This window comes from Trematomus bernacchii, unplaced genomic scaffold, assembly GCF_902827165.1.
Source record: "Trematomus bernacchii unplaced genomic scaffold, fTreBer1.1, whole genome shotgun sequence".
Lineage (NCBI taxonomy): Eukaryota > Metazoa > Chordata > Actinopteri > Perciformes > Nototheniidae > Trematomus > Trematomus bernacchii.
The window spans coordinates 1608191-2086918 of NW_022987683.1; the positions used below are offsets into that span (position 1 = coordinate 1608191).

Below are 478728 nucleotides of genomic sequence, written 5' to 3' on the forward strand. Positions count from 1 at the left end.
AGCATCTGAAGTGTACTTTTTGTGTACTTTCGGGTGAATAATGTGGCCTTTTTGGCAGATTAACTAAAGGTGGGGAAAGGTGAGGCTGAACTTACAATGGGTTTTAATGGAGACATGTTGAAAGTTTGTGTCACTTCATGCCCTCAAGAGGCATTTTGTTTAAAGGAGACCTATCATGCAAAATGCACTTTTGTACGTCTTTTATACATGAATATGTGTCCCCGGTGTTCCAGGGAGCTCACCAAGTGTCAGAAAACACAACCCTCTCTATTTTCCTCCATACCCAAATCTCTAAAAAAGGGGCTGCAACGGATCTGATAAAAACTGATCCAGATTTGAACACTGTCCTGACGTCAGGACGGTGGCGCTACGGCTATTGGGCCAACTCCACCAATCAGGAGGAGACAGCCACGGCCATTGCCGTTCGAAAGCGCTGGAGACGCTGTAGTACATATGCCAGGCCTGTAAGTGGCGCTGTAGTCTGCCACAAAAGCAGTGAAGAAGACTTGGTTACCATGGTTACCCTTCTGTTTATTCTCCGCTGTGGCTTTCTTTCTCCCTCCCCGTCGAGGCAAGCACTGTAATTCTCTCCGGTTAGTCCACCAGCAGATGACAAACACCCACCTCTCCGCCTCTTCCAAGGAACGAGGGGACTGTGCGGCAGAGTTTCAGTTTCAGTTACTTTCACCGGTCAAGATGTCCGTTAAAGTTTAAATCTTCCGGACAAAATTAGAAAAGTGCCGGTCAAAGGTCTTCTTTGTCATTTATTGAGCTTTAAAACAAATGAATAACGACTCTATATAATAAAACACGGAGGACGGAGATCTCTTTTTCTCCCCCTCTTCTGACAGCCTAGCAGCTGATCAGAGCACGGCTCCCCTCTCCTGCAGGGGGGCGTGGTCAGCAGAATCAGACCCGTAGACAGCAAACAGCACATAGAGCGAAATGAGGCATGGCTAAAATGCATGATCTGTTTGGTATTTTGAAAACAGAAACGTATAAATATACCTTATATAGGTATGGCCCTACAATATATCATTTAAATATAGCATGATAGGTTTCCTTTCATTATTTTGCTTATTTTTTTTTTTATCTTTCAAGCTACTACGTTTTCCTACGTTTGTCATGAAAGATTATGTCTCAGGAATGTAGGGTTTGGGAATTATGGCAGGTTTAAAAGAAAATATGAAGGCAAAATTAAATCTGTCCTCCACTCTAGCCGTGACATCAGGCCAAGACCAAGGTCTGAACAATGTTTAATATTAAAAGTATGAATCAGATTTAAAAGTTGTGTTACACGAAGATGTGTAACATTTTAAAGTTGGAATGAGGTTTCTGAATGAAAGTATGAAGGAGCAGTTAGCAGTTGAAGAAGGAGCAGTTAGCAGTTGAAGTTGCATGAAGATTGTTGAAGTCTGAAGAGTTTCTCCATTGACTTCCATGTTAAAAATGTGATGAATTATGGGATGTATCTCTGGAATTATGAAAGTTATGAATGATAAAAGTAATAGCCATCGATTCCCGACCGAGCTGAACGTTTTGATGTTTGAACGGAGTTTCTGCGATGTTCAATCTGGGAGAAAAAGAGGCGCAAAATAACCCGGCGGAATAATAAAGAATTTTGTGCGTAGCATAACAGATAGTGGGAATGCTGTGTCAGCATTCCAACTAAAATAGTGCAGTGGAAACACATTATAAATGGCATTTAAAAACAGTCATTAAAAAGCAAAGAGATTAAAATAAACATAAAACAAGCTAATATAGAATAAGGTATGAAATACATGCATACAAGTTACAGTGCAGTGTAAGATATGAATAGTTCATTTAAAAGCAGCAGCAAAATGAAAGTATTTTATCCTGGATTCAAATAGTAAGAGTTGCAGGGGACCTTCAATTTGGTCTTCATTCAGTAACAACATTACATTATCATGAAATCTCTTTTTCTGATGTTTTGTGAAAAGTGATTGAGTTTCAAATAAATACCCAATTGCTGAACTATGTTTTCGAGTCTTATGAATTGACATTGACAATGGCATATTATGACTATATGACTCAACACACATGACTTCAAATCAATGCAAACTTTATTTCCACATCTCAAAACATCTGCAGTTTGACCAAAACAGGCACTATATTGATTCTGACTTTTCTACATCCAACTCACAGGTTTATCATTACTTTGAGAAAAAAGATTATTAATTTAACCCTTTTAGAAGGGTCATGGTCATTTGTTCTGGGAATGTCATTTTCGAGCCTGAGACCTGAAAAACATGCTCAGAGCTTAACAGGTTCAGACCCCCGACGCCAAGATCAAAATCTATATTATAGCAACCGGTCTATGTAGGCCAGGGGTGCTCAATACGTCGATCGCGACGTGGGTAGATCGCATGGTATTTAAACAATTTTTTTTAAAAGATTTCTTTTTTTTCTTTTTTTTTTAAGTTAGCCTATCATCCATCCTTACTATGGCATTTGCCACTTGATTGTCGTACAGGTAAGCCAGTCTGAGATCTCATTTTTTCTAACACGCAGTTCACCACGCATGGGTTGCAAATCACCGACGAGCTGATTACCTAGTTAGCCTTCCAATTTATACAATTCTACTAAAGAAAGGGTATAACAATTACCAAACATGTACTGAGTTGTATTGTGCCATACGGGTTCATGCAGTTGTGAGGGGGCCTCACCTCCTCATCTGAAGCTATTATGCGCTAATGCGGTGCAATTAGTGTAAGCGCGCCACAGTTTATCCTTCCGGCGCTCGTAGTCCACTAGCACCCTCCACCCCCCACCCACCCCCCACCCACCCCGCTCGTGACACAGATTGGGCAGGGGCGGCCCTGTAGGTAGCTCATGTGGACTTGGTCATATTAAAAGTAGCTCCCAAGCTGAAAAGGTGTGGGCACCCCTGATGTAGGCCTACCGGCCCATTCCCCAGAGACAAACATCAAGGAAACAGGTTTAATCCTCTTCTTAGTTCGCTGTGCTGTTGTCAGGCTGTGGTGGTCTGAGGCCAGGGCAGGCTGTTGTTGATAGCCTATACATGTGGCGCTTCTGAGTGGTTGTGTATGTCCGTGTGTGTGTGAGCGCATCAGCGTGCACTTATGTTTGGGGCGATGGGGGGGGCCCAAAACAATATTTGCACCGGGGCCAATCACAACCTTGTTACGCCACTGACCCTACCCCTACACACTCCCCCTCCGTGACGGAGTGAACTCCGTGGGGTGACACATGAGGCTCCCTCCTGTCAGATGGAGGGAGTAACTACAGCGGCAAGCTTTGGGACAAACTCCCCTCTCTCCGGCAGAAACAGGAAATGCCGTAACTGTATGTAACAACGGTTTCAAATCAGCTCCTCTTTGACAAAAAATGTAAATTAATAACTCAAAAAAAACTCAAAACATCTTTAATTGTGTTACTTTTTTGTAAAGCTCTTTTAGTTTTAAACCTGATGTTTATAAGCTTCTTAGTTTTTGCAACAGTCTGTAAATATACACAACTTTATAATAAAATGCACACATTTGCCTTTTTCTAGACTAAACACAGGTATGATCCTAAGTTAAAAACATATGAGGTTATCATGAGGTTGTTAACATCGCAGTTTATCAGTGGATGTTTGCTGGAACTACTTGTAAACAGCGTGTTTCCTGACGGACACACACAGCGTTGAGACCGGTCTCCAGTCAGCACCGCTGCAGACTCGGGTTGCATTCGAATAGTCCATTTAGCTTAGGAACCTTCCTAACGGAGTGAAATGACCCGGAAGTCCCTCAGTGGCAGCCATGATAAGTGCCGTTCGAATTCTCTAAATTAAAAGGAAAGGAGGTTTCAAACTTCCTTTATAACCTCCTTTAGCTTAGGAACCACTGGACCTCCCTAACCGAAAGGAGAGGAGAAAATGCTGCCCCACAATGCCTTGCGGCCGCAGCATTTGCTGTCACACAACAGTCGGCCGTTCACGGAAACAACCGATTATGAACGAGAAATGATATCATGAAAGTTACGGTGCTTATTAAGCATTTTAAAACGTATGTGGTAAGTTGCCAAAGTGCTTTGTTTTGAACGTTCATCAGTATTATAATCAAAAAGAGAAATATGAACGTTAGTTTTTACTGAAATGATCAAATAAAGTCAACATTTCACAGTCTTTACTGAGCTGTGTGGGGTTTGTTCAACTTTTAAAAGATGTTTGAATGGTGATATACACAGTGATAGATGTTAAGGACTAACCGTTATAATAAATACATTTGTATTGATTTTAAGATCTTTTCATACAATCATACGTATTGGGATCATTTGTATTAATGTGGACCGGAGGGAGAGGGTGACGAGCATAAGTTTCACTTTCCTTTTTTATTTCAATTCCAACTTTGGTCATGAAGAATATGTTTCTCTGTTGTCCCCGTTCATAAAGCATAAAACAACAGCATCAGAGCACGGTGCAGAGTCTCTAGATGAGTTTACAGTAGTCCCTCGTTCTTATTAAACATCCATGTTGTAGTCCGCTGTATAGAAAACTGTAGTTTCCATAGTTTCCCCACAGCAGCAGGCGCACATTTATGACCTCTGCTGGCGCATCATAAACACGTCGGATAGTGAAAGTGCAGTCGGATTCTCTAAAGTGCCGCAGTCTCTTCTCCTAAATCCTTTTGAATTCTCCTATCCACTATCCCTTAACCCCATGACGTTTCACTCCGAGGTCAAGGAATAGACGATAGGGTTAGAACTTAGGAGCTGTTTTTTTGGAGTATTCGAACGCAACCTCGCTGTTTGAGGGCTTGATAGCCCACTCCCCCTCCACACCGCTCCACACTCGTTGGTTTGGAACAGCATTTAATGTGGCGGACCCTCCGCGCGAACGCGCAAACGGAGGGGTAGTGTGTAGGGGGCGGTTTGGGATTGGGCCTTAGTCATCGAGTGGCGCCGAAGGACTGTTTAAAATGCAAGCCCCCAGGAAGTGTGCCAGACTCTGAGGAAAATATTCGTTGTGGCCAAACGGCGGTACTACACTTCCGTTAGGTTGCTGGGCCCGGAAACACTTTTTCCCATTGACTTACATTGGGAAAGAGTGGTCTGTAAATCGTTGGATAATTTTTTTTAAACTAAATAAACTACCCAGTATGAACGTTTGTATAGCCCTTATTAAAAACATTCGGTCCTCAAGTTGTAAAATGTGCTAATAACGTTATTCTGAGAGTTATTTTCCTCTGCATTATGAACGCGCATCTAACCCACGGGACCGCGCCGCCCGGCACGTTCATGTTACGTGTTCAGTACTACATGAGTTTTACCTTTACCCATGGATGCACAATAAGAACGGACCATATCGCCTTACTGCCAGCCCACGGAGCTGTAATAATGGATATATTGCACATGTTTGCTGTAATTCATCATTTGTAAAATATTATACTACATGGGCTGTATGATGTAAATCTTGTACCGTAAATGTTGTATTAAACAAAGACTTAGTTAATATTACCGACGTAGATGAACGTCCCTGTAGCTTCTTATTGCACTTGCAATATAGCCTACCATTAAAGGAGTTGAACGTAGCTGTTTGCTATTACTATATAATACCACGCAGGGATAAGCCAGAGCGTACAACCTTTGCATGTGGGCACAACACGTTTTGACCATAGACTGTAGGGTTTTGACCTTTATATATACAGTCTATGGTTTTGACCCAGTTTGATTCATTCGCTATACCATAAGATATCGCCCGGGGAAGTCGTCATACTTATACATATATCAATAAAGATATATGTGTCAAAGCTCTAATCAAATTAACAGTTGTATTCATTGTATTAATTATAATTGTATAAGTATACATATATATATATATATATATATATATATATATATATATATATATATATATATGTATATGTGTGTTGTATATTTATACACACAAATGAACAACCTTTGTTAAATAACAAGTTGTGTTGTAGTGTTTATTTTAGTGTTGTTTTATGCTTATCCACATTTTGATTTCAGAGCACAGGACAGGAGAATGTTGGGCACAACATAAAGTTCAACAGTGAAGCTGGCAATGCTGAACAAAACCATCTAGTTATAATATTTATTCAGCTGAAAAAGTCAAAGCTCTACGAAAATGTAATTAAAAATATATTATATTACGAATTACTATGGGGGAAAATATAATTTCTGTAGTCATTCTTCTATCATTATTGTCTGCCTGGAAGTATAAACTAAAGCAAAAATGTAATCAAACTGTCTTTCTGTCTGTCTTTCTGTGACACAGGGAGTGGACTCCCTGGTGTTGGAAAGTGTGATGTTCGCCATCCTGGCAGAACGAACTTTAGGACCAAAACTGTACGGCATCTTTCCCCAGGGACGCTTAGAACAGTACTTTCAGGTATAATACATGCACACACACATACACCGTACACACATTCATACATAAAAAAAGTATTGAACATTCAGGGTTAAAATCTCATCTGAATTTCTATTGAACACATTCCTTCTACTTTGTAAGTAGTATGTAAATCCATAAAATACTTGAGCTAGGTCCTTAGGTGGAGGAAGCATTGGTATCATCTTTATTTTATCTGTTTTTCCAGAATACCCGCATGCGCACAGATCAACTTCCCGATCCTGCCATATCGGCTGAGATTGCAGCCGATATGGCAGGTTTCCATGAAATGATCATGCCCTTTAACAAAGAGCCCAGTTGGCTATTTGGGACCATTGACAAGTAGGACATCTTGGTATCTCCTTCTTTGACTAGAACTATCTGCTTTGGATGTAATGTCTTCTTTTTCCTTTAGATACATGGATCAAGTGATGAAGCTTAATTTTGTACGTGAAGCACATGAAATTAGACCTGCCTGCTGAGCTGGAGAATCTACCGTGAGTTGGGGCACAGGAATCAAATATACATAAATATAAAAACAATATTGTGATGCATTAAGTGACTATCATAAAGTATAAATAAAGCCTCAAAGTTAGGGTAAGTAGAGATGAGGAAAAACAGTGTCAGTGAGGGAGCAGAATCTTTTTCAAAATGTTAGAAAAATAATCACAATTAAAATAAAATACAATATACACACAAAAAACAACTATTGGCAATTATAACTCTTGCAGATACCCATGTACGAGGACAAAAACGTCAATACAATAAATATCATATTTTTCTCTTTTTTTAAATCACAACTTAGCAGGAGGGTCATTGAACATGCAAACCCTCGTGATTCAGAGTTTTACAGTCAGTGTCAAACACTGATTTTGAGGGGAAGTAGAAACACGATGATGCAATCTCTATTGCTTAAGCCAAGTGTCAACAAGATGTTGTTTGGTCAGAGCCATCGCATATCATTTGCTGTAATTTACCCACTGTAAATACTGTTCAACTGCTCACACTGTATCTAGCACATGCATACCCTTATTCCATTGTCTTCACTCAATATTCTGTGCAATGACAATAATGTTGAACCTAATCTGATGTCATGTAGATTTTAGGAAGTTGGTCAGGTTAGCTTGTTACTACTGACGTTTAAGGACCAGCACCAAAAACCTAAAGACGTGTGTGTGTGTGTGTGTGTGTGTGTGTGTGTGTGTGTGTGTGTGTGTGTGTGTGTGTGTGTGTGTGTGTGTGTGTGTGTGTGTGTGTGTGTGTGTGTGTGTGTGTGTGTGTGTGTGTGTGTGTGTGTGTGTGTGTGTGTGTGTGTGTATATATATATATATATATATATATATATATATATATATAAACTAAATGATTATATGTTACATAAATAAAACTATACAGTTATTGTTTTATATTTCTTGCTAACAAGAATGTAATCATTGGGACAGGACACTCTCTATTTTCCTTTTTAGTCTAATAACTGACCTTTGTCCCAGTCCCTCCACAACTTCACAGCTGAGTCTTCCAGGTGGGCTGACCTCGGCAGCCAATAGATAATCAGCACAGTGTTTATTGTCACTGTTTGTCTATGAGCACAAGTTTTATCTTTTAGATATGTAGCAGTCTCCCACTGACGTCTGACACAGTTATGAGACTTCAAGTCGCCATCTTCTTGGCTTGATGTAAACAATTAAATTAATCAGGAAAAACGCACCACTCCACCCCCCTCAGTATATTTCATATTGTAGTTACATCATCCTAAGCTTCTGGAGAATTGAATAACACTTTTGCCACTTATTAAGAAGTAGCTTTCTCAAAAATACACATAATGATCATATTGGGTGATCTTATGGGTTACATACATAGATGCTTTGAATTAATCAGTATATTTTTGCCTAGTATGCCTCTTAACAGTACAATTTGAATGAATAATTATTAAAAATAAAATACCGTCATTGCTGCAGTGCAGTAACTGTAGTCTCTAGGACATCATGTTTTATACTCGCCTCATTTCTTTAAAATTGGTATTAATGATTAGCAAGTAACACCGCCTGCAAATGCATCACTGACAAGCTCCTTCTTTCCTCTCCCTTTCTCTGTCATCATCTACTCTGTTCATCTGACTCTTTCCTCCACCACAGTGCGCTGCTGGCCGAGACTAAATCACTGGTGGTATTCTGCCACAATGACGTCACGGAAGGTAAACTTTAATCCTCAAACTTCTAACTTTGGCTAATGGATCAACCCTTAGCAGTTATAACCATAAGTCAAAGAAAGGCTTGGCTGTAGTTATTAATAGGAACTGCTCAAATTCATATGCATCTTCCTGTATTTGAAGATGAAGAATACAAGGTGGCGGTCGGGGAATAGCTTTTTAATAAATGGGAATTACTCTTAGAATAACTACTTAATCTGAACTGACATATTAAATATATGTGGAAAACTGCTAAATATACACATAGCTGATTGTGATATATGTGATTATGCCAATATATCTACTGTGACAGTTTTTGCAGTTTTTGCACTTTGCAGCTCTTCCTCCTTACAGGCAAGTCAAGTTTGTCCACACTTATCTAGGAAAACAATTGTGTCACAGAGCTGGCTTTGTACATTGGGACATTGTCATGGTGAATGAGATAAGGTCTCTCTTCATACTGCCACAAGTTTTAGGATTTACCACTATTGAGGGCACCCACGTGGCTCTCTTGTCCCCTCTCTCCTACTTTCCTGTCTATTAGTTTTGTTATCTAATAAAGCCAACATTGTCACTCAAATTGGAATTAAGTGTCCAACCCAGACCAAAAGTACATTTGAGCATGTCCACATTCAAAACCTCTCAATCGCCAACATATATACGTTCTACAAAAAGCACTTCTTTGTGCAAAACAATGTGACTCTTGAAGTTCAGTTATTGCCGAAGAAGTCGATGTGTCTTAACCCCACAGAGGCTGAAATTATTATTATTATTATTATTATTATTAAGAGAAAATCTTGTTTTGCTGCTGCAGGTGCCATTCTGATACTGGAAGACAAGGACCCCAACACCACTGACAGACTCATGCTGATTGACTTTGAGTACAGCAGTTACAATTACAGGTAAAGTTGTTGATCAACAGTAATGATTCATTCTGATAAGAAATATGTTGCCTGGACTACACTTAGATGCATACACAAAGATTGTGCTCTTTTGTTTTTAAATGACTAATGTATTACTCTTTCATGTAGGGGGTTTGACTTTGGGAACCATTTCTGTGAGCAATGTATGTATGACTACACCTATAACCAGTGGCCCTTCTACAAAGCCACACAGGAGAACTATCCCACCAGAGAGCAGCAGGTCAGTTTAAACCAGGGCTGAATAAAAGTAGACTAACCTATTAAAGGTCCCCTATTATACTGTTTTTCATCAATATATAATAGGTCTCAGATATATACAAAACATGTCTCTGAAGTGTTTGGCTCCAAATACCAAGTAGATCATGCATTGTAGCATCCCATAATCCCCTCTGTTTCAGCCCTGTTTCAAAAGTGCTGATTCGCTGTCTGTTACTTTAGATGAAAATAAGGAGCCACTCCCCACGCCCCTACCGAGATATTTGGTTAAAAAGAGTCGGGGGGGGGGGTTACCTTGGTTAGTGATTGGCTAATGGTTACTCAAGCCAAAAAATCGTTATGACATCATAAAGTGGCCAACATCTGATCAGCTCATTTTCAGACAGGTTTTTATATAAATGGATCAGGACAAAAAGTGAGCGAATCTTTTTTCCTGAAACTTTCAGAATCTCTTTACACACAGGGGACACATGTTTATGTATAAAAGACATGAACAAGTGGATTTTGCATAATAGGTGACCTTTAAGTTCAATCCTTCAGAGTCCCACAAAAGAGACTCACAGTGTTGATGTTTAAACCAAAAATATAAGGCCATCTCTTTTGGGAAATGGATACGCTCTGATCATACAGTGCCATCTAGTGGTTAGAATTGCTAATGCAAATGTTGTATTCAGATGGCAATCATTGATTTAAAAATCAGGCTAGATGAATAACCAGGCTACAGTGTTGTATCGGTACAGCATAGGAGCTCAGTTTCAGTGCAGTTAAATAAATGAACAGAAACGATAACCATCAAAACAATGCACACAAAAAGGAAACATACATTTGAAAGACAGTGAAATTATAGGAAACCTCAAGCTCATTGAGGCAAGGCAAGTTTATTTATATAGCACCTTTCAACACAAGACAATTCAAAGTTATTAAGACATATTGCAGCAGTAACATATTTTAAAATGGCATTTTAACTAATTTCAAAGCAAAGATAATAAAACATGAATAACACAGGCACATGAATAAAAGTTACAGTGCAGTGTGAGATATGAATATATCAAGTAAAAGCAGCAGCAAAAATAATATTGAGATCTTCCCAGTGCCTGCAGAACAATATGGGTCAGTAAAAAGGACCTTGTGGTAAGGTGGAGTAGTGAGGGGAGTTAAGTGTCATAGAAGTCTCGATCACAGGAAGACAGCTGCAGGCTTTTCTTTGTATCACAGACATAGGCCTCCCACATGTATCACATATTTATATATGTGTATATCTGTATTATAAGTAAGGTTTGAAGCTCACTTCATCAGAACCAAAAACACAAAACCTCAAGGACTTATCAGAGTCTAAAGCGATCGGTGGTATTTACTAGACTTCCTGTTTCCTCTAAGTCTATCTCTTCCGAATGTGTGAGAAGATGAAGTCTGACAAGCACACAGCCACATATGAAATCATTCATAAGTCTGAACATGTTTAAATAACACAAAGTACATAACCACAGACATTGTAAGTACCAACGTTTTAAGTTTTAAACCAACGTGCAATATGTCTAATCTTTGCAAGCAATTGCATGAATGTGCCACACTTTTATTAATCAAACTTTTACATTTGTGTTTGTTTTTTTGCAGTTAATATATTTAAGCTGTTTAGAAGGGGAGAAAATCCCTCAAATTGTCGATATGCAAAAATAATCATGACCTTTTGCCCTTTTGTCTAGGGTTTGTGAATCTATTTATTTATTTTTTGTGACCAACTTTTTTTTTTGCCCTCACAGAGGGAGTTATATACACAGATACAAATTATATAGACAATATTACAAAAAGACAAAGAAAAAATATAGGGAGTCCCTTTCCCATGCCACCCCGTCCACATGCCTTCTCTTGGTTACAGAGAAGGCATATGGGGCTTGGAATCATCCTTAATTGACAGCATTTTCTGGTTGACAGGTAATATCTGTGTATCATTTTATACCGTATCAATTGGTGATTGTGGTTACGTGATGTTAAGGAGATATCTTTCCATATTCTCTTCTAATCGATAGTCTGCGTGTAGTTTTTTAGATCTGCGTTCCATACTGCAGAGATGCCAATATATCCAGTTAGTTTATCTTACAGCTTTTTATATATATATGAAGTAATGCCGCTCACCCTGTTTGAACTTAATATGACCTTAACTAATTGATGTGTTGGCAGAGGTTGATTCCAAGGAACTCCATATGTGCGCATGGCAGTACGTAGTTGCAAATAGAAAAAGAAAGAAGAGCCAGGCACATTATACGTGTCTTTCAATTCTTGGAAGGACATCAAGCCGTTGTCGTTGGTTATGTCAGAAAGATAATGTAAGGGTTTGCCATTGTGGGAATTTAATTGCTTTTGTTCCAATACGTAGCAGCAGGTTATGAAAAATTGGTGTGTTACTATGCCAATCTACAGACCAATTGCACAATTTCTCCACATGTTTCCACACTTTCACAGCTTGGCCAATAATTGGTCCAAATGTATGCATACAGTCATATGGCGACATGGCAGAAAATAAGACATCACCAAGTTTAAGGGGATAGACTATACTTCTTTCAATTTTAATCCAAGGTACATTAGTGCTTTCATCAATCCAGTTTTTCAAGGCTCGAAGCGTAAAGGAATAATAATAAAGCTCGAGATTGGGAACATTAAGGCCTCCACTGTTTTTGTCATATTGTAGAACTTTGTATCTGATTCTTGGGTATTGGTTTTTCCAAATGTATTTTGAAATCCTATTCTGAAGTTTGTCCCAAAAACCGTCTGGTGGAGATAAAGGTAACATACTAGCTAAGAAATTGACTCTTGGTAGAATATTAAACTTTATGATTGAAATTCGTCCTGCTAAAGAAATTGTTATATTAATCCACATTTTTAGGTCATCTTTAATTGTTGTATACATTATTTTGTAGTTCTTTGCTACTATTGTGTCTAATGAGGCATATATATCGATTCCCAAATATTTAAAGAGTTGGACGATCTGCAATTCTGTATTTAGGTTTAGTTCAACCATGGCACTATTGAGGGGTAAAATACATGATGTATTCAAATGTATCTTGTAACCAGATATTGAACTAAATTGGGTAAAGATATTTAACAGATTAGGAAGCGTAGTTGGTACCTCGCGGCTCAAAGTGTAATTATGCTGTGTCATGTTAAGCTGCTGTAGTGCTCTGTGTGGGTGAATGGGAGGAGTAACAACACTCCATTAAGCTGCTTCAGCGCTAGGGTATCATAGCTTACTGAGACACTTAAAACAAATATTGTAATGTTAAAAGTCCTCTGAGCTGTTAGATCAGGGGTGTCCAAAATACGGCCGGCCCGCGGACCATTTTGAATCGGCCCTCACTCAGCAAATTAAAAAAGTATAATGACTTAAGTATAATAAACTTCTGCTTGTCTTATATTGTACATTATAATTATATAATGTTCAAATATATTACACAGTACTCATGTGTTAATAGGCCCAATTTTCTAAAAAAAATCAGTCAATTAAAGTGGAAAACATGTTCTAACAAATCTAAGTTGATAAGAAAAAAGCCCAATATACATTTACATGACAACCTTGAAATATACCCTTCATATTTCCTCTCATAAGCAATCTGAAGCTTCTGTTTTAAGGAATGAGCTACCAACACAATAAAGTAAACCCTCTGGAAAGCTGAGCTGTTTATTTTTTAAAGCATTTTCAAGTATCAAGAATAATGTACCTACATTGTATTGACTTTTACAACTTAAAACAAAACTTATGAGGCAAAATACCTCTAGTGAGCGGCCCTGCCCTTCTTATATTTTGTGGCCCTCGGTGAACAAAGTTTGGACACCCCTGTGTTAGATAGAAGATATTTTAGGGACAGTGTTTGAAAAAGGTTTACAAAAAGCTTCTTGGTTGGATGAGAAGAAGGGTGACCTTTTATATACCTGTCATCTTGTTTTGTAAATTCAGTAAATCGCTCTTTTAATGCTCTGATTCTGGACTTCATCATTCATTTTTTTGGTTTAACTTATACTTTCTGGTCCAGACAAGTACGCAGAACCAGGATCAGCTGTATTTCTGCAACATATGGCTGTAACAGCGCTCATTTTCAATTATCAGAAACACACAGGTGTTAGTCATGACACCAACGATGGCTCTACTCAGGTATATCTAAATGGAATTCTGCCATCATTAAATCAATTTTTTACACCTGGGAATGAAAAACTTAAACTCCAACATATCCATTGTGTTTCTCAAAATTGAACAAGGAAATGTTATCAAAAAAGACACACAATAAATAACATTCATTAACATTGACTCCATGTTATTGTTTTAAGTATTTTATTCATGCAGTTCAGTTTCCAAAACAGCAATACAATGCAAATAACTTATCAAAATGGTGTAAAATCAGCTACTGTTGCAAATCCATTGTATTGTTAATCGACTTCATGCTTTCTGGGGATGTAAAAATGTAAAACCTCTGTGTTTCAAGTCCTTTATGTCAAATTAAACTATTTTCTAGCTCAAGAAAAACAAGCTGACTGCTCCTCTTATTTTAACCCTTGCTGGACTTGAAAACACTGCCACTGCCTAAAAAAGGACTGTCAAATATATAGGTAGCTTTTTCCCCCCAGCAAACACTGGTGATATAGAGCAGATTTACAGCTGTTAATAACCAAACTAACACGAGTCGATTGTCTAGATTTTCCACTAGTACAAACCTCTGTAGTAAATAGGCCTAAACTAGAAATATAGAGTTGAATGTGAGCATGTGCTGTCAGTATTTTATACTTCTGTTGTCCTTAAAGCCCTGGACTTACCTGTTGCCTCTGCAGGTCTCCAGATGCTACTCCAAGTGAACACGTTTCAGTTTGGGCACTGAAGGGGACAGGTTAGGTCATGAATGATAAAAGCTTCAGCATTTTAGACAGGTGGAGAGATGTTTCTTTAATCAGCGTGACGATTTTAACAAGTTTGTTTTATGTGACATCGTTAATAAATTGATTATGATTTAGAGCTGATTATTTTTTTCGAAAGATCTTAGGAGTTGGCGAATAATTTGAAGCGGTTACAGTGATGGTTTAGCGCTGGGCATGATTTTGGGCACATCTGTGGACAACATTACTGCACAAATCCGTTTATTAAAAACAAGTTCGACAATGGACAGGTTTATGTGAACGCTTTGCGAAAAATTTCCTATTAACATACTTTTTTTACATTTGTCTGAGCAGTTAAAAAGTGTTCAGCAACGCCATATGGAGCTTTGTTTTTTTTGCGATGGGAAAGCGTAACACAATGGAACCAACGTGCAGATTAGATTTAATACCAAACATGATACAGTTCAGTTTAATCTACAGATGTACACAAGTATCGCCTATACTGCTGCTGAAATTATTCAGCTCTCTAAGGTCACACACAACATCAGAATACTAATCTTTTTTTTACGTTAAAGTACAAATAAAAAAACTCCGCCTCGACTGAAAACTGGCGCCTTGACGCCATCGTCAAGCACTTTTATAAAAAAAATGCTACAGCACAGTAAGAAACTTAAACAATCAGGGAGGAGAAAAACGAGTAAAAACTGTCCCAAAATAATAAAAACAGACGTGGACGTCGGCAATTCATTTCCTCCTGTGAGCATCGCAGTAGAACGCAACGCGCTCAGCCACAGACGGGAAGAGGATAGTGTCACGAGCATCAGGAGGCGGCGAGCGGCGACGCAGTCGGACGACGATCCTGAAAAAAGAGCAGATGACACAAATGAAGCGTCTGCAAGTGGTGTCTCAAAGCACGTCGTTCCTTCTGAGATATCTACGTGGAGTTCTGCTTCTCGAGTCATTCTCAGACTGAGACCTCTGTCTTTGTCGGATTATGGTACACATTTAAACTGATATTAGCTGATAAGCAAGTTATGCATTACCAACGAAACTTGGTGAATGTCACCTTGTACGCATGCTTTTTCAAACCTTGTTTTCCCAACAAGATCTGGAGGACAGCCTCTGCCTGTTCAGGGACCAAATGTATGACAAAAACCAGTCTACCTCAGGCCTATTCTCACCTTAACATGCCAGGGCTTAATAAGCGTAGCGTGCAGGTGGTGGTGGGGGCAGCCGTTCTGCGTAGGGGTCCCTGGCGCGTGGAATTCCGTATGCTGGAACACGGGAAACGGGAGAGAGTCGGGAGCGCTCGTAGGAGTAGCCATTACTGGAAGGGGGCATTGGTGCGCTAGGCGCTCTCCTTAGGGGACTGCGATCTCGGGCGTAGTACGAGGAAGGGGGAGGTGGGAGGGGGCGACGGTCATACGGGTCGTGCGACGAGGTCATAAGGCGGTCTCGGACGACGGATGGAGGGGGAGGGGGAGGAGGGGCACCGCCACGTTGGTCCTCGTATGAGGGGATGCCATACGGACGGGCTCTGTACTTCTCGTAGTAATCTACCACACCATATCTGTCCCTCTCACCCTCATAGGGGCGCTCGGGATAAACGGCTCGTCTAGGGGGAGGGGGTGGCAGAGGAGGGGCAGGGTAACCTGGGGGAATGTGGCTGAGGCGCCCTCTCATGTAGCTGGGCGGAGGGGGAGGCTCATGCCTCTCTCCTGGATAACGAGGAGGCCAATAGCCTCCCCTGTCTGGGGGAGGAGGAGGGTAGTCGTCCCGTTCGTCATGTCTGGGGCGACTCTTGGAAATCTGGACATGGATGCGTTTGCCTAAATAGGAAGAAAAAACACAGATAAAGAAAAAAAGTTTAAATACCCAGATTTAAAATGAGACAACTACAACAATACTATTTAACAAATTGTGCTTTACCTTGAAATTCTGAATTATCCAGTCCCTTGATGGCATCCATGGCCTCATCAGAGTTGGCCATGTGTACAAAAGCAAAATTCTTGACAACAGCACACTCTGAGACTGTGCCATACTCTTCAAAGAGAGCGCGGAGCTCGTCATCAGCTCCCTTCTCTACATTGGCTACATGCAGTTTGATAGATCCCTGGTTCTTCCCGTGGCTGGCCTCCACGTTGATCGGTGTGCCGTGAAGCTTGTACAGGTGCAGATTCTTAATGGCTTTAGTGGCAGCCTTGCGGTCATCCATGTGGATGAAGGCGTAGTTCTTGATGATCGCACATTCTGTGACCGTGCCGTACTCGGTGAAGAGAGCCTTGATTTCCTCCTGGTCTGCCTCTCGGGGAAGGTTCCCCACAAAAATCTTCACCATTGTTAAAGATCTGTCTCAGAACAATAATAAAATAAAAAACCATTATACAAAATGTATTCAGTGTTAAAAGTATGCCTTACTCCTTTTCTCTGAAACTCAAGTAAGTCCCAGAGGTAAATTAGGTAGGCCCTTTCATTGCACAGTTCTACATGCACTGGTTATTTTACAAGCGTTGTCGAACTTAATTTAACATTAAACGTTTCTTTGAGCTGTATTGCTATAAAGTAGAGCATGGTTTAAGTCTAAACACAACTACTGGTCTTGCTTTAGCAAATGTGCTAGTGCTAGCAGTTAGCTTTGGTTAGCTTTCTAGTCTAGACACGCCATTACACAAAGCATCGCTCACATTTACACAAAAAGTAAATGCGGACGAGTAAATAATAATATACATTTATATTGCTGTTAATATCGAGCCACTTTTTATATGCTTTTTTGTTACCTTTTATACCGGGCGGCCTCGACAAAGACTTCTAACCCGTTTCAGGATCTTTCCTTCGACGCAGACTGCTGCCGTTTGATACTGATTACGGCTCTGGGTTTTCTATTTCTCGTTCTTTCTTCTTTGTGTGTCGCCATTACTGCCGAACGACAACCACAGCGCCCCCAGTGTCCCGGGGGAAGACAATGTGGTTTTATGGATTGTGTTTACAAATCATCACAATTCGTGTATGGAAAATACAATTAAAATATTTTCTAACTCGTAATTAAATCTATAATAACTGTGCAACATATACCTTTACTTTGACTATCGGGCTGCTATCCCACTATATTCTAAATGCGACACTGAACAAACTGAAACGTCGACTCTAATTCAATGTATTATGTCAACTAATTTCACATAACTGAAAGCAATAATATTAAGTTGAACCTAATATGTTTTGATTCAATGTAATTGTATTGCTTTCAACTAACCTAATACAGTTATGTGAAATCTGACATAATACATTTAGCTAAAGTCAACGGTTCAGTTTTTTCAGAGTACACTTTAAAAAAATGTTTTTAAAACATTGCTATTATTGTTGTCAACATGGGTGGGTACTTTTGTAAATTGTAATTTGTGTAATATCTATCTCTAATATTTTATGCATGCCTGTTATTTGATATTGTGCTGTTTTGCCTCTTTACTTTTACTGTAACAATGTACACTTCTACTCTGTGGAACTAATAAAGGTTTTCCGATTGTGATTAACTTGGTTAAAAAGTTATACTTTATGTATCAGGTGATACAATAAATACATCCTGCTGTTTGAAGAAGTAGACATATTTTGATTTGTTTTGTGTTTTTATGTAATTAGGCTGTGATTGCCTTATATTCCTTTTTTATTATGTACATGTAATATTGTTTAAATGTATTTTGTACTTTGTATCTATGTATTATCAATATTGCCTTGGTTTTTATTTAGTTTATTTTAATAATAAGGAAATGAATAGTTCTACAGTAAGCATTTCTACACAATTGGTTTAAGTGCCCTTCCAGTAGCCTAACCCACATCCCTGTCCAAGTTTGGTAATAACCATAACGCACAGTGCCTTATTTAATGACCATTATCGTCATTTTTTACTGCTTATGTGTAGTAAAATGGTGCTTAGGAATGCAACTAACTACTTCTCGTATTGTGTTGATGTGTAAAGCAGGGTGTAGTTTCCCGCTGGTTGGCAGTGTCAGTGCCAGGCTGAAGCACACTGCTAAGACCATAGAATAGATTGTATTTACTTTCTTTTACAGGTTTCAAAATAGGGAAATTCCGATGCTAAAATGCTACGTTCAAGGACTCATCTATGGATGGTAAATTAGAGAACAGCATTCCAAAACTAAAACAAAGAGAAGAAACATTGTTAGAAAGTTAGCAGGGGGTAAAATGAAGATTGTTGGCTGACGGGACATTCAGCACAATCATTTAAAATACCCATGCAATAATTTATTTTATTACAAAATGCTGTCCTCCTAGTATTTTTCAATTGAACAGTCGTCATAGAATGCCAAAAACATTTCCCACAACAGAAGATGACCCGGAAGGTTGCATAATCCATATTATTCTTATTATTTGATACTATTATTACTGAGTAACAGTCTAAAAACAACATTTTAGACAACTCAAATGTTAATAAATGTTCTGTTAATCACCTAACGAACCGATTAATTTTAACACTTGAGGTAATGACTCCGTAGGAATTGTGTGTGTGAGTGGAAATACGTTGTGTTAGGCTGAAAAGTTGGCTAAAATGTTTATCTATACCCCAGTGAAAAGTTTAAACGTACGCTAACCGAACGAAACTGAAATATAAATGCTTTTCCTCTTCATTGCTTTCTAACAATGAGTTTTACGGACTTGTACATGAACGCATCAATACTCTGTGAGAATGACGAAACTCAGGTCAGAGAAGAACAGCATGCAGAGAGTGGACGTCGTCTCCCTGTTTTCTCTCAGCACCAGCACCGTTATCCTCCGAGTACCTTTAACTACATTCGATTAGCATTTTTCAGTTTCTTCCAAATAAAAACTTCGACATTCAGGTAAGGCACAGACCTATAATAGTTATTGTAAATGCACACTCAACATTTGTAGGGAGTAGGGATGCAACTAACGCTATTTCCGTTATCTTTGATTGTTTTTAGAATGTGATTGTTGATTGTTATCGCTTATTGTTTTCTATAAAGTGTATAAAATCTCAGAAACAAGTGATAAAATGTCCACCCAAGTTTCTCAAAGTCTAATTCTATGTCTTTATATTAGTGTTTGATTGTTTGAGTTATCAAGTACACCTCCATATTTAGATAGATACGTTATTGATCCCAATTTGGGAAATTATTTTGTTACAGAAGAAGAATCAGTGTGTTCAGACATTAAAAATACAAATACTTAACAAGTGGAATAGAGAATTAAACAACAGAAATTCTAAGTAAAAATAAAATGAAAAATATTATATCAAATATAGTTTGCAAAACTATTTCGATCAACAACAAAAAACGTAATCGATACAAAGAAAAGTAGGTGATTATTTTCTCTGTCATTAACTAAAAGTTGCCTATGTTTTGTAAACCACCTCGTCTCACTGAACTCCTAATATTTTTGATTTCTGCCCCACAATTTTATCACTAAAGGTTAACAGGCCAATCCACCTTCTCCTGGTCTCCTCATTATCCACGATGAATGTGTCCCAGACGATAGAGACGGAGGAGGATCTCCTCCCTTGTCTCCATGTCAAACTCTACCACCCTCAGCAGAGCTCCAATAGTCTTTACGGGCTCATCCCTCTGGGGAAAAGAAGCAAACACCCAGCGGAGGACCCTCTCAGGCTGGGGCGCGATGGCCAGGCCTGCACTGTCGCCCTGCTCGACACCCGGGTGTCCCGCAAACAGCTGGCCATCCAAGCCTACTACACCCCCAGAAGCCGGGACATGCTGTTCAGGATCCAGAACCTGAGCCAGAGGGCCCAGCTGTCTGTGAACAGCTCAGCGTTGGACTACCTAGAAGTAGTGGATCTCCCGGACAAAGCCCTGATCCGGTTCGGACAGTACGAGATGCTGATCATCCGAGAGTCCGGCGAGGCCAAGGCCAGCTTCGAGGTGGAGTTTGAAGTCCTGACAGTGCCTCCGTCCAGAGAGACTTGCACCTGTGAGCCTAGCGTGACCCCTGTCTCGGACACAGAGTCATTAATGGTGAACAGTTTGCTAGGAGAACTCAGAATAATTGGCCCCAGTGAAACGGATGAGACTGCAATATGTTATTCATGATGTAGAGACTCTTTACTTTCTAACTTAAACTGCTGTGTCATTGTCACCTCTTTGTAATGTGAAACTATAGTATTATTCTGCTCCCTAAAGCTGTGATCTTAATATAACTACTTTTAAAATGCCTTCTTCATGCTTTTTTAAAATTAAAGTCTGTTTTTGTTAAATGGTGTTGTGAATGCTGTGGCCAAAGATCCGACTACCCTCATACACCACTATTGCTGGAACACAAAGCGGGGTTAACCTACAACAGATTACAAACAGGTTTGTCCAGTTTTGCATTTGATAAAGTCGGTTTCACATATCCGTTAGAAGTTCTCGGAACATTTAGAATTTCCACTTCACTTTGTTCCAGTAGATGTTTAAGGATGTATAATGTAGTTTTCTTGACTTACAGCAAGTCAAACTATACAATTCTATCAAATTATGAGCAAAACATCTACATTTCACTTACTTCACTACTTTTTATGCATTTTCACATTTTTATATAATGTAGGATTTTTATTCATGAAACATTAAAGTAAAAGCATTAGTTACATTTTATATTATGCTGTATGTTGCTATAGCTTTCAAATAAATATAGTGAATACAAATGTACACTATTTCCATGTCACATTAAGGTATTTTGACATGTACAGCACTTGAGTAAATGTACAGATGTATTGGTGAGAGTAGATTATTCTAAAACTGCATCATCAGGGTATATGCAGGAATCCTGAAGTCAAATGTAATACCTTTTAAGACCTTTTATAAGACCCTTTCCATACATTTTAAGACCTCATCACCACTTCAAGTTTTAACCGGTTACATTGGCGACACACTTTACTATATACAGTATTGATTGTCCTTCCTCCTTATCTTCCAACCATTTGGACGCAAACTTGCATTTCCTCATAACGATGTTGTTTAACAACCGGCGTAAACGGACCTTCGCGCGCTATCAAGCAGTGAGCGTGCGATGTCCTGTTCAGATGACGTCAAACCCAACGGGATGCCATAAATAAACTACACAGAATCACACTACACACCTACGCAATGATTACATTCAGGCACACTTTAGAATACAACCTCTTTGGACAATTTATATACTTATTGAAAACAAGCTACAAAATGTAATACCTTGGAAAATGCCGTTTAGTACTTTTTAATAGCCTTCATTTTCGCTAAATTGATTTATCAACTTTTAATACTTGTTAAGACCCCGCGGACACCCTGATTATGGTATTCAGATATTGAATTGCTTTAGCTGGCTAACACCTGCTTGAGTCATCGATCCTCTTAGGGTGGGGTCCGGAGACTTTTTAAAAGTCTTAGAACACATTCAATTCTGATTGGAGATCCTCATCCTATTTTATTGCATTTACAAGCAATGTGAGATCTTTATCTACTCATGGAAGCAGAAGAGCAGTGTTTCTCAGGAATGACAGGTACGCAAAGGCGATATCTGTCATACAGGCAGCATTGGCACTATAAAAAAAAGAAATCCGGTTATCGTAGTAATGCCACTGTAAACACCACCCTTGGTTTCTGGAAACTGGAATAAAACAAAGAAGGGAGTGTGCAGAACGGAAGCCTCAATCGACCTCAGCAGGAAACGAAAAGGAGAATAGAAAAAAAGATACTTCTCATTGTTCAGATGAGAGGATTCACAGATTTTTACTCTCGATGGCATACCACTTGATCAGGATGTACTCTGCCTTTGACACAGTGTCAGTATTTTGTTTTGTATGTTAGTCATTTTTCTCGCTTATGAAGAAACACAGTATTAACCATTGCTGAATGAGCACATCTGATGATTTGATCAGCAAACGGGACATTTTCAAATCTTATGGTCAAGTGTGATACAAAACTAAACCCATTTTCACCACTGTATTCAAATTGAGATTTCTTTTTTGTAGGGTATGACATCACGGTTCAATTGAGGAAAATCTGTGAATTATCTCATCTGTTCATATATCCCACTTGAGGGGAAAATGTAACTGTCAATCTACATTGTTTTAAAAAGGCAAGGCAAGGGTTGATAAAATAAGACTACAATTTTCCGATTTGGGAGAAAAGTGTTTATTTACACACCTAATCTTCTCATACTGGAAAAAACAATGTTAATAAATAATCAGAAAATAAAGTTCTACATGAATATAGAGAATAGAGTAATACAAACATTGTGTTTAAGGCCATGCGATGGTTTAAAAGTAAACATTTCAGAGCATTTGGACAGTCACAATTTAAAACCTAATTTCATCAGGTAGGTAAAAATGGTTGCTTAGAGTAGCACTGCTTTGAACAGATTAGCTCTTCGTCAACTTTGAGAGATCTTGCCTTAATAAAAAGAAGGATTCATTTCCTTCCATCCAACTTGTGTTTTGGTGTCATCAACAATGCAGGTTTTCCCAAGGACTGGAAATCCCCCTCCAGCTCACCAACATATGGACCAAACTTTCCCTGGAGTTTTACAATCTCCTTCCTGGAAAAAACAGACACTTCACTCAAGATCTCAAAATGCACACGTCGTTTTTAAATTCATCATCCACTCTTACTGCTTCACCTTTGCCTTCAGGGCTTTCTGATCTCATCCTTTCCCAGCTGCTGTGGATTCACTGAGGCACAGAGCAGGAACCTGCAGACAGAGACAGGGGCCGTTTCTCAATGTCGAGTAGAGCTGCTGCAGAGCCACTATTTCAAGTATACTACGTCATCGAGTGGCGCCGAATGCTGGGCATTTAAACAGTCCTTCGGCGCCACTCGATGACGTAGTATACTTGAAATAGTGGCTCTGCAGCAGCTCTACTCGACATTGAGAAACGGCCATGGTCATTGATCCCACTCTTCACTGATCAGACCTCGCATTACCTCATGCCTAGGGTGATGTAATAACAATGTAAAAGAAATAAGAAATGTGTTTTTGTATACGCTTAAAGACTTTGGCAAGATGCAAAACTAGTTTTTTTACAATAAAATGTTTTCCAGATTTGAACAAAATATTTTAAAGACTGACCTAGAGTTGATCTACCCTCTCTGAAGTCATTTTTCAGCCAATTAAGTCAAGTGAAAAACATTTTGATGTCGGTTTAAAGCAATTGCATTTAAAAAAGTGAATATATAAATGAAAGGCGTTTATTTACATTTGTTTTAACTTAAATTATCATTAGCAAATTATTATAATCACATTTATTATATTATTAATTGTGCAATATATATATATATTTTATATTAATTAAACAAATTCAAATTAATATTTAAAAAAAAATCTTGCATACACCCATTTGAGAAGCTGTGTCCTAGAGCAGGAAAATATTGCAGTATAAATGCAAAACCACATTTATTGCATTAGTGGTGTTTTGAAATAGATCTGAAACACTACCTACCTCTTGCAGTGGCTGCTGCTCATCTTCAGAGGACGACTTACCCTGAGCTGGCGTCTCCTGATAGTCTAACAACCTACAAAGAGCAAAGATACTAAGAAGACCAAGACTGCATGCAAATTGTGGCACATACACATACAAGGTTATTCATGTTGAGTAGTATGTAGTGTGAACTAAATGAAAATGAAGAATGAGTAATTGCCGCAAGACGACATGTGCCATCGCAAAGCTAATTATTGATCTATTTCTAGGATTACCACCAATTAGCTTAGCTCATGGTAGGCAATGGAAATTGTGATGATGGAGCTCCCTCTACCACGGAAAACGTGTAAAATCAGGAAGACGTAGCATGAAAACATTGGGTGTCACCACCTTTTAATCACTCCGGGGTTTGTGGAGCCAGATTTCATCAACTGTAATACATTAAAGGGTTGAAAGGAATCGATATCACATCATTTAACAGTTTTAAATGTCAGTGAATTGCTGCACAAAGATATCTCACTTTGTATCACATTTTTAGATGATCAAGTGGACATTAACCTACACAAGATTTCAATTGAAAGCAGATTGAGTGCTTCAATAACAAAGACTGACAGGTTTTCACCATTTATGATGGGATTGAACAGGGCTGAGCCAACACTAACTACCATGTGTTAAGCTCCCAACTCAAGGGTGTGAAGCTGAAGCGTGTTAGGAGTTAAACGCCTGGGTATTACTTCGAATTCCTGCCGAGCCATTAAACTAGAAAGCCTACCGCACAAGGAAAAATTTGACAGTTAGAACGTAGTTTTTGGTTTCATTTGTTTATTAAAAAGCGATCAAATAAAAAGCAACTTGTAAAGTAAATCAAATCATACATAATGGGTGTCTAGAATCTATTTTCGCAAGAAAAGATAACACAAAAAATAAAAAAAACCACCCTTTAACTTTTGATTCGTCATGCTAACATTTGTCGCAAATCTTAAAAGATTACGTACAACCTGCCACACCATGTAAAATGATTATAAAAACAACTACACTGAACTTTTATTCTTATTTTGATGAATATTTTGTAAATAACCAACAACCTTAGTCTGAGTGCAATGATTTTGATCTCAGACTATGTATTTTTATTTATTTAAACGTCTTCCCTCGTTATGAAAAAGAGCATATCCATTTAGAAAAATTGAAGAGCAGAGGGCTTTTGGCATTAACAGTACTCCGTCACACTGAAATAGACTAGGCATCTAGGCCAGCATCCTATTCTTTAAAACATTTGAGGGATCTAAACAGTAAAACAAGCAGAGGAACAGAAAAGGCATCAACAGCTCAGAAGATTACGTGAACCGTAGACATGGAATCATATGATTTTAAAGTACGGGGCGGTCTGCAAAACAGTATCTTCCAGTAAGTCTCAGGCAAACGCAACGCAATCCGCCAAAGACGAGGGGGATGTTTAGCGCCACGTGCATCAGCAGACGACGACGACGATCTTGCAATATTCTAAACCTGGGAAGAGAGCACACCACACATGTCAAGGAGCGGGTTTTAATCGCGCAAGACTGATCTTTGATGTTAGAGCAGCAGTATTTTTAGGATTCTAAAAATGTTAAGGGTTTAGTTTCTGTATATTGGTCTGGACTAAATCAGCAGGAATTAAGAGCTCTGGCTGATGGGGGGTGGTTTAAAGCGTGATTCTACCTCAACGGATTCAGCTCTCAAATTCATTTTCGGTACACATTTATTTAACATTTTCTCAATCATGCTTACTTTCTTTTAAACGATATTTACCATCCACTCTGTTCTCACCTTGAATGACCCTCCGGATGCCTAGTAGCCCGCATATCGGGGGGGTGGTGGTGGAGGCGGGGGCCCTCTCTCTGCGTAGGGGTCCCTGGGGCGGTGGGCTGCGTACATCTGAGGCGCGTACATGGGAGCCCTGGACAGCGGGGAGAGCCTGGAGCGCTCGTATGAGTACCCATTACCGGCTGATGGAGGAGGCGGAGGGGGGGCACGTCTGATGGGGCTTCGATCTCTAGACATGTAGGATGGAGGGGGGAGGGGGCGGCGCTCGTACGGGTCAGGGGCCCCCATAGAGAGACGTTCCCTTACCAGTGCCGAGGGGGGTGGCGGAGGAGGAGGGGCGTTGGAACGCCTGTCATCGTATCCGCCCATGCTGTAGGGGCGGGCTCTGTATTTCTCGTAGTAATCCACCATGGCGTAGTCTTCTCGCTCGCCGTAGCCACGGTCGTGGTAAGATGCTCGTCTTGGGGGAGGGGGTGGCGGGGGCAGGGGTGGAGGGGCGTATGCAGACATGCGATCGCGGGGATCGCGGAGATCTCTGTGATCTCTGTGATCCCTGGGATCTCTGTACGGAGGCTCGGGCCTCTCCCCCGGGTAGCGGGGAGGGGGATAATAGCCTCCTCTGCTCGGTGGAGGCGGATAGTCGTCCTCCTCCTCGGGTCCACCTTTGGGTCTGCTTTTTGATATCTGAACGTGTATGCGCTTTCCTGAGAGAGAGAAAATCAGTGTCCCTCAAATCTAAAATACAACAGTATGGACTGGGGATGTCACGAGCTACCGATACATAACAAAGTCATGGCCTACATTTTGTAAAACGTATGATATTTATTTTTTACAGCATCGTAATTCCCTGTACGGCCAGCATTCGAGACTAATGGCATCCGATGTACAAACCGTCAATGCTTTCAAGAATATTTTTATCCTGATTATGTTAAATTGTGAACAACGTTTTGATGGCACAAGAGAGCTAGTTAATGTTAGGTGTTGGCAGAAGGTGGAACAAGGTTCTACAGAGTCTATGGTGCGTTCAGGCTCTTTTTAGCAATAAATAATATTGGTCAAAGGCAACTGCAGGTTTGTAAACATTTTTAGTTTTTAACCCAAAAATACAGTTTTCACAATCTAAAAAGATATTTGAGGATGAATTATAACCCGTTTAAAGGTTAAAAAAAAAATCTTAACTGTGGCATCAAAAATAAATTACGGTTTCACTGGTATTGGTACATACGGTATGGTATCGTGACATCCCTAGTTAGGACATCTACAAAACTTGAATTGAATATTGATTGACTTACCTTGAAACTCTGTGTTATCCAGGCCCTTTATGGCATCCATGGCCTCATCAGAGTTATCCATGTGAACAAAGGCAAAGTTCTTGACAATGGCACACTCTTTCACTGTGCCATACTCTTCAAACATGGCTCGCAGCTCATCGTCAAAGCCCTTTTCTACATTGGCTATGTGGAGCTTCACAGGGCCCTGGTTCTTCCCTCTGCTGGGCTCCACGTTGATGGGCCTGCCATCCAGCTTATGGAGATGGAGCTCACGGATGGCTTTGGTGGCTGACTTGCGGTCATCCATGTGGACAAAGGCATAATTTTTGTACTTTGCACATTCTGTCACTGTGCCATATTTGGTAAAGAGAGCTTCCACGTCCTCCTTCTCAGTGTGCTGAGACAGGTTCCCAATGAAGATCTTCACCATGGTTGCTCAAGTGTGATCCTCTAAAAGGGGATAAAGAGAAGATGAGAAACCACAGGCCAGCATGTAATAACAGTCAGACAGTAACCAGTGTGAGGGCGAGTGGTGAACCCATCACGTCATCATTAGGATATAGACGGCTTGTAATCGAGCCGCATGTCGGGTAAGGACAACCAGAGCAAAAACAATGGCCACATATGTCCACAAGTGACCTGTTTAGCTTCGTTTTTATTCACGTATAACTTTTGTAATATAATAATAAACTGTACGACTTTAATTGCAGCTAGCTCAAATTAAAAATATTTAGTCGAGGAAGTTTCCGTGTTTGCACTTCCTGCTCAGAGCAGTTAGGCCCGGCTCGCTTTATTTGAATGGTTTCTAGCGAGCTAGCATTAGCTTCCAATCCATTTGTCTCGTGTAACGGAAGTAAATACAATTACATTCAACCATTACCAAATATATTAAGTTACGTTGAAGACGTGTACAAATGCAGGCATTATAAAAGCAGAAACGAGTATATTTGAAGAAGGAGAAACTACTCACAGCTCGTGATCGGTGCCTCAACGAAGTCGACTCGAAACTCCCTGATAAGATCCACCGGATATGGTGTGGCTATAAGCGCCCAAGCAATAATGTGATTGGTGGATAGACGCGTCCATTTCAAAGTACGGACTGTGATTGGCTAAAAGGATGAAGACAGGTTTTATGCGGAAAAGCCTTTCTATTTGTTATGGCGTGGTTCGTTGGTAAGACTAGTTTTGTAGAAAGTGTATCTTAGTCAAACATCTACATGTAGCTACACAGTGTATAGGTTATTTCCTCTCTTTATTGTATTGAGTATGTTTGTTTCTGATCTAAAATCCCATGTGAATTTCATTTGATTATAGCATGTTTGACCTTTCTTATACCCAGATACTGCAAAAGATGTAGGAAGACATGTTTGAAGGACACAGATAATTCAAATGAAAGTGTTCAATCATGTCTGAGTGAATTAAAAATCCCTAAGTAAGAATAGAAACCCAAACCTAGATATAGGTTTTAAAGGGAGACTCGTCACTCTTTTATCTTAAATCGCAACATGTGGTATTACTTTACATATCTTTTGAATGATACCTCATTCAAATTTAAAGCTGACTTTTTGATCTCTTTGTTGTTTTGTTTGGACACTCAGGGGCAGAACTCCGCTGCAATCAGAATTCCCCTCCTCTGTTTCTTTAAAAAAGAAGGGTACATGCAGCTTTAAATATGATAGGATATATAATCTGGTAATAAAGAACAATTATCTTACTTCAGAACAATATAGGGACCAAGACTAGGAGTACCTCATTGGGAAAACTGAAATAACAGTCACAATGCAAGCTGTACTAAAACGTCATCATTGTTGTGTAAGGACCTATTTATGAACTTTCATCAATGCCCTCCTTTAACAAATATGGTATAGCTACAGTATAATTATGCTCTACTCAAGTCTAATAGTAGCCTATGCTATTATCTTAAAAATAATATATAAATGGTTAAAAATTGCCACAGAGGATGGAAGAGTAGTATAACACGCCCACCGAAACCAACAATAGTGCATGGGCACATTAAAAAGACACTTTACTGTAAAGTAATGTACTATTTGTATTATGTTCTCCATCAAATACCTTGCTTATTCACTCTGAAATGTGTGCTGGACTTCCCTCATGCTTCTATAAACTCGAAATTAGGATTCTTTAAAAAAGACAAATAGAGGCATGTATTTGTTTTTTGTTTCCAGGTTATTTTTGAATTGCTTTAACTGTACTAGCGAGTGTTAAATTATAGTTATTTTGCAAAAACCCTTCAACTAACTTTTGATCTGGCTGCTGTGTCATGACTTAAAGGTCACCTATTGTGCAAAATCCACTTGTTCATGTCTTTTCTACATCAACATGTGTCCCCTCTGTGTAAAGAGATTCTGAAAGTTTCAGGAAAAAAGATTTGTTCACTTTTTGTCCTGATCCATTTATGTAAAAACCTGTCTGAAAATGAGCCGATCAGATTTTGGCCACTTTATGTCATAATCACCTGAATCTCCTCCTAGAGCACCATTGTTTTTCTTAACCAAATATCTCTCAGAGGGGCGTGGGGAGTGGATCCTTATTTTCATCTAAAGTAAACGACACAATCAGCACTTTTGAAACAGGGCTGAAACAGAGGGGTTGAGGGGTTTATGGGATATATATATAGATATATAGATATATAGATAGATATATATATATAGATAGATATATAGATATAGATATAGATATATATTTATTTTGATGAAAAACAGTATAATAGGGGACCTTTAAGGCCTATATTAAAAAGAACAAACTGTTCAGAAGAGATGTATACCAAACAATGAAAAGTCCTTTATTGCCATCAGAACATGAGTGAGAAAACCAGAGACAAAATCGGAGAGAGTAAGGAGTCAACTGTACAACCAGCATCCACACAGGCACACACACACAGGCACACACACACATAGAGAGCAGCCAGCAGCCTTTCAACAGGACGCGAGGGGTACAGATACATGAGGATATACAGTACTCACACAATGAGGTATAAAGGTAAACACAAACATACCGGTTAGGGCTTCCTCCACTCACACGCATGCAACTGAACCAAGGTACAAATACTCAAGTGCTCGTTCATTCTTTAAAAACACAACATACAGGTGAGCAGAAATGTATGACAGCAGCATCTGGGTCAACTCAACCAAACTCCCATTCATCTGTCTCTCAAAACCTTTGGTCATGTGGACGCTTGCTTGTCATGCACAATATTGCCCTTGTAATGTAATACTTTGTAAGCGAAGAAATGGGTCCTTTTCTGACTCCACCGATAGAAACTTGGGCTTTCTTGTGGGGGCGGGGGATGTTTTTGAAGTCACAAATAGTTTCTTTTTCAAGACGTTAGTTGGACATTCAATGTGTACATTAGCAGCAATTCTAGTGAATGAAACAATGGCTTTGTAAGTCAGATTAATAAACACCCTTTTCCTCATGCACAGGACAGGCACCACCTACTACTAAATGCCATGCAAGTTAGAAAAATAGACTGCAAACTCACAAGACAGAGAAATCAAAGTTCGTTCTCCAGAGAAGAGGTTGATTTCACTTCAATTTTTTATTTCATATTTTCTAAAGATGTGGAAATAGCAACAAAAAAAACTTGAGAGCGGTAACCAAGACAACAGTAACAACATGAGTAGAGAGCCACCGAGGTTTTTCGAGTCCCTCTCTTACGCCATTTTGCCAACCCAAACTTCCAGGTACAAGACGGGACACCTCGCTTGTTTTTGTTGTTGTTTGCGCTCCTCTACTCCTGCGACCTACGCGCACCTGGTGTGTGTGTGTATCCTGTAAGTGTGGGCCTGTGTGTCATGTGGCTCTCGTGTCATTTGAAGCTGTCCCACAGTCCGCGGGTTTCCAGGCTCCCTCTCCCCCACCCCACTAGCAGCACCTGTCCCAGAAAAAGGTGGTCGCCCCTAGTGTGCATCCGGAGCTGTGCGCTGCAGTGGTTTTGACAAGACACAAGTGTGGCTGGAAGCTAGCACTGCCGCCCCCCTCCGACACAGAGAAAGAGGCACGGTATAGTTCTCTTTAAGTCTAAATCTATAGTTTCAAGTCTGCCGTCGGTCTGGTCTCAGCCTGTCCTGTTTACAAGGCTATATGGGAGCCACCATGGACCCTCAATAAGAGCTAAATCAGGAAAGAGGAGGAAGACACCCCCTCAGGCCCGTTGCTATCAGAGATGCCTCACTGTGCGACCCGCCCAGGGCTACGTTTTGTTACCTCTTCCTTCCCAGTTTTGTTTTGTGGTTGCCAAAGATCTCACACAAACACACACATACGCGGGCACGTATGCACCCCTACGCCGTCCATTCTACTCGGAATGAGAACAAGCGCCTTGAATTTTGTGTTTGGCACCAGACTTTCTTCCTCACGTTGGCCAGCCACTCTTCCTTTTCTGTATCCTTTTTTCACTCGTCACTCCCTCACAGGTCTGTCTTTTTTATAACCAAAAAAAAAAAACTGGAAGAACACCTCTCCCTCGTTTTCTTCCTCTTAGGAAACAAAAGCAAACTTAATGGAAAAACTCAAGTTTTTTTTTTATTATTTTTTTTTTTCAAATTCAAGGCACAATGTCTATCAATATTCCAATCTGTCTGTCTGTCTGTCTCCACTCCCAGGTTCAGTGTGTGAACGTCGCGTCACATAAGCTATTGGACTATCTGCTTGTACGCCGCTCCCTACAGCTTACATCTCTCTCGTCTGTACTTTAACACTGTGAAGAGACGCGTCTGTTTTGGTTGAGAGAGCGACCGCCGAGTCCGAACCAGTGATAAACAATGAACAAAATAAACATAACGAAAAGACACAAATAAAGACAACCGTTTGAAAAACAACAAAAAAAAGTCTCGTCCTGTTTCTTGTATTTCAGTATTTTTAAAAATCAAGTCATATCCACCAGCTCTTTTTTGGCAAGCTAGTTTTTTTTTTTTTTTTTTTAAATAAGCACTAAGTACTGATAGATAGGATAGCATACACCGTTAACGTGTGTTTTTAAGTAGATGCGTTTGTCGTTTTTTTGTACTTTTATACTCTCATAGTAGGAATTCAGGTATTTTGTCAGGTACTTTTCACTCATCAGTTTAAGGTTTAAGTTAATGCAAGCAGGGACAGAGTTTGCCATGGAGTCTTGCTCTAGACTTGGGTTCGCGAGGGGCAGGGCCGTCTCTTTACGAGACCCCGTTGACCAAGGTCAGGGTCTCGCTGGCCGAGCTCATGCCTTTGGGGGAACCCATGGAGGGCGTTCGCTCATCCTTTGTGTCGCTGGTCCCGTTCTCCTGTGGGGAACAAAAAGTGACAAAGGTGAGAATGGACCAACAATGTAATTTACGTCAATGTAATAGTTCTTGTTTTCGTGCCAAACTGTTGTACAGATGTAGCACTTCATTTCAGACGCCTACCCGTGCGGGTCCGTGATCTGCACGCATTGTAACAACAATAACATTATAAATAGTAACATAGCTGAACATGGTATTGCACATTTAGCTTTGAGTGTTACTGACCTGAGATGTTTTTATTACATGAATTAAGGTGACTGAGGCTTTTTAACATAGACTTTTCAGTGTCCCACATTTTGCACAGAACTGTCCTACATTAGGAAATGCAGATTGTCTTTGACAACTTGGCACTAAGAGTACTGATATGTCTACCATTTCTTTTATGAGTGTAATATCTGCATTTTCTCTTTTGGTTTGATTAGGACACATCCTGGGGATTGTGTTTACAAACATTGACCATACCATTCACCAGCCCCCAGCCCCCTATGTTGCCTATACTGTATGTTGCGAACTCTTTGTTTAAAACTAATCGGCTATCGGAATGTGTGGAGGAAGTCTCCCAAGGGGGATGGTCACATTCCACAGCTCTCCCCCCACCTCCTGTGATCTCCCAACCCACAGTCTGTAGGTTTGTGTTCGCATATTTAAGCTGTCGCACTTCCTGTTGTTTCTATCGCGCATTGCCGGTATGAAAGGGTCTGTGCCGGAAATATCAAACATTTAATAAAAGTGAAAAACAATGAACAAGACGTACGTATTAATAATAATTAATTATATTTATTCCGTTTGTATGTACGATTTTTGACTTTGTTTAGAGCGGTGATCTTCTCTTCTTCTCTGCAGCAGAGAGCTAAGCGCTGTCAGACCGGACCTAACCCTAACCCTGAAAAGTATTATCATCTGAAATTAATCATTATGTTATTAGTATTAAATACATATAAGTATTTTTACAACTTGTATTTAGAAATACTCTGTTGTAATTATTGATGCATAAATGTGTTCATCCATTCAATGTGGCATCTGCTATAATGGGGTTAATGTATGATATTACTTAATAATACAATACATTATAATATATGATAATTACATTTTAATTGTATTCATTTCTTATTTCATAGTTTCTCATTATTATTATTTTTATCGCTGATCTTATTTTTGATTTTATTAATCTGTGTGAATCTGTGCTGTCCTGTTTTTCACTCTCACCCTGTTGCTGTTTGAACTACTGAATTTCCCCACGGGGTCCATCTTATCTTATCTTAATGTATAAGTTGATTTACTTCGATCTACTGTACTGTGTAAAAACACCACAACAATATTACAAAAAATATACTGCATAAAGCAAACTATTGTAAAGGTAAAAGTATGAGCATAAAAAATAAAGAAATGTAAACATTTACATTATTATTTAATATATAAAGACTATATATTATTGAATTACAATTAAGATAAGATTAGATGTACTTTATTTGATCTAAAATAGATGTTTTTTCGTTATAGCAGCCTGTGAAAACCATAACAAATAAGTGATTAAATGCTACAGTATTCAGCAAACACAACTGCAGAGCTGCAACATTGCAAACAGACTAAGATCTACAACACCAAGTTGTCTGTGTGTATTTGTGAATGAAGCGCCGTCTCATGGTTAAATCCTGTAATTGAACAAATGGGGAAATTTGGCAATGCCCTCTTAGCAATTTGGCAACGCCCCCAGCCACTGGGATCCGCTGGGTTTTTGGTTGGGACACACCCATTGGAGTCCTATCTGGAGTGCTACATCTGTAGTACAGGTGACACAGTTTAGTCCACAGATACATAGATGTGCAAATCAACAGGTCAATAATATATATATATATGTGTTTAAATACAGCAAACTTATTAAAACCCTTTTTCTAATGCACACGTTTTATTATCGTATTCATTTTTATTTCCAATTTCATAGCATAATAGATGCTTTTCAGTTTATGTTCTATAGTTTTTTGGGAAAGTGCTTGTTCAGTGTTCGTACAGTGAAATTCCTTTCTTTTAATAACCCAAAATGGTTAAAATGTTACATCAGTACCCAGCAAAAGAAAATGTATCTGTCCCTGATAGTCGCAGTGTGTGTTTGTGCCTTTACCTTGGGCTCGGAGCCAGCGTGGTTTTCCTTCTGGGGCAGGTTCTGTCTGCTCTGGGACTCAGCACGGGATATGTAGTCAGCAACAGTCACTGGAAACATCAAAATATGTTAGCCAGAGCAACACATTATACATTCACATGTTTTCAAATGTTCTGATATTTCTTTGATAGGCTATCAGCACCACAGTAGTAATAAAAACAACTTGTATATATCCAAATACAGATTCTAACAGATTTAAAAGCAAGTGATCCATGATGATTGTATTGAAAAATAATATTTGTTCAGAAAAGGTAGATGAAATAAAAATTAAAATGATGACTCACCACCTTCAGCTGTCTGTCTGTCACGGCTGGCTGAACCTCCCTCTGGGCGGTTGCCACGGTTGCGACGGCGCCGGCTTCGGTTGCGGCGCTGAGGTCGGGCTTCATCATCTGTCAAATGAGAAAAATAAAGATGACCATCTCTCATAATTTCTGATTCAATTGACAAATACTTTGGTTTTGATTGCAGAAATGAGATGACAACATTAAGTGCTCACCCAGCCCGTTCTCACTGGGGGCGGCCTGGCCGTCTGACTCTGCGGCAGCATCCATCACGCTGGGCTCCTGGTCGTTACGGCGACGTCTGGAGCGTCTGCGGCGGTCTGCCACACCGTCAACAATGTCAGATTCGGCCTGCTCTCCCTCGCCTTCCAGCAGGGAGTACGGGTTACTGTCCGGGTCCCTCAGCACTGCGTATGCCACAGAAAATATAATGAGTGATACAGCTACAATTGCCAATGCTTCACTCCTCTTTTATTACATTTATTTGCTTTAGTTTAAACAAAAAGAATGCTTTAACAAAAAGAGTGAAAACTGTGAATATCCTTCTATAGCTGGTATTATACCAGCGTTTCTCAAAGTGTGGGGCACGCCCCACTGGTGGGGCACAGAGATGTGATAGGTAGGTCGCGAATAGACGCGATGAACGGGAGATTATTATTATTATTATTTTTTTAAATACATTTTTTGGACCTCAGGCCGGAATCGAACCTGGGTCCTCGCGGGCGGTAGTGGACTGTTACAGCCGGAGACTCGCAAGTTCGCAACGGAGGTGGACTTTCACAGCGCCGGACCCGCTGGAGCCTCGCAACGGCGGGTGTTTGCGGCGGCGGATGCGGTACCGGCGCTGTGAAAGTCCCTGTGAAAGAGCCTGCACACACACACACACCTGAAACCAAAATCATTTACAGACATAGGTCCTATGTAAAAATCTCTCATACACACATGTGACACACACACACAACAGCGTTGCAGTCGGGAAGAAAAGCAATGTGGAGCGGCACCTCACCACTTCATAAGGAGTTTAACCGTGACACTTTTCGAAATCCCGTTTGTGTCCCCCCACTTTACAAATAGGCCTATGTTTATTATTATTTTTTAACGCAAGCCGTCATCGCCAAGGAGGAGCACACAGCCTCTGTGAGCGAGCGAGACAGAGAGAGAGCACACTTTTATCTATTAAAAAAAAAACTGTTTAAAAGGGGAGTGATTAGTAAAATATGCATAAATAAAAAGAAAGAATGCCATAGGTAACATAAGATAAGAATAAACAAGTTTAAATGATTTGTTATTGGTTGTGATCATATTCTAAAGATGTTTGGATTCAAAGTGCACCAGATTGATGCATTTAACTTCAATATTTAAAAAAAATCTTCCCGGAAGTGCATGCCCCCGGGACCCCCCATAGAGGAGGTGAGGTCCACCCCCAAAATAATTAAATTGCATAAATGTTCTTTTAGTAAACACTGAAAACAGGTCCCACAGACCCAAACAGCACACAAAGGTTAAAGGTCAGCATATAATAATGTTAAAATGTGCTGAATATATACACTGCAAAAAACAAAAAAAAGAGGAGTAAAAGTAGCTCACGACTTGTTTTATTTTTTTTTAAAGTAGCTCTCATCCTAAAAAAGGTTGGAGACCCCTGGGATAGAACGATACATTTGACAATTTTAAGCTTGGCCTACCATTTTATTGGAGCGATTAGGAACAGGTGGGGCTTGAAAAGGCCCACCTGTTCAAAGTGGGGAATGACAGAAAAAGTTTGAGAACCACTGGATTATACCAACATGTTTTTCAGTACATTTTTATATTATAACAACAAAAATCCCCCTGACTATAAGGTTCTTACTTCATCCTGTAAAAGGCACATGCCTCATTTATTTAAAAAAAGGCCCCTGCCCGCAGCTTCTAAGGCTTCTAAGCAGCACCATACTCTAGGTTTTGTTTCTCATCTTATTATTGTAATATTAAAATGTTCAACCTCTTAGGACCAAGGGATGAAATGTTTAGCCCTAAACTTTGGCCATAACTACCTGAGCTGATGGAGTTGGAAGGCTTGGCCCCTGGCCCCCCACGGCCTCGTCCTGTGTTTGTGCCTCGGCCCCTGCCGCCCCGTCGGGATCCTCGCTCATCGGCCCCTAAGCCACGGGGCCGCTGTTCGCGATCGCCCAATTCCTCTGTCTCAGAAGTATTGGACAGCTCAGAGTTTGTGCCTGGATCAAGCATAGATACGTTTAAAAAAAACATTAGCATAGGAAATAACAGAAATATATCTTATTATCTACTTTCAAATATGTCCAGATTCTTCTTACCATATCCAGAGTACTGGCTGTTTGAGGTCCTACGCCCTCTGCCGCGGCCTCCGTAGGTGCGAGAGGTGTGGAGTGAGTTGCTGCTATCATCTGTTAAGTAACCTTTCTCCCGTTCAACACCGGGGCCCCCAGTTCGGCTAGCAGGAGCGCGGTAACCAACCCCGATCTGACGGAGCTGCTCGTCAATCTGGAGACGCTCCAGGCGCAGCTGCTCCACCTCCTGCAGGGGGGGGACGAGGAGACAGTGGTGGTTAGTGTGCACTTCAATGTATATGATTAAGAACAATGCATGGAAAATTAAAAAGCAGAGTGAAAAAGTAGTTATCAAATTGAGTCATAAAGACATTCATAGACACTTTGTGTTTACTACAAATAACCACACACATCTGTAGCGCTGGGACCAAGCCATTCTTAGAAAACATCTGCAGTGAGCGGGTGTTGTGCTTGTTATTAGGTTTAACACTCTGCCACTAGGGGGCAGTAATGCGTTGCGTTCAGTGTGATAACCAGAAATGACTGTGGGCAAATGGAACTCTCTTTAGGAGTCATTCTTAAAGAAAAACCACTGCTGATTCTTTTTTGTCAAAACAGCTGATATTTTCTGGATGTGCCTGGAATGAAAAATATGCATGTGGACACTGTAGAATGGAAATTGTCCCAATGTCTTTTTATCTTTAGACAGACATAAGTCAATTCAAAGTTTACAGAGTGTTTAAATGTAAAAGTGAACTTAATTTGAAAGAGCTTTACAATATTGCCCATGTGACAAGCAACGCTCTCAATCACAGCACTCTAACAAACATAAAGTTACAGCCAAATCTCATTTTAGAGTTAAATACATTTACTTCATTCATTTAGTCATATTATCCTCAATACTGATTACTAGCATAAATAATATCATGTTAATGTTTTCAGAAAGCACAAAAAGTCTGCCCTAGAATCTTGTCGCAATATCTATAGCGGTATAAGGTAAAACATTTTTTGATGAGTTAAAAAGGGATCCGTGTATCATTCAAACCATTTTTTCCTAAAAACAACTATTATCTTTGCCAATCACAATTACATTTTTGTTTTCAGAAAAGCCTAATAGTTTGAGGGGGTGGGCATTTGCATCTAATGGCAGCTGTGCACTGACAGCAGTTTCTGTGGAGTTTAAGTAGAGGGTGACTTGGAGGAGAGGGGGTCTCAGTTCATGGCGTGACAGCTGCCTCCACCAACAACAGCTGAACCTGCAGGGGGGCGTGGAGGAAGTGAGGCAGGACGGGGGTCTGGCATTATTTTTGGACGCTGAGGGTCCAGATAGCTGGTAATCTAAACTCCTGCGTACCCTTCACCCCATCCCACAGAGAGGGGCTATTAATAAAAGCACATGAGGTAAGGGCAAAAGGAGGCGCTCTCAGCAGCTTTCTACATGTGGGACTGCAAACAGGTGACCGGTATGAACTGAGCCCGCAGATACACCCACATTTCCCAGCAGCACCCTGTCCTTACTCCACGTGTCACATAAAAAATGTGCTTCTTGAAACACGTTTGCTTGTGCCGAGATATTTTAAGCAGAAATATATTTATGAGATAAGTCAAAGAACAAATGTCTGCAATGTACAAGTTTTAGTTTTTTGAGTGACACGAACAGAGAAGAGGGTACTGCTGCCACCTTTTGGTAAACATGGAGAATGGACTAACCTGGAGATAGGACACATGGTACTCCAACAGAGCCTGAGCATTGCTGATGTTCTCTTTAGTTCCCACAAAGACGAAGGGAACCATGCCCTGATGAAACACACAGAGGGGGAGATGAAGAGTTATTTAATGTAAAAAGATCATCCTTGAGTTTCAGTAACAGGGACATTTCACTGACAAGGTAACAGTTCAGAAAAATTATAAGTAAGGCAACTATTTCTGTAATGATTAGTATTGAAAGTCACATGAACACTCAACAGAAACATATCAACCCATCAGAGACAAAAGACAGCTAAGTGCCCACACACAGCCAACATAACTGACAAATTATGTGCACAGGGCTGTGTGTATTGAAAGCGATGAAAACTTAAGTGCTGGTGACAAAACAAGAGAGACAAAGCAGCAGAATGGAACAGTTTCAAAGCAGACGGCACATTGGACTTCAACACTCTGCTGTGGTTGATAAGCTTCGCCTAATACAGAGCAAAGAGTGTTTTGTTTTTTCAGGACTGTGAGGCCAGCCGTTCGGTCCATTCACCTCTTTAACGGGGGCAGTGTCGTCCCTGCCTGCCCCCTGCCTGCCTCCCTCCTCTCGGGGCTTTTTGTCGTTGTCTCCCTCGATCCTGACGCGGACCACGCCTGACTTGTCAACAATCTCCTGAATGACTTTGCCGTTCTTGCCGATGACTTTGCCTGAGGGAGAAAAACAAAAAATAAGAGGGTTAAAAGAACGTCATGATAATACAGATATGCAAGGATAAGTAGTATATGAACAGGAATGTGGTTTACTCACCTACGAGGTCCCTCGGTACGTGAAAGTAGTCTTCTTTGAACTCGAGAAACTCTCTAGCCTGCCTTACTGCCTCTGGGGACTGTAACAAACATATGACCAAATTCAATTCAACACAACAATTGATATATTTGGACAAGAATTGACAAGCTCTTTAAAACAAAAGCATACCTCTCCGTAGATCCTGAACGTGCAGCTCTCCTCCTCTAACTCAATGGCTGTGACTCCAGCCACCTTCCTGGCCTGCTGGATGTTGGCGCCGTGGGAACCGATGGCAAGTCCCATCAGGTCCTCCCTGACCTTCACCTCCTCCTGGTACGCTGATGCTAACTGCTTACTTGTCTGGCAGGGGAAATCAAAAACACAAATGTGAAAAGCTAAAATGGCTCGGGCCTCTAATTGAGTAGTACGGGCACTGTTACATGCATTTGAGAGGATGTGTGAGAGTGTAGGTTTACCTCAAGATGTTTGGTGGCTTCCTCGTTGCGGGACATTAGCATGAGTTTGGTACGGATGCTACGGAAATGCATGTCGCTCAGGAGTGTTGCACGCTTTACTGTGGTTTCGTTTGTAGACTGGAAGACAACAAAAAAGGGAATAAGTTACAATTGATCAACAACTGGTTAGTTAGTGTTTGTGAATATGAGGCTATTGGAGAAAGTGGTGAAAAATTCAGAATTGTGTTGATGGGTGTTTTGTAGAAAAAAATAACATAGCAAGACAGGAAGAGGAGGCTATGTACCATGGAGCTAAATACAATTTACACATGTAATAAAAAATACATCACTTTTATGTAAATGACTGCAGCTCCTTTTAATTGTGCCGCATATTTGGATTTGGAACAAGGCCATTTACTCGTTCCTGAGGTGAGATGTGTATTCCAAGTACTTACCAGCACGATGAGTTCGTGTGATTCGGTACTGTAGAAGATGCAGTTAGCTCCGATAGCTTTCCTGAAGTCTTTGTGAATGTTCTCGCTCTCACAGCTGTCCATAAGAAAACAATCCACAGGGGAGTCAGCTTTGTTATTCATTAGGCAGCAGAGGGTCAACATAACTGAGAAAACTACTGATGCAAGAAATTAACTTGTAAGGAAAGGTGTTACAACATATAATATCATCCATTCATAAAGAAAATACGACAATATGGTGCAATGCTGATATTACCTTATATACATCAAACTTAAAGGTTGTTAATTTGACAATGCTATGACACTTACATGTCCCTCAGGTCTTCTGGGACAGGGATGGGGACCTTGTGGAAGGAGCTTCGAGAGGATGGGCTGTTGGGGTTGAGGGGCCTGATGCGCTCTGCTGTGACAATCTCGTTGTATGTAGCGTCGCATGCCGCGTATTCGATCACGTAGAACTAAAAAACAGCACATTAGAGATTGATTGTAAAAAACGTAGCCCGAAATGTCACAAATAATAAAGCTCGAAAGGCACAGAAAACCAAAGTAATAAAAGAAATGTGAAAAGATGAGCAGAAATTGTATTTTCTTTTTTATGTATTGGATTTGAAATATGAAAATGACAAACAAGCGCAAAGTATTCTTTATTGTGCAGTTAAACACTGTAAATGCTCAAAATACATTTTGTTTTCAGTCAATATAAAAACAGCTGAATTAGCTGTCAAATTAGAAATTAATTCAGGTCTACTCTCAAATTAAGAATATATTGAGGTCTGCTTTCAATAAGAAATGAATAGGTGTTCTGTCAAATTGGGAAATTAAACGTCACATCAAAAATGCATTCATTCTATAGCTTGTGTGTGAGGCGGTGAGATGAACATTGCACACACCAAGCTCAAAGGACAGAATTAAAGCCATCAGTCAGCGCTAGACATTCCTGCAGGCTCTTATCAGACTGCTCCAAATAACAGCACGACACCAGCAGCAGCCCCCCCCCCCCCCCGCTCAGTGGCACTACGACACAGTCCTCTACATATCCCACTGACCCACCATTCAACCTGCAGCTGACTAACAGCCAGTTCCGGTGCTTGGTTATTAGGAAAAAACAATGAAATCCACGCAACATTAAGTCAGTGTGGAGAAAAGGCACAGGATGTATGAGGAATATCATTTGAAGGTACTTTGTCAGACCACATCAGGACAAACTGGATCGTCTGGCTGACTACCCAGCAGTTATTATCTTACTACAGGCCTGTATTCACTCAACACACAGCACAAGCTTCACAAACAGCTACTGGCATGACAACAAAACACTGAAGGCAAAGGGAAATAGAATTGCTCCATTACGGCTTGATAAATGAGAAGACACAGGGCAGCATTTTATAAATATTAAGTCCTTTTCCACCCTGTAGTTCCATGATTTATTTTTAGGCCAAGGAACTAACAACACCTTGAGCCCATAAATGTTTCAACGACATTAGAAAAAAGGCACATTAAAGGTTAGGCAAGCTAGACCGGCTTAAAAAACAACAACTACTTTGCTGTAGATTCATTCGAAGAAAACACGAAAGCCTCATGTTGTTAATATGTCATAATATTGTAAGAATGTTTTTTTTTGTATTATGATAGACTAAAAGCACCATAAAGACAAAACACATGTCTCCCAAGTACAGAGCATATGCTCTTTATAAAAGTATGTATGAGGGATGAAACTATTTTTAAATGGTTAAAAAAAATTCCATCTCTTACTCCCATTTTATTTTGCAAAAGAGAATGTTCTTGGAACTCACCTCTCCCTTCATCATTCTGACCCGGGCCAGCCACCAGCCACATGGCTCCTGTTCGTTGGCCCTCGAGTAAACCTGTGAGGAGAAACACAATGAATGAAAGCCAAGCAGGGGCCAAAAAAAGACGCATATTTCACAACGAGCTAGTGTCATATGGACAGATTGTATGAGATGTTAAGGACACATTTTATAGTAACAATTTATGACCGATAACTTCTACATGTTCATATACAAATTATATGATTTATTATTTTCTAATTGCCTGCTCAAAAACACAAAAACTAAGTCACAAATCCTGACAAATGTATTTAGTATTTTCTTTATATTGTGTATTATTTATAATTCAAGTGATTTATGTATTTTCTAATGTGAATAAGTATATATTTAGCTGTTAATGTAAATTAAAAATGTTATTTTATTGTATCCTATTCTATCTTTTAAATACGTTTAACTCTTTTGTAGTGCTTGACAACACTCCTGCTGCAACAAAATCATTTCCTAATTTGGGATGAATAAAGTATCTACCTATCTATCTTAAAAACAGCTTTTAGGCAGTCACATGCCAGAAGCCAGTAAACTTAAAAGGGCATAACAGAAGATTATTTAATTTTCTTCATTTAAAGTGTATATGGATGTACTGGAAACATCAATTAACACGAGCTAATAATGAGCATTATGGGCTTTGAGACATAACGCCCACTCAGGTGGATGAGCTGAAGGAGGTGCAAAGCAGCCGGCCTTACCTCCACTTCTTCCCCTTCACCGATTTCCTTGAGGTATTCGGCTGGAGGAGGCAACCGTACGTCGCTGAAGGGCAACTGTCTTTCTGGCTGCCAGCTATGGTGAGACGACACAGAGATGAAACACAAACCGGAAAATAAATACATTCAAATTAAACATTGTAGTTGAATCCCTTTTTGCCCTGATGTCATATTGGGAATGTAAAGACAAGGCTGTGCGGCACAATAACAGACTTTAGGGAACTAATTTTTTTTTTTTTTTAAATGGGTCATCAAGTTTAATGAGCAGGTTTGAGGAACTGCGCCTGGCAAGTGAGTGACTGTTCATTGTATGATGTCCTTTTTCATCAAACAAGAATAAATAAAGACTTCCATAAAGTTCAGTTAATAACTGGCTCATTTAGATATTAATTGCTATCATGTAAGACCCCAAAAGATGTCATATTCAATCACTGTGTTTTACAACCCTCTACTCGGCCCATGTGCTCAGAGAAAGTAAGAGTAGGGAGGGGGTCGTCTAAAAAAAAATGACACAGGCCCGATACTGCCACCCCCTCCCACCCTGCATACCTCGGGTCACTATTTTTAGGGTCACCCTGCTCTACACTCAGAGCCAAGTAGATAAAGAGGGACCAGGGGGATGGGTGGTTAGTGGAAAAGGGACAGTAGGTGGGGCTAGGAGTATAGGAAAGCATGCTATCAGAGGGGATCAGAGCAGGAGGCAAAAAAACTGTTAGAGACGTGTATGGACAGCTGCATGCCAGACTAAGGGGCTGAAGGGGACAATTTTGAACTGGGTAAAGCACCGGCTCGGAGCAGACGTCAAAACTTTAAATCACAACAGTTTCAGCTTCATTTCCCGAACATTTATCCATAAAGATAGATGGATAAACAGGACACTTACTTGTTTTCAAAAACAATTGTGAGTGAGTCTTCGTGGACATCTTTGATGAAGCCCTAAAAGAAAAAACAGAGAGACAGGATTTTAATTGCATGAATGAGCAAGAGACAGTGAGGAGGGGTGGGGCTGTGAGCATTTCATTCTCATGTAAACAACATTAGCCATGCTAACCAACAACACTGAGACCATTGCTGAAAAAGAGCATCACGGGCTTTTTTGGGAAGCCAATACATAACTGACACAATTTCTCTGGCTGTGAGTTCTGTGCTGGATAAAGTGACGATGAACACTGACTCCTCCTGACAGCCCGAAAATATCTCTCACATACACACACAATTAAAATGCAAGGGCTTTCTCGTTGTGTGTAAGTTTGAATACTGCAGTTTTACAAGAGGCAGTTTTATGAGGGGACATGTATGAGGAAGGCTCAAACAGCCGAGCCTATATGGACATATTATCTGATAGACAACTACTACGAGAGAGAGATCCCTTAAATGTGTTACTTGAGTCACAAATCTGTCTCGGGATGCCATAAAGTTTGACCAAAAAAACCACACCAGCAAGCAAGGATCAGACAGGGGAAAGTGGTGGGTGTGGCGTGTCCCTTGGTGTGACACTACCGTATATGGGACAGAGAGGTCAGGCAGTATTTTGCAAGCATTTGTGGGTTTGGGGAGGGGGGAGGGTCGATTCACCTGCTAGAAAGAAGCTGCTTATGTACTGCAAGAGCTGGCTAGGGTTTCAGGGTGCAATGTGTGTTGACATGTTAGGATTTTTACACCCTTTTACATCACTTAAACAGTCCAATCGGAATACAACTCAGATCATCAAACACCTCCTTTTTGTGTTATGAGATGGTCCAAGTTAATGGTCAAAGTATGCCTCGCATGAATGATTAGCATCCGTCTCTCATTGTAGGGATCCCAGTGGCATTAGGATGCTATCATCTGGAGAAAAAGCCAGCAGTGACAACAGGTCTGACTGAAAAAGTGCGCATCCTCCATTTTCCAGAGGGCACATTAGGAGACCGCTGCATGTGCATGTTATGTCAGGTGGAGTATTGCTTCCATCAAGTAGTACCAGGTCAAAGGGCAGGCAAGCCCTGTTTCTAACGTGACATGACTGGGGGGGGGGGGGTCACTGGCTGTTCCACAGTGACGTCCACTCATCCTCAGGCCAACAGCCACATGCAGGTCAATGTGGTGAGGAAGATCTTTCAGACCACAGGGGGCTGGTTTGCCAACTTCCTCTCAAAAAAAAGACGTGAGGCATATTTTCCACAAAAAAAGGCAGGTACGCATTTGGCTTAATGGGAACAAATATTAATAAATGTGCAAAGTTCCTTATTAAAGCCAAATATCCAGTCAAAATATAAGAAATTAATGTGGAAAATCACTCACAATTAACATTAATAAAACTGTTTAGATCCTTGTTTAGGCATTTTATCAATTGGGATGGTATGGGCCTGCTGTTACAAAGATGCAGACTGTACACAGGAGAAATTGCCATTACTTGACAGGTGCTGTTTGTCCCCAACAGGTTGTGATTCTGAATCATAAACTAACTGACTCACACCGACAGCAAAGTGAAGGAAGTGCATTGAAAAAGCACAATCAATTTATACCCTGTGTGAATCAAAACAAAAAACAAAGCAATACAAGGCTTTTGTCCCGTCTCTCCTAACCAGGAAAACACATCAACTGGAGTATGACATTTAGAATGTCACTACAGGTAAGTGTCCATGTCACCCACTAAATCAGAGCTGTGAGATAATGGATGTAATGGAGGAGTGGAAATGTTCATTTATGCCCTAGCCAAACTGTCACCCTGTAAAACAGAACGACAGGTGAAGCCACACCATGAGAGTAAATATAGGCTCATCCCTAAAGCACCATGTGGTCACTTGACAATCTGAACAACTGGAGGAGAAGAGCACATGGAGAAATAAACGTGTTTCAAATTAAAAATAGGAATGTCACAAAATATTAAGACAAGAAAACAGGTTGTTGATAAGGATGATCTTAAACTTCATCAGGTTTTTAACAAAAAAGCCCAAGTTACTCTATATGATAACTGCTCACCAAGATCCAAATGCATAGGACTCATACACACATTGATATTGCAGCTGTCTTTTTATAAACAATAATGTAAAATTCAATTGGAAGCCACTTAATTGACATCTTATTTTGATGTCTGAAAGCCTGTGTCTAAATATGAAACTACACTTGCCTTCTTCTTTTGAAAAAGAGGCATAATTGAAACAGAAACTCAGACTCTAGTTCTTCCCTGTCAGGGCAATACACACACGACCTAAGGTACAGTTGTGCAGCTGGAGGTGGGTAAAGGTACAAAACAAATATAAAGTATTAATGTAGTACTCATCATACTGAATCAGAGCAGGAACTGAACAACAGCTGTGTGATCAGCAGCTCGCTTCGGTTTTAAATGACTGCATCCAACATTGGAAGACAAAGCAAAATGCTATGAGAAATGGGTTATGCCATTTTAAAACTATGAGAATGTGGTTCCAATGACATGCTCTGTATTCATATTGACATTTTTTTTAAAGGGACCAAATATAGGCCGTACATGGTGATGACAAGTGTGCCTAGCTTATGAGCTAGCTGGAGCTAGCTACCCACCCCACAATGGCCAACCCTAATGGAAGGGAAAAACCATCCCGGTTTGTCAGAACTGGTCCAAAGCTACAATTTGTCAAATAGTCCATGTCTATCTAGGGCGGGACGTAGAAAGAAGGAAGCTGAACAGTTCTTCCTGAAACTAAACTTTTATCTGGGACAACTGGAAACTACGACTTTAACCAGGTTACCTTGTAGAAGGCCCCATTCGAGCCGCGAACTTCCACGGCCAGCCCGTCCATACTCGTCGGTACGTCTCCACAGTTGAGCTTTTCTGTTGGCGCTACGACTCCCGGCGAGTCGGGTATCGTAAGGACCCCCAGCTTCGCCGGCCCGTCGGCGCTCTCCGGCCGCTTGTGGATTTCCAGTGTTTCGGGTGGCAGGAGAGGGGCAGAGGTGAAGGGGTTGGGAGATGGGTGTGATGGTGGCAACTATTGCAACGCAGACGCTGTCTCCAGCACCAGCAGCTCGTGAAGAAGCTCCGTTGTCTATTTCCGTCTGAACGTGGGATTTGGTGCTCGCGAGCTGAAAGGCACCGCCACGAGCAATGGTGAAGTCTCGACGTGCGCGAAGAACAGAAGAAAGCTAATGATGCTACGGCAGGAGGATGCTAGCTGATGGATAATTAGCTGGGAGGCTAGCTATCAACACCTTGATCCCGTCAGTTTTCAGGGATGCTAGCTGCCTAGCATGTGATAGCCTGTCTGCGTTTGTTCGTTGTGCGTGTGGCGCAGTTCTTGCGTTGAATAATTTCGTCACCGGGGGTCGTTTCCTCAGTCTGTGGTGCAATTTCAGCGGCGTTTCTCTCCAAAAAGCGTTTGAGCTGCACTGCCGCCCGGCGACTCCTTACTCCAACTACCCGTCCCCACAAATACACGCCGATAGAGGGAATCAGAGTGGGACTGAATGACCTCGAACACCCCACCCCTCCATGACAAAAACCCGCCCATTGGGAAACCCAGGATTATGATTGGTCAATGACCTAGGCAATCAACACCAGCTGTCACTTATTGGTTTAGCAAATAAGGGTTGGTCCATAAATTTGACCAATACAACCTAGGGAGTTTTATCCTCACACAATCCATTGGTTTTTCTATGTGTCAATTACAAATGTATTCAAATGGACTGGCTCCATAGCTAATTTTGCCCACTCATTGATGAGTAAGGAAGGACCACCAGCCCCTGTGTAAACAGCAATACAGTACTATACATATAATGTATCACGCAAAAGTTCCAGTACATGCTCAAAACACCAAGATTTACACTGGAAGAGGGGAAAACTGAATAATTAAACCACAAAAGCCACAACAATGTTATTTGTCACAACATATTGCAAAATAATAATGAAGAAAGAATTTCAAAACTGTCTACGAAAAGTTAGGTTATAGAATGGTTGCAAAACACCGGGTGTGAAGCCCAAAGAAGACCAGACATGCAGGGACAGTTGGGAAGAAACAGCTGTGAGAAGCACACATGAGAGGCCAGAGGTCACAGGGAAAGCCCCACAGGAATAATCACAGTTGTTGAAAACCAAGATTCAATATGGATAGGACAGATTGTGCCGGCTTCCTTAATATTCTATCCATCACAGAGAGTCCTTGCACAGCTGTTAAAATGGTGCATAACAAATAATTCTGAATAAAAAGGCTCAGAATACATTATTTGGATAAAGCAGCCAGGGACCCAACAAATAAAAGTATCATGTAATCCCCTCTAATCAGCTTTCAATTACTGACTGACAATAGTCATAATAATAGCCTAATTACTTAATTAAGTAAGTAAGAGACATCCCCCCAACTCACTATAACCCCCTGTTAGTCAAGCTCTTATCATGATTTGCCATTTGACTTTGAATTTATTTTTTCCCCACTGAAACAAGTACAGAAAAAGCTAACAACCACTACAGGACTGAAGGGTGGGATTAGGGAGCATATTTCCTAGTAGGGCTCCTTTATCACAAAGTCCAGCCTGGTTATTGATGTTCCTAATTTATCATAGCTTTTATCTATACCCTCCTAGTGAACTGCTGTGAAAGGTATTATGTTGTGATCTTTATATAAACAGTCTATGGTTGTGATCCTTTACACATCACTACTTATAAGAGACCTAACACATAATGACATGGAATTATAGTCTGAAGATGCAATCTGATGATGATGAACTTTTAATTTTGTACCATGTTATGCCCTTTTTTGGTAAATGTATTCACTATGATTTTCTTTTCTGTTAGAAAACATTGAAATAACATGTTCCCTTTCGCAGTGCACGCTCCCGCGAGTGGCAAGCACGTTCTCGCTCTGATTGACCACATGGCTCACATGTTAGCCAATAGGAACGCTTCCTTCGTGCGCGCGGAACTTGATTCAGGAAGTACGCATTTCATTTTCTTGTTCCTCACAAATGAGCGAAAACAAGTCTTTAGAACCCTAAAACCTGATAAATTACTTGTTTAAAAAGGAAAATAATTCGGCCGAAAATGTCGGCTGCTGAGTCTACATATGTATCAACGCTTGGAAAAGGCGACAGTCTGCACCAACAGGGTAAGAAAACATGTCTAAGTTACTTACTTGCGTTGAGGTTAGCTGCTGTTTAACTTACTCTGACAAATCAATGCTTAAAAGCTCATTTAAAATTGAAGAGGAGTTAAAGTAAAACGTTAAGATGTCTTAATCGTATCCTAAAACCAGTGTAATAAAATGTGTATTAGTTAAATGGAGAGGTCGAAGAAGCAAGAATACAGTGAGGGTAACAATGCTCAGTTACAAGTAAAGTTGTGCATTTCAAATTCTACTTAAGTAATAGTACAAAAGTATAAGAATCAAAATATACTTAAAGTAATCATTATGCAGAATGGCCCATTTAAGCACCATATATTTGATATTATTGTAATATAATTATGAATGTGTTAATCACTTCAATGTTGCAGTTGGTACAAGTTGGGTTTGTTTGAGTTAGTTACTACCGGGCAGATTCATTTATTATAATATATCATAATGTATGAGTTGATTTACATTTTGTATTGATAATCTGAAATCTGAAAAGAAACTAAAAGTATAAAGTGGCATTATGTGCAAACACTCAAGTAAAGTACAAGTATGTACATTTTTCACTCAAGAAAATGTACTTTGTTACTTTCTACTACTGGTTAAATGTGAGAGTAGTAGCATAGGCTGAATTTGACTGTGCTATTGAGAATCTCCTGTGATTTTGTCCGGCCATTGATACTAAGGTTACTGTATTTACTGTTCTCCCATCCAGTTCTCGCCTCCTTCCCTCTGTGTGACATAACAGAAGAAGATCTGACCCAGAACCCTCAGTTCTGTAAACTCCTGGCCACCGTGGCACAGCATGTGGACCAAAGTGGACTCACTGTCCCACTGAAGACAGAGCTGGAGAAGGTATCAGCAAGCTTGGACTACATCTTACAATGTTTCTTACCACATTTGCTGACATACATCTCATTATTGCAATCAGCATCATAATTCCTTTATTAGTCCCGCAGTGGGGAAATGGACACTAACTTATTAAATATAGAGAATAAGCACACATTAGGAAAATAATAAAAGTAAAGAGAAATAAGTACACACACAACCATGGCTAAATCATGGCTAAAAATGGGTGACATAAGTAACATATTAAGGTGTTGAGACATTATAAACATTTTGGGACATTAATTAAAATGTATGTTTTACATAAAAGTGATTTTTGAATGGTACAATTGCAAAAAAGTGTAGTGCACATTGCAGGTTTATTGCACAAGATTGCATCAAACTGTATTGTTATATGATGCTACTCAATCTACTACTAAAATAGCTACATCTATCCTGGAATTGCCACTTTACAGATAAGTTATTCACATTTTATTACAAAGTAAGAAATCTACGTCTTACTGACATCTACTGGTAACTGTAAAGAATAGCAATCACAGAACCCGTAGCCCTGCACATGTGTGTGTATTGATGTGCGCTCACACATGCTTTATTCCAGGCTGAGCAGAAGCTGCAGAGCCAGAGGCGTTACTGGCTGCGCTCCGAGGGGATCCACAAAGCGCTGCAAGAGCTGACCCAGGACCACTGTATCAGGAAGCACCACGCCACTGTACCACCTGACCAGAACATGGTACCTTTCACACACTTCAACAAACACAACAAATGCACATGAACAGCTGTCAATGAATCATGAATGAACTCACTTTGCACATGGCATCTTAGTTTTTTAGTTAAAGGTTTAACATTTGAACTTCAGTGTCAGGATATCTACCATGTCTGTTTGTTTCTGTTATGGGTGTGTTTGTGTTTGTGTGCGTGTAGTTCTATGAGACGATGGAGAAGTGTCTGCTGGTGGCTCAGTGTATCAGACAGCTGGATCCCAGTAGCACTACCAACCGGGACCAGCCCTCTGTTCTGGGTCTGACCCCCCAACAGATGATGGAGCTCATGCCATCGGAGATGGTAAGTCATAAAATACACATAATTCACATACATACATACTTAAAGAAGAATGAATAACTTGGGTTAGCATTCACACTGTACATTTTATATTTATATGTAATTGAATATTCCCTTCCTTGCACACTTGATGTTAATAATATCCTGCTTATATTGTGTATATTGTGTTAACAGAAAATTGGCCTGTCGATAGTGTTTTTATTTGTCATAATTTTTATAATTTTTTTATCTTCACAGTCATCTATATCTTTTTCTTACTGCTGGTTTATTTTCTATTTCTATTTTGAGATGTTTCTATTTTAGAATTGTTTATTTCTCCTCTTTTAATTTGTTATTATGTGCAATGCCTTGTTTTGTTTTATGCTGCTGCAACAAAAAGATTCCCAAATTGGGATTAATAAAGTACATTTTATCTTTGTATGTGTTTTGTGTTTGAAATAATGGATGACACAGTGGTATTAAAGAAGACTTTATTTCAGAAAAGCAACAAAGAGACTTACTTCAGTTAAGAGTTTAGCTTATTCTCAAACTATTATGTTTTTATCTTTACTAGAATGTTCAAAGAATGAAACAGAGTCTACCCAGAGAGCTGGAGAAACATCTGAAGACAAAGTGTTTGAGCCTCCTCTCTTACTATCAACCTGAATGGGGTACAGTATTACCGATTCATCTGTTCCCACCAGTAAAAATCCTCACTAAATGTCACCGTCTCTGTTTCACTGCATTGACCTGACCCGGGTGTTGTTTTGTGATCTCTTCTAGAGAACGAGAGTGAGAGTGAGGGTCTGAAGAACAGCAAGTTGTCTCATCTATCAGCCCAGATAGACAATGAGAAGAAAAGAGCAGAGAGTCTGAAGGAGAGCAGCCGGGAAAACAGTGTCCTCCTGCAGAGACTGACCCAGCTCTACCTCTCTGTAAGTGCTCTTTCAACTGCATATAGAAAAGCCATTATATTTCCTGTATTTATGGCACATTATAGGCCCAATTCCAAACTGCCCCCTATCTACTCCTACTCCGTCTGTAGTCACACTCACAGCTAAACAAGGTTCCGCTTATTTCGGGTGGAGGGTGTAAATACAGTGGCTTTATAACAAACTCCCCTCTCTCCGACAGAAACAGGAAATTCCATAACTGTTAATAACAACGGTTTCAAATCAGCGTCTCTTGGACACAAAATAATACAAATAAAACTCCAAAAATCTTTAATGGCTTTTCCTTTTTGTAAACCTCTTTTTGTTTGGAAATCTGATGTTTATAAGCTGCTTGTTTTTGCAACAGTCCCTGTAAATATACAAAACTTTACAATCAAATGCAGACGTTTACTTAACACGGGTATATGATCCTAAGTAAAAAAGTAAAAATACGGTTTGGTATTGGGCCATACTGTTACATTTGATTTATTTAGTTTCATTGTTTTTTTCTTCTTGTGTCCAGGAACAGATCAAGTGTATTCAGCTTCTCCAGTCCCTCATCTTGGACCACAGGCTGAGGATCCAGACAGATCTGGATCGGAAGAAGTTAGACTACTTTGAAGGAAAATGTGAATTAGTCTTGCAGAAGATCAAGTAAGCATTCTTATATACATTTTAATACAAAATATTCACTGGTGCTCTTATCTAGAAAGACTTACTATAAAAATAAACTCCAATTGTATTACTTGCATTTCATTTTTGACACATGTATTTCTCTTTTTTCTTCAAAGGACTGAGATGGTGGAGATTCAGCTGGACACGTACAAAGTGGACACAATATCTGCTCATACAAAAATGAGGCAAGATGCTTTATCATCTATCGCTGACTAATGTCCTATGTTTTGATCAACTTGCACCTTCTGTTTGGCACTACATGTTAATGAATGTAATGCATACTCTTTCTTACGAGCGTTTGTCATTGAAATGTCTTTAAATGTATCGTAGCTTCCTGATATCAACCCTGTATAACATTTTTACAGTAACTCCACTCGATCTCGCTTGTATTTCTCTAACAAAATGTTGTTGTTGCGTCTAAATTTCAGAGAGAAGCTGTCGTCTGATCTGAAGGCCAGTCAGGTGGAGAAGCACTCCGTTGAGTTGAAACTGGCCTCCTTTAAGATGTTGGGGAAAGACTTTGAGGCCTTGGCCGAGGAGTACTGCAGACTACGGCAGGAGATAGAAATTAATACCTGGGCTCTGAAGGAGTTCACCGAGTGCAAGGACAAGTGAAGGTCATATCTGACAATGGGACAACAGCCAGCCATCCCCTGCTCATAGTGTGTCAGTGCTCACAACGGCATGCTGGCTTTTGGATGCTTGTCACAGACAGTGTGTGGATATTTGGCTCCCATATTACTTCTAACTAAGAATTCTGTTTAATAACTGCCATAAACTCTTAAAATAGTCAACCACATTCAGTACACCACCATGATAATCAACATTTATATGTTTTATGTTTCTACCTGAACCCATTTTTAGTTCACGTTTGCATTTCTCTTTGTAATTAAATGCAGTGTTACACTTAGCTTTACTTTCCGTCTCTGAATGATAACTTTCTTATTTACATATACATACATATATGAGGTTAAGAAAGTGAGAGTTAGTAGTATATTAATATTTACAATGCAAAAATCATTTGTCTTCCTACTAGGCATAGACAGTGGTCTTGGTGGCCTGATCTTACTTCACCTAAAATACAAATGATGAGGTAGAATTTTCTTGTAACACTTTATCTCAAGCATCAACACAGTAAAATGTGGGGATATGGGCAAGAATTGTTGTGTATATTTAAGCAATAGCTCACGACAGGCCGTGGTATACGCTCAGTATATCACGGCTAAGAACCAATCAGATTGCTTGATGTTACTTGTCCGTTTTATAATGTAATATAAACCTCTAAGAAAATTAACTAGATTGAGTAAGTGTGAACATGCCGTTAATATTTGTTTCCTCTGAAAAAAATAGATGACTGCCAGACAAATAATCCTTATAAAAGATCAACTATCAGTTGTAGCTCCTAATTTTCTGTCTTCTCCTGTGGGAGTATTGATTTTTTCATCAAAAACACTTGTGAAGAATTGAGGAAATAATTTGTTGGTAAACACTTGCATGACAATTTATGATGATCAGATTAATGACATTTTGCTGCCGTTTGCAGGTGTATCCACAAGATGGCAGTATACTTTCAATTTTCAACAGATGTCATGTCATATTTTCTACCAGACAGTTATATTTTTGCAGACATGCTTGTTTTGTTTCTTTATTATCCTACTATATGCAATCATTTCACAAAAAGCTTTTTCTTTTCAACTTGTCACCCCTCTGTATAATATCACAAAAAGTAATGTTGTTGTTCAAAGCGCAAAACAACCCATATGATTTAATGTGATTAATGTAATAATCAGTCTATTTTATATACTGTATGCATTTTATATGTGTATACATAATTTTCCACGTCTCTAAGATGCTGGGAAATGTTTAGGAACCTTTATATACACATTATATGGTAGGAACCAGTTAAGAAGTGCCTCTAATTACTTATTTATTTAAGTATTTTTGTCATAGTCATTTATTTAACTTTATCAGAGCAAGTAGCAATCCCTTTTAAACATGTCTTATTAATGCAGCATTTAGGGAATTGTGTTTATTGTTTTGATGTTGATAAAGACTGTATTTGTTATTTGACGCTGGCTGGTTGTCTTCTTATCATTGACGATCTTTGGCTATGTTTGCTTTCCACTGAGGAGAAACGGAAGTAGGTAATGGTGAAGCATCTCGCCTCGTTAAACCTCATATCTCTGCTCTCTCATCAGCAGCAGCAGCCCCGCCTCGCGACGCCAACCGCTGGCTGGTTCGCCTCCAACTCAACCTCCCACATCTGGCTGTCACAACGTGCCGCTCCTCCGGTACCGCGGCATGCTCACATACACAGCGAGTGGAATTTAACAAGAGGGGCACAATGTCTGAGGTGCGAAAATTCACAAAGAGGTTAAGCAAACCCGGGACGGCTGCGGAAGTCCGACAGAGCGTGTCGGAGGCTGTGAAGAGCTCCGTGGACCTGGTGGTGAGTTAATGCTGTGTGTGGAGCGGCGGCGGTCATTTTAAGCTAATAGGGATAGTAACTGGTTAGCTCTCTTACCCCCCCCCCTCCCTCGGTTTCCTTGGTGAATAACGGGTCAGCTTTTCCCTAGTTCTTTACATTCCTTCTGTACATTTTCCACATCTTTTTCAGTCTCTTTTATTTGTGTATTTCCAGTTTCATTCAGTGCGCGTGCCCCACCAGTCTTTACGTTAAACCTAAAGCTAATGTAAGCCCCGTGTCAGAATGCACTGGAACAATTTCCCTCGCATTCTGTGTAAAAGACAGGAGCTATTGTATTCCGCGAATACAACTCATATATGTTGGCTTGGTTTTTCTAAATTGCCGGCATTACAAAATAGTCTGACATTGTCCACATGGTTTTTCAGTCATGTTCTGCTCCTTTTGTGTGCTGGCGGCTGAGGAGCAGTGCCAGTTGGACAGCTGCAGCATGGCTTCCCTGTCCTTGACTTGGAGTGTGTGAGCCTCTTTATTTCGGCAGGAACTGGCCACATTGAGTCAAAGAAAGCAGTCCATGCATTCCTTCAGGGTTGATGTAAATTGCTAATGACGTGTGTGCAAACGCATAGGGTTTTTATTTTCTTCTCCTTTGGAATCAATAGCAGTGCTGGTGGCTGATATTGGCCTTGAACAGACTGAATGATGAGGGATTATAGGCGCAGTGGTTTGAGTTGAATAGCATTGAGGATCCTGCTTATGCAGCATTTTTATGTTTGAATGGGCTCCCATGTGGGTTGACTTCTTTTCATATAAGCATGTCTAAGGCGTTACATTGATTTGTCTTGAAACTTCCAGTGATGTCAATGCAGATTAAGCCTGTTGATAACTTTTCTATTTGTTATAGCCAAATATCTGGCAAACTGATATGAAAAACTTCCATTTTAAACACAAAACTCTTAAATATGTGGCTGTTTTAGAAAGTTGAGTAGCTTACACTTGTGTAAATAAACTCTTGTTCCCTTGGGATAAAGTCTTATGATGGTCATCTAGGAGTGTGACGCACAAGTGTAATAACCTTGTGATAAGGTTTTGATTTCCGGAACAGAGGTGGGAGTGTGTGCATGTCTGTGTGTGAGTTTGTGGCCACGTGTGATGTGTCTTCTGATAAGTTTTTCCTGTTGAAGAGTATCTGCTCATTTTGTGGAATAAATGGTTGGCTTGGTAACTTGAGAACAAGCGTAGTTTTGTGGAGGGAGATTCCCTCAGGCCAGCTGTGACCGTGCTTCCTGTGTGACTGTTCATTATGAACATCTCTATAAAGTCTGTCCTGTTTTCCAAGTCATTCCTTACATGCCTGTATTCTTGGATTTTCTAGTGAAGAAATACAACTTCATTAAAGGAAATAGGAAAGTGCTGAATACAACAACAACCCTTGGGCCAATCGGCATTACGTTGCTACATCATGTAATTGCTTCTTCGTTAGTGGTCCACAGAAAGTCATGTTGACATGTTTTTATCAATTCTAGGTCTTTGTTTAGTTGTTTTTCACACAAAACTGTTTGGGAAGCAGTGGACAGTATTGTTGTTAATTGGAATTTGGTAGTAACCAGTCCTTAATGGATTACTACATTCTGAAAGGTTTAACCGCTTATGTTTAGATTATAATAAATACGTTATTTGTACAGTAGTTCCCAATCTTGGAGGGCAAGCACCTATAACAGGGCGGAAACCCATTGCATATGACTAAAAGTAAGAATTCGTTGTGATCATTTTCACGCAGGTGTAACTAATAGAAGTCTTAATTGCTACATTTCATGTCAGTGATAAATAGTCATCTTTAAGGTAATTGATTTCACATGTGTAATTCTTCCTCCCTGACAAGTGAACATATTTGTAATCCTTCAAATTCCAATGGGAAAGTTATTTAAAAATGTTTGGGAACAATTCTTGAGGAATGCACTGTTGCCATCTTGGTTAATATGACACAAAAACGTAATAGTCACTATAATCCTTATTCATCCTTACTCTGCTATGCAAGCCTAAGTACCAGTCATTTTGCAGCGAAACATGTCTATATTAGGTAAATCACATTAGTTTTTAGATTAAATGAATGATAACATGAAACAAGGCTCCTTTAGGCTGAACAATCCAATATATCTTATTGAAACAAAACTCATACAAATATCAATATCTTTTGGAATCAACGTGTAAGTATAGACAAGTAAAATAAGGCAAGCTATCCATTTTCTTCCCCTCCATGAGCCGCTGTGTGTCATATACACACAGGTTGGAGCACCAAGTGGGGTCAGCTGTGGGACAAGGGAGCTTGATTCAGTGTGTGACTCCCATGAGAGTGTGTAATCTATTGTTTTTAAGTGTAAGCTTCTTTAGCCAGCCTGATTAAATCCACCTGGTCATGTTGGAGTTGGGATCGTGTAATGGGACACAGACATCTGGAAATGCACCCTTTGCTAACATCATCATCACAGTCCCCTGGAGAACACTTGGAGTCAAGCTGTTGGTGTTTGAGAGAAGAGGAGAAAGTGTTTTGCATCATACAGTTACGCCACGTCTTTTAGCATCTCCCTGTGTGTCTCAATCGATGAATGTGGCTTCACAGCTGCCGGCTTCTGAGGCTTGTGATTCTTCAACTTCTATGAACTCTCTCTCAGCCCTTCCTTCTCTCTTTCTTGCTTCCTCCCCTCCCTCTCTTTCTCTTTCTTTCTCTGTAACATGATCAGCGTTGCAGTGGAGCCGCTGTGCGCTGGCGATTTCCCTGTGACTTACACAGCGCTGCGGTTTAGCTTGTTGCACATGACAGGAAGCAGGGCTGCTGCATCGGGTGCAGGGCCGGCACAGTCGCGTGTAATGCTTTCAACAGACGTGTAGTTTGGTGTTTTACTGCTGCTCAGGTGGCTGTTTGTCCCCTGAAGAGCCAGACTTCATGTACAAACATACTCTGAGATATCTGCAATCACTACGTTTCACACTTCATTTCAAGTATCTTTGTGAAGTTCTTCTTAAGATGAGTGGCTCAAAATGCTAAATGCTGGTTTCATGTGGACAACCGAGAAAGTCGGGGGTCTGGTGGAAAAATGTGTACATATCACGTACTTGAAACCATCAGAGGCCAAATTATTGGTTAGAGAACACTTAAAAGCGAGCACTTTCTTTCCTTCATTGGCTTGTGCACAGATACCAGCATATTCAAGGCATTTCAAACTCTTTAACCCTCACTAAACTCATACTGTATAGCCAAACAGTGTTCAAAACCACAGAAATGTATTTTCAAATTCTAGTGGAGATCCAACAATTCAAAAAGATCCCAAACAAGTGAGCGTTTATTCTCAGGAAATGCAGGCTGGAATATTTACTCAGTGTAAACATCATATAGCTACTGTATATTGAGGAGCTGTTACACAATACTGTCGATGCAAGTTATACTTTGAGGACGTGTGGAAGTAATTTGATTCCCATTTTCTTAGCTGCTTAAACCTCAAAAACCAGACAAACTCAGAAAAAAAGTTGTGTTAATATACGTCCATGTAGCCTATAGTGAGAGGGTGATTAAGATAGAATATGTTGTCAGAGATAACATGGATTACAACATGGTTCACTTGGCACATAAAGCTGCATATTGGAAAAGGATGTAAGAGCTTGATATCTGCACATACAAAGTGCAACAGTGGTAGTGTTAGAGGAATAGCAGTAGAACAAGGAGAAGGAGGGAAGAACAGCAAGCAGAGGGGAAAAAAGCAGCAGCCAAGCTAACTTAATTTGGGCTTTTTTTACTCTGCCCGCCTCAGCAGTGGTGCAGTAGGAAAACACAGCTCTGCATCTCAGCTGCACGACTCTTAAATGGAAATATGACAAGGTGGAAAATGACTCAATCACGCTCCCCCAGCTGTAGCGCATTGTCACAGTTCTTCTCTCCACTTTGGCTCAGCAATACGGCGCAGAAGACGCTGATCAAACCCATACAGTCTGACCATTTCCTCTGCAGAGTCCAACGCTCAGCCAGGGCTTATTGGCTAAACTATTCATCACCATTTTCATTGCTTAGCTTGAGCTTAAAGTTGCACTTTCTTGGGAATTAATTCTGAATCTTACCAAGTGGTTTTAGGTTTATACTTGTGATCACATCTTGACCTAGTTGTGCACGGCTAGGTTTTAGCCTGTATGCCACTTGAAGACATTCATGCATTTCATATCTTTCACTTCTCTATGAAACTCAAAACAGGAAGTTATGATGTTCAGCTAGATCATCCATATGGCATGTGATTTATTTCTTGTTTTTTGTTTTATTATTATGCTTCTGTCAAGAACACGCGCTTTATTTGACATCACATAACTGTCAAGTCAGATGGATTCCATTCCTATTTTGTCTTACCTTGAATGCCCCTTTTGTCAGTTGCTTCGCTTTCGTCATTTTCACCTTTTTTGTTGTCCACCCACAGCTGTCTGAGCCACTGTTTCCCTGCACTGTGAACCTCTGAACTCTGTGGTTGTTTCTCTGATCTCTTGTTGCTCTGCTTTTGTACGGGTTGTTAAGAGCTTCTGGGGTTGAGCCCTTGTTAACTGCATTCAAATAAGCAAGGCCATGTGGAGCTTACCAGAGCCACAGTACACACAGAACCATCACAACATCAAATCAAAAAGAAATTGTTCATTTAAAGTGACATTTATTCGTCTTCCTCCGTCTTTTAGGAGCAGCCAAAGATTATCGAACCGCTGGACTATGAAGCTGTGGTGTTCCAGAGGAAGGCCCAGATCCACAGCGACCCCCACAGAGACCTGCTGCTGTGCCCTGTGGACGATGTCTCGGTGAGTCCCCTCATGCTTTGTCTCCTACTGCCTCTCGTCTTCCTCCCCCACTGAAAACAGCCAAATCAGCATTTCTTTCTTGTTAAACTGCCGGAGTCAAACGGGGAACAAAGAGCTGTAAAATATCCCCGTTCAAAGAAAGATGTCCCATCATTAATCACTTTTCCACTAACACACCAGGCTTGATTATTTACACTTCAGTCAAACACAACCCAGCCAGTTAAACATGTGGTTTTGTTTAGAGCCACGTCTTGCTCTTTTTCAATCTGTTTCCTTGCATCTGTGTCTTCTTTTTTCTTTCATTCACTTTCTCTCTACCAGTCGTTGTTGAGGGCTTCCTGCTGTGTTACTATTCGATGGGAAGATAAAGGACTGTCATTATAACATTGTTGTGTTGTGTTTCGTAGGAGTCCCAGATCTCACGGCAGAGGAGGACCGTCGTTCCCTCTGTGCCTCAGAATGCAGAGCGAGAGGCCAGGAGTCTGTTTGCCAAAGAGGTATAATCCATCTGGCCCATGTGTAGGACTTGACACTTACTAGTCTCAAACTGCACATATGTTGCAGTGACTCCTTTCTAAAAACTAAAGGGGACGTTTGGAGTACAACATTGAAGCTACGGCATTTATTCTTGACGTTACAAAAATGTCTTGATGACTTCACACAAGACTTTCTGCATTAAGTGGTCGCTTAAAGCTCCTAAAGGAACACATAATGCACAGGCCAGTACTTAACACATGCTCTACTGAAGATATATTGTGTAAGAAATGAAAAACAGACTCTTCTGGCATGATGTGGATCTAAGCCGCTTTTCTGCCAGGCTTTAAATCCTCCGCCAGCTCCCGTGACTGTGATATTGCATGGAAACAACTGTCATAGGGATCGTTAAAACAGATCCAGGCTTACTCAGCATCTATTGGACAAAGATCCTTTCAGTTGACTTAATTGAGAAGTTCTGCTTGCAGTTCACATTGAATTAAAAGTGATATGCACAGTGAAAACCATCTTGAGTAATGCCAAGTAGAACTCACGGCAGGGCTAAAGAGTTCTTCTGCGACTTATTTTGAGTTCATAAATAACACAGTGCTGGAGGATCTGTCTGGAAAGAACTGTGTGCTCTGTTAGGTCACGTTGCTGCTATGGGATGCTTGTTGTATTTCTGCCGCCCCTAATCTAGTTCTCTGTTTGGCAGTGCATCAAGATGTACAACACCGACTGGCATGTAATCAACTACAAGTACGAGGCTTACTCTGGTGACTTTCGCATGTTGCCAAGGTAAGGAAAACATATTTGTCTACTGCTAGTGCAAAACAAGTTCTATACTGCCAAACATGCAACATGTGAAAGAGATTTACTCTGCTCAGGTGGGTCTGCTGGATGACAACATGCAACAAATCTCTGTCGCTGTATATACATGTAACATGACGCCTCAGCAGTGAAGAGGACATACTGTAAATCAGATTCTCCTTTACAACACAGGTGCAGCACAGATGTTGTAAGTTAATCAAATGGTGATAAAGCTTCCTAAAGGAAATATTTGTTAACCCCACAACATGCACTCAAACCTTAAATTGGAATGAAGGAGACATGCGTAACAACATTTTACATATGCCCTCGAAATTCCAGAAAAAAACCCAAATACAAATAAAATAACCAATTGCAATTATTTCGGACTGGACTATGATGAATACATGGAGTGGTTGGTCATTTTGCATCATTATTCTCATTATTATAAAAAAAGAAATGGTGGAGGATCTGTAACAAACAGAAGTTTAAAATATGATTTGTGGCCCGGAATATCTCTGCTGCTCAGCAATACTTTATTCAACATTTTATTTTACCACATATTTAGCTACGGAGCCCCTAAAGGGACATGGAAAAAAAAAAGAAAAGAGAGAGAGAAAAAAAAAAGAAGTCGGGATAACGGTTTAAGAGACATAAAAAAAAAATATGAGAATAAAAAAAAAGTCAGGAAAACGGGTTCGTTTCTCGTGCGCACGAGAAACGAACCCGTTTTCCTGACTTTTTTTTTTTTTTTTGAGAAAGCGCCAAGGAGGAAGTGGAGCACACAGGAGACAACCATTTCATTGCAAACCATTTCATTGCAGACTGTTATGTTTACGTGGGAAAATGACAGTGCATACATTATTTGAGATATATTTCGAACTCAGACTTAATTTTATGGACATTTCGGCCAGGGGTGTAGAGCTATTTGTTTAAGCACCGGATTGGCAAAACAGGAGAGTCTGTAAACCAGTCTGCTTTGATCTATGAATTAATGTCCATGACTCTCAGAGTACCCCTGCTGAAAAAACCAGCTTAGACCAACTTAGCTGGTCAACCAGCCTGACCAGCTAAGTTGACCAGCCTGGCTGGTTTAGAGGGGTTTTGGACACTTTAGCTGGCCAGGATAGCTGGTTTAGCTGGTGGCTAGTTTAGCTGGTTTAGCTGGTGCACCAGCTAAACCAGCTAAACTAGCCACCAGCTAAACCAGCCATCCTGGCCAGCTAAAAAAAACAGCATAGACCAGCATAGTATGCTGGTATGCTGGGCTGGTCACCAGCATCCATCTATCACCAGTGTATGTTTAATAATAGTATTAAATATACCATGCTGGAAGCTTGCCAGGATTCCAGGTGACCAGCATACAGAGTTTAAATACTGGTATGATTATTTAAACTAGAGAACATAAATATATTACAAAGATTCATTGTGTCATGTATTCTGGTATCTACCAAAATAAAGACATTGTATAGTGACCACACACCCCTGGCCGAAATGTCCTTAAAGTGAAGTCTGACTACGAAATATATCTCAAATAATGTATGCACTGTCATTTCCCCACGTAAACATAACAGTCTGCAATGAAATGGTTGTCTCCTGTGCGCTCCACTTCCTCCTTGGCGCACCGGTAACTTTCTCAAAAAAAAAAAAAAAGTTAGGATAACGGGTTAGTATCTCGTGCGCACAAGAAAGTTTCTCGTGCTCACGAGAAAGTATCTTGTGCGCACGAGTTAGTATCTCGTGTGCACGAGAAAGTTTCTCGTTTTTTCATGTCCCTTTAGGGGCTTCGTATAAAACATATATATACTTCCTACAATTAAAATATTGTACTAAATACACTGTCAGATACGGTGGTGCTAAACTTACTGACCAACACGTACAGTAAAAAGCAACGGCAACAGTTCAAGCAGCGATTTGTTGCATGTTTTACGAAGAGTCAAGACGTAGACAGATCTCACCACAGGGGGAGTACAGTGGGGAAGGGGCTGATTTATTGAAGACTGCTGACACTCACTCGCTGTCTTTTCAAAGCAAAGGCCTGAAGACAGACAAGCTGCCAGCTCATGTGTTCGAGATCGATGAAGACGCCAAAGACGAGGTGAGTAGGGGGGCCCGTTAGATCACAGTCATTGATCAGTGCAGCGAGGATGAGTGGTCTGCTATTGACTCACCGGACCCTTTATGGACAGATTGCGCCACACGTATATAGGCACAGCTTTTAGTGATGTGCTATAAACCCTGCCCGGAAATTCAAAAGATACCTTTTAATCTTTTGAATTATAGAGATAAGACACATTTGGCTCCTTTCATATGCCTCCATATCCTGGAAATATGAGCAAATGTAGACATGCATTTAGCTGGTTATTCTGCTGGATGATTTTCTGTGACTTATGGTCTGTCGGTCCTTCAGTCCAGCCAGCAGTGAGACCCCTCAGAGACTGAACGTGAGGAGGGGAAATCAGTAGCTTTATACGTCCTATAAATAGCCTGCATCGATCCTCCTCCCTCTAACCGGATGCGGATAAACTCAGACAGAGAACAAGTTTAATTGAAAGGAAAAAAAAGGCTGCTTGAATGGGGATGGCAGGGAGAGGGTGGCTCTGTTCCTTCTCAAAATGGGAAGTGCTACTGCTAAAAGCTGGGGGCATGTAGAAACAACATTTAGGGAAATAGAGAAAACACATACAGGTGATAAAGCAAACAATCATTATATATTTATTAGCTTCTGAAAAGCTTTACTATGTCTTTTTATAGCCATCCACAGACCGTAACATTAAATCATAATCAATACAAATTCAGTCTGGGACATGATGCAAGGTTTGGTGTGTCTGAGGGAAGCATAGACTTCTACAGAAGGAGAGCAGCCAGCCAATTAGATTACAGGACAGCTGGAAGGAGGGGTGGTGTGTGACGCTTGGAGGACAGAATGCCACTTCAATGTGATTAGTCTGGTCTCAATTGTGCACACACATAAACACACATACACACCTCGACCCCTTTCAATCAATGTCATAATATGTGTGTCACGTTCCCGGTTTACATTAAGTTAATTAGCGCTCCTTTTACTGGGCATTCCTCCAAGTGGCGTTACTCCTGAAAATGTGTATATCAGAGAGACCATTCCCTTGTGCTCAATGTTATTGGATATTGTGATGCTTAATAAGTAAGAACAATTAACCTGAGATAATCTGCATCATTTATTCTGTCTTGATTGATTTTCAATATGTGTCTGTGCCTGTCAGGACTCAGCCTCGCTGTGCTCCCAGAGGGGAGGCATCATGAAGCAGGGCTGGCTGCAGAAAGCCAACATCAACAGCAGCCTGTCTGTCACCATGAGGGTGAGTCACCACCAGACGCCCTGTCTGCTATTCATACAACATAACAGCAACAAATAACACAACAACAACAACAACAGAGCAGTAGGGTTCACCACAGAACTAGAGAAGCAATATTATGTTTATTTATTTTAATACAGACAATCAATGAAACAGACAATCAAAAACAAAATGAGTAGAAGCGTGAGGGCAGAAAGCTTAGCTCATAAAGAATATAGCCCTCCTGCTAGTCATCCAGTTTCAACGTTTTTGATCAGAGACCCAAATATTAAAGCATTTTAACTGCAAAGTCAGGAGGTGGGTTTCCATGTGAGTATGCTTATAAAGACACACATAAGTAAACAGCATTCTATATATACATACACCAATACTTTAGGTTTCAAGGTAGGATTTAACAAGTCATTTATGGGGCTGAAAGACAAATACAATACCTTATCAATGAAAAGCTATATTAAAAAGAAAAAGGGTACAAATGTCGGTGTACAGATAGCAATACAGTTTGATTTTTGATCTTATTTTTAAATCAATGTTTGTTTTTTTGGTAAACAAAAACACAAAGTTACACCTTTAGTCCTTTGTTGCTATTGAATGTACAGCATTCTCTATCATCTTCTGCATTAAACCAACCCCATCATACATCATCATACCGCATTTTAAAATCAATTTAGGCCAAAAACAGCATAAGCAATCCTCAATCTGTTCGATATTCCTCTGACTTGATCTCTACTGTCGCTAATTGCAGGTGTTCAAGAGGAGGTACTTCTACTTGTCTCAGCTCCCCGACGGCTCCTACATCCTCAACTCCTACAAGGACGAGAAGAACTGCAAGGACACAAAAGGATCCATCTACCTGGACTCCTGCATAGACGTTGTTCAGGTAGAAAAGGCTTAAGATTTTTGGGAATACTGCATAACATATTTTTTCTCCTGTTTTACAACTCTTAAGCTCTAAATAAACCTTGCTGCTTACTTAATCAAACTCTTTTGACCCTCTGTGCTCACTGTTAGTTTTCAGTTTTTTGGCACAAGCTCCCATCCTCGTGAACATCAGTGTGTTTCCTCGTCTCGCCACGCTCCAAGGGGTTTTAGTCTCTTTGATTGAACAGATTTGTTGCATTCCGAGGACTCGGCAGAAAAGTCTCGTTCTGTGGGATTATGGGGGGCTGCTGCGGTTGGCTCACGGCGCAGGCTGGTACCTCATTCAGGTCAGCGCTCACAGCAGAGGCTGCCAGGAAGCTTTCAGTTTGATGAACACATTCAGAAGATGAATGGGAAGAGTGAGGAGACTCATTCTGGCTGCTGGCATACAGTGGAAGCACCCATAAGACCGCAGCGTTTACCTTACTTAACCTGGAAATGACCCAGTATTATGACAACCTATCTTTAGTGAGGACCTCAATCTGAAGCACTGCAAAACCTTTATTGTAGAGGAATGTTTTCTTTTTAAATGTATAGATTATATTTGTGTTTTTCAATATCTTTTGAGCCACGGTACATTTTTGACGTAAAAAAATTCTGCGGCACACAAACAACCAAAAAAGTGACTAAATTAAACATTGTAGCCTACATTTACTGTAGGGAGCATACAAGGCATCCCCCCTCCCCCACATCGGCCTCTCTGACCAGCTCACTGTTCTGCTGAAACCGGCCTACAGACCCAGGGTAAAAGCGACCAAACCGATTTCAAAACGGGTACGGGTGTGGTCAGAGGAGAGTACTGCTTCACTTCAAGACTGCTTTGACACTACAGACTGGGACATGTTTAAGCAGGCAGCCACATACAACCATCACACCAACATACAAGAATACACAGAGACAGTCATTCCTGTGCCAAAGAAGTCATCTCCATCCTGCTTCAACGACTACCGCCCCGTCACACTGACTTCTACCATCATGAAGTGCTTTGAAAGGCTGGTCATGAAGCAGATCAAATCCACCCTCCCCCCATCGCTGGACCAGTTTCAGTTTGCCTACCGAGCTAAACGGTCCACAGAGGATGCAATCTCCTCCGCTCTCCACCCAGCCCTCACACACCTGGACACTAAGGACTCGTATGTCAGAATGCTATTCATAGACTTCAGCTCAGCATTCAACACCATCATCCCCCAGCAGCTTGTGCAAAAACGTACAGACCTGGGCCTCAGCCCCTCTCTCTGCAACTGGTTGCTGGACTTCCTCACAGAGAGACCACAAGCTGTACGGGTCAACAACAACACCTCAAACACCCTCATACTGAGTACGGGGGCCCCCCAAGGATGTGTGCTCAGCCCCCTTCTCTTCACCCTGCTGACCCACGACTGCAAACCCAACTTCAGCTCCAACCACATCGTGAAGTTTGCTGACGACACTACTGTGGTGGGTCTCATCAGCAACAACGATGAGACTAACTACAGGAAGGTGAACCAGCTGGCCCTGTGGTGCCAAAATAACAATCTCTTCCTCAACATGGAGAAAACAAAGGAGATTGTTGTTGACTTCAGGAGAACACACTACCAACCCCCCCTCCCCCTGACCATCAACGGCGCTGCTGTGGAGCAGATGAGCAGCACCAAATTCCTGGGTGTGACCATCTCAGATGACCTCACCTGGAAAAACAACACCACCCGCACTAGCGAAGAAGGCCCAGCAGCGCCTGTACTTCATCCGGAAGCTCAAGCGAGCCGGAGCACCACCCCCCATCATGCTGTCCTTCTACCGAGGCTCCACTGAGAGCATCCTCAGCAGCTGCATCACGCTGTGGTTTGGAAGCTGCACCGCCTCCAACCGCAAGAGCCTGCGGCGCATTGTGAACTCTGCCCAGAGGATCATCGGTGCCTCACTCCCCTCACTACAGGACATATACAACACCCGCCTCACCCGCAAAGCACTCAGAATTGTGGGTGACTCCACCCACCCCTCCAACAGCCTCTTCAGCCTCCTGCCTTCAGGGAGAAGGTTCCGCAGCCTCCGCTCGAGCTCCACCAGGCTGAGGAACAGCTTCTTCCACCAGGCGGTCAGGATTCTGAACTCTCTCCCCTCCCTCCCTCCCTCCTCTCCCTCTCTCTCCTCTCTCCCTCCCTCCCCCCTCTGACATCTCTCCCCTGACCTCTCCACCCTGCCTCCCACCTTTCCCCCCTGCCCCAAATGGACCTCGACTTTACCCCCCCCCCCCACACACACACACACACAACCTTCCCTGATCCAGCACCAGTCACTTTTCTACCCATCTCCGCTGCTACTGCACTGAAACTGTACTTTGCACATCATTTTCTCATTTGCACTAAAGAATACTTGCATTAATGTAAATTCATGTTCTGTGGATTGTGTTTTTTAAATATATTATTAACTAGTACTTATTACTACTATTACTTAGTTTTATACCCTGTTTATCTAGGCCCTTTTTGTATCTGTTTTATGTATATATGTCACACTGTGGGACTGCGAGAAACAGTATTTCAAATTTCTGTATGTATAACACTGTATAACACATGTAGAAATGACAGGATAAGTAGCTAGTTTTGAGAGCTTTCTCTTTGTGTTTTTTTTCATAAAAGTTACCTGTTTCTCAGTTTGTTTACGCAGACGAACAAAATAGTCTCTATTCTTGTTTTAAGGTGACAGTGTTTCTTTTAGAGATGTCGTTTAAGCTTGCTTGTAACCATGGCACTGTTGGATTTCCTTTTCAGCAAATGAGTACAAAAAAACCAATTCAGTTAAATTGGACAGTCTCCCCCTGGATGTAATTACTTGATTACATGATATTAACCTCCAGGGGATATTCCATATTCCAAACCATACCTATCTTCTTATTAGGACAATATAGTATGATCTTTTATCTATTGTGAGTGTGTTTTTGTTGTGGAACTTAAAATGTAAAGCATATCAAATCCAGTCATTCTTCCCCCCTCAGAGCCCTAAGATGCGCCGCAATGGCTTCGAACTGAAGATGCAAGACCGCTACAGCCACTTCCTGGCGGCGGACAGCGAAGCAGAGATGGAGGACTGGGTGATCACGCTGAAACAGGCTCTGCAGAACGCCACGGATCCCAGCCAGGACAGGAGGAACGGGGCAGAGACACTGGACTGTGCCCTGGGTGAGTAATACTCTACCTACCAAGAAACTTTGGATAAACACATGTCTAGATCTACTTCTGTCAACCTATTATTTACAGCATCATTTAAATGTTGCTGTAAAGTAATGGTCCATTTAGCCATGATGACAATAATAACATGTTGGGCCATAACCTGAGCCTGTTTGAGGGTTTGAAGTTATGTGGAAGAATGCCAACAGTCTAATGCAGTTTGACTTTGTGTGCAAGCATCTATTGGCCCGTCTTCTTTAATAGCATACTCTCTGCAGAATGTTCTAAGGAAACCAAATAGCTTGGTCAGAGCTGCTGATGAGGGACTGGAGAGGCACTTAGGGTTCACTCAGTTCATCACCCGTCACCTGGGAGTCAGCAGAATAGTGAAGAGCCTCTTTCTCATTTGCCCAGTAGACTGTAAGGTTTTATTTGGTCTAGATTTGAAACTTGCACACAGCCCAGAGGAAGCCATAAGAGAAACATTGAGCAACAGAGCTTTACTGGACCTGATTTGCATCAGTGATTTGTTATCAGACTGTGACTGTGTGATTCATGTGTGATCATTGTCCCGTTCAATCAGATGACGACACTACCAGCCAAGGTAAAGGGGAGAGCCTGCTGGAGAGCCTGGGGAGGGGCTTACATCCTGAACTAATTAAGGTACGAAGGATGAATGGATGGATGGTTAAATAATTAATTTAGACAAGAGGAGATACTGACCTATATCTGACCACAGCAAGAATACATCATAGCGATTTGACCTCGCAAAGTCAAGTGGTTCCTTGATAAAAAAAAAAGCACTATTTTTTCTACTTGTGAATCTGTGACTTTATTCTCCCTGAATGTTTAAGATTCTTAAGAGGAAGAGTATGTTCTTGTATATTCACCACAATAATCTTTTATTTTGGGTTTTCTCCAAAAATGTACCCCTCTCCCCGTTTCTTTATTTTTTAATAAAAATGTTTTACCTGTAATGGATCTAAAATGCTATAATTGATATATAGATATTCAGAAACATTTTACATTTGTATGGAAATTCTATACTTTTTTGTATTTCACATGGTAGTTTTTTATATCCTAAGTGTGCAGCTTTATTTAGCTAATTATTATTTATTTGTAGTATTTCTTTAGTTTGGTTGCTGTTCTTGTTAGGCCTACAGTTATTGCTGATGATAGTAGTAAAAAGAAAGAAGAACAAATACTGCGAGAAGCCATATGTTATCTCGAAAGAGTCTGAGGTTTTGTACCATGCCACATTTTTTATCTCTTGTTTATAAATCTTTACACAATGATAGAGCCACAGAAGAGCAGCTCTCTTGTTGGCCTCTCTGTGTTTGAGTCTGTTTCCTACGCCAGTGTGTATTCTACAGAGACTCTCCTCCTTTAACATATCTATAAACCCAGAGCTGCACACAGACAACAAAGCCCTCTGTGCTCTGTGCTGCTGTTTCACCGCTGTTTGCTCTGGGCCACTCCAGCACAGCTTTTCCCAAGATCACCTGTCTGCAGGCTGGTCACAGAGAGAGCAGGAGAGAGAGGGAGGAGGAGGAGGAGGAGGAGGAGGAGGAGGAGAGATGGATTAGTGCTTTTACCGTGACCTGAGGCTTTGATATGTTTGTCTCCATTAGATTCTTATCCTTTTTGTCTGTTGACCGTCTTCTTCTTTGTCTTACTGTGTCTGGATGTGTGTTGGTTTACTATGAGAAACGACATGTCCCTTTAGTACACAATATAGCAATATATACAACTCATAAAACATTTTGAAAAGGCTTTGGAATTCATAAAGTTAAAGAAAATACTGAAGATACTAAAACATTTGAATACCCTATTTGCTTGGAATGAATACGCCTGAAAGCCCAGGACACATACATATATCATTTAAGGTTATTTCAGACAAGGACTTATGTTTGCAATACTATGTATTTTTTATAGAAATGTATTATTACTTCTTGAAGAATTGTGTGATTGTATTATGTTTGTTTTGTTTGGGTTAATGATGAAAGGTTGATAATGTTGTCTCACTTCATAATGGGGATCCTTATAAAAACATCTGAACAACAAGATATTTAAATTCCAAATAAAATAATGTATTTAACTGTCATTACATTTGCACATATTGTACCTGATGTTCTTCCACTCTGTGTGTCTGCAGTATGCCAGGGAGACAGACCAGCTGAATAAGATCAACAGGAACGAAGGCAGACAAAAGCTTTTCTCCCTGGATCCAGAGACACAGGTACACAACATGCTTCATTTGACACCTTTATGTTTTATTTATTTCACTATTGATTCAGACTATTTGATCTCTCCTCGCACCGTTTCCTTCTCCTTTGTCCTCTTCCTTCTTTCACTGCTTATCCCCTCTCATATCCCCTGGATCAATCGTTCTCTTCTTGTTGTTTTATCTCCTCCCTTCTTTCCCCCTCTCCTCCCTCCTGTGTGATATCCAGAGGCTGGACTTCTCAGGGATCGAGCCAGATGTGAAGCCGTTCGAGGAGCGTTTCGGCCGTCGTATCGTGGTCAGCTGCCACGACCTGACCTTCAGTCTGCAGGGCTGCGTCAGTGAGAAGGGGGACGGCGTCCTCACCAATGTAGGTCACCACCTTACCTCCACAGGAAAGACTCCATTAATATCCTGCTTAAGTTACTCTTATACTATCTCTACTGCTTCCTATTTTTCCTTAATTACTACTAATGAGAAACTAAAGCTTTTTAAAGTCAAATAGATGACCATAAGACCTTATATACATAGACAAAATTACACAAAAAGATTACAAAATAAAAAGAATATATACATACAAATATATTTTTAAAGGCATATTGCATCCAGACCTAAAAAAACAAACTTACGGTAAAGAATGATCACAAAAATAAATAAAAAATATAAAAATCAATTGTGATAGTACATCCGTAGTAATTGTTTTTTCTAATTGCACTTAAGCCTATCTACTCTCAATACACAGTCGTCCTTTTAACCTCACACATCCCCAACCTTCCTCACCCTCTGCAGGGCTGCCCCAGATAATACACTTTCATAATTCATGCTGCTCTGTCTGAAAGCCATGGAAGTAACCAGGCCAACGGAAAACACAACTACATATCGTTGTCATATTTTCTAAAAAGATCAAAACACTGATGTTGCTAGCTGGTCTTAATGTAAGCGCTTATTTTAATTTCTTTAGGCGTTAAACTTTGTTCCTCCAGATAACTTATGCAAGAACTCCGTCTGATGAATGGTGGAGATTTCTTCATTGTGTTTAATGTGCGGATCATGAGACAGCACTTCAGAGTCTCCGCCTTTGTCAGAGTGGATTACTGTAGTCATAAAACATTGAGTTGCCTGCTTGTGCATTAGAGGGGCTAGAGAATTGAAGTGACGCATATTTGTGGTTTGGATACAGCACGCTCTCTCAATCCCTCCCCCTCTTCCTCCCTCCTCTCCTTCCACAGTCTCTGATAGGTCTAATGATTATTGGATGGTTCTATTCTGGCATAAGTGCATAGTCATTCAGAAATGTGCTACTGTAGAGCCAACATCTGCTTCTAAACAAGGGATAAGATAATACTAATTGTTGGTGTCTGATATACGTGAAGGCAATCTTTTTTACAATGTTTATATAATATTTATCTGTAAATATTTTGTCTCGAACAATTGTAGATGTTTCTTAAAATGGAAACATCTACAATTGTTATTGTTGCATATTTGATAGTATGGCAGATCACATTTAAAGTTAACATTATTCTCAATATCCCAACCAATAGCTTGGGGGTCCTCCACAGCAGTGGTTCTCAAACTTTTTTCCATCATGTACCCCCTTTGAAAAAAAGATTCAGCCAAGTACCCCCTGATCAGCGCAAAAACAATTTGTTAGGGAAAAAATGCCTAAAGAGGTACAGTACAGCCTTGTACCATCAGTGTCTGATTTATTAAAACAACAACATTGTAACTGAGAAACACTTAAATGCTACATTTCAAATGTTACAATCCATCACTAAATTCATGGCAAACCAATTTTAACATCATGCAATAACACTAAGACGACATTAGTTGCATTGAACTGATCTTTTTAATAAGTTGTACTTACAATGTAGTGAGAAACATGGGCTTGTGCTTCCCTGAGGATCTTTGTCATTCTGACAGGGAGGCAAACTGCAGTTATTACACTTCGCGTTTTGAAATATGTGTAACTCTGTTCATATAAAACCCACACTGCTCAAACTTCGTTACTTTTCCTAAAATTGGTATATTTGTATATTTATTTATTTAGGGGCGTGGGGAATGAAGAGAAAAAAATATATGAGCATTTTATGAGCATGGGATTTTGACCCCTCATATAAACATATGCATAATGCTGCGCGATACTTTGCGGCCACACGCCGTTGTCAAGCAACGCTTATTGTTTAGGTCCTTTGAAAAGCAGGCAGTCATATAATTAACTAGAACTAGCTAGATCTGATAGATTTGGACATAAACGCGAGTGAAGTATAACCGGATGCGAGAGAGAGATCAGAGATCAGATCAGCTGCTGCTGACGGAGAACACGCAGCTCTGCATGGTCACAGCTCCGCCGCTGTGACGGACCGTTGAGCCGAGCAAAATACACTAAGAGTTAGACCTAACACACTTAGCTAGTTTATCTACTCTGGAACTAGCTAAACTAGTTATAAATATATTTATTATTTACTGTCGGGTCACTTATTACAGGTTCAGTGAGCTGCACGAGACTGACGGGCTGTCAGGAGAGAGGAAAAGAGAGCACCCCGTTTACTTTTCCCATTTTATTATCCAGAATTACTGTAAACTTTTGAATAAAGTAGTTAATCTACTATTAGTAGTTTGTTTAAATGCATTAATTATGTTTGTTTTTTTCATTAACATAAAATAAATCTCACGTACCCCCTGCAGTACTCCAACGTACCCCTAGGGGTCCGTGTACCCCCATTTGAGAACCACTGCTCCACAGTATAGACCTAAAATTGGTGGAAAAATGAAAAGTTGGGGGGAATTCTTAATTGAGGCATTGCTCTGAATAAAGCTGTGATGGATAGTAACTATATCCAGGGGTATTGTAATCCTGCCTGATGTATTGAAGTGTGAAAGCCTCTCTCTGCTGCTGGACCCCAGGTGGAGCCGTTCTTCATCAGCCTCGCCCTCTTCGACGTCTCCAAGAGCTGTAAGATCTCGGCCGACTTCCACGTGGACCTGAACCCGCCGTGCGTCAAGGAGATGCTGACCGACGTCTCGGGGCAGCTCTCTCCTTCATCAGACTCAGAGGGGGGAGGAGGAGGAGGAGGAGGAGGAGGAGTCAGGGAGGGAGGAGGCATGGTGAACGGAGACTCTGCCAAAGGGAACGGCCTGCCGCTTCTTCAGAGGGTGTCCGAGGCTCTGCTGCGCTTCCCTACACAGGTAGAGACTTGGCTGTGGTTATACATCTGTTTGATTCAGGAAATGACTCACGGCCAATCAGAAGGGGCAAGGAACCTGAATCATTGTTGTATCATTCACACAGATGTGAGGTGTGTTCGGAACAATGCTTCATCCTGTCTGGGAAACATATTTTGACATCAGTGTCTTCTGAACAAAACTAAAGAACACAATTTAATTAACTTTAATTCATCATTCATATTTTGTTTACTAATTATAAATATATAGATTTTTTTTATGACATTTAGACTAATTTAACAAAAGTACAATTGGTTTCAAATGTAATGAGTTAAGTATTAAAAGTAAAACTATTATGAACTTTTAAGGCAAGTGATTTTAACATCTTTAGTGTAGTCTATCTCCAGTCTAAATAAAACCAGAGATCTGGGAAGTCTATGCTCTTCGATTACAAAGTCACATGGGCTCTGCTTACATAGCCTGCCTTTTAGACAGAAGAAGATAGAATATTTGACAGCTCTGGTATCAGATTAGAGTTTTAACCACATGAAGAACTGAAAAAGTGTTTTAGTTCATAACGAGTTTTGCTCTTCCTCTGTTTTGAGAAAGAATAGCTACTAGTGAAGATATACAAAAATACTAATCTAAAGCAAACAGTGTGAACACATATCCATTTGTATTCCTCTTTGCCCATGGGGAGAAATGTATACATAGACTACTTGAAACACCCGAAATAACCTCTATGTACTGTAGTTCAGAGGGTTATATTTGTGTGTTGTATCCTCAGATGCCCTTTCAGCACCGAAGTCTTCTGAAACAGAAACACAGTGTTGCTCATTTAGATGGCATTTCAGAATCCCTTTTCAGTGTTATATCAACGCAGTGCCCGAGATGTAAGCTTGATGTCACTTCTTACCTAGAAACAGCAGAACAAGTATCTCTAATAAAGAATGCAGCAACCAGTAGCAGGCCATACACAGTTTAAAAGCTGCAGACATTAAATAATAGAACTGTTCCAAGTCTTATTTCTGCCCTTGATATTACATTCTGCCAACAGACATCTGTGAAAGTCCTACCCCAGCAGAACACACACATACAAACACACACACACTAACGGAGCCGTCTCTACCTCTGTGATTAGTGTGTTATTATAGCTCAGCTGACCACGGTTTAATTTAGGTGCGTTGGGTGTGGTCCAAGGACTGAGCCTCCACTCTCCACTGCATCAGCAGCTCTGAGGAGGCCACAGCTTCTATTCCAGTTCATTACATCATTCACAGATCTATTACATTTATCACAGTGAATATGTGAATGAGTTCCTCAAGCCAGCAACAAGTAGTATTTGTTTGCAAAAAAGCTGTAACACTTTCTGCGAGCCATTCTAGGCAGTATGACAATTAGATGTATGTGGTTGTTTGAAATCATGCAGATAAATGAATGAGGGCGGATGGGAGTGGTTGCACAGGGTGAAGGCCTGTAACTGTCTGTATACTCTCTTCTATATTATTACTGTTTGTGACGTCTGCGTGAATTTCAATTTGAAGCTAAATTAGCCACTTAGAAGGTGCTCCCTCGGTAGTGTCAATTCTTATGCTGCCTGAAAATGTAATGAATTCCAAAATGACTTCCTGCTACTTCTGTCTAGATTTTGTTTCCATTCTAGGAAAACCCAAGAGGAGGTTAAATATACATTTCAAACTAATATGAGCTCATAACTTAATAGGAGCAGCGTGTTTTGTCCGAAAGTAAATTCTGTCCCCTGGAGATTGTTTATGTGAGCTGACACTGACGAGCTATAAGTCAGCCCCCTCGCACCAGAGCAAAAATAGAAGTGAGCTCCATGTGGTTTTCCTGTATGAGCTCGGCTGACAGCAGCCACTTCCCCCTGCACTTGCCTTGTAGAGAAGCAGCGGAAACATTTAAGAACGAAAAGACATTTGAATTACTGATGAATGCTTATTTATTAAAGAACCCAGCAGTTTGGATGAAGTGCTTTCTAGTCTTAGGAAAAAGATATCACAGTCTGCTAATGCACAAACAACCACATATCCATATTATCAAGTCCCTACTCTAATTATTCATGTACCCCTCTCTCCTTTAGGGTATCTTTTCAGTGACCAACCCTCATGCAGATATCTTCCTGGTGGCCCGTGTGGAGAAGGTGCTGCAGAACGGCATCACACACTGCGCCGAGCCGTACATCAAGACCTCTGACATCAGCAAGGTCCACAGTCTTCCCTTATCACAATTCAAAGACAAACAAACGGCAGTGAGCTTACGAGTTTAGCATTCTGTCTTCTGTTTTTGAATGATTCCTTTCTGTTTGTCTCTGCAGACTGCTCAGAAGGTGCTCAAAGCTGCCAAGCAGACATGCCAACGCCTGGGACAGTACAGGATGCCTTTCGCCTGGGCTGCCAAGTAAGACAGGAAGAATACACAAGTCAAAAATATGACCCAGAAATGAATCTGTTTGGATCCTTTTTTAGAACGACCCAATTCAAATGCATAACATCTGTCATTATAATAAGTAAACATGGGTTTTTAAAAGCCAAAAATCAACTTTTTTATTCTGCTTATGTCACACCTCCTCTAATGTGTTTTCAGGCAGGTGTTTAAAGACGCCCAGGGCAGCTTGGACATGGACGGGAAGTTTTCTCCTCTCTACCGCCAGGACAGCAGCAAAGTCTCCAATGATGACATCATCAAGCTGCTGGCTGACATCAGGAAGTGAGTCATCACATCTTCTGCTATTTTAGACAGTGCTTAGAGAAACTAGAGCACAAAAACACCCATGCCCTTGCACATACATTTTTAAAAAGGCATTGCATAAAAGCCAGTTTACAAAAGCCTACATTCAAATTTAGAAACATTGTTTTATTTAATCTTGTTCTTATTTTAAATCTTTATTTTCCTCAACAGACCTGAGAAGAGCAAGCTTCAGACCATCCCTGGACAGATGAATGTCACCATCGAGTGTGTCCCACCTGACTTCTCAAGTATATTGTCGTTCCTAAACACTCCCCATATCCTAATATTTGTTTATCTGTTACAGTGAAGCAGAGTGCCGTACTATTACAACTGGCAATAAGCAGCTTTGAAGCCTCCTGTAGTTAGCTGCCCACTATCTCTGAGGAATGTCATAAAGAAAAGTCAAATAAGCTTCAAATTCTTGATCACAAGGATAGTTATCAAACAATATGAACTGTATTCCTGTTCCTAAAGTGCAAATAAGACAATAGAGTAACAGAATGAAAAAATACATGAGCAGGTTGAGGTGAAAATAAAATAAACAATTAAGTTATGGATTTAAGAAATAAGCTCATGGTGAAAATTCTAGTGAAATAAATAACCAAATATATAAATACATTAGATACAAATAAAGGAGGTGATCTTGTATAAAAGGCAACAAAATGCTAGAAGAAGGAAGTATAATAAAACTAAAATGGTGATACTAAAACAAGCACAGTTTAGATATGATATGACAGTAAAGGGAGATAGCCCACCATACATTTGAATAATGAGAGGAAACATGCAATAGATCATCAGGCCATCTTGTAAAAGTGAGTTTTAAACGGCTGCAGATGGAGAAAAGGCTGTTCCAAAGCCAGGAGGAGTTCTTAGCTTAGAAGTATCCAGAATAATCTTAAATTAACTCTTGGGATGGCACAAAAAACAGGAACACAGCGGCGACGGTTTTTCCCTTACTCGTGCACTCTGTCCTTGCAGATACGGTGACTTCCTCTTATGTTCCCGTCAAGCCCTTCGAGGACAGCTGTGAGCGGGTTTCAGTGGAGGTGGAGGAGTTTCTGCCCGCAGAGGCCAAGTACAACTACCCCTACACATCCTACAAGAACCAGCTGTACGTCTGCCCCCTGCAGCTCAAATACGACAACCAGAAGTCCTTCACCAAGGTGTGACACTCAGAATTGATCTGATTTCTGTGTGGTTGCCTGCTACACAAAATGAAGCATATATCTCCAAATTGATACGGTGTGTTGACAATGATTCGCTCTACTTTGTGCATTACCTGACTGATGTCATGTTTCCTCCACACCAGGCTAGAAACATTGCAGTCTGCATCCAGTTCAGAGATTCAGATGAAGAAGGGGCAACCTCTTTAAAGGTGGGTTTAATGAACTGCATATTATATTGTCATATGTTCTGCCTATGTAAGTAATACACACATTAACGTTGTGATGTAGGAGTGTATTCACAGGCCATTTTGATCTGAAATGTTGCGATTACAGTTTAAATATTTCGATACGAACGTTCTAATATGAACCTACTATCAAACATTTGTAAATGTAACTGTTCACATGATGTTTAGGTCAATTACTACACAGGATTTGAAGCAGTGTTTTCAAATGATTACATTACTCCCAAAATGTAGAACTTTTTCATGTAGATTAAAATGTATTTAGGACATTTTACAGCATTTTTTATGTAGAGAAATTGAGAGCTTTTATAACTTCACACACTTAAATCAACTGGATTACACAATGTATGTAATTCATGCAGCTCAAGTTCTCCTTATCTTAAATTGTGAATTATGGACAAGAAGTCGAAAAACTGACATGAACAGGGTCATCCAGAGAGAGGAGTGTGGTCATATTTTGATCTGTTATTCAAACAGCATGCTTAGGACCGTACAGGAAAATAGCAGAAGATAGAATAAAAAGATAAACAAGCACAACCTTTATTTTCAGCAGACTAGCAGGAGTCTGTTGCAAAGGTCTCCAAACAATGACTGTCATATCAATGTTGGGAATGTCCTTTGAGAGATTTGATCGATAGCAGAGGCCTCAGACTCAAACTCTTCTTTTTATTGCTTTCACAAAGTGGGTCTCAGAGAGCAGCAGAGGGGCCAGAGGAGGAGAAAGGGAAACGCTCACAGAAGCCGCTTATTATAGCTGGCAGGAGAAGATAATGAATGGTCACTCTTTTTTTCTCTCTCTCTCCTCATCCTCGCTGCTCCTCTCCGGCCACACATGTCAAATATCTGCGGCTGGAAAGAGTCTTCAAAGCACTGTGGATTGTTTTTCTTTTCACTTTTCCGGAGAGAGGGAGGAAAACAGGGTTTCTTTGAATTCAACCAACAAAACATTTGCCCTTGATGCAATTGATAGAGTCTCAGCCTCCAGTATACTACATCAGATAAAGAGAGTCTGATCTCAAACAATGCTGGAAGTACATGGAGGAAGAGCTTTTGTTTTACAGACAAAGAGCAGGAGCAAGCAGCGGAAGCTAGGGGAAGCTCTGGGTTTTGCACAAGACACAAATATGTATTTTTCAGAGTAAAATTCTACAATCATGATCTCAGGTTTAATTTATTTGTTGGTTTACCTGAGATTTTACTTAAAATCCCTGAAAAGAATGACGAGCTCTACCAGTGCAGCCAGTGCAAACATGTTTGTTTTTAAGGCATGTCTGGTTCAGTATGAGCATGACTGGGACATCAGATAAGAGCCTGGTTAATCAGAATTCCCATCAGCCCCCTTGCTGCGTCTGTAAGGGCCCTGGATGTGTTGCTTCACAAACCACTGCACAGCGCCTGCAGTCCTACCGTACCCTGTGACTGCAACAACAGATCTTTCTGAAATCTGTGTAATCCCCCCTCCTTCCCTCCTTCCTCCTCACACTCCAGCTTCTTCCCCAACTGAGCATTTCAATGCTGTCCCCCCTCTTTGAGCCTCTCCCCTCCTCCAGCAGAGGCTCCATTTTTCTGATCCAATCAGTCTCAATTTGCATCCAGAAATGTCCTTCCTCTTGGCAGCTCTGCTCATTGTTCTTCATTACAGATGACTGCATCTGTTAGCCTCCTCATTACAGTATCAAACCAGCCATCAGGACGGCTCTGAAGATTTGTATCCCTTTTTCTTGCCCCTGATTGGAAATATTCTCACCTGGTCAAGCATGACTTTCCTCCACAGATATACACAGTCCTGATTGAGGGTGCATTAATGGCTCTAGTTGCCATTTGGAAAGAAACAGGAACACTTTTGTCACCCCACGTAGAGTCAAGGAGCCGTACTGTGTTTGTTGCTTTTCTGTCATTATTATTATTCAGCAAAGGATGGAAGCCTCTGTTTAAAAATGTAAGGCACAAAACGGCATGACGTTCTTCTTGATGAGGCCGAGGTTGAGTAATCTTGCTTTCTTTGTTTAATCTGTCGGAGCTTCAAAGCCACATACAATGAGGGGCTTGCACCCTCACCTCCAAATATTGTCAGTAATTACAGATTTCTGAGCACTTACTCACCGCCGTGGCCCCCAACATCAAAGGGCCAGAGTTGATGACTGACTCTTGATGCTTGCTTGCCTTTCAGTGCATCTACGGCAAGCCGGGAGAGTCACTTTTCACCAGCAGCACCTACGCAGCCGTCCTGCACCACAATCAGAGCCCGGAGTTCTACGACGAGGTGAGAAGGTTACATCATTATCCTCGCACTTTTTCCCCCAGGCATTAGTCTGATTCAGTCTGTTCAGTAAATATTTTATCGTGAAATGAAACAACCTGAAGAAACACTCATTCATCAGGTTATTGACATTGGATTAGATATAAAGAGGAAGTGCAACAATGAAGCAACTCTGATTGTTATTCCCAAAACTTCCTACAGCAAGAGGCAGTCACTGTGGTCAAATTCCTCAACCAGAGATAATCCCATAAATCAGTCATACACACACACACACACACGAAGCTGGGCTCAGTGAAAGAGGTTCGGTCAGGTTACTGTTAGAGAGGTGGTGGAGCAGAGGGGGGGGGGGGGGGGGGCATATGCTCCTCATATCAAACGGATTAGGATTTTAAGAGTGCCCACAAAACACCCGCATGCACCCTCTCTGGGATTTACCTCAGCTTCAGCTTCAGTCACATCATAGAGAATTTCTGCTCCAAAAACAATGATCTTTATCTTTTTACATATTTTGCCTTGATCTTTTTATCCTCAAAAGCTTATTTTCACACACGTTAAGATCTTAGTGAGGGCATAGAGAGCCTTAAAGGACGTCACAATCTTATGTTTGAATTTCCCAAGATTAATAATTAAACACACTAACTGAAAGATTCATACACCTGTCGTCAAAAGTAATTACTCATGACATTCTTAAGCAGTTTGTTGGTCACTCGATCTGTTTATGTGGAAATTCAGTTTAGTGTTTCTATATGTGTCACTTCCTGTGAGAAAATCAGCACGTGTACAGGGTTAAAACATGTATTTGATGTTGCTGCCCCCTGGTGGGTAAGATGATATTTCTTATTTATAGATTTGTTTTACTTTGACTTTAGCATGCTTTTCAGGGAGACACAAATACTGTATCACAAGTGAAATGTGGGTCCAAGTGCTGAATACCACTAGAGTTGAACATGAACATTTTGGGTAGTCAATATGAATTAATGTCAAAAGTAGTCGTTATATCTATGCACTTTGGACAATTGAGAAAATAGGATGCCCGAATTTAAATGAAATATATGCCACTATTTCTGTAAGAGTGTAGAATATTTACTTCTTTAAAAATCAATGAAACATAACTGAAATTACTTTAATAGTTGTATTCCAATATATAGTGACATTAGACTTGTGGTGTGGTCACAATAGATGCAAAGGGGTTTGGTAAATATGCCTTGTTGATGAGATAAAATCCAGTTCCGTGTAAAAACATTTTAAATATAACTGCAAAAGACTGATCTAGCATAGCATTAACAACTTTTTATATTGCTGTTATATATTAAGTCTATTGTTGGTACCAGTAATGTCTATGCTGAGATGATGTTGCTACATAAAGCTAATACAGTGACCTGTTCCCATGTGTAGGTGAAGATCGAGCTGCCTGTCCACGTTCATGAGAAACACCACATCCTCTTCACCTTCTACCACGTCAGCTGTGAGTCCAGCAGCAAGGCCAGCAGCAAGAAGAGAGAGGGGGTAGAGTGTCTGGGTGAGTGTCTGTCTGTAACTGATTTAATATGTGCCCTATTACTGCCTATAACTATTAAAGAAAAGGAAATAAACAAATTGCTGGCTTCACATTTCATGCCCATATAAGGACAGTAAGGCCAACTCTGCTATTTGTATGTGTTCCAGTGGGTTACTCCTGGATGCCTTTGCTGAAAGAAGGGAGGATGCAGTCAGTGGAGCTGCAGCTGCCTGTAGCATCCACCTTGCCTCCTGGATACCTCTGTCAGGACACCAAGAAGGTACAGTCCTATTCCCTTTACCAAAGACTCACTGACCCCAATAGAGGTCAGGCATAATGGTACAACTAAAAACTAAAGCTATCATATACGCAGAGGGTTCTTCATTAGTAAAATAATACTGATATTTGATTTGTACGGTATGTTTTTTAAGTGCTAATTAAGCTAAATGTCCACAAATTAAAATGTCACTTTTCTAAGAGCTGACAATGTTTGTACATATGTAATGTATTCATCAAGCTACTTGACCCTAAACATTTTATATTTGTGTGCACTTCAACAGTCCCAACCAGACATCAAATGGGTGGAAAATACCAAGACGCTGTTCAAAGTGAAGACCCACGTGGCATCTACAATATATGCTCAGGTACATCACTTTGCTCTTCAGTCATTCTGGTAGCTGGTGTAAAGAGAGTGTGTTTACATGATGGTTCTATTGTCCGGCTTCCTCTGCAGGACCTGCATCTTCACAAGTTCTTCCAGCACTGTCAGCTGATGAGGACGACATCAGACGGCAACACAGCAGAACTGATCAAATACCTGAAGGTGAGATACTGTCAGGCTGTGCACAGTCTCATTTCTCCTCAGGGACAAATAAAGGTCTTCAACTTGTCAGTCAGCAGGGGAGGGGAGGGGGGAGGTGGGGTACAGTTCCCTAAAATGCAGCTCCAGACTTGTTGCATGGCACTATCTGACAACTGAGGAAGCACTGATAGGCAGGAGAGATAAAAGTATTCTGGTAACCCACTTTCTCATCACATGGTTCTCTCTCGAATTCATGACAAAATAACAGTCACCAAGTTACTCACTTTTCGTAGGAAGGTAGGAGTAGTACGTGTATTTTCTTGTACCTGTTATTATGCTTATCTTGATACAAGCATAACTTGATACTGTAACACACAAAACAATCCTGTGGCCAGATAAAGTATTACAACAACAATAGCAATGTCTTAGATGGGGGGAAAAAAAGGAACAAAAAATGATCCTGGCAAAAAAGATTCCCACAAGTTCTTAAGTCAAAACAAGTTATTTGTGTTTCTATGTTAAGTGTATTTATTTTTAAGTCAAGTCCCTTACATATATAGTCAAGGTTATACAAGATTTCTGACCCCAATTACCAGATTTAGTATCTTCTATAAAGGTTTTGACGTAGTTGCTCTTTAAAAATCACGTTGTAACTTACCTAACATGATTTTTCTTTACTTCCATCTATATCTCCCTCTCTTATAGTGCCTGCATGCCATGGAGACTCATGTCATCATCAACTTCCTTCCAACGGTGCTGATGCAGCTGTTTGGAGTGCTCACAGCAGCGACCAAAGAAACGCATGAGATCGCTGTCAACTCTCTGCGGTGAGTAGATCTTTTGTGTAACATCTCTTTTAAACGATTTAATACTGATGCAAAAGCTCACACTATAACATCGCCCTGCTTTTGTGCTTCCAGTGTCATCATACACATCGTCTCCAGATGTCACGAGGAGGGCCTGGAACACTACCTGCGCTCTTTTGTTAAGGTAACATACTAACTGCTACCCGGTTGAACAAAATCAAAGAATCCTAAAGTTGATTTGTGTTTATTTTCTCTTCTCAGTATGTGTTTGTGACCAACACCCCTGCCTCAGGGAACTCAGTAACCACACATGAGGTTTTAGCCACCGCCGTCACAGCAACCCTCAAACAGACAGCTGATTTCAACACCAGCAACAAACTGCTCAAGGTGTGTTTTTTTCTATTTACACACTTCCTGCCTCAGTCCAGTTGTAGTACCATTAATAAACAGCAGGGGGCACACCTGCTTATAAGATGGCACTTGTATTTCAAACAGAAATGTTGAGGTATTTCTTGTATTTGAACCATTCAAGCATTCATTTTCTCTTACTATAACGTGACATGTTTTTCTGTCATCACAACTTTCTCTCCTGGTAAGCTTATAAGCACATCAGGAAATACCCATTGTAGTCTAACTGCAGTTCTCTTTTCCATTTTTCTGTAGTATTCTTGGTTCTTCTTTGAAACAATGGCCAAATCCATGGCCCAGTATCTACAGGAGGGCAGCCGCATAAAGGTTGGTATTTTGTGACTTCTTTTGAGTCATTAAGATCATGGTGTTTTACACATCACTGTTTAACAATACCAGTCTTTGCTTGTGACACTACCCAGTGTTCAAATGTCTACATCTGGCGTGTAACCCACAATCACGTGATGTTACGAAACATGTCAACACATTTAAACAAACCTCACAAACGCTCAAAGATATAACAGGAGACTCATAATGAATCACTGAGCTGTGTGTTTATTCCATCTTTTGATGCCTGGCTCTGCATTTCATCTGGGTTGTAAGCAACAGTAAACAAGGTGATGGCTGTTGCTCTTTCGAAAACATGATAAAATGGAATCTGTTTAAAGGAACTGTACACTAGGGGCTATCTGTATACATTACGCTTCATTACGTATTCATCCCGATCATTAGATGCCGCGGCCCCAGCGTTTCCCGGACAGTTTCCACCAGGCGCTGCAGTCGCTGGTGTTGTCCATCATGCCGCACATCACCATCCGCCACATGGAAATCCTGGAGGAAGCTCGCTGCATCAACCTGAGCCTGGCCAATTTCATCAAGGTCTGGAACGCCACATGCAAAAACATTAAATACACATAATTTTACTTCTGCAGGCTGGTGCATAGAAACTGACTTTCAACTATACCATCTGATCTGTGAACAAAAAGTCAGTCATGATAATAAAATAGTTTGATAGATAGATATATATATATACTTTATTTATCCCGAATTCGGAAATAGTTTTGTCACAGCAGCATTTTGACAGTCAATGAACAAGAATTACAACATTTATTAAAAATAGAATAAAATACAAATAAACATTAAATATAAAACAAAATACATTACATATTCTAAGTAGAAAAGACATATATTCAGAAGAGTATCTACACACTGTAAAATATACAGAATACATTTCAATACTCTCTAATATACCGATCTACTAAAGAAACATATAAACATAGTATATACATTAAAAATGGTGCATAGTAGCTTTTCATTCAAAGTAAAATATATCCTGTGAGTTCGTGTAAGCAGGCTACAAGGTGTAAGTACAGTAGGTGCAAATTGTTTGGTAGTTTTATCAAACTACCAAACATATATTTTCTCCAGTAAGTCCTATCTGAGATGATGTGAACCTCAAGTTGTACATATCATATTGCTTCTCTCTTGTTGTCATTTTTAACATAACTCCAGAACACAACAAAATCATCTCAGCCTCATAAAGGTGTTTGTTTATTCTGGGATCACACCTTTATTTACCTCAGCAGTATACGTGCTAACCATGCTCTCTCTCCTCAGAGGTGCCTGGTCGTCATGAACAGGGGCTTTGCTTTCGGCCTGATCAACCACTACATGTGTCACTTCGGTCTCAAGGATCCTAAGGTACATCCTTTAAGTCAGCCAACACACAACTGCACACTTTAAGGCTATTGAAAAGAGGATTATAGAAGAGATGTTTTTGCTGATCAGAATAGAATTTGGTTTATTGCCAAGTAGGTTTTCGCATTCAAGGAATTTGCTTTGGTGTAAAAAAGTGCATATATAAACTAGTGGTGGAAAAGTACTCAGATTTTATACTTAAGTAAAAGTAGCAGTACATAATTGTACAAATTCTGTACAAGTGCTGCATTTAAAATCTTATTTAAGTAAAAGTACAGTGTTATTGGCATCAAAATATACTTAAGTACCAAAAGCAGTACTTTTAAAGCATTAAGGACAATTTCATTTCATCCATTTTATATTAAATAACTGGAAAATAATTAATGAATGTATTCATCAAAGCTTGTAAAGGAGAACATTTAGAAATGTTTTTTTCATCAATTATAACATAAAAAAATGTGTTTAAGAAATGTAAATAGACAAAAAAAGGAAATTAAATGCATTTATGACTAGTCACTGTGAAAAAATATGTAAAGTATAATGGAAATGAACTGAATTGTAGAACTTGTTTACATGACAGAAAAACATGTTTTGTATCTCCTGCCGTACCGTGACTATCGGCAGACATTTGAATAACAAATTAAACACAGAAACCCGAGAAGCACTATCAGCGGCATCAAGGATTAAGTTCAAACACTGCAGAGAATTCTATGTATGCACTGCAGCGGTTGATATAGATTTGCTTATGAACTTGCATGTCCCAAACTCACGTATGTCTGTTTTTTGGCACAGGTGCTGACGGAAATGAAATTTGATTTCCTGATGTCAATGTGCAACCACGAACACTTCATCCCTCTTAACTTGCCCATGGCGTTTGGGCGCACCAAGATGCAGAGGGTACAAGGTGAGCGTCAGATAGAATACCTCCCTTTGAATGCATTTTGCTCCACATGTACCAACTAAGTAGCTATCACATGACCCATCACCCACCTGACCTGCATCCACCACACTGAACCCCTCTATTAACCTGCCTGATTGTTTGGCCCATGCATACACAGGTCTATAAATGAGCAGGTGGCAAGTTACACCTGCATTCCCTACTAATTATCATACTACGGTATATCTGCTAAACAAGTTTAGCTAACACTTGTTGACACATGTTTTACCTAACAACAAGTGAAAAAAAAGTGCTGTGGAAATGCTGCATGGATTTCACCCCCAATATCTTTATTTCCCCCCCCCCCCCCCTCTCTGTTTTTTTTGCTCGTGGTCAGATTTTATTCCGTATGCGACGGAGCTTTTTGGCCCTGTAGGTAGGTGATGCTCACCGCGCCTTACTGTACATAAACGCCACCGTGTTTGCTGCCGTAAGCAAACCACCTGCACCTCCTCGCTCTGACCTGCACTAACCATCCTGTCAGCACTCATAGGACCCCCATTCACTCCAACTCACTATGCTAATGCTAGGCTAACCCTTCACTTGCCTGAGCCTGGGTGTAGTCGAGGGGGAGGATCTTGGCTATTGTGGAAAATCAAGCCTTCTCTCCGCAGTGACTTGAAACACTAGAACGCAACGTCTTTCACAAAGCTGCGGTTCTCTCTCTTCGCTGTCTGTGTCTGTTCTCTCTCTCTGCCTGTCTGTTTCTGTCAATCAGAAGATAAATGCAGATGTGGGCTCAGTTCCCAGCCTGCATTGCCTGACATTATCACAGCATTATTGTGAAAATCATCGTTCGTGTTGAAACAGACAACTTCTCATTTCTAGTGGCACGTCTCTGATTCTTGTGATGTATATCTCTTCTCTGAATATACTGTACAGAATGAATATTTATAACATTATTCATCACCTAATGTGGGCATTGGTAAAGAATGATCTTGATTTCTACCTTTCTGGCGTGGTGTGTAAACGTGGTTGCTCATTGGTTTGGGACGTTGCACTTTGAATGACTGAATGTTTTTCACACTTTGCCTCTATTATATTTCTACTCACTGAGCAATGCTGATTATATTGCATGCACAAAGTAATTTATAGAAATATATACTAATACTAAGTACAATAAGCTAATATTATTCACTGAACAACTGTAATACCACTTCTTTATGAGACATTCTAACACAAACACATTCCACAAGACTGCTTATCAGATTTTAGTATAAGAAAATTCCCCTTAGTAGGTAGTACCGCAATCAAAAAGACACATAGTTATCAGCATCACTTTAGCCCATACTTTGTATACTGACACTTCCTGTTTGACCTAACACAGAGCAGAGTTTGGAGTTCAGCCTGACGGAGGATTACTGCCGTAACCACTTCCTGGTGGGCCTGCTGCTGAGGGAACTGGCGGAGGCCGTGCAGCAGGGGCCCGAGGTCCGGCAGCTGGCCGTGAGCGTCCTAAAGAACCTTCTTATTAAACACGCCATGGACGACCGCTACACAGTATATAAGGTGAGGGAGCGATGAAGGAACAAGGAAAGAAGTACAAATAATGTTCGGAATAACTCTGTTTGGATAGTGACTAAAAGCACAAGCAATTTATTAATACCTTCAGTTGTCAAAACACTCGTCTAGCTACCCATACAAAAAGGCTTTCTCTCTATTATTACACCTCCCTTTTCTTTTGTTCACGTTCAATTTCTTTATGACAAAGCATCGTGACAAGCACATTGTCCCCCTATTTCCACTGTGGCACCTATTTGCATCAGAACCTCGTTGTCTGGTACTAAAAGTTAATATTTGATATGACACAGGTTAAACACAGCTCCACTATGAACATACAATGAACTGCGGTTTAACGTACCTCCAACAAGATACCAGTGTCTGTCTGTTATGCAAACGAGACCGTTTGCAGGAACATGTGATAGCAGCTTGGAGCAGTTGGCTCATGATCCAACAATAATATTATCTTAAAACTTTTGTTTGCCTTTGTGACCTTACAGTACGTGATGACACAATTCATGATTCATCAGTGCATTTGTTTTTTTAAAAGCTTATTGTGTCATATTTATTGTTTCAGAACCAGCAGGCCCGGATCTGTTTGCTGTACCTGCCACTTTTTGAGCTGCTCTACCAGAATCTGAAGCAGCTGTCTGCCCAGCCGTACACCTCCAGCCCCGGGCATGGCCTCAATGTGAGTCCCCTCAAACCCTGGATTGGGGGGGGGTGGGATTTTAGCCTTTGGAGACCATTTACATGCACAACAACCTATAGAACACACTACAGGAAAGGGGAGACCCCCAAAAATCACAATAGGGCCCCTTTAAGTTCACGAAGAAGACATTTTAACAGGAGCTTTTGAAAGTGTTTGGGAGCATTCACACAAACAGTTTCGTGCAAAATAGGCTTTCGTCTATTTTAATCATTAAATCTGCGAAATCCCGCAATGTAATTCCAGCAATATTGTTTATATAACTGTTGACCTCCTAACAGTAACCCAGATGTCACTTCTTCCATCTTGTGGTTGTGCAGGGCTCCAGAGATGACCTGATATCCAGCGGATACACAGACAGCAGGAGGATCAGCACTGCAATGGACAGAGAACATGGTGAGTTTGGAACCTCAGAAAAGAACCAGCGCACCTGGGATCTGGCCTCTTCCTGTTTACAGATCATTAGCATCACCGCAGAGGCAGTATTTATGTTACATTAGCAGCACTCTCTCTGAAAGCAGCAGATATGTGCCACTCAGATTGTGCTGTACTTTGTTGTTTTGTTTCTTGGAAATGGACACAACAAGCCTCATAGCACTTACCCTAAGGCTGTTTTTAAATGAGCATACCATTTACTAGTGACCTGATTAGATTTCAAGATGAAGGTAGCAATGAGTCACAGCAACAACAAAGATTCGGTGCAACAGACAACATTTTAAATCTTTGAAAAATGGCGTCTTCTTTTCATAGATTTGATTCAAATTCAACTGTGAACTGAGGTAGGGATTGTAAGGCTAACAATTCACATAGAAACGTTTTTTTTCTACAGATTTATTGTGAAATGTTTATAAGAGTTCTCCACTACTGCCTTCCCATAAAGTCACACGACACGGATTAAAGTAAAAAAAACACATTCTGACCTTTATGATTTAGTCTATCAAAAGCATATTTTCCCTGGTGACAGAACTAGGGTTAGGTTCTCAGACTTCACAGTACCTCTCCTGAGCCACAGAACGGCTTTTATCAAGACTCGTTTTAATTGCCAAATATCCTGTTATTCACAGAATGCCAGTAATACTTAACTTAGGGGCGTGTCAATATCTTTTACTGCATCAAATATTAGCTTAAGTAAATCTGGGCTTGAGAAAGAATCAATACAAATATAATTGACAGAAAAATAAATGGGCGAGGCATACTACACAAAACAGTTGTTGACAATAATATAAGAATAAAATATGTATTTGTTATCTGTCAACTATCTTCTATTTATTGTTTTGTCTTTGTCTCCTTTCTTCTGATTTATCAATTTGTATTTTATGTTATAGTTTTAATGTATTTCTTTTTGTTGTGTATGCCCTTTAAAAAACATATTTTCTTAAATACAAATAATAATAATAATTCAAAAGAAATCCTGCTATCGGTTGTCATTTAACAATACTTGACTGTTTTGGCTTTAGGTCTGCCCGCTCAAAATGGCCATGTTGTGAGGAGAGAGGACTCCAGATGCTCTCTGTTTCTGGACTCAGGGACATCAGACAGCATGGAGGTAAACAGACTGTATTAAAGAGTTGGCTCTGATTGCTTTTAAGTAGGGTTGTATAAGGTACTTATCCATAGTCAGTTTATTTCATACTTATGACTGTGGTAGGAACCCTTCCAGTCGGAGAAACAGACAGAAATGACCCAATGCGCTGGTCTGGATTGTGGCAGAAGCTAAATATACTTAGCCAGCCAAAATAATCTTAAGTGTAAGCAACATTTTACATATTTTCCCCATTTAACCTGGCAGTTTTTGGGCTTTCGCTCCCTCAATTTGTTAGTTTAGAATCTCTTAAGTCACATTCAGTTCCCCTTTGCAAAGGATTGACTATTTAAGAAAAATCTGATTGGTTATCTTAATCATTTTGTTAGAGATACAATTACTTAAATAACCAGGGGCTAAAGCTCATGCCACGTAGACACGCGGTTCTGTATCCAAATCTGAAGACTGCACAGTACATTCAACAAACCGTGGTGAGAATAATGTTAAAAAAAACATGTCTGTATTGCTATTGAAAAGTGTACCATCGACCTCTCAGTGTGGAGTATCACTCTCTCTGAACACTGACCCAACATAACAAGCCCTAAACAGTTCCTTCTGTGTAACCGCGGCACAATAAATTAGATGAATCCTTATTTATCTCACGACAAAGACTACCATTGTGTTAATGTCAATAGTATTTTGATCCAGATATGCTGAAGTAGACATGTTAATAGGTTTCATCTGGAAAACACACAGGCTTATTCATGTTCCCTGGTCTGATGTGTGTATCCGCTCTCTTTTAAGGCAGCCAGATGTTGAATAAAGACGCACTGAACTAGATGTTTTAGGATCTACATACTTTTAGTTCATTGCAGCACATAAAAACTGGTTTATTCTGTGTCCATTTTTGGCCACAGCTTGGTTCACTAAACATTACCTATGAGGTAAACTACTCACTTCAAGATGTAAACAGTCAAACACAACAACAACAAAATGTATATTTGCTTCATCTAAAAAAATGTCAGTACAGCAAGAATTTGACCACGTGGGGAGACAATGATCTAAATAAATATTAACATGAACTTTTAATTGTACTTGAATAGTTTAACCTATACAAGGGTAAGTTACACACCCAACCCAACAAACCCACTACAAAATGTTGTATGTAAATATTAGTTTATCCCAGATAAATCTTGTGACATCACTTCTTCTTCTTGACCGAAAAGTGCACCACAAATACTCTATTACTCTGTTATGTGACTTGATTCTAAAGACTTTTTCAAGGGAAATGTGTGGCTGTAAGTCACACACAGGACAGGGAAGACTGACTATGGAGAGACAAAATGGCTAGTTGTCTAATCATAACCCCAAACAAAGTGTAAACAGACTTTTCCACCTCATGGATTTGAATATCTCACTGTGTGTGTGTGTGTGTGTGTGTGTGTGTGTGTGTGTGTGTGTGTGTGTGTGTGTGTGTGTGTGTGTGTGTGTGTGTGTGTGTGTGTGTGTGTGTGTGTGTGTGTGTGTGTGTGTGTGTGTGTGTGTGTGTGTGTGTGTGTGTGTGTGTGTGTGTGTGTGTGTGTGTGTGTGTGTGTGTGTGTGTGTGTGTGTGTGTGTGTGTGTGTGTGTGTGTGTGTGTGTGTGTGTGTGTGTGTGGTGTGTGTGTGTGTGTGTGTGTGTGTGTGTGTGTGTGTGTGTGTGTGTGTGTGTGTGTGTGTGTGTGTGTGTGTGTGTGTGTGTGTGTGTGTGTGTGTGTGTGTGTGTGTGTGTGTGTTGCAGCTGCAGAGACGGTGCTCCACCATGAGCAGCAGCCCCGCGCCTCCCATCGGCAGACTGGGACCGTACGAGATTAAAGGCCTCCTGCTCTCCTTCCTGCACATCGTCAAGACTTTGTCAGAGGGTCAGTGAATATCTATGTTCCTTCACCACACACGGGTCCCTTCTGCTATTTTGGGATAGCCTCTACGCAGAAACTTGGCACAACAATACATAAACAAAGACTTTTACGACTGATTTACGTCAGCCTTCTCCCCATCATTCTTCATGAGGCCTCTTAAATCAACATGAACTATTTCTTTAGATTTGATTGATGATGGTTAAAGGTTGTTTTTTGTTATGCATTAAAGACTTTCTTTTTGTCCACAGACACTCTCATGGCCTACTGGAACAAAGTCAGCCCTCAAGACATCATGAACTTCCTCAGTTTGCTGGAGTGAGTAGTGAATACAAAGAAAACGTTACCACATAATGGCCCGTTGTCATTCAGTAAAATGACGTGGTCGGCTAGTGTAAACAGGCTTGTTGAGTAAAGGATTACATTTAACAGGATTACGTAATCAGGATACATTACAACAAGGTCACTTTATTCCCTTAAATTATATAAAAGGATCCGATTTGATTTCTTCTCTGTAAGCTGTACTGTCCTGTAGGCTAATACTTTAAGTGTGAATCCATACATTTACTGCCTGAATTTACTGTATGGTTTTCACTTTCTTTGGTTCATTTGTTCTTTTTCTAATTCAGTAGGTGAACCTATATGTTCATAAAATAGTGTGTGTGAGCTTAACTGTGTGAGTTCAACTAAAACGGAGCATTTTCTGTCAGCTCAGATTTGATTTATTCTTATTTAAACTGTAGTTTGTGCTCATGTGTTTCATTGTAGGTGTATAGGTTACTGCCTGAATATGCTTAATGAATGACAGGCACTAAATATCTTGGTTACTGGTTTCTAGTAACTGTAACGGAATGCATTTTTAAAGTAACCCTCCCAACCCTGTATGTAATCTAAAGTCACGGACGTCTTACAGTACATTGGATGTAACAATGTTTCCTTGCCTAACAGTATTTCATCAGCAGTTGATTGACAAGTGTTGCCAAAGTTGGGTTGTACAAACAACAATTACAAAAAATTGCAACCGAACACAGTAGTCCTGGTATTTATACAGACCACCAGATAGAATTTCTCATTGCTTAAAACTAAAACTAAAAGGTGAAAAAATACCATGAACATTTCCCCTTCTCCTGCTAATATGTTGTATTATTTCTCTCTGCAGGACCTGTCTGGTTCAGCTCCGTTACATTGGAAAAAGGAACATTGGCCGGTAATGCTGGGAAAATTCTTAACTTGTTTCTCAATAGCCGCAGGGTGTCTGTCTGTGTCTTTCTATAAAATAAACAATGTCTCTCACTCTGGATCTATTATTCATACAGGAGTCAGGAGATTTGCCCGTCAAAGCTTTTCTCGTCAGACAGGAAGTCTCAGACGATGCCAGCTATGCGCTGCAACCGAACCAGCCTCATGCAGACAAAGTTAAACCAGTTCAGCACCATGGAAGCCTCCCTCACCCTCAATATAGGTAACCACACACTTATGCAAACTTTAGGTCACAATTTATCTAACGCTTTTTTTTCTTTCCCTACCTATAATTTCCTAATGGTTTTCACTTGACAGTTGGATTTGGGGAACCTAAGTGATTAGAAAGCCACACAGGTTTTTAATGCAAAGTTAATCTCACTTAGCCATACCTGTACTTAACAGAGGTCTGCAGAAGATCCAGCACAAACAAACCACACTGTAAGCTGTTGTTATCCCAAGATTAAACAAAGCTTTACCAATACACTTGTAACTGATTGGAAACCAGCCAATATGCAGCTCTTGTAAGACTCAACAGTTAAGCTTTTCCTAGATTTATGCTAAACACACACAATATCACTGATCACACTGTGTAAAGCTGAAAGGAAAGATTAATACATGAATACATGTGTTAAATCCATACTGAAACTTTTTGAGAAATATGTGGTCTATTTGAGAGAAAGACTGACAGGATAAACTGCACATAAAAACATGAATGTGTCATAATTACATCTTTTGTTTTCAAACCTGAAAACAAGTTAAAATGTTACTTGGTAACGTTTTGTCCCCTTTAACTGTATATAAAACCAGTTTTTGTATTGTTATCCATGAAATTGTATCCAAAAAAACATTGGTAATTTACCTTGTGAACTAAATAAAAAATTGATAATTTAACAGTCCAGAATCAGAAAAGGCAGTGCTAAAACAAAACAAGAGAAACATCCCTAAAGTGAGAAATGTATGTTTTTTTAATATATAATTTGTTCTGTGTGAGCCTTTATCATGCAGCTATTCAATAGACTTTTTTCACGTGTGTTCTAGGGACGGGGCCATCCGAAGCAGAGATCCACCATCAGGCTGTGCTGGAGGGAAACATCTCCACGGAGGTCTCCCTTAGCGTCCTGGATGTCCTTGCTTTTTTCACTCAGTGCTTCAAGGTCAGTACACGCACACGCACACGCACACACACACACACACACACACACACACACACACACACACACACACACACACACACACACACACACACACACACACACACACACACACACACACACACACACACACACACACACACACACACACACACACACACACACACACACACACACACACACACACACACACACACACACACACACACACACACACACACACACACACACACACACACACACACACACACAGGATGGGGATTGTGTATCTCTATAGGGAAAAATGGAACCCAGTGTCTCTGTGTGTGTCAGACCCAGCTGCTGGACAGCGACGGTCACAACCCCCTGATGAAGAAAGTGTTTGACGTTTACCTGACCTTCCTGAAAGTCGGCCAATCGGAAGCGGCCCTCAGGCACGTGTTCGCCGCGCTCAGGGCTTTCATAAACAAGGTATGTTAACAAACTCTACCCCAGTCCTTCTACGTATTTGTACTGTTTATAAAATCAAAAAAAGAGGGGCGTATTGTGCGGTTGAAATTGTATTTGTCATAGACAAAGAGACCGGATGTGCAGCATAAATATCTCTTGTACTTTGGTTTGTTTGTGTTACTGCTGCCATGTTCCCACATTAAATAATCTTAATCATTTGTATTTTTAGATTTGTTATTACAAGTCTCTGATCGTGAGGGAACATGTCACGGATTCCCAAAAGTGGAGCAAGGGGCACGCACTTATTTAGTGGAATTGCCCTCTAGTATCTGCAATATAACTGTTGGCTGTGTGGTGAATCATAGTAAAGCACCAGGGGAGACTTGTTCTGGCATGTTTTTTTCTTCTTTTCTGCTATAGTTTTGGTGGGAGCCACTAGTTTCTGAGTCACCTACTGTCAAAACAAGAATTGTATGGATATCTCTAAAACACAGCTTAAGCCACAGTGTTGCCCTGGGTAACATGTTATTTGTATCACCACACACACTGTAGTTTATCGTAACTCAATTTCACATACAGTACACCACAGTGAGAATAGGGCCAAACCAATGTGTTGTAATTTGTTTAAGCCATATTTACACAGGGTGGTGTAATGGGAGCAGGTCACGCTCTGTTTTGCATGCATGGTCTCTCACAATAAAATATCAAACATTTCATCTCTAAACATTAGAACTCAAAATACCCCAAAATGTTGGTGTTATTTATTAAATGTGCATGTTTGTATACTTGTCAAACATACTAAGCAGGAAGTTATTAAACAGAAGTCAAACGACAACAAATAAAAGATAAAAACTCCTGCATTACTTGCACAATGGTCCCTTTCAACATTCTCTTGCACTATTTTAGTTTAGTTTTTGCACTATTTTCATTTTTTTATTGTTTTAAGTCGTATATATATATATTTATGTTGCATTGTTCAAGGAGCCTAGGACTTAAGATGTTCATTGCCATAGCAACACAGTAGCTACTGCGCATATAAGATAAAGATAAGATATACTTTATTGATCCCAATGTGGGATTTTCTTTGTCACAGCATGTAGATCAGACTTAGAAGTCAATTACATCAAATATATAATCAAATAAAAAACAATTAAGATACACATATCAGCAGAAGAAGATGAACAAAATACGCCAACAGTGAATATATACATATCAATAATGAAGGTTATATATATCTATACAGTATAAATATTGAATACACAATACATATACATGATATATATGGATATGTCAATAAACCTTTGTATTATCTGACTCACAGCTCCTGTCCCTTCCTAATGTCTCACTGCCACTAACTTGCTGTCCCCCCTACATACTAACAGTGTTTTCCCTAACCCCTGCCCTCTAAAACCCTAACATGTTGTCCCCTCAGTTCCCGTCGGTGCTGTTTAAGGGCCGCGTGACGCTGTGTGAAGCTCTGTGCACCGAGGTCCTCAAGTGCTGCGTCTCCAGGATGGGGTCTCTAAGGGCGGAGGCGTCCGCCCTGCTCTACCTGCTGATGAGAAACAACTACGAGTACACCAAGAGGAAGACCTTCCTACGCACGCACCTGCAGGTAGAGGGGGAGGGTTTGTTCTGAAGTAGAGGAAAAGGAAGTCACGCCTCTAAAGATCTGTCGTGAGAACAATCTCTCAACATCCCATAGCCTTGGTGGTCTGTAACAATGTCTTTCCTGATCTCAACACTCATTAACACTTGACCTTTAGCCTTTTATTCCACATACACTCCTCATGGGAACTTCAGATGCTTTCATAATGCAGGTGCAGAATGTTAGGAGGTTGTTTAAACAGTTTAAACACACACTGCCTTGCCGAGTTTCCGGCCTCTCAGCTAGCGCCGTAGCAGAACGCCGTCCAGCTTTCCATTAGATCTCACTGGACTCAAAACATATACACTTAGAGTATTTGGTGTAGAACTGTGTTTACCCTACTTTTTTTTCTTTTTCTTCTCCTTAGCCAGCCCATTTCTCCCTTCAGTCCTCGTTCTTCTGCACTATCCCCTCACTGTGCTCCTTTGTTTTCTGTCCAGATCATCATCGCTGTGAGTCAGCTGATCTCCGACGTGGCGCTGACCGGCAGCTCTCGCTTCCAGGAGTCTCTCTCCATCATCAACAACTTTGCAAACAGTGACAAACTCATGAAGGTAAAGTAGTAACAGAAAGTCAGACCAATCACAACTCTGAATGCAATAGGATTTAAATAAGAAACCATATATAGAAACAAATAAAGAAAGAAGGTTATTCATCTGTGGGTGTTTGCACCTACTATATCTGACTACTGTATACGGATTTCAATGACTACTTTTTACGATGTTGTATTTTAGTGTTGCCTCTGTGTTCCAGAGTGTCCTGTCTGTCTGTAACTTTGTTTGTCTGTTACCACTGAACAGGTCTCTCTTGAAAATGAGACCTTGTGTCTCAATTAAATGTTACACCTGTATACATAAAGGCTAAATAAATAAAATTCCAAATTAAGTAAATGTTTGGGACATTAGATCTTCCATATAAGCCTGTGCTGCGCTGCCAAAGCCAAGAGAGGATTCAACCCAAAAACTACAGAGAGCCCATCTGTGATCCATCTCTCTCTGTCTGTGTTTACGCTCCTGTTAGAGCAGCCACTGGACCCCTTTTTAAAACACTCATTTCCATTGTGAGATTAAATATGTGGCGTGGCGATACGACTGATGTGTTTAGACTGTAAAATGTACCGTACGAGGTGACGATGATCGATAACAGATTCTCTTACAAGGAGGCCTTGTAGAGGTACTGATTTTGTGTCTTGAACATGTTCATGCATACAGTACAGCTTCAGAATAAAGTGCAACAAATGTAGAAACAAAGTGGATCGCAATGCAAACCACAATAACACCACTTAGAATGCATTAACTAAGACATGTGTGCATATGAGACTGTTGCCCCTGTGCATGCTGGGAGGCTTTCCTACACAATCACTTGATCAGCACTGTAACGTGAGTGCTGCTGATTATGGTTTCGATCCTCTCTTCATGCTGTCTTTATTTCAAAATAAGAGCGCACTATTATTGAAGTTAACGTCCCCTAAGACTAACAAATCAATACTTAAACTGCACTTTAAGAATTTCCAATTAGTGAGAATGTATAGGATGATTTTAATCTATCTAGCCTGGATATTGAAAGGACATTTATCTCATAAAATCATGTATTCAAACGTTTATTCCTCTCTGCATAAAACAGTCCACGGCGTTCCCCTCTGAAGTAAAGGGTCTGACCAAGCGGATCCGCACGGTGCTGATGGCCACGGCCCAGATGAGGGAGCATGAGAAAGACCCGGAGATGCTGCTGGACCTCCAGTACAGCCTGGCCCGGTCCTACGCCAGCACCCCCGAGTTGAGACGCACCTGGCTGGACAGCATGGCCCGAGCACACCTGAAGAACGGAGATCTCTCAGAGGTAACAACGGAATGCTTCACCTGGTGTCATATTTACAACCACCTGTGTCCACAGAAGTACTGCTATGCTCCTGGTTCATCTATTTTATTTATTTATTTATCAGAGACGGTGTACATAAAAAAAAAAACTTCTGTAAATGCGTCAGTCAGCCAATAGTCACCCTAAAAGTAAATACAATCAGTAACACACGCTGATCACTTTCTTTGCATGCAATGAAATCCACTTTCTCAATCACTTACAACTATAAGCTGTCAGGACACTTAAAAAAAAAAGTGTTTAAAACATGTTTCCTTTGCTATGGGCACAGTGGCAACACCAAAGCAAACAGCATACCGAGTCTCTGCCCTTGTGTACACTCTGATGTACACAGTGTGTCAGTCCTTCAGTCTCAGGTTTCCAAGCCCACAAGGTTTCACGGAAGCATTACTCCCTGAATCACTTCTGCTTCTATAATGCAGCACATTTAAATGCATAAATAAAATATATACCTACATAGTGTACATACTTACTACTACTACTGCAAAAGGACACAGGCTGAATAAAGCACCCAATTGTTTACAATGTTTTTACGATCTCCAACATGAATCGGAGAGCTCAAGTCGAGGTCATTTTTATTTGGTTAAGCTACAATAAAACGTTTATTTATGGTTATCAAGAAAATAAAACATCGGCTGGTACATCCTATTTTGGTGTAAACAAGAGAGACAGTGGCTGAAGCTGAAGTCTTTATACTTATACTATGAATACTTTGTACAGTCACAATGATACAGTACTACTGTTCAGATAAGAGAAGGGGAACTTGATTTGAACTTGAAGAACTTCACTTGAATGAACTTAAATAAGGACTGATGTACTTTACACCTGGCTGCTTTCTGGCTTTTGTACATGCTGTTCTGTATTCAGCTGCCAGTTTAAATGATAGGTGTGGCTGCTAGATATGAGTCACAAACTGTCGACGTGACATGCGCTTGAAATAAATCTTGTGCATATCAGTCCCAGTAAATCAGTCACTGTCAATGAAACATTTACATGTAATAATAATTGATTAATTGTATATAGCGCCTTTCAAGAGACCCAAGGCCGCTTTACACGGTGAACAAACAAAAGGGGCAAAATAATAAAGGTAGAAATGTAAACCGCAATTTCACCTTTGCTGTCCGTTTTATAAAATGTATGCTTCCAATCTTGTGTTGACTAAATCCTATTGGGGTTGTTTTTGTTCTTCACAGGCAGCCATGTGTTACGTTCATGTGGCTGCGCTGGTTGCAGAATACCTGTACAGGAAAAGTAAGTCTGTCTGCACACCTGTCTGCACACCTGTACACACACACCTGTACACACACCTGTACACACACACACACACACACACACACACACACACACACACACACACACACACACACACACACACACACACACACACACACACACACACACAGCTACATTTTTGGCTCACACATATACTGTAATCAAACACCGAGCAGAAGACCTGTTGACTGATGTAAGAGCTAAGAAAATAAGAAAGGTATTTGCCAGTATCAAATTGCCACCTCAAAAAAGGAATTCAGTTACATTGCTATGACGACGTGACCTTTAACAGCACACAGTTCTCTTTATTGAGCATTGTGGTCCAGGAACAGTTGTTAATAAAAAGACAAGCCAGTTTGTCCACTGACTGTTGTTGGAGGCGGATACTATTACACCAGCACAGTGACATTTAGCAAATGTACCAAAACCTGCTGTCAAATACTCATCATAACAAACGGGTACCTTTGATGCATGTCAACGGAAAAAGATAATTATGGGGTTCAACAAATGGTTGATTGAGATCCAACAATAATATCATAAAAGCCTGTTACAATAACAGCTCACAGCATGCAAACAAAGTCTCAGGTTATTATATTCTATATCAGGATCCAACCTAAACCATGAATGACAGTATTTGATAGAAAATATTCCTTTTTTGACATGTATTTAAAAGCATTTTATTTGACCTCCTTGCTTTGTATTGTAAAGAGTTGTTCCCGAGCGGCCTGGCAGCTTTTAAGAAGATAACCTTAAACATCGAAGAGGAAGCTGCCATGAGGGAAGACACCGGAATGCAAGACGTCTATTACACCGAGGTCTGGCTGCTGCATTTTCATTTGGTTTCTTGCATATGACATTGTGAAATGACTTAGATGAGATGTACTTTCATTGTTTCCCAAATTGGCAGTTGTTTTGGTTACAGCAGCATGGGATCAAGGCATTGCACATGAGTACAAAATAAAACTAATACATGAATAAAAAATAAAGATATGTATCATAAGAGTATCTATAGAATAAACAATCTAAAAAATACAAAACAAGTCAGAATTCACTATAATAGACCAACCTACTACCAAAGATATATTCAAACATTGGTTACCATATACAGTATAAAAGTGCAAAGATAGATTTTATTTTGAGTGTGAAGGCAATATTTATTCAATCCAGATACCCTTATTCTACTTCAAAGGATGTACTTGTGTTTGGACAATATTTAACATAAAAAAACACATTTCAAATGTAGTAATAGCAAAAAATGCTGTAATTTTGGCATTTAACTCGGGTTTTGGTTTAAATCCTAATGTAGAATCCAAATTGTTAGTCTTATTATGTTAATATGGCTCAAATGCATTCTCTATCCCTTTTTAGGAGGTCTTGGTGGAACACTTGGAGGTCTGTGTGGAGGCGCTGTGGAAAGCCGAACGCTATGAGCTCATCACGCACATTGCCAAGCTCATAATCCCCATCTATGAGAAGCGCCACGAGTATGAGGTACGGCTCTCAAACAGATATCATGATATCATAAACATGCAGCCACTGTTTCTTGCCTCTCTTTGCAAAGCGATTCATCCATGTCCCCGTGCTTATGAAGGTCAAGTAATCACACCTATGTAAGGACTAGGCTTTGTAAAAACATTATCCTGATATAAATACTTGTGTGTGAAGTTTACTCATATTCATTTTCCACTCATCATTTGACTCTTTGGCTTCATGTGGGTTGTTCGCATCTCGTTTTATTTAGTTTGCCTTTACTTACACAACAAGATACCTGGTCAAACATTATTGAACTGCTCTCTGATTATTAAACCTGTTCTTATCAGGTGCTTAATATAGCACTTACTTGTTGCTCTTGAACAACATCAGGGTGGGGTGTGAGACTCTCAGAGGCTTTATAGAAAACATTTATATCATGTCTTAAAATCATTTTTTAAAACACAAACTTCTCTGTGTGACCCTCAAGCCGTGAACTTTCTTTTTTTTTTTTACCACATGTTCATGCTCAGGCAGACATTTCTCAATATTGAAATAATGTGATTCAAAAACAGCTTTAGTTCAAATGTTAGTCTGGATTTTACACAACTGAAATGCCTGTTCTTGCTCCTGCACGCACTGCTCAGTCACTCCACATAAAACAGGAAATAGACCATGCCATCTCTCTTCTCTTTTTTTTGCAGAAGCTAAGCCGACTGTACGACACCCTGCACCGAGCGTACAACAAAATAATGGAGGTGATTCATTCGGGCCGCAGGCTGCTGGGTACATACTTCCGCGTGGCTTTTTACGGACAGGTGAGATCCGACAACAAGCCAGTTTCAATGAGGACTTTATTTGAATAAGATTGAAATGACAAACAAACACAGGTAAATAGGAATGTTATGTAGCAAATAGGTGTGGTAATGCATAAATGTCCTCACAAGCGGTCACGTTCAGGATTGCATTCACTTGTATTTTCATATAATTCCACTTTATACTTTCCTCCACCTGCAGATTTAGGTTATTAATAACAAATATAAATCAACACACATTATGATATATTATGATAGGTCAATCTACCCAGAAGTGTATAAAGTAATTCAAATAAACTCCCCGTTCACCAAGCGCAGACTGAAGTAATGAACACATTTTAAAATAATTGTAATAAAATAATAAAAAAAGATCTTGTGCTTAAAATTGCCATGTTGCACAACGAGTACTTTTACTTTTGGTACTGGTAATGCTAATACTTTTTTAATTGTATTTAAGTACAATTATGAATGCAGGACTTTTACTCGTAACTGAGTATTTTTTCCCTGTAGTATTGCTACTTTTACTTAAGTAAATGAAAGTAAATAATTCTTCTTCCTCCTCTGACTTGTAACAACCTAAAAAGCAAAAAGAACTCCACCCTTTACCACAAGCTTTGAAAAAAATGATGTGGAAAAATGCATATTAAGTATCAGTAGAAGATAGGGACAATTTGCAAAAAAAACAAATGTATTATTACTGTTTAAAATGTCTAAAATTAGAACAACAGTGGAAAATGCTGTGGATTTGCATTGTATAAGAACTCGCAGCAAGGCTGCTGCAACTATGCAAACACAAAGCAGGATGTTCAGCAGGAATGGAATGAAGAAACACAATAGTTGTTATTGGATGCTATCTGCTCAGGCGTGTGCCATGCCCATCCATCATAACACAGAATAACTACTCTCTTATCAAATCGTTCACATTTTGACCTGTAAATATGCTATCAGCGTAACTATAGTGTTAAGGTTACAGTACAGCCTTGTTGATAGATAAGCAACATGCAGGTTCAGGAGAGGCACGCAATAAATGAAAGCAAATAACTGCAGTGACGTTACATGTAATCATCCTTTACAGAAATGCTGAGTCATGCAGAATAAAAATGTGTTGCATCTTGCATTTTGCCTTTTTTTTAAGCCTGTGAAACACATTTTTTAATGCATGTGTCTTCAAGCACATTTCCAATGGACTGTCTCTTTATGTTTATGTAATTATCGCAGGGTTTCTTTGAGGAAGAGGACGGGAAGGAGTACATCTACAAAGAGCCCAAACTCACTGGCCTGTCTGAAATCTCTCAGCGGCTGATGTCACTGTACGGGGAAAAGTTTGGGCCGGAAAACGTCAAGATAATCCAGGACTCAAACAAGGTGCAGTAGATAATGGAGGACGGATAAAGTGGGAATCGTTTGCATTGATGTGATTGATGGGTTGAAATTCTGATTACTTAAATTGACATAAAGTGGAAACTCCCTCTGGAGGGAACTTTGGGATTTCAGCCTTTGCAGACCATTTACATGCACACAAACCTATATAACACACGACAGGACAAGCAGTCAAGAGCTGTGGTGATGTTAGAAAGTTTAGTTTTGCTTTAGGATGACAGCAACATGTTTCTTTTGAAATGTCAAAAACTCAGTTATCTTACTTGAGGTGTTTGCTCTCCCACAGGTGAACCCCAAAGACCTGGACCCCAAGTTCGCCTACGTCCAGGTGACATTCGTCAAGGCGTACTTTGAGGAGAAGGAGGCCCCAGAGAAGAAGACTGACTTTGAGAAGTGCCACAACATCAACCGCTTCGTGTTTGAGGCCCCTTACACGCTGTCGGGCAAAAAGCACGGCGGGGTGGAGGAGCAGTGCAAGAGGAGGAGCGTGCTCACAAGTACATAAAACATCATCTCATATCAGAAACTGCAACACAGTGATAATAAATGTATTTTGATCTCTTTATGAGGTTGTTAATCTCTCCCAAGATCATGTATTGCACAATCTTTTCTAATGACAAATGTGCGTTATATAATTCTTCTTATTACTTTGGACTGGCCACCCATTGTTCTGAGTACTGTTAGCTCCTAAATGGCCTTAAACATTAAACAGCTGGTTACCGTAGCAAGGAGCAGCTGTATATTTGCATTCCTCCAGCAACACCCTATTCAAGTATCCTTGGCTTATCTGACATTATAAATAATCCCCCCAAAGCCATGTTATTATTTAAATGTAGTTTTCATGGTGAACCTACAGTCACTAAGGGAGACAATACTTTGACTAAACCCTAAATAGCAACAGATGAATCGGCTCATTCTGTTCCTTATTTTTAGTGTCATAAAAAATTACATTGTTGCCCAAACTTTCCATCAGATATGATTGCGTGCAAATTAGTGATCACCTCAAGTTGACCCTTCGAGAAGCATATCGTCACTTTTTGTTGTTTTTTCTCAGTGTTTTTAAATTGAACGCATGATTCGACCCCTATATGTTTTATCTCAAGCTGCCAACACATTCCCCTACGTGAAGAAGCGCGTGGAGGTGGTCGGGGAGAAGCAGGTGGAGCTGAAGCCGGTGGAAGTGGCCATAGATGAGATGAAGGCTCGAACGGCCGAGCTGACCAAACTGTGCTCCAGCCAGGAAGTGGACATGATCCAACTGCAACTTAAACTGCAGGGCTGCGTCTCGGTGCAGGTAAAGGCCTCAATCAGAGACTCAGCTCAGTAAAAAAACCAATATATTAATAACTAATAATGAATGCCCAGAGATTGCAAAAAGCTGGGCTGGTGTCAGTATCCGAGTGCCGTGAGAAAGCATGAATGGAACGTGCCAATTGTTAGTTTGTTCGTGCGCTGATCCGAACAGGAATGCCTAACACTCTCAGACATGTTTTCCTGCAGGTGAATGCAGGTCCCATGGCCTATGCTAGGGCGTTCTTGGATGACAGTAAATCCAACCAGTGTGGCAACAAGAAAGTTAAAGATCTCAAGGACATTTTCAGGTACCCATTGGTTTTTTTCGTGGCCTAATCACTAAACTGCTTCTCTGTTGGATTTCCTTGTTGTCCTTACTTCCTCATTCCTGGTTAACAGTCACTTGTTTGTTGTAAAACTGTTTCTAAGCAGTCAATTGAGTTTGTAATTAATATTTTTGGTAATTGCAGGCAATTTCTCCAGGCTTGCAGTATGGCTCTAGACATAAATGAGCGGATTATCAAAGAGGACCAGTTTGAGTACCATGAGGGCCTGAAGTCCAACTTTAAAGAAATGGTAAAGGAGCTCTCTGACATCATCCACGAGCAGGTAATTGTTTTTCTTTTCTGGTCGTATCAAAACATTGTCTCTAAACAGAATATGTTATTTTTACAAGGAGCACACTCTTGGCTTATTACATATTTTCCCTTGAGTACTCACAGGTTTAGTTACACTGTGATGTGTTGTTGAACAAAAGGTTTGCCTGTTGCAGGTTATCAGATAGAACTGATTCTGGAAAGAGATGTCGCTCTGAAATTAAATAATCTTTTTTACAATAAACAAAACACAAACCCTCACATAAAAGACGTAAAACACAGAAAACCATCATGGTCAACAGCAAAATTGGCAAAACAAGCCTGCCGTAGCAAGGCACACAATAACAATATCCAAAAAACAACAGAGCTCATGAGTAACACAGTTAGTTATCACCAAGCAATGACAAACATGGCTTCACACCTTCAAGAAATAGCATTGAAACACAAACTGTATTTGATTGAGTCCTTTGGGACAATTCCCAGTTTAGTAATGGTACAGCTGCAAGCATGCCTACCTTGAAGGCCTGGTTATGATAGGATGGAAGAGTCCATATCCTTTCAGAACAAATGACAGTCTGGCTCTGTTTATTATAATGGTCGGTGTCAAAAGTGTAATAGTGATCCAGTACCAACTTAGAAACTCATAGGAGAAATTAAAGTTTCTCAGTAATGCAGTCTAAGACAAATGTATCTATTTCTGTAAATTCACTTTTGGAAGTCTTGGTCTCAGGCTTCTTTGAGATGAGCATTTACTGGAATCGTAAAAGCTGTGACGAGATCAATTGTTTACGGTTTGGCTGTAAAAGAGAAGAACATCATTAAAATGTGTCTCTTTGGTTGAGAATTCTGGGAAATACTCTCACACCTACTTAAGGGACACAATGGAAATGTGATTACGGATTTACAGCAGAATTAGTATCTATGGATGAACAGATGTCCAATACAGCAGAGTGTCCCTCCCCATTAATGCTGGTGCGGTGCTATATGCTATAGGGGGGTTCACTGAGACAATTCATCTTGATTCAAATTCTACAGGGAGTTTCTGAGAAGGAAGTTATGATGACCAAGAGAGAAAAAACCATTACCATCAAGTGAGAACCATCGCATTTGCAGCCCCATTATAATGGCTATATACAGGAACTGTTTACATTCTGTAAGTGGGCTTTAGGGATAGAGCAGGTTTGTTAGCCCGGAACAAGCAGATGATTACTAAATCCAGGGGTTTAAAGACAGACAATGGCAAAAAGTTGAAAGGGTTTTTGAGAAGGGATAGTACAGGAACCTATGAAGTGCAAACCCGCCTCCATTGCACTCCTTTGTTTGACATAACGACATCCCTATGTAACACTAGCGCTAACACATTGTACGTGATAGGCTAAGGGGAGGGACATCTCTAAGAGGTTGACCAATCACAACAGAGCCGGCCAGCTAACCAATCAGAGCAGACTGGGCTCTGGTTTCAGACAGAGGGTGAAAAGAGGTGCTGCAGCACAGGCAGTATGATAAAAATAAAGTCCTTTTTGAACATTAAAGCATGGAGACATGTCCCAGTAGAGACACTACATACTAATATCTACTTGAAATGAGCATCGGTCCAATGTAGGTCAAATAGGTAGCTAATTTTACAAAAACAATCAATTAATCATCAGCATACATTCACAAGGCTTTCAACATTAACAAATGATATACCATGGATACCTGAGGGACTCGTGATTGTTATTGCACTAACTTATAAATCAATATCATAATAGAGGGGATGCAAAGTTGCAGATTCAAAAGTTGGGATGTGTCTGTGTAAGTGAAGATGTCTCATAAACTGAATATATTGTATTTGAAAGCAACCATGTACTGTACTAAGCACGGGATAAGTCTGCTCTGATTTTGATTTGCAATGGTTGAGATATGATCACGTTATTTTGTGGCCAGGACTTTAGTTATTACCTTCTCAGCATCATTTAAGATCCTTAACTGGCAGGGTCGGTTTCTTCTTTTTCCTTTTTTAGAAGCAAGCAGATATCTGCTACGTAGAGTACGCTGGGGAGCCTCTTATTTTAGCGACTATCTTTCCTTGAAACAACTTCTATAATTAAAAAACATCTGGGCTTTACAATGCTGTTGCCATCACAAACACAAAAATATCAACCTCTCTAGAGCTGGGGTCGAAGGCAGTTGTGAGAAAGGATAGCTCACAATCTGAGCACATAAAGGTTTGGTCGATAAAACTAGCGGTGGTTGAATAATTAATTTCGTTTTTGGTAATTTGCGTTGAGCAACTCTATAAGTTGTATTGTTACTATAGTCACAATCACAGCAGAAACCCATTATTGTTGCATCACAGCCGTCCATGCTCCATGTACGGCTGTGTGTATCACTGAGTCATTTGAAAACAATGGAAACTCAGACAGATCAAATTACACATATGTACAACTCATTGCTAAAATGGAGAATTCTGCTGGCCGTTGCCTTGTTATCTCTATCCAAAAGTCCATAGTGGCTCAGTCAGTAGGGGCTTGGACTGGGAGCCGTAGGGTCGCCGGTTCAAGTCCCCGAACAGACCTAAATATGGAGTGTGGACTGCTACTTGGAGAGGTCCCAGTTCACCTCCTGGGCCCTGCCGTGGTGCCCTTGAGCAAGGCACCGGACACCCCCCTTCTCCCCCCCACTCCCATTGCTCCCCGGGCGCTGTACAATAGCTGCCCACTGCTCCTAGAACTAGACTCCTGGTACTAGGATGGGTTAAATGCAGAGGCCAGATTTCACTGTGTGTGCTGTGTGCTCTGCATGTGTGACCATTAAAGAGGGGTTTCATCCCTCCGATTCTATTCTATACGTTAAGTTAATCATTTTTAAGTTTGATGGTTCCCACACGCGTACCTTTTGCAGCATCAAATTCATTGCTCTGTGGGTGGTAAGGCTACAAAAAGTTTTCTGCTTTCTTAGGGTTGAACATTACTGGCAATTCACTTTGGCAACATTTTAATAGCATTTAGCAGCCACTTCAATTTATTCTGGTTTGTCAAAAATACGAAAACTCAATAATAATCCTTCATTTTTAATGTTTCACACTGGTCATTAGACTTTGAGTAAGTCACAATGAGTTGTGACTCACTCAAAGTCTAATGACCTAATTTCCTGTGGAACATTTCCTGGACAAATGATGCCCAATGTCTCCCACTCATCTGTCCCTGTCACCCAATGCGGCAAAGAGTTGAGTGTAAAAATGCACTGGTTTAATTCGCTGCAGAAAGGTTTCAACGTGTCTGTATGTGCTGTAATATGTTGCAATCTACAAAGAGGAAATACCCATCATCGCTTACCAACATATGACATTACTTAAGCTGCTCTGAACTCACTTAACTAACTGGTCTGCCTTTTTCTCTCCAATACGCTGGCCTTTAGCTTTAAGGAAAACAGGTAATGTGTTCATGAAGTGTGTCAATGCTCCATTTTTCTTTTCTTTTTAACTCATTCATTCTTAGTCAATTCCCTCCAGACATTTTTTCGATAATGCCAAGGTAATCTAAGAATATACACATGCCAAAAAAAAAGAAAGATAGTGGTTTCGGCTGATGTGGCAGACATTTGGCAGTCCTTGAATCCTTCTTTGAATAACATGTCGGCTGCCGGGTGAGTCATGAAAATATATTTACATAGTACATTTTTAAGAACACTATCATCACAGAGGATATTGAAAAACCACTCATCAAACGTGTAGTGTCTTGTGTAAGGGTGGAACTATTGCATCAACACATGCAAACAAAAGACATGCTGCCAGTTCAAAAACGAAGAGATGGTTAAAACACTCTCAGGTGTTAGTCACCTCTTTGTCAAAAAAAACATTTTTGACTGTTGGTGCTCATCCTAATTTTCGGCCTTGATGTAACAGCATTCATAATTAAGTAAAGGTAACACCCTTTTCACCCCGGTTACACTTTTCATTTGCGCTGTTGTTATTAGCATCTGGTGCTAGCTGCGCTAACGGATATAAGAAGAAGATGTTTCTACAATAATGTGGAGGGAGAGTCCTCTCCAGTCAGACTGAGAGGCTGATAACTACAGCTCAGTGAGGTAAAGGACTCTCAGTGTTTAGATAGTTAACTTTAGTCTAAGTTATCTCAGTGGGTCTCAAACATTTTGATCACAATTTATGTAAACCAGGGGTGTCAAACTCAATTTAATCGCAGGCCACATCAGCATTAGGGCTGCACTCAAAGGGCCGGTTGTAACTTTAAGACTATATAAAAATTAATATATAAATATATATATAAAATAATGTATTATATTACATTATTGCCTCTGCATTGGATTATTATCAGATAGGGTAATAACTTCATAATTAACTACGTCTGAAAGCAGAAGTCCGGGGCAAATAATTGCAAGTCTCTTCAGTGAGAATGTCACAAAATGATTTAAAAAGAAAAGCCAAATTCTGGAAAAAAAAGTCGAAATAAAAAAAAAGTGACATTTAAAAAAAAATAGTCAAATTCTGAGAAAAGGGCACATTCTAAGAAAAAAGGCATATTTAGAAGAAAAAAAGTCAAATTATGAGAAAAAAGTCTAATTTGAGATGCATTGTGGAACATGTAGTTTATGGGCAACGTGCTTCTGTAAATCATCATGTAACCGTATAATAAACATATAATATTCTTTGCAAGCTCTTGTGGAGCCACAGAAAATGAAGTCACGGGCCGGATTTGGCCCCCGGGTCTTGAGTTTGACACCCCTGATGTAAACACATATTTCCAAGGCACTCCTTTATAATTATTGGGATAAACAGGTTTAAAATCATTTCAATGTATAGTATACTATAGGACAGTAAACCAAAAATATCGTTTAAAACTGGAGAGATAAAAAAAAATGCATTACTAAATAAATGTTGACTAGGTAAAATAAGATATGAATGAACAACAAAAATAAAATACGCTACATTTATTTGTTATTGGCTATGGTAGGTTATTGGTTATGTTCACATACTTATTTGATTATTAAAATGTAAACCGATCTTTTTCATATGGGTGTTTAGAGTTGTACCCCCTAGATCTCTAGTAATTGTGTGCTCAAAGTGCACCAGATAGAAGCATTTTACTTTCAAATGTTCAAACATTTCATCTAACTAACCCCCGGACCCCCCTAGAAGAGGTGATGTTCAACCGCCAATTCAAACATGTTCATACAATACTGAATACATTTGAAGCCTTTTTGATACCTATGTCAATAAGTTTCAGTTTTTGTAGTGTATTTGTCTTTTGTAGAGATTTTTCATTTATTCTTTATATATTCTATTGTGTATTCCTTGGATACGCTATTGATCTTTACCTTTTCTACTGTACGATTCTCTGGCTGGGGGGGGGGAGGCGCCAGCTAAAATCTAGGGCATCAAATTGGCTAGAAACGGCCCTGCTTTCATGTCATGTGATACCTTGCGACGAGCGAACCGTTTAATCAACCTAAACTGTACTGTAGCTGGCAGCAGCAAGTTCGGCAGCATTATAAAAAATGTAATAGCTTGCATTTATAATGTACAGCAAACCAAAGCACAAGAGCGGCGCTCAAAAGAGAAAGGACAAGAGAGTGGGGGGGCGTGGCTGTTCTTATGTTCTCTGAGGGGAGGCTCACCTTCCCACACTTTGAAAACCCCTGGAGACAGTAGTGGATGATTGACATGAATGTGGGCTGTCACCTTTGAATGACTTCCTTGCACAGCCTGTCTAATGTGTTATTCAGGTGATTCAGCATGAAAGCAATGAGTCACGCGATCATGTTCCACATTGTTGAGGGTTGGTACCAGCCAGTTAACACTCCAAATGTATGAAGTCTTTAGTTGTCAGGGAAGTTTAGTGGATTGTTTACATGTCACTGTTAATTATTGAGACACTCCCAAAGAGACTAAATGTCCTGTGCCACAACAGATGTGCATATCAACTGTGCAGCAAGAGTAGGCGGAGCATTATCTTTTCAAGATCAATGTTGTAAGAATTGTCTAATACACTGGACAAAACTTCAGATGGACAATAGTGTTCATCCGCTACAGAAACAGTTATTTTGTTTGAATACAAATAATCATTTAGCAACTTGCAACATTGTAAGCCTGGGGACAGACCTCTGAATTCAACATGTACTCAGCCATTCAAACAGAAGGATAATTCAAATGAGACATCAGAGAAATACCAAAGAGTTTTGAAAACAAAACGTATTTTTCATCGACGAAAATTACTTCAGCAACGGGAAATGCGGTGTGGCCCCTTTCTTGTTTATCATTGTTTTTTGCCATGTCATTATTATTTTTTAATTATTGTTTGACTTTTTTTCGTTTAAATATTCACTTTTCAATAACATCACAGCATAAAAAAACACTGAAACATGTATGCAAAAAATGAAAGACAAAAAATATCCATAAACACCATTTCTTTATATTCTGTACTTCTAGTTAACTACTGTTGCAGGGATATGTTCCATAAATGTCGTAGCTTTAATAGCTTTATATACCTTCATAGTACAAACAACACATTTTCCACCTCTCATTTAGCCTCAGTGTTTGTTGAACCAAAGTGTGTCACATCCTATCTGCCAATGCAATCCAATGTGTGTGGGCACGTGTTCTGACCTCCTCTATGTGTGAACTGTGTGTGTTTTGCAGATCTTCCAGGAGGATATGATGCGCTCGCTCTTACAAAACTCCCTCCATGTGTTCCGTGCCATCAGCGGGATGACCCCCAACCTGGGCTGACCTTCCTCGGCTGCAGCAGTTGGATGTCCTAATCAAACTACAGGAGCAGTATTTCAGAGAATGTATCACTGCAACACCTGGTTTAGGTGTTAAGCAGAGTCAAGCTAGGTTGCACTTTTTTCTGCATTTGCAAAAATACTGCAGGATTAAACTGTTATTTTTTGTACTAAAGCAAAGCAATTTTTCCAGTCCTCTCTTTGCTAAGATGCCTTTCCGGTCTATGCAGGACAAGCTTCTTCCAGAATTCATTTTCACCACTTGAGTCAACTTTAAGAAGACAAAAGCATATTTATATTGTACCACAAGGAACTCTGTGAACTCAACCGGTTCTGCATTCAAAAAAAAAGTATTTGAGATACTCAGTCAAGCCAAGAGTTTATTGACTGCGCATTCCAGCCAGGTTACAAGATTGTGAAACAGATAAATGACAGATCTTATTGTGAGCGCCAGGTTTGTTTTAAAGACAAATGCCTTCTCGATGTGTTCAGAAGCTAAAGAAAGAGAGACAGACCTCAGGGTTATAAAGCTGCTCTTCAGAAGGGTTTGCATAGTGTAGAGGATTACATTGTAAAGGTCAAGAAATACGTATAAGAGGTGATGAATAAGAATAGATTATAATTGCAAATCAGAGCTTCAGAACAATCACTAAAACACGTCTTCTTTATGGGCTAAAAAAGGACACACCGGGATGGAATAATATTAACTTCAGAAAATAAGTGAATCCTCTCATCTGGGTTAAAATCCAGTGCCTTTGCCATCTGAAAAAAAAGGAAGAAGACCTTCATCATATGCTGGTTATAAACAGTATTTCACAAGTGCTACACTGTAATTAGCAGAGAGATGAATCATATTTAAGGAATTGTACATAGCCATGCTGTAAAATGAATTCTGTATCTTTGTTTGTTTGTATGTATTTATATTTGTAATATTTTGGACTCAGTCCAAACCTGTCCTAGCAATGAGATTTTTTCATTTGAATTGCATTGTACAGTATACTAAAGTGCAGCTGCTTGTTAAACTTTCTTTGTAAAGCCATTTTCCAATAAAACCCGGAGAAACGATCAAGAATGACGGTTCATTTTCAACAGAAGAACAACAGTATTGTTTCTGATCTTCTGCAGGTGTTGCCAGGTTGTCATGGACCTCAGTCTCAGGTGTTTGCTATGAGGTCTGGACAGCTCCATCTCAAGAAAATTGTGGGATATTGAATCCGAAACAAACAACATGAGTCATACAATAACACAAACTGATAGAGGCAGCAGAAGACAAGCAACTCTGGGTTCTTCAAGATAAAAATACAGTTTTTTTCAATGTAGTCTGGTGTCTTTGGGAGGAGCATGGATACCTGCTTCTGTAACTGCTGTTTGCTTATTTAAACTACCTATGTTTATGCACCTCATACCAGAGATGGAGTACTCGAGTCCTGGATTCGGACTCGAGTCGGACTCGAGTGCCGATTTTCGGGACTCGTGACTCGACTCGGACTCGCGCATTGATTGACGCGACTTGGACTTGGACTCGTCAATTCTCGCGCACGATGACTTGGACTTGGACTCGGACTCGTGAATTCTCGCTTACAATGACTTGGACTCGGACTCGTGAATGTTCCCCCCCACGATGACTCGGACTCGGACTCGTACATTGATGCTCCGACTTGGACTCGGACTCGAGCAAGTTTTCTCTGGAGTCTGATGTCCTCTATCCCTGCGTGTGCACCTGTGAGGCGAGTTCACGTACTGGGCCCCGCTATTCCAGTCTAAAGATGTCTAGAGACACACCCCGCATCGTGCTGTATGCTTTCACACATTCTGCTTCCACATTGGAAAAGAGCAGCGCAAAATGCTCATTATGTGGAAAAAATATTGAAGAGAAGAGAAGGCTCCGTAACACATTACTCTAAACATCGAGTTCAGACATATAGGCTGATAGAACACCATCATCAGAGTAACGTGATCTAATCAATAAATAAAGATTCAGCCGATAACACGAAAGCACATGGCTACTTAACATGCAGAATGACATCATTTTGCATGCTAAGTAGCCATGTGCTTTCTGGGGCTCAATCTTTATCGGTAAACCGATTTAACCGGTAAAAGTTCCTTCAAAATAAGAGTCCCGATCTTATTACTATCAAAATAAAAGTGCAAAACGAAAACGTTACCATAGGAAAATATTGGATTACAAATATAATCACTTCTCTAAAAGGTAACTCATTTTAAATATAGTTAGACATATTATGGGTCATTTACAATAATAATAATAATATTAATATTAGTAATAAGCTTTATATTTGTATAGCACCTATTACAAGAATTGTAGCCAAACTGGCTTCACAGCAGTTCAATAGACAGAGTAGTATAACATGACAGGATAAAAGCAATGTAGAGGAGCAGCTGCATTACAACACATATATTAATACATGAAGACTTGTGACTCGGACTTGACTTGGACTCTTCTTAGGTGACTCGGACTTGGACTCGGACTCGAACACAGGTAATGATGACTCGGACTCGGACTCGACTCGGACACTCCTTGGGTGACTCGGACTTGGACTCGGACTCGAACACAGGTAATGATGACTCGGACTCGACTCGGACACTCCTTGGGTGACTCGGACTTGGACTCGGACTCGAACACAGGTAATGATGACTCGGACTCGACTCGGACACTCCTTGGGTGACTCGGACTTGGACTCGGACTCGACTACGACTCTCCCTTGGTGACTCGGACTTGGACTCGGACTCGAAGAGTGGTGACTCGAGAGTGACTTGGACTCGTGAATTGGTGACTTGACTACAACACTGCCTCATACAACCCCACTTCTAAACATCCTAACTATTACTTTAACCTGCTTTAACAGCCTCTACTCGTTCTAGTTTCAGGCTTGCCACAATGTGTTGTAACTTGGATGCATGGATTTGCTTCTATTGCGCAACCAGAAGTCAGGCAGGTAGGAGGCTCAAAAACACTGAGATGCATTATGGGAAGTGTAGGATCCAGCGTTTGAGAAGCTTATACTATAATAATGGACTAAAAGCAGGGATATGTTGTACTCTGATGCTTTGATTTTGACCATTCTTTCTTTAATATCTCCCTTAGGAGTCCTTTAACATTGAAATAATGTATTTTAAGGGGCTTACTCAAACCCAGTGGTGGAAAGTATCCAAGTACATTTACTCAAGTTGTGTAGGTATGAAGTAGGTATTTCATGTTAAACTGTACTTTATACTTCTACTCCACTACGTTTTGGAAGCACATTTTTCCCCCACTCGATTCAATTTACAGATGTATTTACTAGTTACTTTATCAACTCGTATTTTGACACACAATACGTAGGAAAACTTTTAAAATACGATTATTTGACATAGATTAAACCAGTCAACATTACATGTAAGCAACTAGAATCATGAGTGGGTTAAGAGAAAATGAATGGGCAGCAATTTTGCTAAAATAGTTTTTTGTTTAAAAATATTTTACAGCTCCAGCTTCTTAAAGTGAAGATTTGCTTCACATTTTTTTTTAATTGTTTTTGTTTTTTCTGCAATGAGTAGCTACTTATACGCCTAACCCATTAAAAACATTTGCTCATCATACTTAAATACTTTTACTTAAAGCTCCCATGTCATGCTTTTCCGGTTATTACCCGTCCCCTTGTGTGTTATGAAGGTTTTTATGCATGTAAACGGTGTGCAGAGTCAAAACCCTCAAAGTACACCCTGTAGCGAGTAAAACTCTAACACAGAAAATACCTCCCCAAAACGCCTCGTTGGAGATACGTCACTGCCCATTTGATTCTTCCGGTACCGCCTGATGTCATGCGGTACCCGGAACGAAATGGACCAATCCCGAAGAGCTATGGCCACACCAGCAGCGGCGTGTTCCTCCTCCAGAGGTTCGAAGAACCGGCATTTCACAGACGAAAGCTTCCAAAACATTGCCCAGTTTGAGGCCGGATATGCACAGCTTGTTTGGAGCAGGGGGAAGATCTGGGTATACAACCTGTAAGTTTGCATTGTTATTTGTGTATTTATCAAACAAGACTGTTTAAATGTGTAAACTGTGTTGGACTGCTAAGCCATTGACACAGTGCTAACTGTGCTAACTAAGTTGCTAGAGTTTCCATATATCAACTCTAATATCAGCAGATGGCCTTGCATACATGTATCTCATAGCAGGAGAATGTCTGCATTCACACACACGGAATACTCATACAGTATACTGTACTGTGATTTACCGTACATTGTGACCGTACATATACTGCATGTAGCTAACGAGGCTAGCTGTATGCTAGCGCAAAACAATGTATTCATGCAAGTTACATTGTATGGTAGCAGAATACCCGTATACGATTGCAATTATAAACACGTTATTGCTAGCCTAATATGAACCACTAGCTTTTGTTCATAGTAGTTTTATTACACTGCATTATAGTTGCCTTTCCTCCAAGCTAACGTTCATATCGTGTTAGCTACCAAGGTAAACAAAGCTAGGTTAGCATATTAGCAGGCAAGCTGTTCATTACACAACTACTACTAACGAATCTAAAACAACTAAGTTTCTCTAATATTTTGTGATTTGCATTTGATTTCGTCCAGCCAGATCCTGGCGGACAATCCATGACGTGCTAAAAGGCACTTCTACTACTACTGAGGCGTCGTGCTAAAAGGCCCCGCACCGACTGTGCGCAGGCAAGATGCGAGGAGGAGGAATGGATGATATACCGTGTATATATGTATATTTATGTTCATTTTGTACATTTCTAAAAATAAAGTTTAATGGAAATACTTAGTAGGCCTATCCTTTCTTCCCTGAATTCATATATAGCAAACCATGATTTGATTTCTCATCAAACAGTAGTAGTTTATAACGGGTAAAAATAACTTACTCTTTGTTATGAGCGGCTCGTAGGCCACAAAGACAAGGAGACATACACGAGTTTACAAAACCACGGCACATTTATTGTGGTAAATGCAGAGATAGGTGGTTGAGAGGATCGCAGAGTTAGTCTTCCTGCAGCCGCTTTGGAGAGACTGGGGCCGTAGTGTCCGGAGGTGTCCGTGATCGTGCTGATTAGCCTCTTCAGCTCCACCCCATCGTAAGACAAAGGCCCTGGGGCCGTCACACTCTTCTATAACAACAGTTAAAAATATATATGTATATAAAATATACGGCTGTGCCGACGCCATGATAAGACTGATGTTACGCTGAGAGCAGCCGGGAAAAGCACTGTTAGACATGGGCGCAGCCTCTCTGGTGGTTGACTAATCAGAACGAGTGGCCGAGCTGACCAATCGGAGCACACTAGGCTCACAGGGAGGGGGGGGCAAGAGCTCCAACGAGTCGTTTAGTGGAGAAAGTGAATACTGCTGAATACACATGCTTGACAGAGATGCTGTATGCGAAACCAATGTGAGTTTGGAAAATTTCACAGTATAAATCTATTTTAGTATACCTCAACAATGTAATTATGATCAGTGGAAATGGCCATGACATGGGCCCTTTAAGTACCATTTTTTCGATGCAGTTTGTTTTATTTGAAATTGAGTATTTTTACAGTGTGGTATTAGTACTTTCACTCAAGTAAAGAATCGGAATACTTTTTCCACCACTGCTCAAACCATAAAAACACATTCGATTCCTTCTTTTCAGAGGTGTTGGTGAAAACTTGTTTTTACAGAGGATAATTTCTCTCAGCCAAAAACAGGATTACAAAACAATCCAGTGAGATCAAATGTACTGCTGCTTGTTGCTGCCTAAAGCCATTACCCTACAGTTAATCCTGTAATTGATTCACAGACTCATTTAGAGGCTGACGACTTCCTGAAGGAATGGATGAACACATGTGGTTTGGGATATAGCACTTACCGTAAAGACCAGACGCATGCGTGATCTTTGAACTGTCAGTTTCTTGAGTCACTTGCGTCGGCCAGAGGTCTAAACATTCCCTCTGCTGGGTCACTGTCATTTCCGTGCTGTCATCGCAGCTTGCGTCTCCGCCCCCCCCCTGTTCCCGGTAGACCGCACACCCCTGACCGACACCATCACGGTGTGCCTCTGTCAACTTCCCATTTCATTTTTCCTACTTTCTCTCAACCGTATAGACGTGATCTCACCTGGATTTGCCTTTTTTACTACGTTACATTATTCTAAGAGTTTGTTTGAATGTACTTTTGCCCATAAGAGGATCCAGGGAGTTGACTTTCTTCCAGAGGGAATAGACGCTCAGACGCGCGAGGACAACATGACTTCTACACGGGAGCTCTACGCCTTTTTAACATTCACCGCCATGATGATGGTATACCACTGTAAAGCAGGTAAACTCACCTATTACCTGCCATTCTCTAGAATCATTTTGTTTAGCTTTTATAAAGGTTTAATCAACACTGCTGGTATGTATACGTCTATCAAGTATGCTCTAACGACGCAAATGTAACCCTTTTGACATCACAGTAAATAAATTATGGATTTAGCCTATTGTCCATTTCAGACAAGAAATGAAAAAACAACTGTCTGATTTATGATCAGCATTAAAGACAGATTAACCCTGTAATTTCTCCCTCCCATTTGTACTATTTAGCCAACTGTAGCTACTTGGCTTTTGTTATATCATTTATTAATTCAACATTTTCATTTTAGGGGTTTCTTTGGAGAAATTACCCCATTATTCATTGTGTTATTGTACAAAAGAGGTTGTTTAATTGAATGGGAGACAAGTAGGTTTTGTTAACCTGAGACCACAAACAATATTTAAAAGACACAATCAAGCATTTTTTTGTTGAGTTTGGATAAAATATATAAATCTGGATGTATCACTTGTTGCGTCAGTTCTTGTTTAGATGTGGTTGCGCCTCATTTTGCAATTACGGGTTCCCAACTGGAGGCTACTGCGGGGACAAACCAAGCGGATGCAGGCCATTACAAACGTGTAATGGAATATTTAATATAAAAAATACAATGGTTTCTACAATAGTTTTGCACTACCATTTTAAATAAATCTTTAGAAAATTATAGTGCCTGTCATTTCAATCAGCATTGGGAATGTTATGACATTAAATCTCAGCTAATCTTCAGGTTTGCTAAAAAGATCTCAAGCATAATTTTAGAAGGATACATTCCTACTCTGTCTCTATATCCATAAAACGTATTCAGGCCTACTGTAATTTGAAGTAAACTGGAGGTCCAATATGAGGTACAATTGGTGTCAAAGGTCATTGAGTTACCAGGGGATTTTATTTCCCAAAATGTGCTATAATCAGAGTTTTTAATTGGTCAAAGCAAATTGCAATCTTCCAGGAATAACCTAAGGATCTTTGGGATTCAGAGAAAAACGATTAAGGAAGTGTTTCTGTGAAAACTAGAGTGACATCAAAACAATCAACGTGATTGTTGAATACACGCGCAACTGAAATGTATGCATCAGGGTAATGGCTAATGAGAGCCTGGTGTGATTATTCTACATAAGTGTAATTGATTAACCATTTTTCAAGCCTTATTCCGCTTTAATTTTTTTGTTCTGGCCCTACAGATTTCCCTCCTCCACCAACAGGGCTGACTTTTAAATGGCTGGACCCGCTTGCTGTCAACGTGTCCTGGCAGAATCCCAGCGGCCTGCAGGACGGCGCCGTCATATACAAAATCCAACTGAAAGGGTTTGAACAAGTAAGTATTGGATTGTATCTTGGGTTTGTGTGGGGTGCAGGTGTAGCAGTATCACTGACAGGAGCAAAACCTCCATAACACTGAAGGATTTAGCTACAGTGGGAAAAGTACTCAGATCTTGTAGAAGTACCAGGATGTAGGAATACTCTGTTACAAGTAAAAAGTCCTGCAATTACTCAAGTAAAAGTAGAAAAGTACCAAAAGTAAAAGTAGTCATTGTGCAGATTGGTCCATTTCAGAATAATATGATATGTTTTATAATTATTGATCATTAGTGTTATCAAAGCTGGTAAAGGTGCAGCTAGTTTTAATGACTTTGTATACTGCAGGGTAGCTTGTGAATTTACTCAAAATATCTCAATGAATGACTGCTGCCTGAAGGAATATAAAACACAGATCATATATAAACCAAAACAAAATGGCTTTGAGTATTAGTTCTAACATGGAAGAAGCACTCTTGTAATAGTACATCACAGTGAATTAGTTAATTTGATTTGTATCATCCTGCAAAGGTAACAAGTAACACATGTTTTCAAATGAATGTAGTGGAGTTAAAAGTACAATATTTTAGGAGTAGATTAAAGTAGAAGTATCAAGTACAGTAGCATACAATTGAAAGGGTAAAGTACAAGTACCTCAACAATACTTGAGTAAAGTTACTGCTCACACTGAACACAGCCCCACTTTACACAGAATTTTAAAAACAATACAGTAACTGAAAACCCATGTAAAGACAAATATGTAGAGATAAAAAGCAATATCTCAATCTACATTGTTTATTCAAGTGTGTTTCAATATGTGTTAGCATCATCGTCATCAAAGCCTCTTGTTTTTTCTCCAGACTGTTAAGTGCCTATCCAAGAAATATTTAATAAACAGCTCTCTTATTGGTTCTGATCATTGGACGTACCAAGTGTGGACAGTTGTTGGCAACTGTTTGAGTACAAATGAGAGCAAAAAAGTGGACATTACCATTAATTCCCCAAAGACCCAAGGTAAGAAGCAGAGATCTATAATTACAGAAATACATAAAATGGTCCTCTACATTATAATGCTTAAATCTCATATTTGATTGCATGTATTTGACACCTTTTTTTTCCTTCAAATGCTCAGTTAAATTAAAGGACACAAAATGCATCATCTACACAGAGGGAATGAACTGTTCCTGGAAATCAACAAATAAGCCTTTTAACCTCTCCTATAGGTAAATACTCCAAATATGTGCAGTAAATATTTAGTGAAGGTTGTTAACATTTTGGAGGGACAGAGATTAGGTGGATGTGAAAACCAGGTGTAAAAGTCTGAGGGCCTCTAGTGGACAGGTAGAGAACGGTAATGACAGAAAACAAACATTATGTATGCCATGTTGGTTAGCATCTTAACTAAAGTCAATTGTGCAGAAACACTGTGTATCCCCTCATATATTTGTTTAAAGAGGACATATTACTCTCATTTTAAGTTCACACTTGTATTTGGTGATTCTTATAGAAAATCTTCACATGCGTTTATGTCCAAAAAACGATTTATTTATCTCAACCTGTCTGTCTGAATATAACCGTATTCAACCTTTGTTTGAAACGCTCTGTTTTAGCGCCTGTCCCTTTAAGATCCGCAGTGTGCATTTCTCTGTCGATTTTTGATAACTTACAGTAACAGTATTTTCAAAGCTCCTAGATTTGCTTTATATATTTTCTTAAATACGAAAAAACTCTGAAATCTTGCTTTTTACCAAAGAGGTCCCATATTGTAAAGCAATAAGCTATTCAGCCTCCAAGAAAACACACAGAAAGTCAGTAAAAAACTAAGATTTAGAGCCAGGACATCTGCCGCATGAGTTCAAGAGGAAAGCTACGTGTGGCAATGATTTTCATTCCTCATTCAGGATGTTATTATTAGTTTATTTATATTCAGCAAGCCATTCTCATGTTACGTAATGAACCGCAGTTCATTAGTGAGCTTTATGAGCCCCTAGTGGCGACTGAAGGTATTGCAGGAACATCAGCTCTAGCCTTCCCTTCTCCCTATTTCTCTCACCACCTGCCCATTCTGTTTTTACAGGACTTGTGAACATTTAAAACCTTTAAGAGTGTGTGATCGGCCTTACAGCAGTGCCGAAAGGAGTGGGTGTTATCTGAAAGACAATGACGTATGCATTCTCGTGGAAACTGAAGCTGGATGGAGCACCTTTAAACCTCGTTTTGGTTTGTGTTACCTTCATTTTGTCGTTCAAATACTTATTTAACACAATGATTGAATCTTGTTTGTTGCCAAGTGAAGGTGAAAATGATACATATTTTTGTCCTCAGTGATACATCCACCTAAACTGATCATCAAAGAAGAAAACGATTATCTAACATTAAAGTGGAAACATCAATCGATCGGAAAGTGTAAATGGAATTTCAGAGTCTGCTACACCCGATGCAATAAGTCTGAAGTAAAAAGTCTTGATTATCTTAACATTTTTAAGTCATATAAGTTTTCTATACAATAAAGTTCACCACTGTTTTTTGTGCTTACTTTTTTAAGATATGCATTCAGAGTGAAGGACCCTCGAAAATTCCCTACGATAAAGACTGCCTTTACGAGTTCCGATCTAGAACTGAAACTAAATCATATTGCTCTAATGTAACCAGCGATTTTAGCGATGTTGTAAAATATGGTAAGTGTCATCACAATTAGAAAAAAAGAATCTACTAAAATATTATACTCCAGTAAATACTAACATGGTTGTCATTGGATCCCTTCATTTGCAACATTTTATGCCCTAAAGTTTATACTTAAAAAGGCACATTAGTAATTATTCAGAAAAACATTTAATTTGTCCATGATGACATTTATGATTGCTGGCTAATGTGTGTGTATATCAAAATAAGCAGTTTATACTCATCAGTTGTTCCCTATCATGTCTGACAGAACTTTAATACTATGTTTTTGTTAGACACATGCTCTGTCTGCTTTTAATATTTAATTAGACCTCAAATGTGTTGAAAGTTGAAGAAAATGTGTCTCTTCTTCATCACAGGTTCTAACAAGCCTCCTGACCAGACACTGATGGTGGTCGCCATCGTCGTCCCCATCATTCTGTCCGTCTGCATCATTCTGTCCTGCTACTGCTTCAGGAAGTATGTTTTAGTTACAGAGAAGTGATTCTGGGTAGCTCGAACTGCTTTGTGGCTCCTTCCAGAATTGGAGGACATTTAGACGTCAAAACTTGAAAAAAATGAATCAGATGTTTTATTTTTTGTTTTTCAACAGTGCTCAATGGTGGGTTAGAATCGAATATAAATCACAATTTTAAATGTCTATTAACCTCTTGATCTAACTATAATTTAAATACAGTTATGGTCCTTTTGAGTCTAGACTGAAAACATAAGAAAATAGGAAAAATAAAAGAGAGGACATCAACAAAATGATAAGCAAATAAAGTAAATTAAAATGTCTGTTTCAAATGTTATATTTGAAGTTGGCCACCAAGGAGGGACCAGAGAAAAATGCCATTTTAGGGGGGCTCGAGAGCTTTTTGATATTTTAAATAATATTTTGAAACCACTTTTCCTACAACTTTATTCACATTTTGTCTAAGGACAAGTATGTTTAACACAACAAGTGCATGTTTTGGGCAGGGACTATTTGAAATTTCGTGGCTGGGACAGAAAATGTCAACCAATTTTGGAATGAACCGTATACTGAATTTATCAATCGATTTCAAAAGCAGTTGTAAGCATACAGCTGTTCAGTTTTTGAGATCTGCAACGATGAGATCATGCCACTGACATTTTGCCACACCTCGTATAAAGGCTGATTTGGTGCATTTGATCAGCAGACAAGAAGCAGAGGTAATAAGGCCTTGCCACAGCAGCGCTTCAATCAGTGAGAGTGTGTGTGGGTGGAAAATAGATGATTAACCCGCCTCACCCTGAGGCACAGATAGTATAGGAGCTACAATGAAAACAAATCATAGGAAAGGAATGCTTATTGTGCCCCAAGTCAGTGAGGGTTTGTAGCTTTAAGAGAAGATAAACTCTATAATCCAGAATGCATTTCCTCCTACCTGTAGTGCTTTGTTTCACCATTATACAAACATGATCATACATTTGTCTACTATTTGGAATCAGTACACAGTCCATGCAAATAAAGAAAACATGACAGAAAAGAAGAATACAAATGGAGATAAATAAATGTGAGAATTAAAAAATATGTATAAAAAAAGGGTTGCAAAGTTAGGACAGTAGAAATGAAATCAATTAAAATAGTTTGAGTTTTTGGTAATATAGATGTCTGCCTTCTTTCCATAATATAACTAGATGACTTGCGGTGCTCAAAGCCCCAAAAAAATAGTTCTCGAGAAACTCAACAGCAATGTCTTTCTCCAGAAATCACGCCCTTCACACTTCGGATAATCCACCGCAAGCAGTTTCAGTGCCCATGAAACTGCAACAAGTAACCTATAACCGGTTGATCATTTCTGGAAAGCAACATTGAAGTGGAGTTTTCAAATGTATATTTGGGGTGAACTGTTCCTTTAAAAATCCCCTGCAGACATGTTTACCAAATATCTTAATACCTTTGTATAATATCCTGCGTGTGATGCATTTTTTCCACCAATAAGAACAATATGTGTTTGAATATTCTAATAAATAATGTTATGTTTGCCTGTTAAATAGGAAACTTTGGTGGTGAAAACATTGTATGCTGGCTGTTAATCTGTGTCATTGTGTGTGTTTGTAGGCACAGCTCTATTTTGTGCCCCATCATACCAGACCCTTCAGCAATATTCAAGGAAATTATGATAAACGGGAACAAAGATCATAAGGTATTTTTTAGAGAAAACAAATGTGTGTATGGTGTGCTCCCAAAAATATGAATTTAACACTGTTCTGTTTTTTTACAGACGACAGGGAATTTGTACACGCCGGTACCAGAACCTATTGAATCCTGTAAAGTTACCGCGGTAGCTCAAAACAGTGACCTCGAGCAAATCTCCTGACGTGAACACGCACAGTAGAATGCCCGCAGTGAAGCTGGACTTCCACTCAGGGCCAACTCATCAGGAACATTGACTGAGTAGCTCAAAAACAGGCTGAAACGCTGTAATCCACTGACCTCTAGTGGTGTAAAGTTTCAAGTCAAGCTGTTTTTGCATCTTTACTGTACAGAACTGTCTGACTGCAGCTCAGGGAAGAACTTCACCTTTCAAGAAGTCGTGGAAAAACAAGATTTTCAGCTGCTATTACGTAAAGGTAGTGTTGATGTACACTGCTGAGTCCTCCCCTTTACAGGACAAGGAAATGCACTGGCTCTTAAAATGAAAAAGCCACCAGGCTGAGGATCCTCACTGTGGAGGAAGACGAGAGTAGTACGAGAAGCTGGTGGCCCTATGGATTTCTACTGTACTAACGAAAAAGATCGCAAGAAAATGTCTTGGCACAGGATGCCAGTATGACAGCAAGACAATGGGAAAGGAAGCAATAACTTAAATTAAAAGCACATACTTCTACTGATCCCTAATTGTTTTTACGACAATCGCTTGGAATTCCAACCTGTGGGGTTAAGCGTATAATCACAGCTTTAAACTATTTCTGGAAAGAGGACAATACCAGAGAACTGTGAAGGCATGAGGGCAAAAAACTGACAACTTGGCTTTCAGTCAGTCTGTTGATTCTGTGTTTTCTATCTGCTTGCTTACAGAATCACCCAAATCCAAATGCCACATCACCATTAGTCACACTCCCTTCCTTCCTTAAAAAGCAGAAATGTGTTCTTTCTTTGTTCTCTTGTCGCTTTGGTACGCGAACACAATCTGTTGAGTGATTGCTTATTTTCACAGCTTAGAGATAATAAAGAAAGAAAAATTGAAAGTATAATGTGTTGCTCGGCCGTGATTGCGTGCTGTCTTAGCATTCTTTAGAAGCAAGTATTTGACTTGTCACAACTTGCACACATTTCCATTGGATCTGTTAGTCAGTGGGCAAGTCCCAGTTTCTATAGGTTATATTGAACACTCGCTATATCAAGGATGATACTTGATGGATTACAAAACTATGAATAATAATAACAGCTTCTGTGTTGCATCCAGTCATTTCATATCGTCCCACTCGTGGTTTTATTGACTTAAATATAATGTTGGATGTTTTAATATATACCAAATACTAATTTTAAAAGTTTTCTCCAAGTATTGTGTATACAAATCTGAATTTATAAAGAAACGTGTGAATACATCTTTAAAACAAATGTATTGAGCCGAGGTGGGAAGTAACTATTTACTCAAGTACTGTACTTAAGTATAATTTGGAGATACTTGTACTTTACTTGAGTATTTCCTTTTAATGCTACTTTGTACTTTCACTCCACTACATTCATTTTGTACCTGGACTAATGATGTGAAATATATTCAACTCTTAAACAGACCTGGAGTAAATTCACAACCCTGCAGTATACAAAGTCATTCAAACTAGCTGCACCTTTACCAGCTTTGATAACTCTTTAATGATCAATATAAAACACATCATATTATTCTGAAAAGGACCAAAGCAAAATGACTACTTTTACTTTTGATAATTTAAGTATATTTGTATGCTACTACTTTTTGTACTTTTACTTGAGTAACCTTTTGAATGCAGGACTTTTACTTGTAACAGAGTATTTCTACACTGTGGTACTTCTACTTTTAGTTAAGTACAATAACTGAGTACTTCTCCCACCTCTGGTAGTGAGTAAAACGTACAACATTTGCTTCCAAAATGTAGTGGAGTAAAGTAGTAAAAAATGAAAATATTAAGGTAAAGTACAAATACCTCAAATGTGTGGGTTAGGATCAATATAACTAGTTATTTTCCACCACAAACGTATATTCAAAGTAGGCTATTATTATAATGCAAAACACTGGCAGATCGTCCCTCTCCAGAAAAGGGAAGCTCTAGTCTACGCCCATTTCCCGCCTCCACCAGGTCTCATATATTTCAGAACAAACTGGAAGGTTGGATTAAAACCTTTATATATACAGTCTATGATTAAAACACGTACATTTACTGTCTTTTTACAAACCGTGACAGCAGGACTGACACGTCGTCGTTAGAAACGAGAATAATTTACCAATAATTTTGTTTACTATCGAAACTAAACCGAAACTCAGACAGGACAACCGGGATGTGTCAAAGTCGGGACTTCTTCGTTTTAAACTGCCTCTTTTTAACGGTCCTGTCTCAAGACGGTAAGAAATATTTACTACAAAACTTGCTGTGGTACTTTCCCCAACGTTTGTGTTCTCAATCTGCTCCCTTGATGGAATTTTCCCAGCGGTGTTTTCCCAGTACCGACGTCACTACAGAGCAGGAAAACAAGCATCCTGAGACAAGAATACAGTTAGTTAGATTGCCTAATAATGTATTGCGCACCTTGGAGGTGCAGTGCAGGCATATTAAAGCCAGACAGTCTGTCTAACAATAATGTTCTGTAAATAAACAGCGGTGGAAAGTACTTCTACTCAAGTAGCCTATACTGTACTTTAACTTAAGTACACATTTGAAGTACTTTATCCAATTATTTTCATCGTATACTGCTTTATACTTCTACTCTACTACATTTTAGAAGCAAAGGTTGTACTTTTTACATTTATTGTCCAGATTTATTTACTTTTACTTACTAAATTCAGATTTTGACACACAACACTTAGAATATAATATGATTATTTGGTATAGATTAAACCCTCCAACATTATATTTAAGCAGCAATTTTGCTAAGAAGTTTTTTGTTAAAATATAGGCTATAGTACCATCTTGATGCAATACTTGAAATGGAGTATTTGTACAGTTTGGTATTATTACTTTTTCTCAAGTAAAGAATCTGAATACTTTGTTCACCTCTGTAAATAAATGATATCTGCATCAAAGTGTCACTTTAACAAAAATTACAAATTCAAATAAATAAATGAATGACTGACTACATACTGGCTCAAATATAAGTATTTTACTGTGTCAAAAATAATTGTCTCACAGTTGTTCCAGGGAATAAGAGTTATTTCTAAGAACTAGTAGTCGGTAATGATTCACGGGTCACATTCCATGGAATATACAGTATAAAGGAAAACTCCCATTATTTCCTACATAAATGATAATAATAACATATGCAAGTTACCGTGCAGGCAATGTGTCTTTGTAAATAGTACTTATTTGATTATCTCTTAAGTGATATAAAAATGTAAATGTTTACCGTTTCACTTTCTTCTAATGAAGAAAGCTATGAACTGTGGGAAATGTGGTCATTGGCTTCACTACATGACCCAATTAAGATGAAGTAGCTTTTATCTCCGGATAAGTTCATATGTTTTTTATGTCTGTATCAAGGAATGATGTGTTATCAAATGTCTGTATTTTCTCTTTCTTTACCTAAGGATTACCACAAAATGTGTCCCTACAATGGATTAATGATTTCGAGCAGAAGGTGACCTGGGAACCACCACAGCACCCGGTGACAAACTGCAGCTATGTACTGACTGCAGTATCAACATACGAACCTGAAATAGAGACACATGTGAGTATGCATGTATTTCGCTTTTTGGTTTGAATGTAATTGTATTTAATAGTTTTTCAGTGTATACAACACCTATTTTAGTTCAACCATTTCCTAGATAACAATAACCTCGATTTACTAATGTTTTTTATATCATTGTTAGAAATCTTTAAAAAATGCATAGACTCTCTTATTATTATTATATCTATAATAATATATTGTTTTGTTATATTATGTTTACATACATTATTACATTATTTTTGTGTAGGGACATTTCTACATATTTTTAGGAAGTTGCTTGTTAGAAGAAGTATTCAGTGCGTTGTTTAAAGATAAAGATGTTGAAATACTATGATGTAAAATATATTGCATTACATGTTATAATCCGAGAAGTATAATTGAAAAACTCTAAAGTAGCAAAGATAAAACTCAGAATGTCCCCTTTCAGGCTGTGGTATTATAATCTATATTGAAATATAGCTTTTTTAATTATTATTATCTAAAATAAATGTATAAGCAGCATTTAAATGTCTCAGGATGGAGCAATTTCCAGCTGCTTTACACCCAGTTTGGTAGTTCAATGTGTTAGCACGTGAATAACATGTTATCATTCCTGGACAGTACTGATGTTTGTTCCTCATTGTTTTTGTTTTGTTCCGCTTTCCTATTCTTGGTGGATTTAGTTACCAGCCACGTCCCCCTTGAGCCTGAAGATGGTGATGCACGGGGGGTTTCTGAATGTGTCTGTAAAGAGTAGTTGTACAAGATACGAGCCAGTGCCGAGTAGCAGCGTCACTTACCCAGGTAGCTGAATGCTTCTGCTGCAGTTGAATCATACATGGATTGCATTACCGTGTGTTTGTGTATAACGCTGTGTGTGTGTGTGTGTGTGTGTGTGTGTGTGTGTGTGTGTGTGTGTGTGTGTGTGTGTGTGTGTGTGTGTGTGTGTGTGTGTGTGTGTGTGTGTGTGTGTGTGTGTGTGTGTGTGTGTGTGTGTGTGTGTGTGTGTGTGTGTGTGTGTGTGTGTGTGTGTGTGTGTGTGTGTGTGTGTGTGTGTGTGGTGTGTGTGTGTGTGTGTGTGTGTGTGTGTGTGTGTGTGTGTGTGTGTGTGTGTGTGTGTGTGTGTGTGTGTGTGTGTGTGTGTGTGTGTGTGTGTGTGTGTGTGTGTGTGTGTGTGTGTGTGTGTGTCATATCCTGCCAGATCTGGTGAAGGACTTGCAGTGCTTCATTACTACCCCTACGGAAGCTCACTGCATCTGGAAGAAGACCGCTCACACTCCCTTGAATCTGGGGTTTTTCTATCAGTGAGTTTATTTTTTGCTAAACACAGACACATGTTGACAAAGTGCAGACGTGGCCTTAGAGACAAGCAGATATAAGAAAACATGGCTGCCAAAAGAGGAGCCATTATACCAACAGCGTGGAGGAACTGCTGTGGGAACAACGCAGCACTTCCTCATACAATGCCCACAATTCAAACCTCATCCTCAATTATTTGAAAAAGAAAACTAAAAATCTTACTAGACTCACATCTTAGGTCTTTTTATTTTCTATTATTATTTTCTTATTAATGTATTAATTATCGGCATTATACTGCAAAATAGTCAATAACTCACCTTAACTTTTTCTATCTGTGTTTTAAATAAATAAATAATTCATGTTCATATACTATATTGTTTTCCTTGTAAAGAAAACATGTTGTTATTGCTTTTCGCTCAAAATGCTTATGAACATAACTATAATAGTATATAATAATGAAGTGTTTTGAGCACCATATAAATAACATGTATTATTATTATTATTATTATTATAACCGCCCAAATGTATATTTATACTGTATATAGATGTCGCAATTGTACAAAGCTTTGGCCATACTGTAGGTCATTATGGTCATGCCAATTACCCTATTTGAATTGAATTGAATGGAAAAACACAACAGTGCTGTTGTGTCACAGTAAACGGGACCGACACTAGCTGTTACCCAATGTAAATGAGTAAGCTGTATTGCAAAATCTCCTGATACACACAGTTTCATCACATAAGATTCAGCAGAACCCGAGTGGCAGTAAAGACTTTCTGTTTAACTGAGGCTAAAGTTGACCTCGCTTCTTATCGGGTGTCAGTTTATGTTTAGGAGACTTTTTGTTGACTCTTGGAATGTTTATTCATCGAGTGTCTTGTCAATTTAAGTTGGAGGACTTATTATTTTATTTTTAAACTGTAGGAAAGAATGTTAAGCAACACACTCTTTAAAGGATAAGATAGATGTATTCTTAATTTTGTTATATTGTCTGAAAATGTATTATTGCCAATGTTACACAAATGTAAATCATATTGTAGAATTGTACACTTTGTCGAAATCCAGCCTTACAATCTACTCTTGTACCGATAATCTGCCCAACAACTGGTTTACATTTATTAAATCAAGACTATTTAAAGGTGTCTTATCATGCAAAATGCACTTTTTGATGTCTATTATACATAAATATATGTCCCCGGTGTGTCAGGGAACTCACAAAGTGTCAGAAAATAAAACCCTCTCTCATTTCCTCCGTACCCACTTCTCTAAAAACGGGGGTACAATGGAGCTGATCCAGATTTGCGTCTGATATGACGTAATATCGGAGGCGGCTCTTTTCCCCGAAAACCGGTTCTTACCAAATTTGGAAAAAAAATCGGTCTAGAAGCAAGAACCGCATACGTCACTCTTACGTCGGAGGGGGGCGAGATTAACCTGAGCTAACAGTTTATGGCGAGTACGGCAAATAAAAGTTGTAACAAGCAGTAGCGCTGAGCAAAGTGACTAGAACGCAACCACACACTTGTAAAAGTCAGGCAACACTAACCAGGCTTCGTATGATTCTGTTTATTTGTACCTTACTTTGACCATCCGTTCGCTGTTATTGATCATTGTGGAGAGCAGCTATCGGATGGAATCAATACATGGGCTGCACAGGTTGTCGTGTCCGACTATCACAAGTAGAATCATAATGAAAAATACGCCGGTAAAATGTGCCTGTAGAAAACGGTTTATGCCACAATAGGATAGCAACAAGTAGTCAAGATAGTCAGTTTAGCTTTGGTTGCTATGCTAACATCACCCATTTTATACCAGAGAAACTTTAATAACAGCGTTGTGATGCCAAACAGCGTCAATTCAGACTGACACACATTCACTTTGTGAATTGGGGATATGTATCAGCTGCTTGTGTGACAGTCAGACAGTGAATACTTTACAGCGGCCGCTGCCTTGTGAGTTAACGGGAGAATAAACTCCGGTGGAAGAGCAGCACTGCAGCGGTCGGTAAATGCCGCTGAAACACATTAATAAACAATGAACCACGGCACTCTGGAGAAAAGTATAAGGTTGGAGAATTTGTTATTTAATGTAATCTGGCTTCGTATGATTAAAAGCAACACGATCATCGACCCAACGCAGTTCCCCATTGTTGTTGTTGTGAGCGCCGTTGGGGAGAAAATCAGTGACGTAAACGGTGACGTCATGACGCAGCAGCGGCAGCACCAGTCGGGCTCTGGGCGGTGTGAACAAAACGGGGGCTGAAAAGAAAAACCGGTTCCGAACCAGAAGAGAGCAAGCACGGAGCTAGAACGGGAGCTGCGTTGGTGTGAAAGGGGCAAGACAGGGCTGAAATAGAGGGATATGAGGGATGTCTAAAATGCATGATCTGTTTGGTATTTTGAGCAAAACACATCATAGACGTGTTTTTTATATATTTGTATATATCTGAGACCCATAACATATGCCTAAAAATAGCATGATAGGAGACCTTTAAGGAATTTAGGCAAACAAGTGTTGAAACATGTGAAAAGGTACTCTTTACCTTTTTTACCTCGAGAATAGGTATCAGGTTTCAAAATTTGATTTCCTGATTCAGCAAACTAATAAATCAATCAACGCAAAAAGCCAGCTCCAGACTTCTGGAAAGTTCGAAAAGTCTGAAGATTAAAGAAAAAGTAGATTTTTACGTCAGTATTTTTTATGAATTTAAAAATAAATAGGGTGTCGCGTGTTAATTAAATTGCATTAGAAATGCTATAAAGCTAAATGTTATTACTCTACAGAGAGTTAGGCTAGCTGTTTACCCTTGTTTTCAATCTACATGCTAAGCTATGCTAACCGTCTTATTTATCTTCATATTTAGGAGTATTAATACTTCCAGAAAATGTCAAACTCTTCTTTAAATTGTATTGAACCCAGTGGTGTCCTCTAGGCCAGGTGTGAGTTGTATATATTTTTATTTAGATGTTTGTGAAATGGTTCAGCTCAGTTTTTCAATTGTTGACTTCTCTGAGGTGTTTTATTGGCCTAACTTCACTGCGTTTTCTCTGTCTTTCCCAGCTTAAACAACAATGTCATTAAAGAGTGCCCATCGTACGTTTCCCGCGACAGGGTCAGGACCGGCTGTGATCTGGAGGCAAACGCCAAAGATTCCATCATCCTTTCATTTAACGGAACGCTGAACAAGCAGACTGTGAGGAACACCTTCAAGAAGGCGCTAATAAAGAATGGTACGCCAGTATCAATAGTACTAGAGGGTTCATTCCTAGCATTCCGTGCCATTCCAGCGATGTTCATTTAAAAAAAATCTTAATTTTCCATGATTTGTTGTTATTTCATCTGAATGACGGCTTGTTAAAAGTGTCCACCATGTTACAGGCATTCTTGAGTCTATTGACAAGTGTTTTGAATGCACAATTATTATAATATTTTCATCATCTAACAGCTGAAATGTTCCTTGCTTACCCTCACAAATATATTTTTACAAAGCATTCCAAAAAACTAATTTTGAGGCACAATGTCATTTTAACCCATTGATTCTCTTTAGGGGCATGGCAGTTTGGCCTACTAAAATTATTATAACTAGAGCTATAATTTATAATTTATAATTATGAATATCCTGGGTATATAACGTTGTTTCTTGTGGGTAGAGGGGGATTAAACATGTACAACCAAGCTTTTACAAATAAGCATTAGCCCTTTTAAAGGCTAAATATATCCTATAATGTATTGGGGACCTCCATGGCACTGAATGCTAGGAATGACCCATAGAGGTGTGTTGAAACACTTTTGCGTTCAGTCTTAGAGTCTCTTTCCTTCCTTGTTAGTAGTTGTTTCTGTGGAGATATGTGTAAGTGCGCAGTGTGTTCAAGTGTAATCCTAAACTAACACCATTGGATCACACAAAGCAGAATGTCTGAGAGGGACTTTCCCACAGGCCACAGTTGCTTTTCATTATCTTATCATTGTGTATGGCTGTATCCTAGTTACTTTATGTCTGTTTCCATACAGTGAGACCTCCTGCCCTGCAGTGGAATGTCACCAAAAGTGGGGGTCAATTCAAAATCCACTGGACTCCGCCCAGCATCAAAATCACTTGGAAGTATTTCATTACATACAAAGAATGCAATGAAAAAAAGGTAAGAAACACAAGAGAACAATATTGGGATGTTTGTTTTTTAATCCGTCCATCTTATCAATCTTAGTAGCACCTCAATATCTGATTCTCACATTGACATATTTTACTTCCAAGCCATATAGATGAATAGATGTGGTTTGAATTCTACAAGGTTATTTAAGGGTGACTTTGTGAAGTGGGAACAAGCTAAAGTGATCGTCCCAGGCAGTTCTTCTTATCATGTCATTTGTGTAACCCTCAAGTCATGTCCTTCCTCCTAATTACATTTGCGTAGACCTTTCAAAAAGAGAAAGACATTTTTTGGCACATTTTGTTCCTTGTATGTTATTTAAATTATTGCGTTGATGCACAATACAAACATAATGGGACCTAATGTAGAAAACAGCTTTTTTTGCTACTAGTGGTGTCTTCAGAGCAATTTAATTTGAAAATAAAACTATATTTAAGTTGTGAAAAGTATAAATTGTTAATTCTACAACACAATATACTTTTGGTTCAGAATCAACAGTAGTTCTGAACCTTATCACCTGTATCTCCTCCTAGAGCACCATTGTGGTTTTTTAACCGAATCATTTCAGAGAGGGGTGTGGCCAGCGGCAGCTCATTAGCATTTAAAGCCACAGACACAGAATCAGCACTTTTGGAACAGATCTGAAACAGAGGGGTTTATGGGATGCTACAATGATCAGTTTGGTATTTCAGCCAAACACTTCAGAGACATGTTTTGTATATATCTGTGACCTGTAATATATTGTTGAAAAAGAGTATAATAGGGGACCTTTAAATTCCACATCATTTGTGTGCCTTCACTTTCTCACAGACTTTAGGTGTTGTAGACGGGGTAACAACTGAGTTCACGTTTGTCCCTAAGTGTTCATACCGAATAACTATTCAAGCCCATGGAAGACTTGACGCAAAGACACTATTGAGTGACGAGAAGTATTTTGGTATGGTCGTCGTCTCTTTGTCTATTTTCTTATCTTATTGAAATGATTATATCTATTATATTTAATTAGTTTGAGGTATATATACTTTACGTGAGTATTTCCTATTCTTGACACTTATAATTGTAGTCCATTATGTTCAGAGGGGTTTATTTTACTTTGAAATGCCTTGCAGTTATTTGATCAATTGTTTAACTACTTGTTTCTTTACACATTCAAATTCTTTGAAAATATGATGCATTTCAAAATATGAAACTATCCAACATAAAATCTAAGGTTAAGAAAATAGTCGAAATTCGTCCTTTTCAATTATCTGTATATTTACTTGTTTTAAAAAGTGCTGGAGATGTACTCAGATCTTTTACTTAAGTAAAAGTAGAAATACCAGAGTGTATAAATACTCTAGTACAAATAAAACCCCTGTATTCAAAATGTTACTTTAGTAAAAGTACAAAAGTATTAGCATCATAAATACTTTAAGTGTTAAAACTAAAAGTATTCATCATGCACATTGAACATTTTCAAAATAATCTAAATTATATTGATCATAATTGGTTATCATTGATGTTTAATTTTGCAGCTGGTAGGGGGGGGGGGGCTACATTTAATGGTAAAATGTATTTGAGGAAAAATTACAATAGTTGCCTCCAAAATGATGTGGAGAAGAAGTTTATAGTAGTAGGAAATAGGAAGAAGGAATAGGAAATACTTAAGTAAAGTACAAGTACCTCAAAATGTGTAATTACAGTACTTAAGTAAATTCACCACTGGTTGTAATGGTGTAGCTTGAACACACTGCGGCTGTATAAGTCACTCATGATGTCTGTGATGTTTTTGCATGCAGCTGCAGAGTCAGATCTCAATGCGTGGGTGTATGTGGCCATCATCCTGCCGCTGATGGTTGCTGTCCTGGCCGTCCTGACCATCGTGTATTGCAGGAAGTACGTTGAGTCTTCACCTCCACCTTTTAGCTCGGCTTGAATGAAGTAGTGTGCTTGCCTCTGGTCTTAAACTCTCGTTCTCTCTACAGGAATAAGGAGATCCTCTTCCCCAAAGTTCCACAACCTCGGGACCTCATCAGCGACATTTCTGACAACAACAACACGGTCTGTGTTTTTTTAAAATACAAGGCCCGGGACCCCCATTGACACTCGTAGACACTATGCATTAAATCAATTCACACTATGCCATCAATATCTTGTTCCTTTTAATACTGTCGGATCTGCGCACATTTGTACACAAAGCTTTTCACTTTTCATACCAATACTCTCCATATTTTTGTCTTATCATGCTTTACACAGTTTTTTGGTATATCTAATGTATATTTCATGTAAATATTTCTCTAAATTTGAATGCTATAATAGTTGTTTTTGTCCTTTTCTTAAAATTGAATTGATCTTCCTTAACTGACGTTTTTTGTCATAAGCACAGCTACAGTGTAGTTATGGCAATGCAAATCTTAAGTCCCAGGATCCTCCAACAATGCAACATAAATATATATAAGACATAAAACTGTAAAACAAATCAATAAAACAAACAATAAAAGTAGTGGTCAAGAAGAAACAGAGTAGAAACAAAAAATGACCACCAAGGCAAATTCCTTGTATGTGTAAACCTACTTGGCAATAAACCTGATTCTGATCAAGTCACAATGAAATTAAGACCAAGAAATAATATATTTTTTCTTATCTAAATTGCAAAAAGCGTGTAATCATCAAATGTATGTATGATTATTTTAATATTAATTAAAAAAAATATATAGGCATTGAGAGAAACAATGAGCTGTGCGAAAAAAGCTACCATTTCCAACAATTACCATTTCCTTCCTCTTTTCCTTAGAGCATGGGCGGCAAGCTGTACATCCCCGCAGAGAAGGAAGACAACTTTAACATCACCCTGGTGACAGACCCCCAAATCTGCAAACTGGTCATCAGACACGACTCAGCCTAAATCTGCACCATTTTTCTGTCTCAACAAGACCATATAAAGACTGTTACACTAATGAATCCAGGAGATTCATTATCCAAGCGCATCAAGGGAGCTATCAAGTCAAACTTCCATTGAACCATCAAACTGTGGCAGCTACTGCATTCCTGTGCATTGTTCTCTTCAGCAAAGCGGAATGTGTTACACTGAAGGACTTCAAAAAATATCAATATTCTAGATCTACAGTTGTTTTTTAACGCACAACAGCAGTGTGATTTTGTCTGATTTGTTGGGGAGTGTGTTTGTCTGTCTCTTAGCAGGAATACCGAAAAATGACTGTTACCGATTCCCGTGAAAGCGAAGCACGGACCAAGGATTAACCTCTTCAGTTTCAGAACCCAATCACAGGTTGGATACACGCATTATTTTTCACTCAAACAAACAGTCCACCAGTACATTCCTATTTAATGAATGTAAGTCTTTTGTTGCACTAAATGATTTCCTGCACTACTTTGGTGGAATCAATACATTAATGTGTCCCTATTTGAAGCAATACATATGAAAATAATCCCATTTGTACAAAATGTTAACAACAATTTTGATAGTGATGAATAGTTTTAGCACTTTCCAGGCATTACATCTGAAGTGTTGGTCCCAGATTGTATGAGGATGTGAGGAGTTTCTGCTTTTCTCTGTTTTATATACATATCTTTGAGTTGAATGGTTTTGTTTCATAGATACAGTTATATCAAATGTTTATGGATATGTGTGAGGAAGTCGAGGGATGATGAAAACTATCACTGTGGGTACCACTTTACAATAAGACTACCCTTATAAAGGGTTTACGAATAGTTTGTAATTCATTTATTAATTAGGTTGTGAACACTTTATAAATCATTAATAAGCTTTGATACGACATGAGATAAACAGGGCAACTGTGACCGGTTGCTTGCCAAATAGTGAGCCCACATTTATCTGTACTGCTAAATCTTATATTGGCTACCTAGCTTACTTCGTCTTCTTCATCAGCCAGCATCCTTGCTATCTGTTGTTCACTGAGTTGATTCTCGCTAAGTAGCCAATATAAGGCTTAGTCATCTTGCCAAATAGTGAGCCTGTAGCATATGCTTGTCTCAAAGATTAAGCCATGCAAGTCTGGTTTATAAATGGTTCTTAATGATTAATAAAGTGTTTACAACCTAATTCATAATATGAATCCTTTATAAGGGTAGTCTTATTGTAAAGTGGTACCTCACTGTGGTATAAATGAAGCACTCAGTGAAAATACTGAAAATAAAGACCAAAACAGGAAGGCTGAATGTGTTGATGAAGTGCATGGGTTTCACATTGTATGCTAAATTCTTTGTTTGATTTTTAATAAATGTTTAAAGTTTCTGCACATAAAGAAAATGTTTCACTTTTTACAATAATATAATCTAGGAATGATAGCGGTATAGTAAGAGTTTACAGGCTTTTGCAGATACAATATTATCGGAGCCTACAGTTAGACTGTGATAAGAATTTCACAATATCCAACCTTTAGCAGAAAGTGAAGTTTCACAACATCCCTTTTTGTAAATCATAGTAAACACTAACTGTGTGTCGTCTCTGTTGTGGCTACATTTAGGAAAGTGATCTGCAGAATCGAAAATCAACTTCTAAGAAAATAATAAATGATGATAATGCATTATTTACACTGAGAAGTTTCAGTTACAGAACTACTTGTTTTCAACGAGAACTGAAACGTCGCAAGACGTGAAAGCTTTGAAATTGCATCATAACAGCTTCACACTCTTCCTCAAAAGAATGGGAACTATTGCATTTCTAAAAATGACTGAGATGCTATCAAATACTTTCTGTATTGCACTCACATACAGTCACATTATATTCAAGCCTAAATGGTCACATTCAAAGCTTACTGTGTATTTCTATTTATTGTCCAAACACACTGGGGAAAAATGTGCATGAACCTTTATGGTGAATTTTGACTGGGTCTATGTTTTACCACAGAAGGTGTCCTTGACATAAACAGTGTAGATGGCAAGAAACATAGCCGTGGGAACATGTTTCAAATGGGGGGTGCTGTGGGGATGACACCAGGGCTGTAAACCTGAATATATACACTATATTTAAAGTAATTCAGCCACTTCAGGGGACCATGGGACTCACATCAGTTAGCATCAGAAGTAAAAAGGCAAAAGCATTTAAAACTACCATTTATCAAAGTATTTTACTTAGAAAAGCTGCAGTGTGACCCACATTTAAGAGTCTTGTTTACAGAGTCAATGTTACCCAACACAAGATCAAAGATTCCTGTTGAGCTACACCTCCCTTTTTGGTCCCATCTGCCAAATATTGAAAAATAACCCAATAACCTACATAGATTTATTGTTTTATTCCGGGTTGGTGAAACTTTAGAAGATCCAATACTGGACGAATACGTAGATTATATTTCCCACTCATGGATTTAGGCAAGAAATGAATCATGGTGGCACATTGTGGAGGGGGGTGGGGGGCATTATAGGTATCTGATGCAATCCTGGTGTAACAATAGACTGTGTAGCCTACTGTTTCTATACAGTGAGAGTGATGCACTATTTCAAAATAAGACACTGAGTAGGGCCTATACATGTGTGCTGAAAAACGATGATTTAATAAACCATTAAAATGACCCAAATACCAATTATAGTAATTAAACACGACATATTTCCTTGAGCTATTTTTAATTTTAACACTATCCTCTCGTTTTTCTGATTGCATTTGTTAAACATGGTTGTAGCACCGGCTTTCTTTAAACTGGCCGATGTTCGATTTGTTGTCTTAAAGATCCGTCATATCGCCGACATATTGCAAATATTTTTTACATTTCAATTTGATTTGTACACGGAGAAACAGAAGCTCCGACTGGCACCATTTTGGCTCTTTGGTGGAAATTAAAATAGTTTTATTTAAAGAAGATTCCGGGTTGCGAAGTTTCAAAATAAAAGCCTCGATTACGAAGATATACTAATACGCCATTAAACTGTGGCGGCGACTTTTATTTTTTAAACGGGACCTCTAGACTTCCGGTTGTACGCCAGCTAACTTGACTCATCTATGAGGGACTCACACCCCAGGGTGTAGCAACAGCGCTCTCTGGTGGTCGTACTCGGAACTACCAAAATGTCGGCTCAGAGTGGTCCTGATGCTGCGGGATGCAGAGAGTAGCGATATGAGAGGCTATATGTATGAAAACGGTGCCATGCACGGGATATCCTGGCGCAGTCTCTGTGGCGCAATGGAATAGCGCGCTGGACTTCTAATCCAGAGGCTCCGGGTTCGAGTCCCGGCAGAGATGAGTCACTCTGTGTGCCACACGGCAGACCTGCGGTCACTTTTATCAGATGTAAGGGATGAGGGTGATGTTTTGGTAGCAGATGCTGTAAATGATCATAACTATGTGTGCAATATTGAGAGCTGTAGTGTGTCAAGTGAAACACTCCCCATCCCATTCCTTCTATGCTGTACTCTATTCTGTTACATTTTTATAGCAAATACAATTCTGAGTTTGTATTCCAAACCTGATTTCATTAGGTTTACTTATGTACGCCTCCTTATTACATGATAACCTACAATTCCTCTCTCTCTCTATAAAATTCTTACTATACATTATTTTCTCATGTTGATTCTCCTTCTAGAGCTAGCTCTCCGAACAATTTGATTTGACATTTTAACAGGAGTAAATTAAAATGAAACTATTATTCTATGGATACTAATTTTCTCAAACAAACCACGTTATTAATTTACAATGTTTAAATGTGATATTACTTGTATTTATTAACAGCCTTCCTGCAGACTATTATGAAGCTTTAACGGTGTAAACAAACCAATTATGTTTTTTTTTAAAACGAGTGCACCTATTTAAGGTTAGAATCCTTTACAGCATGTTGGGAACATCAGATATTGTGGGATTATCGCCCCAGTCCCTCTTGGTGCTCATTCAGTGTCATTCTAGGTTCAGGACACCAGGGGGCGCTCCAGCCTCAGTGTCAGTCGCTTTCCCCGGTGGAGGACCGGCTCTCTGCAGACCCACCGAGCTGTGACAGGGAACCATCCCCAAAAATATGTAGCCTACATTATGTGACAGGAATCAGGTCTGTCTATTCATCATGTGCTCGGGCTATTTCTTTCATCATAGTGACATCACTACTACCTTACCCCACTAAATTGTGAATATCATTTTAAGAAGTAATAATATCTATGAGTATTTATTTGGTATTTTTTACTCCTACATCTCACTACCCTACTTAGGAATCTCCTGCAATACATTGTCCCTATATTGAGCTTTCTAACATGTGACAATGACAATATGGTTAATTAAATTGAGTGACCACTGAGCATGCTGTCTTCTATTTAACATATTAAGTGTGACATCACGATCATTCACATATCAGGCCTGAATTATAGAAATAGGAGGATTCTGTTATTGTAGAGGTGAGTTAGGGTATCTAGAATGACTTCATGTCCTAATGTCACATTGTGAAAAACAAGAAACAAAGCAGTACCGACCACAGCAAATGTGTCAAAAATGATTATGCCTCTCTAAGCTTGTTTATTCTTTTAATTTTTTACTTCATAATGTGTTTTTTTGCCGGTGTGCAAGATCCAGGGGGAAAGGGAAAAGGGGGACAGTGCTGTGGTGCTGCTGACGTGAGAGAGAGAGAGGGGGAGAGAGAGAGGAATGCCCCGTTAATGAGAATATGACGTCAAGCCAGAGAGATTACAGCGAAGACAACACCGGAAGTAGAGCTTGGTTGCACGGGTTGCATTGTTTGAACTTGTATTCTGATTTATTTGTCAGGTAGCTAACGAATCTCTGGTTTACAGTACAACATCAACATGTGTCATCCTTATAAGTGGTTTATTTCAGGACTGTAAGCTTTTATTTTGATTAAAATTGTCTTTATTTTCTAAGAATATTAGTTAATTATTATTTTCTATATGGAGGTGGCTCTCACAAGGGCAGGACAGGACTATACAGTATATTTAAGCTATCAAATATAATATCTAATTGTACGAATACAGCATTTATTGATAATATATCGTCAATTATTATTAACTGATGTTCATTCCTCAACATCTGTTTCAAATGTATCATCTTGTGTGCGTTTTATTTTTAAGGGGACGACCGGATGTTTCCGGTGTTACTCCTGCTAGCTTGCTGCCCCAGTGAAGAGTAGAAAACGGACTGTCGCTGGAGAGCAAAGAAGAAGAGAGGGGTGAAAAAAGCAGTGAAATGGTATAAAAGCTGAGCAAGTCCACGCCGAGACCGGGGACAAACGAGGAGGGACGACGCAGGAGGATTATTGTTCTTTATCTAATTATTACCAAAGTCAGCAAACTCCCGCTTTTTGATGCTGTCCTCACGGAGGTTTGAGCCAATAACGGACTTATTGGTCGGCTGAACCATGCAGAGGCTGCTGCTCCTGAGTTTGGTGTTGAGTTTTCAAACTGGTAAGTCTGCATTAGCTTTTTTTCTGCATTACACACGGTGAATAATCTTTAATAGTGTCAATATTATGCGAGGTTTTAACACAGTTGTATTTCTCATAAAGTGTGTGTGCCGAAAAAAGCATAAAACATGATTTCACAGTATTCCCGCAGCAATGGATCACCTTAGGCGGCGTGTGTGCGCGCGTGCATGTAAGTATGAGGGCGCGTGTGACTGCGTGTCCGCACCGCAGCAATGGATCATCACACTTTTTTTTTGGTGCGAATTATCATTGTCGCGCGCCTCTGTCCGCGTGCGAAAACGTGCGTGCGTCCAACTTGAGTATTACTGCTGCATGCGCGTGCCCACCAGTCTTAATGACCTTTTGCATATGACAAGCCCTCGCGGTGCCGCTTTTCAGACAGGCCGTGGTGAGGCGCTGAGGACGTGACGGGAATGACAGTGATTGACCAGCGCTGCTCTACATGCCAGCAGCACTTCCACACTGCTATAGCATCTGAATGGCTTGTCAGTCAATGACACCACTGCCACCAGCCCCTGTAGGGGTCCTGTATCCCCCTCCCACCTAACCCTTCCACTGTCACTACCTGTGACACAAAGCCCATCTCCACCCTCTCGATTGCCTGTGTATTTCAGCAGCACAATGAGGTGTGTGCAGCAGCAGCAACAGCAGCCCATGCATCTGCCCCCCCCCCCCCCTCCATACCTGTGGGGTGCCAGGTAGGCTTATGATAATCACAGCGAGTTGCTGGATGAGGATGAGGAGGATGAGGATGGTTTGTAATTTCTATAAGCGACCTGTTTGATCGAGGCATGTTTGGCGTCGTGGCCACGCAGCCGCAGCAAACCTCCCTTTTTTTCCTCCTATTGTCTACCTTGGGTGACCGAGAAGCGTGCACGACTGGCCGGCCAGTAGACCACTTCATCATAGGTAGGGGGCGTGTTCGGAGAAGGTATGGAAAAGGATGATGTCACCCTGTCTGCCAGGCTTTGTATCGCTCCTCCAGGCTTGTCATGCTCAGCATCCACCCATAGTGCATTGTTGAATGTTCCTGGAAGCCCACCACAATCTATACAGGTGCAGGATCCTTTTCTACGACAAATACAGCGCTCCTAGAATCCACAAAATGACACAATCCGGCATTGTCGCAACACACAAACACACAGAACCCCCTGCTCCCGCCACCGAGACCCCTACTGTCACATGCTGTTGCCCTGTTTGTCCACTCATAAAGCGTTCATTCCACATGACTAGCTCCGCAACACTTTGCAGATGTGAATAAACACACTGACAGACACAGCCCATTTACATGTGTGAAGCCATGTGTCCCATTGTCTGTTGTTGCCTTGTTACAACTGTGTAATCCATCATTACTCCATGTTGGGATCTCAAGCACAAAGACATTTGCTCTCAAAGGCTTTCCCGGAGACGAGATTAGGAGGCTGCAAATGGGGCTTTGTTTCTTTCAGTAAGATTGTAAATGGTGTAATAAATGTAACGTCTCAATTGTTGCACTGTGGTCATTTGGCTTTGAAAACATTAGAGGAGTAAACTGAAATGAATAGAACCCTCGAAAGAGATAATACCAAGGTTTGGGAGCAGACTTTATCTCTTCATTAGACAAGTAAAACAGTATTCCATGGCCTGCAATTTGCACACATGTAATTGCCTAGCAGTGCTAATGATTGGATGGTTATTAGTCGAGCAGCTAATTAAAGCGGTGAATGTTTTCCAGTTCTTTACCAGCAACACCATTGGAGTGATTGATTCGGTATCCCAGCCTGGTATCTACAAACCAACCTGGTAATAAGTCGCAAGCAAGCGGCACCGTTAATGCAGCTGTTAAATGTTACTGCATAATCAATCATTGCAAACACACGCCTTTAACTTCCTAATGAGGCGGTTGGACTTGCAGCACTGCACCTACAGCCCATAGGCTCGAATGCTGACTCGGACAAAGGCTCCGGTGCAGGTGTGCCATTTGTCAGCCTCCGTCCCTTTTGTGAAGACGGAGGCCACGAGCTGCTGCTGCTGCTGCCCAACTGCACGCTCCGACCCTGAATCACGCAGCCGAGCGGTGAATCACAGACCTCAGACAGATTCCTGTGTTGGGCTCACAAAGAAAATATCCAGATATTTGAAGAGTCAGCTATTAAGAGGGGCTTTTACAGCCCCAGAAAAGAAAGGGTGCTCAAGAGTTGATCTGCAAAGTTGTGGCTCTATTATTACTATACTGTCTGTGCAATGTTTATGACTCTGTAAAAGTGAACAATGAAGAATTAGAAAAGCCTCATAAAGAGTCCAGTGGGATACTAGAAGTGCTGATTTCCATTATTTGATGCATCTGGCCAGTTTCTTTCTGACATTTGTATCTAAATAAATTCTGTTATATCTGAAGTGACTGTTCGGCAAACAAACCTTGTTTTTGTCTTTTTACAAATAAAAAAAAAAGCTGATTAGTTTGTTAGCTAATCTCACAAAGCCAGTCCTCCGCTTCATTAAGCTCATGCAGATGCACTAATGTTGGTTAGAAAGGGATGGGAACATTGTGGGCAGTAATAACCACTAAAAGTGCACTTGGGAGAAGTAGTTTCTGCTCAGATAATGGCTACGAGGGATTTAAACATGAGCAGTACTATCTACTGTGGCTAATGAAGAAAAAAGTGCTACCCTACAGAAACTCAAACCCTTCAAGAAACTTCAATGAGGATCTTGTGGATTATACATTTATAGAATTATTTATAGCGCCACGGACCTTTCTGCCATGGTTTCAAGGCTAACGAACCATTCTGTGGTGCTATACTGAACGCTTTCCGGCTCGCAGTGTAGATTTGGAGTGACACATGTAGCGAGGCAGAAGCCTGTTTTTAATTTTCTGATCCCGGCGAGCGAGATATGGCTCTGGTGCATCCTACCGTTTAAACACGAATTGAGGTCATGATTTTTACGGGATCTGAATGATGCATTTTACCGAAAAAAACCCATCTCTAATTGACATCAGCCACTGAAAGCAATCACTGAACCAGCTGTAAAGCTCAATCTGGGAATGGAGCCCGTGATGTTATAATGTACATCCACGCCTGTTGTTCCCCATTGGGTTCCATTCAATCAACAAATTCTTAGGATTTCCATCCCAGCGTGTGTTTGTCAATGTGTGACACGCTGATTGCTTTTCTCTTCATATGTTTGTTTAAGGGCATTCCTTTGGACACGAGTGTCATGTCATGCTTTTTGAAGTGGCGTTTGTGGAAAGAACTGCCGCTAGCACGCCTCCTTTGAAATGTTCGAGTGAAAACCTGATAGGGTACAGAAGAATTAAGTCATTATCAAACTTGTGGTCGCCGATAAATTCAACAAAAAGTGTACACACATTTCCTTTGAGCAACCCTTACCAGCTACGTGTTTATCAAGTGAAGCCCCAGGATTGAAAGTCCCCGTATGCAGTTTGTGTTTGACAGGCCGGGGGGCATCTGAGTTACAAAGAGACGACGGAGAAAAAACCCACATCCCCTTAAAAATGTTTCTTTATGCAGAGCCCCCCGAGCAAGAAGGGAACACTTCATCACATCTGACTGAATCTATTGGCGTTGTTTTCGGCCACATTCTGCAGCGAGGACCAATTTGGGGTGAGGTAGAGGGGGGTGGGGCCAGAAAAAAAGTTGTTTTGGGGAGAAGTGGAGGGAGACAAAGAGGGCTAGTCTTGCGGGCAGGTGGGTGAAACCTGATGGAGAGTGATTAGAGTTTTTTTTGTTTGTTTTAAAGGTGGTGAGGTGGAGGGGGGAGCAGCATTGTAGTGTGGGTAGAGAGAGTGTGCTGGAAGAAAAGGAGTGAGGGGACTAGGACGAAGGAGGAGGAGGGGGGTGGGGGGGGGGGAGTGGTCAGGAGGCCAGCGGCGGAGAGAAAAGGACTATTACTCAGGCCTGACTGCTCCCTCAGTAGTGACAGTGGAGCTGCTCATTCAGACAGAATATGGTCGTGGCCGGTTCAAAGACTACATTTGCACCAGAATCTGTAGCGATTGCCCCCCCCCATCTGAGGTGCCAGCCGAGCTGCCCCGTGCCCACCGAGGTTAATTGGCACTAATCGGTGTTGCTGTTAACTTTTATTCTTAGCCTCCCAACATGAGCCTTTTTATGCTTACCAAAGTTCATTCTTTCTGTCCCCTCCTGGACTTTCTTTTTTCTCCCAATCTGACTCTTTTTTCCTCTCCTCCCCGACACCCCCCCCCCCCCCATTACTTCTTTCCATCTACCCCTTTCTCTCCCTTGCTCTCTAATAAGTTCCAGATGTGGTTCCTGCATTCCTCTGGTCGGTGGAGAGAGAAAGAGAAGCGGGGAAGGGGGGGGGGGGTGGTATGAGTGGAGGGAGAGGGGGGGGTGCGGTGGGGGAGGGGACAGGAGTAGAAGCACATGAATTAAAACAGGGAGCGCATGATGAGGAAGAGGAGGCCGTGTACTGTAACACACACACGGATAACATGCAAGCAGAGGTTGGGAGATTGGATGTGTGTGTGTGTGTGTGTGTGTGTGTGTGTGTGTGTGTGTGTGTGTGTGTGTGTGTGTGTGTGTGTGTGTGTGTGTGTGTGTGTGTGTGTGTGTGTGTGTGTGTGTGTGTGTGTGTGTGTGTGTGTGTGTGTGTGGTGTGTGTGTGTGTGTGTGTGTGTGTGTGTGTGTGTGTGTGTGTGTGTGTGTGTGTGTGTGTGTGTGTGTGTGTGTGTGTGTGTGTGTGTGTGAGCGAGCGAGCGAGCGTGTGTTTAAAGGGATGGGGGAGGGGGGGATGTTGGTCCTGTAACCTCAAAAGTTTTGGGACATTCTCCTCCTCCTCCTCCTCTTCCTCCGTATTTCTTCCCCCCTCCTCCTCGCCCCCTCCCTCCGCAGGAATGTGGCCGACGCTGATGATGTCACTTCATTTCTCCGCTCTCCCAGTTTCTGCTCCTCAACAGGGACAGAGCAGAGGGAGAGATGAGGGGGGGGCTCAACTTACTCCATCCATCTTCCCTTTACGATAACATTAGGGTCAGCCGTCCAACTACATCGGTTACCACAGCAAGGCAACGCTCGCCGTCCCCTTGCCATGTAATGCAACAGCCTGCAGGCTACTTTGTAGCCAACTACATATAATGAGTGAGCCATCTCTTAGTATTAATAATCATCAATGGCCTTGAAATCCAGTCATTAAAACCATTATGTTCAGATGCAGTATTTTGTCGAAGACGGCCACTGTCAACCTAATACCATACCCTTGAGGCTTACCTTGACCCCATGGTTTTATGTCCAGATAGTTTACATCTTGTGTAGTAGATGAAAGATGGCTAGGGGTATAAATATTCCGCTGTAAAAGGCCCCACTCTTATGGTTTCATGATTTCCACAAGATCCTGGCTGCAGGGATTCTTGCATTTAGCCTCAAAAGCATTAGTGAGGTCCAACAGTGATATTGGGGAATAAGAGCTGGCTCACAGTTAGCGTTCCAGGCTATCTCATAGCTGTATGATAGGGTGTGGGCCAGGCAAGTTCTTCCACACCAATTAGGAAAAACATTTTTGAATTGACCTGGTTTTATTTGCACAGGAATCATTGTTTTGCTAAAAAGCTTTTGTTTTACATTTGTCTAATGAGTGGACATTGGAATAGCCGTTTTTTTCTGAAGCCTTCCAAATGCTTTCAAATGTAAAAGTCCACACTAGTCAACCCAGATTTATTATCCCCCCGCTCTCTTTGCTTTTCTCGTCACTAAGTGTGTTTGCCATAAACAAAGAAGCCTCCTCTTCAAAGCGACAGTATGCACTTGTGGCGATATTGGCGAGGGGGCTCTGCATTAATATTACTTCACTAGAAGAGGTCAAGGCCCCGGGCTTTTATTGGACGGTTTGTGACAGATGACATTGCAAGAAGCTATAGTACATACCAATACAATTAAATTACACTGGATTGAATTAAAGCAGACCTTGGAGGAGGTGATTTATCGGTGGCACGCTGCTTGTAAAATTGTCCTGCTGGATTCCATTAGTGTGCTTTACTGTAACGTGAGGTGGACCATCTGAAAGCTGTCACAGTTGACGGTGGGTGTGTTTACTTGCTGGATCACGTGGCATTTGGAGTGGCTTTAGGAATGGGTCGCTGCCCAAAATCAATTGGGAACCACTGCCTTGAATTATCGATTCATTATGATATCGATCGTGCCAGTTGAATTATTTGGCGACCCCTGTGCTACAAGCTACACAGCACTCTGATACTGCAGAATAGCAGCTTGATATGTATCCCCTTGTTCAAGCTTATCCAGAGGACAGCTATTGTTAGTTATGGTCACCCTTGGTTACAGCGGAGTATTCTTTGTCAGCCGCGCAGCATGTTGGCCGCACAAAGGCTCGTGGATTACCAGCGTCGGGGCGGCTTTCCATCGCTTGAGCATATTCATGTGCCCGTAATGTGTCAGATGCCTCGTCCATGAATTATCATATTACCCACCACTGATCCTGAGGTTGCCATGGCCACTGTGTCTGTCATTGTGTCAGTGGTCCTCACTGGCTGTAGCTATGGTAACAATGTCTGTTACAGAGGTTTGGTACAAATAAAGCTCTTCAGATGTGAAATGTATGATAGGAGCCTCAGAGGATATGAGGGTGGCACAAACACACTCACAAATGAGCGTGCACACCTTGACAGGAGCATATGCGCACATGGTAGTATCAAAATGGACAGACAAAGCACTGGAATAATTTTCCTTCCGCCATTTCCAAATAAACCTGTATCCACAGCAACCATTTTGATAGAAATGGAAAGAGGGAATGAGATGGAGGAGGAGTGATGGAGGGAAAGAGGGGCAGACATTGAAGGTGGAAAGGTGGAAGGGAATAAGGTTGTTCGTGGAGGGAGGAGTGATCATTTCTAAGTAGATGCCTGCAAGACAAAAGGAAGTGAATGGGGAATGAGAAGGGGGCAAGGCCACAATGGAGATGAAGAAAGAGAGAGGTCGCTGACTGCTAGTAAGGGGGAGGATGGCAAGGTAAGGCGACAGAGGAAGGGAGCGAGCAGGCACACAATGCGGCAAACAAAGGAAGGAGTCTGTGTCTTTCTTTCTGGATCTTTCTGCCCCTGATCTTCCCTCCGCTCCGTGCCCACCTCCAGGAGTCACCTTTGTGTTTGAGTGACACGGTGTCAGCAGGCTCTGTGGGTCGCCTCCTTTCACTCGCTACACATCTATGTCCCTCGCTCCTTCATATAGCGCCGTCACCATGGTTACAGGTATTATGGCCGTCCTTTCCAGGCAGCCATGTTGTTGAGAGAAGGCAAGCACAGGTGGTCAAGTTCCCTCATAAATAGAAGGAGAGACTGAATACATTCAAGTGCTACATGTATATAGGTTTGAGCAGGACATCAGTGGTTGGTTAATTGATTAGTTGGCTAACATTATTCACAACAATTTGAAAAATGTGAAGTTATTTGACAAAAAAAGCGTCGGTCAGACAAAACAAGATATTTGAAGATGTCACCATGGCCTCAAGAAAATTACGATTATAGGATCATAATTATTGCGTGTCTATAAATTGTTTACACCATGCGTATACGTTCATAAAAATGTAAGTAGTAGGGCTGTCACAATAACAGATCTCCACCACAGGATTACCTTGGCCAAAATAAATCACTATAATTATTATTTTTTATTATATTATCAAGATCGCTCAAAAACAAATTCTATCAGTAACATACATTTCTACCATTGTTCATTGGAACTGTGATATAGTTGGATTATTTACACAATATTATTATAGATATTTATTTATTTCCCCACCATTTGGATCAATAAAGTATACATCCATCTATCTATCTATCTATCTATCTATCTATCTATCTATCTATCTATCTATCTATCTATCTATCTATCTATCTATCTATCTATCTATCTATCTATCTATCTATCTATCTATCTATCTATCTATCTATCTATCTATCTATCCATTTAAATAACATATCTAAATTAACATCAATATCGGTATATCACGAAACCCCGAATTTGAAGGCTACATACATAAAAGTGCATGTATGTATTTAATCGCGATTAATCGCATGATTGTCCATAGTTAATCGCGATTAATCGCAAATTAATCGCACATTTTTTATCTGTTCTAAATGTACCTTAGAGGGATATCTTTCAAGTTTTTAATACTCTTATCAACATATGAGTGGACAAATATGCTTTATATGTTTGTTATTATCATTTGAACAATGACAAATATTCTCATGAATATTAAACACAACAACCTGAACATTACAAATATTCGCCTCAATTCAACCTGGAACCTCTCATACAATAGTACTGTGTGTGTGTGTGTGTGTGTGTGTGTGTGTGTGGTGTGTGTGTGTGTGTGGTGTGTGTGTGTGGTGTGTGTGTGTGTGTGTGTGTGTGTGTGTGTGTGTGTGTGTGTGTGTGTGTGTGTGTGTGTGTGTGTGTGTGTGTGTGTGTGTGTGTGTGTGTGTGTGTGTGTGTGTGTGTGTGTGTGTGTGTGTGTGTGTGTGTGTGTGTGTGTGTGTGTGTGTAGACACTGTGATGGATCGTTGAGCTATGTGCAGCTCAAGGCATATATGCTCGAATGGGAGCTGCCTGGACGCTGCAATAATGTTGCGCGTACTATCCGTGCTGAGTGTGCTGACTTTTCGTACAATGTCCCACTGTCTGGCTACCTGCATAAAGTCAAGTGCTCGGCGCAGTTGTCGGCGAAATGTCATTGAAACAGCTCCTTATATCCGTTAGCGCAGCTAGCTAGCACCAGATGCTAACAACAACAACACGTAAGGTGTGCCTCGCTCGCGCGAGTCGCGCCACACATACACACTCCCTCCCGGTCCTCCCGATGGCCAGTCCGGGCCTGCCAGTGAACGTGGAAGTGTGGTCTGCCACAAGCGGGCCGCAGGAGCGGGGCTGTCAGCATCAGCTTGTCGATGGTATTTTACACTCGATGCGCTCTGAAACTACGGCGGCCGAGGACAAAAAATACACATGCGTTAATCGCGTTAAAATAATTAGTGGCGTTAATTTTTTTTTGCGTTAACGCGTTATTAACGCGTTAACTTGACAGCCCTAATACAATCACATTACATTACATGTCATTTGTTAGGCGCTTTTATCCAAAGCGACTTACATACATACAGTACTGTGGACAATACCCACAGGAGCAATTTGGGGTGAAGTGTCTTGCCCAGGGACACAACGACATGCTGACTGCAGTGGGACTCGAACTTGGTATCCCCTGATTCAAAGTCCAGCACACTATCCACTGAGCACACTACCCACTGAGCCACAGCCTCCCTATTAAAGTGCCTTTTGCTGTCTTGCTTTAAATCCTTGAATCTCTCTCACAGCTTTTTAGGAGCCTAAACAAACATTTGTGATTTAAAGTTTTCTGAATTAAAAAGGAACCTAGAAGATAAGTCCAGGAGTAAATCCAAAGGCTCTCATGCGCCCTGAGAGATGCACAGATCGGACTGACTGATGGCCTGACACAAAGATGTATTATGTACAGTCATGTACAGAAAAAAGTGGGCCAAAGTCCGTACCGCATGGCTCCTAAGGGTGCAACTTTGTCCTGAAACAATGATGTCATCCTCCTCCATATTGCACTTCACAGCTCTGTGTCTGTGGTCCTCGCCGTCTCTTTGTTCCCCTATTCCTGCATCTAATTTTCAGGCTGAGCCCCTCCATCACACCAACACATCGGCCACATGCGGCGCAGATATGGAATTAGACAGATAACAGAATCAATTTGAAGCGGATTGCCTAACAGTGAAGAGATTGTGAAGGGGGGGATGTGAAGGAGAGAAATAATGAGAGATCAGTGCGGCCGCCTGACTATTAATTGAATAGGTGGAGGGAGGATGAGGTCATTGAAAAATGTTTTTTCAGGAAAATGGGTGTACCGAGCGCTGGGGAGGATTTCATCAGACACACAGATGCACATACGCGTGTACGCTCGCAGACACGCTCTTACAGACAGAAAACTTTTTTTGGGCAGTTACTTTACACGTCAGCTGTTGCTATGGTGACGCAAGTCTGTGATCCAGCCGAAGCACGGGATTGGCTAGAGAGGAGCAAGGGAGAGGAAGGCAGGGGGACTTTGTTGGTGGGGTACAGAGGGGTACGGGGAGGGGGCCAGACACAAAGATAATTACATCGATGCATAACAATCCATACAAATGCCATTTTATGATGCCATCAGTGGACCTTTCCCAGAAGCCTCTACTGCATGGCATCACTTCCAACCCCGTCTCCTGTCCCGTAGAGAGAGGCGAGGTAAGCCTGTATTTAAATGCTGTAAAGTCAGCTTTGACATTCACCACCTAACAGCAGGGTGTGTGGCAAATTATGAGCAGCGCACTTACTAAAAATAGCTCCAAACATCTTTGCATGCATATACCCTTTCAGTCATTTCCAGCAACATATTGACGGTTCATTACCTTGCTATTAAAACACCATCGCATAGTGCGAGAGGTGCTCTGAGGCTAAATTGCTGCCGTGGTTCACACTATGGCGGCGTGTGGCCATGCATTTGGTGACTCACCCGGCCAAGCTGTGCGTGCTCGCCTTTGGCTTTGTTTCTGCTTTGACAAGCCGAGGCTGGTGTCACAGTGTCTGCAGGGGCTGTTGTCCTAGGCCCCAGTTTAATCCTAATCCCTTTCCAAACTTTGACTAGGCCATGCTTAATCCTAGACTAAACTGAGACTCACTCCCAAAGGAGATGGAGATGCTCCACTAGCTTGACGGTTTAGCCAGAGCCGTGGTGTAATCCATGTTCAGGAAACCGCCTCTACGTGTCGATTATATGTTTGGGGTTGTGGTTGTGTTTGTGTGTGTGTGTTGACAGGACATGGTTAGCCCATGTGGTGAAGGTTAGGGCATCTGTGCCGCCTTTTTTTGTTTGTGTGTGTGTCCATGTGGTCATGGTCACAGCTTTTTGTGACCGTGGTCTCGCGTGGACAGGGTATTCGGAGTCTCCCGTGGTATCTTGGGGATCAGTGACTCAAAGAAATCAGGACACACTCTAAATTTGTCACTGCAGCATAACCCACATAATGAAAGAATACAAGCTCCCTAGCATACACTCTCCTGTCTTGCCTTTGCTCTGACTGCACTCTGCACGTACATTTCCTTCTTTAAACACACACACACAAGCACATACACTCATGTTGACAAGTGTTAACTGGATAATATGGAAATCAGAAGGCGATGAGCACATGTTTAAATGAGTCAGTGTTTTCAGTCATCAGCCTTTGCATGGGTGTTTTCTCTGCAGATTGTGTAGCCTCCGCTCAGGAGTATTCAGTTTGGATTATGTTTGTGGTTTACTGAGGCAGATGAGGGAATACCTCCAGCTACCATATCTGAGTTGGTGGAGAAAAGGATTTGCTTGCCCTCAGGCTACTGTCAGGGTTGCAGGGTAGTTTAAACCCAGCTAAACTAGCTTAACACCCATATATGTCTGAGAAAAAGCTCTTTATGTTTTATAAGATTGGTGTAAATGAGTTTCATCAAATTAGGGCGCATACAGGAAATGTAAGCATAAATCTAATCTGTCTGCGATTACCTTTGTTTCTATTGACAGTTTCTCAAAATATCTTGCTGATTATAATTTGGATTCTCCACCTTAATTGCACTACATTATTGCCACGTGCTATTGCTACAATGGGCTCAGAACATATCTGACTTCACCAGATTTCCTAGAAAATCTTAAAACAATCCTATGACATCATAGATTCCAGCATCGCTTATGATGCATCTTGAGAAAATAGAGCAATATTTTGTTAGGTTTTTTTCCAAGCCAGTCCTTGCCAATTAATATATTTGCGTTTGGGAGTGTTGGTTGTCGCCTTGGGTTCCGAGAACTCTTTTTGTCTCATTGATTTTGGTTGTTAAAATTTGGGCCAACTGAAAAGCAGCAACTACAGTAATAGTTGAGCTCTAAAAGAATTCCAACACGGCCCTCTTGATAGCTTCTTAAAACTTGTTTTGAAATCTGAAGTGTTTCTCTATAACCTTAAATATTTATGACTAAGTGAGCAACAATTTCAACTACCATTTATTAAGAATACAACCTTTATCTTCAGTTAATCTGCTCATTAGATGACTCGTCCTTACAAACATTTCCAAAGTTCTATCTTTGGCAGAAAAGTATATTTTTATGTTCGACCCCATCAGCCTCAGTAAGAGGTTGAAAGAGGAAATATTTATTTTGCCTTTTTAAGGTGTTATGTCCTCATCATTTACTAATCACCTCCATGAAACATATGAGATAACACCATTTGAAAAGTGGAACAAACTAACCAGGTTCTAACTTCTCTTGGAGAAGTTACCCTGATACATTCTTATTTCTCTGCAAACCAAAATATAGTGTCCATTTGAAAAGTGGGGGAAAAAAATATGATTTCAGTGTCTTCAGGGACTTACATTTTACTAATAAAGACTTTGTTACTTATTTGACTTGGTTTTTACTTCCAACCCTTTCAACGCCCAATGTTGTTGTTGCCATGTTGTTTCCTTTGTTTATCCTTATTCATTAATCCAGTTTATTTGGGTGTTCCTCAGGGATCAAATTAAGGGCCGCTATTATTATTATTTTTGGTTCAGCGCTAAATTATTCTAGGTATGCATGCTGCAAAGCTCCCATCTGCATCTGATTCCCTTTTCACTGAGCTTGCTCGCACATCTCCTTTATGTTCAGCATATTAATGCGCTGCACTGTCAGAAGCCATTGTTTTGATTGGTAAGGAAATCTTGTTGCATGACTGGGTTCCATTGTATTATCAGGCATATTGTACCTCTGCAAATCACACCGAATCTGACATGATAAGGGGAAAGTGCATGTCCGTGTTTATGAAAGAGAGGGGAAACATGAGAGATGGGGACCGAGGGTCATGATGCGGAGGCGGGAGGTGGGGTGAGGAGGCATATGGCAGTTGTTAGGAAATAGTGAGTGAGATGGGATTGGGAACCTTCAGAAAAGTGCTGGAGGGCTCAGAGGTAAAAGTGTGAGGGAACGAGAGAGGGAGTGTACGGGAAAAAGGGGGGGAGTGATAAAAATGTGGAGAGGACAAGTGAGAAGGAGAGATGTAAATGGTAGGAGGTGAGGAAAAGGGAGTGAGGGAAAAAGTGAGAGACGGGGAACGGGAGAGAGAAAATGCTGGAGGGCTGGTATTTAATGTGATAAATGAGTTGTGACAGTCCGCCTCTAACCCCCTTCCAACCAGCGAGGAGGAGGAACACAGAAATAGAAAGCATTATGGGTAAAAGGACATATACAGCATTATATATGTATATAGAAAGAAGGAGGTGCGTGCATACTGTAAGAGGAGGCAAGGTAGAGAAGAATCTGTGCAGGCTAAAGGACATTCATAGACAGCATTATAGATGTACAAAGTGAAGGAGGCGAGTGGGGATGCATACATATGGAGGGAAAAGCAGAGAGTGAAGCAAAGCAATTTGGGTAAAGGACATACAACATTATAGAGAGGGAATAAAGGAGAGAGGTAATGGCAGAAGAAGGAGGGGGTGTGCTTTGCAGTATTGGGTTAATGATCCACTGTACGAGAGTCTTTGAAATAACAAGTGGGAGAAAATGAACGCAAGAGGCAGGATGGAAAAAATTTAAATGTTTTTGCCTCTCATCTATTGTAAGGGTGACATGTCTTCAAGGGACAGCTAATTACAACTTGTCATCATACAGCGTGGGACAATAGCTGAAGCTTTTTAACTCATACTGTAGTACTCGGTCAGTCTGTAGGCCAACTGTAGTGGACTTCTAGAGGGAGAGAGTCTCGTAGACAATGACAACCACTGTAGTTTTGGTTGTGGATTGGAAGCCTGTGTGATGACTCATAGGGAGGAATGAAGAAGGGAGAAACAGAGAGAGGGAGGGAGAGTTTTGAAGAACTAAAAGTCAAGAGCTGGAAGAAAAGCAGTGTGAGAAACCCTATGGCTGAAGTTTCCTGTTTGATCTCCCAGCTCCTGAGTCAGCGTTAACCACGTCCTTCTTCTTTCTTTCTTCTTCTCCAACTCTGTTCTGACTCTCTCTTCTCTGACACCTCCGCCTTGCCATGCCGCTCTTCACTCGGCGGCAGCAGTTAATGGCCGCGAGCCAACGTGTGATCAAAGATGGCATTTCATTTCTGCTGGGGGAATGCAGTTTTCGAACAATTAACCATGAAACCGCAGTTACAATAGTACGCTATTCAGTTATATGTGGTTGTGGTAATTTCAGAGTTGTTTTCCTGCAATGTACACACAGTGAACATGAGAAATTCCCAAACTTATCCTATTCTTCTTTCCCAATTCCTCTTCTCTGCAGTGTGGACGGCGAGGTTCTCTCAGGAGCCGGCAGACCAGTCGGTGGTGCGGGGCCAGAGGGTGATCCTGTCCTGTGTTGTCTTCAACTACTCAGGCATTGTTCAGTGGACCAAAGATGGCTTGGCTCTGGGTATCGGAGAAAACCTCCAGGGTGAGACATCATGCAGCCCCTTCAGGCATCCTTCACTCCGTTCTGCATGTGACTAAGATGGCGTTCTCGAAGCTGATGCTGATACTTTCAGATTGGCGCTGCTGATAGGCACATTTTAAAGCTGCATGTTTAAAGCTGTAGAAATGTTGGGAATGTTTTTAATGTAACTTTTCAGAGGGTGCAGAGGGAGACTGTTATGTTTGTATTGGCATGTGCAGCAACAGTTGCAATGCAGAAGGTCAGAGCTCTCTGCTGGAACTGTTACATTTAGAAAGTTACATTTAGAAGTTTGCATAACATTTGGTATTTAAATGTTTTGGCGGGACAACCCAGGGATTTCAAACCGCTTGGCACTTGCAAAGTGGTCTTGAAAGTCTTACATTTGATTGCCAAATTGAAAGTTGGGCGTAAAAAGGTCTAAAACAGTCTTTATTACAATTTCGTAGGTCTAAAAATGAACACTCTACTGGTGTGTAAGTGCAAAATTATTTTTAGGTTAGGATTTTGAATGATGCTTCCAGTTTCTGTTTCTTTTTTTTCTTTTTTATAAATGATGCTTTTAGATTGCTGCTAGAGCCCTGTTAATACAGATACATAGAAATACCGGGTTTGACCACAGAATAACTTGAAGCGGATTGTAACAGCCCTGCTAACTGCTGTTTCATGTGTTACAGATGTGGAATGTGATTTTCTCAAATACTAAACCCTCTCACAGCATTTTGAAAATCCACGCTCGCCCAGTGTGACATCGCGTGTATGTAGCTGTGACGGCTAATGTACGCTGACAAAGTGTTTTTGTAGCGAGATTGAGACAGCAGGGCAGTTTCTGGCCAAGAGATGTAAGAGTTGCTACTGTTAAATAGCAGCCCCCCCCCCCCCTTCCAGTCACACCATGTTGTGACAAACTGTGCACTTATTTAGGTTGATGTGAACTTTAGCCACCTTCTACACATATCATACAATATTTGATGGGAAAGCACTCTGATCTCCCTCGGGACGAGTGACACCCTTCGACTTGGTGAAGGGGCATCACATCTGTCATATAGGCAGAGGGTGACACTGACCGGATAATATCTACTATATACAATTTATTTGTATCGATCCATCAGCTAGCTCACATTCCTTTACGCTGCTGCCCTAAATGTTCCCTCCAGTTTGTCTTTGCATTTCTTCCCCACAGAGGAAATGTCCTGTTTGATTTATGAAGCCCCCCCGCTTGTCTGTCTGTCAACAACAATTTGAGGAACTGCTTGTCTGACTTTGATAAAACTTGGGGGAATGGTGGGTCTCATCGCTGTGATGCAGCATTTTCCGAATTGCGCTGATTAGCCCAAAGGGGGCTGTGCAATTACTGGTCAAAACAAGTAGGCATATTTTCAACTGATTGGTCCAGAGGGAGACTGCACAATTGGTGACATGCTGAGGCCTTGTTTTTTGTTGATGCTGCAGTTGTTTACCCCACATGGTGTAAATATTCAGTTTTTTTTATTATTTTGTCTTGCTTATTACAACATTTCCTTTCTTTTCCTCTATTCTCCCATCCTAACTACTGTATGATTTTGCATCAGTTCTTTTGTTTCTTTTTCTAATCATCACCCTCTCCTCCACTGTCTGTCATGCTATTCCTCTGCGACCTCCTCATCTTAGCTCCCTTGTTCCGTCCTCTTCCTCTTGTTCTCCTTCTTTAAGCTGCCTCTGTTGCACTGAGCCCTCTCTCCTATTCTTCATTTAACTTCTCTACCTTGTCTCTCTCTTTACCCTCATCCTGCCTGACACACTCTCAGTTCATGCTCTCCTCTTCCTGACAACCTTTCTCTCCTCCTCTCTGTCCTTGTCTGTCCCTTCTCCATTCTTCCTGTCTCTCCCTCCCTTTTTCTTACTCCTTTCTCTGAATCATATTGTTACTGTAATGGTCCGGTGCTTCAAGCCAAAGCTTTTAAATAGAAACGTGAATGAACACTGGCCGCTTCATGCTCACATACACATACACACGGGTGTGTGTGTGTGTTTGTGTATGAGCCTCTCTGTCCCTCTCCCCCCCGGTTCTCTGAGCTTTTCATACGCTTTCTCGCTCTCAACATTAGAAATGCAAATGCACGTATATACAAGGCACACATGCACACATGCATGCAGAAACAAGGACACCCAAGGTTAGGCGAGCAGCAGAGTTTGCACATTGACACGGCACACAGAATTTCACATGCCATCTACGTCTGGGCAGCAAACATGAATTCTGCACCATAGACTGGAGTGGATTTGAGTCCTCTAAAACGTTGCTGTCATAATGCATTCATCTTTTCCCCCCGCCGGTGAGGGAGAGCATGGATGCCACCTAATGGTGAGAATGTACAGCAGTGACACAGCTGTGTGGCGGGTGGGGGAAGGGAAGGGAGTACTGAAGAGCAGGGTGTGAGAGTGTGTGTGCATCGTGGAATTGTGTGAATGTGTAGGTTTGGTCATACATTTGTTGTTGTGCACGTCATCATATCATGTGGTTGTGCATCTCCCTGGTGACATTTAGCCTAATGACGAAAAAGTCATGTTTTTGCTTCATTTGTGACTCAGACCTGATGTTTTCTTACCAGCAGGAACAACCACATGCTGCGTGGTGTCGCATTTTTTAAAATTCTGATACAGACCCCAAGGGGATGTTGGGATCCTGTGACGAATTAACAATTTTTGTGTTAAGAGTTCAAATAGGATAGTACCTTCAGCCAGAGAACAACAAGCATAATAGGAATGTAGAATGAGTTTATAAGAAGTGATAAATGTAATCAAGACAGTAAGAAAACCTATTTCCTCAAAGTTATTAAGATGATCTAAATCTTAATGTATTTCGTGTGTATGTGTGTTCCAGCTTGGCCCAGGTACCGCGTGCTGCGAGTGCAGGAGCTGGGCCAGTACAACCTGGAGATCCTGTCAGCTGACCTGTCCGATGACTCGCTGTACGAGTGCCAGGCCCCTGATGCTGCCCTGAGGTCCAGGAGGGCCAAACTCACCGTCCTCAGTACGTTTGTGCGCATCTATGTCAGTGCACGTGTCTATATGTGAGAGTGCTTTTAACACTCCTCTCCTCTCTTGCTCCAGTCCCCCCAGATAACCCGGTGATCGATGGGGGTCCAGAGGTGTTGCTGAATGCGGGGGAGTCCTACAACCTGAGCTGTGTGTCTCGAGGGGCCAAACCGCCTTCTATGATCGAGTGGCTTAAAGATGGGCTGCCTGTAGAGGGGGCTGCCAGCACCACTGTAAGTCTCAAATAGAGACCAGAACCAAGTGTTTCTACAGTACCTGATATGTATTTAAAATGCTTCATCCATGTCTCCACCCCGTCATCAGGAGGTGCTTCCAGACAGGAAGAGGGTGACCACACGCAGCTACCTGCCCATCCAGCCTGTGGACACCGACACTGGGAGGAACTACAGCTGCGTGGCCACCAACCTGGCTGTTCCCACGGGCAAAATCACAACCGTGTCCCTCAACGTACACCGTAAGCTGTTAAATGATATACAGGCAGAAGATGACTTTTACAGAAGAGTATTTGGCCCAGGATTAAAGTAAAAATAGACAAGGAATATTATTTTATTTTGAATTCCAATTCTTCACGATATATTATTACAACAACCTGCTAGTTACTTCACACGGTATCTTTCGACATTTCCAACTAATCAAAAGCAACAAGGCGTCAATTTTGAAAAATAAAACATCTGCGAGCTGCTGAATCTTTCATAGCTTTAACTAAGTAATGCATGGCAGCCATTTTGAATGATCCTCCTCCTTCTCCAGATTGCAGCATATATTAGCTGTAATAAGGCTGTTGTAATGTGAGTCTCTCTCTCTCTCTCTTCCAGATCCACCGTCAGTGACCTTGTCCATCGAGCCTCGCTCTGTCCTGGAGGGGGACAGAGTCACCTTCACCTGCCAGGCCCATGCCAACCCTCCTATTATGGGCTACAGGTCTGCATTCACCTTCAAACACAACCATTTTCATTGGGCCCTGTAGAGTTGGAAAAAGTACTCAGATCTTGCCCTTAACCCTTTGGAGTCCTGGGCTAATTTGGCCGTTTTCGCATACTTTTGATTTGTCTTACTACCATTAAGAAATGTTTGGCATGTCAATGTTTGGTATCTTTTTTTTAAGGACAACCTCACCTATATAACCTGATAGTTATTTTTCTCAGTTTTAGATACTATATGAACATTTTGGACCCAAAATCACAAAAGAATTTAAAAACGGATTTTGAAAATGATATTATTTTTTATATAGGTAACACAAACATGCACAACGAAACAATTTGAAAGCTGTAAATATATACATGGGATGTCACTATGATAATGTGAAAGTTTGATTGAGGTAGCATGAACCTATATACACATTTTATGAACAAATAACAGGTGTATCCATAGGCGTTTTTTCCTCATTTCTCAGTTCTGTCAACAGTGACACAGTAGGCACAACAAAACATTTAAAAGCTTAAATAATGTACATTGGATTTCATTCTGATAAGGCAAAAGTGTTATTATAAATATAATACAAATATATATACACATTATGTACAAAAATCAGTTTTTTTTGTCTTTATCTGTGCCACGCTTCAAAGCAGTTTCTGTCAACAGAGGGCAACATCACAGGCTCCTCCTCCTCCTCCATGTCAAAAAACAAGCTTATAGCTTGACTCACGTTCAGAGTTCTCTTCATCATAGTTGAATCTTCAAAACTCTAAATCTATCTAACTATATCTAAATTCTCAATGTTTGTCTGTCACTTTACTTCAATCGCCGTCTCCCGCCGTCTCTCTTCGTCTCCCGCCGTCTCTCTTCGTCTCCCGCCGTCTCACTTCGTCTCCCACCGCCCGCCGCCTGTCTTCGTATATCTTCGTCTCTCTCCATTTCCTGCCGTCTCTCTTCGGTTCCCGCCGTCCCACTTCGTCTCTTTTCGTCTCGTTACGTATCACTCCGTTTACCTGATTACCTCACCCCCTCCCTGGTAAATACATCCTGTTGAGCAGGATCTACAGTTTCCAGTATTTTCCATTTCGTAAAATGATAAAATACGGCGAAGATATTAAAATATGTGCTTCCATTTTTCATACTTTTGAAATATATTTGTATTAAATTTATATCATCGTATCTCCGTGTTTACTGGGTCTGTTTGCATGAAACAAAGACTGGCATATAGTTTCAAGCCAGTACTTTCGACAGAAACACACGGCAATGTTGTCCGGACTGTTGTTTTTATGCGGCACCGGCTTGAACAGGTCATGTGATCTGATCACGCCGGCGTGACGGTCGACTCCAAAGGGTTAAAGATTCCCTATTATGCTGTTTTTCATCAATATATTATAGGTCTCAGATATATAAAAAACATGTCTCTGAAGTGTTTGGCTCCAAATACCAAACAGATCATTGCAGCATCCCATAATCCCTCTGTTTCAGCCCTGTTTCAAAATGGCTGATTCTCTGTCTGTTACTTTAGATGAAAATAAGGAGCCCCTCTGAGAGAGATTTGGTTAAAAAGAACCCAATGGTGCTCTAGGAGGAGATTCAGGTGATACGGTGGGGGGGGTGATAAGGTGGGGGGGTGTTATCTTGGTTGGTGATTGGCTAATGGTTACACAAGCCAAATAATCGTTATGACATCATAAAGTGGCCAAAATCTGATCAGCTCATTTTCAGACAGGTTTTTATATAAATGGATCAGGACAAAAAGAGAGAGAATCTTTTTTCCTGAAACTTTCAGAATCTCTTTACACAGAGGGGTGTATACATGTACACATGTTGATGTATAAAAGACATGAAAAAGTGGATTTTGCACAATAGGTGACCTTTAAGTAAAAGTAGAAGTAGTAATGTAGTAACGTAGTAGTGTAGGAATACTCTGTTACAAGTAAAAGTCCTTCAATCAAATTGTTACTCAAGTAAAAGTAGTGGCATCAAAATATACCAAAAGAAAAATTATGAATTATTCAGATTGGCCCATTTCCGAATAATTTATATCATATGTTTTGATTATGAATCTTAAGGCATTGTAGCTTGTGAATTGACTCCGGATGTAACTCAAGTCTTATTTAAGTGTTGATTCGCATCATTAATCCAAATCTGCAAAGTAACTAAATGTAGAAGTACATGATTACCTGTGAATTGTAGTGAACCAGAAGTACCTCAACATTTAAGTTAAAGGTCACCTATTATGCAAAATCCACTTTTTCATGTCTTTTCTACATCAACATGTGTCCCCTCTGTGTAAAGAGACTCTGAAAGTTTCAGGAAAAAAGATTCTCTCTCTTTTTGTCCTGATATATTTATATAAAAACCTGTCTGAAAATGAGCTGATCAGATTTTGGCCACTTTATGATGTCATAACGATTTGTTGGCTTGTGTAACGATTAGCCAATCACCAACCAAGGTAACACCCCCCCACCTTATCACCTGAATCTCCTCCTAGAGCACCATTGTGTTCTTTTTAACCAAATATCTCTCAGAGGGGCGTGGGGAGTGGCTCCTTATTTTCATCTAAAGCAGGGGTCTCCAACCTTTTATAATTTTCGAATCATAAATCTAATCGATAGATTTATGATCGATAGATTTATGATTCGAAAATGATAAAAGATGGGTAGACATGTGGAGATTATCCGACTAAACAAAACGTGATCTGTCTCTTAAATGTGTGTCAACCACAGACCTTATTTCAAGCTATTTTCCAAAATCCTATGGACAAATTGCATTGCATTTTTGTCGAAGGAACCGGAAGAAGTTTACTTCCGGGTTTTAGGACGCGTCACTGCGGTTCTCTATGGAGGACTTACGAGCTACCGGTAGCTCGCGATCAACGTTTTGGAGACCCCTGATGTAAAGTAACAGACAGAGAATCAGGACTTTTGAAACAGGGCTGAAATAGAGGGGTTTATGGGATGCTACAATGATCTGTTTGGTATTTGGAGCCAAACACTTCAGAGACATATTTTGTATATATCTGAGACCTATAATAAAGTAATGAAAAACAGTATAATAGTGGACCTTTAAGTACAGTACTTGAGTAAATCTACTTAGTTACTTGACACCACCACTTGTACGGTATTTTTTGAATAACCTGCGTTTTTTCCCTCCAGTTGGGCTAAGGGGGGCGTGTTGCTGCAGGGTGCCAGGGAGAGTGTGTTGACCACCAAGGCGGACCACTCCTTCTTCACAGAGCCCGTCTCCTGTCTGGTCTTCAATGCTGTGGGGAAGACCAACGTCAGCATCCTGGTGGACGTTCACTGTGAGTCACGCCGCACTCATCTGGCCCTGTTCACTTGTTTCTGGCCCACTTCACTCACTTCAGAGTCAGAAGGATAAAGCACACGGCTGTTTGTGTTTCTTTATCCTCTGAGCATGTTCTCCCCTTTAGTCCCCTAGTGCATTATTACTCGAGCACAACAAAGAACATCTCTCCGTCTCTGTTTCTGTGTCTCCAGTCGGTCCAATTCTGCTGGTGGAGCCGCAGCCAAAAACAGTGGATGTTGACTCTGATGTCTCCCTCAACTGCAAATGGGCTGGAAACCCTCCGCTCACACTCACCTGGTTCAAAAAGGGATCAAACATGGTAAGAAGCGAAGAGCCCACGCTTTCCTCTCCTCTTGTGGTCACACTAGTTTTGCAGTTCACACTTTCTTCTCCAGTGTTGACAAAAGCTGCCTTTCATTCAGGGCCAATATTTTGTTTGTACACATCAGAGTTTCCGTTAGCCGGTAATTACCGGACTTTGACCGGTAAAATATGCTGAAGACCGGCAAATCTAAATCCTTCCGGTTAAAATGTCCGGTCAAAATAATTTCCCCTTAGCACAATACCGCATCAGTTGCGCCACTTATGTCATAGACAATAATAGTATGTGACACGCAGCTCTGCATGATCACCTGCAGCGGTGAGTGGAGCAAAACACACTTCAGGTTAGAAAATCACACTTAGCTATTTTAATTACCTCTCAAACTACCTAAACTAGTTATAGATATGTTTATCTTATCACTCATTACTGGATCCGCGAGCTGCACGATACTGACGGGCTGTCAGGAGAGGGAGAAAGCGCTCCGTTTATTATTCCCGTGTTATTATAAGTTACTGTACACTTTTTAATAATGTAGTTAATCTACTATAATTAGTTTGTTTAATATCGAATCATATCAATTTGTTTTAAAGCTCAATAAATAACAAAGAAAGCCTTTGACCGGCACTTTTCTCATTTTGTCCGGAAGATTTAAACTTTAACGGACATGTTGACCGGCAAAAGGAAATTCTAACGGAAACTCTGGTACACATAGAAATCTTTCTTTGCTGCTTCCCTGTCATGACCTATTTCTCAATGTCCCTTTTGTCTTTTAAGCTTCGGTCAAAAACGATAAATGAACTCTCATATATTCAAATGACTCAAACAGCTGACCAGTATCTTTGAAATTCACTAATTAGCATGTTTTTTTTTTAATGTTGAATCAAACAAGAGTGTTTTTTTCTTGATGATGTTGTGGTTTTACTTGGCCTTTGCTGATTGTGTATTTTGTTATTATTAGACAGAGCTAGGCAAGCGTTTCTGTTGTTGCCAAGCTAATTGTCTGCTTGCTCTGGTTTCAAAATGTACGGTACTGACATTAGAGTGGTGTCACTCTTAACCATAATAATCGTATTCCCCAAAATGTTGAACTTTTTCTTTAGCCACAGCCACCAGGACACTAAGGCTGCATTTTTTTTAACTATCAATTAGTCCGCTTATTTTTTCTAGATTCATAAGTGAATAGTCTAGTCTTTACAATGTCAGAAAATTACAATCCCAAGTTAAATGTTGTTTTGTTGGTCCAAACCCTAAAAGAATATCCAGTTTTAAACAGATATTGAACAGAGAAAAGCAGTACATTTCAATTTTTATAAGTACAAACTGTATTTATTGCATTATTTGAATAATCAAAAAGAAAGTTATTATTTCTCTGACTTGATGTTTGGTTTATTAATTGCTGAATCTCTAAAGGACAACCTATTCAAATGTTAGTTCATTTGAATTTTGTCAAATAATTTAATTTCACTAGTTAACCATCACCGTTTTTAGACTGCAATACATGGCTTATAGTTGTATGTGAACATAAATATTGTTCAATATATATATTCTATTTTAGCATTGGCTATCTCTTTTTAAACTGCAGTTAAGATCAGGACTAAAGACAAGACAGCACAGTGAAATAAATCTTCCTCATCATAAGCCTGCCTTAGCAAACTGCACCAGCTTACACCTACATCTGTGTAATTAGTGCAGGTATTTCTCTCTCTAGGTAGTTACATATTTAGCCATAATTTCCCCTCTGCTAATTTTCCGATGGATGTGGTTGCTAGGCAACTACAAAACCTTTGTGATAGGTTAAAAGCGGATGTGCCGTTTGCATTGTTAGAGTCACAGTTGTAGAACACATAAGGCCAGACATGCAAATATGTTGAACTTCTCCACTCGTGAACAGCTTTTATTTTGTTAATCCCTTCACAGTTTTTAAGCAGATTCCTCTTGTTTCTATTTGTTTATACTTTCTCCACTCCCCCACAGGTTCTGAGTAACAGCAACCAGCTGTTTCTGAAGTCTGTGAGCCAAGCGGATGCCGGCCAGTACGTATGTAAGGCCATCGTCCCACGGATTGGAGTAGGAGAGACTGAGGTCACGCTCACTGTCAACGGTCAGAAAACATCCACACAAGTTAACATATCACTGCTGCTAGAGGAAAAGCATGTCGTTTCTTAAAGGTCAGCTTGTCAGTAATTGAAAAAAATAAAAGTCTAAAGTGGTTGCCGGTTATTTTTTAAAATAATACTCTTGAAAAAAAGCTTGGTAAGGTCAATGCCTTAAGAAAAAGCAGCTTGTTTTATTGAAGTCTTTGTATCCATCTTTCACATACACTCACTTATCCTGTTATGTTTCCAATGCAGGCCCCCCCATCATCTCCAGTGAGTCAGTCCAGTATGCAGTGAAAGGGGAGAGAGGAGAGGTGAAATGCTACATAGCCAGTACACCTCCGCCAGATAAGATTGTAAGTGGGAACATGAAAATGTGAAAGCATGACGCACTGTTAAAATCTCCAAATATTGGACCAGAATGAATTATTAAGGCAAAAAGGAAAATCACAAAAAGCATACGGATGTACCTTTTAACCAGATTTGTGTTTCACTGTTACTGTACCTTCCTGTTCCTAAATGGCTCCGCAGCAAATGCTTTTAGGCCCTGTCCCTCTTTTCGCTTTTTGAGTGGTGACTCACCCTTAAACTCTCACAGAATTTCCCTCCGTCCCATCATATAAACAAACTAACACTAAGCCGGGCCGCTTTTAGCTCCTGCGTCAGAAGTCATCCGTGATGCTTTCTCCACTCAGCTGGATGGAACAGATGCAGTCGTAGTAGTCCCTGTGTGACTGATCCATCCTGACTCTCAGCGCGAGCTCCTAATGCGAGCGGCGGAGGGTTTGGACAGAAAAAGATTTATAAAATATAAAGGAGTGAAGAGGAACAGTTGTCCCGGTAAATGCCACAGCCAGGAGATTATCCTTCTTTAGAATAAGTGGGCAGATTATGGGAACATGTGGGCTTATGCATAATTAACTGGCCTTACAGTGTTCCAATGCTGAATAATACAGCTGCTTTTAGTTAAGGTTGGACAATGTGCAAGATTCCCCCCCCCCCCCACACTTCAGTCTGCGCAAACAGACAGACTGTTGCTTCTCTGAGAGAGTCACGCAAAATGTGTTTACATGTGTGAAATATACGTTATCAAATTGTTTGTTTTTTTATCCTTCATTTTCAATTTTTTAAGAGAAAGTAAAATCACTCTCCTTTGAAAATATTAATATTAGTTGTTTCAGAGTCCCTACAACAGAAAACAGAAACATAAATACGGATTAATTCATGAATAAACCAAATAACAAACACACATTTACTGTATAATTGTACAGCAGTTGGGTTATTATTTGTAATAATTTAAAAAATCATTACCTCTGAACGGAACATTGAGGGAAGATAATTACTAGCAGATATTCAGCAAAAAATGTACAAATTAGTTGTCATCCTACATTAAAAGCTTTACAAATATATATGTTCTGAATTTGACGATAGGAGTTTCACATTCTTAAAGCCAATAATTATTTTGAATCAGCCAAAAACTAAAATAACCAGCAGGGTGTTTGGCATAATTCCATGTTAATCACGGAATGCACCATTCTCTTTTTTTAGACAATTCTGGCTGCCTTTATTCTTTGACTTTTGTTGCTTGTCTTGGTGGCTAAGATAAGCATACTTAACTCCGTGTTTGGAGTACATATGCATAATATTCTTCGCACACTGCCTGGAGTTTTAATAAACAATTTTATTGGACAATTTACCCAGGAAGGTGTAATCCCTCCCACACGGTGATTAACTAATTGTGATATAACCTCCTATGGTCTCCTGTGTGTGTGCAGGTGTGGGCGTGGAAGGAGAACGTGTGGGAGAAGGAGAAGGGGACGTTGCTGGAGAGGTACACGGTGGAGCAGAGCAAGTCCTCAGCCGAGCGGGGGGGCGTCCTCTCCACCCTCACCATCAACAACGTGATGGAGTCCGACTTCCTGTCCACCTACAACTGCACCGCCTGGAACTCCTTCGGCCCCGGCACCATGATCATCTCACTGGAGGAGACCGGTGTGTTTCATGCATTTATCATTTAAAGGTCACCTATTATGCAAAATCCAGTTTTTCATGTCTTGTATACATAAACATGCGTCCCCTCTGTGTAAAGAGACTCTGAAAGTTTCAGGAAAAAAGATTCGCTCACTTTTTGAGCCCCCCCCTTATCACCTTAATCTCCTCCTAGAGCACCATTGTGTTCTTTTTAACCAAATATCTCTCAGAGGGGCGTGGGGAGTGGCTCCTTATTTTCATCTAAAGTAACAGACAGAGAATCAGCACTTTTGAAACAGGGCTGAAACAGAGGGGATTATGGGATGCTGCAATGATCTGTTTGGTGTTTCAGCCAAACACTTCAGAGACATGTTTTGTATATATCTGAGACCTATAATATATTGATGAAAAACAGTATAATAGGGGACCTTCAGGAGATAGGGACAACAAACAACAGAAATGTCTGACAAAGTTGGTTGTCGCACCATTACTTATTAATATATAAAACTCTCTTTTTCTCCCTTTCTCCCTCATTTCAGAGGAAGTCCCAGTGGGGATAATAGCCGGTGGGACGGTGGGCTCCACCATCCTCCTCTTCATCTTTCTGCTGGTCCTCGTTCTGATCTTCTACCGGCAACGCAAAGGCAGTGAGTCATTCTCTCCATGTGTCCAACACATACAGTACATTCATGTTTCTGCTGATTCTGATACCATTACAGTACCATCCCCTTCCCTCGCTTGAACTGCTAAGCTGTTAATAATTCATTTGTATGTGTGTGCTTCGCTTAACTAAGCCATCTGAAAATAACATCAGGCTCTTTGAAGCAAATGTAACTCAGTTCCGCCATACTGCCTGCTGCTGTTTTTAACTTCCAGAACATTAAGCAGCAGTTTTGATGGGTCAGAACCAGACGTTGCATTATAAAATCTAAAAATAATTGGTATTTTCTAATTAGGAAAAATAATGAACAGATGCCTCTTGCATTATTGTCATCTGGATAGTACTATAAAAAACTAACGTAGGCAAATTAATCACATCAGATTATACTTATTCTTATTTTTTTCAATAACTAATCTAGTGTTTTTAGCTGATTTTGGTTTTGTTACATTTCTCCATCAATCAAGCTTTTCCTCTCTACAGGGCTTGTCTTCTTTTCTTCTTTTTTTTACTTTATTACCATTTCTCACAGTGCATACAAAACCTATTTACAGAACAAAAATGTAAAGTATTTTCTAACAACTTATTAAATTATAATAATATTAATAATGATAATAAAGAAAAAAGATATAAATAATAAAAAGAGAGAGAAAAAAAAGAGAAAGATATCAAGACAACAAGGAGAAAAAGGAAAGGAAAACAGACAGCTGATTGTGGTTTAAATGCTCACAACTAGACCAAATACAAGCTAAATCAAACACCCCCAGCTTCCTCTCCACCATATGGATGTCGGTGCCCTCTGAACTCGCTCCTCCAGCTCGTGAAAACAAACCAGCGGAGGTGCGTGTGTCCAGCTGTATTCAACCTCGCCCGTGTTTTGCTTCCAGGTCGCCGCGGGGTCACGCTGGGTAAGCCCGACATCAAGGTGGAGACGATCAACAAGGAGACCCACAGCCTGGAGGAGGACTCCGGCAGCGTGTCCACGGCTTCGCGCATGGTCAAGGCCATGTACTCGGTGAGCAGCAGCGGGATATGTTTACACAGCCTGTAGTCGTAGAAAAAGAAAAACTCACATTAACTCAGTAACCTCTCCCTACACCACACTGTACATTTTGTAAAAACTCAAATCTTGTGTTTTCCCTCTCCTTTTAACACTGTTAATCCCATTTTCTCTTTTCTTGTCATACTCTGTTCCCTCTTCTGTTTCGTTACGGCACCTTCTCTCTTCCTTTTTCTTTTTTGTTTTGTTTTGTTGTTTGACGGTTTAGTTTCTCCCCTCTGTGTCCTTCTCTCCTTCCAATCAGCCCTTTAAAGATGACATAGAGCTCAAGTCTGACCTCCGCAGCGACACCCTGGAAACCCGCCAGGAATATGACCTTAAGGTGAGCTCATTAAACACTCGTTTATATCAAATCAGCAAGCGGATTGACTGCACAATCCAAACAAACTGTATATTTCTACTAAAACACTCCAAATACAGAGACGAGTTACGCCACAAGTGAAGAAAGAAAGTAGAAAAACACAGATGTGTTCAATATTTAGTTAAAATCAACAACTTATTCTGAATAAAACAACGTCAAAGTCAAATGAGGTTATGCAGAGTTCATTCTGGTGCAATGTTTCATTCTAATGATACCTTAATGGGCTGTAAATATCCCTATCATTACTGACATGGTGACTTTATCTAATGAAGTACACTGTTTATTTTTCCGTGCAGTTGAACTAATAAAGTTTGCAATGTTCTAAAAGTTGAAAATCCGTTAAATATAATGATTTTTAAATATCATGTTTATCCTCTAGAGGGTGCAAATGGGCATCTTAAGTAGCCAGAAGCAGACAAAGAAAGGGATTTAAAAACTCAAAGTCAAAACTCTTTAATGCAGGATCAGATGAGGATCCATTTATCTTAACTGGATAACAAACTGGTACTAGTAACTCATTTTGTAACCATTACATACTTTCACATTTGAGATACAGTATATCCAGTAGAAAGTTCTCTTCATACAGGTTTTTATTTATTCATCAATAGAAACTGTCATTAGCATTACATGATTTCACTAACTGTTCCCCCTTCATTTAACTGTCATGGAGTAACTACTACCCTCTATCCATCCTCTATATATGGATAAAAGCATAACAAAGTGGCCGCCTTTTATCTAACGGTTGGTGGCCAGCAAATAACAATGTATTACATAGAACTAAAAAAACAAGACTACAGTCCAGTTAAAACAATTTCAACATCAGTACAAAATCCCCTCAGCTGACCTTTAAACTAAGTGTTAGTATTGCACTCAATATCTGTGGGAATATTAGAGTAGGATATTTCAAACTAAAACTGCCGGCGCTCCTTAAGCGCTCCCTCTCTCTGTCCAGCTGTGATGCAACTAGCTTCACTGATTTCTGAGAAACGTAAGATATTTGATGAAAAACAATCCGCCCGTGTACCGTGCATCAATCATTTATACTTTTTGAGGCTGGTCTAGGTGACTAATGTATTTTCACGTTTACCGCTGCCAAAATGTTCTGCTGAAACCCACCCCCCCCCCCTCCCCATGAATATTTTGTGAGGGCAGACACACCACCCCTCTAGCTGGAGCGCTGCCTGGGATCATCACTCTGAAGAAACACAGACATGAATCCACCCCGGGAGATGGTTAGATCACCTCGACAACAGCCTCAGCAGCCAGACTGTTTTTTTACTCTCCCCCCCCCCCCCCCCCCGCCCCAAGCACCAGAGCAGTGAAAAAAAGTCAGGGGGAGGAGCTGGCGCATGACAGACAATGAGATGGCAGAATTATGTCAGAACTAATAGTGGAGAAACATGAAGTGGGTGTAGAGAGCAGGGAGAGCATCCTTCAGACAGGCTAGGATTAACGTCCATGTTAACAGAGAATACCTTCTTCTAAAAGTTAGATAGATCTACTCTAAAGTTGAAATCATTTTAGAGACATCTGCTAGTTTTTGTGGATTATTCCTGTTTGCTGAGGAATTTAATGTCAGTAGAATGTTGGAGGACTCCAGACTGTATCTTGATTTGCATTCATTTTTAAAAAAGAGTCACAAAAAGACAGCTATGACCTCCAAGATAATTTCTCCATGGGGATCTGGAGGAACAGACCCTAACAATCTGTACACTGGCGTATAGAATAATTATGTAAGGGATAATGTGCAGCAAGCATGTTATTTTTATAAAATGAACCCCTTTAATGTACATAATCCCACTTATAACACAGCTAAATTTACTAATACAGTTGACATTTCACAGGTAATGATTTCAAATAGATTTTAATGCTACTGCTCAAGAATTAAGTCGATAACAAGCATGAATGTTGTTATTGACCAATCAAAATCAAGCAACAACAAAGTTGTGTAATATATAAATGTTTATAATTTTAGTTTGTAGGTTTTTATAATAATAATGATTTTTCCGCTCATTATATATTTTCTAATGCTAATTCTGTCTCCTATTTGTTTTTGCTTCAGGACCCCACCAATGGCTACTACAACGTGCGGGCCTCCACCCACGATGAAGGCCGCCCTGCCTCACGCTCCACCCTGCACTATTCTGACTACCGCTCCCCCACAGGGACCCCAGGGGGTGCCGCCTCCATCAGCAGCAGTGCAGGAGGCTCAGGAGCCACGGCCAGCGGAGGGGGCCCCGGTCCCCCCGGCCCCCTCACCTCCCCTGGCCGCCCACAGGCTTGCTATGACCCCAGACCCCCCTCTAGACTCTCACACATCAGCTACGCCCAGTTCAACACCTTCACCCGCGCGGGCCAGAATCAGCAGCCCCAGCCGAACCCCCCACCCATGGCCAGCGACTTCCCGGGAGAATGCAGCCTCCTGGACTCCACCTCCCAGCTGGCCTACGACAACTACGGATACCCATCGCATTACCAGACCTACCGCATGGGTTTCGCCCCGTCCAGCCTGGCCCCTCTGGAAGCCTGCCCCTCCTACGAGATGTACGGGGTGGGGGCCGGGGTGGGACCTGGGGTGGGACCTGGGGTGGGACCTGGGGTTGGACCTGGGGTGGGACCTGGTGTGGGACCTGGGGTGGGATCCGGGGTTGGCAGCCCTGTTGTGGGCGTGGGTCCCCCGGGCCCCGCCCCCTCGGGATCAGAGCCTGGACTCGGAAAGTACGGCAGCTCCACTCGCTTCTCCTACACCTCCCAACAATCTGACTACTCCCACAGCCGGCACACACAGAGGATGCAGACTCACGTGTGAGACAGAGAACACCCTCACCGTCTGAGCAGAGCATGAGGACGCATCTTATAAATAGTGTCACATCTAAAGAAACACGACACACAATCATAGATTTACACACACACATTTTCACACAGAAACTGAAAAACATCACACACACCCACATGCACAGTCAGGAGACTGTGCCCATGAGACAGGGAGAGACGGGGAGAAAAAAAGACGAGTGGAAAAGTAGTTTAGTGAGACAGGGAAGGGAAATTCCACACAATTTTGAATTCCCTCACTCCCAATGTGTTTGTATATCTGAGCTCTGAAAGAGCGGACGGCGCAAGTCACAATCAAGACTGAGAAAGAGAGCAAGAACCAGAGAGAGGACGAGAGATCACAGATCTACGGAGCCCTATAGCTTTTGCTCTGAACTGACTTTGTAAATGATGAGAGAGAACGTCTTTAGGCTAAACGGACTGACTGTCAAATATGGAACACGCTGATTGGGTAAAACCTCAACCAGTGGAAGTTATTTCTGGCCTCCATTTTTTTATTTTGTTTTGCTGGTTGTCTTATTCAGTGATCATAGAGCACATACAGTATAAATATAGTATCCCAGAATGCCCTTTTGTACAGTGGTACATGCCATTATGCCCGTTAGGCGGCATGTGTTGGGGCTGGGGGGGGGGGTTGGGAGGGTTGTCATCATTTTGCACTGCATCTACAGTATTCATGCTTAGACGTCCCTTATCTATATCTGTGTAATGTCTTCTTTTTATTTGCACACCAGACTAGAGCTTTGTATTCTATTTTTTAACATTACAGAATTATTTTTGTCAATGTAAAACATGTATTGTGTATGTATGGACCAAAAGTTTTGAGCGTGAGCCCACTTAAAGAAAACGGGCCGGGTGATTCCACTGAGACAGGAAGAGGAGTTGTGTCAACAGCGGAGCCTGAATTCAGGACGTGTTTCACATCAGAAGGGTGTATCAGTGTATAAAGGAAACCCTAGTGCCAAGTGTTCATGTTGTTATTCACCTTAAACCATGTATATGCAGTAGAAGCTCCTTCTATTGGTGACTGTTGCTTTATAAACCAGGCTCGGGGCCTTGAGTCATTCTCAGACATTTTCGTAGGCTGGAGCCTTTTTCCTCTGAGCTCCTCACTACAAGCTCGGTGCAGACGGAGAGAAACACAGATGTTGGGTTTAGAACTGAGTGGCCTTATAGGGGAACATGTCGTACATTTCCATTTTCAATCATTCCTCATCGTCTGTCTGCCAAAAAAACGGCCGGAGGAGAATGTGTAAGGAGAGGTTCAATGAAGGCTTGTCCACAATATTGACATGTAGTAGAGTATGACTGTGAGTGTGTGTGGGTGTGTGGGTGTGTGAGTGTGAGAGAGAGATCAAGAGGGAGTGTTTGGGCACTGGCACGCACATCAATTTGTACAGTGTGTTTGTATAGATGTGTGAATGACGGCGTGTGTATGGGAAGCATACTGTAAACACGCAGCACACGACTCCAGTGCGCGCGACTATTGTATGCATGTCCATGTGTATACAGTATGTGTGTGTGCATGTCGGTGTCAAAGTGTGCGTGTGTGTGTGTGTGTGTGTGTGTGTGTGTGTGTGTGTGTGTGTGTGTGTGTGCTTCAGTATATGTCCATATCATTTCTCTCACAATCCTGTCACAGTACTTTTATACCTCTGGTAGGACTGTATCCTGTATTATTGTGTCTTTGAATTTAGAAAATCCAATGTTTATCTTATTGTACTGTTCTTCGTAGCAGAGACAACTGTTCAAAAGATGTACAACGAACGTTATCAAACTCTCATTTTTTAATTTCATTATCTTCAATATTTTTTAAAAATGGTATGTAATTATTTTTCCACAGTATTACATAAATAAAAGCACTGTTTTTTATAATAAAGCTGAGTTTTTTCATTTTTGGTCATTGGCTTTAAATGTACAGCTTTTTGTGTAATAAACATAAAAGCTCAAATATTTTAGGGGGAGTGGAGAACACAAATCTGTGGTGTGTGCTTAGAAGCAGCAGTACAGACTTTATTTAAAGAATAGTAAAGTTTAAAAAAGTTCCTTTAAGTATCTTACATTCTGCCTACCCTTTTCTTTATGACACATTTGTGGTATGGGCTACGAATAGTGATAAATAAAACGGGTGTCAGGAGGTCGGGGTCTTATAATAGTTGGGATTTGTTCTTTAATAAAGACAATTATATTGTGCGATAGATTTTACAAAGTAAACTGGAAACATGAATACGCTTCTCTTTCTTGAGTTGCTCTTAATGTTGATACACACAAATAGAAATACAGCTGTAAGGACAATAAAGCTGAACAGAGCTAAAGATAAAGACTGCTATACATATATGAAAAGATAGATAGACATTGAGACAATTGATAGATTGTTAGATAGATACTTTATGTATCCCTAGTTGGGAAATTGTTTTGTCACAGCAGCAGTGTGCAAGAAGAATAACATTTCTTAAAAATATAATTAAAAAAATAAACATTCTTTGCATTATATACATATTCACAGTAGAAAATATATATATTCAGAAGAATATTTAAGAATACAAACTATAAAATAAACAGGATAAATTAGAATACTCTCTTATATACCAATCTACTAAAGCAGGGTTGTCAAACTCAAGGCCCAGGGGCCAAATCTGGCCCGTGACTTCATTTTATGTGGCCCGCAAGAGCTTGCAAAGAATATAATACATTTATTATACGGTTACATGCTACTTTACAGTATATCTATATATGTTCATTTTAATTAATTTCTTATTTTATAGTTATTTCTTTTTTTTTGTAATCTTTGATTTATCGTTCATTTTATTAATCTGTGTGAATCTGTGCTGTTTTTCAATCTTACCCTGTTGCTGTTAAACTACTGAATTTCCCCACGGGGATTCATAAAGGTCCATCTTATCCTTTATATATACAGTCTATGATCTTATCTTATCTTATATTACAGAAGCATGTTGCCCATAAACTATATGTCCCACAATGCATCTCATTTTGTGACATGCACACTGAAGAGACTTGCAATTATTTGCCCTAGACTTCTGCTTTCAGACGTAGTTAATTATGAAGTTATTACCCTATCCGATAATAATCCAATTCAGAGGCAATAATATAATATAATACATTATTTCATATATATTATGTATTTATATATGTATATTTATATAGTTACAACCGGCCCTTTGAGTGCAACCATAATGCTAATGTGGCCCACGATGAAATTGAGTTTGACACCCCTGTACTAAAGGGACAGAAACATACAGTATAAATACAATAAAATGAAAACGTTGATAAAGCAGTTCGTCAGGCAGCAGTTTGTGCTATAAACCGATAGGTGGCAGACACACGTTTTTAACTGAATGCGCCTTCTTAACTACAAAAGAAGAAACTCCTCTCTACGTCATTGGCCAGTGTAGCACTAACAGCCAAAATGGCGGGCACGATGTTGAGGTCGCTTACTAAACTAGGACGTCCTTCAACAAAATTGATATTAAATAATAATTTGCTGAGCCCTGCCTGTACTGTCGTGCAGAACAGGTAAGATAACAATAATACGAAACGTGACGTTTTGTGTGGACAATGTGTGGGTGGCCGTTTTAGCTTGAGCGTTAGATAAATATGCATACTGACACACAGGCTAATGTTAGCATAACGCTTAAAAAACCGACCTGCAAAATAATTATAATCACCTGCAACAGTATGTAGTTTCTTTCTGAATGGAAAATGTATTTAACAATGCACGCAGAATGTAATAATCATACAAATATAGCAATGTCATCCTTTAAAGCGGCGTTTGTCTAAGGGTAAACTAGCTATTGTGCTATCTAGTTGCTAGCGTTACCTAAACTGTTACCTAAACTGTTACCTAAAGTTAGCTTAGATTTCTGATTAGCTAATGTCACTCAGTGTTTATCGGTGTTTTGCAGCTTTAATGCTGTATGTAAATTAACGTATATGTGGTATACTCTGGTTATGAGGCTCCAAAATAGTTTGTTACCTGCATTACATTCTAGCTATATGTAAGACCTTTGAAACTAATGGTAAACATGTGAAGAAGCCTGCTTCCGACCCATCGCTATAATCAGAATCAGTCGTATATCTTACCTTCGGCTTAGAGGTCTCTAAAATGTGTTTTTTGTATCTAACTTTTAATGTGTTGATTATGTAGCAGTGGCACCAATGTCAAGCAGACTTCAACAGGAAAGCTTGTTATTGGCGTAATCTGATACCGAGGGAGTTCTACAGATGCTTTAGGAGTTAAAACCACAGTCTATGGTTAAAACGTGTTAATGTAGTCATGTATTGATGTTGCAATGTTTATGTCTGATCTGCCTGTGTCTCTCATCGGCCACTGTCATTAATGGCGATTCAATAGCCTGAAAATGTCTTGGGGTTGGAATGCTGTTTTTTGCATGTCTTTAATTGTCTGCCTAAACACTGAAGAAAAATACCGTACCTCATGTTCAATGTTTTTACAGGCAGAAACAATGGCAGCCAGATGTGGAGTATACCGAGCAATTTGCCGGGGCCGTGATGTACCCCACTGAAGTTAACAAGAACTGGGTCCCACCACCATGGAATGGTACCGTCATCACACACACACACACACACACACACACACACACACACTCGCAGTCTCACATTTAGGGCTATATGTTACAGAATGACTGACCCACTTTATTTATTTGTTCTTTATTTTTTTCAATGAAAAGGCACAATTTGTATTGTTAAGACAGTGTGGAAGCTGACAACATTGACACTATATTTATAAAAAAAAACAAGTATTAGACTTTGACCTATTTCCATTATTTTCCTTGGTGTTGTCAGTCCACCAACCCTTTTAAAGACATGTCTTCAGTGTCTGGGTGACAAAACTGTTTAAATGTACACAGAGCACTGGATTTTAACACATTGGGCAGCTTATTCCCTTTGTTTATGGTTACAGGTATGATAGTAATATAACGCGTTAACGCAAAAAAAAATTAACGCCACTAATTATTTTAACGCGATTAACGCATGTGTATTTTTTGTCCTCGGCCGCCCCGCCCCGTAGTTTCAGAGCGCATCGAGTTTAAAATACCATCTACAAGCTGATGCTGACAGCCCCGCTCCTGCTGCCCGCTTGTGGCAGACCACACTTCCACGCTCACCGGCAGGCCCGGACTGGCCATCGGGAGGACCGGGAGGGTGTGTATGTGTGGCGCGAGCGAGGCACACCTTACGTGTTGTTGTTAGCATCTGGTGCTAGCTAGCTGCGCTAACGGATATAAGGAGCTGTTTCAATGAAAACAGAGGAGCGACATTTGGCCGACAACTGCGCCGAGCACTTGACTTTATGCAGGTAGCCAGCCAGTGGGACATTGTACGAAAAGTCAGCACACTCAGCACGGATAGTGCGCGCAACATGATTGCAGCGTCCAGGCAGCTCCCGTTCGAGCATATATGCCTTGAGCTGCACATAGCTCCAACGATCCATCACAGTGTCTCCACATTCACACACACACACACACACACACACACACACACACACACACACACACACACACACACACACACACACACACACACACACACACACAGTATTATTGTATGAAAGAGGTTCCAGGTTGAATTGAGGCGAATATTTGTAATGTTCAGAGGTTGTTGTGTTTAATATTCATGAGAATATTTGTCATTGTTCAAATGATAATAAACAAACATATAAAGCATATTTGTCCACTCATATGTTGATAAGAGTATTCAAAACTTGAAAAATATCCCTCTAAGGTACATTTAGAACAGATAAAAAATGTGCGATTAATTTGCGATTAATCACGATTAACTATGGACAATCATGCGATTAAATATTTTTAATTGACTGACAGCCCTATAATAAATACATTAATCCTACATAAAGTAATACAAATTGTTCCTACATAGGCAATAGATGATTTATTGAACTGTTTATGTTGTCTATTGGTTGCTTTCTTAGTTATTTGTATTAGAAAGCATATCCTAAAGCAATACTAATTGTTCTGCTCTCCATGAACTCAATTGGCTAACCTTCCCTGTATGTTTTTTGTTTTGTGTTTTGCTCCTTGCAGACAAAGATCCTAATGCAGTGACGGATGTGTCTAACCTGACCATCAACTTTGGCCCCCAGCATCCTGCAGCTCACGGCGTGCTGCGTCTAGTCCTGGAGCTCAGCGGAGAGTCCGTCAAGAAGTGTGACCCCCACATAGGCCTGCTTCACCGTGGCACAGAGAAGCTCATTGAGTACAAGACCTACCTGCAGGTACTCAACCACTGATGATATCTGTAATTAGTTTTTACCCTTATAAACTTCTAAGGTAGTGGGTTGAAGAGCACATTTTGTATTTATGGATAAATGTAAGAATGGATGTTGATCTGTGCTATTTGGTTTTTAGGCAGTCTAAGGACAGAAAATTGCATCAGAACCTATTGCAAAAATCATGTTTTTTTGCAATGTACACGACCACATCCTCTGGAGATTGAGCTGTGTTTACTTGGTAAAACGTAGCTGGTGCCAGAGCAAAGGAACACCCCCTCACTTTAAAAGGATCAAATTAAACTTTTCACCTCAACAGTCTTGATTAACAAACCTTTCTCATGTGTCATTTGTCTCGCAATTGTTTTGGAATTCCCTTAACCTAAACGCTTCTTTTTTGACCACAGGCTCTGCCCTACTTTGACCGCCTGGACTATGTTTCCATGATGTGTAATGAGGAGGCCTACTCTCTGGCTGTGGAGAAGCTGCTCAACATCCAGGCCCCCCTCCGTGCACAGTGGATCAGAGGTTCGGACTGGCAGTGTCTGCTGATTCTGCAAAGGCTATAGATTTTAAATCAAATGATTTAAGGCCTAAAAATACCGTGAATATATATTTTTAGAGGACCTATTTTTGCCATTCATAACAGGCTGTTGTATTAGACGTTAAATGTTATAGTGCTATAACTCGTGAAATTCAGAATAAACAAATACTACTGATTTTAAAGTGATTCTGGTTTCGACAGATATAATGCATTAGAATTACACAAACACCAATTATTGTTAATTAATAATCCTAACCCCCTGTGTTCCTACAATCTTGTATCTGTCAGTTGCGGTCAATGGTCATAGTTCTACATCCAATGATAATGGTTAATAGAATATTAAAATGTTTACAGGGTTACATTTTAAAAGCATTTTTCTGTCCAAAACCTAAAGAGAGAAGAAGTATATTGCAAATCTTCTCACTTGATCAGCTAGGAACACGTGAAATGTTGTTACATTTGTTTGACAAATGACTTCAAATCAATAATTGATTTAAAAATAACAAAATTACCTATTTATTTATTTATTTATTGTCAATAGTCCTAAATGGTTTGTTGTGTTTTTGTTTTGCAGTTCTGTACGGAGAGCTGACCCGCATCCTGAACCACATCATGGCCATCACTACGCACGCCCTTGACATCGGTGCCATGACCCCCTTCTTCTGGTTGTTCGAGGAGCGAGAGAAGGTCAGAACCAGTCTGTCCTTTATTTGTTTTAAACATTGTTTATTCTGTATTGCACTTGCTTGCAACATTCTTTAAAAAAATCAATACCATTTGGCACGTGAGACACGCATTACCTTAAAGTTCCTCAAAAGAAGAAATCAAGTTACTGAAAAACATTCAAGTTGGAGTAAACAGAACATCTGTGACCCATAGAAGTGACTATAGTTTCATATTCATGGAAAATCAAGCTAATTGTAAAAAAATGTGGATGCCCCTTTTCACTCTAACTGTGATCTTTGTTTCCTCCCAGATGTTTGAGTTTTATGAGCGAGTGTCCGGAGCCAGAATGCACGCTGCATACATCAGACCTGGCGGTGTGCATCAGGTAAAACAACTCATTTTACTAATGCCTGTGGTTCATGTAAACAACACAATTAAGCTATCTCTTTGTGAGAATTGTGTACGTAAGATGTATCAATTATTTTACCTGTAGACCACTTTATCAGATCATGATCAGTGTTAATGATCTTATGTGTTTCAGGACATGCCCGTTGGCCTGATGGACGACATCTATGAGTGGTGCAAGAACTTCTCCATTAGAATCGATGAAGTAGAAGAGGTGACTTCTTCTATATGTTTTGATCTCCACAAGTTCTTTACACGATAATGATGTGGTGAAAATCTATCATTAAATGCTCAAATTTGTTTTCTTCTTGCCAGATGTTGACCAACAATCGTATCTGGATGAAGCGTACCGTGGACATCGGGGTGGTGACGGCAGAGGAAGCCCTCAACTACGGCTTCAGGTAAACCACCTATTCCCCTTCAATTCCCTTTTATGAAATGCACACACATTTTTAGTTGGTATGATATTTCTACCCTGATATTTAACACCTCTCTTCTCCCCCCCCCCCCCCCTCCCAGTGGAGTGATGCTGCGCGGGTCAGGCATCAAGTGGGACCTGCGGAAATCTCAGCCTTACGACAAGTACGACGAGGTGGAGTTCGACATCCCCATCGGAAGCAACGGAGACTGCTATGACAGGTGAAAGACTTCTATTGGCTAGCGCTCCAACACATTGTACGTGATAGGCCAAGGGGCGGGACATCTCTAAGCGGTTGACCAATCCCAACAGAGCAGCTAAACAATCAGAGCAGACTGGACTCTGGTTTCAGACAGAGGGTGAAAAGAGGTGCTGCAGCACAGGCAGTATGAGAATAATAAAGAGCTTTCTGAACATTAAAGCATGGAGACATGTCCCAGTAGACGAGTAGAGACACTAAATACAAATATGAAACTGAAAATTAGCATTATAGGGCCCCTTTAATCTACAAATAAACACTCATGTGAAAAGGAAGATATTTGTCCGACATAAGAGTTGCGATGATATGTCAAAGCTATTTTATAAAAGCTGCTTCGATCCAACATGTACAATTCTGCCGCAAGTAGGTCACATTGAGCATTCCATTCTGGCACCCTGTCTATCAGAAAGTATTTTATGGCTTTCCCCGGACACCATATGTAAATAAATCATCGTTTTTCTTCAGATAAAGCTGAATGTTTCAAATGAATGTTACTGGTTAAGCATTTCCATTGATGCAGCATAGGCAGTGCCTTCTTTCCTGTTTAGTTCTCTTATCACAGATTTTGAGAAATGACTCCGAGTTGAGCTGTTGGGAGCAAATTATGAGAAATAACGATGTCTATTTGTGTGATCAACTCCTCCCAATTTACAGAATGACTTGAAGTGGATCATAATCTGTGGATGATTTCCTGACGTGTTATCAGAGTCTGTAGCTGACTGTTTTTATCTGCGTGTGGTCCAGGTATCTGTGCAGGATGGAGGAGATGAGGCAGTCGCTGCGCATCATGCTGCAGGCTCTCAACAAGATGCCAGAAGGAGAGATTAAGGTGGACGATGCCAAGGTGGCCCCACCCAAGAGGTCTGAGATGAAGGTGAGCTGGAGTGGGGATACCTTAACCCCCCCCCCCGCACAATATCATTTTCCATTCCATACTATAAGCTGGTTTGATAACGCAAATGTAAAAAACCTTTTTCCTGCTTGGACTTTCCCCTTATCACTTCTATGTGTTTGTTAAATGTCAGTTGTGTTATCTTCACACTGCCATCTTTACAGAGTAAGCCACTTCTGCAATAAAAAGCACCTTCATTTGGCCGCTCTTAACTTTCGAGATCACTTCCTGTAATGTTTGTGTGCATCGTAACATGTTTAATGTGCTCTTTCTCCTAGAATTCCATGGAGTCTCTGATCCACCACTTTAAACTGTACACAGAGGGCTACCAGGTTCCTCCAGGTGCCACATACACAGCTGTGGAGGCCCCCAAGGTGAGAGACCCCATAAATGTATATGTGTATAAAACCACATGTTCGTATTTTGACTGGCTGTATAAATGAATCTGTAAATGCCCTAATAGAGCAAATATATTTGAACCTTAAAAGGGTAGCACTCTGAAGATCCGTACTGTATACACTCGCTTCTTTGAGTCTTAATTAATTGTGAAGCCTTTGACGGCCCTAAGGGATATGCTTACTACAGTGTATTTATGTTTGTGTGTGTGTGTGTGTCTTGCAGGGGGAGTTTGGTGTTTATTTGGTTTCAGACGGCTCCAGCAGACCCTACCGCTGCAAGATCAAAGCTCCCGGATTCGCTCACTTGGTACACACTCAGAACTTCACAAGACACCGTGAAATATTAACACACCGGGCATCAATTATTTAGCATGTTTAACGGCTTGTCCTTAAGGCTACTTTTAGCTCATTAAGTGGATTTTATAAAGTACTATAGAAGCTTTTTAAAAGCCCCCCCACTCTCTCCATCCTTCCTGCTAATGTTTAACGCAGTCATTTTCATTTCGGTCTTCAAGGCTAAAGAGGTATTTTAAAGTTGCATAAACAAACTATTAGAGTAGTTAGTGCATTAACTCCAGGCTATCATCTTATACATTATGAATATTCAGTTCTCTAAGAGCTCATCTGCCCTGAATAGTAGTTCTTCTGTTAATACTTCTTCTCTTCTCTAGGCTAGTCTGGATAAAATGGCCAAAGGACACATGTTGGCTGATGTGGTGGCCATTATTGGTAAGAAGCTCAACTCGATACTATAAAAGAAAGTATTAGCTTTTGTATGAAGTTATACTGAGCCTTTTCTTTTTTCCCTACCAGGTACACAGGACATCGTGTTTGGCGAAGTTGACCGCTAGTGTGCTGGTTCCCTAAAGATGAGGATTCGTTCTCCTCTTCACTCATCTGTTAGTCATGTTCTCTTCCTGTTCACTTGTTGCTGTAGTGAGGCTTTGAGAGATGACTCTGCTAATAACCAGTGATGTACAAATACACTTAATAAAGATTTTATGATTGGACAGCAAAGTAGTGTGTTGTACTTTTCTTTTGGTACGACTTATAATCTTTTAAACAACATTTATTTTTCAAATTCTCCATTTCCGTGACTTATCTGAGAATCAACTATTAAGCATGACACCAGAGACCCAACGTCGATGTTTGTCCTTCCTCTGGTTGGTGGTAAAAGGGGAGGGGTATGATGAGATCTAAGACAGATGGACTTATAGCTCCGACCACAACTTCCCCTGTTGGCTGTGAGGTACGCAACACTCAACTTTTCACCAGAGCAGAGAAAAAGAAACCACCCACTAGTCATCGTGTTTACTGCGGCCACTGAAGGAGCCCAGTTGTCCGTGTCAAGCCTCTGGAAACATGGCCGTGTGGGACAGGAGCCCGCTACTCGTTATCAGTCTGTGGATGTGTTTCGGGAGAGCCGGTGAGTTGTGACACCAAACTGGGATAGACTGAACTTAAAGATGTTCTATTGAATTCTCCGTTCGAGCTACAAACCCTAAAACTGAGCAGTGTGTGAACAGAAACTGGTTATTTAGGTAGCCAGTGTGAAGATAACCCAGTTTTGATGTTTTTGCTGTACACCACAATTAGTTTGTACATTGATGTTGGCAGGTGTTCATTTAGAGCAGTGAGGTTTTGTTTGGCCTTTCTCTTCAGTGTAGGCAGTTCCTGAGGAAATGGAAACCGGCCCTGTTGGTTCTGTTTCTTGTGGCAACATGGCGCTGAGGTGGACCACTTTTTAAACTACTTCATATGTTAACGCAGACCTCGGCACACCCTGCCTCTGCCCAAAAAGTTCCCTTTTTTTTTTTTGCAGTGCCACGCTCATGATAATTTTTGTTCCTCAAAAAATGGTGTTTATTTTGCAACATATATTCAGTAATTGTAGACGGCTACATAAAAAAAACATTTTCAATATGCACAACTTTATCGGTTCAACAGCGGTGAAACGCAGACATTTTTTTGAAATAATAGAAAATAAACATGTATTAATGTTGTGTAGAATTTCAAGAGAGCTCTCGCTTTCAAATCATGTTTCCTCTATCCACTAAAATACCTTCGTAACAACACATAGAACTGCACATTCAATAAATCCCAATTTAAAAATGTATTTAAAATTAAGCTACAGCCGAGTGTCGTGAGCAACAGAAGTTCTCATCTTTGAAACTGCGCTGAGATCTGCTTGTATGATATGGGTGGCGGTTAAAGTGTTCGGACACATACTGCATTTTGAGTCACTCTTTATTATCAGTCCATTGGTTATTTTAGGGGGCTTATACAGGGTTGGCTGTTTCCTTATAGCTGTAGTACACACGAGTTGCGGAAACCAAAAGAGATGCTAGATAATACACCACACATCAAATGTCCAATAATACCAGTCAATATCATGCCTAACATGATTTGGAAGTGGCGAAAAACCATCATGTGATCACAGATTTCTGAGAAGTCCGTTTGGCTGAATTTCTGATGGAAAAGAAAGTGGGAAGAAAATAATGTGTTGCTGATTTCATCATAGAGAAAGATAAAAAGATTTTGTCTTTTAGTTGCACTGTGAAGTGTTAAAGCGATGGCTCTACAATCATATTTCAAATCTGTATACATGTAATTAATTCAAAAAAGAAATACCCCACTTAATATGTGCCATAAAAGCCCATTAAAAGGTAAATACAAAATGTGATTCATAAAAGGTCCATCAAAGTTATACAATAATCCATACATGTGCCAAATAACAGTGTCTGTGTTCAGTGTCTTTTTGAGAGTTTTTATTATATCTTATGTGTCTCTTCATACTTATTTGATCTCACAAAATGTGTTTTTCATTTTCATTAACATTTACAGTTTTGATCCTCTTAAAGTGTTATCTAGGGGAGTTGAATGGTCATTTAATGAAAACAGTCAATATTAAAGCTGTCTGTTAGGAGGTGGAATATAGCCTGAATTCAAGCAAATTCAAAATCTAACTAACATCTTAACAATTATTAATTGGGAGGATAATTTAATAACTTTTATGATATTTTCCAAATGGTCTTAGGCCCCAAACATCATTAATAAAACAAGTAGAAGGGATCACCCGCCTTTGTTATTCATATTTACAAAACCCAATTCAGGAGGAGAGGAACTAATGACATAGTCCAACATAAATCCACAGTCCCTAATCATTTTCTTCAAAGTTAGTCTTATACAATCAAGCGGTTTTATCAGTTGATGTTTTTATTCAATACCTGCAAACCCAAGGCCAACATATTCAAGAAGATCGCTGTATGTATTCAGAAACACCAAAGAAACCATGACCCTATGTCACTGCTTTGGAAGGAGTTTGCTTGTAATATCTGCAGCGAATTCTTCCGTGAAAGAAAATATGTGTGTAAGAAGTAGACGCCTTTAAAAGCTGACTTCCCGTCGCCTTTAGTAAAAGCGCTTATGCAGGTACAATTTCCAGACTCAATATTACACGCTGCAGAAGGAGAAGCGGTTGTTGTTCATTACAGATTAAAATGATATGCTTCTGATGTGTTGCAAACAGATAACATAACCCACCCTTTTTTAATTACATTTCCTTGATGAGTTGATTAACTGAAACTCAAACGCTACTTTTACTGGGGACTCGCAGAAGTGTTTTATTTCCGCTATTGTTTGCATAGCTGTACTATCTTAACTATCTCACCCTGTACGGAAAACACTAAAACGTTTCATTAAATATATTACGTCAAAGAATTTCACATAACTGTATTAGGTTAGTTGAAAGCATTAATATTAAGTTTAAATAGGTTCAACTTGATATTATTGCTTTCAACTAACCTAATACAGTTATGTGACATTTGCTGACATAATACATTTAATTAAAGTCAACGTTTCAGTTTTTCAGTGTGGACTCTAAACATGTCTTATGCAAAGTCTGCCATCACCATTTTTTCACAATTTTGATTTCACCATCTCAGATTGTGACGCCACAGTTACTCAATAGGCCGTTTTGTAAATGAGAACGAAAAAAAAAGCGCCCATCTTCACAGGAGAGCCAACATGACAAATGCAATAGTTAAGCTAACCTTTTGGAGGAAGTACTTGATGGTGATGGTGTTTTTCTAATTATTTTGTATAGTAACATATGGGGAAGTGATATGAATTAATATAAGTAATTATCTTTGTTTCCTCAGCTGCCTTCACAGAACCATATGTGTGTTACCTGCTGGATGGCATCCTGTTTTTGTACGGCATTATCCTGACGGCGCTCTACTGTAGAATCAAGGTTTGAATGATATACACTTGCCTTTACACACACATTTATACTGTATCAGTGGCGGTTCTAGACTTATTTCACTGGGGGGGCCAGGATGGGGCCAATACTTTTAATGAGAGGGGCACATTTAATGCAGGAAGAAGGAGATTTTAAGTCAAAGCACATGTAAAAAAACATAAAATACCATTATTGGTGTTTGATTTAGTAACAGAGTACCGGTCAATGACTTACTAGAATTCTTATTTTTTATTTTGTTGTTACTTTGTCCCAAGATACCGAACATTAAAAGAAGTTTGGGGTAATAAATACATGATTTATTCAGCCAAACTCTGTTTTTAGCTTATTTCTTAATATTTGTTTCAGTCACAACATTTTAACAGTAACTCAGTTTCAACTCATTAAAATGACATATCCCAGGTTACAGCACAGTAACTTAGTATTGCACATTAATTGCATTATCGAAGATTTATTCTTTTGGAGGGAGGCCACAGGGGGGTCAAAGCTCCGTGTAACTAGCCACTAGAACCACCCATGCTGTACATCAGAATGATTTAATATGGAACAACAGATTATATTTTGAACTGAATGAACAAGATGTAGTGTCATCTAAGTCATCTGGTACATTATGGATATAACATAGGGTGTCATCAGCAACATGACGCATGCTTCACATTCAGAAAGGGAGAACAAGTATCAATCACATTTAGAATACAGAATACATACAGAATATATGCTGATGTAGTGGCATACAACACTTCTATTTTTTTTATTGTGGCAGATTAATGTTTTGCTACCGAAATAAGACTTCTTTGCTTTCGACACCTAATGTACCAAGAGCGCTATTTAGAGCGACTAAACAACTGTTAATGGACGGTGAAACTACAGTGTGACGTGTCTCTCACTAATGTAACTCTGTCTATGAAGGTCAACAATGCGAGGCTGGCTAAAGCTAAGATCGGCAAGCCGGCCAAGAAGGTAAGAATACACACACACACACACACACACACACACACACACACACACACACACACACACACACACACACACACACACACACACACACACACACACACACTGTACATGTGTGATTGAAATTGATGACTCATCGTGTGAAATAAATGTTCAGAACACAATTAACCACAGCACTTACTGGAGTTTCAGTGAACAACTAGACACAGAGCTTCTGTGGAGGCAAAAATAAACGTAACTGGTCACGTCTAACCTCAGTAGGCAAACAGCGATAGGAAACACACACCTATGGTTTTTTCTGCGGCCCCACACTTGCAGCTGTGTGCGGCCAGATAAGCTAAATTGCTAAGCATGCAGAGATAGAGCTTTTCACACTCAACCTCAACCTCATTGCATTATATAAATAAACTGGAGATACATTGCACACTTGGTACATTATATTGTACTTAAACACATTTCTTTGTTTTATATTGTTTTTTATTGTGTCTAGTGTTGATAGCATACACTGTATATATAGGTTTTACAGTTTAGGCTGATGTATACAAAGTGTGTGTTTTTGCAATGCCTGATAACATGCTGCTGAAAAGAGCGCGCTACCTGCTGTTTGACTGCTTTACTTATTTAAGTGTATTATTTCCTATTACCAACCGCAAACCTGCCTCGACACACACAAACACACACTCTGAAGTGTACAGATCTGGTGTGTGGAGCTTTCCTGGCACGCATGTAGCTTGTTCTTCCTCTTTACAAAGATGTGTAAAGAGACGTTTATGTAGTCGTGGCCAAAGAAAGACACTGTGTGTTTTCTTTTGAGTTATTTAGTATTAAATATGTCTAATATTGCTGTTTTTCCTCCCTGACAGAGTCCTGAAGAGAGCGTCTACACGGTACGTTGTGATTCTGTGATGATGTAAAGTAAATGAGGGATTGCTGAATCCTTAAAAAATACTTTGATACTATATTTATATTTATATGTATATTTTCCCACTCTTTTTTTCCTTCCAGGGGTTGACTCCCCACGCCACGGACACGTATGAGACTATTGGGCAGAAGAAGTGATTCAATAAGCGAGAGACAGATGCCATTCTTCTACATCTTTTATATATATTTAAATTTAGCATATCTAACCCTGCTTTTATTTTTGAGAGAATGTGAGAATGCGTGCAGTGTTCATTTCCCTTTTGCTATTTTTTTCGAATGTTATAAAAAAGGACGACACAGAAACAGGGAAGTTCAGCTGAAGATGGGCAACTGTTTACGCCTGTTTTGTTTCTTGCACATTCTTGCATTTTTAAACTGTTATGCTTCCGACACATTATGTACAAAAACTCAAATTAAATGAATGTTACATTTTGTCTTTAAACTGTCCAACGATCTATCGCTTTGAGGCCATCTGTAAGGCATCTTATATAGGAGAGCCAAATATCTCGAAAGATGGTGTGAGTGAATACATTTAAAGCCATTTTCAAGCCTGAGATACTGAGCAGTGTTACCTGTACACCACAGGATGGCAGTGACACACACACACACACACACACACACACACACACACACACACACACACACACACACACACACACACACACACACACGCACACACAGACACACACACACACTCTTCTTTCACAGACTGTTTTGTATGCAAAGTGCTGCCTGTAGGATGCATAGAGCTGTTGTATGAATAAAATAAATGTGAACTTGCTCATTACATAATGTTGTCTCTCTTTGAATTACAGTTGATAATTAGATATTACGTTTTGAAGGGAGTGGTAAACCTCCAGTCGTCATAAGGTAAACAACCACAAACAGAAATGAAAATGATCATTTTCTCACTTTGGTTTGGCAACGTACAGTTTGTATGAGGCTGCAAAAGATTTATGTCTGAAAAGCCATTTAGTTAGATTTAAAAAAATAGGTTTCCGAAGTGTTGTGGTCATGTGGGGGAAAACAATGCAGGACAAACCATCTACAAAGTAGGTATGTCCTGTGTATTCCTGTTTTTCAGATTATGGAATTCTTTTCTGGGGTGTTAACTAGGATTATATCCCTTTTAAATGTAATGGCTTAATTTGTTTTTCTCCTTTGGGAGGAGGCAGCTTTTGTCTTGGTGTCAGCCTTGTATAAAATCCAGCCTTTAAACTGCCACTCCGTGTCTTCTTTCACCTGCCTGATCAGAGCAAGTAAAGACGAGAAAATAACTGTCATGTACAAACCGGATTGGTGACTTCTGATGCAAACGTGTGTGTGTGTGTGCAGGAGTGGGAAGGTGTGTGTGTGTCAGAGAGAGAGAGAGAGGGGTGTAGCTCAACAGGTGTATAGGTGTAACAGGTTAAGCTGCGCCTTCTTTTTCTCTAAAGAGCAATCATTATGGCATGGGCTTGATAAACCAACACGTTATCAAACTGAAAGGATTTTTATTTGACTTTATAAGCAGTTTAAACGCTAACATTTCTCACCCAGGACAGGACTTTGGGAGGGATTAAGGATGGAGTCATGAGTCTGCCTCAGTGCTACATGCATGACTGTGTTTAGGATACCTTCTCCTGGACTGATGATCTTTATTTCAACGCTGATATTGTCCCAGCTTGTGCACAGTTAACAGTATCTGCCGAGGAGAATGACATCTCTGCTGAACACACTGTCTCTGTGTCTCTGTGTCCTCCGGATCTGTGGTAAGAATCTGTGGCTTTTCAATGGCGTCTGTAAAAAGTGATATCATGCAGAAGTATAGTATTATTTTAAAACCTCATAGTCTGGTGTCAGATATGATATGCCAAAGCGTGACCTTATTAGAGGCTTTATCTCCTAAATGATTGTGTGACCTTTAGTGTTCTTGTGTATGAAAGATGACCTACAGTATGTCATGTTTATTTACAAGTTAAGTTCTGTATGCTCTGGGCAGGGGAGCAGCTTGTAGACTTAGTGCCGTTAAAGAAAACACATGTCTGACATTTCTGGATAAACAGGTTGCTGTTGATCAGCCCCCCCCCCACCCCCCCCCCCCACCCCCCCCCCCCCCCCCCCCCCCCTCCTGCCTGATTCACAGGAACTGCATGGACCCTCCTTGTGTGTGGCTTAAGCCTAAATGTGTGTGTACATGCTGTAAATGCAGTAGTTATCTGTCAGCCTGGAAAATACTTTCTACTGCATTGTTTACAGTACATGTATTATGTACCAGTTGATCAGCCCATTATTCTTCAAAAAGGTGCCACAATTAAAAAACTGTCAAACAATCATAAGATAACATCATAGATACTAGTATTTTTTTTTTTATTTAACCTTTATTTAACCAGATAAAAACATTGAGATAAAATCTCATTTTCAATGGTGACCTGGCCAAGAAGGCAGCAACGTTACACATAACACATAACACATAACACAAACATATAAAATACAGAGAACATAACTAAGAAAACAAAAGACGAAAAAGCAGTCACTACATTGTGCACATTAGGACAATAAAAAAAGTACACTACTTGTTACTGCAAGAGCAGCTGGTGGTGAGGACTTCAGACAACTTCAATTTAAAACATGATATAGAGTGCCCTCAGTTTAAGGCGTGATTGAAGGTCATTCCAAGACCAAGGACCATAATAAGAAAGACTCCTTTTTCCAGCCTCAGTCCGTACAGTAGGAACCTGGAACCGTATCCAGGCACTGGATCTGAGGTTGTAAGAGTCGCAAACTGGGGCAAATCTGACACAATAGGTCGCGAATAGTAATACAAATCAATCCAATACAAAAAAGCAGGTGTGTTATTCCAGTAATGCGGCACAGGCAGATTTCAATGTATGGCTTAAAGCTCCAGGTGAAACACACACACACACACACACACACACACACACACACACACACACACACACACACACACACACACACACACACACACACGCATTTTCATGGAAAAACACACCTGTCTGCACAGTACACTCATCAGTTCTGCTGGTAAAAGCATGAATCACGTCCAACCTGCTGACATTACTAAACAGATTCCTACACATTAGGTGCTCAGTGTGGATCAACAGAATTATGTGTGACCGACAGTATACGGTTCAAAATCACGTGTCATGTTCACACATTACATCAAAGTGTCATCAAAACTGCACTAAGACTAGGTTTGTGCTAACACAGGAAACAACTGTGCCGAAATGTTTTCATGTTCTCGCATTCAATTAACTGCTGTAACTTCACATTCTATGTATTACCCTCATTGCGTTTTCAGCTATTCTTTTTATATTTTGTAACAGGTCAACAGGTCAAAATGAAATTTGACAGATGTTTTGATTTATGATCAAATGACAGCAAAACTGAAGACAATCCCATCGACTTCAGCTAGAACTTCATGTTCAGCACTGATTAGCAAATGTTAGCATGCTAACACGCTAACACTTATTTAGCTCAAAGCACTGCTGTGGCTGCAAGGGCGACTTCAGCTACTGCGTTTCCGTCTACTTCTTTTCATATGCTTTTTCAATTTGTGAGTGATAAAAGCATGAGTTGAAAAGCCAAAAATGTTAAAGATTCAATCATTTTGCAGATTTTTTCAAAGTTGGTTAAAATGTGCAATACATTGGAATGTAAACTTTAACTAAACTAAGAGTAGTTATCTTGCAACAATGCTACCAGCTATGCTAGCAACTGAACGGTGACTTTGAGATGTAGATCTTGGTATAACATTAGTGAAATTGAAAATGAAGTGAAACTGTTTAATTAAATCGCAAACAGCGGGAATAGTGATCTGAGAAAAATGCTCTAAACGTCTTATTTTGACTGATTAGCTCATTGTAGTGATAAAAACACCCACCATATTGAATTTCAGCTTAGAAACACATGGTCTGTCGTGTTGTGGATTTAAATATCACCTGCTGAAATATGCCAGCTGTTCTCCTTCATTCTCACAATCAGGAAATGGCACCTTCTAAATGAGATTCCCTCACCAGCAACACAAGCCTGATGCCAAGAGCAACAAGATAATAGCACATTGTGATGATGTCCGGCAGTGGCTCAGTCAGTATCGGGGCTTGGACTGTGAGCCGTAGGGTCGTCGGTTCAAGTCCCCGACCAGACCTAAATATGGAGTTTGGACTTCTACTTGGAGAGGTCCCAGTTCACCTCCTGCTCTGCCGTGGTGCCCTTGAGCAAGGCACCGGTCACTCCCATTGCTCCCCGGGCGCTGTACAATAGCTGCCCACTGCTCCTAGTACTAGACTCCTGGTCAGTGGCGTAACTATCGACGGTGCAACGCACTGGGGCCCAGAGCTGACCAGGGGCCCATACAAAAAAAGAAATTAAAAAATATATATATTTTCTTTTTACATTTTTTTTTTTGGGGCATTGACCGGTTCACGCAGTCTTCAAAGTAACCAAGCAACCTAAATTAATTTGTAATTTGTCTGTCCAATGACCTTGCTCCCTTTCATGTCATGTGATACCTTGCGTGACGAGCGAACCGTTTAATCAACCTGTACTGTACTGTAGCTAGCAGCAGCAAGTTCGGTAGCATTATAAAACATGTAATAGCTTGCATTTATAATGTACAGCAAACCAAAGTACAAGAGCGGCGCTCAAAAGAGAAATGACAAGAGAGAATGTATGTCTGTGCGTGTGTGAGCGCATCAGCGTGCGCTTATGTTTGGGGCGATGGGGGGGGGGGCAAAACAATATTTGCACCGGGGCCAATCACAACCTTTACCCCACTGCTCCTGGTATTAGGATGGGTTCAAAGCAGAGAACACATGTCACTGTGTATGCTGTGTGCTCTGCATGTGATAACCTGTCCATTGTTTTATCTTAGCATAGGCAGACATTACACTTATTTGCATATGCAGAACTTTTCGGTATTCAATTTGAGTGCCAAGAGAAACTTCCCTCTGAGAGATACAAACCCAATCTTCCTTTTTACCCATACATCTTGTGCTTGGTCTCCATAAAAACATGAGGAGAGAAAAGCAGAAAAACACAATGCATGCTGGCCTTTATGGTGTGGCACACACATTATGCAGCGTCTGTTTTTCATGTCTTGCACATTTCCTGAGGCCTTGAACGTCTCGCTCTGTCCAGACACTGAGGTAACCCTCTATTAGTTTGCTTTGAAAGCTTATCTCGAACAACTAGTTAGGCAACATATCTTCACTGGTGCTTCAACTGATAGACTCCTTGTTCTCGCTCGACTTCCTCCACTCTGTCTTCACTCTGTGTGGACTCTGTGAACCCCCCCCCCACCCCCCGTGCTCCTCCTATATTGAAATGCAACCGTTGAGTCTGATTTCACATGATCCATATTGCACACATTAAACCTTTTTGACCCAAGGCCAGAACACTATGAAACTGTACCTCGTGAAAACACAGTGCCACTGAAACTTTGAAACATAAAGAAACTAGATATATGAAGCCACAGCCAGCAGCCATGTAACAGTCTGGAACGTAGCCATGCGTGCTGTCTTTAAACTTAGGTACAATTTAAGTATAAATCACCACAGTGTAGAAATACTACACATTTTACTTCATTTTTTTAAGAAATGTTGTAATTGTCCCATTGCATCATTTATTTGTTGATTATATTTTTTGTATTGCTAATCTGAATCTGAAACACAACCAAAGGTATCAGATGTAGTAGAGTATTTACCTCTGCGATGAAGTAGAGTAGGAGTGTAAAGTAACTAAAAAGATGCAAACACTCAATCAAAATACAAGTATCTCAACAGTTGGTATATGTATTTCAAAAGTTAATAAGCTGCTGACTGTAGCTTCCTTTGCAGTGGAGACATATGAGAGAAATCTGAGAAAATCTACAATTATAACCAAATAGAAGCTTGGAACAAAATGATAGTCATTTTCTTTTTAATTCACTCTGCAAAGCCTAAATAGCAACAGACAAGAAGCATATGGCTTTAGTGACAGCCAAGATAAATAAGTATGGCTAGACCACATTCTTCGTGGGAAACGCACACTTCTGTAACATTAGCTTCTGCCGCGTATATACCAACTCTCTTTTCAAATGGAAAATAAGCAGAATAACTGTTTAGTTAGTGTGTATAACAGCAACTAGGGCTTTTTCCTGACCTTATCTTTGAACTATTGCAATTATAAACAACTACAGGTTCAGGTTGGAGGTCAAAGGTCAGGGATCTGTTAGAGCAGGTATTTAACATTTAACTCATACTGACACGAGCCACTTGCACAAGCAGTTGTTTGTCATTCACTCAGATGTTAATACTCACCCCCCCTCTCCTCCTTTACATACAGTGATACAGGGAGACTTTCTGGATCCTCCTACAGAAGAACCCATCCTCTCTTTGTCAGAGAAGGAGACCGTCCTTCCCTGCCGCTACCAACTGTTGCCCGGCGACACCGTGGTGCAGGTCACATGGTACAAGGAGAAGCCAGATGCCACCAAGGACCAGATCGTCACTGCACACCACACTAATGGACAGACAGGTGGGCGCCTAGATCATGCTAACAAATATTTAAGATTTAACTTCCCCTTTCCTCACAGTGAGAAACTCTCCTATCATGGTTTTCCAACTCATAAGTGGAACAGAGCTTTAAGCCAGGTGTTCACCACAATCTGATGAATGAGAAACTGACTGTGATATCACAGATTCTGCTCTTTGCACCGTTTATTTTTGAATCTTGCACCCATTGTGAGTGTGAGACATGCTGGATGAGACTGTGAGCTAAACGCCCAGAATGTTAATGTAATTTCTTGCAAGAGCGCGTGCATCATGTGTATGGAACTGAAAGTGACAAAAGAAAGCCTGGGGTCTGTTTTCAACTTGCTGGGCTTAATTATTTGTGTCACATGGTCAGTTAACACTTTCTGACTCTCTCCCTCTTTTCTTTCCCTCTGCAGCGTTTGGAGCGTGGTCTCAACGTGTGCGCTTTCAAAGCAGTGAACCCACCGTGGACTCGTCTCTGGTCATCATGAGCACCGAGGTCTCAGATGAGGGGAAATATCTGTGCCGCATCATCACCTATCCCTCTGGAAACTTTGACACAGAGATGTCACTCACCGTGTGGAGTGAGTCCCTTCAAATGGTCAAATACACAAAATAAAATCAGCTTAGAAGTCTCTTTCTGCTGGAAAACACATATTGCAAAATACATTGCATGACAATTACATGACTAACTGTTTTGTTGTTTTATTTTCAATATTGCACAACTAAATTCACATAGTAAAGAGATATTGAGCTTTACTACATGACTAATAAGGAAGTAAATATGACACAATAAACATACTCACTTATTATCTTATTTCAGTGAGTTGAAATACACAAGTTACAACCCTTATAAGGTAATAAACTCCAGGTCAGGAAGCAAAATGTGATTTATATAGGAGTCACGGGACTTTTATGTTTGTGGGAAAATAAGCAACAAAAACTGTTAAAGTTAGGAAAGAAAGCTAAATTGTTTATTATTCAGGTAATATAACCACTTAATTTAACAGTCCTGTTAAGCAGGACATATGACATCACTATTCTCTACCTGAGCCCACTACAGACTAATAAGAAAAACACAGAGTCACTAAAGTCATGTTAAACCGCCAAAACGGTTTTAAATCTTATGGAAAACTGTCTTTCTGTCAAATTGCAAGATTTTTTAAAGCACCTTTAGATCTCTCTCTAAGTCTATGTGTGCATTCCACTCTAACTATTCAGTGTGCTGACTTATCATTATCTTCCATCTGATCAAACATTGTAACAATTCCCCCCCCAGCCATTCCCATCTCCTCCTTGGACCCTGTGATCCTGGTGGAGGGCCAGTCCTACCGGCAGGCCGCTTCCTGTCGCTCTGTGGCCCGCCCGCCTCCCCGCCTCTCCTGGGAAACCGACCTGAATGGCCAGTCCACCAATCGCACCTCCGATAACGGGGCCGTCACCTCGCACTACTCCCTACACCCCCTCAGGAACATGAATGGCAAGAGGCTGGACTGTATAGTGTGGCATCCGACTCTAAAGGGCACCCGCAAGATCAGAAACAAGCTGGTGGTGCACTGTGAGTATTCATCAGCACTACACAGAGGCAGTGTTACATTAAAGGTCACCTATTATGCAAAATCCACTTGTTCATGTCTTTTATACATAAACATGTGTCCCCTCTGTGTAAAGAGATTCTGAAAGTTTCAGGAAAAAAGATTCTCTCTCTTTTTGTCCTGATCCATTTATATAGAAACCTGTCTGAAAATGAGCTGATCAGGTTTTGGCCACTTTATGATGTCATGACGACATGGCTTGTGTAACCATTAGCCAATAACCAACCAAGGTAACCCCCCCCCACCTTATCACCTGAATCTCCTCTTTTTAACCAAATATCTCTCAGAGGGGCGTGGGGAGTGGCTCCTTATTTTCATCTAAGGCCACATTTACACGAGAACGAAACGGCTTGTATCTGCATAGTTTCTCTTACGTATAGCCCTATTATTTACACGAGGCCGTAACAAACGGACCCCACAAACGATAACGGGTCCCAAGGTGGATAGATTTGCAAACGAAACTCTCTGGGGGGTCAAACGAGTCCGTGTAATCGCCTCTATACGAATATTTCCTGAAAAAATAACGATAGCCCCACCTCTCCCCACCTCTCCCCACCTCTGCTGCTCACTGCTGTAGCATGGCCAGTAGCTACTGCTAGTGCTACTGCTACTGACCATGCTACAGATGTTAGTACAACATCTACAGCTCGACCATGCTACAGATGTTAGTGCAAAATCTACAGCTCCTCTACCACAACCATCAGCAACAAGTGGACATGGAGAATTACATGAACTACTACATGTTGCTAAATCCACCGCGGGGCATAAACAGAAGGGTAGCCATGGCAACATTGCTCCGGGCCATGCTCCGGGGTCTTCTTCGCTGCTTTTGGTGTATTTTGTGGCGGAAGTTACAGCGCCACTTACAGTCCCGGCATATGTACTACAGCGTTTCCAGCGGTCTCGTTTGAACAGACACGTTAAATGAAACGAATGCATGTGAACGGAAGACTTTTTTGAAAGCGCATACTGTGCATAAACGCAAACGTTCCCGTGTAAAAGCAGCCTAAAGTAACAGACAGATAATCAGCACTTTTGAAACAGGGCTGAAACAGAGGGGATTATGGGATGCTACAATGGGTGATCTGTTGGGTATTTCAGCCAAACACTTCAGAGACATGTTCTGTATATATCTGAGACCTATAATATATTGATGAAAAACAGTATAATAGGGAACCTTTAAAAACACACACATGGTGAAAAACATGTAAAGAACATCTACAAAAAAAAATTGTTTCGACATTGGGAGACATTTAATAGCTTAACTTCCTGTTTTATATATGTCTTTTTTAATCCGGAAGATACTAGATAAGCACTGTAAAGCTTTTACACTCCACATTTATCTATTCGTTTGATTTGCAGTGCCCGCATTTCTTCAGCTTATCACATTTCCTTTCCTCAAAGATGTTCAAGGTGAAAAAACATTATCTTTTAAAGAATGTAGTTCCTCTTGTACCCTACGACATGATCATTCTGTGGTTGGTAACAGGATATGACTGAACTTTGGCTTTTGCGTTTTATTTTTAGCTTCCTGTGAAATGTTGCATTCATTGGAAGTATAGTCTTTCGTAATTGCATCAGCTTGAAGCTTGACCATTCAAATGTTTTTAATCCCTTCTAAAAACACTCTTCATAAACACGCTATTATTTGAATCCCTATGAGCAGAGGTGGGAAGTAGTGGAGTACAAATACTTCGTTACTGTACTTAAGTATCTTTTTCTGGTATCAGTACTTTACTCCACTACTTATTTTTCTGACGACTTTCTACTTTTACTTCTTACATTTTTAACACAAATACCTGTACTCTATACTTCTTACATTTTCAAAACAGGCTGGTTACTTACATTTTTATCTTTTTAAACATTACCATAATAATTGTTGTGTTGTTACCAAGGAAGAGGTAGATTCACCCTACAATCTACAAAGTAGCCTAGGCGTTTGTTTTCCCTGTCCCCACTTCTTCTTTGCTTGTGTTCTAAGTGGTGGTTGTTCAGTGTTGAAACATTCATTAGCTAACAATGACATTTTTACAATTTGAAATAGAAGATATTTAATGCTCTATTAATATAAAGTGAGGTCCAGTTACCAGTTACTCTATAAAACAGTTGGTAGTTATGGGTACTTTTTACTTGAGTACATTTCGAAGCCAGTAAAGTACTTCTTTACTTTTACTTGAGTAAAGAAGTTTAGTCAGTACTTCAACTTTTACCAGAGTATTTTTAAACACGAGTATCTGTACTTCTACTTGACTAAAGGATGTGTTTACTTTTGCCATCTCTGCCTATGAGTATATTTTGTAATATCTTTATCTGCTTTTCATTGAATCTCTGTTTGTGTATTTATGTTCTTCTTCTCCTCCTCCTCCTCTCAGACCCTCCAGATGCAGAGGTGTCTGGCTTCGCTGAAGACTGGTTGGAGGGTTTGGAGAATGCTGCCCTGAGGTGTGTGAGCGGAGGAAACCCCAAACCACACAGCTTCACCTGGCTCAGGTACAGAAGGCCTGCCTCCCTCTGGCTGTCTGGAAGTCGTGTGACTAACTGTCTGATGTGTCTGGTCACTGTTACTTTTCCCATAACTCATACCAATTATTTCACTATAATTTTCCCAGTGGGTTGTACAAATGTTTCCAGGTCATCCTCAGGCAAATGTGAAAGTAAAAATGCCTCCATGTGACCAGGATGTTTTTATGATCTCGCCTGCTCTTCTTAACTCTCTCACAGAGCAAGTCATATAAAGCACATTGACATACACTGTAAATATAGGCTCAGGGAAACAAATTCAACTTTTCAATTACCTATTTAAAAAAAATAATTGTAATATTAAACAATAAGTAAACAATGTTAGTTGAAGCAATAGGGCAGAAAGCATAGAATCAAATTTGCCCTCCCGTGAATTATTCAACCTTTTTGATCAAAGGCCTAATTTTAAATAGCTACAAACTTTATGATAAATATGTTTTAAAACAAATATTTAAAATAATATTTTCAAGGTAAGGATTTACCGAAGTCCTGTGCAGGGGCTGAAATAATAATACATACCAGGAAAGAGATAAGAAGTGTCATACAAGTAAATATGACACTACAAACCTATATAATGATTTTAAAGAAATAACAAAAGACCATGTTTTTAATTATATTGTCGAAATGGTATTTTGATATAGGTTTGTTTAGTCTGTTTATAAAATATTCCTAAACTTTGATTTGAATTATTGATATGATACGGACAAGACAGATAGAATAGGATAAGAGTAGTTTGCCAGATTCATAAACGAGCCATGAGATGTATTTGTCTTACAGATACTGAGGAGGTCTATACAGATACCGGCTGATTAGACTGTATGTCAAATACAATGTAGTCCTGTTTCTTCACCATCCTTTCCACATGACCTAATCAGAGTCCCAGCGTTGTCACTTCCTGTGTCCATGCGTGGTTTTAAACTCAGACGAGGGTTTGACTGAGATTCCTCACTTCTTCTGCTTGAGTCACCTGGTGTCATCTTTAAGCCGTTTCATGAACTGAATCAATATATTCTCAGGGTGTGGCATAGAGTTTGGCTCAAAAGTGTGAGCCACAAAATGACTGTAAGTCTCTCATGGAAGTATGAGAAGTGACAGTTTTGCCCCAGGGAGAAATTCCTTACCAACAGATGGGGCATAGGTATCTTCAATTTAAAGAATATTATGTAAACAAGTTTGGTGTGGTTTGAAGTGATTTTGTGCCAGGTGATGTTTAACTTACCTTTCATTGTTAGTCACAGGAACACACCTCAAAGATTTGGTTTTTGAGTAAGGCTTACTAGACTCACACCTGATTGAGCATGTACACACACATACACAGGGCCATGACAGCACTCTGAATCTCTAGTTACAAGGAAACCTCTCTTCCACACGCATTTCTCAGACACACACGCACGCACGCACACACGCACGCACGCACGCACGCACACACACACACACACACACACACACACACACAAACACACACACACACACACACACACACAGATGACTGCAGCACTGGGCAAACCTGTTGGCTTTGTCAATAAAAGGCGGCAGGTGAAGTAATAGCTGCTGTCACAGTGTCCTGTTGCGGCTTGTGCCGAGAGCAGACAGATGAGATGGTTTCACACGAAGGAGGGAGGAAGGGGGGATGAAAGGAAAAGGGAAAGGGATGATCGGCCCGAACAAGAGAGGTGAAATGGGGCAGCAGGTAGCACAGGGGTTGGGGTGAGAGGAGGAGGAAGAAGAAGACAGATGTGTGGATTTGATCAAGATGTTATCAGATGTTATGTACAAACACAGAGTTCATATTTCCTGCTTGTAGAAAGGGTGAGTGTAATGTGAACAGGTTTGTTTCACTGCATGTGTTCCTATAGTTGGAATACACCCAGTATTTCTGAGGCAATGTTCACATGTTGTTAAAGTTCACAGCAATAGGCAGACAAAAAGGTAAAGTCTGTTCAAACGGATTCAATTAAATGTGCTCAAAACAACAACACCGAGGCAACACCCTGGAGTCGCTCATCAGCACATCGCCCTGAGTCACACTGCCAGGAAATACCTTTGTATTTCCCAATCCCAACAATTAAAAGTCCACAGTGTCGGCTATCGGGGATCTATTGGTAGAAATGGGATAGTAGATGCTTTTTTATTAGAGTATATTAACCCAATGCCTTCTGTTTTGGTTCCCTTATGAGCCCTTTCATATCTTCATACTGTAGATAGGAAGTGGGTCCTGTTCACGCTGTCGGCCATGTTGCTTGCCATGTTTCTACAGTAGCCCCAAAGGGACAAATCAGGATTCAGAGAGTGCCTTACGTGGCTTTATTTTACCTCAAGGCCAAACAAACAAAAAGAGCAATTTAATGGAAATGAATGCAGATTCTGATAACCTATGTAACTGAACAATCACACAAAAGCAACTTAACATCATTTAAAAAAAATGGTTTCACAGTAAGTTTGAAATAAACAGCAGATTTTGTGGCCGAAACCTGACCAACTATAAACAAACATTAACTTTATGAGGGACTGTGTGAGTGATTGTATAAAAAGGGGTCATGTCTTTTTTGTTTTGTTGAATAAGTGGCTTACTTTTTGGGGGGATAGTGAGGTTGTATCCAGTATTCAGCACCCTACCTCATCGTAGTATTTGTTCTCTAACATTAAAAGCTACTCTGCGAAATATAGTGAGAGATACAGAGGTGGGAAGTAGTGCAGTACAAATACTTCATTACTGTACTTAAGTACATTTTTCCTGGCAGTGTGACTCAGGGTAATGTGTCAGTGCTTTACTCCACTACTTATTTTTCTGACGACTTTTTACTTTTCCTTCTTACATTTTTAACACAAATACCTGTACTTTCTACTTCTTACATTTTCCAAACAGGCTGGTTACTTTAGTTTTAATCTGTGTTTGGTGGCGTGATCATTATTATTTAGAGTCGTTGCGTGCCTATTGATTTGAACTCGATCCGTGTATCCATCATTTCCTGGTCTTCTCTTAAGAAGAGGGACCAATGAAAACTTTGTCATTTTGCCGTTGTTCAGCATGGAACATTATTGTTCTATTAATATAAAGGGAGGCCATGTTACTCTATAAAACAGTTGGTAGTTACTTTTTACTTAAGCACATTTCGAAGCCAACACTTTACTTTTACTTGAGTAAAGAAGTTTAGTCAGTACTTCTACTTTTAACAGAGTATTTTCAAACACCAGTATCTGTACTTCTGCTTGAGTAAAGGATGTGTGTACTTTTGCCATCTCTGAAGAGATGTTGCAATTCTTAAAAAGGGAACTCAGATCATCACATGACCAAGATAATAAAGTAAGGGGTCCATATGTTGATATAAATGCACTATAACTCTGTTTTGTCTTCTTTACAGAGTTGGGGGAGAGTTGCCGGAGGGAGTTATCCTCCACCCTAATGGAACACTAGTTTTTGGGCGACCCCTTAGCTCGTCAGATAAAGGCATCTACCAGTGTGTGGCGGAAAACGACGTGGGAGTGGGGAAGGCGGAGGTGGAGATTACTGTGGGAGGTACATGACAACAAAGTAATTACAACACTTACAATGAGAATACATGTACGCATCCATCTAATCCCCCCCCGACCTCTTTTGCAGACTCCCCCCAGGAGCCGAGCTTGTTTGAGAAAATGCCAATGATCTTCATCGGGGGCGCGGCGGGGGGGCTGCTGATCCTGATGCTTATCGTCATCATCTGTGTCACTTGTCATCACAAACGGAAGAACAGGAAGCTGGAGAGGGAGCTGACTCAGAAGAAGTATGTTGGGATTTTGTAATTAAGATGAGATAAAATGAGATGATACATTAATGATATCCTCAGGGAAGATTACGTCAATAAGAATAACTAAGAGTGGAGTTACTCAGGGCTACTGACCATATTAGCACTGACAGTTAGACAACATGTGTCAAATTAAGTAATACATGAGTGTGCTGGATGTGGAAAATAACAGCAAAGATGTTATAACATGCTGTAAAATCTTAAAATGCTCAAAAATATGGATGATCCACAGTCTATTTCTTAAATCATTTAAATATCTTCTTGTTCCCTTTTTTCTTGCAGGGAGGAAATAAACACTCTGGCGAGGGTTGCTTCTATCAGGAGGATGAACTCTGTCAGCACAGATGCCAGAGGAGCGGTACTATTACTGAATTATTCTTTATACACTGAGCACTGCAGCATCATGTTGGGTTTTATCCTTTGTGTGCACGACCTGATTCAGGATTGCTGGTCCCATATGTTTCACATAATCATTTATGCAGGGATTCTCATTCAGAATTTATACTGAGATGAATTATAATGCAGTCAGTCAAATGATAATATCTCGTCTGTCGCTCATCTTGCCCTACCTACAAGTGAGGGAAGTTTGGAAAAGGTTTTATGTTAGTTGCACAGACTTTTCACTCATCTAATCCAGCTCTCTGTTTCCTTTCAGACGGAGGAAAACATCCCTCTGAGGGTGGGGGGGACCCTAAGGACCAGCCTGTCTTCCCTCGGGGTCAGTCTACGTTTTACATTTCAAATCTGAATGTAGTGCATCTCGGATAATAATAATAACGATAACCCTTTAAAAACCTTTCTGCTACTTTAATGCTCCTCTTTCTTGGGACCTTTTGTTTAATGGGTGGCTTTTTAAATGTCTACACTACAGTGAGGCAAGCAAAGAAGCATATCTCCAAAAATGTCAAACCTACCCTTTAATGTCGTCTATGTGTCATGTGATTCTGCTGACCTCACCCATGGTGTTCTGCACAAAGTTATTCCAGTTAATCCTTTAGTTTTATATAGTAGCTGTAATTAAAAGCCTTATACACCCACGTGTTAAAGGTCCCATGTCATGCTTTCCGGTTATTACCCATCCCCTTGTGTGTTATGTAGCTTGTTATGCATGTAAACGGTCTGCAAAGTCACAAACCCTCAAAGTACAACCTGTAGCGAGTAAAACTCTAACACAGAAAATACCTGTCTATGCTGCCCAAGAACGCCTTGTTGGAGATTTCTCTTTTTCCATTTTTTTCTTCCTGAGTATGGTGACGTAACGAGTATATTGACGTAACGGCTCCGCGGAGCTCCTCACACACACACACACACTCACTCAGCCTTATATTTTCTCAGCCGCGGATTTCCGCACACACACACACACACTCACAGCCTGGCTGTGAGTGTGTGTGTGTGCTCAGGCTGAGTTCCGCGGTGTCTCGCTGTCTCGCAGACCCCACGCAGCAACCAGGAAACGACACCAGTAATCCAGCTCACACTGTCCGCTCCTCGATCCTCAAAGGGCAGAGCAGCGAGCCCTGCAACGTCCCGCCAACACGGCACCCAGACCCCACGCAGCATTCTCATCTGTTTGTCATTACTGGTGTCATTTTCTGGTTGCTAACAAACGCCATTGTAACGGTGGTGGACTCATCAGAACAGAGTGGGCGAGCTGACCAATCAGAGCACAGTGGGCTCATAGGGAGGGGGGGGGGGGGGCAGGAGCTCCAACAAGCCGTTTAGGACAGAGAGTGAATACACATACTATACAGAGATGCTGTATGAGAAACCAATGTGAGTTTGGAACATTGAACAATGTAAATCTATTCTAGTAGACCTCAACAATGGAATTATGATCAGTAGTAATGGCCATGTCATGGGACCTTGTTAAAATTTAAATGATTAAATGATAGAACCTTATAATATTTTAAAGCTCTTGCATTTTTTTGAATTATTCTACTTGATTTATTTTTATACTGGGAAGAACAATACAATTTGTTGTTCATTTGAAAAACTTTTTTTTTTATTCAAACCAAAGTGAATTAATAAATGTTTTTTTCTTGCTCTGACATTATTTAGAAATTAGAGATCCATTACAGTGTTACATGATATTTCAAGATATGCAAGAAAGCAAACTAACATATTATTGCTTTAATTAATTTGAAATGAAAAAAGAAATCTCAGAATGACTATTTCAAATCAATCTTTAGAACAAAAGTGTCTACAGTTTAAACAAAGGGTGCAGAATATGAATTGGTGAATGAGTGAAACTGATCACCGTGTGTTTCCGTGCCGACAGGAGCAGGCCCACTGCCGTGACAGCCGCTCGACTATCTCTATTGGACGGAGTGGAATGGGAGCGTACGACTACCTAGGCAGACCAGTCCTAAACAACAACTCTCGGAGGGGAAGAGAAAGGATTCTGGATAGAGACGAGGAGAACCGTCTCAGAGTGGAGTCATACGTGAGAAACAGCAGTATTTCTTTAGTAAGTGTGTCTTTGTGTATGCGTATTTCTGGGCAAGTCAAAACACGATTTAACCAAATTGTGGAATGCATCTGAGCAAGCTTATTAGCCTCTGCATACTTACCTAATGCTGATGAAGTTTGTCTGTTTTTTTCATCAGGAAACTCGATTTCACCCTCCTCTCACGCCTTCAGCCTTCCCAATCCTTCAGTCCACTGAGATTGTGAGACAGCTGAACGGCAGCGCCATCATCCCACCAGACGGGGGTTCACGGCCAGGAAGTGTCTCCAAAAACCACCAGCACCCTCCTCCGAACTACAACTACCCTCGGGTAACAGATGATGAGGATGAAGTGGACGAAGGTTTGGGAGGTCCTGCCAGTCAGGAGCACCCCGATGACCAAGACAGCGAGACAAACAGCTCCCAGGTGTCCGAGGCCCACAGTGCTCTCTATCAGCAGACTAACGGCACAATCAGACCTAAACCCAGGCCCACTGGGATCAGTCCCCATGCCTCCCTGATCCACAAGGCCCAGATAGTTTAGCAGGCAGCTGGGAATGAACATGTGGAACTTCAAGACTTGTCAGCTCTGGTCTTGGAACAGATTCAAAGGCACAATCCTGAGAAACAACATCTGCATCTTGACTACAATGCTGCTTCTTCTATTGTGCATGATGCAATACAATAAACTCTTAAGAGGAATTATTTGCAGCATCTACTGGACATATCGGATTGCTGGCTGATGTTTGGTGATCAACAAGTGTGTTCCTGGAACTATTGGCACAAACAAAGACTATGTCGCAATATTTCCAGTAAAGCTTCTACAGCGTTTAATCGCAGACAATATTTTGTGTTCCCATTTCGCAATACAGTATCTGGTGCTCTATGACGGACAGGTGATTGCAGTTGACATACCTTTGAGGGGGATGTTAAAAGAACTCAAGGACATGTACAGTAGAACAAATAAATAAGGAAATGCAAGAGAAGTAGAGGAGGCCGTGGGGAAGTTGGTAAATCAGAAGATTGCAACACTTCTGTACGGAGGGTGGTTGATGCCATAGTGGTGCTCAGTGTTTCACTAACCGTGCCTGGGTTAAGTTTCCTTACACAACACGGTTTGGGAGCCGATCCAAACCATGGGGTTGTTCCTTCTTTGCCACACCTGCACCATGCATACCTCCTAATTGTCTTGGATGTCATTAAGTCAAAACATGACTCATTAATGTGGTGATTTGGTGACCTGTAAATCTGTACAAAAATGCAAATAAATTCTGTTACAATTTTTTTAAATACGTTTTAAATTTAAATCATCTGTACAGTAAATAAGCAAACACAACTAGCAGATAAATAACCAGTACAACCTGCTCCTGATCCAGCTGGAACAGCTGCTATGTTTTTGTAAAATCCATTTTAAATTTTTCAACTGAGTGTGCTTTTGTGGATACTAATAGAGGAGAACATGTTCCACAACCTTGGACATACTGTATCTGTTCCTTGAAAGGTTTCTTCGGTGTTCCAGATACTGCCTTGCATGCAAGAACAACTTGAGATGAAACGGTACAGCTTTTTAATATTTTGGCAAAACCAAGCCTGTATTACTAAACTCTAGATGAGCAATAGTAGATACATTTTGTAAATATTGGGCTCTGTTACAACCCTGACATGGGAAGAAATGTGCCAAAGGGAAAATATAGAAAAATCTATTTGCTTAATTGGCAAATATGAAGTATTATTTGTTTCTTCACGTATATGTATTACATTGTTATGTTTAGTTTATTTTACCTTAAGAATTTGAGACCGTTTGTTGCAAAAACAATGTGCCATATATTATTTGCTCACACCTGATATAGGTTAAAGCAAATGAATGGTGTTATGTGTGAATGTAGGCTGTATTTGTAGTGAACATTGCCCCCTGATGTGTACTGCTGGGAAGTGCAGGGAGCTGAATGAGCCTACTGCTAAACTACAGAACTATAAAAAGACTCTGCATTCCACTGTGATTATGAGAAATGATCTTCCTGGTCACTTGCCTGGACATTTGTTTATTTTAAGGGCTATGTTTGGGTATCAGATTGTATTGCGGGGTTGAAATAAATGTGCATTTTTTGTATGATGTTGATGCTAAAAAATTGTTTGGATCATATACATGTGCATTTACACTGATATTTATTCTAGTTTTGGGGGGAAATTGGATTTAGTTTGGGATTGAACTGCAAAGGACTAAATGAGCAGTATTCACAGGTTTCAAACTCATGATGCACAGTCTATCTATTCCCTCATTGTCATGTGATGCTTGGTGTGATGTTTGTGCTGCTAATTATTTAAAGAAAAGAGCAACATGGCATCAACTAAAAAAAGAATTGAAACTAGATTTTGAACATAACATGGCTCCTATAATGTATATGTTTAGTTTTGCCAATCCAACCATTACCAAAACAGATTGAGCAATTACAAATAAATAAAAATGAAAATACAGTTAACACACTCATCCAGGTTTTGCTTTAGTTGCATCACAATAAAAATAATGTAAAATAGGGAAGAATGGGAACAGTTGCAGCCCTTTTTGCATTTATCTCAGTTAATCAGAGACTATTCGGACTAGACCAACTAAAAGTGTATTTAAACTTAAACATGTGTTTTAATCACTCATACCATTTAAATATGAACATATATGACAGATTGTTCACATTAGAAAGGAATTATATTTAGATGTTTTCTTGACCCCAACCCGGGGACAGTTGTAACAAACATCAGGGATGTTTGCAACATACTTTAAATGTCACTGCTTAACTTTCACCTTTTGTCTCAATGAACATAGTATTCTTAAAATATGTATTGTTTTACATTAATATTATAATTATTTTATTTATACAATAATTAATAGCATTATTCATAGTCCAACTGATTGTTGTGACACTTTTTTTAAGCATTTACTGACATTCCATTATTTACGTAACAATCACTTTTGCATGTTCAAAAAAGCAATTTAAAATTGTATTTGGGTTGAATATCCTTGAAATCACCCCAAATATATATTTTTTCTTTCTTTATGATATTGTGTTGCCTATCATGACATGGCTCATTAGTTATGGGGACAACTTAGGCCACAAGTAAATAAGTAGCCAACTAGTTAAGTTTAAAAAGTAGGTTATTAGCAAACAAGACTGCTGATAGTTTGGTTTACTATCGGCAGTTTTGGCAAGAAAAGGTCTAATAACACCTAATTAAAAAAGTCAATCAACCAATCAAATAAAACTAACAGAAAATAAACAAACAAGACTGGACCGGAAGTGAGTAATGAATGAAGTCATGCAGAAGGAGGAAACAGATCTCGATAGCTAAGATGGCGGAGGAGCAGCAGGAATCATCACAGCCAGAGGTGGGGGGTGAGTGAAACAGTTGCAACACAAAATATACAACTAACAGTGTGGCCATTTCTCTTGCAAATGAAGCCCGAACCGATACGAGTGTCCGCTCGGCGTTTCAGCCGCTGTCCTCTCCGCGGGGCCGGGGGCTGGCATGGAGCGATGAGGCCACAGCTAGTTGGCTAATGTTAGCTAGCTACCATTGCTACACAAAGAGAAAACGCTTGTTTAGTTACTGTCATGGCAGCAATAAGTGGCAGTCCCACAATTTTTGACTTGGGGAAATGTTGAAAATGTATGCTCAATATTAGAAGACGGGACATCCCGTTTTTAGTAGCTAGAACAACCGTTTTTGTCGTGACTTGAATTTGTTTTGTTTTCGCTCGGGTCGAGTTAGCCATGTTGAGCTGGCTGACGTTAGCTGGTGTTCTCATTGAAGTGGTTTTATGTTAACTGCTGACTATGGCTGAATCCTCTGTGGTGACGACATGTCATACAAATAGGGAGAGACAATATAGCTGTCTTCGTGCATGCTTTTTACATTTTAAGTACATATCCATTTGATTATTGTTTTTATTTACGTCAGTGCAATGTTGATTTCACTAACCAGCATGGGGGGGAAAAGTACTCGGATCTAAAAGTAGAAGTACAAAAGTATATGAATACACTGTCAAAGTCAAAGTCCTGCATTCAAAATGTTACTTAAGAAAGGTACAAAAGTATTAGCATCAACATATACTTAAAGAACCAAAAGTAAAAGTACTCATTATGCAGATTGCCCCACTTCAGAATAATATAGGATGTGTTTTGATTATAATTAATGATGCATTAAAGTGTTATCAAAGCTGCTAAAGGTGCAGCTAGTTTTAATGACTTTGTATACATGTATATATTGTGTGTTTTGTTTAGCTATTCGCTTAGCACGTTCATTTTTGTAGACATCTAGCCTTGTTTAGCTAAATAATTAATTAGCTCTAACAATGCTTTCCTTAAAAAATCCTGCTGTTAGCATTGCATTTGTGGCATGTTCAATATGCAGCACTGATCTTGACAGCTATGTCTCCTCAGATTTTAACCTGACCAATTTTCTATCATGATATCCATTATTAACACTGGCCCTGATTTGATACAGATTTTTAAATCCAATTGCCAATCACCAGATTACATTTCAGCCATCATGGTGGCCTATCATTTCCCTTTTTAAAGTTTGTACTCTGAACGCCTAATTATTCTGTCCCCTTCTCTAAAAGGTGGAGTGAACTGCCTCGCATACGACGAGGCCATCATCGCTCAACAGGACAGAATTCAGCAGGAGGTGAGAAATCCATTTTCAATGAAGATCCAGAACAAAAAGTTTCCCATTCTATTCATATTCTTTAGAGTTCATAAAACCCAACTGATGCCTAAAATGTACTAATGTTCTAGTATTCACTGTTTTGGTCAGAAATAGAGGCACCCATGAGGGACGTTTTTCTAATGATCTATTTTGTGTGTGTGGGCTGTAGATAGCCAACAGTAACCCGTTAGTGTCGGACAGACAGGACCTGGCGGTGCTGCAGAGGGAGTACGCTGACGAGGACACAGTTTATCAGCTCAAGATCAAGGTCAGTCAAAGGTTACTGTACCTACTGAACAAAACTGTATGTCTATTGCATACTCAAATAGTCTGTGCACAGTTTTTGTAAAACTATTTTTTTGTTTTGTTGCAGGACCTACATAAAAAATACTCGTGCATTCGTAAGACGCGACCAGATGGGAACTGTTTCTACAGAGCCTTTGGCTTCGCACATCTCGAATCGCTGCTTGATGACAGCAAGGAACTTCAGAAGTGAGTGTCACAGTGGTTACTGTTTGTGCTATAGTCACGTTTGGTCACACTTTTGTTGTAGTGTTTGATAGCGTTACTTTAGCTAAAGAGAGAGTGGAAGCGAAGCACCCGTAGGTCATCGGAAGCAAAAACAGATTTTCTGCTAAAAGAATTATGGTCTGCTCTGTCAGGTGTTTTGTTGTCTGAGTGCGTAGCTCTTGGTCAGTTTGTCCTGTTTTCCTGTTTTCAATTCTACTTAAGATCTAACAAACACTATGATTGATGGCCCAAATTTCACAAGGTTTTTGAATACATGTTTTTGTCTCTTCAGGTTCAAAGCAGTTGCAACTAAAAGTAAACAGGACCTGGTTAATGAAGGCTTCACTGAGTTTACCATTGAAGACTTTCACAACACTGTGAGTGTCTTGTTCAAGAAAAATGACATTTCTTATTTATTTCTAACTGCTGAGCCAAGATGCAGATATTTCCCCTATATTATAAAGTAGCAGAAAGCATGATATTATTATTTTGTTTATTGAAGTGAACAGTAGTAACGGTTTATCTGATCAAAATTGTGACATTTTTGAATCTCGCATTAGGTATACTATAGCTATCATCTTTTTGGATTAAGTCTCTAATGATATGAATAATGTGTTTTCTCAAAGTTCATGGACCTGATCGATCTGTGTGAGAAACGGCCGACCCTGCAGGAAGTGCTGAACTCCTTCAACGACCAGAACGTGTCGGACTATTTGGTCGTTTACCTGCGGCTGCTCACCTCCGGCTACCTGCAGAGAGAGTACGGATTCTTTCAGCATTTCATCGAAGGAGGACGCTCTGTCAAGGAGTTCTGTCAGCAGGTTGGTTTTGAAAATGCTTTCTTTAGTGAACTTCACCAAAGAAAACGTCTAGTTAATGAGAAACAAATGTGGGTCTCATTATAGGGTCTCTAAATGATCATTTTAATAGAAAAGATGGGTTTAAAGGCATTTATGTACAAATTGAAATATGCTTTTTTTGCTTCAAAAAGTCAGCCATTCTTGGGTGAATAAGATAAGATATACTTTATTGATCCTTAATTTGAGAAATATTTTCATTACAGAAGCTTGTAAACAAGTCATTGCACATGATGGATGAAAAATGAGTAGGAAATGAACAAACCAAAAAGTAAAATATGTACATATTGACAGTGAAAGATATATATATATATATATATCTTTAAGGATGTGTCAGAAATGTTCTGAATCTATCCATTCCAGTTCTGCAAAAACAAACTCACAATAAACAAACTAATACCTGATTTAAATGTTTTCCTTTTTTTCAAAGGAGGTAGAGCCCATGTCTAAAGAAAGCGACCACATTCACATCATCGCCTTAGCCCAGGCCCTGGACATTTCCATCCTGGTGGAGTACATGGATAGAGGAGAGGGAGGAACAGTCAATCACCACGTCTTCCCTGAAGGAGGCGACCCACGCATCTTCCTCCTCTATAGACCTGGCCATTACGACATCTTGTACAAATAACACTCCTGGCCACAGCCCATCTCATCGTCTGGGTAAAAAAAAAATAACTTCAGCAGCCGCATTGATGAAGCATACATCTGTGTACGAGATTACACACATGTATTTGAAAAAAATTAAATATAAAGTCACATTACATGCCTCCCGTTCCCCTCTCGCCCCCAAACTCCCAAGTTTCTCCTCAGTCATCACAAAATGGTTAATTAAAAAAAAATCTTTGGAAAAATAGAAGTGAATTTAGAGTTGTACAGGTTTTTTTTTCTTTTGTGGTTGTAAATGTTATCTACTTGCTTTATGTTGGATTATTTTCCTTTGTTACACTGCGTTTCATTGAGTTTTATTAAAGGGATTTACATCTTATTTATTGTCATTATTTCTTGTGCAGTGCTTTTTTTCTAAGAGTCAGGTTGAACAAGGGCTGCAACAAATTATCATCAATTAATCACTTTTTCTCTCACCTTAAGAAATCTGAACAATACTTAACCTTGCTTTACATGTTAACTTCTGTAAACTTAAGGTAATCATTAAGCATCATCAAACTTTACAACCACACATTTGAGATCTTGGGGTTTCAGATTATGCATGGTTTCCCAGGGTAAATTAACAATAAGAGGTTTCATGCAGAAAAACTGCATTGCAAGTTAAGGTTCTAATTATTGACCTGCCTTCTACCCCTGACAGATCAGCTGTCCCCCATACTGATACAATAATGTGTTTATGTAGGTCTCACAGGGTTAAATTACAATTAATTAATAAACATTGTAAATATCCTGTCAATTACACCTCCAACTGTAAAAGAGACTTATTCTGAAGCAGTAGGACTATCTTCCTAATTCATGCAGGCACTCAAAGTGCACCATTAGAATAATAATGCTTAAAACAATCGGACAAATATAATAAAATAAAGGTATTGTAGCTGTAGGCCTACGATACTCTACCTGGAACATCCATCTAAACAGCTTAATAGGTTACATGGTTATTGGTGGATTTGTTTAATCAAACGCTTTAAATACAATAAATAAGGGTTTACTGAAGTTACTACAGGAAAACAGTTGCTTCTTTTTTATCATCAAAAATATGTGCTTTGTTTACATCACATGCGCAGTCGCGTCATTGCTGCATAAGCTAGTCAAATATCGTCTCTAAATCAACAGATGTCTCCTACTACTTTGTGTGGGTTGTTGGTACCAAGAAATATGGGCGGAGTGAGAGCTCTTTCTCTGGGGGAAGAGTAAGACAAGCAGGACTCTGACAGAAAATGTCTCCGCTAGCAAAGTCGCTGACAATGTCAGGAAGGAGGATAGCTGCAGCGTGGATACGGCATCACTCTGTTACAAGTGCGTTCAACGTTTAATTACTCATTTTAAGTGCATAAGGATTTAAATGTTTTGTATTGGTGTTGTGACATGAGAGACACATGATAGGGTCACTAGCAGTCAACAAGCTAGTTAGCGTTAGCCAAGGAAACAACTTGGTACAGGGAGTTAGAACTGTTGTATGTTAGTGGACGAGGTACCTTTTATTGATTTAGGAAGTTTTACTGAGTTGCAGGTTTGTGTACAAATGAATTCAAGAGTCGAGGGAATGTGACGTCACCAAAGGCAACTTGGTCATCTTCGGAGTATACCGGCGAACGCAACCTACAGCTAGCAGAGTAGCATATGTTTTCACTCAACACTTTTTAAAATTATGGTCAGTGGGCATTGTTGTGTCCTTGGCTGTAAGAGCCGACCCCACGACAAACGGCAACAAGAGAAGATGGACCATGGGATCAGGTTTTATTCGTTTGCCACATGGAAACTCTACGAGGGAGACCATGTAGAGAGACGCCAAGAGACGCCAGATGGCATGGGTGGCAGCTGCCTGTGAGAAAGAGAGACCTCACCTTTGACAACATACCCATGTCGGGTCGGCCAAGGTCTCCTCTGCATTTCCATACAGGTGAGTTTATCATGATCAGAGGAGGAAGAAGTACACTGATCTTAAGTAATAGAAGTACCAGAGTGTAAGAATCCAATTAAAAGTCCTGCAATCAAAATGTTACTCAAGTAAAAGTACACAAGTATGAGCAGCAAAATAAACGTATAAAGTACAAAAAGTAAAATTGTCAAAGCTGGTGTAGGTGGAGTTAATTTGAATTACTTTTTATACTGCAGGTTATCTTGTGAATTTTACTCCAGGTGTAACTAAAGTCTTATTTAAGTGTTTATATGTCACGTTAACAATCCAAACGTGCAAAGTAACTAAAGATATTATAAAATGTAGTGGTGTAAAAGTAAACTCTGAATTGTAGTGGGGTGAAAGTACAAATCAGCAAAAAATTGAAATACTCAAGTAAAAATATAAGTCGCTTAAAATTGTACTTAGGTGCAGTACAGTAAATGTACTTCGTTACTGTACACCACTGATCATGCTATACCAATTTAACTTGATGCTGTGTGTGTGTTCAATTCCATTCATCCTATTTCTTGGAAGCAAACCTAGTGTAACGTTACCAAGCTAACAAACATTATCCAGCGACAGCAACCTTACACAGAAGGTTACAACTTTTTTTCTCAGAAAGTTAATTTTCACCCTGCTGACAGTATGAATCCTTGATGTTTTTCAGGAACACCAGCATATGAAATGAAGGAGACAAAACCAGACTGGGCTCCATCTGTACGGCTGGGGCACTCAGAAGTCAAGGTATCAACGTGTGGACGTTTTGACAGAAGAGTCCACAAAGAGAAGAGGAAGCTACCACCCACAGTAGAGGAAAACCAAGAGCCCCCAGAAATCAAGGTTTTACTTGAAGACAGGGCCACAGAGGATCAAAAGCCCGAATGTGACTTTTGTAAGGTTCGGCAAGAGGAAATCAACCGCCTGCAGGAAGAAAACATTAGGCTGAGGTCGGAGCTAGAAAAGAGGAAGCTGGGTGAGAAGTTTCTGCAAGATGCTAATTCCTGAAATCAAAAACTTCACAGGACTGCCATGTTTTGCCATGTTTGCTATATCACGCCTCCTCAAACATCACAAATCAGCTACGATCCTGCGTCTAAGGCTGAATCTCCACGTCCAACACTTGGATCACCTCTTCTGTGTTGACAGAAAAACAATCTCCACCAGATTCAGAGACGCCATACATCTGTCTTATCCCTTTTGTTTAATATTTCAGAGAAAAATAGAGTACTTGCAGGGTACTATGCCACATCAGTTTGTGGAGCCTTTTGGAAATCTTGTTGCAGTCGTTTTAGGCTGGTCCCTTAATTTTGTCTGATTGTGGGTTTGATATAAGGGACTGAGTGCAGGACCTAAGAACAGACATAAGGTTTGACAATACCTTTAACATTCACTGGACATGGATGGTGTCATATTGGGTAGGTAGATGACATGAGACAATTTACTTGCTTATGTAGAAACTAGCATGTTATGTGCTGTGTTACTCAATGAGGCTGCATAGAATGATAGTTTCTCAGGTGTGTATCCATTGTGTAAGAGTGCCATCTGCTGACTGTTTACTGTAAGTGTCAAAAGAGGGGCACTAACATCAGTATCAGTGATCAAGATTATTTGACCATTCTTCTCTTAATTCATAAGATGTGTTGTCATTAATTTAATATTGTGAAATAATGCTCCTTTGACTTGTTCAAGAGCTTCTTTCTCCTCTTTTTCTTCTTTTGCCACGTACTTCATAATATTTTTGCACTTATACGTACTTAAAGCATTTTCTTACAAGCAGTGAGGACACATTTAATTAACGTATTTGTTACTAAGGTTAGTTCTAAATGCTAATGTTCACTTACTTACTCTCATGGTATAATCTCATCTGTGTTTCTCCTTAGCTGATCTCATTGCAAACATGGATAAGAAAGCAACCTGGGACCGCTTCTATGCTGAGAACAGAAACAGGACAACCACCTTCAAAAACTTTGAGTGGTTCTTCGGATTCGATGCCATCCGGGACTTCATCATGCCATCCTTGCAGACCAAGTCCCACGGAGACGCTCTGCTCCACGTCCTGGATATGGGCTGTGGCACTTCAGCTATAGGGCCCTGTATTTACAGACACTCCCATCTCCCGGTACGGGTCACGTGTGCGGACATCTCTCCCATAGCTGTGAGACAGATGCTGGAACACACCCAAGCCAATACCATCCAACCTCACAATGCTTCCTCTCAGCTTGAGTTTGTAGAGCTGGACTGCACGGAGCTTCAGACGCACTATGTCTGTAGAAGTGTGGACCTTATAGTGGATAAGGGCACCACAGACGCCTTGCTGAGGTCCAAGGAGGGCAAAGGGAAGGCTGGTCTGGTGCTGAAGCAGTGTTTGAAGGTGTTGCGTAGCTCAGGATCGCTGCTCCAGTTCTCCGATGAAGACCCTGATGCCAGGCTCCTGTGGCTGGAGACTGAGGCCCAGGAGGCGGGGGTGATGTCATCAGATGTTAGTGTGCAGGAGGTGGGGGAGCTCAGGGGAATGACTTACTACTGCTACCAGGTGACTCCTCGTCCTATTGTATAGCAGCTTTATACAATACAATAAATACATGGAGGGCCATAATATTGTATAAGTAAGTTATTAAACACAATTTTCAAAGAAGGGATGTTTGTTTTATTCTTCACACCTCATTGTTTAAATGTTTTTATTCGTCACGGCGGGTTACAAATACATTTACGCCAAATACATCCATGTATAATAATCTCAATCATTCAAACACGCACACACAGACAGTTCAGTTATGAGGCTGACCATGTGCACTCTAAGAGTTCATGTACTGAGACTTGGCAGTCCTCACTCTTCCATCTCTTGTATAGTATACTTTTTTGTATAACCTTTTCATGGTACTCTTTGCTATGACATTTTTGACATTTTCATGGCGTACAATAAAATGATTCTTATTGCATATTACACTATGACTTTTGCATTTGTTTATTTCATGGCATACTGTACTACTATGCCTTGTTAATTCATTCTTTTCTTTTATGTCATACTATATATATATGTCTTCTTCTTACGGCATTCTTATGAATCTTGGCATATTATGCAATTAACTTTGTGACATTTTAATGCAGTACGATACAATGATTTTCTTTAGATTTTTAAAAAGACATTGTTTTGGCATTAAAAAAAGCAATATACTATACTACAACTTATTGCCTTTATGGCCTACTTTTTTTTAATGAAAAGTTTTGTTATAAACATTATGTTCATCTTCATGATGTCTCAGACATTGTATACTGTATACAAAAAACTTGGTATAGAATGCAGAAGAACCTGAAAAAACGTCTTAGTATTATGTCAACAAAAAGGTTGTGGTCTGATTGTCGAAAAATCTAAAACAAAGCTATTTTGAAAAAAGTCATAAGTCAAAAGTATCCAAAAATAATGAAGAATAGTTTGTTAGAAATATTAAAAAAATGAAATATGTATATATATAACTTATGGTGTTTTTTTGCATATTTACGACATACTATACTATGTCTTTTTTTTCTTCTTTTTCGACATACTATGTTATGCTATTTTAGCATATTTTCGACATACTGTACTATGCCGTTTTTTTATAATTTCGACCTACTATACTGAGTTGTTTTTTCATATTTTCGACATATTGTACTATGCTTTTTCTTATGCATATTTTCGACATACTATACTATATATTTATTTCATATTTTTGACATACTATACTCTGCCTTTTTCTCATATTTTCGACATATTGTACTATGTCGTTTTTTCATATTTTCGACATACTATTATATATACTATTATACTAAGACGTTTGAATTACTGTCATTACCTTTTTCTTTTCTTTTCATTGCATACAATACTAATACTTTTTTGTGATTTTTTCAAGAGACAAATTGACATTTTACATGGCACAAAACTTTGTCTTTTATGATATTTTATTTAGCTAGTTCTTTTTTTCTATTATTGACATAAACACCAATAAATAATTGCATATTGAAGATAAAACAAAAATTAACCTCAGCATTTATTTAGTGTTTTAATATTTGAATACATTTTGATCTGATTAAAACATGAAGTAATACAAATTCCAAATGCACATCTCCAAATGTGTGGGAAGTAAAGTGCAACACTGCCCTCTTGTGTATGTATGAATATATAGTATCCATTATGAAAAATCAAGTCAAGGTTATGCTCTGTTTGTCTGCTGCTGTCAGGGAGGGTCCCAAAAGTGTTCCAGGAGCCATCCAGGCCCAGTTTGGCACACACATTACACCCTTATATGTACTGTATAATATATTGTCTTGTTTCCTGTGGTGGTATCTTGATGATTGTTGGGATTTAATAAATGCATCGCTAACCTGACATGTCTCCTCTCTTTTGTAGCATTTCCTGAGCCGGTTTGTGACAGTTAAGATTTAAAAGTAAAGAGTAAATGAGTATGTCATTTACTTCTTTTTAAGTATAAAGATCATCGCAAACATTTTCATCTTTAATTTACACAAGTGCGGAAGTGCTGACATACAGTAGGTCAACATCTCAGTTTGATTAGTACGGTTTATGATCAAATACATGCAGTATTAATAACATTCCCACCAGCCTCAGCTAATTATGTGCATGTTAGCCTTTTGCACTGCTGTGCCATACCTTCACTGGTTTCATGTAAATCAAAGTAGAACATACCTTAATAAACAGATTTCAAAAGCAAGCAAAAACAATCTGAACTATTTGATTTCTGATTTTCTATTACTGTTACATCACAAGTGACTTTTTAACTGTAGCCTATCATTTACTTCAACTGTTTTGTTGTCAATCACTTCTTACACTCAATCTAATGGTTATACACACATAACACAATAATTGTATTGATTCAAATGTAATTAATTGCGTCATGAATTCTACAAAAAGATATACCACACCAATGACTGCTACTCAAGTAAAGAATCAATAGAGTGCAAACAGTCATATTAGAGTATTCATCATCAAAGTGCATCACATATCTAAAACATAGTCTGTTTTAAAACAAGCTGAAGAAGGTCGCTGGATCCTCATCCTCCTCTTCCTCCAGCTGGGCGTCCTTACAGAAACGTGGAGGGATGAGTTCTTGAGGCTCCGCTAATCCAATGACGTTGTTGAAGAAGCTGAAGGTTAAACAAAATATGAAGATCCCATGATGAACTAGCAAACATAACAATGGATGCTACAATAATGTACTGAAATCAGAGAAGATGCAAAAATAAAAACCACAACATTTTATTTTTAGCAGTCGTTATGCTAAACTAAGCAAACCCTCTCCTGGATTGAGCTTTGTATTTTACAGAAGATATGTAGTTGTCTAAATAATCATTGCACGCTGCAAGAAAGAGAATAAGCTTATATGTCGTATGATCTTAAAACCTTGGTTGGTGATTGGCTAATGGTTACACAAGCCAAAACATCGTTATGACATCATAAAGTGGCCAAAATCTGATCAGCTCATTTTCAGAGAGGTTTTTATATAAATGGATCAGGACAAAAAGTGAGCGAATCTTTTTTCCTGAAACTTTCAGAATCTCTTTACACAGAGGGGACGCATGTTTATGTATAATTACTTGAAAAAGTGGATTTTGCATAATAGGTGACCTTTAAAACACCAGTTATAGCACTGACACACAGAAATGAAACTTGTCCATTACAATTTTAAAACCTGTGTTTGACAAGTCCAAGCACATTTGACAATGGTTGATAAAGTCTTGTATGGTATTCTTTCAAATAACTTTCGAAATGTGTGAGTTGTCTGTGCACTCACTGACCTGGTCACCATCCATCCACTTTTGCAGGTGTGAAACATGGTGGCGATAGGGACGCATCCAAACTCTGTGACGGTGCTAATGTACTTTGCTGCAGAAACAAAAGAAGATCACAAGTTAGCTGAGGCAGCAAAACCAGACCAGCAGGTTTCGTAAGCATCGACAGAAGAATCACAGAAAGTCATGTGCTACATACGCCGCATATCTGTCTAACTTCCTCTCTGTTAACTTCCTCTAAATCTACCTGTTGTATTCTTCATCTGCAGCTCTCCTTCCCATGAGTTGACCAGGACCCCCTGCCCTGGTCCCGAGGAGCTGCCCAGCACCACCTGTCCTAGCAGGTTAGCGCCCTCTGGGATGGCCAGTGGGTGAAAGTCTCTCTTCAGTGGCTTCTTGCAGCATGTTTTGTTCTTGTTATTTATCTTGTACATGACACCCTGGAGGACAGATTAGCAGTAAAGATGAATATGTGTTGCACACGGCATCTCTGAATGTAGATATAAATGTTATTGTCATTACCTTTTGGAAGAGTAGAAGTACATCGAAGTGGAAGCTCTTATTGTCATAACTTCCAAACTCTCTGAGGCGGATTCGCTGTCCCATTGCGTCATAGGTGTACCTGGCATAGGCCATCAGATTCTCTTTTTGGGTAGCCTTGGAAAAGGATACACATTTATTAGTAGAGCAAATTGGATCTTTTTTGAATGAAAGTAATCCAATGTTTTTTGCTTTTGTTTACACTATTGTGAAAGGAGATAAACACTTACCACAGAGAGTCTTCCAGTCAGCAGTTGTGGGGATTCTGTTAGAATAAAATACATGTTTTTATTACAAATGGATCATATACGTCAAAGCTTGCAAATATTTCTTCATAAAGCAAAAACAGAACAGCACATAACTGATCATCATCATTCACAGGGAAACTAGATAACAAAGTCACATCTTTTTGTTCTACTTACTGCATGGTTTGGGTCTCTGAGCCAGGCAGCTCGCTGACAGGAACACCAGCAGGATGAAGGCTCTCATGCTGTCCGATGGCAGAAACACTTTCCTCTGCACACAGATCCAGATATGCTGCTGCAACAGAGTTCACTTCCTTATAAACAAACAGGGGAGGCTCCCAGTCTGCATCCACTGCCAGGTTTTCTAACAGTCCTGAGAAGCTCACACACCTGCCCTCAGAATATATTTGAATGTTATTAATGTGCAGCATCCCCGTGACCCAGCTGGCACGAGGTTTATATCTAGCCTGAGATGTTTAATCACGACATGTAATTTCTTTCTCCCAATAGTTGCAATCTTTTATTGTAGTAGCACATTTTGTATGTAAACCTTTCAAATAGGACTTCCAGGGGACTATTTGGGTTCAATACTCCAGATTTTGTAGTATCTAAAATGAACATGTTTTGCACGGATGTTTATTTCTGAAATTATATAGTCATGTTTATACAGTTTCCTGTTTTCACTAGACACTTGGAAATGTATTATGAAAGATGTAGATTCTGTAAACGCTTGACATGTTGCCATGCACCACTTTTGCCCATTATAATGCTGTATGATACGTTGTAATTAAACATATAGACCAGTCGAAATGTGCTTTTTATACTTATATCTTTATTGATAGAAATCACAAGATTATACTTCAGAAAACATTCATAATTCCAGCCATAAATTCAAGACAGAAAATTGTAAAATAAAAAAAATTAAAGGTTTTCAAAAACCTGTCTACTGTCGGTTGCATCATTTTGTTGATGCAACATTTTTTCCAGGAGTAAATGTTATATGAAAAAGGCTATGATCTATTTGTTTCATTTTAAATTGTATGTTAAAGGTGTCCCTCAGTGCTTGTTATTGAACAAGCTGAAGAAGTCCACTGGCTCCTCATCACCAGCCTTCATCTCCGCGTGCTGGCAGTAGGCTGGAGGGTTAAGCTCGTCGGGGTCCAAAATCCCAATGACATTGTCAAAGTAGCTAGAAAACAGAAAGAAAGAGACACTTGGTGGGAAGCAAAACAATTGACATTTTACAAAAGTCCCTGCTAGGCCTTTCATCATCATCAAACTATCCTTTCTGCTATATGGTGATTTTAACAGTGTACTTACCTAGACAACACCCATCCAAGCTGGTCGGTGTGGAACACAGTACTGACAGGAATGCAACCAAATTCAGTGACTGTGGTCATGAACTTCCCTGTGAAGTTTGGAGAAGAAAAGGCATGTGTAAATAAAATATAAGGCAGTCAATGCAGCACAAACTATAATGTGCTGTCCTACCTGCTTTCTCGGGGAGATCCCACATCCAAGTGTTGACCAGGAGTCCTTGTCCAGGTCCGGAAGAGCTGCCTAAAATAACCTGGCCCAACAGAGACGCATCTTTTGGGATAACCATGGGTTGGAAGTCTCCCTTCAGAGGCCTTTTGTTGCATGTGCGGTTGTGCCTGTGAATCTCATACACGGTAGCCTGAGGAGGAGAGTTGTAGGGTAATGACTTTTAAACCTGACTAACATCTATGCACAATACAATCATTTAAATACCAACATTATTCATTCCTGGTGATGGACCGGGTACTTTAGTCTTATGGTTACTATTTTTATTTAATTTATTCTATAGGTTTTTATATTTTATTGTATCTATTCATTTTGCTGTCTGGGAGGGATCATTAGTTATTTATTTGTATTATCATACTTTGTACCTCCTTGTGTCTCTTAAACTGTTAAACTGTTATATTATGTTGTTATGCTGCATGTTTCCAAAGAGGTCTTACCGTCTAAGTGAATTCCTTGTTCTGTTTTAATTTGTAATGTGTGCCATGTTGTTAAAGCACTTTGAGCTGCACCTGGTGTATGAAGTGCTATACAAATAAAGCTTTATTATTATTATTATTATTATTACTGTAGCACTTGTTAGCAATGTTCCTTGTTCTTCTGAACCGTTAAATGAATACTGATGTTTATGTCATAGCGTTGGTCACCTCTCTGTAGAGCAGGAGAACGTCGTAGCTGAACGTCTTATTCTCATAGGCCCCCAGCTCCATGAGTCTGATCCGTTGTCCCATTGCATCGTACAGGTACTTGGCATAGAGCCACAGATTTCCCTTCTGTGTGGACTGGAGAAAGATCATGTGAGTTTCAAGATTCAAGGCTTTTATTGTCATTTGTACATAGCTACAGTGTATTTATGACAAAGAATATCTTAGGTCACGGGCTCCTCCAACAGTGCAACACAATAAAACAGATAAAAGAGTGCAAGTAAATAAAATAAAATAGAATATAATAGAAATAGTGCAAGAATAGTCTATATACAAGTCATTGGAATATGATATATTAGATCAATTGTTTCTTTGTTTTAAGTTGCAAACATATGAATGTTATGGCTGTTCTTTCAAAAGTGAGTCTACATCTTCCTATTTCACATGTTGTAATTGTGCTGAGTCATTGCTCAGGTTCTGCTTAATGATGCTCATACAAAACACAATAAACACTCACCATAGTGAGGGCTCCGGTGAGAAGAGGAGGACTTGCTGTGGAAAGAATTGTGAAATTATAACATTGCATTAAATAAAAATACTAAAGATTGAAACACATAAAGCTGGATCCCTGTGTAAGTCAGCAATAGGAAACATTGACACTACTATTTGACTGTTCAGAAAGCACAAGATATTATAAGAAATGAGATGAATCCAACAACCACAATCACTTTTTAGTTCACTTACAGCATGGTCGAGGATCCTGAGCCAGGCAGCCTGCAAGGAGGCACGACAGTATTACGAGTTTCATTCTTATGGCTTCCACTGTCTGTTGTCAGGCAGCCACAAACACTCTGGTGCTCGAGAGGGGATTCTCTTCCTTATAAACACAGTCCCTGAGGCTCCAGGAGAGAGACCCGCTTCCAGGTTTGATCATTAACCCTATAACTCTCATTAAAGTCAAACATCTGAGTGAAACACTTCTGCTATCAGGTTCCCATGAGATAAAAGATCATAAAAGCATTACATTACATGTTACTTGTTAGACGCTTTTATCCAAAGCGACTTACATACTCAATACTGTGGACAATCCCCACAGGAGCCATTTGGGGTGAAGTGTCTTGCCCAGGGACACAACGACATGCTGACTGCAGTGGGGTTTAAACCTGTGACCCCCTGATCCAAACACCGACACTCAACCCACTGCACCACACGCCTCCCATTACATCACCCTACTCATGACACTTCAACTCTATGATCACAGAGGACTGTTTACCTGTTATTATAACATGTTAAGATCACATTTAGCTTAATTACATGACAGGGTAAAGGGAAAAATATACACTACTTCTCAGGGAAATATGATAGTTCTGCTTTTTAGAAAGCACATACAGAGTGACTGTGAGATCCAGTGGGTCAGGGGTAAAGAATGTTGTTTGTGTTAACAAATGATGGAGGCTAATAAACCTTGGACTGGATTTTAACGGAGGGGAGGATCACGTGTGCTTATAGCTCCATAAATGACATCAGTGTCAGGTGATGTGAAGGTGTGTGAGCACCTGCATGTCACATGATGATCTTCCTCATTTGTTCAATCCTCAGAGCACATGATGTAAAGCATTACTTAATACATTCACAATCACTGTCCACATTTGAATTCATATTTATGTTGATCATACACAGGGTTGGAGGAAGGACTAAGATATTGTACTGTAAGTAAAAGTACACATACTAATGTTTTAAAATATTCCACTACAAGTACAAGTCCGGATTTCCAAATTGTACTTAAATTAACTTAAAGGTTAAAGTACAAAAGTATTTGCATCAATTTTACAAAACGTAAAAGTACTCATTCTGCACAATGGCCCATTTCAGAAGAATATGAAGTTCAGAAGTATTATCAGCTAAATTAACCTTAAATATCAAGAGTAAAAGTACTCGTTATGCAGAATGGATCTTCTCGTAGTATTATATTATTATGTTATTCTGTTTTTATACATGTGAGAGCATTTTAGTATTGTAGTTGGTCAATGTGGACCAAATTCAGATACTAGGAATACTGTGTAGATTAGTAGTACAGTACTGCATTATACCATATCAGCATATTATGCGTTTTTTTTAATACAGTAACTATGAGTGTTCAATAAATGTATTGAGTTAAAAGTACAATATTTGCCTCTGAAATGAAAGGGAGTAGAAGTATAAATTAGCATTACATGGAAATACTCAAGTAAGGTACAAATATGTCAAAAAAGTAATTAAGTCCAATACTTGAGTAAATGTATTTTCTGCAACTGATCTTACACAGTAAAAGTTGAGGCTAGTATTCAACCTGCAAACATGCAGTCTCCTTATTCTCAACTCTGGCTACACTTATCTGGGTGTGTTCTACTCTGATTCACACAGATAGGAAAAGTGCTGAGTCATGCTTTGTTATCATAATTGGAATTTTAAACAAATGTTTGTCATTGATGAGGAAACATTAAAAATATAACCTTGACTCAAAAGTGTGCCAAGGTCACGTTAGGTAAAGATTGTAACATAAGGGTTATGCAATCACAATCTCATAATGTTGAATACATACGGCTACATATATTTTAAAAGTCAAGTGTGTTGCATGTCGAAAAGGTTATTTTATATAAACTTTTGCAACAAAGCTGAATATGTAACATGAGGGTGTAGCCACTCCGGTTAGACAGCAATCCAGTCACATGGTGCAGAGACATTACCTCCAAAGCAAATCAAAAGTTTATTTATTGCATGATTTCTTTATTTGTGTCTAAATATTTGCGCTTTAGCAATAACTTGACAAATCCAAAAAGTGAGTCAGTGTAACCCTGTGGAAAATAATTACAAGAAATGCCCAAAATGTTAATTCTAAGGTATGATTTTATACAATAAACCACCTCAATGATAATTTAATGTAACTATAATCACAATTTTGTTGATTTGATCTCGTTGCTAAGTTGTACAGCTGTTTAAATAGTTATATTTTGGGGGGGGAAATTGGTTGTATGCGAGTCATATCTACAAGAAAGGTGTGCTAATGTATTATGTCTGAGGTTATTAGGACCAGGTAGATAAAAAAACATAATTAATATCAGTTGTATGATTGTAACTCGGTTCATTTTGGCTAAATCATGTGGCACCAAGTTTCAGTCACTTTATTAATGGCATGTTACTCATATTTAATAAGCCAAACAACTTATATATAAAACCTTCACCTGATTAGGTAATACAAAGGTCAATTTCTTGGCAACTCCTCAGAGTTTCTGAGGCAGAACATGTGGCTGTCTGAGCACTCGAGGTAGTTTGAGCAGCTGGCAAATGCCATTGCACTCTGGTCCATGTTGCTCCTCCAGGAAGTACCTGAGGCCTCTGTCAGCAAAATTGGAGGGTCCTTTGGGGGTCTTGGTGGAGTGAATCTGGGGGTCAGTGAGGTACGTCAGCCCTTTTCCATTGGCTGTCACCCACCCTGTGAAAAAAGAAAGCAGTTGTTCACAAACAGACGCTGCAAACGTTCCCATATATCAACAATACAATCATCTTCGTGAACACACACCTTGCAGGTCGACAACAACCTCCTGGCAGTCAGAGAACAGGTAGGTAAAATGTCCAAAAGCGAGGCCGTATTCTGTAGCCTGGAAACTCTTGTCCTTCTTCCCTGTGTTGTTGGTCAGTTTGACAAAGTCTCCAAGCATGAAGGGCTCCACTGTTACACAGCCCGCAATCTCATCTCCATTCAAAATCTATTTACAAGTGCAGAGAAGAGGAGGGAAATGATGTCTCATAAATGCAACTCATCAACATGGCTGTTCCTGCTTATTCCGATGGTCTTTTTATGTCTCATCAGGTCAATTAAATGCTGACCAGAGCAAGTCTTGCAACCATACTATAGGGTTTTTCATTTTAATAGAGGTCCAAAATGTCAATGGAAAGGATAAACCGTTAAAACTCACCCTTAAGCTATTATTTGAACCATAATTTCCCCCTTTTAACACCTCTAAGTAACATTCTATACCAAAAACCCACAGAACATTGGATCTACAGTCATCAGAGGGTTATATCTAGCTGTAAACTGACAACTGGAGGCTGTACTGGGGTATTACAGTGGATTTAAACTAAAAATGCTCCAAGGCTGCTGCATGCTGCAGGCTAATCTACTCTCTGCTGCCTCTGAAGTTATTTCTTCATGTAGGTGGTCCTATTAAAGGGGCATTATGAATGGAGTCATTTTAAATCTACTATCGGCCTCACCAGAAGTGCTTCGGAGGGAATGAAGAAGATCTGAGCCATGACTTCCTTGTCGTATAGACTCTTGTTGAATTCAGTCACATAGTACTGGGCTGTCATCTGTCTCTCCACATCTTTCAGGTGGAACTGGATCTCCTTTGGCTTCAGGTAATCTTTCCCAACATAACTAAGGACATAAATACAAAGTGAGACTTAAAGTTGTTATGTTCAGGCTGTGCTTCGATTGTGCAGCGGCTTACCTGCTTAACCTCTCCTCTTGGTGTAAGAACTGCACCCATATTGCTGTTCTCTGCTTGCCCTGTATCCCCATTGGCTCCCCGATGTAAACACAGGTCTCTCTGGCTGTCCACACTCCTGTGGCCTTGGAGAACTTCAAATGAAGGGCATCTAAAAGAGGTAATATTGAGAGATTAAAAGAACATTTCAACCACAAATGATCTTTAGTTGTATCCCTCCTCGGCACAGCACTAAGCGCCTCTGACAATCTTTTGTGCCTGTAGCCACTAGACTGCCCAATCAAGGGTTAACCTTGTAACCCATCAAAAATAACCGGCGCTGAATATTATTAATATTTGCACTGTACAGTATGCATACGACTTTCACCCGCACAGGTACCTGCACATTTAAATGTGTATATATTTAACCTGGTTCACATATCTGTATATATGTACATTCACCGGATCAGAGTTTAACTCTTGTAATTTCTGTATTGTTACTTCATTTTTTATTTTATTCTTATTATCCCTTTGTATATTCTCATGTGAACTCTCCCTGTTATTCTGTTGCTGTTATTACACCTGAATTGACCTATGGGGATCAATAAAGGTCCATCTTAGCTTATCTTATCAGTTACTCAAGCCGGTTTACATTCTTTAAGACTTTTTTATGATGAATTAAAGTACAGTGGGGCCATATTTTCAAACTCTGACACAATTTAGAAATGATATTCCAATCCTTATGTATCCAGGTGTAGGCCCACTACCTTCCAGACACATGCATTTCTGGATAATAGTTTTTAAAACACTTCCACATAAGCAGTTTCAGGCTTGTGCTGGTGGATACGTGCCTGTATGAAGTGTGCTAAATAGTAAGGTTTGGTGAAAAATAATGTGTTTAGGAAATTGTGAGCATATAACTGGATAATTGAAATAAATGAGTCACAATTAACTTCAATAAATCAAGATTTTCCTTCGTTTTTTGCATACTTAAAGGTCCCATGTCATGCTTTCTCGGTTATTACCCGTCCCCTTGTGTGTTATGAAGGTTTTTCTGCATGTAAACGGTCTGCAGAGTCACAAACCCTCAAAGTACACCCTGTAGCGAGTAAAACTCTAACACAGAAAAGACCTGTCTATGCTGCCCCAGAACGCCTCGTTGGAGATTTCTCTTTTTCCTCCTGGTACTAAGTGACGTAACGACGACCCAAATGGACCCATTGGTCCAAATGGACCAATCCGTGGAGCCGTTACGTTACGTCCGCGGAGCCGTTACGTTAAGTCCGTGGATTGGTCCAAATTGACCAATCCACGGACTTCCTCAAACACACACACTCAATCTTTCCTCAGCTGCAGCTCCGCCGATTTCTCTTCCCTGAGACGGCGGGACGCGGCGAGGCTGTGAGTCGGTGTGTGAGCACACACACAAACTCCCAGCCAGGCTGCAGGTGTGTGTGTGTGTGTTCGGGCTGGGTTTCGCTGTGTCTCGGTGTCTCGCAGACGGCCACTGGGCTCATAGGGAGGGGGGGGGGGCAGGAGCTCCAACAAGTCCCACAACCATGTAGGACAGAGAGTGAATACACATACTATACAGAGATGCTGTATGAGAAACCAATGTGAGTTTGGAAAATTGCACAATATAAATCTATTCTAGTAGACCACAACAATGGAATTATGATCAGTAGAAATGGCCATGACATGGGACCTTTAAGACGAGAAAACCAAGTTGTCTATTCAATCTAGCAATGGGTGTGTAATTGATATACAAACGGTTACTTTTTAGGTAATGTATTTGTTTAAGATAATGTTGAGTTACTACAACTTTCAATTCAAACTCACTGTGGGCAGATCTGTGTGTCTTGAGTTTGAATTGTGTCTTGTCACTGTGAAGTCTCTTCAGCAGACATGCATGGCAAACCCCGGCCAGTAGGGCTTGGTAATCCTCCTGCGACAACACATACTGACTCTGAGGGACACCAGCAGCTACAGGGCTGCTCCTCAGGCAGCTGAAGCACAGGGGGTTCTTCACCTGAGGAAGATCTGGAGCATCAGTGCTACTTTGGTGTCCACTTTGAGGATCACCCAGCATCTCAAATGAACTCTCTGTGGAGGTTTCACACTGTGCTGGGACAAACTGGGAAAGGTTAGAGTGTGGGTTTGCTATAGAGTCAACTTCGGTCTCCATTTTTGGGTCAACATTCAGGCTCTCCTCAGGGTGTTTGTGTGTGGGATCACGAGCCGAATCATTGCTTTCGGTATCAAGTGTTTCCAAAAGGAAGAAGCTCCCATCTGACCCTGGTGACTTGCTGCTTTGGCCAGTTCCTGTTTTTGACAGGCTGCTTGGCTGCGGTCTTCCGGTTGTGGGTGGGATCAGGTCAGCTGGAATTTTCTCCCATGACGACTGGGAACCGAAACTGTCACTAAGGGAGCTGGAGGTGGTTTTGATAGCTAGCTGGGATAAAGATTGCACTTCTCCTTCGTCTACTGACGGTTTAAGCATCACTCCACCATCACTCATCCAATCTTCCTCAGTGACCAGTGTCTCGATGCCAGCTTGTATCAACTCAAACTTCTCTGAATCACTACTTGCATTGGAGGAGGAAGTGGCAGGTATTTTGCAACTGACCTCTCGCTTCTTGTTTTCTGTAGAGATTTGTAGCACTTTGTCATCATCAGCCTCAGTGGTCAGACAGCTCTGATGGCGTGCATTTGCTTCACTTTCAACGGCATTACTTCCTTTTAAGCCACTGTTTCTGGGCCTGGGAGACCCTGAACTACTCAAGGAGAAGTTCTGCCACGAAGAGCCAAGGTTATCTGTGCTTCCTAGAGTGGTACACATGTCAGATTTTTGAGGTGGGGGCCCATCAGATGACCTTGAACCTCCCTGTTGTGGCTCCTCTCCTTTGGGTGGTACTTTGCAGGCCTCTGTGCCACATTCTGTACCAATGGTGGTCCCCAGTGCAGTTATACATAACGTCACCCCATCTTTGGTCCCCTTACAGTTTGTGTTGGTTGTGTCGCACAGTGACGCATGATACTTTTGGAATTTCTGCATCACCTTGGCGAAACCTTCCAGGGTGAAATCCACCGATGTGTCTTCGATGTTCCTGTAGCTGTCGGGAATAAAAGACCCCTTCTCTGAATTGTTGAAAGGATCCACTCGCAAGAGAAGCTTGACTTGGGCGACCAGCTGCATGATTTCACCACACAGACTGTCTTTATCTTGCGTTTCTGCGTTGGAGTAATCGTAAAAATGTGCTAAAGCTTTTTGGCAAGCTTCAGTTGCCTTCGCCACAACCAACGAAGGAGTTCCAAGCCATTTGTGAGTGACAGTGAGAGAATACGCAGCTTTGAGGAACGTGTGAAGCTCCTGTTTACTGGTGACCAGCTCCCCCTCTGCTTTGGTGAGCAGGCCTATTGAAAATGCCTCTTTAGCTTGCAGGAGGAAAGACTGCCTTTGAGTGGCAGGGCACTCCACTGAGAAACTGTACGATAACAAGCAGGTCCCTTGAGTGGCCTGAAAAATTAAACAGAGAGAAGCAGAAGACTAATTAAAGGTCCCCTATTATACTGTTTTTCATCAATATCTCAGATATATACAAAACATGTCTCTGAGGTGTTTGGCTCGAAGTACCAAACAGATAATTGTAGCATCCCATAAACCCCTCTGTTTCAGCCATGTTTCAAAAGTGCTGATTCTCTGTCTGTTACTTTAGATGAAAATAAGGAGCCACTCCCCACGCCCCTCTGAGAGATATTTGGTTAAAAAGAACTCAATAGCCGCGTTCACACCGCGTACTTTGCAGTACTTAGTGCCGGCACTTAGTGCCCCCCGGCACTTATTACCCCAGGGCACTAAGTACCAATCGCGTTCACACCGGAGTACTTTTCCCTGAGGGAAGATTACGCAAATGAGCCGCTTCTGCTTTGGGTTTACTGGCAGGCTGCAAACAACTTCACGGCGTATACTGCCGCCCGAAGTCCCCGGCCGGAAGTCCCCGGAGTTGGGGACTGGCTTCAGTAGAAGCTGCTGGGACTCCCAGCAGCTTCTACTGAAGCCTTCCGAGTTAATCGCCAGAACGCTGACACCTCCTCATCACTCCACCGCTCCCATGTTTTTTTTTGTGTTGCCATAAGTTATTCTCTCTCCGTTGGTGCGCGGGGCTAATGCTAATGCTAATAATGCTAATGCCACAAATACAATGACGGCTTCACAAAACTTTTCAGAGTTTTACGGTAGTACCACCTCTCTAGCAGGCACTACAAATGGGGGTAAAAGTTCCCGGCACTAAGTACTCTTTTTGGTGTGAACGCAACATAAGGGGTACTAACGGAACTAAAGGGGAAAAGTACGGGGAAAAGTACTCCGGTGTGAACGTGGCTATTGGTGCTCTAGGAGGAGATTCAGGTGGTAAGGTGTGGGGGGGGGGGCATAAAGTGGCCGAAATCTGATCAGCTCACGGGTTTTTATATAAATGGATCAGGACAAAAAGTGAGCGAATCTTTTTCCCTGAAACTTTCAGAATCTCTTTACACAGAGGGGACACATGTTGATGTATAAAAGACATGAAAAAGTGGATTTTGCATAATAGGTGACCTTTAAAGCAGCAAAATGAAAGATGTATACTGCTTCAGAAATGTGAGATACAAAAAAACTTTATTTTGATTGCAACAATTCACAACTCACCACATTGGTCAACACGTAGAGTGAAGTGTACTGACTGTAAACCACCGCCATCTTAGCTGCCTGAGCTGCTGATAGAAGACGATGACTCCTGTCCCCAAGTAAAGACTGCTCCAAACAATCAGACAAACACAGTTATACAGAGCCAACAATATAAAAAAACATTATAATATGAGTTAGACTTACTAAATCAATATCTGGGCTAGTCCTAAAAGCATTGAAGTCCTGCTCATTCATAGACACCAATATGTTGGCCAGTATACAGAGAGAGGCTCCAATTCCCTACAGAGACATGCAGAGCAAAGGTTTATAACAGCGTGGATATTATGCATGTTTACAAGTTCCAAATATGGCAACTATGATGGCAATAATGTGGCTGGGTCACCTTTTTATCAGGTTGAGGAAGTGCATAGTAGCCAACCAGAGAGGCCCAGATTAGCTCTGCTGCCTCGAGCCACAGGCCTGAAATGGAGCACAAATGGTTTGGATTATTGAAAGCTAATGTACTAACATGTTTTTCTCCTCAGTAAAGCAAAGCCATGAGGTTCTTTGACCAATAAAAACACACTATTTTTCAAGTTTGTTTAATTCATGGCTTTAATCCTAACGAGATTTCAGAATTTATTTTCTAATAAATGTAAGACTGTAATCTCAGAAATGTTGATTTTGTTCTCGGAAAATGATCCCCCGGCTCTGTAAGGATTATATATTTGACTGATGATTGCCATAATATGCTTTTGTTATAAGACAGGCTTGGAAACATCATACTATATCAGCATATGACATGACACAGAACCTCTCTATTGATGACATATCTTGGTACACATACAGTAGTAATATGTAGCTGCAAGTATGTTCAAAAAGGGTTCCTACACCTTTTTAAACATCAAATCCAAGGACTTTTAAATTTGAGACACGGAACAAGGTTACAGGACTATTCATTTTTCAACAGCTTGCAGGCTAGACAGAAGCTCATATTCGACATCAGTCACTAGTGCAGGCACAAGACCTAACACTTTTTCTAAGCAGGTGTTGCATGGATGAAAATGGATGCAGCAGAACCTAGCCTAATATGTTAAGCAAAATGAAAAAATCAGAAGCAATTTCTATTAATAAACATATTAATTAAATCCCATTTTATTGACCCAGGTCTTTTTACAAAACTTGTAAGGCCTTGCTTTTATCACATAAAATAAAAAAAATGTTAAAGATTTTAGAGACCTAAAGGATCCATGATTCATGACATCAGTATAAAAGGGGAGGGGTGAACTTTAGTCCTTCCTTCAGGAAAAATACCTTACCTAGCGTTCGCAAAATCATTCCCCGCACTTGAACACTCACAGCCTGCACAAGAGCCCTGTCACTTTCAGAGTGGTACACCCAACAACCTGTAAAAAGTATATTTGTTTGCATGTAAAAACAACATAATGCATAACTTAAGGCAATTAAAATAACAAAGCACCTACAGTACCTGTGGCCCCACTGTTGTTAATCAGACTGCTCAGTATGTATTCTGCCTTCTGTAGTTTGCCTGTATAGGAAGATGATTGTAACGTTTTCCTGATCTGTATAACACATCCAAACGCCTTTTCACATTTACATAAGTTTATATCAACACCTATTATTCGTACCAGAGTTTAAGTAGACCCTAGCCTGTCGTATGACCAGCTGGGGGGCCACAGGGGTGTCAGGGTGGTGTTTGTGGAGCAGCTTGGTGATCTTCAGCAGCCGACTCGACTCATCTGTCCAGTAGAGGAAGCGGTCGACTAAGAAGACCACCGATAGTGCCGTGCCTGCCTCCTGAGCCACGATGGAGGCCTTTAGAACAGCCTGGCAACACAGAAAACATATCAAGAGAATATGCTTCCAGCAACACCACATAAAAACATTATTCCCTGTGTTATTATTACCAGTAGCTGCGTCAGGTGAGTGCTGATGAGGTCACTGAGGTTGGTCTTGTCATCGGCACTAACTGACTGCTTGTATTGCCACTTTTCCGGCACAAATGGCCACTTCATTTCCATTGAATCCTGCAGGAGAGAGGCCAGCTCTGCACACAGCGAGTCTACAGGAAAGACGTGGGATTTCAAATATCCAAATAAGATAAAATAAGATAAGAGGTACTTTATTAATCCCAATTTGGGAAATGTTTGCGTTGCAGCAGCATCAAAAACAACAAAACAAAACAACTGTTGAGTAGAAATAAACAATAATAGAATTTAAACATCTCAAAATACAATTAAAGCAGCATTACAAAGTAGAAAATATGAGTGTAAAAATGATGTTCCAGTGTGCAGATTACCTTGCCTTAAATATTTGAAACTCCAGGTATAAATAAAATAGAGAAAGCACACATTTCTGTTCTTCCTTTGGTAGAATTATGTTAGAGAAGGAGGTTCTTTTAGCATTGTACTGCCACAGCTCGAGCTACTGAAAAGCATGAGCTAAACAAAAGGACATTCCCTCACAATCGTGCCAACTCCATGTGGGATTAACAGAGCATTTGTAAAGAATGCCCTCATTGTCAACACAAACCATATGTTGTGTGTATGTAAATGTAAATCCACCACCAAATCTCCTCACCCAAAACCCAATCTGACATCCTTCCAAACCCAAAATAAATTGAACAAACAGCACCATCTTGTGTCTGACCTCTGCAGAGACAGAAGTCCAGCCTCTCAGCCTCAGTGGAGTGGGTGGATAGTCGAGCTGCTCTGAGGCAATCCTCCAGTAAATCCCCCACCTCCTGGCTGTCCATTCTGGCACACAGATGCCTGGAATGAAATGGTTTCCTCCTTTCTTTGCCTCCTCAACTTGGTTCCTGTATTTGATTAAAAAAGGGTGATCCTCTGGAATAACCCGAGTGCTGTTGAAAAAGAATTGCACCATCAGTTCTGTTTGTACTCATGAATTATTCAACATGATGGATAACATAAATCCATCATAAAATAAATAAATAATTATACATCACATAAAAAAGCCAATTCCTGTTCCAGTCTACATGTCTGTCCCCAATTTAAATCCATATGATGTCTTATCATGTATGGTGATGTGCTTGAAACAATATGAAACCATAGTTTATGAGCCTGTCAGAGAGTTACAATGTGTTTACAATGAATGACATACTTTCAGGATATTAATAGAGTTATGATCATATACAACAATTTGTAAAAGTTATATTACGTGTGTGAATCTTATACAGTCTATGGTGTGAATGTAATATGTAGGTGCACTTTGAAACTAAAGGGACCATAAATGCAACACACTGTATGGTGTTAAGGATGTTATACACATAATGTAGTAGCCTACTTTCTTTAAAAACTAAATCGCAAACATAACAGAAGTGCCAACTTTTCGTCACTTTTAATATAATTATTACCCTCGAGTTACACTTTAAGATGAATCTTATGCTATGATACATTTTTATAAGCAATAAGTAAACAGTAAGCTACCGACCTAACGTCTGTGTTGTCCTCTTCTTCCTGGTAGGGCAGTACCATAAGGTGCTGCCTTCAATGCTGTGGGAAATATAGCAATTCAAATTTGCAATAGTCCTTGCACTATTTTACAAAATTCAGTATTCCAATTGTTATCAATTAAACAATTGTATGGTTTGCCATTTTAAAATGACACACTAGATGATATGTTTCGGATCTTCACAAACTTAATCCTGCATGACTTGAACGCAACATGTGCCGTTAAGAAGGAATAAAATCCCTCCTGAAGCAACAGGTGAATCCGTAAACTGTAGATTTGTCTCGGAAGATATTGTCTTTATGGCTGAGAGTTATTACAAAATGTGTGGGAATAAGTCATTTCAAACAAATAACATTGAGCATTTGTATAAAGTTTTTTTAAAGGTAGCCTATTTCTTTATCCCTTTTTTGCCTATGTATTTATTTCGTTTGAACCACTACTGATCGTTCTAATTACTATATTGTTAATTTACTTGAAAAAGCAGTAGCCTATATTGTAGGCCTATGTAAAAATAAACAAGTAGGCTATTAAATGTGGAACACACCAAAGCAGACAGTGCTTATGTTTTCTGTGTCATGCAGTGCAATAAACACATGTATTAATAACTATTCCACCACTGCAGCAGCTGCCTGTCTGTGGTTTACTGAAATAAAATCCAACCAAATGCACGTGAACACTCGATAATTAGTTTTAAATGTGGGCCTTTGTTTATGAAGACAGCACATCTGGAGGTGGAGGCATGTTTACGATGGAAAAGACGCATTGGTATCGCCAACAGAATGATGGATCATTATGGTGTGTAATGATGCAGCTCGTACACAACAAGCATGTGCAGACTGTGGTGTTGCTGTGCTACTACCAATAGGCGGGACTGTGGCTCTGCAGTGAGTGTGATCGCGGCACAGCTGGATGCACGAGCAGAAGGCTGGCACGCGGTCCAGCTGCGACCAGATGACTGAGCTCAGCTGCTTTCTGAAGCACCAACACGCACCACATCCATAACTTGTTTCCGAGCGCGCCGGGAGATGACTTGTGCGCACTGGAGGGTTAATGTATCGTAACAATACCCGCAGAGCCCATTCAGAAAACTCCGGAGAGGGATCCGCGTGCATCTCTCTTCTGATGACTTCTTTTTTTGTTTCGATCCTCGGCGCGTCCCTCCTCAGGACTTGGTGTTCCCAATCCGCAGCCAAACAGGCGTTTTGAGTTCGGTTTGGTGCTGGTGATGTAACGCTTCTCATCTCACTACACAACCTATCACTGCCGCCTTCCTCTCACAGAGCATGGGACGCTTCAAACTCTAAAAGGTAAGAAATGTGGCTTAACGTGCATGTTGGAGGCAACTTGGAGACATTTTTACACATGGCGGGTTCCAGATGTCACATTATTACTTTACTAAAGAAACCCGCCACAATGAAAGTATTTTTGTTCAAGTCCTTGAACACTTGGCTACATCCGTTTGAATCTGTCCTGTTGTTTTGCAACAGTAGAAGAGATTGTGTGAGGTGTTCTTCTTGCACCATCAGCCACAGCAATGTCAGGATTTCATGTTGACTCATTAGGGAGTCATGGATGAGTTTTATACTTTGCTACACGTCTGAGCACGAGAGCTTTGAGTACTTTGTTTCAGACATCCCACAGCAGTCAATTATATCTTGTAGTTGAACTGATTGAAATAACAGGTCAGGAGGAACAGAGTAAAGGAGGATGGAGGAACGCCTATTTCTAAAATTAGACAGAGGGAGAGGCAGGGTCTTCATCCTGCTGTGACTGGGGTGAGAATGATGGTAAACAAAAGTCTGTTTGAATGCAAAGTTATTGCATTTGCGCGGATGGGAGGATAACTTGTTGAGTTATCCATCAAATGGCAAACTTTCAAGACCCCCGGCAGCTAATAACCATTAAACACCTGTGTGCTAATGAGATATCACCCTGAGTGAAGAATAACTTTGTAAGCCACATCCCATCTCGTTGTGAGCCAGCCTAATTTAAACAAGAGAAAGGCCAGACTCCATCCAGCCCTCATTACCTGCTCCTGTCTGACAGCAGAGACTCAAGGTGATTTTCCCACCGCCCTCGAAGCAGCAGGGATTAGGAGGCATCTTTGACTGCCCGAGCGGCTGATTACTTGCGCTGCCATGTCTTCACTTATCCTTCACCCTTGCCTTATCCTCCACTCATGTTTTGATTTCGGAGCGCTGGGATTTGACTTGTAAGCTGAGCCTGGCTGGACATCTGGGAGTCCTGTAGTTTTGTCACATCCTTATAGGAGGCACAAAATGTGACTGATCTGGCTGCTGCTGCATGTTGTTGATTAACGCTCCTATTTTGAATGTTGGACAACCTTGCTTTGTGTGCACTTGCTCATAGAGATCAGCATCTGATTCACAGAATGCAAATGAGGCAGCTACCAATGTGAGCCATCATATATGACAGACTGATCTTTCCCTACAGCACAAATCAATGAAACAATTTGTACAAAGTCCATTTCATCAGACTGGGGCTTATTTGATCAGCGTTTGCCTCAAAATAACCCGTGGCCTATGATGTCACGCAGTGAAGTGGTATTTCAATTGTAAAGATTTGGCGCTTTAGAAAAAAGGAAGGATTTCATGGATTAAAAGCGCCTTCAGCATAGTGGTAAAAGCAAATAGAAGAGATTAAAAAAATAGCCCCTGCATCTCCATTTCTCCTTTCTCTCCTCTTCTGCCGCAGTGCTATTACTTCAGGCCTCTGGAGCGGCCACCCTTGATATTTAGCTTTACTTCCAGCCATCGCAACCTGCAGCAGTGTAAAATCATAAAAGCCCAACATAATTGGATACATTGTGCATGGCTGCTGCTTTATGCCAAACGACCAGCAGCAACAAATCTGGGAGGAAGGAACTAAATGCAAGCAGACCAGGGGGATATTGTGAGGAAGAAGGAAACACAACACAATCAACACAGGAGAGAAATAAGAAAGAAAGCAGACAGGAGCAGCGGATAGCCAGACACCTGCTGGATGTTGGCCATCATTCGGGTGTACGGTCCAGTGCACTCTGCATCTGTCCACTGCCTTTCTTACCTCCCTTTTCATAAGCTCATCCTATCTATTCCATCACAGTCCATGTGCTGCATCCTGATTACCTGTATCCACCTTTTTCTCAAATGGACGTGCATGCAAACCACACACATTTTGTAATCAAGCTCAAACATGTTTCACATCGAGGGCAAGTTGGCACCGGAAAATGTGCACGTTCTTCTTCAAAGTAGTCGTTGGAAGTGTTTTTTATACTGATTTTAAACACCAGAAAAGATAATTTAAAGACACGAGCTGGAATTAAATTGAGTTGGACTCCCACTCACTTGGCAGGACAGCAGAGATTGTAAAACTAAACGATCTAATTGTGAGTGGATGTGACATATCTTAATGCCAACAGGGTCACTTTTGAAGTTCCCCCCATAGTTCAGTCCATGAAAATAGTCATCTCTACTCTGTGTCTGTCCCTATGGGATCTTTTTGTTCCTCCGTCCCCTCTTCAGCTCCCATGAAAGGGCACAGACCCTGTAAAATGTCAGCATGTCATTGCACTCTGCTCCCCTCACCTTTAAAGGCATGGTTAGAATGCAAAAGTCTGCAGCAGAAGAGCGGGAGACACAGGAGGGGAAGGTAGCTGTTGAGGGAAAGTGTTGGAGCTGAAGAGCTATAAATCACGCTGTGGCTGGAATTAAATCAGTCAGCGGGAGCACAGTAGTTCATGGACTGGTGGAGGGTGGATCGAAACTCACAGGCTGCTGTATTTAAGATAGTGTGGGACTAACTAAAGGTAGTGAATTAGCAGTGATGGATAATGTTTTAGTGTAGTTGCTGGAAGTAGTACTCTTATCTTATACTTAAGTTAAAGTACAAGAGTGTAGGTATACTCTGTTACAAATAAAAGTCCTGCATTGCAAGTGTTACTCAAGTAAAAGTACAAAAGTATTAGTATCGAAATATACTTAAAGTACTGAAAGTAAAAGTACTCACTATGCAGATTGGTCCATTTTCAAATAATATATATCATGTTTTGATTGTAGTTATTTATGTTTTAATGGGTTTATCAAAGCTGGTAAAGGTGCAGCTAGTTTGAATGACTTTGTATACTGCAGGGTAGCTTGTGAATTTACTCCAGGTGGAACTAAAGTCTGATTTAAGTGCTGATTATATTTCATATAAAGTAACTAAAGGTATAAAATACATGTAGTGGAGTAAAAGTACACTATTTACCTTTGAATGTTATTTGTGGTATAAAAACAAAGTAGCAAACAAGTCAAATACTCAAGTAAAGTATACGTATCTCTTAATTTGACTTAAGTACAGTTCTTGAGTAAATGTACTTAGTAACTTTACACCACTGCTTGTTTCATTCTGTGCTGATCAGACGTGTCTCACTTTCAGAAACAGAAATATTTGTATGACACCTGTGGAATACCTGCTTTTCAAAAAACACATTCATTTCCTTACTTTTGTTTTCACACAGTTTGCAGTCTGAGATCTCTCACGCTCTTTATTTGAATGTGCAGAATGAATGGTTTATTTAGACGGCAGGAAATTGTGGGGTGTGTGGTCTACTCAGGGATGCAGGCTGTTTTAGGGAGGAATACATCAACAGGAACTAGCCAGGGCTAACGCTGTTTAAAAAAGCCTGCAGGGGTAATGAGGAGGCTGGCTGGGTGAGACTCCTGGTACACACACACACACACACACACACACACACACACACACACGCACACACACACACACACACACACACACACACACACACACACACACACACACACACACACACACACACACACACACACACACACACACACACACACACAGAGAACATGAAAACAGAATGACTGTTGCATGAAACCACTGTATAGCCTAGTGAGCACAACTCTGACAGGCAGGAGGAAATGAAGCAGATAAACACGGCAAAGAACAAATGAGTCTCCAGATGCATGTGCTGTATATCGTGGGATTGGATTCAGCATCACTTGGTGTACCCATCTAGATACAAAGCATTACAAAAAAGACATTTATATAAATTAAAATCTTTGAGATTAGTACTTCAAGATAACCTGCTGGGTGTAGCTTCATATTCTCTGTACATAAACCGGTGTGATAACCATCCTATTATCTCTGCAAGAATGCAAATACGTGTATTTCCCATATTCTTCCACAAATCATGATTTATCCCTCCCAAAAATCAGGCAAATGCATTTTCTTGTAAGCACAATTATTGATTTCTTAACCGTCATTACCTAGAATTTGTTGGCCTGAGAAAAAACACACAAAACAGGATGTTAGATTCCTTACATCAGCATTGCAGAAATCTGAAATGATTAGACGGTTGGCAGCCTGGATGTGCAGAACGAGTATTTATATTTTGCGAAAGATGATGTATCACGTCTGCACCTTTACACAATGCCCCATGTGTCCTCAGCCTTCACTCATCACACAGCCAGAGAATGAAAAAGGAAGTTATGTGTGTCAGACAGATAACTGACGGCAAGGAAATCCTCTAATGCAGAGAATAAAAAAACATTTGTCCAAGGGAAATGTTACGCTTAGAATAATACCCACTGCACATAGTTTCAGTAACACGTTTAAAAAAAAAGTGTGGACCCACATACACTCGGCACATTTCACACACACATACCAACACACCCTTCCGGTGTTTGTTATGAAGCAAACTTTCACATCTGGTAAAGGGACAGAAGTTTGAGCAGGAAGTCTCAACACAAAGCAGTGAAAACAATGTGACACAATGATACATTGTTGAGTTTGGGAGGTAGCAGAAGGCAGATATTACAACATCACATGGGGTCCGCAGAAGTGCCCCTCTGTCGCGCACATTACACTTTTCATTTGAAGTCAGAAAGTTGGGATTTGAGATATGAGAGTGGGCCAGATGTGGAACAGGATGCTTGGCTTTTTCTTCGAGGACATAATAAAACATTACACCCGAGCAGCTGTTATGTCCCAGAAACACATTGTGGAATGTGCATATTTTTCTTCTTTCTCTTTCAAGATTAGAAAAAGAATGCAGCTTGAGTCCTTCACATTGAATGCATTTTCAACCCCTCCCTATTTAAACGTTTCCCTCTTCAGCCAACAATCTCTTTCCATTTGACTGGGCTATAGCCAGGTTGAGCATGCTCTCTTCCTGCCTCCCAGTTTATCCTCCCATTCTCCCTCTCTGTCTCTCCCCCCCGTCCCCGTCCCCCGTCCCCGAGGAGCAACTGTAGCTGCTAATCTCAGTTTGCAGCCGGTGTGCCCCCCCCCCACAGATGTGGCATTCTGCGTGTCCAGGGAAAAGGAAGCGTTTCCCTTCCTGCTCTCAGTACCCTGCAGTCTGTAAATAGAGCCTGTCAGCAGCCGCTCTGTAGGCCCCTATGGAGAACTATATCTGTCCCATCATGCAACACCCTTGCTACAACTTCCTGAAACAAACTACGGGGTGTTGAGCAAGAGATACGAGTGGGGTGTGGATAACATGAAGAAGTGCTGTTTGTATATGTTATTGCAATTCTATCCACATGGCCTCACAATGACCGAACACTGAGATAAATCTTTAAAGTGCAGATTAATGTCCCGCACTGTTGTCAAAGTAACTCTTAATAAATACGTAGTGAGCATTTTTATTAGCATATTCATTTGAGACATTCAATTTTGATAGATGCTGGAAAAGTAAAGCTTTAAAGTTGCTAGTTAGTGAAGGGATAGAAGATTCATTCTAAGCACCACTCTCACAGATAATTGAACATTAAAAAAACATTAACAAATTTGAAAAATAAGTAACTCCATTTGAAAAAAAGAGACTGATAAATGAACCCTTCTGTTAAAGGAGAAAATAGGTTTACTGGACATCAAGTCTTCGATTTCGGAAAACGAGCAGCAGCAACTGACGTGAGAAAGAGGCCACAGACCAAATTAATATAACATTTTTATATTATTAAGTGTTTTAAGATATGTTTAAATACCATAAAATGCCAAATGTCCAGTATCCAAAATCACATGTGACATAATCAAATCAATGTTTGAATATTATATTACATGAGATGCAAAAACAAACCATCAATAAAAAGTTTAGTTTTTATCATGTGTGTATTTATATAATACATATAAAAACTAAAATAGTTTAATTACAATATGCTCATAATCAAGGCAGCATTGTATATCTAACATGGTTTTGCATCGTATGCATGCTTACTGTAGGTATTGCAACTTGTGTGATATTGATATAGTGAGGTTTGATCAAGAATAGCAGCAGCTCTGTAAGGCATCTGAGCTAAATGCTAACGTCTGCATGCTAACATGTTCACAGTGATGATGCTTTAGTGCGTTAGCCGGCTTATCATGTTAACCTTCTTATCTTATTTTGTAGGTTTAGATCATAAATCGAAGTATTGTAGTGTCTCTAACTGAACCTAATGACGATGCCATCCAATATAATAATTCTGGAGATAGAACCTTCATCATGTTTATGTGAGGCAGAATGAACAGACTGTGTGTGTGTGTGTTTTCAGTGCATGCCTGATAGCTAATCCCAATGACTTAATGTGCGCACATCCTTTAGCTGGTGACTATTATCCATGACAACATCAATCAATCGTGTTGCACCCAAATGCCAGAAGGCAGGGGATAAAATGAAATCAATGGCAGTAGGGGGACCGTGCATTAGCTCTGGGCGTATACTAGCATGGAAATGAGCCCATTATGGAATATCAATAGGGGGATGGATATCATTATCTGTGAGTCTGTCAGTGTCTTATTATCAATCAATGCTTGTGTCAATTTAAGACATGAAAAGGTGTTAATGATTGATGCAGCCACTTTCCCTCTAATGTGTGGGCTTCGTAGGAAGGCATTCCTTGCAAAGCCTGATGCGATTTAGACAAGAACATATATTTACTCTCTGTAAAAAGGTACTCAAGAATTGTGGATATACTGTAGCTTAACATTTAACTTAACGATCTCCTATCATGCTATTTTTAGGCATATATTATTATATACAAATATATAAAAAACATGTCTATGATGTGCTTTTCTCAAAATACCAAACAGATCATGCATTTTAGACATCCCTCATATTCAGCCCTGTTAAAGAAGTGCTGATTATGGGTCTGAAGCTTTAAAAAAAGTATCTGATCAGAAGATTTCTACCGGCAGATACAGCTAAATGCTAAATCATGTTCAAAACCACATTAAGCATTATTTCTGAAACAGTATGGAGCTCAAATGCTTTTCCTCTTGAGGGTTTACCACAAGGTGAGTTCCTTTTAATTTCCTGATTTTTTACACATACTCTCTCCAGTACAGGAGCTCTGAGTGTTAGTGATGCCTGCTAATGTAAACAAAGACCATATTACGTCCAAAACACGTCACGCATTGTTTCTGATAGCGACCTTTCTGATAGGGCCGTGGGTGTAAAGCCCGCCCACATTTCCGATATTACGTCATATCTGCAGCAAATCTGGATCAGCTCCGTTGTTCCCCCCATTTTAGAGATTTGGGTACGGAGGAAAAGAGAGAGGTTGTATTTTCTGACACGTTGTGAGTCCCCTGACACACCGGGCGGGGACACATATTTATCTATAAAAGACATCAAAGCGAGACCTTTAAAAAGTGTATTTGAATGTTTACTTGTAGGTATTGTGTTGACAGGTATTATGGTGAACATCTTCCGTGTTGTTTTATGACTCTAATAAAATCTGGAGGATGTGACATTTTCAGTGCCCACTAAACCAGCAGCACCCTACAGATTCCTCTTGCCCAGGATTGACCAGGCACCTGTCAAGTTCTCTTTATCCCCGCTGCGCCCCAACCCACCCCTAATCTGCCAGATCGATGGCCCTGGGTGGACGTCACCCGGCAACCAAGGATGACACCAAAGTGCTCACAGTGTGCGCTATACTGAACAATCAATCTGTCGCTCGGCGGCGATAGAAATGCTGTCAGAAATCATGTGGGGAAAATACTTAAAGAATTGCAAGACAGGCAGAAGGCGGAGCTTGTTAAAGATAAATCAGTCTCCTAATCCTCCGTGAAGCACTGAGAGAATGTTCTCCCGTCAGCAGCATGATGAATGGATAGCAGGTTGGTGTCATCATCGAGATGGGCACAGTCTGTGTCGCAGTGCCTGACTAGACCCTGTCTAAAGAAGGTACACATTAGGTGCCACTGAATCACCCCCCCCACCCCTCTCTTTTTGTTCCGGTTTATATGGTATAGATAGAGAAGCTCCTTGCATATTCGTAGAAACTAGTTTTACATCCTTCTTTGAGGACAGACTGTCTTGAAAAATGCAGAAGCGAAACAGATGCCTACTGTCACAAATAAATCCAATTCAGCCCAGATCTAGATGACTCTCATTAAAAACTCTTGTGTGCATTAGACTCTACTTTCGTTCTGATTATATTCATGAGATGCAAAGTGTCTGCTCTTTTTCTCCGTAAGCCACATATCACAGGTTGCTTTTTGAGGTTTCAGACATACTGCGCTATGGCTGCATCCTGTGGTGACCTTAGCATCCTCACAGGAACTCAAATGTCTATGTATAGCAACAGCACAGCCTTTTGATTGTGATTCTTGACACCCTCCATGGTTCTGACCACCTTCTACATAACGGCACAGATTTGAAGTTTATTTCCCCCAATATATAGGCTATCACTCTCACTGCATGACTGATGATTGAAGCTTTGCTTCCCTCTCTTTCTCTATCTTATCTTCCTTTGGCTTCATCCCTGCAGATATGTGTGTGTAAGTGTGAGGCTGAGACAGCTTGTGTAGCCTGTAATTGAGTGTGTCCGCCCACCACATTGCAGCAGAGACAGCGCAGGGGAAGGCTTCATTGTGTCAGGCACAATAGATACGTACACACACTCATCACAGCCCTCTCACACCGTGCCACAGAACCACAACACTGAAGAGCCATTAGCCGAGGCAGAAGCGTGCTATGTTGTGGATTCCGTGGCCTAACTTTGTCACTCGAGCATAACCTCAGTTTGTTGCAACAAACAAAAATATGTGGCTTCTTTTATCTCCTATTTCTCCACAATAACCTAGCATTACCTGTATATACACTATACTATATATATACTATGTATTTTGAGTTATGTGTTAGGGGCAGTAAGATGTGCTGATCATGGCTCCCTACTCTTCTTTTTTTTTTTCCTGCAACACTTAAAGCCATGGTGTATTTGCTTATATGCCTTTAAGGGCTTACATTGTGTTGTATACTGATAATACATGAGGGTTTCCTGTTGATTGTGCTTGTGGCTTTCTATCAGTTTTTCGAACGAGCCACATTGAGCTCAAAGCACGCAGAACTGTCTGTAAACTGTAATATTCTGCTATCAAAATGACCTTATTGTTACATATGCATTGTTGCAACATGTTAACCATGGTTATCTCAGTGTATACATGTACATTAGACTGCATGCATTATGGAAGACAAATATAGTTAATAGTATCACTTAAACTGAAGCTGCCAGTCAATATTTTCGAACAAATGTGGAAGCAGGTCTGGGTTATATATTGATATTATATAGATATTGGGAAATGACACTAGATATCTTCATGGCACGTGTTTTGAGTACTGTACAAAAGGTTTGTGTAGTTTTAATTATTAAAAAGTATACTAATTTACAATTAATCACTTATGTTTGGATTGATAAGTCAAATCTTATCTTAATTCTCCAAGTCCAAACTCTGCGAATATTATTCTGGTTGATTATTTGGTGTTTTTGTAATACCCTCCAAGTCCTGAAAAGCTGTTGGGTCAAATCCCAGCATAATATCAATGAGATAGTAGCATCAACAGACAGATATCCCCATTCAAAACAGCCCTACTGTAAATATAGTGTCAACATTCCCTGATTGCTTCACTCCCCACAGTGTGAAGCAGTATGCAAAATATCTGACCACACAACTATTTTCCAAATTGCTGCAACAGCCACTATGAATTTCAATGTCTCTCTCTTGCCTCCATACAGCAATTAGTCTCTTTCGCATGCCTTTGATCCTTTCTCTTCATCTTCTTTTGTGTTCAGTAAGAAGCACGAGAGTCAAACCAGAAACGGAGGGAAAAAACGAGGAAAGGAACGATGGAGTCCATATTGTCGGATCAGTCTGCTGCAGTGGATGATCTGGTGGAAGCGAGCATCCAAGCCTTCGGTTTGTCCTTTGAACACTATGTCTTAGAATAAAACAATATAATCCAAAGTTGTATTCTATTGTCACTCAACAGTTATGTTTCATGTAAATTGTCTTATATTCAGTAGAAATGCATGTGAATAATGATGATCAGGCAACGACTGGCACAAATGAAATGCACACTAATTAATAGCAGGTGATGCTGCTCTGTGGGTATTGCTTCCTGATGATGAGTGACGTGTTATTTTCTTCTTCCAGATGAGAGAGGCACTTTGAAGGATGCCTCCATGGTGCGCATGTTTATCATGATGCACCCTTGGTATATCCCTTCAATCAACCTGGCCAAGAAGCTCGTGCTCAAGTATCCTTCACCTTTGTTTATGCTACGCTGAGATCTATTAGTGATTATCTAGACATATCGTTTCAAACGCTGGTGACAGAAAGATATAATCAATGTCTATCTTGATTGGTTTATCAGTTCATTCTCAATTATATTTAAGAGTTTGCATAGTTGAACCTTAACTGTTTGATAAGATATCAAGAGGAGAGCTGCACTGCTGAGCGCCGAACAAGAATATGCCACCTTGTCAAGTACTCATCTTTTATTTCTGATTTAACATGCCATTTATTTCCTGTACTTTGGTCTGATGCACGTCTTTTATGGGTTAACAAACCAATATTGACAGTAACTACATGTCATACAGAAATTGTTTTACAATGCAACGTTTATTTACAGTAATTACAAACATATATTACGTGAGCTAGGATACAATTGTATGTAAAAACACAGCAGAAAACTATTTGGACCTTCTGCTGCTGCTGTCATTTTTTGTTTGTTTTATTTTGTTGTGATATTCACTTATTTTTCACTTTCGCTCAAGATAACTTACTTATTGTTGACTGCTTTTTGACCGCAGAGAAAAATGTTCTCTGTAAACAAGGTCTAATAATGGCATGTTTATAATATCTTTTTGTTTGGATAGTCCACAACTAAATCATGGATAGTCCACAACTAAGTGTGACATTGTTTAAATGCTAACAAGTCAATCCTTTTCCATCGTCACTCTGTCTTTTCATCGCTTTGTTCTGCCTTGCAGGTACTGGATCTCTGAGTTTCCAGCAGAGTTCAATCTGAGCCCGGAGCTGGCGGAGGAGATCAAAGACTTTAAAGACCTCCTGACCACTGAAGGCAACGCGAGCCAGAGCCAGCTCATTGACCTGGACAGTGTGTGAGTGAAAGCTGTGTGTGTTGTTGACAGTGAATGAACATCTCTGTCTGAGGGGTTTTATATCAGTGTGCCCTTTTATTGCCTGCTCTCAGACAATGCTGAGCTGTCATCAGCAGTTCAATGACTTCTCCTTTTTCAACAAAAGCCATTTCTGTGTGACCTCATCGAGTTTCCTTGAGTGCTCCATGAGGACAAGGAATTGTGGAGCAGATGTGTGACTTCAGCTGAGCGAGGGAATGAATTCTGCATTTGTAGAAACATTTTATGGTTGTAAATGAGAGACTTTTCATCAAATATTCTACAGTTTGTGTGTGTTTTATCATCCCTTTCAGGCCATCGTATAAATGGAAGCGGCAGGTGACTCAGCGTGTCCCGTCAGTGTCCAAAAAGAGGAAAATGTCCCTGCTGTTTGACCACCTTGATTCCTGTGAGCTGGCTGAACACCTGACCTACCTGGAGTACAAATCCTTCTGCAAGATCCTGGTCAGTCTGTAGTCTGTGATTAAACTGTGTGTCGAGTGTTTACAGCTCTAAAATTCCTTGAATTCTCAAGTAATGCCACATGCTGCATGCTCTCTGTAGTTGCTAAGCAATACTGGTAAAAATCAACTTTTACTGGCGGTAATTATGTTTGTTTTCTCCAAACATTTTGCTCTTTGAGTGTTATTTTGAGAAGCAAAAGCATGATTGGGTTGGGTGCTGCTGATTTAAATGGTAGACATTTTTAGATAATCTATTCAAGTGTGATGTGTTGGTGGTATGAGTGCTGGTAATTGGTCTTGGCTTTGTCTTTGCTTCCTTTCCAAAAGAGATGCTGGCTTAATATAAAACCAAATGAGTCATGGTATAAAAAGAGCATTTAGTTTACTGTTTAAAATGCACAGTGATGTTGCTGTTCTGCATCTCCCCTTTATTTCCTAGTAAAGACTGGCTTTATCAGTCAGTAGAAGCCTGCTGGCTGCTTTGTTATCATCATTGATGCCTTAAAGCAGGGGTGTCAAACTCAAGGCCCGGGGGCCAAATCCGGCCCGTGACTTCATTTTATGTGGCCCCACAAGAGCTTGCAAAGAATATAATATGTTTATTATACGGTTACATGCTACTTTACAGAAGCACGTTGCCCATAAACGACATGTCCCACAATGCATCTCAAATTTGACTTTTTCTCAGAATTTGACTTTTTTTGTCCAAATATGCCTTTTTTCTTAGAATTAGCCTTTTTCTCATAAATAGATTTTTTTTTCAAAATGTCACTTCTCTTTTTCAAAATGTCACAATCAATGTTTTTCCAGAATCTGGCTTTTCTTTTAAAATCATATTGTGACATTCTTACTGAAGTGACTTGCAATTATTTGCTCTAGACTTTTGCTTTCAGACGTAGTTAATTATGAAGTTATATTAATTAATGATATAGTCTTAAAGTTACAACCGGCCCTTTGAGTGCAACCATAATGCTGATGTGGCCCGTGATGAAATTGAGTTTGACACCCCTGCCTTAAAGGGATATTTTAACAGTGTTCTAAATACACTTACTATAAAACAGAGAATTGTGGATTTTAAACTTAAGTGTCTGTACAGATAAACAAAACATAATATAACAGGTTAATAAGTACAGGTGTTAGATTGGGGATTTTGTTTTGATAGGTCGCCTTTTCCCCCTTTTTAATTATTTACGCTAAGCTAAGCTAACCAGCTACTGCCTCCTGCTACATGTTTACCTCACAGACATAAGAGTGGTAATCATTTCCTCATGTCGACTCGCCATGAAAGAAAATAAGCATATTTCCTAGTGTTGCACTTATAGACAGGGGACATACAGTACAGGAAACACATACAAATTTGTTTTATTAAAAGAATTGCAATTCCCTTTTATCAGGCTGTCCAAACTGATCATTAAAGACCCTTCAATTCATACAAAATGCTGCAGCACAGGTTTTAACAGGAACAAAGAAGATGGACCACATCACTCCTGTTTTAGCAGCTTTGCACTGGCTACCAGTTAAGTCCAGGATTGATTTTAAAATACTTTTACTCACATACAAAGCGCTCAATGGTCAGGGACCATCCTACCTACAGGATCTTGTAATCTCCTATTGCCCCTCTAGGGCATTAAGATCCCAGAGTGCAGGTCTGTTGGTGGTTCCCAGAGTCCACAAAAAAAGGTCAGGTGCTAGAGCTTTCGGCTACCAAGCCCCGTTCCTCTGGAACCAACTTCCAGTGACGATTAGGGAGGCAGACAGTGTCCACACATTTAAGAGTAGGCTGAAGACTTTCCTCTTTAGTACAGCGTACAGTTAAGACTGGTTTTAAACCCCCTTTTATACATCCTCATGGACCCTTCCTTTTATGGAATTGTATTTATTGTACTCTAACTGTATTTGTGTCATTGTGTTATGTTCCTTTTTAAATTACGTTTGTTGTTTTTACATTGTTTTACATTGCCAATTGTGTTTGTTGACTTGTGAAGCCCTCTGAGACAAATAGGATTTGTGATTTTGGGCTATATAAATACACTTGAATTGAAATTGAATTAAAACCAAAGCAGCTAGGCCTGAGATATATCCTGACCAGTAGTCTTAAAGGTACTGTAGGGTAGGTAAGAATGTAGAAACCAGCTCGAGTGCGCTAGATTTTGAAACTACGCAGCCGAAAAAAATCTGCCACTTCCTTACAGAGCCCCTCCTCCACCACACACGAACGCTCACATGACCAATGAGGGCACGAGATAAGTTTGTGCACAGATGGAAGGCTGACAGGCAGGTAGGCCATCCAGTTATTTTAGCCGGGCCGGCTAAAATGATTGGTCGTGCTTTTTACAGTATTACGGCTTCCACAGATGACATTTTTTTAATGTATTTATTGTCAAAGCATTTAATGTATTCATTGCTATCGGGATGTTAAGAGCATTAAAGTGTTTCTGAAGTGAATTACCTACCCCACCTTTAAGTATAGGTCAAATGCAAAACACTAGATATGTATGTTTGTGGATTGTGTATTTAGTTAGACCCTTCAAGACATTTTGCAACACAATTGAAAGATATCAGTTTCATGACTTATTTTAATAATCAAATGTGTAATGCTCCTACCTCCTCTCAGTTTCAGGACTACCACAGCTTTGTGATGCACGGCTGCACGGTGGATAACCCCATCCTGGAGCGTTTCATCACCCTTTTCAACAGCGTCTCCCAGTGGATCCAGCTCATGGTGCTCAGCAAGCCCACCGCCCCGCAGAGGGCCGCCGTCATCTCCCACTTCATCAGGGTGGCACAGGTCTGTCTGCAGTAAACAGCCCTAATGGGCCCACACAGAGACAGAGCTGGCAGGAGGGGGGGGGGGGGGGGGCTTCAGGGGGCAAGCAGATTGATGGGGATGATTGCCTGCAGCCACAGAGACAGACGAGAGAAAGTCGAAGAAAGGTGAATCAGTGATTAAACTAAGAGATGTGGAGAAGCGAGGAAAAGTCACAGCACTGATGATTTGAAATAAGATGGATCATTTCCCATTCAGGGGCACACACTTGGAGAAAAAGTGAGTTTCATTTAATAAGGCTTTAGAGGAATTAGCATGGTAAGATACCCACTGAGACCTCTTTAACATAATGCTGCTGCCAAGGGAAAGCATCTAGGAATTAAGAAAGTATTGTTTTAGTAATGATGCATTTGTGGCAAAAGTGTCTAAAACAATGCATGAGCAGGTAATGGAAATCACATAATCACCTACATTTCCCGAAAGAGTGTGAGCCAAGAAAGAGAATATACAATGATACACAGTGTGCACTTCCTGTTGGTTAGAAATGATTCACTGATATATTCTACAATACAGGAATCAGTGGACATTGTTTGAAGGTGGGATTACTGCAGAGATAAATAAAGGGTGGTCGGGAGACTGTGGTGCATGAGTAAAATTCCCAATTCCTCCCTCTCAGTTTAATGTGTTAGAGTGCTACTTTATTTTAGGAGGTAACAAATTACTATGCCATTAGTTTTGCATGTAGTATAATTTGTCCTTAGAGTGGCTGTAGGATTCATCATTGGGGACCAATTAATGCCGGTACAAAATGTTTTTGCGTCTAGTAGATGCAGAGATATTTTAATAAATAATTAAACATTTTAAACACTGGAGGAAATGATTAAATGAATGCTGTTATATGGTTAATATATATATTTCCTGCAAGTTCAGCTTCACTGGAATGCCTATCCTTCTTAACTGAGTGCTAACTTGTTACTATTAAGGGGACAGTTGTCTTTTTAACAATGGTAAACTTTGGTCAGTTGCAAAGATTTGTGTATAAGCATTACACTTTTCCATGTATCTCAATTTCTCTGCTCATACTAAATGAATCTATTGTCACATCACAGTGGCTTTAATCCTAATTTAATTTGGTCCTACCCTCGGTATTCCCAAACAGAGTTTCCAATTTGCTGCCCTACTGTATTTGGTTCTGTGCCCATATGTCTTCAGACTGTCATTCCTTCCCGATAGAGACATCCCTTTAATGCAATCCTGGGCTTCACTGTTGATACATTTTCAGTTTGATGTTATCATTTGCTCTGCCAGATGGGCTGAGTTCTCCCTGTATGGCAATTCACTCATTTGTGCAAGGCGAGGGTGCTTCAGTGGACCATTGAAAGTGCAGGAAATTATTCTCATCCGAATAGCCTGCAGTGCTATGTGAATGCTCATTCATTACTCATTGCCTGGATTGATACCCGTTTTCCATCTGTCCTTCTCTTCAGTTATAACAAACGTCTGTCCCTCATCATTTATTGAGCGAGGTCTCAGCAGGTTTTAACAAATCCATCTTAATACACCATCACTCCAAAACGTCAGCAGGGCTCTCTTGCTTATTCACACTCCTTGACATTGAGTAGGACTTTTCCAGTGTTTCCTGGAACTTTGACAATGTAGTAGTGATGCTGATTCTGAACCAGCTTATGTGTGGCATTATGCCTATGACAGATCAGCTAATAAAAGCCTGATAATTATATCCAATGGTCTCCCACCTCCTAATCTTCCTTTTTATGTTTCTTTTCATCACCACAATCAATGTCTTTTGGTGAATGATAGTGTAATGATAATTAGAATTTGTTAGCATAAACAATTCTGAATGGTCGTGAACATACAAATAATTGCAGGATATCATACTTATTTTATTTTTCACCCATTAACAATGATCAATTCTCTTTAAAAAGAGTCTTAGATTCTCTCTTAGAGTAATGCACGGGAGTCTTTAGCTCTCTAAATATCTTAATTCAAATCTACGTTCAAATACAACCAAACAACATTCTCCTTTGGTTGTTAGAAGGCTATTTCCAAAAATACATTGCCACTGTTTCATGCTGCACAATGCTGAAAACACTGATTACCATTCTGTGAAACCCCTATAGCATTGTCATCGCTAGCATGTTAGCAATGTGTTGTTCCATTTAACTCTTAGCATCGGCGTGCTTTAGGATAGCCACATAGAAGCGCTAGCACGGCTTTAGCACTTCCCACTTTGCACCCAGATGTCCTTTTGGCCATGTCATTCATCCAGAAATAGTGAACATTTGGGCAGACACACAGACCATCCCTGCTGAAAATCTCATTGTGAATTATTTGCCAATTTCAAATGTCTCAAACTTTGGTATTTAGTATGATAGCCGAGTATGAGCACATGCAGGGACCAAACATTTCCAACAAAATACCAAATGCATTCAGAGGCCACACAGGAGCTAGTCCTGACATACTTGACATTTCCCAAAGCTTCCCTCAGGGTGCGCCGGTCGTACAATGTTAGCCTCCTGTTGGGAGTGCATCACAAATGACTCACATCCATTAGTCTTAGCTGTGCAGACTGCTATTATAATTTAAAATGAAAAACCATCCCTTTCATGCTCATTAAAAAGACCCATTCTAATTTATTTCACAATATGGTATGTGTGCATGTGTCTGTGCCTTCTGGCTTTGAATAAATAGCCACATCACCAATCGGCTGAGTGCCGACAGTTGGTGAATCCATCTCGTAGCCCTTTTATATAAACACCATTTATTCTACTCCCAGTGGAAAGCCCTGGCATGTTGACAACGAGACCTTTCTGACGGTCACATGCACATGCAGTTTAGCCGAACGCACTCTGTGAATGTGAGGCTGCCTTTCCCACTGCTTTGCCAATTGATTCCAAAGGGTGTTTGAGCTGAACCAAATGATCCCCTCTGGCAGCCCACCCACACAGCTGCGACTCCATCGATTTTTCTGTGAGATGCCACACAGGCTGAAGGGCGGCGGGGAGCCCTGCGGAGTGCCATTCACAAAGTGTTAGCTTAACTTTGACATAGACAGGTTACAACATTCAGTAATATTTTGGTATTCCAGATCAGGTTATGTGCATGCTGGTGAATTTGTTTTACTCATACTGTACTGTAAAATGTTTTTTTTAACCTCCACCACCTTTTCTCTTTCACTTCCCATAAGATCCTTTTTGGCAATGGCTTACACAAGCATTCCCTGTCTCCTCTTTCACCCTCAGAGTTATTTTTTCCTCCTTCTCGTTGACAGAAGCTGCTGCAGTTGCAGAACTTTAACACACTGATGGCTGTGGTGGGCGGCCTCAGCAACAGCTCCATCTCTCGTCTCAAAGACACGCAGACCCACATCAGCGCCGAGACCAACAAGGTGCAGTAGCTGCTAGCATCCTCCCAACCATCACTGATCTCTTTCTGGCACTCACAGCGTAAACACCACCACACAAATTCAATGTTCACTGCGTGTCGATGCACTTAGCGAAACAAGTGATATTAAATCTTGATTCAGTAATCCGCATCTTCTCCGCATGAGCTGCCAAGCTCCTTATCTGTGCCCATTACTCCTACTCTGTGGGTTTTTAGAGCTATGAATCGAAGCCATGTAACTCAAAAGTTGGGTTGCAGTCTTGTCTGTTATGTGAGTCCATCTGGATCAAGTTTTACACAATGTTTCTGATTCTTCTAAACAAATCTCTCTTGAGACAGGCTTTGTGTTTGCTGCCAACTCATCTTCTACCATTGTTCACCCCTTAAAGGTCCCCTATTATACTGTTTTTCATCAATATATTCTCACATACACAGAACATGTCTCTGAAGTGTTTGGCTGAAATACCAAACAGATCATTGTAGCATCCCATAATCCCCTCTGTTTCAGCCCTGTTTCCAAAGTGCTGATTCTCTGTCTGTTACTTTAGATGAAAAATAAGGAGCCACTCCCCACGCCCCTCTGAGAGTTATTTGGTTACAAAGAAAACAATGGTGCTCTAGGAGGAGATTCAGGTGATAAGGTGGAGGTTGGTGATTGGTTGCACAAGCCAAAAAATTGTTATGACATCATAAAGTGGCCAAAATCTGATCAGCTCATTTTCAGACAGGTTTCTATATAAATGGATCAGGACAGAAAGTGAGCGAATCTTTTTTCCTGAAACTTTCAGAGTCTCGTTACACAGAGGGGACGCATGTTGATGTATAAAAGACATGAAAAAGTGGATTTTGCATAATAGGTGACCTTTAAATTATTCCCATTCACCCAACCTGCAGGTTTTTAATAACCTCATTGAACTGGTGACATCATGTGGGAACTACAGTCAATACCGCAAACGCTTCTCAGAGTGCTCAGGCTTCCGGTTCCCCATCCTCGGCGTGCACCTGAAGGACCTGATAGCCGTGCACGTGGCGCTGCAAGACTGGGCTGATAAAGAGAAAACACGGGTCAACCTGACCAAGACCCAACAGCTGTACGCCATCCTTCAAGAGCTGGCGATGATCCAGACCACACCGCCTCACATCGACGCCAACACAGACCTGCTCAACCTGCTGACGGTGAGTAAGAACTGGACAGAATATGTATTTGCAGCGTCCAAGATGTTTGGATTGAATTAGAGTTGTAAAGAACAGCTTGTACCGGGTCAAATCAGGGCCTGCATTAGGTGCATGGAGTGTGTTAGTCATCGTGAAGGCCAGAAGTTGAAGGCACTCGAAAGCACCCAGACAGCAGTGAAGTGGAGGGAAAAGTTTGTGAAGGACAGGCCGTCTGTGATACACAACGTTTGTTCCGTTATGGTTTGCTTGGCCAGACAGACTGTACAGTAGCCAGCTGAGAGGAAATCTGTTTACAGGCAAAGGACTGAGATCACGTCCGAAGTTTTCAAGGCATGAACGTTCACAGTTTTCTATTTTCCTGAACAGATGTGGTCCACAGTTGTCTTGTGTCGGTATGGTGAGAACCACTGAGAGTTGCCCTTTGAGTAAAAAAACATAACATGAGTGATACAGAGAGGATTAAACAATGCATTGAATTCTACATCTTTGGTTGCCACATTCAATTTCAGAGTCAGGACAAAGAGTCATGACCCCGGTTTCATCCCCTATTTATAAACATTACTGAACTTTAAATTGTTAACCTGTGCTGAGACCTCTTGTATTTTCCTGTATCCTGACTAAAGACTAAAAAGATTCTGCTGTCGGAGCGGATTGGCTTTAGAACAACTAAAGAGTACCTTAGTGAAATAAGCATCTTCTTCAATCTCAACAATTTAGCAGATAAATATATTGTGTCATCACTGCTTTTACATTTGAACTTCTTCCACAAAGTATTTGTATGTCTTGGCTGACAAAACGTTGCTCTCTTTCCTTTTATTCCACTTTGTGTTATATCATCCCATTACCAAGCATTAACAGGAATAAATAGAAGCCTAAAATAAATACCCAAATCACATTCTGACCCTGTTAAATACATTTAGCAAATTACAGTTTTTACAGTTTTTAGCAAATTACACTTTTTACAGTTTATAGCAAACAGCTACAACTCAAACAAATCTAGAAACCTGCACTACAGCATGTGTGGTGTTTTAACACTACACACTAATCCCCTGAGGTGTGTTGGAGTATTTTTGGCAGATGCAGATAAGATTTTCCCGAATTCGAGAAGCGTTCTGTATTCAAATAATCCCGAGAGTTTAATCAATGTGGCTGCAGGTGTTCATGTGAGATTTCAGCTAGTTCCTCTTTCTCTCTTTGAAAGTGAAAGAAACAACTTGACAGGTTTTTTGGGCACCAGGGACGTTTGTTGGACAGAGTCAATACCCAATTATCTTATGCCACTGCTTATCACAGTTTATCTATCTTAAATCCAAGGTGAGTAAAGTGAGAACAGAAAGAAAGTCAATACATGCTTTAAAATAGTCTCCGCACTGGCATCCCTTCAAACCACACAAGTGGAAAATACTGTTTTCCTCCTGTTTGAGTATTTACCAGCCTTTCAAAGTAAGTAGATTTCATTATATCACCTTGGATGTAACCTTCTCCCTGATATACTGTAAGCCATTAGATGAGAAGGCCAAACAAGACTAAAAACATTATTTCCTTCTGCACTTACCACTTCAACTCAATAAAAACCAGGAAATACAATTACGCTAAGAAAATTGCTCTGAGGAAAGCAACATCATTTGAGGCCAACAATGGATGAAGTGAGGAATTTAATGTGGCAGTTGGCTGGAGACAGAAAACACTCACTTGTTGCTATAGCGGCTGTGTAGATGTAAAAAATGGATTCACTAAAATATTCCTAAAAATAAGAGTTTAATGTGTATGACGGCATTTGAGTTAGTTATCTAGAAAGTCTGCAGTTTGAGTGAATTTACACCACAGCCTTATTTGGTGTCTTTGTGTCTATTTCACATTTGCAGTTGGACTAAATCTTTCTAATGCTGCTTTTGCGTAGAATTAATGTAGTTGAATGTACAAAAGTCATGTAACCCCAGCCACGCCAAGTTAAATAAGTATTGTAAGAGAATGCACCTAGGTAAAATCAGTGATCGTGATGTAAAATGTGTAAACTATATGACTCTGGTGATTCATTTTGGAATGTAGTGGGGACTAAACCCACACTAATGTGACAGAAATGTCCGTTAGTATGAACACAAAGACACACCCAAACACTCACAACCGCAGACCTCAAAGACTCCATGAACAAAGAAATGATCTTTAAACATCTATTTATTAACACCTAAACAAAATCAGTTAATGTTGTGTCTTTACCTGTAAATCTTTGTTAGATTTGTACATTTGATTTACTCTTTATTACTGTTTTCATGACTGCTTTTTGTTTTTGTACTAATTTGCATCGAGAGAAGCCTGCAAGATTTCATTGTACACGATAATATAATGCCAATAAAGATCTTCAGATTCCCTGATGTCAAATATGGAGACATAAAAGTCCCACTTTTCTGTTCTGTGCAGGTGTCTCTGGACCAGTACCACACGGAGGAGGAGATCTACCAGATGTCTCTACAGAGAGAACCTCGCAAGCCAGCGGTGAGCAGCACACTGATGTACCCTTTGTAGGTCTGTTCTACCTGTCTTGCCATGATGGATGATCACATAGCATTTTAAAATGGATTTATTTTCCTTCCGTCATCACATTTTCACTTCAGTAACCTTTGACTCATGCTATGTAGAGTGACCGTCTTCTCTTTTCTTTGTGAGATTGCAGCTTGTGTTTCCCCGGGCTGACGCTGACCTCACAGTCGTTGTTTTCTCATTTTTTTTTGTAGCAGAACTCCAGCCCCGCCCCCGCGCCTGACCCCAAGCCCACCATGATCGATGAGTGGTCCGTGTCGGTGAAGCCCAGCACCGACCCCACCATCATCAAGAAACACATAGAGAAGATGGTGGAGGTGAGTTTTTTCCCGCCCCTAAATGTTCCTCTCTCTCAGCTCTGATTGTGACCTGAGGGACAGAGGAAGGCTGAGGGAGGATTATCTGTTGTTATCCTCTCCAACATCTTGACATGATAACTGCAAAGTGCTCTTGGCTATTTGTCCAAATGGTTAGTAATCTTTCACCATGAAGGGTCGTCATAAATCCCTGTGGCTCTACTGTGGGTGATGGTTTATGGTTTATTTTTGCTTGGAATTGAAAGTATTAAGAGTTCTGTGTTTGTAAGGAACATAGACTCTATACAAGAAGTAGACATGAGCCAGTTCAGTAGTTGCAAAAACAAGTCGGATTGTATAGAAACCTATGGGAAAATGTTCCTACTTCCTACTTCATTTGTAAACATTTTCCTAATGAGTTGATGGTCTTGAACCGTTGGTTTCAAGTCGTCTTCCATATAGCATGATTTTCATTTGTAAATAAAACACAATAAAGCAGCTTTAGTCATTACCACAGTGACCTGCTATCTGACTCAGAAGAATCTTAAAAGTTTGAATCTCAGAATAACTTAAGAAATCGTAATGTCCTTAAAGGTGGGGTAGGTAAGTTTGAGAAACCGGCTTGAGATACACTTTTTGTTATATTCCATGGAATGCTCTTAACATCCCGATAGCAATGAATATCTTAAGTGCTTTGACAAAAAATCCATAAAAAAATGTCATCTGAGGAAGCCGTAGTACTGTAAAAAGCACGACCAATCATTTTAGCCGGCCCGGCTAAAATGACTGGATGGCCTACCTGCCTGTCAGCCTTCCATCTGTGCACAAACTTATCTCGTGCCCTCATTGGTCATGTGCACGTTCATGTGTGTTGGAGGAGGGGCTCTGTAAGGAAGTGGCAGATTTTTTCCAGTTGTGTATTTTCAAATTCTTGCGCACTCGAGCTGGTTTCTCCAAAATGACCTACCCCACCTTTAATGTCCAACTTTCTCAATACAATTTCAATGTTTTGATCCAGCACAGAAAATAAAACAAATACCTTTCTATCCCATAAGAATCTAAACGTGGCTATTTTTAGCAGCAAAACATTCTGAATTCAAACTGAACTAACCAACTGTCACATTCACAGTCAGTCTTCAAGAACTTCGACTCAGACGGTGACGGCCACATCTCTAGGGATGAATTTGAAGCCATAAGGAACAACTTTCCATACCTCAGCAAGTTTGGAGAACTGGACAAGAACCAGTAAGGATTGTTCTTGTTTAATCACTACTGTTAAATCCTTGCAGTTTTCAGACTGACCCAACCCTACTTATCTTTGTTTGTCTCTCACAGAGACGGGAAGATCAGCAGAGAGGAGATGATCGACTACTTTATGAAAGCCAGTTCTCTGCTCAACTGCAAGATGGGTTTCATCCACACTTTCACTGAGAGCACCTACGTCAAGCCCACGTTCTGCGAGCACTGCGCCGGCTTTGTGAGTAAACACCCACTACTCTTGTGTAATCATCTTTCGAGATAGTCTATTACCTCACTTATGACCCCAATCCATCCTTAAAATCGACAACATAGTATATCTGCAATGAAATAACTAATTAGATGTATCGGGCTCATGGGGGTCTCTAACAAATATTGATATTTTTTCCGTTTGCTTATTATTGGTTTTCAAATGCATGGATTTCTTGCCTGACCCAATCAATTGCAACGTTTGTTTAAAAAAAAGGTCAAAGGTCAGTTGAGTCATATGGACTATCTGCACTTACATGTCATCTCTCAGAGGTTCCTCCTGTCAGGTCAGGGCAATACCAATTAGTTTGAGCTGTAGCCACACACTGCTGAAGTTGCATTCTGGGAAATATGGGAGGAAGGTAATTGGGCGAGATGATAACCCTCCTCTGTGGCAGTGTTACATCTCTGTATATATATATGTGTGTGTGTGTGTGTGTGTGTCCTCTGGCCCCTTAACATCTGTCTAAAGCCCCCTGAGGAGCTCTGTGTTATTAAGACGCAGACAACATCAGCACTCAGCTGTAATGAGAACAGGAACACGGCCCTAATGTTGAACTGCTGACACCCAGATGACACCGCATTCATTTGTGTGTACTACATGTGGAGAGAAGCTCAAGAGGAAATGCTCAAAAGAGAAGTATGCCATATGTGTAGACGTTGAAAAACACTCAAAGGAGCGCGGCATACATAAAGATGCACACATTCTCCAGGGCAGCATTTTCAACCCATCATGAAGGGAAACTGAATAGCGAGCAGGGAAAGATAAGGACTCTGGCAGTGTGCCTCTCCCTTTGAATATGATTGTGTGGCAGAGGAAGATACACTAGCCACTTCCTCTTCAGCCTGCTTTGGGCCTTCCTCTTGGCTCCTGTACAAAAACAATATTTTTTCGCTGCCCATCTTTCAACACTTGTCTCAAAAACGCTGTTCAAGCCAAGCCGGTCCTTCTGTAAACACGGCAGAGTTCACCCACATCTCGCATGGATCATCACGCTCTTCTGCCTGCAGCCCCCTTTAGTCTGAATTCTAATTAATGGCAAACAAATGCGTTTTACTAAACGCACAAAACGATAAGACACAGATCAGAGAGTGTGATTTTTTTGTACATCTCACGAGAGTACGGCAGGTTTTTAGCTGGCTCTGAGCACTTTTATATGAGAGATGGCAGAGAGCTATGCAAGTATCTTTAAACATTTACGCTTCATAGAATCATAATTAAAAGGGCTGGAATCATTTTGTTGTTGTTGTCTGGCCTTGAATAGAATATGTTAAAATCATCTCGCTGGGGAAAACTGCTGTCAAGGCAATCTATAATTAAACAACAAATTCAGGCCCATTTATTGTCCTTTTTCACACCTACAGATATATTAGCTTCCTTTTTCTTATTTGGTGCATTTAGGTTCATAATGCTAAACCTTCCTTGAACAGAGTTGGAGAGCATGACATACATAGACGCACACATATTTATCTAGAAGCTGTAAATCTAAATAGGACTTTCTTCCGGCAATGTTCAAACCAGTTCAAAATACAAGCGGTACTGGAATGTTAAGCCATAAAATCAAGTGGAAAACTTTCCCTGTAGAAAGATTCTAGCAGAAACCTTTGAGCCATTGAGATCAGAAAATGGAGCTCCAAAATGTGTTTGCTGACTTCTTATTTAATAGACACATAGATACATTTCACCAACAGGCCTTTAGAACCAACACAATTCCAAAGTGTGTTGTATAGAACAAGATTGACATACTGCTTGTGGGAAAAACGGTTGATTATGCCAAAGAAAAAAGGCCTGAGGAGAGTAGAGCAAGATGTGCTGTCTAGCCAATCCAGATTATGTTAAATCTACTTTAGATAATGTTATTTCGATGTTAAGATTTTGTGTTTCCACAATGATTAAAATGTCCACTCTTTCACACATCTATTTACAAAAGGTGGTAGCTGGATGCAAACATGTTGGGTGAAGTCTGTTTATCTGCCTGCAGGGACTGAATGACATTTGGTAGGAATAGATGGAAGGCCTTTTTGTAGCTGCGACAACATCACATGACGTTTTCCTTTTGCTGATTAAAAGCTTGTCATTATATATTAAGAAATTAGCAAATGATCCCAAAAATAAAAACATAACAATCTAAAAGGACATCTTTAAAATTAAATGTGCAACTGCTGACAATGAACGCCACTTGAGCATCAATGTGAAAATTCAAACATTTCAATTCGAAGTGCCAAATCTTGCCTCGATTTCCTCGAACCTTAGCGTAAACCGTCAGAGAGATAGTGTGTGAGTGTGTTTGCAGCTCTTGTTTGTAGTGCATTGTGTGACTCACAGGCAGTAAAGGTCAGTCAGTGTAGGCAGAGCTGTGATGAGAGTTGTGTTTCTGCTCGTAACCGACTTCTCTTTGTTGTAGCGCCTCTGGCTGTTCACGCCCTCCTGATGTGTGTGTGTGTGTGTGTGTGTGTGTGTGTGTGTGTGTGTGTGTGTGTGTGTGTCTGTAGGTGCCTCTATGTGTTTGCATGCATGTAGGCTTGTGTGTGTGAAGAGGTCAGGATATTTTGTGCTTCTTCAGATGTGCCAGTGCAGTGTGTGATCTCCAGCTCGGCTCTTTCATGTCATTGTTCCCCCCACTGTCTGTGGACTCCCCGTGTCCCGCTTGATCTCGCCCCCCCCTCCACCCCCTCTGTCCCGCCAACCTCCTCTCTAGCTCTCGCCCTTTTCTTTCCCCTCCATTGTGCCCCTTTTTCCTCCATCCTTTCGCTTCAGCATCAATGAGGTGCATCAAGATGTGAACTGTATGGGTGTTCTAACAAGTTTTAGCCCATTAACCGCTAATTGTGCATACTTCCTCTTTAGGTCGACCACTTCCACGTTTTTATATACATTTGCTTCCAGGCAGTTATTGGTTTCCCATAATTCATTTCATTTCATTTAATCGTTTATTTGAAGAGGGACAGTGCACATTGATGAACATTTAAAACAAATAATGCTTTAAAAACGTAAACATGCCGGATTTTAGCTTTGAGCTAGTTTCCATCCGTAGTCCCTCACATACAACATTTAAGAACATGACATTTATATACATACTGTAGCAAAATAAACACATGATATGCAGAAAGAGCATGAGCAGCATATAAGCATTTACCACATGGCAGTACAATGTAGCAGCTACGACATGTAAAGTGCAGGAGAAGATAAAAGAGCTACATCAAGTGCAAGAGGAGATGCCCCTGTATTGAAGTGCATCTAGCGGTGATTGCACGTTTGTTTGTTTCTCAACCATTCTTTTAGTTGACCTTTAAAACTGTTCAAAGTGGGACAATCCTATAACTCAGTTGGGAGGCTATTCCACAAAGAGCTGCCCTTAATTGATAGAACATTTTGACAGAAAGTGGTCCGTCTGCGGTGGACTTCACAGTCTCCTCTGGTTTCTGACCTAGTGCAGCGTCCAGTGTGTTTTTTGTGGATGAATTCCCCTAAGGGAGGGGGGTGCCAGTCCATGTAAACATTTATAAATAAAACACATACTTTTAAAAGACTTAAAATGGTCAAAACTCAAGAAATTGTGTTTTTCAAGGATGGTACAGTGGTGGTATGAATTTGTCTTTCTGTCAAACACCTTGATAGCTCTCTTGTACAGCTGTTTTATTGGTTTCAGGTTTGTGGCACAAGCAAACGACCAGTTTGTAAAACAGTATTCAATGTGGGATAGAATCATACAGTGGAGGTATGACTTTGCAGCATTGACAGTTAAGAAAGGTCTAATTTGTTTAACATTTTGCAAGTTGAATTTAATGGTATTGGATACTTTCTTGATATGTTTCTTAAAAGTCAAGTTCGAGTCCATTATGACTCCAAGATACTTGAAGTGGGGGAGTAGTTCTAATTCTGCTACGTTTAAAAGCACATTGGATCCTTCGATTTTGACTGGTCGTTTACTGAACATCATGCATACTGTTTTTTTTGCATTTAACTGTAAGCAAATGTCGTTCAGCCAGTGTTGAACCTTGTCCAAATTATTTGAGAGACAGGATGAGATAATTTCAGTATTTTTCCCGTGTACAAAGATGACCGCATCATCGGCATACATTTGTACATTCAAATCAGGACATACATTAGGCAAGTCATTAATGTACAGAGAAAACAGTAATGGTCCAAGAATGGAACCTTGTGGAACCCCAACAGGGTTCACAAGGTAGGGGGATTTGGTACCGTTGACCAAAACACACTGTTTTCTGTTTGATAAGTAAGACTCAACCCACTGTATTGAATCTGCCGAAAAATTGAAATACGTCAGCTTTGTGAGGAGCACTTGGTGGTCAACTGTGTCAAAAGCCTTCCTGAGATCAAGGAAGACAGCACCTACATATGGGCTCGTGTCCAACATACATTTAACCTTTTCCACAAAGACACAGTTAGCTGTCTCAGTGGAGTGGGGAGCACGAAAACCAAACTGCATTGGGTGGAGTGGAGCGAAACCTTTATCTAAATGTTTGGTGATTAGTTTTGACACCCATTTCTCAGACACAGGGGAGGATGCTGATTGGTCTGTAGTTGGATATTATTGCCTTATCCCCAGATTTAAAGATCGGTGTCACCGTGGCCACCTTCCAGGATGATGGAACTTCCCTCGTGCTGATAGATTGATTTACTAGCATAGTAATTGGTTTTATTACTGTCAATATTCGTCTTTATGAAGTTGGTGTCTAAATCATAGGTGACTTTGTACCACAGCTTAGAGCCTTGGTGATGCATTCGAAGGCGGCTGAGAGAAAATGCATGTTTGTTGTAAAGACTTTAGCTATTTAAAAGTTCAAATCAAATCAGCCCAAGTATGCCACATTGTACATTTTATTATAGCTTTTCCTGGCTCATATCTCTCTGTAAATGCTGCTCATATCTCTCTGTAAATGCTGTAACACTCCACCCCATAACCCTTTTATTCCTGTCTTTCTGCAGATATGGGGCTTCTACAAGCAAGGCTACAAGTGTAAAGGTAAGAGAGCAACACATTTCGATTGGACTCTGCTGCACCCTCACCAGTGAAGCCTTCAAATAATTAATGATTCTTTTTGAATCCATCGATTCCAAACCATCACACACACCCTCTGTAGATAAAGATCCACAGGGTTGAAGAGCTGGGTAAATGTCAACGACACAGAAACCATGGCAAATAAATCACAGCCTTTAAATATATGTCCACATAGAAAGCTTGGTTGACTGAAAAACAGATAAGCTCCCATCAGCTGAGACCACAATACACACAATGCCATATTATTTTCCCTTTCCTGGCTCCCAATAGGTGTTTGAAGAAGCTGGTTGATTTCACAAATGTACACACACTGGCCACCTCCGACACCTTCTTCTCATTATCCTCAGAAACACACACTCTATCAGCCTGCTTCTTTTCCCTGATGTGCCGCCGGTGGTGTGTGTGCTGACGGTAAAAGATTAAGTAGTGATAATCTGCAGACGTTCAGCGCAATAAATAACTAACACTGCATATGTTTCCACCCAGATGCCATGCAAAAAACTTTGGAAATGGTGCCAAATCTAAAATGCAAATAATGCAGGTTTCCATCTGCTGGAATCATTTGAGAAGTGATTGATTACAGCTCAGCTTTATGAATGGGAGAAGCTCGAGAGGGAGGATGATTTGCAGGCAGGATTTGTTTGTGTTTTAAGCAAAGGGCTCTGTGTGTCGCTGCTTCCTTCTTGCTTTCAAAAGCAGTGGTTTCTCACATTTTTAAAGTGTTACTGTACCAATGAAAAAATAGCCCATGAAACTGGACCTGCATTCACCCTATTCTTCTCTTTCAAACAGGCATTTGAATTACTCTCTCTTATTCTAGGCATTAACAGATTCCCCATTCAGTCCGGTGCCCCTAAGGTTGGCTAATGCTTATTAAAAAGCTTGCAAGTTACCATCAAACATATGAGTTGCATAGCAACACGATTAATTAATGCTCTTTGAGGTCTTGTGGTCTGTTACTAGCACTCTGTGTCTTGTGTTTAGAAAGACAAACAATAGATTCTTGTTCTTTCCCCGCCTCATTTCTTAATTACCAGGACATGTTCGACTTAAAAGGGTTGCTTATTTTTTACTTTGAGTTCAAATTTAGATTTTTGGTGCTATGAACGCAGTAATTAAAAGCTATGTTGCTCACATGACTGCTGCTGTTGTGACAAAAGGAGTGAGAAATAGCATGGAGGTGAGAAGAGAACAAGCAGCAGCACTCTCCTGGTACACACTCACACCCCCACACGCTACACCCTGCCATCCCCTCTCCTCTCTGGAGGAGTGCATGTCTCAGAGTCGGACTGGGAGTGTTCTGGCTTGTTCCAGCGCATTAATGAGACCATAGGAAGTCAATGACAGAGCCCCCCCTAGCCATTCATCCCCATTAGCATTGTTAGCCTGTACTGAGGGAGGTAGAGAGAGTGGCAGAGACATAATTGAAATGAATCACCCTACGCAGTGCAGGAGTGGAGTGTGTTGAGACCTCTGAGTATGTGTGTGGATATAGTTGGATGTGTGTTTTGGGGCTGTAGACTATAGATATTAAGAATTAGATATGAGAGGCTCTCACTGTCTTTGAATCCAAGTTTATATTGGATATCACACTCCTATTTTTGATCCCCTATTTAAATGAATAGCTCAAGATTTGGAATATTCACTGTGTCACTGAGAGATGATCAAAACCATTTTTTATATTTGTTAAATGAGTACCTGCTCTTCCCCTCAGTTTGAATCTTTATGCTAAGCTATGCTATTCAGTTGCTGGGTTTAGCTACATGTTCTTGACAGTGGTATACGTTTTCTTGTGTAACTCTCAGCAAGAAAACAAGTGTTCCTCCCAACATGTAAAACTATTCCTGTAAGCCTAACACACCCCCTGTTTTATCCCAGCCCTGGTTGTTCTCTGGCCTGAGTAGGCGGCTGCCAAAGCAAGAATAACACAGCAAAGTCAGAGCAACAAAACAAGAGAAAATAGTGCAGTGAACAATTGAAAAGAGAGGTGTATTGTAGATGTGTATGGGATGCCTTGCTCACGCTCCTCTCCTCTCAAGACTCCCCCGGGTTGACAGAGTTGTGTTCAGGCACAGTTGGCCTCAGTGCATGTGCGTGCCAGTGTTTGTGTGTCTGCATGTCGTGTAGAAGATCATTCCCGTCTCCACTGGCTCTTCCGTTTACCCCAATGTTTCTTTTTGCAACTTACCCCATGTCTCTCCCTTCCTCTCCACCTCTCCTTGCCCCCCCCCCCCCCCCCCCTCCCCCCTCCTCCTCCTCCTGCAGCCTGTGGGGTGAACTGCCACAAGGCCTGTCGGAGCCGCCTGGCCGTGGAGTGCAGGAAAAGGACGAAGAGCATCAGCCACGAGACGCCTCCCGCCCTCCAGGCCAGATCCTACAGCTTCCCCCCACCTGCCAACACTCCACCCAGCCTGCAGCACTCAGGTGAGCTGCTGTTAGGACAACATATGTTTTATGTTCTCTTTATATGGATTTTATTTGGTTTGGTAAATATTGGCTCTTCACACTGAATCGTAAAATAAATTAGCCCTAGGCCTACATGGAATAGTTTCATTCGTTTTCTTGATTTGAAAAAACACACAACATTTACTATGATGCTCTTTAGACAGAGGTGAAAGAATCAGATCTTGTACTTAAGTAAACGTAGAAGTACCAGAGTGTAGGAATACTCTGTAACAAGTAAAAGTCCTACATTCAAAATGTTACTCAAGTAAAAGTACAAAAGTATTAGCATCATAATATACTTAAAGTACCAAAAGTACTCATGATGCAGATTGGCCCATTTCAGAATAATATATATGATATGTTTTGATTATAGTTATATTTTGATGACTTTGTATTCTGCAGGGTAGCTTGTAAATGTTAATCCAGGTGTTACTAAAGTCTTATTTAAGTGCTGATTGCATTTTAAATGATTGGTTTACCTCCTAATTGTAGTGGGGTTGAAGTACAATGTATCAAAACATTTAAATATTCAAGTAAAGTACCCTAAAATATGGTACTTGAGTAAATGTACTTAGTAACTTTCCACCACTGTCATTATAAAGTTTAAACAAATCGAATGTACAGTGTAATGCAGGCTCCCTAACCCTTTCAGAAAAGTATATCTCAGAGGATTGTTATATCACATTCTCAGCACTGCATGTCACCGCTGCAACACCTCCACTTTTCAAAGGGCGCTTTGCTCTGAGCGTATAGAGCACTGACATTTGGAAGATTTCTCACTCAAAGGTGTAATTTGCAATGGAAATGTGATTGGCTCAGTGACCCGGGCGGTGTTTTCATCAGCAATAAGTAAAAGTGCTGCCCTGTCTGGCTTTGTTTAATATCAGTGTGAACCTCCTCGATCAATGAGCCGCACAAGGGAACTGGCAAGAAGACAGAAGCCACACATGCTCATCAGCTGTAGGCAGTGATTTGCATTTTAATTTCATTGACTAATCTATTCTTGCTTACGCTGTTTCAGTAATTGCTGAAGAGGATTTAGAGACCTTGGAGGAAGGAGTGTTTGATGTCCACCTATAACCAGGTGAGAGGGCGCTGCTCACTTTCAATGCTATTCTTACACTGACTGCATTCAAACTATGATTGTTATTGATGTGCTTAGTGTGAAAAATATGTTGCATGGAGAAAAATGTGATCATCAGTCACATTTTATGAACATCTGCTTTTTGATTGCCGAGCATGACTGTGAATAATAATCATATAAGAATAATAATGCAGCACAAAATAGAAAAATAGACAGACTGAGCACAAACAGGGAGAAAAATGCCTTAATTAAGGTACAATAAGTGGGAAAATAAAACAAACTTGAAACAATATGATCAAATAAAATGTAAAAAATAACACATTACATGTCGCTTTTACCCATCATGCATCCTACGCATAACATAAATCAATACATAATAAAACATTTGATAGTTGAGCGCTGGATATAGGTTTAATGTAGCAACAGAAGGTGGTTATTCCTGGCAAGAAAGAAAATAAATGTACTCCTGGAATTGTCCACCAATTCTAATTTTTTTTAATGAATCCATCAATAAAGAGAAGCTGAGCAGGAAATACCTGAATGTCATCTTCTGACATTTTTTGCATGGGACCCATTAAGACACGGCAAAGCCTTCTTATAACCTTTCAGCAAAGTTTGCATATGAATATGAGTTGTGAGAAGTTTAATAAAAGAACAATTCTCACATTGCTGTATTTGAAAAATGTGTACATGTAAAGGCCTACAGATGTGAAATGAATCAGTATTTAACCATAAAAATACATTAGCAATTAGTTTGTTGCAATTTGATCATGCATACATATTTGTTTATAATATAACAAAAAGGTATTGAAACTGTATTTTGACACAGGCACTTAAGATTGTAATCACCACTCAGGGCTCTGTGCGACACAGTGCCGATGTTTTTCTCATGCTCTTATTCCTGGATGTATTAGTCATTGTATCCCAATCCATGCAGGAGCCATGGACTGAAGTTTGATTTTGTCCAACAGGCCAGTCTGCAGCTCTCTATTTTAGAATCCCTCCTACGGCTGGTGTGCACGAAGCTAAATCAGCGTCTGTGGGGCCCTGACACAGAATGTGCTACAGTACATCAGTTTTACAGCCCTCAAACTGAAGAGAAATGCACTGAACACAAGCCAGGATCCCTCCATGCTGCCACACAGTGGACACATCCTGCAACAGCACCCCCCCCCCCCCCCCACCCAACTCACATGAATGTGAAGACCAATGTGAATGGAATGTCTTTGTATGAAAATAAATGTACAATCTCTGCATTATGATTCTGTATTGGCCAAAAGTGTTACTGTTATACTTACTATATATTTTAAAAAATATCCACAAAATTGTATTTTCTTCGTGGAATGCTAAAGTCAGTGGAGTTTATCATTTCAGTGCACAATCGAAATGGCTGTCTACATTTTTATTTTATGTAAAAAAAAAACATAAGAGGTGCTGTTATCGCCAAGAATGTAAACCAGACAGCTACTGTCTTCTTTGCCTGAGAAGCTTTTTATTGTACATCATGTTGTTTTGAAACACATTTCAATGGACCAATAATGATAGGACCCATTTTGCTGTCAGATATAATATTGTTGATTCGTGGTGCCCGTCTGAAGCATGATGACAAAAGCAAACAATTTTTCCGGGCGCTGAAATGACTGTGTGGACAGTTATGATTAGAAAGGACTTTGATCAATGTTATATTTTTGTCATGTTTACCGGAATATCAGTAACTGTCCTGTAGTTATTGCTATGGTGTTGTTCTCAGTATACAGTACTGTCTTGTACCAGTGCATTGATAGATGATCCATCCTCTTGCAGTGCTGTGAATGTAGCACACACAGTAAAACGCTGCTGTCAGATAAAGATCTCATTTTCCCCGAGACTGTATGCTGACAGCAGAGAGCAAAAGCCTGGCTAACGTTAAATCAGTTTTTGTTCCCGGTTCTTAGACTGTCAGTGAAAACAAAAGAATCAGAAGAATAATACCAACATTGGAGTAATGAAACTCTCCATCTGACAGCAGCGTATACATATTATATTATTTCCCTGAGAATCTGCTTTGATGCAAGTTGTATTTTGCTGTTTTTATCCTGCATGCTTCTCCTTTCATGGCTCAATTCTCTGGCCAGACATCTCTATTGCTGAGGATCTTTTTAATTTTTTTATGTAGCACGCCAAGTTATCATTTATTTAGGGAACATGAAGTGTTGAAATTCCAACTGAGGAAATGTTTCTTTTGCTTTGTGCCTGTGGAGAGATGAGTTCAGACTTTAAGAGCCTACTGTTAAGCGCTGGTGGGTCTTTGAATGAGAATCCTCACATTACTGGTATTTATTTTTCTGTATAAATAGCTAAATAGCTGCCGGTTTTATTCTGATGAATGATGTTTGTTGTCATTCTGTGAATGAATTTTTCAGACTGATGTCATGCTACTCCTTGTGGTCGATTCCCCAGTAATAAAAGCAGCAGGCATCACTCCAATATGTGTTCTCATTCAGAAAAAGGTTTTGTCTCTATGAAATTCAACACTTTTTTCCGTGAATCTAAGGTTTTTATTCACTTTGATGATCCTCCACTTTCATTTGCACAGAGGATATTTTCAGCTTTTAGCGGCTGCTTTGATCTAAAAATACATCCTGATCTACTTCCTTAAATTTCAGTTAATTCTTGTAATCCCAAGTGAAAGCTGGCTTTTTTTGATGTTTTAACTTGAAGAATTTAGGTGTAAGAATTAAAACCTGGGTTGGGAAAACTTAAGTTATTAAAACTTTTTTTAAACTGAACCTAAAGAACACACACACCAAAAAAATCGAAGCTATTTTTCTCTGTTCCTGAAAAGGCTTAGATTAGAGGCACTCTAAACAGTGATAATGTAATGCTGTAGGCTGAATCTTTCCCTGCATTGGAAGCACAATTCAAAATAGTCCAGTTGAATAAAACATTAGGCATCCAACTCTGAGGCAGGTGCCAGATGATTAGGGAGGCCATTTTTACTTATTTTACATAAAATAGCCTATTAGAATTTGACCAAAATAGCCCACAGCACATTGTTACTTATTAATGTAACTACTCTTATCATTTCACAGAGGTGGGAAGTAGTGGAGTACAAATACTTCGTTACTGTACTTAAGTACATTTTTCTGGTATCAGTACTTTACTGCACTACTTATTCTTCTGACGACTTTTTAGTTTGACTTCTTACATTTTTTAACCCAAATACCTGTACTTTCTACTTCTTTCATTTTCCAAACAGGCTGGTTACTTTAGTTTGAATGTGTGTTCGGTGGCGTGATCATTATTATTCAGAGTCATTGCGTGCCTATTGATTTGAACACGATCCGTGTATCCATCATTTCCTGGTCTTCTCTAAAGAAGAGGGACCAATGAAAACGTTGTCATGTTGCCGTTGTTCAGCATGGAAACATTCATTAGCTAACAATGACATTATTGTTCTATTAATATAAAGGGAGGTCAGGTACTCTTTAAAACAGCTGCTAGTTATGGGTACTTTTTACTTAAGTACATTTCAAAGCCCATACTTCTTTACTTTTACTTGAGTAAAGAAGTTTAGTCAGTACTTCTACTTTTACCAGAGTATTTTTAAACATGAGTATCTGTACTTCTACTTGAGTACAGGATGTGTGTACTTTTGCCATCTCTGTCAGTTCATAACCCCACCCTTACTAACAGGAGAGTTTAGCAGCGATTGCAACATCTCTAGCCGCAGCCCCTCCCAAAACACACTCATTCCAGATGTTGAAATCGATTCTGTAACTGCCACTACATGCTTACGCCATCCTCCACAAGACCACGATCCATTGTCCTCTGACTGTCTCTTATAGACATTAATAACCAGCCCTGAATTAGCCTTGCAGTTGGTGTCACATCTAATTACTATCAGAGATGAAGATAGTGTGGGCCTCTGATTGCCTGGCTGAATGGGAGGACATCGACCCAGACTTTCAATATGCTTATATCTCATCCAGTGCTATGAAAACGCTAAATGCTCTCATGTGTCGGCCAACAATGAGCTGATAGTGACGTGTTCACAACTTGGATTATCGATCTTGGTTAGATGCATTCAGGGTTAACTGTGTGAGTGTGCAACTGTGATTCATTCATTTCCTGGAGCTGCCTTTTTAAAGCAATATAAGGTCAATCATTGATAAATGGATGTGAAAAAAACATTTATAGCCATGTTTGTGTCTTCAATAAAGCTGTCTGACGCTCCAAAGTAAATTCAAATGAAGATATAGATACAAAGAAAGCATACAGCCACAACACAGAGAAGATAATTCAGGGCTAACAAAGGATTTATTTTCTATCAGAGTATTTCTCCACAAGCAATTAAGTCAAGATTTCCAGATTTGTGTCTTTACCTCAATAGTGGTTGATACAGGGGAGACAAAAAGAAGCCATGTCGTAAACCTGACACTTCAACACAATATCCTCTTTGAAATATCCCCCTCATCTCTCCTCTGCCACATTTTCCTCTAAAGCCTGTTGGATTGCGCCTCAAAGTGTGTGTGCCGCCATTGCTCCTACCGCATTGAATGTCTCTTTTAGCCCGGTGATTGATACCTCCCATTCAGCTATAGAAAAGCCCTTTCTAGCAGCACGGTCATTTAGCAGGGCAGCCTATGTGATATTGATCTGAGAAAGTCTGAAATGAGGGAAATTGAATAGCACTGCAGCTAATTACATATAGTCATGAGGACAGGAGAGAAATGACCTGGTGCATTGTTAGCAGCCTCACTCCACGACCTTGATGCAATCAAGGGAAAGGAAAGGCGTCTGTTAGTTGAGATGCAAAAATGTTACAAGTCCTCTGCAATTGGACAGAGATTGGAATGTGCATCATGTTGATAGATTATAAAGAGGGCTATTTGATAAGATAAGATCAAATGAAACTTTATTTATCCCCTTGGGGAAATTAATGTGTTAATAGCAGCAACAGTGTCAGAATGACAAACAGGATTCACACAGGGTAAACATTAAGATACAATAAAGTGATACAGTAACTATTAAAACAAGACATCACAGTAAAAGGTTGTGCATTTGTATGAACATGTGAAATATATTTACTTAAGTGTGCAGATGAGAGTGCAGGTTAAAGGTCACCTATTATGCAAAATCAACTTTTGTCATGTCTTTTCTACATCAACATGTGTCCCCTCTGTGTAAAGAGATTCTGAAAGCATCAGGAAAAAAGATTCTCTCACTTTTTGTCCTGATCCATTTATATAAAAACCTGTCTGAAAATGAGCTGATCAGATTTTGGCCACTTTATGATGTCATAACGATTGTTTGGCTTGTGTAACCATTAGCCAACAACCAACCAAGGTAGCTTGTGATTGTGCAGCCTGATGGCTACAGGCACAAAGGCAGATTTGAGTCAGATATCAGCAGCTATAGATACACATTAAAAGTTACCATGCCACAATGAGTAACTAACTACATGCGGTATTGATTTGTTTGAGCAGCAGACCACGTTTAGATGTCCTCTTGTAAGACTAATGAACAGATTATTGATTTGATGTCCGCTCATCAAAAACTGGGACCTCAGCCAAGCTCTGCTATGATTTGACGTCTGCTCATGTTTTTGAACCAAACCCTGACACCTACATCTGCAATGCTGTCCCCTCGTGGAGCTGACTGTGAGCATCTGGAGCTGTTAACCCCAGCCAGAGAGGGGTCATGGGTGTTATTTACCACATGGTGGCAATGTTGAGCCTCTAAACGGTGTGTGCGTGCAGAGGAAGGATCCCTACCACTACCAGGAAGGTGGGAACACTGCCAGTCATGTGGCAAAACACAGAGTCCCCTGTCAGGGTTTATGGTGAATCACAATGCAGCACCACAATGCAGATAACAGCACTACATTCCTCAGTCGTTTATGTTCCTTCCCATAAAATCAAAACTATGGATATACGCAAGCAGATACTGTAAATCAAATGAAATGTTGTTTCATGCTTTTTCTTTTCATAAGCTGACAGTTCTCATATATTCTTTAGCCCACACACAAAGAGAAACAGACCCTCCGATATCATTGCAGCTACAACACTTCACCGTTGTGTTATTATAGTGTTACGTCAGTTTCTTTGACACCCCTGATTGAAAGTCATTTTTTAAATTCTAACAGCAACTTGATGGCAAGTAAAACAAATCAAATAGGCTCCAGTGAAAGTGCCTCTAGCATTAAAACGCTGCTTATCTGGCTTTGTCCACATTTAAGAAGCAGCTCGGCAAACAGTGACTCACAAAGGAGGCTCCATGAGGCGGCTGCAGCGCTTTAATTGCATTAAGCCCATTGCTGACTCCAGTGAAGCACCCAGCACTAGGGGGTTGGAATCCTCATTAGAGAAGAATCAGTTATGAATGATGAATATTGCTTTAAGAAAATGTAACTAATGCCAAAGAATCCCAGTGGGATGTGGCCTGGACTTGTTAGCTCTACTGTGTAATGCTAAAAAATTAAAGAAGCACTTGTATAGGTGTACTGTAATACTACGCTTTTAAATAACTTCCAGAATGAAAGGTAAGAGGACACAGTAACCAATGCTATGTGTACATCACTTCCTTGCATTCTGTGAAGCTTACGCAGAATCTAATCATGGCGATACTGTAATTAATAATAAATATTAACCTGCCTGAGGAAATTCAAGAGTGAGACACTTATATTTTCTCCGCTCCTATCTGGAGAAGTCTAATTTAGCCATCACTGATACCAAATCAGGTTGCTCCAGCCTGGGGTTGGACACAAAATCAATGCATCTGCAGCTGGGAAGGCTCGCATATTTAATATTCCTGAAGCTGCAAGACAGGAGGAGGAAAGGGAGGGAGTGAGGGGGGGGGGGGGGCGGGTGACGGGGGACGGTACACCTCAGCAGCAGGCAAGTGTGTTTTGACTGATGGACCTACAGATTGTATCTCGTGACCCTCACACTTATCTTTGAACAACCTGCGCGGCCAGGTCGTCACCGCTGTCAGACGTACCCAGTGGAAAAAACAGAACAACAATAACAACAAGCTTATCCCTGTGCTTACTCTAAAGTCATTTTACCGTTCCCTCCTGTGGTTATTTGAAGATTTAAACCAGGGCTTTATGAATACTGTATAGCATACCTACTTTGAGATATGCATGAAAGCACAGGTATGATGGGATATGAAATGCATGCATAAATGACTGCAGTTCACAGCTTTCTCTAAACGCAGGCTCTGGAAGGTGAGTTATATTTCAACACTGAATGCCTCACATAGACTTTTTTACTTTCTAGAAATCCTCGAGAAGCCTTTGAATTTGAGCATTTTGTAGCATTGTGTCCTTCATTCATCTGTTCAACGTTGCTCGTATGTGTAGTGGAGGTTAAACGGTTGATATTTGACAGAGGACAAAATTCGTTTTTACAATTTACAATCCGGTGTTGCTTCTGACCTCATGTTATGTTTGAATACAACTGTGAAAAAAAGCTAATAACAAATAAAGGATTATGAAGCAATATTATTCATTCCTTTGGCGTTCTTCAAATACATATTACGTGCTCATAGTGGGACTTTACTGGTCAACTACATTTGGAATACAAATATGTAAATCTCAGATCAGCTGCTACTACTGTTTTGGTCAATACCAATAACCTCATTAAATATAACTAAGTGGAAATTAAATTGAATACTGAATTATTGGTTGCAAATAATGCGTAGTGTATATTCTCTTGTGACCTCCCAAGTATACAGCATGAAATCTAAATTGATCAACCCTGCCTCATTTTACAAACATCTGTAACTACATAATATCTCTGAATGTTATATTGTTCTAAACCTTCTGGCCAAAGTTTAGCCACATGATCATCTTTGTACATGGTGACCAAACCCCAAAAACCTGCTGCTGGAGGAAGCCATCAAACTGGAAAAGGTACCATTATACCAGAAAGCCTGCAGTGTGTCCTGGAAGAAATGTCGATAAGATTTTCTGGGCAACATAGAGAAATAATTTTCTTTTTGGCCAGACTGACCGAGGTGGAAGAAAGAACACTTTAAAATATCCTGACCTAACTCCCTCGTATACACTCGGAGAGGGAAGCAGGACTGGAGGTCTCACCCGTGTCTCCGGCAGAGGTCACTGAGTTGACAAATCATTGCAGAAGCAAAGGGACAATGTTGGACGACATGTGGACACTGCTGGGCTCTCTTGTTTTCTAGGTTGCAGACTACGACACTGCCCATTGGTCAGTGGTGACAGAAATAATGAGACTGAGGAATCAAGGGGTCTAAACAGGCTTTCTCTACAGGGCAAATACTGGGAGAAACCTACTGGGAGAAGCACACAGGGGGGATAATGTATCCTCCCCGACTTGGAAACCCCTTGGGATGCCCCAGAATCCTTTGGTTACCTTGCTAAACCTGGCCCTGGACCAGATTAAAGATAGAACGGGGTAGAGGGGGTTTAGTCAGTCCCCTCCAGTGATTTGTAAATAATTGTCCTACTATGCAAAGATGTCTGCCAATTTTTTTTTGTCCTGGAGAAAAGGCATCTTCTCCTTCATTCGTCTGTGGCAAACACAGCCTTTCTGCCTAAGGGTTGCTTTGTCTCAGTCTGTTCAGTTACATAACCCACCTTGACAATGGGCACCGAATGACAAAGCAATGGAACTAATATACACATCATAATGCCTCAATTTTGAGGAGGGAGCTCTCATAAGTCATTTACAGATACTCTCTCTTCTCTTCTGTTTTCCCCCTCTGATTAAATCAAGCGTATGACATATAATCAGAGGCAAGACAAGAGAGGAATGGAAAAAGAAATAAGAAGACAATGGAGTGGCAACAGGCTATACCAGGAGAGAGCATTATCTGAGGGCAATTACGCGGGGGTTATGAGGCTCTCAGAGGCATACAAAAAGAAGTCAAAGAAAGATGTTTATATTGTCGCTGTGGTCAGAAGAGGATGCTAAGATTTTACAAGCTCATAAGAGAGAATGACTGGCCGAAACCTTTTAGGATTTTATGAGAAAAATGCCTGGGAGGCATGTAAAACCTACCTTTATTAAAGACCACTTAAGCTGCCTTTATGATGCCTAACAGCACTTGCTGATGGTTATAGGCATAGCCTTGCTTCATGCTGGTGTATGAGGTTTGTGGTTTATGGGTGGCTTCAGAGTGAGGAAGCTTGTCACTGTTCCTGCAAGTAAGAGTGATAATTTAGAAAGTGGGGATACATCAAGAAGTTTATAGCTATTGGCTGCCTTTGGCTAATATGTTGTTGAATACTCCAAACATGTAGCGGGGAGGTAAACACCCCGCAGAGCTTATCATGCTATCATACAGTAAACATACACATTTACACCTAAAGGCAGTTCTCTTGCACCTGATTTAATCAACCTGGTCTCACCAGAATGCGTGACTCCACCACGACTCCTTAACACCGCATTGCGTGGTGGAGTCACGAACTTTGCTACATTTACATGTCTGCACCACGCAAACAACCCCAATGTAAAGTGAATGAGGCTCCTTTGTCGTGGTGCACACACACATTTCTACAACGTCCAGCAGTGAGCTTTTATTCTATAAAACGTTTTTAAAATCTACTGTATAGCTTGTAGTAACTCACAGGAGGCTTCTTTTATTTTATTTTATTTGTATTCATAATAATTTTTATTTTTCGTCAGAATGTATTATTGTGCATTATTTACCAATGTTTGTTCTCAAAAAACAGTGCATTGTGTGTAATACAACTGTGATTTTTATTAAATGAGTTCGTTTTTAAGGAAGGCCAGAGCTTCAGCTGTGTCAAAGAGATTGTTCCCTTTAGTTAACGTTATTTAAAAGATAATTATATTCCTATTTGATCAAGTACCCTTTATTGTATTACGGACCCAAAGAGCTGAGCGTCCATTCCCGTTGGATAACGGAGCATTTTACACCCGGAAGTAAGTATTCTCCTTACTGTCCATTGATTTTATTTACAGTGATATCTGCACTACTCATCAACTCAAAAACACCAGATTATCCTTGTTAATTACACAACATTGATTGGTTTAAATTGTGTACAATGCTTTTGTATTTTCCCCTTTCGATTCGGAGAAACAAATATTTTTTCGGAGTGTGTGGATGGCAGAAGACACTACACTACTCAATCCTCAGCTAAGGGACTACACCATGTGCTTAGAACGTGTCCTACCACCCCCCCCCCCCCCCCCCCCCCCCCCCCTTAGGTCACAGGCTCCTCCAACAGTGCAACACAATAAAACAGATAGGCTACACAGAACAAATAGTGCAAGTAAATACAAAAAGAAAAATAGTAAAATAGTAAAAAGTGAAATAGTGCAATACGAGTCTATATACAAGTGATTGGAATATGATATATTAGATAAATAATTTCTAAGTAGCAGCCAGATGAATGTTATGGATGTTGTTTCTAAGTTCAGGTGTTTAATAGTCTTATGGCCTGTGGGATGAAGCTGTCCCTGAGTCTGGTGGTTTTAGTCCGGATGCTGCGGTACCGCCTGCCAGACAGCAGCAGACAGAACAGTTTGTGGCTGGGGTGATGGGGGTCTTTTATAATCCTGAGGGCTTTCTTTAAGGTTAACCTGGTATTTTTACTCCACTACATTTATTTTAGTTACTTTACAGATTTGGATTAATGATGTGAAATATAAACAACCCTTAAATCAGACTTTAGTTACACCTGAGTAAAATTCAGTGAATTCAGCCAACAATCAGGCGAGATATTTGGTAGTGGGTGCTTGAGAAGACTAAATATTTATCTGCAGATCCCTATAAAGCATATTCATTACTCGTTATTCTCTACTAATAGTTAATTAAAAACTGTATATAATGGCTATTTTGCACATCCCTTTCAAGATTTCAAGATTTTCTAAGGTTTATTGACATATCATATACACAACTACGGTGTAGTTATGCAATGAATGAAAAACTTGGGTCACAGGTTCCTCAACAGTGCATCACAAGACATCTATCGATTTCTGTGTACCTCCACCATTAAACATATTCTGCACATTTCTTATACTATCTACATACATCTTATAAGAGTATAATTAATATGTATAATATCAGTTAAAATAAGTGCTTCAACATAGTTAACATTGCAGGAAAGTTGATTGTCAAGTTCCAAAACAAACCATGCAATATATTAGACGTTAAGTACTTTGTCAGGCTTAATATCTGTAGATACCCCCAAAGCTTTTTTCTTATTTAAAAGAAGACCTTAACCTAAAGTATTCTTTAATGTTTAAATAAAGCCTTATTAGTTTGTCTGTTTTGCACATCCTCCTATCAGGCACTAAACTGTTTTATTGTAGAGATCACTTACAGTATCTTCTTGATATTTTCTATTCTATATTATTTATATCATTGACCTTCCACTTTCCCACTATATTAAGAGTATGTACTCTTAATATTTAAATGTTTTCATCAAATATAACACATTCAAAAGTGCTTTACAAAAATGAAAGACAGAAATTAAGAAAAGGCATTTTAAAACAGTCATTAAAAAGCAACACAATCTACCTGCATTGCAATTACTCTAAACGTGTAATAACGTGCTTTAACCAGTAGGAGGTGCGGGTTAAAAAGCTGTCAAGTTTACAGTGTTAACAAAATAAAATATACTGCTGTTTCTGGTTTAGTTTACGACGGATATATTCTGTTATTGTTTTGATATTTGTAACACAAAAGCGATGGAAAAAACCCACAGCAACACAGAAAAGATGGTCTTAACATGACCCAGCGGTCTAGTTAATAAAAAACAATAATATCAAAACAAAATATTACTACTAACTTTATTGTGAAATTAAAACAGAACGGTAAAAGAATAGTTTCCGGTCTATTTTGAGGCCCAATCTCTGTAGATAAATAAAGAATACGACAGATGTGTAATATTTAATGCAGCCAAACCATTTATTATAATGCATTCATGTGATGACTTTCAAAGAGTGATAGGAAACCTTTAAAATGTTCCCACATATGTAGGGTTTTTTAGAAAGTTAGACCAGGCATTAACTTCCTCTTTGGCCCTTCTCTTACTAAATCTTAACTTAAGAGGGACAGAAAGGGAGCGGATCACTTTATTCACTTTTTATGGTTAAATAATCCCCTAGAGGGGTGCTGGCCTGTCGCAGGGCTCACTGCTACTTTAAACTTAGACAAGGAACCCCTGCCATGGGGGGGGGTAATTCTGCTCAGGGTCCCTGTCCTTTATGAAAGTACAGTAGCTAACTGTGCAGCCAGCCAAAGCCACTGGCCTTGTGGCTGCCCAGGCCTCTCTCTCTCTCTCTCCGTTCCCCCCTCCATTTTTCTTTCGCTCTCCAACGACTCTCATAGCCTCGCCTTTAATTGCTTTGAAGCCGAGCGCCCACCTCGGGGAGCTCAACAGGATGTTTTACAGAGGTTTGGGGAGACTGACTATTAATAAATAATACCTTCCTATCCTCTTTCGTTCTTCACCTCCCTTTCCACAGTGAGATGACGAGGAGCAAAGCGGAGAGGTAACAACAGATTTTGGTAACCTACGATGCTCTCCTGCGGAAGGTCAGGCAGCGATTCACGACAGGTTATGTAATTACAGAAAAAAAGGAAATAAATTCCCTGCTTTTTCGCCATTAGCAGCTGCCACACTGTCAATAGAACAGTTTGAATTAGCCATGATACACATCATTAAATCCCTCCTTATCAGGTGTATTATTTTAAAGGACTGTGCCCTGCATATTTCAAATCATAAAGACAAGGTTATTGTTTTTTACTTTGTGCCTCCGGTTTAAAGATATCTGCGCTGTAAGGGAGAAAGTCATAATTACATCAGCTTGACTTAACATTCATGAAAATAATATGTCTTATCATTCCGAATGTAATTGGCATCACCTCACGAAAAAAACAAATCAATTGTTTTTTATGCGTCATGCTCTGCGTTCCTCCTTACAGGGCTTTCTTACCATTCAAAGCTTGGTGTTTTTGCTTTGTTGTTATGCTGCGAGGCACGGCTTTACACTGAGGCTTTATAAGTGTGTTATTGTTTCTTCCATGGCTGTGTTGACCTTCTAACAGAGCTAAACGTTCAGGAAACAATGGTTCCCAAATGCCATTGCTAAAAGCCTGCCCTTCCATATTGTCATTTACTTTCACCCAAAGGATAAGACTTTATCTAACTCTTTAAGTAAACATCCACTTTTCACAATCTCATATCTACACGTTTTTTAGTCATTTCTTCTCTGCATGCCAGTGGAAAAAGAGGATTCATTCTTTACAAATGAGTGAAGAGCTCAAACTTCAGCTGTACTTGTGTAGATTGTACGTGATAGAGGTGTCCCACCCCTTAGCCTAAGAGGTTGACTAATCATAACAGAGCTGGCTAGCTAACCAATCAGAGCAGACTGGGCTCTGGGTTCAGACAGAGGGTGAAAAGAGGTGCTGCAGCACAGGCAGTAAGAGGGGAACAAAGAGATTGTTGAACATGAAAGCATGGAGACATGTCCCAGTAGAGACACTACATACTAATATGAACCTGAAAATTGAACGCAATAATAATAATATAATAATGAGTACTCTCTCTACAGTGTAAAGGCAGCACATATACCCAAACAAATATTAATCCAATGCATGCATTCCTTATTTAAGAATACATGCTTTTATCTAAAGCAACCTACCAGTTCAAGTGCAATCAACCATGAAGATGTATTCACCTCTAATTGCAAGCCCACATTATTTATTTATAGTTATTTATATATGGCATAAGAAATAATTACACAAAGCACTAATACTGTATGAAGCATGCTGAGGGAAAGTAGGAGCCCTTAACAAATGAGATTACAACCGTTAAAATACAAAATAACTGCTGTCAAGCTAAATCTCACAAATTGTCACCATCAAGGATATTTAAAATGTTCCTGCAAGAGACTTTCCATAATGATCTGCCCTGTCTACCCTGTGTGGGTATGTGGGATGATGTTCTTTAATGAAGATTTATCTGAACCACAGGAGCCCACCTTGAATGTACAGACCTGTCCCCTGTTCTAGTTCCCCTCCCCAGGCTGTGTAACTAATTAGAAGCTGCAATGCATCATGATGGAAAGGGGAGATATTGAAGTTTAAAAAGGAAGAGGGGATGTGAGATTGATCCGCTCCTAAATGATAGAGGAATTGATCGCGGCCGAATGTGGCGGAGGGAGAGGAGCGATAGCATTCCCTAATGAGGAAGAATAGCCATTAGTGACAGAGTTAACAGATATGTGGGCAATCTCTCACGCTGATTAAAAAGGCGTATGAGCGCCATGACGCTTTTGTCCTCCACATTCAGCGGAAACAAAGGGGGGAGGGATGGATGGAGAGGATGCTGGGAGACAGTGGCTAATTCTACAACCAATCCGATGGGATTCTACATGCAAACATAGTATATAAGCTCTCTGTAGCTGATGATCATTATGTAAAAAGTAATAGCAATACCTGCTGAGCTCTAATGGAAAAACGACAACACCTGGGGTCATTCACAATTATTGATCCAATGTACTGCTTCTCCTATCCAGAAACTCGGAAAGTGATGGAACAAATTAACCATGATAAAAAACAAAAAACAGGCGAGCTATGTTCCAAACTTTTTTTCTTTTTACCTCAAACTCACTTTCTAAAATCTATATTTCATGTTAACATCTTTTCCCCGTCTGGTTCAAAAGCGCTCCTCTCTTATTCTCGCGGGGTATTTCTTTGCACAGCAGTGCTCTTTTGGCCAGAGATTGTTTTTAGTTTTACAGATGGATGACGCAAGTTAATGACATGGCTCTGCCTGCATCTATTTGTTTTCTATTTACATTGACATACTGCATAATGCAGCTGGCATTCATTGCACCATCTGACATGCCTTTAAAATTACATTTGTAATTCAATCTTGACCCAGATTGTAACTTTAGCAGAATATGACGCAGAATTATACACATCATTGTTTGTTAATGGGGACATGGTAGTTTAATGTTGAGTCACAGCCATTTTTATCCCAACACAATTTCTTACAATTCATTTAAATGGTTTTGAATAGTGTGATGGGCCACACATGCTCCTGACAATAAGGTAAGATTTTAATTATTGCATTGTTCTTCGGTTGTATTTCATTTTTAGAAAATGTGTGTAGAAAGGCTAATAAATCATGTACAGTCCACTTTGGGTAGCAATAACCCTACCTTTACAAAACTGCCTCTTACTGTTTGTACTGTTTTCCACGGACTACACTATCATATCCCTTTTCTAACCTCCCTTTGTTGTGAGCTGTATCTTGCCTGACAACCCACTAGAGCAACATACTTCTCTAGTCTCAGTAATGTGTGAAAAGGTTGTTGGCAGGACACTATTTTCACATATACATACTCACACTTGGATACACACACTGATGCCCTTTCTAATGTCCCCATGCCAGAATGGAGACAAACTTGTCCACATTGTTAATCTTGATGCGTTTGTGCTCCATTTTCCCGCCCCTCTTCTTCTCTGTTGATATTCTTTAGGTGTACTGCTTTAATGGGGTCAAATCATTGCAGATCATGGGCACCACTGTTCAACACACTGCATTATTTTGTTCAGGAGACAGTTTGAATTGACGTCTTTCATTGTTCCGAGCTGAGGCCTTCGCCCTGAGCGTCCCGCAGTAATGAGATTGATGTATCAGATACGACCACACACAAACACACACACAAACAGGGAAATCAATGGGCCGTTGTTAGCATTTATATGGCTTTTGCTTGAATATCGCCATAGCTAAAAGGGAGCCTGCAAGCATCAGAAACTAAATAAAAGAAGAATGGTTGTTAGCTGTTACAGGTGATAGCCATGAAAAAGACTAAGCAATGTCGTCCACTTAACGAAGCCCATTAAACACCACTCAAGACTAACTGCTTAGTGTTTTAACACAGATTCATGGCATTCATAAAGGTTTAGTGTCACTTCCAGCCAATCACAAGCCAGGGACATTTCAGGACTGTTTATTTACTAAGTATAGTCTGTGACAAATAGATGCTGATTGGGCCTGGATATAAACAAGTCAAGATGTACCATGTTAAATCATTCATTTGCCAATAGGATTCAGCTAATATGCAGAGACAAGTACTTATGTCGCTTGATATTAGCGTTAAGGGCCACATTTAGATCACAGGTGGTTTTGCAGGGTCTGTATGCAATGCCTTCTCTCTGAAACAGTGAGATCTTAATTAATACCCTGACAGAAATCTGGATGAAGCAAGAGAGAGGGAGGAACAGCAAAGAAAATATAAAAAGAGGGAGAGTGAGGAGACGGAGCATAAAAGTGAAACATAATCCACGAGTATTGGTGTTAATCTTTTGATTTGGGCAAATTTCCTTCTGCAGCAAAATCAAAAGCTCCATTTGCATTTTTTTTTTAAACAGATGAGGTTTTAATTTTCACAGTTCTGTGGATTACCTCAATTCAAAGCTTTCCTGTCATAAATGGAAAGATCTTTATCTTCACTCCCTTCTCTCTCTCCTCTCTCCCCATCTTACCTCCCGCTTGTTGTGTGTACATGCGGACAAGAAGAAATGGGGAAATTGATATACGGTGGCTGGTCTCTTTTGTCTCATACAGGGTCATCTCGCTCTGAATTATATTTGGAAAGATTAGCTTCTTGTTCAATTGGATATGCAAAGCTTTTTCTGGTGGAAGAGAGAGCAGGAGAAAGATGTTATTCCATCCTTTCTTACAGTCAGACAGCAAAGGGGTCAGACCTCCGATAATTGAAGTTTCTGCGTTTTTCTCCCCCCGTTCTGAACTGGGACATCTCTATCATGCAGGCGTCAGTTTTGGCGTGATGCTCCAACACAACAAGCATTACTCCTGGGTGGATTTTCTCTCTTTTAAACAATAGCTTCGGCTTAAAGGACAGGGAGAGTCTCACGCTGCCTGGGACAGAGGGACAGGTGGAGACTTGGGAGGCAGCAACAGCCGAAAAAGCAATTAACATTCACAAATAGTGTCAGGGAAGCTATCCGCTGAGGGTACACAGACGCTGAATGTCACCTACTGCCTGGGCCCAATTCCTTCATTAAACCCTCCCATAAGGGCAGACACACTTAAATACATATTTGCATACAAATGCACTGATTAACCCTCTAAGTGCATTAGCTGCGATGCTTCCAGGGGCCTCAGTGCTAATATTTCACTCACAGTTTGTCCATGTGTGTTTGAAATGAGGTGGAATAATGATCCTTTATTGACTTTGTTAAATTGACTTCCATTGGTTTCCTCTGGCTGTATTGTTTATGGATTTCTGAGAGATTCATTGTTCCTCCTCACCGCCGATAAATCACGGCGAAGCCTCAGCTCGCATTTGACAGACAGTGCGCTCCGTTTGATTTAAGAAATACATTTCCATATTGTGTCCCATAAAGCAATAAAGCAGTCAAGCAAAAAACGCTAAATGATCCCAGTTGGGGGGAACTGTGTTGCTATGGCGCAAATATTAATAGGATAATGATAAAGTATAAAGACACACGGGGTTCATTAACTTAAACTAGGCAGGATACAATGGAGAATTCACAAAGAGCTTCCTTAAAATAAAGACAGTGTATCCAAAACATTTCTTATTGCTGTGTAAGCTTTGTTCTACTTAATGCAGATGAACACTGACTTGCAAAGGAGAGCCGAATATGAATAAGCCAAAGGGCGGATTTGTTTCGATACTTCTGTTGAGGCAAGCGTGTTGTAAAAGGCAAAGAGCAACACAGAAAGAGAAGAGGACAGAAGGGAAGTAGTGAAAGTCGTGACCTTTTTCAGTTTTTTATTCATATTTAAAAAGGCTCGCTTCATGACCTAAGAGGCTCTCCTCTAGGCTTCAACAGACAACAGACAGCAGCTAGAGAGGCCAGTCATTATTGATTTAATTGTCCATGCCTTCTACTGCTCTTCCACCTTCACTCAACACGTACTGTATAGGGTCAAATGTGGAGGTGGAGAACAAAAGTTAAACCTGACATATCTTGTGCGTTTCTCCTTCCTCATGCCTCCATCTTACCCCATCTCCCTCCTCTCCTCCATCTCATCCTCCTCCCGTGTCCTTTGGCTACACACACAGCCGTGAGCAGAGCTAATTAAATGCTTCTAAGTGAGTCGCCTCGCCTCGTCTGCCATTCCAGCCTCAGCTAAAGGTCAACCTACTCACAGGCATGAGGCAGACATTTCTCATCACTGTTTTCCTTTTGCGAAATTTAGCAGATTGTTAATTATCAGATTACAAGTTTGCCTTTTTAAAGGCCAGTGTGCCGCCCCGAGTCACATGGCAGAGAGACGGAGAAAAAGGAAAAAGAGATGAGGGGCGTAGAAGCACTGAAGATGGCTGACGGGGTCCAGCTTTTCTCCTCCATGCTTGAGTTGAGTCAGGGCTATGATTCGTGATCAGACAGAGAGAGAATTTGAGATAAGCAGAGTAGAGGGGCTGTCTGTCTGACAGTAACCCCTGCACCCTGTCTGCTGCCATCAGCCCCCGGCAGCCCCCACCTCTCTTTCACTCCATACAAATTCAAATAGAGCCTTTTAAACCAACCAAAGCTGAGGTAGAGACCTGGCCTAGGAAATCACTGGTAGAAAAACACCATTAACATTTGATCACTCTATATTCAGCACTATACTCCTGCTGTTTTGAAAGAGAGGGTAAAGTCAGTCGGTTGACATTCTGCCTCCTGTTAGTGGAAGGAGGTGCTATCATATGATCGAAAAAGGTCTGGGTTAAAAATACCAATGTTTGGTAACCATGAAAAACGGCTTGGAAGCTTGTGTGTGTGTGTGTGTGTGTGTGTGTGTGTGTGCGTGCGCTGGATATAATGCCATTTGATGCCTTGCTTGACTTAAAACATGCAATGCGTGCACTTTTCATTATATACAACATAGAAAACATTTCTTCGTAGTACAATTGTCCCCCTAATCACAACCAGCTGTTTCAATATATAGTTGGCAATAAGCCACAAGGCACGTTAAATCCCCATTTACGAGAAATGCTCCAGCACTTTCCAAATTGTTCATGTTGAACTCCGTTTCTGTAGCCGGAGCCCTCAGTGCCTCGGGCTCCACTGCTTTTCAAAGCCATCAATCTATAAATTGATATGGTGCGTTAATGAGCTGATAATTGAGTCGTGAATCAGCTGTGCAAATGGTTAATGGCAAGTCATTGATGTAAGATCTGTGCTTTATTCCTCGGGGCTAAAAACAATAGGAAATAATAACACTGTAACACTGCAAAATGGAGGTTTGAATTGGAGCAGAATATTGCAATCAAAAACGAGAAAGTCCGATTTTGGTGCTCATACTTTAGATGTGGAGAGTCCGTTTCATTACTTTGTAGAAGCACGGTAAAGCATTATCATTACAATATGTTGTTTATGTCGAATAATTAGAAGTCAATCGCTATATATTTTTATTTAAAAAAAAAAAATTAAACAGCTGAGATTTGAAGTAACTTTTATAATGGATATTTAAAATTAAACAATAAAAATGTCCTATTTCCATTTAATGCACCACTCCACATTTAAAAGGGAAATGCTGTTGTTATTTTTATTTGACTACAATTATCTGACAGCTACTTCAAGTTATTAATAGTTACAATACTTAAGATTTGACATACAAGGCATAAGATGATGAATTTATATGACATTAAGATACACTGCTACAGATATAAACTTCCCAATGTAAGACAACAATATAACCGCAACAATTCAAGATCTAAACTAGCTACAACATTAATGCAGAATAATATTCAAGCTACAATAACGTAGTATTGTTACTTCTACAAACCACTGGTGTCGTCTTCTGCTAATAAAAGCAACGTTTTTCTACTGCTCAGATAACAGCACGAGCAAAAAAGGTTTAAAATCACAACTGTAATATCACACAATGATGATAACTAACAAATAATGACTTCAATTTCTTAGATGTTTATACCAAAGTGAAATGAAAAGTATATGCAAATATAAATAATAGATTGGGTTAAATAATGCACTTTCTGCACTATGTTGTTGCACTCTTGCTGACTGCATTTCTCATTCTCCCGTTCCTTTTTTAGCCTCACGTATTTCCCGTTTCCTGACCTTCACCTTGTTTGGGTGATTTGTAACTAATGTGCATACGATGTTATTTGTGTCTCTGCCCGGGGCAACCAATGCTCTCTGTCCAAACAGCCCACTGCCTCGCCAACTAAGTAAATAAATGAAATAAGACGAACCAATGAATAAGGAGATGGATGTTCTCTTCTTGGATACAGAGGCCTAATTTGAGCTAATAAAGGACCATATCAAGCGTGGCCCCCTCACTGAGAAAGGAGGGTCGATGGAGTGTCCGAGGAGCCCATGCAATCTCAAGTCAATCGCTCACAGGCCCAAAGACCTCATCAGCTCCTTTCTCTTTACAGAAAGAAAGCGAGAGAGAGACAGAAAAGGGAGGAGAAAGGTTGCTGACAGCTGATGTTTTCCACACCGAACAGGTCTTTATCATCATGTGCCCTCTCCGTGCGCCTTCTCATCAGCTCCGTGCTAATCTGGATAAGAGCCACTTAAGAATGAGCTGTTGTTTGTAATGCCTTAAATCAATGGATGACCACCGTGGCGAATTGGCGGGGGGTGTTAGGGAGCTGACGTGAGGAAAAACCTCAGTAGATGAACAGAATTAGCTAACCCCTTACCCCTCCTTCACACTCTGGAGGTAGACCCTGATCTGTGGGGTGGGGGGGGGGGGGTTATTGGTAATCGCCAGAGCACTCCCAGAGCCAGCTGTGATCTGATTTGTGGCAGAGGGCAGCCAATTACAACCATCACGTCACTTTGTTCACGACAGTTACTGCCTGCAGGGGGAGAGAGGGAGGGAAGGAAGAAGAACAAATTGAGAGGAAGGAAGGCCAAGAGTGGAGATGCAGAAGGAGGAGCGGACGAGGAGTTGAGAGAGAGAGGGAAAGATGACAGAGCAAAGGAGAAAGGGTAGGATTACGTAAGAATAATAACTCATTTATATTGGCTGGGTCACAATAATCAGTTCACAAAGACCAAAAACACACAATTATCTGAAGAAGACATAAGCTCATTGTTTTTTATATTTAACAGAGATGGCAAAAGTAAACACATCCTTTACTCAAGTAGAAGTACAGATACTCATGTTTAAAAAGAGTACCTGACCTCCCTTTGTATTAATAGAACCATAATGTCATTGTTAGCTAATGAATGTTTCCATGCTGAACAACGGCAACGTTTTCATTGGTCCCTCTTCTTTAGAGAAGACCAGGAAATGATGGATACACGGATCGTGTTCAAATCAATAGGCACGCAACGACTCTAAATAATAATGATCACACCACCAAACACACATTCAAACTAAAGGAACCAGCCTGTTTTGAAAATGTAAGAAGTAGAAAGTACAGGTATTTGTGTTCAACATGTAAGAAGTAGAAAGTACAGGTATTTGTGTTCAAAATGTAAGAAGTAGAAAGTACAGGTATTTGTGTTCAAAATGTAAGAAGTAGAAAGTACAGGTATTTGTGTTCAACATGTAAGAAGTAGAAAGTACAGGTATTTGTGTTCAAAATGTAAGAAGTAGAAAGTACAGGTATTTGTGTTCAAAATGTAAGAAGTAAAAAGTACAGGTATTTGGGTTCAAAATGTAAGAAGTAGAAAGTACAGGTATTTGGGTTCAAAATGTAAGAAGTAGAAAGTACAGGTATTTGTGTTCAAAATGTAAGAAGTAAAAAGTACAGGTATTTGGGTTCAAAATGTAAGAAGTAGAAAGTACAGGTATTTGTGTTCAAAATGTAAGAAGTAGAAAGTACAGGTATTTGTGTTCAACATGTAAGAAGTAGAAAGTATAGGTATTTGTGTTCAAAATGTAAGAAGTAGAAAGTACAGGTATTTGTGTTCAAAATGTAAGAAGTAGAAAGTACAGGTATTTGTGTTCAAAATGTAAGAAGTAGAAAGTACAGGTATTTGTGTTCAAAATGTAAGAAGTAGAAAGTACAGGTATTTGTGTTCAAAATGTAAGAAGTAGAAAGTACAGGTATTTGGGTTCAAAATGTAAGAAGTAGAAAGTACAGGTATTTGTGTTCAACATGTAAGAAGTAGAAAGTACAGGTATTTGTGTTCAACATGTAAGAAGTAGAAAGTATAGGTATTTGTGTTCAAAATGTAAGAAGTAGAAAGTACAGGTATTTGTGTTCAAAATGTAAGAAGTAGAAAGTACAGGTATTTGTGTTCAACATGTAAGAAGTAGAAAGTATAGGTATTTGTGTTCAAAATGTAAGAAGTAGAAAGTACAGGTATTTGTGTTCAAAATGTAAGAAGTAGAAAGTACAGGTATTTGTGTTCAAAATGTAAGAAGTAGAAAGTACAGGTATTTGTGTTCAAAATGAAAGAAGTAGAAAGTACAGGTATTTGGGTTCAAAATGTAAGAAGTGAAAGTAAAAAGTAATCAGAAAAATAAGTAGTGGAGTAAAGTACTGATACCAGAAAAATGTACTCAAGTACAGTAACGAAGTATTTGTACTCCACTACTTCCCACCTCTGATATTTAAATCCTATGAGCTTATCCGCATGCATCTTTGTTTGAAATATAGTATTGTTTTCTTCACACCAGCTCAAACAAAAGAACACACACTGTCACGAAGATCATTATCACTCAAGCAGAGCAACATGGTGGAGAGAAATTGTATGATAGAGCGTTAGAGTACAGTTGCGACTTAACTCGACTGCACCTTGGTGAAATATAAAGAAAGGAATCTGACTTCTGTACGTAGCACTTAGAAAGCTTTAGCTCATTTGACGCTAATGCAGTAGCACTTACATTTCTTTGGCTTACTGAAAGCTGTCTGCAGGATCCTTTCTTTTTCGAGTTTCTATCATCATGGTTGAATGCACTTATTGTGGGTTGCTTTGGATAAAAGCACCATTTAAATCAAATGTAATGTAAAAAGTGATGGTGTCTGACAACCACACATGGGAGCAAATAAATCAAAAGGAAGAGAGGTCGACTCTTTCCTTTGTATACCTAAAACATTTGAAATGATAACAGCTTTTGACCCCATTGAAAATGAGTTAGAACACTGCAAAAGGCACTGCCCCAGATTCCTATTTCCTACCATTAAGTTAATTTCCTTTCCATACTTCCTTCATTAGCGCCCATGTTAAGCTCTGCAGAATTGCTAATACGTTAATTGAGGGCTTCTTAAGACTTTGTAGGTGACATTGAGAGCGAGATTGGCTTCACAATGTGTGGGAATGAGCTTTGCATAATCTTTAATGGCCGTGCTCCATATAGTGTAGCTGTAGAGATTTCTGGACTCATACTGTCGCACACACACAGATAAACTTCACACACACATACAGTTCCCTGCTATGAGTATGGTGTCAGTATTAATTAAACACGTTGTCTCCCATTAGGGGAGAAGCTGCATGTGTGTTTGTGTGTGTGTGTGTTCAGTCACCTTCTCATTGGCTGAACAAAGGGTTTAAGTATGAAATCGACTATGTCTGAGCTGTGACTGCACTCACACTCTCAGCTGCAGTGTCAATGCAGTTGTCTGTTTTTATCGCGGTGTGTGTGTGGGCCGACAGGTTGACAGTGCATGCAGAGAGTCGGAGAGAAAGAGTCAAGCAGCAGCTGTATTGGGACTTCCCGTTGGGGCCAAAGGTTTCCCGCCTCTCTCTGTCTCTTTGCCTCCATTTCTTCTCCCCCTGAGGCTTGTGTAGAGCACACACACACACACACACACACACACACACACACACACACACACACACACACACACACACACACACACACACACACACACACACACACACACACACACACACACACACACACACACACACACACACACACACACACACACACACACACACACACACACACACACACACACACACACACACACACACACACACACACACACACACACACACACACACACACACACACACACACACACACACACACACACACACACACACACACACACACCTTCTCCAATGGAGACCAACCTACGCCCACCGACAGGCCGCAGATGGTTATGCAAGTGTCAGAAGAAGTACGCTGTGAGGTGAAATATTGCAAGGGAAGTCTAGTATGGTAATTCTGCCTCCTGAGATCCTGTTTTGCTCCGGTGTTGTGCTAGTGTGTGCAGGAGAATGGTTACTGGGTATCTGTAGGACAGCTTGATTAGCTAGCTATCTGATGTCAGAATTGCCCACAACAGATCCACCTTGAACAACCTTTTACGTCAACTTGATAAGGTCCACTCACCCCCAAAGGCTCTTATCTCATTCACTCATTCATTGCAGTGAGTATCAGAAGGGCTTGGGTTTGACACTATAGTGTACTAAAAACATAACAGAATACTACAATAGTGGAAAACACTTGCATAAATCAAAGTAGCTATTACATCAGTTAATATCTAGACAGCTACATTTGCCAGGTCCTTAGTTTGAAGCCGAAACATTACTTGCCACCTCAACATGGATAACTTTTTTTCAAACACATCACAGACAAAAGCAACAACACTAATTTCCTATTCTCCCATTTAAACTTTAAAAAGTTAAAGTACAGTAATGTGCTCTGTTTCGGTAACACGTTTCTGTGCAAAGTGATTGCATAACAATTGTTCAGTAATGAGACACGGCATAGAAGTTGCCTTGATGTGTCTCCAGGTTTGTAAGTAACCCATTGTCACTTTATACAAAGTAAATAAAAGAGTGCAAAGAATAGTGGGAACTATTTTCAAACCAAGATACATCTCAGTATGGAACATGTGATGGTGGTGCTATCAACAGGTGGAACCATCTATCCCTTCTCTACCCCTCAGCTTTAGGGTAGAAGGATAACTATGAACTGGATGGCTCCTATTCCTCGAATAAGAGACAGGAAGTTCCCTTTTGAGGAGCTCAATGGGAGTTCTAGCAGAGAAAAAATGAGCAGGTGTTGAGGACAAGTAAGTTGAAATAAATGTGACCTGGAAGCTGTGAAAAATGTCATGTTCCAGTAACACCTGATATTTTTATCCCTCAAATAACACTCCTACCACATGCGGTCCCCACGCCAATCTGTATCATGTGAATCATGAGTCCTTACAGCAACTGTAAGCAGGCAGGAAACTTCATTTTGATTGACAGGTGGCAGAGCGTGGGCACTTTGCTGCGTTTGGTTTGTTTTTACCTTTAGATCAGACTAACTCTATAACACATCAAACAGCAGCAGGGAGTCAGCTGTCTCCTAGCCGCTTCATTTCTAAAATTAACTCCTATCAATGTATAAACACCTCAACAACAAAAAAAGGATACTTCGCCATAATGGGTGCTTTTCTCATTTGATACCCTGAGTACTAAGGGTCTGCATTTACCTCTTTACTTTCAAATGCAGGACCTTTCTTTGTATTAGTATTTGTATGAAATTGTATAAGATCTGACCAATAGTCTGGCATATTAAAAACAATGCTACAGTTGCTATCAGGCAAGCATCTCTTGCACAGAAATCAGAGCAGTAATTTAAAGCGATAAGATCCAATTTGTATGAATTTGTTCAAGTTGTAAATGAAGCACATTGCGCTGGAGGTCTTGTTAAACCCTGAATAAGGGAAGGAACATTCATTTGAAATGCTTTTGAAATACAGATGGGTTGCTCCATTTTGCTAAATGAAAATGAAAACGTCTTGCAAATCAAATCACAGCTGGTGTGTTGAAATCACTTCATTTCTGGGTTATAATTCTCCAGGAATATCACCGGTGTATTTTATCCTTAAGTGCCATATAACTCCAACACGGGTACTGTGCATGTACACGAGGCAGGATTCATGTTGCTGAGCTTTGTGATGAAGAAAGAGAACACAATGCAGATACCCATTCCACGCACAGCGGGATCTCCTGCTGTGAATGATACCTGCTGCACATAGAGTGATTTTGTTAAGTGAATCTCTGCTTTCTCCTGCGAGACCAATCTCTGCCGGCCTGTCATGCTGGACAAGTAGTTATTGAGCAAAAGATCGAAATGGAGAAAGGAGAGATTGGGCGCAGACGCTGGCTAAAGAAAGGGAAGGGAGTGAGGGTGAGACACATGGCAGGAGGATGAATGAGAGGATGACAGGAGTGAGAGAAAGAATCTGCAGAGCTAATAAGAAGCACAGAGATGGAGTGATGGATTTGACTGAATAAAGGAGAGACGCAGGGCGGACAGAGATGGAGCTGTGGAGGAAGGAGACAGCTCAGCTTTGCTGCTTGCTATTCCAGGTGTCATCTTTTGCAGCCGCTGCTGATTAGTGCTTGAACATATCTCCTGGGAAGAAAATTAAATATTGATCTATTTTTCTCTTCAATCTAGCCCCCCCATCCTCTTTTTTTACTCTGCTTCTTTTTTATATAGAAAAAATCACTACTGATGGAATTCAAAATGTGACTGGTCAAGGGGGAGCTTTCATATTTGACAAACAAAACTCTCCCCCTATGACCTTAAGTGTATTCACCCAAATTCCTTAAGCTTCCTCTTATTTTGGGTCAAATTCACTGACCCTGTTTAAATATGCAGGCAAAATGTCACTGCTAGTGAGAGCCAGACATGATGAGGAAGACCTAGATGTAGACAATGCAGGATATTGTAAAAACTCCAGACTTACCCAGAAATTAGGCAGGCTAGGATCGAAACCAGAAAGGTAGTCCAAACAAATCCAAAGAGGCAGGAAATCCAACTTCCAAACAGATCACTCAGAGGTTCAACACCTGCAGGAAACCCTTTGCAGGTTCCAACTATCTGCTGATAACAGAGACTCCAAAAGAAAATGGCTTGAAGCAACAATGAACTTTGATGATCTGACAGGAGTGAGTGGGAGAGGGCAGATGAAGAGAGTGGGAACAGGTGAGCAGGTGGGTGGGGAAGGTCATGTGACTGGGACTGAGGGGACAGGGGTTACTGCAGGGCATGAGGGAGGGGCTGGGACAGGAGATAAGTCAGGGGGCATCTGTTGGAAAGATAGAGGATGGCAGTGCATGGGTTTGAAGAAGTGAGAATGTGGTAGAGGGAGAGACAGAATCTGACACAAACAGCTGATATTAGTACCATTTTATTATGGATGCAATCAGAAAAGTATGCAACTTTTTTTACTAACATATGTTCATCTTTAAACAGTATTTTATTTTTCCATTGTCTTGTTAAGTTACACACAAACAAGGGTTGTGTGGAAATTAGTGTCTGTGCAGTGACTGACCAAGTTTGATTGATTTTTCCGTATAAATGTGCAATGTGGGACTTGATGTATTTAAATGTAGGGGGCACTTTCCTTTTGACAGTTTCAATTTGTCCTATGCGTGATAGAACAGATTCCCACATTGTTTCAGGTCATTTTCTACCGCTTTTAACAATGGAGTGTACAGTATAGATAAAACAACTCTGACAGCCTGGCAGAAATGTCAATACCTAAGTATTTCATGTTAACAGTGTGAAGTGGGAGTGATGAGTTCAGTGAGGTAATGCTTCATACGTGAGGGTAAACCTCTGAAAGAACAATGAGAAGGACATAAGAGAACTATACGACCAGGTGTATCACATATAAAAGCCAAAAATAAAAATGTATATCCTTTTCGCCCCCTGCAGCCTCCCACTCCCTTAGGTAGTATCATAAATCCTCTCACTCCACCTGAGTCATATGGGTGGTATACAAATCCTCTCCTTTATACACCTCCCACTCCTCCTCCCCCCGTGTCCCGTTCTTCTCTGTGGAGCCCCGGCTTCAGGGTGACGGCCTCAGCTGGGGGGGGCAGAGTGGTTGTGACAGGCCGGGATAGCAGCCGTTCCCCGCTGTCCGGGAGCATTAGCTCTCCTTCTGCAGGGAGACTGGGACTGCCACCCCGGCCCCCCCACCTGGCTGCTATAGGGTCTTTTGCTCCACACAGGGCAGACTGGGCCACTATTGATCTGTATAACCAGGGTCGAAGGGTAACTTTATCAATATAATCCAATACAATACTTGTTACATGTAAAAAAAATACAATAGTTAGTAACCTAACCTGAGTATATATAAGAGTAATTTAACCTGATTACTTTCTGTTACTTTTGGATTACTTCATTTCAAATGCAATGCAAATCAAAAGACAAACATAAGATGGCTTTTTTTGTATTATGTAAGACAACAGAACAATGTAACATTAAATAAATAAAGATATTTAGTATTAAAAATGCTAAGAGATGTATTTATAGGAATTAGGAATAATAGTTGCTTATACACCAACAAGGGAACACATGAGAACATACTACAGTTTAAAAAAGCAACAATGAAATCTGAGCTAACAGGGAATGCTCCGTTTTTGTAACATTGTAATCGCGCAAGTAATCCCCTATTTTTAAAATTGTACCAGTAATCTGATGATGTCTTTTTTAATGTTACTGTAAGGGAATACACCTTGTTACCTTATTTTTGAATCCTGATTAAGTAATCTGTTACTCTCCAAGCCTGTGTATAACATTATGGAAAAATGTACTTTCTAAAAATGTACAGCATTCTTCTGTTTCTTTGCCAGTTATGGTGAATGCAACACTAAACTTTTTTTAACTGAAAGAAACTATAACGCAATGTGAGAAATGATTACTGTACACAAACAAGACTACCGCCAGGGACACTAGCAGCCCACTGCCACACATTATGCAATATACAGTACATTGATGACTCTATTGGCAACACACATGTAACAGAGTAAGCACAGGCAAGTTCTCCCTTCTCTGATGATGTTGAGTACATTTAAAAAATGAATTGTTTCAAATAGACCCGTGAGAAATAGGTGTAACTCCATTTTAATGTAAAACACAATATGATAAAAAGCTCAATCCTTGAAGCTTTTTGCCTAACTTTATTAACGTGCATGTGTTTTTGTTTTAGGTCTACTCAGTTTGTATGTAAGTTGAAATTGCCTGAAGAAAAATGCAGTTTTATGGCATGAAATGACCTATAGCTTGTTGAATTATCTCGATTTTGATACTGTGCGATGACTCTCAAAGTGTTTTAATGACTGTTGTTGGTGTCCTTTACTGTTTAAGACAGTTACTGTCACGTCCAGTGAATTTCGACATGAGCCAAGGACTTCAAATCTAATAAAAACACCTCATGCAAGCAAATGGGATCAAGGGAAATGTAGTAAAGGCAAATGTAGGGAACAAGCTTACAGGTTAGCATCAGGATTGCAGTCAAACACATCGAATAGTGGCGTGACAGGTGAGCAGGAAACAAAGAAAGCTAGAAAGGATCAGGTGTTGGTTAAAGTTCAGGTTCTGAAGGCCTGCAAACACAGACAAGTATTATTGACAAACAGGCAGGGAATGAATTGAAATGGGCAGGGGAAGTAGAAAGTGGCAAAAATCTCAGGCCGACATTGTGACTAGTGTCACCTGGACAGAACATAAAATCGATCAACTCCAACAACTACCTTGGCAGTGGGGTACACATGCAGCTGTGAATACTGTCAAACCTTATGATTCAAAAATCTAATTCCTGCGCTCCATATGGACAATAAATAAACCTGTACCATCTAATGCTTCCAACCTCCCTTAGGTACACTGTTGGTGGCAGAAATAAGATGCAGGCCATTATTTTTGTTACAATTATGGCTTGTCATAATGCAAAAATGCAACTTGTGCTATTTTCGTGACTGAAACACATCCTTATTATTGATTTCCCTGGGATACACAAGTCATTTCCAAGTATTGCCTTGTGTTTCTTTTCCTTTGTGGTAATTAAGACACAGAGATTAATTACCATTGCCACCTTCTTAGTGTCATGGGTTTAACTTAAAATCTGTAAAGTGCTGCTGTTCAATCTCCAAAGCTGCATGTGATGACGCTACAAGGCTTTAGAGACAACACCATCATAGCAGAATATCAGTTTCATATGTAAGTGTTAGTCAGTTAATTAAACAATTCATCTTCACTGCATAACAAAAATATTACAAAGTGTTCATTTTAATTTACCCCATGGGATTTTCAAGTGAACAGGAGCTGTGTAAGTAGTAGGCTTTTCTCCTGTTTGCTCCTTATATCCTTTAAAGACTTATTGTCCCTGACAACTGTAAAGAGTCTTAAAACCAATTTCCACTTTATTCCCAACCAAGCTCTCGTTTCCACATTGGTGAGCAATTACTATGAAAAGAAGCCTGACCTTTTCTTTTATAGTCTATTTTCAATATGGAGGAAAAAAATGTCCTCCAAGTACCACGGTATTGAAGAAAAACCCAACAGCCTTTAAAGTAAAACACAGTAAAAGGCCTTTGTAGCGCTTCTATGTGTGTATTTGGTTTAGCTACCTTTTATCCTGAAGTTCAATTTGAACTTTCACGCACCATCAATAGCCATCAAGCGGACATTGTGAACTTGAGAGATTGAGGAAAAGACAGCTCTTGCATTAAAAGGACAACCCCAGAACAGATGGGATGCTTCGCTCTGCTGACAAAGCCCAAGGCCAAAGACCAGACTCCATCATGATGACCAGTCCACCGTGGATTCCACAAGAGAAATAGCAAGTCAATCTTGACTGGCTCTGATCCAAACATCCAATTATTCAGCATCAGGAAGAGTCTCTCCTCCTCCTGACTTTATTTGAAACATTTGAAGAAGCCAAACAGGAAATGTTTTCATTTTCAGAGGCAGCCAAGAGCCAAGATTGAATGCCATTTTAATGAGCTTTCCCAATGAGGTGCCACCTGTTTTATCCGGATAATTGGATGATTGGCCACCCTTAAACGACCCCTGCTTGGCACACAATATTTCTTTCTCTCTTTCCCTCTCTTTTGTCACGTATACACACTATACCACTCTCAAGAATAAGCATAACCAATGCATGTGGAAACAAATGTGGCGGGGTGGTGTGTTTGTAAATATTAATAATATACTAAAATAAGGGATAAAGGACCGACAACGCCACGTGGGGGCCTGCACCCCAGGATATAAACACAAAAGATAGTACATTAGGACACAGGTTCGTTAACTGAGGGGCAGAGACGTGTTTCAAAGTAAAGTCATTTTTATTTAAATGTAATTTAAAAAAAAGGGTTATAAACACAATAACTATTCAGTTTAAAATTATCTTTATTAAATGTTAAAAATAGTTACCTAAAATGCAACATTAAAAGTCTATATAAGAACAACAAATCAAAACTAAGGTGGGCTGAGGCCAGTTAATGGGGTGGCAGGCTACTTCACGCGACACTAGGGTGCAACCACATACTCACCAGGTGCAGTCACAGCAAACCACACACAGCAAACAGGTCACTCACGCGTGCTCCCCGGTGCTCTTCACCACAACAAACAGTGAGGGTGACTAGCCCCCCCCCCCAATCACCGGCACTCAGCTTTACTAAAATAAAACAAACAACTGAAACAAGGTTTAACAAAAAGGATCCCAGTTGGTTAAATAATGATAAACAGGTAAAGTATAAGCGTAAGACAAATGCAAAACTAAATCAACCAAAACAGCACTAAGTCAATGAGAATAAAACAAAACAGCAGCAGGTGAAACTAAAAGCAATAGTTAAATGAAGGTTAAAAATGGCTCTCCATGCGGCATCCAAACAATTCAGGTTCTGCCCTATACTCACAGGAAGAGGTTTTAGCACCTTGCTGAGCTTCAGTAACCTGTAAGAAAGCATACAATACTAGAATAAATGAATATCTGACATTTTAGTATTACCTGTACCACCAACCATGAAAGGAGAGCCAAGGGAACCAGGTGCCTTTTATACCGTGCACTAATGAGGGGAGTGTTTGGGGGAGGAGTCAGGCCCTGAGCTGTTACCTAATCATTCCTGATGCTATCATACCTCTATACCTCTCAATTAGAGCACAATTAGAAATGTCAGAGCTCACTGATGGCTTTAACAATAACCCTACATTTTCTGTGCAATTATAAATCCATTTGCTGTACAGCAGACACTGGACTACCTGCTGGGACAATTCACATGATTATATCCTTTTCACAGTGCACTATTGAACATTGCAGACTATGATTCATTTAATCACTTCAATCAAGCATACTGCAGATATAGCCTGTTGATGGAGGATTATTGATATTGGAAAGGGGAAGAGACCAGCATCATGGATCACCATCAAGTGAGCTAAAAGGGGTATGTTGTACATTTGAACCTAAATGATTTCAAGGGGTAGACCTAGGACCAGGTGGAGGGATTATATCTCTTCGCTGGCCTGGAAGCGCCTTGGGATCCCCCAGTCAGAGCTGGTTGATGTGGCCAGGGAAAGGAACGTTTGGGGCTCTCTGCTGGAACTGCTACCTCCGCGACCCGACCACGGATAAGCGGGAGAAGATGGATGGATGGTTTCAAGTGTTTTAATTGCAGATGATGTAAAGGGCTATACAGAATATAACTACATTTAAAATGCACTGTTAGTCAGCAGGTAACGCTACTGATTGAGTTTTTAACTGTGACCTTGCATCTATTGGTAGGTCAGTTGGTTCGTTCACATTAATGTACCCAGAGATTGGTGGCCACAGTTTTATGGACTAGTGGGATGACATTTGGCATGGCAATTGTTTTTAATGTGGTTGTATATTTGTGAATGCATTAATATCTGGAAGTACATTGTCACAACTATTAGGAATCTGCGCTTGATTTATACATACATCAACATAATTGACAAGTAAACATCATTCTGACAGGTTGTTGAATGATCTATGGGGTAGGGAAGATACGTTTGTTATTAGAGAAACTCAGAGGGGAAATCACTGTTTTGGTAGAACTGCTAACTTCATTCTGTTTATTTGTAAGGAGTCAAAACCCCAAAGGGTAAGAAACCCCCAGTTCATCTTTAACAATGTGTTGTGTTCCATACATTTGTCATATATATTTCAATGTAAAATCATTGAGAATGAAGACCTATATCCTGTATGTTTGGCATTTGTTTATCGGGTTACCTCTCTTAGACAGTGAGAAGAGACTGGCCCATTCACAGCATTTGAGTCTACCACCACTCATACGGTTTTAAGTGTGTAGGCAGTTTTTTTTAGATAGATATACAGTTTACATTTGTGGTTAAAGGCAATCCCTCTTAAAATGGCTTCTCTGGTTAAAATCCCAACGTCATAGGACCAGGAAAATGTTTGATACACCCAGGATGTGAGAAATCCACTGACTAACAGCTGGACTGATGGTTTGATGGATAATAAAGGGATGTTGCGTACCGCGCATGGATGTATTTAGATGCAGGGAAAATAAAGCCTTCCGTGTTTTTGTGCATTTTTACAAAGGTGTTTGTTCAAGCTTGGTTATGCATGTGTGTAAAATGTTTGAACCTGAGAGCTGGAGGGGGGCGGGGGGGCAGATTTAGCTGGGTAATTGAGTGCTTAATCCCATCAAAGACTGCTTCATGCCGTCCGCCTCTCCCATAATCTGCCCATAATTACACACTCCCAGCAACACACACACACACACACACACACACACACACACACACACACACACACACACACACACACACACACACACACACCACACACACACACACACACACACACACACACACACACACACACACACACACACACACACACACACACACACACACACACACACACACACACACACACACACACACACACACACACACACACACACACACACAGCCTTGTTTTTAGCCTTAAAAACAGTTCATCTTGAGGTTATTGATTATTTTTTGTCACTATGGTAACTGGTAACTTAACAAGAGTCATACAAATAATTATTTAAATAAAGCCGTGTATGCATGTAGCTCATTCCTGTAAATGATAACAATTAACACTTGTCTTTATGTTAACAAGCATGATGCAAATGTTTTTGTATAGCCATGGCACCTCCATTTTTTTATGTCTTTACAGTAGATACAAATAAAGCAGTTTTTGTCATCAAAAATATGTTGCTATTTCCTGTGTGAAGTTTCTACCTTGTTCATGACACAATGTCTGCCCTTTGGCTACCAGTGTGCATGCATGACATACTATAAAGATTAGTATTGTTTTTTAGCATATTATTCCCACTTGTTATGACTTTGTCACACTCACACTGCAATGACAAATCCATTAGGGTCTGTATTTGGTTTCATTTTGTCCAAGGAGACACAAAACCATTCATCTGTCAGAGTATGATATATATGGTACACATTGTGCGAAACCCACTCTTAACCTGTGGGTCAGCGGAGTGAATCCCAGCGCTGACACATCTTTGATCAAGCTACCAACAGGATAGTTGTCCCGCATTTATCCAACATAGTCCAGGTAAGCAATAAGGAAGACAATATATTGTGCTAGTGGTGATAATATGGTAAATACTGACAGTCTGGCCCAGGGAGGTAAAATAAATAATTGTGGAGAGGAAGAATGGGATGGAGGGTAATGACCCAGCAGGGCAGCAGATTACAAAGTCAGACTCTTGTCCCTTGTTTGAAGTCAAAGTATAGGGGAAAGGAGAGTAATCCTGTCTGCACTTTAAATCACCATCAGTGTACCCACGAGCAAAGCATTTTATTCTCCCACATTGTTTCAGTAGAGCTGTTGGTTGCTAATGTAGGATGACTTAAGTTGATTCCTGCAGATCCCACATTTGAATGTGTTTTAATGTTTGACTAGGTACTGATGGTGTTAGCATTTAGCTCAAAGTGAGTGCAGCTTCACAGAACAGATAAAATGTATTCAGTGTTTTTATCACCTATGTCTTTTTAAGAAAAGGGCTTCTGTAATGATTCAAACCAAATGCTTTTCATCACCTTTTCATCACATCTTGACTTGTGTGCTAAAATATGCAACCTTTACCACTTCAGTCAAGCATTAACACCTATTCCCCCCATTATTTCAGCATGTTGTCAATGCACAAACTGAAAATGTTCCTAAAAATAGGTTAGATTGAATCACACCTGATGCAGATGAGAGGGGCAGGAGTTGGAGTGAGGACCAAACCTACAAAATCAAAACAGAACAGAAAGTCAAAAGGCTTTCCTGCATTGACTACTCACTTATTTATAACAGCTTATTATAGTACTTACACACACTCCATCCAACGTTGAAGGTGGGCCAACACGTACAGTGGCTAGGTTGACCTCTTGTCTTGCTCAGGTGTCTTACAGCAGAGACAGAAAGGGAGCCAGGGGAGGAGGCAAGAGAGGAATTGAGTGGGAGGAGGAAGAGGAGGAGGAGGAGGAGGAGGAGGAGGAGGAGAGGGAGGCAACAGACTGCCAGATCGCTGTGTGGCAGAGCATCGTGGCCTCTGGCACCGTCACTACTGCCGCTTCTGTTGTTGCTGTCAGATGACGACAGGACAGAGAAAAAGAGAGAAAAACCAGGGAGGGTCGGGTTAGAGAGGACAGTGCTGCTGAGGGGAAGGACTACACAATATCCTATTCCAGTCGAATGACACTTTGCCTAAGTTGTTCTTATCTAGAAGTGAAATTGAGGCCCAAGCCCAAACCACCCCCTACACTAGGGGTGTCAAACTCAATTTCATCGCGGGCCACATTCGCATAAAGGTTGCACTCAAAGGGCCGGTTGTAACTATATAAATACATAATATATATATAAAATAATGTATTATATTACATTATTGCCTCTGAATTGGATTATTATCGGATAGGATAATAACTTAGTAATTAACTACGTCTGAAAGCAGAAGTCCAGGGCAAATAATTGCAAGTCTCTTCAGTGCGTATGTCACAAAACGAGATGCATTGTGGGACATGTAGTTTATGGGCAACGTGCTTCTGTAAAGTGGCATGTAACCGTATAATAAACGTATTATATTCTTTGCAAGCTCTTGCGGGGCCACATAAAATGAAGTCGCGGGCCAGATTTGGCCCCCGGGCCTTGAGTTTGAGTCCCCTGCCCTACACCCTACCCCTCCGTTTGCGCGTTCGCGCTGAGGGTCCGCCACATTAAGTGCTGTTCCAAACCAACGAGTGTGGAGCGGTGTGGAGGGGGAGTGGGCTATCAAGGCCTCAAACAGCGAGTCTGCAGCGGTGCTGACTGGAGACCGGTCTCTACCTGACCGGTCTCAATGCTGTGTGTGTCCGTCAGGAAACACGCTGTTTACAAGTAGTTCCAGCAAACATCCACTGATAAACTGCGATGTTAACAACCTCATGATAACCTCATATTTTTTTAACTTAGAATCATACCTGTGTTTAGTCTAGAAAAAGGTAAATGTGTGCATTTTATTATAATGTTGTGTATATTTACAGACTGTTGCAAAAACTAAGAAGCTTATAAACATCAGGTTTAAAACTAAAAGAGCTTTACAAAAAAGTAACACAATGAAAGATGTTTGGAGTTTTATTTTAGTTATTCATTTTAATTTGTTGTCTAAGAGAAGCTGATTTGAAACCGTAGTTACATACAGTTACGGCATTTCCTGTTTCTGCCGGAGAGAGGGGAGTTTGTCCCAAAGCTTGCCGCTGTATTTACTCCCTCCATCTGACAGGAGGGAGCCTCGTTGAGCTGCGAGTGTGGCTACAGACGGAGTTCACTCCGTCACGGAGGGGGAGTGTGTAGGGGTAGGGTGTAGGGTGTGGTTTGGGATTGGGCCTAAAGGTCACCTATTCTGCAAAATCCACTTTTTCATGTCTCTTCTACATCAACATGTGTCCCCTCTGTGGAAAGAGACTCTGAAAGTTTCAGGAAAAAAGATTCTCTCACTTTTTGTCCTGATCCATTTATATAGAAACCTGTCTGAAAATGAGCTGATCAGATTTTGGCCACGTTATGATGTCATAACGATTTTTTGGCTTGTGTAACCATTAGCCAATAACCAACCAAGGTAACCCCCCCCCCCCCACCTTATCACCTGAATCTCCTCCGAGAGCACCATTGTGTTCTTTTTAACCAAATATCTTTCAGAGGGACGTGGGGAGTGGCTCCTTATTTTCATCTAAAGTAACAGACAGAATCAGCACTTCAGAGACATGTTTTGAGACCATAATATATTGATGAAAAACAGTATAATAGGGGACCTTTAATAAAAAAAAACGTTCAATAATTTATACCTTGAATTAGTTAAAATACCCAAAAGCACTGCTGAATCCCAAGTATTTCATATTTAAGAAATGGCCCTTGAGTGTGAGCAGCATATCATTTTTTCATTATACACTTGATGACTTTAAATGATAGTTCATACTTGAGTGGTATTTTTTAGACTTGATGAATGTGGACTCTGGTTCCAAAGTGTTTTTCTCAAAATGGAGGCATTTAATTTCTGGGAGATGATCAAACACACCGCCCGTCACAGTTAGCATACTGGCATCAGCTCACAGTGGCATTATTCAACAGCAGTTCCCAGCCTGGCCAACAAGCCCAATTGGATTTAGTTTAGAGTCTACTGTAGTGCACTGCCGGGCTAACTGCTGAGTGAGGAGCCCTGGAAGTCCTCATTCACCACGCACTATATTCTCAGGCTGCTTCTGCCTCCAAGGAAGCCAAATGTACATTTCAGGCTTCCTCCACTGCCTCTGGTTTCATTTGTATTATGTTTCTATTTCATTTGGACGGTGCTAACAACAGGGTTTCACTTGGGTAACACTTGCAGAAAACATACCGCAGAATTGTAAGTTGGAAATAAACAATGATTTAAACAATGGCACTAAAAGGTAGGTGCCAGATTTACACCTACACTCTGACTTAAAGATGTGTGAAATATGAGCTACTTATAGGTAAGAATGAGTTATTCAGAGCTCATTGTGTGCAGGTCTCAGCTGAACTTAGCTCATTGGTAAACTAGCAAGCAAGGGAGTAACATATTTCAGAGGAATGTTTTATACCTGGTGCATTCCTACCTTATGTGCACTGATTGTGTATCGCACGGTGGCCGACAGGTGCAAATGCGCTACAACGGCCCAAAGCTCTCCATTATGAGAAATCACTGCAGTTTCAGATACGAGGCAAACTTAAAAAGACAAATGTGCAATAAGGGTGACAGTTTGCATGTTTTTTAAACCCTGAACATCAACACGTGCTTGGGACCCAGGTGTGGATCCCTTTTCAGTGTCCGTTGTGTTTTGAGCTTCTTTACAGCGTTTTCTACTGTTTTCTTTTTGAGACAAAGAGAGGATTTTAACAAACCTGGTATACAAAAAAGGAGTCATGGCATTATTACAGTTGAAAATCTATAATTGTACATCAGACAATACATGTTCACTGTCTCAGCAACATATTATTTGTAAGTTGTATGTACATTTATTCAAAAACAAAGCAGAAACATCCCACTTACATGTACAATTATAATTAGACGTTATTTGAAAAGGATAAAGTGCACTAATTTCACCTTTTGAACTTTTAAAGCTAAAGTATGTCAAGCTGTCTCTTTGCAAAATCTAAGCCAACAAAGTGAGTCCAGTGTGCCTGCGGTTGTCATGTTAAATGAAAGGGACAGAAAATGATAATGGACATGCAAGGCTCTGACTAAAATGCCCTTACACATTTTCTGTCGTACAAAACAAGATATCATTACGTGGCTGTTAGTCCAATTAGCTCTATTTACAATTAACCAGTTAGCAGTGCACGCCTGTCACAAGTTGCATCTCTGTATGCATCACAGCTTTGTGTTTCTCACACCAGCTGTCACAGGTCATCTCACAAATCCTACAAACAACTCTATTTGCAATGTGTTATTGTTGAAACTCCTCTGACAGGGGTTATATGGTTATAAATGTTGGCGGTGCAGCCACTCTGAGTGATGACAGTGACATTTTATCGAGTTGTCTTCTGTTTGAGTTGCTGCTTTAGAATATGTCAATGTTGTTATGGCTTGACATGAGGTGACTATTTTTAGGATGAGGACATTTGGAGATTTAAGTGTCAGAGTTTTTATTTTCCTCGGAAACATGACAAGGGGCTAATCCTGCTGAGAAATAGACAGACAGACATAACATTTCAGCCTTGGTCTTGCAGTAATGGCACAGTCCTAACAGTCACACACAAATAATTACTACATCATCTGGCAGTTGTTAAGGGGTAACTTTCTCTTACCTTAATGTGTGATTATTAGTGATGCCTGTCAAACAAGCAATGCGGAATGTGGAAGTTTGTAAATGTAATTGTACATGTAACTTACGTTTTTTCTTAAAATGTATTGATTTAGCAGATATAAGAAGGAGTTTATACCATTTTATTCAAGAAGGAACGTTTTAAACTTTAATAATGTAGACATTTTAACACAACTTATTGGTTAAATATTTAGTGACCATTCACATCTGTGGTGACAAAGGCTTTTGTCTTATATGTGATGATAAAGAGCTGGTTTTTTTCTTTGGCTGACCTTAAAAAGAAGGTCCCCTAAGTTTTTTGTTTACAGCTTTCTGCTCATAAATTGCCCATAAAAATATGGTTTAAGCAAAACTTTGACTTTGGGAGCATCATTCCATGGTTGTACTAATACTTTCACAAGTTGAGTTTTGTACTCGCTCCTCCAGCTGCATGTTTGCAGGCGGCTCTCTCACTGCCCCTTATCATAACCCCAAACATAACAGGCAGTGGTGTGTGCATCTGTGCACGCAGCAGACTGGAAAGGCTGAGAGTCGTGAGCCTGCAGCTCTAATTGAAATGCTGTTGGAGCCATTGGAAATGTAAAACACATCTTCTCTGTGTGCCATGGGAACTTTTTTCCTAGAGCAACTGTAAAAGCTTTTATAAACCAGAGTCTGAATCACAAGTGAGCAATTATTGAAAAAACTTGAAGATTAGAGTATTACTTTTAGGGAATGCAAAGAGATATGGAAACGACATGTTAGAAGCCAAGCTATAGCCAGTGGCGTGTGTGGGTTAGACACTTCATTACTTTGACTGATCAAACGTTTCTTTAATTAATACATCCATCCATACAGGGGCCTTTTAGCCAGCCATTTTTGTATTGCCCATCCCTTGTGTTCTCCAACCATCTTACTGCCTCCTTGTCTTTGGCGATATCTGTTGTTGTGAATTTAACATGCGCTTTATTGAGCCATTGGTGCACATTCTAAGGGTTTTAAGGGATATTGTGTAACTTTATTTATTCCTTTACTTAATGCCTTTGACAGAAAAGTCGCATAACGTAATGTCAGTAGCATAAATCTGCTCTTGCGTTTAAAATGATGGATTACATTTGCCAAGGCAGCAGAATGTTTCTGTGAAATGACTTAATAGATTTTGAAAACACAGGGAGCGGATGACTTCGGGAGGTCACCGCAGTAGAAATACAAGGCTTATGATTTCTTAAAAATAAATAAGCAGTCACTGAAAACTATACAACTGTGTGATGATGTTAAACAGGAATACGGCTCCACTTCATGGGTGCATTTGTGGCCACGCTCAGGCTGCAGACCAACACATGCACACACACACGCATGTTTGTCCGCCTGTCCGTCCCTTTGTTCTGTGTGTTGGCAGGGCTACCTCCATTACACTGTGACTGTTCATCAAAGCCTTGCTCCCAGGCAACCTTGTCGCCTGGCAACACGAGTAAGGTTCACCAAGGGGAGACTTCAACCAGGCGCAAAGGGAGAGAAAACAGAAGGAAAGAAGGACGGGATGCATTATCTCCAACTCTAGCCCTTCACCTTTTGGGTTTCTTCTGGATCTACAGTGGTATGGACGTGTAGCATTTTGGACCAGCAGCATACTGAAAACAGCTTGCAATTAAAGGAGTCCTATCATGCAAAATGTCAGAAACAATGTGCAACGTTTTGGAAGTAATATGGTCTTTGTTTACATTAGCAAGCATCGCTAACACTCAGAGTAAAAAAACAAGAAATAAAGAAAGGAACTTACCTTGTGGTAAACCCGCGAGAGAAAAAGCATTTGAGCTCCATACTGTTTCAGAGATAATCCTTGATGTGGTTTGGAACATGATATGGCGTTTCATCACGGCAGCATTTAGCTGAGAATCTCTCGGTATCTCCATTTTTTTGGCTAAGCTAAGGACCCAGAATCAGCATTTCTCTAACAGGGCTGAAATAGAGGGATATGAGGCATGGCATGAATGGGTGATCTGTTTGGTATTTTGAGCAAAACACACCAAAGACATGTTTTTTATATTTGTTTTATATATCTGAGACCCATAATAAATGCCTTAAAATAGCATGATAGGAAACCTTTAAACTCTGAAACACGTATAAACACTAAGCCAGGCACGTCAGGTGTCCGTGCCATTTAGTTTAAGACCTTCAGCTCAATATCACTCAGGCCAAATGTTAAAGTTGACTCCATAGACTAGTTATAAAACTGCATGCACGCTCACTAACCGTCCATCATCCACGTGCACGCTCAGTGATCGAATGTGAAATGCGTCTTCATTTTAGAGCTGTTACACCGTAGAGCTGCAATTACCCACTGATGCCTGCTTACCGCCAGGCAATCAACACTCCATTAGCCCCTCCACACTCAGCCCTCAGACACACATATGGGCTGAAACCCACACACACACACGGACAGGCAGACACTTGTACGCACAAATGCACACTACCCTCTCCCTCCTCCCAGAAACTGCAATTCTGGAGGGGACGCAAATCATTACAGACTGCTGCAGCATTTTTTTTCCTTTTTTTGTTGATCTTCCATGTTGTTCTCTATCTTCCAGCATTTGTTCCTCAATCCTTAAAACCGTGCTGCTACACTAGCTTCTGCTTCCTGAAGGATGGCTGTCTTTTTCCATATTAAACATATTCTAGCGGAGGAAAAGCGATCATGTAATACTTGCCCGAAGTACAGTAAAGATAAATGTGTTATTCATTGCCAAAGGCGGTTCTATCATGTTAAGTGTAAAATCTGCCGCAGAGAGGTGACTGAGATGCAGGTGGTGCTGAAATGAACACAAACACACACAGACACACACTGTTTATGGATCAGTGCACAGAGGCATACAGTACAAACAGACAGTCGAAAATAGGGATATAAATGTGTAAATCTGCTTTCCTGGTTAAAATAGTAAGTCTCTGCAGCGTTCCAGCTTAGGACTAATATCTGTTTGCTTGTGTTTTCTCTCCTTTCACTTTCTAATCCTGTTGAGGACACATGCACCCTCCAATAATATTTTTCCACCCACAGCACATATATTACTTTCCCCAGCCTTAGCATGTGTGTATTGTCGCCGCCTGCCACCCTTCAAACACTCGAGGGGGAGAAGCAGGCCGTCCTTCACTTTGCCTTCCTTAAATTGCCGTTCTTTTGGGGAACTGTGAACAAACATTGAGCCCAAGGTGTCATTATTCATACTGATGACTCGCAGACAAGGAGATGTTTTTCTGTCTGAACTGACTGAGAGGAAAGTAATCGGCATCCCATATGGCGATATGAAAAACACACATTAAATACCATGAAATTGTCAGCACCACATGAATGTTGTTTATCTAAAGGAGGCAATAACTACAAGGACACAATGTCACCTTGTATGAAATACTGCACAGCGTATGGAAATGACCCTGAGTCATTCTTTTCTATAGGGTTTGAAATGTTCTTTAAACTATGTTTTCATTGGCAGTGACTTTGTGGGTCAAAAGAAAGCCTTCAAAGAGAAATATTTAATTGAATTTAAACCCTTTAGTCTCAAAATAACCTTTGTAACTTGGGTGAGGAGGCCTGCTGTAGGTGAAACCCTTCTTGAACATGCACAAGAAAGTGTCCTTCTGACCATATATAATAAACACAGGCAAAGTAGAGAAATAGCACCACTTTGTAAGATTTAGAGGAGGTATTTTGTATTGCATCAAATGTCTCTTGAAAGATATTTCCGCCCGATCAACTAATCCTTAAGAGATTACTTGAAATCTACTTGCGGCACTAAAAATGTAATGATATCCATTTGATTTCCTGTGGTTATTTTGTGTGCTTCAGTTTTTATTTAGATAATCCTCCAAACTCAAAAGAGTAAAGCATGGCAGATCACATTCCTGTAAGTCTCCCTACTGAATTCATGCAAATATCTCATATTATGGCCATAAGCGTATATAGAGCATGTAAATTCAGACGTGATATACTGTTGTGAGCTTATGGGGAAAGGTATACAGGTTAATTCGGATTAATGCTGGAACTGCTCCATGTTAAATACAGGTCAAAACAATTTCAGCTAGAAAGCACACAGATTAACTTTGGTTTTCAGCACTGGCGTGTGTATAGTGTTATGTAAGCATGATAGCATGTATGATGCGCACACACATTAAGTACATGAAGTCCCAAAAAGACAACTGACCTCAAATAAAGACAACATTTGGTATGTGAAGAATGAAAGGAAATATATTAGGTATAGGGTGTTTATTATGCCATCTGAGCCTGAAGCGCTTGTGCCAACTAATAATGGTAATATATTCACTTTCGCTCAGATTTGACAGTGAATACAGAAAAAGTTTGGTCATTGTAATAAACAGTCATTCTCACCTACCCGTGGATAGTAACTGAGTACATTTTGTAATACTCTTTGTACTTTCTGGTTGGATGCATACTGCATTTTGTTGTTCTCTGTTCAATGATAATAAAACGGTGGCCCTGAAGTGCAAATCAAAACAACAACAAAAACACAACCGGATTTCACAAAACATTACAACGTTTTTTTCTAAACTACAACATTTCAAAAAACATTACAAGATTTTAAAAAACACGACGACATTTCAAAAACTGCGGAAAGGGTATTCCTTTAGGGACAACACTTGTGATTGGACAGAACCAGCCGGAAAAACACTGCTGTGATTGGTTGTTTGACGTTTAGTTTAGTTTTTTTGAAATGTTGTAGTGTTTTGTGATTTGTTGTTTTGATTTGCACTTCAGGGCCACCTTACAATAAAGTTGTAATTCTAATCTAAAATGATCTCTCTATACGTTTTTGTATGTAACAGAGACCATGTGAGTGCTTTGTTTGTTTTTTCAATAGCATGGAGGAAATGCCATTGTATACCACCTTGCAATAAAGTGCTTAAAGACAGTCCTGGGAAGTGTGCTCCATGTCTACCATACAACAAAGCTGCAGCCTTGAACCCAATATACTACGACAGGAACAGGAACAACAGGAGAGTAGGAGAGAGAGGAAACGTTGGTTGGCTATAAATCGTGAGCATTATTACTATACATGGCATTGCAATTATGAGAATGCCTTTGACTACTCTGCCAGCATGATGAACTTCCTAACAACAGCTTAATCATTTGTATAGGCAGTAAGTAGCAGCAAAGGTAATTGGCGGTGGGGGAGTTTACATTGTCCGAAATAACAAATGACAGCAAATATTAATGAGAGGTCCAGGAAAGCGCACTTATATGCCTTAATAAAAACATGGCATGAAGAGTAATCTATTCTGTATATTTCACTTTTTCTGGTGACATTCAGTGTACGGATTAGAATTTTTGGATAAATAACACACAGCCAAAGAGCCAAAACTGAATTGTTGATGTAACTACTACAATAAGTTATCTTTTGATATGATTTAATCTTGTAAGACCCACTTTGATTAAAAAACTATTTAATTACATATCTTAGATTGAAATGACATTTACAAGGTGCACTCGTTTTACTTAAAGTGGCAAACTTGAGGGCCCGTCTGCCACAACGCCTGCCTGTAGGTTTGAAATACTTTTGCTTTCCTCGGTCAGTCATTCATCATAAAGGCCAGGCTATTCCGCAGCAGAGGTTTCTTTTAAAAGCTGCCTTAAATGATCCTTTCACTGTAGAATCTACTGCCCCTAGTTCACAGTAGCTCATTCTTTTTGTTTTGTGCATGGGCGTCACAGCCATTATATGAGGGTGGGACAAGTCCCCCCCACTTTTTCAAATGGTTAGTTTAGACCCCCCCACTTTTACTATGCGGAAAGTCCGTGAATCGGTCTATCCACTCGCCGCACTTTGTAGAGCGCTGTGTCAGTGCTTCACTATCAAATGAAATCCATTCCACTTGCTTATTGAGAGAATGCCCAAATCAATGAAACTCCGTACCATGTTTTCACTGCTACTTTGTACCAAGGCAGATTCTCACATAGCGCCCGCATGTTCAAGGAGTGTTGTCATAGTTGGACAGCTCAGATCTGTTGTATGAAGCGATGCCGGTAGCGGAGGTAAGGCACACACACCAAATGTTCGGGAAATGGTTAATACAGCGAAAATCTAAGCTGACGATCTCTTGGTTTGATATGTTTTCTCCCCCAGACAACATGGACATAAGAACATTTTATTCAAAGAAGAGGAAAATAAGTCATCAGCTGGTAGCAGTTAATCAGTTAACAGTGATGGCGGCGTCTCAATTCTGGAGAGGAGTTTCGTCTTTATGTCATGATAGAGAAATACAAATACTGAATAGTTTAGATGAGAAAAAGGCATCGAAATGCCAGGTTACTAGTATTTATCATGTAAACAGGGAACATGAATAACCCGATCTCTCTGTGCTCATGTAAACACCATATCCCCAATATGATCATAACCAGGATAATACTCATAAACGGCGTACTGATGTCCATGTAGAGACGCAGTCAGTGTGTTTTACTGGAGCCTCAGTTCGATAAGAGATTATTTTCTGAGTTCTTTAATTTAGGTACTCTCTCTCAAAATGGTAATGTGCATTATGTTTTAATTATACTTCTTATCATTCAGAAGCTTTTTGTGTGTGTTTATGTTTTACTGAGTGCTTATAGGCTATTTCCATCCCAGTATTCAGTTAACTATTTATTTTCTGTGCACATTACATAGAATATTCTACCTGCTGCTTGGGACTTTGAGTCTTCAAAATGTCCAATGTCACAGACTGGGACTTACTTTAGAGTCAGTTGTATTTACATTCAGTATGACTTGTTATGATTCAATGTGAAAGAGTATACTGCTCAATAAATAATTATCACTTCACCACCTCTCTTGACATCTAGGCACTTGAGAGTGAGTCAGAGGCAGAATACAGGGACAGTGGAGAGAGGTCCATTGCTGAGGTGAGTGATGAAAGGGAAATGACAGTTGAGAGTAAATTGTGATGTGGACTCTCATCCCAGGATTTTAAGGAAATCAGTGGGGATATTGAACAGGAAACATTTCAGTCAAGGGGCATCATATGACCAATATAGACAGAAGAGCAACATTTATTTGAACATTTAAGTCAATGATACCATTCCTAGGTGAACTTAACATCCGTATGGAGTCAGATCAGTCTCAATATTAATAAATGCTCACAGAAGGATTCACAAATGTATTTTGCGATTTATATATAAATGACTCTCCACAACAATATCTCTCAATGCACTCACAAATAATTATTGTTGTATATAAATGTACAAAAAAATGGGCATTTAAACTGCTTTTTATTAATTCAAAGACAGCTCTGAATTAATAATCAAATATGTTTCCTTTCTTTACTACTGGATGAAATTACAAAATGTACCCATCATTTTCCTCATGCTAGTATAGCCACATAAAAGTATCAAACCACCTGTTAAAATGCACCAGAATACAGGAAATCTATATATTTTTTCGTCCCCACACCCCCGTTAAAAATGTCCCCCCCACATTCAGGATGCTTCCTACGCCCATGGTTTTGTGTATCGAGCCGACTGCAACAAGTCCATTTATTTCATTCTTGGGTGGCCATGGTCACTGTTTGAGATCCTTCATTGAGTAAACATTCTCATCTTGATACCACCGACACACCTTCAGCCACTCAGAGCCAGAAAGAGAAATTCGAGCCATGCACTCATTGATTTCTTTCCCATTTCAACTCACAGTTGTCCAAAACGTTTTAAGCTGGTAAAACAAATCCTGGCAGAGTGGATATGCATTGTTGCAATTTGTGATAAAGAAAGTCAACAAAAGTTGCTTATGTGAAAGTGTCTGATTAAAACAGTGCTAAGTTATTTCCTATGCTCCCAAAAGTACATAAGAAACTTCCCCCTGCAACTGCTGTATGGGGATTTGATGTTGTATATTCTTGTGTTTTTATGCATTGCTTTAATAAAACTGAAATGTCGAACACAGTGCTCACTGTTTTACTGCCTTTCCCTTTTTTGGCAATTATATAGCATAAATAAAGCAGTGCAAAAAATATGAAATAGAATTTTTGGAAGAGAAAACTATTGAGAATGTTGCACAACCACATTTCAAAATAATTGGCCTGCAGTGTAAAACCCTTGCTGTGTCTTCTAAATTCATCAAATCAATGGTCTAATGATATTATATGGAGCCGAAGTACTATTTATTTGTAGCCAAATATGACTGTGACTAAACCTTCTCAAATAATTGGCATCAACAACCAATACTACATAAAAATCACGGAAGAATGATTGCCCGTTGTTTACTTGTATTTGGGGAAAAAATACTTCGAAGACAATTTTTTTCATTTACTGTTTAATTTCACATTATGTTATCTAGTTATCCTTCAGCAGCTTGATACGTTACATCCAAATGACGTAACGTTATTAAAGAAACACCTGCTGCCATGGCTGAGAATAGATCAATCAATCATCCAAGTTGCCTGCAGTGCTTCACTCTGGTATAGCCATAAAGAAAGAAATCTCCTCTCATGTTTCCCACAAATCACATCGCCTTCCCTCTTCCATTTTCTCCACTGACACCAGCAATGTAAATAATTACCCATACTGAGAATGAAAAACAAAAAAACGGAAAAAAATAAACGATAAAGAAAAAAATCTCCTCCTACACAAACATCTCATAAACCACTACCCTGTCACAAATGAGCCACATACCCAATTGCAGTTTTTCGATCTGTGTGTCAGTGTATCGCTGAAAGTAGTAATTAGGTTGTCAGGGAGAGAGCATGCGAGAGACACACACACACACACACACACACACACACACACACACACACACACACACACACACACACACACACACACACACACACACACACACACACACACACACACACACACACACACACACACACACACACACACACACACACACTGCATGGAGGGGACAGTTGGGGGACAGAAGAGCCATTATGTGAAAGCTGATGGCAGGGAGAACTTTGTGCTATTGACTATATACACACGCCACTGATAGTTCCATGATCCACCCTTTCTAAATGATCCTGTTTGGATACATATGTATATGAAAGACCTCCCCTAATGAAGTGCAGGGTAGAGGTGCCAGAGCAGGGAATAAAGTTTAGGTGTGCGTCCTTTTTGGAATGGACCACTGCCAGAGGAAAGATGCTGTCACTGAATTTATACAACTACCATAAAGAAAATGGTAATGGGAATCCAGGAGGTCAAGTACAATCCTCAGACTTTTCTGATTCGTGGGCCACGGCGTGTCTGGCCCCTGTCCCAGCTGTTTGGTTTTAGCGTAGCTAGTCAGAACCATATACAGTCTATGGTCAGAACTAGCTAGGTGGTAGCGCTTCCCTTTGTCACTACCCATGCAGGAGAGGGCCTACATTTTCGAGATTGGTTAAAAAAGGGTCAGGAAGCGGGCAATACTAAAAATGGCATATCTGGGAGGAGAAAAAGCTAAAGAAAGAGTGATAAAGTGTAAGGAACAGTGACAATAGCCGCCAGAGAACTAGCGCAGACAGAAATCTGACTCATTTGGCAGGAGCCATTGCTATCCCTGACAAGTAGGAATGAAATGCAACAGTTAAGGGAGTTGAAGCTCCGTTTTCCCACCATCAGTCTCGATCACCCATGGCTCCTGTTAGACCCCGACCATTAGCCACACGCAGAGTGGCTAACTAGCATCCCACAGCTCTGCTTCCTATGTGACAGTGTTCTTAACAGCTTCAGAGCATGGCTGGGCAGAGAGTAACAAGGGTCTCCAATGCAACAAGAGAAAGTGGAAGCAAACACATTTCAATCCAGGAAATGTGTGTTTTTCTTCATGCACACAAAGTTATCAAAGCATGGTTAAAGGTTTGAATATGTAAAATGTTAATTGCCTTACTTTTGGTTAGACTTTCGCAAGTAGTGGAGCAGGGTAGGCCCAAGGAAACTGTACGCTATAGCAGGGTTGCCAACTCTCACGCATCTGGCGTGTGACACACGCTTTCACTCTCAATCTCACGCTCTCACACTGCCCAAACTATTCTCACGCCAAAAACAAGAATACCGAAGACTAGAAACGGTTTTGAAAACTTTTGTCACGTAGTGATCGTCTTCACAATAGAACATCTTTGATAATGTCTTCTGGCCAATCAGAATCACGATAACGGCGTGGTTGCAGGAAGTCCCGACGGAGAATACGTTTGCGGTAGTACATCTCTATATACATCGATACAACATTACGTGTTGATAGAAATCAACACGTAATGAAATAAGACCCCACGGTTTGATGATTGATAGGTGTGTGGGCTGTCTTTCATTTTGACACACAGAACAATGGGGGCTATCCACCCTTATCCACAATGTAAAGTAATTCACACAGCCTCTTCCCTCTTCTCTCTGTGAGGAGCAGCAGGTTCAGCTTTCAGAACAAAGTAACAAAAAACTAAAATGGCATTCATTTTTTTAAATATGTCGTGTAGTAATAGATTTATTTATTTTTCTTTTCAAGAGAGTACCAGAATGTGTATTGTATGTTAGTATTTAAAAAAATCTCCTGGGGGACAATCCCCCAGACCCCCCTGCAGGGGTTGGGTTTTCAGCATGTCAACTCTTTCACTTGTGGGTAAATTGCAGGATTGGCTCCAGGTCGCCCTTTTTATTTACTACAAGACAAATGTGCCTTTTTATTTCATACAGTTCAATTTGGATTGAGACAGGGAAATCATCTAAACCTCACGCGTGGCGTTTCACTGTCGGGGGGAGCGTGTATGTAATTACATTGCAAATACTGATTTGAGCCCCACCACTGTATGGGTTAGCCCTACCATAGATTACGCAACAAAAATACTCTGGAGCCACAACTGCCGACCCGTATTGCGCATGCGCAGATCTAAGATCCAGTAGAAATGATAAAAAAGTAAAAGTCTGCTGCTTATTGTTCTACTAGGCCAAAATAGAGTCAAAGAGTATATGAGAGTGAGAGTGTGTTAATTAATATATTTGGAAGTTTGGAGGAAGTCTGTAGATTTGTTTGTGTGTGTGTTTCATGTATAGGCCTCTCACGGTAATTAATTTTGTTGGATACATTTTCCCGGAAATTATTGCGATAAACGATAATATTGTCGGCACCGTTGTATGACCATTTTAGACCACTGACATAATGATAATATATAATAATAATTCAAGTACATCCTTTCAAACTGCTAGTCACATCCTCATGTAAATGGCAATTTATCGAGGTCAGAAAAGTTATCGAGTTCATTTTTATTTATCGTACGATAAGTCAATTAATTGCTTATCGCGACAGGCACACAATAAAACAGTGGAAACAAACATGTTTGACTTTCATTAGTGAATGAAACTGTGTGCCCTTTATAGTCTGTGTCCATTATTGTGTATTTGTATATATTGTATATATATATCCTATATATATGCTAAGGTCCCGCTGCTGACACGAGAGCAGTCATTTTGTGCGCATATGTGTAATTAAACCGAATTAAACCCATGATATCAAAATCTCACTCCAGCCAGGTACCCAAAGTTGGCAACCCTGCGCTATAGGGACTTGAAATACTCTCATTTGAGGTTTAATGAAGGCTAACAGACACAACAACAACTACACAGGAAGGCAGGAGTTAAATACAAACTGAGCTAATGATGGGATGAAGTGCAGGTTTACAGGAGGCTAAGTGGTTGCAGGGCTAATGGGGAACAGGTCAAACTTATCTGGACAAACTACCAACAGGAAGTCAAAACAGACATGGGTGAGAACACTTTTCAAAATAAAACAGGAAACAGATCAACTGGAGTACAGTCAGTAACACAGTGGTTCCCAACCTGGGGGGCGCAGCGCTATTGCAGGGGGGGCACGTGAAGCTTGGGAAGAAGTTGTAAACAAACATTGTTTGCTCGTAAAATCAATAAAATTGACACATTTTTAACACAACCGGCCGTTAAAAGAAAAGAGGACGAGCCCACGACAAGTCTTTCAGCTATAATGCCAAAATCAACAAAGTGTGATGAGGCATATATCTCCCTTGACATCTAACGTGTTCGGTGCGGAGATCTCTCTTTCTCTCTCTCTCGTCTGTGTTGGGGGCGGGGCATCTCGCTCACAGACTCGCTTGCAGCACCGTGAACACAGAGATCCGCCGGTGGAGAACATAGTGTTCAAAAGTGACAATCTAATCTACAGAGCTCGATGTGGTCAATGCTCGTTTGCCATAAGTATTTTCGCGGAAACACGAGCAATCTGTCCATCAGCTGGCCAAAAGGCATCATATTCATACGGAGAAATGCACCGTTTTCAACTTCCTTAAAGGTGGGGTAGGTAATTTTGGAGAAACCAGCTTGAGTGCGCTAGAATTTGAAAATACACAACCGGAAATAATCTGCCACTTCCTTACAGAGCCCCTCCTCTAACACACACGAACACACACATGACCAATGAGGGCACGAGATAAGTTTGTGCACAGATGGAAGGCTGACAGGCAGGTAGGCCATCCAGTTATTTTAGCCGGGCCGGCTAAAATGATTGGTCGTGCTTCCACAGATGGCTTCCACAGATGAATTTTCTTTATTGTCAAAGCATTTAATATATTCATTGCTATCGGGATGTTAAGAGCATTCCATGGAATATAACAAAAAGTGTTTCTGAAATAAATTACATACCCCACCTTCTGTTGCCCCAATTACGTGTAAGGTGGGAGAAGTACTCATCAAGTAGGCTACTTAAAGGTGGGGTAGGTAATTCACTTCAGAAACACTTTTTGTTATATTCCATGGAATGCTCTTAACATCCCGATAGCAATGAATATATTAAATGCTTTGACAATAAACACATACACAAATTTCATCTGTGGAAGCCGTGGTGCTGTAAAAAGCACGACCAATCATTTTAGCATGGCCCGGCTAAAATAACTGGATGGCCTACCTGCCTGTCAGCCTTCCATCTGTGCACAAACTTATTTCGTGCCCTCATTGGTCATGTGTGCGTTCGTGTGTGTTGGAGGAGGGGCTCTGTAAGGAAGTCTGAAGGAAGAGGCAGATTTTTTTCGGCTCCGTACTTTCAAATTCTAGCGCACTCGAGCTGGTTTCTCCATTCTTACCTACCCTACCCTACCTTTAAGTAAAAGTAATATACTGCAGGGTAGCTTGTGAATTTACTCCAGGTGTAACTAAAGTCTGATTTAAGAGTTGATTATATTTCACATCATTAATCCAGATCTGTAAAGTAACTAAAAAGGTAATAAATACATGTAGTAAAAGTGCATGATTTACCTCTGAACTGTAGAGGAGCAGAATTACAAAGAAGCAAAAGTGGAAATACTTAAGTACCTCAATATAAGTACAGTACTTGAGTAAATCTACTTACTACCACCACTGCAGGTATGTCATGTGTGCTAGCAGCCCATAATCCACACTATACATACAATTAATCAATGTGAATTCTGTTTCTAATTTGTTTAGTTTTTCCCCTAAAAAAGAACAAAAAGAACCTATAAGAATACTGTTAAAGAACCGGATCGATAAGCAGTATTTGTAATTGTTTCAATTAGCTCTCATTATTTCACAGTGGCACAGGATCATCTGCCAATACAAGCACTTTCGTTCATGTTCAATCCATAATAATATATAAAATTATAGTTGGATCTTTTTGTCATGTTATTATTAGCAGAGAAAATGTAATGTTTGTACAAAATATTTCCAATTACACAATTGGCTGACTGAAAAAGGTTGGGAACCACTCCAGTAACAAATGAACACATTTAACTTCAGTCCCTTGCTCTTTAACCACAGTCGTAATAGTTTTTGTGAAGAAACACACTTAAAGACCCGTCTGTAACTTTGGACCAGGATGGTCATAATCTCACCGAAATCACACTGGTGTGAGTTATTCCCCTCTAGTTTAATTAAACAAAAGCAATTTACTCTGAGCGTTCCTGGTAAAAAATTAAATGAGTGCTTCTAAATCTGGCAGAGCTGCAATATTGCTGCCGGATTTGGCACTCCCTCTGTAACTTTGGACCAGGATGGTCATCATTTCACCAAAATCACACTATTGTGAGTTATCCCCCTCTATACAAACAAAAGCAATTTACCCTGAGCCTAGCAGGTGAAATAGTAACACATGGACCACATATATATCATATAATTCATCATTGCGGAACCTTCTACCCTCTTTATTCTTCCTAACCAATCTTTTCCTCATTTGTCTTCCTCAGCTGCTTCTTTCAACACGCTGTCCTTGCTCCCCAGAGGACCAGCTAGGATAATGTACATGTATTTGCTAGGGGGTTGACCTCAGCACAGATCAAATACATACATGTTCACATTCCAGAAGACAAAAACCCACCCTCTTCTTCTGCATTGGTCATGGAGAGGGTGCATGTAACAGTAGGTTGAATGTATTATGAGTCAAGACTTCAACTGGACTTCATCTGAGAGCGTCTTCGTCATTATTATCACGTCATCTTCATTAGTTACCTTCGTTTTTGGTAGTTCAGCATCTGGAATAATATATTTGTGACAATCACACGTATCAGAACGTTTTGTGGATGATCTAAATTTGGGCCATAAGTGAACCAAGCGTGAAACTGATTCTCAGGTACTAATGTTGTGGTTGTTTAATCTAGATTCAAACTGAACACACTCTCAAATCTAACTAAGGGAATAGTGCTCTCATAGCTTTCAGTGTCCAACAATTTGTGTATCTGCAGGGTTTTTCACTTTTCAAGCTCTCTTTTTTTAATGTCACTATTTGAGTGCAACACTTTGAAGTCTTGAAATGTGTGCCATTATCCGATAATAAGGTATCATCACATCCACCTCGATGGGCGTCTCCTATAAACACTTTTATCTTCCGACGTGAAAATGTTTTACAAACTCTAACACAGTTCGGCAATCAATCCTATCAGTACAAACTAATGTCCTAGAAATGACGAGCAAAACTATGAAATTAAGATCAAAGCTGTAATAAACCAGAATGTTAGTTATGTTTTTTATGACTGAAATCTCATCTGTCTTTTCATTAGTGTATGCGTAGGAGGAAGATGCCCAGCGACCACGAGCTGAAGCTCCTTCATCGGCCTTTCTCTCCCGATTAGGATCACAGCAGTAGGAGGTGGGAGGAAATGGGAGAACAGGAACGAGAGGGAGGTGGAGGAGGGAGGAGAGGGAGGAGAGGGCATCTGGGGAGCTCTCTAGGAACACACACCAGTTGACTCTGCTGCACCCTTCACAGTGGGAGCTGTCAATCCAATTATGCCCACAGTGTGGTTCATGAAGACACACACACACGGATAGTACTCTCCACCACTGTTCCCACACATACATACCCTCAAACATTGCAGACCTTTATAGGCACACACATCCTGCCCACACACACAAACACCTATGAAGACAGCTCCAGCTGAGCCCCCGACGATCATCCCCTGCTTGGTGACAGTATCACAGCAACAACATGTGCAGCGGGGGGTGTAGAACTCTCTCCAGCTAATCAAGGCATGTAAGCACCGGAATCTCCACGCAAAGACACTTCAAAGCCCCACTGTTGTGTGATGCGTGCCTGCCTGTTGTAAATTCCCCTTCAAATGCTACAACAAACCCTTTGAACATCCTTCCTGCCTCCTTCTCCCCTTCTCCCCTCCTTCTCGTCGTCTCTTTCCCTCCGTCTTGGCAATCCACCTCTTTTATTACAGCTTGTTTACTGTGACGTTAACCCTTTGTGTTCCCGATGTGATCGCAGGCTTTGCTTTGTGTGCGTGTTGCATCTTATTGCACAGCCTGTCTGTTGTAATCGCGTCCCGGAGAAAAAGCATCGCAATATCTATTTTTCTACCGTCCTACACAAAACATGGCAAGTTGTTACAGTATGTTGTGTGCCATTAACAAGAGGAGTAAACACAATTCTCAAACAACCTTTTCAACCTAAATTGGCGGATGGCATTGAAGATGAATGCAGCTTTCAGAACAAGTAGCAACCTCCAGGTCTGAAAGGAAGGTGCCTGCAACTCCATAGGTGGAAATAAAAAGAGTACTTGTAAGGAGGTCAACGTACAAATGATCCTACTTTTGACGCATTCCACAAGTAAACAGTCTCCTTATACGTTTACGGTCTTATTCAATAGTTTAAATTCTTCTTCAGCATGATGGTCGCTTTGTAAATGATGGTCAAATTTCAAGTCAAATGGACGATAAAGCATTGTGTTCTTGGAAGGTTCAAGGGTACGAATTGTAAAACATTAAATATTGAGTATGGATTTAACAGCCAGGAAAATGTAAATACCCTTTTTGGTAAAGTATAGCATTCTCTGTTAAATCAGGTCATGCAGTTCGATTTTGGTAAGCTGCACTTCATGTTAAACTGATCAGACTTTGATTCTGATTTAGGCCAGACATTATAAAATAAGATGGCAGTTACAAAAAGATGAACCACTATAAGGATTTTGACTAAACCATATATAGATAAGCAAAGAATGGACAAATTAAAGTAGGACACGGGATGAACGTGCATCTTGGGTGGGCCTGAATTCTCTCTCAAGAAGTGAAAGAAGGAATCGAGGATAAAAGTGATAACATGATAAGGGGTAAAAAGCATTAGGCTGAAGGAGGTGTTATAAACTTAAGTGTGGTGAGTTAGAGGGAATAAGATGCCGAGTGAAAGGAGCTATGGAGGACGTTTACGGCACAAAAGATAAATATGAGAGTCTTCTCAGAGGGTGAGGCTAATGGATTTCTCCTGTCTCAGCCTTCATCCTTTTTGAAACACATTCCTGTCCACCGCGGCTTAAACTGAAAGCTGCGGACACTCTGAAAGTAATGGGGGTTCGCCTCTAATATGAAATGTTAATATCTAATGCTTTTGTTGTTGGGACTTCCCATTCTCTGCGATATTTCAATTGTCGCTGAAAGGATGTGTGACTCACAAGAAGACATTTGGCATTTCTAACACTGTATTACGGATCATGGTGTGATATTTTCACCAAATCGAAACTGCACTCACTCTCCATGCCTGACGTGACGTATGATAATGAGTTTTATGTGCACCGTTCCCATGCGTGACATATATCTCTGTCATATAATGATAAATGCCGGACCTCTCGTAGCCAGATTGATTTTTTTATCCCGTGATTTCTCAGCTGAAAAAATAGCTGTCAATGTCTCTTGTTCTGCGGTCGCATTGCTAGAAGGTACATGCCCTTGTAAGCAATTAAACCGCTCCAGAATAAACACTGTATATACGAAGCGCCACTTGTCCACCAACAATGAAGCAGTTCATTTTCAACCATTAACATTTAAATGGCTGCTACGATTGATTGAGCAAGTTTGAATGGCAATTTTAACACACAAGTGATTCCTCTCATCCACTATCAGCACTGATGTTGTCACAACATCACATCACGCTGCTTTGGCAATTACGCTTTCATTGTGCACAAGATTCACTGTCACACACTCAAGCAGCTACATTTGTAATTGACTGAAATACAGACACAACTGCACACGAAGTAATGGCTGCCTTAAAAAAGTAGCCATCACTGCATTAATAATGTAAAACAAAGTGAGTCATGGCCTCAAACTATCATTAGAGGAGATTTTTTACCTCTTAATTCAATCCAAACAGATAGCATAACAGCCAACAGTTTGTCACGTGGGTATACAAAGTAGTCAATGCATTATGTGTTTAAATCTAAGCTTATTATGCCGAAGATCATTCAGAAATGGGATTGTGTTAAACGCGCCACATGTAATACGATTGTCTATAGAACCTCTTAGCCTATTTGGTTTCATTGAGGATAAGAGTGTTTAGCGAACGCTGTGATTTAGAATCAATCCCGCTACACATTTATCATCCATTCAGTTTGAAATGTTTATCTGTTTCGAGCAATATCTTCTTAGTCTGCTCAGCCATGATGGTTAGAATCTCCTTGTATTTATTTCAAACAAACTTGTATTGCTGCAAAATGTCATGTGTCTAATACACTCACATTCAAAAGGGATCCTAGTTTCAATAACCAACTGTTAAAGAATCCAGTTTCCTGATTCATCCATAGATGAAGTAGTCACTGCTTCACTGAGCAAAGCATTTGAGCACCAGCTGCTCAAATGAGCCTGCTCTGTGTTTTAAAATAGAGGACTGAGGCTGCTTTTCTTTATTTCTTTTTTTGCATGTGTTGTGTAGAGCATGACAAAGTGTCAGTGTGGTGTAGTTATAAAAAAGCAAAGTGTTAGAATTCAACATTTTAGTACATGATCATAACAGTATACAGAAGCACTCTCTTGATCATTGTTAAGCATGATTTAAAGAAACGCAGATCCTGCACTGATATAAAAGCAATGGCAGCAATTCATTTCTGCAATAAAAGGGAAAAACTCAACATAAAAGAGCTGATTTCATGTTATGCCTTTTGTAAATCACAAGGCTGTGTTGGACTCCACCGAGGGTGTTAAGCAATGAAGCCCCGGGATTGGATCAAATAGAATGTAAGTTGTATTATGGTGTTATATAATATAGTGAGTTGAGGTGAATGTGAGTAGAAGACAAGCGCCTTTTTTTTCTCTCTGCTACAAAAGCGGCAGTCATGGTGTCGAACATTCGCAGCCTTCGTCAAATGAAGAAACCGAGGTTCATCAAATGAATCTCTCCTTGGCGTCTGCTATGCCTGATGGGTTCATCAGTGACAAATGGCCTCCAACCAACTCAAGTAAGGGAAGAGTATATGGATGCTCAGCACTCTGATGGCTCTTGTTGCGAGAGACACAGATGCAAAGAGACTGAGCTCATGAAAACCCTGTGATCTCTATGGCGACGCGTTGGTTGGCTTGTGGCCACTCTGACATGAAGTTGCATTAAAATGATTCATGTATAGTGTTGAGCATATATAGGTTTGGTGTTATGGGAAATAGGCTATTGGCTGTGCTGTATGTTTCATATGTGTTGGTGTCAATTTGTGCATGCATGTGCAAAAAAAATGAGATTGTATTCAAACTGCCTTCCTGTCAAACCCATGAGTCTACGTATAGAGTGCATTGTTCCCCTCAGTGCACTGAACACAAGCCAATGTTTTCATGCATGCCTGCAGAAATACATGTATTCAGAGTCCATCTGTCACTCATCTGCTCCTGTTGGTCTGCATCTCTTCCTTTATTGACATTTCTACAGGGTATGACTCCATTCACCTGAATCATTTACTTCATAAAGACTTCATACTGTAGTTCTAATATTATTACACAGGGAAGATGACACCCACCCTAATACAGCTTGTTTCACTGAAATTATTTTTATTTTTATCCCAAACGTGAAACAACTCAATAAAACACTTCATAATTGATTCAAGGGATATTTCAATATTTTATTTTAGTACCAGTAAATAAAAAGGACCTACTGAGGGAAATAGGAGCTAAAGAAGGGCCTTACCACCTTACATTTATAGTGTAAATAAAATTGATTTACCCTTACAATATGAATAGCTACTATTAGCTATTCATATTGTAAGGGTAAATAGCTACCCTGGGACCAAAATGCTAATACATTGATGTTTGGCATGTTAACAACATTAATGTCACTACCTCATCCACATCATAGACTCTATGCATTACATTAATGCAAACAATGTACAACAATATCCGTTTTCTTTTTTTATTACTGCCGATTTTTATTCCATATTTTATTCCATTTCTATATAAATACTGTTATATTTTACTATATTTTGTATTATTTTAATATTTTTCTAGTTGTCTATCTGTGTGTTCAAGTCAAATTCCTCGTACGTGTCAACCTACCTGGCAATAAACCTGTTTCTGATTCTGATTCATTCTTTCAGTTTAACATTTAGCACTGTGGCTCAGTGTGCTGTGTCCTTGGGCAAGTGGCTTTGGGTAAAAGCGTCTAACAAGTGACATGTCATGTAACGCATGCCAGCATTAGCTCATTCTCCCAGAATGCACAGTGACTGTGAGGTTGACGGGAATGTAGTTAGTTTTGCAGGTTAAAATGTAATCCCTAGACCCGATCAGTCAGGGCATTTTAAAAAACGATTTTCCAATTCATCAACACATTGTTAATCAAAGTCTTTTTAATGACTTCAACATAAAGTTCCATATGTCTTGCTCACCTGCTGCCTCTTCTGAAACTGTCCTATCAGACAAGTGATGACTCCGACCATCTGCTTTACACACCAAAACATACATACTGTCACTTATCCAAAGAAAGAATCACATGCTCTGATTGCTTTTTCACTGTTTGAAACTCCACCTCGGGTAGAAAGATAGGTAGCATATCATAAAGAAAATGACAATAGGCAATTATATAGACGTGATCAGCATCATGGGAAACAATGGGGACATATTCTTGTCATGGCACTAAGAAGGTGTTTTTTATGTTCTTCTCATTTAAAAATGTGTTACCACTGCTTTTGTTTTTTCACAAGCTAGCACAGATTGATTGTGATCATAACCAGCGTTAGTGACTTACACCAGATGCTGCCTTCAACAGCACAAAGGCAGGTTTACTGTAATAGCATATATGTGGATTCCCTTATGCTGTCTATAATTAGCATTCCTGCACAGTAAGATGCATGCTTTGCACGCTCACAAGGCCAATGAGGAATGAATAAAGTGAGTCCTTTCCCATTGATTTCTGCTTTTCATTATGCTGAAGCGGACATTCGGGGGCTATTTCACAAAGCGCCCTTTATCACCTGCTTTCTTTTATGAAATGGAAATGATAACCGTGAGAGAAAAACCTTCCACCCGTCATTGACAGAACTAGTCCTTCTGAGTCAGCTGCAATGCATTCACTGACACACTGGGGCTGGAGACGTACATATTCATGGTCAGCTACTAATCCGAGTTTATTCTTCTGTAAACTGTTACCACACAGTGGTGTTTGTCAGCCGTCCTAAAGACTGATTAACTACTGAGAGAAGTAATCTAAATGTTGTCTGTGTGGTTAGACATCACACCTCACACCTGCTCGCCCTTTAAATGGCTCCTCAGCGGGAGGAATTGTGGAAGTGATAGCTGATTGGGTGGTGTTTTAAAAATGAGAAAAACGTGAAAGCAAGAGAAAAGGTGTGAAAAGGATCGCCTCTGTGTGCATTGATACCAACTTTACCTTCCCTCACTACATCTCCTTCACTTAACGCTTTCTTGTGTGGATTTGAAATGCAACTCCCTCTCTCCTCCTCACACCCCACACTTACAGCCCCACTTACACCCCCACTTACACCCCCCCATGTCCTGACGCTACCTTGTCTTCCACATCATGATGCCAGTTGCTTCATCTCTGCCTTCACACACACCATCCGCTGATTCATACTCCAGAGGAAAGTATTTTGTCCAAAAGAGAAGTCTACGCCTTGCCATTCCATATGTCCTCTCTGCGCTTCGCTGTGCCACAACGTTTTTTTGTAATTGGATCATCTCCCTGGCAGCAGACCCAACTTCTGTTATTTTGAGAGATTTTACCACTTTGCACTTTTTCTTTTCAATACATTGCTGTCTAGGGACATTATCATGCCGATGCTATTTCTAATGGGTACCAATAATACCCCTGTATCCCCTGTATTCCAAGACCCCCATTATGCTCTTTTTGACATATTTGTCTACCATCTCATTCTGTCGGGATTTTGAGTCCAGAACTCTTTTTTTTTTCGTCAAGCCATTATACAGAATTTGTATATTAAATAATGTTTTTAGCCTTTTCAACGTAATGTTACCATTTCCATAGAGAACATTTGTACATGTTATAGTAATACAATATATTTGTGAAATATAATTAAGTGCCTAAACTTAAACTAGATTTTCAATTTGTGGACATAAAAAAAAATTCATAAAATATAAATATTCAATATTTTGCCTTTTGCCTGTAGTCCTAAATATTTTTGATTACATTTAATATAATTTAACATATTTTAATAAAATGTTTATTTATGTTATTATGTATAGGATATGTCAAGAGGCATAGCCAACATATTTCATTCTTAGAACAATACTTTGAAATGAAATAGATATTAGTTATTATTTTGCAAGTACCTTTGATCAGTTTGCAAAGAAGTTCGCTGTCAGTGACTAAAGAACATAGTAGTGAAATTGTTTAAAATGTATCAATCTTCATTAACACACTTGTATATTTGCAGGGCTAAAATATCCATACAGCTCATTTCCATGTGTCCTGAATTCAGCTTTTGTCTGACTCCACCCCCTCTTAAATCACTCCCCATACACTCTTGGTTTCTAAGTGGCACACATGATGAACACAGGTGATTAGCGCGTGTAATGACCTCTGCAGTGTGCTTACAAGTCACAGAACCACTGAGCAGAGACACAATCTATGTAGATCTGCCAGTGTTTACCTGCTGAGGGATGGGAGTTAATAAGCGCTGTGTAAATACATAAATAAGTCAGGGCAGTTGCAGAGTGAATGAGATACTAAAACACCCGTGGATCACTGCAATATATAATAACACCTCTGGAGAAGTGTCTTACGATGTCATTATATAAGCAAAGCCAATATCGGCATGAGTAAATACAATTGTCTCATGAACAAACACACTTTTCTGAATATGATTAAGAGATAATTAAATAAAAGGGCAGCTAATGAAAGTGTGGGTGAATGGGATATGTGATGTACATCCATGTTTGTCTTCATGTGTGGACATGAAAGCATGCTTGTATGTCATTTGCATGTTATTGCAGCTCCGTGTGAGCATGAGTCATGTATGAATATGTGTGTGGTATAAATGTATGCGGTATAAAAAAGCGTGAAATATTCTATTCAGTGTTGCTCTTTCCCCACTGGCTGTTTATGTTCTCTCTTTCTCGCCTGCACACACACCAACACACACACTTCTGCATCCTCCCCGTCCGCCCTTCCCTCTCCATCATACTTCTCTCCATGGAACGCAGCAAAAAGAAATGGCTGTCTTTTAAATGGCCCACTCAGCATGGTAAGATAACTCGCTTATCATCAAGGTCTGCTCTCGGCGTAGACATCACACTTGCTCACAAAAAACAGCAGCACACAGCTGAGGAGTTTTACAAGGCCATGCATTTGCATACCCCGCACACATAAACATTCACACTATGCATGTATACACTCAGGTGCATGTACACAAACACCTCCTTGCTGTGATGCTCATTCCTCATCCTCAATCCTAGCTTCCTCCACCACCAGTGCACCCCTGCTCCACCCTCTCTCTTCTACCCTGTGTGCCCCATAGGGGAGATTTCACACAGAGTGAAATGCAGCGGTGCCAACATATGTCTATAGCAATCAATTTATGCCACAGGGCTATCTCTCTTGGCTCCCTCTGCTTAATACAGAACCACAGAGAGATGCATGCAGACCGGCTTGGTTCTCATCTTGTTTACAGGCAGAATTCATCTTAAAAGAAGAAAGTGCCTTGCATTGTGTGACTTTGTGCGAGTGTATTGACAAATGACTACAAGCAGCCAGCTTCAACGCTTGTTATTTACAAGGTGAGCAGACTTACTGAAGCAGACACTTGTGTTTGATGTGCTGTCTTCCATTTATGACTTCAGTAAAAAGGGAAATGGTAATCGCCGGCGCAAAGCAGGCAAGTTAAAGTAAAGAGTTGCTTTTTGATATGTGAGAATGTGTTGGTGTAAATCAAAAAGGGCGATCTGAATAGCTTCCGGGCGTCTTCTCTGAGTGTTTTGTTTTCAAGGTAAAAATGATTAATTGGGATTGTAATGATGATCAGTGTAATGTTTGTGCTCCCTGTAAACACTGTGTCGCCCTGCAGCCGGTTATTTCTGTTTTTCAGAACCACTGGAGGGGATAGTTCCCTGTGAGTTCTCCCGCTCTGTGATTTCTTTCTGCTCGCTAAATAAATGCCCACTTTCAGGGTGAGGGCAGTAATGCATTAAGAACACAGGGCGGAGGCTTGAAAGGAAGACGAAAAGTGAGTGGAAAAGTGTGGAGATAGTCACACACAGGTGGCTATTGTGCTTTTTTTTTAGGAGGAAATATGTCTTGCCTCTTATCTGAGCTGTGATGTGGGATCATTCATTCGTCTGCTTCTCTCCCTGCTCCTTCTGAAGCCTGCCGTTACAGTCGATTGCCTGTGATCGTCCAGACAAGAAGTGAAAGGAGGAGAAACGTTGAGGTGAAGCACACATTTATAGACAAGCATGCATTTATACAAAGAAAACCTGCAGTGGGCTGGAGAGCGACACAAACGCAGCTTCACACCTACACAGACACAAAGACATTGATGCCTTCCATTCTCTTGCATGCATTCACAGGCACACCGGCCCAATCGCAGCGACTGTGTTAAAACCTCAAATGAATAGGGGGATAGACTGATGGACTGTCTTCATTATGTTCCAGTCCGCCTCTAAAAAAACCACTGGGAGGAAGCGCAGGGGCAGGAGAGGTTTTAAATCACCATAATCCCTTCCCAGTGCATTTTCACTCCTGCTTTTAAATCGCCTCTCTTGCTCTCTTTCCCTGTATCTCGTCCTATTTGTCCGTGTCAAACTACCCGTGTGAGGAAAATAGGTGCCTTTCACTGTGAAATAACGCCAGGCTTTCTCTTCAAATAAAAAAAATAAAAAACTGCTGCAGTCCTTGAGGGCTTCAAGGATCCCAATCAGAATATTCCACCTCACCCAGCCTTCATTTTTAAGTGCCATGGACCCCTGCTGGTACTCTCCCTCTTGAAGATTGTGGTATTATTCTCAGCTCTAAATGCTCCCATCAATTAGCGGTGGTCTGAGGATTGCTTAGGGCAGCAGAACTACACCTCAGTGATTCAACCTGTCATCTTTTATAGATGTTGGTGAGTCTAAGGCACATCTGCCCTAAGAGGAACCAGTGTGCCGAGTGGTCAGCCATGGAATCCATTCCCCAGAAGTGATCCAATAAAGTGGGGGAATAATGAGCAATGGAGTGTGAAAACGATAGGCTTGGCTGAATAACAAGGTCGCTATTATAGCTTGTGCTTGGTTTATATTGCTGATGAGACCGGGAGATCTCCGTAAAGAAGGGTACCTTTTCAGAACACAGGGAGTTTTTAAATCAAACAATTACACAAAGTAATGTTGTTTGAACGTCACACCAGTGCAGCATTTAATGAGCCTTAGCACTATCAAACCTGGATTTGTAACTATAACCAGAGGTGCAACACTTTTCTGTGAATTCTTCATTATGTTCATTGATCACAGATGAGAGTATCAGAAAGAAACTGTCATTTAAAAAAAATACAAGATCAGCCAAAGAAACTGCTTTCAAAGCAAAGCTCTTGATAATCATTGATTTTCCAAATGGGAACAGAAAATAGTTTAGCAATTATTCACAACAGCTATTGAAACAAAAAGTGCCAAAGGGACAAAAGGGAGAAATGACATTTATGGTGCTTGATCTGGAGACAAATATTATAAAACGAGGAAGGTAATGATTATAGTGGTAACAGGTCATGATTCTAAACTGAAGGGTTTATCAACAGGCCTTTATATGTATCTGGCCAACCCACTGACCATTGTTCTCCACACGCAGCTTGACATCACCATAGAAACCATTGTTATGAAGGTCATTTCACAGAAAGGAAATGAAAAGGGTGTCATTGCAGAAAGTTCAGGGTGAAGACCTCCGCTTCATTCAGCCTCTGCTGCATTCTGTGAAAATCTTACACTATTCAATCGGTACAATGCATTGTGGGTTCAGCAGCTCCCAGTAGGAACACATGAATGAGGAGACCTGGAGCCGGGCCAATCGGGTCATTTGTCAAAAAGTTTCACCAAAGTTTGATGGCAGCAAGTGTGGACGAGACCTTTTGTCATGTCTAAAGCTAATATAAACATCTTAAGATCTTGCTGTCACTCAGGACTACAGGTTTCATGTATCTTGCACATCAAGTATTTTTGTATTTCATGTTACATAACTATTCAGTCACAAGTTGTCCCAGTATCACCAAATATTGTTCATAATGATTTCAATGAAAATGTTTTGGTACAACTTTTCCTAAGACATATTATGTAATATCCCATTTACTGCTTAAAATAAATGTATAGTACTGTACTATTGCAGTAATTACAATATTTTGGCCATTGTCAGCGATTTTCCACACACAGTTGTGGGACGTTAATGGGAAAGCTTTCTCAAATCTCATACTGGATGATGAAAAGTAATAATTGTGTGAATGTGTGTTTGGGTGTGTGTGGTGCAGAACCTTTGTGTATCGTTTGCGTAATGTTGTCAATAGACATGGGATTCAATTCTGTCTGTTGCTTTCAATTAGGGTGATAATGAGCTGACATTAAGGTCCAGCATAGACGGTGTTGCAAAAGAAATATGAACATTAATGAAAAGAAACTTCTACGAGTTGCCAGTGAAAATTATTTGACAGTAAAAATATTTAGTTTGTCATTTGCATACACATTTAAAATGCCCAAACTGTTTTCCTAAGCATTATGATGTGTTCATATGAACTAATTTGTAACAAGGGCAGCTTTTGAGAGACCAATTGAATAGATCCTCTGTAAAGACATTATGTGGCTGTGCACCAGAGTCTAGCATATAGAAAGTCAAAGTCCTAAAATCAGGTCTGAACGGGCCTGTTCTTCTAGCCTCTGTTAATTAGCACAATCTCTGTTTGCCTGGAAGATTGTCTGTTTCTGTTAGTCTTGTGGGAAATGGTGTTTGTGAAGAAAGAAAACATTACAACATTTCACTAGACAGCAATATTTGTATATATATTAAGAATAAATCATCTTTTTGAATACTGTTTGGGAAGGTCACGTTCCAAAAAGATACTACATTTTGACTGACCCAACATATTGCAATTGTGCTTACTTCATGTAGCTTTAGTTACTTTCACCAATTCAGACTACATTTGAATCCAATAAAGCTTGAAGAGTTGATGGCATTTTGCCCATTGGCAGATATGTGTTCTCCTTTCCCCCTTAGCTAGATGCCTGACATGAAATATCGGTGCCCTTTTCAAAACTGTACCACAAAGCATCTCCTCTCCATAGCAACTCATACATATACTGTATCATACACTATACAGTACATACTATATCTACCGTAACTGTTCTGTCATGCATTATTTCAACATGTGGGTAAAGAGAAGCCTGTGAGGGAGCAGTTGGCAGTGGTGCCAGCCACCCCAGCACTCTGACAAGATTACCTCTCCACCCAATTCAATTAGAATCCCACTTTAGTCACCACTCACCCCTTCAGGATCTCCATAATGTTAACAGATGGCTCTCTGTGAGACACCCACCATCGTTCACCTCCAAGAAGCCTGGAGATGTGCAGTGTGAGCTGGAGCACTCATCACGGCACAGCAGTGGATCATGCTGAGTCTTTTTCACTGTATGTCAGAGTAATACTAGCTGATCATGTGTTCTGCACAGGAATACTACTTTAATGAGTGAAAGCCTGGCTGATATTACTGTACAAGAATAACCAAAATGAAAAGAAATGGAAGGAATCGCAACAAAATTACCATTGGAGAAAATCGAGCTTTTTGAGAACAAGGGCTATAAGCTACAGTCTGTAACTTTCTGCACTGACTTGACTGATGGGCACTTTATATTCTCTTGTAACTCTTTTGTTATAGGGCTGTTGAAACATTCACTCCTTCAGCATTTGTGAAAGAGCAGGAGATGAGAAGAGATGAGTTTCAATCATTTAAGTCCACTGAGTCTTGTACTATCAGGCTTTTGCGTAGGCAGTCTGAGGAGGAGCGAGAAGTCAAAGCTTCTTTTGTGTGCTTCCGTGCATCTCATTCTAAGCAGCGGTGCTTTGATAAATGCCGGTTGAAAATGATAGGCTTGTAATGGCATATGCTCTTTCATTGCAACATGGTATATTCTCAGTATTATTTTTGTAACTATCCAAATACCTTAAAATGACCAAATACCTGCAAAACAATGTATATTTCATCAGCAAATGAGCAGATATTAGCGTGCTAAACTAAGATGTTGAACACGGTTAGCAATGTACCTGCTAAACACCAACATGTTACCATTGTCATTGAAAGCATGCTAATGTTAGCATTTTGATCAAAGTGCCACTGCACAGCCTTAGAGAGCTGCTTGTGGATTCAGACCCTCTTATTTCCCACTTACATTTCCTTGTTCAGCTTTTCTTTTGTTGACAGTAACAATAGAGAAATAGCTGTTATTGTTGCCCCCAGGCCAGGGATAGATGTTCCCCCAATTGTTCCCACTGAGTTTACTCTGTACACTGTGTGATTTATTTATGTTATCAGCATTTAATAATTGTTCGCTTCCCGTTGTATGCCTGATAAACCGGATACAAGTAACTCCCTTTTTTTTATGCTTAAAGCTTGTTGTTTGTATGTCTGTTATCTTCAGTTTTTTTTAATATATCCAGTAAGCAGAGGTAGAAGAGGTACTCAGATGTTGTACTGAAGTAAAAGCAGAAGTACCAGAGGAATACTATGTTACAAGTAAAAGTCCTGCATTCAGAATGTTCAGTAGAAGTACAAAAGTATTGGCATTCAAATATAATCAAGTACTCATTATGCACATTTCAGAATAATATATATGATATGTTTTATAATGATTGATTGATCATGAAAGTGTTCTCAAAGCTGGTAAAGGTGCAGCTAGTTTGAATGACTTTGTATACTGCAGGGTAGCTTGTGAATTTACTCCAGGTGGAACTACAGTCTGATTTAACACTTGATTATATTTCACATCATTCATCCACATCTGTAAAGTAAACAAAGGTTTTAAATAAATGTAGTGGAGTAAAAGTAGTCCATTTACCTCTGACTTGTAGTGGAGTAGAAGTACAATTGAAATGCTCAAGTAAAGTACCTCAAAATTGTATTTAAGTACAGAACTTGATTTGATTTGATTTGATTTGATTTGAGTACATGTCCTTACTTAACACCACTGCCAGTAAGTAAACACCTGAGAGTGTGTCTTTCGGTGATGGCGATGTATCTTGGGAACACAGCAAAGCGTGCTGCTCGGACATCAAACTCCACTTGAGATACCTCCAGAACACTCTACTTTTCATGTAAACCATAACATCCTTCCCTGTGTGTGGCTCATGCAGAATAAATGAAGCCCCAGTTGTGTCATAACATGATACATTTTTAAAAATACCCAACACATAAGTCCCTTTGTGGCGCCTCGGGCTAAGGCACATACCATGTCCAAATGTCATTACAAGTTTGGGTCCAGCTCCAGACCCCCGCTTACGTCACCCTCAATTCCTCACTTCCTCTCCTCATTTCACTCTACACAACATGACTTAAAAAGCAACAGAAATGGCATTGGATTTGATCAAAAATGTGTGTTTTGCGTCACTGATTGGCTGTGTACTGTATGAAAACAACATTTTTTGCATGCGATGGGAATCGATTTCCTCCCGCTGAGAGGGACGTCGGCACCAAAGAGAATCTCGGTGTACACAAAACAGCGGATCAAAGACATGACTGTCTTTTTGTTTAAAAAGATGTTGGTAGATGAGGATGTTGAAAGAACAGAAAGCAACAGGCGTTCAGTGATATGGCTCAAGACCCTTTTGTTGTCTAGTACTGCTTTTCTTCCTTTTTCCTTGAACATGGATGATTGGTTTTTGTGCTCACTCCATACTGCTAAATTACATTCTAAAGGAAGGGACAACTGCCTCTGTTTATGTGCTTCTGTAAAGCAATTTGTTCAATGCTAAGAATGAACTGCACAAGTGGAGAGAGCTAGCACACATGCCTCCTTCTTTCCGCAGTTTGTTTGTGTGTGTGATCAAAGTGCCTCTAGACGACCATGTGCTGATCCAGCCCAAGCCAGATAGAGCTACTTAGTCCCCATAATGTCCTGGGGTCCCCTATCATCGCTGCCTTTGAATCCTGTCACAGATAACAGTGTAGATTATATGCCTCTCCTGAGTCACTTTCAAGTTGACTGTATTCCAAAATCGCAAATCTCTCAATTTGACTCTGTGTACATCTGCAGTGGATAACGTGCGTCACTATCCACGATGCCATATGAGGGTTTTTGTTTCTATCTGTGAACAACTGAAAAGTGTTTTTGTACACAACGTTCTTTAGGAGGAGGAGGCATGCATGCTGCAGTAGGGTGGGAATGATATTGCCAGGTTAAGGTAAATAATAATCGTTCATGGTCACCAATCCATTCCATCTTATTACAATCATCTACGTGTATATTGGGCAATTTTCAATCATGTGAAAGTCAAACATGTTAGAGAGTACAGCCCCACCTAGTGTCAGCAGAAAGTCATGAAAATAAGAATTCCAAAAATATGCAAAAAGAAAACATGTTAAAATATATTTTAAGATCATGTTTAGTCGTCTCATTCGTCTGTACATTGCTGTTTTAGTTTGCTGTCTTCTAATTAGTGTCCACAGTGTGCCTATTGAGCCGTGGGGAGCGATGTGGGGCAAGCCCCTCTCTCTGCTGTCAAAGTGAATGGGTGCTGTAAAAACGACACTGCGCATGCTCAGAGTATTTTTCTATTCAATGTGTGCGGCAAAAAAATAATCACCAGTGGGGCAAAGTGCTGGCAACCCCACCAAAACGTAATCTCATAGTTCAGAGCTGATTGGCTGTAAGTACGTGTGCCGCGAATAGTGTAGTTGTGAAGAGGAGACGACCTACTTCAGTAAGTTCATTTTATGTCATATCATTTGTTGATCTTCTGGGTTTTGCCTATAGCTATTGCTCTGCTGGATCGATATTGTGACCTCGGTGATGAGTGTCTGTGTTTTCCTTATATCTCCCCCCCCCCCCCCCTCTCTCTCTATCAGGACCATGGATAGCCTACAGCTATTTGTTTACGTGTTTAAAAAAGCACCAGAAGCTTATATATACACATCTAAGTTGTTCGTGCCTCACCACTTTTGTACATATAAAAACGCCACTGGGTGGACGTAAAGAAATAATTTATCTTGAAAAACAATGTCATAATTGGTCTGTGCTTGCGTTTGAAGTGTACTGTAAATAGAAGGGAAAGTTAAGAGACTCTTTGTTAATGATTTGATTGCAGTAGTCCAGGTTTTCCAATGAATATCCAGCTAGTATTGACCCTAAACATTTGTGTAAGAATTTTCTTGAGGAGGGGCAAAGTGGAAACACATTAAAACATGTTCGAATTTGCAGCTGGTGGTAAATCTAAGTCGGGAAACTGTAATTTAGCTGAATGCAATCACACTGTGAAAGTGTGAAAGTCCACCAGCTACATAGTTCCTGATCAGTAGCTGAATATTTTTTCAAATTTGAATCTGGCAATGGATGAAATGTAATAACACACAAATGGTACAATAACTTGTAATGCTCCATGTTACAGAGAAAATGTACAATTTCCAGCTACCAAATGTCTGACTCTTATTGCTTCCTTTGTCATACTGTATGCACCAATGGTTTCATTAATTGTTCTTGCTCCTGTTCCTATTAGAATAGTACAACTTTTCTATTTTAAGAATTTGAAACATTTCCCAGAGATCATGCAGTATGACTGTGTGTTTTCTTACTCAAATGATGGGATTTGAATATGATTAAAGGTTCAACCACAGTGCAGCAGGTTCAACCGTAGTTGAATCCGACTGTATATGGAAGAAGTGTGCACTCACCGCTCTTTACATAACAATCATGACTATTGCAGCTTTAAGAATGCATTTATCCTGCAGAACTCCTTGGGTGCCTTAGGTATCTAGAGCCATTTCTGACGCAAGACACTGTCACTTGAGTAAAATACACCATACTATGCTACACATAACAACACCACGGCCAAACTATAACTATTATTTTCCCAGCAGGAAGAAGTCTAAACTCTGTCAAATTAAATATTTCAGCAATGTTTAACACTAAAAAGAAAGCCTGTGCTTCCATCGTCCCACCCTGTTACCTTTCTCTTATCCGGGGAGGGGGTAATGCTCTCTCATGCGAGTGCGCTGTCGCAGAGCACTTAGCTTAACCCAGGGTTGAAGTGAGGACTGAGAGGCGAGGAAGATGAGGAAGAGGTACGGGGGGGAAGCTGGGTTACACACAGGGCCTTGTTAATGGGTACACAATGTGCCAAGAGACAAGCAGCAGCACACTCCAGCAGACAGTACTGTCATCACAGAGGGAGAGACAAAGTGGGAGGGTGAGGAAAAAGTGGGGGTTATTTTTCTCCCAATTTGTTTATCAGTTATCATTGGTGAGCACACAAGGAGTTAGTGTTAAGCATTCACATAAGGCGGCGTTTGACACACACACAGAGCAAAGACACACAAAAAATAAGGAAATGAGCAAGACACAAATTCACACACACACACGCAGCATGGTTAAGTGGATCTCCTAAATCACAAGCCAGTATTCAATTCATAAGGGAGCTCTTAGCAGCTGTTCTTGTCTAACCACATCAAGGCGCAGATTTAACACATGAATCTAACACTGAACACTTAGATAAGTCTGCTTTTCTAAGAGATGGGGGAACACTCTCAATAACAGTCCGCCCAGAAATGGGTTTTGAACCCTAAATCATGAGTACTCTTTGGCTTTTGAAATCGAAATCAATGTATTCTAATAGGCAATATGGTGGGTGTTCGACACCAAAATATTAAACATGCCCCGCGTTAGACCTTATTTGCAGAGATTGGCTAATTCACCGCTCCTAATTGCGCTGTTGCCTGCAGTTGGCTGCAGTAATACGATGTGATTAGTTGCTTTTATTACTTGCCGGTGCTTGTTTCTGGTTTATGTGATGTTTATTTTGCCTTCACATGGGCTAGATGGACCGGTTATGATGCCAGGATTATTTAATTCTGGTTTATTAGAGTTTAAATCGCAATGTCTTTGCTGTGGTCCTTGTGGGGGAAACTTCTGAAGCAATTGGAAACAGGACTCAGAGAGACACGAGGAGAGCTGGAGCTTTGATGGCAAACACTGGTGGTTTATTTGGAGTTACGGCCGGAGAATTGACAAGACAGGTGGTGTGTCACGAGTTGACACAGCGGTTGCCAAACCAATTCTGAAGAACTCTTTCCGTAGCTCGAGGTTTTAACTAGTTCGGAGTGTAATAATCAACATTCTTTATCAGTGAGACTAAACAATTATGGACCCTGAATCTAACTAGAGCTCTCGTCCATAGAAAAGAATGTGCGCCAGGGAACCTACGTCCCTGAACAGTAAACTACCTCCTGGCGGCTTGTGCTCTGTCATAGACTGGCAACAACAATGCGCCCAAGCTGCTCCTCCTTAAGAGAGATAGCAGCAATACCCAAGGCCGTAGACCTATGCCATGGGAAAGGAGACAGTGAGAGGAGAAAATGATGAACTGTGTCGAAGGTTGAATACCTAAGCTAATTATTCCCTAACAGTCCTCATTTTTAAGTGTCATGGTAACAGCTTTGTCACCAGTCATGAACACATCACTGAAAAAAAGTCAGTGGGATTCCTTTGCCATCACAGTATTTTAGTTAGATGATGTTGTTATTACTGTTAGGAAATAGATTTTATTTATATAGCACCTTAAGGGACCCATGGCAGCTTTACATCAGGTTAGGACAGTCAACAAAACAAACAAACACACAAAGTAAGGCAAATAATAAAGTAAAATAGATAGCAGTAGGAGTGTCCTGTCAGGGGCTTTGCTGGGAGCCCCTGACAGGACGGTGGTAGAAAGATACCACAAACTATTGAAATAAGACCCTATAGTTGTAATACACTAGGATAATTAAAAAGTAGTTTAAGAAATAAATCCTCAATGAATCCACCAACACATTTAGTTGTACCACCAAAATGTTATTTCACATACAAGTGCTTCGTAGAAATACATACTGAAATTGCCATTTTCTGTGAATGCCACATATTTACGTACCTATACCTAAATGTCTTTCAGTAAAAAACTAAAGGCTTTCATATGTATTGGCCAGTGTTATAATGGTTGTTCAACATGCATGTATCAGTTAATTTACTACTGCCTAAATTAGGTTAACCTAATCAAGTCACAACCAGGCACCAGATATTATCTTGTTATCTAGCGTGCATCATAGCATATAAAAATGACACCCAAATATGGCAATTGAAAAACCGTCCTGGAATATTTCAAATAATTACAGGAGCTTAATTATTTGCTGGCTGTTTATTAATGTTGTCTAAGTGATGGATTGCTTTTAAACGTGAAGGATGGATTAGAAAAAAAAAACATCTAATGAAAAGGGGCTGCTCAATTTGGGAGACCATTAAATCAGCGGCACATATTCACCTCCTCATCCATCCTTTTCATCTAATGCTAGAAAAGACTCCTTGGTTCAGGGAACAAATATATCATCTACCTTTCTGTTTTGCTTTGTTTTTTTACTGTAAAAAAATATATAAAAGTGCTGTAGTGCTGACAAATGATTTTCCCTGCCTGACAAAATGCTACCTCATTTTAAAGCACTTTCATTCCGAAGTAGCTCATCCCAAGAGAGAAGTTCACATCGTCAGACACCAGCTCAGAAACAGTTTCAGACATTTATATTATAAGGGTTTAGGTGTACCTTCAGCACGTGCAGAGCATGTGTTATCATGGTTTTGGATTTCTCCATTGGGATTTACCGAACCCATCAGCTCCTCAACGCAACCTTAAACAGTTCCACAGAGGAAGAAAAAGTCTCCAGACCGAAACACCTACAGCTCTTTGGTAATCAAAAATCTGATTTGTGAGAAAAACACTGCCAAGCAGAAGCTGCTCAATATAATAGGAGCCTTGAGTTTCTGCCATTGTCATCATTCAGGACGAGCAGAGACCATGGCAGTGAGAGGGTGGAGCTAAGTACAACCACACGCTTAATAAGTTGGCAACCAAAATGCTACGATTAACCTCCATAAAACTGAAAAGACCTATTTCTTGTGATAAGAACAAATGACAAGGAATTGACAAAAAGATAATAACTTAATCAACTCACAATGGAAGAACCTAGTAAATGAAATGTATGGAATGGAGAAAACAACTATGAGAATTAGAAACCAAATGCATATCTTTGAGGAAAGATGGGAAAAATGGGTAAAGTATAGAACACTGTAATGAAGATTTATAAGCAGCATGAGGTAAGAATTGACAATTAATGTGCCGGAGTATTAATATTGTATCCATCCTTTTATTTATATTATTATTATTATTATTATTATTATTATTATTATTATTATTATTATTATTATTATTATTATTATTATTACTATTATTATTTCATTCCGGATTTTTCAACTGTTATGTAGTGTTTATTTTGTTATGTATGCTTTGTGAATAATTTCTTAAAATGCAAGAAAAAAAAGAAACTGTGAAACACGAACAACACCCAGACCCAACAACACCTCGTAAAAGTTACTTGTCAATCACATGTTAGCCAAGCCTTGAAAAAATACCCTTCTTTATCGAGACCACCTTTAAATGAGCCCAGGATTTACAAGATTAACATGTTGCTGTGTTAAAAATGGCTTAAACCTAGCTATAGAGACTATCAACTCATGTTTGAACTGTTTTCTAAAGTATTTAATTGAGTGAGAAGGATGAATTTCCATATTAACTAACCTTTTTTCAGAACCAGAGTTAGCTGCTTGGAAAGAACACTGATTGGTGGTCTACAAAGGTGAGTAAGATTCAGAGAACTCCGTTTAAGTATAAAGACTTTAACTGCAGTTTGGAGCTAGCAGTTTGCCCTTTAACTCATTTAAGCTAAGACTCTGTACTCACAGCTGCCCACCGTAAAGACATGGTGGGCAGCTCAGGCCGGCCATGGGTGGATGCAGAGGTCAGAGAGAGAAAGAGAGACAATAAGGAATACAAGATGGTAGACATATGTGTATGTATGTATGTATGTATGTATGTATGTATGTATGTATGTATGTATGTATGTATGTATGTATGTATGTATGTATGTATGTATGTATGTGTGTGTGTGTGTGTGTGTGTGTGTGTGTGTGTGTGTGTGTGTGTGTGTGTGTGTGTGTGTGTGTGTGTGTGGCGAACCAGTGAGTAAGCAAATGAGAGTGAGAGAGACAGACTGAGAGACATGCCTCCACCAGCGCTGAGGGCAGCAGCTTTTTGGCAGAAGCAGCGTTTTTATGGGTGCAGGGGAGGAGAAGAGAACGAGAGATTCGGAGGGATGGAGAAGAAGGAAGTGGAGGAGGAGGAGGATTTGGCCGCAGCACCGCTGCCCTGCCATGTGGCAATGGCAGGGTCGTGTCAGCCCTGATTGGCTCCGGTCTTTGATGGAGGCTGACCTTGAGAGCTTTGCTGTTTTTAACTGAGTCTGACTGCTGGGTGAACACCAGCCGAGCCCATGCTCTGTCCCCGGGGCAGAGGCAGCAGGAGGCAGCCACACAGCCATGAGATGTGCTCTTCACATACTAACACCCACTTTGCTGCACTGAAGCTGGCAGATCAGCAGGCAGTAAGATTTGTTAAAGGGTCAGTTCACCCATTTTACAAAAATACAGAATTTCTCACTTTGCTCTGTACTGCATCAACCTAGATCAGGGGTGGGGAACCTGCGGCCCCCGGGCCGTATACTGTACGGCCCGCGAGACCATTTGGTATGGCCCTCGAGGTAATTTATAAACACACGCAAAAATCTGTCATACTGATCATATAACTTTGTTGTTATTAGCATCTGGTTAGCTAGCTATGCTAACGAATATAAGAAGCTTTTTCTACAACCAGTGAGGTAAAGGCACATCTTTATATGATCATTATAGTTATAAAAAAATTAGAGAATAAAGTAAACAGGTATAAAATAATATATGACAGTAAAAAAAAGTTGTTATTAATAAACAAGAATACAGTTTGAAAGGGGAGTGATTTGTAAAATATCCATAAAGAAAAAGAAAATCTATTTACAGTTCTGTTTCATATGGGTGTTGAAAGACGTACCCATTTTTCTCTCAAAAGGCGCGTTCACACCGCAGTACTTTTCCCACTTTAGTTCCGATATAATTCCGAAATGTTGCGTTCACACTTCACACCAAAAAAATCCGGAACTAAAATGAGTTAATCAGAACCTTTTTACCCCCTTTTCCGTGCCTGCTAGAGAGCAGGGACTTTCGTGGGAGAGAAAGGTTCCTATTTCTGATTGGCTGGGCGGATTGAAAACCACGCCCTGTAAAACTCCCAAAAGGTTTTGTGAAGCCGCCATTTTATTATCCTCGCATTATTAGCATTAGCATTAGCATTAGCCCAGCGCACAAACGCAGAGAGACTAACTTATGGCAACACAAAAGAAAACATGGGAGCGGCAGAGATGAGGAGGTGTCGGCGTTCTGGCGATTTACTTGGAAGGCTTCAGTAGAAGCTGCTGGGACTCCCAGCCAGGGACTCCGGGTGGCAGTATACGCCGTGAAGTTGTTTGCGGCCTGCCAGTAAACCCAAAGCAGAAGAAGAAGAAGTGACATCAGCGGTTTCATTTGCCTAATCCTCCCCCAGGGACTTATTCCGGTGTGAACGCGATCTGTACTTAGTTCATCAGAACTAAAGAGTTCTGATGAACTAAGTTCTGATGAACCTTTGTGGGAAAAGTACTGCAGTGTGAAAGAGCCTAATGCGCCTAATGATGCTTTTAACTTCAACATTTAAAAAAAAATCTTCCCGGGGGAGCATGCCCCCCCGGACCCCCCTAGAGGAGGTTAGACCCCCCCCTACTTAAATCATGTCCACATGGATAGGACACTAAATACATTTGCACACATCTTGTGTCCATATCTTTCTGTTTTGGTGGCCACAACAGTGCACGTGAATGCATGCGCGAGTCATGGTAAGATATCTGGATTAAGAGGTTGCTTTTTCTTTGCACAGCATGAAAGAAAGGCCAAATGAATGGGCTGTGATTTTAGTATTTTTAAGCAGAGGTCAATAATTTGTACGGCCCTCGGAGGATGTTGAAAATATTGAAATGGCCCTTGAGAGGAAAAAGGTTCCCCACCCCTGACCTAGATGATGCAAGAACAGTACTACATTATTCTCCCAATTTGACCCAACCAGATGTTCACATTCTGGACATGCACACACGCACATAGAGAAATCTGCATAGCTACAACAATGGTTTATTTGAGGATATACTGACCATCTTAATTTCTATGGGACATACCATTGTTTTGCCAAACGGAAAAATATCACTTGGCCAGCAAATAAACCCATTTGTTACCAATTTATAGAAGTTAATTATCACCCCCAGCAAAGATTTGTTTTTACTATTTCAATTCTCAACATAAATATAAACTTACTTCAGTTCTTATGAATAAGATGATGAAATGAAGGCACTGAAAGTCCAAACAAATTTGAGATTGAAAGATCTTGTGATGCGATTGAAAGCTCCAATAGCCACCTCATGGACTTTTGGTGAGATTGTCTTCTTAAATAGTGCTTTTAGTTTGATGTATGTCAACATTTAGATATCATTGCATCAATAACTGTTTAACGCTAAGCAATAACCTTAAATTAGACCCGGATCCAAAAGTGTTTTCCTTATTGTGTTATCCCTGTGAGAACTAATTGAAGGGATAACATTGCATCAGCACACAGACATGTGTCATTCTATCCTATTGTGAATGTATCTGAAAGGCTAGTCGGGACCCAAGGCACCTGTGGTGGTGAAGGTCACACGTCTGAGTGGCTGGTGAAGGACACAGGAAAGTGATCCTGCCTTTAAAAACCCTAGTGACATCACATTAGCTAGTGTCCAGGGAGCAGCAGTCAAGACACACACAGAAACAGACGCAGAAACACACACATCACCATCGCCACACACTCTTTCAGGAAATCCTCTCGAATTATACATATGATCCATGTCCCAACCTTTGGGCAATACACTGCATATTAGAATCAACAGTTGAAGCAGGTAAAGGAGGACAAGCTCAAAGCCATTCATTAACATAGATGATTGCTAGGATTTTGTAATTTTAGAGACAATTCAAAGCAAAACATATGTGGTTTGCTTTGGCACTTAGACATCAAAATGATGGATTGGTATTTTCTGTCCAAACACCAAACAATGATCCTATTCTACTTCTCAGATCCATATTTAACGATCCTGTCTTCTTGAAAAACACAACTCAATGTGGTCTATTGGAAATATTGAAATGCATGATGCTGTGAAACAATATTTCCTATGCTTTTTCTTATTCAGCCTTTCACAAGCAGGTCTGCTTAATGGCTGCTTTTGTTGGTAAAACCGACTGGTTGTTTGTTAAGCCTATAGTTTGAGGTAAGTGTTCAGCAGGTCGAGTTGGTCCCTGCGATGAAAAAAAACTGTTTAAGCCAAGAGATTTGAAGCTTTAGCTAAGGGAAACTAACAGTGGTGGATGATTTGCCCAGACATCTAGCTAAACTGCAACTAGTGTCCCATATCTTAACTTTGAAAAAGGTATTCATGTCATCTATTGGTGGGAAAATAGGACACTTACCTCAGAGATGGTCTGGTTTTTGGTGTTTTCAAGCAGTTGTTGAAAGGCAGGGTCCGAGACATGGCAGGGAGTTGGACCAAAGCGCAGAAAAAACTAAGTCTGGTGTAATAAACTAAAGGCGAGCTTTAATAAAAGTATAGTTGATACAAAAAGATAGCTACACACAAAACTAAAGGAGCATGCAAGGTAATGCAAAAAGCAGCAAAAGAACAAACCGAGGAACAGACAGGGAAGGCACGAAGAACACAGGAAGCAAATCCACAGGGAACATGAGGAATAATCCAGGGATGAACAGAGACAAGAACACGGGGACAGACAGGCCTTCATGAACACAAAGCTAATCACCTCAACAAGGCAACGCTGAGGGAGCTGCAGGGTGATAAAACACAGGTGGTGGAATCAGGGCGGGGCCAAGAATCCAAAAAAGGAGGGAAAAAGCAATGACAGGAAGTGAAACAAGACAATAAGGAGTTCGAAAATCCTTCTATTTTACTTTTAGTTGGTTTCCTGTTTTACTTTTAGATTCCTTTCCTCATGTCATGTTTCATTTTACTTCATACCTTTGTCTTTTTGCCACCGGTTTTCTATCACACCTCTGTTTCATTAGTTTGTTGTCCCTTGAGTATTTGTTGTCTGCCTTAGTTGCTTGCTTTCACCTTCCAGCTTGGCTCCTAGTTTTCTTCTGCGTTTGGCATTTCTACTTTGTTGGACTGTTTCCTATTAACTGCAGATAGGGAAAGAAGGGAAAGTCCAATCCTGCTGGTGGGTGATTGGAAAAGGAAAAGGGAATGTGGTTGGAAAAGAAGGATCAAGAGACCATTACATTTCAGTGTACAGAGAAGTACATGCCAGTTGTTAAAGTTGAGAAACTACTGATGAAAAGTGGCATTGTTTTTTGCAGCAATGTTTTTTATGGTGCACTGAACATGTTAAATAAATCAATAACCTAGTACCCTGCAGCGATGTCAGTTCAAATAAAAGTATTTTTCAAAGTCGAAAACTACTGTCAATAAAGCTATAACATGTAACATTTCCACATTTACATTTCTAAAAATGACTAGACCTATATTTTCTCGAGTTGTGTACTTACAGTACATTGACCAAAATCTTTAGAATGATTTTCAAACCAAGAGAAAGACATACTTTTCTATCAAGCTAATGGGTTGTTCATTATGGTTTCATCCAACAAGGATCCAAACGACGATCCATTGCACCAATCTACATTTTTTGTCATTTTTGATTAAGAGTGTAGTGGCAGTAACATGCATTTTGTACATTGGTTATCCCAACCAAAGCATTGCTTCACCCACATATGTAGGTGTGCAGAGCTTTCAGTGTCTCCTCACAGGCAATTTGTGTCACCTTGAAAAACTCCAGCCAGAATGTATTACACAATGACAAATAAAATAAAACCCCATTCTTCATTTGAAGTTACATTTCAATATGCTTTATAACTGTAAAAGTCTCCAGCTAACATCACCTTCACAATTGAGGGAGACAGATTTGTGTTTGATTAAAAGACAGTGACATTTCAATATGAACTGCAGTGTTTCCCGGAAGAATAGAACAATGCTCATGTACTATTCATGCTATATATTTTTTTCACAGACAATCTCTGTTGGATCAGTGAGCTACGTTTGATTTTCACTCCAGCAGCAGTACATTCACATGGTAAATGGTTTGCAATTTGCAGGAAAAGAACATTGAGGGCCCCCATGGTAACAAAAGAGACATGTGTGAAAAATAGAAATAAAAGGGACATCAAATGTGCTCTTGTTGGGTATATCCAACCAGGCTGAAAGTCCCATGTTTTTTCAAGTGTGTCTCTAGCAAAAGATTGTTCCTGCTGCAAACCTTTTTCTGTGTCTAAATGTAGAGATAGAGAAAAAGGCGAGAGAGAGTGAGAGGGAGGAAGAGAAATACACTGACATGTTGTCAGATCATCTTTTTTTCTGCTGATTTTTCCAATTATGGCTGAGTGACATGTAGTCTAGCAAATGGCAAAAGTGTTGGCGGATATTTCACTGCCGAAAGCAATTAATGAGCGTTTCATCATCTATTTATTTGAGAGGTCAGATGAAAGGGAAGATATCTGAGAAAATGCTTCCAAGTCTAATTGTGAGGAAATCGTTTCTTCTTTTTTCCGCCTGATCAGCTTTGATCACAATAGCTTTCTCTCTCTTTGTCGTGTAAAAACATGAAATGTGTACAATATGAACTTTAAAATTGTCTTTGTAAAATATGACGGTGAACTAGTTACACGTGTGTATAGACTGATTTACCTTCCTCTTTTCGAAAAAATATAGAAGGTACTTGAAGTCACATGATGTCTTTATCCTCTAAAAATACTGTATTATTAGGATCTAAAATGTATTGGAAACATATCATGAACACCAGGCCTCGACCTCTATGTTTGAGATACAGTCTTGTATCAGATTTGTTGATTAATTTTCAATATGTTGATTTATCTATGGCAAGCAATGTTCACAAACCCTCAAACAGAAAGCGGCATGATGTCCTGCTGAGGACCAGCATCAATCACAGCATTAGTGGACGCCACAGAGCTTGGAGATGAATCATCCTTCAGGGGGACAATCTAGGGTGTCCTGTCCTCTACCCTCCCCATCCTCACCCCCTGGGGACGTGTAGAAAGTGCTGTAGGGGTTGAAGAACGAGGGATGAGACACGCACACCAGGCCTCGATGATTAAGAGTCCACATCCAGTGACCGTGAGTGTCACATTCTACAGCACACACACCTTTCCACCACTCTGGTCTGGTAGAGTGTGAACCCTCCCCACCTACCTCAGTTGTAAGGGGGGGGGGGGGGGGGCATATAGCCCGTCATCCCCCACTGATGGATGGAGGACATTACAGCTCTTGGGGACAGGTGCCACTGACGATTAAAGGCCCCAGCCAGTGGCTTGGAAAGAATGGAAGTGAAAGAGGAGAGAAGAAGGAAAAGGAAACTGTTGCCGCAGAACGAGTAAACACAAACGCTGCAGGGAAAGCAGACGTGAAACGAGTGGCTAGGTGGAGGGTGGGAAGGGGTGTTGCAGGTAGAGGGGAGACAGATGGCGAGAGCTTTTTTCCTCTGCGTTTGGATTTGAAGCGAATACGACTGCCTGTGTACCAAAGCAGTGATCACACACGCTAACATGCCTGCTAACAGGTGCAGAGACACTTTGCTTTGTCTCTGTCAGCCCTATTTTTTGATGCAGCCTCACCAGAACCGACACTCTCCTGTTTTTGTCTGACTGCCAGGCTCCTGCAGCTGCCTGGCTGCTCTGTGCTGTGTTGATGACCTTTGTTTCCTCACCCTGTCAGAGAGCTTCAGGGACAAATATTACCTCCCCTGCCTCTGGGGCAATTCAACTGTCTGTCAATGGCACTCGCCTTCCTCCCTATCCTGTCATGGCTATCACGTAATTGGTCCCCTACACTGTTTGGTAACTCAATCATTTCGAGCGTCCATATCCTCATCCGCGCTGCCAAAAAGCTCCCATCTGCAGGTAAATACACCATGAGTGTTGTTTGTTTCATTTCCATCTAACAGAGCAAACACAAGAATCAGGAGATGTATCTGATATGTGGCGAGGTAGTAGCAAATAAGTTGTCCTGTTGCGGCACACACAGGACCTTCCATTCCTCGATAATGATCACACCACTAAAATTAACCCCCTATGGATTTAAAAAGTGAGAAAGGAATAATCAGTGTGCTGCAGCTTGCTTCCATTATTGTTTCTATCATGGAGAGGGGGAAAGAGAGGTTGTTGAGAGGAAGATATGTGAGTAAAAGACAGAAGATAGGAAGGAGAAAGCAGCAATCCGCCGGGATCGGGCCACTCTTTGTTGATGCCAAGTTCAACAGACTGATTGCGGAATTGAATCTCTACAGGGCAAGGCAAGTAATAATAGTCCCTGGCTCAGAGAATGGAGCTATACTTTAGGTTTCAACTGCAGAGTGAAATGTACTGCCATCGGCGGAAAAAACCAACAGGACCAATGTCTATCCCCGCAACACCAGTGATTATCGAGAAATTGCCTTGACATTCAGCTATCATTTGCTTTGTAATGACTGAAAATAGCTGGGGATGAGTCCTCCCAGATTGTTATCAAAAATTGCACTCGTAAAAAACAGCGTTCCTCATTTGCAAACAGCAGGGGGAACCTCTTCCTGAAACCGACAGCCTTTTCCAATTTCAGTTGTTGCTCCTCTTCTGATTCATCCGCTTTTATATATTTTTTTCCAGCAAGACCCAATCCATCAGTGTTTACTCTAGTCATGTTTAATGTTTGATCATCTACTTACCCATAATCCCTCAGCACACATTCCCTCTCCTCCTTGGCCTCTATATTAAGGCTCTGTCGTCACTGATGGATTAGCTCCTCTGAACTTCTGGGAGATGATACAGAGCTAAAACATGCTACTGAACTGTGTCTGACTGTCATACCCGGCACAATATCTCTTTGGAGGTGTGTGGTTCTGTTTGTCTCGCGGTGTATTTCTTGATTGCTCTCAAGAGAATTCTACATAACAAGCCCTTTTGAATGAAGATGCTTTGATAATGACTTTAAAACACATTTTCCAGTAACAACAGCTGTTTGCTATGAAGTTAAATAGATTTCCACTGACGTCTTGACCTTTTCAAATCCACAAACCAATGAGTAACATTGTGGAGAAAAACATATGCTCTTCTCCGAGTGCTGGGACAATCTAAATTCAGCAGACGTTTCCACCAACTGCTTTGAAAGTACTTCCAAACAGACTAGAGCGTAAACAAAAACTTTTTATAGTTGCTCTCTTAAAACCCATGTATCCCACCTAATTATAATGAAAGGAGTGTTCCTATCCAGTTAGTGTACGTATGATAGGTTGTCATGTGGGTTTCTGCCTCCTCTTGAAAGTGTCCCTTTATCAGTGAATCCGCAAAGATACTGCTCTGAGTTTCTTGCCAGCTTATCTCCGTTAGACCGTTAATTAGCAGCAAGTGCAGCAATTACACTCAAATATCCTGAGCAACAAAGACACAAAAGATGGCCCCCCTACCTACCCCCACTCTTCCTTACCCTGGCCTTAAAACTAGCTCCCACAAATGACGGGAAGGAGAAAGGGCGTGAGGAGAAGGGAATGAGGAAGGGAGATTTTTTTGAGCAGCACAAAGACAGAACTCGGATAAGGCTCTGCTGTCGGTTTTAATTGGTTTGTCTCTCCTGAGAGGAGCCCCAAATCGGGAAGGTTTTAGATTGCGAGCCTCCTCCTGTATGAGCATGTCATTTTGCAAGTATATGCATATCCATGAGTGCACTTGTGAATACAGTAATTGAAGGACAAGCTGAAATTGGCTGTTCCTCTATTTTGCTGACATTTTATGTAGGCTACCGACAGGGTCATTTGGGAAATTTGCAAAAAAGTAGAAATGATCACAGTTCAAATGCGTTTTATTCAAATGTCCCATAGTTAGATAAGGTTAACATTAGCTCAGAATATAGTATTTAAAAATTAATACACTGTTCCATTTGAGGTAGCTGAATAACCTTAAACAGCTCTGAGTGCTCAAGAGAAATACTGCACGGACTCACCAATTTAAGATCTACTCCCTTAGACATGGGTGTTTACAGACGTCACATTTGAAGATCCCTCTGCATAAAGTTCAAACAGTTCTCTGAGTGCTGTCGGGAGCTGTTTATACAGCGCAAGAGCAGAAGACCAACGTGAAATTATCTGATAGAAAGTATCTATTAGTTTTCAATCACAGTAAGTGTGTGTAATGCAAGTAAATATATTTACCTCATGTGACATTTAGAAAGGAGCATTAAAATAACAACGTGAGGATATTTTGAGAGCATGCTGTCACTGGTGATTATTGGGGATTTAACAGGAAACAGTGCCTGACGTATTTTGGACGTAATATGGCCTTTGTTTACATTAGCAAGCATCGCTAACACTCAGAGCTAACCTGTACTGGAGAGAGTATGTGTAAAAAAGCAGGATATAAAAGGTACTGTCCTTGTGGTAAGCCCGCAAGAGAGAAAGCATTTGAGCTCCATACTGTTTCAGAAATAATCCTTCATGTGGTTTTGAACATGATATGGCATTTAATCATGGCAGCATTTAGTTGAGTATCTGGGTAGAATTCTGAGCAGGCATAAGCTCCCCGCCTAAAAACAGTATAATAGGAGACCTTTAAAGGCTAAGTTAAAGCATGTAGACCAGAGGTTTTGGATATGAATGCAGTCAATTAATATTCTCACAAGTACAGTAGGACTGCAGATGAATGCACACTGTCTGGATCACCCTTCACTGCGTGAGTGAGTATTTCACAAGCCGCCGGGTGTTCCCTAGTTCTCCCGTCAAACGCAATCGGCTGCTCTATGAACAGCTGACTACACAGCATCCAGGAAACTGGCAACCATCTGGCGCCATTGGGGATCCAGGTTCGCCCCTACAGCATTCATCAACCGAACTCAAGGGGAAAGTAGAAGTGCAAATTAGGATGTAGCACACAATCCTGAAGGTTCTTGAACTGTTCCACAATCACGTCTAATTGTGGAGGGAGAAGGTAATGTACACAAAACAACATCTGTGGCTATGGAGTGTTGGCATACCGGTTAGCAAGACATTAACAGGTGGAATAAAAGCTTTTTAACCTCATAATTTGCCAAATTAAACACCTGGATTCTTATGGCAGCACTCCATAAGATAACTATAATGGATTTGATACCCATGTTCACTTTTGGAACTTTCTTTCTCTTTGTTGCTGTGTCTACCTGAAGCTAGTGAGTGTTGGTTTAAAGGTCCCATGTCATGGCCATTTCCACTGATCATAATTCCATTGTTGAGGTATACTAAATTATATTTATACTGTGCAATTTTCCAAACTCACATTGGTTTCTCATACAGCATCTCTGTAAAGTATGTGTATTCCCCCGGTATTCACTCTCTGTCCTAAACGGCTTGTTGGAGCTCCTTCCCCCCCCCCTCCCTGTGAGCCCAGTGTGCTCTGATTGGTCGAGCCTCTCGGCGATACAGCGAGAACAAGCTAAATTCATCCTGAGCACACACAAACACTCACAGCCGAAGTAAAAACAATAAGTGTGGCTTGATATTGAGTAAGAAAAAGGTTTATAACGCTGTGAGCATGGGTCTGCAGAGAGCATTTCTCCGCGATCCAAACTTAGCAGTCCGAAAAACGTTTACCCATTTAAACAGTCGTGGTAGATACCTTGTTTGTTTTAAACATCATAAATACACAAACAACAATGAATACTTACAGGTTGTGTACCCGAATCTCCCGCTGGTACAAACAAAGTAGGAACAGCATCGTTCTTCAGTGCCCTACGCTGTACATATCCGGCATGAATCCTGAAAGGTTTTGGGAAGCTTTGTTTCGTGAAAGGCTGGCAGAGGGCGTGGCCATAGCTCTGGGCGTGGCTACTGGGTATCCCCACGTCAGAGTACCCAGGAAGAAAATGAGAAATCTCCAACGAGGCGTTTTGAGGAGGTCTTTTCTGTGTTAGAGTTTTACTCCCTACAGGGTGTACTTTGAGGGTTTGTGACTTTGCAGACCGTTTACATGCATAAAAACCTTCATAACACACAAGGGGACGGGTAATAACCGGAAAAGCATGACATGGGACCTTTAAATGTTTTTTGATTTGGTTTCCCCAGCATGGATCCCCCCCTACAGAGAAGAAGGAGGCTGAGGTGTGATGAAAACTCTTAAGAGCCTGGAGTTGTTCAAAGGTTGTAGCAGTGGCGGCTAGTGCATCTTTCTCCAGGGGGGGCTCTACCAACATTTAAGTAAACGTATACACAAACTCAAAACATCTGTCATATTACAACACAGGGCTAGCTCAAAGGCACACAGCACTTGATACAGTCTATTATTTTAGTGCCTGTTTTTGTCAACCTCCTTATTATGCTTACTGATCCCTATCCTGTAGCCCTCATTGGACAGCTGTGTTTACTTTCCTAAACATAGCTAGTCGCATAGCATCATCCATGTGGACTCTAGTTTGTTCATGCCTTTTAGTTTTTTCTGATATATGCTTTATGTCACTGACATCTGTCTGGATCCATGCTGGGTCTGGTCCATAGACTGGTCTGATCCTGACGTTTGAAAAGGGAGGCAGGGGAAGCAAAATATAGCACTGGTGTTGCTACAGGTAGTTAGCCAAGCCTTCTTGCTAAGCCAGGTCCTTGAAAAAGAGCACGTATACTGCCTTCCTCTGTCCTTAACTCCTGCCTAATGGCGATGTCAGACTGATCAGGTCCGAGCTCTTTTACTTTCAGCTTTCCCTCCAGTGTCCTCCTCTCAAGGGTGTTTCTTTAAGTGATTACACATCATTTTCCTTCTCCATATTCGCTATCTAGTTTTGTTTACACTCCGTCTCCGTCCAACTCTCTCTCACTCAAAGTCAACGTCAATCAATCACTCTCTTGCGCTCCTGTTGCCACCTAGTGGTTGGCGGCGTCAACAGCTGCATTAGATGCTCAGGGCGCACCAAGCTGCACCCCGAGCTGCTCCTATCTGTTGCATTGAAGAGGTGCGGACTGCGCATGCACCACTTATAACGAGAGTCAATGGGCAAAGATTTCTGCGCCCCAAGCAGGAAAGACGTGACTTATGAGTAACTTTAGACATCGTAAAACAATTGTAATCAATATGTTATCGTAGATTCTAAATTTTACTGACACCAACTATATAATATGTAAAAAAAGTATAAAATTGATCAAATTATAGTATTTTTTAATAACAATCTAGAATGTGGGAAGAGGTGGGGTGGCGCCCCTAGCGCCCCTATGGGCCAGCCAGTGGCGTCGCCTGGCCTGGGCATCCGGGGCTTTAGCCCCGAATGTTTTTTCTGTAGCCCCGGACAATTCTCCCTCAATAATATAATACATTAACCGTGCTTTACGTGAACCTCATCATGACACGAGAGGACGGCAGCACTGTAATTTCCCGTGTTCAGTGAATGCAACAGAGGCATGACACCAGACCAATCAGAGAGTTGCATGGAAATAAACGTGTGCTTGTGTCATTCAAGCTTGGCTCTGTGTGTGTGTGGCAATAGCGCATTTAGTGTGATAGAGAGAGAGAGAGGGAGAGAGGGGGAGGGAGGGAGGGACCGGTGCCCGGTGCCCGGTGCCCGGTGCCAGCAGGGACCGTGTTGTTAGCATCTGGTTAGCTAGCTGCGCTAACAGACATAAGGAGCTGTTTGTTCCACAAGAAGCTGGAGGAGAGTCCTTTCCTCTCAGACTGAGAGACTCAGGTGAGCTAAAGGACTCTCTGAGTGTTTAGATACTTAACTTTAGTCTAAGTTATCTCAGTGGGTCTCAAACGGTTTGGTCACAAATTATTCAAAAGATTATTTCCGCGGCACACCTTCATATGATCATTATAGTTATAAAAAAAATAAGAGAATAAAGGAAAAACAGTTATGAAATACTATATGGCAGTAAAACAAGAATAGAGTTTAAAAGGGGAGTGATTAGTAAAATATCCATAAAGAAAAAGTACATCTGTTTACAGTTCTGCTTCATATGGGTGTTGAGAGAGGTATCCATAGATCTCTTCATTTTGCTCTCAAAGTGCACCAGATTGATGCATTTAACTTCAATATTTAAAAAAAAAAAATCTTCCCCGGACCCCCCTAGAGGAGGCCACTTTACCCCTGCCTATATGCTGTGAGCTGATTATCGAGCCTTCATTGTAACAGTCGCGGGTGTATTGTGTGTGTGCGTGTGGGGAGTGTTGCAGTAAAAAATGCCACTGTAGTGCCGCCGCCACTGTGGGCTAAGCCCCGAATGTTTTCAGGTCCAGGCGACACCCCTGGGGCCAGCCGCCACTGGGTTGTAGTAAACTTCTAATGCAAGGTCAGTTCATGGTCACTGCAGTCTGACAATGAGACGTAGTAATTATGAAGATAATCGTATAGGTGCGGCTGAAGGGAAGAAAATGGGACAGATCAGGAAACAAAACCCAACTCCAGGCTATGTGTGCGTAGCTGACTATTTTAATAAAACAACATAATCTAATTTAGCCACAGGACTAACAACATCCGTCTGACCTGTTCATTTCCCCTCTGAGATGTTTCATAAGCAAAGACAGTGATTTAATCCATTTTCTCTGCTTTGTGTTAATAAAGACTGTAATCATGACCTTTGGCGGACCCTTCAGCTCCCCCTATTCTCTTAAAGTGCTCTCCAGTCTCTTGTCTGAACATTCATTTGCTATTCAGAGAATCAGACCTTATTATACTTTAAGGTCACTGCATTATGCCCAGAATCCCAATATTCTGTGAATACTGTGGAAGCACAGCTGAAAAAAGATGTGACAATAGCATATGTGCCACTGATGAATCACAAATGCGGAGTTAAACGCTTACATCTCCAAAAATCTGTCAGTTGAAGATAAAAAATAGATATTCTGTGAGAGGTATCTGCTGGATTTCAGGGTATGTTGCAGTTAGGGGGTCACAAGAGCAAATAGAGAGGGCTGTGAGAAAAGAAACAAGTGTCACGTCTATTTGTAACCCCCGCTGTGATGTCAGGTGGCGGGGGCTCACCAACTGTGCCCGCTGACATTGATGGATTCAGGCGAGCGCCCTGACTCTCTCCCCAAATACTCTTCTGTGAAGTTCTCACTCCTTTATGAACCCATAGCTGAAAGGAGACAAAGAAAGATGAGAAATTGGGCCGGCAGGATAGATGAGGGTGACAGAGATAAGAATAAAGGTGAGGAATAAAGTAGCGTGAGTGTGAGAATGAGAGAAGTCTGCAGGGAAGTGGTGAAAGGAGAGGAGATGATCATTCCAACGAAAGCCAGACAGATAAAGAGTACTGGATAAAGTTTGTGTTTCTTTCTTCCTGAACTTTTTCCCTCAATGCTGTTTAAATATTAAAGGGTTGTAATTAAAAGGTGACGGAGGAGGATGCCATAGGGTGCTCTGGCTTTATTGACCGAGGAGTGACAGAGTATCACTTGCTGAGACTTGTAGCCGGCATTTGAAGGGGGTAGCTCTGGGATCGAGATCTTTTCGTCTGTTTACAACCCAGCAAAAGTCCCTCCAGCCTCCCGGGGAGATATGTGTTTCTGAGCGTTTATGTATTGCTTAATTTGTTTCTCTTCTCCACATGGGATTAAACTATTGCTGAGAGTTGACAAAGAAGGAGGATGAAAAGTCAGTTTATAGTAGCGTGTACAGCAGCGGCAATTCCCCATTGGAAACAGGGAAATTATTCACTGTGTGTTTGGCCGTCTGTATGTAGTCTGAATGCTCAAGTTTCTCATTGTCTCTGAAGTGTTTCAGCATTGAAAAAGGCTGTACCATCTTTGTCATCGCCAAATGCACTGCACTCTTTCCCCAACAGACAGATGGTGGTGTGTCAGGGGTCGGCATACTAACCACCCACAAACAAGAAGCTCAATTATCAATACAGTAATCGTATTCTGGTATTGAATGATCCAGCAACACCTCTGCATGATGAACAAAAGCAGCTACTGAGAGACATGTCTGCTGTCTTCTCCTCTCCATCAGAGCAAAGCTGTGGGTTGTGAAGTTGTGAAACAGGCAGGGATATTGTATTTGGTCCTTACCTTCATTAATCATACATGCCTTTGAGTAAATTCACAGCTCCACAGATTTAATGAAAGCCAATGCAGTGTATGTGCCTCACACATACCAGTGTAAGGGAGATCATTATGGAAATTCTCAGATGGAGGTGAACTTTAATAACTGCTCAAAATAAATCAAGAGACAATATGAACATTGGCGTTTTCTCCCCCTCAGGTTTCAGGTAGAGGGTAGGTTTGAAACAACACCATCTGAACATCTCAAGGAATATTGCTTCTCGAGGTTCTGATTACGCAGGTTAGAATATTATGTGCCGCTGCTTTGGGGCAATCATGTTGCCGTGCTACTATTGCAATAAATCTCAGTTTATCATAATGACTCAGGGGGAAGTCATTGACAACTTTGCATTTGGTTCATGATGTGCAACTTTCATGCATATTCAGCGCGGACACCTCGGTTTGGTACGCTCTTTGCTCGTCAGAGAATTCTGGAGCGACATATGTGACTATGAGAGAAGATGTAAATCTGAGGCAGAAGACAGAACACTGATGACCTTTTTGAGCAAATCAGATGACCTTACAGTGGGAATGCAAATGGGAGCAATGACTGATACAGCTTCAAAGGGTGGGTGTAGTCACAGATGGAGAGGATAGTAGCCTGCAGGATTTCCCACATGTTCTTGTGCAGTACATGCCTCAAGTGCCTGTGATCCTTAATCCCAGTATATTACAAAGGGAATCACTCTCCTGAATCAAAAATCCAATACTATTTGAATACACCACGTGAGATTTCTCAATTAATGATTACCAACATGTACTCAGTTGTTTAACTTGTTGGACTGGCACACACATTGTTCCAAAAACCTGATTTTATTTTTTGGAACCAGTGATTCACTGATGCACTCAATATAAATCACTTTTAACATGTTTACTTTTCCAATAATATAATATATATTTGTTTCATATATATTGAGACTAAGGTAAATGGATAAGCAAACACTGCACACTGATGAAATGATGTATGACCATTGGACAGAAATGTGAAGGTCAGGTCACTTTTTTTCTTTGTTTAATTGGCACCAAATCATACAGTAACATTGTCCTTTTATAGCCTGTATTGTTATAGTGATATATACTATGTACTATGTATAGTACAATTAAGTGGTATGCTTGACACATGCTTGTTTAGTTTTAGTGTTTAGTTTTAGTGTTTGTTTTATTGTCTCAAAGCATAACGCCTGTTTAAAGACGTCTACCCCATATTCTGAGTGTGTGTGTGTGTGTGTGTGTGTGTGTGTGTGTGTGTGTGTGTGTGTGTGTGTGTGTGTGTGTGTGTGTGTGTGTGTGTGTGTGTGTGTGTGTGTGTGTGTGTGTGTGTGTGTGTGTGAGATGTTGAGAGAGATGTTTTTCTGTGTTGCTGTTCTGCCTGGGATGTTGAGGGGGATCAGCTGCTCAATCAGTGAAAGTGCAAACAGGTGTGAGTCATTATGTTCTCTAAGTAAGGTGGGGCTGGGTCATGTTGAGATGAATGGGGGTGGGTAAGATAGTTTTGCAGGATTTCATTATTTTACTATTGGAAAAATGGCATGTTGAATTGTGGATTTGTTTTGATTTCCTATTAACTGTTTTTCATCAATATATTATAGGTCTCAGATATGTACAAAACATGTATCGGAAGTGATTGGCTCCAAATACCAAACAGACATTGTAGCATCCCATAATCCCCTCTGTTTCAGCCCTGTTTCAAAAGTGCTGATTCTCTGTATGGTGCTCTAGGAGGAGATTCAGGTGATAAGGTGGGGGGGGTTCCTTGGTTGGTTATTGGCTAATGGTTACACAAGCCAAACAATCGTTATGACATCATAAAGTGGCCAAAATCTGATCAGCTCATTTTCAGACAGGTTTTTATATACATGGATCAGGACAAAAAGTGAGTGAATCTTTTTTCCTGAAACTTTCAGAATCTCTTTACACAGAGGGGACACATGTTTATGTAGAAAAGACATGGAAAAAGTGGATTTTGCACAATAGGTGACCTTTAAATCCTGAGTCTTTAACAGGGGTTCTGTCCCAAACCCTTGAATCCTAAGCAAGCTCACCTTTGCCAAGTCACATATTGCCAATATAGTGGCTAGCGTTAGAAATGCACAATAATGTTTTTTACATGGCATTTTAGACTGCCCACTTGTTATTTTGTGTCTATTTTAGTATGCAAATAAATGTTCTACATATGTAATAGGTGGCCCCTGTTTCATCTCTCTTCAGCTAAGGGGTCCTTAGCCTGAAAACCTTCAGAACCCCTGCTGTAAATCCTAAAGATACAGTCTTTGATAATGCTATGGGATGCTCTGATACATTCCTTTAAACAACCTGTCTGCTACTGTGAATAATTTATTTTTGCTGCAATGAGAGGAACTGGCGATTGTGTTTGGAGAGGGTTGTTTTTTTAAGACCTTGATGTTTTCGGAATATATTTTCTGCAACAGATAGACTTTAAAAACACCCTCCTCTTCAGCCATTTTGCAAGGCTTTTTGACACATTTGCCAAAGGAATGTTTGGCATTTATTTACACCGGCAACTGCAACCACCACCTGCGGAGGCAGAACAAATACTGGTGGAAGAGAGGAGGGATGGCAACATCAGTGAGATTAGTAAATCAAACTACTTTCCGCAGCCGCACATAAACAAACCACTCAACTGAAGGCCGACATTTTTTTTCTTCCGCCTGCTGTATTTCATCTTCAATCATAAAACGCAGAGTGGGTGAAAAGGCTGCTGCAGTTGTGTGTGTCTTTCTGTTTTCCTCACCTCTCATCTGGCTTCAATACTAATTAGCAAAAGGGGAAAATATGATAAAAGACCCACTGAAGAGTCAAAACAGCTTGAATAATGTTAGCGTCATCTTTACTTTCATCATATACTTGTTACAAACTATTGATTTCCCTTTTGGCAGTGTTCTCAAAGTATGTTTGCAGCAATCGATCGCATACAGGGTCATTCGAGTGTCACTCATAAAACAAGTTGTTATTCCTTCTCTTCAACAAGAAAGTACAGCTAATGAAAAGGCGGCCTGACCTGTAATGCTCCCTTATCATCGCAGACTTACTGCAAAAAAAAATTGAAATACAGTTTGAGCGTGTCACTGCCGAGCCCTCCGGGGATTTGATGGAAGACCTGACAATCTGTGACTAACTTCTAGGACTGTCCCTGAAGGTGCCATGGCGTGCATTAAGCAGGCAGAGCCATGGACCCTATTTTAGTCTCTGGGAGCTGATAAGGCGCATATTCTGAATCACACATTTACAGTCACGGTTATTGAAAAGCAGGGTCACTCATACGAGCTCTTCATATGGAGATAGGGAGCTTGAAGAAAATAAATGAATTAAGAATGGCCTGTTTTTGTCTCTGCTGTGATAGAATTTCAAGGACTTTTTCCATTGAAGGTATTCAGGAAATGGACTCCGTCACATCATTGTGCTCTTATGAACTTACATTAACGTGTGTCTTAGGTATTTAACATTCTTAAGTCTTGATTTAGTGTGGCAATGAAACTCCTTTATTTTTCTCTAACCATTGCCTCCTACTATGCAAAATGTGGTTACCATAATAATCATAGCAACGTCTCAGAAGATAGGGATTTTGTATTCAGGATGGGCAGGAATCAATTATAATACACATCAAACGGAAAAATGAAAATAACTGAGTTGTGTTCTCACATTCAGAATCATTTGGAGGAATAACATATTCTAATCCCACAACCCACACGTCTATTTGTTTCTGTTTACTGTAACTGTTGACATTTTGAATAACAATTGTGCCTGTTTAGCAAGAAATATCACAGAATTACTCATTCTAATTAATGTGTTTTCTGTGTGTGAGGTTTTGGCAGCCTCAATTATTCACATGCAGAAAATCCCGCCTGTTTGTAAGTATTTGCTATAGCTTTGTAGGCTTTGTTTTGATAAAAGTTCCTAATAAGCTGGGGAACAGAAATGGAAAAAGTCATTATTTTAGTCAGCATGTCATTAGATATGACATGCTGTAGCTTCAGAAGAAAGACCAGTCACCATTTCTTGGAGCTTATGAAGTTGGCTCATATGCTTGATAGTATATCTCCCTTTTATTCTGAGACGAGTTATTCCATCTGGGATTCAACGCGTCAGTCTGGTAAATCAAAAAGAAGTTTGAAAGTGTTTCAGAATGAATAGTGATTTGATATTTATAGAGGATTCTACACTCATAATGCATTTTTTACACCCAATGCCCTGCAAATCAGTCATGGACAAGGACAGCAGACTGGCTCATCATTGTATTTTAGGCATCTACATAGTTTCTAGTAAACAGAAACACAATCATAATTTTCCTATGAGGATGTGGATAGTATAAACGTCTGCTTTGATCATTGTTGAATGACTAAAAGGACAATAGGGCTTTTGTAAAACATCATCATTTGTTCCTAATTTATCTTATTCCTTCAATTATTTATTCAAATTGAGACAATACAGGGGGGAAATGTGCTTGTTACTATACTGGTTAATTTAGGAAATGAATATTCCATCATGTCTTCTCTTACTTAAGCCAAAATACTAATCTAGGTGTTTATTTGACTATACTTTGACTAATTGCTGCAGTACATTTCACCAAAAGTTAACATTAGATAATTTCTCTTTGCATATTTGAACAAAACCTTTCAAAAAACTTAAAATAAAAATATGTCACGGAGTCTTTGCACAGTTTTCTTTTGGAAACAAATGCAGCAGGTCTTTCTCTTTGGTTTCTCTGTAGAAGACAAAAGGCGATTCTATTGTCTTTACAACAGCAGCAAAGACAATGACACCAAGTTGAAAAAGCTGTCTGTTTACACTTTAATAGAATACGGGGCTTATTTAAATGCACAAAACTATTTGACCAAACTGAGACATAATAGAGGCTCATCACTTTGAGGCGAACATGTCACGAGTTCTACACAATCAAAGGTGTTACTGGTTTTGCAAATCAATGACTTTCCTGTCATTTCTGATTCTGCCTTCCTCCCGGGGTTAGCAATCAGCTCATTCCCTCACCTGGTACCCCAGGAGATCCCTTCACCTGCAACTCATTCTCTCATAACCCCCACAATATATTATATATCCCCTCCCTCTTCCCTGCCGCATTGTCTTGTGTGTACTGCAAAGCTATCCAGTGTTCTGCCCGTATTTGCCCGTTTATCTGCTCTGCCCTTTTTTTTGACCCTGGGATTTCTGCCTGCCCCCTCTTTGCATTTGTTTGACCTGACCAAAGGATCCACTAGTGTTGATCCTGCTTGTTCCTGACTTAAGGAAACTGAACATCTTGTACATTCTGTCGAGGTTCCAGTGAACATAACATAACATAAACCTTAAGGCTATGCAGAACTGCAATCTTTCTTTGGGGACTTTTTCTCCATTTCAGCTTTGAACGGCTACAATATAATTCAGAACTTACAGAGACTACAATGGCATATTACCATTAAAATGACATTTTGAAAAAGGACTGACGGACCAACCCAGTCTCACGGCATTTCGTGTTATAGTCACGACATTTAATCTATTGATTCGTGTTCACCAACACGATTTCCCCCTTTTTTCGTGTCACACAGAACGATTTTAAAAGCAATGTATTTCTATTGGTAGTATGTTTCGTGCCTGCAACACGTCTTTTTGTCCGGTCGGGTCTTGGAAGACCGGAAGCTGTGTGGTTCATAAAAACATGTTCATACTCAATATCAAGCCACGATTATTGTTTTTATTTTAAATCGTATAATGTCGGACTTTTTTTGCCGTCCATGAGGAAAAGAAATGGGGCTCAGAGCCTCAGAATACTGAAATCTTTTTTTCTTTCTAATTTGTTATTATTTTCTAAATAACACACTGTTATTTACTCAACAATAACACACAATTATCCTTGTTTTTATTTATTTGTTTAATTCTATAATCTCGGGCCTTTTTGGCGTCCGTCAGGAACTGAATTTCAAAATAAAATAACCGGAAACAGATACACACCCACTGAACTGATTACCCAAGATCCTCAGATATGGTTTAAGCTCGGTGATTGGATTGTTTAGCCGCAATGCACGTTGGGATATGGTGTTTATGCAATATGAAATCCGAAAAACATTTGAAAAAAATAGAAAATAATACTTCATTCCGAGTGTGCTTGCTTTTCTCTTTGAAAGTCATCACATGACGGCATTGTAATACACGGTTCGGCTGCATGAAATATTACACATCTGCCGTAGTTCTCTATTTATAGAGCCCTGATTAGAAGACTTCTAGACAAACTGGAAGAACTGCCGCCGAAACTGAATACGTGACGTGGATCATAAATATATCAGCAATTAAACAACACAATTTCTCTTCACATAATACGTCTCCTTGCAGTATCAATACTAATTCGGCTGACTTTTATATTTGATCCAATTGGTAGATAAGTTATATTTACACCATAACGGTGCACAGCTGATAGAAAAAGACTTGTAGTTTTTAAAGATATTACTGATTTTCTTTGAATATAAGAATGTAAATACTGAGTTGAGAGAATAGTCAGGGGTTTTGGGTGATGGGAGACACATCTATGGAATCAGAATTTCAATAGCTTACCATTAAATGACGGATATACCTTTCTGTCTCTGATGTTTTACAAATCAGATATTAATGTGTAGAAGTAAAACATGTGAAATAATTAGGGCTGTCAAGTTAACGCGTTAATAACGCGTTAACGCAAAAAAAAATTAACGCCACTAATTATTTTAACGCGATTAACGCATGTGTATTTTTTGTCCTCGGCCGCCGTAGTTTCAGAGCGCATCGAGTGTAAAATACCATCTACAAGCTGATGCTGACAGCCCCGCTCCTGCCGCCCGCTTGTGGCAGACCACACTTCCACGCTCACTGGCAGGCCCGGACTGGCCATCGGGAGGACCGGGAGGGAGTGTGTATGTGTGGCGCGACTCGCGCGAGCGAGGCACACCTTACGTGTTGTTGTTGTTAGCATCTGGTGCTAGCTAGCTGCGCTAACGGATATAAGGAGCTGTTTCAATGACATTTCGCCGGCAACTGCGCCGAGCACTTGACTTTATGCAGGTAGCCAGACAGTGTGACATTGTACGAAAAGTCAGCACACTCAGCACGGATAGTACGCGCAACATTATTGCAGCGTCCAGGCAGCTCCCATTCGAGCATATATGCCTTGAGCTGCACATAGCTCAACGATCCATCACAGTGTCTCCACACACACACACACACACACACACACACACACACACACACACACACACACACACACACACACACACACAGTATTATTGTATGAAAGAGGTTCCAGGTTGAATTGAGGCGAATATTTGTAATGTTCAGAGGTTGTTGTGTTTAATATTCATGAGAATATTTGTCATTGTTCAAATGATAATAAACAAACATATAAAGCATATTTGTCCACTCATATGTTGATAAGAGTATTAAAAACTTGAAAGATATCCCTCTAAGGTACATTTAGAACAGATAAAAAATGTGCGATTAATTTGCGATTAATCGCGATTAACTATGGACAATCATGCGATTAATCGCGATTAAATATTTTAATCGACTGACAGCCCTAGAAATAATATAGCAATATCCTGTACAATTATGTGAAAACATGAATAAAACTCCACATCTTCAGATGTTATACATACATAAGTGTGCTACACTAATAATAAAAGGTTATTATGGCTGTATGTACCTTGTGTGCACCGCCTAGTGGTTAAAGCACATTATTGAATCTTTTTTTTAATATGTTATATTTGATGAAAAAAATATTAAGAGTACATACTTTCATAGGGGGAAAGTAGAAGGTCAATGATAGAAATATAGAATATAAAAAATCAAGAAGATACTGTAAGTGATCTCTACAATAAAACAGTTTAGTGCCGGATGTACAAAGATGTTAATAGGAGGATGTGCAAAACAGAAAAACTAGATTTCGGATTAGCTGCTAATGATAGCCACCAGAGTGTATCGCAGCTTCCGGTTCCGGGGCATTCTGGCTGCGCATCACTCATTCACCAATGGATAATGTTTAGATGGATTTTAGGAACTTCCCCTCGATTATATTGGCTCTAACGGTTAAAAAGAGATGTCAATCATCAAAATCGAACGAGGAGAGATATGGAAAATGTACCCAAATGACCCCAGAAGTAGGTTTTGTTTTCTAAAAGATCAGATTTCACTTGTTTTGCATCAATCTTGATACAGGGTACTTATTATATGTTATAGTTTGGATTCCTAAAGCTTTTAGTCTACTATCCCATCATTCAAGGGTGGTTTTCACTATAAGTAATTTTTTTCTTTTGGACGGACACTATAATTTACATTTTTTTACTATGTTCAATCTGAATTTACTTAAATAATAATAAATAAAAACATAAATAAAAACATCCATATTGATTCTGACACTTCTACATCCAACTCAAAGATGTAACCTTGCTTTGAGAAAAAAGATTATTAATTTACCCCTTTTAGAAGTGAAGATATGGTCATTTGTTCTGGGAATGTCATTTTCGAGCCTGAGACCTGAAAAACAGGCTCAGGTACTGGCAACGTCTAATTGTGGGAAAAACGAAAACGTTCCCAGTGGAGACGTCCCATAGAACATTTTGCGAAACACAATAGCCAGCATGTGTAGTTCTGGGGGTGGGGGGGGGGGGCTGGTCCCGTTCGAGTCCAGTTTCGGATAGTCTGCCGTGGTTTCGTTCCATTTCAAAGTGCTGTTTGACGCTCGGCGTAACCTTGGCGCACTGCCACTCCAACATCCAATCCCAGAGCTTGAAGATTAATCAAGTAGTGTAGTGTCTTCGGCCATCCTAAACTCCGAAATGTTTTTCGGATTTCATATTGCATTAACACCATATCCCAACGTGCATTGCGGCTAAAACATCTAATCACCGAGCTTAAACCATAGCTGAGGATCTTGGGTAATGCTCGAAATGTCCCATATAGGCCTACGTCTGTTTCCGGTTATTTTATTTTGAAATTCAGTTCCTGACCGACGGCAAAAAAGCCAGAGATTATAGAATTAAACAAATAAATAAAAACAAGGATAATTGTGTGTTATTTAGAAAATAATAACAAATTAGAAGGAAAAAAAGATTTAAAAAATACAGATTTCAGTATCCTGAGGCTCTGAGCCCCATTTCTTTTCCTCACAGATGGCAAAAAAAGTCAGACATTATACGATTTAAAATAAAAACAATAATCGTGGCTTGATATTGAGTAAGAACATGTTTTTATGAACCACACAGCTTCCGGTCTTCCAAGACCCGACCAGACAAAAAGACGTGTTGCAGGCACGAAACATACTACCAATAGAAATACATTGCTTTTAAAATCGTTTTGTGTGACACGAAAAAAAGGGGAAAATCGTGTTGGTGAACACGAATCAATAGATTAAATGTTGTGACTATAACACGAAATGCTGTGAGACTGGGTTGGACGGACACATGCAGCAGTGCTTTCTCATTGTTTCCTTCTAAATCTCCTGTTAAATCTCCTCCTATATTTCAAAGAGTGAGAACATGACCTTGCTGCTGCTTTTCCTTCTTCTTTTCATCAGAAATCAATATAGGTGGCGGCGCTGAATACCATGCCATGCTACTCTATATATTTATTTGTGCACACAGATACCAGAGGCACCCAAGGTCAAAGAAAGTATCGTCTTCCCGATTCAAGAAATCCCACTTCTGATAACGGCAAATGCCAAATCTGGAGATGCCACAGACCCCAACCACAACTACACAGAGGGAGAAACCTCAGTGAACTTTTCCCCACACTGAACCAGCCTGTGATTGATTTTCTACACAGATCTCTAAACGGGTGTTACTCTCCTATCTGTAACAGTAATGAATTTCATTATAAGGCCCTGGAACACACAGAGAGAGATGGAGATGCTGGCCGATGGCAAGCGAGAAGGGGAGATAAAAGAACCAAAGAGGGAGGTGAAGGCAGGGCTGTCATTCAGAGTCTGTCTGTCAATAGTGACAACGCATCTCCCCCCCGGCAGGAGACTGAAATAACAGCCAACCGCACAGCAATTATAAATGCTGCCTCCTGCTTATAGGCAACCCACACATTCCTCAGCATGCCTCAGTGTCTTACCGCTGTGGAAGTAGCTATTGTAACATACATGTAAATATAGACGTATGAGTTTCCACTCTACTTCCTTCCCTAGCATGCCGTAACCCGTGTGCCCAGTAACCACGGTGACCAAATACGTCCCGAGGCTGAGCGTGTTTCCAGGCCACAGTGAGTCAGGACGCACAATTGGATGACTCATTGCCTTCTTGGGGCTAAGAAAGCCCTTCCATCATTATCTCTCACTCTCTCTGACTCTCTCTGACTCTCTCTTCTTCCCCACCCCCCTCCTCCTCCTCCTCATTTTGCACGTATCTTCACCTCGCTGTTTCCCAGGTAAATAAAAGCCATTTGGTTTCCTTCCAGCCCCCGGGGAAAAGTGCTGTCGTCTGACACAGAGAGGTGTCGGCCCATTCTGTTGACTTGCCAGTCGCCTATTTTTCGTATCTACTCTACCCTTCTGTTTGGTTGTTAAGGAAGTGAATTGCACCTATCATTTTGTGGTCATTAGTATTCATGGAGGCCGGGTTAGGTACCCAAGGAATGATTGGCGCTCATGAATAAGCCAAATGTCACTTGAGAACTTGCAAAGAAAAATGGTTACTTGGAGTTTTATTTAGGATTTCAAGTGGACAGTCGTCACAGTGGATAGTTTGTAATACACAGTTATTTAAAAGATTACTCTGGTATTTATTATTTATCATTATGGAAATCAATTGCCTAGTTTTTGCTCCACCTAGAGCACTGTCATTATTTATGTGCTACCTGAGCAAAATTGATTTGACACCTTTCTCATTGTGTTGGCCGCAGGAATGATTTCCCTGATGGGGCATAATGTCATATGAAAATATTAGGTTAACATTTAACATGTACTCTGGAGGACTTTTATTTTGAAATATCTGCTCGATAAATTGGTTCCCTGTTCCACGAGTAAATGAAATATTGTCAGGCTGAATGATTGCTGTGCAAAAGGACAAAATCAGTCTTCATGGCGCTGTCAAAAAGCTATTTTTCATCTGTTGAAGGTAAAATAATGTAACATTAAAATGGGTTCATGTTAACAGAACTCACTACAAGACAACAACATTAACAAAATGGAATGGAACACTTCTGTGGCAAAAAGCTCAGATTCAGACATGAATTACCTCCTCATTGTCAAAGACGGTGGTATGGCAGTTATTTCGACTGTCCATCATTATGGCTGTAATGCGTTTTCCCACAGCAATATATATATTTTCTTACTTTTTACATATGTGACTCACCGCTCTACCATTTCTGTCTCTTGGATGAATCCAGAAGTCTTGACTTTTAGTCAGTTGTTAAAATATCTCCTGTTCACACTCTAATCCCTTCACTCTGCCCCCGCTTTTAGCTTTTCAAGAGTACATTCCATCTCTCTTTTTATTCAGCGCTTGGTCTTTTACTCTGGTCTTCTGACCTTCTGTTCTGAAGTTTGCTTCTCTATTTTTCTTCTCTTTCATTCTCTCTTAGTATCGCTGCTTGTGTCCTTTCTCTCTTCCACTGCTGTTTCCCTACAATCAGGCACTTGTCCTCCGTTAATCCACTACCTCTCTCTGTTATGACTTTTCTGCTCCCTCAGGTAAAGCATGTGCATATTCTGTACATTTATATAACTACAAGTAGAGTTTTTCATCTGTGTCCCTCAGCCGAAACAGGTTTAATTCCTAGCTTAATTTCATTGTAATCCAATTTATATTAAAAAAGCACAGACACGACACACTAGCTGCTTGCACTCAAGTATAGCAATACAAACACAGACATGCGCCGTGCGATTCTCCCCCTTTCCCCCTCTCTGTCTCTCACACCCCTGCACATGTTGACGGCTTGTCGCCGCGGTGACGTGACTGCACAGAGGTGACACTGCGTCTGTCACTCTGACAGCTGGCATTTCACAGCGATCCACTAACTGCGGCACTCACACAGCAGACAGGAGATAGATAGAAAGAGATGGAAAGGGGCAGGGAGAGGTTGTGTAAAGCAAAGATCAGCAAAACAATACAATAAAAAACTGCAACAGATGGACAGTTTGCTTTCATATTACTGCCCTCTGTCATACCCTTGTCTATAAAGATAAAGGTAAACCGCTCAGTCTACAAATATGCAGACTGTTTGAAGGACACAATGTGGTACTTTAGGGGTGAGTTTAAAAGCAAACATTTAATTGGCCAGCTTTGTTATTAAAACCATATTGTCCCATCTGTGATTTTTTTTTCCGCAGTATAAGTGTAGTTTGATAGGATTGTCGGTCGTACCAATTAGTGATGACAAAGATGAGATAATCACAAGACAAAAAACAGACTGAAATTACCCTTGATTTTTGAGGAAAAGAAATGCATCAAGGGTAGAGTAATGATTAGGCTTCTGAATTGTGAGGCAAACACACTAAGACCACTGTGTTAGGGCTCCAGTTGCTGTTGACAACATACAGTCAGTACTTGACAGGAAGACAGGTCAGATCTGATAGGTGCCCTACTGACACAAGAGGGGACATTTGGACTGCTATCACTGAGGGGCCACCTGTGTGTAAGCAGTGCCGATTCTAGAGTCTGTGGGGGCCCTAGGCAAGCATTCACTGGGGGCCCCTCAAACCAGCTTTTCATCACCACGCACAGCCGACAGCACCCCCGGAGCGGAGCAAGGCAACAAAACTTAAGATAAGAAGCAGCATTTTACGGCGCGCTATGCATGGGGCCGCCTTGAGGGGATTTCCCGACATGTCGTTGCAGTAAATTAAAGGGTGTTTCATGTTGTCGTTGCTGTGGACCTTCTTAATCTATCTTCTTCTGGTCCAGGCCCCCAAGCAGTTGCCTGCCTTGCTTTACACCCACGGCCCTATCAGAAACGTCGCTATCAGAAACAATGCCCGACTGTTTTGGACGTAATATGGTCGGTGTTTACATTAGCATCGCTGACACTCAGAGCTAACCTGTACTGCACAGAGCATGTGTGTGAAGAAGCAGGAAATAAAAAGGAACTCACCTTGTGGTATAACCGGCAAGAGAGAAAGCCTTTGAGCTCCATACTGTTTCAGAAATAATCCTTGATAATCCATGATACGGCGTTTCATCACGGCAGTATTTAGTTTAGACAGTAGCTGCCTGGTCCCACATGAGCTCAGCCCCCTCCTTTTTCTATTGTTTTATAAAAAAATGTTTAAAGCTTTATAACCCAAATCAGCACTTTTGAAACAGGAAGTCAAATAGAGGGATATGAGGCATGGCTAGAATGGGTGATCTGTTTGGTATTTTGAGCAAAACACTTCATAGACATGTTTTTTATATTTTTTTATATATCTGAGACCTATGCTATTGCCTAAAAATAGCATGATAGGTCCACTTTAAACTCAAATCCAAACTATGATAGCAGCATGCTAGCATTTACATGGTGAGCTTGTTAGCATGCAGATGTTAGCAAGTAGCCCAACTGTGTTGTTGTAATATAGCCTCAAAAGCCACTGGCATATTTTAGACTCTTAATAATATTTCCTTGAATGTGCAGCATATTAAACATATTTTATTTAATGATAATGCATTGTAAGGCAGTTTCAATTAAAAGTAGAGAAGATTAACCATAAATACAAATTTAACAACCTCTTGTGTCGTACAGAAAATATAAATATTCAGGCTGCAAGGCATAGTTGAGAATAAACAAGATCAAATTGGTAATTCTCTCTACTGCTTAGGTATGAGAACAAAAAGGCAATTTCATAACTAAGGAAGTTTGAGTCATAAAGGAAATAAAGGTCCCAAGTGCAGCGGAGAATGAAACTCAAAAAGTAAAGGACAAACGCATCAGAAGATGAGGAAAAAAACTACAATAAAACTCGAGCCATTTCCTAGGGTTGAAGATGGAGACACTGTTACAAAGAAATGAAAAATAAAGGTGCCATAGGCACAGGGACAGAGCTCTGCAAGGATCCCTTTAAAATTGACAAAAATCGCTTTTCGCTGGGGAGAATAGTGGTAGTTTGAAAAACAGAACATACAAATCACCTCATGGAACATTCTGGGAAAGTCACTGAAAGTTCGTGTGTACTGTAGATTATCCAGGAAAACACAATGATTTGCAGGCAACGTGGAAAAATATGCAGTAAAACCTTAAAGAGATTGCCCTCTCCAGGATCCATAATAATCTACTGCGAGGTTAAGTGCTCCAGGGGTCGAGAGATCTATACAGTATGAGCCTTATTAAATAATTTACAGTTATTAGGGAGACCGAGAGAAACTGTAAGGAAAGGAAAAGTTGCTAGTTTTTTAACAGTACTTTTTTAACGTGAAGACACTGGTTATTAAATGACATAAAAAACGAATTATCCACCAAGTTCTTGACACATCTGAACAAAACAAAGAACACGCTCTGCTTCTCAGGGTGTTCATATTATGCAGCTGAAAACATGCTGTGTAATAGACCTGGAGGATGCACTTGGCTCATCAACATGCTGCATTCCGTGGGTAGATTCCTCTTTCTTCCGTGTTCCAAATGCCACCCAAAACTGTGTTAAAGCCCATTTTCAAGACATAATGTGCGAAATGTAATATGCTTCACAACATTGGATTGGTACTTACCAAAGCATGACAGAGCCTGAAAATTGGTATCATGGCGGGGTGTACAATCTCCCCTGTAGCATTCAGAATTACAATGGAGGTGATCATTAGGTCATCAAAGAGGCTTATGGTAGCAAAGAGGACCATTTCTACAAAACCACGTGTCAAATATTCTCAACTGTGATCCAAAATACATGAGAAACCAATTATGAGCTGAGGGAGATGGAGTTTATACTGGTACTGTAATTCTACTAAATGAAAAAGTTAGAGACTTCCAGAGGGCAACAGCAAGGGGTTCAATGGCAGGAGCAAAAGCAGAAAGACATCCTTGTTCATTCCTTAGATGTGATGCACAACAATCAAACATGCTAACCCCCACACCCTTACTACAACATCACTAACAAGGGCACACTATGTCCTGCATTTGTAATTAATATTGAAAGTAAATCGAGTGAAATAGCTCAAAATGAGTGGAAGTGGGATTAAATAGTCCAACATAAATGCAATTCCTATAATGTGTGTTTAGGAATAGGGACATACGGTTACTATGAATGAGATGTATAGTCTTAAAGAGGAGTTCATCATATTTTCGTTTAATCCATTGAGGTTTCTGCTCCTTATGGTGACTCTGCACTTATTGTATTCATTTCAAAGTAACTGCTGAGGGATTGAGAAGTCATTTGGTTTTTTAAATGATTCTTTCTAACAAAGAAGTGTGCCAAATGATAGAGCATTTGCTAGGATTGAACTGATGGAAGCTTTATTACTCTACTGCAGGTTGGGTAACCTTTTTGAGTCGTATACCAACCGTTTCTTCCCAGGAAAAAACAGATACAGAGTTGAATGTTTAATTAAAGGTGGGGTAGGTAAGTTTGAGAAACCGGCTCGAGATACACTTTTTGTTATATTCCATGGAATGCTCTTAACATCCCGATAGCAATGAATATCTTAAATGCTTTGACAATAAATACATAAAAAAATTTCATCTGTGGAAGCCGTAGTACTGTAAAAAGCACGACCAATCATTTTAGCCGGCCCGGCTAAAATAACTGGATGGCCTACCTGCCTGTCAGCCTTCCATCTGTGCACAAACTTATCTCGTGCCCTCATTGGTCATGTGCGTGGTCGTGTGTGGTGGAGGAGGGGCTCTGTAAGGAAGTGGCAGATTTTTTCCGGCTGTGTATTTTCAAATTCTAGCGCACTCGAGCCGGTTTCTCAAACTTACCTACCCCACCTTTAATCTGCAATACAAATCTGAAAACCCATCCAACAAGATACAATGCAACAATAGGAGGTGAGGTGAGAGAAATGGACTATCCTAAGACAGCTGATGTGTAGAGGAACATGAGTGGATACTGTTATCTGCGCTGATGCTCATATGCAGCGAATGCCAAAATGCTACAGGCCTGTCTGGAGAGGGACAGTCTTATCAGAACTTCAACAGATGACTGGCCTTTTTTTCTTATTTCATTTTCACCAGATTTCCACATCAAGACTGGCATTTCCATCAGGTCCTTCTGGTTGTATGCCTGTGAGATTGACTCTGCTTGCATGTAAATGTTCATTTTATGGTAATCCAAGTGAATGTGAAGGGGTCAATTTTGGTGTTGTAATATGGGTTATTTTTGAAATACCATTTGACTCCTCATTATGAATGTTACAGAGCGTGCTGGCATTTGCTTTGCAGAGAACATCTGTCTGGGACTCAACTCCGGAGCTGCTATTGTTCAGTGTGTGCCGGTGTGTGTGTGTCTGTGTGTTTGGCTCTCTTCTAAAATACCTCAATTTTGCTTCAATGCTTCCACTTTTTTACCTCTCCCCTGCTTCTTCCTCCCTTCCATCTCTAATTACCTTTTCCTTTACCATCATTTCCCTATTTAGCATATGAATTGGCCCCTGAACGTCTCTGTGTAGTTGTCTTATTATGTTTGCACGTGTATGGATGAAAGAGTCTTGCTCTCATAATGAAAAGCACTGGGAAATGCATTATATTCAATTACAGCTGTGACTGCAGCATGAGTTGAAAGTTAGTAAATAGGTCTTTTGTCTGTACAATGTAATGTATGTGACCTTGAATCCTAATTAGATAACACAGAGGGATGCTTGCTGAAAGCTAATGTAATTGCCACGCTCTTGTTTCAGCACAGCGTCTGTATTTCCCACTATGTGCTCTCCAGCTTCTCTGTCTTTACTTGTTTTACATATTTGACAGTATTTAAACAAATACACATTATTAGAAAACTGTGTTTATCCTTTGTGTATAAGAAGGTTGAAATAAGTGGCAGGGTTTTGTTTCCCCATCTTCTGTTCTTAGAAGAAAAACAAAGGACTGGAGTGGGTTTATGTAAGCTGATCTTTCCAGACTCAAATGACTGATAGTATCACAGTATTACTGATACAGTAGCACATGTTTTCCCATGCATTGTTTATCTTTGCATTTCATAATTTAATACACACTCCAATTGTTCCGTGTTGCTCCTGTATGTCTTGAATATCATCCTCTCAGCATTTGTATCATATAAAGGAGAGTGTAAGGGCTACAGGGGGTTTACAAAATAATTTCAACACTTTATTAAAAAGGATAAGAGGAAACAGACAATACTGTACTGGGTTCCATGCCAGTGAGCATTTGCTAATCCCCCAATCAACAGCGATAAGACAGACATAAAGCTTGGTCTCCTAAAAAAAAATGACATTCCCTTACTACCAAACTGCATTGTGAAAAATGCCTCGGAGGAAAACTCGATTTTTTTTATCTCAATTACGTTTCAAATCAAAGATGGTTTAAGTCCTTTTTGTCTGTTTTTTATGTTATATTGTTCACCAACTGTATTTAAAGCAATGGCATGGGGACCTCAGGGATTTCTAAGGCCTTTCATGTTTATAATGAATGACAAAAAACTGTCAAATGAATACAAATAAAGACTAAACAAATGTGTTTCGTTGTGGTCAGAGAACTGCAGAAAGAATACTGCCCATGCTTGCAGTAAATCTAAGGGATTTATTTGTGATAAGGCTGTACATGGATGACAGGATCAGGCAGGGGGGGGGGGTGGGGGGGGGTGAGGGGTTTGGAAGCCGACATATCACACCGTATGGCGTATACTCTCTGAGATTACTCCCTTCTCACATAGCATTTCTCACTCGCTTCCTAATGAGCTTAATGGACTGAGAGCAGAGTCTCACCTCTTTAAACCTGATGAGGTCGGGAAGAAAATTGATCTGCCTCGAGGGCTGATATGTGTCCTCATGCGAAATAAGATAGCTGCTATGTAAAAAAAAAGAAAGATCTCAGCTATTTGTTGCTTTAAGAATAGAGATGAGCATGTTGTTGTCATGTAAAAGGGGGTTTTCTTGAATGAAAATCCAGCATTACAGCTTCATAACATGAAATATCTGACCAATGGTAAGCCTCATTTCTATGATTAAATTCTTACAGTATGTAGATAAATACAAAAAGTGGACTTTCAATGATGTTCAATAATGCAGCTCTGCCTCTGTCACTCATGGTTCCACCCTTAGTCAGTGTTGAGTTTCATTTTCTGTGAAATCTTTGTTTTTCCAAAAGGTCGACTCTTCAAAGTGCAAGAAGAAAGCAATTCCTTTTCCGATTAACACTTTTTTTTTTGTATTTGTGTTGCGTCACAAAAAAGGCATTTAACCTGTCAATTTACAGTAGGACAGCTTTGAAAACAGGAATGTTGTCGTAGAAGGGACGGTTGCTGTCAATCAATAAGATAAACAGTGAGTGACAGCATTTACTAACAGCATGCAGTAAAGTGGCCTGTCAGAAAGAGCAAACACTTGTGATCAGCCTCCACTTATAAATAACAAGGTATCTTAGAACATCATGGGTACAAACACATCTTCTTACTGCAGAGTTCTGGCAATTAGACAAATAAAGAGAGTGGGAGATCAGAGCAGTGGAGTGTGTGAGTCTGCAGGCTGGGGGGTCCAGGATGATCACAGCCTCTGCTGGGTCTCAGGATCAGACTCAAGGGGAGATATCAGATCACAGAGAAGGGTTCTTCCGCCCTCCATGTTGGAGTAAATTGTAGACTCAACTCACAAAGAGATAGACAGCATACAGCCCCTGCCACTTACTTTTGATATGTCTTTTGACATCAATCACCTTGGTCGATTCCTAACAAGCCGGACCACCTAAACGACACGTGGGCCACAACGAAATGAGTTGGACTGACAGAGAAAGTGGAAAAATACGTGTCTCGTTAAATATCATATGTCAGTCAAACACAGAGAAGTGGGATTGGGGAGAAGTCTGCACCCTCTTTGATTCTATGACACCTCTCAAATGGAGAAAACGTGTACTGTGTGTGTGTGCACATGTGAGACCATCCTCCCGTCACTTTTTCCCGCTCTTCGGCAGCCATCTTGTTGATATCGGTGAGCCTCAGCCCTGGGAACCTGAGGCCTGAAGCCTGCACTGAGGACAGAAATGAGCGTGCTTGTTTGTTTGTTTTCTACGATAAGGCTCTTGTCTCTGCCTTCTTACCAAATCCGCCCCTTTCTGGCATATCACAGGAGCGCTGATTAAAGCTATTGCCACCGCGAGGAACGATCCATCAGGGTTGCACACGAGCTATCAAAAACTCAAAGACCATTGCACGCTCGCTGCTTTGTCTTCCAATGCGGCACATCAAACAGCTGACAAAACCTGGGTAAAAAGGGAATATTTTATTCATAGCTGTCAACGGAAGGGAGGGGTGAGATATTAGGGACATCTGGAATTCAGATCCTGAACCCTGAACTTGATGTGTGTTCACTTCAGGCCCTGTGTGGGTGTTTAATGAGAGAATGTGATCAGAGGAGCAGGTGACATCTGCATTGTGTCAGGAGTCAGGACACAATAGGTGGTGATATTTACGATAGGCAGGAATCTCACTTCTAGCTTTTTCTTTTTCACATGAAATCCACCCTCTAGATCTATTTATTCTCCTGTTGTTGCTGGGGCAAAGTTCTTACATGTGAATGCCTTAACCTTCATTTAACATAAGCTTAAATTACTTTTCTTCTGACGTGCAATTTAAATGCTATCCAAAAAGCATCATGTTAGATTTGACGGCAATTTCTACTAAGTGAGAAAACATCCAGCTTTTTCTCAATTTTGTTCACACCAGAAATACCAACCCAGTCTCACATCTAAACGTGTAATAACTACGTTAGTCCACAACTTGGGACGTAGTATTTCTACAAAAACGTCTCTGAAATTGTAGGATCCCTAGGTTTTTTTTCACCATTCATTTCCAATGGCTGGCGTCTATGTCACGTGATCTTCAACTTTCTCTCTGCAGAAATAAAAAAACATGGCCGACCTTCGTTTTATTCTCGGTAGAAAATGCCTTTTTTAAGGTTAGTTTGGCCATTAAAATGCGTTTTGATGTCATTTGATGCGAGAAATATGAGTTGTTATTTCAGATTATGTGTGCAGTGGATGTACATGATCTTTAGTTTGCTGGTTATTACGAAGAATACTTCAGGAAATTGTGTAAATACAACGTTTTCATTGTTACCAAGGTGGTTGCTAGGGACGCTGCTATCGATAATATGTCTGTTATGTTGTGTAACTGTTTAATGGTGTTGTCTTTATTGCTACCCCCTTCCCCGTCAATTTATAGTGTTGGTCCACAGCGCAAACGTATTAGTTTAACAAAATCTGCATCTAAAATTGTGGCATAGATACGTTATTTTCCCCTGTGCAATTCTCCAACCCAGTCTCACATCTCACATCTCACATCTCACATCGTCATAAACACCGGAAACAGACGTATTGCAAGATCCTCAGCTCGGTGATTGGAAGGTTTAGCCGCAATGCACATTGGGAAATGGTGTTTATTATCTGAAAACAGGAAGAACTGCCGCCAAAACTGAAAACGTGACGTGGATCATAAATATATCAGCAGTTAAACAACATCTTAGATTTATTTTCACACAATACGTCTCCTTGCAGTATCAACACTAATTCGGCTAACTTTTATATTTGATCCAATTGGTAGATAGGCTGTATTTACACCATAACAGTGCACAGCTGATAGAAAGGGACACCTACTGCAAAAGCACGTTATTGAATTTTATTATTTGTATTATTAGATATTAATAGGATCCCTATAAAGTATATTCATTACTCGTTATTCTCTACTAATAGTTAATTAAAGACTGTATATAATGACTATTTTGCACATCCCTTTCAAGATTTCAAGATTTTCTAAAGTTTATTTGACATATCATATTATACACAACTACGGTGTAGTTATGCAATGAATGAAAAACTTGGGTCGCAGGTTCCTCAACAGTGCATTACAAGACATCTATCAATATGTGTTTATACCTCCAGCAATGTTAACTATGTTGAAGCACTTATTTTAACTGATATTATACATATGTATTATACTCTTATAAGATGTATGTAGATAGTATAAGAAATGTGCAGAATATGACAGTTTAATGGTGGAGGTATACACACATATTGATAGATGTCTTGTAATGCACTGTTGAGGAACCTGCGACCCAAGTTTTTCATTCATTGCATAACTACACCGTAGTTGTGTATAATATGATATGTCAATAAACCTTAGAAAATCTTGAAATCTTGAAAGGGATGTGCAAAATAGTCATTATATACAGTCTTTAATTAACTATTAGTAGAGAATAACGAGTAATGAATATACTTTATAGGGATCCTATTAATATCTAATAATACAAATAATAAAATTCAATAACGTGCTTTAACCAGTAGGTGTCCCTTTCTATCAGCTGTGCACCGTTATGGCGTAAATACAGCCTATCTACCAATTGGATGAAATATAAAAGTTAGCCGAATTAGTGTTGATACTGCAAGGAGACGTATTGTGTGAAAATAAATCTCAGATGTTGTTTAATTGCTGATATATTTATGATCCACGTCACTTTTTCAGTTTTGGCGGCAGTTCTTCCTGTTTTCAGATAATAAACACCATTTCCCAACGTGCATTGCGGCTAAACCGTCCAATCACCAAGCTGAGGATCTTGCATACGTCTGTTTCCGGTGTTTATGACGATGTGAGATGTGAGATGTGAGACTGGGTTGGAGAATTGCACAGGGGAAAATAACGTATCTATGCCACAATTTTAGATGCGGATTTTGTTAAACTAATACGTTTGCGCTGTGGACCAACACTATAAATTGACGGGGTAGCAATAAAGATAACACCATTAAACCAGGGCTGCCAACACTCACGCATTGAGCGTGAGAGTCACGCAATTAACACATATCTCACGCACTCACGCTACACATGCCTTTCCTCACGCTAAATTTTCGTTCACAACAAATGTATATAAATATAAAAATAAAGTGAAGGAACAGCAAACCGAGCGGTCTACGAAATGAGACGGTCAGGCTTACGGAGGACTTCCTGTTCGCGTCACCTGACACCCGCGGTCCGTAGCACTGCCGCCTAGCAACCTGGACAGCGTCACACATTGTGATTGGCTGTACGGTATTTGCACACTGATTGGATGTAACGAGGGTATACCGGGGGGTCTGAGCAAAGACGAAGGAGAAGGAGGATGAGAAGAATAAGAGAAGGTAAGGAGAATATATTATAAGATATTTTCGCGCCACAGGTAAAGTAAAAATATTTTCAAGAATACAGTTTAAAAGGTGAGTGATTTGTAAAATATCCATAAAGAAAAAGAAAATCTGTTTAAAGTTGTGTTTCATATGGGTGTTGAGAGATGTATCCTTAAATTCATTTTGCTCTCAAAGTGCACCAGATTGATGCATTTAAATTCAATATTTAAAAAAAAAATCTTCCCGGGGGAGCATGCCCCCGGACCCCCCGAGAGGAGGTGAGGACCACCCCCACTTATAAAATAGCACTTTACCCCTGCTTACACCTATATGCCATTTTATATGCTGTGAGCTGATTATCGAGCCTTCATTGTAAGAGTCGCGGGTACACTGTGTATGTGCGTACTCCACTGTAGCGCCCGGTACATTAATGGGAAACCCTAGTTTGTACTTGTTCAATACATTTGTAACACTGTACACATGGACATTTCTTTTTTCGGTTCACCAAAAAAAAAAAATCTCACTCCAAGCTGAACTCAAATGTTGGCAGCCCTGATTAAACAGTTACACAACATAACAGACATAATATCGATAGCAGCGTCCCTAGCAACCACCTTGGTAACAATGAAAATGTTGTATTTACACAATTTCCTGAAGTATTCTTCGTAATAACTAGCAAACTAAAGATCATGTACATCCACTGCACACATAATCTGAAATAACAACTCATATTTCTCGCATCAAATGACATCAAAACGCATTTTAATGGCCAAACTAACCTTAAAAAAGGCATTTTCTACCGAAAATAAAACGAAGGTCGGCCATGTTTTTTTATTTCTGCGGAGAGAAAGTTGAAGATCACGTGACATAGACGCCAGCCATTGGAAATGAATGGTGAAAAAAAACGTAGGGATCCTACAATTTCAGAGGCGTTTTTTTTTGTAGAAATACTACGTCCCAAGTTGTGGACCAACGTAGTTATTACACGTTTAGATGTGAGACTGGGTTGGAAATACAATTCCATTCACCTAAGGTTCCCATTTGTGGTTTCAGAAGTGTCAGATAGCTCTGGAACTCGGCAGATAAAACCTAAACTAGCTCATCTTCTTCACCACATCCTCCTCAATGCCGTGAGTGCAGTGAGGAATAGGAAAAGATTTTGAGCAGAAAGCGGCCGGGAGATAAAAACTACTTTTATCAGCCTCTAACTGAAGAGCGGACATAGCTTGTATAAAAAAAAGCAGTATTCACATCTAAGCCATCATATCATATCAAAAGTAGAGTGCTATTGAATGTGTATGCACTAGTATCTGCAATGTTGGTGTACGAACGGCTGACTTTCTGATGTAATCTTCACATTTAAAAAGGCAGGTTCAAACTTGGGAGTTGTCCTTGACTGTTTAAAGTGTGTGTGTCCATTTTTAGCTCTGTCTGAGGTGTCAAGCGCCCACTGTCTGTCTCTGGCAGATTTGTCACTTTTTCAGGAGCTGTGATTGACAGTGTGGTGGGGCAACGTGTGTGTGTATGTGTTGGAGAGAAAGAGGTTGTGGGTGAGCTAGAGGTGATTTAAGCGTGTGTGTGTGTGTGTGTGTGTGTGTGTGTGTGTGTGTGTGTGTGTGTGTGTGTGTGTGTGTGTGTGTGTGTGTGTGTGTGTGTGTGTGTGTGTGTGTGTGTGTGTGTGTGTGTTTGCGCACGTGTGTGTATAAGGGGGATTTATGAGTCAGGGACAAATGCGAGCGTGCCACACTGACAGTCTCCATCATCGAGGCCTGATGTGAATGGACAGATCATGTCAGAACACAAGAGCAGCAGTTTCATCATCCAAAGGCCAGATGGGAGAGAGAAAGTTCACAAAGACACACACACACTTATCTGACAATGTTCGTTCCAATGCAGTGATTGGCACGTGAATGCAAGAGAGAACACAGGTAATGCTATGCTTTATCAGACACGGAATTAGAAAAGAAACCAGATTTACATCAGTCAATCAAAGCAAGATAGCAAAGTCACCAAAGTCACCAAGAAATGGCGGTCGCAGAGCAATGTCATTCCTGTCATCACAACAAGAGCGTTGCTTTTATCTTCTCCACAGGCAAACACATGACGCGCTTGGCTGAGCAGAGAAGTTTTGTTTCCCATCCCGGGCATATAAGTATGTTGAATGAAAAACAGTGAGGCGGTCAATGTCAGCAAAATTAAGATTGAGTCATACTGAAAACTGCCAGTCACTATTCAGAGCAAAGAGATACAATATGTTTTGGCAAAAATGTGGGTGAACTTCTCAATGTCACATAATTAACTTGGATGCAATTGATTCATGAGAAAGGTAAGCTTTACCTTATGTTAAATATATTGCGACCACTTAGCCCTTAAATAACATGCAGGTTAAACGTTTTTTTCTCAAGGGTATCTGTGACGCATTTATCCTTGTTCCTTGCCCAGATTTCACAAGCTGCCCAAGAACATTTTGACCTGTTTTCTTGACATTTGGCTGCGTGCCGCATTGAGCTAAGGGATATTGGGTATAGTGAGCGTCTTGATTCCAATTCTCATTTGATTAAAGGGAAAAAAGGTAAAGCTACAATTTGCCTGGGGGTATGGTTGTACTATTCCTCAAACACGCCTTCTATTTGTCAGAAGATACACACTGGCTCTTCAACAACATTTACAGAATAGATCATTCTTGTGGAAAAAGGAGACAATAAAATCAACTTAAACAAAGTTTATTTTTCAGGATAAGAGTACATGTGTCTCCCAATGTCGTAGGAAGCATTAGGTTATTAATATCTGCTTGTAGATTTGTTGCTTTCCTGTTGCCAGCTTGATATCTTCAGCTTATTATTCACACTGCCAAAAAACAGGCACACAACAAATAAGCCTGCCTCGTTTTCTATTTCTGGTAATTAGCAACCCTTGAGATTTGAAACATATGTGACGTTTGTTTCATGACTCGTCATTGTGAACGATGAAGGGCTGAACAGTTTATTCAATCACGGAAGTTGTCTAGCCATGATACATAATCACATTTTAATCAAAGGGCTTCTATGTAGTTCAGACAGAAATAAGGACAGGTTCTTTTAATTCAAGGTAGAGGCAGCTTTCGAATAATTAATTTAGAACCATGAACTCGTGAGGATATGTACAGCGCTGAGCTGAGCATGCTTCTTCAGACAGTACGGAGCTTTCCCACTGTGTTCTTCTCAAATAGGAAACCCCAGGTGTCATGACTGAAACATACAACAAGGGGGCTTTGGAGACCATCCACCCACCCTGCTGCTTCTAATGCAATTAGCACATTTACTGTGAGCAGAAGAGTGCTTTGTTCTACTCTCAGTACAGCTGATATATATGCTGTTTCCTGGAAAATGCATGTGCACATGACAAGTGTATTCATGCACAGACCGACAGGCCCCACACCCATTAAGACTGTGTGTGTGTGTGTGTGTGTGTGTGTGTGTGTGTGTGTATGTGTATGTGTATGTGTGTGTGTGTGTGTGTGTGTGTGTGTGTGTGTGTGTGTGTGTGTGTGTGTGTGTGTGTGTGTGTGTGTGTGTGTGTGTGTGTGTGTGTGTGTGTGTGTGTGTGTGTGGGGGCACAAACTTTTCCTTTAAAAAAAATAATATTCAAACAGCTATGAGTCTTACATCATCTCACTGGGCCTCATGCACTACTGAATAAACTTGCTATAATATCATTCAAGCTGAAGGATGTTAAACCATTTTAACAGGCGTCCCCTGTCAGTCCATAAAACTATAAATGTAATCCATGGGGTCATTGCCAAAGAACCTTCGGATTGTTAAAATAAAACTCTCAAGAAATAAAATAAAGCATCAGATTCCCGTGTTGTGTCTGCCCTCACTGAATGGCTTTTATCCTGTAATTAAATGACTGTCAGTGCTGAATGCTGAGCCAGGGGCATTTGAACTATGCTGTAAGTGGACTTCTGTGTGAAAACAAGTGCAGTGTCTACTTCCTGTCTTTCTGCATCAGTGAGATGAGAACATCCCTCTCCTCTGCCACCATCATTCTTCATTTCCATCATCTCTTTCCCCAAACTGTAAACATCCCTTCACCCCCTGTCTGCGGTTGTGATCTCTAACCCCAGTGGCCCATGGGAGCTGCAGTCCTACTGATGTGTCCGTGCCCCAGTCACCTCCCGGATGCTTTCTGGCTGAATGGAGGCAGTCTCTGAGAGTTTCCTCGGGTGAGCGAACCCGACCAGACCCAGGTCACCCGCTGGGGGATACATCGCTCACCAACACTCTGCTGGGGAAACTCTGCTGACTGTTGGCCATTTATTGTCAGCTGTTTGCTGAGGACAACGTGTCAGCTGCGATGCAAAGCAAACACAAATTGGCATTGTCAAGAAAGTAAACACACTTTACGTTAAGCAGTAGGGAACTATCTGGCAAATTAGGTCAACTTTAAAGAAGCCAATCTCTTGTATAAATATCATAGTAAATTAAGTTTCAATAATGAATTATGATTAAAGAAATTGCTAAATGAAATACTTATAAGCCATTTGTTGCCAAGAAGTTTAAAGCTGATCTTAGCCTTGGATGACATCCTCATTATGAGTTTCTATTGCAAAATTATAATCAGAATCTGTGCATTAGATGTAGTTACGTTCAATTTCCAGAATAAGAATCCGAATCAGAATACCTTTTTTCGTCCCACAGAGGAGAAATTTGCATCCATCCGTTCATGTTCAGACTTGATGTTTGCTGTGAACTCCTGCAAGAGTTTGGGGAATGTCTGCCATTTGTTGTAATGCCATCCTTAGTTGCAAAACTTCCCACTAACTTATTTTGCTTGAGTTCTTGCATTAGGCATCCTTTCGCTTTAACTCACTGCCTTTTAGTTCTTATTACATAACATCCATTTAACTGACACCTTTATTGGTTACAAAATAAAAAATTGCAAAAATTAAGTACATCAACTTCAGCAAATATGCTGAACTGCTTCAACTGCCACATTAAATAACCATAAGAGAGAGTGAAAGTGTTTTTTTATAGGCCAAGGTGCAGTCTCAACAGATGAGTTTTCCTTCTTCAGAAGATGCGTACAGTATAATGGATGGATATATGTTGGGCCTGATATGGCATCATATTAGGTGTCCAGTGTCTGCCACCCAAGTTTCAGATCAGATATTACTGAGTGGATAGCTAATAACCAATCCATGATCAGGTAAAGGACAGATCTTATTGTTTACAAGAACATCCCAAAAGAAGTCAAAATGCCTGATGTTTGATTCATACCTTCCACTGTTGACCTGTAATCAGATTAATATCAAATAAACCTCAAATGCAAAGGCTCAAGCTTTTTCATTCTGACACACTCAGTGGCGGCCGGTGGTCTTTTTTTTTGGTGGGGCTCTTGACGTACCGCAAGTGACCTACCCGGGGGGTTTCCCCCCGAATTTTTTTTTCGAGAAATGACCCCTTAAATGATGACTTCTGGTGATGTTAGAGGGGGGGGGAAGGAGAAATCGAGGCTTAAAAATATGAGAAGACTGATCAATACCTCCATAATCTTCAGTGTGGAAAATATTATTTATCAACCTGAACATCTACTACTTTACCAGGAATTTGTGTTCTCAGAACTGGTCTGTTTTTTTCTTTCTTAAAACTGTTCATGTTTTATGAACCAACACCTTCACCAAGTAGCTTTACAGTGAACTGCATGTGAGATATAAAATTAATAGCATCTTTTCAGTAGCATTAATTATAAATATTTAAGTGGTTCAATACAAGTCACTACAGCATTTCAAACTGAACTGTGAATAAATGCAATTTAAAAAAAATAACCACAGCACAAAATGTCATAAATTGTGTTTTTTCTTTGTTTCTCTGAGGATTATTTACAAACAGGCTTATTTACATATATCAATAACTCAGAAATGAAAAAGCTACATCGTCTAACACGAACAACCAGTTAGCATAATGATAATATATGTGTTATGTACAATGTATCTGGCAAGGCTAGAGCAAGAAAGAACATAAAGTTTGCAAAAGGTTTAAATAACTTCAAGTATCTGTCTTCAGATTACGTGGAGGTTTTAGTCCGATGGGAAGCAGATTTTAAGCGACACCGAAGATAAACCAAAAATGTGGTGGAGCTGCAAACCGTGTAGTGTTGCTGGGACAGAACAGGAGCTATAACCGTTGGAAAATACATCACAGACAATGCAACAAACGTGGAGACAGAACAATCACTTCTGTGATAAATGCCCACTTATTAATAAACTTCTAACAACCATGGGAAACCTCCTCTCTACATATAAAGTGATATCCAAGCATGGGAAACAAAAGACAGCATTTACCTGTTTGCATCCAGCTAGCCAAGCCTTTCTTGTGTACCAGCTACTTGTGAAGCCTCGTGTATAAATGTTGTCTTTTTCACGAGATTGCTGCGATATATTCAAATCGGGTTGGTCCGGTGCAAGGTCTTTAAGCAACAATTTATCTGCCAAACTTCTCCTTTCGAAAGGATTGGAGATTAGCTCTTGAACAGAATTAGGCGCGGACCGAGGTCCGGAGACTCCACCTGCACACGAAGCCATCCTCATCAACTACTGCGTCAACCGGATACGAGTCACTGTCCAAACTACTCACAGACTGCACTGGGCGCTGACATTGGCGCCCGGTGACCGTCATCTTTGACGACGCTAATTGGCTGAAATTATATTTTCGCGGCATAGTTTACACGTTACAGATAGCAACAGTCAGCTGCTGGTGGCTGCTGCTGCACTGGTTGAAGGCTCCTCTCTTAGCGCCCAGACGAGAGAAGGTGCATGGGCAAGGCCAGGCAGGAAACATGTGACTTATCAGTAACTTTAGACATCGTAACACAATTTTAAACGAGATTTTATTGTAGATTATACATTTTACTGATACCAATTATATAATATTTACCTTGTTCATTAAAAATAAAAATAAAAACATATATATTTTTTTAAACATATTTTTTTTTTTTTATTTTAATTTTAATTATTATTTATTTTTATCAATATGGGAAGAGGTGGGGCGGCGCCCCTAGCGCCCCTATGGACCGGCCGCCACTGGACACACTCCTTTCAGTTTTAAAAAGCTAAGTGCTTGTTCGAGTGTGTTTTTGTATTAGAAGAAAAAGGTTTCCTTTTAACATCATTTCAAAATGTTAGACATCCTGCAGATTAGCTTACCTTGATGCTCTTCTTTAGCTTTATCCCTTATCAATTCTCACTTTTCCCATCTCCATTACTGCATAGGCCCAATTACACCTCAGCCACTGGACAAGGTCAGAAGGAGTTCAGTGCTCTCAGGCTCAGCCCCAGGTCCCTAAAGGACATTGATTCCTCTGACCTATGTGTGACTGCTCTTCCTCCACCCGGGGTTCACCATGCTTCTTACAGCATGCTTCAGTGCACAGCTAATTTCCCAGGGCTCAGTACAGCAGGCCATTAGCACTGAGGCTAAACACTAGCTGCCACAATCCACTGCCTCGGTGACATCTATAACCAGACTGGTGGGAGACCCTGAGAGCTCTGACACACTGAAGCTTCCACTGGCTGCTCATGCATGAAGTCGTCTCCTTCTAAATTTGTGTTTCAAGCTGAGGCAATTTCACCTGAGACTGTGTTTATAAGCCAGCTGTATCTGCAAACATGTAGCTGCGGCCCTACAAAATGTAATACGCAGGTATCAGAATTATTGTGTTTACCCTGAAAGTGTATGCAAGTCCTACATGAGCAGACACAATCTGCCCAATGTTTAACCTGTTAAGCACTGAGCCTGTTTTTCAGGTCTCAGGCTCGAAAATGACATTCCCAGAACAAATGACCATATCTTCCCTTCTAAAAGGGTTAAATTAATCATCTTTATTCTCAAAGTAATGATAAACCTGTGAGTTGGATGTAGAAAAATCAGAATCAATATAGATGTTTTTTATTTTAAAGAAAATTCAGATTTTACATAGTAAAAAACTGTAAATTATAGTGTCCGTCCAAAAATTATTTTTTACTTATAGTGAAAACTACCCTTGGATGATGGGTTAGTAGACTAAAAGCTTTAGGAATCCAAAGTACAACATATAATAAGTACCCTGTATCAAGATTGATGCAAAACAAGTGAAATTTGACCTTTTTAGAGAGATTTAGCCAAAAAAACCCACTTCTGGGGTCATTTGGGTGGATTTGACCTATCTCTGGCCCCCCTTGCTCGATTTTGATGAATGAAATCTCTTTATAACCGCTAGAGCCAATGGAATCGAGGGAAAGTTATATACACACCAACATGTTAACAAATAAGGAGTGAGAGTGACGCGTGACCAAAACCGGAAGCTGCATACACTCTGGTGGCTACCATTAGCAGCTAACTTTTTCGCTCCGATCTTTACATAAAAATGGAATTATGGATTATAAATAATTTTTTCAAAGGCACAGATACATTATTCACCTATGGATCAACAGTTGTAGCCTTTTTTTTCCGTTTTAATGCCATTGAACACGTCTTTTGATCAGATTGACAGCTACGGTGAGACGATCTCCCGTAAAAGCTCCGTAAAGGTACGTGTTGTGATGTCTGTGTTTGCTTCCCCTGTCGCAAGTTCGGATCGCTCAGTGATGATACTATACCTATTATAATCTGTGGAGTCTCAGTTTTAATCGGATATATTGTATGTGCAGCTACGATAAGTAATAAGGGTATCTTTATCTTGAGTTGTGTGCTAAAGTGCGTTAGCATTTTTTCGCTTAGTGCTAATTCAGAGGCTTGGTATTACCCTTGTGTTTTGTTTTGGTAAAAATGGTTCATATCTTCAGTTAGCTGAGATTCTTCCCGTTAATCTGGTGCTACACATTAATAGTTTCATAAATGTTAAGAAGCCCTGAGACATTGTCTCGAAAAAAAAACGGTGGGAGGGGTCCAATGGGGGGACCGTCGTCCTTACGAGGTTAAAGGGGACCTATCATGCAAAATGCACTTTGTGATGTCTTTTATACATAAATATAAATATAAATATGTGTCAGAAAATAAAACCCTCTCTCTTTTCCTCCGTACCCAAATCTTTTAAAAACAGGGGTACAACGAGCGGATACAGATTCCATCCGATCTGACGTCAAATCGGCGGCGGACCCACAGAAAGTTGCTATCAGAAACAATGCCTGACGTGTTTTGGACGTCTTTGTTTACATTAGCAAGCCTCGCTAACACTCATAGCTAACCTGTATTGAAGAGCACATGTGTTTAAAAAGCAGGAAATAAAAAAAGAACCCACCTTGTGATAAACCTGCAAGAGAAAAAGCATTTGAGCTCCATACTATTTCAGAAATAATCCTTGACGTGGTTTAAACAGGATGGCGAAATATCACAACCGAATTTAACTTTATCTCCAGTAGAATTCTGATCAGGCATTAGCTCTGCCTCCTCTTATTTATTTTTTTCAAGCTAAGGACCCAAAATCTGCATTTCTCTAACAGGGCTTCAAAAGAGGGGTTTGAGCAATATGAGGCATGGCTACAATGGGTGAACTGTTTGGTATTTTGAAAAAAAAACTTCACAGACATGTTTTATATAGGTATGGCCCTACAATATATTTTTCAAATATAGCATGATAGGTCCACTTTAAGTTAAGGAAAGTCACACCTGGGTAACACACGTTATATAAGGTCATAATAAAGCTAATTAATATGTTCATTTGCATATTTTAAAGTGTCTGTCTTCACCAAGACAGTAAAAGCCTTGTGCTTTAAAGAAGCAAAAATACAGAGCTGATTATTACCACTTACTTCATGGAGCTTCACATTCAACATTAGTGATTAATCGTCATCAGTTAGGAGGGTTGATATAGTTTATGGATTTTAAAGCATTAAGAGGTGATAGCAGTTGTAAGAGATGTACATGAATTGTATGGATAACGTGGTTGGTGTGCCCACTCTTGGTTGGTGTTGCTGGCGGGGTGGGGGTGTCACCAGCACTATGTTCTAAATCCACATAAAGGGGCTTTAGCAGTGTGGTTACTCGCCAAGAGATACTCAAGTGGCTTAATTCACATCGACCTCTACTTCGTACCAGTGACTACAATGTGTAACACAGCTATTTAACTAATTCAAATGTCCAAACTAAATTAGTATATGTTTCAAATTATTATTGGAGTGTTATCTGTGGTGAAGCCCATGATGCTCTGCTGCTGCTGATCCCTCAGAGGTGTGACTGAGTGGGGACTTCAAACAAATAAACTATATATTCAATCCCTACGGAAACATTGACCCTGACCAACAACACACAACTGCACGATAAGCAGCTTTTAAAACCTCAACTCGACTGGACTTTGGGTCCCTCCCAGCCCATCCAGTTATGACAGCAGTTGCCAGAGGCCAGTGTGAATCTCATATACAGCAGCCACTATCAGCCCGTCCGTAGGGGCGGCTGGTACTCAGTTATGGCAGAGATAGCCCACAACTGAGAGCTCATTTCGTCCGCCTCTCCCTGCTACATAATGCGACAGAATAATCACACCAATAACAGTCTCTGGTTCTATTTCAGCACAGGAGCTCTGAGGAAGGAAATTAAAGGAACAGAGAGGAAAGAGACTCTGCTCTGGATCTCGCATCAATTTCTTTTCAGCCCCTCCGCACTGCAAAAGAGAGGACGTCCAAGACAATAAGGCTCACAGCCTGCGGAGGGAATTGTTTTGCCAAAAATATTTGTTGTTTTCAATAATGTGGCTGTTTGTATTGTACAGAGGAAGGGAGAAGAGAGGGGAGGGGAGATTGTGGTTCACATACTGTCTCTCGTTGTGTCCTCAATTCACCATAGGAGCCTTGTTCTCTTACCCAGGGAATATAATGAGAAAAGAGTATGATTAGCATGCACATGTGTGTGAGCCTTAATTCTGCTGTGTGTGTTAGCATAGAGTGTGCAGTCCTGTTTATATGGCTTATACTACTATCACTGCCCGTATTAAACCTTGCCGTGTTGGCTTAGTAAGACCCACTTGAAGGCAGCGGATCCCCTGAGTCTCAATTTCTTCCACAGGCTCTCCTCGCTCTGGTTGTGACAGGCCAACTCTCCCTTGGCTAATCCCCTAGAAAGGTACCTGGCTCAGGGGACAACGGCCCAAAGAGAGGTCCCAGTCTCTGGAGCTTTGAACGGCTGCCCTGAGGGTCTTTGCTGGCCTCAGAGACACAACCTCCAATCCGCAGTGATCCTCAGGATGAGCCAGGAAAACGCTGCTCAGGCGAGCCAACGGCAGCCAGTCATGCAGGCAACAACCGAGCATCAGCAGTTTCACAAAAACGGAGGGGAAAGTGGGAGCCAGGAGATTGGTCATCCACCAATGGTGAGATTAAATTGGGAACATACACACAGAGAAACACACATCCCTCTCTCTTCCAGTACACACACTTTGATTGACTTAAGGCTAACATTTGGCATGGGGATATTGCAACGGCTTGCTGTTGCACTTGAGTGTTTCCTCAATGAGTGAAGTGTGTATGTGTGTTTGTTTGTGAGCGAGGGAGTGAAGGATCCCTTTCATCTCGCCTCTGCTACCAATCTAGTACCCCCCCCCCCCCCCCCCCCCCACCCCCCAAGGAACCCACTCTCCACACTCTCTTCCTCGTACAGTGCATTGAAAGCCCCATCACTCTTCAGGTGATTGTTATTTCTAATGTGACGACCAAGCAAGCGGTGTCACCATGCTTCTATATTTGTAGGAGCCAAAGTGAGGGTGTGTGAAAGTTAATGAAAAGGGAGAGAAAGACTCTGGAGTGGGTGATACATCTAAGGCATGTCTAGGGAAAAGTGGACAAGTAATAAAAAGCAATGATATAAATAATTATACATTTAAAATGTCTGGGGTTTATTAGGTTTTTGTTTTGGTTGAATTGTTCTGCAGCAGAGTTGATATAGAAAAGGAGTTGGTGGTTAGAATAATACGTATTAGCCATGTGTAAATAGATAAATAAATCAATGATGGGCATAGGATGCAGCTCATCAATTATGTATTACATTTTTTAATAATCTGTTGTTTGTTTTTGCTTTGTTTCAAAGATGAAAATGAGCATCATCCAGCCCAAGATAAAATCCTCTAATTGTTCATTTTGTGTGAGTCAAAAACAAAAAGTTAGTCTTGGCTATTTGTAGTTTCTAAAGCACACATCATCACAGTTAAGTCCCCATGATCATTATCTCGATCAATCAGAAGGATGATCAAGGATTCATTCATAGGGATTTGGTTAGAACAGATAAAGGATGCAGCAGTGTATCCTCGCTCATCTCCTTCAGCATGCCTCCTCATGCCTTGAGATGTGTTTTAGGGACATCCTTCAATATGGGGCGCTGAGTCACATGCCAGAGCATTTAAGGGGACAGGTGACAAAATCGAGAAATTAGAAAGTCCCATGGAGTGATAGAAATGACTAGATGTAAAACTGCTGATCTTTGTTGAATCATCTGTAATATGACCTAAAGTGGCAGTATCAATTGTGGTGTAGTTTAATGAACATATATGACATGAAGATTATAAGTAGCTCAAATGTCCCTATAAAATATGGATGTGCAAAACCAGGAGACAAGAGGACAGCAATGACACAAAGACAGCTACGAACATGAACACCCTTCATTATGACCTTGCTCCAATTTCTGTTTTCCTACAGCGCTTGTGACTTTGTGACTGTTTAAATAGAGTGTGCACTTTCCCTCCTACCCACATTAAACATAGATATAAGACAACATAGCCTCATTCATCATACATCAAGACAGTAAATGTTTCAAAAACTCTAGCTTCTCTCTTCTTTGGATTTAGACACAGATGCAAAGAGTGACATTTTCTATTAAAGTGACAAACACGTGTAACATGGGGGAGGTTTTAAATAACACATACAGCACAACATGAGGGAGGAAAGTGTGAACACTTCTCTGCATTCATTATCACATTTAATCAGCACAACAACGACGCTTGAGTACAGTAGTTATGCAAACCTGTTATCATGAACCTGTCAAGAAAAGGTTATCTCTTCAGCTACGGAGGAGGAGTTAAAGATCAGTGAACACACACACACTTTCACACACACATGCACACTGCAATTACAATTAGCCTTATTTACAGTGATTTGCTCAGTCAATACACACTCTCATCGCCACCTCTTCTTAACTCAACTTTTATTTATATACTGCTCAACAGGGCTTGTTGGGTTGGAGTGTCTCTTGTACTAAGTACATCATTTTATGAGTTTCTTTTCAATAACTGGCCTTAACACAATAAAGGTGTATAGCAGTAGCAACACATTGTATCAAGGAAAACTGTTTAGTACAACAAAATGACACTAATCTTTATATAATTGTTGTCAGGGGTTGGGCTGTTCGAAAAAGCTTCATCTAAGATTGGGAAGGTAAAAAGTACTTTGGCAGCAGTCCAGCTTGTTCAATTGCTTTCGGCACGTGCAAAACTTTAACATTTTGCTCTAAATTGGCAGCCTTTCTGCGTGGGGATTTCCCATCATTGGCCTGACACACGTATCTGCAATCAAATTATATTTCTGAAAATAGGATTTCAATATCTGACATGGTGAGCAGGATATTCTCCATTGCAGGTTTAATACACTTTCTGCTGATAACATGTTTTAACATCATAAAAATGTGCCAATATATCATGTCAACATATTGTTCATAACTAAAAGCAGCACAACATACTTGTGAGCAGCATAGTGAAGCTGTGTGTGTTTGTTTGTGTGTGTGTATTTGTGTATAGCAATACAAGCAAAAACCCACATGCTGCCTTTAGACCTGAAAACCTACTTTCACGTCTCCCAGCTGAATATGGTTTTTCCTCCCTTATAGTGGAATAACAGGGTCAAAGTTACAACCAGGCTGGGAGAAAACATTGCAAATATTAACTGCACTAACCGGTGTGTTCCCACTAAAGCCACAGAGCATGAAAGGCTCCCGCTCCCTCACAGCACCACAAGAGCAAAACCACAGTCTTTGTGGGGCTTATTAGAAAGCCTCCACACTGGAGCATGGAGGAGACAATAAGAAGGAGCAGACGGAAAAGCAATGACATGTAAGTTTCAGGGAAATATTCTGATATTTGTTGCAACAACAAAGAAAGGAAATCAGCTGTTCATACATCGGCTTGGCACAAATAGAAAATAGGCTACATATCAAGAGAAATGTTATCCTCTGTTTCCTGCCCAGGGACTACATATGTAAATTAGCTTATAGCTAACTGGTACAGCGTAGAAGCTGTGCATTGTGCCTGTCAAATAAACAAAGATATAAATAAATAAAATATAACATACTGCTCAGGACTGGGCAGGTTAATGTTTTTTTTCCTGTGCCTTTGTCATTTCCCATTCTTGTCCCGCTTCGATTATACTAATACTCAACCGTGAAAGGCATGCAATCATGCATGCTGCTACTGCAAGAGGCTATTATCTTCCTCACTGGAAAAGCCTTGTGCTTTAAAGAAGCAAAAATACAGAGCTGATTATTACTACTTACTTTGTGGAGCTTCACATTCAACATTAGTGATTCATCGTTGTGTTTCAGATACTGCACAATCTGTCTGTCCAAAGAACGAGCACCTGTCAATACTTTTGTTTTTGCTATGGCCAGCAGCTCCTGAAAATATTTAAATGAGGTGGTCGCACACAGTCATGTAAGGGCCAGCTCAGGATACACAGTATATGCTTTTGAAAGTAATTTCTAATCACTTATTTGTTTAAAAGGTAAAAATTAACCTCCAATTGGTGAGTTAATATATGCTAATTTAGTACAGTTTATAATACCTTCTAACCCAGGGGTGTCAAACTCAATTTCATCACGGGCCACATTAGCATTATGGTTGCACTCAAAGGGCCAGTTGTAACTTTAAGACTATATAAATATATTATATATATAAAATAATGTATTATATTACATTATTGCCTCTGCATTGGATTATTATCGGATAGGGTAATAACTTCATAATTAACTACGTCTGAAGGCGAAAGACTAGGGCAAATAATTGCAAGTCTCTTCAGTGCGCATGTCACAAAATGAGATGCATTGTGGGACATGTCGTTTATTGGCAACGTGCTTCTGTAAAGCGGCATGTAACCGTATAATAAACTTATTATATTCTTTGCAAGCTCTTGCGGGGCCACAAAAAATGAAGTCGCGGGCCGGATTTGGCCCCCAGGCCTTGAGTTTTTGACACCCCTGTTCTAACCAGTCATCATCTCATCTGACAAAATCCCTGTTGTAGGCTTAACATGTGAGTCCAAATGTTCAGGATTGTTAGTTTTACAAAACTATTAAATCACATTGCAGCATTATTTCCTCTAGTCACTGTTACTGATAGTCAGTTAGCATTTGTTCTGTGCCCCCAATCAAGCAGTTTCAGTCTGTCGAAGGTTTGGACGGATTAGTCAGACTCATGCCCAATGTGAGTCTAATGTTATTTTTGCAACAACAACCTAGAACGAGAACAGGTCAAGAACAGATCGAAAGCACTATAAAACAGACTCTCATACAAACACACACAGGGGCAGGCAACACAATGCTCTGGGGTTCAGACAATGACCTCATATCCTGCTGGAGAAGCAACCCCAAGTCAACCACAAAGAGAGAAAATCTTTGAACAGCGACGTACACATGCTCTACATGTATTTTTAAATCCACTCCCCTTGAAAGGAGGCCCATTACACTCAATAGGGATTTTTCTTCCCGCTACTGTTACCCACAGCTATTTACTTCCCTTTTCTAACAGAGTTTGCAGGAACAAATAACTGAAAGGAAAGGACAATAACTCTGGGTTGTTTTGTTTTCGGAGCATCCAGCTTTCCTTTCCTTGCGCGAAATGAAATAGCATACTGTAATTCCAAAAGCAAATAGATGTTTTTCGGTGGGAGCCGTGCTGTTTAGGCATCTCAGGCCTGTCCAAGAAATATCTTGAAAGTATGGAAATGAGTACATAGGCTCCTGTAAAAACACACACCCATGGCTCTAACACTGCTGCTGTGGATGGTTTATTATTTATTTCCTGTACATAGAAAGTAGACTGGGGGATAAGAGATGAAACTGAATTAAACATCATTTTATGGGGAGACTAACGCTTAGTGTGCCTGGGAAAGTGGAAGTTAAAGTTTCCAAGTATTTCTGTGTGAACATTTTTTAACTCTGTGTGAGTGTCAGATTTACTGTACCTGTGAGCACATTGGTTGCTCTCTTACTTTTTCTAAATTCCATTTTATGACACAATGACAGATAAAAACCTCACGGCATCGCCCACCCGTATCCCCCTCCTCTGGCTCCTTCTCTCCATGTCTTGCTGTGCCTCAAACCAGCAATACAACTCAGAAAACCACTTGGCTTGGTTCCCTTACCCCCCATCTATGCCTTTTATGGCGCGTTTCCACTACACGGCCTCGCTCGGCCCCGCTCGGTATGGCTGGGCCTCGTTAGGACTGGCTCACTTTATGGCGCATTTCCATTACAGTTTAGGAACTGGGGCAGTATCTATAGTAACGCAGTGTAGGCGGAGCCGTGACGTGATCTTCAGAGGACCCCAGAAAAACAACACAGCCGTTAGCTGTTAGCACTCAGAGCTCACAGCTCCTCATATATGTTCAGAAACTAGACAAAAGTTAAACAAGTACAAACCACAGACTGCCTGTGTCATGGTGAATACAGTCGCTGCTTTATTTATGTCTGTATAGGCCGTTGTTGTGAGTGTGGACGGTCGGAGCATATACTGCGTTAGCTTAGCCAATCTCCATTTAGAAAACAAGCATTTTAAAAGGTTTTTCCCCTGCCGTCTGTCTGCAGACTTGACAAAGCATTAATTCATGGTTTTTACTAACCGGTATCAGTATGTTGTTACTTCGGCATCATTTTGAAACGTGTATTACAATTAAATCACGGTCAAATATGTCCATCTTGTTGTAGTTGTAGTCCCCTTGCCAGCGACGCTCTCTCTAGTTTAGCATACTCAGCCCGACTCAGCCTCGTTGTCTCTGGCCCTGGACCCACGATTTTATGAGGCCAGAAAAACTGTGAATTAGGACCCGCCGGCCGGTACTAGGCCAAGTGGAAACGCAACCAAAGACGGGCCGCTGACGTCACAGCCCTCTTAAACCGGGCTGCGCGCTGTAGTGGAAACGCGCCATAAGAAACACTCTCTAGTACTTAACAGGCAATTACTGCACATTATACAAGAGCATTGGAAAATAAACTGCCAGAACCTGTCTCATAAAAGGAGTGAGGCTGCAATTTGATGAACAAACTAACACATGTACACACCCCTTAAATCTGCACCATCTATACATGAAAGCTTAACGGTGCCATTTGACATTGGGCATTTTCAAGCTATAAGGGACAACTCCAGGGCAAAGGTCAAACCCCCTGATGAGCAGTGATTGGCTATAAAGACACCGCTATGGGATGGCTCGGTATAGGTGAAATCCACAGGATCCATTAATAAGCATCCGTGAGTTGATATGGTAGTCATACATAAACATCTTATTAACTCTTGGATACAGCATGGATGGGGAATGTCATTTAAATCATAATGGGAAAATGAAAATAGAAATAAGCATTTCTAAGGCACCATACATGAATTGCATGCAGCGGGTTTAAATCACCAGATCATTCATAATATATTACGTGTACAAGGAGATGTTGTTTATGGTTTCCTGTAAACAATAAATATCAATAAGAATAAAGAAGAAAATTAGGAAATGAGAGAGCTTATGAATAAATGTGGGTTGATGTGATTGTCAAGACAAAACATTTTTAACAGAAGAAAAGCAAATATGTTTCACGGACACTCAACATATTACTGTGTCAATTCTGCACAGATTGCCAATTGAAAATACCATGTAAGAGTGCCAGGAGGTCCAGATATGCCTAATGAATGGTGAAACATATGTAAATGTACTGATAATGTAACAAAAGAACTTAAACTGATGGTGACAGACTTTCCATAGACAGTACATTTGACACAATTGTTGACATCAATATTTGCTTTACACACAAGGTAAACACAAAATCAAGGATTATGTGAGAGGTTTGAATGGTGTTTGTTTTATAAATACATTTAAAAGAAAATATACCCGTCAAAATTATGAAGCCAGGAAGAGTAAAAGATGACAAAGGTATTATACATTAAACATTTTCCAAGTTATCAACCAAGTCAATACAAATCTCATCCCATTCATTATGGAACTGAAAATGCTTTTATTATTTTCTTAGAAAACTTGAATTGTGACTTTGAAACAGCGCCGTTTTACTTTTGATACTTGTAGAAAATATGATTATTCATATAAATATGCACCTGTGTCAAGTAAACTGCCTTGTGCAAGTCCTTTTTTGATAAAGAAATGAAGGTATTGAAGGTTATTTATAGTGTACAATGGTAATATCTCACATTGATGGGTTAAGTCATCATGCTACACTTTGATGCAGCCGAGTCCTACTGCAGACAGTGCAGCTATTTGGAGAATTTCCCTCCTAGAAAGTCACACGGCGCATTGAGCGTTCCCTTATTTAATGGTTCAATAGCGATACCTACTCCCTCCTGTTTGAGAGCATTGTTTCCCTATGGTTATTGCGCCATCCGTTACCCCAGCGGATGCCTGGCTGACATAAATGCATACTTCCCATGCCAGCAGAGCAAATTAAACTGAATTGAAGGTGGAGAGAGAGAATGGGAGATTAAGTGAGAGATGGCCTGGAGAGAGAAAGAAAGAAATAGAGGAACAGAAAGATTAAGGAACAGATTGAAGGAATGACTTGCAATCAGGAATAGAGGAGGCACTCTGACTCTCTTTGCAATCACACCCACACATACAGGTTGGTTTTCCTACTCTTGTAAGGCCCATTCTTCCTTCTAGTTCCAAATTGTATGCATATAGATCACTTTAATCTAGGCCTATTGTGATTCTAAACACATGTTGTGTGAACCTAGTGTATATCTGACATCAGTTTGTACGAACACCAATTTTATATTCCTTTTTTGGCCTGTAAAAAATTATCAAACGCCACTCAGGCATTCCAATGCCAAACCCCAGTCACAGCTCAAAAAGGATGCTTAAACACTCGGGGGAATCTGCTTATTTGATGTCTAACTGAGAATTAGATGAAGGATCAATACTAAATTCATCTGTGCATTCAATACTGCATGAGGTATTTAGCCTAGCTTAGCAGCAGGTTTGTGGCAGAGGGAAACAAGTAGCCATCGGCAAAATCCTTTTACTGACTTTTACTTTGCTGTCTCTCTGATTCTTGGCAAATAAGCATGACTTCAATTATCGAGGAATTACATTTCCTTAATTCTTATCTTCATTTCAATCTAAACCAGGGGGGTCAAACTCAATTTCATTCCGGGCCACATCAGCATTATGGTTGCACTCAAAGGGCCGGTTGTAATTTTAATTATATATAAATATACATTATGTAAATATATAATATATATTAAATAATGTATTATATTACATTGTTGGCCCTGCATTGGATTATTATCAGTTCTGGTAATATCTTCCTAAATAACTACGTCTGAAAGCAGAAGTCTAGGGCAAATCATTGAAAGCAAATATTCAACAATTACACCAATTGTATTGTATATTATATTCTTTGCAAGCTCTTGCGGGGCTACATAAAAGAAGGTCGCGGGCCGGATTTGGCCCCCGGGCCTTGAGTTTGACACCCCTGATCTAAACAAAACCTATACTTAAAATACCCTTTAAAATAAATGTGTTAGTGAAGTAGAGTGAAAATGTGAAATAATTGTAACAAGTAAGAGTTTTATTTAAAGATTTAATTTAAGATAAGAAAATAGGGATTGAAATGTTATTTCCACATGTAAAATGTTATAGAATATAGTCATGGCAAAGAGGTTTTACAGATAACATTTTAACAGTACGACATTCTGACACGTTGAAATATCATTTCCACTATTGCCATCTGAATTGCTACCAATCAGCCTTCTTATTAAATGTTAAAAGGGCTTGCCATATTTCCTCAGCCTTGACAAGGCAGCATTGTTCACCATCGGCAGGCACCCTCCATCTCGGGGGGGGGGGGGGGGGGGGGGGGGGGGGGTGTAATTGCTTACCCTCACACCGTGTGTAAAGTGTCTCTTCTATCATCAGAGACTGTGGCCCCCCACCTCTTCAAACACAAAGACAACCCACCGCTGTCCTGGTTCACCACTGCAACAGCGATCACCAGAGGGCCCCCCCGGGGAGAACAGCCCCCCCTGATCCGGGCACATGCTGTGGAATGGAGCCCACTCAGGGACACTCATTAAGACACTGCATGCACAGATCAGGCTTTCTTTCTTGTGATCTGATCTGTGTGGAAATCCATCCCGTTTTATTTCTTCCCTATAGGCAAACATATAATTCCTACAAACAGATCAACATCTTCAGAGGTGCCTCCTGCTGTGTACCTTTGTTCCTCTCCCTTCTTTGTGTGCTGCTATCTGCAAATATGCTGATGTTGTCACTGTTGCATTACAAACACACACACAGCATGTCCAAAGGGCTCCGTGGGGTAAATATGTTTGGAGCCATCATGCCTCATCATCTAATCATAAAGGCCTTTAGGGTGCAGAGCATGCCTGCTTCTCCCCTTCGCCATACATGCTGATAACACAATTCTCCCACAATGCCCTTCAAAACGACAGATTCATATCTCAGAGGCCGTTCAGATGATTACAAGGAATGACTGAATAAAGTGCTGCTTTGCCAATTTACTTTTTTGAAGGAGATAATTGATGTGTTTTGAGTTTTTCCAACACAGCTATTATTTGTTCAGACAAATCCAGCTGATTGTTCAGCATATGCCATTGTGGTTACCGGTGTGATTCTCATCGCCTACTGATTTTCTAGACTCTTGTGCTCTCTGAACCACCATCAAAAACGGAATTACATATACTACTGACAGAAAGGCTTGTTGATTTACAACCACCGTCTTCCTGTGCCCAATCACGAATGTTGATATGAGTAGAAGACTTTCGTCAACTGTTGTGGTTACAAGAGTAATAAAGAGGCAAAGGTTTCCCACAAAATACACTTAAAGTGCACAGTGGGAGGAGCTACACTACTGTAGGAACAATGTTCATTGCTGTTCAAATATATGTAAAACAAAAGCAGTTCATTAGTTTGCCAAAAATCCTCCTCGAATACAAATTCGATGGAACACATTGTTCTCAAAGCCCCACATTTTGTTTTCGTCCTCCCAGTTAGGAAGAGCAATAATTCCTACAGCCGCAAGAAGGCTCGAACACAACATATGGGGGCATTTGCTAACAACTGACGAGATCATTTTTCTTAGTCGACAGTCTCCAAATTTGCCTCAGAGGCTAACAACACAGATTTGTAACTGAAATATTTAACGGTAATTTCTCTTCACGCTGTCAGCACGCAAACCTCTTCTCTTCCCTCTCTCCATTGCCTGCTGACCATTAGTCAACATCCTTCCAACACGCGATAGAAATAGATCAATTTATCTGACAGGTGTTGTGTCTGAGTAGCAAATCCCCGTGCCTCGCCCTGCTGGTTAAAGATCTGGATTGAGGCTTTTAGGTGTCTCGTCAGAGCAGTAAATGTTTCGCTTTGCAGTATGAACACATTGATCTGTAAATACTTCGGCACTTTTGAATGTCACGTGGGCCTATAATCTTATTTAGTTATTTCTAACCTGATGTACATGTGTTGTGATGCATCATTTTACAACACGATGCACGGAAGTATTTGTCTTTTTGTTTGGACAGAATCATGTATTTGATAGGGAAAAAGCTATAGGACCATTTGTGTTAATATTTTCAAAATAGATAGCCTTTTTTGGACAGGATAGTAATAATAACCAACATTGATATCAAGTTAATATTTCTGCACATTATCCAATAAAGCACAAATGAAAAGCAGTTAAACCACTGTTAGAAAATAAAAGTCGAGACACACTTCATAATACAGTTTTACGTAAACAATCAGCTAGTAGGCCTACTTTATATGCATATACCTACACACCACTACAACACACAAATTATGTATATCATTAATCTGCATTTGGCTCCACTGGTGTTAAAGCGACATTTATGTAGTTTCAGGAAGCACATCTCTTACTGGAATAAACATTTTCCAAATGTGTAAGTGTAGTGCTTTCAAGCCAAGACTAAATGCACCCAAGGAGACTTTTTGTGGTTAAAACTAAAAACCATTGTCATATCTAAGGCAACTAAATGTATTTGTGTTCAAACAACTCTCCCTTTGTTGGTCGTTATTAGGGAATTTGATGGATTTGTGATAATGACAACAACAAACAGGGTAGACGGCTTCTTTTGCGTGTCGACTGTCTGATTACACGGCACACTTGATTTGTCTAATTTCAGGGATGAGCAGGACTGAGATGGTAGCACTGTGATTCAGGGGCTTGGTACCATCAATTCAATTCAATTAGTTTTAATTAGCTCAATGGAGAGAAAGAGGAAAAAGCAACAACCTCACAGGGTCCTCCAACAATGAAATGAATTACTCATGAGTGAAAGCTTATCAAATCAGCCAGCTTTATATGTAGGGAATATTAAATCAAGGCGCTGGAAGACATACGACTGAAATGAGTTATACTGATATTTAAAAGGCATGAAATCTCTATTGGGTTCAAATCAGATCACGATAACAGGCTGGTGGTTATTTGATGATATTTGCTGTGTTATACACTCAGTCTGACATCTGTCTGCTATGATATATTTTCATTTATTTTGTAGATGTTCCCTTTGAATAACATTGAAAACATTGTGGGTTTGTGGTAAGGGCATCTCAGTAAACAAACCTGCAATTCTCCATACTGACATCAAACAATATTTTAGAACAGTAGTTTCTTACCCTTTATGGACGGTAACTTGGCTGGTCTACGTGTGTCCCCCCCCCTGTCACAATTTGATTTGTCCCATGAGTTGCAAGCAATTTTACCAACAGAGTGACTTCTCATTCTTTCTTTAAATTGTTTGTTGGAGTTTGGATCCCCAAGATGCTAAAACTATCCCAACACAATTTTTTTTGTTTATGTTTCTTAGCAGAATATTGGATGTTATTTGTGTTCCTGTCCCACACATATTTCATACAATGCTGAGATGTTTTTACCTATGCTTAGAATGTGTAAGGGGACAAAAACGACATAGCCACCTTTCTTTCACCCTGTAAACTGCTCAATTTGTTTTATGTATTTAGATCCACGCATTGTGTTAAGGACCAAACAGTAAGGCAATAGGACACAATAATTGTTTAAAAAAACTGGGTTTTGTATTTACCCAAAACACCAAAAACATTATAAACCAAGAATCTCTAATAACAAGGCCTATAAAAGGGTCCAACAGAAAATGCCTCCAATAAATATAACAGCAACTTACCAGGTGTTATCTCAACAAACTGACCTGCTACAATGGCAAAACAAGGAAGATATATAGTGGCTTTTCCAAACCAAATATAAAACAAGGGGCAATTTAGATGAACAGAATACAAAAGGACATAGACAAATCCCAAATTCCCCTTTGACATGGAAGTATGTGGTTTGTCTCAATTTGGCCCAATTGGCTGCTGGCAGTATTTATCCATCCTCAGCCCTCAGCCAGCTGTGCTAAAATGTATGGGGGGGGAAACGGAGTAATGTCAGGTTACAAGCAAATAAAGAGTTTAACATTTAAATCAAATGTGTGTTGTTAATTGTTGACATGTTTTACTGCAACTGAAATGAAACAAAACTACTGGAGGTGAGGGTGCAGTGTATTTGTCTTACCCTGTGTGGCTGTGGCCATCACACATTACTATAATACTGTATATAATTATGTATTATGCTGATACAAATCTGCAATTAAATAAAACAAGATAAAACGATATCATTTATTTAGTTATTTGTTATAAAAAATGTGTCCAAATGGTCAAATATACATTTGGGCAAAGTTTCCCATAGTAACTAGTAAATGTAATACTGTAACTTAAACACATTAATGACTGACATACCTTAAAAAACAATATACAACACTACCATTGCCACCTACCTTGCCCCATTATATTTTCTTAATTTGATATTCTGCCCTGAAAATGTAATTCTGAGAGGTGTCAATACTCTTTGACAGGTGGCCATTACAGCACGCAGCTCAATAGGGCTGTGATTGATGCCCTCCTCCAGATCCATTGATGTGATTTCTCTGTCGACACACTGCTCTGACGTGGACATACCTTTAAGGCAGAACAGGCTGATGGCTGGATGAATGGTATGTACAGTAAAACACTCAAAGACACACCATTGATCCATGTGTCAATAGTGTTTGTGTGGTCAATGTTCCAAATGGTTAGTGATTGACGAGAACTGAGGCGTAAACTAGCCATTAACTCATTTTGCTTTTGTACTCTTAAAGGTCACCTATTATGCAAAATCCACTTTTCTACATCAACATGTGTCCCCTCTGTGTAAAGAGATTCTGAAAGTTTCAGGAAAGAAGATTCACTCTCTTTTTGTCCTGATCCATTTATATAAAAACCTGTCTGAAAATGAACTGATCAGATTTTGCCCACTTTATGATGTCATAAAGATTTTTTGGCTTGTGTAACCATTAGCCAATCACCAACCAAGGAACCTCCCCCCATCTTTTCACCTGAATCTTCTCCTAGTATAATAGGGGACCTTTAACGTGTACATTTTTTAAATATTTGCTGTACTTTTCGACTTATAACTGAAATCTATGATTATATGAAAGACCACACTACTCTTAGAAATATCCTGTGAATGAGGCTGAAATTAAGACTTTCACCATGGCAATGTGGAGGACATGATGAGCGGACCCAGTTGTTCTCCCACTAAGGAAAGACGGAGCAACAGAGCACAGTGAGGCCAGGCTGGGCCTCTAATGAGGAACTTTGTCAGCCCAGTGTCTGACATGATGAGGAGAGGGAATGAAGAGAAAGTGAGAGAGGGAGAGAAATGTAGCTTCAGCTTCAAATGGCCTGGCCCTGACTTAAATGACCCTCTTCTCTGCCCAGATCAAATAGTCCCATTTGTGCAGGTGACATCTTGTTTTCAGCATGAGCAATGGCAGTGCAGCCTAGGGTAACAGGTGAGGGTGCAGCACTAAGGGAATGGCTATAGTCTTAACTGATCCCACTTGTTATCTGTTGAAAAACACACAACAGTGTTTTCAATTGTTGATTAGGGTCTTATTTACTCAGGGTGCAAATGTAATGCATTTAACTAACTGCCAGTGCTTTCTGGACTGGTAACAACTTTGAATTCAGTGGGCACAAGAAGAGATGCTATAAAGCTGTGGATATTCAGATTATCTAGAAAATCATTCGACTTGAACAGCTCTGCCTTCCAACATTACCATACCTTTGAATGCATTTTATATGGCTGAAATACTATGAATGTTTTGAGTAAAATATATGTGAATAGAATATAAGAGTGATACTTCGGTCCTATTATTACTTAGTATATTATTTGTTTACTATTACTTGTATCTTGAGACACTTAAAGTGCTGTTAATATTATTATTGGTTATCATTCAGGTACTTTTAAACTGTTAAATAAACCATAACTCAATATTTCTTCTTCTTTATAATAGTGTTTATCAATCATTCATCTTTATGAGGGATATGTTTGTTTGTATCCAACTAAATGCACTGATGAGGAGCATGCATTATTTGGAAGAAAATGTCTTTTTATGCTGTTTTTCTCCCTTTATGGTGATGAGCTCATGGACCCACTGTTTTGTCTACATAATTGCCCGTGGAAATGTTGGAGGGTGTGGGCAGTCATTAGCAAATAATAGCAGCAGTGCACCTGATGGTTATATCTGAAAGTTTGTGACTCATTAGTAATTGTTCCATTTTGCCAGACAGTGTAGTGTATATAATTAGGTTCACAGCTAGCTGAGGATAGGCTCTGCTTTCATCTGAATATCATTATTTGAGGCAGCTGTGACCGTACTTCAGGCCATTATTTGTGTAATGTTATCCTTTATGTTGTCGATATGGGACTGTATAGCATTTATTTCTTTAATTGCTATTGATTATATATGTTTTTCTTGAAATCCCTCACTGGTTTATCAGGTTTACACACATTTTCTTCCACCAAACTATTTTTCACATCTCCGAAATATTGACACAGGAAAGTGGAGTATACTTTTCACAGCATTTCCAGGACCTCCCTCTCGCTTCCTCGCCCAGGGTGAAATAGCCTTCTCCAGCCGGAGTGGGGCGTGTCTCTGTGGGCGGCCTCCTCAGTGCGGTGCCGCTGCTGATGCTGCTGTGTCTCTTCCAGTGGATGCAGGTGGAGATGCGTCAAATCCTCCAGAAACACACAGAAGCATCCGCCAAACAGAACCTCCACAATAAAAGCCACCGAATGACATACTAATTTAGGAGTTTTATTCTGAAAACAAATTCTGAAGTCGCATGTTCTGCCTTGTGGTTGGTATTTCCAGCGGGGATGCAGGTGGAGCGAGTCGGCCAGGACTCACATCTGTCTTGAAGGAGAGAGGGGGTAAAGAAAACCTTCGTTCTGGTCTCCTCTACGCTCTGGATAAAAAAAAAAAGAAACAAAGAAGCGTGAACTGCTACAGATTTATCCAGGGATCTTTACAAACCTCCCCAAGACTGGAGGATATTATCGGAGGAATTGCTGCAAAACACAAGTAAGGACTTTTCTCTTCTTTTCTGTGACTACATATTTCTGTGGGGGGATTTCTCACTCTATACTAAAGCCGTACACATGATGACAGGTGAAGTCAATGGAAAATGTCTTAGAATTAGACTTATCATATACCAATTATTAACAATTGTTGGCTTTGTTCCGCTGAGAGGAAGCCGGCAGCAAACGATGCGTAATGGGTCAATATTTGGAGGAGATTTGGGAAGCGAGTGGATTCGTGTTCTGCTGTTTGTTTTCTGCGGTTCTGGGAGCAGACACGTTGAATTCGGTGTGATGGACGTGTATGTTTGAAGCCACGCGTGACAGAGTGTAAACATATCACAGTGATCGCTGAAAGTCAGTTTTGCTGTAAAATGTGGATTTATTTACGCAGACGGTTATTATTCCAGCTTCCGACACTCGGGGTATCGTTTTATTTCAACAGCTCCCGTTTAGATTTGTTTCTCTAAATTGTAGACACACAGTGTAGTCTGTTGATGATACAGTACATGTGGCCTAATTTCCACACACACAGCATGCTTACTTGCACACGTACTTCTCCTTCACTCCAAATCCCTGAATTAAAAATGTTGCTGGATTGTACCCACCAGAGTCGATCATGATTTTGCCAACATCGCCCTAGTTTATCATTAATTATTTACAACTAATGTATATTTTAAATGCTATAATAGAAGCTTTTTGACGCGGGGAATTAGGCCACCGGAGGGTAATCAGGGTATACTTTCTTTACTGGACAGCTGCATTATAATTGGGTGCTGGAGGGCAGCCTGTCTGGTCTGACCATCTGTGGTGTTAATGCTCTCTGATAAGTATTTATCTCTAAGTTAATGTGAACAGCACGACGTGGTAAAATGCGTACAGTACAGTACGTATATATTTGGGAGCTTTATGTTGCACCGAGTCCTGCTGCAACTGTATGCAGCGACTCCTGCGCCACCGTGTCGCCAAACGCCCACTGGGGTGCGTAACGGTGTCTCTACACAAAATCCCCGAACCAGAGGATATTTAACAAGGACTACAAGCCGGTAGATCACTCATTATGTGATACCAGTCGGGTTGTGGGTTTAGTTGTGGTAACAATAATTAAACAGAGTTGATGTAGGTAAGGTTAGTTCAGCGGCGCAGGGATGGGAGGAGAGGAGGAAAGCAGACACCACATAAGCGTCTGTGGAAACGCTGAGCTACTCTGCCTTTTTATACAGAAGATGTGTTCAGTTTTTCAGAATAAATACGAGACTGCTCGCTTAATTTTTCATAAATATTTGCATTTTGATCACTAAAATCACTTATCCGTCCTTCTTGATAGACAGTGGCTAGGTGGGATAAATGTCAGTAATTCACTTTTTTTATTCTTCAGATTTTCTTATAGCTAAGTGTGCATTTTGATGAAAAGTCTCCCAGCTGTGAATGACTGCCATGAACTTATTGGTTGAAGAGGAACATATAAAACAGTATGGATTATTTGCTGAAGCACACACTGGAAAAGGTAGTGCTTATTGAGTTTTCTGTCCTCTTAATGCAAATGAAGCCCTGTACTAGAAAACAAGCGAGGTGATTTGACTCATTTCCTTTGACATGCCAGAAATGTGTGGTCTCATAAAGCCAGGACACTGTTGGAAGACTCCACTGACACTTGAGCAATGGATCAGAGCTACATTTTGTTGCCCAGTGGGTAAATTCATAGACATTTATCTGAAGAATTACAGCACCAATATTACTTTTCCTGAGCACATCCGTTGTCATATCCAAATTAGCCAAAAAATACCAACTATCAGTTTGGTTTAGACATGGCTCTGGAAATACCTAATAGCTTCTCCTCTTTATAATAATACAATAGGAGACAGAAAGTGGGCCCATACATGATGCCAGTTTTGTTCTCCAAGCTTTCAGTGTACTTCATGAAGGGTGCTTAACATTGCTTTTTTGGGTTGAGATGACTTATAATAATTGCAAATTCCCCTGCAATTTGAATAATTTCTCCAGACCTTTTCACTGTTCGCTAGCGGTGAGTGCAAGAAGTGGATTTGAGGTCCCGTGCTTCTCTTTGTTTTCGCTCATCCCTGTGACATTAGGCTCCTAACAACTTTCCCTGCATACTAAATCTCCAGCTTTTCAACTCAAATGCCATGAGGTCAACACACAATCAGCATGCCATTTGAACACTGTGGAATGACAACACCTTTTCAAAAGCATAATTTGAGGTGTTGTAAATGTTTGTTGTGCATTTCTGTATATTGAATCTGAAGAGGGACTGGATCTAATGATGGAGCTCGATTTATTAGATATTCAGTCTCATGCTGGGTATATTTAGGCCAAGCACAGCCTGTGAAGCAGCTGTCAGATTGCAAGCATCAGTCAGAAACTCTATCCTTTCGCAGGTCAGTGTTTTGAGCAGCTGTCATTTTCCCCTGACAGAGAGCCGAGGCACTGTCTTCTATCTCACCTCTATCAAAACATTGGCCCTCACACCCTCCCCACGCCCCTCCCCGCCCCGTGGCACCCCTCCGGTTTACCGCCACAGAGACCGAGGGATTGAAAATTGTAAGAGAAGAGAATCAGAATGGGTAATCTTCCTGTAATCCCTCGCAAGGAGGCAAAGAGAGCAATCTGCCTCATTAACTCACTCTTCTGCCGCTTGCCGTCCGGCCCTCATCCATCTTCCCGTCCAGCATCCACCCGCAGAGTGGGAGAGAAGAGAGGTTAAAGCAGCTTAGGGGAGCTATAAGGAAGACAGACACTTTCCCTTGCATAAAAAAGAGGAAGGAATTTGATAGAAAGATTTCTCCCTACTCCTCCTCACTCCTTCCATTTTAGCTGTGGGTGCCATTATGAGCAAGACGTGCCCCGCCAGCTCTTTTGTCTTGCCCTTCAATCTCTCTTTTTTTTTTTTATTAAGCAGTTGCTGAGTAGAGGTAGAACAGCCTATGATGGACAGCTGGATTGAAAGACTGCTTTTTGTCTCTGAGTGATTGCATGGAATGATTTGTGAGAGAAAGGAAAGGGGTGGTGGAAAGACAGAGGGAAGGGATACAGTATGGCCCATCGATCTGATCGAGCCTCACCGGTAGGATATCCGTGTCTAGATTTGTACTAATATGAGTCATTCTAGCAGGATACTTATTATTGAGGATGTCAAAGTCAGTACATCTCCTGTCATTCTGTCGGCACCAGAGAAAAAGGGCTCAAAATGGATGCGTGATGGCAGCAGTTGGGTTCAAAGCTCTCTGCGCGGCTTTTAACAACTTGCCTTTGGTCTTTCTAATTGTGTGTTGAAAAACCCTGGATTTTTGCCACATACTCTACTGTATTCCGCAAAGATTGGGTCATGAATTCATGAGAGCTCGCTCGTACATTTGAATCTTGGATGAGGGCTTTTTTCCTCTCTCAAACAGTTGAAAGTAATGGAATCCCAGCCTCCTTTTTAAAAATCAGAGTAACCCACAAAAAGCAGGCCAATGAATTAATGAAGATGTTCGCCGTAGCCTCCAGTGGTAAGATTTGAAATATTTGCATTTCCATATTTTCCGCCTTTTAGGAGGCTCAGCTTGATATTCCTAAAGAGAATAAGGGAGTATTAATAATGGAGGGATAAAACAGGCATTTTGTTTTTGGCCTCACCTCAAATATCATCTCCCTCGGGTGTCCTCCAACTTAGACTTGGGAGGATTTTGGGCTGGAGAGTTTACCAGGACCGGTTTATGTTTCAAGTGTGAGACATATCTCCTTAGCACCCGCCAGTGAGCTGTTTAACCCACATAACTCCAGCGCAACGGCAGCTGCTGTTTCTCAGGTTTAAAAATATCGCCCCAGACTCCCTACCTCCCCACTTGAAAGGGCACGTTCTGGACAAAGCAAGCTGATATTAACACTCTGTTGATGATGATGTAACGTGTTCACCTGCAATCTGACGACCTGAAGTCCTTCCTCTCTGAGTTTGTTGTCAACAGTGGTGTTTTTTTCGAGACTCATTTGGCTTTGTGTCATCATCCACACCAAGACTGTCTCCATCTTTGTCTGAACTGTATCCATTCTGGCATATGCTAACATGTGGTTAGCTGTGAAATGATTCTATTTCAAACTGGAGCAGGTTGCATAACATGGAATATGGGACAAAAAAAGCCAACATAAGAGTTTTATACTCATAATTGAAGAGTGGGTGTTAGTTACTAATCCTTATACTGTGGGATATCACTCATCCAACACTATTTCTAGTTGTGCATAATCATACAATGTGTTTGCATAATACTTCCATATCTAGCTAAACAAAGCTAAGCGCTGGACTTTACCAGTGTCACTTACTTGTTTGGACAGAGCCATTTGCAATCAAATAAAAGCTGATCCCATGATAAGCCTTTTTGTCTCTAGAGGAATGTTTAATGGATTCTTTCTCTGGCCAACAAAGCATATCATGAGATTATCCACCTGAAAAATAGACAGCATTTTCAAAGATGTAGTAAATATATACAGTATAGAATTGTGTTCCCTATTCTAATTTGCACATAAACTGTAGTTAACACCATGGACATACAGCGTCATCAGCCCCACATGTAATGACTGTTTTGCCACTGTTTTTCTTTCTTTCTTTTAAACTCCTCTTCCAAACTCCTTAGCTGACTGAGCAAAGCTGTAAAATATTGCTCACTGTGTGGAACTCTTAAGAGAATTGCTGTGCTCCACCGCACTTTATTCCTCTCCCAGAAATCCATAAGGCTTTTGTCTCTCCTGTCATACAGGAATTTATTTCCAAAGAACCACCCCTGCAGCAAAATCAATACAAGTTGTCCAAAGTTGAGACGTACATGGTAAAAACTGTCAACCGCACAACTCCAATATCGGCTATTTCCAATATCAGAATGCACCTGTTCCTATGGCTCTATTCACTGGCTGGAATTAAGTCTGGATGGTCCCCACCTGTTGGGAGAATGGAGTGAGCCACAGGGGGCACTCTGGGGCTGATGGAGGTCATGATACTGAGAGACTGTCTACTGTTACGACCGCGGCCACACTCAGCCTCATCACGGCGTCACTTTACCTGCCAGGCAATGGAGAGGGTTGCCTATTCTGCGGGCCACAATGGCCACTTCACCGCTAAGAGGGAAAGGCTTTGGCGGGGCACAATGGATCCTTTTTAGAGAGTTGGGGCTGCCTGCATTGGGTTTGTGCAGCCAGCGTACCTTCGTCAGCCTTCTCTCGTAACAGATACCATGGCTCTTTGTTTGCAGACAGCCACAGGGCAGAGAGTGGGAATAGCCACCATTTATCCCATAGAACTCTCTCGTGGAGCGCTCTCAGCAGCCAAGGACATAGGTTGAGCAGGAAGGGTCAAACAATTGTACAGCACCATTCTCTCAGCTGTAATGAGCCAGGAATAGACAAGCACAATTGAGCGATGACTGCTGACACCATTTTGGGATTCAACAGAGAACACAGGAATGAAATGGGTACTCGAATTCAATCACATTCAGCTTTATTGCTTTTTTTATAGTTGTTATGTATCTTGCTTTGATGCACTAACTGTAGTTCTTCCACATGTACTTGGCTTTTTGGCGAGGTACAAATTGAAAGTTTGATAGCTAAGGTGTTAATTTTTGTTTGTACCATATGTCCCGTTACAAACATTAGTTTTAATGGCTTCTCTTGTGTCGATGCAGCTTTTCTTTGCCATCTTCCTCTTTGTCAGGGCCATATGAGGCCTGTGTCACATTTGCCACTTTGGCTGCCACTTTCACAGTTTGAAGGGGAAAAGCAGAGACGTGAAGGCTGAGTGTTTCTAAATGATGGTAAGAGGAAAAGAGGGGGAGGACGGGGGAGGAGAGAGAGGGAGAGCAGAGTCGCAGACAATCCGTCCCTCCCTCCATCTCAGTCCAGCCATTTCAATCCAACCATCAATCCAGAGCTTTAGTGAGACTTGCTGAGTGACTGCTCTGATGCAGTGCAGACTTTTCATTAGTCTTTTGGACCACGTCCCTTGCCATACTTGGATATTCATAGCTGTGTAGTGCACTGTTGTTGCATACGTTTTTCTTCTACACTTTCATATTTTCACATTTCGTATTCACAACCATGCGCAAAACGCATATTTACTACGTGTTCGATTTTAACATCATAATGAAATCATATGTTTTAACGCAATTTACCTTGTTTGATCAACTCTAAAACAAATATAGCCCAATAGTGACACAGTACAGTACATATTTTATTTATTTCTACATTTCCCAGAGGAAAAAAGGAACAGCACATGACTGGACAGATTGGATATTGGACAGGTGAATTGCAGTCAAGTGCAGTGCTAAAAAAACAGCACTTACGTCACTGATGCTAAGCTCTATTGGTGTTATATAACATATAACATTGTCATAGCCAATATCTTTTTAATGAATCAGTATTTTAAAACATTTCTTGTTTAATTTCAAATGTCGGAAGATGTCCAAAGCTGCAGCCACTCGAATCATTGCCCAGATATGAAATAAGCCCAGATCTGATTGTTTTGGGATCGGAGCCACTCTTGCTATTAATGCTGCTGATTGCGGGGGTTTAGCACTCACCGGGTTTCCAAGTCTCCCTTTCTCTCCGTCTCTTCCATTTTCCAAAGGAGCAGTCCAGGATTAATCAGTGTCACACCATTTGGCATGGTATTTCGGGACTGGCATGCATGTATTGTGCCTCCCATTCCGCAGCAAGTCCCTAGAATAACTAAGATTTGACATTGCCCCTGGTGTATAGCAATCTGTAAAAGGTGGGAAACGGGAGGCGTTTGTGCCACATATTGTATCAGCAGCAGAGATGCAGAGTGGAACCCTGGCAAATGTGTTTCCATATGGCTTGTTGCTTATTTACCTTTTTTTATGAAATTCAGATGCACAATACATGGATTTCTTAACATGTATAGGTTAGGTTAGGTTTAATATATCAAATCTCAGTGGCAGTTCCTTCTAAACACAGGTTTATTCAATTTGACATTCTCAGAACAAATTAGACAAGAAGAACAGTTGGGTAATAGTGTCCACAATTCAGTAAGAGGAAAGATCAATATCATCCCAGTGAATAGCTTCCAGGCTGACAGAGAATCAACAGAGAAAACAAGATGGTAGGAAACCAGCAGAGCTCTTAGGTCTTCCAGAGCACAGATGCTGTGTTGAAAGTCGGCCCCACCAAAAACCTATCAAACTTCTTCAGAGTATTATCGATCGAGAGCTCTCTCTCTTGCCAAGCCATTTTCTCCAAGGATCTGCAAGGCGGGCACTTTGCTCCGGTTACCCACTATTCACTCACTAACCCTGCTCTGCCATCAGCCGTGAATCTATAAGACTTAGTCACACCTGTGTAGCCCGGGGCAAGTCAATGAGGAGAGAGAGAGCGTGTTGTTCTCTCCTCATACGTTAACGTCTCCATCTCCTTTAACCTTTTTTCTGTTGCCAGGGAGGGAAAGACACATTAAGTCCCTGCCTTTCTCACAGTGCAGAGGTTTTGATAATTACCAGGTATTTTTCTACATTTGCAAAATGATCAAATCAGCACTCATCAATCTTTAATGGCAGAATACATAATTATTGTTTTGTTATATATAGCCTTGCAAATCAATGCTACACCTCACAAGCTCAGTCTCTGCCATGACATTTAAATCAGAGAAGCAAACACTTCAAACTGTTTGAGCACAACAGATGTGTGCTGGAATAATCAGTCAAATATGGGCCGTGTAAAGAAGCTGATGAGACTCGTAAAATCTTGTGAACAACAATTTAAACTACAGCAGGTGTAATAAATCACAGATATAAAAGAAAGAAAATGCTTTTGGCTAACACTTATTTGTTTAGCTTACATTTATTCCAAAAATGAATTCTGGAAAAAGTATAACTTTGTATTACAGCTGCCATGTTTTGTACAGATTGAAATTCAGAAGATAAGTCAAATCTCAGCACGTAAGTTTAATCATCCGTCAGTTGCAGAAAGCATTTACATTGATATCTGGGTGAAGGAGAAAAACTGTGAATCAGCATACTTTCAAAGAAAATGCCTAGCTCAAGGCTTAAACCTTTTCAGACCACAATGGGTTATATAGAAACAAGAAGAACATGTTCAACAAAGCCCTATAAACTTGTTTTGTGCGTCTGAGACAAGCCTTACCCAAACATCGCATATCATTTTCTTAATATTGTTGCTTTATTTATCTTTGCTCATCTCTCCTCACTCCACTACTTGTAGTTTAACGGTTAGTGTCTGCTCTGAGAATTTCAGTGACCTTCGTTGATGTCATTAAGTGCTTGTGGCATATCCCACAGTGCATTGCCACCTCCAGCCTATCCGGTTCAGAGTGGGACAGCTGAACCGGAAACAATGGGTGCAAGATGCACTGTGGGATAGACCGTGAGGACTCAATGGCCATCAAGGAAGGACATGCCTTATGCACACGGCCCATTGGCACACTTCAGCACCACAGACAGCTCCCAGCACTGCCACTGTGTTGTGAGCGGCTGTGAATTCATCACCACGGACAGTTCTCTGCTCGCATGCATTGTTTCTGCTCACACACACTGTGCCCTGTTCTTTCTTTGAATATTCAGATGGTAATGACTTGACATGAGTTGGATTTCATGGGTTTTCAAAGATGTTGTCAGAGCAACAAGTCATTAAGCCCAAGCATGCAAAAGTGCATGCTTATTAGCAGTTAGTTGGATCATGGTGAAGACAAATACATGAGCTAATTTGTCTGGATACAACCTCTTTTTAAGATTTATAAAAATAAATAAAAAGTATTGACATGAATATTATTTTAGGTGAGGGCATGCAAATCATTAAGATTTCATGTAATTATCACATATTTTTTTTCAAAATAAGAGTGCACTCTAAAATAACCAAACTAGCAGGATGAGACTAAATAGGATTAATTTTGTAAGAAAACCGCATTAATTACACTTTTTTTTCACACAAAAGCCACATGGGTAAATCAGCTAACCTTGACTTTTACAATTACTTTTGTATTGCACAAAACCTTTCAGTTTCTACTAAAGTAGCTCACCCTGGTCACCCATGCTGCACACCAGAGTTCACATGCTCTATACATGATTTAGTTCATGATTTAAATTCCATTTCTGTAGAAAAGTCAATACTTTTAACATTTTTAAATCAATTTTCTCTCTGAAGCTTTAAAATGTAGCTTCTAACAAATAGCAGGTAGATGTAGGAGAGCACATATATCAATAATGAATTAAATCTAGACTATTAATCGTGTTACAAAACTCCTAACATCGATTGGCTCAGTGCAAACTGTTGCACTCATATTTCATCTTTGCCATTCTGCAGAACCTGAAACCAACCTTTGAAATAGGAATCTTTTCACAGAGTCAATACAGCAATAAGGGACAGGAAAGTATCTCCACTATGTTATAATCAAGCTGCATTAACACTCTCTGTACTTCACTTCCAGTAGCACACGTTGGTTTGTTTGGCAGTGTTTTCTTCCAGTTATAATGTCAGGAATTTCTCAGACTGAGTTGCCAGGAAAATCTTATTCATGGGATCGACAAGCACTGTTTATGTTAATCACATTTTGCATACATATTTTTCACATCCTAGGTTAAATTGAAAATATTATAAGTATATAAGAAGACCAGCTAGTATTTTGAGTGTGTTCCTTTAATTTACATGTTCTTCCTCCTAGCAGTGAATTTCTTTTATTAATATTGTATACAAATAAAAATAAAATGTATGTAAATGAAAACTGTAGGCAGCTACATATTTTTGTTTTTCTTTAGGTGGTCCATTCTGTCAGTAAACAGGATTATTCAGTCAGCAGCCGTATTCATAGCAGCAGGGATACTCAATTGCATATCAAAGGTATAAGTAAACAGTCTGACAGTGGCTTACTCCATGCACGTAAACAGAGCGTGTGCTGAAAGGAGAGCCACGCTGCTGAGTCATTGCCGTGGACAGTTATTGTCCTCAGCCAATTCTTCCTCCACTCCCCAATCTCTTCTCCAGACAATTGTTTTTCGAGGGAGTGGGAGTGTTTCAAAACCTTGGATAGCTCCAGATCCTGGACTGCTGCTCTCTCCTGCTAAAGCACTAAGGAGCTGTTCTCTCAGCACCTCGTTTCACACACTACCAGCATACTTCTCACGTTTTGTGAGTGAGAGTGTGTATCATAGACGGCGTGTGTACTCTGAGTTTGTGTGCAGAGCTCCCTGTGGAACAACTGCTGCTCTGGCTTTTGTATGATGAATTAGAGGTGTGCATGTGTGTGTCTTAGTATTTGTGTGTGTGCTAATGGTATTTGAATGGCGCATTTTTTTTACTTTTTTCAATATTTTTCTGTCTTCTGCCTCTACTTTTTTTCTCCATCCTTTTTTATTCTGATTCTGGCTTGGTGCAGACATTGTTTACCTTCATGACAGTACTTACAATATTTTCTATTAACTGCTGTTGCAGAAATGAATGGCAGTTCTCAGGAAGTAAACAACCATGAAGCGACTCAGGCAGCCTTTTTCTAAAGACAAAGGTTGTTTATTTGTGTGTATGTGTGGACTGGGGATGGCTTAAGCTGCCGTTTTTATTAATTATTGACTTGTGTGAAGCCAGTGGGAAGGGCTTGTGGCCCTTGTGGGAAAGCACTGCTATGATTATGTCTGATTTACAGCCCTCGGCTGTCCTAATAATGACTGTAGGACTTCCTCCTCTCCCCCCACCTCCTCTTACCCCCCTTGTCCTTTCTTCCTTACCCAACTCTTCTATTACTTGCAGCATTTCTTTTCTTCTTCGTGTTTTTGTACTTTTTTTCAAACCAAGCCAGGCTTGAAACCAGCATAATAGAGGCTTAAGGAGAGAACTGCTGACTGGAGCCCTTTGATGTTCGGTGCTGCTGCGTCTTGCGTCAGGTAATGTTGTAAATTTAGTGATGAGGTCATGTTAAGCCCAAGCCTCTCAGTGCACTTAAGGTAGCTGCGTAAAATCTATGTAAGCTCTTTTCAAGTGCATACATTTTGTCTGACCACATGTGCAATTTTGGAAGATTTTCAGTAAAATAAATACTGTAGGGATTTATGTAGTACATTGTGAAAGCAGTTTTGCTCAGTATGCATTTATGTGTGTGTGTGTGTGTGTGTGTGTGTGTGTGTGTGTGTGTGTGTGTGTGTGTGTGTGTGTGTGTGTGTGTGTGTGTGTGTGTGTGTGTGTGTGTGTGTGTGTGTGTGTGTGTGTGTGTGTGTGTGTGTGTGTGTGTGTGTGTAAATGTGATCAAATGTATCTTAGTTGACATCAAAATACAAAGGGGTGTCTTAAGTATCCATCATGCAGGATTTACATACATTTTAAAACTGTGTGTCGGCAAGAATGATCACATCCTTTAGATTACCTACGCGACCTTTAAGAGAAAGTTGTGTATGAATGCATTATGCATTTTGTGCAAGTGTGTGACCTGTTGATGTCCCCAGGCACCACCTGTGACCTAAGGAAGGGTCAAATGAGTATGCTGATGGGGCAGCTAATGCCTTTCCCACCCCTACAGATGGTCCTGATAGGCCATGACATGGCATTGGACAGCTGCTGGGTGTCACAGCAAACACAGAGAGAGAGGTGAGAGGGTACAAGGAGGTGAAGGCATAGGGAGCATATATGTGCACCCACAGTATGTTGTGTTTGCTCTTCCTTCTATCTCAAAATTGTAGTGAAAAAGTTGGGGATTTCTTCTCAATCAATGCCATATCTGAGTAAGTTTCTTTGTGTGCATCTGTTAGGGCAATATTTATGCCACCAATGTGCAGCTACAAACAGTAAGAAGGTCAAAGTGTCGTAGGAAAGAGGAATGGGCAGCTTTTAATCCATGTACGTTTTGGCTTGTTTGTGGCTACCAGGGGCAGAACAAGTACAAAGTGGATGACTATATAAAACAAAAAAACAGACAATTTGGTAAGATAGAGGAAGGAATGTATGGGAAGAAGGGGAGAAACAAAATGGCCTTTTCACTTTACACTGTAGGAGTCTCCCAGAAAAAGAAACAGCCTGAAAGGAAATTAGGTTTAGTGAGGGTGCAGGGAGCAACCTGTGGTTTGACTTTGCCTCACCTTGGCTGTCAGTCAGTTGGAAGAAGGGGTCACCTGTCTCCGCCTGGTCCACTCCCTGCTGTTTTAATGAATTTACTGAGGCCTTGGGAATGGCTAATGCATTTGTTTATAGGGTAGGGAAACAGGTGGCTTAAATGTTCACCTCTAGCAGTCATTTCCTGGGGGGAACCGAATAGTCCCTCAGGCTGGGGCTCATGTGAGATTTGGTTAAATCGTATGGGTTTGAATCCAAATCATGACCTTTGGTAGGTGTCCCTAGGCTCTCACTCATATCTCTTGGCCCATACTTCATCTGGAATGTTTGATTTGGTGTTTTATCCTTACTGTAAGAACTCTCAGCTTCACAGGTTAGTGTAGAGAAATGTCCTCTGGTATAATACTTTAGTGAATCCTACATGTGGGTTGATGCTTTCCTCTCCACTCTGTCTGTCTTCCTCCTCCATTGGCCTATTGTTACCAAAGCATCTCATCCCTCATTCATATGCTCCACTGATTATGCTGCGTCAAATAGGCAGCTGGTGAACTCAAGGGGAACAATCCACATAGAGTTTGGATAGTGAGCTGCAGGCTGCGAGGGCAGTTGTGGGAAGTGATGTGGAGGAGTAAGGAGATTGCAGCTATTACCCATTTCCTTTAACATGCTTAGAGGGCACGGAATATGCCTCGAGATGCAACGTGAGCAGGAACGTATCACACATAGTCATGTTCACGACCAGGGTGATAGGCACGGAAAGCAAACACAGACAGAGAAACAGAGGGACTGAAGCTTGAGATAGAGACCTGTAGCTCATGTACAGTGTTAAATGCTAAACATGTTTATGCTTACTGGAGAGCATGGCTTTCACAACCCTTCAGGCCTTTACCTTGCCTCTTATTCCTGAGAGTGGGGGGCAAGGGACTGGGTATGTCAGAGCTAGCTGTAGGCTGCTTCCCTGCCTGAAATTGCAAATAGATCTATTTCATATTTCCCTGACTGGTTCAGTTAAGTAAAAAAAAAAAGGCATGTAACCATTTTCTGATTTTATTCTTTTTATTTCAAATGTTTTCCCTCACGCACAGCGGAGCTCTTAAAATATGCATTGGTTCAAGTTGAGTAATACAATTGACAAGATTGACTTTGACAAGATGGACTGAGAGCATGGCATTCCCTGCGGATGTATGAGAATATAACAGAGTTGCAGAATTATGGACAGATTTTTCTGTATGACAAGTATGTATGTCAACATTTAATGGCAATCCAGTAATACTATATTTGCAAATATACATTTAAATTGATCATTTGATCAGCAACAGGCACTTAAGGGAATTGTTACAAAAAAGAAGGTTCGATCCATTGCAGTCATGAACTTGTACCTACAATCTATTGACGTATGCACAATAGCCTTTGATATTCATTTGCACAAGAGGAACATTTGTTGTTAGTTACATTAAACCAAACGTCAACTTGGCTGTAATAACAACTGGCGAGATCATTGTGATGCTATAGCTAGCACGCTAGTAGCTGTGATGGTAAATGGGTCATTCCAGAATTGGAGGACAATTTAGACACCAACATTTTTGAAAAATGAACCTTTCATTTTATTATTTTTTGTTATGTATTTAGGAAAAACAGATAATAAACCATCAAAAAAAGTGATTTTCCCAGCTAAGGCATCAAATGTATATTTTCCAATGAAGAATTAACCCTGTTACTCTAATTATAGTAACAGGGTTGCAAGTAACAGGGTTGAAAATCAATGCTAATTTTAGCTTTTACCTCAGGAATTAATGCTAGCTGCACAATGTAATGCTATTGTCAAGGAATGGACACACTTAGATATTTAACTAAAGAAAGATACATTTGAAATTAATTTGTTTTAGTCTCATAATTTGAGTAAAAGGGTTGCGTTTGTATGAGTGCCACACTCCTTCAAGAGTGACAAGATTGGAAATATATTACAAATAAAAGAGAGGACTTAGTTTTGGTCTACCCATGGTAGTAGCACATGTCCTTTCCACTGTGTCATGCGACAAACAGTTTTTTCACTTCCTCTGCCAAGCTAAAAAGGTTTCGGTAACAGGGTTGCGCGCATGTTGAGGGACACACCTTCTGTGCAAAATTACTGTTATTTAAAATGTGTTTATGATTTAACAAATTGATTTTACCATTACAAGACACATATATCAATAGAATAATACCAAAAAAGTAAATAAAAACCCTATTTTAAATGTTATATTTGACATGCAACTTGGTCACCAAGAAGCTGGGACAAGAGAAAAGGGCCATTTTAGGGGGTGTTCGAGAGCTATTTGATATTTTAAATAATATTTTGAAACCACTTTTTCTACAACTTTATATGCATCTTGTCTCAAGACAAGTATATTTAACACAACAAGTGCATGTTTTAGCTTTTTGGGCATGGATTATTAGATTTTTTATATGGGGGATATGAAATGTCCTCCAATTCTGGAATGACCCAAATGTCAAAATGTGTGACCCCGTCCCCTACCACCCTCCCAACTATGGTACAGCCCTAATTTTACCTGACGTCTCGAGACAGTGGTTAATCTGTCTTGATTTTGCACGTGCACTGTTGTTTGGGAGAAGTGCTACAGAATTCAAATAAGATACACTGCGGAGGATTGCGAAAGTCAAATATAGTAACGGATATATTATGTACAGTAGGCGACAAGTGCGAAAGGTTCGGTGTTAAACGTCGAAGTTAATGCTAACATGTTTTGAACGTGAAGCTGGAGAAACATGGCGTTTGTGAAAACGGAGCCGGAGAATGTCAAAAGTGCAGCATGTCGTCAAACTGGTGAGTGTTTAATTATCAAGTCCTCTACTTGTATCCAGTACAACTTTAAACAAACTTGTGTTTTTGTTATAATTAGCAACTTGGGTTGTGGTGTAATAGAGAAAACTTTTTTTTTTTCGACGGAGGTTTCAAGGTTGGTAGTTGTTAGCTTAAAAGCACCATTTAATATTTAGCGTAAACTTCGTATAATTATGTCCAAAGGAAATATAATAAAGTCCTTTTGCTTAACCATAAGACCCTCTGCACAGGTTTAATTATACTGCCAATTAAGACTTAAGAAAACTGTTATTTCATGCCAACAGTCATTTTTATGTAAATGTCATTGTTTTCAGTAGGGATGCTCCGATCGCATGACGTAAAATGACGTAAAATACATGACACTTTTTTCTGTGCGCGGCAAAACAAGCTCGCCAAAATGGCTTCATCAGTCTGGCAGTATCTTAAGTGTCCGAAAAAGACAATAAAATAGCGGTATGCAACGTGTGTGAAGCAGAAATACTGCAGCTCCACCCGCTGTGACGGACCGGTGAGCGGAGCAGAACACACATTAAGAGTTAGACCTAACACACTTAGCTATTTTATCTACCTCTCGAACAAGCTAAACTAGTTATAAATATATTTATTCTTCACTGTCGGGTCAGTGACAGTGGGTCACTCATTACTGGATCAGTGAGCTGCAGGACTGACGGGCTGTCAGGAGAGAGAGAGGGAGAGAGGAAAAGAGAGCGCTTCAGCTCATTTCTCCCGTGTTATTATCCAAAGTTAATGTAAACTTGAATAATGTACTTCATTTGAATGTAATCATTATGTTGGTTGTTGTTTGTGGAAGCGCCAGTGAATGAGCCCCATTAACTGAGTTTTAAACATCACTTTAAATGGAAGATCCCCATAGGCCCCGCCCACTCGATCGGATCGGCTATCGTTATCGGCCGATACTGATTCCGGCAATCGGCATCCCTAGTTTTCAGTGATGGAATGTAACTAAGTACATTTACCCAAATAATTGTGTAGGTACTTCTACACTTAAGCATTATTGTTATGCTACTTTATCCTTTTACTTTTCAACATTCTGGAGGCAATTTTGTACTTTTTACTCTACTCCAAAAATGTTTAATGATTGAGTTACTTTGCAGGTATGGATTTATTATGGAATATAAATCAACCAATACATCATTAGTATACATATTATTGTTAAGCTACCCAGCAGTATATCAAGTGATTTAAATAATCCCAACCTTTACCAAGTGCCAAATTAAATACGTTGATGCCAATACTCTTGTATTTTTACTTAAGTACAATTTTGGATGTCTCACTGTGAAAGGAAACAATTTTACTGCTGTACTTTTGGAGGCAGCACATTTCTTGTGTCTGGTCAGGGGAGAGCTATGGTTTTTGTGGCAGTGGGTAAACTTAAACAATTATTTCTGCATGACATAGAATTGTTTTCCTTTGTCAATGAAAATGAATGGCACAAATTGAAAAGTACTATTTTTGGTAATTTTCTTGTAGTTGGCAGTTTAAAGAATATAGTGGTCACGATGAATGATTTGATGTATCTTTTACAGCACAAATTAGCCCGTTGAAGAGAAAGAGAAACTAAATATATCTGCACCATTGTTGCAGTTACAATAATGCAGATTTAACTTGTGACTAACTGCTAGCTAGCTACCTTTTTGCAAGACAGTGTTGGAGGTCTGTAATAATTGTTCGGAACATGTAAGTGTCTCAGAATGGTTTCAGATCTCAGGTGTATTGGAGTTATCGAAAAACAACACAGCAGGATTTTGAGAGCATTTCAGTGCCTCAAACCTTATGGCTCAGCTGTGGTGGCTCATCGGTGATGTCATGACTGGACAAGCAACATCTTGAACATAAAACATGCCAAACAGTGCCGAATTAAAAGGTCATATTTTATGTGTATGCTTCATTGTTTTTTTCTCTGAACTCTGGGTCATCTTACTCAGGTGTGTGTGTTATGCTGCTCTATCTCTGTGCACTGACTCTCAGCTCGCATAGGGTACTTAGTGTTAGTGTGCCAGATTGAAGAATGTTGTTTGTTTTGTGACTAAAGGTGTAGGCTATGCGTTTAAGTGTGAGTAAGGCTGGTGCCCCACGAGGACGAAAACGGGTTGTATCCGCATATTTCTCTTGCGTATAGCCCTTTTTGCCACACGAGGCCGTAACTAAACGATAGAAACGGACCCCGCAAACGATAACGGGTCCAAAGGTGGATAGATCTGGGAACGGAGCGCTCTGGGGGGTCATACGGCTCCGTGTGATCGCCTCTATACGATCATTTTGTGATAATGATGACGCAATAGCCCTGCCTCCCCCCACCTCTGCTGCTCACCCCCGCAAAAGTAAACTGCACACTGAATTCAGATTATTTATCTTTATCTCGATATGGACATAAACGCGAGTGAAGTCTAATCTGACAGGACGGAGACACGCAGCTCCTCTGGCTGTGATGCAGCGAGAGCAAAACACACACTTCAAGTCAGATCATCACCCTTAGCTATTTTAATTAGCCTACCTCTCAAACTACCTAAACTAGTTATAAATATGTTTATTTTTTACTGTCGGCCGGGTCACTCATTACTGGATCAGCTGCTGCATGAGACACTGACGCTGTCAGAAGAGAGGAAAAAGAGAGGACAGGCTCCGTGTATTTTATTATTATATATAGTCGTTATTCATTTGTTTTAAAGCTTAATAAATAACAAAGAAGACCTTTGACCGGCACTTTTATAATTTTGTCCGGAAGATTTAAACTTTTACACACGTTGACCGGCGAAAAACTCTGCCCGGTTCCCTCGGCCCCCACCACGGTGAATAAACATTCATGGGTCCTAACCTGTGGGCAGGAAAACATCATCTTCTGTTGTGTACAGGGAGGGGATGTCTCGGAGTGTAGGCTGACTTTCACAGAGCTGCTGCCCATTCATATGTGAAGGCTTTATAATTGAATTAGCCGAGGCCTTATGGCCTAATGTTGGAGGCACGCTGAATTCCAACGCAACGCTGCTTTCTCATTATTTGTGAAAGGAGGTCGGGAAGAATTGCATGTGGACGTGTGTGTACTAGTTAAAGATTTGGCAGACATTTGATGACGTGAGTTTTGTTGAAAAAATGTGGCTGTTTGCTTTGAAATCAAGATTCATCCACTCTCTTACATTCATATGTGGTATATGTGATGGGTCTGGCTAGCTGCTAGATTTAACTCAGTGCTGGATGGAGCGATGATTGCTTCATCATCAGGCCCTTTGAAAATCTTGGAATGTGAACTGCTATCGGACATGTCCATCAATCAGAGCTCTTTGGGCACTTAGGGAGCCTGAAAACTACTGTGGTTTATCCAGCCAAAGAGTAGCTGTGTGTTCAACAAGTAAATGTATTGTTGTTAAAGGACCGTGTGTGCATTTATAATGCATTTCCAATTCTTTTTGCAACTTTGTCACACTCGCACATAACCGAGTTTGCTGACAGGTGCTGGCTACAGCTAAAAATGTTGGGGCACAGTCATTTATTTCAATTGGCCTTCTGTCAGTTTAGCATAGTTTAGCATAGCCACCTGAGGATTGAGAAACATTTTAATACAGATTTACCATTACTCATAGATATTCAGGCCTGTGTGTGCTGTATTACTCTCAGATAAAATACTGCAGCATATCCATCGAATTCCCTTACAGTTCCATTCAGCTGCATTTTCTGTTCTTTTGGGCATCACCACTCTGCTGCTGGATGTAAAAGGCAATATGTGCATTTGCATGTCATTGCTTTTGCATTTATTTATTGACTGATTTTACCAGCTTTCCTCTTTGCATTGGAACCTACCAGCGGGGATCACACAAAATACGCTTAAGACACATTTGTGCTTCAGACAGTGCGGCAGCGTTCACCTTTAATGGCCTACAATTGGATTTGTATAGAGAGACGGTGGTACTGTGAAGTATGTCGATGTGTATAATGAGGATTAAATCACAGATGGGTCGGGAGCATATCCGAGTACAATGTTGAGAGGTATTGCTGTGGTTTGGATTTAATGCGTGCCGTGCACACTTGCACACTGATGGATACCTTACATTTAAGGCCTCATAGCAGAGCAATGCATGGGTACGATTTTATTGTACCTCCTTTTTCACAAACGGGACATCTTGTGAGTTATATGTTGCAATTAAAATGAAGTAAAAGTTCACTGGAATTGATTCACATGAGGCATGTAGGCTAATCTAAGGCCTTGTCTAAAACTGTGTATGATGTGCAAAAGTATGAGTGCATAGACAAATACGCGCTTTTAACTTTGTCATCACACATATACTAATGTATGGTTCATGTGAAAGCAACAACTAACAATATAAACATGCGCAACACACCAATATAAAAAAAGAAGCCCTATATAATTGTTTAGTTTTTAAATGTTAAGTCTGTTAAACGTTGTATTTGGTGAATGAATGCACACATTGCATGACTTTTAAAGAACAAGGCTTCTCAATTGGAAACCTTGTGGATTGTATTTGAGGGTTAACATGATAGGAAAGGTTAGCTCACAGGGGAGGTGTAGAAATTAAACTTTATTTTAATTTGATCAAACGTGTCTAGCAACAGAATCCTACTTGCAAGTTTATTTTTGGCGAGGCATAAGGGAAGAGGAAGTGGACAAGGATGAAAGGGCTTCGACAGAGAGGCCATTTAAGGTGGAACCTAAATTCACTTCGGTAATTGTAACTTCCACAAAAGCAATCTATGATGGTGAGTCCTGCAGGACAGATGGACACAGACAATTGCTATCACTTGATAATACAAATAATATTCATATAAAAAGCTTGTGCTTTACAGTCTCTTTGGCTCTCTCTCAAAAACAGGCCAGTGCTTCTCTGACTGTCTGTTGTGTACAGTATGTCCTTCCCCCACTCAGTGTGTTTTAACACTCTTGTTTCAAGGCAAATGGAGCTTGGGGGTATTTTTACTCTCTTATGCAGTGGGTTTGTTTAATTTCTGGGGCATCCAGGAGAGGGGACAAGAGTCTATCTACTCTGTCTCTACCTCTTTGTCCCTATCTCTGTTGCCAGTGTTCTATTTTTGTTTATCTCTCAGATTCCACTTCTCCTTAATTCAATGTACTCTTTGTTATTGCCTTACATTTTAAATGAATATTGCTAGAAAATCTAAATACAACTGAATAAAATACAAATAAATTGCTCATAACATTAACATGTTTATTTGTATGACTTTGTGTGAATGTGTTTGGGATTGTTAAATGGAAAAAGCTTAATGCTTATTTTTCATATTACAGTGACTACTCCGTTTATAGTGTGAATGTGGATAGGGTATTTTTTTTGATAACAAAAAAATGAAAAGCATTTTATTAATGTTTAAATAATAAGTCAATATAAACTAGACAAGCAACTAACACAGCCTGTCTTTCCCCTCTCTGGGAAGCATCACCCACAGTTTGGCACGGTTTGGTTTGGCAAATAACTAATCTGTTTATATAATCTGCAGCAAGTCATTATGGCCTCCTGCCGCTTGGGCGACATTTCCCTCCCTGTGTGGCGTTCCCGGGGACATTCATCAAATGCCTAATGGCCAAAAACAGGGGCAAGGCCACACTCCTCGAGACTTGTTGATTTGGCAAATATGTTAACGTTTACAGATGGGAGGAAGACGAAGGCCAATAAAATCCAATAAGTCACTATTTCTGTCCTTGGCATCCCCCTTATACCGACACATTTGCATATCATTGTTGAGATGAGGAGAGCTTCCACAACATTTCCCAAAAATGTTTGTTTTGAAATACATACTTTCCCTTCTATCTTTGACTCTTCTGAAGTGGATTGACATAATGCCAACATTTGTTGAGAAGTGTAAAGCCCGCGTCACACTGTCCCGAAATTGACACCAGATGGACACACGAATATGGAATTGTGAATTTCGCACGAAGATGGCCCCGAACTTGGTCAACAGCCAAGCAACAGCCGAAGCAAGTACGATGCCTACAGAAGGCCACACGATGGCACCCGAACCACACACGAAAATATGGTCGTGGATGTTACTGATGATTTAGAATGTCTCCAGACTCAACGTAAGAGCTTGTGCCTCTTCAGGGGGGGGGGGGGGTGATAACATTTAAACATACACTTTATTCTTTACTTTCTCCGTCTTTATATGTAAATGAGAAGATATTACTTATCTCCGTCATGTTTCCATAGCAACAACAACTTCCTGTCAACAGCGTAAACTCGCCTTCAAAATAAAAGCATCTAAATAAAACAGGAAGTTAACCTAAATTACATTTAACCTGTTCCACTCTGAGCCTGTTTTTCAGGTCTCAGGCTCGAAAATGACATTCCCAGAACAAATGACCATATCTTCCCTTCTAAAAGGGTTAAATTAATAATCTTTTCTCAAAGTAATGATAAACCTGTGAGTTGGATGTAGAAGTGTCAGAATCAATATAAATGTTTTTTATTTTAAAGAAAATTCAGATTTTACATAGTAAAAAACTGTAAATTATAGTGTCCGTCCAAAAATTATTTTTTACAGATAGTGAAAACTACCCTTGGATGATGGGTTAGTAGACTAAAAGCTTTAGGAATCCAAAGTACAACATATAATAAGTACCCTGTATCAAGATTGATGCAAAACAAGTGAAATTTGACCTTTTTAGAGAGATTTAGCCAAAAACTGGGCCATCTGGGGTCATTTGGGTGGATTTGACCTATCTCTGGCCCCCCTTGCTCGATCTGGTTGGTTGACATACCCTTGTGACCGTTAGAGCCAATAGAATCGAAGGAGGATACTTACATAGACACACATTGTAAAGAAAAAATGTTGCCGCTTCGCGTGTGGAAAGCGAAACTAAACTGGAGGAATGTCTCCTGGAGTTTGGAAACTAAAACGCAGTTGTATTGCTTATGGATTATCAGAAATAATTTCAAAGAAGGCACAGACACATAGGATGAACCTATGGATTAACTGCAGCATCGTTTTTTTATCGTTTTAATGCCATTGAAGACCACTTTTGACCAAGGTAAGATATATTTACGTGTTTAGCTTCTTAGCTCCACATGTGATGATGTACGCTTTCGTTGATAGCGTCGCGAATGTTTATCACTGAGTGTTGAGGTGGGCACCGTTAGATTCAGTGTCTCCAGGACACCAAAAAATAGTGTTTGGTTGTGCATCTAGGATAAGTAATAAGGGAGTTCTGAGTGAGTTTATGTGTCTTAGTCGGTCCCGTTTTTTCGATCGAGGCTAATTCAGAGGCTGAGTGCTAGCATTGTGGGTTTTTTTTGAAAAAAAAAATTAAAAAGATCAGTTAGCTGAGTTTCTTCCCGTTACATGGATATAACACATTCATAGTTTTATTCAATATTAAGATTCCTTAGACGTTGTTTCCTGCAAATGACGCGTTTATCCGCCCGGTACCGGGGGGAAGGCGTGAAACAGGTTAAGACATACAACTGCAACGAAAGTAACACAAACAATGTAATATCCTTTTCAGTTTCACAGAACACAAATTGGGTTATTATGAAATAAATGCAATCGCGATGTCATCGTACTATAATACGATGGCTACACGACGGCATTGCGAGGGCTTCACGTAGTCGTGTTGCCTTCCTAAGACAATCGGGCAGCTTCTTGTTTCCTTCGTATTGTCTTCGTGAGGCGAAAAATGCCCGATGGCACCGATGATCACACGAAGTAAAGACGAAGATGACACGATTTGACAAGATGCCCTCACGAGTGCCTTACGAAGGGCAAAATAGACACACGAATTCAACACGAAAATGAACCTTCGCAAGGTCCTTCGGCAATTTTTTGGCATGCCAAAGATTTTGCCACCGCTCACGAAGTTGCTGCCGGAGCCTGAGAAACTGCACCGGCGGTCATACGATGGCTTAAGATGCCCTCACGAATGGCCCGATGTTACGATCAGACCCGAATTTGAACATTTCCTTTATCGTGTGTCCATCTGGTGTCAATTTCGGGACAGTGTGATGCGGGCTTTAAGGAATTCAGCATATCTCTTAGCTCAACTTCCTTGCAGTTTTCTATTAATTCCTCGTGATATTACTGTTGCGCTAGAATTACTGAAGTCTTTTACAAGGATGGAAAAGGGAGTTACAAAATAGCTGATATCACCACATCTGCTTAATGCTTGACACCAAGACTGAATATGAGTGGCAGTTCAATTTTAATCAGCAGTGATCATCTTGGTAAACAGTGCACAGGGATGGGATAATTAATCATCAGTCCCTCCCTTGTCCTCAATTAGACAACTATTCGAGAGGCGGATGGGAACATTCCAATTGCCGAGTTGCTATTAAGGCAGCATGTTGATGACACGTCATAGTTAAAGACTTCCACCATCCCAAGATCTAATAGGCAACATCTTGTTAGCAGTCCCTCAGTGGATAGCTAAGATGGGGAAAAGTAGCTGAAATGCAAGCTTCTTCCACATACAGTATGTGAGTGGTTGTGCATTCAAGTTGCTTTTCCATTAGTGGCAAAAAAGAATAAATCAATATGACCTGACTGCCATGAGGTAGTGAATGCACTGCATCAGCATTTTCAGATTGAAAGCAGTGGCACCACTCCCTTAAATCAATCAGTCAATGAATTGATCAATGAGTGGTGGTACACTCAAGCCATTTAGCTTAGGTAACCTTTCAATCAGTTTAATGAGCTGTGTTTGTCGCTGCAGTGATTGACATAATGCAAGGCTACTCGGAATGCTTGGTGATGTCATACAATTTGGCCTACTAAGACCATTCTGAGTAATCTAATCGTTAATTATCTTGCTCCAGCATGATTGCCATGGACCATACACTCTTATTCACAGAGGCAGTTGAGCTCTACAGATGTTAGTTGATACGCTTTCAGGCTTGTTTTTCCCTGTAGACTTGTTTCTTTGAAGAAACAAAGACTAAAACCTCACCCAGCAAGGCATACATTATTGATAATTGTATTTATGTTGCCCTCTAGTCAACTGGCATTAAAGGTGTCCTATCATGAAAAATGCACTTGTTGATGTCTTTTATACATAAATATGAGTCCCCGGTGTGTCAGGGAACTCACAAAGTGTCAGAAAATAAAACCCTCTCTCTTTTCCTCTGTACCCGCATCTCTGAAAACGGGGTACAACGGAGCTGATCCAGATTTGCGGGATGTCTAAATGCATGATCTGTTTGGTATTTTGAGCAAAACACATCATAGATATGTTTTTTATATATTTTTATATATCTGATACCCATAATATATGCCTTAAAATAGCATGATGTGAGATCTTTAACCCTTGAATTCATTTGGTTTTCCAAAAGCCACAGATGGTGGAAGAAACAACATTGATCCTATGTCAGGCAGGGAGGAGACATTTTGTGAGAAGGGAAAGGAAAGAAAGCAGTAACAGAGGGAAAACTGGAATGCTGTAAAAAATGTAAATGTGAATATAAAGAGGAAGAGAGAGCATTAAAAGTAATATGCGTTCCCAGGCAGGCTGGCATACAGCAGCTGTCAGATTAGTGCAAGGGGAGCGATGGTAAACTGAGATGAGATTGCTGAACTTTTTTCTGCCAATCCCCTAGCTCCCTTCGATGGCTGCGTGCGCGGTCACTTTTTCAAAAGGCATTAGCTGTCACTCTGCGTGAACTTGGGCATCTCCACTTTCCCACTGTCTTTTCTCAGTGCCAGTCCCCTGTGATGCTGGCTAACAGTTATTTGGCAGGACAAAAACAAAGGATGACGACAGGGGCTACACCAGCTTACCTCAAATGGCTTCCTGCTTCATGTCTGATCTTCCTATTGGAGTCCAGAGGCCTGTACTACGAAGCCGGATTTTCCAAACCTGGATATGTTTGAGTTAGCCGGTTGGCCCAATCCAAAACATACGCGCTCTGGCTAAACTGTACTACGACGCTGGTTATCAAGTGGATCGCTCAAGCCAGCCGTGTCCTATCTAGTTAGGTGCGCGTTCACATGAAAGGGGTGGTATTTGGAGCATTCGACCAATCTCAAACACGGACAAGCGTACTGACAGCGCAGCGTCATACTTCCTGAATGAAAAGTGAACTTTAATATTAGTCAAATATGAAGAAGTTAAACTTTAAACATCCATGACTTAAACACTTTATCCAGGATAAAAGCCACATAGCTGCACCTGCAAGGTGAATACAGCTGGTAAAAGAAAAAGCGTTTGAATGCGTACATTAACAGGTTTATGAAATCACTGCCCCGTCTAAGACACGATCTGACTTTAATTAGGAGAATTTGACTCAAGTGTTTCATCAACTTAATGTGTTGCTTAAAATAATACTTCTGCATACAGTATGTGACACTGTGAGTGTTGCACGGCCAGATACGGCTCAAGAAGCTGACTCAAATAAGGAAATATATGATAAATTATGATGTGATATGATATGAATGATAATGGGACACATCGACGTCTACACTCACAGTGCCGCGGACTGTACTTAATGTTACTCTGATCCGGTTACTTATGTCGTGGCAGATCTTTAAGTAAGCTTTCTTAACGCTAATATTATAATAGTCAGATTGCTCTGAAGATGGGAGGGGATATTCTATTAATTTTCACGTTCACACAGTCAGTTGATTTTTGCCGGCCGTCTTTCCTGTAACGGCAGTTTTTCTGTATTTTCTTTATCCTGTAATATGACTTGATAGCTTTAAACTCCGCACACGGAGCTCTGATTGGTCAGCAGGCGGTGCTTTCACCGAGTTGATCTCTTAGCCTGCAACCAAACCTCCTCCCGAGGAGGTTAGCCGCTCAGCATAAGTTACCATGGAGATCTAGCCCGCTAAAAAGAGAACCAGCGTCGTAGGACCGGAAAGCCAGAGTTTTCCCTGAAGTCAGCCGGCTAAGCGAAAATCCGGCTTCGTAGTACAGCCCCCTGGTTACTCAGTGGCAGTACGTTTGCAGTGTAGCAGCTTGGGAGGGAGCATTCTTCTCTCAAAGCACGATAAGACCATCATATCCATATTTTACAGTGCTGCTCAGTGTCCTTAGCCAGCTTTTGGTATAATACAATATTGTTCTCTCATCACTCTTTCATCTTTAAAAGAATACTGTACAGGAGAGGAATGTATTATTTACATCCCTGCTAGCACCCTGACAAAGTAAGGCAAAATACACTTTGAAGAAAATATGCTTTTTTTAATAAATTAGTAAACCCTAGTCAAGTTAAACGTTTTGTTGTAGCTTGTTTGTCAAAACAATTTTCACACAGTTTAACTGGCATAGCGCCTTACTTTGGTGATGCATGTAGCACCACAAAAGATTGTTATTTTGAAGGTATACAGACGTGAAGAAAAATGTTTCGAAAAGACAATGTACAGTTTGTAATTTTGCAGACAGTAACACAAGTGAAGCTGGGTCAAAGATTTGATTTATATTGAAACGTTTTGTATCAAAGAAACACAACAACAAAAGTAAGTAGATTTTAGAGATCTTTCAGAGTTTTGCACTATACCGCAAACAAAGATAGACCTTTACAGATATAGCATTGTAGTTGCCATAATTAAACCTTCAAAACACTGCAATGTATGCACCGTCTGCCTTTTTCACCTCCCAGCTAACACTTGTAACATGTAATCAAACAAAATCATTCTTTTATTTTCCTCTTCCTTTGAACCTTCCTAGCTTTGTGTTGGGGCTGACTGTCTGTTTGGAAGGTTGACAGCCTGAGCTGTTGTCGGAGGCTTTGCTCTCAAATACCACTCTAAGGTTTCATTCAATCAGTCATTCTCCCTGTGTCTCAGCATGCGTGTATCGATGTTGGTTTGAAGCCCCTCTCCCACAGTGAGCCACTGAAGTTGATGTAGCCTTAGGGTAGAATAAGCAGCCATCCAGTTGTGGATTGATGTTAGAGAAAGACACGTTCACACAAACACACACAAGCGATCTGTTGGCCTGCTATTGATCCGATCATCTTATTGCTGACTCCAATGTAGTGCACTCATGTCAAAAGGGCTGTGAAACGCCACTTTGCTACACAGGGTGCATTCAATCAAACTGGCCAAAGCTGGCTTAAGAAAGTGAAACATCACTTGAAATACTGTAAGTGATACTCTTAGTTTCCTTTGTTAGCAAGTCAGTTTCTCACCACATTGGTGCAAAAATATGATTGCGTTATTCTGATGAATGTAGGAAGGAATGACTTTCTGTCTTTTTCCCTTTGTGCATAATTATTGGAGGTAGGCATTATCTTTAACGGTCAATTTGATTAAAATCATAAAAACACATTTTCCCTCCTGGTCAACTTGTGTATAGCCAGATATCTCTTGCTGGATGTCTTCTACTGTGGGAAGTCATAAAAACAGTTGTACATTCCACACTAATGGACAAAGAGTCAATCCTATAACCTAGTTAGAAAAGGGCTTTGTCTTTTATAAGCCCTGCTGTCTTTCCTACACACATGGACATCAGTATGAGCTCTCAATAGTCAATGCTTAGCCGCATGCCACATTATGCCTCCTTCCCTAGTTTTCATTTGGACTTGGGTGTCCGTAGACAATGGTTAGACTCGCATAGAGATGTTTTGTAGCTCAAAAACCAAGTGATAGAATATTTTGACTTCATTAGACAATACATGCACGCACGCACGCGCGTGCGCGCACACACACACACAAACAAACACATGTGTGTGCATAGGCAGCATCAATGAGTGAGAGTGTAATGGATCGACCTCAGGTTTCCCCCAGTGCACACATCTACATGAGCAGCAACAGGGCTGAGGAGAGGGGGGGAAGAGACAAAAAAGGAGAGTGAAAGCTGCAGACAAAACAAACAGATAACAACTTGTAAGTACTCTTCTTTCTATTATCTAGCTAAGGTGGCCATTGTAATCACTTTTGCGTGTGCTCTATTGGGACAACAGTGCTACAGTATGTTACAGTTTTCAGCAGTAAAGTCTGCGTGATTGTCTGGCAAGGCCAGAAATATTTAGAGTATCACTTAATGATGTGGCAACCATAACAGGCGGGTGATAAAAATAGCATTGTGCTTCCCCAGAGGCAAAATATGTTGTATTAAGTTTAAGTCTGTCTGGATGTTTATTTTAGAAGGACATTTTCCATATAATCAGCATGGCTTAATTTTGCCTTCCTCCTAGTGTACAGCATTACCAATTTCAAAAGTGAATAAGTATGAAAAGCTTTCCTTGCTGTCCTTTTTAGTTCCCTCATCTACTATGTAATCCTCTCCTCTCAGACTGATGGGCTGATGCTGGCTCTTGCTTTCATCCAGGGACTGCTATTAGGGATCATCTCATGACATTACCTATGCATGCAGAGTAATAGGACCCCTGCATTGATCCATCCTTTCCTCCACTAGGGGATTTTTGGCCAAAGGCTCAGTTTACAAAGCTGACATCATCTCCAGTACCCCCATCTCCCACCGTTAAACTTCACCCTGCCAAATAATCCTTCTCCTCTAGGGAAAAAGATTTGCATGAATGGATGAGCAACTTCATACCATTTTTCAGGCTGAAGTTTGTTCCTTTGAACAAAATGCTGCTGCAGATTATGCAGTGTACAGCCTATCTTTAATTAGTCACTTATCAGACAGTATCTAACAAATAGAACCAAATATAATAAAACACTATAGAAAGATATATTCTCAAGAAGGTTTCCATAAAATGATTGGGGATAAAGTCTAAATTCAGTTAGGAAGAGAGATTTAAGGAATATATTTGTTTTACATTGTCTGCAGTAACCTTGGAAAAAGGTAGTTCGTATCTAGCCTGCATTTAAGAAGGCAGAATGCCACTAAATGTACAGCTTTTGTTAATAGCTGTGTGTATGGGTTTGTGTTTTTTGGGACAGTTGTGTATATTTTTTGTGATGGTGCTGATTGAACCTTGTCTCCATAGTAACATTGTGTTTTTGATTTAAGTACTTGACTGTCAAGAAATTGGCCTTATGAGTCTTCACATTTCACACTTCTTTCCACTTGAGTCTGAGATGCATGGTCTGAGGCCTGGAAACTCATTATTGAGCTGAAGTTAAAATAAAAACTCAATACTATTTTGTTGGCTCTGACTTGTTGTTCTCATGCTGAGGAGTTAGGAGCAAAGGAAAAAGCATTAGTCACACTTGTTCAAAAACAACCTTTTTTTTTTATAAGACTATGTTGAGAGTATTGATCATTTTACCATTGAATATGTAATGCCTTAATGAAGTGGCAAACTATAACACCTGAATACAGTAAAGTCCAGTACAACATCACTTTTATCCCGGATAGTACCTTTTTTTGGACTCAATTTGATTATAATTAAGTAGCTACTGAGTGTTTAACAAGCCAACACACCAAAGACACTCTTGTAAAATAGATTAGAAAATGCCCAAAAGGGTGCAGAATAATTTCAAAATGAACGCTATCCGAGAAGTGTGTTTTTAAGCCATCCCTTCCACCTACTGCCATAGTGAGAGGTTAGGCCAGGCATCCTCAAAGTCCGGACTCTGGTCCGGATCCGGACCGAACCACAACTGTCTCTGGACTCTGAGCAAATTATACTTTTCATATGTATTATCTGTATTATCTGTGTTATCTGCGAGACATTGCCACAACGCAACGAGTCAAAATTCTCCGCTATTTCCACTGCAAACAGCGCTCTGCAAGTCTGCATGTCCGACTGTTCCACTGTCTGTGTGTGTCTGTCAACGCATTGGTCCAATCACATTCAGCATCCCGTCAGCGTTTTTTCCCCCCACCAACAGTCAGTCTCAGAGGCACAGTAGGGCGGGTCTTTGCGGAATGCGGGTGGGAAAAATGCGTGTCTCGTCTCTGTCAGCTTTGTTTTGAAAGAAAAGTTGTGGCTCATCGGATGAGAGAAAGTCTCTAATGTCCGAGTGCAAGTGAATGCAGCACAAGACGCACGTCTTGTAACCCCTCCCCCGGCCCTGGCGCGAGCGTGGAAATATGATTGGCGGCGATTTCATTTGAACGGGACGGCGCAAAACGAGAAGCATTCGGCCCCAAGTACTGAAGGAATGAGGTATTTGCGGTCTACAATGACAGAGAAGAGACTATCAAGTTTGGCTGTACTCAGCATTGAATCAAAATGCACTAAAGCTTTGGATCTTAATACGTTTGTGAGGCGTTTTGCTGAACAACATGGTAAACGCCGCATTCAGCTGTAATAGACATGTCAACTTGATGCTCTGCTCACGGATGAGCATACAAAACTGTTAAGATGATGACCTTACGTGTGTAAATATATTTTTTTCTTTGCCCCAAAAACAGTTTTAAGTCCTGAGAAAGTCAAATAAGACGGTGTGTAAAACTACACTGCCCAGCCAAAATAAAGCAACCACTTTGATTTAACTAGGCCAGTAGGTAAGGACATTCCACTGGATAATAACTGAAGTATAAAAGAATGCATGACTGAAGTGATGGAGACCATGTTTGAAGGCAAACAAAAAGAGGAAATAACAGGTCAAATCAAGCAAATCCCCCTCTCAGATTCCACAGCAACCAGAAGAACATAAATACTGGCTGGTGATTTGATTAATCAGCTTTGTGATGGAATAAAAAATGCACAGTGCATTTCCTTAGCTGTGGATGAGTCCACTGACACCACTGACAATGCTCAGTTGCTGGTGTTTGTGAGTTTTTATGATGAGGCAAAGGGGGAGTTTGTTGAAGATGTGTTGGGCCTGACGAACCTCAGTGGACACACAAGGGGGCAAGACATTTATAAAGCAATAATGGGAATGCTGAATGAAAGAGGGTGCAGCTGCCTTTATTCATAACTGTGTAGCTCTTACTTACTGAGGGATCAAGCACAGACACAATTAGGGATGTCCCGATCCGATCACGTGATCGGGGATCGGAGCCGATCACGTGATTTTCACGTGATCGGGGATCGGGAGAAAAAAATCGGGGATCGGAATTTTTTTTTTTTTTTTTATAAAATATTTTTATACATTTTATTTAATGTTACAAAACAAAAATGACCATGTTCACGTCTTAAAGTCATCCTGAGGCCTTAGTTTTGGGTTAAAATTACACAACATCATGTATGTGTTGCTTCTTTTGGGCTTGTTTTCATAGACCTGGTTGCTTATTTCTCTCAAATCTGGCAACAGTGGGCACAGTGTCTAATAGTAGCAGTAAGCTAACAAGAGGCTACGTTCAGCTGGTGCCTCGGGAGTCGGGACAGAGAAAATGTCAGGAGTTTGGAAGTATTATAAAATTGAAAGCGAAGGCAGTGTAACAGCCAGATGCAATGTTTGCAAGGCGGAGGTTCCGCGTGGTGGAAAGAACAGAGCTACGTTCAACATGACCAATCTAATACAAACACCACTAACAACAACACGACGAGTACACAGCGGCCACTCAGGTAACGGCACTGAAACAACCAACACTTTCAGAGACTTTTAAAAGGAAAGAGAAACTGCCCCAGAACAGTGAAAAGGCCAACAAAATAACAGCCAAGATAGCTGAATTCATCGCGTTGGATGACCAGCCGTTATCTGTTACCTTTTTTTTCCTCTTAATGCATTGCATAAAGATCGGATCGGGAAAAATCGGTATCGGCAGATTGTCAAAATCAAATGATCGGAATCGGATCGGGAGCAAAAAAAGGTGATCGGGACATCCCTAGACACAATAACAATGAAAACTGCTGCATACAGATTATTTTTGTTTTTGCAACCTCGTGTTAAGAATCTTGTTGCAATTGTTTAAAAGTTTGAATGACCGTACTAAACGGACCTTTGTCTTATTGAAAAATGTCTTTGGACCTTTAAGATTTGTATTTGAGTACCCCTGGGTTAGGCCATGCCAGACATTATTTATTGCATTGCTGGCTCTAAACAGCTACAGATAGACACGGCAGTCATGGTGGTTGTTAATACATCGGACAGTGATGTCAGTGCCATTATTCTTTAAAATACAGACAAAAGGCTCAATTGATAGTTCCTGAAGAGAGGCAGGGCTCTAACACACAAACACTTATAACCCAAATGGTTTTCGTTTGCTTTTGCTCAAAGCACCATTCTGGCTTATTTTGATAGCTGCCTGTTAAAAGACCCTGGTGGGAATCCAGAGATGCAGGATATCATTTTACAAATGGCCTGTGATTTGTAAGTGTTTTCCTTGTGGCACATTAGTTGCAGATGCTGTAAGCATTTTGAGAGTGAAGTAGGGCTACTCAATTAATCGTATTTTAATCGCAATTACGATTTTGGCTTGCAACGATTGTGAAAACAACATCATCGAAATAAAACGATTATTCTTTTTCTTTTCTTTTTTATTAAAAAAAATATTTTTTATTGGTTTTTCAGTTGAAATATACTTAAAGTTCAGGGTAATCAACTGTTGAAAACATACTGTTCAAATTTTATTTTTCAACAAATGGATGTTTTCAAAGTAAATGGATAATCGTTTTTAATAATCGTGATATCAATTATTGACCCAAATAATCGAGATTATGATTTTTGCCATAATCGAGCAGCCCTAGAGTGAAGTGATTATGTATGATATTCATGAACATCCGATTTGACAACTGAACTCAAAAGAAACTGAGTCAAAACAGAGTGCTCTTACACATCCAAAGTTGACCCGACAGCTTGGACATGAAGGGAGATGAGATGGTTAAGGCCCCTCAATAATTGATTTCCATCAGCCGATATAAAAGTATTCCACTAGAAATATACAGTATGAATTGTCAGACACCTGTGTCCATTTTTAGAGTTTCCCTCTCTCCCCACCGTTACTCTAGTACAATTATTTGCCCCAAAGTTGTTGCAGTCCTGTAGTTCATCGAATACAAATTATTCACATATTCTAAGAATGGATGGGTTATCTTTACTCGTTTTTCATGCGGGCAATCCGGGACAAATGACTCACATTGGCATGGAGTTGCTAGCAAAGAAGCTGACATTCTTTCTCCGTTTTTTTCCTCTTATTCTTACTGATGAAATATACATTGTGTTGCCAGAGATCCCTGAGTGCCTTTTCCTGTCTAGGACTTGAATGCCCTTTTTTTTGTTGTGGGCCAGATTTGATTCTCTTTCCTCTCCAGCAGCTTATTAATACATGCATGTAAGCGACACTCAACTGGCCACACAATATTGTTTTTAGACTGAGGTCTGTCTGTGTGAGTGTGAAGAGTTATTTAAGTTGTGTGTATTGCATATTTTATTAATGTTTTTTTAGTTTTTTATCTTTGACTGCTTATGTCATCAGCTTGGATAATTATAGTTGCCATAGTGTCTATCACTTTATGTTTTGGATTTGCCCAGCAGTTTCAGTACCTTGCATATTGCAGTTGGCCATCTTACACCAGCCCTGACAGGTGTTGTCTGAGTTTCCTCACCTCTCTGTCCAGACGAACACACAAAGCATGCACCGAAATCACATGCCCAGCCTGTGCACACTTGAGTACAAAGGCAGAATTGTTTGTTTTCCTGGTATAATATGATTTCACTGCCAAGCTAAGGTACTGCTATAGATTAAACATGGCATGGTGGGCAACCATTTATTTTTTCATACTCAAAATGAGGAAAAAAACATGTTAAAATACATTATGCTGAATCGTAATGGCCTCTTCCTTATCGGCTGAGATGTATGTGTAATTGGTTCATGATAGCAGCCTCTTTGCCAGGCAAGGCAGCCTTCTGTCATCTCTCAACACAATTTACTACAACACAGAAATGCATTTTAATCCCAGATACATCTCTTGTGCTTTATGGTCGTACTAAAAATCTATAGAGTATATATATACAAGATCCCATCGTCATGTTTTCAGATAATGGGAAATAGATATATCTGACAATGTCGACTTTTCATTCTAGGGCGTCTATGTGAGTACAAAGCCAGTGAAGTATAAGGAACAGTTTAGTGTTCTGTCATTTCTGTCTCAGCATGGTTTATGGCTAGTTTCCCTTCCCATCACTGTGGCCCTTATTTCTATAACCCTATCTGCTCTGCTGCTCAAATGAGAACATGGAAAAGTGGGAATTCACTTTTACAGAACACTGCAATAATTAAAACAGAAGTTCCTTTGGGTTTCACATAGAAGATACTTTGTAACAGCATATGGGTGTCAGTTTCAGGAAAGGAGTGTTGAGGGCGACCGACTGTGAGCAAAGTCCTTGTCTTACAAGTTTCAGGGCCTTCAGCTGCTAATACTTAAGCCTTCACACCTCAGGCCAACCTGATTATACCACCTCTGCCTTGTTTTCATCCACTTCCTTTTTATTAGCTAATTGGCTTAGCTCTCTCAGTGGTCCACAGACACATTGGATCAGCACACCAACCTGTGCTCTGTATATCTCTGCCTCATTTTCAACCTCCAGTCTCTTCTCTCTTTCTTTCTCTGCCTCATTTACTGTCTTAAAATATTTGCTTTACTTACTGCAAATAGCAGAGATTCATGAAGGAATCCAAAAGGATGACATTTTTTAGATGCTTCCATCTATTAACACACATGCAGGCACGCAATGCACACATGCACATTGGATTCACTGAACCTAAAGTGAATTAATTATTCATGTTGTTTCTTTTCTGCGTTTAGGGACCCTTCCTCTTCTGTCTCTGTTCATTTCCCCTTGGAGCAGAACCATACACATGCACACTCAGAACAAAGGGCAAGTTTTACTACAGCTTTTCTGGGTGTGGAGTAGGGCTGTGCAATTAATCGTATTTTAATCGCGATTACGATTATGGCTTGCGACGATTATGAAAACAGCATAATTGACAAAATACGATTATTTTGCTGGGTGCGCTTTCGCCCCTCCCTAAAAGCCCACTCGGCCACGTGGGAGTGACATGTGTGAGTGTTCAGCGCGAGCGAAGATGTCAGAACAAGAGCAGCAACTCGTTAAAAAGAAGGGTAAAACTATTTCCACTATTTGGAAGTACTTTGGCTTTCAGGAGTCCGACGTGGAGCAAAACAAAGTACAGTGCAGGATTTGTTACCAGGTTGTGTTGGCACCACACGCTAACACAACCAATCTCTTTAATCATCTGAAATACAACCACAAAGTGCAATACGACGGGGCAATAATACAACAAAAAGCAGACCAAAAAGATGCCCGCTCGACTTCATCCACAACATCATCACAGTCATCGATTCAGGACGCATTGCACAGAGCAACGGCCTACGCGACGAGCTCGCAGAGACACAGAGATATTACAGGTGCCATTACATTTCACATCGCTAAAGATATGTGCCCAGTTAGCACTGTTAGCAACCAGGGCTTTAAGCAACTTGTCAACACGTTGGACAAGCGTTACGCGATGCCGTCTCGGTATTATTTCAGCAGGTCTGCGCTGCCTGCGCTATATGACAAATGCCGTGGGGAAGTTGAGAGAGATGTGGCTTCAGCTGACTACTTTGCCACCACAACGGACCTATGGTCTAGCCGCACCATGGAGCCATACATGAGCCTCACAGTTCATTATATCGATGCCGATTTCAATTTGAAGACAAAGTGTCTCCAAACCGCATTTTTCCCTGAAGACCACACGGGGCAAAACATCGCCCATGGACTGAGGGAAGCGATGGCTGCTTGGGGGTTAAAAGAGGATAAACTCGTCTGTATGACTACGGACAATGCCGCAAATATAAAGCTGGCGGCTGAGGTCAATGGATGGATGAGGCTCCAGTGTTTCGGGCATAGACTCCACTTGGCCATAGGTGAGCAGGATTCCTTCCTCCTGTTGTATGTAATATGTCATTTTAACAACAGCAACAACAATAATAGCAATAGTAAGTCATTAACATTGATGATCTCTCTCTTAATATGAATAATATTAATTACATATTAGATGATGAGTAGGAGATGAGGGAGGTGGGAGAAGAGGGAAGAGAGGAGTGTGGGGGGGAGAGAAAGAGGGAGACACAGAGAGAGAGAGAGGGGGGGAAAGGGAGAGAGAGAGAAGATGAGCAGCGAGAGAGAGACGAGCGAGAGAGAAAGAGAGAGAGCGAGCAGGATGAGAAGGAGATAGATAGATAGATAGAGCTCAGCGAGCTCTCTCGTCTCTCTATCTCTCTCTCGCTCTCTCTCTCTCCTCTCTCTCTCTCTCTCTCTCTCTCTCTCCTCTCTCTCCACACACACACACACACACAACCAACAAATTATGCTTTGATGAAGATCATGATTATCATCATGATACTAAATAATATTGTATTTGTTGTAATCTTAGACGAATGCAATGAAGGATCCCAGGATCGGCCGTGCAATGGGGCTTTGCAAGAAGCTGGTCAGCAGCTTCTCCTACAGTTGGAAAAAGAAGAGGGAACTTGCAGTGGCACAGCAGCAGCTGAATCTGCCTGAACACTCCCTAAAGACAGAATGTCCAACCAGATGGGGATCTAGGCAGGCCATGATCGACAGGGTCCTCGAGCAGCAGAAGGCCATTGCCCAGGTCCTTTCCAGCGACCGAAAAACCAGACATCTCTCCCTCACGTGGCAGGACGTTGATGTACTGGAGGCAATCAATAAGTCGCTTAGCCCTCTGGTGGAATTCACAGACGCACTTTCTGGAGAGAAGTATGTAAGTGTGTCTTTTTTTAAACCAACCCTGCACCTCTTCAACAACTCATTGCTGGCAGTGCAGGAGGATGACACAGACCTCACAAAAAGCATAAAAAAGAAGATACTAGACTATCTCAATGATAAATATGATGACGCAGCGACACAAGAGCTGCTTGACATGGCCTCTGCCCTGGACCCGAGATTCAAGCTCAAATATGTCAGTGAGGACAATCGAGGATCCATTGAAGCCAGCCTGACAACTGAGATGAGGAGGGTGATGACACTCATGGTAATAATAATAATAAAAAATAAAAATGTCAGATTTGACAGTAAATACAATTAAGTGAATGAATGTGTTGTCAAAGTGTTATAATGTAATTCTAGGTATAAATGTTAATACCCATAACCATTTAGTCTGATTAAACATGTCATTCTTATTTTCTTTATAATACTCCAAGGAGAACGCCCCTCTTGAGACGGCAGCGGTGCCTGCAGATGACACGGAGGATGCTGCTGCAGCTGCACCAAAGAAGAAAAAGAAGGGACTGGGGAGCTTCTTCAAGGCCACCGTAGACCAAGCTGCAGAACCTCAACCTGCTCTGGAAAAGGACAAGGCCATAGCTCTTGAGCTACAGTCCTACCTCCAGGCAGTGCCACTGGATGCTGAGGAGGACCCACTAAAGTGGTGGAGGGAATCCCGGAAGTTCTACCCACGGCTCTCCATCCTGGCAAGGAAGTATCTGTGCATCCCAGCCACAAGTTCCTCTTCAGAGAGGGTCTTCAGTACAGGTGGCAATATTGTCACCTGCCTGCGCTCGTCTCTGAAACCAGACCATGTAAACAGGCTGGTTTTTCTTGCAAAAAATCTTTAAGAGATGACATGAGCAGCCCTACCAGCATTTGCCATGGTGGCCATGTTGGCTATATGTTAAGGAGTTGTCAGTAGGTTGTGACAGTGCACTGCAACATATTTGATTTAATTTATTTTGGTCTAATTTATTTTTATTTATCATATTAATATATGTTTAGTATGGTTTTGGAAGTGCGCTCCATTATGTGTTGACCTTGTTTATTGGTAAAATATTATTTCTTTTAAAGTTTAATAAATGGTCAATGAATAATCGTCAAAATAATCGTGATATCAATTATTGACCCAAATAATCGTGATTATGATTTTTGCCATAATCGCACAGCCCTAGTGTGGAGTCATAAAAACAGACAACATCATCCCTGACTTATCACTGGCAATATACACATAATAACTCCACTGGGATGCTGCATTACACTGTAATTGACCCTTCCTCATCTGCAAATTGAGCCCATCATTTCCCGCTTATGTGTGGCAAGTCTTTAGTCTGAATGGCAAATGAACATATGAGGACTAGCTTGATGCTATCAGTGCATCCACCATTTAGGTTAATTGTATAACTAAAAATGTTTTTCCTTTGTGATTTATTTTTTATTTTGTTCTCTTCGTATGTCATAACTTATTATTTATACATGACATGTTATCTTGATCCTGATATATCATTTGACTTGTGTATTTCTGGAGTTGTAATGAAAGCATTCCTCATGTCATCACTATTTGGATGGATGACGCTCTAAGATGTTGTTGGCTTTAAAAACAATTGATGTGCTATAGATCTGGGATTGCATTGTTGAAGTGACAAAGAGCATGTGTTGTGCATATACAACATTCAGTCAAATACAGCAGAGGGGTTTGAGGAAGGAATATGCATTTAGTGTAACGTGTGCTTTAGTGTACATATGTGTTTGTGAGCACCCATCTTTGTGTCCTTGTGTTTTGGCATGGCTTACATTTCAGCAGCTTAATCAGAGCCCCAAGCCGTTTCGTGTTGGCTGCTATTGGACCATGCAGCTGGGGCTAGGGGTTGTGACAGAGCCCCCCTCAGCTATTAGAGCAAAGACGGAAGTGAGGAGAAAAAGAAACCAAGGGTTGTGAGCTTATAGTAGGATATTGTTACCCAGATACTATCAGGGAGAAATGTGAACGTTTTACAAATTAGGTTCATACCCCCATCCTCAGTGCAACATTTAAACTCTTATTACCCAAGGAGTTGTCTACTGTTTTCTCCACATACTCACACCTACATGTGGGCCAACCTCTGTATTAAGAGGGTATTATATGTGAATATGTGAGGTATATATCTAATTGCAAAAGGTCTGTTTCATTAACGCACAATCTAATACTAGTTATTATGAGGTGGGGGACAGAAAACAGGAGGAAACACAGATGGATGGAGTTCGGAGTTCAGACAAAGAGTGAGAGATTGACGCACAGAAAGAGACAGAGTGTGCAAGAGAGCTCACTGGGAGCAAGTGTCAAGAGAGCTCTGGTCTTCCCTCCCTCAGAGAGACGCTGATCATAGACTGCGTGGCTGTTGTGGGATCAAAGGCTTTGTCAGTCAAAGCCCCTTGACTCTGTCTCCACAGAGCCAACTACAGGTACTCAGAGAGGCATGGACGTGGAATAATTCATGACCAGGCAAACCCTCAAATGCTCTCTCTGCCCAGAATAAGACCTCACATCTGGGGTCTCAGACTCCCCTTATCAGACCCCAGGCATAGCGTTGTGAACATCTGCTCGATTTGGCTTGTGTTCCTTTACTGTATTGTTTTCTTTCCAACACACATAAAGCATAGTAGTGTGTTTGGCACAAACAGTCATACTGTGAAGTGTTAGTGTGTGGCGAAAATGGCATGTTTTGCTTCCATATGGTTAGGCAGGTGGGTGGATGCTTGGCATGCAATGTGTTGTTTTCTATGTGTGTACGTGTGTGTGATATTTTTAGCTGTTCTTCTAATGATTTAGTGAACCACTTGAATCACATTCCACTCACAGATCCCAATTTTAAACAACATATGGTTTTATCTTGCTAGAAGCGAATATGAATACTATTAAGTCATCTTCCGGCAATTGTGTTACACAAGGCTGATTAGAAACACTCATGCAATCAGCCAGGATTTACGTGAACTGAATAGACATTTATTGGCATCAGAAGTGGATTTGATGTATGTTATCATACTTAGTTTCTTACTATTGTGGTGAATACAAATAAAAACGTCTTCATTTAAGGAAAACCTCAACAGCTTCAACAGTATCTAAACTATGATTAAATCAATAATAATCGTTGAATCAAAGAGCAACTTTTTCCTAATATAGAGACCCCTTTTTTTGCTTTTAAGTTTAGCATAAACATTGTATTTTGATAAACAAAATATTTGACAGGCTGTCAACAACCCAGCATCTGGATAAAGCAATTGTTTAAAAGCTACATTTCCAGGTGTATGTCTTTTAAATGTTATGTACATTTGTACCAGCCAGGTAATGTGTTCACTACTATTAGGTGTGCCCTTTTAAAGGTTTTAGCAAAAGTGACTTGACAAATGCTAGGTAACTTCAAAATACCTGCAATAACTGCACCAGTATGTAGGGCTGCTCAATTATGGCAAAAATCATAATCTCGATTATTTGGGTCAATAATTGATATCACGATTATTAAAAACGATTATCCATTTACTTTGAAAACATCCATTTATTGAAAAAAAAATGTTGAACAGTATGTTTTTAACAGTTGATTACCCTGAACTTTAAGTATAATTCAACTGAAAAACCAAAAAAAAAAAAAATAATAATAATAATCGTTTTATTTCGATGATGTTGTTTTCATAATCGTTGCAAGCCAAAATCGTAATTGCGATTAAAATATGATTAATTGAGCAGCCCTACCAGTATGTCTGCTGTTAGGTTGTGACTAGTTGTCTCTCTGCACGAGGTTGCACCACTTTGGAGGTTAGCGCCTTAGCGGATGACTACTCTGTCGTTGGGGTCTTCTGTAGAAGAAATCTAACCTTCCAAAGTTAATGATGGTGCACTTCTACTCCGCAATTGAGTCCATCCTCACCATCTGATCCACTACTGCCACTGCCAAGGCTAAGGACTGACTTCAGCGTATCATTTGCTCAACTGAGAAGGTGATTGGCTGCAATCTGCCATCCCACCAGGACCCTTATGCTTTAGGACCCTAAAAGGAGCATAAAAGATTATGGCCAACCCCAAATGTTATAATTTAAATATTTTCAAAACATATCATATATATCAGAAAGATATTATTAAACCAGACAAAGTAAAGGTTGACTTTTATTTTAAAGAACATCTCTGTGTGTGTAAAACTACTTTAAATCTTATGTTTGTTTCTTTTCATTGATGACTGTGCCATTTGTGATAGTGCTTTGCTTCCTTCCTCATGGGAGTTTATTCTCATAAAAAGTGTCACATGCAAAATGGTTGTTGAGTTGCTGGCAACTGTTTAAATCTTCCCAGCCTTTTTATTTGAAATACAAAATAAACAACGGCCATAATAACAAAGCTTAAACGTCTATTAAATCCATTGCTTGGGAAAATGTTAAGCCCTACAGTAATTATGTTTGGTTTCTATTTGATTGATGCCTTTGTGTAAGTGTTTGCTTGACATTAATGTTAACACATCAGAAGAATTTTACATTCCAAAATCAGCTTGCTTCTCTTTCTTGTCCTGTGCTAACATTGAGCTTAAGTAGAAAGATCATCTTGTAGCCCTTTTTGTGTGCACCCACTTGTGCAAGCCAATGACTAGGTGATCAAATTCTGTTTCCTTGTTGTGTTGCATTTAGATCCCTCACAACCAAATCCAAGGGACCACTGTCTTTGCCTGATCGCTATGGTAGGCATCGGTGTTGGCCTGACAAGAACTACAACAAACATGGTTGTTCACTGTAATCTTTACTTGCCTTATTACGAGCTGACAAGGGAAAGAGAAGGATGGGGAGATTTTGTGAAGTGAAGCTGGAATAGTGACTTGCTGCTTAATGAACTTGATAAACTGCATTGTGATTTGATGCTGTGGGAGTCACAGGGGGAAACAAATACACAACCTTTCAACATATTGTAATACAAATAGTACCCCAGAAACTGGCAGCGAATAAAGGCAAAACAATAATGCCCCAGAGTCTGAAAACACAGCCATAATCCAGCTTCTTTCTCCCCTCTCTATCCTAAGCACCTCCAACAAGATGTGCAAGGGCATATGCAGTAACTTAAAACGGTAACTTGTAAATAATAGTTATTCATTACAATCATAAATAGTTTTATTTTCATGAAAATTGTCATCCTGTTTCCTTGCAATTGTATGGCAACAACAAAAAAGCCTACAACAGGTTTAACTTGACACTGTTATTTTAATCAGTAAATATGACATTACACTGTATTGTCAGAGTGAGGATGACATGCATATAGGAAACTTGGTTTTATTTAAAAAAGAAAGAAAATAATAATGACCATGTGAACTAGGCCCCCTGTAGCCTAATCTTCTTTTGATAAGGGATTACAGGATTATGCAGTGATTTGTATTGCAGCACAGGGACACCTGTCACCTCTATGCGTACTTAAATTGTAGTCTTGACAGAACAAAGTCCCTTGTCGAACCATTCAAATATTTTTTTCTCCCTGTTTTTATTTAATGAAATAAATGAGGGCATGGGGAAACTGAAGAATGTGCTTTGTAGTAGGGATGGGAACGATTAATCGAATATTCTAATATTCGAAATTATTCAGGTATTCGAATATGAGTTATGAATATTTTTATTTATTTTTCAATTTTTTTGGGAGGGGTGCCTAAGTTGATTACATATTATCAAATGGAATAATTCAATGTATACGACAGTGCCATAGCTAAATGTGTTAGGTCTAAAGGTGTGTTTTGCTCTGCTCAACGGTCCTTCACAGCGGGCAGAGCTGCAGGTGCTGATCTCTCTCTCGCGTCCGGTTATACTTCACTCGCGTTTATGTCCAAATCCATCAGATCTAGCTAGTTCTAGCTAATGATATGGCTGCTGCCCCTCCCTACACGCAGATCACGCAGACTCAAACCTCATGTTATGCCCAAATTCCAGCTGAGAGGGTCTTCTCTACAGCTGGCCTGATTGTGAATCGCCTCCGCACCCGCCTCTCCCCTGAGTAGACATGCTCATATTCTTAAACAAGAATGAGTATTGAATAGCTGCATTCTGTGCATAGGCCCTGTTATAGGTTGTTGAGCTCTGTTGAAATAGGGTTACGTTACCCTAACCCGTTATGTTGTTCGTGTATGATCCCTCTTTAATTTAAAAACCAAGTTATGTTTTAAGCATGAAAGCTGTAGGCCTATAGCTGTCAACTGTTCAAACTGTGATCACCAGTTCAATACATTTGACAAATTCAACTTGGTTTCTATACTTATTTTTTAGGATATGTTCATTTTGGTTAATCGGTTAACCGTTTTTTTGGGGGTCGAATATTCGAATATACATTTGCTTTCAAATTCCCATCCCTACTTTGTAGAGGTTGGGGAGTGAAAGACGGAGCAAGGTGGAAGAATGGGGAAAGAGAGAGGGCACTAAACTCCAAGGCAATAATTAAGTGGAATATGGAGCACGCCCTCGAGGGTACATCCAAATCAGCACTTTGCATTTTGATGGAATTTGAGACAGCGTGGAAGCCACTTTATTAATGAGTTTATTTATGTGCGGGTAGATGGCATTTGCCCTGACTCTGCGACACGCTTGGCCGGACTCTCCCTCATACTTGCAAATTGCTGGCAGGGAGCGAACAAAGGTGACTTGAGGTCGCATCTACTCAGTGTAATACAAGCTGTGGAGACCAACCATGTAATGATCAACTTATTTACATAATGTACCCTTGATGGGCCCAATCATATGGATTTGTATGTGTTCACTAAAGTTACACCAATATTGTTTTTTAAGCCAATATAGACATCTTTGGAGAGTTGCTTGACTGATAGCTTGGAATGTACTGTATATCAGCGTAAATAATGTTTCGGAGGCTTGACAAGTTTGTGAGCAAATCATGATAAAAATAAGAAATGTTAGAAATGTCATTTGGATACATTTTAATTAATGGTTACCGAAGACAACACATGCAGTATTCAAATACACATCTAAAATTGTTATTGTGCATTTTTTTTCAATGTTTCTGCACAGGAATGATCTTGGTTATCAACAATAAGTGTTTCCTTTTTGTCATATCATTATGTTCTCCTGTAAAAGATAGTAGAAAACGATCACAATTGGTACTTTCCTTTTGCGCCTCCTCATTCTACCTTTTCATGGGTTTGGATATCTCTTCATAAAGACTGTGTCCGCCAGCAAACCTCCCTAGAGAACTGTATTTGTGGTGAAGTTTATGAGGGCACCTGTCGTAAAGATTTAAGACATAAGCGCATGTGTTGAGTTGGAGTGGGTGGATCATTGAGTGCTGTGTCAGTATGGATTGTGCATGATGGCCTTCCCCTCTTTCTTTTTTCTCATCTTGTCAAGCATACATAGATAATATATTTTTTTCATTTACACACCATTACGGTCATAAATGAAACATGGTGGTTGTGAGTCACTGGAGCTCGTGAGGGATTAGCTGGGGTTGTGGTTGGCCTGAGTGGTTACATATGCCCACAAATGCACATGAATCCCCACATCCTCATATATGATTATGTCTGAAATGGTTTACCACACTCATGCACAAAATGATTTGAGGACTGATTAGCCTATGGCTCACAAGCTGTCCCAGAGGAATATTCATGGATCTTATCTTGAACAAACGCAACGCAACAAATAAATAGAAAAAAAGATGACGAAAGGTCCAGAGAATGTGTTCATTTATTTTGGAGAATTCATCATCAAACAGCTAATCCGTCTGGTCTTGCAGACGAGGGTAGGCTTGCAGGCGTAAGTCTTAAATTGGTATCAGTTCTCCTCTTGGTATGTTGTTACTTGTAAGTTATTCACCGAAATGAATTAGGCTTATTACATTTACCTACTGATTTAAGCAAAATTACTATTCGTCTATATTGACTACCATATTTACCTGAAACCTTGAAGAAGAACGTAGTCATTTTTAAAAGATTGATTACATAAGTTGAGATCTAAGTCATCTTTACATACTACCACAATAGGCTTCGGTGAAAAGACCTCACAGAGAAGGAGATGTTAACATACTGCTCTCCTGAGAGGGCATCAGTGAGATCTGTCGGTGTATTAAGTGTCTTGTTGATTTTCTCAAGGATGTCAATATCGTGCAATATACGACTGAAGTGTCTAGTCTTCGGATCAGGGAGAGAACAAGAATTAGCAGGTTAGTGTTGAGTTATCAGCACAATTACTTGATCTAGGGTTTTGATCCACAACTTGTTTGAGCACTTAATTTTAAGCTTGCGTTCCGGTGTCTTGAGCTCCTTTGAGGTCTTAGTGAGATCCCACTGATTTCTCTCTCTGACAGCCCATGCTATTTTACATAAAACCACAGTACGTTCAATTCCTATCATGTTGTTACCAAACACTTCAGCCTTGCACAAAACCCCTTATTGTTTGTTTTTGACAGTGTGCCTAAAAGGTTTCAATTGAGTTTGGAGTCTGTAGTAAAGATGTTTTGTTTGTTAAATCAACACCCTTTACAATGCAATACAAAGGAGCTTTATTGGCACCACTACATCAAAAAACATAGCATTGCCAAAGCATGCCGCACAAGGCGTTAAAACAAAACAAAAACAAATGGAACACTTAACATACATGTCAATGATTACACTGAGTATTGTTAGCTTCACAAATATATAAGATATATAGCTAGGCAATACACTATCAAAAATCAACAGTGACTTATCAAGTATAGCATTAAAATGTACGACACATAATTCTGAATGTATTATTTCAGTAAAATATCACATCTACAAAAATATTAATACAATCACTGATCAAAAAGACAAACTGGCTGAATGAATCACAGTGAATTAAAACATTCTGCACATAACAACAGTGGGGAAAGAGGGAGGGGACAGTGTGCAACTAAAGACTTTTTGAATACTGTAAATTATTAATAGATTTTTCAGCTTTCCAAGTATAGAGCAGGAATATCGTCATTAAATATTTTCAGATTTATATATTCAGATAAAAACAGAAATTGCTAATGGGTTTCCTTTTGGAGCTATGTTTCGTATAATGTGGCCAGTTTTAAAAGAGCAAATATTCAAAGCAAGCATTTTTGCACAGCGTATAAAACAATTTTGTTTCCCTTTATGTGACTTAAATCCTGTGGGTCAGTAAATCAGACTTCACAGGGTGCGTTTCACTTCTCTTATTTTTCATTTCCTCGCTCCTCGGTCTCGGTATCACCGGAAGTTGATTTGTCTGCGCCATCTTGAGTAGCGTCCCAGTGGCCTTATTTGTGCCGGAGGACCGAGGACCGAGGAGTGATAACGGAGGAGCGATAATCGAGGAACTACCAGACCATCCTCCGGTGAAATCCTCATACACTCGCCCCGCCCCCTTACTGTGTATCGCTCACTGATTGGACGATGCAGCGCATGCACTGATCTGGCTGCTGTCAGACGATCAGCTGTGCGGCGTCATCACAAACGGACGTCGCTTCACGTGACGCTCCGGAGGAAACAACGTCCCATTGCTCTTAAAACTCATTTCCCTGCTTCTCGTGGTTTCCTTCCGTCTCTCCATGCTTCCCTGTTGGGAGGGACTAGTCGCAGGGAAACAACGCAAGTGAGGGACGCAAGGAATCAATTTAACCGAAGTGAAGCGCACCCACAGTCATTCTTTTTGTGTTTCAGGAGCTTTTTTTTCACTAACGGTACGTCCACACAGCAGCGTTAAAAAAATCTTGGAGGTGGGCGTATCTGAAGCTTGGGGATTTTTTGCGACCAACAACCAATCACATGAATCTCCCGCCCCCGACATACAAAGCAAAAAAGCCTGAAGTAAACTGGATATAAACTCCCCAAACAGGCGAAAACCTACCACTGTCTCTGCCACCTCCCTCCATGCCTGGCTCCTCCGGTTTGTATCCCGGTAGGTAAATAGGGACTGGTCATAAAGCACCGGGTGATTCCCTACCGCTAATTTCTCCTCCATTTTTTGGAATATGAGGAAATGACCTGCGGTATGTCTCTCCCAGCATACACGCGGTTTGATTGGCTAGCGCTTGTACTGTCAGATTTGCATAAACGGGATTTGATTGGCTGACGCTTCCACCTCAGCTTCAAAAGTTGAACATTGCTCAACTTTTGAATCCTGAGATGCCTGGAAATCTCCGCTCTGCTTCCCACAATGCAGTTCGGCGAAAAGTGAGGCAAAGTGACGTCACCCCATTCAAAGTGAATGGGCAGAAGCGTTGGAATTTTTTTTTAACGCTGCCGTGTGGACGGGCCGTAACATTGACTCAATTCCAGGTTGCCTTATGCGTCATCTGCAAGTGTCTGACGGTAGGTTAGCTTTGAAACCCAAGGTCAGTAGCTGGAGTTATTTATACTATTAAAGTGAGTTTATAGTCTACCATGTTTTGGTTGACCTTTTGATGTATCACTTTTACATTTGGATTGGTTAAGGGCACCTTTTCAAGTCCCAACAACCACAATAATTTATTTACCAGTTGGTGAATAAAGTGCTTTACACATGATGTTTGGTCATATACATGCACACATGCTTGCCAGACCAGCCACATGCTAGTCACTTTTGGCTTTAGGGGGTGATTTGTTTTTCCTCTTGCTTGGCCAGCAGGAAGATAACCTTTACATGCTTCCTCTGGTGTCCTCCAAGGCTTTAATTAAAGCTCTAATTGTGCAGACAGACTATTCTCTCATTATATCTATTATTTTCTTTCAACCTGGTCCCTGTCCCTTGTTCAATTATCTGATCCCTCTATTGTGAAGGCTACTTGTCAGTAAAGCATGGGGTGGGAAGGAAGTAAATTCATTTGAATGATGTGCTCTTAGATTAGATCATCAGTCATCAAATGTAGCAAGTTAGCAACTGAACTTGCCAAAACAAATTGCCAATTGTTACACAGATATTATCTTCATTATTATTCTGATCAATTGTTCAACTATAAGTATCACTATACGTTACACTACTGACAGTTTATATTAGCCCCTTATTTTATTGTGTTCCCTTCTTTGACCAACTGAATAATTCAAATATAATATAATAACAATAATAATAATAATAATCTTAGAACTAAATAGATCTGCGTCTAAACCCATGTGCTGTATCTGAGTTATCTGTTGCTTTTGAGAAAGTGGCTCGGTTGTGTTTTATGTGAAACTAATGTTGATGAAGCAAACTCATCTGTTGTGTGTGTGTGTGTGTGTGGAACTCGTCAAGGTCAGCATTTCGCCACAGTCACTGTAGTGCGTTTCTGAGGGTGGACAATCACATGCTGATAGGGGCGTGTATCCTGCTGCTTTCAAAGTCGCACTGTTCAGCATTCTCCAGAAGCCCCTGATTTGTTAGTGATGGAAGCAGCTATATCTTCCATACCCTGTTTGTTTCTCTTTTATACTGCTGTCTCATAATATGAAACATTTCAGTTTTTAGATAGATCATTGACTGCCATTTATTTAAAGGGGACCTATCATGCAAAATGCACTTTTGTACGTCTTTTATACATGAATATGTGTCCCCGGTGTTCCAGGGAACTCACCAAGTGTCAGAAAACACAACCCTCTCTATTTTCCTCCATACCCAAATCTCTAAAAAAGGGGCTGCAACGGATCTGATAAAAACTGATCCAGATTTGAACACTGTCCTGACGTCAGGACAGTGGCGCTACGGCTATTGGGCCAACTCCACCAATCAGGAGGAGACAGCCACGGCCATTGCCGTTCGAAAGCGCTGGAGACGCTGTAGTACATATGCCAGGCCAGTAGGTGGTGCTGTTCTCACAGAATCAGCCCTTGCAAATCCAGAGCTAGAAATTGTCAAATTGAGCAAAATGAGGCATGGCTAAAATGCATGATCTGTTTGGTATTTTGAAAAAAAAAAGTATAAATATGCCTTATATACTGTAGGTATGGTCCTACACTATATTATTCAAATATAGCATGATAGGTCCACTTTAAAGTATGTTGCCATATTTTCAAGGTAAAAAGTGATGCATTTATCGGTGGTTAATTTATTATTATAGAAATCTTTAAAAATAAACTTGTATTAACAATTGATTTGAATTAAACCACAGCCAAATGTATTTTATACTGAGTGGAAGGAGAACAAAACCATAGCCTCCTCTTCAAATCTTCTGTACAGTCAGGTATTGTGCCAGTGTCATAATTAAGTGCAAGAAATTGGGTGAAAATGCCTTAATTATGTTCTCTAAAAGCTCCCGCGCCATCCAAGCCAACACAAACCCCTTTTGTTGTTGAGCAATTACATTGCTTCTTCACTTATGCTTCTTTTGCTTTGTCTGGCATCCATTTTCTGAATTGGCCTCCATCCTTGCCTCTTAGATATGAAGAGAAATGGAGTCTACATTTAGAGATTGAACAAGAAAGGAAGAGCAGCAGAGTGAAATAAGTCGGGCAGAGCGGTGGAGAAAAGGATTATTGAATATTGCGCTATTGTTAGTCAGGGACGTCATTGTGCATGTGTGCGTAATCAGGGACACGTAGAGCCATGCCAACTGTTATTGACTTCAGGCCGTAGGATTATTGCTGCACTTATTCACTCCCTGATTATTGCCCACTCACCCCTGCAAAAGAAACAATCTTGTATACAAGTCTATGTGTAGCTCCTTCCCCCCATTAAACCTTACACAGGTGAATATAACATTAATCACCGACAATACGATATACAATGTTAAGGCAAAATTCTGTTTGTACACATTCTGTTGAAGACCCACATACTGGCATGGTGTCCCTACAGTATATTTTGGATCAGCATTGCCCTTGCCTAATGTCCCTGCTGTATAACTTGCACTCAAAGGTCAAAGTTTAATGAAGCATTTGCAGGTACAAGCACTGACTCTGACATTCAAAGGCAGCACTCTGTGCCCTCAAAAATGCATATTGTTAATTTTAGTATGCATTATTCTTCGGGGCAGACAAGCTATACATAGCTGTTTGGCCTAGCTTCGTGGCCTCCATTCAAGGCACTTTACCTTGTTTAAAGATCCTTTTAAATAATTAATCGAGTCCATCAGCTTCAAAGGGAGCGATCAATCGATTGAGCAAATCCCTCAGTCCCATTCTTGAGGAAGCTTCCATGATTTTTTCCCCCTTCTTCACAAATTATTTATTCTTAGTGCTTCTAACGAAACATGTTAATAGGATTAAGTAAAACGGAAATTATGCTAAAAAGTGATGTGTGGCCTCAAAAGTGATGTGTGGCCTCATATCATCCTTGATCCTCTTCTAAGGTACAGTGGGTGTACTGTGTTTTTTAATGAATACTGGTTAGTACAGATATATATATCAAGGACAGATGAAAGGAAGTTAGGTGGGACTTCTTGAAAGGTCATCTGCTGTGAGATGCCTTGCAGTAAGGGAGAGAAGATGATAGTGATGACGGCTGAGAAAGATGGCCCCTAAGGACTGTTGCTTTGCTGTCAGTTCTTACTCTTGCCTAGGGGTCAATATCAGCAGTGTATATCTCTGCCTCTGGGTCTCCTAAGCAATGCAACCTGGACAACGTCTGTATTCTTTCACCCAGTTGGAGCTGGCATCGTTAATCATCCACATCTCCTTTTCCGGCCCCAGCTCCTCTTTGTGCCCCAGGCTTGTCCCTTTTATTCCCCTTTAGTATCTTGTCCTTTTGCCTGCCTTCGATGTCTTTGTATTCTAACTATAGACATACTTTTATTTCACATTAACAAGTTCATAGTGAAGATAGTGGTCAGTATGTAACATGCAGGTTACATTGAGCATTCACTTACATTTAAAATGTGTCCAGTTTGCATTAAATGTCATGTTCAATAATCTTTAGCTGTGTAAATTGATTCCCAATTCCATATCTTTTTAATATGTGCTGCACTAAAGAGTCAAATGAATATTATATGCATAGCATTTCAGTTAATGGTCATGCTTCCTGTAAACAGTTTTAATAACATTCTTCAGACATAATGGAATTCAGATTGCATGCTGATACTTGTATAATATACCAAATATTTCTTCTCTCCTGATTATATCCTTGATTTGCATAATGAGCCAACATGAATTATGAAGCAAGAATATAATGAAAGGATTTCAAACGGAACATCTAAATGCACTGTTCACCAAAGAACACATTGGCTTTCATTCTTAAAGTTGGATTAGGGAACACCTCTGAATGTAACTGTCATTATCTGTGCTTTCACTCTCTCCAAGGTTAAGATCTTTCTCAGTGATTGAGGCAGGCGTTGACAACTTTACATCCACACAGAGTACGAGGAGTGATGCGTTTGCCAGAAAGGAGCTAGAATGAAAAGAAAGCATGGTTTGAGTAGGAGGGAGTACATGCACAAACTTCTGGAAGGCATAACTGTTCCTCACCTAGAGCAGCATATCTTGTTCATGTAGCCTTTAAATACACAGGAGAGGGAAGGAAGCCATGCTGGCTCAGATGAACACTGGTCTTCCCCCACAGCTGTACCTGCATTTGGTTTTTAAGTCATCTAATCTGCAGGGCATCACTAGCCTAAATCTGGAATGTTATTGGCCGGATCTCTTTCTTTGTGTCTTCCAATGGGCCAAAGCAAAATCGGTTAATATTTCAGAACTACAGAAAACACATGCTTTGGGCTTTTTACCACCAGGAGTGTGCTTTATGAATTTGGAACCACAACTCTTAATCCAAAGAAACGAGTACCATTTGAAAAATAATAATGCTTTAAACAAGTATTTTGATTCTGCTTGTCAGGTCCCCAAACGACTACTCGTTGGCACTGTTTATCATCTGGATGAGGCTGTGCAGATTGAGGCTTTCCAAGAACTTTGAATGTAAGTGTCCATCTCAGTTTTCAATTATAATTTATTTGTGATTTTTAACCCTTTGTTGGCATGAAACCCACTGAAAGAAATACTAGAGGTGAGAAGCACTCCACTCTTGCTATTTATAATAAAACCTTCCAATCTATCCACACTAATTTATGTATGTTAGAAGATTATTTGCTCAAAAATCCCCATACATCAGTCTATAGCAACATAAATTGGTACGCTAGTTGGCTCGACTGATATACTTCCACGATAATGAATCCCATAGCCCCAAAAAAAACAACGGCAGATAACACTTTGATCTCATTTATTATTTATGCGTGTTTTTCAATGATATATTTTTTCTAGATACAAGGTTTCCAACTAACTCCAATCTCTATCCAAATGACAGACAAAGCTTCGAGTGGGTCATTTCCAGCTGTATGACCATGACATTTGTCATTTCCCAGCTAAAGGAACAGACATTGATCCGTGTTGAGCTAGCTGTCCACTCCTTTTAATTTAACGGCCACTGGCTCATTGTAATGCCTCAGTGTCCTACAGGTGTCATTGGATCCATCACTGGAGATGGGCTTGATTGGCTATGCAAGATAGCTATAGCTCATTAGAGGCAATGGAACCGATGAGATTCCCATTTTCACGGCTTCCCTCATTCGCATATTGGCCACAGAATTAACTGATATGCCATTGTTTGACTGGCAGGATGAATTGGACAAGCACTTTTCAAGATGTTAATTGCCCTTCCAAAAAAATAAACTTTATAATATAGTTTATGTTTTACATAGCAGTTTAGAAAAAAATATCAAGAGCATTATACATGTATATCTTTTGAATAAATCCTGGACTATTTTTATCTGTACACTGTTACATTTAAACTGCAGTCTTTCACATGGCATGGATTTTAGACTGACATTTAAGAATATCGAATGTGTTATTAAATTAGCATTGAGTTTGTGAGTGAGGCTGCCTTTAAAAGCTAATGGGAAGTGAAATGCTCAGTTTACCAGACAGTTTTGAGTTCCGTACAACACTTTATAGGCCTAATGGGTTTAACCGTTCAATACCTCTGACAGTCTTTATTCTTGTGGTTACAAAGATCTAACAAGCTTAGTCTACACTGGTTAAATAATAGGCTTTTATCTACTGAGCACAAACACTCACACAGGCTTACATGCATATGCAACATTCCAACTTATAACTTTATACGTTAAATCCCAGAGACAAAATGATGCATGATGCAGCTTCCCTACTCATAAAACTGGGAATCTTCTTTGGTCTGCAACAACCATTGTTTTTAGAATAGGGAAATCAAAACATATTTACCAAAAAGGAACGTTAATAATAATAATAATAATAATAATACATGAGACTTGTATAGCGCTTTTCTAGAAACTCAAAGACGCTTTGACAGAGAATAAAAAATAAATAAAAAAAGATAGGGGGGGGGGGTGGTCAGTGGTTGAATGCAGTGTTGAACAGGTGGGGTTTGAGTGATGTTTTGAATGCTGTGAGGGAGGAAGAATCTCTGATGGATTGGGGTAGTGAGTTCCAGAGGGTGGGTGCAGCAACGGAGAAGGCTCTGTCGCCCCAGGACTTGAGGTTGGTCCGGGTGGGGAGGGACAGGAGGTTGGCAGCAGCAGAGCGGAGGGAGCGAGTGTGTCTGTGGAGGAGGTCAGTCAGGTAGGATGGGGCCAGGTTATGGAGGGCTTTGTATGTCATTAGGAGGATTTTGTACTGAATTCTCTGGGGGATGGGGAGTTAGGCATTTTTGCTTGAAAAACTTAAACAAACGGTTATCATAGTAATCATTTTTTAGTATATACTATTTGTTGTGAACTAATCTTTGAAGGTCAGCTCACACATAAGAGATCATATTAAAATTGTTCATGGAACAGTGCAAATGCAAAGAGATTATGCTTTGTAAAGTGTGTTTATACAGGAAGTGAGGTATTGCAAAACATAGCAAGACATGTTTATTTAGCTGGTTTTAACAATTCATGTTGAGTGGCAGGCATTTTATAGACAGCTTTGCTTTTTCCTATTTTTCCCAAAAATGTCCTAACATTATATTAAAGGTGGGGTAGGTAATTTTGGAGAAACCGGCTCGAGATCGCTAGAATTTGAAAATACACAGCCGGAAAAAATCTGCCACATCCTTACAGAGCCCCTCCTCCAACACACACGAACGCGCACATGACCAATGAGGGCACGAGATAAGTTTGTGCCCCGATGGAAGGCTGACAGGCAGGTAGGCCATCCAGTTATTTTAGCCGGGCCGGCTAAAATGATTGGTCGTACTTTTTACAGTATTACGGCTTCCACAGATGACATTTTTTTATGGATTTTTTGTCAAAGCACTTAAGATATTTATTGCTATCGGGATGTTAAGAGCATTCCATGGAATATAACAAAAAGTGTATCTCGAGCCGGTTTCTCAAACTTACCTACCCCACCTTTAAATGAGATAAACTATTAATGGTTAGATCTTCAAAAAGATTAAACTGATTGTGCAGTTATTTTTTTATGAGGCTTCGCAAATTGATTGATACAAGTTGTATATGCTTTTAACCCTTGTGCCCTCCTCGGGCATTTTTGTACATTTTTCCTGACTTTTTTTTTTGATTTGGTGTTCATTTCAGCTGTGTTACAGCTTTTGGCATGGATTTTTGCAAGAAGTCTTCTTTTGAGTCAAATATTTGAAATCCAATGTCGTTTACTCTTACATGTTTTGTATACTCTCGTGATGCATTTTGCACCCTCTGGACCCCTTCGTGGCAAAAATGTACACGCTCATAGAAACTGCTATTAAATCATCATACATCAATATTTTATTAAACTTTTTTTTCCATGAATCACTTGAACAACTTCTAACGTGCTCAAAACTACCAAACATCCAATAATTTTCAGGATTTTAACCCTTTAAATGCCTGTTTCATTATTTGAATTATTTAATTTCTCTTAAAAAAAAACACAAAAAATGAATTTCTTTCAATATAATAATTAGTAGAGGGATGAAACTTTGGTGGTTATTAGAGTCTTGGATGTGTCAAAGATTAGCAACAAAATTGATTTGACTGCATTATTAATTTTTACGTAGTGTCAGATACTACCTTTGGACCCCTTCGTGGCAAAAATGTACACGCCCATAATAACTGCTATTAAATCATCATACATCAATATATTTTTCTACTTTTTTTTCATGAATCACATATACAACTTCTAACATACTCCAAACTACCAAACATTCAATCATTGGCAGGATTTTAACCCATTAAATGCCTGTTTAATTATTTTAATTATTTCATTTATCTCAAAAATGCCTCATTGACTTCCATTCAGACCACATTTGTTGATCTCATTGCCATTGCAGTATAAAACCATGCATTTTGTAATGTCAGCATTTCATTTAGAAGAAAAGTAGTGATATTTGATATTTCTACTCTATTCCAACAGATTACACAAGTTTCCGTGTAGGCCGATGCATTACATTCTTACATTTTTGCCAGTTATATTATGGAGCCGTGTGACTACCAGGGGGCCCCGAGAGTGGTGTGTGTGTGTGTGTGTGTATGTATGTATATGTGTGTGTGTGTGTGTGTGTGTGTGTGTGTGTATATGTGCGTGTGTGTGTGTGTGTGTGTGTGTGTGTGTGTGTGTGTGTCATTTCCAGCAGCAGACTAGCAGGTCCTGCAGCATGTGACCTGGTGCTCTCAGGTGATAGAACAACCATTTTTTAGGCCTGTGCACAACCAGCACACACCTCTCCTCCCTCTCCGTGTGTGTGTGTCTGTGAGAATCTGTAAGCATGCACAGATCATTTCATGGGAAAAAAAGGCCATCTTTTGAGGGATGTGTTTGATGTGTCTTTGAAGAGCTGCTTGATTACTCAAAAACAAAAAACAACTGTTAGTGTGTTTATGCACCTGGCTGCCAAAGATAAACATGCAGTTTGACCAAGGGCTTATTTCATTAGTGAGCAGAGAAGGAGAAAGACCTGGAGCAAAGAGAAGGAACTCAAATGAAGAAGCTTTTCAGTGCAGAAGAGACTTCAGAAATAATCTTGCAGCCTTCTTCTGCCAGCGAGCTGCAGGACTCATCTGAAGAAGACACAAGGTTCGAGGGGGGGTCTGACACTGAATGCTCTCTGGAGTCCAGCATTTCTTTGAGTTCCTCTGACCCTTCATCTGAAAATGGAGAGGACACTGAGGGTCCGGCCCACCATCCACCACCACGGGGGGCTTTCTTCTCACAATCTGTGAGGACACCCTGGTTTTCCCCAGCTCCTGGGAGAACGACCTCCGTTCTTCTCTGTCCCCTCACTGTGGGCCGGACCCTCAGTGTCCTCTCCACTTTCAGATGAAGGGTCAGAGGAACTCAAAGAAATGCTGGACTCCAGAGAGCATTCAGTGTCAGACCCCCCCTCGAACCTTGTGTCTTCTTCAGATGAGTCCTGCAGCTCGCTGGCAGAAGAAGGCTGCAAGATTATTTCTGAAGTCTCTTCTGCACTGAAAAGCTTCTTCATTTGAGTTCCTTCTCTTTGCTCCAGGTCTTTCTCCTTCTCTGCTCACTAATGAAATAAGCCCATGGTCAAACTGCATGTTTATCTTTGGCAGCCAGGTGCATAAACACACTAACAGTTGTTTTTTGTTTTTGAGTAATCAAGCAGCTCTTCAAAGACACATCAAACACATCCCTCAAAAGATGGCCTTTTGTTCCCATGAAATGATCTGTGCATGCTTACAGATTCTCACACACACACACACACACACACACACACACACACACACACACACACACACACACACACACACACACCACACACACACACACACACACCACACACACACACACACACACACACACACACACACACACACACACACACACACACACACACACACACACACACACACACACACACACACACACACACACACACACACACACACACACACACACACACACACACACACAGAGAGGAGAGGTGTGTGCTGGTTGTGCACAGGCCTAAAAAAATGGTGTTCTATCACCTGAGAGCACCAGGTCACATGCTGCAGGACCTGCTAGTCTGCTGCTGGAAATGGCACATACACGCACATATACACACGCACATATACACGCATACATATACACACACACACACACACCACTCTCGGGGCCCCCTGGTAGTCACACGGCTCCATAATATAACTGGCAAAAATGTAAGAATTGAATGCATCGGCCTACAGTGGGAAAATGGTTTAATCTGTTGGAATAGAGTAGAAATATCAAATATCACTACTTTTCTTCTAAATGAAATGCTGACATTACAAAATGCATGGTTTTATACTGCAATGGCAGTGAGATCAACAAATGTGGTCTGAATGGAAGTCAATGTGGCATTTTGAGAGAAATGAAATAATGAAAATAATGAAACAGGCATTTAAAGGGTTAAAATCGAAACCGAAAATGGTAGTTTTGAGTACGTTAGAAGTTGTATATGTGATTCATGAAAAAAAAGTTGAAAAAAATATTGATGTATGATGATTTAATAGAAGTTATTATGGGCGTGTACATTTTTGCCACGAAGGTGTCCAGAGGTAGTATCTGATACTACGTAAAAAATAATAATGCAGTCAAATCAATTTTGTTGCTAATCTTTGACACATCCAAGACTCTAATAACCACCAAAGTTCCATCCCTCTACTAATTATTATATTGAAAGAAATTCATTTTTTGTGTTTTTTTGTAATAAATAATGAAATAATTCAAATAATTAAACAGGCATTTAAAGGGTTAAAATCCAGAAAAGTATTGAATGTTTGGTAGTTCTGAGTATGTTATAAGTTGTTTATGTGATTCATGAAACAAAAAGTAGAAAGAAATATTGATATATGATGATTTAATAGAAGTTATTATGGGCGTGTACATTTTTGCCACGAAGGTGTCCAAAGGTAGTATCTGACACTACGTACAAAATAATAATGCAGTGAAATCAATTTTGTTGCTAATCTTTGACACATCCCAGACTCTAATAACCACCAAAGTTCCATCCCTCTACTAATTATTATATTGAAAAATAATTATGTTTTGTGTTTTTTCGTAAGAAAAAATGAAATAATTCAAATAATTAAACAGGCATTTAAAGGGTTAAAATCCTGACAATGATTGAATGTTTGGTAGTTTTGAATACGTTAGAAGTTGTATATGTGATTCATGAAAAGAAAAGTAGAAAAAAATATTGATGTATGATGATTTAATAGCAGTTATTATGGGCGTGTACATTTTTGCCACGAAGGTGTCCAGAGGTAGTATCTGATACTACGTAAAAAATAATAATGCAGTCAAATCAATTTTGTTGCTAATCTTTGACACATCCAAGACTCTAATAACCACCAAAGTTCCATCCCTCTACTAATTATTATATTGAAAAAAATTCATTTTTTGTGTTTTTTGTCATAAATAATGAAATAATTCAAATAATTAAACAGGCATTTAAAGGGTTAAAATCCAGAAAATTATTGAATGTTTGGTAGTTTTGAGTACGTTATAAGTTGTTTAAGTGATTCATGAAAAAAAAAGTAGAAAGAAATGTTGATGTATGATGATTTAATAGCAGTTATTATGGGCGTGTACATTTTTGCCACGAAGGGGTCGAAAGGTTGAAAATTCGAGGAGGGCACAAGGGTTAAATATTAACTTATTGCAAAAAATAAAAGTCTGCAATTAGATTGGGGTTCAAATCATCTTTCGTGCGTCATTATGACCTCAACATTATCAGGTATTTTCTGCACCCCAGACACATTACAAACTGCCATACCCATACGTTTGTCATGTACTTGCCTTTCTTTGGCGAGTGTTTCAGCAGTACACAGGTTATTTACAGCTGTGGCCTCGCCTCTCCTCCACACGCAATTAAAAAGCTGTTTGAATGCACTCATGTGTAAATCATCGGCCACCTATCCTTCCCTATTTCTCTCCCCCGTTTCCTTTTATTTTTCCTCCGTTTTGCTCACTGGAGGGGAGCTTTTTCATCACGTCACAGATGACATCCCTCTTTTTGTCAAGGTCGCTGAGGAGGGGCTCCCAGATGATTGTTGTCACCTGTCACCCCTTTTTCTTCTCAGCATCGGTTTTCCCTGTGATGTGCCGACACCATACGAGCTATTGCCAAAGGCAGCTTTTGCTCTGCTGCCATGAGCATATTCTCCCAGAGTGCAAAGGGTTTAGTCAAGTCTTTGACAAAGTGCAAGTGATAATATGCAGAGGCCGCAATTCTTAATGATGCCTTTAATGGGCAGAATGTCATGTTCTGATGGCTTGGATTGAACTGAGCCATTAAGGTTTTGGCCATACACTTCACACTATATGCTACTATTCTCTGTAAATGTGAGCTACAAGTGTGTTGTGTGTGTGTGTGTGTGTGGATGTGTTAAGGATCAGGTGAGCTATAAAGGTCATTGTTTCTCAACCATCATCCAACAAGGCTGAACTTTAATGCCCAAAGTCTCATCTTAATTCCTCGCTACCCTTTTTATTCCCTCTGTTCAGCTGCAATTCTCCTCTACTTCTCTCCCCCCTTATTGCTCACTAATGTGATCTGCTGGTACGACCTCTCTTCTTGGCTTCACTCCTCTTCTCCTCTCCCTCCTACACCTTGTCCCATGAGTTCCCAGAGGTGACTGGCAACGAATGAGGACACTCATTGTTACGCCAGCTAAAGCAAAGCCATGCATATTTGATCTGCTCTGACACTCTCTCTTTTCTCTCTCACTCACATTTCTCTTTCTCTGTTGTGTCTCCCTCGGCATCCACACCCAGCTGAGAGGCGTTTCACCTGGGACTGCAAACCATGTGCCCCGCTGTGTGTGTATATGTGTGTGGACATTTGTGTGAATGGCAGACACCTCTGCAGTGTAGTTGTGCTTCAGGGCCTCACAGCATGTGTCAGGCAGGAGTACAATGGGAAAATGGGGGGGGTCTGCATCCACTGACCTTCAACCATAGCAAAAAGCGGCTCTAGTTTGCCCTCACACAGACACACATTTTACCCACTGTGGGTAAATGTATATTCATGAAACTAATAGCACTATTACGGAAGTCCTTTGGTTGCAGGCTGATAACAGTCTCTTGTGTGAGTAGGTCAATGGATTCATCAATAAGACATTTGGATATTTAGCATTTTGATTGAGAAAATGAGAATCCTATACAGAAACGAAATGCATTAGCTCTTACTATCTTACACATGCAGAGACATTGACAAAGTTACACAAATGTATTGAAGGATTAACACAAATGTGTTAGTTAACACATATCTTTAAACTAATGAAACCAAAATAACAACCCCTGACACAGATTGTTCTATCCTGATCTTTATAATGTTCAGCTGTTTGAACTAAATGTTTTAACATTTATGAAGGGAAAATTAGCTTCGGTATTTCCATTTTGACTGCATTTGTTTTTAGTTTGTTGTATGCCACACAACTGTCAGAGAAGAAAAACATACTCTTAAAAAAAGCACCTAAAATAAGCCTCAAAAGTGACCTTTGGATGTACATTAACAAACAAGGAGCTTCATGTAAATGTAATATTTGTTTTTACCAGTAATTGGATTTAACCACTGACCTTTTCAGTTATATTGTCCGCCCCCTGTGTGTTCTCACAAAAACACAGGCTGTTATTATGGGTAGATATATACTCTTATTTAGGCGAGTGACATCGCTCAATTTCATTCTGGGTTTATCAACTAACAAGCTTATTTTCAGCCCCACCCATGCACTGGGCTGCTGATAGCTTAATGTTTAACCAGATTTATTATAGCAATAACATGCTTCTGTTTCCACCATGTTTATTTACATGGTTCTCACACATGTGTTGACACCCTAATGGAAGTCATTACTCTTGTGCTCTGTGCGCCATTCTAATAGGGCATTAGTATGCTCTTAGTGGCACTGTTGGTATTGAACTCTCCCTTTCCCTAGAGCGGCCAAATGCTGCTGGGTCTTTCTTCCCTTCTCCTCCTCTTTTCCCTCCTGATGTCACCTCTTTTCCTCACCGATCTCCTTGTGTTTCCCTCTGTCCCCACCCCTGCCTTCCCTCCCTGCTGTTCTCTCTCCTTGTGCTTCAAGATGGTGAATTAGCTCCAGCCTTCAACAGGGATCTGCCTGTAATGAAGCCTTTGTGTTTGTACTCTGAGCCGGCACCGCTTCGAAATTGAATTGGATGTTCTCTCCCCGCTCGGTTCCTCTTACCTTCCAGCTCCCAACACGGCTCTGGCTTTCTCCATTATCTCCCACATTCCTCGCCGCAATGCTCCACATTGTGTGCCTCAATACGCGTCCATGTTTCTTGAACGCATGCAAATGCTCCCAGGCACGCGTCCAAGTCCCCGCACCTGGTTGCATAATGTGATGCACTCACACACACACACACACACACACACATACGTACAGTAGTAGTGCTTACCACTTTGTGTAGTATGAATGCCTGGAGATGTACACTTGGTCAGACATACACATTCCCCCTTCCATCCAGTTGACATCCCAGTTTGCCATCATCATGGCCCAATTTGCAGTAATGCTCTATTCTGGCACCAAGAGCTCCCCAAACACTTGTACTTGCATCATCTCCATAGTACTTCTCTCTCTTCTTGCCTGTACAGCCACTGTCATCAGTGCTTATCTTTCGAGCTGGGTTTTGTTTCTGTTGTTGCTGTTCTCAATGTGTGACTGCCTGTTTTAAGTCTTTCCCGACCTTGCCCCATTCTTCACGTGGCCACCCTGCATGTCTCGGAAGTCATCAACATAGATCTGTTCTCATCAAATCCTGCCTGTGAAGCAGGGGCCTTTTTGCCTCTCCCCAGCAAGCTTAGGCTCTTACCAAGCGCTTACAACTCACTTGTCGCTTCTCCGTCTGCTCCCACCTCTCTCCCCCTCCCCTCCCATATTTCCTACTCTCCTGGTAATGATCGAGGATGAAAGGGAGAGCTTGTTTCTGTTCACTGCCCCACTAGGCTCCTTGTCTTTCTTCTGCTATTGTTGTTGGGGCTTACCCATGGTCTTTGGATGCTTAAGAAGCTAAATACAGCAGGAGACCTGATGGGAACATGACATAATACATGGAGCGGATGATTATGTGGAGAGAATGAAAAAGAAATACATGCATTGGCAGGATGAGTGTTATGAATGATATATGATGGAATACTTTTTTATTTTAAGAAGGATACGCGTAGACTGAAGGCCCTGTACTGCAGCAGAGGGTGCACTGAGGTCTGTGAACAACATGGCTCCTAATTCATTGTACATGTCAAAACTAAATAACACTTGACATGCAAACCCTATGCATGGACCAGACTTAGAACTGTTGCCACTGCAGACCCAAAATGTGACAGCCGCAGTCCAATTTTCAATTTATTTTTGTGATTCTACTTTTTCTAAGACATACAGCAACTTGGACTCTCCTCTAGGTCACATGTGAATAACTTATCCACTTAATCCCTCCCTACACTCTCTTGACGGCTACACTTTGTGAGGATTGGGATATATAAGATGCAAACTTGAAATTTGTACCCACTGTTTGACTTATGACAATAATAGATGGGCTAAAAAAAGTAGTTGCACAGACAGTAGACAGTCCGTGAGATGAAATCTGGAAATTCCGGAATTCCAGTTGAATCTATAGCTTAAAATGATTGGATAAATATAAATAGTTTACCTTTGTATGCTTTGCCAAATAACAATCGGTATCCACCAGTCCATTTAACAATAGCAAGACACAGACTGAAATACAGTTTATTTTTCGCTCTGCTCAGAGGAAGCCTAACTATTACTACTATAGGTTCTCTTTGGGAGAGCTGGGCAGCCAGTTACAGTAGATCAGGGGTGTCAAACTCAAATACACAGTGGGCCAAAATAAAAAAATCGGTACTAGTCGAGGGCTGGACTGGTTCAATGTTTATTGCAAAACGTTTTGAAATGAACTTATTGCACATATTCAACCTGGAACTAACAAAGCTTAAATTATTGCCTATAAAAACAACATTAAACATTAAATAATCAGTTGCATTCATTTCTTATGGCTCTATCTGCAGAGTCATTTCTTATGATTATATTTTTCCACAGGCCAACAACAGCTTAAAAAAAACAATTTCCCTCAAAGAAAAAAACAAACATGGCCTGTTGTCGCAAGAAAAAAAGTGCAGAAGGAAACATCCATGTAAACTCAGTGTGCTGCTCTGTGATGCTAGTTCAAGCCAGATACTTGGCATCTCATCTTGGGTGCAAGTTCATCAATGTTTGGGCTCAGGCTCTGAGCTGAGGACACCCTCAGGATTGAGTGAAGGTGTGCGTGCAATATACCGGCGGGCCAGATCTAATAGTAATTAGAAATTATCCTGTGGGCCGAAATTAAATCCACCAAGGGCCTGATTTGGCCCCCGGGCCTTGAGTTTGACACATGTGCAGTAGATGCTCAGATTGTACAGCAGCTTTATGAAATAAGTCATTACTGCTGCATTAAAGCTATTTTAGATTTGGTGGATGTGCAGAGTACTGGCTGTTGTTCACACAGCCATATGGCAGAGGTCATTCCCCATTGGTGTCATGCTTTTACTTTCACAGGGGTTAACATATATGTGTTGCATGAAATTGTTGGTTACGTATCTTCTTTATATGGTTATTTTATGTTCTAACTTTTCTTTGCTGTATTTCTTAATACATATTCAACCTCATTGACCCAATGACCTACACTGTTGCAATCAGTAAACAATATATAAGTATGTTAATGTATGGACAAAATACATATTCAACAAAATGCATTAATACGTTACCGAGAAAAAGAGCAGACATGAAAATAAGGAGAACATTTGCATAATCTGCATGTTTTTTAACGATTCACATGACGTTCTTTCTAAAGATTGTGAAGAATTGCGATGGCTGGCTGCGTTGGTGAAATTACTATGCATGTAGCTACATATACTGTACAGTGAAAAGGTGTTAAGGCACAGCATGAATGAATCTATAACCACACGGGAGGGGATATGCAAGCAATTGTTCCGAGGCATTAACCTCATTTTGTCTGTGACAGAGGGATGAACTGTGTCTGTAGGTGTTTGCTGCATGGCCTCAGAGGGTTAAAGGTTCCTCTCAGCATCAGTAAGTAGTCTATCTGTCTATGTATGTCGACTGAGTATGGTGAGCACATGGAGGAAAAGCTGTAGTCAATGTTAAGCACGCATGCACAGGAAAGCACCGTGTCACTCACAATTGCCAGTGCACTGCATAAAAGAAGCCTCTCTCTTGATGCCGATGGGATCGATAGGAGAGCATATCGACTTCATCTCATGAAGTGATTATCAGCATCTTACATTTCTAAACAAACACACCTCAGACAGTGTCTCTACTGATGGATTTCACAAGGTCACAGTTGGTGCATTTCATATTGATCAGCTGAACCACTAACTTTTAGCTTTTCTTCTTTGTTTCGGCAGTAAATCCTGAACCACTGAGTGCTTTCAATTGGCCTCAGAGGCAGCTGGTGTAATATTATTTTATTCCAGGGGTCATCATTTATCCTGTCTATAATATCCCCACTGAGGCTATTCGGAGGAGGATGCAGTTGTTCTTGCGAGTTCAGGTTGACTTTTTCCTGGTTGGTTTTCAGAAAGAGCGTGAGCGTTAGCAGTACTTGCATAATCTGATCCTTTATTCTCTAATGCTGCTCCCCCAATCCAGCCTGTGTCTCCTCTCCTCTCTCCTCTGCCTAACAGACTTCTGCCCAGGGGCTTGCAAATACATGCATGTTCTGTCCCATTTTTCACAGCTCCTCATGTGTGTGTCTCTGTGACTATATGTGTATGTGCACACATAACGCTGCGTGTCACCGCATATCTTTTCACATGAAATTCTTGCCACTTCTTTGTCTGAGTCACAAAGTGGCACCGCATGCCTGTGCATGTTCCAGCTCCCTCAGATTTAGAGCTGAACTAAAGGAGACCTGAATCAATGTTTTCAGAGCAGCGACACTTCCATTTCTCATCAGTTATTCTTAGTTACTTCCTTTTTTCTTCCTCAAAAGACGAAAAAAGAGACAGATGTTGATATTACATGCAAGGGTAGCTGGGGGAGTGGTGTTTTGTAAGACATTGATTTCAACCATATGGCCTAGATCAGGGGTCTCCAACCTTTCTTCATCTGAGAGCTACTTTCAAAAAATGAAAGTGGCCAAGAGCTACTTGCATCACATCGCTTACATTTATTCACATAGCCCTCATCAGTTGAATTAAGCTATACTTTTGTACACGTGTGAAATTGCAATACCTAAAGCTTATCAAAAATAAGGTCCAAGAAAACGAAGATTTCTCACATATTATTATGGCCCACATAATAAGTACATCACTGAACATTCACATAAGTGTCCTTAATCACCACCTTACAAGCATTTCACTCTTTTTGTTAGTGAGATGAATGGCACTGCATGCAGTCCACCATAGAGGTGTATGCTGGACCCACTTAGGTTCACTTAATAGAGTCATTTAAATGTTCATCAGTCGGTCTTGTTCTGTATTTAGATTTCATTCATGTCAGAAAAAGCTGCTTCACAAAGGTATGTAGAACAGAACCAAATAAAGCAGACATTTTCAGTGCTGCTTGGTGAATGTTCTTATAGTTTTCTGGGTCTACAAGGCTCCAGAAATGTTATGAGTTTTGCTGAGACTTAAGCTGAACATTATTTTGGAGATATCCACAGGATTGACACTGAACAGTTGTTCAGCCATCTTTTTCTTCTTCTTCTTCGTCTTGACATTAAATTATAAACCATAATAAATCAATTGTATAGGTCTAGCCTCCCTATATCTGTGTGTGAAAATGGTTCCATTCTCAAAAACAAAAAACTAATACTTCTGCAGTCTAGCTGCAGCTTCTAGCTACGGTCTTCTGTTAAAAAAAAGACACTGAATGTCTTGAATGTGGCATCACACACATGACTTGAGTCTGAACACAGCAGGAGTATTTACAATAGCATTATAAAAACAAAAATAGTGCATGTGGGTGCACACTTACATTATCTGTCTTACTGTTACATAAATCCCATGAATGTATGAGATTAAGTTAGCTTCATCATATCTCAATCAGTGATTAAGTGAATAATAAAGTTTCTATCGGGTCACTATCAGCCTGTCACTCATTATTTTCAGGGAGGGGGCGGGGTTTGGAGGAACGGAGAGGAGACGGTGATCGCAGAAGCTTTCCTCCTGCCTTCACAAACTTTACACAAGTATTTATCAACTGAAAATAGCAAGAGGACATTCATACTCTGCAATCCAAGACTTGATTAAACCCACCAAAAACCTGACATGACGATAACGAGTGTTTTTCAAAAAACACAAATCCCTCCCTGTGTGTCTCTGAGGCGCAGCGACAGGGCCTGATTCAGAGCGGGTCATTCTGCTGTTGGTTCTGGACTGGTGTTGGTGGAGAAAGCAGACTGCTCCGTGTGTGATGTCGCTGTGCTGCTGTCACGTCTGTTCCTTGATCTCTGCGTCACCGACCATTTGATATTCATGTGACAGAAAAAATTCTAAAATAAAAAAACGTTATGGTCCAGCCGCGGCCGAAAAATCAATAAGCAACCTTACTATGCTATAATCGATAATCGAGCGGCGAGCTACTGAAAAGCTGCCCGCGAGCTACCGGTAGCTCGCGATCGACGTGTTGGAGAGCCCTGGCCTAGATCAATATGCCGCCATAGGAAGTGCGCTGAGTGAATTGAGAGGCCAATAATGAGCTGAGCTAGTCTACAAGGTCTGTGAAATTAAACACATTTCTCACCTGCTGCAGATATTGTTGGGCCTTGACTCTTAATAATCATGGATCAATGGAAATCACTAAGCTGGAACGTTGAGTAAAATATCCAAACCGCAGTTTATAGCTTCTCTCAGTCTCCATGTGCTTATTTATTTTTTTATTTCCTTGAATTGTTTGCAACAAAAAGACCCTCCATCAGCCTTAGCTGAGATATTGAAATGTCAATACAACTTGTAAATCTGCCGTTATTGTGATAACCTCAAAATGTAAGAGTTTACTTGTCTTCCATCTACTCAGTTTTACAAGCTATGAGGTCTAAAAGCCATTTAACATTAAAGAGGTCGGTAATAATTACAGGTTTCAGTCTAATAACATTGGTCGCTAATGTTTTTTTTAATGAAAGCTGCAGACAGCCAATCAAATGTTAACCAACAAAATAGAGTTAACTCTCTTACTCCATTATTGCCTTCTTGCCACCTCCTAGTTTGAATTCAAATATTGTGTATCATAACACTGCTGAGTTAAAATGTTTCAGCATTCGCTGTATAAAAGGGAGTTTACAATTCTTTTAAACCAAACTTCCATGAGTGATAGTGTTAAGTTTCAAATATACAATACTCATTGTATTTCAATTGTGGTTAAATTATAGGCCCTTTCCACAGACTTCCATTTTCAGACTTTCATTAGACAGGTTCATTATGGAGCTTATGGGTAAATTGAGGTCCAGGGAGGTCTGGAGGTTGGCTTCTTAAAAAAATAGGGCATGGTCCCTAATAAGGTGCAAATATCAGGCCCCTAGCATTAGCGAAACAAATTGCTTTTTGACAGTATATTTAAGATGGTAATGGACTGTCATTTACCACAGCCAATTCCCTCTAAATTGCTACGCGTGCGTCAGTCGCCCTTCCTCTCTTTCGCTTTCTCTATCTCACTTATTTTCCTTTCTATCTGCTGTCCCTCTCATTTTTCCTTTTGAATCTTCCATAATACATTGGGGGTGAGAAGGCAACGCAACCCCACAGCCTCACAACAAACATAGACAGACACATACACGCAAATCAACGGCAAAGGAAGAAATTCACCATTATATGCAGGATCCAGCACTCGCACTAAGATGAAAAGAATGCTATTTTATACAGTATATCAGTAGCTTGTGAATCTCTTATATCAGACATGAACAAGCAGTACATTGCGTTCTTACGGCCCGTCCACACGGCGGCGTGCGTTGAAGCTTCAACGCTTCTGCTCATTCACTTTGAATGGGGTGACGTCACGTTTCGCCGAACTGCATTGTGGGAGCGAAGTGTAGATTTGCTCGCGTTGCTCGCGACGAAAGTTGAGCAATGTTCAACTTTGGAAGCTTCGGCGGAAGCGTCAGCCAATCCAATCATATGCCAGTACAAGCTCTAGCCAATCAAACCGCGTGCTTGTGTGTCCGGGGCGGGAGATTCATGTGATTGGTTGTTGGTCGAGTTTCAGCCCCCCCCGCCGGCAAGCGACAACGTGCGCCGCCGTGTGGACAGGCCGTTACTCCCAACTTGTTAAATGCAGCATCCGTAATAGAGGAAGCCAATTTTGTATGTATGGCGAGACAAAGTGTGCATATGAAGATGGCAAATAGATGGGTCAAACTAACACAGGCTTGGATAAATAAAATACCTGGTAACATGAATGTGAAGCTGCTTTTATTCTCTCTTCTCTTCTTCAATCTTAGGACTCACTTTCTTCATTGCCTCGGTTTCAAACCCTCTGTCTTTCCAATATCTTGTGTCACTCCATCCCTTCCTCCTGCCCTCTCTCTCTGTCTCTGTCTCTCTCTGAGATAAGGCCAGTAGAGCTGCAGGCTGCTGGGCTGGTTAATTGGAACGGGAGAGTCTCGAGGCCTGAGCAGTGAGCGTTATGCTTCCTACCAAAACATCTTCAGGCACAAACGCAGCTACACGCATGCTGCTGGGTGCACAAACCATACACACACATAAACTTAATCGCCCACATTTCCACAAGCCCCCAGCAAACATTTTACATTTCACACGTGCAAAGCAACTTATCGTTATAAGTTGCTTTGCACGCGTGAAATGTATCTCACTCAACGAAAGAGGAGGAAAACGGTGTATGCAGATATCTTAACTTTTTTACTGTAAACAAACTAGATGCCCAGAGCTACCTTTGATTGCACTCACATATGCATCACCTTCTGCACTCATTGGTCCCTGTGTATGTTCATATGAACAAAACACAGACACACGGACACAATAATTGAACCCAGCAGGTTTTCAAAGTACAACCAGCTCCACATGGAACCATTATCACCACCACACAACATTGCTAACATGATCTTAACCTGGGGCGCAAACACAACCCCAATTCTCCCTGCTTTGTACGCACTTAGGTCTTGTTTATTTTTGATTTACTCTTTAAATGTGAGCTGCACCTGCAGTGTACAAGCTTTTGCACTTCAGAAGGGTTGGAAGTAGGTGGAACCAAAGTGGGATGGTGATGGATGGCTGGATAATCTGAAAGAGGGAGATAAAGAGAGGGGGAGTGTCGGAGAGGCGTGATGGGAAATGAGAGACATTATGAGGGGGATAGTGTCAAACAGGGAGGAAAATGGAGGATGGAAGGACAAGCAAGAACATATTTAGAGCTTGGATGAGCAGGAAACCATACTCTGATGTTACAGTACGTGTGCAAAAACTCACTGTCAGTCTTTCTTTTCCCCTGTCTCACAACATGATGAACATTACACTGTATGATGAAGCTGGTGATGGCACGCAGATTTAAAGGCGCCGTTGTGTGGAGGACGATGTGCGTGTGGGTGCATGTGTCGCTGCGTGACTGCTTCTCAAGTAGCAATCGCAGGCTAAGTGTCACTGACATCCTCTTTCTGTTTTTTTTCTTCTGTGATGTCCCTCATGCTCAGACTCTCACCATGCTCCCCCCATTCCTCTCTCCCGTTGTCGGCCATTTTGTTGGCTTGATCATGGATATAATATCTTTGAGTGACGTGACTTGGTGTCACTGGCCTACATAGTGCTGCTGTGTGCTTTATGTGTACATTTCTGACTCTTTTGAGTCTTGGACTTTGTGTGAGGCTCTCTGTCAGCAGTGCCATCCACAGAGGCAAATCCACTGTGGGGTGGGTGTGTAATTGTTGGAAGTTGAAAACGACCTCTCCCACTCAGTATCACCGTAAACAAATATTTCAGTATTTCCAGTCAGTTGCTATTAATAACCATGTTAGTAAAGACATTTGGGTAAACTATTTGCTACTGAAACAAGTAGTTTAAAGTAAGTAGACAATATTCAGTACATGGTTTCACTAACTTGTGCATTCAAACTGCACTCTTTTCACCCTCACAACATTTCCGCTTGCAGAACAAATTCCCGAATTGACTCCCTATGATTTACCCTTTCAAGGTGTCACGGTAAAAGGAGCAACAAGAAGTCATTATTATTCTCACAGGGTAAAGCCCCTGATCTGTTTCATTACCATCTCCTCATCAGAGCTAAATGCAGTTAGCACTAACAGCCAGAGCTAGTCACTGGCGGCTTACTGCTGACAAGGCTGATCAAAGGCTGTAGTCTGATAAAGAACAAAGGCCCGTTCACCTCTGTGATAGCACACACGCTCCAGTACTGCTCCGTGGAGGTTGGCTTTAATAATACTATATTACTATGTACGGAGTTTTTTTTAACTCAGCTTTGATATGCTGAGTCTTCTTAATTTCTCCATTTGTAAAGAAGAACACACCTACATAACTTTTTTTTGTAAATCCTCCTTTAGCTGAATCCCTGATGAATACATTTATTTTTTCATCCTAGAGCCACATTCCAGATATGTCAGTCACTTGCTTGTAAGAAAAGTGAACAACCTTTAAGAAGAGAACTCCTCCACAGTATTTCATCTCGCATCACATCAACATGGTGGCACAGATTGTCAATGTCAATATTCCTGATTCATGAACTATGTACAACTTTTTCTTTTGCCCTTCATGACCTACTTACCTGGCAGAAATAAGCCTGTGCATTACAATCATTTAAAATAGTAAAAATGCTCTTACTTCATCCCATTTACTCTTATTTAAAGATCCCCGTGCCACACAGTAATTGCATTTGTTCAAACACTCACAGAGAGAACTGTCACCATGGTCTCTTATCGTTTTATATCTTCCCATGTTTCTTGTTTAAACCTTGTTCTATATCTTGACCAGAAATATAAAAAACGGTCTCAGCATGCCTCTCTTGTTAATTAGAGCAAAGCAGCGGCAGCAGCAGCCTCATGCTGACGGATGGTACACTACTGAGCTTCTCACAGGCCAGGATTAATGGCTCCTGCCTGACTAGGATATGGTGTCAACTGTTTGCATATGGAAACTTTGTGTATAAGGCATGTGTGTAGGTGTATTTATGAATAGAAAAACTATTTTCATGTTTAAATATTTGTATAAACTACACCTCTATTATGCTTTGTCTACAGCATTGTAATATAGAAATATTCCTTCGCTTCGGATTTTTTTTTTGCGCTTCAAGTGTTTCAGCGTCATATTTGCAATTCTAAGGTCTTGTCCCTGAGGACGAAAAAAAAAAAAAAGGGTAGATGTGAACTCTGTGTCGCACTGGAGGGCAGTGAAGTGTTCAAACCAGACTTCACCTGAATGTGTTGTTAGCTGATTGTTTGCAGAGGAAGGAAGATGAAAGCCTGGCACAGCTTCACACAACAGATATAGTCTGGTCTGTGGGGAATCTAAAGTCCTTGAGCCAAGGCGGAGATCTGTAAGAGATGGATTAAACCAAAACACACATATTTTTTCCATACTTTGGTGACTGTATGTGCCTTCTGAGGTATGATTCAAATCTCCTCAAATGTCAATCAAACTGCTGAGATTTCAGTTTCTTGCAATTTTTCTCTTGTTGTCTCTTCACTAATGCTACCTACGCTTCTGTTAGCATGTTGATCATAATAACGGGCTAAAATGATTACTGATAATGATTTAACCGTACCTAACTGTTATG

The 478728-nt window shown here is 40.3% G+C and overlaps 21 protein-coding genes and 1 non-coding gene across 35 annotated transcripts in view; 16 read left to right on the top strand and 6 right to left on the bottom strand.

The window, feature by feature from the left end:
• The first annotated feature begins 6788 nt into the window (after positions 1–6788).
• On the top strand, positions 6789–11412 carry LOC117487702 (choline kinase alpha-like). The gene is made up of 5 exons (XM_034136346.1): positions 6789–6870; positions 8509–8567; positions 9376–9463; positions 9593–9704; positions 11404–11412. The coding sequence occupies exons 1-5, from the start codon at positions 6833–6835 to the stop codon at positions 11410–11412; spliced, it is 306 nt and encodes a 101-aa protein (XP_033992237.1). The 5' UTR covers positions 6789–6832.
• A 2594-nt stretch (positions 11413–14006) lies between these two features.
• LOC117487714 (RNA-binding protein 4B-like) lies at positions 14007–17444 on the bottom strand. 2 transcript variants are annotated; one of them, XM_034136362.1, is made up of 4 exons: positions 17335–17444; positions 16487–16905; positions 15739–16386; positions 14007–15416 (listed from the first exon to the last, which is right to left on the bottom strand). In XM_034136362.1, the coding sequence occupies exons 2-3, from the start codon at positions 16893–16895 to the stop codon at positions 15755–15757; spliced, it is 1041 nt and encodes a 346-aa protein (XP_033992253.1). In that variant the 5' UTR covers positions 16896–16905; positions 17335–17444; the 3' UTR covers positions 14007–15416; positions 15739–15754. The 2 variants fall into 2 exon arrangements, with proteins under 2 accessions (XP_033992253.1, XP_033992254.1); XM_034136363.1 differs by having other exon boundaries at positions 16487–16909; positions 17335–17439.
• Positions 17445–19061: 1617 nt separating this feature from the next.
• tifa (TRAF interacting protein with forkhead associated domain) lies at positions 19062–20754 on the top strand. Its single transcript, XM_034136364.1, has 2 exons — positions 19062–19410; positions 19999–20754. The coding sequence occupies exon 2, from the start codon at positions 20044–20046 to the stop codon at positions 20629–20631; it is 588 nt and encodes a 195-aa protein (XP_033992255.1). The 5' UTR covers positions 19062–19410; positions 19999–20043; the 3' UTR covers positions 20632–20754.
• A 1919-nt stretch (positions 20755–22673) lies between these two features.
• LOC117487716 (RNA-binding protein 4B-like) lies at positions 22674–28085 on the bottom strand. Of its 3 annotated transcripts, none has more exons than XR_004556430.1 (6): positions 28017–28085; positions 27068–27496; positions 25779–26479; positions 23994–24066; positions 23174–23245; positions 22674–23088 (listed from the first exon to the last, which is right to left on the bottom strand). XR_004556430.1 is itself a non-coding variant. In XM_034136366.1 (4 exons), the coding sequence occupies exons 2-3, from the start codon at positions 27474–27476 to the stop codon at positions 25800–25802; spliced, it is 1089 nt and encodes a 362-aa protein (XP_033992257.1). In that variant the 5' UTR covers positions 27477–27496; positions 28017–28085; the 3' UTR covers positions 24775–25478; positions 25779–25799. The 3 variants fall into 3 exon arrangements, 1 of the variants encoding a protein (XP_033992257.1); XR_004556429.1 differs by having other exon boundaries at positions 22674–23092; XM_034136366.1 differs by lacking the exons at positions 22674–23088; positions 23174–23245; positions 23994–24066 and adding an exon at positions 24775–25478.
• Positions 28086–29826: 1741 nt separating this feature from the next.
• Positions 29827–47437, bottom strand: fxr2 (fragile X mental retardation, autosomal homolog 2). 2 transcript variants are annotated; one of them, XM_034136368.1, is made up of 17 exons: positions 46721–47437; positions 43894–43946; positions 42993–43086; positions 42253–42324; positions 40772–40920; positions 40445–40538; positions 40011–40127; positions 39724–39894; positions 39556–39634; positions 39301–39455; positions 38766–38852; positions 37083–37302; positions 36804–36983; positions 34986–35177; positions 34774–34878; positions 34448–34536; positions 29827–32328 (listed from the first exon to the last, which is right to left on the bottom strand). In XM_034136368.1, the coding sequence occupies exons 1-17, from the start codon at positions 46769–46771 to the stop codon at positions 32221–32223; spliced, it is 2016 nt and encodes a 671-aa protein (XP_033992259.1). In that variant the 5' UTR covers positions 46772–47437; the 3' UTR covers positions 29827–32220. The 2 variants fall into 2 exon arrangements, with proteins under 2 accessions (XP_033992259.1, XP_033992258.1); XM_034136367.1 differs by having other exon boundaries at positions 34771–34878.
• Positions 47438–48831: 1394 nt separating this feature from the next.
• On the top strand, positions 48832–54638 carry haus4 (HAUS augmin-like complex, subunit 4). Its single transcript, XM_034136322.1, has 9 exons — positions 48832–49069; positions 49788–49927; positions 50517–50648; positions 50840–50980; positions 51531–51627; positions 51740–51891; positions 52412–52542; positions 52680–52748; positions 52992–54638. The coding sequence occupies exons 1-9, from the start codon at positions 49006–49008 to the stop codon at positions 53176–53178; spliced, it is 1113 nt and encodes a 370-aa protein (XP_033992213.1). The 5' UTR covers positions 48832–49005; the 3' UTR covers positions 53179–54638.
• Positions 54639–54741: 103 nt separating this feature from the next.
• dock11 (dedicator of cytokinesis 11) lies at positions 54742–113028 on the top strand. 2 transcript variants are annotated; one of them, XM_034136324.1, is made up of 54 exons: positions 54742–55012; positions 59696–59812; positions 60220–60309; positions 61002–61084; positions 63125–63191; positions 64336–64431; positions 65171–65305; positions 68318–68501; positions 69073–69152; positions 70645–70728; positions 70943–71083; positions 73618–73899; positions 75977–76099; positions 76211–76293; positions 76480–76602; positions 76795–76871; positions 77602–77786; positions 77933–77998; positions 80202–80294; positions 81687–81810; positions 81957–82069; positions 82350–82433; positions 82523–82612; positions 83297–83418; positions 83512–83581; positions 83659–83784; positions 84061–84132; positions 84538–84684; positions 85423–85506; positions 86296–86407; positions 86778–86816; positions 87768–87949; positions 88518–88631; positions 88970–89045; positions 90107–90195; positions 91951–92071; positions 92317–92383; positions 93225–93272; positions 93382–93527; positions 94346–94461; positions 94771–94908; positions 96320–96502; positions 96976–97089; positions 98159–98374; positions 99604–99661; positions 100391–100497; positions 101051–101173; positions 101857–101970; positions 103186–103332; positions 103634–103844; positions 104451–104641; positions 104848–104948; positions 105111–105249; positions 111874–113028. In XM_034136324.1, the coding sequence occupies exons 1-54, from the start codon at positions 54908–54910 to the stop codon at positions 111961–111963; spliced, it is 6288 nt and encodes a 2095-aa protein (XP_033992215.1). In that variant the 5' UTR covers positions 54742–54907; the 3' UTR covers positions 111964–113028. The 2 variants fall into 2 exon arrangements, with proteins under 2 accessions (XP_033992215.1, XP_033992216.1); XM_034136325.1 differs by lacking the exon at positions 86778–86816.
• A 4880-nt stretch (positions 113029–117908) lies between these two features.
• On the top strand, positions 117909–125483 carry LOC117487718 (interleukin-13 receptor subunit alpha-1-like). The gene is made up of 10 exons (XM_034136369.1): positions 117909–118277; positions 119489–119622; positions 120464–120617; positions 120736–120826; positions 121681–121823; positions 121929–122056; positions 122149–122281; positions 122645–122744; positions 124351–124435; positions 124514–125483. The coding sequence occupies exons 1-10, from the start codon at positions 118205–118207 to the stop codon at positions 124607–124609; spliced, it is 1137 nt and encodes a 378-aa protein (XP_033992260.1). The 5' UTR covers positions 117909–118204; the 3' UTR covers positions 124610–125483.
• A 1063-nt stretch (positions 125484–126546) lies between these two features.
• On the top strand, positions 126547–137848 carry il13ra1 (interleukin 13 receptor, alpha 1). The gene is made up of 10 exons (XM_034136377.1): positions 126547–126832; positions 128012–128151; positions 128814–128934; positions 129332–129434; positions 132491–132660; positions 133442–133569; positions 134389–134515; positions 135357–135453; positions 135543–135618; positions 136352–137848. The coding sequence occupies exons 1-10, from the start codon at positions 126769–126771 to the stop codon at positions 136460–136462; spliced, it is 1137 nt and encodes a 378-aa protein (XP_033992268.1). The 5' UTR covers positions 126547–126768; the 3' UTR covers positions 136463–137848.
• Positions 137849–139701: 1853 nt separating this feature from the next.
• On the top strand, positions 139702–139775 carry trnar-ucu. Its single transcript has one exon. It is a non-coding gene; the product is annotated as a tRNA-Arg (tRNA).
• Positions 139776–141623: 1848 nt separating this feature from the next.
• Positions 141624–174834, top strand: kirrel1a (kirre like nephrin family adhesion molecule 1a). 3 transcript variants are annotated; one of them, XM_034136328.1, is made up of 15 exons: positions 141624–141931; positions 156265–156414; positions 159272–159421; positions 159502–159659; positions 159751–159901; positions 160263–160368; positions 163521–163669; positions 163866–163993; positions 165971–166097; positions 166348–166448; positions 167868–168084; positions 168603–168707; positions 169609–169736; positions 169990–170103; positions 172205–174834. In XM_034136328.1, exons 1-15 carry the CDS (start codon positions 141886–141888, stop codon positions 172949–172951), a joined length of 2577 nt encoding a protein of 858 aa, XP_033992219.1. In that variant the 5' UTR covers positions 141624–141885; the 3' UTR covers positions 172952–174834. The 3 variants fall into 3 exon arrangements, with proteins under 3 accessions (XP_033992219.1, XP_033992217.1, XP_033992220.1); XM_034136326.1 differs by having other exon boundaries at positions 141625–141931; positions 168603–168710; XM_034136329.1 differs by having other exon boundaries at positions 141626–141931; positions 168603–168710; positions 170026–170103.
• A 1525-nt stretch (positions 174835–176359) lies between these two features.
• ndufs2 (NADH:ubiquinone oxidoreductase core subunit S2) lies at positions 176360–183838 on the top strand. The gene is made up of 14 exons (XM_034136330.1): positions 176360–176508; positions 177450–177553; positions 179055–179245; positions 179647–179767; positions 180358–180470; positions 180760–180834; positions 180991–181068; positions 181170–181255; positions 181374–181493; positions 182276–182405; positions 182702–182797; positions 183045–183128; positions 183493–183550; positions 183635–183838. Exons 1-14 carry the CDS (start codon positions 176402–176404, stop codon positions 183670–183672), a joined length of 1401 nt encoding a protein of 466 aa, XP_033992221.1. The 5' UTR covers positions 176360–176401; the 3' UTR covers positions 183673–183838.
• Positions 183839–184036: 198 nt separating this feature from the next.
• fcer1g (Fc fragment of IgE, high affinity I, receptor for; gamma polypeptide) lies at positions 184037–189741 on the top strand. The gene is made up of 5 exons (XM_034136331.1): positions 184037–184247; positions 186982–187073; positions 187989–188039; positions 188897–188920; positions 189039–189741. The coding sequence occupies exons 1-5, from the start codon at positions 184184–184186 to the stop codon at positions 189090–189092; spliced, it is 285 nt and encodes a 94-aa protein (XP_033992222.1). The 5' UTR covers positions 184037–184183; the 3' UTR covers positions 189093–189741.
• Positions 189742–190345: 604 nt separating this feature from the next.
• On the top strand, positions 190346–207932 carry nectin4a (nectin cell adhesion molecule 4a). Of its 2 annotated transcripts, none has more exons than XM_034136415.1 (11): positions 190346–190705; positions 195279–195470; positions 195886–196053; positions 196749–197027; positions 199437–199554; positions 202947–203101; positions 203186–203345; positions 203649–203724; positions 204022–204084; positions 205645–205809; positions 205973–207932. In XM_034136415.1, the coding sequence occupies exons 1-11, from the start codon at positions 190651–190653 to the stop codon at positions 206354–206356; spliced, it is 1815 nt and encodes a 604-aa protein (XP_033992306.1). In that variant the 5' UTR covers positions 190346–190650; the 3' UTR covers positions 206357–207932. The 2 variants fall into 2 exon arrangements, with proteins under 2 accessions (XP_033992306.1, XP_033992304.1); XM_034136413.1 differs by having other exon boundaries at positions 190349–190705; positions 205645–205833.
• Positions 207933–209102: 1170 nt separating this feature from the next.
• On the top strand, positions 209103–212865 carry LOC117487760 (ubiquitin thioesterase OTUB1-like). The gene is made up of 7 exons (XM_034136416.1): positions 209103–209198; positions 210428–210492; positions 210683–210781; positions 210887–211005; positions 211316–211400; positions 211650–211844; positions 212311–212865. The coding sequence occupies exons 1-7, from the start codon at positions 209114–209116 to the stop codon at positions 212506–212508; spliced, it is 846 nt and encodes a 281-aa protein (XP_033992307.1). The 5' UTR covers positions 209103–209113; the 3' UTR covers positions 212509–212865.
• An 895-nt stretch (positions 212866–213760) lies between these two features.
• On the top strand, positions 213761–217390 carry cskmt (citrate synthase lysine methyltransferase). Its single transcript, XM_034136417.1, has 4 exons — positions 213761–213842; positions 214057–214446; positions 215114–215419; positions 216327–217390. The coding sequence occupies exons 2-4, from the start codon at positions 214299–214301 to the stop codon at positions 217001–217003; spliced, it is 1131 nt and encodes a 376-aa protein (XP_033992308.1). The 5' UTR covers positions 213761–213842; positions 214057–214298; the 3' UTR covers positions 217004–217390.
• Positions 217391–218453: 1063 nt separating this feature from the next.
• Positions 218454–221324, bottom strand: epdl1 (ependymin-like 1). Its single transcript, XM_034136418.1, has 6 exons — positions 221193–221324; positions 221001–221035; positions 220753–220887; positions 220478–220670; positions 220237–220324; positions 218454–219585 (listed from the first exon to the last, which is right to left on the bottom strand). Exons 1-6 carry the CDS (start codon positions 221257–221259, stop codon positions 219462–219464), a joined length of 642 nt encoding a protein of 213 aa, XP_033992309.1. The 5' UTR covers positions 221260–221324; the 3' UTR covers positions 218454–219461.
• A 503-nt stretch (positions 221325–221827) lies between these two features.
• LOC117487763 (ependymin-2-like) lies at positions 221828–224170 on the bottom strand. Its single transcript, XM_034136419.1, has 6 exons — positions 223946–224170; positions 223719–223753; positions 223205–223339; positions 222507–222693; positions 222336–222423; positions 221828–222204 (listed from the first exon to the last, which is right to left on the bottom strand). The coding sequence occupies exons 1-6, from the start codon at positions 224007–224009 to the stop codon at positions 222072–222074; spliced, it is 642 nt and encodes a 213-aa protein (XP_033992310.1). The 5' UTR covers positions 224010–224170; the 3' UTR covers positions 221828–222071.
• A 1764-nt stretch (positions 224171–225934) lies between these two features.
• Positions 225935–235849, bottom strand: alpk1 (alpha-kinase 1). 5 transcript variants are annotated; one of them, XM_034136424.1, is made up of 14 exons: positions 235808–235849; positions 235004–235217; positions 234262–234416; positions 233983–234181; positions 233823–233882; positions 233653–233739; positions 232737–232813; positions 232538–232633; positions 232355–232459; positions 229507–231184; positions 227692–227839; positions 227456–227618; positions 226761–226947; positions 225935–226673 (listed from the first exon to the last, which is right to left on the bottom strand). In XM_034136424.1, exons 2-14 carry the CDS (start codon positions 235107–235109, stop codon positions 226462–226464), a joined length of 3273 nt encoding a protein of 1090 aa, XP_033992315.1. In that variant the 5' UTR covers positions 235110–235217; positions 235808–235849; the 3' UTR covers positions 225935–226461. The 5 variants fall into 5 exon arrangements, with proteins under 5 accessions (XP_033992315.1, XP_033992312.1, XP_033992314.1 ...); XM_034136421.1 differs by having other exon boundaries at positions 234989–235217; XM_034136423.1 differs by having other exon boundaries at positions 234989–235172; positions 235808–235824.
• An 849-nt stretch (positions 235850–236698) lies between these two features.
• On the top strand, positions 236699–271412 carry LOC117487710 (RAS guanyl-releasing protein 2-like). Of its 2 annotated transcripts, none has more exons than XM_034136358.1 (17): positions 236699–237135; positions 246895–247018; positions 247256–247358; positions 247532–247588; positions 248095–248226; positions 248559–248709; positions 251323–251496; positions 254765–254881; positions 255772–256053; positions 258472–258546; positions 258786–258908; positions 260017–260132; positions 260223–260364; positions 265345–265381; positions 267683–267841; positions 268884–268946; positions 269918–271412. In XM_034136358.1, exons 2-16 carry the CDS (start codon positions 246949–246951, stop codon positions 268940–268942), a joined length of 1797 nt encoding a protein of 598 aa, XP_033992249.1. In that variant the 5' UTR covers positions 236699–237135; positions 246895–246948; the 3' UTR covers positions 268943–268946; positions 269918–271412. The 2 variants fall into 2 exon arrangements, with proteins under 2 accessions (XP_033992249.1, XP_033992250.1); XM_034136359.1 differs by having other exon boundaries at positions 258789–258908.
• A 136234-nt stretch (positions 271413–407646) lies between these two features.
• The window catches only part of nrxn2b (neurexin 2b), a 619828-nt gene continuing 548746 nt past the window's right edge, over positions 407647–478728 (top strand). The window contains 2 exon segments of the mRNA XM_034136360.1: positions 407647–407756; positions 458859–458938. The gene's annotated coding sequence lies outside the window, so the exon portion shown is untranslated.
• Positions 443816–445326, top strand: LOC117487712 (zinc finger BED domain-containing protein 1-like). Its single transcript, XM_034136361.1, has 2 exons — positions 443816–444423; positions 444593–445326. The coding sequence occupies exons 1-2, from the start codon at positions 443839–443841 to the stop codon at positions 445004–445006; spliced, it is 999 nt and encodes a 332-aa protein (XP_033992252.1). The 5' UTR covers positions 443816–443838; the 3' UTR covers positions 445007–445326.

Excerpts from the sequence above, each read along its gene's own strand:
- LOC117487718 (XM_034136369.1), top strand. The coding sequence starts at position 118,205 with ATGACTTCTACACGGGAGCTCTACGCCTTTTTAACATTCACCGCCATG. Across the intron at positions 118,278-119,488 it reads GGTATACCACTGTAAAGCAG|ATTTCCCTCCTCCACCAACA; the intron begins GTAAACTCACCT and ends CTGGCCCTACAG. Across the intron at positions 122,745-124,350 it reads TCCTGCTACTGCTTCAGGAA|GCACAGCTCTATTTTGTGCC; the intron begins GTATGTTTTAGT and ends GTGTGTTTGTAG.
- ndufs2 (XM_034136330.1), top strand. The coding sequence starts at position 176,402 with ATGGCGGGCACGATGTTGAGGTCGCTTACTAAACTAGGACGTCCTTCA. Across the intron at positions 181,494-182,275 it reads AACGGAGACTGCTATGACAG|GTATCTGTGCAGGATGGAGG; the intron begins GTGAAAGACTTC and ends CGTGTGGTCCAG. Across the intron at positions 182,798-183,044 it reads CAGCTGTGGAGGCCCCCAAG|GGGGAGTTTGGTGTTTATTT; the intron begins GTGAGAGACCCC and ends TGTGTCTTGCAG.
- nectin4a (XM_034136413.1), top strand. The coding sequence starts at position 190,651 with ATGACATCTCTGCTGAACACACTGTCTCTGTGTCTCTGTGTCCTCCGG. Across the intron at positions 196,054-196,748 it reads GATGTCACTCACCGTGTGGA|CCATTCCCATCTCCTCCTTG; the intron begins GTGAGTCCCTTC and ends TTCCCCCCCCAG. Across the intron at positions 203,725-204,021 it reads GCACAGATGCCAGAGGAGCG|ACGGAGGAAAACATCCCTCT; the intron begins GTACTATTACTG and ends GTTTCCTTTCAG.
- dock11 (XM_034136324.1), top strand. The coding sequence starts at position 54,908 with ATGTCTGAGGTGCGAAAATTCACAAAGAGGTTAAGCAAACCCGGGACG. Across the intron at positions 60,310-61,001 it reads GGAGTCTGTTTGCCAAAGAG|TGCATCAAGATGTACAACAC; the intron begins GTATAATCCATC and ends TCTGTTTGGCAG. Across the intron at positions 104,949-105,110 it reads GATCTCAAGGACATTTTCAG|GCAATTTCTCCAGGCTTGCA; the intron begins GTACCCATTGGT and ends TGGTAATTGCAG.
- LOC117487763 (XM_034136419.1), bottom strand. The coding sequence starts at position 224,009 with ATGAAACTCGTAATACTGTCGTGCCTCCTTGCAGGCTGCCTGGCTCAG. Across the intron at positions 223,754-223,945 it reads TCAGGATCCTCGACCATGCT|CAAGTCCTCCTCTTCTCACC; the intron begins GTAAGTGAACTA and ends TTCTTTCCACAG. Across the intron at positions 223,340-223,718 it reads TCACCGGAGCCCTCACTATG|TCCACACAGAAGGGAAATCT; the intron begins GTGAGTGTTTAT and ends ATCTTTCTCCAG.
- LOC117487702 (XM_034136346.1), top strand. The coding sequence starts at position 6,833 with ATGAAATTAGACCTGCCTGCTGAGCTGGAGAATCTACC. Across the intron at positions 6,871-8,508 it reads GCTGAGCTGGAGAATCTACC|TGCGCTGCTGGCCGAGACTA; the intron begins GTGAGTTGGGGC and ends CCTCCACCACAG. Across the intron at positions 8,568-9,375 it reads CCACAATGACGTCACGGAAG|GTGCCATTCTGATACTGGAA; the intron begins GTAAACTTTAAT and ends TTGCTGCTGCAG.
- haus4 (XM_034136322.1), top strand. The coding sequence starts at position 49,006 with ATGTCGGCTGCTGAGTCTACATATGTATCAACGCTTGGAAAAGGCGAC. Across the intron at positions 50,981-51,530 it reads AGCTCATGCCATCGGAGATG|AATGTTCAAAGAATGAAACA; the intron begins GTAAGTCATAAA and ends TATCTTTACTAG. Across the intron at positions 52,543-52,679 it reads TTAGTCTTGCAGAAGATCAA|GACTGAGATGGTGGAGATTC; the intron begins GTAAGCATTCTT and ends TTTTCTTCAAAG.
- epdl1 (XM_034136418.1), bottom strand. The coding sequence starts at position 221,259 with ATGAGAGCCTTCATCCTGCTGGTGTTCCTGTCAGCGAGCTGCCTGGCT. Across the intron at positions 220,888-221,000 it reads TGACTGGAAGACTCTCTGTG|GCTACCCAAAAAGAGAATCT; the intron begins GTAAGTGTTTAT and ends TCCTTTTCCAAG. Across the intron at positions 220,671-220,752 it reads TACTTCTACTCTTCCAAAAG|GGTGTCATGTACAAGATAAA; the intron begins GTAATGACAATA and ends TCTGTCCTCCAG.
- LOC117487760 (XM_034136416.1), top strand. The coding sequence starts at position 209,114 with ATGAAGTCATGCAGAAGGAGGAAACAGATCTCGATAGCTAAGATGGCG. Across the intron at positions 209,199-210,427 it reads ATCACAGCCAGAGGTGGGGG|GTGGAGTGAACTGCCTCGCA; the intron begins GTGAGTGAAACA and ends CTTCTCTAAAAG. Across the intron at positions 210,493-210,682 it reads AGGACAGAATTCAGCAGGAG|ATAGCCAACAGTAACCCGTT; the intron begins GTGAGAAATCCA and ends TGTGGGCTGTAG.
- fxr2 (XM_034136367.1), bottom strand. The coding sequence starts at position 46,771 with ATGGACGGGCTGGCCGTGGAAGTTCGCGGCTCGAATGGGGCCTTCTAC. Across the intron at positions 40,539-40,771 it reads CCAGAAGACCTGAGGGACAT|CTGTGAGAGCGAGAACATTC; the intron begins GTAAGTGTCATA and ends TCTTATGGACAG. Across the intron at positions 39,895-40,010 it reads AAGCCACCAAACATCTTGAG|ACAAGTAAGCAGTTAGCATC; the intron begins GTAAACCTACAC and ends TTCCCCTGCCAG.
- fcer1g (XM_034136331.1), top strand. The coding sequence starts at position 184,184 with ATGGCCGTGTGGGACAGGAGCCCGCTACTCGTTATCAGTCTGTGGATG. Across the intron at positions 187,074-187,988 it reads CGCTCTACTGTAGAATCAAG|GTCAACAATGCGAGGCTGGC; the intron begins GTTTGAATGATA and ends CTGTCTATGAAG. Across the intron at positions 188,921-189,038 it reads CTGAAGAGAGCGTCTACACG|GGGTTGACTCCCCACGCCAC; the intron begins GTACGTTGTGAT and ends TTTTCCTTCCAG.
- LOC117487710 (XM_034136358.1), top strand. The coding sequence starts at position 246,949 with ATGGAGTCCATATTGTCGGATCAGTCTGCTGCAGTGGATGATCTGGTG. Across the intron at positions 247,019-247,255 it reads AGCGAGCATCCAAGCCTTCG|ATGAGAGAGGCACTTTGAAG; the intron begins GTTTGTCCTTTG and ends TTCTTCTTCCAG. Across the intron at positions 260,365-265,344 it reads GCGAGCACTGCGCCGGCTTT|ATATGGGGCTTCTACAAGCA; the intron begins GTGAGTAAACAC and ends GTCTTTCTGCAG.
- cskmt (XM_034136417.1), top strand. The coding sequence starts at position 214,299 with ATGGAAACTCTACGAGGGAGACCATGTAGAGAGACGCCAAGAGACGCC. Across the intron at positions 214,447-215,113 it reads TCCTCTGCATTTCCATACAG|GAACACCAGCATATGAAATG; the intron begins GTGAGTTTATCA and ends GATGTTTTTCAG. Across the intron at positions 215,420-216,326 it reads GCTAGAAAAGAGGAAGCTGG|CTGATCTCATTGCAAACATG; the intron begins GTGAGAAGTTTC and ends GTTTCTCCTTAG.
- LOC117487714 (XM_034136362.1), bottom strand. The coding sequence starts at position 16,895 with ATGGTGAAGATTTTTGTGGGGAACCTTCCCCGAGAGGCAGACCAGGAG. Across the intron at positions 16,387-16,486 it reads GGATAATTCAGAATTTCAAG|GCAAACGCATCCATGTCCAG; the intron begins GTAAAGCACAAT and ends CTTCCTATTTAG.
- alpk1 (XM_034136421.1), bottom strand. The coding sequence starts at position 235,109 with ATGGACAGCCAGGAGGTGGGGGATTTACTGGAGGATTGCCTCAGAGCA. Across the intron at positions 233,883-233,982 it reads TAGGGTCTACTTAAACTCTG|GCAAACTACAGAAGGCAGAA; the intron begins GTACGAATAATA and ends CTTCCTATACAG. Across the intron at positions 227,840-229,506 it reads GACACACAGATCTGCCCACA|ATGCCCTTCATTTGAAGTTC; the intron begins GTGAGTTTGAAT and ends TACCTCTTTTAG.
- kirrel1a (XM_034136326.1), top strand. The coding sequence starts at position 141,886 with ATGCAGAGGCTGCTGCTCCTGAGTTTGGTGTTGAGTTTTCAAACTG. Across the intron at positions 156,415-159,271 it reads TATCGGAGAAAACCTCCAGG|CTTGGCCCAGGTACCGCGTG; the intron begins GTGAGACATCAT and ends TGTGTGTTCCAG. Across the intron at positions 163,670-163,865 it reads CATCCTGGTGGACGTTCACT|TCGGTCCAATTCTGCTGGTG; the intron begins GTGAGTCACGCC and ends CTGTGTCTCCAG.
- il13ra1 (XM_034136377.1), top strand. The coding sequence starts at position 126,769 with ATGTGTCAAAGTCGGGACTTCTTCGTTTTAAACTGCCTCTTTTTAACG. Across the intron at positions 128,935-129,331 it reads TAGCAGCGTCACTTACCCAG|ATCTGGTGAAGGACTTGCAG; the intron begins GTAGCTGAATGC and ends ATATCCTGCCAG. Across the intron at positions 134,516-135,356 it reads GAGTGACGAGAAGTATTTTG|CTGCAGAGTCAGATCTCAAT; the intron begins GTATGGTCGTCG and ends TTTTGCATGCAG.
- LOC117487716 (XM_034136366.1), bottom strand. The coding sequence starts at position 27,476 with ATGGTGAAGATCTTCATTGGGAACCTGTCTCAGCACACTGAGAAGGAG. Across the intron at positions 26,480-27,067 it reads GGATAACACAGAGTTTCAAG|GAAAGCGCATACACGTTCAG; the intron begins GTAAGTCAATCA and ends TCTCTCTCTCAG.
- tifa (XM_034136364.1), top strand. The coding sequence starts at position 20,044 with ATGAATGTGTCCCAGACGATAGAGACGGAGGAGGATCTCCTCCCTTGT.
- LOC117487712 (XM_034136361.1), top strand. The coding sequence starts at position 443,839 with ATGGGGCTTTGCAAGAAGCTGGTCAGCAGCTTCTCCTACAGTTGGAAA. Across the intron at positions 444,424-444,592 it reads GGAGGGTGATGACACTCATG|GAGAACGCCCCTCTTGAGAC; the intron begins GTAATAATAATA and ends TAATACTCCAAG.